Source organism: Haliotis rufescens, unplaced genomic scaffold (assembly GCF_023055435.1).
Source record: "Haliotis rufescens isolate VD_foot unplaced genomic scaffold, xgHalRufe1.0.p SCAF_1, whole genome shotgun sequence".
In the NCBI taxonomy this organism is placed as follows: domain Eukaryota; kingdom Metazoa; phylum Mollusca; class Gastropoda; order Lepetellida; family Haliotidae; genus Haliotis; species Haliotis rufescens.
In genome coordinates, this window is record NW_025963779.1 from 38,331,708 (window position 1) to 38,897,526 (window position 565,819).

General features: G+C 41.6%; 12 protein-coding genes and 1 long non-coding RNA gene across 28 annotated transcripts; 7 read left to right on the forward strand and 6 right to left on the reverse strand.

The window, feature by feature from the left end:
- Window positions 1-2,016: 2,016 nt before the first annotated feature.
- Window positions 2,017-57,049, forward strand: LOC124135731. Of its 2 annotated transcripts, XM_046501239.2 has the most exons (20): window positions 2,018-2,452; window positions 13,864-13,947; window positions 16,467-16,580; window positions 19,889-19,945; window positions 22,540-22,773; window positions 27,378-27,421; window positions 27,898-28,041; window positions 28,606-28,675; window positions 29,423-29,564; window positions 30,856-30,897; window positions 32,926-33,015; window positions 33,587-33,691; window positions 34,844-34,897; window positions 35,931-35,966; window positions 36,684-36,725; window positions 39,934-39,987; window positions 42,944-43,039; window positions 46,543-46,752; window positions 53,558-53,614; window positions 55,108-57,049. In XM_046501239.2, the coding sequence occupies exons 1-20, from the start codon at window positions 2,381-2,383 to the stop codon at window positions 55,275-55,277; spliced, it is 1,917 nt and encodes a 638-aa protein (XP_046357195.2). In that variant the 5' UTR covers window positions 2,018-2,380; the 3' UTR covers window positions 55,278-57,049. The 2 variants fall into 2 exon arrangements, with proteins under 2 accessions (XP_046357198.2, XP_046357195.2); XM_046501242.2 differs by lacking the exon at window positions 39,934-39,987 and having other exon boundaries at window positions 2,017-2,452.
- On the forward strand, window positions 46,760-49,828 carry LOC125380046. 7 transcript variants are annotated; one of them, XR_007221026.1, is made up of 3 exons: window positions 46,760-48,531; window positions 48,569-49,601; window positions 49,816-49,828. It is a non-coding gene; the product is annotated as an uncharacterized LOC125380046 (long non-coding RNA). The 7 variants fall into 7 exon arrangements; XR_007221030.1 differs by having other exon boundaries at window positions 46,760-47,759; window positions 48,114-49,601; XR_007221029.1 differs by having other exon boundaries at window positions 46,760-47,687; window positions 47,795-49,601.
- Window positions 57,050-63,635: 6,586 nt separating the features above from the next.
- On the reverse strand, window positions 63,636-191,841 carry LOC124135733 (ubiquitin-like modifier-activating enzyme 6). 4 transcript variants are annotated; one of them, XM_046501247.2, is made up of 35 exons: window positions 191,745-191,841; window positions 186,484-186,543; window positions 181,365-181,459; window positions 178,421-178,449; window positions 175,886-175,980; window positions 153,133-153,244; window positions 149,114-149,194; window positions 148,716-148,838; window positions 122,452-122,575; window positions 120,133-120,242; window positions 113,484-113,546; window positions 104,470-104,546; window positions 103,941-104,007; window positions 103,398-103,544; window positions 102,913-102,977; window positions 97,618-97,696; window positions 91,782-91,859; window positions 91,043-91,120; window positions 90,026-90,074; window positions 89,602-89,631; window positions 89,142-89,247; window positions 86,620-86,725; window positions 85,814-85,903; window positions 83,858-83,938; window positions 79,570-79,698; window positions 78,858-78,909; window positions 78,614-78,677; window positions 78,066-78,135; window positions 77,572-77,643; window positions 76,929-77,049; window positions 76,646-76,725; window positions 75,925-76,166; window positions 69,042-69,129; window positions 68,016-68,110; window positions 63,636-67,388 (listed from the first exon to the last, which is right to left on the reverse strand). In XM_046501247.2, the coding sequence occupies exons 2-35, from the start codon at window positions 186,522-186,524 to the stop codon at window positions 67,268-67,270; spliced, it is 3,060 nt and encodes a 1,019-aa protein (XP_046357203.2). In that variant the 5' UTR covers window positions 186,525-186,543; window positions 191,745-191,841; the 3' UTR covers window positions 63,636-67,267. The 4 variants fall into 4 exon arrangements, with proteins under 4 accessions (XP_046357203.2, XP_046357201.2, XP_046357202.2 ...); XM_046501245.2 differs by lacking the exon at window positions 191,745-191,841 and adding an exon at window positions 188,916-188,996; XM_046501246.2 differs by lacking the exon at window positions 191,745-191,841 and adding an exon at window positions 188,857-188,962.
- LOC124135732 (microtubule-associated protein futsch-like) lies at window positions 189,055-250,299 on the forward strand. Of its 2 annotated transcripts, XM_046501243.2 has the most exons (4): window positions 189,055-189,258; window positions 240,481-240,579; window positions 241,991-242,017; window positions 243,719-250,299. In XM_046501243.2, the coding sequence occupies exons 1-4, from the start codon at window positions 189,111-189,113 to the stop codon at window positions 248,272-248,274; spliced, it is 4,830 nt and encodes a 1,609-aa protein (XP_046357199.2). In that variant the 5' UTR covers window positions 189,055-189,110; the 3' UTR covers window positions 248,275-250,299. The 2 variants fall into 2 exon arrangements, with proteins under 2 accessions (XP_046357199.2, XP_046357200.2); XM_046501244.2 differs by lacking the exon at window positions 241,991-242,017.
- Window positions 250,300-256,858: 6,559 nt separating this feature from the next.
- Window positions 256,859-261,879, reverse strand: LOC124135734. Its single transcript, XM_046501249.2, has 6 exons — window positions 261,742-261,879; window positions 260,745-261,073; window positions 259,831-260,316; window positions 259,557-259,652; window positions 259,257-259,319; window positions 256,859-259,080 (listed from the first exon to the last, which is right to left on the reverse strand). Exons 1-6 carry the CDS (start codon window positions 261,764-261,766, stop codon window positions 257,926-257,928), a joined length of 2,154 nt encoding a protein of 717 aa, XP_046357205.2. The 5' UTR covers window positions 261,767-261,879; the 3' UTR covers window positions 256,859-257,925.
- Window positions 261,880-284,240: 22,361 nt separating this feature from the next.
- Window positions 284,241-330,063, forward strand: LOC124135736 (protein lingerer-like). Of its 5 annotated transcripts, XM_046501251.2 has the most exons (25): window positions 284,241-284,318; window positions 285,915-286,066; window positions 291,050-291,124; window positions 292,091-292,207; window positions 292,795-293,245; window positions 295,990-296,026; window positions 296,488-296,606; window positions 299,254-299,321; window positions 299,506-299,720; window positions 300,306-300,420; window positions 301,523-301,735; window positions 303,777-303,934; window positions 305,075-305,285; window positions 305,493-305,601; window positions 309,187-309,833; window positions 312,554-312,701; window positions 315,059-315,159; window positions 315,700-315,768; window positions 318,029-318,122; window positions 318,932-319,107; window positions 319,766-319,850; window positions 326,945-327,031; window positions 327,409-327,464; window positions 328,302-328,472; window positions 329,183-330,063. In XM_046501251.2, exons 2-25 carry the CDS (start codon window positions 285,950-285,952, stop codon window positions 329,273-329,275), a joined length of 3,732 nt encoding a protein of 1,243 aa, XP_046357207.2. In that variant the 5' UTR covers window positions 284,241-284,318; window positions 285,915-285,949; the 3' UTR covers window positions 329,276-330,063. The 5 variants fall into 5 exon arrangements, with proteins under 5 accessions (XP_046357207.2, XP_046357212.2, XP_046357211.2 ...); XM_046501256.2 differs by lacking the exon at window positions 284,241-284,318 and having other exon boundaries at window positions 329,138-330,063; XM_046501255.2 differs by lacking the exon at window positions 284,241-284,318 and having other exon boundaries at window positions 328,317-328,472.
- A 5,030-nt stretch (window positions 330,064-335,093) lies between these two features.
- LOC124135777 (solute carrier family 22 member 6-A-like) lies at window positions 335,094-351,704 on the forward strand. The gene is made up of 10 exons (XM_046501328.2): window positions 335,094-335,181; window positions 339,529-339,931; window positions 341,221-341,451; window positions 343,391-343,587; window positions 344,439-344,672; window positions 345,266-345,400; window positions 348,591-348,679; window positions 349,344-349,464; window positions 350,416-350,488; window positions 350,832-351,704. Exons 2-10 carry the CDS (start codon window positions 339,548-339,550, stop codon window positions 351,009-351,011), a joined length of 1,644 nt encoding a protein of 547 aa, XP_046357284.2. The 5' UTR covers window positions 335,094-335,181; window positions 339,529-339,547; the 3' UTR covers window positions 351,012-351,704.
- Window positions 351,705-359,244: 7,540 nt separating this feature from the next.
- Window positions 359,245-380,890, reverse strand: LOC124135737 (TWiK family of potassium channels protein 7-like). The gene is made up of 3 exons (XM_046501257.2): window positions 380,708-380,890; window positions 364,236-364,821; window positions 359,245-362,769 (listed from the first exon to the last, which is right to left on the reverse strand). The coding sequence occupies exons 2-3, from the start codon at window positions 364,654-364,656 to the stop codon at window positions 361,937-361,939; spliced, it is 1,254 nt and encodes a 417-aa protein (XP_046357213.1). The 5' UTR covers window positions 364,657-364,821; window positions 380,708-380,890; the 3' UTR covers window positions 359,245-361,936.
- Window positions 380,891-421,740: 40,850 nt separating this feature from the next.
- Window positions 421,741-455,118, reverse strand: LOC124135738 (cysteine-rich motor neuron 1 protein-like). Its single transcript, XM_046501258.2, has 4 exons — window positions 453,216-455,118; window positions 441,196-441,289; window positions 430,017-430,212; window positions 421,741-425,485 (listed from the first exon to the last, which is right to left on the reverse strand). Exons 1-4 carry the CDS (start codon window positions 453,589-453,591, stop codon window positions 425,429-425,431), a joined length of 723 nt encoding a protein of 240 aa, XP_046357214.1. The 5' UTR covers window positions 453,592-455,118; the 3' UTR covers window positions 421,741-425,428.
- Window positions 455,119-499,595: 44,477 nt separating this feature from the next.
- On the reverse strand, window positions 499,596-511,766 carry LOC124135739 (cyclin-dependent kinase 7-like). The gene is made up of 11 exons (XM_046501259.2): window positions 511,631-511,766; window positions 511,234-511,293; window positions 510,429-510,530; window positions 510,046-510,114; window positions 509,078-509,188; window positions 507,729-507,847; window positions 506,182-506,281; window positions 505,150-505,236; window positions 504,406-504,555; window positions 503,810-503,954; window positions 499,596-500,328 (listed from the first exon to the last, which is right to left on the reverse strand). The coding sequence occupies exons 1-11, from the start codon at window positions 511,685-511,687 to the stop codon at window positions 500,300-500,302; spliced, it is 1,029 nt and encodes a 342-aa protein (XP_046357215.1). The 5' UTR covers window positions 511,688-511,766; the 3' UTR covers window positions 499,596-500,299.
- A 4,593-nt stretch (window positions 511,767-516,359) lies between these two features.
- LOC124135741 (stomatin-like protein 2, mitochondrial) lies at window positions 516,360-538,623 on the reverse strand. Its single transcript, XM_046501261.2, has 11 exons — window positions 538,467-538,623; window positions 535,693-535,827; window positions 531,934-532,033; window positions 531,575-531,633; window positions 531,189-531,321; window positions 524,409-524,465; window positions 523,207-523,299; window positions 519,118-519,216; window positions 518,892-518,971; window positions 518,542-518,670; window positions 516,360-516,790 (listed from the first exon to the last, which is right to left on the reverse strand). The coding sequence occupies exons 1-11, from the start codon at window positions 538,509-538,511 to the stop codon at window positions 516,590-516,592; spliced, it is 1,131 nt and encodes a 376-aa protein (XP_046357217.1). The 5' UTR covers window positions 538,512-538,623; the 3' UTR covers window positions 516,360-516,589.
- Window positions 538,624-540,174: 1,551 nt separating this feature from the next.
- On the forward strand, window positions 540,175-553,304 carry LOC124135740 (dynein axonemal assembly factor 4-like). Its single transcript, XM_046501260.2, has 11 exons — window positions 540,175-540,393; window positions 542,519-542,669; window positions 543,409-543,542; window positions 543,882-543,992; window positions 546,873-546,942; window positions 547,764-547,894; window positions 549,126-549,226; window positions 549,947-550,027; window positions 550,223-550,295; window positions 550,624-550,729; window positions 551,878-553,304. Exons 1-11 carry the CDS (start codon window positions 540,271-540,273, stop codon window positions 551,982-551,984), a joined length of 1,188 nt encoding a protein of 395 aa, XP_046357216.2. The 5' UTR covers window positions 540,175-540,270; the 3' UTR covers window positions 551,985-553,304.
- A 7,281-nt stretch (window positions 553,305-560,585) lies between these two features.
- Window positions 560,586-562,105, forward strand: LOC124135785. Its single transcript, XM_046501335.1, has 2 exons — window positions 560,586-560,591; window positions 561,668-562,105. Exons 1-2 carry the CDS (start codon window positions 560,586-560,588, stop codon window positions 562,103-562,105), a joined length of 444 nt encoding a protein of 147 aa, XP_046357291.1.
- Window positions 562,106-565,819: the final 3,714 nt, after the last annotated feature.

Genomic DNA, 565,819 nt, shown 5'->3' on the forward strand with positions numbered 1-565,819 from the left:
CTGCAGTATTCTCAAATTATGTCAACCCAGCCTGCAGTAATCTCAAAGTACGTCAACCCAGCCTGCAGTAATACCAAAGTATGTCAACGCAGCCTGCAGTAATCTCAAAGTTTGTCAACGCAGCCTGCAGTAATCTCAAAGTTTGTCAACGCAGCCTGCAGTAATCTCAAAGTTTGTCAACGCAGCCTGCAGTAATCTCAAAGTACGTTAACGCAGCCTACAGTAATCTCAAAGTACGATAACGCGACCTGCAGTAATCTCAAAGTATCTCAACGCAGCCTGCAGTAATCTCAAAGTATCTCAACGCGACCTGCAGTACTCTCAAAGTACGTTAACGCAGCCTACAGTAATCTCAAAGTATGTTAACGCGACCTGCAGTAATCTCAAAGTATGTCAACGCAGCCTGCAGTAATCTCAAAGTACGTTAACGCAGCCTACAGTAATCTCAAAGTATGTTAACGCGACCTGGAGTATTCTCAAAGTATGTCAACGCAGCCTGCAGTAATCTCAAAGTACGTTAACGCAGCCTACAGTAATCTCAAAGTACGTTAACGCGACCTGCAGTAATCTCAAAGTATCTCAACGCGACCTGCAGTAATCTCAAAGTATGTCAACGCAGCCTGCAGTAATCTCAAAGTGCTTTAGGAGATGAAAAGAGACTTTGAGACAATGATTCCCCTTCAATAATCTCAAAGTGTGTAGACATAGAAGGCAATAATCTCAGAGTAAATGTATTCTCTGCGTCCAACTGTCCAAATGTTTTAGAGTAACAGAGATGGTGAGTACGTCAACGCGATATGCAATAAGCTCACAATATATCATCTCGACATTCAATAATCACAGATAACTTCATTACGACCTGCAGTAATATTGCGCCTGGTCGATATTGAAGGTGTGGAACCCCGCTGTCGAAATATGGGTCTTAGAAAATAAAACCAGCTCCCCATTGGCTATCCATCCATTGGTATTCATTATTACAAACAGGCATTGTGTGGATCATGTTTTGGTTGCCTTTTTATGGCAAAGGGTGACATGGTATCTATTTTAGGCTTGGACTGTCACTAGGAAATAGAAAAGGACATGTAATCGGATCAAAATTGTAATAATATTCAAGCTGATATGAAAATGAAACAAACAATATTAGTTTTATCCTTATTTAGCTTCACGCCTTGTTTTACGATAGAAACGCGACAATTTGCGTATCAGTGGTCTGTGAATTAGATAACAGAAAAGAAGTGAACGGGGTGTATGATGTTTAATGCCGCAGTCAGCTATAATCAAATCTATATCACAGCGGTCAGTCTGGGCAAAGCGAACCTATGACTGAAAAGCAAGGCTCCACGCCGTCAATATATGAAGCTAGCACTTCAACTTACACCCATAACAGGTGGTGGTAATCTGGTGCACAGAACATCACGTATCACTGCTTTGTTTACCTGTTTGTGGGAGGGGTGATTGAGTAAATATAAAAACTAAGGTGTGCGTTGGAACAAATGAAGAATTATGCCTGGGTCTTCCAAATGCTGAACAAGAACCGTAAGCTGTTAACAAACACCTTAGTGGTGATAAATAAGAGCTGCGATATCAACCTAAAAACATATGTGACGGACTGACATTACGCCTCAACAAACTCAAAATTATTTTTATTACAAGAGTTTTAATTTCTTTCCACTGTCGTGTTGTTTTTGGAGGTTTTTTTATTTTCATGAATGGCTGTTTTTCCCCGTTTCGTAATTTGCTGGGGCGTGAAGTAAATCATTGATCAAGTAGATGGATACCGGCACTCTGCGACAGTGTACGCCCTGTATGTAAGAAATGTGTATCCATGTCTAAGGTATATTCATTGTTGACTCACCGGAACAAGCATTCCTTCCAACACCTATCAACAAAAACTCATTATAATCATACAAGATACAAGAGATCTCCGTTACCACGACATAATTCTTATAACGTGTACGTGAGCGGACGGTATTTGCCCTCCAGTTAAACATCTACATATTGAATAAGTTCCGCTCTAGATATCTTCCGCTGGAAACTTCCAACACAAGTGACCATCCTGTGAGGACATCGCCTTTCTCCGTGCCTTTTAATGATAATCACGGTTTTGTTCCAAACATCCACCACACCAGGGCCGATTGGTGGTGATATGATCGGTCCCTGTCTGTCGCTAGTCCCCTCAACTTTCCAGGTATGCCTCCACCTGCTCGTAGGTGTGATTGGAGCTCAGGTCTATTTTGAGCGTTTCACTTCCTGGTCGAAAGCTCACGTTGAACAAACGCTCAGTTGCTCACATTGAGAAATATGCGCCGGTTATCGCAAGTCGGGGGATTCTACTCTAACAAGTGAGGATTTTTAATTCAGTGGGACAATATCTGACACTATGGATTACATGAACTTACCCAAGAATCCCTACAAACTGATGGAGGGATGGTTGCATCACAAAGGCACACACGTAAGTAATATGCGTGATCTGACAGGTATGTGTTTGTTTATGTTATATGAAGCAGTTGACTAGGAATCGTTACAGGTGCGATTTTAGCCTTGTGCGAGTGACGTGATTGTATCGCCAAGTCGTTGAATTGTATTAACTTGTTCTTAATTTTCAAAGTGATTTTAGAAAACACAGGATGAATAATATTTTACATGTAAAGATGTTTATCACATTGTTGTCATTGCATATGCTTTCTTCTCTCTCATAACCAATGTTCGAACATAGCTGATAGCTGTTAATATTGGCCAGTACTATTATGAGCACATCGACAATCACCAACGACGTTTATCAATCAAGTGAATATTTCTAACTATATTCATATGATTAATAATACAATCTGTAAACCTATCCGAAAGTAAAAAATATACGAACATCATGTTTGACACTATTAATTGTGAAACTGTTGTCAGTGTTTGACTGAAGACCACCACTCCAACAGCAGTCAACATTGACAGTATTGAATACAGTACGATCAATCGTCTACAGTTTTCACTCATACAGCTTTTATACTGGTGGCGATACATTTACAGTGTATTCTGGTGTTGATTTGTGATGTTTGCTGTTGGTTCGTATTCCTGGACAATTACTTACCATCTGGCTAGTTATATATGTTAGATAATTCGATAATTAGAGCCGGCTCGAATGCGTTCATTGTGTGTGAGTTTTAAAGCGATTTGTGGGTAAACCATATATAGACTGATTTGTCCATTTGTCTTCCAAAAACAAGGTCGTCTCCCTTGAAATGAAATATAGGCTACGGGACAGTAGCTGCATAGAAACCTGTTTAGGTGACTGCTCTACCCAGCGTGTAAATAAAGGCCTATTGTTAGGAACTAAGACGGCTGAACAATGTGGGTATACATACACGTTCACATTCTCATCTACCTGCAAAATCAAAGTCCATCATAACAGTTGATATCAATGATCACATTATTATGTATATTTGAGAAGGCTCGGGCTAACCCTGACTATTCACTTAGACTGTAATATTCCCTGATAGAACAAGGCGCGATAGACTGTGACACGGAGGTCGTCAGCTGGTTACGTGGAGGTATGGGGCAGACATTGACGGGAGGTGAGGCGGGGGTATGTACTTGACGGGCCGATAACGAGAAACTTTGATTGATCGGTGGTTTTGACAGCACTCAGTGGGAGAGTTCCTCGGTGGCTTTACAAGGCAGAACAGAACACACGGTCCTCGCATGCAGTTGCATATGTACTAGAATCTCATTATACATATTGAGTGATGATGTCAGCATGGGTATAATCAATTGTGTGCCGAGATTATCACGTTAGATTAAATAACGTGGTAGGTGTGTTCTCGAGACCCCAATACCCGAGGACGTGTTTTCAGGGAGAGCCTATAAATTTCATTGCAATTTAGCAAAATGTGCTCTTTCGTACTTCAACTTTTTTGTTGTTGCTTTTTAGGATGACGGTGAGGGGTCTGGATATTACACTGAGCACTTAGAGAAGTAATATACTGAATGGCATGTCACTAATTTCCTATGTCCTGTAAGAGACACAATGTATACTTTCTATCATCTACTAAATACTATTTAATTGACTTTTTTTTAACAGGTACATGTCTGACTTAAAGATAATGAGTTAAAAAACGATAAAGTATTAGGCTTTGAAGACACATTTATCACAATAATAATTTCTCTTAATAAATGGAATTAACAAACAAAGCTATATGGTTTTTAAGGTATGTGTTTATAGGCTATTAAGAAGCCATTTGTAATATAAAGACAGTTGGAATAAGGAATTACAGACATTGTAAGATTAAGATTTGATTTACAAAATTGAGTATTCGAGCCATAGAGACGTGTACATGTGACTATCTTGCTGACTGACATCGCCACTGACAGGGGAGACATGATTCCATATTCATTTATCGAGGCTATCCCCCAGAGTTGAAATGTCTGGCATACAATCACAGATTCCTTTTTATTTTTATGTTACATTTGAAATATTAGAAAGGATGCCACAGTCTTGTAGAACTGATTATCATAAATACACGGATGTTAAACACAACTTATAAAGTAAACGTTCCTTGTACCTTAGCTTGGCATCCCATTGAAGAAACCCTGTTACCATACCGTGTTGTCTAGTCCGTCCATACATGCAGACTAGAACGAGTTGTGTGACACTGGACTGACAGTTTCATTTAAACAGTGTAAGTATAGGTTCCGTAGAATAGACAGTGGGTCTTCAACACGACGACCCTGTATCACGGACACAAGCATCTCAGAGTTTTAGAGAGCATCGTCACATTCTGTGAAGTAATGCTACAATGGTCGCGGACGCCCCGCGCTATGTAATGTCGCTCTTTAAGTATTTCACAATTACCTGTGAATTGAGATTGACGAAAGTGGTATGTTATTTGCACTGGTTGAGAAAAAAATATGTTTGTATTTGTTCTTTGTTCCATGCTGAAGAGGATATTTGGTGAATTTGCGCTGTTAAACGCAACGATTTGTGTGTTGTGTTGTAATATATTATTTTTGAGTATAATTACCCCCCACCACGAAATGGAGCGGGGGAATATAGGTTTGGGAATTGATATGATAAATGAGATATTCCATGTGTCTCGTGAAATGTCATGTTTCTCTCATCGAGTGACGAGGGAGAGGAGATATTATCACGCCACTCGTGGAAATCCACCCCCCCCCCCCCCCCCTCCCCCCCCGCGAAACATGTCATTTCACTCGACACATGAAATATCTATATGTTTACAGTGGAAAATAGCAATACTGCATATTGATTTACATAACTGTTAGTTAGCGTATAAGGAAATTAATACGGGTGACTACCATTGCCATGACTCAAAACGCACTATCACTCCACAGTTCACATTGATGTCTATTTACACTTACGTATTACAGTTGCCATTGTGTTAATATATTTTATAAAAATCCACAACCTCTATTCATTTCGTATCCTAATCGCAATGAAGTGTCTAATATTTATTGTGACCAATACAGGCACGGGCCATGACGGCGGCTACAGGTCATGACGACACGCAAAGCACAAACAACTCATCTGTTGGGGTTTAAACTTCCCCATCTACTTACAGGCTTCCATACAATCAAAGTTAAAAGTCGTTACTTTCCTATCAATAGCTGCTATTTGGAATGTTAGACACAAGTAGATGACACGTAGAAGGAAGTGACAGCTCACACTGCCACTGTGTGTCCCCGCCGTACACGTTGTTTGGTGGTGGCTCGTTGGTCCTGACGTTGCTGTCAAACACAACGACAAAGCGCTGAAGTCCATGTCATCAAATACATTTTGGTAATATCGTAATAATGAAGCACAGAGGGGACTGAATAGACAGACCGGAGGGGCGTTCTTACATCTATATCCTTGATCAAGATCAAACTTGCCCCCTTTCCATATATGTGCAACTGAGGACTTTTGACAAAAAGAACGGGTAATTATGTTGAAAAACTTAATGAAAAGCAATAAACAGGTTGGGGAGAGGTTGCGATGGGTGTGAGGGAGTGGGTGTTGGGAAGGGTGTGGGTGAGGGAGTTGGTGTTGTGGAGAGTGGGGAGAGGTTTCGATGGGTGTGAGGGAGTGGGTGTTGTGGAGGGTTGGGGCGAGGGAGTTGGTGTTGTGGTGAGTGGGGATGAGGTTTCGATGGGTGTGAGGGAGTGGGTGTTGTGGAGGGTTGGGGCGAGGGAGTGGGTGCTGTGGAGAGTGGGGATGAGGTTGCGATTGGTGTGAGGAGCGGGTGTTGTGAAGGGTTGGGGCGAGGGAGTGGGTGTTGTGGAGAGTGGGGATGAGGTTGCGATGGATGTCAGGGCGTGGGTGTTGTGAAGGGGTTGGGGTGAGGGGGTGGGGATGAGGTTGCGATGGGTGTCAGGGAGTAGGTGTTGTGGAGGTTTGGGGTGATTGAGTGGGGAGAGGTTGCGATGGGTGTGAGGGAGTAGGTGTTGTGGGGGATTGGGGTGAGGGGGTGGGGATGAGGTTGCGATGGGTGTGAGGGGGTAGGTGTTATGGAGGGTTGGGGTGAGGGAGTGGGGATGAGTTTGCCATGGGTGTGAGGGAGTAGGTGTTGTGGAGAGTTGGGGCGAGGGGGTAGGGAGAGGTTGCGTTGGGTGTGAGGGAGTAGGTGTTGTGAAGGATGTGGGTGAGGGAGTGGGGAGAGGTTTCGATGGGTGTGAGGGAGTAGGTGTTGTGAAGGGTTGGTGAGGGGGCGGGGAGAGGTTGCGATGGGTGTGAGGGAGTAGGTGTTGTGGAGGGTTGGGGTGAGGTGGTGGGGAGAGGTTGCGATGGGTGTGAGGGAGTAGGTGTTGTGGAGGGTTGGGGTGAGGTGGTGGGGAGAGGTTGCGGACGGATGTGAGGGAGTAGGTGTTGTAGGGGATTGGGGTGAGGGGGTTTGGAGAGGTTTCGATGGGTGTGAGGGAGTAGGTGTTGTGAAGGGTTGGTGAAGGGGTGGGGAGAGGTTGCGGACGGGTGTGAGGGAGTAGATGTTATGGAGGGTTGGGGTGACTGAGTGGGGAGAGGTTGCGATGGGTGTGAGGGAGTTGTTGTTGTGGAGGGTTGGGGTGAAGGGGTGGGGAGAGGTTGCGATGGGTGTGAGGGAGTTGTTGTTGTGGAGGGTTTGGGTGAAGGGGTGGGGAGAGGTTGCGATGGGTGTGAGGGAGTAGGTGTTGTAGGGGATTGGGGTGAGGGGGTGGGGAGAGGTTGCGATGGGTGTTAGGGAGTAGGTGTTGTAGGGGATTGGGGTGAGGGGGTTTGGAGAGGTTTCGATGGGTGTGAGGGAGTAGGTGTTGTAGGGGATTTGGGTGAGGGGGTGGGGAGAGGTTGCGATGGGTGTGAGGGAGTAGGTGTTGTAGGGGATTGGGGTGAGGGGGTTTGGAGAGGTTTCGATGGGTGTGAGGGAGTAGGTGTTGTGAAGGGTTGGTAAGGGGGTGGGGAGAGGTTGCGGACGGGTGTGAGGGAGTAGATGTTATGGAGGGTTGGGGTGACTGAGTGGGGACAGGTTGCGATGGGTGTGAGGGAGTTGTTGTTGTGGAGGGTTTGGGTGAAGGGGTGGGGAGAGGTTGCGATGGGTGTGAGGGAGTAGGTGTTGTAGGGGATTGGGGTGAGGGGGTTTGGAGAGGTTTCGATGGGTGTGAGGGAGTAGGTGTTGTAGGGGATTGGGGTGAGGGGGTGGGGAGAGGTTGCGATGGGTGTGAGAGAGTAGGTGTCGTGGAGGTTTGGGGTGAGGGAGTGGGGAGAGGTTGCGATGGGTTTGAGAGAGTAGGTGTCGTGGAGGTTTGGGTTGAGGGGGTGGGGAGAGGTTGCGATGGGTGTGAGAGAGTAGGTGTCGTGGAGGTTTGGGGTGAGGGAGTGGGGAGAGGTTGCGATGGGTGTGAGAGAGTAGGTGTCGTGGAGGTTTGGGGTGAGGGGGTGGGGAGAGGTTGCGATGGGTGTGAGAGAGTAGGTGTCGTGGAGGTTTGGGGTGAGGGAGTGGGGAGATGTTGCGATTGTTGTGAGAGAGTAGGTGTCGTGGAGGTTTGGGGTGAGGGGGTGGGGAGAGGTTGCGATGGGTGTGAGAGAGTAGGTGTCGTGGAGGTTTGGGTTGAGGGGGTGGGGAGAGGTTGCGATGGGTGTGAGAGAGTAGGTGTCGTGGAGGTTTGGGGTGAGGGAGTGGGGAGAGGTTGCGATGGGTGTGAGAGAGTAGGTGTCGTGGAGGTTTGGGGTGAGAGGGTGGGGAGAGGTTGCGATGGGTGTGAGAGAGTAGGTGTCGTGGAGGTTTGGGTTGAGGGAGTGGGGAGAGGTTGCGATGGGTGTGAGAGAGTAGGTGTCGTGGAGGTTTGGGGTGAGGGAGTGGGGGGAGGTTGCGATGGGTGTGAGGGAGTAGGTGTTGTGGATGGAAGAGGTGTGGAGTAGTAGGGACTGGGTGGTTTAAAATAAATGGAACAATTTAGGCGATGTATTTCTCCAAATATCACAACCTGGTTATAGGTGAATGCTAAATGGCCACTTTCTTACTTATCAATAATCAGTACTCCATCGGGAGAACCTGAAGATAATATCTACTGGATTTACTAATCACGCATATTCGATCAGGAGAACTTGAAAATGAACTTTACCAATCACGCGTGGTCGATCAGAAGAACTTGAGAAAAGAATCTGCAGGAACTACCAGTTACCTATACATGTCGATTTGGAATGTCGGTTTGTAAAGAGGTCTCCTTTTCCGGATACCTCATTCAGCGGTAATTTGTTCGCATACCAGACCCGGGTATGTAAGTGGCTGTATATCTCACCCTATATATATAATAGTGGATGTTCAAACAATCACACCTGACTTAACGCATACACACCGCCATACTTTATGTCAAACTACAGTTAATAGTTTCGCCTGCAATAGGAACAGTTTTGTCCATGCGTATTCTTATCACGTATTATCAACCCTACAGTTACGAACGTCTACGCGAAAATGATGACACCGAAATATTAAATGCACCACACCACTACAAGGTTCTTATGTAACGAGGACTGGCATGGGTAGCTCAAGTACCCGCGCGCAAATAACAGAGTTGCCGGAGCCTCCTCAGGGTGTACAGGGGCATTGTCACTTTTCAACGATCAGATGTATCTGATTAGGTGTTCAGTATATTGTTGTTTTGGAGTTGATACTAGATGGGAACCCTCAAGAACAAATCTGAAATATATTAAACTTTATACAGCCAGTTGAATCTACCTTATCTGTCGACCAAGAAAAGGCGATTGATTGAATCTTGCCGCCGAAAAGTTACAAGGAGATTACAGAGTGCAGTAGTTTCCAATGAATCAGTTTCAGATGGGTCCTTACTGTGGACACAACTCATCCTTAACAGAGAATTGAATTGAACAAATTCTGCATTAAGTTTTGTTTTATCTTCTGACAGGTCGAAGAATTGCCACACTGTTGAGGGGTAGTTCGACTGCTACCATGTCATGATACTGGTGCTAGGCCATGGTACCAGTCTAATAGTACTTGAACCCCATGGCTGCTAAGAAAGGGAGATAATTAAGCTGAACAAGGGAGATAAATCTCCGTGTTTTCGAGTAGTTATGTTCGACCGAGTACCTGGGTAACCGTTTCAGGCCTAATGTAATGGCCAAAACGACTGTCCTCCGCTATAAAGTATCCCGCTCCATCTTTAGCTATAATAGTAAACGTCGGTACCTTAAATTAACTTCCAGACTTTACTCCTGTCGAACGTCCATTATTTATCCCCCGATTACACCGACAATACATTACCACAAGCGTACAGCCAGCATATCTATGCGTACAATGTTACGCTGCGTCAGGTATGAAGTTAAATTAAAACCCTTCTTATTCTTCACCGCTATCTTCACTAAGAAACTATCCTTACTGTCCACTTATTTCACGCACGGATGCCGGTGACCTTACAGCTCTAGAATCGATTCTAACTGAAAACCCATCGCACCATCATTGTCATTGTACACACATGTTCAGGCGAGTTCTTGAGCTGTCTGTCTTGCATTGGATAAACATTTTTGTAGACTGTAATATCCTAGTAATGTCTTGATAATCACTGTATTTTCAATGCCTGGCTATACCCATATTCATTTCGCCATCTGTGTTTTGTTGCCGTCCCACGATGTGTTGCCTGGTATTATTACAGAGAGACAGTGTGTCACCACTCCTTCACACACCATATACCATTAGTATACACAATGAGAGTTGAGCAGCAACCCAGTGTGTATACGTCATCCACGTATAATAGTGTTATCACAAGATGTCTTGAGGAGGCCGTCTATATTTTTTAACCATCTTGTCAAAAACGTCGACTCCATACTTTCACTGCCCCCGAGTTCCTTCGCCTCGCCTCGCCTCACCTCACCTCATCTCATCTCATCTCGCCTCGCCTCGCCTCACCTCACCTCACCTCACCTCACCTCGCCTCGCCTCGCCTCGCCTCGCCTCACCTCACCTTGCCTCACCTCGCCTCGCCTCACCTCACCTCACCTTGCTATTGGCAGCAAGGCGAGGCGAGGCGAGGCGAGGCGAGGCGAGGCAAGGTGAGGTGAGGTGAGGTGAGGTGAGGTGAGGTGAGGTGAGGTGAGGTGAAATGAGGTTGACGTCGCATTCAAGGTTACTGCGCTTATATAGCGACGTGCATGCACGTGTGTATGTGGCTGCTTGTACTAGTCCCCTGATGCTGATTTTGTAGTGCTAGCAAACTGAGATTCCATGCCGCAGTTTAAAATGAATACCCCTATCAAAGACAGTACACTCACTCCGAGCCGACCAGTCCTTTTTTGGCCCCTTAATGCCGAGCGCGAAGTGGGGTTGTCGAGACTCGGTCGGCTATAATGCTATAATCATACAAGGTGGTAAACTTCAAAGATCGGTGCCACTTAAGGCTTTTCCTCCACATCAAAAGGACACGACGTTACAATCCAAGATATTATTCAAAGCGGCGTTTCAACAAATCACCCACTCACTCACTTACCGTCGTCCTACTTTGGTTGGACTGACATGCTGTACCCAGCACCACCAAGCGGTTCTGTACAACTCTAAGGGTGTACAACTGACCCCGGGTTTGCTTCAAACGGAAACACGTCGTTGTTTATGCCGCATACATCTAAAACACGATCTGTTTCGTACCGGGTGAAGCAAACTCCATTTGAGTTTTATGATTCCGTCAATGGGAATACACATTAGTCACCCTTTTCATCTCTAGCGGTGACGTCCGTGAGAAGAGCAAACATGCAGAATTAGTGAGTATGAGAAAATTACAGGATACCCGCCTGTCAAGTAGGGAGACTTTATAACACATCGTGATATGATATCAGCCAGCTCGGCCAGTTGACTGGGGTCGAGTATTGGAAGTGTTGCGTTGATAAACCTGCCAGCTGAATCTCCTTGAAGTGTCTTCGAGGTGACACAGACTCTTGTGAGGGAGTGAATTATTACCCATAGATACAGTGTTTATTAGCATAGATGTTGTATTATTGCTGAGAATACTACAAGGTGGCCTATAAATCAACGTGTCTTCTATGAGTGGGAGCAATGGCCTCTTCCGGGAACAATGCCCCGTGACATACTGGCATACCCTAGTGTGATCTTACTCGTAACTGGAATATGTGTATGATTCACATATATGTCTACATATGTCTATACGTGTTGGTAATAGAAATAATCAACATATGCCATTGGGCAGAATGCATGTATGGCACTGATGTATGGTTCCATTCTGACATTATTCAAATACTCTTGAGACCGGTGAATGTTGTTCTTGTAGATCACCTCACCTTGATGTTCAAATGATTGACGACTATACCTGGTATTGTGTAACTAACCAAACGGCTGTGTCCCCGTGGTCATGCTATCAACGTGAACGTTGCTCTGTTTTAGATTTATACCCTTCCGACTAACCACTCTTTTCATGGGAATTTACAGTTCATTTTAAGAAATAACAGCTCTAATCGTCATATTTTACTCTGAAAATGAACGATATCTCTGCCGTTGGTATTCAAATGAGATGATACTGAGAAAGCAGTCAACGTGACATAAACGAAAGCTCCTCATCAGCTTTTGTGAAACTTTGTGAAGTAGGATTCGCTGGACAAGAAATATCTTTAAGGATGTCACCAAAGTCTTATGAATTTAATTGTATATCCTGCAATGAACTTTTAATCTGCTGGCTTTATACTGTTTATCATTAATCATAGATTACGAGACAGGCGAGGGCCTTGATTAAAACACATCTATGACGTCATGGTATTGTTTAAATGCGCCATTATTCATAAGGAATGGAGTTGTTTGTCCATGTTGCACCAACATTTCAATTAATTTACACTTGAAACAGACTATTTTTTATATTTTGTCAAAGGAATGATTCAAATTTTGTCGAAAACATGTGTCACCAGCTGAGTTCGAAACTGCATCGATTGAATTCTGAATTGTCGACCTCAGTTACGGCGACACATGATAGCATGATGTGAAATAAAGTATTAAATATTTTCAAATAGTTGCATAATCCTAAAAGCTAAAAAAATATGTATATAGTGTTTTGTTACAATGGGTTACCTATAATAAAGCTCCCATCTAAAGCAATTAGATAAACCTTTAACAAGAAAAAAACACAGGTAAACATATATATCCTTGTTCAGGGCTCTATATGTCCTATCATTCCTGTTTGCATGCATGTTCAACGTGCAGGCGATTTATACAATTATACCAGTTTAGGACCTCATGAAATAATGACGAGACGTGTACCATGCATTGCAAATATGAGCTCGCGACGGAGTTTGGTGCACGTGCAACAGCGGCAGAGAACGTATTCTCCGTGCATCACCGCAAGGGCGACTCACACAGTATAAATATAGGCTACACAGAGTTCTGGTTCATTTTTCAAAAATTAGCATAAGAAAATGTTTTGTCAAAGTGTAAAAGTAGGGATGTGTTTTAAGTAGGGGAATATCCTAATATCTTTCCATTCCTTAAAAATAATGGGCATCGGCCACAGAGGGGTCTCTGCTTCATCACTCTTAAGGAATGGAGAGTTACGCGGACATTCCCCTCTGCATAAGTACTGATCCACCAAACTATTACCCGCGGCGGGAATACGGATGAGTAGCAATGTGGGGGTCATCAGAAACATCAGACATATAATCAACTAAGATAAATGAGGCTCTACATTGTTTAAGCCACAGAGGAGAGCCTTGACATTGTCAGTACAAGAACGTGTGGTTTTCTCCACTGACACACATACATTGACGCGTTTTTAGCAATTTATTTCAACAGATACTCTTTTGGATATTGTTCTTGAATTTCATCGAAGAGGACGCTTTTTAGTTTCATCTTTAGACATCAAAATCTGCACTTAGCTTTAGTTAACGATGTTTCGAGAGCACAATATGTCACATACGTTGTATCAAATGTGGTGATACTTTACATGGACGGATGCGACAATGAGCCGTGTCCTCAATAGTGTAAAGAATGTGATGTGTAGACCAGCCTGTCCTCTGTCATCTACCTGACGTTACACAGTCAACAATCAACCTAAAACAGCCCCACTTACCTTACCTGATGGCACAATATTTTACTACCCAAACATTGTGACAGGTTTTCGAACATTGCCACCCTACTATAGGGAGTAAATGGATTCAGCAGTGAAATCTTATCTTGATTTAATTTTTTTTTATTTAGTGAGTAAGTAAGTGTTGTCTAACCCCACAGTCAGCGATATCCCATCTATAACCAACGACTTGTACATAATAGTGTCTGGTCAAAGGAAACAAGAGAGTCCACGTGTGGATACTTGAAGGTTGCGGGACATTTTGAAACTGCTTGCATTAGTTTACTCTAGGTTTTGCGCTTACTGTGTATTCTCAAGGATGTTTGTTTCTTCCAGGATTCCAAGTGGGTCCAGTATTGGTGCGTCATCAAGGAATTCACCTTTTACATCTTCAAAGGCCAGGATACAAGCAGAGAAAATGTAAGTATTACATCACAAGACGTATTACGTAGCAATCGTGGTGCTACGACTGTCGTAACTACCATAGCTCGACATAGACTGTACTGCCTTTTTTGCCACCAGTCAAGAAATACAACAATGAGGGACACCAGAAATGGGCTTCACACATTGTACACACGTGGAAGGACGGAGCTAGATCTTGGCACATTGTACACACGTGGAAGGACGGAGCTAGATCTTGGCACATTGTACACACGTGGAAGGACGGATCTACGTAGATCTTGGCACATTGTACACACGTGGAAGGACGGATCTACGTAGATCTTGGCAAATTGTACACACTTGGAAGGACGGATCTACGTAGATCTTGGCACATTGTACACACGTGGACGGACGGATCTACGTAGATCTTGGCACATTGTACACACTTGGAAGGACGGAGCTACGTATATCTTGGCACATTGTACACACGTGGAAGGACGGAGCTAGATTTTGGCACATTGTACAAACGTGGAAGGACGGAGCTAGACCTTGGCACATTGTACACACGTGAAAGGGTGGAGCTAGATCTTGGCACATTGTACACACGTGGAAGGACGGAGCTAAATCTTGGCACATTGTACACACGTGGTAGGACAGAGCTAGATCTTTGCACATTGTACACACGTGGAAGGACGTGGCTAGATCTTGGCACATTGTACACACGTGGTAGGACGTAGCTAGATCTTGGCACAGTGTACACACGTGGAAGGACGGAGCTAGATCTTGGCACATTGTACACACGTAGAAGGACGTAGCTAGATCTTGGCACATTGTACACACGTGGAAGGACGGAGCTAGATCTTTGCACATTGTACACACGTGGAAGGACGGATCTGGATATTAAAAAATTGTATACACGTGGAAGGACAGAGCTAGATATTTGCACATTGTACACACGTGGAAGGACGGAGCTAAATATTTACACATTGTATACACGTGGAAGGACGTAGCTAGATCTTTGCACATTATATACACGTGGAAGGACGTAGCTAGATCTTTGCACATTGTACACACATGGAAGGACGGAGCTAGATCTTGGCACATTGTACACACGTGAAAGGACAGAGCTAGATATTTGCACATTGTACACACGTGGAAGGACGTGGCTAGATCTTGGCACATTGTACAAACGTGGAAGGATAGAGCTAGATCTTTGCACATTGTACAAACGTGGAAGGACTGAGCTAGATCTTTGCACATTGTACACACGTGGAAGGACGTAGCTATATCTTGGCACATTGTACACACGTGGAAGGACGTAGCTAGATCTTTGCACATTGTACACACGTGGAAATATAAAATACGTGGGTATCTATGAATGAATGCGTAAGTGAGTGAATTAGGTTTTAATGCCGACCATGTGTTTCTAATGCACATGTTAATACGTTTTTATCGGTTTGCAAAATCGAATTCGCTGATCCGGTGCTTTCAGTAACTTGTGGCGTATTGTAAATGGTTTTTTTTTAAATCGAACACGCCAGTATAACAATTGTTTACCAGGATAATAAATGCAAATGGAATTCACGTGAAGAGTCAATTGGGTCAGGTGCAACCCAATAACATCACAGTACAATTTAATGAACCTTTCACTAAGAGGAAGCACAAGAAACAGCAACATGAATTATGTATTAACTACATTTGCAACAAGTGCAACTATTAAAGACAAACCAAATCCACATATAATTTCGCGGGTATTAAACAGGTTGAATCTTTTCGAAGTTACAGTCAAGTAATCGTTCAAAGTGGGGTTCCTGGGGATAAGTTATTCTTTGCATATAGAATTCTTAAGGTCTATTCAATGTATATTTTATTGACGTTAAAATATGGTATGTATGTGCATTGCTCGCACAGTAAGCAGGCAAGTCGTTCATATTTTTAAAAGCGGCGTGGTACCTAATTCACTCAGAGACAATAATATTGTTCTCAAGAGATAATTTTCCTTTTCATTGAGCCATGGTCATGCATAAGTAACAAGTATACAATGCGTTAATTTGATTTGAATAAGAAGAGTAAGAAGTACATGCATGACATTGCGTGTGGCAATTCACAAGGAATCAGCTAGGGTCATTCGTGCATATCATCTTTTTGAAATGCTGAACAATCTCACTACAGCACGTTTCGGAATAAATCAAATTAACATGAACACTTCGTTTAGACCTTTATCACAATTGTGAAACCACCGAGCAGGGGTATCATCGTGAGGACAGACCAATGACCATACTCAGTGGGAATCTAGGAATCGAACTCACGACCAACCTCCCGAATATTCGTCATTTCTTGCCCAAAACATGCAATACTAGTGACGTCTATTACTTGGTTGTGTTTCTTCGAATTCTTCAAATCCAAAAATTCATATAGAGGTTTATAAATGACAAAACTTAACGACACAATAACGTTTGCCTTTGAATATTGTCGAAAGAAGTTTTATACTGGACACTTCCAGGCGATGCATCACATTCAAGTGGTTATAAACGATCTGGGTTGTTCCTGTGTTGCAGCATATCGGCGTGCTTCAGCTTGGCTCGGACACCAGGTTCAGGTCAGGGGAGAGTGATGAGAAGAAGGGCTACAGGTTCGACCTGTACACCACTAAACGTCTCAACAAGTTTAGAGTGAGTACCATGTTGAAAGTTCAGGATGGAAAGCTGCGAAATCGTAGCTACGTACTGGTTCGCTTTAACTATCCGATATGTCCTGCCTACAGTTTGTAATCCAACAGCCTGTCGGTGTACCTCACCTGACGAGGCATTGGTGTACGAGTAGCTACCGTGTTTAACTGTTTCGGTCATAGCAGGGCGGTTGTTGATTGTATTTATGAAGAAAATCAAAACTGACACAACCACTGACTGACTGTTAACTACTTTGAGTGAGTGAGTGACGGGCTGCGCTCACTTTACCGATGTGGGGAATCCAACCCATTAGTTTGGCGAGACGCTTTAACCACCAAGTTATCAAACGTCACCTAAACCTTGGTTAAAACCCACGAACCTGTTTGGTTTTGTTGCTTGCGCTATGTAACCGACAATCCTAAAACTATTTAGATTTTCAAAGTTAATATATTGATATTAAGACATGTTCAAGCAAGCTGCATTTACATAAAACATACAGAGTTATAGATTATGTGATTTATTTTTTATTCTACCAGGAATTTTAAAAATAATGAAATCACTATAAACCCCCTCGGTTTGAAACAACCGATTTGACGGCCGCATCACCGCGGAAGCTAATATTTTAAGAATAGTACTTCTTTTACAGTCATTGTCGGTAGGCAAAGTTACATATTTACAAGTACAAGTATAGGCTACATAGTGCAACGTTGCTGTTACTACAAAAATCAATATAAGCATCGATCCACGCAACTGGGAAACGATGACTTGTATCAACCAAGTCAGCGAGCCTGATCACCCGATCCCGTTAGTCGCCTCTTACGACAAGCACTAGACTAAAATCTAGTCTCTGAAATGAACATATCGTACATAAAAAAAACAGTTGTTCAGTTATCTTAATAAAAATATAATAAAAAGGAGCCCAGTGACTCTCTTCATCCTGATACTGAAGTGATCTAGACTTGCCAAACATTATAGACTTGCATGAGCTGTATTTGATATATATTTGTATCAGGGTCTGTAAGACAGACTAGACAAGCACGGTCGCCTTTTACGGCAAGCATGGGTTGCTGAAGACCTATTCTACCTAGAATCTTCACGGGTCGGTGCAACAGGTAGTGTTACAGGTGGATAAATAAACAGAATTATACATGGTGCGCCAGACAGTATTATACTGGTATAACAGGTAGTGTTACAAAGGGTACAACAGGTAATGTTACAAAGGGTACAACAGGTAGTGTTACAAAGGGTACAACATGTAATGTTACAAAGGGTACAACAGGTAGTGTTACAAAGGGTACAACAGGTAGTGTTACAAAGGGTACAACATGTAGTGTTACAAAGGGTACAACAGGTAATGTTACAAAGGGTACAACATGTAGTGTTACAAAGGTTACAACAAGGTAGTGTCACAAAGGGTACAACAGGTAGTGTTACAAAGGGTACAACAGGTAATGTTACAAAGGGTACAACATGTAGTGTTACAAAGGTTACAACAGGTAATGTTACAAAGGGTGCAACAGGTAGTGTTAAAAAGGGTACAGCAGGTAGTGTACAAAGGGTACAACAGGTAGTGTTACAAAGGGTACAACAGGTAGTGTTACAAAGGGTACACGGGTTTGTTGATATGTAAACTAAGTGTATGGAGTGAGTAAGTAAAGGTTGTGTAACAGTCGGCAATTCTCCAGAAGACTGAAAGTATGAGCATCAATCTACAGCACAGGTCAAGATGACGTCCTAAGGTCTGACCACCTAATCTTTCTTTATGCACCGACCATTTGATATTCTGGATGAGCCATAGTTTTGTGTTATAAATGACTAGTTCAAGAAAATAATTGGTCACTGGACTTGCTGAAACAAAATATATCATGTTGATTCCTCAAAAAGTGCTTTGCTTCCCCTGTCAAACTGAAACATTGTATTTCCTTGGGCTGGCAGAAAGCTGAGACCTAAATGGTGACCTATTTTCCGGGTAAATCCCTACAGGCAGGCGAATACAGGTCCGCTCAGTTACCCTGCAAGTGCACGCATTACACAGAGGGCTTTATACCAGTGCTCCAGTCACTAGACGTGAATATGGAGATGCCCCCGTTTGTTGCTGGGACATGGACCAGGAAGTAGCGGATCAACCTACTTATATACGTTACTTTGTGACGTTACTTACCTCAGTGCATCCAGGAAGTTGGGGTAGATGATGTGGTTCAACCCGGGGACCCTTGATCAAGGGTGGTTCTTCCTGAATAATTCACGCAGATATATCGTGTCAATGGTTGTATGAGGTGAGGTGAGGTGAGGTGAAATTGGGTTTAACTTCGCGTCCAAGGTTATTGCACTTATATAGCGACGTGCATGGACGTGTGCGTGTTTGTCTGGCTGCTTGTACTAGTCCGGACTGATGCCGATTTATAGTGCTAGCTCACTGAGATACTATGCCGCAGTTTAACATGAATACCCCACTCAGACACAGCATACTTTATTCCGAGCCGACCAGTCCTTGTTTCAGCCCCTTAATGCCGAGCGCCAGACAGGGTAACAACAAGTACCATCTTTTAACGTCTTTTGGTATGACGCGGCCGGGGATCGAACACCGGACCATTCGCTCTCCGGGCGGACGCTCTACCATTAGACCACGGAGGCAGTCAATGGTTGTATGAATAAAAGTATAGGCATTTTGTATCAATGGGTACTAGCTACATCAGAGTCAGTGGAAGACATTAAAAAATGTGTTGCTGCCATTCTATGGTCCGTGTGTAATCTGTGCAGTACTACAGTTAAGAACCTTTCTGGAATATGTAAACTTATTCAGTTGAAATAATAAAAAGATTTTTATAAAATTAACATTTGCATTACGTTTGGTAACATGAAATTGTGTATGCAATGTGCTAGTAACAAATGGTCAATAAAATACTGGTTTCCACAGGTGCAGATTCAACCACAAAAACAATGCCTTTATAATCATTAAAAATAATTACTTAGAATGTACAAAACAACATTTAACTGTCTTGTAACCTTCAATCACAATTTGTGACATCTTTACCGTTTCTACTCCCCTGCTCACTCAGACTACACCTGATGTGAAATAAGAGCATCTACACACCGAGGAAAATATGATAATAGTCACAATGCAGTAATATAGTCATTGATATGAAAAATAAATAAATAATAATCAGCGACTTTTATTTCTGTTTTCCCCTCCTGCCTTCATGTTGTTTTATGACAGAAATCTGTAAAACAAGTAATTACGTTGGTCTGGCCTGGTTTTATTGAACCTTAGCTATAACGATATATGTAACACGTATATGGTATCTTTTCAGACTACCAAGTTTAGTGAACGGGAGCTATGGAAGGCGTATATTGTTGGACTGGCACAGGTAAGGAACTGAGTTAGTTGGGCAGTTGTATATCAATATTGGTACTGTCAACACAATGCACACACGTGGGATAAGGATTTTGTAAGTGTGATATGGTTCACTGAGTGAGTGAGTATGGATTTACGTGTCTTTTAGCAATGTTCCAGCAATAACACGGCGGGGACACACATGTCTTCGACGTGGCAACAAACAAACAAATAAACACACGAAATAATGCAGATCATAGATGTTACAAAACATCACAATTGGCCAACATCTGGGATTTGAGGTGAAATGGGGTTTAACGTCGCATTTAAGATAATTGGCGACGCGTGTGCGTGTGCGTGTCCGTGTGCGTGTGCGTGCTTGCTTGCTTGTGCTAGTGCGGACTTTGCCGATTTTAAAGTGCTAGCCCACTGAGATACCATGTCGCAGTTTAGCATGAATACTCTAGTAAGACACAGTATTCTGACCAGTTCTTGTTTTAGCCCCTCAAAGTCGACCGCTACGATAAGAACAAGTTCTCTCTTTTAACGTATTTGGGTATGACGTGGCCGGGGATCGAACCAGCTACGTTCTCTGGGACTCGAACCCACTAAACGTGAATCACAGCTATCGCCTTATTCGACATAAGGCCAACAACAAATTTGTTGAAAATAGCTAAGCTGATAAGACCACAACCATGTGATTTGTGGGCGAAAATCTGTTAATAAAATTATTATAAATCAACCTGTAGAAAACTACACACTTCCTTATTGTACAGTTTGAACGGGAAATTAGTTAATACACGATATCAATATACAAGTGGAGGAACCATCCACCAGTTGGGTTTCAAGTCATTCATGTTGATTAGTCTCGAGACTTCACATTGATTTCCCCGTCTCTGTCTGAGTCAACATGTTAAGGAAGGAGTTTACGTCACATAATAATAACAACAACAACAATAATGATACTGCTGATACTACTACTAATAATATTCAACATCCACAAGTATGAACATCATAAAGAAAGAAACCCAACACATTTACTTCAAATAAAAACTGAGCACTTGTGTATCTCTGTGATTGATGGGATTCTTGAAGATCCGGGTTAGAATAGGTCTTCACCAACGCATGCTTGTCGTAAGAGGCGACTATGCTTGTAGGAAGAGGCGACTATACTTGTCGTATGCGGCGACTATGCTAGTCGTAAGAGGCGACTATGCTTGTCGCTAGAGGTGACTAACGGGATCGGAGCTAATGAGTGATCATTAGCCTAGTTCTCCACCATTGTCTTTGGTTCCAGTCCAAATACATATCATATAAAAATGCAGAAATCTTGTTGAAAGGGGGCATAGAACTGTGTATATGAAAGCCAGGCCTCTCGCACGGAACATTTACACCTGGGCTTTCAAGGTGGACATAGTCCATGAAATAGTTCCCGATCAAACATATTTCCCCGGGGGAACAAGTGATGGCACCGGCACATGTCCACAGATTGGTAACACAACTGACGTGTACAACATTTTAGACTGGTAAAGGTGCTTCTCGGTTTTATTTAATAGACAAGTTTCTAAACATGGCCTGCCTAACCTTCTCCCGAGAAGAGAAATGTTTTACACAGGAGAAAGACCCAGGGGTTTACAATAGATGTATCCAAACAGGTTGTAGAAATGTTGTGTGCACAAGGTGATGGGAGGGTCACCAAGTGGAATTTAGTCTTGCAGAACGTATGTACATGAGACATAAGCGCCTGGAGTGGCTCACGTGATCTGTGTGATGTGTGTACAATAAATATGTCTCTGTTTAAATAAACAAAAACATATAGAAACAAATCCTAAGCTCATGTTGTGCTTTAAAGCGTAATATACTCATAATAGGTGTGAAAAGTTAACCCAACTTGTGAAAGGGTAGTGGTTTGTAGTGGCACAATTATGGGAGAATATGCAAATCTCTAACTGGTGAATATTCTTTATTTGCCGCAGGGTCTACCCGATGTCGAAATCACTCAATAACAATTATTCCAAACACCAACCCCAGTCACTATTCTTTGGATTTTTGTCTTCAAAACCTAACTCCCACCCCATGAAATAACCTGCTCTGACCAAGCAATGTTACTGACACATCAATCTGTAGTGGGAATTTATATGATTTGCTATTGATTACATAGTGGCTACTTAGGAAATAGTCCCACTTTGAGGGTTGCTGATGGAGCTTTCATGCAGCTTGTAGGTGTTGTAGCCATATTGTTGTAGACTATATTGCCCTATTACATGCATCATGGTCATGTTTCTCAGTTTCCTTATAAATATCTCAGTAAGTGAGTGAGTGAGTATGGTTTTACGCCGCTTTTAGCAATATTTCAGCAATATCACGGCGAGGGACACCAGAAATGGGCTTCACGCAAGGTACCCATGTCGGGAATCGAACCCGGGTCTTCAGCGTGACGAGCGAACGCTTTAACCACTAGGCTACCCGACCGCCCCACATCAGTAAAAGTAAAGTGACAGTCCTATTGTGTAAACTGTGATCAGGATATGCCGAGAAGTTTGACCAAATAACTAGTTTGAAGCCAGTTAGGCAGGATTCATGTCATAGTACATGTTGTTAAAGATGTCTACATTTTCCTCTTTGAAGGGTGATGTTTCTGATAGTCTTGACCTTCTACCGGGTCAGATCCACAAGATTCGGGACGACATACAGCGCGTGAGGTGCAAGTCCCAGAATCCCCCCCTTCCCATCTCCTCCTCCCGGATACCCCCGGACAGCAGCAGCGTTGGCACAGGCTTCTCCTCCCCAGACAACAGCATAACCTCTATCTTCCCCGACAACCAATCAAACCTGTTGCTGGACAACGGAGGACCAATGATAGTGAGTCTAGCAGCGTAAACACTGCATGTCTGTTGTGATGTAACTTCCCTGTTCACGTTGTTGGATGGGTATTCATGCGTGATACCATTGTTTGCGTGGGTAATTGAAATACGTTTCTTAACTTAACTGCTTATTGTGTATTTTTTCTGAATCCATTTTAGGTCGCTAAACACTATACACATACATACATGCATACATACACGACTGAGCATGTAGTATTCATTCTTAAGACGTTGTTCGAGGGGTATTGATGGCTCAGTGGCATGAGGCAGATTACATGGTCAAACTGTTCCATTACTAAAACGGACAGTGAAGTGCTTTAGAACAAACGCAGTATGAATGGGAAACAGGTAAGACCTTTACCTTTTCCTGAACTGTGACATGGGCAGTAGGAGTTAATGCCATCGAAGATAAGGCATAGAAATTTGAAAGTGATGCTGTCCAAATGAATAGAGTTGGATGTAATACGTTGTTTATTCCGTAAGGATGTAGGCGATCAGCCAAATTTCACAGCATACAATTGATCAATCTGTGCACAGTGAAAACGTGATGTACAGAATTTAAGAAATACAGATCATAGTTTGGTTATATCCTAAGAAAATGTACATGGCAAGGTTTTTTATTATTCTTACATTAGAAGTAGACATTAACAGATAACGAATTTTCTTTCAAATATATTCAGCAATTGGATGTTGAATGACGGTTGAAGCTGAGAAGGTGTTGGACTTGTGGAAAGTGGGTGGAAGGGGTATCAGAGGGGTGAGATAGGATTAAGAGGAGGGGAAGCGGTAAAGTGGGGTAAGATGGCGGTAAAGGGAGGGGAAGCGGTAAAGTGGGGTAAGATGGCGGTAAAGGGTTGGGAAGCGGTAAAGTGGGGTAAGTTGGCGTTAAAGGTAGGGGAAGCGGTAAAGTGGGGTAAGATGGCGGTAAAGGGAGGGGAAGCGGTAAAGTGGGGCAAGATGGCGTTAAAGGGAGGGGAAGCGGTAAAGTGGGGTAAGAGTGCGGTAAAGGGAGGGGAAGCGGTAAAGTGGGGTAAGATGGCGGTAAAGGGAGGGGAAGCGGTAAAGTGGGGTAAGATGGTGGTAAAGGGAGGGGAAGCGGTAAAGTGGGGTAAGATGGCGGTAAAGGGAGGGGAAGCGGTAAAGTGGGGTAAGATGGCGGTAAAGGGAGGGGGAGCGGTAAAGTGGGGTAAGATGGCGGTAAAGGGAGGGGAAGCGGTAAAGTGGGGTAAGATGGCGGTAAAGGGAGGGGAAGCGGTAAAGTGGAATGGGATTGGTAAAGTAAGGTGAAATTGAGTAAAGTGGGATGGATGGGGTAAAATGGGGTGAGATGGGGTAAAGTGGTGTGAGATTGGCTAAAGTGAGACTCGTTTGGGGGAAAGAGGTGGTGGAGGTAACATGAGACGTGTTGTATATTGCATTGGAAGGGCTATGCCCATACACATGTGACCATAATTTATCAAAAACATGAAAATAGTAAGTCTTGAAACAATTTAATAGTTGGTATGTATTTTATTCCTGGTCGCATGAATTAATAACACGGCCCCCACCATAGGAGGAAGATATAAATTAGAATATAGACAAGGAGCCACATATTTAAAACATATTTCTTGTTAAAATATGTCTAGCAGAATTGATGGATCCCCTCATGAATAAGGTTAACATGACAGCTGTAGAGCATTAGTCGTGTGTGCAGTGGTGCAACTTTGTTGCTGCTTGTTTCTCCTTGGGGCCGGTGCTGGCTCGCTTCCAGGAGTTGCAGCAAACATAATTTATGTCTGTGACATACAGACCTATTTCAAAACAATGGATCACGGCTTTACAAACGATCGTTGCAGTGAAAACCAGTCATATGAACTTGTTTGTATAGTTTTCGTGTCAAGGATCTAACAAACAGTATGGCAAGACGGCTGCATGCCTTACAATGTAAACGATAGCTATAACATGTGAAACGAGACAACTGTAGATAAGGGGAATAACTAGTAGTTTGATGAATATTTCCAAACAGCAAATACCAATAGCCAACAATCATTAGCATAATTGGCCAAGGTTTTCACCCTTTCCTCAGTCTTGATAGTCAATATAAGACGCTATACCATTGCATACAGACTTGAGTGTCCTTTTAGTGCTAACATCGCTTTTGAAGATCCGGGAGTATAGTCCAAATAACACTGGCCATGAGTTAATCAACGGTAAGAGTGCAGATCCAGTATAGAGATTATCATGTGTTTACTAACATAAGCTGTTCAGTGGTTTAGGTCATTTCTGTAACGACATAAACTACTGAACAGCTTATGTTAGTAAACATATGACAATCTCTATCTTGAAACGACCTAAACCACTGAACAGCTTATGTTAGTAAACATATGACAATCTCTATACTGAAACGACCTAAACCACTGAACATCTTATGTTAGTAAACATATGACAATCTCTCTTCTGAAACGACCTAAACCATTGGACAGCTTATGTGAGTAAACACATGACAATCTCTTTTCTGAAACGACCTAAACCATTGAACAGCTTATGTTAGTAAACACATGATAATCTCTATACTGAAACGACCTTAACCATTGAACAGCTTATAACAGTTAACATATGACAATCTTTATACGCAAACGACTTAAACCATTGAACAGCTTGTGTTAGTAAACATATGACAATCTCTATTCTGAAACGACCTAAACCATTGAACAGCTTATGAGAGTAAACATATGAAAATCTTTATACTCAAACGACCTAAACCACTGAACAATTTATGTTAATAAACATATGACAATCTCTCTTCTGAAACGACCTAAACCACTGAACAGCTTATGTCAGTAAACACATGACAATCTCTCTTCTGAAACGACCTAAACCACTGAACAGCTTATGTTAGTAAACATATGACAATCTCTCTTCTGAAACGACCTAAACCATTTAACAGCTTATGTTAGTAAACATATGTCAATCTTTCTTCTGAAACGACCTAAACCACTGAACAGCTTATGTTAGTAAACATATGACAATCTCTATTCTGAAACGACCTAAACCATTGAACAGCTTATGTTAGTAAACACATGATAATCTCTATACTGAAACGACCTTAACCATTGAACAGCTTATAACAGTAAACATATGACAATCTTTATACGCAAACGACTTAAACCATTGAACAGCTTGTGTTAGTAAACATATGACAATCTCTATTCTGAAACGATTTAAACCATTGAATAGCTTATGACAGTAAAATGAAATGAAAATCTTTAAACTCAAACGACCTAAACCACTGAACAGCTTATGTTAATAAACATATGACAATATCTCTTCTGAAACGACCTAAACCATTGAACAGCTTATGTTAGTAAACACATGACAATCTCTCTTCTGAAACGACCTAAACCATTGAACAACTTATGTTAGTAAACACATGATAATCTCTATTCTGAAACGACCTTAACCATTGAACAGCTTATGACAGTAAATATATGATAATCTTTATACTCAAACGACCTAAACCACTGAACAGCTTATGTTAGTAAACATGTGACAATATCTCTTCTGAAATGACTTAAACCATTGAACAGCTTATGTTAGTAAACATATGACAATCTCTATTCTGAAACGACCTAATCCACTGAAGAGATATTGTCACATGTTTACTAACATAAGCTGTACAATGGTTTAAGTCGTTTGAGTATAAAGATTATCATATGTTTACTGTCATAAGCTGTTCAATGGTTAAGGTCGTTTCAGTATAGAGATTATCATGTGTTTACTAACATAAGTTGTTCAATGGTTTAGGTCGTTGCCGAAGAGAAATTGTCATGTGTTTACTAACATAAGCTCTTCAGTGGTTTAAGTCGTTTCAGAAGAGAGATTGTCATGTGTTTACTAACATAAGCTGTTCAGTGATTTAGGTCGTTTCAGAGGAGAGATTGTCATATGTTTACTAACATTAGCTGTTCAATGGTTTAGGTCGTTTCAGAAGAGAGATTATCATCTATTGTTTACTAACATAAGCTGTTCAGTGGTTTAGGTCGTTTCAGTATGCCCTTAGGGCCTATTCTGTTTATCATTTTCATTCTCTCTCGAAAAGAAATGTAGGTTTTCGTTTGCTCTGAAGCAATTCTTAATGTTTTTGATTTTTTAGGATATGGTTCAGTCAAATAATCATAACTCTCTCAAAAACTGAGTAGAGCAGAGAATGTTGAAATCATTGGAGCTACAAAACAAAAGTTTATTTAGTTTAAATAAATGAGACTTTAGTTACTCTCTTTACATGTTTTAAATTTCAAATAAGTCTGCGTTGAAAAGCAAAATGAAATACTTTTTAATGATCTTTTCCATACATATGTATTTGTATTATCTCACTGCATTTAATAATATGTTTAGCCACTGTGGCTAAGCTCTGGTGTGTTAATAAATCTGGTCTTGTGACTGCATGTGAAAACCACACACCTCCGAATTGAACTATACAATTGGCATGAAATGTGTATTTATGAACGATGTCATGCATGGTTTTTCAATTGGGTTAATGTGAATTTACAATAACAAGTAAAAGTAGGTGCTTTAAATTTGACATTGAAGTAGTTATAACTAAAGTATTTCCTGATGTTTCAGCGACACAGATTCTGGAGGGACCCAGACAGCAGCGAAACACCAACGTAAGTTGGTCTAGAAGTATCCACACAACTAATCGACATGTGTCTTGGGAAGACATGGGGCAGAAATGCCCCACATGGATAAATCAATCTCTTTGTTACTTTGAAAACAGAATATTGATATTCTTCTTTCGATTAAACTTTTAAAGATTGTACAATAAGTCTAATCAATTATTTCATTTACGTTTCCTCCCAAGAGATACCTCTCAATGTGCAGGCAGATGGTTAGATAAATTATTTTTTCGATATTACGATAATGTTTTATTTGCACTGAAAGCAGAACTTAATGCTTTCATCTATTAAGGCCTGACAACCAAGAGTAATAATAAAATAAATAATTTAGCAAAGACGTTTTGGTGAATATATCGTAATTTAAGATATGGTGAAAATATCTAAATGTAAGATATTGCCATCAACACTGTTGTCATATTGTTAACGTTCTATGAACAGTATTGTTTTATTCCCAATTGTGTGTGTAGATGGTTCTTTGCGGGTATCACACGAGATATTGCTGAGAAGATCCTTACCAGTGGCTGCAACTATGGCAACACTCTAATGAGGGAGAGCATTACATTCCGAGACACAGGGAGTTATGTCATTACAAAGAAGATGGAACATGCCAGGTACATATGTAACATGTTCCTGTAGGAGAGATGAGATGTAACATGCTAGGATGGTTGGTTGGTTTGTTGTTTAACGCCGCACTCAGCAATAGTCCAGCTATATGACGGCGGTCTGTAAATAATCGAGTCTGGATCAGACAATCCAGTGATTAATATCATGAGCATCAGTCCCCGCAATTGGGATCGATGACATGCATCAACCAATTCAGAGAGCCTGACCACCCTATCCCGTTAGTCGCCTCTTACGACAAGGATAGTCGCTTTTTATAGCAAGCACGGGTTGCTGAAGACCTATTCTACCCCGGATCTTCACGGGTCAACATGCCAGGTACATGTGTCACATGTTCCTGTAGGAGAGATGAGATGGAACATTCTAGGTACATATCCGACATGTTCCTGCAGGAGAACCCCCACATGGGTGCAATGTGTGAACGCCGTGATGATGCTGAAACATTGCTAAATGCGGCCTACAACTATACTCACTCACTCACTCTCAGTAGTGTCACCTGACTTTGTTTTGTCACCATACATTGTGAATGCTAGAAAATACATTCTGTTTGTCAGAGGGAATCCATACAACCACTTTGAAGTGATCCGCATCGCTGAAGGCTTCAAGATCAATGTGGAAAATGCAGTGAGTACAATACATTGTGCTGATGTCTTATACGTCAGCTATGTGGCAACTCCAGAACATGTCCCCAGGACCACTGTGCTTCTTGTAAGGACTGACGAGAATGAGGATTGCAGTGTGCACAATGTCTAACCTGGCTGATGGTGTCTCATCATGCGCCACGTGTGGATTGCTCGTATTATCAACCACTGGTTTGTCTTGCCAAAAGTCGCAGGCTGTTATGGTATTGCTGTATATTAATGACGGCAGCAGTAAATGCAATTCACACGTAGTAATTCATTAGCGAAACATGGACCAACATGTATGTGTATGTGCACAAAGACATGTCGGAGTGATGTGGAACTATTCTGACTTGGGGCGTTCATATTACTGTTCACTCACTGAAACACATCACCAAAACAAGGCCCAACAATTATTTGCAGTCGAGACAGATAGTTCTTTCTCTGGCACTAATTTATGAAGTGTGTTAAAATCAGATTTAGTTGTTTTAGAAGGGTGAATATCACAACTAAATTCATAACAGCTTGGTGAAAAATAGTTGACGGTGCCTTAAGGGCACACTTAGAAATCCTTGTGATGTTTACTATAGCAAGCAAGACGAAAATGTATTTTTGTACAAGTGAACTGGACAAAGATGTCATGTCTTCTTGTTGGCACACTTAAATCCAAAAGGACATGTGTAAACATGTTTATGAGCTCCCTGTGGCACACTTTGGATAAACTATACTTCTATCTCTGGTGTTATTTCAGCACAAGTCGATCCTGTGCCTGTCCGAGGTGATGGACTACTTTGTGACCATGTCAGGGGCAGCAGTGACCCGACCCCTCATCACTAATGACCTCAAGGCTCTGGGACTGGAGGCACCAGACTACCAGACTCGCATTGAAAGCAGTACGTGAAGATCACTGTCATAGAAACTCACTCATACATTTGTGTTAATCGTAATCAATAGGAATATTGTTCAGGCATGTTGGTCAATTGTGTTTCACACTACGTTTAACCGACATACAGCTAAATGAGTGAGGAAAGCCAAAAGTGATGCAGATTGTAGATCTCACCATGATCGCCTCATTGACAATAAGGACGCTGAATTATGTTGGATATGAACCCACAATCAACAGATTCAAGAAGCAATATATAAGGGACATGCACAACCCCTGGTGCCACGACCAATACAATACCAGAAGACCATAGCTTGGTTTATTCAGCTATGACACTGTCTCCATCTTAGTCTTTATTATATGTACATATATAATCTGAAAAGAAAATATCTTACAGAAAAACCAGTTGTTAAAATATCTTAATATAATATTATATAATATAATAAAAAGGACCCCGCTGACTCTCTTCATTTTCAGGTACTGCTGTAATCTAGACTTGCCATCTAGTACAGACTTGCATGGGCTGTATTGGATATATTTGTTTCCATGTCTGTGTGACAAGCTATCTCTATTGCGTTTATCATTAGAATTTCTGTGGCACATGAGTTTAACGTGACAGTACAACTATGTTTATTGTTGTTTCATTGGAATTGAACTTACCAAAAAACTATCTATGGAGGTAAATGGGTGAGGACATACATCATAATGAATGGAGATATCATACATTGGATAATCAAGTATCTTCAGGACAGCTGTGATTTCTGGTATGCAGCTACGATTCGTCTTGATATATACATGGCACATTTAGAATGTGGTTAGACAAATTAATAATAATTGAAGGTTTTTGAATGACTCTGTACCCTTTAATTTTTTATTCATCATGTCCAATCTCATCAAGGTATCATCCATTATCTGTTCAAAATGTAAAGCATAAGTAAATGTTAACTGAAATACATTATTTAATTATTATGATTTTGAAAATATCATTTTCTCTAAACCACTTGATGTGTATGTTATTAGTGTTTTTTATAGACATGAACTGTTATTGGGAAATTCATCACAGAATAGATCCTCAGTTCCATGTAGGACAACAGGTGATAGAAGTGAGCATTGGCTTATCAGAATGGCTTCTCAGATTTCGTTAATGGATGAAGTTCTTTAAAAAGATACCTGTAACATTGGCGTAGTTGTTTATCTGCTTTTGTTAATTGTATTTGTATATTAAAATGTTCAAACTTAAGTTGGAGCCCATCAAATCTAGCTGATGATGTTTAAATCTTACTGTGTCTTTTACCCCTCAGAAAAGACTAATCCTGACAGTGGGGAGGAATATCAAGCTGAAGGTAAGGTTATAGAGCCAGGTCGACCTGGATGCATGTGTAGAGGCATTAGATGGAGGCAATGGTTCAGGGTAACCTTTATAGAGGAGGGGGTGATCTGTTGTTGCCAAGTTATTCTTTCTCTCCGGGGGTCATGCTTCTTGGACTTTCACTGGGTCATCAGTGCCAACCCCATTTATAATTTCCCCACTGATGACCATTTGTAGCTCACCTTCACTGTGTTTTGCCACTGTTCACGTGTACTTTCTTTCCTACTTTGATGTCTTCTCTGTTGCGGATTTACATATCAACACAGCATACTGCATTTGACACTAGCTACAGTTCATTGCAATCAGTTGTTTCCTTCATGTAACCATTGGACATACTGTTGTTTTTTCATATACTCAAATTTCTCTGTGAAATATGGTTCTGATTTTAAAAAAACCAAAATGGCTTCCATGGCAGGAAATATGGATTGTAATAACACTAATAGCATGTTTCTCGTCTTTTTGGCACTCTCATTTAAGAACACAAAACCATATTATCAAAGTGTCAAATTATCAAATATAGTACATTCTTCATCTGTGGTCATCTAGTAAGTCGGCTTCATTTTAGCTTTTCTCTGAAGATCTTTACCCCACCTCATTAATATCCTCATCATAATTACCATTGATGACATCATCTTTACTTCGTATTGCTTTAAGTAAGTACGTACTACTGGATGATACTTCGATGTGATTTAAGTATACTCAACCGCAAAGAGAACTTCAAGTTGTACATAAAATGCGGGCCATAAAAATATGTGTAGATAATATTAAGAACTGATAAATAACAGAGAAAACATTTGATAACATTTTTTAAATGTTTTTAAAGGATGGACATGGGGGGAAATGCACGGATGTTTGCATGTGATTTGCGCTGCACGTGCAAAAACATTAAACGAGACGTAACGACTGCGTTCTTGCGACGTGGTCAAACTGAATGATGTAAATAGTGAACAGTGTTTCTTCTATGCGTCTCTTTACGTTTGTATACATTTATTTTTGCAAATTACATTTTGTGCATGTCACAAAAAAACAAACATGACTTGCGTTTCTTTGGCGGTTGAGTATATTAATCTTAAGGTTGATATATTTTAGCCGTACATTTGCAAGGGATGGTGTAAGAATTTCAATTGAAATTGATGAACAAACCAAAAATAACAGCTTTCTACAAATTATAACTATGGGTCTTGTGTGGGTGTGGTTGGGGTTTGTTGGTGTGTGTGTGTGTGTGTGTGTGTGTGTGTGTGTGTGTGTGTGTGTGTGTGTGTGTGTGTGTGTGTGTGTGTGTGTGTGTGTGTGGTGTGGGTCTTGTGTGGATGTGGTTGGGGTTTGTTGGTGTGTGTGTGGATGTGTGTGTGTTTGTGTGGCGTGGTGTGGGTCTTGTGTGGATGTGGTTGGGGTTTGTTGTTGTGTGTGTGGTGTGGGTCTTGTGTGGATGTGGTTGGGGTTTGTTGGTATGTGTGTGGATGTGTATGTGTGGTGTGGTGTGGATGTGGTTGGGGTTTGTTGGTGTGTGTGTGGTGTGGTGTGGGTCTTGTGTTGATGTGGTTGGGGTTTGTTGGTTTGTGTGTGGATGTGTGTGTGTGGTGTGGTGTAGGTCTTGTGTGGATGTGGTTTGGGTGTGTTGGTGTGTGTGTGGTGTGGTGTGGGTCTGGTGTGGATGTGGCTGGGGTTTGTTGGTGTGCGTGTGGATGTGTGTCTGGCGTGGCTGTGGTTGGGTTGTGTGTGTGTGTGTGTGTGTGTGTGTGTGTGTGTGTGTGTGTTGATGCGGGTGTGGTGTGAGTGTGGATGTTGTGTCCGATGTGCATGTAGATATACCCTCACACTGTCCATCGTTGTGTCCAGATTATGAGCAGCTAGGTGTGCTATGTTGTGGACTGATGTGGTTGGGGTTTGTGGATGTGGGTGTGGGTGTCGATGCGGGTGTGGTGTGGGTTTGGTGTGGATGTGGATGTTGTGGCCGATGTGCATGTGGATATAGCCTCACATTGTCCACTCCTTTGTGCAGATTATGAGGAGCCTGATGTCAAGCCAGCAAGGAGCTTACAGTCAAGGAAAGGTGGACATACGACTTGGAGCCCCCAAAAGTTCTTTCCAGGTCTGTCACTTGCATGCCTTGGTTGATCTGTATACAGTCAGAGGCTAAAGTATCTGTCATCATGTACTTCTATTACGTTTTTACTTTCAGTTACATATTTATTTATAATACTTTTGCCTTTGTGCATGTTTGCAATGTACAGGACAGAATTTCAGTGATCAGCACCAAGTGTTGTGTTACTGTCAGTTCGTGTGAAACAGTTTCAAGAAATCTGCAAGTGCTGTGCTGTTCCTACCCAGAAGAAGTTCAAGAATAGTCTCAATGTTCAATCATCATTAATAAATATCAACTTCTGTTCATATTAGGTTAATAATGATTTAGGACTATTGAATGACTATGGTTTTGTTCTTTGCATTGAAGAGTGTGACAGTACAATATTATTATCTCTTACACTATTTGCTGAACTGATAAGGAACATGACTTTATGTCTTTACATGTTTGTATAACCGCTAGGATGCTGCTGATTGACTGCTCCAAATAGATAGACATAGATTGACAAATGGTATTCTTAATGGTCACTTGGCAGGTGGAAGGAATGCTTAACAAGTGCCAGTATGTGCAATGATTTCAGAGAGCCGTGGTCCCGGGAGCAGTTATGGAGGCAGAACAGTGTCAGGCTCTGCACCCCGCCCCCGGTCCAGCATCGCCCAGGTTCAGCAAGGAGTGACAGCAGCAAGTGAGAGATGCACGATACATACATAAAGAACAGATACCTCATCTTGTCAAAGGGCGGTCGGGTAGCCTAGTGGTTAAAGCGTTCGCTCGTCACGCCGAAGACCCGGGTTCGATTCCCGACATGGGCACAATGTGTGAAGCCCTTTTCTGGTGTCCCCCGCCGTGATATTGCTGGAATATTGCTAAAAGCGGCGTAAAACCATACTCACTCACTCACTCACTCATCTTGTCAAATAACAGCTTCATCTCATCAACCTGATGCTGACCTGATGCTGATATTTAAGAAATACCTGACGACTGGGAGTTGTTTATCATACAATAAAACAATAAAACACATGTTTTATTGTACGATAAACGACCACGAGTTGTTTATTTCTTATATTAGATATCAACATCATGGACAGCCTCTTTAGAATCAATAGAATCCGATCTCGGCAATGTCGGACAAGTCCATTTAATGCACATGTAGGTATTTCCTGCATATTCTCACAATCTCATGTTGATTACCTGTACCTTTCCTCCCAATGACGAGTGTCATAAATTTCCGGCTTTTGGATGCAATCGTTTGGCCATCGCGTTTATCTGCATTGCTCAGCTACATCTATGGGAAACAACTCACTAGACACTCCCCTCTCAAAAAATAACGTCGTCCAACATACGTCATTCTCAAGTTTCAAGCGTATGTTCAAATCTCCAGAAATGACGTCATGATAGAACAATGCTTTATTGTGACATAAACCACACTTCGTTCTTTATTGTTTTTTGCGATCGTGTAGCTATCTTATATTTGCACATATGGTGCAGGTCACGAGATGAGGTATAAATATATTATTTGACAAGAGAAGTCATGTGTTTTATTTATGGAGATTGGTCAAACAAGAACAATTACTGAGTGAGACTGTAGGTCGTTTAGGCATAAAGTGATGTTTCACTCAGTGAAATATTGATTGTATGTCCTCAGTCAGGAGTAGTATTTCAATAACATACAGACCTACATGATAATGTTTGCTTATCAAGGCTGCAGGCTGATTAAAAAGAAAAAAGACAACACACTAAGGTTGAAGTGAAATGTCCAGCCATTGTACTATAGCTGTAATACTGTCAAAAGTAGCATTCACTCAGAGTAATTTTGCTGTAATACATTTCCTTACAGATGTGATACAGAACTTGGATTCGGCTATCGACCACCATGACCCATACAGACAAGGTAAAGACGGCTCTCATTGACTCCGTGTGTCACTATTATTGTATTATTGACTGGTTATCTGTTGACAAGGTAGACACAATTTTATGGATAACAACTTCTTTAATACTGTGAAAAGCCACGTTTCGGTACAGATCCTTATACCGTTGTCAAGCAAGACGTCTACCTTCACATCAGTTGTCATCCGTCAACTTCTAAGTAATGCCTATCAAACAATTTGGTTATCTGTTGCCCTTTGTGCCCCTTTCAGGCAATGGCATGACATTGAATTGAATCATTTGCCGCATTGCTGAATTGTTATTGAGTGTTTTCCTTGTTTATACAGTAGTGCTCGAGAGACTTCCTGATTCCGGCCGACTTGGGATCATTAGTCACATCAAATTGTTATTTATCATAGACATTGCTGTCTCTTTATTGATAAACATACCATTTGTGTATGTTCACAGGGCTTAACCCCAGTTACAATCATTTAGCACCTGAACATGACCTGCCTTCCCCAGCACTCCACACAGTATTTTAACCTATTGAGTGTTTACTCATATATTATCATTCACTTTGGGTATTTATAATTTTTTGGTTATTACAGATGTATTTTAACCCGATGGGCCCAGTCTGTTTGGTAGTCTGTCTAGTGTTTTACATATTGCATAAGCTCACAACAGGGATATATTAAGTTCATATATGTATGTGTGTGTGTGTGTGTGTGTGTGTGTGTGTGTGTGTGTGTGTGTGTGTGTCTGTGTGTGTGTGTGTGTGTGTCTGTGTGTCTGTCTGTGATGTATGTGTGTAGTGTGTGTGTGTGTGTGTGTGTGTGTGTTTTAACAAAAGCAACTTAGGCTTTGCACATTTACAGGTATTATTGATTAAGATTAATATCAAATAAATTGTATACATTGTGTAGCCAAAATATAGTTTTTATCAGAATATGCTGTAGACAATGATACCATTCTCATACAAGTCTGGTCTCGCAACTTTAATATGAACAACACCCGAATTGATATACTCAGCCTGTATACTGAACTTTATCTTGTGATAGGTCACCATCGTCGTGGCAGCAGTGAAAAAGATGAAGGTAAGGACAATAGACCCAGTCAGCTAATTTAACGCAGGTCTTGGCAACACCACTACAACATACTGAATGCTCAGTTTTAAACCTGAAACTTGAGGGTTTGTTAGCCTCAGTGTGGCCTGCTGCTCATGCTATCAAACCCAGGTTTGTCTAGCCCTGATTAACAATAGGCTGCCATGACACAGCTGGAAGGATGCTGACTGTGGAGTGTACAACATACATTGAGCTTCCCCACTTTCACACCAGGGACTTTCTAAAACCTACCTACTCCTTTAACTGATCACACCTCTGTGATGAAGAACAAAGGGTGATTTATCCTACCAGGGATTCATTACATTTCGAATTGAATTTCGATAATGAGTGGAATTTTGACAGCAAAAAACTTGTCTCACTCTCAATGATGAAAAGTATCACAATCTAAGTCAAGTCATTTCAACAAAACTTGATAATCAATTACATTTTAGGAACCCTAGAATAGCCTTGTACCTTTGTTTCAAAGACTTACTACAGTAATAAAGTCATGACAAAAATTAGCCATTATAATACTTGTTTTCAAAGGTATATTGTAGCTCTGCCAGTTTCATGTGTATTATCTGCTTCAATCACTTCATGCATTGCTGAGTACATATACAGCCATGAATCACTAAATGAGCTTGCTGTGTTAATTTTCCTTGATTTGTACCTTCACTGTCAGCCATCTGTTCATTTCTGTGTTTCCAGTGGGCAAGCTTGGACCGGCCCCACCACCTCCCTGCCATAGAGGTAATATAGGATATCACCACTGTGATACCAGTCATACAGTAGGGTAGCATTGGAGATACAGTAGGGTAGCACTGGAGATACAGTAGGGTAGCACTGGAGATACAGTAGGGTAGCATTGGAGATGCAGTAGGGTAGCACTGGAGATACAGTAGGGTAGCACTGGAGATACAGTAGGGTAGCACTGGAGATGCAGTAGGGTAGCACTGGAGATACAGTAGGGTAGCACTGGACATACAGTAGGGTAGCACTGGAGATACAGTAGGGTAGCAGTAGGGTAGCATTGAAGATACAGTAGGGTAGCACTGGAGATACAGTAGGGTAGCACTGGAGATACAGTAGGGTAGCACTGGAGATACAGTAGGGTAGCACTGGAGATACAGTAGGGTAGCACTGGAGATACAGTAGGGTAGCACTGGAGATACAGTAGGGTAGCACTGGAGATGCAGTAGGGTAGCACTGGAGATACAGTAGGGTAGCACTGGAGATACAGTAGGGTAGCACTGGAGATACAGTAGGGTAGCACTGGAGATACAGTAGGGTAGCACTGGAGATACAGTAGGGTAGCAGTAGGGTAGCACTGGAGATACAGTAGGGTAGCAGTAGGGTAGCACTGGAGATACAGTAGGGTAGCACTGGAGATACAGTAGGGTAGCATTGGAGATGCAGTAGGGTAGCACTGGAGATGCAGTAGGGTAGCACTGGAGATACAGTAGGGTAGCACTGGAGATACAGTAGGGTAGCATTGAAGATGCAGTAGGGTAGCACTGGAGATACAGTAGGGTAGCACTGGAGATACAGTAGGGTAGCACTGGAGATACAGTAGGGTAGCATTGGAGATGCAGTAGGGTAGCATTGGAGATGCAGTAGGGTAGCATTGGAGATGCAGTAGGGTAGCACTGGAGATGCAGTAGGGTAGCACTGGAGATACAGTAGGGTAGCACTGGAGATGCAGTAGGGTAGCATTGGAGATGCAGTAGGGTAGCACTGGAGATACAGTAGGGTAGCAGTAGGGTAGCACTGGAGATGCAGTAGGGTAGCACTGGAGATACAGTAGTGTAGCATTGAAGATGCAGTAGGGTAGCACTGGAGATACAGTAGGGTAGCATTGGAGATGCAGTAGGGTAGCATTGGAGATGCAGTAGGGTAGCACTGGAGATGCAGTAGGGTAGCACTGGAGATACAGTAGGGTAGCACTGGAGATACAGTAGGGTAGCATTGGAGATGCAGTAGGGTAGCATTGGAGATACAGTAGGGTAGCAGTAGGGTAGCATTGAAGATACAGTAGGGTAGCACTGGAGATACAGTAGGGTAGCACTGGAGATACAGTAGGGTAGCATTGGAGATACAGTAGGGTAGCATTGGAGATACAGTAGGGTAGCACTGGAGATACAGTAGGGTAGCACTGGAGATACAGTAGGGTAGCACTGGAGATGCAGTAGGGTAGCACTGGAGATACAGTAGGGTAGCACTGGAGATACAGTAGGGTAGCACTGGAGATGCAGAAGGGTAGCACTGGAGATACAGTAGGGTAGCACTGGAGATACAGTAGGGTAGCATTGGAGATACAGTAGGGTAGCATTGGAGATACAGTAGGGTAGCACTGGAGATACAGTAGGGTAGCACTGGAGATACAGTAGGGTAGCACTGGAGATGCAGTAGGGTAGCACTGGAGATACAGTAGGGTAGCACTGGAGATACAGTAGGGTAGCACTGGAGATGCAGTAGGGTAGCACTGGAGATACAGTAGGGTAGCACTGGAGATACAGTAGGGTAGCATTGGAGATACAGTAGGGTAGCACTGGAGATACAGTAGGGTAGCATTGGAGATACAGTAGGGTAGCACTGGAGATACAGTAGGGTAGCATTGAAGATGCAGTAGGGTAGCACTGGAGATACAGTAGGGTAGCACTGGAGATGCAGTAGGGTAGCACTGGAGATACAGTAGGGTAGCACTGGAGATACAGTAGGGTAGCATTGAAGATGCAGTAGGGTAGCACTGGAGATACAGTAGGGTAGCATTGGAGATACAGTAGGGTAGCACTGGAGATACAGTAGGGTAGCATTGGAGATACAGTAGGGTAGCACTGGAGATACAGTAGGGTAGCATTGAAGATGCAGTAGGGTAGCACTGGAGATACAGTAGGGTAGCACTGGAGATGCAGTAGGGTAGCACTGGAGATACAGTAGGGTAGCACTGGAGATACAGTAGGGTGGCACTGGAGATACAGTAAGGTAGCATTGGAGATACAGTAGGGTAGCACTGGAGATACAGTAGGGTAGCACTGGAGATACAGTAGGGTAGCATTGAAGATGCAGTAGGGTAGCATTGGAGTTCCCTACTATGCAGCCTTCTGTTGATGGGGATGATTTTCAGGGCATGGAGTCAGCCCACAGATGATATTGATACTTTCTCTGCTTGCTGAAGGGGTTAACCTCTTTGGCCATTCAACGCGTGAAGATTCGGGGTAGAAAAGGTCTTCAGCAGCCCATGCTTGCGGTAAATGGCGACTATGCTTGTTGTAAAAAGCGACTAACGGGTTCGGGTAGTCAGACTCGCTGACTTGGTTGATGCATGTCATCATAACCCAATTGTGTGGATCGATGCTCATGATGTCAATCAATGGATTATCTGGTCCAGACTTGATTATTTACATTCCGCCGTCATATAGTGGGAATATTGCTGAGTGGAGCGTTAAACAACCAACAATCAATAATCTTTGGCCACTTGGATCAGAATGTCCGTGGTTTGAATCCCATCATGGGACTATGAAATTTTATGGCCGCTAACAGCAAGCTAAATATTCATAAACATTGCAAATTCGGAAAGATTTTGGGGATTCAAAACCATTTAACATTTAAAAAGATTGTAGCACACACTTTCCAAGTAAGACATGAAGGTTTTGGTGAGTTACCAGCATGTCAGGTTTCAGGATCAGGTTTCTGTGTGTTCTTGCCCCAAGAATCGTGCAGAAAGTGCAGTCAAATAGACAACGAGTGTTAGGTCTGTGCTAGGCGTGCATTCTGTAATGGAGGAACACAACCTGATGATACTTAAGCTAAACACATGAAGCCACTATCACCATGTGTGGCTACGTATCTGCGTCACTTGGGTCTTTCCTCCCACGTCAATCTGAAACGCTGTGAAATACCTGAATACTGTTTGAAAGCAATGTCAAATCAAACTGACTCACTCTGACTACATTGCCAGGCCGTCGACAGAGCCAGCCTGACATGCAAGATACCCTGGACTTCAGTAGAGAAGGTAGTGCTGATGTAGCACAGTATTCACCATAGACCAACTAACAAGCCTTACTACTTTTCACACACTACATGGTTTATGGTTTCTCCAACCTAAAGAAGTTCGAGAGTAATCTTTTCTCTGTCTCACTTCACGTTGTGGAGAGGACGTATAGTTCTTGACATATGTTTTAAAACATGTTTTCTTTTATTTGATTTTTCAGACTACCACAATGCATTTCAGAGATCTATTTAAATAAGATGTTTTTGTAATTTGGTTATTGTTTTGTCCACCAATTCTATCAATTTAAAATTGTGAACTGTAAACCAAGTGATCAACATAAACAGATTACTTACAATCACAGAGAATATTAATATGCATACTAACATCACATTTCACATTAACTACCTTAATGAGGTACTGATGGTTTAAATGTATTTATTCTTTGATCTGGTTATTAATCTTGTCCCAGGGAATGGTAGCTGAGTTGAATGCAACTTACCAAACCATGTCATTTTGGGGGCATATTTTTTCCCTGGACATGGGTATGAGGCTATTTATCCTTAACCATTTTATATGTAATAATTAACACTGGATTCACGCTTATCACGATTTTCACTTATGGATTGGCAATTGATGTGCAATCTTCTGAAAACTCATTGTATCAACTTATAAATCACCACATTCCTTCCATTTTTTTAATTCATATCAGTTTGTTTTATCAAAATCTGCAGCCTCAATTACTGTTAGATTGTCAACAGTGACAAAAGCGTCCACATGATGACTCTTTCATAGTGACCTGCCCATACCTAGTCAGTGGCTTGAATGTGGATGTGTTAGAGTCCTGGTATCTGATTAGTCTCTGATAGATCCTTGCTTGCACACTAACCACTCACTGTACCTAACCATACATCAGTTGACACTGAGCAAATGATGTTGCACGTGAGAATATCAACAGGACAAACAGATCACTGTGTTTGTCAATCTTGACATGGGCTGCTGCTGACTTACATGTGTCATACAGTACTATTTACAGGTCAGACAGATTAGTTCATCAATGTACAGTACTATTTACAGGTCAGACAGATTAGTTCATCAATGTACAGTACTATTTACAGGTCAGACAGATTAGTTCATCATGTACAGTACTATTTACAGGTCAGACAGATTAGTTCATCATGTACAGGGCTATTTACAGGTCATACAGATAAGTTCATCATGTACAGTGCTATTTACAGGTCAGACAGATTAGTTCATCATGTACAGTGCTATTTACAGGCCAAACAGATTAGTTCATCAATGTACATGGCTATTTACAGGTCAAACAGATTAGTTCATCAATGTACATGGCTATTTACAGGTCAAACAGATTAGTTCATCAATGTACATGGCTATTTACAGGTCAAACAGATTAGTTTATCAATGTACATGGCTATTTACAGATCAAACAGATTAGTTCATCAATGTACATGGCTATTTACAGGTCAAACAGATTAGTTCATCAATGTACATGGCTATTTACAGGTCAAACAGATTAGTTCATCAATGTTCAATGCTATTTACAGGTCAAACACATTAGTTCATCAATGTACATGGCTATTTATATGTCAAACAGATTAGTTCATCAATGTACATGGCTATTTACAGGTCAAACAGATTAGTTCATCAATGTACATGGCTATTTACAGGTCAAACAGATTAGTTCATCAATGTACATGGCTATTTACAGGTCAAACACATTAGTTCATGTTCATGGCTATTTACAGGTCAAACAGATTAGTTCATCAATGTACATGGCTATTTACAGGTCAAACAGATTAGTTCATCAATGTACATGGCTATTTACAGGTCAAACACATTAGTTCATGTTCATGGCTATTTACAGGTCAAACACATTAGTTCATGTTCATGGCTATTTACAGGTCAAACACATTAGTTCATGTTCATGGCTATTTACAGGTCAAACACATTAGTTCATCAATGTACATGGCTATTTACAGGTCAAACACATTAGTTCATCAATGTACATGGCTATTTACAGGTCAAACAGATTAGTTCATCAATGTACATGGCTATTTACAGGTCAAACAGATTAGTTCATCAATGTACATGGCTATTTACAGGTCAAACAGATTAGTTCATCAATGTACATGGCTATTTACAGGTCAAACACATTAGTTCATGTTCATGGCTATTTACAGGTCAAACACATTAGTTCATGTTCATGGCTATTTACAGGTCAAACACATTAGTTCATGTTCATGGCTATTTACAGGTCAAACACATTAGTTCATCAATGTACATGGCTATTTACAGGTCAAACACATTAGTTCATGTTCATGGCTATTTACAGGTCAGACAGATTAGTTCATCAATGTACAAGGCTATTTACAGGTCAAACAGATTAGTTCATCAATGAACATGGCTATTTACAGGTCAAACAGATTAGTTCATCAATGTACATGGCTATTTACAGGAAAGACAGAATAGTTCATGTTCATGTTCAGTTATCCAGAAAGGATATACTTGGCATCAAATTCCTATATTTATTTTCCAAACTACACACAACACTGCACTGCACATCACTGATACAGAGTATGAAATGGCTGCTCATGATTAAGTATGGTGGTATTAAGACAGTCGAAGTGTGCTAATTTGGTTCATTATGGTATTTTAATCATATTGCTCTAACTGCACATATTATTACTGCACCAGTACATAGCAGTTTATATCTTGCTATTCATATTATCTTTTTGTATTTATTGTATACAGCAATGTTAATTGCTTTATTTCAGAAATGGATTGTGTATATATAAGATTTTTTATTTCAAATACATACTTAACCTGTGACAGATGATTGACATTGATAGTAATGAAATAAAGTACCGGTATTGATATTTTTGTTCTTTATAAAAGAACAAATTAGAAATTATTTTTTGCAATGAGTTGTTAAGAATTCCAGTGTTTTACCCAATTTCAGATCCTGTTAAACCCTTACACCCTCGATGGCAGAGTAGAACCAAGTCAGTTCCCAATCTGGGAATGCTAGTTGATGTCAGCTATCTGAACAAGCAAGGTTTGTCACATGAGCTCCCCACGGATCTCCTTGCATGGTGCCTATCTTGGCTTTATTATATATACCTTGCATGCTCTGTGATACCCTTGAATGCCCTGTAACCAGCTTGCATGCCCTGTGACCACAGTGCATGCCATGTGACACCCTCGCACGCCCTGTAACCACCTTGTATGCCCTGTAACCACTTTGCATGCCCTGTGACACCCCCGTCTGCCCTGTAACCAACTTGTATGCCCTGTAACCACCTTGCATGCCCTGTGATACCCTCGCAATCCCTGTGACACCCTTGCATGCCCTACAACCACCTTGCATGCCCTGTAACCACCTTGCATGCCCTGTACCCACCTTGTATGCCCTGTAACCACCTTGCATGCCCTGTGACACCCTCGCATGCCCTGTGACACCTGTGCATGCCCTGTAACCACCTTGTATGCCCTGTACCCACCTTGCATGCCCTGTGATACCCTCGCAATCCCTGTGACACCCTTGCATGCCCTGTAACCACCTTGCATGCCCTGTAACCACCTTGTATGCCCTGTAACCACCTTGCATGCCCTGTGACAACCTCGCATGCCCTGTGACACCTGTGCATGCCCTGTAACCACCTTGTATGCCCTGTAACCACCTTGTATGCCCTGTAACCACCTTACATGCCCTGTGACACCCTTGCATGCCCTGTAACCACCTTGTATGCCCTGTAACCACCTTGCATGCCCTGTGACACCCTCGCATGCCCTGTGATACCCGTGCATGTCCTGTAACCACCTTGTATGCCCTGTAACCACCTTGCATGCCCTGTGACACCCTTGCATGCCCTGTGACACCTGTGCATGCCCTGTAACCACCTTGTATGCCCTGTTACCACCTTGCATGCCCTGTGACCACCTTGCATGCCCTGTGATACCCTTGCATGCCCTGTGACACCCTTGCAATCCCTGTGACCACCTTGCATGCCCTGTTACCACCTTGTATGCCCTGTAACACCCGTGCATGCCCTGTTACCACCTTGTATGCCCTGTAACCACCTTGCATGCCCTGTGACACCCTCGCATGCCCTGTGACCACCTTGTATGCCCTGTAACCACCTTACATGCCCTGTGACACCCTCGCAATCCCTGTGACACCCTTGCATGCCCTGTGACACCCTTGCAATCCCTGTGACACCCTTGCATGCCCGGTGACACCCTCGCATGCCCTGTGACACTCTTGTGTTACTGTTCTCTCTGATGTATTGACTGAACTCACAGGTTCAGACACAACAGAATCATTCTTTTCATAGTACATCTTTTTAATTTTTCATTTTGTGATGGTGCAAGTTAATATTTATTATTTTCTTTTTCAACTGTGGTCTACATGTTGTTTGTACATTCTGAGAGAGAAATAATAATAACTTTATACTCAGTTCCCTGGGAAGTATCATGGTATAACATTTATACTAAGTTTTCCTATAATAATTAGATCCACATCAAGTGCTTTTATGAGTTATCATGGTGTAATATTTATACATCATTTCATATAATTATAGTTTAGCAAGTAATACTTATCATCAGGTAAAATGCATACGGTATATAAAATATCAGTAGTTTCAGTTATAGCTTTTTTAGATAGATGCTAGCCTAAGGTAATGAGAACACATCTCCTAGACATACTATTCAATAAGATAAAAGTTATGTCTACATAGTTTAATAGATTTAAAGCTTTTAGATAAAAACTAGCCTAAGGTATCAAGATCCCATCTCCCAGACATAATATCCAATAAGACAAAAGATATGTCTACATGGTCTTATAGATTGCCTTGAACTATTTTATTTAAGTAAATCTGTCATCACCTATATTAGAATAACATTCAGCAATTACTTCAATTTAGACTTATTAAGGATTAGCCCCCATACAAGCTCATCTATAGTGACACCATAATCTCTTTCAAAGCACCCAGTAAATATGTCAACAAGATTAGTGCCAGTCCAACAGGATTCACAGGATTAAGTGTTCCCCTCTGTCTAGCCATTCATTAACCATAATGCACACCCCATCGTGTATCAACCAATCATATTCCTTTTTATTGTTCTAAGTTCTGTTAAAAACATACAGAAGCAAAATGTTAGGGAGAAGGGGTTTGACACTCATACCAAGCAGACCTCTCTCCCACAGCCCAGAGGGTTGTACTGACTCTGTGTGGCACCCTCAGCTATATTCTAAGATATTGTAAATTTTTCATTGTTAATTGTTCTTGTAAATAAAATTGTGATTAGTCTCCTGTGACTCTGGCTCTTTGCTGACTAATTCCCCCAAGAAAACCAGCACGCCATTTGGAAGGTTTTGTACCTCAGAACATACCATAATAGAATAGTGAATATTTATGCCATCAAATAGAACTCACAACTTGGAACTCTGTTCTTGTACATTAAATTGTTTTTAAATCTTCATTCAATGAAGGGATGTGTCTCTAACTTTCTGACTGGCATTCTGCCACTACATTTGAATTACATTCCCTCAGCTGACAACTACTCCTAAACAATTCCAGCCAGAAGTGAAGGGTTCATTGAAAACCTTCAGAGTTACTTGTCAAGTCAGATGAATACTGTCCATACAGCTGACTCTGGTCTCAACACACTCAAACTCTGTTGTCAGACACAACCTGCTTTCCACTGAGCCCCGTATGTGTGTGCCCCCAACCTGCCACCTCTCATCTTTAAGCTTTGCATGCTCATTATTAATACTGATATGATAGCCTTCCTGAGTGATGTAATCTGTTGTTTGAAAAAATGTAACACAAGATTTTTCAGCATCTATTTGATTTTATATTCTAATCCTGGAGCCTGTCACAAATTGATTGTAGCGATCCAATGATGTATTTGAAGTGTTTTTAAAGTATACAAGTTACGATACTCGTATCGCTGTGATCGCTTTGTGAAACAGGGCCCAGGATTTTATGAAAGTACAAAAATTCTCTTTCTAACAATCAATTATCCTTTTGTTTATACTGCAGATATGTGACCAGATATCTTCTTTTCTGTAATTCATTTTTGGTTATTTTTGTAGTTTCTTGAACAAAATCACACAGTATTGTGAATTTTCCAACAGTTATCTAAAATGTTGAAGATGCGGGTTAGAACAGGTCTTCAGCAACCCATACTTGTCGTAAAGGACGACCATGCTTGTCATAAGAGGCGACTAACAGGATCGGGTGACTTGGTTGATGCATTATTTAGATTCAGAATAATTTATTTTAATGGACTTTATATGAAGCACAGTTATTTCTTTTCTGTTAGTATACATTGTATACAATATTTACTATAGGTTGAAAAATATTGAAAAAGCATCATAGTTCTAACATTGATCTAAATGAATATGCAGTTTTACTTAAGCGTCCATTTGTTATCTTGTGAATATGTGTAGCAGGATTTATTTATGGTTTGAAGGATGTTTTGTTATCTTTGCCTGGACATAAGTCACACAGTGATGTCAGGTGTCCAACATACTGGTCCACTCTACTTTTGCAGTGCCAGTGCCCAATGAGAGTCCCAACCTTGTGTCGCCCAGTCGGGCGCCATACCAAGGCAACGCCCTTGTGTCGCCCACCCAGACACCACACCGGCCTCTGCCAAAGCCTCCTGAACAGGAGGACATCATGGAGGAAACACCAATGTCTGGGTTACAACAACAGCTGCTTAATGCCAAGTTAAGACCCATTGGTGGACCTAACAAGAAGGGTAGGTATATTTACTTACCTCACAGAAGGTATCTGTCTGTTAATCACATGGTCATGCTTCTATATCAACATGTAAATAATTGTAATCTTAATTCACTTTTGATTTCTTGTTAATTGACTGGAACCACAATGACAATTTAAAAAAAGAATATCACTAAGTCGGGTTTGTATGGGCACCAGTTACCTGTACCGCTGTGCATGCTCTTTACATGTTGTTTGTTGTTTACAACCTCTCTTTATGATGACAGTCTGTAAATAATCGAGTCTGGAACAGACAATCCAGTGACTGACATCATGAGCATCAATACACGCAATTTAGTCAATTATGCAGCCAGTTTGAGAAGAATGGATTGCTATAGACCATTTCTAACTCTGATCTTCATGGGTGCTTTACACATGGCTTGAGGCATGTTGCTTCTTCATCAGGTGCAGGGAGGTGAATGATTCACATGCTCTTTATCAGGTGCAGGGAGGTGAATGATTCACTTGCCTCATCAGGTGCAGGGAGGTGATTGATTCACATGCTCTTTATCAGGTGCAGGGAGGTGAATGATTCACATGCCTCATCAGGTGCAGGATGGTGAATGATTCACTTGCCTCATCAGGTGCAGGGAGGTGAATGATTCACATGCCTCATCAGGTGCAGGGAGGTGAATGATTCACATGCCATTTATCAGGTGCAAGGAGGTGAATGATTCACATGCCTCATCAGGTGCAGGGAGGTGAATGATTCACTTGCCTCATCAGGTGCAGAGAGGTGAATGATTCACATGCTCTTTATCAGGTGCAGGGAGGTGAATGATTCACATGCCTCATCAGGTGCAGGGAGGTGAATGATTCACTTGCCTCATCAGGTGCAGGGAGGTGCCTGATTCACATGCTCTTTATCAGGTGCAGGATGGTGAATGATTCACATGCCTCATCAGGTGCAGGGAGGTGACTGATTCACATGCTCTTTATCAGGTGCAGGATGGTGAATGATTCACATGCCTCATCAGGTGCAGGGAGGTGAATGATTCACATGTCTCATCAGGTGCAGGGAGGTGAATGATTCACATGCCTCATCAGGTGCAGGGAGGTGAATGATTCACATGCCTCATCAGGTGCAGGGAGGTGAATGATTCACATGCCTCATCAGGTGCAGGATGGTGAATGATTCACATGCCTCATCAGGTGCAGGGAGGTGAATGATTCACATGCCCTTTATCAGATGCAGGATGGTGAATGATTCACATGCCTCATCAGGTGCAGGGAGGTGAATGATTCACATGCCCTTTATCAGATACAGGATGGTGAATGATTCACATGCCTCATCAGGTGCAGGGAGGTGAATGATTCACTTGCCTCATCAGGTGCAAGGAGCTGAATGATTCACATGCCATTTATCAGGTGGAGGATGGTGAATGATTCACATGCCTCATCAGGTGCAGGATGGTGAATGATTCACTTGCCTCATCAGGTGCAGGATGGTGAATGATTCACATGCCCTTTATCAGGTGCAGGATGGTGAATGATTCACATGCCTCATCAGGTGCAAGGAGGTTAATGATTCACATGCTCTTTATCAGGTGCAGGGAGGTGAATGATTCACATGCCTCATCAGGTGCAGGATGGTGAATGATTCACATGCCTCATCAGGTGCAGGATGGTGAATGATTCACTTGCCTCATCAGGTGCAAGGAGGTAAATGATTCACATGCTCTTTATCAGGTGCAGGGAGGTGAATGATTCACATGCCTCATCAGGTGCAGGGAGGTGAATGATTCACATGCCTCATCAGGTGCAAGGAGGTGAATGATTCACATGGTCTTTATCAGGTGCAGGGAGGTGAATGATTCACATGCCTCATCAGGTGCAGGTTGGTGAATGATTCACTTGCCTCATCAGGTGCAGGATGGTGAATGATTCACATGCCCTTTATCAGGTGCAGGATGGTGAATGATTCACATGCCTCATCAGGTGCAGGGAGGTGAATGATTCACATGCTCTTTATCAGGTGCAGGGAGGTGAATGATTCACATGCCTCATCAGGTGCAGGATGGTGAATGATTCACTTGCCTCATCAGGTGCAGGATGGTGAATGATTCACATGCCTCATCAGGTGCAAGGAGGTGAATGATTCACATGCTCTTTATCAGGTGCAGGGAGGTGAATGATTCACATGCCTCATCAGGTGCAGGATGGTGAATGATTCACATGCCTCATCAGGTGCAGGGAGGTGAATGATTCACATGCCTCATCAGGTGCAGGGAGGTGAATGATTCACATGCCTCATCAGGTGCAGGATGGTGAATGATTCACATGCCTCATCAGGCGCAGGGAGGTGAATGATTCACATGCCCTTTATCAGGTGCAGGATGGTGAATGATTCACATGCCTCATCAGGTGCAAGGAGGTGAAAGATTCACATGCCCTTTATCAGATACAGGATGGTGAATGATTCACATGCCTCATCAGGTGCAGGGAGGTGAATGATTCACTTGCCTCATCAGGTGCAAGGAGCTGAATGATTCACATGCCATTTATCAGGTGGAGGATGGTGAATGATTCACATGCCTCATCAGGTGCAGGATGGTGAATGATTCACTTGCCTCATCAGGTGCAAGGAGGTGAATGATTCACATGCTCTTTATCAGGTGCAGGGAGGTGAATTATTCACATGCCTCATCAGGTGCAGGGAGGTGAATGATTCACTTGCCTCATCAGGTGCAGGATGGTGAATGATTCACATGCCCTTTATCAGGTGCAGGATGGTGAATGATTCAAATGCCTCATCAGGTGCAAGGAGGTTAATGATTCACATGCTCTTTATCAGGTGCAGGGAGGTGAATGATTCACATGCCTCATCAGGTGCATGATGGTGAATGATTCACTTGCCTCATCAGGTGCAGGATGGTGAATGATTCACTTGCCTCATCAGGTGCAAGGAGGTAAATGATTCACATGCTCTTTATCAAGTGCAGGGAGGTGAATGATTCACATGCCTCATCAGGTGCAGGATGGTGAATGATTCACATGCCTCATCAGGTGCAAGGAGGTGAATGATTCACATGCTCTTTATCAGGTGCAGGGAGGTGACTGATTCACATGCCTCATCAGGTGCAGGTTGGTGAATGATTCACTTGCCTCATCAGGTGCAGGATGGTGAATGATTCACATGCCCTTTATCAGGTGCAGGATGGTGAATGATTCACATGCCTCGTCAGGTGCAGGGAGGTGAATGATTCACATGCTCTTTATCAGTTGCAGGGAGGTGACTGATTCACATGCCTCATCAGGTGCAGGATTGTGAATGATTCACTTGCCTCATCAGGTGCAGTATGGTGAATGATTCACATGCCCTTTATCAGGTGCAGGATGGTGAATGATTCACATGCCTCATCGGGTGCAGGGAGGTGAATGATTCACATGCTCTTTATCAGGTGCAGGGAGGTGACTGATTCACATGCCTCATCAGGTGCAGGTTGGTGAATGATTCACTTGCCTCATCAGGTGCAGGATGGTGAATGATTCACTTGCCTCATCAGGTGCAAGGAGGTGAATGATTCACCTGCCCTTTATCAGGTGCAGGGAGGTGAATTATTCACTTTCTCTTGCCTCATCAAGTGCAGGTTAGTGAATGATACGCATGCCCTTTATCAGATGCGGGATGTTGAATGATTCACATGCCTCATCAGGTGCAGGATGGTGAATGATTCACTTGCCTCATCAGGTGCAAGGAGGTGAATGATTCACATGCTCTTTATCAGGTGCAGGGAGGTGAATGATTCACATGCCTCATCAGGTGCAGGGTGGTGAATGATTCACATGCCCTTTATCAGGTGCAGGATGGTGAATGATTCACATGCCTCATCAGGTGCAAGGAGGTGAATGATTCACCTGCCCTTTATCAGGGGCAGGGAGGTGAATTATTCACTTTCTCTTGCCTCATCAAGTGCAGGTTAGTGAATGATACGCATGCCCTTTATCAGATGCGGGATGTTGAATGATTCACATGCCTCATCAGGTGCAGGATGGTGAATGATTCACTTGCCTCATCAGGTGCAAGGAGGTGAATGATTCACATGCTCTTTATCAGGTGCAGGGAGGTGAATGATTCACATGCCTCATCAGGTGCAGGGTGGTGAATGATTCACATGCCCTTTATCAGGTGCAGGATGGTGAATGATTCACATGCCTCATCAGGTACAGGATGGTGAATGATTCACATGCCTCATCAGGTGCAAGGAGGTGAATGATTCACCTGCCCTTTATCAGGGGCAGGGAGGTGAATGATTCACTTTCACTTGCCTCATCAAGTGCAGGATAGTGAATGATACGCATGCCCTTTATCAGATGCGGGATGTTGAATGATTCACATGCCTCATCAGGTGCAGGATGGTGAATGATTCACTAGTCTCATCAGATGCAGGATGGTGAATGATTCACATGCCTCATCAGGTGCAGGATTGTGAATGATTCACTTGCCTCATCAGGTGCAGGATGGTGAATGATTCACATGCCCTTTATCAGGTGCAGGATGGTGAATGATTCACATGCCTCATCAGGTGCAGGGAGGTGAATGATTCACATGCTCTTTATCAGGTGCAGGGAGGTGACTGATTCACATGCCTCATCAGGTGCAAGGAGGTGAATGATTCACCTGCCCTTTATCAGGTGCAGGGAGGTGAATTATTCACTTTCTCTTGCCTCATCAAGTGCGGGTTAGTGAATGATACGCATGCCCTTTATCAGGTGCAGGATGGTGAATGATTCACATGCCTCATCAGGTGCAGGATGGTGAATGATTCACTAGTCTCATCAGATGCAGGATGGTGAATGATTCACATGCCTCATCAGGTGCAGGATTGTGAATGATTCACTTGCCTCATCAGGTGCAGGATGGTGAATGATTCACATGCCCTTTATCAGGATGGTGAATGATTCACTAGTCTCATCAGATGCAGGATGGTGAATGATTCACTTGTCTCATCAGATGCAGGATATGTGAATTATTCACGTTCCATTTATCAGATGCAGGATGGTGAATGATTCACTTGCCTCATCAGATGCAGGATGTTGAATGATGCACATTCCATTTATCAGATGCAGGATGATGAATGATTCACGTGCCTCATCAGATGCAGAATGGTGAATGATTTACTTGCCTCATCAGATGCAGGATGGTGAATGATTTACTTGCCTCATCAGATGCAGGATAGTCCATGTGATATCAGTGTATGTGATATCCAGTGTATTCCCTGTACTATCCATGTGATATCGAATGTTTTGCCTATACTGTCCCTTTGATATCTAGTGTATGCAATATCCAGAGTATTCCCTGTTTTGTCCATGTGATATCTAGTGTATACCCTGTACTGTCCATGTGATATCTAGTGTATACGACCGCCTCCGTGGTCTAATGGTAGAGCGTCTGCCCGGAGAGCGGAAGGTCCGGGGTTCGATCCCCGGCTGCATCATACCAAAAGACGTTAAAAGATGGTACTTGTTGTTACCCTGTCTGGCGCGGGGCATTAAGGGCTAAAACTAGGACTGGTCGGCTCGGAGTCAGTAAACTGTGTCTGAGTGGGGTATTCATGTTAAACTGCTGCATGGTATCTCAGTGAGCTAGCACTATAAATCGGCATCAGTCCGGACTAGTACAAACAGCCACACAAACACACACACGTCCATGCACGTCGCTATATAAGTGCAATAATCTTGGACGCGACGTTTAACCCCATTTCACCTCACCTCACCTCACCTCTAGAGTATACCCTGTATTGTCCATGTGATATCCAGTGGACACTCTGTACTGTCCATGTGATATCTAGCGTATACTCTGTACTGTCCATGTGATATCTAGCCTATACGCTGTACTGTCCATGTGATATCTAGCCTATACGCTGTACTGTCCATGTGATATCTAGTGTATACTCTGTACTGTTCATGTGATATTGAGTGTTTTCCCTATACTGTCCATGTGATATCTAGTGTATACTCTGTACTGTCCAAGTGATATCCAGTGTATACTCTGTACTGTCCTTGTGATATCCAGTGTACAGTCTGAACTGCCCATGTGATATCAAGTGTATACTCTGTACAGTCCATGTGATATCCAGTGTACACTCTGTACTGTCCATGTGATATCCAGTGTACACTCTGTACTGTCCATGTGATATCTTGTGTATACCCTGTACTTTCCATGTGATATCTAGTGTATACTCTGTACTGTCCCTGTGATATCTTGTGTATACCATGTACTGTCCATGTGATATCTAGTGTACACTCTGTACTGCCCATGTGATATCCAGTGTACACTCTGTACTGTCCATGTGATATCTTGTGTATACCCTGTACTGTACATGTGATATCTAGTGTATACTCTCTAATGTCCATGTGATATCTAGTATATACCATGTACTGTCCATGTGATATCCAGTGTATACCCTGTACTGTCCATGTGAAACATATTTTTTTTTTCTGAACAATGGTTTTCAAACATGAATGAGAAAAAAGTAAATGATAGCTAGTGACTAACCACATTTTCTTCTCATCACACTGCAATTCACAACTGAGCACTGCACTGCTTTAAACTTGTTTTCTAACAGCACCACTAACATCTCATGGAGCATTGGTTAACCCTAACAAATCGCGCCTGTCTCACCGCCAACAAGTACCTCAGCGTAGTTACAGCACTAGTACAGCACAAGACCAGCAGTACCAGCCTATACAGGCCAACGCACCTAGTCAGCGCTCCTACTCGGAGTCAGACAGCACTGTGGATGACGAATACTATGATGATGCTGTTGCTCTCCAACTTTCAGATGGAAAGAGTGTATCATTTGCTGACACACCCTCTGATGGCGGTGTCAATGAATCTGGTGAGTACAGGCCTCTATACAAGTAATCTCCTGCTGCAGAGCTTGTGGACATTCCAGGTTAGACTGTGAAGCTCCATCCTGTGTTGGCTGGTATGGTTGAGTTAGAGGTACAAAATCATTCGTTAAGATTTGATCCTTGCTGCAACACGATTCAAATGTATCAATGTCAAGTTCCATAGCAACGTGGTACTGGCCAAACCAAGTAAACCAGTGACATTATGTTTCTGTAACTGTGGTGTGTACTTTCCACATAGTTTTAGGATACCACAAAGCCTGTTAAGCTGACATTTTGCATGGATATTCCCAGTAATGGTGTCTATAGTGCTCACAGCATTCAGAACCTATTAACAAAACGGCAGCCATCTATTACACACCTTATTTACCTTTTGTGCATGTATATATATTGTTATTCCCCATCAAAATGAAGTTTTTAGAGGGATATAGAAATTGGTTCATGCTGTTCTTCCGTCAAGTTTCATTCCCGAAACATAACTCATAAGTGGTTTAATATTTCTTTGTAGACATTGTAGACTTTGTAGACATTGTAGACTTTGTAGACTTTGTAGACTTTGTAGACTTTGTAGACATTGTAGACTTTGTAGACTTTGTAGACATTGTAGACTTTGTAGACTTTGTAGACATTGTAGACTTTGTAGACATTGTAGACTTTGTAGACATTGTAGACATTGTAGACTTTGTAGACTTTGTAGACACATCAGGCATGTGTTGAACTGGTGCCTTTTGCAATTCAGGATTTCTTTTCAGTTTTAATTTTGTAGGCAGCAAATAAGACTTTTAGGTTCAAATGCAGTAAGTTGAAAAGCATGGAACAAGGGCCATAACTCTGTAAAAAAATGAATTTACAACATATATTTTCGAACTCATTTGAGATCATGAACAGTAACATCAGTGTGTAAGATTTCATTTCTCTGACTAAATAGTTTTTGAGAAAATTTGTCCCCTTTGAGAAGCAGACGGACAAACGGACAGACAAACTCCATTTAGTGGTGGGGTATAATAATCACGAACAATGGTTCTTAGAATTTCATGTGTAGAACTTGGTGTAGGCTCGGTGAATTTGTTGATTGCGTGTCACCGACCCCAACAGCTTTGTACGTAGTTGCTCATTATTGCAACCACTGGTTTACCTGTCCCTGAGTCTATCATCTAGCTGGAATATTACTGACAGCAATGTTAAACAATCTACAAACAAATCTGTCACAGAGTAGGTTCCGAGGACCCCATCATAAGAGCTGACAAATGAGGATTAGATGGTCACAATGTGTGGCCTGGCTGACTGTAGGTCATCTTACCCCTACAGAAAGGCGGAATATTACTAACTGCAGATTTAAACAAAATTCATTGACAATAACAATACATTTCACTGGCATTTTCTCCTACAGAGTCCTTCAACATGCAGCAGCTCATCACACGAGTTGAAAAAATTGTGTCCTTGTGTACTATACTGTATATATGTTCTTGTACTACAATAGGGGCTACTGACAAGGAAGGAATCAAGGCACGTCTTGAACAGCTGTTCTCTGATGGAGTAAAATTACCAACTAGTCCAGTGAAGAGGATGTCAGGTGTACCCGCACCAGCTGTGTCACAAGCCCCCGAGGAGGAGGAGTATGATGAGGTCCTCTATGAACCTCTAGATTAGTTGTAACTGATGGTTGGACCTTCTCAAGGCACAGCGGCGGGGTGCTTGTAGTCTGCACGGACAGTTGCCCCATTCAGTGTACTCAAACACCTGGTACACAGCCTCAATACAAATGGATGGATGCAGATCATCTCATCAATGATCTCCTTGCAGAAACCTATTTTATCTGACTATATTGCAAACCCGTATATAGTTCTAGACACTTCTGCTGGAACACAAGTACAATGTATGCAAGCTATAGCATATTATCTCGTATAACCTCCATCTGAAAAAGGTCTGTGATTATATCTTGAGTTTCCCCAGTGACAAAAGGCAGACCTAAGAAAACAATGTGTGATGCCAGCACAGGTGGTCCTGAGGTCTGTTAAGAAGAGGTCCTCCTTGAACTGGGAGTGTGATGCACTGATGAAAAAACAGGAAGTCCTCAAAGGGCTGGCCAAAATAGGACATTGCATCATTGACAGTTGAATGGTTCAGCAAGAGTCCCTCAAAGTGATCGTACATATTGTGTCATGGTATTTTCACACCTGTGACATTGTGGTTAAACATACAAAATGATGAGTTGAGCGCAATTATGTTGAAATCCCTTAAAACCAACATTTAGGTGAAAAAATGGTTAAAAAAGAAGAACTTTTGTAATCAACTATGCATTAGAGTGTGCTTTGTGTTTTCAAGATGTAAAAGTGTAAAAAGTGATAATTGTTCACAAGCACCAGCTTGTCATCAGAGCAGACTAAACTGAGGATCAGGTAGCAACTGGTTGTGATGAAATGTTTTTTAAAAGAATTAGTTTCTCCATTCAACTACCCGAAGTTTTGGAAAAAGATATCTGTAAAGCAGGTTTGAGGAAAGCCTTTTCATGATGCCATCACCACCACCCAGCGAGTGCCTGAAGGCGTGTATTTCAGCCCATCGAGAGAATTTGCTCCATGTAACCTACATATAAAGGCTTACAATACCTTCATGTAGTGTGTGTATTACCTTTAACTGAGTATACCCTGTACAATCAGAGATCATAACATAACTATTTTATGGTCTCTGGGACAATGCAAACAAATATCTTCTGTAATATGCACCGCAACACGATGAATAAAGTAAATCATAGGTAGATCCAAAAGGGGTCGGGTATGTTACAGGCACTAACATTATCTGAGAGTGAACTTTGATATTTTGGACCCCTCCCTTTTAAGAATGCTGGATTTGCCCTTGTAAATATATCAGTGGCCTGTCTACCTTCATTCAGTTGACTTGGTTTCGTTGTGTAAACATGTGTAGTTAGTGTTGTTACGTCCTGTTTTACTCTTGACTGTAGCTGGCTGTGTAACATGCCGATACACACAACTGATAGGTAACGGGTCCTATACACAAGGTAGCAGTGTGGTATAAGCGTTCACTCATCACATCGAGTAACTGGGTACACTACATGGGTACAGTGTGTGAAGACCATTTGTGGCGTTCCCCGCCGTGATATTGCTACAAATGGTGTAAAAACTCAGTCACTCATAATTACTTTAAACAGTGTTGTTTGTTTGAAGGAAGACCCACCAGACTAACCACACATACAAAGCTATCGTCTACAGAAGGGCTTTTAACAGTGAGATTGAAACATGACCTGTTTCCGGCAGATGAAGAGTTGATGTATATAAACTTGTTCTGGTGTACATAGACTGGGTACTAGGTGTACCCTTGTAAATACAGAATTTTGTCTCATATTTGTTTTAATCTTATGGAAGCATATGTGGAAACACTGCAATAAATACAATATGAAAATGGCAAACTCTTGTTCATTTGTTTGAAGACATTCCACATATTCCAAAACATCATAGTAGGTTACTTGGAGACCTGCTGTGGCATGCTTGTGAAGTGGCACTGGGCATTCCATGTACCAATACTGGTTTGGCTTTTAATTTACCTTTACGGCTGTTAAGATTGGCACATATTTGACACGCACTTAGCAGGTAGGTACGGCACACTCACCGAATTGTGTTACTACAAGATTTGGATCTTTGACTACAATAAAACTAGCGCCAGAACCTGTGAAGAAACACTGAATGTCAAATTTGCATGAAAGGACATGTCTGCATGATTTGGCCCTTTTTGGCCTACCTTAAATTTCAGAGTTCGGGAAAGGTTTTAAACTGTTATGCATGTTATGTGATGTTCCTTTGACTGATGAAGAGGCTTTTTTCCTTTCCATCACTTTGACTTGATCAGGTAAGAAGAAAAGCAAAATTCAGGATGAAAAAATTATTTGGGAACTTGGAAATAAAATCTAACAATGAGCAAATTCACAATGCAAATAGGCTTGTATCAAAGACTTGAGTCTTGTTCATGTATAAGGAAAATGCTTCCTGAAAACCTTCACAAGTATCTCCAAAGTTTGAATACTGATGAAGTCCAAACATACATATGTTGAAAAGAGCAATTATTATAATTGGTCTTTAGCCTTTTGAATACTTGGGCCTCATAACTGTCGTGATTTTTACATTTTACTCATGTCTTAACATTACAGTTCTAGTAGGCCCTCCTAAAACCAGGTCCACGATCTGACATCTGTAACCATGCATACACAGCACCATTATCAATGTACAGGCAACGTGGTAGCAAAAATCAGAATAAGTTACACTAAACAAACAACTGTGAAAGCATAAAATTGCAATAAATTGCTGCCATTTTGATGTTATGCTGTTTCAGTCTGGGCTGCTGAAGCCATTTAATCACTGCAGCTGGTGCTGTGTTTCTTTTAGCTGTAGAGTGTTGTTCAACCTGTGGTCTGTAGTTCAGGCTGTTGTGTGTTCGACCCTAGGTCTGTAGTTCAGGCTGTTGTGTGTTGTTCAACCTGCGGTCTGTAGTTCAGGCTGCAGTGTGTTGTTCAACCTGTGGTCTGTAGTTCAGGCTGTTGTGTGTTGTTCAAAATGTGGTCTGTTGTTCAGGCTGTTGTGTGTTATCCAGGCTGTTGTGTGTTGTTCAGGCTGTTGTGTGTTGTTCAACCTGTGGTCTGTAGTTCAGGCTGTAGAGTGTTGTTCAACCTGTGGTCTGTAGTACAGGCTGTAGTGTGTTGTTCAACCTGTGGTCTGTAGTTCAGGCTGTTGTGTGTTGTTCAACCTGTGGTCTGTAGTTCACGCTGTAGTATGTTGTTCAACCTGTGGTCCGTAGTTCAGGCTGTTGTGTGTTGTTCAGGCTGCGGTCTGTTATTCAGGCTGTTGTGTGTTGTTCAATCTGTGGTCTGTTGTTCAGGCTGTAGTGTCTAGTTAAACCTGTGGTCTGTAGTTCAGGCTGTAGTGTGTAGTTCAACCTGTGGTCTGTAGTTCAGGCTGTTGTGTGTTGTTCAACCTGTGGTCTGTAGTTCAGGCTGTAGTGTGTTGTTCAACCTGCCGTCTGTAGTTCAGGCTGTTGTGTGTTTTTCAACCTGTGGTCTGTAGTTCAGGCTGTTGTGTGTAGTTAAATCTGTGGTCTGTAGTTCAGGCTGTAGTATGTTGTCCAACCTGTGGTCTGTAGTTCAGGCTGTAGAGTGTTGTTCGAGCCTAGGTCTGTAGTACAGGCTGTTGTGTGTTGTTCAACCTGTGGTCTGTAGTTCAGGCTGTAGTGTGTAGTTCAACCCTAGGTCTGTTGTTCAGGGTGTAGTGTGTTGTTCAGGCTGTTGTGTGTTGTTCAACCTGTGGTCTGTAGTTCAGGCTGTAGTGTGTAATTCAACCCTAGGTCTGTTCAGGCTGCTGTGTGTTGTTCAGGCTGTTGTGTGTTGTTCAGGCTGTTGTGTGTTGTTCAACCTGTGGTCTGTAGTTCAGGCTGTTGTGTGTTGTTCAGGCTGTAGTGTGTTGTTCAACCCTAGGTCTGTAGTTCAGGCTGTTGTGTGTAGTTAAATCTGTGGTCTGTAGTTCAGGCTGTAGTATGTTGTTCAACCTGTGGTCTTTAGTTCAGGCTGTTATGTGTTGTTCAACCTGTGGTCTGTAGTTCAGGCTGTAGTGTGTTGTTCAACCTGTGGTCTGTAGTTCAGGCTGTAGTGTGTTGTTCAAAATTTGGTCTGTTGTTCAGGCTGTTGTGTGTTATCCAGGCTGTTGTGTGTTGTTCAACCTGTGTTCTGTAGTTCAGGCTGTTGTGTGTTGTTCAACCTGCGGTATATTGTTCAGGCTGTAGTGTGTTGTTCAACCCTAGGTATGTTGTTCAGGCTGTTGTGTGTTGTTCAACCTGTGGTCTGTAGTTCAGGCTGTTGTGTGTTGTTCAGGCTGTTGTGTGTTGTTCAACCTGTGGTCTGTAGTTCAGGCTGTTGTGAGTTGTTCAGGCTGTTGTGTGTTGTTCAACCTGTGGTCTGTAGTTCAGGCTGTAGTGTGTTGTTCAACCTGCCGTCTGTAGTTCAGGCTGTAGTGTGTTGTTCAACCTGTGGTCCGTAGTTCAGGCTGTAGTGTGTTGTTCAACCTGTGGTCTGTAGAACAGGCTGTAGTGTGTTGTTCAACCTGTGGTCTGTAGTTCAGGCTGTTGTGTGTTGTTCAACCTGTGGTCTGTAGTTCAGGCTTCAGTGTGCAGTTCAACCTGTGGTCTGTAGTACAGGCTGTTTTGTGTTGTTCAACCTGTGGTCTGTAGTTCAGGCTGTTGTGTGTTGTTCAGGCTGCGGTCTGTTATTCAGGCTGTTGTGTGTTGTTCAATCTGTGGTCTGTTGTTCAGGCTGTAGTGTCTAGTTAAACCTGTGGTCTGTAGTTCAGGCTGTAGTGTGTAGTTCAACCTGTGGTCTGTAGTTCAGGCTGTTGTGTGTTGTTCAACCTGTGGTCTGTAGTTCAGGCTGTAGTGTGTTGTTCAACCTGTGGTCCGTAGTTCAGGCTGTAGTGTGTTGTTCAACCTGTGGTCTGTAGAACAGGCTGTAGTGTGTTGTTCAACCTGTGGTCTGTAGTTCAGGCTGTTGTGTGTTGTTCAACCTGTGGTCTGTAGTTCAGGCTTCAGTGTGCAGTTCAACCTGTGGTCTGTAGTACAGGCTGTTTTGTGTTGTTCAACCTGTGGTCTGTAGTTCAGGCTGTTGTGTGTTGTTCAACCTGTGGTCTGTAGTTCAGGCTGTAGAGTGTTGTTCAACCTGTGGTCTGTAGTTCAGGCTGTAGTGTGTTGTTCAACCTGTGGTCTGTAGTTCAGGCTGTAGTGTGTTGTTCAACCTGTGGTCTGTTGTTCAGGCTATTGTGTGTTGTTCAGGCTGTTGTGTGTTGTTCAGGCTGTTGTGTGTTGTTCAACCTGTGGTCTGTAGTTCAGGCTGTTGTGTGTTGTTCAACCTGTGGTCTGTAGTTCAGGCTGTGGTGTGTTGTTCAACCTGTGGTCTGTTGTTCAGGCTGTTGTGTGTTGTTCAGGCGGTTGTGTGTTGTTCAACCTGTGGTCTGTAGTTCAGGCTGTTGTGAGTTGTTCAGGCTGTTGTCTGTTGTTCAACCTGTGGTCTGTAGTTCAGGCTGTAGTGTGTTGTTCAACCTGCCGTCTGTAGTTCAGGCTGTAGTGTGTTGTTCAACCTGTGGTCTGTAGTTCAGGCTGTAGTGTGTTGTTCAACCTGTGGTCTGTAGTTCAGGCTGTAGAGTGTTGTTCAGGCTGTAGAGTGTTGTTCAACCCTAGGTCTGTAGTTCAGGCTGTTGTATGTTGTTCAACCTGTGGTCTGTAGTTCAGGCTGTTGTGTGTTATTCAGGCTGTAGTGTGTTGTTCAACCTGCGGTCTGTAGTTCAGGCTGTAGTGTGTTGTTCAACCTGTGGTCTGTAGTTCAACCTGTGGTCTGTAGTTCAGGCTGTAGTGTGTTGTTCAACCTGTGGTCTGTTGTTCAGGCTGTTGTGTGTTATCCAGGCTGTAGTGTGTTGTTCAACCTGCGGTCTGTAGTTCAGGCTGTTGTGTGTTGTTCAACCTGTGGTCTGTAGTTCAGGCTGTAGTGTGTTGTTCAACCTGTGGTCTGTAGTTCAGGCTGTAGTGTGTTGTTCAAAATGTGGTCTGTTGTTCAGGCTGTTGTGTGTTATCCAGGCTGTTGTGTGTTGTTCAACCTGCGGTCTATTGTTCAGGCTGTAGTGTGTTGTTCAACCCTAGGTCTGTTGTTCAGGCTGTTGTGTGTTGTTCAGGCTGTTGTGTGTTGTTCAACCTGTGGTCTGTTGTTCAGGCTGTTGTGAGTTGTTCAGGCTGTTGTGTGTTGTTCAACCTGTGGTCTGTAGTTCAGGCTGTAGTGTGTTGTTCAACCTGCCGTCTGTAGTTCAGGCTGTTGTGTGTTTTTCAACCTGTGGTCTGTAGTTCAGGCTGTTGTGTGTAGTTAAATCTGTGGTCTGTAGTTCAGGCTGTAGTATGTTGTCCAACCTGTGGTCTGTAGTTCAGGCTGTAGAGTGTTGTTCGAGCCTAGGTCTGTAGTACAGGCTGTTGTGTGTTGTTCAACCTGTGGTCTGTAGTTCAGGCTGTAGTGTGTAGTTCAACCCTAGGTCTGTTGTTCAGGGTGTAGTGTGTTGTTCAGGCTGTTGTGTGTTGTTCAACCTGTGGTCTGTAGTTCAGGCTGTAGTGTGTAATTCAACCCTAGGTCTGTTCAGGCTGCTGTGTGTTGTTCAGGCTGTTGTGTGTTGTTCAGGCTGTTGTGTGTTGTTCAACCTGTGGTCTGTAGTTCAGGCTGTTGTGTGTTGTTCAGGCTGTAGTGTGTTGTTCAACCCTAGGTCTGTAGTTCAGGCTGTTGTGTGTAGTTAAATCTGTGGTCTGTAGTTCAGGCTGTAGTATGTTGTTCAACCTGTGGTCTTTAGTTCAGGCTGTTATGTGTTGTTCAACCTGTGGTCTGTAGTTCAGGCTGTAGTGTGTTGTTCAACCTGTGGTCTGTAGTTCAGGCTGTAGTGTGTTGTTCAAAATTTGGTCTGTTGTTCAGGCTGTTGTGTGTTATCCAGGCTGTTGTGTGTTGTTCAACCTGTGTTCTGTAGTTCAGGCTGTTGTGTGTTGTTCAACCTGCGGTATATTGTTCAGGCTGTAGTGTGTTGTTCAACCCTAGGTCTGTTGTTCAGGCTGTTGTGTGTTGTTCAACCTGTGGTCTGTAGTTCAGGCTGTTGTGTGTTGTTCAGGCTGTTGTGTGTTGTTCAACCTGTGGTCTGTAGTTCAGGCTGTTGTGAGTTGTTCAGGCTGTTGTGTGTTGTTCAACCTGTGGTCTGTAGTTCAGGCTGTAGTGTGTTGTTCAACCTGCCGTCTGTAGTTCAGGCTGTAGTGTGTTGTTCAACCTGTGGTCTGTAGTTCAGGCTGTAGTGTGTTGTTCAACCTATGGTCTGTAGTTCAGGCTGTAGAGTGTTGTTCAACCTGTGGTCTGTAGTTCAGGCTGTAGAGTGTTGTTCGACCCTAGGTCTGTAGTACAGGCTGTTGTGTGCTGTTCAACCTGTGGTCTGTAGTTCAGGCTGTAGTGTGTAGTTCAACCCTAGGTCTGTAGTTCAGGGTGTAGTGTGTTGTTCAGGCTGTTGTGTGTTGTTCAACCTGTGGTCTGTAGTTCAGGCTGTAGTGTGTAATTCAACCCTAGGTCTGTTGTTCAGGCTGTTGTGTGTTGTACAGGCTGTTGTGTGTTGTTCAACCTGTGGTCTGTAGTTCAGGCTGTTGTGTGTTGTTCAGGCTGTAGTGTGTTGTTCAACCTGCGGTATGTAGTTCAGGCTGTTGTGTGTTGTTCAACCTGTGGTCTGTAGTTCAGGCTGTAGTGTGTTGTTCAACCTGTGGTCTGTAGTTCAGGCTGTAGTGTGTTGTTCAACCTGTGGTCTGTAGTTCAACCTGTGGTCTGTTGTTCAGGCTGTTGTGTGTTGTTCAGGCTGTTGTGTGTTGTTCAACCTGTGGTCTGTTGTTCAGGCTGTTGTGTGTTGTTCAGGCTGTAGTGTGTTGTTCAACCTGTGGTCTGTAATTCAGGGTGTTGTGTGTTGTTCAACCTGTGGTCTGTAGTTCAGGCTGTAGAGTGTTGTTCAACCTGTGGTCTGTAGTTCAGGCTGTAGTGTGTTGTTCAACCTGTGGTCTGTAGTTCAGGCTGTAGAGTGTTGTTCAGGCTTAATTGTGATGTTCAACCTGTGGTCTGTAGTTCAGGCTGTAGAGTGTTGTTCAGGCTGTATTGTGTTGTTTGACCTGTGGTCTGTAGTTCAGGCTGCTGTGTGTTGTTCAACCTGTGGTCTGTTGTTCAGGCTGTTGTGTGTTGTTCAGGCTGTGGTGTGTTGTTCAACCTGTGGTCTGTTGTTCAGGCTGTATTTTGTTGTTTGACCTGTGGTCTGTAGTTCAGGCAGTTGTGTTGTCCAGGCTGTTGTCTGTTGTTCAGGCTGTTCTGTGTTGTTCAGGCTGTTGTGTGTTGTTCAGGCTGTTGTGTGTTGTTCAGGCTGTAGTGTGTTGTTCAGGCTGTAGGGTGCAGGGCCAAATACCACAAGAGAGCAATCAGTTTAGATATATATTTTTTTACAACAATCATTGCAGTACAAAACCATACAAGGAGGCATCCATCCTTAAAGTCTGCAAAAGCAGATTCTGACAGAAAAGGACAGAAAGAATTCAAGATACCGGTAGTACCAGCTTACACAGTCTATCACTGATTGAATATATAACAATAAGATAATCAGAAACTTGTACTGAAGGCATTATTTTTTTGGCCAGAAATTTGGTTTAGATAAAAAGTATTGACTAAACATATTAGATACAATTTCATGAACTCATCCCTAACACACAACACTGACCAGGAAAAAGTAATTTTCTTAGAGTGAGATGGAGGTACTGCTTTGAACTGACTATCAGTAATATCACAGATTGAGCATGGTTATGGTGCTGACAAACCCAGGATCAGCGCATATGCCCATTGCACTGCACTATATGACCACCTGTGCCCCTTGACTTTCTTCCACAGATCTAGCATGTTTCCAAAATACATGGATCAAAGGGCTAAGCCTTGTGGTTCATGCATAATTATTCAGAAGACTCTTTAATGTATTATCTCCACAGTTTTACAGTCAATACTCAGGCTTACCTTGTTTGTCAATTCTCTTGTCCATACTGCAGTATATATAAATACTGACACCATAAGAAATGCCAAAACATTCCACATTTTGATGTATGGACAGACATCACATTGTGGTCAGCACAGTGGACACTGTGGTGATGGCTGTATTTGTAACAGAACCTCTTCATGCTATGTCCCAGATATTCTTAACTTGTTTCACCTCATGGGAAGCAGAATATCAACACTGGTAGTTTTACCGAACAAAACACTCAACTATTCACACTTGATCTGACCAATGAGGTTGTAGCTTTCATCACCAGTGCACGCATCCGCTCTGCCGTTATAGTTTCCTTAGACTAACAAATGTCCGACTGTTTGTCTAAGTAGCAAAAGTGGTTTATTTCAAATTTCAATCTGAGCATAAATATTAATCTTTGTGACTCATGAAGGACCTAAAAATAGCAATGGCTATATGGGGCACTCACAGACTATATGACAGTGATAACAGAGTCTTGAAGGTGGCGTGTGACTGATAGGCCAGCATCACAAGCTGTACGAACTGGTGCTGATACTGCAGAGAAGGTTCCAGGTTGACGTTAGAGCAGAGCTTAATAAGATATTTATTAAAGAATATATCATATCACAAAGAGAAATACATCCTATCAATATGATATCAATATGACATCCACTGTCCTAATCTCAGATGTAACATGCCTGCATTTAAACACATCAAGTATACTCATAGAAAATAGTACCGTCACTTGCACCACAATAAACCTTGGCAATTCCACAAACATGATTTAGACAAGCTTACTATTTTGAAATGGAATATTTTAAAAGTACTTGTGAGTGTGATGAATAAAACATGTATATATATATTCATGACATTTATTGAAAAATATGAAATCAACAAATATGGCTTGCACACAAAACACAAGTTGAAACTGCAGTAGACTCCGATATCTCGAGATACAGGGGACATGGCAAACTGTCGACTTTTTGTGACTAGGAAAGAAGTATAAAATTCCAGATAGCTGGGTTTGAGAGGTGTATCTAAACTGTCATATGACTTGAGTGCAGTTGTTTATGTGATCTGTCTGTTTAATCTTGTTACCTGGAAGAATTACAATATAAATCTGGATCCACACAAAAAGTTCTGTACAACTGACTTAAATTATGATATAATTCTAAAATTTACATTCTATATGACATGCTATATGCCTACATCTTCCTGAGGCAAGGGAGTTAACTCTCTGTAAAAGTCCAGTTTCCAGCCTTGTCGAACTAGGCTTTAGGTTCTGGGCTCGATCATAGTGCCACCAGTGGCTATTACATGTCCCTTCTATGTCCCTCGTATTGACTGATCATATTCCACCTCTCATATCACTTGCATTTGCTTCAAACAAAATGGCAGTGCCCATTCAAGGCGATCTGATCGATAATCAAAATCTAAACGGGTCTTACTTCACAAAGTGCATCAAATCATGTGAGCATCTAGATTAAAAACATGAAAAGATTTGGAAAATATCAGTTGATGCCTAGTTGGCGGTACATGTTTTGTAGATCCTGTTATCGACTGAAATCTGCACAGCAATTAACGAAACAGATGTCAATTTTCAATACGCGATTTTGATTGGACTATGCATAGACTCATTAGTACAGCCAAAATATAACTCCATAATACCAGCCCAGTTCGGCAATGGTGGAGACGGGACTCTTACAGTCGGTAAACACCCTTGCCCTGGGAAGATGGGCTATATGGACAATGAGGCTGTTGTCACATTCAGTCCAGGTTTGGTGGATAACAACAATAGATCAAATATAGCACACAAAAACCTTCAACCTACACATTGTGGAACATTCATCCACTCCAATTAAGGGCATTTTCTGGAAATGTCCATTGAGAATGTTTTTAAGCTATATTATATTTTTTATTATGTTTATTTCCTGATAATCAAAAGCAGGTCATCGTGAGACTTTGTTTGCATGATCCTCTCGGTGTCAACAGGTCAATAAAACAACAAAAACTCTGTAACAATAACATACATCACTCACAAAACATCCATCTTCTTTAAGACAAATATCACAGAATCAAATAATCATTATTATCATGTTTAGATGATACAGACGACTTGACTGATGAGATCCTGTGCAGGGTGAAAGTCCAAATGCTCGCCCACCAAGATTGGGGTAGCAGATTGTTCAAATTAGTGAATGAGTGAGTCAGGGTGTGAATGTTGTTTTGATTACATTCAAAATCTGGAAAGTTCAAAGTGATGTTACCACTTCAGTGAAACCAATGAGCATGGAGTTTGGTGCTGTCTAACCAAGGATGAAAATCTAAAATAAATTGGGATTTGAAATCCTGATTTGCATTTTGTTAACCATAGATGAAATTGAAAATAATGTTGACAGAAATATTAACAATCTCAATGTTTCTTTTCAAGGTTTCTATCCATTTGTTTCATGTAATAGGCCCTGTGAGTGTAGCAGTCACCATCTAGCTCCTGCTCTCTGTACCCAGAATCCCCCAACACTTGGGAGTTACACCCATGCACACACTGGTCAGTCAGACGCTGTGTTCACTTGTCACTAGGGGTGTCATCAGTCACTGATGTATCTATGCATCACAAACTTCCCTTGATGATGCAATACATTATACACCTACCTGTGTATCCATTCAAAGTTTAATTCTGTATCAATTTTGAAAAAGTAATATGTACGAGGTTGCAACTGCCCACCAAGCCTGACAGTTACTTAGGTCAACTTTACTGTCTGTCATGAAACACAAGGAGCCAAAATAAATATTGTGAGTTAAATGCAAAATAGTTCATAGCAACAATCTCTTGTCAGTTGGGACACATGAAGAATTCATGCCAAAACAGCCCAAAATATATTTCACAATATGTATTGAATAATAACGCAAGTACTGTATAGCGATATGTAGCGTATCATGCAGTAGACATATGCTGACACCCCTACTGGTCACACACCGGTCACAGTAATCCCACGCTGGTCACGTATGGTCACAATTTTTAAGGAGCCTGTCAACAAGCCTACTGAGGCTGTGCCAGGATCACAATCCAAAGTAGTATCTGACAGGTGGTCCAGGGACATCTTCATCATTATCATCATCGAAGGACACGACTAGGTCAACATACTTCTGGGTGGCCGATGGCTTCAGCAGTTTCACCATGCTGTAATGAAGAAATGTCTGGTATATTCCTTATCAACACCCACCTTAAATATGCAAATATCTGCTGTAGTTACATTTCCAAGTGACTCATCTCCCCAAAACATGAATGCTTGTCAGATCCGCAAGGTGTTCTTGTTCTCCAGTGTTATCATAGCAGATGTCCATCTTTCCAATTCTTGTGTTTTGTAGGCGAGGTGAGGTGAGGCAAGGCAAGGTGAGGTGAGGTGAGGTGAGGTGAGGCAAGGTGAGGTGAGGTGAGGTGAGGTGAAATGGGGTTTAATGTTGGGATTAATGTCAGGTTTAAGATTATTTCACTTACATAGTGATGTGCATGCACGGTTGTTTGTCGCTGCTTGTCGCAGTGATGCTGGTTTTATAATGCCAGCCCATGGCCACTGACTAACCATGCTGTATTTTAACATGGATACAACACACTCAAGCACATTATACTGACTCTGAGCCGGCCAGTCCGCTTTATCCCCTGAATGCTGAGCACCAGACAGGGTAACAGCAAGCACCATTGTTTAAAACAGGACAGGGGTTTTGGTTGTTGGTTTTAAACTAAAAAAAAAAAGATTAGCCCTGCTGCTGACACGGTACTGACAACAAGACTGCTGCTGGTACTCACGTCATGTTGAGGCGCTTGCTGTGGGCAGGCATGATGGGCATGTAGACCATCTTCACCCCGTGAACCACAGAGGAACCCTCAAAACCATATGTCTCCTGGAACGAAAGAAAACATTTCTGGTTGTATGGTCATTCTGTGTTGTAAATATTGACAAGCACCCGGACAGGATATGTCTGACATCAAGAACAGTGTTTCTGTCCCCAGTCTCTCCATCCTCCGCAGCTCCTCCATGCACAGGATCACTGCAGCCTCTAGGATCCATGCACAGGATCACTGCAGCCTCCAGGATCCATGCACAGGATCACTGCAGACGCCAGGATCCATGCACAGGATCACTGCAGCCTCCAGGATCCATGCACAGGATCACTGCAGCCTCCAGGATCCATGCACAGGATCACTGCAGCCTCCAGGATCCATGCACAGGATCACTGTAGCCTCCAGGCTCCATACACAGGATCACTGTAGCCTCCAGGCTCCATACACAGGATTACTGCAGCCTAGAGCCACACATTATTCAGTAAGCACATAATAGCAGGCTTGTATCTTTAGTAAGTGTAGCTCTGATCTTAGTGCTTTCCTTGGTAAGTATACTAAAGCAAAGTAATGACAGCAGAAAAGTGAGTGAGTTTGGTTTAACACTACTTTTATCAGTACCCTGCTGTGTATCAGGGTACACAACGTGTCCCCCCAGCAAGGTTGGAAAGCCCAATGTGATAGTACAGGTCAAGGATGTTTATCACTAATGCATAATTATTATGGCTGACAGACCAGAATCTGGGATTCGAACCCACAATCAACTTATCCTGATCCAGCCACAGGACACACCTCGGCAGCTATTTTACATCAACTTAACTACCATACCAGTCAGCACCATACCCATGCTCGTGCGTTTCACCAAAGTGGTAAATGTCTGACCTGACCTGACATCACTTTGGGCTTTACTCCCACATTAAGCTGACACGCTGCGATATAACTGGAACACTATAACTGAAAGCGGCGTTAAACCCAACTCACTCTCTCACTCACCTTGAAGTAGTGAAGGAACTGCTGAAGCGTGAAGTCCTTGTTGCCCCAGACCTCCCACTTGTCCCACATGGTGAAGGACACACCCTCCCTGAAATACCACAAGTGTCATGTACACATCCAACAGGACACTGGCACATGTTGCATATAAACAGGAATATTTCCATAGCACCACCTCCAGTGTCAGACACTGCACCTCAATACCTCCTGTGTCAGATACTGCACCTCAATACCTCCTGTGTCAGATACTGCACCTCAATACCTCCTGTGTCAGATACATCTCAATACCTCCTGTGTCAGACACTGCACCTCAATACCTCCTGTGTCAGATACTGCACCTCAATACCTCCTGTGTCAGATACTGCACCTCAATACCTCCTGTGTCAGATACTACATCTCAATACCCCCTGTGTCAGACACTGCACCTCAATACCTCCTGTGTCAGATACTGCACCTCAATACCTCCTGTGTCAGATACATCTCAATACCTCCTGTGTCAGACACTGCACCTCAATACCTCATGTGTCAGATACTGCACCTCAATACCCCCTGTGTCAGATACATCTCAATACCTCCTGTGTCAGACACTGCACCTCAATACCTCCTGTGTCAGATACTGCACCTCAATACCTCCTGTGTCAGACACTGCACCTCAATACCTCCTGTGTCAGATACTGCATCTCAATACCTCCTGTGTCAGACACTGCACCTCAACACCTCCAGTGTCAGATACTGCACCTCAATACCATCTGTGTCAGATACACCTCAATACCTCCTGTGTCAGATACTGCACCTCAATATCTCCTGTGTCAGATACTGCACCTCAATACCTCATGTGTCAGATACTGCACCTCAATACCTCCTGTGTCAGATACTGCACCTCAAAACCTCCTGTGTCAGATACTGCACCTCAATAACTCCTGTGTCAGATACTGCACCTCAATATCTCCTGTGTCAGATACTGCACCTCAATATCTCCTGTGTCAGATACTACACCTCAATACCTCCTGTGTCAGATACTGCACCTCAATATCAACTGTGTCAGATACTGCATCTCAATACCTCCTGTGTCAGATACTGCACCTCAATATCTCCTGTGTCAGATACTGCACCTCAATACCTCCTGTGTCAGATACATCTCAATACCTCCTGTGTCAGACACTGCACCTCAAGACCTCCTATGTCAGATACTGCACCTCAATATCTCCTGTGTCAGACACTGCACCTCAACACCTTCAGTGTCAGATACTGCACCTCAATACCTCCTGTGTCAGATACTGCACCTCAATACCTCCTGTGTCAGATACTGCACCTCAATACCTCCAGTGTCAGATACTGCACCTCAATACCTCATGTGTCAGATACTGCACCTCAATACTTCCTGTGTCAGATACTGCACCTCAAAACCTCCTGTGGCAGATACTGCACCTCAATAACTCCTGTGTCAGAAACTGCACCTCAATACCTCCTGTGTCAGATACTGCACCTCAATACCTCCTGTGTCAGACACTGCACCTCAATATCTCCTGTGTCAGACACTGCACCTCAATACCTCCTGTGTCAGATACTGCACCTCAATACCTCCTGTGTCCGATACTGCACCTCAATATCTCCTGTGTCAGATACTGCACCTCAATACCTCATGTGTCAGATACTACATCTCAATACCTCCTGTGTCAGACACTGCACCTCAATACCTCCTGTGTCAGAAACTGCACCTCAATACCCCCTGTGTCAGATACATCTCAATACCTCCTGTGTCAGACACTGCACCTCAATATCTCATGTGTCAGACACTGCACCTCAATACCTCCTGTGTCAGACACTGCACCTCAATACCTCCTGTGTCAGATACTGCACCTCAATACCTCCTGTGTCAGACACTGCACCTCAATATCTCCTGTGTCAGACACTGCACCTCAATACCTCCTGTGTCAGATACTGCACCTCAATATCTCCTGTGTCAGATACTGCACCTCAATATGTCCTGTGTCAGATACTGCACCTCAATACCTCATGTGTCAGATACTGCACCTCAATACCTCCTGTGTCGGATACTGCACCTCAATACCTCCTGGGTCAGATACTGCACCTCAAAACCTCCTGTGTCAGATACAAATCAATACATCCCCTGTCAGATACACCTGAACACCTCCAGTGTCAGATACTGCATCTGAATACCTCCTGTGTCAGATACTGCACCTCAATACTTCTAGGGTGAGACACTGCACCTCAATACCTCCTGTGTCAGATACTGCACCTCAATACCTCGTGTGTCAGATACTGCACCTCAATATCTCATGTGTCAGATACTGCACCTTAATACCTCCTGTGTCAGATACTGCACCTCAATACCTCATGTGTCAGATACTGCACCTCAATACCTCCAGTGTCAGATACTGCACCTCAATACCTCCTGTGTCAGATACTGCACCTCAATACTTCCTGTGTCAGATACTGCACCTCAAAACCTCCCGTGGCAGATACTGCACCTCAATAACTCCTGTGTCAGAAACTGCACCTCAATACCTCCTGTGTCAGATACTGCACCTCAATACCTCCTGTGTCAGACACTGCACCTCAATATCTCCTGTGTCAGACACTGCACCTCAATACCTCCAGTGTCAGATACTGCACCTCAATACCTCCTGTGTCAGATACTGCACCTCAATATCTCCTGTGTCAGATACTGCACCTCAATACCTCATGTGTCAGATACTGCACCTCAATACCTCCTGTGTCAGATACTGCACCTCAATACCTCCTGGGTCAGATACTGCACCTCAAAACCTCCTGTGTCAGATACAAATCAATACATCCCGTGTCAGATACACCTCAACACCTCCAGTGTCAGATACTGCATCTCAATACCTCCTGTGTCAGATACTGCACCTCAATACCTCCTGTGTCAGACACTGCACCTCAATATCTCCTGTGTCAGACACTGCACCTCAATACCTCCTGTGTCAGATACTGCACCTCAATACCTCCTGTGTCCGATACTGCACCTCAATATCTCCTGTGTCAGATACTGCACCTCAATACCTCATGTGTCAGATACTGCACCTCAATACCTCCTGTGTCAGATACTGCACCTCAATACCTCCTGGGTCAGATACTACATCTCAATACCTCCTGTGTCAGACACTGCACCTCAATACCTCCTGGGTCAGAAACTGCACCTCAATACCCCCTGTGTCAGATACATCTCAATACCTCCTGTGTCAGACACTGCACCTCAATATCTCATGTGTCAGACACTGCACCTCAATACCTCCTGTGTCAGACACTGCACCTCAATACCTCCTGTGTCAGATACTGCACCTCAATACCTCCTGTGTCAGACACTGCACCTCAATATCTCCTGTGTCAGACACTGCACCTCAATACCTCCTGTGTCAGATACTGCACCTCAATATCTCCTGTGTCAGATACTGCACCTCAATAACTCATGTGTCAGATACTGCACCTCAATACCTCCTGTGTCGGATACTGCACCTCAATACCTCCTGGGTCAGATACTGCACCTCAAAACCTCCTGTGTCAGATACAAATCAATACATCCCCTGTCAGATACACCTGAACACCTCCAGTGTCAGATACTGCATCTGAATACCTCCTGTGTCAGATACTGCACCTCAATACTTCTAGGGTGAGACACTGCACCTCAATACCTCCTGTGTCAGATACTGCACCTCAATACCTCGTGTGTCAGATACTGCACCTCAATACCTCCTGTGTCAGATACTGCACCTCAATATCTCCTGTGTCAGACACTGCACCTCAATACCTCCTGTGTCAGACACTGCACCTCAATACCTCCTATGTCAGATACTGCATCTCAATACCTCCTGTGTCAGACACTGCACCTCAACACCTCCAGTGTCAGATACTGCACCTCAATACCATCTGTGTCAGATACACCTCAATACCTCCTGTGTCAGATACTGCACCTCAATATCTCATGTGTCAGATACTGCACCTTAATACCTCCTGTGTCAGATACTGCACCTCAATACCTCATGTGTCAGATACTGCACCTCAATACCTCCAGTGTCAGATACTGCACCTCAATACCTCCTGTGTCAGATACTGCACCTCAATACTTCCTGTGTCAGATACTGCACCTCAAAACCTCCTGTGGCAGATACTGCACCTCAATAACTCCTGTGTCAGAAACTGCACCTCAATACCTCCTGTGTCAGATACTGCACCTCAATACCTCCTGTGTCAGACACTGCACCTCAATATCTCCTGTGTCAGACACTGCACCTCAATACCTCCAGTGTCAGATACTGCACCTCAATACCTCCTGTGTCAGATACTGCACCTCAATATCTCCTGTGTCAGATACTGCACCTCAATACCTCATGTGTCAGATACTGCACCTCAATACCTCCTGTGTCAGATACTGCACCTCAATACCTCCTGGGTCAGATACTGCACCTCAAAACCTCCTGTGTCAGATACAAATCAATACATCCCGTGTCAGATACACCTCAACACCTCCAGTGTCAGATACTGCATCTCAATACCTCCTGTGTCAGATACTGCACCTCAATACTTCTAGGGTGAGACACTGCACCTCAATACCTCCTGTGTCAGATACTGCACCTCAATACCTCGTGTGTCAGATACTGCACCTCAATACCTCGTGTGTCAGATACTGCACCTCAATATCTCCTGTGTCAGACACTGCACCTCAATACCTCCTGTGTCAGATACTGCACCTCAATACCCCCTGTGTCAGATACTGCACCTCAATACCTCCTGTGTCAGACACTGCACCTCAATACCTCGTGTGTCAGATACTGCACCTCAATACCTCCTATGTCAGATACTGCACCTCAACACCTCCAGTGTCAGATACTGCACCTCAATACCTCCAGTGTCAGACACTGCACCTCAATACCTCCTGTGTCAGATACTGCACCTCAATAACTCCTGTGTCAGATACTGCACCTCAAACCTCCTGTGTCAGATACTGCACCTCAATACCTCCCGTGTCCGATACTGCACCTCAAAACCTCCTGTGTCAGATACTGCACCTCAATAACTCATGTGTCAGATACTGCACCTCAATAACTCCTGTGTCAGATACACCTCAATACCTCCTGTGTCAGATACTGTACCTCAATACCTCCTGTGTCAGATACTGCACCTCAATACCTCCTGTGTCAGACACTGCACCTCAATACCTCCTGTGTCAGATACTGCACCTCAATACCTCCTGTGTCAGATACTGCACCTCAACACCTCCAGTGTCAGATACTGCACCTCAATACCTCCAGTGTCAGACACTGCACCTCAATACCTCCTGTGTCAGATACTGCACCTCAATAACTCCTGTGTCAGATACTGCACCTCAAACCTCCTGTGTCAGATACTGCACCTCAATACCTCCCGTGTCCGATACTGCACCTCAAAACCTCCTGTGTCAGATACTGCACCTCAATAACTCATGTGTCAGATACTGCACCTCAATAACTCCTGTGTCAGATACACCTCAATACCTCCTGTGTCAGATACTGCACCTCAATACCTCCTGTGTCAGATACTGCACCTCAATACCTCCTGTGTCAGATACTGCACCTCAATACCTCCTGGGTCAGATACTGCACCTCAAAACCTCCTGTGTCAGATACAAATCAATACATCCCGTGTCAGATACACCTCAACACCTCCAGTGTCAGATACTGCATCTCAATACCTCCTGTGTCAGATACTGCACCTCAATACTTCTAGGGTGAGACACTGCACCTCAATACCTCCTGTGTCAGATACTGCACCTCAATACCTCGTGTGTCAGATACTGCACCTCAATACCTCGTGTGTCAGATACTGCACCTCAATATCTCCTGTGTCAGACACTGCACCTCAATACCTCCTGTGTCAGATACTGCACCTCAATACCCCCTGTGTCAGATACTGCACCTCAATACCTCCTGTGTCAGACACTGCACCTCAATACCTCGTGTGTCAGATACTGCACCTCAATACCTCCTATGTCAGATACTGCACCTCAACACCTCCAGTGTCAGATACTGCACCTCAATACCTCCAGTGTCAGACACTGCACCTCAATACCTCCTGTGTCAGATACTGCACCTCAATAACTCCTGTGTCAGATACTGCACCTCAAACCTCCTGTGTCAGATACTGCACCTCAATACCTCCCGTGTCCGATACTGCACCTCAAAACCTCCTGTGTCAGATACTGCACCTCAATAACTCATGTGTCAGATACTGCACCTCAATAACTCCTGTGTCAGATACACCTCAATACCTCCTGTGTCAGATACTGTACCTCAATACCTCCTGTGTCAGATACTGCACCTCAATACCTCCTGTGTCAGACACTGCACCTCAATACCTCCTGTGTCAGATACTGCACCTCAATACCTCCTGTGTCAGATACTGCACCTCAACACCTCCAGTGTCAGATACTGCACCTCAATACCTCCAGTGTCAGACACTGCACCTCAATACCTCCTGTGTCAGATACTGCACCTCAATAACTCCTGTGTCAGATACTGCACCTCAAACCTCCTGTGTCAGATACTGCACCTCAATACCTCCCGTGTCCGATACTGCACCTCAAAACCTCCTGTGTCAGATACTGCACCTCAATAACTCATGTGTCAGATACTGCACCTCAATAACTCCTGTGTCAGATACACCTCAATACCTCCTGTGTCAGATACTGCACCTCAATACCTCCTGTGTCAGATACTGCACCTCAATACCTCCTGTGTCAGAAACTGCACCTCAAAACCTCCCGTGTCAGATACAAATCAATACATCCCGTGTCAGATACACCTCAATACATCCCATGTCAAGCCATGACGTGTGTAACCATGATACAATGAACTATTTGTGTGGTCACCTGATGACTGTCCTTTCCACGGGTCCTGGTTCGGAGAGGAGTATGACGGGGAGGGCAAGGTTGAGGAAACAGTTCTTGTACTTCTCTATGCCCGGCCTCTCTATGAGTTTGAGTAGTTCTATAGAAACGAGACCTGACACAGCGGCAGTGGTGGTGGCAATGGCTGGCACAATCCTCCCAGCTATACGCTTAATCTTCAGTCTGTCTGCAGTCTCTATACTGTAGCTCTGTGCACGGAGGTTCTACAAGACAAATATGGAAATACTTATGTATTCGACTACTGAAGGCTCTAGCTGTGATTTACTTTCCAAACCTGATAAAACTATATATAATTTAAAGGAAAATAATTTAAAGGAAAGTCATCACAGTTGGTCACCCAGCGACAGCGATATTCATGAATTGCATGGCATGTCTGAATCCCTTCGGTACATTACAAGCACAGAACACTGATGGCCTCATCACATGATCTCTATGGGAGCTATGCCTGCACTGTACGGGACTGCCACATTAAATAACATTCCCTACATAAATAACTATGGTTTTCTTGATAAACAATCCGAAATTTGACCTTTTTGCTGCATATTTTACACACTGCATTATTTACTTTTCAGTAATATCAATGAAATGTAAATGATGACTGATGCAAATGTTTCCCACATCAATTTCTCTAAACGGTTGATTAAAGCACAACCTGACGGAACTAACATCCGAAGGTACTCACGGCTGAGGTAGATATGAAGTCGATGTGGCTGTTACTGTCATCATCCTTCTCGAACTCTATAGGGTGCATGCTGCACAGAGCTGCAAAATAAATCATGCAATTACATGGTGCAGGCTGCATGAGTAGGACAGGTGTTGTCTATATATTGAACTTTAGCAAAGCCATCATCTCACAAAATGAATCAGCAATTGCTGTTATCATTAAATCAAACAAAGTAAACAAATCTGACACAACGAGTAAACATTGAACATTTTAACTGAGATGTGACTCAGCAATTTCTCACCCACTTTGACCTTGCCAGCCCGACATACGCCCTTTAACCTCTGACCTGCCTGCACTATCTCATCCTCACTTGAGTCGTCAACAGGGGCTGACTTGTCTGCACTCTCATCAGTCTCAATCCTCTGAACACAACAAAACAAGAGGTGATGTGGGGTGAGTCACATTTACCTATATTCCTACCATGTGACACAGTGAGATTCCAAGAAAGGGTCCTCATTGTGACAAGCCATTACTTTAATCATAAGGCAGGTTGTTGTTATAATTATAACTCAGGTTTTATTCAGCTTCGTAAAAGCAACTTGTATTTCACTTGGATCAATAAAGAGAAAAGTGTTTAATCCTTAGTTTGCTATTACTGCAGTGAAAGTAAGGCATACACTACACTGTGAATCCAATGCATACTTCTGTTTTAAAATTTTGATCAAATGAGGATTTTTTCTCATAAATATCCCTGCCATGAGCACTTTGTTTTAGTCATGGTTTAGAGGTAGTTCCAGAATTCATTCAAATATAAATAAGCTACATTATTGGCACATAAAAAAGTTTAAATGAGTTTGCTTTAATAAGAATTTTGACTGTATGTATTGTTCAGTTGAACTTATGAAGCAGGGTGAAAACAGTTGAAGGGAGACAACTCCTATAACCTTGTTGGATGGACTGAATGGTGGGACTGTAACACAGGCAATCAGTGGCAGAATGTTGGCAGCTTCCAAATCCTGCAATAGTGATCAGGGTGAATGGTGAACCAGTAACGATTGTTAGCGAGATCAGTCAATGTCATATACTTTAATCCTTTTGGGACATCAAAACCTAAATCTTTAATGATATTAATAATTCTCAGTCTTTTGCATCATACACACACAACATCATAATTCTCAAGTTATGTACAAGTTGATTTGGTCCAAAACAGAGCTATTTGTAACAAGAAAGGAAAATAGCATCGAAATCTGTACAAGTAGCCCTTAACTGTACTAGTTGATCTTGAGTGTATTTTCTATGAATGGGAACAATTTTAGATTTCCACAACCCATGGATATGTTAAAAGATAGAATTGAAGTGTGTAAAAACTGTAGCAATATGTGCCCAAGGATTGTGTACACAGATATGTGATTTACGGTTGCCACAAATGGTCCAGTACCTCTCTCCTCCATGGCACCCCCATGATGTCGGCCAGCAAGCGTGCCATACTGGACACGTACGTCACGTGACTGTAAACACAAGTCACAAACATCTACACAGTGTACACCCAACAGAGCAACTCAGGTCTTAAAATGACCTCAAAATGTAAACTCAGCTTCTAAAGATAAGCATTTCAAATCTGTCTCAGCAAGATTTACCTTCAATTACAGGTTACCAAACAGTTTTGTGTCTGAAATTACATTGCCTTTCAGAAAGTGGACAGATAGAACATATAATATGTTCGTACTTTACTTAGAAAGTGTTATCTCAAATATTTGTCCACTTTCTAAAAGGCATTATCTCTCCATCGCTTTCAGCCATGGAGCCATGTCAAGTTACACTTACTAGGTGGGTACACAATGTACGTGAGCTAGACTACCAGTTGTCGGACTTCCAATTTTGAGGAATCCTTGATGGCTGAGTTGGTTCGATTCCTGGATGGGACTCCACTCAAAAAATACCAAAAATTGTACTTCTATAACTTGTACCTCATATAGGGGAACTTACTCTTCATCTTCTGGGTGGAATTCCAGAGGTGATGGTGGTCGTTTGGGGGATTGCCAGAATGGACCTGCAACCAGAACCTTCATGTATAGTCACTGAACCACACATTCCAGGCATTCACAATAAGGGAGTAGCTACTTTAATGATAGGATCAGTGTTAAGTGTTATCATTCCACCAGAGATAAAGAGACCATTGGTAATATCAACTGAGAAATCCAGGCCCCTGTAATGAAGCTAGTGCACTTACTTCCGTCCTGCAGCTTGGTGTCTAAAGGGAAGGCATGCAGAAGCTGCTTGGCCTGAAATGTACAACACAACGGCTCCTCAATTCAGTGGCTGACTACACGAGTACCGGTATACTGATTCATACCATCAGGACATCAGGACCTCTGGCCACACAGTCACACACTGTAACCATCCGATCCTCCATAGTCAACTGGAAGCATGGGATGCTGGGCACGCACTAGGTAGCCTATAAACAGTCACTTGTGGAGGGTCATGGCTTTAAATGTCTATTTGTATAGAATCTGACCATGACCTGTTGTTAGTTTTGAAATATATAGACATAAGTGATAATCTGAAAGTTGGGATATTCTTTACACAACAATTAAACAGCTGATACTAGCATGGAAATCAGCATAAAGCAAAAATTCATCATGAAATTTGCGAAAAGAGTTTCACCTCTGTCCATGCCCCTATGTGTGATATTGCCCACTATTGTCCAATGTTCAGGGGCATGGGTGTGCCACATTCGCAGTCAGGTGCCGACACCCACTGTGCAAACTCAGCTGCCACTATCCACTCATTGAGAGTCGGATTGCACTTGCTACAAACATCCTACGTCTCTAGGGCTCATCAAAGTAGTACACATCCACAGTCCACACCACAGGGCCACCCTGACACAGCAAGGACAAAACTGAACCTGTTAAAACCAGTCAAATCTACACTCACTTACTCACCTTGTGGTTGAAGTATTTTTCAAATTTGTTTCTAGCTAGCATGACACATTGCGGCCAGGTATACGGTCTCTGTGCTGACAACTTGGCTACATTGATGGAGTTCTCTATATTGTTGCCCTGCAGCAGTGTCTGTGGAGGAAGGGGAATGCATCATTACATGATATTCAAGTCAGGTGCAAAGTAGGACGTGTAACACTTGTCCATGGCCTGATGGCTATACGCCAACAGTTAACTGATGCCACTCAACACTATCAAAGACTCTTTTTAAAACTGCCACGACACTGTAGACTACAGTCTAAAATGTTAGCACAGACAGCCTCTTTAACATAAGTTGCTATCAGTCTTGATATTCAAATATTTAAACAATGTCAGGAATTCCACTAAAACTAAACAAATACCAAATTTGACTACATTTTGTATAAACATGGAAGAGTAATAATCATAAATAGCTTTTTCAATACTGAAGGTCAGGAAAGGGCTGTGGAAAGGGCTGAGGAAAGGGCCATGGAAAGGGCTGAGGAAAGGGCTGTGGAAAGGACTGGAAAGGGCCGTGGAAAGGGCCATGGAAAGGGCTGTGGGAAGGGCTGTGGAAAGGACTGGAAAGGGCCGTGGAAAGGGCGGTGGGAAGGGCTGAGGAAAGGGATGTGGAAAGGGCCGAGGAAAGGGTCAAGGAAAGAGCTGTGGAAAGGGCTGTTGAAAGGGCTGAGGAAAGGGCAGAGGAAAGGACTTTGGAAAGGGCCGAGGAAAGGGCTGTGGAAAGGGCCGAGAAAAGGGCTGTTGAAAGGGCTGAGGAAAGGGCAGAGGAAAGGACTTTGGAAAGGGCTGTGGAAAGGGCAGAGGAAACGGCTGAGGAAAGGGCCGAGGCAAGGGCTGTGGAAAGGGCTGAGGAAAGGGCTGTAGAAAGGACTATGGAAAGGGCTGTGGAAAGGGCTGTGGAAAGGGCTGTTGAAAGGGCTGAGGAAAGGGCCGAGGCAAGGGCTGTGGCAAGGGCTGTGGAAAGGGCTGAGGAAAGGGCTGTGGAAAGGGCTGTGGAAAGGGCTGAGGAAAGGGCTGTTGAAAGGGCAGAGGAAAGGACTTTGGAAAGGGCCGAGGCAAGGGCTGTGGAAAGGGCTGAGGAAAGGGTTGTGGAAAGGGCCGAGGAAAGAGCTGGAAAGGGCTGAGGAAAGGACTATGGAAAGGGCTGTTGAAAGGGCCGAGGAAAGGGCTGTGGAAAGAAGTGTGGAAAGGGCTGTGGAAGAAGTTTCACCTTTCCATATTGCCAGGTACAATAGAAATTGTGGCACAAAATGAAACACATATATGTTGAGCCAACACACGTACTCAATTTCACAACATTTTGTACAAACTGATGGATATAAATAAATACTGTGTTTTCTTGTATATAGTGCGCACTTGAGCATAATGCACTTCCACCATTCTTGGGTACAACTTTAAGGACAATTGCTACTACTTGTATGGTATGCAATGAAAAACAGAAACATCCTACATTGTATTGATTGCTTCAGGTGAAAAACAATGGTCAATGAAAATGCGATCTTTGCGATAAAACATCACTAGACATGATGATTTACAATTTCATGATCTACAGGTGATTCAGTTAAAAAACAAACAAAGTATATTACCAGTATAGCAGTATGTTTCAAAGCATCATTGTGTTAAAAAACAGACCTAATATTTAAAGAATTTTGATGCAATGATCAGAAGAAAATTGTATCTGGAACTACTATTTTACCATGACTTACATATTCAACTACTTTGTTATTTTAGTTTCATCTTTTACTCAGTATATTTACAATAATAATAATAACCATAAGCATAGCACTTTGGTATATCGCCGGATACTCTTTACGTATGGAACAGTTTGACGTTCAAGGATTCCTGCGGTCTTCCTAATCGTATTTCAGTGGTGACAAATGTTGACATATAATATGTCAAACTGCAACAAATGCAACTTTTTAACCAGTCAAAATATGGCATTTCTTCATTCTCTGTCCCCTAAGGTTTGTTTGAAGGCATCAATAGCAGTAATAAGATCATGGTTGCTGTGAGTGGTAATGAACAAGCGGTGAAAAAAGTGCCAGGCTAGCAAGCGCCAGGTGCTGAGATTGTATCGCGTAAGTGACCAGGGTGTTATTCAGCCTTGGGACCAACAATGTTTACAGGTCTTTACAGTGTTGTCACTACCCCTTGTGTACAGTACATTCACCCTGTGAACTCAAAAGAACGTAGTCATCCGATGGCAGATGACCAGATGGTGGAAACACGAATACGTACATACACCTGAAACACAAGTGTGGTGTCACCCTGGGCAAGTGACTTAGTTCAAATGTGCCTCTGTTCACCCAGTAGGGAATGGGTACCCGATATGCGAGGTGGATGTGAAAAACCCTCAAGCGCTGGAAGGCAGCTTGGGTTGTATACTCCCAAGGGAGTTGAGAATGATAACTTGAATGCAAACGAATCCTTTGGATAGGGAACAAATAAAACTGCATTTGAGCAGATACTAGTACCTGGATACCTGCAGTATATAGATGTATAATATAATAATGAATAATGGTGAGTTGGTGAGATCTGCCAGTCATGTTTTCACACGACTTTGCTGAAATTAATGAGGACAATATTGAATGAAATTTAGAAAAAAATTACAAAGTACATTACAAACAGATATAAAAGTCATGTTATACAATGAAACTTGTAGTACCAGTTAGTGTAATAACAGGATTATCTGTGTTGGACAAAAAATAATCAAAACTCACTGTATGCATGTATTATGCACACACCCCTCTACAAAGCTGTATTTTGTTTTTAAAAAGTGCGCACTATATACAAGAAGATTCATTAGGATTTTCGATATGACTGTCATGGCCAATTGGGGTGACATCTTAGGTGGGATCAAGTATGTGAAATTTCAGCTTCACTGGGTCAGTAGTTTCTGTGGAAAAGATGTTTCCGATTCACGATAGATGACTGACGAAGGACAAACAGGCCATACCATAAGCTTACTTGACATTCAGTCAGGTGAGCTAAAGGTTCGTAAACTGCTGTGCAGATTACAGTCTATTGCAGGATTTGCAATGCATGTGTACCGCCAACTCGGCGTCAAAAGAAATTTTCCAAATCTTTTCATTTTTTTTATCAACGTGCTCAGCTGAATTGATGCACTTTGCGAAGTAAGACCCGTTTTATCACAATATAGATTTTGATTATTGATCAGATCGTCTTGACTGGGCACCGCCATTTTGTTTGAAACAAATGCAAGTGATATGGGAGGGGGAATCTGATGGGTCAATAGGAAGGCCATAAAACGGGCATAACTAATAATACCCACTTGAGGTGCTACGACTGAGCCCTGAAATTCCAGCCTAGTTTGGCAAGGGTGGAAACTGGACTTTTATAATCAATTAACTCCCTTGCCTCGGGAAGATGGTGTTATTAGGCTTGGTCATCAAAGTGTTTGCAAGTACTGCATAAACAGAAGCAGCCTCTTTACAACCAAATCCAGAAAGCCAGCATTCATTACATGCCTCCGCATGTAATACCATTACTTTCAGTCAGGTGAACTCATGCCGGGGTGTTCTCATCCAGCTCAAAATTGAAATTCAGGTCACGGACAAAGGGATTAGGAGAATAGGGCTGGGGGATTATAGACTGTTATCCAGTAGCTCACAGTCTATAGTCTTGAAATGTGTTCACCTATAGTCTAATTCTCTGATTTTGATACTTACTGTCGTCTTGAACTGTGTTCACTTTGTAAATTATGTGTGAAGATGCTGATTGTTATAAAAATTATGATGACATAAAATATAATTTCAAAATGTCCTTTTGTATTATATTATATCTTCCTGCTAATTAATCTTAGTTGGCAAATGGTCACCTCATAGACACTACATGAAACAGACTATAGCCAATCAGGCTGTAGAAATGTTAGTTGACAGCCTGGTACACTCCGCTGACTTTGAGATGCACTGGACCGATTTTGAGCTGGCTGAGAATGATCCCTCATGCCTACTACAACCTCCTACGAGGTAAAAGTACCTTGCCTCTAACCAACATAACCAGGAACCTATTAAATAAGAAGAAATCGGAAAAAATTACGCATGTACCCCGCCCCCGCCCCCCTCCAAAAGTTATATATGTAGATTTGGCCGCTCAATCCTTTCAATTATATATTTTTGGGGGGGAAGTCAGAATTCAAACCAAGGAATCTGCATTGCGGAAACACTAAGGCATACACATCCTACATGAGTGTCACAATACTGTCTAATTCCTGCAGTAGCGGCTGACTCACCTCCACAACTTCCTCAACATTCTTGTTCATGGACCAAAATTTATTAAATATGTTGGGTTTCTGTACAAATAGTTGTTCAAACTGAAAGGAAAGACAACAACAATAAGGGTTATATAATGGAACGACACGTGACAGCGTGATGCACTTGCTTATTGTTAATGAGTCTGAAGTACCGGTATCTGTGTAAGACTAGGTAGATGGGCGAGTTGACAACACAAGAAGCCAGTGTTATAGTTCATTATGGGTTTTACGAAAAAAGTATCTCTGACTACTGTATACATGAAACTGGTCACTTCCCCTCAGTCGCCACTATAGATACCTTATCTCTGGACCACTATATACATGTAACTGGTCACTTCCCCTCAGTCGCCACTATAGATACCTTATCTCTGGACCACTATATACACGTAACTGGTCACTTCCCCTCAGTCAACACAATAGATACCTTATCTCTGGACCACTATATACATGTAACTGGTCACTACCCCCCTGTCAACACAATAGATACCTTATCTCTGGACCACTGTATACATGTAACTGGTCACTACCCTTCTGTCAACACAATGGATACCTTATCTCTCGACCACTATATACATGTAACTGGTCACTACCCTTCTGTCAACACAATAGATACCTTATCTCTGGACCACTATATACATGTAACTGGTCACTACCCATCCATCAACACAATAGATACCTTATCTCTTGACCACTGTATACATGTAACTGGTCACTACCCATCCGTCAACACAATAGATACCTTATCTCTGGACCACTGTATACATGTAACTGGTCACTACCCATCCGTCAACACAATAGATACCTTATCTCTGGACCACTGTATACATGTAACTGGTCACTACCCCTCTGTCAACACAATAGATACCTTATCTCTGGACCACTATATACATGTAACTGGTCACTACCCCCCTGTCAACACAATAGATACCTTATCTCTGGACCACTGTATACATGTAACTGGTCACTACCCCTCTGTCAACATAATAGATACCTTATCTCTTGACCACTGTATACATGAAACTGGTCACTACCCATCTGTCAACACAATAGATACCTTATCTCTGGACCACTGTATACATGTAACTGGTCACTACCCATCTGTCAACACAATAGATACCTTATCTCTGGACCACTGTATACATGAAACTGGTCACTACCCCTCTGTCAACACAATAGATACCTTATCTCTGGACCACTATATACATGTAACTGGTCACTACCCCCCTGTCAACACAATAGATACCTTATCTCTGGACCACTGTATACATGTAACTGGTCACTACCCCCCTGTCAACACAATAGATACCTTATCTCTGGACCACTATATACATGTAACTGGTCACTACCCATCTGTCAACACAATGGATACCTTATCTCTGGACCACTGTATACATGCAACTGGTCACTACCCCCCTGTCAACACAATAGATACCTTATCTCTGGACCACTATATACATGTAACTGGTCACTACCCCTCAGTCGCCAATATAGATACCTTATCTCTGGACCACTATATACATGTAACTGGTCACTACCCCCCTGTCAACACAATAGATACCTTATCTCTGGACCACTATATACATGTAGCTGGTCACTACCCCTCTGTCAACACAATAGATACCTTATCTCTGGACCACTATATACATGAAACTGGTCACTACCCCCCTGTCAACACAATAGATACCTTATCTCTGGACCACTATATACATGTAACTGGTCACTACCCATCCGTCAACACAATAGATACCTTATCTCTGGACCACTGTATACATGAAACTGGTCACTACCCCCCTGTCAACACAATAGATACCTTATCTCTGGACCACTATATACATGTAACTGGTCACTACCCCTCAGTCGCCAATATAGATACCTTATCTCTGGACCACTATATACATGTAACTGGTCACTACCCCCTGTCAACACAATAGATACCTTATCTCTGGACCACTGTATACAGTGTTCTATGGTGGCAGGGAATGACTTGACGGTACAGTAGGGGTAATCCTCATCAGGTGGGTCCCTCTGTAATGTACAAGTGAATCACATGACCATCATTACAAGATATCTTGTTTCTTACATGGCAAGTTTTAACACTCACTCAAGTGTCTAGCAGTGAAAGGGTAGCTGATGCAGGCCTTGTTGAGGTGAGAGGTGAGTAAAGATGACTTGTGCTCGCAGCAGTGAAACATTACACACAGTCATACACCCTTTCTGACACTGGTTTCCCTGCATCAATTGATTTACAGACTCACCTTGATAATGCTGGAATATTGCTGAATATGGTGTTATACAACATTCACTCATCTGACTGTGGGGCTCCATGTCAGGTGAGGTACCTGTGTTCTCGGTAGTGAAACTACAGCTATATACGACAATTCACTCACCTGACTGCCATAGGATTCGGTGAGGTGAGGTACAATGACCTGTGCTCTCAGGAGTGAAACTAGACATGATATCAGACAAACCACTCACTTGACTGCCATAGGATTTGGTGAGGTGAGGTAAAATGACCTGTGCTCTCAGGAGTGAAACTAGATATGATATCAGACAAACCACTCACTTGACTGCCATAGGATTTGGTGAGGTGAGGTACAATGACCTGTGCTCTCAATCGGTAGTGAAACTAGATATATCAGTGAAACCACTCACCTGACTGCCATAGGATTCGGTGAGGTGAGGTACAATGACCTGTGCTCTCAATCGGTAGTGAAACTAGATATATCAGTGAAACCACTCACCTGACTGCCATAGGATTCGGTGAGGTGAGGTACAATGACCTGTACATGACCCTTGGTCCCCATGGTACCTGACTCTAAGAGAGGTCTCTGTGTTGTCACACAACGACTGAAATGAAATATGAAAGATTGTGTGTATAACGGTACATTGCCAATCAAATCTGCTGTGCTCCATGGTATACATAAACACATTTCCTTCCACTCCCAGAATCCCAAGTCTGTATACCTGAGACGGAAGGTTGTCTGAACCTGATACGCAAAGTTTCATGATGTCATATAAACAGAGGAGGTCATCATATAAGGTCAGGCATGAAAAGCAATGGTGTTTTTAAAAATATAAAATCAGACGATGACTGTCTTTTGAAAATATGTCATAGCTGCAAACGTTTTCAAGAGAAAACTACACTGAATGTGCATGCCTCTAAAACATTAATTTAAGCAATGAAGGAGAATTCTTGGAGGAATCGAACTTTGCAAGCTACATTTACAAGTATGACTGACAAACAACAACCATACCATCATTATCAACATCAGAAATTGGTTGTGGGTTTGCCTTTGTTAACGTCAACATCTGGGCACCATGACATATGTCATATGAACACGGAAAACATGACATGTGGTACAATGGCAATGTCTGTCATAGGAAGGTAAAGATATAATCATTCTTCAATCCTTGCGAATTCATTTGATCCATTTCAATACATATGGATACAATCTTGCAGAAATGGTTATCAAGTTTGTTTACGCAACATAAACACTATCGGACATTATATTGATAAATATGGACATTTGTGGCTGCTGTAGATGTATCATGGTCTGTGATGTACCAAATGTAGGCCACGTTTGTAACTACGTGACACTGTGGAGACGTGTATGGCAGTGCAAGGTCCACGTTTGTAACTACGTCACACTGTGGAGACGTGTATGGCAGTGCAAGGTCCACGTTTGTAACTACGTGACACTGTGGAGACGTGTATGGCAGTGCAAGGTCCACGTTTGTAACTACGTGACACTGTGGAGACGTGTATGGCAGTGCAAGGTCCACGTTTGTAACTACGTCACACTGTGGAGACGTGTATGGCAGTGCAAGGTCCACGTTTGTAACTACGTGACACTGTGGAGACGTGTATGGCAGTGCAAGGTCCACGTTTGTAACTACGTGACACTGTGGAGACGTGTATGGCAGTGCAAGGTCCACGTTTGTAACTACGTCACACTGTGGAGACGTGTATGGCAGTGCAAGGTCCACGTTTGTAACTACGTCACACTGTGGAGACGTGTATGGCAGTGCAAGGTCCACGTTTGTAACTACGTGACACTGTGGAGACGTGTATGGCAGTGCAAGGTCCACGTTTGTAACTACGTGACACTGTGGAGACGTGTATGGCAGTGCCAGGTCCACGTTTGTAACTACGTGACACTGTGGAGACGTGTATGGCAGTGCAAGGTCCAAGTTTGTAACATCGTCACACTGTGGAGACGTGTATGGCAGTGCAAGGTCCACGTTTGTAACTACGTGACACTGTGGAGACGTGTATGGCAGTGCAAGGTCAACGTTTGTAACTACGTCACACTGTGGAGACGTGTATGGCAGTGCAAGGTCCACGTTTGTTACATCGTCACACTGTGGAGACGTGTATGGCAGTGCAAGGTCCACGTTTGTAACTACGTGACACTGTGGAGACGTGTATGGCAGTGCAAGGTCCACGTTTGTAACTACGTCACACTGTGGAGACGTGTATGGCAGTGCAAGGTCCACGTTTGTAACTACGTGACACTGTGGAGACGTGTATGGCAGTGCAAGGTCCACGTTTGTAACTACGTGACACTGTGGAGACGTGTATGGCAGTGCAAGGTCCACGTTTGTAACTACGTCACACTGTGGAGACGTGTATGGCAGTGCAAGGTCCACGTTTGTAACTACGTGACACTGTGGAGACGTGTATGGCAGTGCAAGGTCCACGTTTGTAACTACGTGACACTGTGGAGACGTGTATGGCAGTGCAAGGTCCACGTTTGTAACTACGTGACACTGTGGAGACGTGTATGGCAGTGCAAGGTCCACGTTTGTAACTACGTCACACTGTGGAGACGTGTATGGCAGTGCAAGGTCAACGTTTGTAACTACGTGACACTGTGGAGACGTGTATGGCAGTGCAAGGTCCACGTTTGTAACTACGTGACACTGTGGAGACGTGTATGGCAGTGCAAGGTCCAGGTTTGTAACTACGTCACACTGTGGAGACGTGTATGGCAGTGCAAGGTCAACGTTTGTAACTACGTGACACTGTGGAGACGTGTATGGCAGTGCAAGGTCCACGTTTGTAACTACGTCACACTGTGGAGACGTGTATGGCAGTGCAAGGTCCACGTTTGTAACTACGTCACACTGTGGAGACGTGTATGGCAGTGCAAGGTCCACGTTTGTAACTACGTCACACTGTGGAGACGTGTATGGCAGTGCAAGGTCCACGTTTGTAACTACGTCACACTGTGGAGACGTGTATGGCAGTGCAAGGTCCCACCTGTCCACGTAGCGCCGAGCCTCCACGTTGTCCAGGGCGTTCACCACAATGTCCTGACTCTCCAAGAAGGCATCATTGTACAGCCTCTCCTCCGTCTGGGGGCACACTAGGGACACACAAAGTAGTCTATCAGAAACTGGCATTTATTATGAGGCCAGGTGTGTTGGAGATGCTAAATGGGAGGACTGAGAAATGAAATAGTTTTGGGGGATGGTTAAGATTTACTGTGCATGTACTATTCATGATAGTAAACAAAAGATACTATTGTGTCATGGGAGTGAGTTTTACATCACTATGAACATTATTTCAGTTACATCATAGCATGTCAACGCCCTGCTGGGGAGGTAAGCAAAAATGATGCAGGTCATTGACGTTTACTTTAACACTATTATAAAAATCTCAAGCACGGGTAGTTCAAGTTTACGCAAATGTCCTATACACCAGCATTGATACAAAGTACCTTTTTGTTGCTGTGCTTCTATCTTCAGCGCTGAAGAAAAAGGAACATGATTATTTAATTCACTGACACCATGATTCCACTGACAACAATGCCATCAACATTGTCCACGTCAAATTAGTGTAACAATTACAGATATAATATGCAGTCAGTATAATTAGTTTCTTTTCTTTTCATCTTAAAGTTTGACCTCCATGGAAGTCCTTGCTGCTTGAGCTGTTAGGTAAACCAAACTACAGTGGCGACAGTAGTGTATTTCACAATGAGCATGCCAGAGATGAGGATGACATCTCCTGTCTCTCACTGCTCGGCTGAAATGTAATGTGCAGGACATTTGCAACTCTAGTTGGCTGTCTGAGCTGATGGTTATGTGAAAAACCCTAAAACAAATCTTTACCATATAAGAATGTCCCTAGTTTCTACCTACCTGGATTAATGTCCAGGACAGACTGTGCTGCTGTTGTAGACTTGGGTTTCTGAAACACACTCAGACACATCAGACACAGGCTGTAACACACTCAGACACATCAGACACAGGCTGTAACACACTCAGACACAGGCTGTAACACACTCAGATACATCAAACACAGGCTGTAACACACATCAGACACAGGCTGTAACACACTCAGACACAACAGACACAGGCTGTAACACACTCAGACACAGGCTGTAACACACTAAGACACAGACTGTAACACACTCAGACACATCACACATATGTATCAGAGAAAAGAAGTAAAACTAAAAGAGCAGGATATATTTGGACCTAGTCTGACCACACTGAGAGAACACTGCCACCTACCCTGGTGTGATGAGGTCTGTTGGACCAGCAGGGCCAGACTTCCTGAGAGAACACTGTCACCTACCCTGATGTGATGAGGTCGGTTGGACCAGCAGAGCCAGATGTCACTGAGAGAAAACTGTCACCTACCCTGGTGTCATGAGGTCGGTTGGACCAGCAGGGCCAGACTTCCTGAGAGAACACTGTCACCTACCCTGATGTGATGAGGTCTGTTGGACCAGCAGAGCCAGATGTCACTGAGAGAAAACTGTCACCTACCCTGGTGTGATGAGGTCGGTTGGACCAGCTGGGCCTGACTTCCTGAGAGAACACTGCCACCTACCCTGGTGTGATGAGGTCGGTTGGACCAGCAGGGCCAGACTTCCTGATAGAACACTGTCACCTACCCTGATGTCATGAGGTCGGTTGGACCAGCTGGGCCTGACTTCCTGAGAGAACACTGCCACCTACCCTGGTGTGATGAGGTCGGTTGGACCAGCAGGGCCAGACTTCCTGAGAGAACACTGTCACCTACCCTGATGTCATGAGGTCGGTTGGACCAGCTGGGCCTGACTTCCTGAGAGAACACTGTCACCTACCCTGGTGTGATGAGGTCGGTTGGACCAGCTGGGCCTGACTTCCTGAGAGAACACTGTCACCTACCCTGATGTGATGAGGTCTGAACAGGAACTGTCTGTTGAGATTTGACTTCTCTATCAGATCATTGTCAGTGATTGTTATCTGGAAATAGAAATATGGTTTTACTCCTTCCTTACATGAGAAGAACAATTCTTTCCATATCGTACATGACCATAAACTGTAGCAGAAAGATTCAAATTAATGTTATTCATAATAGAAATCTTCATTGCCCACATTGTGCATAATTACTAATATACCATCAGTTGTAAAAATTAACCAGTGGATATAACAGCAATATATAAATAAATGCTCTTGAGGTCAATATGTGAGAAAAGGACCCGAGGACTGCCAAAGGGGTCGGGTCAGAGGGTCCTTGTTTTTACATACTGACCTCATCAAGGGTAATCACTTGTTTTGTTATACCCAAAATCTGTTTTAATACAGTAATCTGAAAACCATGAAAAGTTACTACCAGACGCCATCTTGTTTTCCAGCAAAAGAGTAAATATTCATCATGTGACAGGTCAATACTGATCATGTTCGAGTCAATATTCGAGGTCTGTGTCAGTCACGTGATTTGGGGCTCAGCATTGAAATATATTGTTTTATCACATAGAAGGATAAACCAATGGAATTTCAAGAATTTTAATAGAGGTATAATAATAACAAATGACAAAACAATTTTACATGAATTGGGAGCCTCTATATAATTGTGGGATGAAAGCCCAGACCGGAGAAAAGTTACCAAAGTGTGCTGACCTACCTTGCCTTTATCTCCAGAACCGATCCCCAACAGGGCATAGTTTTTGAGCATCTCACAGCCAATAGCTCCACACCCAATCTGGCAACAGTGACAGGCAAGACATTCAGGGACATACATGCATGTATAATGTAACATTAATAATATTTGGTCAACAGACAGTTTAAAGACCCCCATTTACTACACTTAATCACAATCAGTCGTTCAACCAGCAGTTTTCGTAGAGAGCTGTAGTGCAGATGGAATCATCTGGCAGCTGTGACTGGATGATTTCGGGTAAGATTTTTATGTTTTTTATATGTACATCCATCCAGAAATTAAATCTGACCATGTTTTCTATATTTAACGCTGTCTTTTTTAACATGATGACCTATGCTGAATGTGACCACAGATATTTTCTAGCAAGTAACATTTGGTGCGAAACTGTGGGTGGTGTGTTGAGCTTTCTGTATTTCCTAAAGTAACTGGCTAAGCTAGCCAATTTTTCGTTTTTATTGCTGCTTTATGGCAAGACTGGGCGAACATAAACATGTAATAGCTGTTGAATGCTTAGTTATTTAAAAAAATATATAAAGTTACCATAGAAGTACCGGGTAAGTCTATGGGAAACATTTGATTGTGTGTAACCTATAGGTCCTAGTTAGCATTCCTGGCCCAGTGTTCTAGCATGTGTTATCTCCCTTTGCCAACCTGGCCTGAATGTGATGGGAGCATGGTCCCCTGCTGCTTTCTCACAGCTTATATATCCTCCCTACGTATCTCAGCTTCAAATAAGTGTCATATCTCATATTTGACACCATTCAGTCTTTAGGTATTACATTATATCCTCAGCATAATATTGCTCAAACAAGAGTGATCATCATCAGGTGTTAAAAGGTTAATGTGCATCTTAGCGATTCTCAATGCTGCTTGGTCATATTGCTTCAATGTCACATCATCTATTGTCTATACTTCACAAATTAATAACATTATGGCATCTGAACAATAGGGTGACTTCAATGGAGTTCACATTTCATATGTTTTTCTTAATCATCTTTCCTAAAAGGACAATGAGAAATATACAGAATATGGGTTATCTGCAAGTCCCTAGCTGAAGGCCCGGCACCAACATTTTTCATGCACTTGGGACAAGTAACTCCTAATGGGCGATCTTTTTGTACCAAAGGGCAATAACTCTCCTTTTGAAATGATATAAGTGACGGTCCAACCTGTTGCTGCTGGTCTGGTTCCCAGATCAATGTGCTCTGTAACAACTAGTGACATGTAGAGACGGAGCCAAGCTAAAATGTTACCCTACTGCACCATCATCAAAAATGGTCATTAACTACTGAATATGTTTAACTAGCACATACTTTGCAGTGATTATTAGTTTAGAATATCAACATTTGTTCAGTCTTCAACAAATACACAAATTGACACGATGGAAGACAGCCATGAAAAACGGTATACTGCCACTGTATTTTCTACGTTAGAAAACAGCAAGGCATTCTGTCAGTCTGGGGTAACATTGCATCAATGAAATAATGCAAACTCATTTAATTATCAACCCCTGTGTTATTTCCCACAAGTTTATTGCAGCATTCAAACAGATAACAGATACTTTCATACTACCATGGACTTCAATATAACAAACTTGGAGATACACGGACATCTTTGACAGGCCTTTATCACGGATTTATACATGTACAATTACTATACATCTGTGCCTTAATTGAAGAATAAATAATGTTCAGAATAAAACAAACGATTTTAAATGTTACTTTTATATCAACATTACCACATACATCTGATTTTAAGGGGTTTTTTTTATTCTGAAAATATTTTTGAGAAATATACCAAATGAAAAATCTACCATGCATCCAAAAAACAATCAGTTACTCAGTTGCAAATATACACACCTGTCATCATAGTTCGAGTAAAAGATTTACCCATATTATACTGCCCCTTGCATAATGTGTCCAATCATTTATACTTAGTCTTCACAGGTATTGTTAATTCACTGATCGATCATTTCTTACAAAATTCTGATGCATGTGTAATCTAATACTAGTACACATGCACAAGTATACAGATATATAAACTTATAACATTGTCCAATTCAGATATCTATTGATAGAAAAAAAGAAAAACTTTATTTGTGTTGGAGTTTTAAACATCAGTTTAAGAAAACATAAAAAGGTCTAATGAAATTAAGAATCATCTCATCATGTCAAAGCAAATTGGATGTAGACACTGCAATGTTATTACAATCATCACTATAGAGATTGAAAAGTATTATAAATATATTGTCTTTAATAATAATATCTATCTTTTTTAATCATCATAATTGAATGTTATCAAGGTTGAACAAACAGCCACTTCTCATCCATAAAATCCTTTTAACCACCATGCACCAATTAACCCTTTCAAATATCAAAATGGATTTCTGTGTTTTCCATTTCTTTTATTTTGAACATTTTATTATATGCAGTTGATGATAATTTTCAGTGCCTGTTCCTTTTACAATTTCTTGAAAAAGAAGTCTCACCTCTCTCAGTTATATACCTGATAAATACTTGTGTTGATGTGAAAATTCACAACATTCACTTTGCATAAGGCCTTCACATTTCGCGTACCTCATCGCCCCGCCGCTTTTCTGAACTGCGTGCATATAGCCTAATCAGTGATATTACAACATAGATATGGGTACCTTTACAATTAAACTGTACTTCATTTTTAAAAGTGTGATATTCAAATATCAAGGGCAACACTTTAAGTAGCGATTGCAAAACGTCAACAAAGCGACCTGGAATGAACGATCAGTTGATCGCACTTGCCTGACTTGTTCAGGTGGTTTACTATGAAAATATAATTAGTCATCCCTGATGTAGCATTGCATCATGGAATGTATATTTCAGGACATGACAATAGATAGATCATTGCTTAGGCTAAAAGATAAACTGTCCATGTTCTTAATGTTTGTTTTCAAATAAGTTGCAGAAACTCAACTTTAGAGACAACTTTAATTTGACACTAATCTAAGTTTGGAAGTTTGTGTGAATGTTTTAGCTAAGAAATATGGACATATAAAAAAAGTAATCTTATTGCAACGCGATTTTTAACTCCCATACTTTAGATAAGACCAAAGATGTATATAGATCTACAATATTGTATATACGTCTTTGGATAAGACACAGTAACAGTGCTAATTAAGATCTCTTAGGGGAAAGGGATCAAGCCATGTTATGACTGTTCATGTGTGTAGGAACATTACATGAATTACATGATATTCGTACATTATCCTGACATTGCAAGTTCCTTATTCACTTTGGTCATATAACACAGCTACCCAAAACATGCCTCTTCAACCTACAGCAAGAGGCTTGATATCCGAACAGGGCACAGACGAGCGGGCTGGACTGAGACTTGCGTCATCACAAGAACATTCCAATGTTATCCCACAGTTGGGGGGGGGGGGGGGGGGGGTCTGAAGCTAGCGTTATTGGAAACCAGCGCCTGATAACGTCTGGATTAGTCTATGCTTAGTGGACAGCATACGTCTTCAGTAATTCCATAGCAATCCTCAGTCTAACATGCAAAGCTATGCTTCATTGTCGAGAATCTGTGCGCCTTCTAATATGTGACGCCTTCGAATCTGCGACCCCCTCCAATACTCGACACCTTCCAATATGCGATGCCTTCTAATATGCCAAGCCTTCCAAAATGCGACGCCTTCCAATGTGTGACGCCTTTCAATATGCGACGCCTTCCAATCTGCGACGCCTTCCAATCTGCGATGTCTTCCAATCTGTGACGCCTTCCAATCTGTGACGCCTTCCAATCTGTGACGCCTTCCAATCTGTGACGCCTTCCAATCTGCGACGCCTTCCAATTTGTGATGTCTTCTAATCTGTGACGCCTTCCAATCTGTGACGCCTTCCAATCTGTGATGTCTTCCAATCTGTGATGCCTTCCAATCTGTGATGCCTTCCAATCTGTGATGCCTTCCAATCTGTGACGCCTTCCAATCTGTGATGCCTTCCAATCTGTGATGCCTTCCAATCTGTGACGCCTTCCAATCTGTGATGTCTTCCAATCTGTGATGCCTTCCAATCTGTGATGTCTTCCAATCTGTGATGCCTTCCAATCTGTGACGCCTTTCAATCTGTGATGCCTTCCAATCTGTGATGCCTGGAGAATGGGAACTTCTTGTGGTAGCTAATAGCAACAAAGAGCCCAACAACCCCTCAGAATATTTCTTTCACACTATGTGACTTAAGTGAAATATCTAGTAGCTTGTGATGACACTCAGAATACTTTCATGCAGAAGCAATGATGAGTATTGTGGTGCCAGTCTGAAGCCATATGTAATATCAACCAGATCTCAACAATCGGTCATGATTTTGTTGAGAAATCCTTACTCACCCAATGACACATAGATTGAGTACATCTGCGATACATGATGTGGAACAGTCAACTACTGTGCCAATCCAATTGGTCCCAACTGGTACATCCTCCACAGAGATAGTCATAAGAACACTTAAATGTCAGTATAGATGTCTTGGGAATGTATCCCCAGCCTTGTGACATCATCACTAGTTGAAGCAGTGCCTCAGAGTCGTCATGTATCCCAATAGCAGTCACTACCTAACCACTGCAAGAGGAGAAGCTGCGGATGGAGAAGGGACCACCGCAAAAGACGTCTTTGTTGATGCAGGCATCTGCAAAAGACATCTATGTTTACGCAGGCACAGTGTGGATGAACCTGTAGTGACTGGTAAAAATAACCAAAGCAGCCCTAAGGTTAGGTGGCCAAGAATAGTTATGCTGCTAGCCATAGGAGAGACACCACCATCTTTTGATTGGCTAACAGTTGGATCACAGATCAAAAGGTGGTAGGATGGCCAAGAACTACACAGTAATAGGTTGTTTAAAAAGTCTTCAGGCTAGGTGGCTCCAGCCCGAGGACGTCCGTCACCAACATAAGATGATCCACGCAATCAAGAAGTTCAAGGTCCTTTTTCTCTTCTGATTCATCCACCAATATGGACCCAACAGGGGAACTGAGTGGCATATCAGATACCTTGATAGAAAGTGTGACTGGTGTAGATAACGGTGTTGGCACTGGAGTCGCCTCTAGAACAAGAGTCATCAGAAGATGACAAATCCCCCCTGCCCCCACTAATTTGAAGAACAAATTATCTGACTGTTAATTTAAGTCCAACTTCATGAGATAATTTCTATCTAATGTCTGACCGTATACAAGAGTAGTTATTGAGCTATCAAAACAATACCATTGAACTGGGATTTTTAAATTAGTGGTGTTCGTGGAGGGTGGTGACTTCTGGGCTGGACAGCAGAAATCATGGTTGTTACTTTGTTCATGAAGAATGAATATTAAAACTGATGTTAAAGGATATAAATCCCCAAACACAAAGCACATGAAAAGGATAGAGACAGATCAAGGACAGATAACTCAGATTGGTAGCCAAGGGCAAGGGGCACCTGCCCCACATGTAGAAGAGGCATGTTTTGGGTTCTGTGTTACATGATCGAAGTGAAGAAGGAAATTGCAATGTAATGCATTGTCACAAGACAAGAAACAATTAAGATTTCCTATTCCCTATCTTTCTATGACTTCCATTCCTACTGGATTTGGAGTCATACATCATTTCAAATAAATATCTTGGATATGGTTCTACCGACATTATTCCAATGGGTTTGCCTGAAGATTGAATTAGTTAGCACTGATATTATTCTGACATAATCCACAAGGTGAGAAAGGCTGCTGTTGCAAAGGCATGTAAAGCTATTCTACACAAATGACATGAAAGTTCCTTCTCAACAGGGTGTCTCTCACCATGAATAGTTTGATGTTGGCCAATTTCTGACATGTATCGTCCCCCACACAGGCCCTCAGCAGGTCATAGCGGTCTCCCCTGGTACAACAGATACAACCATACAGTATGTACACACAATCACAATGAGGGGTTCAGGCAGTATAGCTGCTACGTGACAAGGACACAGTATAAGTGAGACAGTGTATCTGCTACACAATGAAGAAGACACTGTATGATGTTGTGGAGAGAGAATAGCGACACATGAACTTGTAGATATTGTATGGGGTTGTGCAGTATATCTGCTACGTGATGTAGACACTGTATGGGGTTGTGCAGTATATCTGCTACGTGATGTAGACACTGTATGGGGTTGTTCAGTATAGCTGCTACGTGATGTAGACACTGAATGGGGCTGTGCAGTATAGCTGCTACGTGATGTAGACACTGTATAGAGTTGTGCAGTATAGCTGCTACGTGATGTAGACACTGTATGGAGTTGTGCAGTATATCTGCTACATGATGTAGACACTGTATGGAGTTGTGCAGTATAGTTGCTACGTGATGTAGACACTGTATGGGGTTGTGCAGTATATCTGCTACGTGATGTAGACACTGTATGGGGTTGTGCAGTATATCTGCTACGCGATGTAGACACTGTATGGGGTTGTGCAGTATATCTGCTACGTGATGTAGACACTGTATGGGGTTGTTCAGTATAGCTGCTACGTGATGTAGACACTGAATGGGGCTGTGCAGTATAGCTGCTACGTGATGTAGACACTGTATAGAGTTGTGCAGTATAGCTGCTACGTGATGTAGACACTGTATGGAGTTGTGCAGTATATCTGCTACATGATGTAGACACTGTATGGAGTTGTGCAGTATAGTTGCTACGTGATGTAGACACTGTATGGGGTTGTGCAGTATATCTGCTACGTGATGTAGACACTGTATGGGGTTGTGCAGTATATCTGCTACGCGATGTAGACACTGTATGGGGTTGTGCAGTATATCTGCTACGTGATGTAGACACTGTATGGAGTTGTGAAGTATATCTGCTACGTGATGTAGACACTGTATGGGGTTGTGCAGTATATCTGCTACGCGATGTAGACACTGTATGGGGTTGTGCAGTATATCTGCTACGTGATGTAGACACTGTATGGAGTTGTGCAGTATATCTGCTACGTGATGTAGACACTGTATGGGGTTGTGCAGTATAGCTGCTACGTGATGTAGACACTGTATGGGGTTGTGCAGTATAGCTGCTACATGATGTAGACACTGTATGGGGTTGTGCAGTATAGCTGCTACGTGATGTAGACATTGTATGGGGTTGTGCAGTATATCTGCTACGTGATGTAGACACTGTATGGGGTTGTTCAGTATAGCTGCTACGTGATGTAGACACTGTATGGAGTTGTGCAGTATATCTGCTACGTGATGTAGACACTGTATGGAGTTGTGCAGTATATCTGCTACGTGATGTAGACACTGTATGGGGTTGTGCAGTATATCTGCTACGTGATGTAGACACTGTATGGGGTTGTGCAGTATATCTGCTACGTGATGTAGACACTGTATGGAGTTGTGCAGTATATCTGCTACGTGATGTAGACACTGTATGGGGTTGTGCAGTATATCTGCTACGTGATGTAGACACTGTATGGAGTTGTGCAGTATATCTGCTACGTGATGTAGACACTGTATGGGGTTGTGCAGTATATCTGCTACGTGATGTAGACACTGTATGGGGTTGTGCAGTATATCTGCTACGTGATGTAGACACTGTATGGGGTTGTGCAGTATATCTGCTACGTGATGTAGACACTGTATGGGGTTGTGCAGTATAGCTGCTACGTGATGTAGACACTGTATGGGGTTGTTCAGTATAGCTGCTACGTGATGTAGACACTGTATGGAGTTGTGCAGTATATCTGCTACGTGATGTAGACACTGTATGGAGTTGTACAGTATATCTGCTACGTGATGTAGACACTGTATGGGGTTGTTCAGTATAGCTGCTACGTGATGTAGACACTGTATGGAGTTGTGCAGTATATCTGCTACGTGATGTAGACACTGTATGGAGTTGTGCAGTATATCTGCTACGTGATGTAGACACTGTATGGGGTTGTGCAGTATATCTGCTACGCGATGTAGACACTGTATGGGGTTGTGCAGTATATCTGCTACGTGATGTAGACACTGTATGGGGTTGTTCAGTATAGCTGCTACGTGATGTAGACACTGAATGGGGCTGTGCAGTATAGCTGCTACGTGATGTAGACACTGTATAGAGTTGTGCAGTATAGCTGCTACGTGATGTAGACACTGTATGGAGTTGTGCAGTATATCTGCTACATGATGTAGACACTGTATGGAGTTGTGCAGTATAGTTGCTACGTGATGTAGACACTGTATGGGGTTGTGCAGTATATCTGCTACGTGATGTAGACACTGTATGGGGTTGTGCAGTATATCTGCTACGCGATGTAGACACTGTATGGGGTTGTGCAGTATATCTGCTACGTGATGTAGACACTGTATGGAGTTGTGAAGTATATCTGCTACGTGATGTAGACACTGTATGGGGTTGTGCAGTATATCTGCTACGCGATGTAGACACTGTATGGGGTTGTGCAGTATATCTGCTACGTGATGTAGACACTGTATGGAGTTGTGCAGTATATCTGCTACGTGATGTAGACACTGTATGGGGTTGTGCAGTATAGCTGCTACGTGATGTAGACACTGTATGGGGTTGTGCAGTATAGCTGCTACATGATGTAGACACTGTATGGGGTTGTGCAGTATAGCTGCTACGTGATGTAGACATTGTATGGGGTTGTGCAGTATATCTGCTACGTGATGTAGACACTGTATGGGGTTGTTCAGTATAGCTGCTACGTGATGTAGACACTGTATGGAGTTGTGCAGTATATCTGCTACGTGATGTAGACACTGTATGGAGTTGTGCAGTATATCTGCTACGTGATGTAGACACTGTATGGGGTTGTGCAGTATATCTGCTACGTGATGTAGACACTGTATGGGGTTGTGCAGTATATCTGCTACGTGATGTAGACACTGTATGGAGTTGTGCAGTATATCTGCTACGTGATGTAGACACTGTATGGGGTTGTGCAGTATATCTGCTACGTGATGTAGACACTGTATGGAGTTGTGCAGTATATCTGCTACGTGATGTAGACACTGTATGGGGTTGTGCAGTATATCTGCTACGTGATGTAGACACTGTATGGGGTTGTGCAGTATATCTGCTACGTGATGTAGACACTGTATGGGGTTGTGCAGTATATCTGCTACGTGATGTAGACACTGTATGGGGTTGTGCAGTATAGCTGCTACGTGATGTAGACACTGTATGGGGTTGTTCAGTATAGCTGCTACGTGATGTAGACACTGTATGGAGTTGTGCAGTATATCTGCTACGTGATGTAGACACTGTATGGAGTTGTACAGTATATCTGCTACGTGATGTAGACACTGTATGGGGTTGTTCAGTATAGCTGCTACGTGATGTAGACACTGTATGGAGTTGTGCAGTATATCTGCTACGTGATGTAGACACTGTATGGAGTTGTGCAGTATATCTGCTACGTGATGTAGACACTGTATGGGGTTGTGCAGTATATCTGCTACGTGATGTAGACACTGTATGGGGTTGTGCAGTATATCTGCTACGTGATGTAGACACTGTATGGAGTTGTGCAGTATATCTGCTACGTGATGTAGACACTGTATGGGGTTGTGCAGTATATCTGCTACGTGATGTAGACACTGTATGGAGTTGTGCAGTATATCTGCTACGTGATGTAGACACTGTATGGGGTTGTGCAGTATATCTGCTACGTGATGTAGACACTGTATGGGGTTGTGCAGTATATCTGCTACGTGATGTAGACACTGTATGGGGTTGTGCAGTATATCTGCTACGTGATGTAGACACTGTATGGGGTTGTGCAGTATAGCTGCTACGTGATGTAGACACTGTATGGGGTTGTTCAGTATAGCTGCTACGTGATGTAGACACTGTATGGAGTTGTGCAGTATATCTGCTACGTGATGTAGACACTGTATGGAGTTGTACAGTATATCTGCTACGTGATGTAGACACTGTATGGGGTTGTGCAGTATATCTGCTACGTGATGTAGACACTGTATGGAGTTGTGCAGTATATCTTCTACGTGATGTAGACACTGTATGGGGTTGTGCAGTATATCTGCTACGTGATGTAGACACTGTATGGGGTTGTGCAGTATATCTGCTACGTGATGTAGACACTGTATGGAGTTGTACAGTATATCTGCTACGTGATGTAGACACTGTATGGGGTTGTGCAGTATATCTGCTACGTGATGTAGACACTGTATGGGGTTGTGCAGTATAGCTGCTACGTGATGTAGACACTGTATGGGGTTGTGCAGTATATCTGCTACGTGATGTAGACACTGTATGGGGTTGTGCAGTATAGCTGCTACGTGATGTAGACACTGTATGGAGTTGTGCAGTATATCTGCTACGTGATGTAGACACTGTATGGGGTTGTGCAGTATATCTGCTACGTGATGTAGACACTGTATGGGGTTGTGCAGTATAGCTGCTACGTGATGTAGACACTGTATGGGGTTGTGCAGTATATCTGCTACGCGATGTAGACACTGTATGGGGTTGTGCAGTATATCTGCTACGTGATGTAGACACTGTATGGGGTTGTGCAGTATAGCTGCTACGCGATGTAGACACTGTATGGGGTTGTGCAGTATATCTGCTACGTGATGTAGACACTGTATGGGGTTGTGCAGTATAGCTGCTACATGATGTAGACACTGAATGGGGTTGTGCAATATAGCTGCTACGTGATGTAGACACTGTATGGGGTTGTGCAGTATAGCTGCTACGTGATGTAGACACTGTATGGGGTTGTGCAGTATATCTGCTACGCGATGTAGACACTGTATGGGGTTGTGCAGTATATCTTCTACGTGATGTAGACACTGTATGGGGTTGTGCAGTATAGCTGCTACATGATGTAGACACTGAATGGGGCTGTGCAATATAGCTGCTACGTGATGTAGACACTGTATGGGGTTGTGCAGTATAGCTGCTACGTGATGTAGACACTGTATGGGGTTGTGCAGTATAGCTGCTACGTGATGTAGACACTGTTTGGGGTTGTGCAGTATATCTGCTACGTGATGTAGACACTGTATGGGGTTGTGCAGTATAGCTGTACGTGATGTAGACACTGTATGGAGTTGTGCAGTATATCTGCCACAATGTGATGTACCTGGTCTGGAACTGCTGCTTGTCGGCGTCGAGGCCAGGCAGGATCTCCATGGCATCAAGATAAAGCTGCAACACACAATGATAGCACTGATCTTTTCAATACTTAAGTTTCTTGCAAGAATCTTAGTCACAACAATCTTAGTGCAACCTAATATTTATTTCTACATGCACTGATCTGTGTTTAACCCTTATTTTTCCACACAACAATTTTTTAACACAAAGAATATCCATATGCTTTGTGTACCATACTATATCATTAGTTCCTGCATTATATGTAATTTGACATCCTTTCTTGGGCTTGACATCATTAAAATGTTGGTGAACTTATTCAGTTTCTGTATCTCTGTTTCATCTTTGATAAATTTATGGGACATGAGTGCAAACCCATCTTGTCTGGTGCAACTAGGTTTTCATGTCAACATGCACCTGGTGAAAGTTAAATGAAGTTCCCTAAATCGAGCCCTGTGTTAGTGCCTGTCAACACACCATCTGATTAAGGGGAGTGAACTTCCCCGTCAAGGCCTTGAGACCCTCCTGGGCCACGAATCCTCCCATGGTGGCACACAGCAGCGCTAGGCAACCTCTAGAGGTGAAGGACATGCATCGAAGGATATCTTCATCCAGGACCGCAACCTGCAATATTTAGGTCAAACTTATAGAGGGTACTCATACAGAAGAGAACTTCATCCTGGACTGCGACCTGCAATATTTAGATCAAACTTATAGACATACAGCGGAGCTTACGTCTTCAGTTTGTGACCTTGAGGATGACCTTGACCCATGACATGACTGATCAATTTCTCAAAAGAATGTGCTATAATGGAGATACCCTTCACATAACCCTGCGTTGTCCATGCAAGTTAAAGCGTGGCTGTTGGAGTGGTCAAATTCTGACAAAACCTTAAAACACCCTCATGTGGCTGCTTAAAATTCCACTTCTGATATTTACTTTAAAATATTCTGTGCAATGTTTACCATGGTTCACCTGATGGTATTTGTCTTTTAGACATTATCCCAAGGAAATACTACCTTTGATTCCAATTGCTTGTTGAGGTCAGTTGCCATGGAGATGATTTGACAGGCATCATTAGCACACCTACAATCAGAACACTGCATTAAACAGGCTCAATCAGACTTGACAAAGTGGCTGAATCAGAATCGAACCTCTTGAACAAATTCAGATGTCATATTGGTTGGAAAAGGAGTTTCAGGAAATGAATTTAGAGAGACTTTTGGAGCATGGTCAAAGTGCAAAGCTTAATAAAGGTAAAAATTTACAATATCACAAATAAACTAGTATATAAGCAACATAAAAGTGGTTAAAGAACACCCAATTTTGTCATATGACTATACTTAATTTTTCATGGCTGGAGGGTATTGCAACACACAGGCATCCTTAGGCCCCACAACACAAATTTCATTTCACTTTGAAAACAGCTCTGTCAGTCCAGGCAACATGGATGTTGGTAGCTCAACTGACCAGCTATGAAGCATGTAATGGATTTGCTTTATGAAAATGTCGCTTATTGCTTTACATGTAAGGGTGGCTTCAACTCACCAGATATGCGGCAGCCGTTTGTTGATCTGCAGGAACTTGTCCAGAGCCAGGAATGCAAGATGGAGATTGGGAGGAGCCTGGAAAATGGAGAAGTAACAATAATTTGCATGTCTGTCAACATCAATAATCTTGTCACAAGTCTCACAAAAATCCATCTGAAAAATGATTTGCGTGTCTGGAGCAATATGACTTTATACGTTCCAGATGTCATTCATCTCTTCATCAAATCTGAAGAAACTCTTTATCAACATCCAAACTAACAACTGAACTGAAGAATGTTGTACTTTCAGAGACTACAAGACAACTTAATCATCTCTGTGACACTGAGTGATGGGGCCCGAGGGTTACAGTGGAGATACAGTGTCGGACCTGGCTGATGCACGAGTGTGTGTCATCCTACCCTCACATATCCTAACAACATGCATGCTCATGCTATCAACCACTGGTTTGCCTGGCCAGGAAAATTACATTTACTCACTCCCCATGAGATTTCAAACTATAACACTAATACAGGTGCATAACATTGGAGTGGTTTGTAAATACAAAGCTGGTTTAGATCTAGATGATCTAACAATACAAGAATTGGGAATCAACACTTCCTTTTTATTGGAAAAACTTTTCACAAATACAAATATATATGAATACCGGGAAAGCATTTGTGAGCTGATATATTTGTGAGTATTTATAACTCACAAATATATATATATATATGATATGAAACATTTTCCAGGCCATAAAAAAAGAAACACATAAACTTAATGTATTCACACTTTAGGTATCATTGACTGAGTCCAGCTGTTTAATTATAACAGTTCAGTTCTTGACACTCTATAAACCTGTTAACTTCCTGAAAGGTTTCATTGAATTTTTAAAAATACAAAATGGACAAAATCCAAATAAATTTTCGGAAACAAATTTCCTGATACATTCCACCAAAGTGATAAATGCTGTAGAAACTAGAGCTGAGACGACTTCAAATTTACTACCCAGGTACCCACCCCGCTATCACCCGACTCCACCCAGGTAGCCACTGTAGGTCTCAAGAGATAGGTACAAAATGTCTCATTGTGAATTTTTTTACCATAGCCCTATAAAACGTATTTAGTTACATGTATTAAACAATCTGGCCATGCGTACACTGAAGTTGACTTAAGTTATATCTCTTTCAACCATATGAAAAGTCAGAAGGAATGGGTGCATAGTCAGAAAGAAATGTGAACATTAGTGACTTGTAGTGTAACCATAGAGTTCTAGATAATTTCGGTTATTAAACAACATATCACGTGACTTACCACGGGTCCAGATCGTCCTGTGGATAGCTGGATCCTACTCAGTCCCCATCCAACCTGGGTACCCGAGTTACCCGTCCCAGCCCTAATAGAAACAACTCCCCCTTGCACAAAGCAATTTACTTGACACAAGAGATGCATCAGGTAATGCAAGAACTACTGCTGTAAATTAACATCTGACATTTACTGGCATGACTAGGGATCCCATATATGGCCAACCTACTGGCCCTCGGGCAAGGGAAGTAGCATGACACCACATACTGATATCTCGCATAGAACTCCGCTCAGGTGAGCTACAGATTAAACGGTGCACTAAAGTCATCTCGACATTAAGAATCGATTTCCATGGACTTTTGTAGTGGCAAAAGATATTTGTACAGCTGCAAAAATTGCACCAATTACAGATTAATCAGTTATTTGGGCTAATACAATTTGATATTGCCGGGATTAATTATGACAATATGTCAGCTTGATCTGAAAACACAAAACATGCACTGTCCGTGTAACTGATTTGTTTCACAACGCAAGACTGGGGCGAATTATTCCACTAGCAGGTTCCAACTTCAAAGAACTTTGAAAAGGAAGAAAAAAGACAACCTTTGTTTGTAATTGAATTCATTTCGACACTTTTAACCAAGTGGATCATGCTGACATAACTCACTGATACTCAGATACAAGTCTGTCAATAAAAGTAACAGTTTAACAGCATGCATCTTCTCCATGTGTGCTTCATAATCAGTTCCTGAAAGAACAACTTGGAGATGGTTGTGTTTTTTGTTCTCGGTTATATATTTGTATTTCACAAAATCATTCAAAACCAATTCTATGTGGACAGAAACTCACTGCCAAAGTATGAAGTAAGGTTACTCAGTGTCACAGCATCGCATCAATCAGTGAAAGTCATCCATTTGATTTATTCTGAAACCTTGCCATTAACTTCATTTGACGAAGCTGATCACAAATCAGAAGCTAGTACTTCAACTCATTATCTATGTTATGAATGGTTCTTGGTGTTGGTTGCAACTTTGGAGAAAACAATTTCTCAGAGTTTAAATTACAAGATTAAACTTCCAAGTTAACAACAAGATATGTACAGGCAAAACAAGAAAAACACAAGGGTTTTGAAATGTGTGAAATATCAGAGCCAAACTTTAATGAGTTTACTGTCCAGGGATACAATACTCGATTTGTTTACTGTCAGGGATACAATACTCGATTTGTTTACTGTCCAGGGATACAGAAATAGATTTGTTTACTATCCAGGGATACAATGCTATATTTGTTTACTGTCCAGGGATACAATGCTAGATTTGTTTACTGTCCAGGGATACAATACTACATTTGTTTACTCTCAGGGATACAATACTAGATTTGTTTACTGTCCAGGGATACAATGCTAGATTCATTTATTGTCAGGGATACAATGCTAGATTTGTTTACTGTCCAGTGATACAATACTAGATTCGTTTACTGTCAGGGATGCAATACTAGATTTGTTTACTGTCAGGGATACAATACTAGATTTGTTTACTGTCCAGGGATACAATACTAGATTCGTTTACTGTCCAGGGATACAATGCTAGATTCATTTATTGTCAGGGATACAATGCTAGATTTGTTTACTGTCAGGGATACAATGCTAGATTTGTTTACTGTCCAGGGATACAATGCTAGATTTGTTTACTGTCCAGGGATACAATGCTAGATTCATTTATTGTCAGGGATACAATGCTAGATTTGTTTACTGTCCAGGGATACAATGCTAGATTTGTTTACTGTCAGGGATACAATGCTAGATTTGTTTACTGTCGAGGGATACAATGCTAGATTCGTTAACTGTCAGGGATACAATACTAGATTTGTTTACTGTCAGGGATACAATGCTAGATTAGTTTACTGTCCAGGGATACAATGCTAGATTCGTTACTGTCGGGGATACAATGCTAGATTTGTTTACTGTCCAGGGATACAGTACTCGATTTGTTTACTGTCCAGGGATACAGAAATAGATTTGTTTACTGTCCAGGGATACAATGCTAGATTTGTTTACTGTCCAGGGATACAATGCTAGATTTGTTTACTGTCCAGGGATACAATGCTAGATTCGTTTACTGTAAGGGATACAATGCTAGATTTGTTTACTCTCCAGGGATACAATACTAGATTTGTTAACTGTCAGGAATACAATGCTAGATTAGTTTACTGTCCAGGGATACAATGCTAGATTTGCTTACTGTCAGGGATACAATGCTAGATTCGTTTACTGTCAGGGATACAATGCTAGATTTGTTTACTGTCCAGGGATACAGAAATAGATTCGTTCACTATCCAGGGTTACAATACTAGATTCGTTTACTGTCCAGGGATGCAATACTAGATTCATTTACTGTCCAGGGATACAATACTAGATTCATTTACTGTCCAAGGATACAATATTAGATTTGTTTACTGTCCAGGGATACAATGCTATATTTGTTTACTGTCCAGGGATACAATGCTAGATTTGTTTACTGTCCAGGGATACAATGCTAGATTTGTTTACTGTCCAGGGATACAGAAATAGATTCGTTCACTGTCCAGGGTTACAATACTAGATTCGTTTACTGTCCAGGGATACAATACTAGATTCGTTTCCTGTCCAGGGATACAGAAATAGATTCATTTACTGTCCAGGGATACAATACTAGATTCTTTTACTGTCGAGGGATACAATACTAGATTCGTTTCCTGTCCAGGGATACAATACTAGATTCGTTTCCTGTCCAGGGATACAATGCTAGATTTGTTTACTGTCAGGGATACAATGCTAGATTTGTTTACTGTCAGGGATACAATGCTAGATTTGTTTACTGTCCAGGGATACAGAAATAGATTCGTTCACTGTCCAGAGTTACAATACTAGATTCGTTTACTGTCCAGGGATACAATACTAGATTCATTTACTGTCCAGGGATACAATGCTAAATTCGTTTACTGTCCAGGGATACAATGCTAGATTTTTTTACTGTCCAGGGATACAATGCTAGATTTTTTTACTGTCCAGGGATAAAATGCTAGATTCGTTTACTGTCCAGGGATACAATGCTAGATTCGTTTAGTGTCCAGGGATACAATGCTAGATTTGTTTACTGTCCAGGGATACAATGCTAGATTTTACGATAATGAAGAGAGGTTACTATTGTCCAGAATACTATTGGCACAGAAGCAGTTAGACGTATGTCATGCTGTTTCAGTGCTATGTTGAAAGAAGACCAACACTATTTCACAGGTTGAAACCATTGCTCCAACAGGGCTTGATTTAGCTTTATGCAACCTTTTGTTGAAAAGAGATCTTATTTATTTAGACTACTTCACGCATCTGTTTCGAATTTGATAAATTTGTGGGACCAGGGTGCAACCTGGTTTTGTCCAGTGCAACTAAGTTTTCTTGTTAACATGCACCTGGTGCAAGTTGAATCAAGTACCTTTATTGTGCCTAGCTCCAATCTCTAGTTTGCCAGGTGCCAATACTTTTACAGGCTGCTGTGGAATAGCTGGAATATTGCCAACAGTGCCATAAAACAACATTCAATCCCTCATTTTGGAGTGAAATCAGACCATGTGAAGTCACTAAAATGTTGTATTGGTACATGCGAGACATAATTCCACCTGTTCATAATATGCCTTTATGTGACAAAAAGTCTCACATCCAGGATGAAACGACAATGACACAAAACTTGTTCATTTTTACAGTGAGTGAGTTTCATTTTATGCTGAATTGAACAGCATTTCAGTCATGTCAGTATAATATGGGAGGAAAGCACCAACTGAAGCTGGTCTTACACATTTACCACTTTGGTTACCTAGAGCACATACATGGTGCTGACAAACCAAGAAACATAATCATGGGGAACCACGATTAGAATCCACGATTAAATGTTTCTGGCAAGCTTGAGACATCTTAGATGACTGGGCCACACATGATCCATCATTTTTAGAGACCACTGATGCTTCATTCAGCATTTTGATAACAGAAAGCAAATCTACTTATTGACAATATTTTGGATTATGGAAATATTTTGCCAGTCTCGATCCATAAAACAAAGCAAAGCACTGAACATACTGAGTTGATGCATTGAATACAGTGAGTTGTGCACTGATTCCAGCTTCAGCGCTATCGATCAAGAAACATATATCATCATTCAGACATCCCAAACTTCAACAATTTTCCTGGAAGTGGTATTAGCATCAGGTCAGACTGACCCCAGCCATTGATTTCCTGTGAAATACGACTGTCCATGCACCACTACATGGAGTGACATTGGAAGTGAAATCTCACTGGCTCAATTTCCATTAATCATCCCGTATTCACCATGCATCTAGTGCTGCTAGTCTACTCCAAAGCCTTCCTTATGACCCCAAGATGTGATTACCTATCAGTTATGTTGTTTTTATAGCCCATCATCTCACAGACAAATATATATTGACTGGAGTATTCAGGATTTTTGTTGAACTCAGATGTATAACTCCCCTTCATCAAGGAAAGGGACTGATCCTGACTATTATATACAGGTATAAAAATATACTCATTACTCAGTTGAAAAGATGTGTCATTAATGTCTTTCAGCTCATGCAGAAGTGAGTGTGTTTAAAGCCCCATCTGCGGTAGTAACTACCGCACTCTAGTGGGCGGAGCTTATACAATTGATCTGACAGGTCAATATGATGTCATGATAACACATACATTTCATTGGTTAATGCGTAAACGGGTGACGTCATGTAAACACCCACCCACATGGGCTGTTTGACAACAAGGACGTAAGTTTTAATGGTAATATAAATATCTACCAAACGATTCCAAGACTTTTCAACAAACGCGTACATCTTTGGTTTCAAAACCTACCTGCCATGTCGTCTTCACATCTTCATAAAATGATACCGTGGAATGTCCACGATTTATCCAACACACAATTTATAGTTCTAGATCTCTGGACTAGAACGAAATACGTTTGTCGTGATGCATATGAGCAATGTAAATGAACAAGAAACATAATATGTGTTGGGGCACCAATCGTTATCCTGTGGTGTACAGTATATCTGCAGTTTATAAATAGCATTTCTCACAATATATACGGCAATAGGTGATTTCAACAATGTTTTTCTTCGTTGTGTTCGTCTTGCCTCATCTGGAATCTGGATGACATCGATCGTGTAAAAAGCCTGATAATGGTCAAAAATATTTTCAAGTGATCAAAGTAGTTTCTTGTTGTTTTTTCATTGTCCAGTAGCAATGTATTTTGGCAAAGTCTCACTTGTCCAATGAAGCTCCTCATGCCGAAGTAACTCAATCTGTGAAATTTGGCGGGTCCCAGTGACCCAGATCCCTGTTGATTGGCACCGTAAATAAGCTCCCCCCACTGTGATTGATGCAGACACCAAACACGATTGATTCGATTTTTTATGATAAAACTACAGAAAATTTATTGACTTATATCTTGATATGGAGCCATTTGTTGTATCCATGGTTTGTTATTCAAGTTGATACGAAGTGTGATGGTCAATGGTGTTATCGTTCCCGTATGTCTTTCAAAAAACTTCTCCCGACACTCGGTTGTGTTTACATTGTCAGTCATTGTTCGAAACTGAAACACAGCCACCTTGCAGGCTATTTATAGTCCGGCTGGGGCTTTAATGTGTGAGAAAAGGCCACAGACATTCAATACTCATATGAGTTGTAGAGTTGTGTTTTACGCCACTTTCAATAGTATTCCAGTAATATGGGAGGTTCATGTGGGAGGAAAGATCAAAGTTACATAGATCTTAGACATTTATCAGTTTGGTGAAACTCACTTGCACAGACAAACCTGACAAATCTAGAAGCATAATCGGGGCAAATCTGGGATTGGAACCCATGATGATAGGGTTCTGGCACATCTAAGGGATGCAACTCTGCAAACAAATTGGTGTGCTGGGTCATCCGTTCCCCTCCACCCCCTCATGTGAAAACCATGCAGTAAGGTATGGTGCTAATAGATCACAAAACATGACAACCACAACAGTGGACATATATCCAAGCTTGCCAACTTAAACTTTGAAATTTCCTTGAAAGAATGATGAGGATTTTACCCAAATAATTATAACCTCACTTACATTTTGCAATATTTGCCAAGACAAAAGTATGTTTTCATATATATATATCCAGTGTTAGAAACAAGTGACTGCTAGTAGGTCTGTGGCAGGTACATCTTGTGTAGGGCCTGTAGTTTCAAATTTGTATGATCCCTCATGGCCTACAGTAAATTTGTGTTGATTTATTTGTCGCAATAAGTCAGCTGCAGTATTTTGGGCCTGAAGAGTTTGGTCATGGCCTGCAGCTTCTCAAATATGTGAGTCCAGATGGCAGCTAGACAACAATTTTCATTTCAAACACTACATATCCCCTTTTCACATATTGCAATAATGTTTCTGACTCTGCATATAATGAAATAAGATAAGATTATTTAAGACAAGTCAGCAAAAAACACATTACACTCGGAACAGAGTCGATCAAGCTGTATGTTCCATAAGATTTCCAGGGCCCTGTTCCACAAAGCGATCGTAACTCCCATACTTTAACAGACATACAACAGAGCGGAATGCTTTATGGAACAGTGTCCAACAATCTTGGCTTAGTGTTCATGGGCACTGGGTTGAAAGAAAAGAGAGTTCCCTTCATGGAACTCATGCATGTGGCTGTGCTCTAAGACAGAAAGAAGAGTTCCACATCAGGGGCAAAAAGGAACAGTTACAATATACCAGCTTGGCTTCATGTCAGTTCTTGTATCTGCACCTGACCTGACTCGTCTCAGTCACACACATATTGATGGTGCTGAAGTGCCTAATACCTAACCAGGTATTATATTCATGATCTATTACTGATTCCTTTTGATCTATAGCAAACAATAAATAACATTAACAACCAATGAAACTCAAATTGTTCACTTGATGGCAACAGTCACTGGTCAGCCTTGCTGGTCCAGGAGAACCCCACTTGCATTCACTGATCACGAAGCACTTATTGTGATTGGCAATAAACTGTGAGACAGACATGTTACAGAAAGAATTTGATACCACTGACACCAATGACAATGTCAGTATTCACAACCACCAAGTTACACCTCATTCAAGATACAATCCTGAGTGTAACATATCACCCAGTATCAAAACTCATCAAATTGACCCAAACTTTACAGCAACACACTTCAAAAGTTAATTTTGATCATGTTGATGGCAAATATTATACAAATAATTACTTTTGATGAGATCAATAGCTGAAAAGAAGGACCTGAGGATCTGACCCCTAGAGGTGGTCTGTCGGGTGAACAGCAACGGGGTGTATCTAAGCAAAGAGGTGAGGTGACATGGGGTTTTATGTCAGTTCAAGATTATTGCACTTATATTGTGACATGAATTAATGTGCGTGTGTTGCTACTTCTACTGGTCCAGACTTTTTGTTGGTTTTATAGTGCTCGTGCGTGTGTTGCTACTTCTACTGGTCCAGACTTTTTGTTGGTTTTATAGTGCTCGTCAACCAGTCCTTGTGTTAACACCTTAGTACTGAGCGCGTGACAAGGTTACAATAAGTACCTTCCTTTAACATATTTTTATCATGCCTTGGCTTGGGGATGGAACAGCTGACCTTCTGCTCTCCGGGCAGACGCTCTACCTACCAGACCATGCAGGCAGTCTTCGAAGTAATGAACTTACCTGGAACTTGGACAGATCTGGAATGGTCAGGCTTGGACATGTGAGCTGGCTCTCTAAGGATTTCTGGAAAACAGACAGATGTTTTTGACTGGATACAAATAACAACTTAGCCCCAACCCGGAGCAAATATTACACAGGTAACACCTCTTGGGTATTCCGTCTCATTTAGCCCACTAAGGAGGACTGTGGAGACATGCTGGTGACTTGGCTGGTTGCACGTCCTGGTACACTTATGGCTTGGATCACAGCTCTTGTTTCAGTCATTGGTTTGTCTGGGTCAGATTTGATTATACAGGCTGCCATGACATTGATGTAATAGTGGTATCTGTGGTTTAACCCCCTGGATGCCAGAGGGACATATATGTCCCTCCTCTTCAACCCTTACGTTGAAGTCGAATAAAATTTAACATACATCACGCACACAGATACACTTCACAGTTTTGACACTTTCACATGTTTTGTGGTATCATCCACTGGCATTTTAGGAAAAGCAAAATTACTGAAAATGACCTCTAAAAATTAGGTACATCGTAAATGTTGCATTTTTTAAACACATTCCTAAATCACCACTCACAGCGTTATTAACAGCATGTTTTGAAATCTAAATTTCGGATCTTTACTCAGAGAAATGAATTTCAAAAATAGCATATTAGTGATCACAGGGTATCTGTCACTTATCAAATCAACATTCCAAAACATCAACGATAACCCTAGAATCGTTTAGAATGTTTTGGAAAATACGCAAACAGGAACGCCGAAGTGAACGCATAGGAAGAGAATCCCTTACCATGCATCTTCTTAAAATGTTGAGCCATTGTATGCAATGAATAGACGATTGCATAGCTCAAAACAGGAGAAAATGCTGCACTGTGTAAAAACTGAATTTTGCTTTGTTTACATTTCAAACAAGTGCAGTTTTTTGAGCACATTGTTCGTTTTTACACCAAATTTCTTTGGCTTGATTGAGATACTTTGTATTGGTGACAAAGGCCATTTGTCATTTGATTCTAAAATGTATGAGGAATTCAAGGATGAATGGAAGTGATGTTACAGGCATCTCAAAACCGGTATACGTGAAACATGATTTTGTAAACACTTTCCAATATGGCAGAAAGTTGACTTCGGCATTCAAACATTCAAAATGATTCTAGGGATATCGACGACATTTTGGAATGATCATTGGTGATTGATAAAAGACAGATACCCATGAACACTAATATGCTATTTTTTAAATTCATTTCTTTATTTTTCATTGATTATAAGTGTCACTCTAATTCATTGGTAGATAGAGGACATTTGTGGTATTCAATGTACATACAAATTATTCATATTTAGCATTTTTATATAAGACTGCTGTTTTCCAGGGCAGATTATTGATTGATGCTGTAGACATCTCGCTTGCCCTATAGTGACTTTGTATTCAAGAACTATTTTGTCGGCCACCAATTATCATCTCCGGGTGTGATCCACTCCACAATTTTGTTGTTAGGTTAATGTACACTTAAATAGCCTTATGCAACCACAGACTTGTAAATATAAGTAATCAGAACACTTGCTTGGAGCATATGTCACTGGATCAATACACAGTATGAGGGAGGATTAGAGTGCAACCTTGCTGCCACCTCTACAGGAGCACACAACAGACAAGGACTGGACACAGTGTAGCACACCACAGACTGGGGCAGGACAGAGTGTAGCACACCACAGACTGGGGCAGGACACAGTGTAGCACACCACACACAGGGGCAGGACACATTGTAGCACACCACAGACAGGGGCAGGACACAGTGTAGCTCACAACAGACACGGACTGGACACAGTGTAGCACACCACAGACAGGGGCTGGACACAGTGTAGCACACAACAGACAAAGACTGGACACAGTGTAGCACACAACAGACTGGGGCAGGACACAACACGGACAGGGGTAGGGAACACCACACACAGGGGCAGAACACAGTGTAGCACACCACAGACTGGCAGGACACAGTGTAGCACACCACAGACTGGGGCAGGACACAACACGGACAGGGGTAGGGAACACCACACACAGGGGCAGAACACAGTGTAGCACACCACAGACTGGCAGGACACAGTGTAGCACACCACAGACTGGGGCAGGACACAACACGGACAGGGGTAGGGAACACCACACACAGGGGCAGAACACAGTGTAGCACACCACAGACTGGCAGGACACAGTGTAGCACACAACAGACTGGGGCAGGACACAACACGGACAGGGGTAGGGAACACCACACACAGGGGCAGAACACAGTGTAGCACACCACAGACTGGCAGGACACAGTGTAGCACACCACAGACTGGGGCAGGACACCGTGTAGCACACCATACACAGGGGCAGGACACAGTGTAGCACACCACACACAGGGGCAGGACACAGTGTAGCACACCACACACAGGGGCAGGGCACAGTGTAGCACACCACAAACAGGGGCAGGACACAGTGTAGCACACCACACACAGGGGCAGGGCACAGTGTAGCACACCACAGACTGGCAGGACACAGTGTAGCACACCTCAGACTGGGGCAGGACACAGTGTAGCACACCATACACAGGGGCAGGACACAGTGTAGCACACCATAGACAGGGGCTGGACACTGTGTAGCACACAACAGACAAGGACCGGACACAGTGTAGCACACCACAGACAGGGGCTGGACACAGTGTAGCACACCACAGACAGGGGCAGGACACAACACGGACAGGGGCAGGGAACACCACACACAGGGGCAGAACACAGTGTAGCACACCACAGACTGGCAGGACACAGTGTAGCACACAACAGACTGGGGCAGGACACAGTGTAGCACACCACAGACCGGGGCAGGACACAGTGTAGCACACTAGAGACAGGGGCTGGACACACCACAGACGGGCAGGACACAGTGTAGCACACCACAGACAGGGGCAGGACACATTGTAGCACACCACAGACAGGGGCAGGAGACAGTGTAGCACACCACTGACAGGGGCAGGACACAGTGTAGCACAGCACAGACAGGGGCAGGACACTTTGTAGCACACCACAGACTGGGGCAGGAGACAGTGTAGCACACCACAGACAGGGGCAGCACACATTGTAGCACACTAGAGACAGGGGCTGGACACACAACAGACAGGGGCTGGACATATTGTAGCTCACCACAGACAGGGGCAGGATACAGTGTAGCACACCACAGACAGGGGCAGGGCACACCACAGACAGGGACTGGATACACCACAGACAGGGGCAGGACACACCACAGACAGGGGCAGGGCACACCACAGACAGGGACTGGATACACCACAGACAGGGCAGGACACAGTGTAGCACACCACAGACAGGGGCTGGACACAGTGTAGCACACCACAGACAGGGGCAGGAAATATTGTAGCACACTAGAGACAGGGGCTGGACACAGTGTAGCATACCACAGACAGGGGCAGGAGACAGTGTAGCACACCTGAGTCATGGGCTGGACACACCACAGACAGGGGCAGGGCACACCACAGACAGGGGCAGGGCACACCACAGACAGGGGCTGGACATACCACAGACAGGGGCTGGACACACCACAGACAGGGGCTGGACACACCACAGACAGGGGCAGGGCACACCACAGACAGGGACAGGGCACACCACACACAGGGGCAGGGCACAGTGTAGCACACCACAGACGGGCGGGCGACAGTGTAGCACACCACAGACAGGGGCAGGACACATTGTAGCACACCACAGACAGGGGCAGGAGACAGTGTAGCACACCACTGACAGGGGCTGGACACATTGTAGCTCACCACAGACAGGGGCAGGACACAGTGTAGCACACCACAGACAGGGGCAGGACACAGTGTAGCACACCACAGACAGGGGCAGGACACAGTGTAGCACACCACAGACAGGGGCAGGACACATTGTAGCACACCACAGACAGGGGCAGGAGGCAGTTTAGCACACCACAGACAGGGGCAGTGACACAAGTTTTGAAAACAATCTCTTTAAAAGGAAAGCTATGTGGATAAATATATCATACAAGATTGGAGACCATCATGCATGTTTAGTCATCCATAGTCTGGGTCACATCACAGTGCTGATAAGGATACAAGAAAACAAATCTGTAAGAAAACTTTATAACATTTCTGAAATTACAGAATTGTCAGTAAGTATTCTGCTGTTTGTTTATTATCAAGTATGGTCTGATGAGCTCGAGCTAACCATCCTTGTTGATCTGGACCTGCATTAACAGGTAACTGCGTCCATGTCAATGTGACCCTTGTGAACAAACACTCCTGAGTATGTGAAGGACACTACAGAGATGTACGTATCAAACTAATGACATCCTTGAAGCAGCACGTCTATGTCAAAGTGGGACAACAATGCCAGCTACCATTCACACGTTCCTGTCCCATTATCCGTGTTGGAGGCCATCGGCAACTGCCACTGTACATGATGTAACAGCTACACTTAGAGCAAAAGGTGACAGCTGGCTGTCAAATATTCAGGCAATGGCATAAAAATAGTGTTAGTCACTTCAGCAAAATATGACTAACTCACTATTATTGACGTCGTGGAATGTCCAGATAAATTCTGTAACATTTCAACCGGTTGTAAAAAGACTTGCATTGTAAGAAATTGATGTCTACTTCAACTTAAAGCTTCCTGCACAACACTGTCGAAAGAGTTTCAAAACATAGGCAACCAGAAATTAGTTTGTTGAAAATTATTTTGTCAGAAAGAAATAAAACAAGTAAACCAGACTGGTTTGATGTGTTGTCAAATACCATTGTCATAACTCTGTGTCTAACAGTTAGGGATGAAGTGATTCATTTCTTCATTACTGGAGTAAAATTTATGACATGGATATTTCCACGCAACATGCAATTTTTTTCAATAGTCAGTGCCTCAGAAATAAGACTTGAGAATGCTTTCTGACAAACGGTTGATAATTGTGCCTTGTCACAGCTTGGTCTGGGTCAAAAATCTCTTTGGACATCCTTAAAGAGATTTACTGTTGGCCAAATACAATTAATAACATACTTCAAAAGCCCCTTATTGCTAACAATTCAATTATTGTACAAACTTAATTATTTGAACCCATTAATTGCTGAGTGGTAGGCTTCTTGTCAGCACCTTCTCAGCCATATATATTAACCCTCTCATGAGTATGTCCTCTTTGAACAACTAAATGGTGGTCAAAATGGCAAAATCCAGTTAGTGTGGGTGGCTATTTCTTACATACCCGTGGGTGAGAAACCCATCAGAGATAACTGGTATCAAACATGTGTTTAATCGAATTCCAGGTGGGTGATTGTCTACTCCATGGAGATGACCTGAGGTCAAATTATGACAGACTACTTTCTTGATTGTAATTTATTGATAAGTTACTCATGCTTAGGTCAAATTCACCTACATCTGTGTTGAATCTTATGTTGGGTCTTGTCTTGTTTGCATAATCATCATTGCCTTGATAATCTACAGATATGGCAGAAACTTTTATTGTGGAGGGTCACACAATGTATGGTTAGTAAGCAGAAGGCCGGATGATGTCACAAATGATCTTTGTGTTATGCATTAATGCGCCACGGTGATCATGAGAATAGACAAAATAAGCTTGGATTCGATTTTAAAATGGTGAGATTTTAGGGTGTGTAAGAAACAGATAACTGCCCTTGTGCCTGTCATATACCATTTATCTTACAACTTGTTATTTCAAAGCATATCTAACTTGCTTTCGCTCATTAAATACCTTTTGAAACAACTCATAAGATAATGGTATCTGATGTATGGGCAGCTAGACTCCTCTCACAACAGGTCACAATAGGTCTTCAGCAACCCATGCTTGCCGTAAAAGGCGACTATTCTTGTCGTGAGAGGCAACTAACGGGATCTGGTGGCCAGTCTCGCTGACTTGCTTGATGCATGTCATCGTATCACCATTGTGTGGATCAATGCTCATGATGTTAATCACTGGATGTCTTGTCTAGACTCAATTATTTACAGACCGCCGTCATAAAGCTGGAATATTGCTGAGTGCGGCGTTAAACAACAAACCAACCAACCAACCTCTCACAACATGACCCAACCATTCACTGAGTCTTGGCCTTCATCAGAATTTGTTTTGGGATCCATAAAAACTTTCAGTGGTTGAATTTGTTTTGGGCAGGCCTTACTCTGTTCATTGGGCTCAACTGTAGATCTCTCGGTCACTGAGTCACTGAGGAAACGTGCTTAGTTTTTGAAAGTTTTCTGAGGTAAATCAGTTAAGGGCTTTCCAATACTGAGCTGGGTTTAAGGCCACTTAAACAATATTTCAGTTCTGTCATGGTGTGTCAGCTTATCATGGAGGAAAGTTGTCAGTTTGTAAGTACAGGTGTGGTGGTGTCACACTAAGAATATAAATAAGGGCAAAAGGATTCAAAGCAATGATCACAGGGATGCTGGCATGCCCAATGGGTGCAACTCTTGGAGGACTGGGCCACCCAAGCCCTGAGTTAATAGATGTCTGTGCACGTTTAACCTATTTGGGGCCTTGTAGTACTTAAAGTGAGTTGTCAGTGGTTGGTGGCTCCAGAATGGCCATGCAGTGGCATTAGATGTCAGGTTTAGTGACACTGTGTAACGTGGTTCATAACAAACAACTTACAAAGTGGACTTTCTTTGGCAGTTTCACAGGAACGATGATCCCTCCGCTCTCGTACGGCTTGTGTTCCTCCCCTGCCGTGTCACAGATGCTGAATGTGTATGGGGTTAATACTGGAACACAAAAGTGAATAATGTCATCTGGCACACTAACAATGCTGCCAATATTGCTGCAGTGGTCAAATATTAACCAGTTTGGGAATTTAAAGATAATGAAATTTGAAATAAGATGTTTTGATTAAAACAATCATTATAGCTAAAATGGATAGATTTTGGTTTGTTGTTTAACGCCGCACTCAGCAATATTCAAGCTATATGACGGCGGTCTGTAATTAATCAAGTGACCAGACAAATCCAGTGATTTATATCATGAGCATCGATTCGCGGAATTGGGATCAATGACATGCATCAACCAAGTCAGCGAGCCTGACCACCCGATCCTGTTAGTCGCCTTTTACGACAAGCATAGTCACCTATTACGGCAAGCATGGGTTGCTGAAGACCTATTCTACCCCGGAATCTTCACGGGTCTAAAATGGAAAGAATTATCATTAAACCGCCCGCATGTTATCAGAAATGAGCGGGCCACTGTAACTTGATAATGCCTTCATATTGCTTGACGATGGGCCATTATCACTCCCGTTGGTAGGTGACGTCATATTGATGTTCAATAGTGACGTCATCTGGTTTGATCTATGACGTTTCCATATTCGTAAAAGTGGGTCAGTGACATTCGTTGTGTGTTGATTGCAGTAAATGTTTCAAAACCGATATTGTTATTTATTTTTATTTGATAACAAATTCTATCCATTTTAGCTATAATAACGGTAACCCTATTTTTCAGGGCATTATCATTTGCAGAAGCCCTCAGATTATTATTATAATGCCCTGAATAATAGTGTTACCCTTATATAATAGTGGCAATCTAGAGTCAGTGATTAAGAAAGGGTTTTAATGCTGTTTTTGACAGTATTTCAAGGTGGCCATACAGTGATCCCTCGCTACGACGCTACCTTCGGGGTCCAAATAATTGGTGAGCATTATAGGTGATCAGCGGTTTAACCGAGGTAAAGTCGTAGGAGGTAGATGACCAACAAATCAGTACACATGCTCTGCCTTCCTAGAACGATCTAGGTTGCAAGTTTAAGAGTTTAAAAAAAGAAAGATGAGAATAGAAGTTGTTTGTGATTTAAAGTGTCAAAAAAGACTTATCGAGTATTTATATGCACTTTCAAAAAAACAATTTGTATCCCTTTAGCGAATTCAGGTGAATAAACATGTATAACAGACTTGGTCAATAAAAGTATGAAATTTGATATAAAACATCATGAGACATGATGATTTACCATTTAAAATTATTTCTTTCTCTCCAAGGCATTGTTTTATATGCAGAGCTAAAGATTACCGTGTGTATTTTTTGTAAACTAAGCCAGAAATAGCAATCAGCTGTGTACACGTTTCCTCCCAATCGACTGGAGATTCAGTTAAAAAGTACCCAATGATACAATTTCAAAGAATTTTGATGCAATGGTCGGAAGAAATTGTATCTGAATTTATTATTTTATCCGGAATAATATATTCCAATATCGTGTTATTTTAGATGTAGCTTCCACTGTATATACTTAAAATTATAAAAACCATAAGCGTAGCACTTTGGTACAGATGGTATGCAGGGTATTATTTTACGTATGGAACAATTTGACCAGTCACCGTAGAGACTTCCAGCCCTACATGTTTTTCAATTGCGAAAACATTATGTTGACATTTAATAGTCAAACTGCCTCAAATATGACTTTTAGCGAGTTATGGTACAGCATTTATGATATGTGTATCCGTTCGTTTCAAGGCGTCAATAGAAGTAATCTGACCATGGTTGCTGTAAATAACGGTGAGTTGTGCGATCTACCAATCACTTCGCATATGATTTCGCCGAAATTATTGTAAACATTATTCTAATTTTTGAATGAAATTTTGTATATAATTAATAAAATATATTGCAAACATTAGTCCAGATAAACAATGAACAATTTTTTTTTAACCAGATATTATAATAATAGGATTAAATTGCATACTTCAGTTCGGATTTGTTGACTGGTATTTCCGGGGGTTACGTGATCGCGGTGATCAATGTTTATTAAAAATGTTAGTAAATTTTGGGAGCCATGCTTTACTGCGCACTAAAACCAAGTTAGTGCTATATTGAAGAGCGCACTGTATTTATATGTTGGAGTACAACAAAAAGTCATTTCAACTTCAAGAAATCAACAAGAAAAGTCCCAATTCAACTTTCATTGTTTTATTTCAGTTTGAGGGTGAAGTTTACCTTTGATCTGGCAAAGCTGACCATTGAGTGAGGTCATCCCTCTGACCTCCTTGAAAGTCACTGTGGCATCAGACTCAAGGCCATGCATCTGGTTGTCTAGGCATGTCACAACCCCTGGGGTAGCCTACAACAAAAACACAAGTTACAACCCCTGGAGTAGCCTAAAACAGACACACGTCGCAACCCCTGGGGACAGCCTGCAAGATACACATCACAACCCCTGGGGACAGCCTGCAAGATACACATCACAACCCCTGGGGACAGCCTGCAAGATACACATCACAACCCCTGGGGACAGCCTGCAAGATACACATCACAACCCCTGGGGACAGCCTGCAAGATACACATCACAACTCCTGGGGACAGCCTGCAAGATACTCATCACAACCACTGGGGACAGCCTGCAAGATACACATCACAACCCCTGGGGACAGCCTGCAACATACACAATACAACCCCTGGGGACAGCCTGCAACATACACATCACTACCACTGGGGACAGCCTGCAACATACACATCACTACCCCTGGCAACAGCCTGCAACATACACATCACAACTCCTGGGGACAGCCTGCAAGATACACATCACAACCCCTGGGGACAGCCTGCAACATACACATCACAACCCCTGGGGACAGCCTGCAACATACACATCACAACCCCTGGCAACAGCCTGCAACATACACATCACAACTCCTGGGGACAGCCTGCAACATACACATCACAACCCCTGGGGACAGCCTGCAAGATACACATCACAACCACTGGGGACAGCCTGCAACATACACATCACAACCACTGGGGACAGCCTGCAACATACACATCACAACCCCTGGGGACAGCCTGCAAGATACACATCACAACCACTGGGGACAGCCTGCAACATACACATCACAACCACTGGGGACAGCCTGCAACATACACATCACAACCACTGGGGACAGCCTGCAAGATACACATCACAACCACTGGGGACAGCCTGCAAGATACACATCACAACCACTGGGGACAGCCTGCAAGATACACATCACAACCACTGGGGACAGCCTGCAAGATACACATCACAACCACTGGGGACAGCCTGCAACATACACATCACAACCACTGGGGACAGCCTGCAAGATACACATCACAACCACTGGGGACAGCCTGCAAGATACACATCACAACCCCTGGGGACAGCCTGCAACATACACATCACAACCACTGGGGACAGCCTGCAACATACACATCACAACCACTGGGGACAGCCTGCAAGATACACATCACAACCACTGGGGACAGCCTGCAAGATACACATCACAACCACTGGGGACAGCCTGCAACATACACATCACAACCACTGGGGACAGCCTGCAAGATACTCATCACAACCACTGGGGACAGCCTGCAACATACACATCACAACCACTGGGGACAGCCTGCAAGATACACATCACAACCACTGGGGACAGCCTGCAAGATACACATCACAACCCCTGGGGACAGCCTGCAACATACACATCACAACCACTGGGGACAGCCTGCAAGATACACATCACAACCCCTGGGGACAGCCTGCAAGATACACATCACAACCACTGGGGACAGCCTGCAACATACACATCACAACCACTGGGGACAGCCTGCAAGATACACATCACAACCACTGGGGACAGCCTGCAAGATACACATCACAACCACTGGGGACAGCCTGCAACATACACATCACAACCACTGGGGACAGCCTGCAACATACACATCACAACCACTGGGGACAGCCTGCAAGATACACATCACAACCCCTGGGGACAGCCTGCAACATACACATCACAACCACTGGGGACAGCCTGCAACATACACATCACAACCACTGGGGACAGCCTGCAAGATACACATCACAACCACTGGGGACAGCCTGCAAGATACACATCACAACCCCTGGGGACAGCCTGCAACATACACATCACAACCACTGGGGACAGCCTGCAAGATACACATCACAACCACTGGGGACAGCCTGCAACATACACATCACAACCACTGGGGACAGCCTGCAAGATACACATCACAACCACTGGGGACAGCCTGCAAGATACACATCACAACCCCTGGGGACAGCCTGCAACATACACATCACAACCACTGGGGACAGCCTGCAAGATACACATCACAACCCCTGGGGACAGCCTGCAAGATACACATCACAACCACTGGGGACAGCCTGCAACATACACATCACAACCACTGGGGACAGCCTGCAAGATACACATCACAACCACTGGGGACAGCCTGCAAGATACACATCACAACCACTGGGGACAGCCTGCAACATACACATCACAACCACTGGGGACAGCCTGCAACATACACATCACAACCACTGGGGACAGCCTGCAAGATACACATCACAACCCCTGGGGACAGCCTGCAACATACACATCACAACCACTGGGGACAGCCTGCAACATACACATCACAACCACTGGGGACAGCCTGCAAGATACACATCACAACCACTGGGGACAGCCTGCAAGATACACATCACAACCCCTGGGGACAGCCTGCAACATACACATCACAACCACTGGGGACAGCCTGCAAGATACACATCACAACCACTGGGGACAGCCTGCAACATACACATCACAACCACTGGGGACAGCCTGCAACATACACATCACAACCACTGGGGACAGCCTGCAAGATACACATCACAACCCCTGGGGACAGCCTGCAACATACACATCACAACCACTGGGGACAGCCTGCAACATACACATCACAACCACTGGGGACAGCCTGCAACATACACATCACAACCACTGGGGACAGCCTGCAACATACACATCACAACCACTGGGGACAGCCTGCAACATACACATCACAACCACTGGGGACAGCCTGCAACATACACATCACAACCACTGGGGACAGCCTGCAAGATACACATCACAACCACTGGGGACAGCCTGCAACATACACATCACAACCACTGGGGACAGCCTGCAAGATACACATCACAACCACTGGGGACAGCCTGCAAGATACACATCACAACCCCTGGGGACAGCCTGCAACATACACATCACAACCACTGGGGACAGCCTGCAACATACACATCACAACCACTGGGGACAGCCTGCAACATACACATCACAACCACTGGGGACAGCCTGCAACATACACATCACAACCACTGGGGACAGCCTGCAAGATACACATCACAACCACTGGGGACAGCCTGCAAGATACACATCACAACCCCTGGGGACAGCCTGCAAGATACACATCACAACCACTGGGGACAGCCTGCAACATACACATCACTACCCCTGGGGACAGCCTGCAACATACACATCACAACCACTGGGGACAGCCTGCAACATACACATCACAACTACTGGGGACAGCCTGCAACATACACATCACAACCACTGGGGACAGCCTGCAAGATACACATCACAACCCCTGGGGACAGCCTGCAACATACACATCACAACCACTGGGGACAGCCTGCAACATACACATCACAACCACTGGGGACAGCCTGCAACATACACATCACAACCCCTGGGGACAGCCTGCAACATACACATCACTACCCCTGGGGACAGCCTGCAAGATACACATCACTACCCCTGGGGACAGCCTGCAACATACACATCACAACCACTGGGGACAGCCTGCAACATACACATCACAACCACTGGGGACAGCCTGCAACATACACATCACAACCACTGGGGACAGCCTGCAAGATACACATCACAACCCCTGGGGACAGCCTGCAACATACACATCACTACCCCTGGGGACAGCCTGCAAGATACACATCACAACCACTGGGGACAGCCTGCAAGATACACATCACAACCACTGGGGACAGCCTGCAAGATACACATCACAACCACTGGGGACAGCCTGCAAGATACACATCACAACCACTGGGGACAGCCTGCAAGATACACATCACAACCCCTGGGGACAGCCTGCAATATACACATCACTACCCCTGGGGACAGCCTGCAAGATACACATCACAACCCCTGGGGACAGCCTGCAAGATACACATCACTACCCCTGGGGACAGCCTGCAAGATACACATCACAACCCCTGGGGACAGCCTGCAACATACACATCACTACCCCTGGGGACAGCCTGCAAGATACACATCACTACCCCTGGGGACAGCCTGCAACATACACATCACTACCCCTGGGGACAGCCTGCAAGATACACATCACAACTCCTGGGGACAGCCTGCAACATGCACATCACTACCCCTGGGGACAGCCTGCAAGATACACATCACAACCCCTGGGGACAGCCTGCAAGATACACATCACAACTCCTGGGGACAGCCTGCAACATGCACATCACTACCACTGAGGACAGCCTGCAACATGCACATCACTACCCCTGGGGACAGCCTGCAAGATACACATCACAACCCCTGGGGACAGCCTGCAAGATACACATCACAACTCCTGGGGACAGCCTGCAAGATACACATCACAACTCCTGGGGACAGCCTGCAACATACACATCACTACCCCTGGGGACAGCCTGCAACATGCACATCACAACCCCTGGGGACAGCCTGCAAGATACACATCACAACCCCTGGGGACAGCCTGCAACATACACATCACAACCACTGGGGACAGCCTGCAAGATACTCATCACAACCACTGGGGACAGCCTGAAAGATACACATCACAACTCCTGGGGACAGCCTGCAAGATACACATCACAACCACTGGGGACAGCCTGCAACATACACATCACAACTCCTGGGGACAGCCTGCAAGATACTCATCACAACCCCTGGGGACAGCCTGCAAGATACTCATCACAACCACTGGGGACAGCCTGCAAGATACACATCACAACCCCTGGGGACAGGCTGCAAGATACACATCACAACCCCTGGGGACAGCCTGCAAGATACACATCACAACCACTGGGGACAGCCTGCAAGATACTCATCACAACCACTGGGGACAGCCTGCAAGATACACATCACAACTCCTGGGGACAGCCTGCAAGATACACATCACAACCCCTGGGGACAGCCTGCAAGATACACATCACAACCACTGGGGACAGCCTGCAAGATACACATCACTACCCCTGGGGACAGCCTGCAAGATACACATCACAACCACTGGGGACAGCCTGCAAGATACACATCACAACTCCTGGGGACAGCCTGCAAGATACACATCACAACCACTGGGGACAGCCTGCAAGATACACATCACTACCCCTGGGGACAGCCTGCAAGATACACATTACAATCCCTGGGCGTAGCCTACAACAGAAACATAAGTTACAACCCCTGGGGACAGCCTGCAACATACACATCACAACCCCTGGGGTAGCCTGAAATAGAAACACAAGTTACAACACATTTCATACTGTGACAAATTTCTAGAATTTATGTGTTTCATGACTAGGGTCCTCAAGTTATGCAACAGTATTTCATTCTGGTGATCCCCCTAAATCCTGATGTATAACAACAAGGACCCTTAGCTTTCATGATTAATTACAAAAACTGATTATTGTTCTGCTCAACAACATAAAATAACAAGAACGTTGACTTGCGTTGTGACCTCAAGACACTGGCACAAGTAGAGCTGTCCATATAATCACAAGTGGGTTTCAATGCCTTGTCACAGAAATCATTAGATTGGCATTATGTTCAATGTAAAAACATAGGGTTGCCTTCTGCAAGTAGGCCACAGGTCCATGTTCTACACTGTTTAACCCCTCATTAATACGGTAAGTGTTACGTTGTCTCAAACTGCACTGCATTACGTAGCTTTGGTTTCTTACTTGTTTTATTTCATCCAGTACTTGAGTTTAAAAACATTCCACCGGGCAGTTGACGGAATTTCATAATCAAATCTCCTCAGCATAAATGATTATTGTACACAATTCAGGTGCATCTATTATGACTAAAGACCTCATCTGCACTCATACCTTGTATGGACAGCTACTTAACTAGTTATGAAATTAGAGTTTTGTTTAAATAGTCACTTAAATAAGACAGACAAGACAGTAATTCACTACTCGACTGGGCAATTGTGAAGCTCATAATGGTCTGCCTAAAGCCTTAACCCCAGACATCAATCTGCAGCCACATGTTGTTCTATCACCACCAGACAGAACAGCCTCAGGCACCACCATTTGCATAAAAGTCTATATCAAATTAAAGAATGAATGAGAAGAGTCTCTTCCATTTCCTTCTGCACTACAAACATCATCTTAACCTGTCTCCTGAAGATCCTACTGTGTCAATTCAACCTGTCTCCTGAAAATCCCACAAGGTCAACTCATGTGTCTCCCAAGATCCCACTGGGTCAACTCAACCTGTCTCCTGAAGATCCTACTGTGTCAACTCAACCTGTCTCCTGAAGATAACACTAGGTCAACTCATGTGTCTCCTGTAGATCCTACCAGGTCAACTAAACATGATTCATGAAGATCCCACTGGGTCAACTCAACCTGTCTCCTGTAGATCCCACTGGGTCAACTCAACCTGTCTCCTGAAGATCCCACTAGGTCAACTCATGTGTCTCCTGTAGATCCTACTGGGTCAACAAAACGTGATTCATGAAGATCCCACTGGGTCAACTCAACCTGTATCCTGAAGATCCCACTGGGTCAACTCAACCTGTCTCCTGTAGATCCTACTGGGTCAACTCCACCTGTCTCCTGAAGATCCTACTGTGTCAACTCAACCTGTCTCCCGAAGATCCCGCTAGGTCGACTCATGTGTCTCCTGTAGATCCTACTGGGTCAACTCAACCTGTCTCCTGAAGATAACACTAGGTCAACTCATGTGTCTCCCGAGATCCCACTGGGTCAACTCTACTTGTCTCCTGAAGATCCCACTAGGTCAACTCAACGTGATTCATAAAGATCCCACTGGGTCAACTCAACCTGTATCCTATAGATCCTACTGGGTCAACTTAACCTGTCTCCTTAAGATAACACTAGGTAAACTCATGTGTCTCCTGTAGATCCTACCGGGTCAACCAAACAAGATTCATGAAGATCCCACTGGGTCAACTCAACCTGTCTCCTGAAGATCCTACTGGGTCAACTCAACGTGATTCATGAAGATCCCACTGGGTCAACTCAACCTGTCTCCTGAAGATCCCACTGGGTCAACTCAACCTGTCTCCTGAAGATCCCATAGGGTCAACTCTACCTGTATCCTGAAGATCCTACTGGGTCAACTCAACCTGTCTCCTGAAGATCCCACGGGGTCAACTCAACCTGTATCCTGTAGATCCTACTGGGTCAACTCAACCTGTCTCATGAAGATCCCGCTAGGTCGACTCATGTGTCTCCTGTAGATCCCACTGGGTCAACTCAACCTGTCTCCTGAAGATAACACTAGGTCAACTCATGTGTCTCCCGAGATCCCAGTGGGTCAACTCTACTCGTCTCCTGAAGATCCCACTTGGTCAACTCAACGTGATTCATAAAGATCCCACTGGGTCAACTCAACCTGTATCCCAAAGATCCTACTGGGTCAACTCAACCTGTCTCCTGTAGATCCTACTGGGTCAACTCAACGTGATTCATGAAGATCCCACTGGGTCAACTCAACCTGTCTCCTGAAGATCCCACTGGGTCAACTCAACGTGATTTATGAAGATCCCACTGGGTCAACTCAACCTGTATCCTGTAGATCCTACTGGGTCAACTCAACCTGTCTCCCGAAGATCCCACTAGGTCGACTCATGTGTCTCCTGTAGATCCTACTGGGTCAACTCAACCTGTCTCCTGAAGATAACACTAGGTCAACTCATGTGTCTCCCGAGATCCCACTGGGTCAACTCTACTTGTCTCCTGAAGATCCCACTGGGTCAACTCAACGTGATTCATAAAGATCCCACTGGGTCAACTCAACCTGTATCCCAAAGATCCCACTGGGTCAGCTCAACCTGTCTCCTGTAGATCCTACTGGGTCAACTCAACGTGATTCATGAAGATCCCACTGGGTCAACTGAACCTGTCCCCTGAAGATCCCGCTGGGTCAACTCAACCTGTCTCCTGTAGATCCTACTGGGTCAACTCAACGTGATTCATGAAGATCCCACTGGGTCAACTCAACCTGTCCCCTGAAGATCCCGCTGGGTCAACTCAACGTGATTCATGAAGATCCCACTTGGTCAACTCAACCTGTCTCCTGAAGATCCCGCTGGGTCAACTCAACCTGTCTCCTGAAGATCCCACTGGGTCAACTCATGTGTCTCCTGTAGATCCTACTGGGTCAACAAAACGTGATTCATGAAGATCCCACTGGGTCAACTCAACCTGTATCCTGAAGATCCCACTGGGTCAACTCAACCTGTCTCCTGTAGATCCCACTGGGTCAACTCCACCTGTCTCCTGAAGATCCTACTGGGTCAACTCAACGTGATTCATGAAGATCCCACTGGGTCAACTCTACCTGTATCCTGAAGATCCTACTGGGTCAACTCAACCTGTATCCTGTAGATCCTACTGGGTCAACTCAACCTGTCTCCTGAAGATAACACTAGGTCAACTCATGTGTCTCCCGAGATCCCACTGGGTCAACTCTACTTGTCTCCTGAAGATCCCACTGGGTCAACTCAACATGATTCATAAAGATCCCACTGGGTCAACTCAACCTGTATCCCAAAGATCCCACTGGGTCAACTCAACCTGTCTCCTGTAGATCCTACTGGGTCAACTCAAAGTGATTCATGAAGATCCCACTGGGTCAACTCAACCTGTCCCCTGAAGATCCAGCTGGGTCAACTCAACCTGTCTCCTGAGGATCCCACTGGGTCAACTCAACCTGTCTCCTGAAGATCCTACTGGGTCAACTCAACGTGATTCATGAAGATCCCACTGGGTCAACTCAACATGATTCATGAAGATCCCACTGGGTCAACTCAACCTGTATCCTGAAGATCCCACTGGGTCAACTCAACCTGTATCCTGAAGATCCCACTGGGTCAACTCAACCTGTCTCCTGAAGATCCCACTGGGTCAACTCAACGTGATTCATGAAGATCCCACTGGGTCAACTCAACCTGTCTCCTGAAGATCCCACTGGGTCAACTCAACCTGTCTCCTGAAGATCCTACTGGGTCAACTCAACGTGATTCATGAAGCTCCCACTGGGTCAACTCAACCTGTTTCCTGGAGATCCCACTGGGTCAACTCAACCTTTCTCCTGAAGATCCCATTGGGTCAACTCAACCTGTCTCCTGTAGATCCTACTGGGTCAACTCAACCTGTCTCCTGAAGATAACACTAGGTCAACTCATGTGTCTCCCGAGATCCCACTGGGTCAACTCTACTTGTCTCCTGAAGATCCCACTTGGTCAACTCAACGTGATTCATAAAGATCCCACTGGGTCAACTCAACCTGTATCCTGAAGATCCCACTGGGTCAACTCAACCTGTCTCCTGTAGATCCTCCTGGGTCAACTTAACCTGTCTCCTGAAGATAACACTAGGTAAACTCATGTGTCTCCCAAGATTCCCCCTGGGTCAACTCTACCTGTCTCCTGAAGATCCTACTGGGTCAACTCAACCTGTCTCCTGAAGATAACACTAGGTCAACTCATGTGTCTCCTGTAGATCCTACCGGATCAACTCTACCTGTATCCTGAAGATCCCACTGGGTCAACAAAACGTGATTCATGAAGATCCCACTGGGTCAACTCAACTTGTATCCTGAAGATCCCACTGGGTCAACTCAACCTGTATCCCAAAGATCCCACTGGGTCAACTCAACCTGTCTCCTGAAGATCCTACTGGGTCAACTCAACGTGATTCATGAAGATCCCACTGGGTCAACTCAACCTGTCTCCTGAAGATCCCACTGGGTCAACTCAACCTGTGACCTGAAGATCCCACTGGGTCAACTCAACCTGTCTCCTGAAGATCCTACTGGGTCAACTCAACGTGATTCATGAAGATCCCACTGGGTCAACTCAACCTGTCTCCTGAAGATCCCACTTGGTCAACTCAACCTGTCTCCTGAAGATCCCATTGGGTCAACTCTACCTGTATCCTGAAGATCCTACTGGGTCAACTCAACCTGTCTCCTGAAGATCCCACTGGGTCAACTCAACCTGTCTCCTGAAGATCCCACTGGGTCAAATCAACCTGTCTCCTGAAGATCCTACTGGGTCAACTCTACCTGTCTCCTGAAGATCCCACTAGGTCAACTCAACGTGATTTAAGATACCACTGGGTCAACTGAATGAGTTTTCTGAAGTTACAACTAATCAATACCAAAAGGGTGAACTTGACAGTACTTAGTTTCAGTTGGTTTCTTGCAGTTCCCACTTTGTCCACTCATCAGCTTGTCCTGCCATCCCTTGCCTAGCAGAAGTTGCGGCATGTCTTATCCTACATTATAAAAGCTTCCGTGATTGATGATTCACATATCAACAAACACAGCCTCTGAAAGTTAAAGTACAAGGCTCAGTCATGTAGTACTTGTTTAAATTAAAACAACAACTCGCTGGACTGTCATCCAACTAAGTTGCAGCAAGGTAATGAAATCTTGCGTCAGCGTGATCAAAGAACAAAGATCAACACAAGGTCATAATTCAACATTACTTCCAGGAAAGGCATTTTTGATTTCTTGTTGATGGAAATTTTGCAGAACAGTTCTGCAAGATGACAAAAGTTTGAGAACATGGACAAATGTAAGCACCAAAATTTAAAATGCTGTAAAACACAAATGGCATACCCATGATAAGTCACACTACTTTGTACCTAGACACCTTATTTCTTTGGCCTCACTGCTTTATGAGTTCAAAAGAATGATTTTTGTGGCAACCCCAAGACATATATAACACACAAGAAACCACAATGGAAAAACAGCACATAAAATAAACTCAAAATATGGGAGCTTAAAATTGGGGTGATTAAATATTGCTGATGTGTGCATAAAACATCCCAATTTGCTATTATGACTATATAATTCAGTTGGGTTTTGTCAGGTTTAATATGATTAAATAATGCATGCCTCCACTGGTGCTTTATTGATTTCAACAACATTGGCAGCAGTTTCAATACAAGAAATGAATGGGTTGGGCAGTGCGTAAGTACATATATTTAGATTTTCTATCATTTACTGTTCACATCATCAGGGACTGTGAGTTAACAGCTTTCAATAGTTCAGTCTTGCAATGACGAAAAAAATCATCTGAAAAACACAAATGCTATAAATAAATTGCACTCAACTCTAAATAATGGAAAATGTGGTATGCCGTTTGATGAGAAATCTATCACAGAGTGATGTGTTTTTTTTAAATACAACATGTATCTTAGTTTACATCTTCAAGCTTTCACTGGTAATGAAGTCATGTCTGTATGCTACACTGTTTCATGGGTCATGTGTGGCAGAGTGAGTGAGGGCTGAGTGGATTGTATGACCAGAATCATGGAGACCTGGAGCAGGCCAACAATCGGCTGTCAGTGTGATCCCAACAGAAAACATATTGGAAAACTGACGTTGCCAGACAATACATGATGATGACCATTGGAGTTGAATGCTTCCCCAGAATCTCCATAGAATCCTGTGTGTAGAAGGGTCTTATGCTGCCTCAGAATCCTGTGTGTAGAAGGGTCTAATGCTGCCCCAGAATACTATGTGTAGAAGGATCTAATGCCACCCCAGAATCCTGTGTGTAGAAGGGTCTAATGCTGCCCCAGAATCCTGTGTGTAGAAGGGTCTAATGCCACCCCAGGATCATGTGTGTAGAAGGGTCTAATGCTGCCCCAGAATCTCCACAGAATCCTGTGTGTAGAATGGTCTAATGCTACTCCAGAATCCTGTGTGTAGAAGGGTCTAATGCCGCCCCAGAATCCTGTGTGTAGAAGGGTCTAAAGCTGTCCCAGAATCCTGTGTGTAGAAGGGTCAAATGCTGCCCCAGAATCCTGTGTGTAGAAGGGTCTAATGCTGCCCCAGAATCCTGTGTGTAGAAGGGTCTAATGCTGCCCCAGAATCCTGTGTGTAGAAGGGTCTAATGCCACCCCAGGATCATGTGTGTAGAAGGGTCTAATGCTGCCCCAGAATCTCCACAGAATCCTGTGTGTAGAATGGTCTAATGCTACTCCAGAATCCTGTGTGTAGAAGGGTCTAAAGCTGTCCCAGAATCCTGTGTGTAGAAGGGTCAAATGCTGCCCCAGAATCCTGTGTGTAGAAGGATCTAATGCTGCCCCAGAATCCTGTGTGTAGAAGGGTCTAATGCTGCCCCAGAATCCTATGGGTAGAAGGGTCTAATGCTGCCCCAGAATCTCCACAGAATCCTGTGTGTAGAAGGGTCTAATGCTGCCCCAGAATCCTGTGTGTAGAAGGGTCTAATGCCGCCCCAGAATCATGTGTGTAGAACGGTCTAATGCTGCCCCAGAATCTCCACAGAATCCTATGTGTAGAAGGGTCTAATAATGCCCCAGAATCTTCACAGAATCCTGTGTGTAGAAGGGTATAATGCTACCCCAGAATCTCCACAGAATCCTGTGTGTAGAAGGGTCTAATGCTGCCCCAGAATCTCCACAGAATCCTGTGTGTAGAAGGGTCTAATGCTGCCCCAGAATCCTGTGTGTAGAAGGGTCTAATGCTGCCCCAGAATCTCCACAGATTCATTAGCGTATGAGGCAGATCGTGTGGGTCTAATGTTGGGTAAAAATCCCCATGGAATCACAATTTGGAAGGATCAACTGCTGGCACACTCTCAAAGATTGACAGATGCATATGGAATTGCAAAACAACAAATGATATAGTAAACTAACGAGAGTAACATATAATCACCAAGGAAGTCAATGATGTTTTTAACAAGACAACAAAATAAACACAATGCCTTTAAATTGACACAAGTTACACCCCGCAAAAAAGAAAGATAATTGTCAGACACAGACACAGACACAGACATAATAAAGTGTATACCAAGACACACCACTGTAGTTTACAAGTTTGGATAAAACTACAGGTATTAACTATGAATACACTTGACACCACCTTTCTCAGAGGTTAAACATCTTTATTTATGTGTGATTCAAATTTACCCTGGGACATACATCAAACATAATATCACTGCATCAAAGCCCCCACCTGGGAAATCAAAGAAATTGACAAGTTTGACAGGTGAGTCATCAATGTAATTGATCCATGTCATTTGCTGGAGCTGCAGACAGGCACACACTGGGTGGTGAAGTATTGTCTGGCGTGATCTCCACAAACAACACCAGTCCTGATGAGCGGGCCTTGCTTATTTCAGGTGAAATACATCATCCCGCAAGTGATATTGACAACCGAGAAGTCAATCCCCCAAACATGATGTCTGACATAACAGACAGGTTGCTAATCCAATTATTTACTTTACTTTCTAAATATGAAAACAGGAAAATCCTGACAAATCCGTTCTCAACATCACTTTCAATATATCAAATTGAGAAGATTTTCATGAGGATCAATATTTCTAGGAAAACATTATTGAATGATCTTACATTCTTTGTTGTAACTGAGGTTGTCAAACCGTGACACAGCTTAGACTAAAGCACTGATGGGCTGAAGCTCATGACTCTCACCACAAGCACCGTGGTCACTCACAGACTGGTCTATTTGTTCAACACATTGCCTTTATCATGCAGCATGTAGCACACCGCCATGTGATGACATGAGCTGGCATGTGCACAACACCTGTGATGACTCTGAAGAGTAACAATGAGACAATGTGCTCTCAGAGGCAATCAGCCATATTAATGTACAGAATTACTGTTGTCATAGTGTTGTTCTTTTCTGGGAGTGAGGGTTTCAGGAGCTTTGCAACAGTACCACCTCAAAGAACACTAAGAACAGGCTTCACAAATGAAAATCTATTTGAGCAACTGAGCTATCGTCTGTGTGACAAGCCAACACATTTACCACATAAATACTGAGCAATTTAGGCAGTTGGATGTGGCATCTATTTCATAGAGTCTAGACCAGGCAAAACAGTGATAGAAAGCATGAGCAATGTTCCTCACCATTGCAGTACGATGACACACAACCAGCCAGGTCACTGAGCTGCCCAACTGGTTCCAATTTGAGTGGTCTCTTACTGCAAACCTATTCTGACCCAGAATTCCCACAGGGTATAGAAGGTAAATAATTGAGCATGAGTGAGTGAGTGAGTGAGTGAGTGAGTGAGTGAGTGAGTGAGTATGGTTTTATGCAGCTTTTAGCAATATTCCAGCAATATCACGGCGGGGGACACCAGAAATGGGCTTCACACATTGTACCCATGTCGGGAATAGAACCCGGGTCTTCGGTGTGACAAGCGAATGCTTTAACCACTAGGCTACCCGACCGCCCCTCATAGAGCATGACAAAAGACAATTAAATTCAGGAGTGAGCATTCAGCAGATACCTCTTGCAGGCATTAAATCTTTACCTGAGCTAGTAAAACTTTTAAGTTTAGTTTGTTTGTTGATGTTTATTGATGCACCCAGCAGTATTTTAGCTTTATGACGGCGGTCTGTAAATAATCAAGTCTGGACCAGACAATCGTGTGATCGACATCATGAACATCGATCTACGCAATTGGGATATGATGACATGCATCAACCAAGTCTGTGATCCTGACCCACTGATCCCATTATTTGCCTCTTATGACAAGCATCACAGGTGTTGAGTTCAGTTCTAGCCCTGTCTTGTGACAACACTTCAGACAAACCAGTGGTTGAAAGCATGAGAAACAATACAGTGGTTGAGAGCATGAGAAACAATACACACTGTCAAGGTACAATGAAACATCCAGGGGCACACAACCAACCAATGCCAATTGTAATTTGTCTTTTGTCTTTAGTGACAAGTATAGGGTACTGGATACCTATATATTCTGATAAAGGAGATGGTAGAAACACAAACTATTGTCATCAGGCACCTGGTCCAGACTGTGCCGCCAGCCAGCCAGCCAGTCAAAGAAGACTTGTTGTCATCTATCCTCCTCATAACTGCTCATATTCAAGACATGTTGGTAAGCTACCCCGCATCTTGGTGACACAAACATCAAAGCTGTATAACATGAGGAAAGTAAGCCATTTCAATCTCATTTCTGATTACATCCTAATACAGATGGGTCATGGACAACTCAGTTAAAAACTGTAACCATTCATTAGTTTGTTGGCATTAAGTTTATTTTTAAACAAATGTTGCCAACTCATCACCAATCACAAGGAGATAAGAAACATGTGATGACAGTAAGGAATGGGTTGCCCCTGCCTCGGACATGTTTCTGTGAGTGGCATCACTGGTGTTCATATGCTGCTCTAGATTGATCTACAGGATGTAAAACAAAGAATGGCCACCATACAAATAATGGCCCATTTAACAGTAATGCTTTGTAAATAAAGAAACCTAGTAACCAGGGAAAAGTAGAAAGATGCAGTCATGTCTATATTTGGGATGTGACACATTAATATAGCAAGGGCGTTGTCTATCAACACAGATCTGAAGGGGAAATATTTTGCAAGATCGATGGATCATAGTTTGCAGAAACTTTTCCTCAGTCATGATGGCAGTGCTACAGAGAGTATGCAGAGTACACTCTTTAACTGTTTAAGTGATCAATATCAGTACCAAGTACACTGTAAAACATCCTCCTGGCTGGTAGAATCCCCTACAACCTGTTCTTCACCTTCAGACAGGGTCAAGGGTCGTGGGTCCAGACTAGTCTATCAACTATGCTCTGCACCTACAGACAGGGTCCAGTGTCCAGGGTCCACACTAGTCTATCAACTATGCTCTGCACCTACAGACAGGGTCCAGGGTCCAGGGTCCACACTAGTCTATCAACTATGCTCTGCACCTACAGACAGGGTCCAGGGTCCGGGGTCTACACTAGTCTATCAACTATGTTCTGCACCTACAGACAGGGTCTAGGGTCCAGACTAGTCTATCAACTATGTTCTGCACCTACAGACAGGGTCGTGGGTCTACACTAGTCTATCAACTATGTTCTGCACCTACAGACAGGGTCGAAGCCTACACTAGTCTATCAACTATGCTCTGCACCTACAGACAGGGTCCAGGGTTCAGGCTAGGCTATCGACTATGTTTTGCACCTACAGACAGGGTCCAGGGTCTACACAAGTCTATCAACTATGTTCTGCACCTACAGACAGGGTCCAGGGTCTACACTAGTCTATCAACTATGTTCTGCACCTACAGACAGGGTCCAGGGTCTACACTAGTCTACCAACTATGTTCTGCACCTACAGACAGGGTCCAGGGTCTACACTAGTCTATCAACTATGTTCTGCACCTACAGACAGGGTCCAGGGTCTACACTAGTCTATTAACTATGTCCTGCACCTACAGACAGGGTCTAGGGTCCAGACTAGTCTATCAACTATGTTCTGCACCTACAGACAGGGTCGCGGGTCTACACTAGTCTATCAACTATGTTCTGCACCTACAGACAGGGTCCAGGGTCTACACAAGTCTATCAACTATGTTCTGCACCTACAGACAGGGTCCAGGGTCTACACTAGTCTATCAACTATGTTCTGCACCTACAGACAGGGTCCAGGGTCTACACTAGTCTATCAACTATGTTCTGCACCTACAGACAGGGTCCAGGGTCTACACTAGTCTATCAACTATGTTCTGCACCTACAGACAATTCATTTGTTTGTCTAATACTGTACTCAACAGTATTCCAGTTATATGACAGCAGATCATAAGTTAGTCTGGACAAGACGAGCCAGAGGTTAATAGTATGAGCTTCACCCTACACTGTTGAGTTAGCATGACACTCAATCAACCACATCACCAAGCCTGGTCCCTCCATCTACGTAGCTCTCTTGTACTGGGGCAGCTATATAACAGTGTCACTTCAACTTGTAAGTTATGCCAGTCTGAAGCAGACATACAGGTGGTGGATAGCATGAGTGATAATCTACCCTAACAGGACATGATGTAACAGCAACAGTTCTGAGTAATGAAATCATCATAATACAAATTATTTTTCTTGATAATCAATTTTCACTCACTTAAGTAAGGCTATTGTGGAGTGAAAGACTATTATGTTTCTCAGTACCCACCATACGCATTATCGTAAGAGTCTCTGATCTGGGTCCAGGCAAACACTGCTGCAGAATAGGAAGGGGATATATACAACAAGGTACATATTATCTCAGATAGTTTTGGTTTTGCAAGACATGTTGGCCTTCTGCCTCAGCTGTACCGAGTGAAGATAAAAAAAGTCAACATACCATTTTAAAGTATCTGCTACGAAAATGTCCAGAAAGACTTTTGCATCTTAACAAAATTATTATATTTGTACGAAATGACTAAAACATTTTCTGTTCTCATTTGAATTCTACATGATTCTCTCGCACAGAAATATATAATGGGGTGTTGTGAAATGTTCTGAATAGCTGTCCCTGAAACAGCACATAATGAGACAAGACTGAGACTGAAATTCTCATTTGTCTGCCACTGATGGCAGTGCTCTGCAGGGTGGGATGGAAAGCTCATTACATGCCTCTGGTGCAAAGGAGGTCAAAACGTCAACTCAATCTTAAAAACAGATTGTGCAAGCTTTGGTGATGCTGCTTTCTTGATTACATATCACACTTACAATGTAGCTGTAACCTTGTGATCACACAATGTAACTGTAACCTTGTGATCACACAATGTAGCTGTAACCTTGTGATCACACAATGTAGCTGTAACCTTGTGATCACACAATGTAGCTTTAACCTTGAGATCACACAATGTAGCTGAAACCTTGAGATCGAACAATGTAACTGTAACCTTGTGATCACACAATGTAACCGTAACCTTGAGATCAGACAATGTAACTGTAACCTTGTGATCAAACAATGTAGCCGTAACCTTGTGATCACACAATGTAACTGTTACCTCGTGATCACACAATGTAACTGTAACCTTGTGATCACACAATGTAGCTGTAACCTTATGATCATACAATGTAGCTGTAACCTTATGATCATACAATGTAGCTGTAACCGTGTGATCACACAATGTAACTGTTACCTCGTGATCACACACTGTAACTGTGGCCTCATAATTACATATCAGTGTTTACTATATAACTGTGGCCTCATAAATACATATCAGTGTTTACTATGAAATTGTGGCCTCATAATTACATATCAGTGTTTACTATGTAACTGTGGCCTCATAATTACATATCAGTGTTTACTATGAAATTGTGGCCTCATAATTACATATCAGTGTTTACTATGTAACTGTGGCCTCACAATTACATATCAGTGCTTACTATGTAACTGTGGCCTCATAATTACATATCAGTGTTTACTATGAAACTGTGGTCTCATAATTACATATCAGTGTTTACTATGAAACTGTGGCCTCATAATTACATATCAGTGTTTACTATGTAACTGTGGCCTCATAATTACATATCAGTGTTTACTATGAAATTGTGGCCTCATAATTACATATCAGTGTTTACTATGTAACTGTGGCCTCATAATTACATATCAGTGTTTACTATGTAACTGTGGCCTCATAATTACATATCAGTGTTTACTATGAAACTGTGGCCTCATAATTACATATCAGTGTTTACTATGAAACTGTGGCCTCATAATTACATATCAGTGTTTACTATGTAACTGTGGCCTCATAATTACATAATAGTGTTTACTATGAAAATGTGGCCTCAAAATTACATATCAGTGTTTACTATGAAACTGTGGCCTCATAATTACATATCAGTGTTTACTATGTAACTGTGGCCTCATAATTACATATCAGCGTTTACTATGAAACTGTGGCCTCATAATTACATATCAGTGTTTACTATGAAATTGTGGTCTCATAATTACATATCAGTGTTTACTATGGAATTGTGGCCTCATAATTACATATCAGTGTTTACTATGTAACTGTGGCCTCATAATTACATATCAGTGTTTACTATGAAAATGTGGCCGCAAAATTACATATCAGTGTTTACTATGAAATTGTGGCCTCATAATTACATATCAGTGTTTACTATGTAACTGTGGCCTCATAATTACATATCAGTGTTTACTATGAAATTGTGGCCTCATAATTACATATCAGTGTTTACTATGTAACTGTGGCCTCATAATTACATATCAGTGTTTACTATGTAACTGTGGCCTCATAATTACATATCAGTGTTTACTATGAAAATGTGGCCTCATAATTACATATCAGTGTTTACTATGAAACTGTGGCCTCATAATTACATATCAGTGTTTACTATGTAACTGTGGCCTCATAATTACATAATAGTGTTTACTATGAAAATGTGGCCTCAAAATTACATATCAGTGTTTACTATGAAACTGTGGCCTCATAATTACATATCAGTGTTTACTATGTAACTGTGGCCTCATAATTACATATCAGTGTTTACTTTATAACTGTGGCCTCATAATCACATATAATCTATTACTTTGAATCTCTGGCCTAATATTTGACAGCTTGCCATATCTACAACAATGGGGCCTCGTCCTCATATTTGAGGGGTTAACATATCTACAACTCTGGGACCTCGTCCTCATATTTGAGAGCTTGCCATACATACAACACTGGGACCTCGTCCTCATATTTGAGAGCTTGCCATACATACAACTCTGGGACCTCGTCCTCATATTTGAGAGCTTGCCATACATACAACACTGGGACCTCATCCTCATACTTGAGAGCTTGCCATACATACAACTCTTGGACCTCGTCCTCATATTTGAGAGCTTGCCATACATACAACTCTGGGGCCTCGTCCTCATATTTGAGAGCTTGCTATACATACAACTCTGGGACCTCGTCCTCATATTTGAAAGCTTGCCATACATACAACTCTGGGGCCTCATAATTCTTGTACTTATCTGCAATGACTTGTCCTCATATTTGAGAGCTTGCCATACATACAACACTGGGACCTCGTCCTCATATTTGAGAGCTTGCCATACATACAACTCTGGGACCTTGTCCTCATATTTGAGAGCTTGCCATACATACAACTCTGGGACCTCGTCCTCATATTTGAGAGGTTTCCATACATACAACTCTGGGACCTCGTCCTCATATTTGAAAGCTTGCCATACATACAACTCTGGGGCCTCATAATTCTTGTACTTATCTGCAATGTTTGTTATTTCTCTGATTCAATGTTGGTCTTGGTATTGTTAACAAATACACATTTCTTACCAAAGCTAGTGTAGTTTTTACATTTGTCTTCCCTGCTATTCAACTATATCCTCTAATTTTCAGTCTCCTCAAGCAGTGAAAATGAAGCAAATTGTACATTTTTTCAAAGGAAACCAAATCGAGCAAGTCTGGCAAGCTGCTTGTGTGTAAGTGTGGCCGTGTGTGTCTCATCAAGTGAAGTAGAAAATGGCACTACAGACTGGTCTTGTTGAGAACAGTACTTCTAGGGAGACCTACCAATGGAGTCTATGTCCCTTCATCTAGCCTTCAGTCTGTTATTGATTGCAATGTTGATTTCACGTCTATGTCACCTGCCTAGTCAAGGATGGTTAACAGTGTGTGGGAAGAACACTTCCGGGAAGTTAATCAGAACAGCACGCCAACAACGGTGCACCACAGACAATGAGGGGGCTTTATGTGTCACAACTATTGTTTTGGAAAGGAGATTGTATTATACAAAATAGTGACATACATATTTTGCATCCACATCACGATTAAAGGAGCACAAGGTAGTCAGAGATTTAGTAACTGTAAACAGAAAGTGGATTATTAACACCTTTATTTCACTTATATATCCATCATTCACTTTGGGGGACAAAATGATGCAGTGTGTTGACAACTGCCAGTGATGAAACCAGTGAGTAGAAGATAATTGCTGACAAGTTAAGGGCACAATGAAGGTCAAAAATGGATTCAAACTCACAACCAGTACAACAGAAACCAAATGATCAAATCTCCATGTCAACAAAAATCAATAAAGTAATGTGAGATTTCAGTTAAATAGGAAATAAGGAAATATCTGATGTTGGCAAATATCTAGGGATGCAGAAAGCTCATTTGGATCCATAAAGTTTGTAAAGGACACTAAAACTGTAGAAGATCACTGACAGACAAAGCACGAAATATGCTAAAGACATCAATCAGAAAAAGTCTTTTATCCTGTGTACATGTTTTATATCAGACTGCATATTCCTGACAATTGATCATTTACGAATAAATGACTGTGAGTAAGCGAGTGTGAGAGTAGTTTTTGCAGCTTTTGGCAATACATCAGCAATATCATGGGAGGAAATGGTCTTCACAGATTGTTCACATCGTAGTGAATGAGTAAATGCTACTAGGATACACAACTGCCCAGAACATGTTAAGCCTGTTTATGGCAAGAACCATGTAGGACTTCAAACAAGAGAGCCTCGTGCACCTAGCTAGCTAAAACAAAGTCACATGCATTTCTGAATAAACGTTAAACTTTCTGTTTCAGAAAACATATTTAAGTGTGACTCATGAAGTGTCCTAAGTGATCATCACTTGTAATTCAGGACCAGAATAAGACAACAGCATGCTATCCTTGTCACAGGATCAGGCTGAACTGAGGATTGGGTGGTCCCAGTGTGACCTGGCTGATCATGTGTCACCTCACCCAGATGTGGAGCTCAGGTACAACCTGAGGTTTGCCTGGCTCAGGCTTCATACGCCACCATAATGGAGCTGAAAACCTTTTCTGAATTGGGGGTAAAACAACATTTACTTGTCATCAAAATGATTTTTGCATGCAAACAGACCCATGCAAGTGTTATTATTACTCCCACCTTGTTGTGACATTGACCAATTTGTGTAGAACATCTTAAGTTACAATACCTACTTTCAGGAACAGTTCCAAGACAATACAACTAAAAGGACATAAGTAACTGATATAACCTCCTTTTCACACAGAGAACTCCAGGGGCCAGAACTAGGAGACTATACGAAGACTATTTCAGTTACATTGGGGGCAGGGCCCTGTTCCACAACGTGTGTGCTACGTCTGTGGTAAGTCTATGGGAAAGTAGGAGAGCTATGATCATTAAAGAGAGAATATATGGTTGTCAACTTCTTTATTATGAGGAACACAATGTTCCGGAGTATATGCTTACGCCTTTATCAGGTGAATGAATGCCACGAGGCAGAGAGCATATATATGTACAGGTAAGGACAACAAAATGATAAGATAACAAATGGTGGAAAATAACAAAGGGTAGAAACTGTGGCTGCCCCACATTCAGCGCTAATTACTCTAAAGCTTAGGCTTCCATTGTCTATTGCTAATGGTTATTATTATTTTAAATATACACAGTCAACACTGCAAATAAAATAACACCATATTGGAATATATTATTCCTGATAAAATCATTGCACCAAAATTCTGTAAAATTATATTATTGGGTATGTTTTAAGCAAATCACCAGTAGATTTAGAGAAAACTTATGTACCGCTATACAGAGTTTACAAGAAACTACACGGAATTCGCTGGAGGGATACGATTTAGTTTTTTACTGCACATAATACTAGAAAAATCCTTTTTTCCAAAATATTGAATCCCCAAGGGCGGGAAGTGGATTATGCTTGGATGCGTATACTAAGGAAAATACGGTATTTTGTTGACAACAGCATGTGAGAAATGATGAATCAACACAACATCTGGTGCCCTCATCTCATGTATTATTGAAGACACTGCACAGATGTGTGTGTGTGTGTGACAAAAGATCTGCTTCTGTGCACAGCAGCCAGAACTCAACCTGGGCATTACTAGGAAAAACTTACATATTATTATCTTAATTTATTAATATTATTGACTTCATGTTTCCCATATCAGCATAGAGAGATTTTAACAGGATATTTTTATTGACAGATTAAAGTGGGAAGCTAAATACGACGCAGTTGTAGACATTCACATTTTCAGTGATCTCCACAAGCACAAGTATCGTAGGGTGCTAACAGACCGAGAATCAAGGCTTCAACCCCACAAACATAGGGCCCTGGAAGCCAAGGGACTGAACACTCAACAGTAACTTGCCATGTCCTTGACCACTATCCAGTGGATCAGCCACTGAGTGAGTGGGTGATCAAGTGAGAGGATATGCGCTGGATGGAGTTTGGGTGGACGGTCTTCTAAACACATGTCTTATCACTGCCATGTTACAATTGGTAGTAAATGACAGTTATTCCTTATCAGCAATGTTACAGCGATTAAAGGATTTACAGCATTTTAGGACATAATTATGTGCTGCAAGAAAATAATGTTTTTAATCTATATATTATCCATTGTATGTATTTCTCATATACCGTATTCGTTGTAATAATTGTCCAGGATGCTTACAAAATTGCTTGTTTAAACCAAACTCAAGAGAAATTTGTTTTCACAGGGTTAGAAAATCCACTCAACCGCTCGTATTGAGGTGTGGCAGCCTGTGCAGGGCGAGAAAGAACTGAATAATTGCTCGTCCTACCAGGCAAGTACATATATTTCAATCATATTAATTCCATCTCTAATCGTTTATATCAATAAAAAAATGCAAGATAATTTCAAACCTAAAATATGTTTTCAACTCTTGCATCTAAGTGATAACAACGAAATACATGTCACTCATATCATGAATAGACGACACACTTGACAACTGTCTGTTACAGAAATAAACAGGAAGTGCGTTTGCGCAGCAGGTATTGAAACTAGTTTTTATAGGGAGATTAATTAAAAAATTGTTTTTGTTGTGAACGACGTACAGATGCTCAAATGTCAAAGTGATAGTGAGCAGCTGATGATTGATTTTGGGAGGGAAATGGCTGACATACAGAAGTTTTTAAACGGGGATGGTGGGGTTAACGATAAAAAAACATGATTTAATTAACAAACAGGTTAAAAAAAAAAAAAAAATCGAAAAAAATGTATGACTGTGAAAAAAGAAAGCAAACCACAAGACGCCTGTTTGAGTGAGTTTGAATGAGCGGAGATAAATGTAGATGGCAGGGACTCTGAATTATTTTGTACTCCCTGCCGTAAATAACAAGAGGCCCATAGGGTCTGTATTGTTCACCTGGATATTTACGCAATCATGACAAAATGTACATTTGCATTGTACATGTATAAAACACTGCAAATATTTCGTAATTTTGACTCTGTAGGCATCTAAAATAGGTGGATGGCAAATCTGTCAGCATGAACGTGTATTCCTCTAGACACAAATGTAGCATAAAGATCTGAACCGTTTCCATATTATGATCCAGGATCTAAGTTTCCAAAAATTGTATTTATAGTTCTGCTAGGCATTGTTTTATATGCAGAACTTAATATTACCATGTATACTTCCTCATAAACTAAGCCGGCAATAGCAATCACATGTACACACATTTTCTACCAATGTACCGGTGATTCAGTTAAAAACTACACAATTATAACTTTGAATTTTGACGCAATGATCAGAAGAATTGTATTTGAAACTATTATTTTATCAGAAATAATGTATTCCAATATCGTGTTATTTTAGGCACAGCTTTTACCATATTTATTTAAAATGATAATAACCATGAGAGTAAATCTTTGGAACAGCTGATCGGTGTGCCAGATATTTTTTACATATAGAACAATTTGACCCGTCACCGGTGAGACTTCCCGCAGACTTGCCAAAATGTAATGTTGACATATAATTGTCAAACTACAACAAATATGACTCTTAATGAGAGAAAGTGTGGCATTTATGATACATGTATATGTATCCATTCTCTCTCAACTAAAGTCTGTTTCAAGGTGTCAATATCAGTACCCGGTAATCATGGTTGCTGTAAATAACGGTGAGTCACTTCACACAGGATTTCACCGAAATTAATTTAAACAAAACCGAATGAGTTTTGAATAAATTCAATAAAACATTTAATATTACAAACAGAAGTCCATATACACAATGAACACTATTTATAACCAGTGTAATAACAGGATTAAATTGTGGCAGTCTGAACAGATTTGTTGACACGGTATATCCGGTGTTACATGCTCACGGCAAAATGTCTTTAATTTGCGTATGGGGAAAAACATCGAAACTCCTTGTGGTGTGTTTTATGGAAAGATAAGTGCACACTATAGTCAAGAAAACATGATATTTATTATGAAAGTCACTCTTGATGTTATTCTGTCCACCAGTCATTGTCAAATATGAAGTGGGCGTGACCAAAACATAAATGTCTGAATGCCTAAAACAGTTTTCTGGACGCCTGGTCCAAACAACAATGAAACTAAAATGTTTTCAAACATAGTTACTAGGTAATTCTTTTCCCCTTCTAAGCTGTTTTCTGTATTATACAGGAGAAAATGTGGAATGTGAAATGTGTAATTGTTTTTTCTTAGTAGGGGGTGCTCATAAAGATTACTTAAAGATTGGTCTGACCAATCAGGATCTTTATCAATATCCGACCAAGTCAAATCTGATTAATCCAGGCATCCTTTGCTCATCATTCTGGACTGAACTTGGGGGACTGAGGAGGAATTTATCATGTAATTGATGCTCTTTAATCTGGATTAGCTAGGCACACATCTCACTCACACATCCTGTAAGCTGCAATTACAATCCATTTTGTCTTTGAACCTGTGTGTTCATATCGTGACTTGACATCACAGGACACAACTTCTGCTAAATCTCACAAATCAAGACCACTGTCTGAACCTGACTATGGGGCAGATAGTTTAGTCCAGTATATTCCTTGTAGCTGTACACGTATATATTCACTATCATCTGCAGGCATACATCTTCTCTACTGAAAGCTACATTCATATGACAGTACAGACATTGCAAACAAATACCCACTTTCTGAAAATGTGCCTGAAATATATATTCCACTAATTGGTTACTACTGCAGACTAAATGTCAGCCGACCGGTAGTTATCAAGCCTTGTTAAACAAAGATGCTAGCTGATAATGCAGAGATGATTGATCACATGTATTAATGCCACTCTCACAAAGCAATTACATTGAAGTAACATTTATCGCAATGTGACATTAACAACACACAACTCCTTGTAGCAAGCATTGTATCATCTACTTCGTGTCCACAGAACCTTTCAAACAATAACATCAGCAGCATGCAAATACATATGACTTCAGATTTCGAGAATTATGGTATATCAAGAATGACAAATGTGTCGTAGGATGGGATTTGAACCTGGCCCCAGTGTGTACTGGAGTAACACACTAACCGCTTGGCTACCCTACCGCTTACCAGGGTCAAGGAATGGGAAGGAAGTGTTACCTTGGTGATATTGTTGACAAACACCTCCCTAGGCTCTTCCCCTGTGGCATCAACAACCTCAAATTCATCCCCCAAGTCAACGAAGACACTGCCAAACACGCCATACACATCAGACGAGATGAACTGAAATCAAACACTGCTAATGAAACACTTGGAATGTATAATCCTTCTTACAAATGTGAATTTCTCATAAATGTTAACCTAAAAGGCAACACTAGGGAAAAAACAAATCTTCCAATAACTACTGTAGCCCAAACTACTGTATCAAAGAAAGACACAGTAATCACTAATTAATCATCAAATGATAGGGTTGACCTAGTTTGATCTACCGAGTTTTCTGTTTTCTTCCTTCATAAAGACAAACACGTCCATGGGAAGTACAAAACTGATGCACTTACATGAATCTGAGGTGACTGTTCCCGACAGAACTTGTTGACTCTCACTTGAACCGGCAGAGGGCACTCTGTTAGAATGATGCACTGAAAAAGGATGCAAAACTTGATGAAAACACATCGCAAGAGTTGTCCCTCAACTCTCCAACACATACAAGGGGGTCAACGTGAAACCCCCCAAATCTTCCAGGCTTTCTAATGTCTAATGTTATACTGTCATGGATCGGAAACAGAGCAGTGCAGTCAGGGAAAATAAATGAAGTGAGCTTTTTTTTTTGTTTTGTTTGTTTGTTGTTAACGCCGTACTCAGCTATACTCCAGCTATATGATGGCGGTCTGTAAATAATCAACAATCCAGTGATTGACATAATGAGCATTGATCTACACAATTGGGATACGATGACAGGCATCAACCAAGTCAGCGAGCCTGACCATCCCATTCCCTTAGTTGCCTCTGACGACAAGCAAACTCGCCTTTTACGGCAAGCATGGGTTGCTGAAGATCTATTCTCAACCCAGATCTTCACGGGTCTTCTACATATGAATACAAGTAATGATGCCGGACTTTCTTGGCACTCCACATCTCTTTTAACAACAGGAAAATAGCGTTATCACTATCCCCCGCCATGAGGCACATTAGAAGTTTGTTTGTTCATATAGCAGTGAACATAAACTATAAAAAAGAGCCCAATACAGCCTTAAAAAGAGATATCAACTTGGGCCATTTTTTGTCATCAGAAAAAATGATTTAATATGAAATTAATACACACAAAAGGCCCTTTCTCTGAAACAAATAACTCAGTGTTGATAAGTATCTCTTTGATAAGCTTACTTCAGTTGTTTCTCAGAAAACTTGCGCCCATTGCACAAATAACATGGCACCAAGTTGAAAAATACATGGCAAGGGCCATAACTCTGTAAAAAATTAATTGACAGGACCGATTTTCAAACTCAGTCTTGACAAGTATCTCTTAGATAAGCATGCTAAGTTTCATTCGTGTAAGTTCAGCAGTTTCAGAGAAAACTTGTCCCGATTTTCAAAGTGATGTCATAATGATCATCACATTTTATGAAGTGATATCATAATGACCATCATCACAGTTTATAAAGTGATATCATAATGATCATCTCATTTTATGAAGTGATATCATAATGATCATCATCACATTTCTTGAAGTGATATCATAATGATCATCACATTTCTCGAAGTGATTGATATCATAATGATCATCATCTCATTTTACGAAGTGATATCATAATGATCATCACATTTTACGAAGTGATATCATAATGATCATCACATTTCTCGAAGTGATATCATAATGATTATCACATTTCTCGAAGTGATATCCTTTTGATCATCACATTTCGTGAAGTGATATCCTAATGATCATCATATTTCTCGAAGTGATATAATCATCATCATCATCATAGTCTTATCATTGATATCATAACAACCACTTGCGATTTAATCACTGATATCATTATAGCTCAGCATAGTTTACACTGTGATCCAACCAGTCACAAACGCTACTTTACAGTGGTCCTATTAAGCGATAATTAACTGACCTGGTGTGTTTAACAAAGTGACTCATCAACACAAAATGCTAATTATGACACAGCCACTATCAACAAGGTTAGGGAAGGACAGAAGTATCAGTTATCAAGGACTGTTTCAAGCATCACACAGTATTTGATGGGGTGCTAAATGCTCACCAAATCAGCCCCATTGAAGATGATTGATGTCACTGACTTAAATTTACTTGACAAAGAGATCACATTATCTAAATTTCAGCAATCAAATGCACTTTGGAAGTTGTCCAGACGATCCAATCTCATACATTTGGGAAAATGGTGTTGTAAAATGTTTACTTTTAAACAACTTTGATAATCTAATTTTAGTCAAATCTTGCTTCCCTTCAAACTGCTCCTGAGGACATCAAAGAAAACCAAAAGCAGTTTGTAGATATCCAAGAATTCTTAAACTAGGAGTCGTTTTATCACGCCATCAAAGGATCTGTTTTGATACAATTAAGAAGTTGCCTGAAGGATAAGAGAAATTATTTTGAAATGAAGCCAGAGCCTCGTTAATTATTGGTGTTGCATGATCTGTGGGCCTGTTGTCGACATTGATCTGTAACGTACAACCTGTGGTGGGAATTGCACTTCTCAGGGTAATCAACAAATGGTGCCTGACTCAAGCATTAATGCTGCCTTCCAGACAGAGGGATGGATGAGAGGCTTCGCTGACCACTGACTCATGACTACCTGATTCTTTGTCCACCATCTCGGTTGGGCAGAATACTCACGACTATTTAATGTTGTGCCACGAAACCATGCAGTGATAGGGAAGCTGGGATTACTGAACCAAACAAAACTGGATCAAGGTCAAATAGTCTGCAAGAAGAAGTCCCTTGGCGCCCTGACAATATTCTTGTCAATTATTAATTGCCATTCATTCTTTCTCAAAATTGTACCATTTTTTAATACCACAACTTGTTCATCAACAAAGTGCTTAATCTCTGCAAATTTAATGAATTGTCACAAATAGAATTGTGTGGCCCAAAACACTTAGATCAGAGCTTCAAAGTGATTATTCTAGTATCAAGCTACATAACAGTAACCACTGGTATTAATGTTTACAATGGGATAAAGTAGGTGCATAATTCATGGGGCAATTATATCACAAAAAACTCCAATTAACACTCTCCATTGCCCTACATTGACATCATTAAAGTGCTGACTTGGATGAAAATGACATTTATACACAAATACCAGTTAATAAGCATTATCTACAAGACTGGAATGTATGCTACACTCTGTGCAAAGGCTGTCTGCACACTACTGTCACTCCTTCACATAACACCAAACATAATCCTCATATAAATAATGGCACTGTCGTTCACCTGTATATGTAGTTTATACTCATGATGTCATTCACTGGATGGTCTGGTCCAGACTTGATTATTTACAGACTGACGTCATATAGCTGGAATATTGCTAAGTGCAGTGTTAAACAACAAACAAACAAACTAAGTTGTTGTCAGCAGTCATATTGAAATATGTTATGTGTAAGTACTAAACTGTAATGATTATAACAAAGTATGATGTGAACTGTTTGAATGGCATTCAAGAAGATGGTGTGTTCTATGATGTCATCACAAGAAGAACCATACATGCCACAGCTCCATCAGTCTGGCACTGTCAGAAAAGATGTTTACAAAGTCAAACATGCATTTAAAGAAAATTTGAGAGCTTTGTCAAAACAAGGTCAAAATGTAAAACTTAACAAAAAGCAGAACATCTATTTGAGTTCCACAACCAACTAAAGGCAACATTTCATTATACTCTAAACATAAATGGCAGGTCAAAGGCCATAAATAGATTCTTCAATAGAGCTGCCATGGAGGTACATCTCTTGAACACAAAGGGGTGTCATTTGTTCAATCACTGTTGGGAACAAGCGTGTGATGTTTCCGTTTAACTAGTCCAGTGGTGTCTGAGGAGACAAACAGCCCATGACATAAGCTCACTTGACTTTTAGTCAGGTGAGCAAATAACAAATGTTGTGTCATTATGTGATCATAGACAGACAGACCTGCCTTAAAAAATGGTAAATTCCTTTCATAGAACTGGAGGAATTCTATTCATAAATCTGAACAGCTTGTCCAAAGACTGACAGATATATTTTCATGTTTACATGTACTGCTAAGCACTGCAAACAAAACACACATCCTACAGAATAGCTGCAAGACAACTGCAGTTCATCATAATAAGCTTTCACATCTTTACACTGGAAATATGCCACAAACAACTTTCCGTTCATTCTGTTGGAAGGAAACAACACTGGCTTTCATTATATTTTGCTCTACCTAATGGAAATTTCTTTCGATGGACCCATTTACATAAAATAAGTGATCCTTATGAATGTTGAGTATTCAGGTGTCTGCAGAGCGACAGAGGGCTAATTGTACAATCAAACATAGAAAGTTTACAAGAACATAGTACTTGTGCTGGACACTCACCTGGAATAGCTTCAAGTAGGACAAGTCAGAGTGCTCATCCAGACTGTCAGTGAGGGTGTCCACGCTTACGTAGGGGTTCAGCTCAGACAGGCGGGAACAGCAGGCCTCAGCTCTGTGGGTGAAAAGCAACCTCTACATTCTGTTGTTAGTATCAGTGAGGGAGGGAGGGAGGGAGGGAGGAAACGAGCATCATAATGCTTCATGAGTTTTTTTTCATTTAAGAAATGTACTGAATATGTCAATAGTATGAATTATGCAGTGAGAACCAGGGTGTGACCAGAACATTCCGCGGTCTTATGGCCTATGGTGTTCCCCAATCAGAAAACCCTGTTTCCCATTTGCAGCAACTACCATCAAATGATGATTTACATAATGATGAATAGTTCAGAGTTCAAAACAAGTACAAGTAACAATATAAGGCATACATAATTTTTCTAAAATTGTACATAATTACATGAAATCTCTCATTATGATTGCAATTATTTCATCAACAAACACATTGTTGAATGCCACCTGAAGAAGCCACTGTTGTACCAGGAATGCTTATCAGAAACATGCATCCGATGTTGACCACAACTAAGTGATGTTCATCTGTCCAGACTCAAGCACATTACAGCAGATACTGATCTACTGGGTGTACACTTGCACAATGTGTCAATCCAGCACCAATAATTACATTATCTGACAGAAATATAATAACGTTAATAACACAACCCAGGCCAGAGCACAGTAACTAGGTAACAGCGACAATGTGGCCATTATAGGATGCAAGAGCTTTTCCAACATTGATTACTAATTAGAGATAATCCAGTGCTCCAATTTGGCCTGAACAAGAGTAAAATAATAGATGTTAGTGGCAACCAAAATAGGCTGCAGGTGAGTAATTGTTCTGGCAGGACTGTAGGACTACTCAGGAGTATGAATGGCAATTAAGAATTATCTTCTTGCAGCCATGTGGTGATCCCGTCATGCCAGGATGTAAACCAGGTATCCATGTAGTGAGTGAGTGAGTGAGTGGTGCGGTGCGATGCGTGTGTGTGTGCATACAGAGTCCATGCTGTGCATCCATGCTGTGCGAGTGACTGCTTGTACTAGTCCGGCTGATTTTATAGTGCTAGCCCAATGAGATCCCATTCTGCAGCTTAACATGAATACCCCACTCACACACAGTATACTGACTCCGAGCCGACCAGTCTTTGTTTTATCCCTTAATGAAGCGCAGACAGGGTAACAACAAGTACCATCTTTTAATGTCTTTTGGTATGACGCATACTAGGATCGAACCCCCGACCTTCCATGCATGGGGAGGACGTCCTACCATTAGAAATGGATATTATTTACATCCATTCTTATTTTTTAATGAAATGGCAAAATCCTGCTAATAACCTTAATGTTCCTAATCATCTGTGCAGGAACAATGGTTTCCAGAAATTCAGTAAATTCATCAGCAGATTTTGACACATATCGCTTACCAAATTACTTCCTTCTGCCTAAAAGATTCCCTGAATTACATTATAAAAACATGCATATATTAACTATATTTTCTGTCATTCACCAAATGGTTTTATACATCAGAGGACATGGAATCTAAGTTGAAACATGTAAAACCAGTTCAACTGTTCAAGATCCTTGACTCCAGATCTGAATTTAAATGACTTTGGCACCATTGCAAACAGAACCACATCCTGAAATCAATAGAAAAACGATAACCCCCCTGTCTGGAAGAATAATTGATGCACCAAGATGGGTGATGTTCCGCAACAATCCTCATCTTCAACATCATAAAATCAAGAGGCTTTTCTACACAAGCAAATTGGCACTAGCAAGAGTCAGAGTCAGTTTGTCAAAAAGAAAGTAAAAGGGTCATTAGAACATCAGGACTTGTATTTCCTTATGTTTATAAGGCTATTCAGACCAGTAAATATTTCAGGCTAATTTGCATCCCTGCAGTTTTCACATAACAAGCACAATGTTAATTTGTTACAAACACAATCGCAGCTAGAAAATCAGGCAGATCTGATGGAATAGGCAGAATAGGCCGGGTGAGCAAGGATATCCTTGACCAGAGGACAGAATATCACTGCCGGGGAAACTGAGAATATTATACACCAGGGAAACTGAAAATATCACACCCAGGGAAACTGAGAATATTATACACCAGGGAAACTAAAAATATCACTTCCGAGGAAACAGAATATAATACACCAGGGAAACTGAAAATATCACACCCAGGGAAACTGAGAATATCATACACCAGGGAAACTAAGAATATCACTGCCGAGGAAACAGAATATTATACACCAGGGAAACTGAAAATATCACACACCAGGCAATCTGAGAATATCACAGTCGGAGAGACTGAGAATATTTTACACCAGGGAAACTGAGAATATCACTGCTGAGGAAACTGAATATATAATACACCAGGGAACATGAGAATATCACAGCCAGGGAAACTGAGAATATTATACACCAGAGAAACTGAGAATATTTTACACCAGGGAAACTGAGAATATCCCTGCTGGGGAAACTGAGAATAACATACACCAGGGAAACTGAAAGAATTATTCACCAGGGAAACTGAGAATATCACTGCCGGGGAGACCGATAATATCCTCGAGTATGAAAACTGATGATATCATAGACTGGGGAGACAGGGAATATTATTGCCCAGGAACACTGAGAATATCATTGAGTAGGAAGGCTGAAAATATCATAAACAGTGAGACTGAGAATAACATTGACAGGGGAGACTGAGACAGTGAGAGAATCATTGACTGCAGAGACTGTAAAGGTTATTGACCAGTTAGACTGGAAATATTATTAAGCAGGGAGACCTAGAATATCATTGGCTGGGGATACTGAGAAGGATATTGACCAGGAAGACTGGGAATATCATGTAGTTGGGAGACTGAGGATATTGACCAGGAAGACTGGGAATATTATGTAGTAGGGAGACTGACAAGGATATTGACCAGGAAGACTGGGAATATTATGTAGTAGGGAGACTGAGAATGATATTGACCAGGAAGACTGGGAATATTATGTAGTAGGGAGACTGAGAATGATATTGACCAGGAAGACTGGGAACATTATTTAGTAGGGAGACTGAGAAGGATATTGACCAGGAAGACTGGGAATATTATGTAGTAGGGAGACTAAGAAGGATATTGACCAGGAAGACTGGGAATATTATGTAGTAGGGAGACTGAGAAAGATATTGACCAGGAAGACTGGGAATATTATGTAGTAGGGAGACTGAGAATGATATTGACCAGGAAGACTGGGAATATTGTTTAGTAGGGAGACTGAAAAGATCATTGACCAGTGGGGTGGGAATATTATTGAGTAGGGAGACTGAGAAGGATATTGACCAGGAAGACTGGGAATATTATTGAGTAGGGAGACTGAGAAGATCATTGACCAGTGAGACTGGGAATATTATTGAGTAGGGAGACTGAGAAGGATATTGACCAGTGAGACTGGGAATATTATTTAGTAGGGAGACTGAGAAGATCATTGACCAGTGAGACTGGGAATATTATTGAGTAGGGAGACTGAGAAGGATATTGACCAGTGAGACTGGGAATATTATTTAGTAGGGAGACTGAGAAGATCATTGACCAGTGAGACTGGGAATATTATTTAGTAGGGAGACTGAGAAGATCATTGACCAGTGAGACTGGGAATATTATTGAGTAGGGAGACTGAGAAGGATATTGACCAGTGAGACTGGGAATATTATTGAGTAGGAAGACTGAAACAAATACTGACTGGGGAGACATTGAGAAGGTCATTGACTGGGCAGACTGAGAAGGTCATTGACTGGGCAGACTGGTTCACTTTCATCAAATTCCCTCTGTGTCTTCACTGTGGGGGAAATATTCCACAGAATAATATCCAATTGTTGTGGCTGGGATATATGTTTGTCCAAGTATGATCAACAAATAACCTCATATATACAGTTGTGAAATTTTTGGGAACATATACCAAGAACCTGTAATATGTGAAAGCATCCACTGCTTCACACTTGAACCTTCCATTCCTTTAACTGGCAAGTGACAAAATTAACAGGAATACTCTTACCCAGCCATTTTCTCAGTGGAAATATATACACACAACAGCTTGACATTTCCTAAATAGTTTGGAGAAAACCAGGCAATGATACACTTCCTACATGGAATACAGTGTTGCGCTTGTATAACCATAAGTCTGTATTCATACACTGATGCTTCCTCAACCTCCACCATAAGAGGATAATTATGGGCACTGTTAATGGCCTAATCATCTCAGAAACATTAAGCACAATACATTATCCTAAGTGAACTTGTGATAGATTAATTAAGGCCAAAGCCCCTAGAGTGTCTCTGGATGGAAAAGAGAACACTGTAATAATTCCCCTTGGTCATCCCGAGCATCATACAAGTTGGAACACTTCCAGGAATATCTTCAGTCTGCAGTGCTGAAGTCATTTTGGACACACTTGGACGAAAGTAATCTATATTTATCATTGAATGGGATTAAGGATTTTAGTTGTCAAACAATTATTTTAGCATGATGGATATGCTAACTAGCAGTGTCTGCATCATCAACTTTGAAATGATGCAAGAGCTGTGGCTCAATGTATTGTCAGCTGTTTCAAGAATTAACTCACAGAACTTGACATTTACAAACTACAGATGTAGAAGAATATTTGTGCAATGCTTCACTAGCCCTGTAGTAATAAGAAATAAGTCAAGGTTGGCTTGTTGATTGATGGGATAGTTATACTTGGGTAGGCTTTGGCTGACATTCCAATGACATGTTTCTGATATGGGCCTTTGAAGGGTTTTTTAAGGCTTTATTCCTGGGTAGAACTCAGGGTGCCGGTATGCCACGCTTCTTGTGGGAGCACACCTCCTGGGGATTGGGTGGACATAATGGCTGGCATGAATAAAAGTGAGTGAGTTTGGTTTAATGTTATTTTGAATAGTATTTCAGTTATATCCCAGGATGTCAGTGTGATGTGGGAGAAAAACCTGATGCAGGTTTTTACTACTTTGGTGAAACCCACAAACATGGATATGGTGCTGACAAACCTAGAAACATAAATAGGGCGAATCTTATATTTGAAAAGACAATCATAGGTTTCTGGCACACCTAAGCGACACAACTCTGAATGTCCATTGAGGCAACTTAGACGATGGGCCACCATGAAAAACAATCACTTGGGAGAGTGCCACAATGAGAGGGTGCCACAATCAAAGAATTACTCTCAGCATTGCCTTAAAGCCCCATCTGCGGTAGTAACTACAGCACTCTAGTGGGCGGAGCTTGTACAAGTGATTTGACAGGTCAATATGACGTCATGATAACACATACATTTCATTGGCTAATGCGTAAACGGGTGACGTCATGTAAACACCCACCCACGTGGGTCGTTTGACAACAAGGACGTAAGTTTTAATGGTAATATAAATATCTACCAAACGATTCCAAGACTTTTCAACAAACGCGTACGTCTTTGGTTTCGAAACCTACCTGCCATGTAGTCTTCACATCTTCATAAAATGATACCGTGGAATGTCCACGATTTATCCAACACACAAATTATAGTTCTAGATCTTTGGACTAGAACGAAATACATTTGTCGTGATGCATATGAGCAGTGTAAATGAAGAAACATAATATGTGTTGGGGCAACAATCGCTATCCTGTGGTGTACGGTATATCTGCAGTTTATAAATAGCATTTCTCACAATATATACAGTAATCGGTGATTTCAACAATGTTTTTCTTTGTTGTGTTCGTCTTGCCTCATCTGGAATCTGGATGACAACGATCGTGTAAAAAACCCTGGTAATGGTCAAAAATATTTTCAAGTGATCAAAGTAGTTTCTTGTTGTTTTTTCATTGCCCAATAGCAATGTATTTTGGCAAAGTCTCACTTGTCCGATGAAGCTCCTCATGCCGAAGTAACTCGATCCGTGAAACTTGGTGGGTCCCAGTGACCCAGATCCCTGTTGATTGGCATGCCAAGTGTCATTTGCATAAGGCCATCCATATTTTTTGTATGTGTTTCTCCCCTCAAGCCTCAACTAATCAGAGACCGGGCGGACGAAATAAAATATATCACTTATCAAAACATGACTTTCAATAATTGTGTAAGTTATTTGATGACATTTTAAAAAAAAGGTTCAACACTTGGTACTAGAATCTAGTCTATGAATTAATTTATGATGTAGATCGATTCGCTTTGCTTCGGAAACGAATTTTTAATAAACAACGGAACAAAGATAAAGTTGACCTGGTTCTTTTATGACGGTGCAATTGTAGATCTAGTAGTATTTCTTTTATTGGATCGGTGCGCAATTTTCCACAGCGGCAGCAAAATTGAGACACGAAGACATTACCTTATTTCACGTCGGAATGGAGATAAAAATATTCAAATACGGACAGCCTCACAGACTTCGAAACGATGTTCAGATAAATATATATTTGTTCACATTAATTCTGTCATGTGCGTGAAAATGGGTTTCAACATTACTTTCATCAAGCTTACATTCAGGTCGCTGGCTACTTCGGCATTAACACATGTTTTGTCTCGAAGCTCAAAGCAACAATGTTTCTCTCAGATACATTTTTCTCTCCATCCATGACGAACATCTGTCATAATGTCAATGCCTAAACATTCCTGGGCAGCTGATTTCAACAATGTAATACACACGGCCTCATTAACGGCATCATCGCAAAGATTCCTTCCAAATACCCACCACGTGATCAGGGTTACGACCTTGGGATAAATTAATAAATTATTTTGCATTTTTAGAAAAGATTTGTTTTCGTGAATATTATTTTTTTTTAAATATCCTGTACATGGTACTTTTGGATTGCACTGGGCATTTCTTTTATTACTTTCTAAAACTTTTTATTTTCGCCTTTCCGACAACGCGATCTCCTAGCAACCACGCCCCATGAGCGCATCGAGTTGCTGCTTACAACTGTCAAGAACTTTGCAATTTCGCTTGTCTTCAATATGAGCAACAAAACATTTTCATGTGAAGCCTAATTTGACGAAGAATTGTTCGAGATAATCAGGGAGCCTTAGGTAATTTCGATTATGACATTGGTGACTTTATCGTGGAGAAAGTTCCAATTCAAGATGACATCATTCCGATTCACAACTCGAATCGACAAGATGGCGCCTCTCTTCCCGCCCTTGCAAGTGCAACAGAAACTTTGATAAATTCAGTGCCGATTCTTGGGATTAGTGAATCAGTGTCACAGCTAGATTTCATTGTGGAACCAGATGAAGCCGAATATGTATGTTCACATTTCTTTTGTCAACCATGCGTGACACGGCACAGGCAATCGCAGTTAGGGAATGGTGCGGCCACCATGTTGCAGAAATTCGTCGATTCGAACACATTGCTTCTGGACTGAGCTAAATAAACGAAATGTTTGGAGAGATCGTAGATACTTGGACTTGAAGAAACGGAAATAAACGTTGCAGCAGATGAAGGATCGGTGTGGACAAAACGGGAAAGGGATCCCAGATTATATTTTAAAACTTGTGCGCGAAGTGTATCCAAATACCCCGAACAAAAAATACATGGGACAAGTGTGGATCTAATGATCAAACTCAGTTTTGTGTATGAAAATTCTGTGAAAGAAAAGGAAATTCATAATTAAATTAATTCTTGGAATATGTGTATTGGAGTTTTCGTTTATCGTAAGTACAATATTATCTGGATACGCCTTCAGTAGGTCAAAACATCAAGTATATTTCGTTACTTATTTACCAGTTGCTTATGTGCATTGTTATGTTAACGTTGATACACGTGACATATTCATCTATTGTAGTCAAGCTGAGAAATATTGGCGCAACTTCTGGTGCTTCAAATTAGGCCCCTTCCTAAACACTAGTTGAAAAATCTGTGTAATAATTTAGGTTTTATAAATATAAACTGATTATTGTGTGGCACAAATCTAATTGTTGAATGCAAATGACCAAAACTAAACAAATATCTGTATTTTTCGGATTGAACTCAAAGAATCGCATCGTCAATTTCGTATTTAAATATCGTTACTGTTACATTAACCGAAACTGATGTTCTGCTGCTGTTCTGCCGTAAAAATATGCAACACAATTCACTTTGACCACAAATGCATTGAATGTGTCACATGTACACATGACCATGTGCTTTGCTATTTATAGCGCAACCGTAAATAAGCTCCGCCCACTGTGATTGATGCAGACGCCAAACACGATCGATACGATTTTTTATGATAAAACTACAGAAAATCTATTGACTTATATCTTGATATGGAGCCATTTGTTGTATCCATGGTTTGTCATTCAAGTTGACACGAAGTTTGACGGTCAATGGTGATCTGGTTCCCTTATGGTTTTCAAAAAACGTCTCCCGACACTCGGTTGTGTTTACATTGTCAGTCATTGTTCGAAACTGAAACAGCGCCACCTTGCGGGCTATTTATAGTCAGGGTGGGGCTTTAAGTATATAACTATTCTGATAACATTGACTTTTACTCACACTATCGACCACTGTTACTTTCTGGCCCACACTTGATTGCTTTAACTATTGCCATGACAACTGTTATGCTGTTGCCTACAGCACAAACTGGTATTCACTCAGGACCCCTGAACACAGGGCTGGATGGAAACGGTAGGGGAGAAAGTGTTCCCCAGACAACTGGGTGTATGCCTCCACAGAGACCTCTAACCTAATGGGTCGTCCTCCATATGTTCTTCCTATTCCATTGTTAACAGTGTGGACATGAAGCAGCTGATGAGTCAAACAGAACCAAGGCTACATCACTGTTTTTATGCCACCCTGATGACAAATTCTCCAACTACAAGTGCAGGGTTTTGCTAGCTCGCCCCGGAGAGGTGCTGCTGCCAATTACCACATGCTCACATTGGTATTGATGAGTTTAGGAAAACCATTCTGAAGCTCACCTGCAGCATGCTACACCATATTATCGCAGTAGGTAATAAATAATGGATCATAATGGCACACGCTTACTAACCTATTAAACATGTCATACGCCAAATGTTTCTTGTTCTTTGTTTAACTTTATAACACATCAATTAGGATTGATCGATGCTGATTTTCTTTACCGAGTTCCGTAAACAAAGTACTTGTCATTAGCAACTCAAGGACAGGCAACTCAATATTATCGTTGTATGGCTATTGGCTGTGTGGCTATTGGCTCATGTTTTCTGCACGATATGTATTGCCAAACAATCCTTTAAAAATATTGTAGTTACTGTAACTTTGAATTTTGCAATCTATAATTGAAAATATAATTACCTAAATATGCCTACAGACAATGACTGTAAAAGAAGTACTATCCTAAAAATATTAGCTTCGGCTGTGATGCGGCTATCAACCACGGCTATTTCAATCAGAGGGGGTTTATTGTGATTTGAAACCTCTGATTGACCAATCAAACTTGAGTATTTTCCAAATTCATGGCAGAATTCTTATTAATGGGGTTGTTTACAAACTTCTTCAAGCCCAAGTGCTGCTGCTCCACAATTTGAGCTGGAGCTGAACAAAACAATCATGTTGTTGCAGGTCTGTTGAGACATCCACTGCAATATGCATAGCATGCAGGTCAGAGACCATGCATTGTGGGCAACAATCAGCACCACACATTGTGTCAACACTGTGCCAACCACTGCTGGGAGATAGTCTCACCACATTGTCAGAAATCAATGTCTGGTGCTCCGATTTGGAGCAGGCAACTGTGCATCCATACGTATGGCAGTATAGATACTTTGTATGACAGACAATGGGTATGACAGCATATCACAGGACAGACAATGGGAATGACAGCATATCATAGGACAGACAATGGGAATGACCACATATCACAGTTAAGACACTACACTAAATATGGATTGACATCTCAGTAGATATGGATGCTCACCACTGTAGGTGTTTATCAGACACACTGAAGAGAAAATGAACTTTTAGTTGCTCAAGGTTATACAGTGGGTGGCTGGGTAGCCTCATAATGATGGAATGTGTCGATTGATATTTTTGTTCAACATGATCCCCTTCGAAGTCCTCATAGAACAATCCTGGAGTGCCCGCACCACATTGGTGTAGACAGCTTCCTCCTGGTGGTGTAAAAAGTCCTCCACAGCAAATAGCGTCCTCATCATTGGCATAACTCTTGCCAGACGGTTACAAATCTAGTGATTACATACTTGTGCACAGGTGCATTGTCCTGGTGGAACAACACTCCCTTAGTGTGTTTTCCACAATCATTAGCCTTTGATTCTCAGATGCAGTTGCCTGAGTAGATCAGCTAGATTTTTGCCATTAATGGTCTCATCTTTCAGGAGGTAGTCCACCAGTAGGATTCCTTTGGAATCCCAGAAAACTGAAGCCATCCCCTTGCCAGTTGATGGAAGAGACTGCCCTGTCCGTCAGAGGAGATGGTGGATATTTCCACGGCTTTGACGGTTGTTTAGGTCCAGGCTGATAGTGGTGAACCCAAGACTCAATGGTTACCAATCACTCAACAAATCAACTGGGCCAGCTTGAAAACAACGTAAGTTCTCACTAGAGATGATGAACTTGGAACAATTCTGATCAGAAGTCAGAAGCTAGGGAACCCAGCATGCTGAAAACCCAGTTCATTCCTCAGAATGTTGTCAATGATGTCAATGATGCCTACAGAAAGCTGCTACCTGGTCATGTATTTCGTGTCAAATGTCGCCTGTAAGCATGGAAATTATTGTACATAATACATGTGTTAAGGGATTATACATCCATAGTAGGTAGGCTCAGAACTTCTCAGCCACAAATCATCACGCACTTGAGGTTGTTTCAACGAGGATGTTTCAATGCCTAGCATTAGCATCAAACAAGCATCTTACAGAGATGCATAAAAACCTTTATATATGCTGCACATATACTGACAATGACTGAAAATATGAACACAATAGCATTGAATACGTTCATCTAATATCAGAACAGATGCTCTGAACGGATCACTGATTTCTTTCATTTGAAACCTTGCAGTATACTGTGTAATATTGGCTTTGTCTTAATCATGGTCATACCAAACTTCAGCCACAAAATAAAATGATTTTATTTCATAAGGCCTATTCAAGGCAATGATCTCACTTCAAGGCTTTAAAGTAAGACCCAAGTGCACTATCAAACAGATTTATTAGGGCATTCTTGCCATATTTCATTGTGCATCCAAATGCACCATAAAATATTCATGTCCACATACCAATGTTACCTGTAGTGGGGTGGGAGGGGTAAGCATTAAAACTGAATTTGGAACTTACCATGCATGTTAAACAATTGAAGAAGCTATATAATACTGTTTTCTGTCCAAACCTACATGTGACATCGAACATAACAAAATATACCACTTCTTCCACTTTTACTGTTATCTGAACTGTTTTTCAATAATTTTGTCTGATATTCCCCTATTCCACCTGGTATAACTTCTTTGAGTGGCATTTAGAAGTTGGAATGGTAACTAAGACAAAATTGTTATGGATGAGCAACTCCTTTATTACAATTGGGCGACGTTTCGGTGTAGATTCTAACAACGTTATCAAGCAAATGATACTATACTCAGAACGGACAAGACATGCAAGATCCAGACTAATGGCTGAAGTAACTAACCAGACCTGCAAATAATGGACGAAGATCATGTCTAACCCTGCCAGCTCTAGCTCTGTTTCCATCAAATCTCATTACAGTCAGATCTTAGTTCACGCTACTGCTAAACAAAGATCTGAGGACATCCTATTTCAGGTCAGATCAGAACGACTGAAAAGATGTCAATGTTAGCCAATCAGAAAGTAGCTGCTCTTGGCTTACAGGACTTGTTTCAAAACGGCAACTTCCATTCCAGACCAGATAAGGTAGAACTGAGATCTGATTATTATGAAATTGTGTTACCACTATGACTGGAACTGGTACAAGAGTGTAGCCACATATATCCATTGTGACTGGAGCTGTGTAGCTCCCAAGACAGCTACTCTTATCGTGCTGTTGTGTCCACCTTCCTGTAAGTGCTTGCCATCTGTTACCATGGTGGTGGAGCTGTGTATCTTGCTGCTGTACACAAGTGCTGCTGTTGTTGTGCTGTTGTGTTCGCCTCCTGGCAAGAGTGTCCACCTGTGACCACAGCTGTGTATGTAGAGGTATGGTGAGAGGGGCTTCTATGTATGTAGGGATGAGTACAGACACATGAGGGCGGATATAGTTATATAGTGTGATGAATGTAGGGGAATGGTGGGCTGGGGTGGGAGGGGTAAGCATGATCACGGACACATGAGGGCGGATATAGTTATATAGTGTGATGAATGTAGGGGAATGGTGGGCTGGGGTGTGAGAGGTAAGCATGATCACGGACACATGAGGACGGATATACTTATATAGTGTGATGAATGTAGGGGAATGGTGGGCTGGGGTGGGAGGGGTAAGCATGATCACGGACACATGAGGGCGGATATAGTTATATAGTGTGATGAATGTAGGGGAATGGTGGGCTGGGGTGTGAGAGGTAAGCATGATCACGCACACATGAGGACGGATATACTTATATAGTGTGATGAATGTAGGGGAATGGTGGGCTGGGGTGGGAGGGGTAAGCATGATCACTGACACATGAGGGTTGATATAGTTATATAGTGTGACACATGAGGGCGGATATAGTTATATAGTGTGATGAATGTAGGGGAATGGTGGGCTGGGGTGGGAGGGGTAAGCATGATCACGGACACATGAGGGCGGATATAGTTATATAGTGTGATGAATGTAGGGGAATGGTGGGCTGGGGTGTGAGAGGTAAGCATGATCACGGACACATGAGGACGGATATACTTATATAGTGTGATGAATGTAGGGGAATGGTTGGCTGGGGTGGGAGGGGTAAGCATGATCACGGACACATGAGGACGGATATACTTATATAGTGTGATGAATGTAGGGGAATGGTTGGCTGGGGTGGGAGGGGTAAGCATGATCACGGACACATGAGGCCGATATAGTTATATAGTGTGATGAATGTAGGAGAATGGTGGGCTGGGGTGTGAGGGGTAAGCATGATCACTAACACATGAGGGCGGATATACTTATATAGTGTGATGAATGTAGGGGAATGGTGGGCTTGGTTGGGAAGGGTAAGCATGATCACGGACACATGAGGGCGGATATAGTAATATAGTGTGATGAATGTAGGGGAATGGTGGGCTGGGGTGTGAGGGGTAAGGATGATCACTGACACATGAGGGCGGATATACTTATATAGTGTGATGAATGTAGGGGAATGGTGGGCTTGGTTGGGAAGGGTAAGCATGATCACGCACACATGAGGGCGGATATACTTATATAGTGTGATGAATGTAGGGGAATGGTGGGCTGGGGTGGGAGGGGTAAGCATGATCACAGACACATGAGGGCGGATATAGTTATATAGTGTGATGAATGTAGGAGAATGGTGGGCTGGGGTGTGAGGGGTAAGCATGATCACGAACACATGAGGGCGGATATACTTATATAGTGTGATGAATGTAGGGGAATGGTGGGCTTGGTTGGGAAGGGTAAGCATGATCACGCACACATGAGGGCGGATATAGTAATATAGTGTGATGAATGTAGGGGAATGGTGGGCTGGGGTGTGAGGGGTAAGCATGATCACTGACACATGAGGGCGGATATAGTAATATAGTGTGATGAATGTAGGGGAATGGTGGGCTGGGGTGTGAGGGGTAAGCATGATCACTGACACATGAGGGCGGATATAGTAATATAGTGTGATGAATGTAGGGGAATGGTGGGCTGGGTGGGAGGGGTAAGCATGATCACGGACACATGAAGGCGGATATAGTAATATAAGGTGATGGAAAAATGCTTGCTTGTAGCATGAGCAATGTTGACACACAATCAGTGACAGGTCACATCTTGTGATCATAAAATTCTCCTCTTAATCAGCACTTACAGCAAGCTGGTGTTTTGGGGACCATGTTGGTCATAAGATAAATAAATTTATTACGTGCGAGAGCAAACATATCGGGCATAGAAATCATGTGCCCTAGGGTCATATCACGTCACGAGACAACAGTGTATTGTTTCCGTCATCTGGAAAGCATTGTTGACGTCATTCAAATCTTATTGTGAAATGAGGTCGGAATGACGTCACACTAGAAACAACGTCATAGCTGAAGAATATTGACGTCATTTGACAAATTGTGGTTCCACTGCTGTTGCAACTTGCTGTTCTTATAGGTAGATACTAAAAATTTTCTCTGTATGTAGACATCTTCGTCGGTAATAAATAGAACATTATAACATGACATTGTTCATGTCATACCATGTTTACCACACTCGTGCCAAAAACCAGGATTTAGACACTCTTGTCGTAAACATAATATGACATGAACACTCATATAATATCCTCTATATACTTCCCTGTAAAATCAAGTTGACTATAGTTGCAATTTCTGCTGTATGAAAGCAAAGTTAAGAAGTCCTTACATTTGCAATAAAAACGTGTTTGTCTTCCACAGAAAAAAATTACATCATTTACCTTCAGTGAATTCAGGGAAACGAACAGATCATAACAATTAAACTTGGTCAATACAAATTTAAAAGTTTGAGACAAAAAAACACTAGACATGATCATCTACCGATTAAATTGTATTTCCTGTTCTGATAGGCATTGTTTTATATGCAGAGATTAAGATTACCAAGTATATTTTTTTCTTGTAGACTAAGCTGGAAGTAGCAATCAGCTGTACACTCTGAATCTACCGGTGATTTGGTTAATAATTACCCAATAATATAACTTTAAAGACTTTTGATTCAATAATCGAAAGAACTGAATCTGAAACAATTATTTTATTCGGAATAACTTATTCCAATATCATAGTATTTTAGTAGTATTTTACTTTATATATTTGAAATAAATAACCATAAGCGTTAGCACTTTGGTACACCTGATCGCTATTGCCGGATATTTTTTTCGCATGGAACAATTTGACCAATCACCGCCGATGCTTCCGCGCTCGCGATAGTGAAAACTCTATGTTGACAAATAATAGTCAACTACAACAAATATGACTTTCAGCGAGTCAAAGTATGACATTTATGATATATATATATCCATTCTCTATCCACTAAAGTTTGTTTCAAGGTGTCAATAGCGGAAATATGACTGTGGTTGCTGTAAATAACGGTGAGTTGTGCGATCTTCTGATCATTTCACATGTGATTTTGCCGAAATGAAAATAATCAATATTGAATGAAATGTTGAATAAAATTAATAAAATAGATTACAAACGTAAGTCCAGATATATAATGAACTGTTTTTTATAACCAGTGTAATTACATGATTAGTTTGTGTACTTCATTACTGATTTGTTGACTTGGTATTTCCGGTGTTACATGCTCACAGTTATGTCTGTGTTGGGGGGAAAAACATCCAAACTCTTCAACCCTGTGTATAAGACAACCCCCCTTGAAAGCCCCCTAATTTGAGGTACAATAAACTCGCCTTATACACAGCGACATACGGCATGTTAATTCAATTTACATTGTCTTAAGAACATTGCATGATTTCAAACTGTACATGAATCAGAGGAGGACATCAACTGATTACATTCATAACGAGATGGGTGAACATAAAATCTTTGACAAATAATTTTTTCCCAAACGACATTATGAGCATTACAAATCATAACTCATCTTCTATACTTTTTACAATTACATAATCCACACACCTGCAGTTCTCTTGGTTGCCGAATATATCTTCTTGTTTCTATTTTTAATTGGTGTGAACTACATCTGAAACGAGCCAGGGCCACTCTAAATTTTGAAACAGTTATATCATAACCTTAAGACTCAACTCCGTGCAAAAGAAAGTATATCAAGGGCATAACTATAGGTTCTGGTGTCCCCAAGGAGTACATCATGTATTATTAGTGTTAAAATAATTATGTGTGCCATTATCAGCTTGACCACATCGTCTCAGACCACTGGCTGTAGTCACTGACTGCACACTTTGTCATGAATATAGTTCATGCTGATCGACATGACAGAGCACCTCTGCAACCTGTTTTTTGTTTTAACATATGTCACAAGATCAGAAAATAACATTATAAAGGTAACCATACATTTGAAAATTTCGCCATTATGAATCAAAACAATCTGAAATGTAAAATATATGCAAACTAACCCTTTCTGGAAAACTCAAGACACTGAAATGGTCTCATGTTAGATTAAAACTATGGCAATGTCCATCAGCTGCCCCATATTCCATGCTTCATTATCACTGAGCTGATGTCCACTGATAGAAAAGTGGGGACACATGTTGCAATATCATTAAACATAATATACGTGAAACCTGATGCCAATGTAGATTAGAAACTCAGCCTGAGGCGACAATAAATTTATTTTTATTCATTTTCATGAATACTGGTGACCTAGTCAGCTCTTACAGTTACAGCAAGCATGGGATACTGGTGACCTTGTTAGCTCTTACAGCAAGCATGGGATACTGGTGACCTTGTCAGCTCTTACAGTTACAGCAAGCATGGGATACTGGTAACCTAGTAAGCTCTTACAGCAAGCATGGGATACTGGTGACCTTGTCAGCTCTTACAACAAGTAAGGGATACTGGTGACCTAGTCAGCTCTTACAGCAAGCATGGGATACTGGTGACCTAGTCAGCTCTTACAACAAGCATGGAATACTGGTGACCTAGACAGCTCTTACAGCAAGCAAGGGATACAGGGGACCTAGTCAGCTCTTACAGCAAGCATGGGATACTGGTGACCTTGTCAGCTCTTACAGTTACAGCAAGCATGGGATACTGGTGACCTAGTCAGCTCTTACAGCAAGCATGGGATACTGGTGACCTAGTCAGCTCTTACAGCAAGCATGGGATACTGGTGACCTTGTCAGCTCTTACAGCAAGCATGGGATACTGGTGACCTTGTCAGCTCTTACAACAAGCAAGGGATACTGGTGACCTAGTCAGCTCTTACAACAAGCATGGGATACTGGTGACCTTGTCAGCTCTTACAACAAGTAAGGGATACTGGTGACCTAGTCAGCTCTTACAGCAAGCAAGGGATACAGAGGACCTAGTCAGCTCTTACAGCAAGCATGGGATACTGGTGACCTTGTCAGCTCTTACAGTTACAGCAAGCATGGGATACTGGTGACCTTGTCAGCTCTTACAGCAAGCATGGGATACAGGTGACCTTGTCAGCTCTTACAACAAGTAAGGGACTGGTGACCTTGTCAGCTCTTACAGCAAGCATGGGATACTGGTGACCTAGTCAGCTCTTACAGCAAGCATTGGATACTGGTGACCTTGTCAGCTTTTACAGCAAGCATGGGATACTGGTGAACATGTCAGCTCTTACAACAAGCAAGGGATACTGGTCACCTAGTCAGCTCTTACAACAAGCATGGGATACTGGTGACCTTGTCAGCTCTTACAACAAGTAAGGGATACTGGTGACCTAGTCAGCTCTTACAGCAAGCAAGGGATACAGGGGACCTAGTCAGCTCTTACAGCAAGCATGGGATACTGGTGACCTTGTCAGCTCTTACAGTTACAGCAAGCATGGGATACTGGTGACCTTGTCAGCTCTTACAACAAGTAAGGGATACTGGTGACCTAGTCAGCTCTTACAACAAGCATGGGATACTGGTGACCTAGTCAGCTCTTACAGCAAGCATGGGATACTGGTGACCTTGTCAGCTCTTACAGCAAGCATGGGATACTGGTGACCTTGTCAGCTCTTACAACAAGCATGGGATACTGGTGACCTGGTCAGCTCTTACAACAAGCATGGGATACTGGTGACCTAGTCAGCTCTTACAGCAAGCATGGGATACTGGTGACCTTGTCAGCTCTTACAGCAAGCAAGGGATACAGTGGACCTAGTCAGCTCTTACAGCAAGCATGGGATACTGGTGACCTTGTCAGCTCTTACAACAAGCATGGGATACTGGTGACCTTGTCAGCTCTTACAGCAAGCATGGGATACTGGTGACCTTGTCAGCTCTTACAACAAGCATGGGATACTGGTGACCTAGTCTGCTCTTACAGCAAGTAAGGGATACTGGTGACCTAGTTAGCTCTTACAACAAGCATGGGATACTGGTGACCTTGTCAGCTCTTACAACAAGCATGGGATACTGGTGACCTAGTCAGCTCTTACAACAAGCATGGGATACTGGTGACCTTGTCAGCTCTTACAACAAGCATGGGATACTGGTGACCTTGTCAGCTCTTACAACAAACATGGGATACAGGGGACCTAGTCAGCTCTTACAACAAGCATGGAATACTGGTGACCTTGTCAGCTCTTACAGCAAGCATGGGGTACTGGTGACCTTGTCAGCTCTTACAGTTACAGCAAGCATGGGATACTGGTGACCTTGTCAGCTCTTACAACAAGCATGGGATACTGGTGACCTAGTCAGCTCTTACAACAAGTAAGGGATACTGGTGACCTAGTCAGCTCTTACAACAAGCATGGGATACTGGTGACCTAGTCAGCTCTTACAGCAAGCATGGGATACTGGTGACCTTGTCAGCTCTTACAACAAGCATGGGATACTGGTGACCTTGTCAGCTCTTACAGCAAGCATGGGATACTGGTGACCTTGTCAGCTCTTACAACAAGCATGGGATACTGGTGACCTAGTCCGCTCTTACAGAAAGTAAGGGATACTGGTGACCTAGTTAGCTCTTACAACAAGCATGGGATACTGGTGACCTTGTCAGCTCTTACAACAAGCATGGGATACTGGTGACCTAGTCAGCTCTTACAACAAGCATGGGATACTGGTGACCTTGTCAGCTCTTACAACAAGCATGGGATACTGGTGACCTAGTCAGCTCTTACAACAAACATGGGATACAGGGGACCTAGTCAGCTCTTACAACAAGCATGGAATACTGGTGACCTAGTCAGCTCTTACAGCAAGCATGGGGTACTGGTGACCTTGTCAGCTCTTACAGTTACAGCAAGCATGGGATACTGGTGACCTTGTCAGCTCTTACAGCAAGCATGGGATACTGGTGACCTTGTCAGCTCTTACAACAAGTAAGGGATACTGGTGACCTAGTCAGCTCTTACAACAAGCATGGGATACTGGTGACCTAGTCAGCTCTTACAGCAAGCATGGGATACTGGTGACCTAGTCAGCTCTTACAGCAAGCATGGGATACTGGTGATCTTGTCAGCTCTTACAACAAGTAAGGGATACTGGTGACCTGGTCAGCTCTTACAACAAGCATGGGATACTGGTGACCTTGTCAGCTCTTACAGCAAGCATGGGATTCTGGTGACCTTGTCAGCTCTTACAGCAAGCAAGGGATACAGGGGACCTAGTCAGCTCTTACAGCAAGCATGGGATACTGGTGACCTTGTCAGCTCTTACAGCAAGCATGGGATACTGGTGACCTTGTCAGCTCTAACAACAAGCATGGGATACTGGTGACCTTGTCAGCTCTAACAGCAAGAATGGGATACTGGTGACCTTGTCAGCTCTTACAACAAGCATGGGATACTGGTGACCTAGTCCGCTCTTACAGCAAGTAAGGGATACTGGTGACCTAGTTAGCTCTTACAACAAGCATTGGATACTGGTGACCTTGTCAGCTCTTACAACAAGCATGGGATACTGGTGACCTTGTCAGCTCTTACAACAAGCATGGGATACTGGTGACCTTGTCAGCTCTTACAACAAGCATGGGATACTGGTGACCTAGTCAGCTCTTACAACAAACATGGGATACAGGGGACCTAGTCAGCTCTTACAACAAGCATGGAATACTGGTGACCTTGTCAGCTCTTACAGCAAGCATGGGGTACTGGTGACCTTGTCAGCTCTTACAACAAGCATGGGATACTGGGGACCTTGTCAGCTCTTACAACAAGCATGGGATACTGGTGACCTTGTCAGCTCTTACAACAAGCATGGGATACTGGTGACCTAGTCAGCTCTTACAACAAACATGGGATACAGGGGACCTAGTCCGCTCTTACAACAAGCATGGAATACTGGTGACCTTGTCAGCTCTTACAGCAAGCATGGGATACTGGTGACCTTGTCAGCTCTTACAGCAAGCATGGGGTACTGGGGACCTTGTCAGCTCTTACAACAAGCATGGGATACTGGGGACCTTGTCAGCTCTTACAACAAGCATGGGATACTGGTGACCTTGTCAGCTCTTACAGCAAGCATGGGGTACTGGTGACCTTGTCAGCTCTTACAACAAGCATGGGATACTGGTGACCTAGTCAGCTCTTACAGCAAGCATGGGGTACTGGTGACCTTGTCAGCTCTTACAACAAGCATGGGATACTGGTGACCTTGTCAGCTCTTACAGCAAGCATGGGGTACTGGTGACCTTGTCAGCTCTTACAACAAGCATGGGATACTGGTGACCTTGTCAGCTCTTACAGCAAGCATGGGGTACTGGTGACCTTGTCAGCTCTTACAACAAGCATGGGATACTGGTGACCTAGTCAGCTCTTACAGCAAGCATGGGGTACTGGTGACCTTGTCAGCTCTTACAACAAGCATGGGATACTGGTGACCTTGTCAGCTCTTACAGCAAGCATGGGGTACTGGTGACCTTGTCAGCTCTTACAACAAGCATGGGATACTGGTGACCTAGTCAGTTGTCACAAGCATCACAATGGGGACCTTGTCTTCTTCAGAATCCCTACAGGGTATGAGGTAAACCCTGGGAGGAGCTTTGTTACAAATCTCGAAAGTAGATGTGCCAATTGCAAAAGCTCATGAATAAAATGGCCTGTTTTACTGGCTCCAAATATATAACTAAAGTTCCTGTGACATTGAATAAGATTTAATGCAAAGTTACGTTTTTTACCAAATCTGAAACAATTTCGGTTTGCAACAGATAAAAGACTCCTGTAAGTGTTCAAATGGTTTAATTTGCCATAGTGACTTAAGAACATGCGTGATTTCATTAAAAAACCCATGAACATGCCAAAATGTCAATTTACAAATCAATAGCGTGTGTGTCCACCTCTGGTTGCGATGCAAGCAAAACATCTTCGTCTCATGGAATGGACCAGGCGTCGCACAAAGTCCTGTGGGATAGCTGTCCATATCTGCTGGAGCATGTTTCGAAGTTCCTGGAGCGTCTGTGGAACACGTGGTTGATGTCGAAAGCGCCGATCAATCTCATCCCACATGTGCTCAATTGGTGAGAGATCAGGGGAGCGAGCCGGCCAGTGGATGACATTCACGTTGTTTTGTTGAAGAGAATCCTGAACAAGTCGAGCAATATGAGGCCGGGCGTTGTCATGTTGAAAGGTAATGACTGGGCCATGACGACGCAAACAACAGGGCCGATGATCTCGTCGCAGTAGCGCTGTCCATTGAAATTTTCCTCTACCACTTTCAACCAGGTCCTCTGTCTTGCTGTTAGCCCACCCCTTACCATAACACTGCCGCCCCCGAACCAATCTTCTTCCCTGACACAATGATTGACGTAACGTTCACCTCAACGTCGGTACACTCGAATCCGTCCATCGCTGTCGCTGAGGTGAAAACGAGACTCGTTAGTGAAAAGAACTTGTCCCCACTTCATGGCTGTCCACGGTAGACACTGTCTGCACCACTGTAGACGTGTTTGACGGTGGTTTCCTGTCAAAATGAGAGTCTGGCGGGTCTTCTGGCGACAATCCCTGCACATCTGAGGCGACAACGGTTTGTGAAGATATTTGTCGAGGGCCAGGGATGCTTCTTGCAGTCACTGTTGCTGGCTGGAATCGATTTCGTAGGTGAGTTGTTCGAATCCAGTTGTCGTGTCGATTATTGGTTACGCGTGGCCTGCCACTCCAAGGATGGTCTCTGACTGCATTCATCTGTTGCCAACGTTGCCATAAACACCAAATGGTGTTTCTGTGGACGTTAAATTGTCTTGCAACATCAAGTTGACTCGATCCTGCTTCAAGCATACCAATGGCTCGCAGACGCTCATTTTCGAACAGGCGTGGCAATTCGTAATGTTGAATAATTGCGTAATTTTGTTGTTTTTCTGAGTGTTTTTTGTCAGCACGATGCTAAACAATGCATATGGAATCCTGTTAACGCACATGTTTTTATACCCATTCTTGGGTAGTGAACTTTACTTGTTTGAAAAATACACTAAAATATTGGTGTCACAGGAACTTTTGTTGTTGAGTATATATTAGCATGACATGACTCTCTGTCAATATGTCAGATAATCAAAGAAATAACAGTGTTTGAAATCATAGTGGATGCATAAACATGCACCAGAGATTTAGTGCATATTTGTGGTTCCCCTGTTTTTAAGAAAGACTTCCCACATGTTTTCTTAAATGGCCACAATTCTTGTCCGGGTTTGGTCCACTAACTGGAATGAACACTGGTGCAAGAAAAACTGATATAAGCACAAAAGACTTGTCAAATTAGGAAACAAACTTATACCCATTCTTGAAATTTGTATATCAAAGCCTAAAGTATTTTTATCAAACATGAAAAATGCATGTCTAGTTACCACTAACGCAAAGAGAACCTAAACAAGCTTGGAGCAAATATTAAAAAATATGCAACACTGCAAGAACACAAAGTGCTGGAGATGCTTCCTGTTGTTTTTCTACCCTACTTGGTCTAACTAAGAGACAATGAGAGTGTGGAGTGATGTGGTACACTTGCAACAGAGGAAACAACTGCCACCAAATCTCACCTGTTCCTGTTGGCTCTAGCATCCTCTTCTCTCAGGAAGAACTGAGCGCCCAGGTCTGCCACGGTGGCTGTCTTCCTGTCTTGGATGGTCAGCGACTGGAAACAAATGAGACGCATGTCATGTCTAGGTAGGGGAATACAGTCTTTGTGGAGAATAACAACAGGATATGCAGGTTCTGGTGGAGGACATCCTGATGGAATATATCAACATTGGAGAGATAAACAACCTAAATCTGTTCAAGGTGCTGTCCTGGCAACATGTACTCAGATTCTACAGAACATTTCTTACAGTGGAATACTTACTTACTCTTTACAAACACATTAGGGTTGATAGTTAAAGCTGCAATTATCTTCAGTTATCTCATTATTTTTAATAAGTGTACGTGAAATTCATAGTAACCCAGGAGTAACCCAAAGTATAAAGAGTTATATTTTTTGTTATTTTGGATGATTGATCCACCTACACTAAAATTCAGGAATGTGTAACATTTCTTCTTTTTTTATTACAGGCACCGCCGAACCTGACAATTACACTTGCCAAAAACATCACAGATTGTTTCCCTACCTATTGAAACAAGTTGGATGACCAAAAAATGTTCAATAAAAGCGCAGGAATTATTCATACAGCCACACTCCAAGCATTGTGTTACATTGTTTCCACATAAAACACCATTGAACAAAATAAAGTTCCTGTCACAAATGGCAAATGCAAAAAGAGAATATGAAGGCTACTACACAAATATACACAGAAATGTACCCTAGGTTGCCAGTTCACAGCACTTTAGCTAGTGGACTAGTCCATTGAATGAAACTGGGTGCTCTGCAGATTTTTCGTGTGCCATAAACATCAATCATGGTTGTATGTGTTGTAGCTGAAGAATATGTTCTAATAAAACCACAGCATGGAAGTGAAACCGATGTAAGAGCCTGAGACATCCCCGCAGCCAGTTCTTCCCCACCTCTGCCCAGACTTTCCTCCCCCCCCGAATTGAGGCTATTAAGTCCTCGGGGAAGAACTAACTGGACAAGGCCAAACCTTCCCCGGGGAAGAAGTTAGCCACTGACCCATCTGCTTCAGGGGTCAGCTAGGGTACATTTCTGCATTATGCTTTCAGCCTGGGTACATATCTGTAGTACCCTATACGACATTGACCTCCCCATCACTAGTAAGACAAAAACAGGCCACAAGGGACCTATTTGCCCTCAAACTTCCCAGAACTACTTAATTGCAGAAAAAAGTCACAGACTACTTGGAGTCAGCAAATACAGCTTAACAAGTAATGATGCATAATGACACTGCTTGCCATTATTCAATTACTGTTAAAATCTTGCTTCATTACAAAATAATATGTACACCCAAGTGATAGTAATGGTAATAGCAATGTGCTGCACAACTTAAATACAGTCATGCCCCGCTTATACGGACTTCAGATATCCGGACACCTCGGTTCCCGGGCGATTTTCATTCAAAACAAAATAATTACTATATAAATTTACCCGTATATACGGAAATTCAGTTTCGGGAACCGGATGGTCATTTTCATACACAAAACACTGAAATGCACACAAAATTTGACTATTTGAAAAAAACACTGTTTTCTCACCTCTGCCTACTAAAAAGCATCAGTACTACAATCACCTGCTCCACCCCTTCCTCAGGGGGTAAACAACATAAGTTTTAAGTGAGTATCAACATAAAAAGCAACAAGACAAAAAGGTGAGTAGCTCACTAATACCCCTGACTTTGATTCCAACATATTTCTAAGTTCAAAACACGAAAAAGCAATATATTCTCAGAAAATCCACTTATTGAAATCAAACTTTGCACTGCACCTCACCTATTGGTATAGATAACTGAGTCCCCAATTGGAAAAGAATCCATGAAGTAGTCATTAAGTTATAGGTCGCACAAATGTTGGAGTAAAAAAATATTCAAGTTCAAAACATGAAAAGATCTTCTTTTCCAGAAAATACACATATCAAAATTAAACTTTCCGCTGCATCTCTTCTATTAGTATGGAAACTGTCCCCTAAATTTGAAAAGAATCCATGCAAAAGTTTTCAAGTTATAGGTCTCACAAATGTTTCAGTAAAAGAAATCTAAGTAGAATATGGTAAAATAGCTGTAAATTTTCAGAAAATTCCAATAGTGAAAGCAAACTTCACACTGTGCCTGTCCTATTGGTAAAGAAACTGTACCCCCAATTGGAAAAGAAACCATGAAATAGTTTTCAAGTCATAGGTTGACACAAAAAATTCATCTGAAGGACGGACAGATGGATGGAATTCCTTGTCCCTTTTAGGCCGGTGGTATAATTAAACAAATCATGTGAATATCACATTTTCAACACGGTTGGTCCACAAAATTAATGAACTCAATAAATGTTAGGATTACCTGTAAAACATGCTGGTTTAATTCAGCTTCAACTCGTTCTTTGGCTAAAAAATGGGGCTGTTGAATTTGTTCCAAAAAACTAATATTATCATTATTCATTGTTTATGAAGAAGTTGATTTGTAAAATGCCAACTTTCTTACCTTCACTCCAGCCAGCACTATGTTCTTTGCTGCAAGAGAACAATGGATAATTATCATGGTGCCATAATCAGTGATAGATCGCTCTGGGCCATTGTCTCTACCATTCAACCCTCTCCCTCCTTCCATTAGTTTCTTACTGCATGTTCCTACCAACACCTAGGGGTGTGACAATACCCACACCCCACATATCAATACATTTCACATGACTTGAGAAATACATATGTATTATGATTTGTTTCCATGGTCCATACAGTCTGGCTGACCAGTGGTTGGTGCTATTAACCAGTTTGTACATAATTCACACGTCTGGTTAATTTGCTTATATTCAATCAGATTAAGCATTTTCTTTCATGAAATGTGGTCAAGACAATATATCCCAAATAGAGAAAATTAGGCCAGTTTATCTGAAAACTCCTGCTGTATGAAAACATACGGAGGGAAGCGAGTGAGGGAACACATGGAAGTACTGCTTGTTCCAGGGTTCTCCACCAGCGTAGTGTTGCACTGTGGCTGAACATCTGGAACTACATACAGGAACACTGCGATGGAGAGGTGTTCCCCGATCTGTCTCCCTTCCTATATCAATCAGTGGGTAGGCACATGAAGTATTGTATGGTCAGATGTAAATATGCAATGTATCGATGCATCTGTGAATTGTGACACCCCAACCTATTGTCCTCCATATCAGTCAATCCAGTAGAGATAACGGCTGTAACAAATATTGCTATCTCTTGTATAAATCCTTTCTCCAAATAAGGATACTGAAAGGTCTTCAAAATACTGAAACACAAATGTAAGTGTGTGTCATGATCTGATCACAACAGCAACTGAACAAAATAAGTGAACATCTACTCCAGCAGCATAAAGACACAAAAATATTACTGAGAGTCATGTGAAACACGTTTCCATCTGTTCCCTTAATTGTTAACATCAAGTCAGGAACAAAGAGTATCATTTTCACCTCCTGAATTGTGACTTAATGAACTAGAAAATACTCAAATCAATCAAACAGGATTGACCGGTTCAAATATAGTATCTGGAATAACGGAATATAATATGAAGGTATACATTAAAGAGCAGCTCACATGATTGTGACAACACTGATGTGACTGAATTAACAGAGCTGGGTCTCATGCAACAAAGTGATCTGAGTGTTATGACTGCTGTAAGACTATGTTAGTGGGAGTTACGACAGGTGTAGCACCGGGAGTACTGAGTGGAAAGAGGCCCAGGGGAGCGTTGTCACAATGATGTGATCTAGTCCCTGAAGTATTCATTTAACTCAGATAAAGTGACTCAGAAACGTCACCATTGATTAAAAGTTTTCATTAAATATATTAACGTTACATGAACATAGCCAATGACAAACTCTCAAGCACTCACACTGATAAAGCTTGAGGACTCCCATGTGCTCAGTTGGTGGGACAGAAGAGTAGACACTTTTTGTTACTTACAGAGCAATTCAAAAGTTGAAGGTAGGAAAAATGAGTTCCTTCAATGCTGAGACCAGTCCCCTCACGCCCAAAACAGTTGTCAAAGGAATCCTATTTTGCAATGATTAATAAAGCTGGTATGTTGACAGGCTTTTTACCCTTTTTCACTTAATGGCCCCAAACTTGAAGTACTACTTTGTTTTATACGACATCAAACTTTGGAACCAATTCCTTAACAGGGCTATAAGAAGTCAAAAATGTGATCTAACGTGTTCCTTTCAAATAATGAGGTGTTGTGATGATACAGCGAGCTGAAATCATGGCATCTTGCCATGGTATTAATGGCCTAGTGTTAATTAATTGAAAGAAGGCACTGTAGCTCACTTTGCTCCACAGTTTCAGAGATAAATGATATTAGATTTTGCAGCATACTCAGTAATGGAGAAAGTTGAGTGCATATCTCATAATCCAATAATTATTTTTGTATTTGACTGGCAAATCAATCCCATTATGTTGCTACACAGTCCATGACCTTTTCCTTTCTCAGACAAAAAGAGTCTTACAGAAAATATTATCCCGCCCCTTTTTTTTAAAACTAAATTTTGATATACACACCATGAAATGATCTTATCATAGCACTAGACATTCTACTATAACAGACCCATCCCACCAGGCAAGTTGGAGAAGTTGACAAATGAACAGAAAAGTCATAAGCTTATGTGGACCTTCATCCTGGTGAACTGGTCGAAGAAAAAGGTATATTCAGCTACAACTAAAATTACTTGGAAAATCGTGCTGTGTATATTGAGAAACTCTTCATCCCAGTAAATGTAAACAATCCCATTGTCATATGCAACATAGCTGAGAAGCCTATATAGTCAATACACACTCAGGGGACAATGTAACAATATTCACAGACAACCATAACAGAATAAAGCAGTGAGACAAATGGTATTAAGATATTTTGGATGAGTCTGTGAATGTCCTGGAAATGGTCGGTTGGTCGGTTTGTTGGTTTATGCCGCACTCAGCAATATTCAAGCTATATGATGGCGGTCTGTAAATAATCGAGTCTGAACCAGACAATCCAGTAATTGATATCATGAGCATAGATCCACGCAATTGGGATCGATGACATACTTCAACCAAGTCAGCAAGCCTGACCACCCGATCCCGTTAGTCGCCTCTTATGACAAGCATAGTCGCCTTTTACGGCAAGCATGGGTTGCTGAAAACCTATTCTAACCCAGATCCTGGAAATGAGCCAATCAGAAACCCTCATAGAGTGTGTGGTGAATCATACATAATTATTGTGAATACTGGAGAATACCAGTGCACAAATTCAGAAATTCTTGTTCTGTAAACATGAGTTCTCTATAAAATTGAACTACATGTACCAGAAGCCAGTAGCACGGCTAGTGGCAGCCTCTCATGTTCCATACTGAATAGCCCTTGGAAAATGTTACTGGACACAAGTCAGTGGTAATCTCAGATGTAGATGCTATACCCACCTATCTCCACTCCAAGTCCACCCATGCCATATATGAGCACCGCTGACTTGGCCATCCTCTTCATGGCACTGTCTCCCAGGACATAACGCTGACGACTGAAATACAAGATTCACAGGCTACATCAAAGCTTCACATTCTGCATACTGTATATGACTGTAAATAAGCCGAATTTTGAGGACCAGAAAAAATTTCTGTACAAAGGGGTCGGCCTATGTAAAAATACATTACATCACTGCAGGTGAAAGAACAACCCTCGACCAAGTTTGTCAATGAAAACATGATGATCTACCATTTGGGATGGCTTTCTTGTTATGCTAGGCATTGTTTTACATACAGGGATTAAGATTACAGTGTATATTGTCTCTAAGCCGGAAATAGTAATCAGCTGTACACACCTTTTCTCCAAATCTACTGGTGACTGCGTTAAAACATAACTAATAACATAACATAACAGAAATTTGATGCTAAGATCAGAAAAATTAGAATCTTAAACTACTATTTTACAACAAATAATATTATCTGATAACGTGTTATCTTAATTGAAGGTTCGCTTCAAGGTGAATTAATAGCGATCATATACTGAACAGCATTGAAAACGCACCAGCAATAAATCTTGAAATATTACAAAAACAACTTGAGCAATGACCGATTTTGATTAGAACAGACATAGACAGATTATTAAGAAAGACGACAAAGGAAACAGGAATACCACACAGTAATTACAATTACGTCATCAGTGTAAGGAAGACACATAGGGTTAAAATCAAAAGTCAATATCTGGTATGTCCGCCATTGACAGCAACACAGGTCTTCTCATTGATCGAATAAGTCTGCGAATAGTGTTCTGGGGCATTCCACTCTTGACGTAGAGTATCTTCAAGTTCTCTCAGGTTCTGTACTTGCGGACGACGTGAGAGGCGTTGACCCAGGTAATCCCATAGATGTTCAATTGGCGATAGATCGGGTGACAGGCCTGGCCATGGAAGCAGAGGCACATTATTGTTTGCTAGGTACTGTGTTGAAACACGTGCTGTGTGCACTCTTGCATTATCTTGCTGGAAGGTGTGCATATCCTGATGCTGATGAAAGAATGGGATGACGTGATTTGCCAATATGTTATTCCTGTAGAAAAGGGCATTAACTCTTCCACGACAAACATGGAGCTCTGTTCGATGGTTATGACTGATGCCGCCCCACACCATGACACTCCCTCCCAACCATCGATCTGTCTGTACAAAGCAGTCATTGTGGTAACGTTCTCCACGTCGTCGACCGTCAGCATTCCGTAAATGAAAACGGGATTCATCAGAGAACAGCACACCATGCCACTGCCTCAATCTCCAATGACGATGCCTTTTGGCCCAACGCAGACGTTCATTTCGATGTCGATCAGTGAGTATGGGTCCAACATATAGACGTCGAGCACATAGCCCTGCTGAGCGGAACGTTGACGTACGGTTTTAGCACTGATCAATTCCGTCGGCCTTGTACGGTTGCTGCAGTCCTGGTAGCCGGAAGTGTACGATCACGAAGATGCCGAAGAACAAAATGGCGATCCTGACGTGGTGTAGTTACACGACGTTGACCCGGACGTGGTCGATCTCTGGTGGTTCTTGTCTACTGGTATCTGCTCAGTAGCCTGAGGACTGTTGAATGATGGCATTGAAACCGTTGTGCAAGGACTCTACTTGACATACCAACTTGAAGCATGCCCAAGGCACGTTCACGTTCCTCTGCTGTTAATCTTGGCATTTCTTGTGTCAGTACCCTTTATGTCTGCAGCAACAAGTGATGTGGCTTTTAAAAGTCTGTCTTTTATAGCCCTATTCTGCATGCTTCCCGTGAAACAAAACACGTTTTCCATGATGTGCACGCAATTTGTTGCGTTTAGGCGATTTCGCTCACAAAAAATTTAGGAATGTGTTTTGACGAGCTGTTCTTCTTCATGCTTCGTCCAGAACGTTGTATATTACTCATTCACTTATATATTTTCATATGACTTAAGCCCAGATAAAAATACATCCATTTTCATGGTGATGCGTTTTCAATGCTGTTCAGTATATGATCGTGGTTGCTGTGAATAGTGAGAGTTGGTGCTGTCACAGTATTTGGTAAAACGGACCTTATGGAATGGGGTAAACAGAAGTTGTAAGTAGCGGAGGGACACACGATTTCGCAGAAATTAATGTCAACATTATTGAATGAAATATTGATCAAATATACTTATGCTGTATTACTCCTTAATGTATTTACTACTATTTTTTTACAGAAAGTCAAAGCTGTGAGAGGTCCAGCTGAAGAAGAAGTTGTGTGGCAAATACTCTCGCACAGCTATCACGTGATCCCGGAAGTGGAAACATCTTGTATGAGGACATTACTTCTTGAACATAACATCTGAAGACTTCGTGGGGAGGTAGCACTGCAGTGGGAGGGCACTTAGATAGAGTAATGCAGGATAATTAAGTATACAAATGTAAAACATATTAAGAGTTTACTAAATATTAACTTATCCTGCAATACTCCTTAATGCATCTTTATCAGGGATACGGCGGAGGGCATACCTTCAGAGACGGTCCTCTGTGACATAAACTCTCCAGTAGTTAACGGCAGTCTCTTGCTGAGAACTGTAACTACTTTGACCAATCCTGTCCGGGGACGGTACGAGAGTATGAGCATGTCTGCTAAAAAGCAGCAAGAGAAATTAGTATGTGCTAAAGTCTGGAAACTGGTTTACCAAGCCAAACTGCCGATAAGCAGAATAACCCCCATGTCAGGTGTGCGAACACTACACAAGTCAGGTAAGGCCGGCTCTGGACAGGAGGAGCATTTTAATGGCAACAAAGATTGGTGACCTGCTGGGTTGCACAACCAGAGGGCCAAAACTATGAACCCTTTCGACTATTAGCTCGGTACATCAAGGTTGGCTATTTATAAGCCTGAAGGATTATAGCTCGCAGCCAAAATGATATAGTGTTACAGTTTGTCTCGGTCATGAAGGTCAGAGATACCAAGCACCATACAAAGTCTTGGAGCGACGGATATAACTCGTCTTTAGCTCCTACAATTGATGATAGAGGATGGTTGGTGAAGAACCAGTAGGGCTGTCCTGGTTGTTGATTCATGGCAATGAAATCCCAGGAAAGCCTGAGGTGAACAACTACGTGTGTACAACACTCAAAGTGTACATGGGTAATGTCGAGAGCATGAAGCTCACTAAACCTTCCGCCGTGACCAGTGCCAAATAGAATATTATTTTCTTCGTGAGGATATAAAATGATGTAGTATGGAGAGACTCGAACAGGGAAGCACGCAAACACAAAAGTATGACATTGCAGGAGAGGCAAAACTGGGCCTTCTGATCTTCAAAGTGCAATAATGTAAAAGCGCCTACAGATCTGGTCATTTTCCGAAACTGCCAACACTGAACTGAGAGTCACCATATAGGTAGCAATGGTGTTGCCTTCCAGGTGTCGCTTGGTACGCAGATAAGGGAGGTATTCAGCCAAGAATAAAGGCGACGCAGTAGTGGGGTCCTGATCCTTCCCTACAAAAGGTTTCTTGGGATCGCCACTGATCATCATAAAGATCTCGGGTTGATGGTCTATGCGCCATAGCAATCGCCTTAGCTGCCCGTGCCAAATAGCCTTTTGTGCCTAAAGCTCTCTTGAGATGAAGATGAAATCAGCCTGATGCTGAGTGTGGCAACTTGCTGTGAGGATGGATGAGTAGGTTCAAACACTCTGGCAGGGGTAGTGGGTCAGTTTCTGCAAGACTTCTGAGGCCACCAGTGCGCAATCAGTACGCTCTTAGTCCTTCCCAAGGCATGTTGAATGCATCTACCACCAATGCCTACGGGTCCGGGATCAGAGAGATATATGTCCTTAGCTGGTAGTTCTGATGCGTGGCAAAGAGGTCGATGTTGGCCTGACCGAACCGCTGATGCACCAGTTGAAACGCCTCTGGATGGAGTTTCAACTCTGTGGTAGACAGCCTGTCTGGACTGGATAAAGCATCCGTCAGAATGTTCTGACACCTAGGGATGTGCTGAACTAGAAATCATTGACCCAGATGATTCACCAGATTAAAGGACAAAAATGTCTTTTGGAACATTGAGTGAGAGTGCGTTGTCCCTTGGTTGCGCAAGTACCAAACCACCGTGCTGTTGTCGCTGGATATGGCGAGTTGAATGTTCCAGAGACACTCCTGCCAATGAGATATTGCCATAATGAGTGACTCCAACTCAAGGTTGTTGATGTCCAAAGTCCACAAAGTGCAACTTCGCCTCGTTGACCACCCATCCCAGTTGATAAAGAAGGCGCCTGGTAAAGTCTCGATGGAGAACCAGGATAGCCGTATCCAGATGGTTCAGGAGACAGTCACCTATGTACAACCCGAACCAAATGTGCCTTAGGTGTAGGAGGGCAGCTACTGGCTTGGTGAGTAGAGTAAATAGCAACAGGGTTACTGAAATGCCAAAGTGCGTCATCACTTGTTTAGTCACATGGCAAGCTGTGTAAGGGTCAGGCTTCTTGATTGGAACAACTTTGTATGTCTTCAGCTTCATTTCTGTCATAAGGTAAGCAGTAGATGCATTAAGGAGTAATGCAGGATAAGTAGTGTGGAGTGTGGTTTTACGCCACTTTTAACAATATTCCAGCAATATCTGGGGGACACCAGAAATGGGCTTCACACATTGTACCCATGTCGAGAATCTTACCTGGGTCTTCGGCGTGACGAGCAACCACTTTAACTACTAGGCTACCCGATCGCCCCTCAGGATAAGTGTAAACATCTGTTTGTTTGTTGTCTTGCCCCACACTCTACAATATCCAGCTCAATGATGGCAGCCTGTACATAATAAAGTCTGACCAGACAAACCAGTGATTGGTATTAAGAACGCAATTGGGGTACGTTGACACCAAGTCATCAAGTCTGACCACCCCTTCCATTCAGATGCCTCTTCTAAAGAGCATAGGTCGCTGGGGACTTGATCTAACCCTTTATTCCCAAAAGGTTAAAATTAAAATACATCACCACTATGATGAATCTGGACACTCCTTGTTGGGGGGCAAATACAACTGAACGAATGAATTTTCAGTGTCCAGCGTTTAGGACTTACCTGTACAGTGTATCGTCAATTTCAACTTCTGACGCCATCATCTATCCTTTCTAAGTCAACCTGCAAAAAGTAATTGCAATATGATTTATATGCAAACCAAACAGGTATCACATCCCCATGGTATACAGCATGATACAGTGCACACCCACCAAACCCGCATCTCTATAACAAGTCTCATCTTCTGTGTAATCCAACACCTTCAGAGCTTTACTTTATTAATCCAATACAATGCATAAAATAGAATAATTATTAAATCGAAACCAACAAACGATCAATGGAATAACACATGTAAAAAGTGCCATGCACTTCCCCTGCCTTTTTGCAGGTTTTAATGAATATTTGAATAAACAGAGAGCGCTTAATACTGCATGAAACATGTCATCAACTTAGTGTCCATGCCTACCATTTCCTACCATGCTGAATAATTTAGTTGCGATCATGTTGGTCAAATTATTTTGTGTGTTCATCCGACCAAAAGCATTTCAGTGTACCGTATTTCTCTCACAGTCTAGTGATAATCAGATGTTTAAGTAAGGTGAGGTACAGTCAAATAGGGTTTATTGTTAATTCTTGCAAGATTATTACACTTACAAAGCGATGTGTGTGTGCATGTGTGTGTGTGTGTGTGTGTGTGTGTGTGTGTGTGTGTGTGTGTGTGGGGGGGGGGTATATAATGCTAGTTGCCAGGCAAGTTACAATGACTGGTCCCGGGCAGATGCTCTATCTACAGATGAAGGCTGTCCCCAAATGTTCAGACCACAAAATTTGTGACATCAAATCTAATGCATCAGTATGACAATAACAAATATATCTTACTTTCAAAGTAACGGGTAAATGAATAACACACCAGCCATGAACAATTACAGTTTATCTGTACGAAGTGAATTAAATGGGAGTGGAATGCTGTAAGTATATGTTTAAATAGTTTCAGAAGGAACAACAGACTGTTCTCATACTGCTGATGGTAAATACATGCATATGCAATCACCAGGAATAGACATGCATGCATGTAATGCAACTAGTCCACACTCAATCCCTACTTGTGGTTTATGTAACAAAACTAGATTTTGCAAGAAAGAACGAAGCTAGTCCTTTTGGGCTGGGATGAGTCCAAATTTACTACCCGGGGACCCACACCCCTATGACCCAATCCTACCCAGGGACCCACTGTTGGTGTCAAGAGATAGGCACAAAATGTCCGATTGGGAATAGTTTGACAGTAGCCCTGGCAGAATGTATCTAGATACAAGTATAAAACGATGTGGTCATGCATACACTGACATTGACTGAAGTTTTAGCTTTGTTCAAACATATATAAGTCAGAAGGAACATGGTCATAAAGAAATGCGAACATTAGAGACTTAAAATTGTCATGTAACCATGTAGTTATATAGTGAATTTTTATCATGAAACAATATATCACATGACTAACTACTGGTCCGGGTAGTGCTGTGGGTACCCGGGTCCTACTCATTACCCACCCGAGTACCCGAGTACCCGAGTTACCCGTCCCAGCCCTATAGTCCTTCCACATTATCAATGGTATCAGCCTTCTTACCATGGCTAACCCTATCACTGGCTTAGTAAAAACTAATATGGTAGTACACAAGTAACCAGACCCGTGAAGATCCGGGGTAGAATAGATCTTCAGCAACCCATGCTTGCCGTAAAAGGCGACTATGCTTGTTGTAAAAGGCGACTAACGGGATCGGGTGGTCAGGCTTGCAGACTTGGTTGATGCATGTCATCGATCCCAATTACGTGAATCTATGCTCATGATATTAATCACTGGATCTTCTTGTAAAGACTCGTTTATTAACAGACCGCCGTCATATAGCTGGAATATTGCTGAGTGCGGCGTTAAACAACAAACCAACCAACAAGTAACCAATGACCAAGAAGGGATTTTAAAGGCAAAAAGTTAAGCCTTCCTTGCGCACCCCACCCCACCCCCTCATAAATATATATAATTAAAAGGATTGAGGAGTAACACATACATATATATAACTTTGGGGGGGGGGGGGGGGGGGGGGGATACGGGCAGATGTCTTTCCGCCAATCTGAGGCACTAGGAAAATGGTCTCTGGGCGTTTTATCGTGGAAAGAGTGATTTATAAGGTTAACAACCTGACCTTTGAAACGTTAACATACTCTCTGGTTATTCTGTACGTGCAGCCGTTTGAATAGGCAATGAAATGTTATGCTTGCTTTCATGGAAAATTGTTCCTTAAATTTATCATAACACAGCCGATTGCACAACTGCAACATAAGTGTCAGTCGTGTTTACGAATCAGTTGGAACTTGTAACCCGACGACATGCAAGCTGTTGTCAAATTCAGATTACATGTAGCCTGACAAAGTATGTTCACATACACAACTTTGATGAATTGTTAAACACACGAAGTCATGATCACCGAAACAGTCATACACACCAACTCTATTTCCACTTCAGCTAGGCCTATCGCTTCTTTCCGTAATTTCCCGGTAACGGAAGTGAAACCTAAATCGATTACACGTTATGCGATTCGCTACCGTGAATAGTATATCCAATGAAACGTTTCGTTACAAAACAAGGTGCCCGTCCTTCTAGCCGGCAAGAGAAGAGGCTTCACATTCAGTGGTGAGGAATGGCGACGGATGCAGTGGATAGCATGTCGATGTCCGAAACGGATGATCAGGGCTTTTCACAGCCACCCAAAGCTGCTTTGCTTTTGGTTATTGGAGAACCCCTTTCCGATGAACACAGGAATTTGATTTTGGCCGAAATCACGACAGGTAGGAATTTAAAAAATGTGTTGTCGAGTTTGACAGCCGCTTCTGAGAACTACCAGGAATCGGCAAGCATGCAAGCACCAGCCGAATGGTGTCGGTTTTCAGACGCACAATGGTATGCGAGACTGCAGTAGTTTTTAAATAGAAATCTTGCAGTATTTGTTTAGAATTGTGACATTTGTTTAAAAATTCATATTTAGACTTTAAATTTTCAAAAAGAGGCCAGTTAGAAACCGATAAATGCGTCACGCATAGCATTTACTTAATTCACTATCGTGCGAACAATGGTCGAAACAAACCAGTTTAGCGAAATGTTTCCTTTTGCCACTTTTGTTACAGCTAAACAGAAATGGGTCAGCTATTGAGACATATTTTTGCAAAGAAGTGACATTTATTCAATGAATGAGAAAAACAGGATTTCAACAGACAGACGATTATCATAATTTATTATTTCTCCTGCACCATTCACTCTCTCCTACCCAAGATAATTATGGTAGGGCACTGACGGGGAAGTTTGCCAAGTTACAGACATGACACAAGAATAATAATAACCCCTGCTTAGAATAATATTTTTGAAACAAATAGATGTTGCACTTGTTCTTTAATGAGTAAGTAGGTGATGTAGTATGTGTGAATGTTGCCATTTTCTAGATATTTGACATGAAAGATGTTATTGGCTCAGTTTCATCATCCCTATTACTTATTTGATATTCACACATATTTAATTCCCATTTCCCGTTTTGATATGTATCATCTAATTGAAATGTATTGAGTAGCTTCTACAACTCAAATTACAATGCTCATTGTTATAATGTTTTAGTGGGAAACAATATTGTTCATTTTTTAGGACCAGCTGTCATGATTTTGTATATATCTGCATTAATAATATCTTTTAAGTGAATGAAACAATAGCCCCACATACCCTCAGTGAAAGGATCATATTGATTATTCTAATTATCATCATCATAACTTTATTGCAAGTTCCTCTCATTTTTTAAGTGGATAGAGTAATTGATTCCATCGTGATATGAATTCAGTCCTAGGTAGTCCAGTGCAACTGTGGTCTGTTTACAATAAGGTATTTAAGTGGTATTGAACTTACACTAGTTTTCAATTTGTCCATTTGCACTAATTTTTTAATCCACAAGGGATAAACAATGTCTGAATTTTGAGTTTCATTATTTGAATAAACTGTGTGCCATGTGGAAACTGACAAAGGTGTTGCTTGCCATGTTTGTGTACTTGTTGACCAGAGCTTGCAGATATTGACTGTACCTCTCAGAAAATACCGCTTCTTCTGATGAAATACTATCTCAACTGGAAATTTGCAATTTAAATTTTCAGTCCTGAGACAAGTCAGTCAAGAAGCTAGGTTGTGCTCAATATTTGTGATATTTTTATGATATTAATGCCTAATGTGTCTTATTGTTTGTGGAAGCATTTGGCACACAGCAGTATAATGGAGGCAGCTACTGCAATCATGCAGTGCTACCAGCCCTGAGTAACATAATTATAGCCATGTGTCATTTATGTATTCTGATTGCTGTAATGATTACCATTGATTATGGAGGCAGTTTCATTCCAGAGATAAAATATTTACATACCCAGCAGTCTTGTTTAAATAGGAAAAAACAAGCTCTATTAATATTGATATGGTTATCAGCAACAGAAGTCATTTTCAGCTGACAAGCACAACATCACAGAATGAAACATACATATTTGATTCCCTAAAGTTTGCCATTGACAGGTTTTTATGTGCTGAGTTGCACGGAGGCCTGTCTACTCCTGGGTTAACTGTTACAGATTGCCAGTATGAGGTCATAGTACGTATATGGCAAGTATGAGTCACTCACTCACTCAGTCAGCCGAGCAAGCCCTGCATTGTAGTGCTGGCAGTTAGAAACCAGCCTGTAATATTATCCTGACTCAGAGGGAAAAAAGGCTGGGAGGGGAGTGGAGTGTTTGTTTTACCAGTGACATATTTTTGGGTCAGAGGGATGTTCAGTTTGAGGGGGGGGGGGGGGGGGGGGGGGGGGGGGGTACAACATCCTGATATTAATCACTCGTAGATGACCTTGAAAATGTGCCATGTTAATAATATTGTATGATTCATACAGTGTGAAAAAATCTTGCATGAAATGTTCAAGATTGTGAGAACTAGAACCAATTTTTCTTTGTATCCACAGAAGGGATTTCCAACATTGTGTATTATTTTGTTCTGCTATTTCCCTTACACAACCAGTCATTATGTAGAATAAGTTGTTTTTCATATGATTATCTCCTCTACATTTCTCTGAATGTCACTTTGACACTGAAGCCAACACCATAAATTCTTTGTACAACAATGTTGTAAATTTGTCAGACAATATAACTTCAGAAATATCTTGGGAAAACAGTGAAAGCAGCGACATTGTACAACTTGGAACTGTTGACCAAACAGTACTGTACATTACAGGTCTGCTAGGTAATACAATATGTTTTTAGCCAACCTGGAAAAAGGATCCTATTTCAGGTACAGTCCTTGCATATTGAAGAGAAGTAGCTGCTTCAGTAAAATAATACTTGGCGTCACCCCAGGGGTTGTAAATATCCTGGGGAAGATGGGAGGGAGAGACATATTGATATCATTTCTAAGGAGGCCAAGGTCCTACATGTGAGAGTGAGAGTGTATCAGGACTAGATAGTCCCACTGAGATTAGCATCAGATTACAGTTGTATATTGCTACTAAATGCCTCTGACAACTCAGCGTTAGTGCATCATGGACATCATCTTTGCCCTTGATTTCAGTTAATTGCTTTATGAGCGATGTCTTGTTTGAGCAGACGAAATTGATTAGATAATTGGCTTTGATAACTTATTTAAAGCGTTGATAAATAGATAATCTCATTCACTCTTGGGTTGTGCTTCTTTGCAAGAGAGCATGAGTGGTATGGTAAAATATGTTTCAAAATTTCCAATTCATAAATAGATTTGGGTCAATGAGCAGATGGTGAAATTGAAAACTGTGATTGGGTCACAATGACTTAATCAATCTTATCAGGGGGCCTGAATTCATGAGCTGTGTCAATTAAGCCTTGGACATGTTGTCAGCAATTGATCAGTGATTTTCAACACCCAGGTTTACACTTTATCAATCAGCAAGTAGTATATAGCAGTCAATTAGACATAAATACAGCTTTTGATAATGACATTTGTGAATGGACAGATGTTGATTACACCAATAAGTGTTCTTTTGACTGGGTCCATTGTTTGTTATACCAGCGAATGGTGTATCAGAAAGCTAGACAGCCCAGTGATGTAATCTGTGAAATATGAGGTATACGCCTTTGTTCTGGAGTCACTGAGGAAACTTCTCATTAATGAACTACGTATGTCAGATCTTTAGTGAATGATTCATTTGATTGTGCTGTAGTTTCATTCTCACATCAACTTCAAGTTGCGTGTATCACAACAATGTATTGCATGAATGATCCTAACTCAAAATTCGTTTTGGAGTGGGTGTTGACAGCTTGACTTTAAGTTCCCGTCTTACTGTATTTATTGCTGAACTAATTGACTAATTGCTGCTGTCAGTTAACCCCTCCCTGACACACTCCCTGAGTTGGACTGCAGCTGTCAGTTAACCCCGCCCTGATACACTTCCTGAGTAGGACTGTAGCTGTCAGTTAACCCCTCCCTGATACACTTCCTGAGTAGGACTGTAGCTATCAGTTAACCCCTCCCTGATACACTTCCTGAGTAGGACTGCAGCTGTCAGTTAACCCCTCCCTGATACACTTCCTGAGTAGGACTGTAGCTATCAGTTAACCCCTCCCTGATACACTCCCTGAGTAGGACTGTAGCTGTCAGTTAACCCCTCCCTGATACACTTCCCGAGTAGGACTATAGCTATCAGTTAACCCCTCCCTGATACACTCCCTGAGTAGGACTGTAGCTGTCAGTTAACCCCTCCCTGATACACTTCCTGAGTAGGACTGTAGCTGTCAGTTAACCCCTCCCTGATACACTTCCTGAGTAGGACTGTAGCTGTCAGTTAACCCCTCCCTGATACACTCCCTGAGTAGGACTGTAGCTGTCAGTTAACCCCTCCCTGATACACTCCCTGAGTAGGACTGTAGCTGTCACTTTACCCCTCCCTGATACACTTCCTGAGTAGGACTGTAGCTGTCAGTTAACCCCTCCCTGATACACTTCCTGAGTAGGACTGTAGCTATCAGTTAACCCCTCCCTGATACACTTCCTGAGTAGGACTGTAGCTATCAGTTAACCCCTCCCTGATACACTTCCTGAGTAGGACTGTAGCTGTCAGTTAACCCCTCCCTGATACACTTCCTGAGTAGGACTGTAGCTATCAGTTAACCCCTCCCTGATACACTTCCTGAGTTGGACTATAGCTGTCAGTTAACCCCTCCTGATACACTTCCTGAGTTGGACTGTAGCTATCAGTTAACCCCTCCCTGATACACTTCCTGAGTAGGACTGTAGCTGTCAGTTAACCCCTCCCTCCCTTCTCTAAAAATGCACTTTGCTACCAAGCACCCTGGTCAAACATTTCAGATGATAGCTAAAATCAATATTGGGGTATTTTTTTATATTTCAATGCCCCTCTCCCTTGTTTCCGTGGTGACTGTGTGTCTAGACAGGCCCCTTGTGGGAACAATAGCAGTAACAATTATTGATTAGAGGCAGGAGCATTCATATCAAGTGGTCGTTTGTATCGTTGTTTGACAGGGCTTGCTACAGATGATGCAGATTGATTGCCTTTTCTTTCATACATGTAGTCAACTATTTCCTCTGTTTCTTGTATGTCTGCTGTGCAAGTGGGACAGAGAGCATGTTTATTTCATTTGGGGCAGAGGTATGACCTGAGGGTACATACAGCCTTTGACATGCCATTCATGTACATGTCAGAACTAATTAATTTCATTATTAATTAATTGTTTCATGAGTTTTTCATGTTTTTTTGCAGTACATTATTTTTTTATAAATATCATAAATATGGATCATATCTATACAGGATAGTAATATTTTTATTATATGATCAACATAATATTCTGTGCACTGAAGCAATATCAGTCTTGCTACTTATGTATTTTATATCCTGGTGTTAATAAATCACTTGTACAAGGAAACCACACCATACAATACTTGAGCTTGATGGTGACTAATATTCCAGTTCTGGATATGTCTGTTGTGTCCTTTCCAGAGGAAGTCTATTATCTGCAGGGCTTGATTTGATGACCTCCAACTTATCAACGGTGATATGCCTCGACCCCGAGTCCTAGGTCACCTTGACCTTCCTCATATAATCTTATTTAGAACTAGGTAGCAAGCAGGAGCATAATAATTGCACCCATGTCAACTTGACATAATGCATTTTGTTGTCAGCACTACACCTGCAGTATGCGGTTGCTTTCACTGGTGATCAGGAATGAGATCGCTTCTCTTAACTTCACAATATATTTGAGACACGGATCAACCATTTGCAACAAAAGATTTTCCCATACTGCACACAGTATTGTGGTTGTGGTGGCGGCGGCCAAATGCTGTCAACAAAATGGGCACATCTTCAGCCATTCATATTTCCCTTCAGGTTTTTGTAGGTAATTTGAAAAGAATAAATCAAATTCTTATTTTTCTGGAGTAATGTATTACCATTCGTGTTGAACTTAGTTTGCTATTTAATTTTCACTTTAGCAGTGTTCCCGCTGGCTTTTGAAACTGACAGTTCTAGTGGACTAGCAGCTCAAATAATAGTTACATATTACCTGTTCATCCTGTACAAATTAAATCTGGCATTGGGTAGCAGAGTAGTTGAAGTGTCTACCTAACATGGGTTTGAATGTCCACATTGGAATGGTTTATGAAACCCACTGTGATAACATTTCTTATATTTTATTGACATTTGTCATGCTGATTGCTTCTAGTACCTATCTATCACTGAAGTATATTTTTATATCTGCCTCTTTAATATACCTTAAAGTCTATTCCAAAATAAAATTGAAGTGTTCCACTTTGGAAACACCTGCAAGGTTAGAAGAGAGAAACATCCATCACCCGACCATGTTTATGAGATGTTAGCCTATAAACATTTTCAGTTCCTTTTGTGGTTGAGCTGCTATCTGTTGGTAGTATATCAGATTTGTCGGGTAGTGATATTGTGTGAGGGGAGATCGTTGGGTCCCAGCCTGCTATGACTCACCAGACAGCATGGTACACCAAATCTGTAGTGTGGGGTAATATTTGCAGTGAGGAACACTTCTTACATATCAACATTCCACAAACCATAAAACTCCTATAATTGTTGGGATTTATGTAGCTTTGCCTAGAGAGGAAATCCAATACTATGTCTACACAGAAAGTCTTTCTAATTTGTGGTCTGACCATTGAGAAAAGTGCCTCTATTTGCAAATGAGTTAAACTTCACTTGTTTACTTAGCAGGTACATATTAAAACAGACTCAAACTGAATGTTGTTAATTCAAGAAATACAGCATTCATGTATGATCAGGCCACACTTTTCAAATTTTATGTTTCGCAGATTTATTCTAGCTTTTCCACACAAGTGTGGTTGAAATAAAAATAAATCGCTGTCTCATTTATTTATTTATTTGAAAATTATTTTGCCATGGAGTTATAACTGCAGCTGGCTTCTTGAATCACTGATAGTGATGTAGACATGGAATTTATATAGCATTTTATTATTGGGGGTCTATGTTACTAAATATTCCAACTCTATGACAGCAATCTGTAATTGATAAAGTCTGGACCAGACAAACCAGTGATTGATGTAATGAGCAATGTCAGCCAACCAAGTCAGCCTGAACACATGATCCATTAGGTTACCTCCTACTACCAGCATAGTTTGCCCTGGGATCACAGTTGAGAAGAACATCACATTTCACACTTTACATGCTTTAGGGCAAAAAAATGCCAGTTTAATCCAGTAATCTTTCCCTTTACACATGGTCGTAATTACCATCACTGAACATACCGATAGACTTACAGTAGTTGTTGTGAAGTCACTTTATGTAGAGACCATATGCATACTGTGTCTGTGATAGAGGACCAAGTCAGCTAACGTTTCTGTCCCAAGCTTTTTCACCTGGAAATGAGACTGACGGCACAGATGACAAGACTGTTGTGTATTTCAGGGTTGAAATGTACTAGACTTACCCACCATGCAACTGCACAGATTATTGATGAGGAGATGTTTGTTCAGATCTTGAACTTTACATGCACAGCGTGAGAAATGGTCTCTTGTTACCAAGGATAACATGTCTATGCATGGCGGAAATACTGTATGTTCTAGAAGACACTAGTCACAGTTAGGTCATTTGTAGTGTAGGAAGTATAGTTTTCAAACACAACTTTAATGATTATTTTAATAGCAATTAATTAGATAATGTGATATCTGTGAAATGTGTCAGACACATGCAATGATGTACATGTGACAGTTGTAACAGTCAGTAGTAGACATACATAGGCGAAGGAGCTTGTGTCCAGGGTTATCAGTACAATAACTGCTGCTGCTGCTTGGGCTCAAAGCAGCAAGACCAAAATGCACAGAAAAAGTGCAAATGTTTGCCATGGTTGTGGTGTAGATTTCCCTGAGGTCGGAGTCATAAGCTGAAGCCATACACTGGAATACAACATGTAAATATCTGGGAGCAGTTACTTCTCTCTACACTACCAATTCTCTTGTGCATTAGTTGGTCACAGATCACGCCTGTATCAGGTTTTACATAGAGTATTTGTGAATTTGATTGTGATCACAAGGCTTCTGGTTTCAGCTTCGTCAACAGTGGAGGCCAGCTAACATCTGGTAGTGATTATTGCAGGGGAGAGGGGAGCAAGGATGGGGGATGATGACTTTAGATGTTGGATGCAGTGTTGTGGAGGACTGTAGCTCAAGTATCACTGGCATTTGAAATTATACTAAAACAGAGACGTATAACCTGCAGTTAAGAAAGTCAAGGAAATTTGGTGCTTTCATTACAACGTCATATATAGTGCTGCCCAAAGAACTATTCATTCAAGTGTATTTGGAGGATCAGTAGATTGGAGGAGACACAAGGGAAAGAGAGCCTTGAGTCTCCGACCAGAGAGGCAGTCCTAACTTCTCCATTTTGTCAGTTTTTGCTAATTCAGGTCTAGACACATATGTTGATGCTCAGCAGTGTTGGGAGGTTGTTTTGCCCTCACTTCTGGTGCAGCAGCAGCAGCATAGACCATCATTGGCCACAACTAAATCTATGGCTGCTTTTTCTCCATACATGTTTGGCCGATGAAAGATGCTTAGGTAATCATTGTGCAATAAAATGCTGATGTATTTCTGTAATTGCTTTTCCTAGGTTATCCTAAGCATAAGATGTGTGTTTGCCATCCATATGGGATTTCCAGGAGTTTTTTAAGGATGTCAGATTTCAGTTTGAAGGCACGGCTTATTGTATTGACTTAAAACTGTAGTGGGTACACTGAATGGCCTAAGAAATAGGATTTATGGATGATATATTTCACCGTCAAAATTAGTTACTATAAGTAGGATTCTACTTTGAAACGTGTAGCTTTGATCAGTGCAGTATCTCCTGCTTACATGTTGTACTGGCTGGTTACTGTGGGTCTGGAAAGGAATGTAGCTACAGGAAGGGAAACCCCAGGCTTGAGTGTCCAGATAGTATCACCTCAGGTGGTCAAGATAGTTCTCTGCCAGTGTGAGGAAGTGATAGGGAGTTAAAGAGCAACCCTGACCCACCCCTCTCAGTGGAATAGTGATAAGTTTCCATTAACAACACATCCCCATATGTGTTCACCCCCAGTTTATAGCCAAGGGAAGTTGACTTATTGATCATACGTCAGTCACCCCAGTAGACCACCAATAATTCCACATTTTCACAGGGTTAGTAGGCTACTTTAGGGGCAGCTTCTGTTCAGTGTACATTCAGCTTGTAATGGTGCATGTTGCTCCTGACTTTATTTATTATTATTATTTTTATTATTATTATTATTATCCTCAAGCAGAAGACATAATGCTCTTTAATCAAAACTGTAAGCATCATTATTAGGAGTGGGTGAACCTAATCAGTCAGATTTCTACATAACAAAAAGGATTCGTAGTCAAATCACAGACTTTGGATCTCTCAATATGATAGTGTTGTCTGCTTACTGTACAGTTGTTTCAAGCATTGGAACAGTGCTTTGAGAATGTTGGTGTCCAACCCACAGACTGCTCACAGCTTCTCTGTTCCGTGTTGAGGATCATACATATGTTCAAATTAGAATATCAGATTTTGTTAAAAAACATCATCGGAATCTTAATCACAGATATAATGATCTGTTCGCGTGTAAATGAAGCAAGTGGTATGTGGCATTATGTTACAATATGCAGATAGGACCACAAACAAGGGCTGTGATTAGCGATTAATGACGGGTAATAGCCGTGTAAGTGCTAAATACCAGTTATTTTGCTGTTTTGATCACAAGAGGCCATTGTATGGCAGTGAGCCGCCACAGATAGCCCAGATTCCTTCCCTGTGACTCATTACAAGCTTCCTGTAGTCTCAGACTCTAACATTGCTGCACCACACTGTGCACTTAATGCAGTTTGTAAACAGCTACATCGTTGTACCAATGTGTTTTTTGTGTCTGGAATGTTGTTGTTTAGATTTACTTAAATCCAATTTGAATTTGAGACATTTAGGTAGGATTGCTCTTGAATAACTCACGTTAGCAGTGTTAATAAGAATTTGATTTTTTTGGCAGGTATTTGGTATCTTTATTTAAAAGGATTTGGGTGAGTTATTTGTATTTTATTGGCATTTCCCCAGTAATACAGACATGGAAGTGTTGAGTTGCTGGATCCTTGATGGCGTATGTCTCCAGCTTCATATTTGTCGCCCATACTCTGCTGAAGTTTCATCCATTAATACTTCATGTCACTGATCCTAGGATGTCATCTTGACTGGAAATGCAAATGTCACAGTCCTGAACATTGTTTTTTTATTGACGGCAATAAAGTATAACAAGAAACAAAAATGAATAAAGAATTTTATCTCTTTTTCTTTGCAGTGTAAATGACACTGATATGATTTGGTTTTACACTTTGTGGTCTAATGTGAGCGTGTATGTGTGAGAGAATGTGGCTGCATAATTAATTAAAATCCTCTTTGTATTAATCATCATGACAATGTATTTACATATATGTAATTATTCATTATTCTGTTTAATCAAAGTGGAACACATTTTATGTGTACCTAAAGTAATAAAACAACAACATTTATGAATCATCATGATTATGTATCTACATATCATGCATATCGTGTTACCTCGTATCATGTATCATCAGATTTAGAACTCATTGAGTTAAAGACATCCAAGTTTTATTCCATTTTATTCCACTTGATTATCCCCGCCATGATGTTATGGCCCCTGCTCCATGCTTTTCAGTTTATTGCATAGCATGTGCAATGGGGACATGTTTTCTTAAAATCTACTGATGTTATGTGAATGAAACTTTGCAAGCTTATCTGAGAAATACTAAGACTGTTAAATTGGTCCTGTCAATTATATTTTTACAGAGTTACGTCCCTTGATCCATGTTATTTTGCCAGTTATTGGTGTATAGTGTCTGCATTGGGGACATGTTTTCTCAGAAACTACTGAAGTTAGCTTATCAAAGAGATCCTTATCAAGACTGAGTTATTTTTTCCAGAGAATGGGCCTTTTGTGTGTATTAATTTCACTATTAATAATTTTTTCATGACATAAAGCAGCCCAAGTGCCTATCTCTTCTTAAGGCTTTATAGGACTCTTTTTATAGTTTTTATTCACTACTATATGAACTAACAAAATTCTAATGTGCCCCATGGCAGGGGATTGTGATAACGCTATTTTCATTTTTACATTTGTATCTTCTAACCAATGTCATGACATATATGTTGAGGTGGAAATATAATGTTTCAAGAGAATGGTTCACTACAGAAAGCTGTAATTATGTGTTTATGGTATTGCAATACAGAGGACAAAATACTGACCTAACATACTCTTCAGAGACCCTCTCTACGTTGAAGACACCACACATCGGAGCAATTTGATTTCACCTTTTCAAAAAATTCTTTCAAATGCTGAACTTCTCACACACACTTAAGCATCATCAAATATTTTTCCATTAAAGGCTTTGTAAATGTCTAAAATATGTCTGATGTTGACCAAAGTGCCGGCAATACATGTTGCGATACAACACAACACACCTGTCTGTGTAGGGAAACTGCAACACCTTTGTATTACTTCTTCACATGCCTGAGCCAGATTAGGAGGCGGTTTCCAGGCCAGACAGGAAAAATATACTTCAGACGAGGCAAATTTGCCTCCAACAGATAGAAATATTTTAAAACTCCTTAGCTTTGGATGAAAAGAAAGATAGTGGATATCTTTGATGGCAATGCGGTCACATAACATGTCAGTTTGAAGAAAGACCCCATGGTGTTTTCAGCTGGTGACGGTCCTCAGAGGTAGAGTATGTATGGGATTTATTGTGACAGATTTCAGAAATTTTATGGAAAATGTGTGTCAATTTTGAGAATGCTTTTTCAAAAAGAATTAAAATAAAGGCATTTATAGAGAAACCTGAGACATTAGAATTCATAAGTATATTAAAGTATCATAAAACAATTACATAAACAAGTCTCTCCACCACAAGCAGCAGCTTTTGTCCACATAGTAAATAAGACGCTTGATTGAACAGCACAGCATGTGTATTGTTTTGTGGAGATGAAGAACTTTTTTCGGCCATAGTAAGTGCAAACCACCATCGGTGTCAGCTGCCTAATGAACTTATTGGTGTTAATCACAGCATCAGACGATGATCAATTGTAAAATAGGAACATGATCAACAAGATCAGTAACTGAAGGGAATAATGATTACGCATGAATATGATACATGACCTGATGCATACAAGAAGTGAGAGTGGCTAGTGAATACAACCGACCCGTGCACCATTGATGGAAGGCATCTAATATTTACTTCCAAGGCAAGCTGTGGGCCGAGAGAGGGCTGTTGTGTGAGGGTCTTTGTACATAGACAAGCTGTTTACTTAAGTCGACTCATCATTCAAACTCAACTTGCTCTCTGCAGTTCAAATTGGTGTTCCTGAGATCCTGTATTGTATATTTCTTTCAGATCCATTCCTTGCAAGGCCAAATGCACTGTTAGTATCACAGCTGTGATCTAAACTAGATTTGAAGTTTTTAGGCAGTTGTGACGTTTGATAGGGTTTTAAGTTTGGCATTTTGTGGTGACAGTTGTTAGAGATGTGTTGATTCTGTTTAATTTTACATCTCTAGAAATACACCCATAAAGGTGTCATCAGGTACATTTAAAGGCAGTCCAAATGTCCTTAAGTTGGCATGTGAAGATGGATGCTAAATTTCAACATTGAAAAGAGGCTTAATCTTTTTTTCATGATAGATTACATTGCATGTCAATTGTGTATTACTTCTAGTATGGCTGTATTGGGATATTTAGAACCTTCATGGATATTTCTACAATGTAGAAGCATTATGCATTCACAAGTCAAGAGTGGGAGGTTGATGAGAGGCTAGCAGCTCTTCTCAGCTGTGTTGTGGACTGAATGAGGGGGAAGGTAGAACAGAGGAGGCTTCATGTACACCAGCCTGCCCGGAGCCCGGAGCCCGAGCCCGAGCCTGGAGCTGCATGTGTTCAGGGCTACTCACATGGTGTAGAAAGGGCAGTTGTCAGAATAATTTGACTTCAGAGTACCATCAATATTATTGACTTCTTTTAATAGAATTGCACAGCTGGCACTAAGAATTTCACTAGGGTTTCATTTCCATACAGGAAAATGTTCTCTGTCAGTGTTCAAGCTGTTGTAAAAAAAATGTGCCAATGCATGGTTGTCAACACCATCTTAGACTAAGTTAGAGTAAGGGCTATCTTCCTTCAATGTTAATGTGTAAGGATGCCATATACAAGGATGGTTTTGGGGTGTAGTGTCCTGTTGGTATTGCTTCTTATTAGTAAGTTGTTACATATATATGTTAGGTTAGAGGAGCATTTGTTCTGCTGCACCGATAACAATGAATGAAGCCAAAGGCCCAGAGAGAAGGCCGCTACTGCCGTAGCTGATAAGGTATCACCAGATACCTGATCTGTCGACTCAATACTTTCCCTGTTTAGCAGAACCCCCACCGATGAATTTCTCCCTCCCCTTACCTTTCCCTCAACACCTGGGAACGGAGCTGAGGAGGCCTTGTGCCTGGTAAAAACACAGAAGTCCTGGAACTTGGAGAGATGGGGAGACAGATGTTGCTGGTGTGTCTGGGTGCGACACATCACAGCATTTGATCCTGATGTTGCCGAGGTGTCTGGGTGTGACACATCACAGCATTTGATCCTGATGTTGCCGAGGTGTCTTGGTGCGACATATCACAGCATTTGATCCTGATGTTGCCGAGGTGTCTGGGTGCGACATATCACAGCATTTGATCCTGATGTTGCTGGTGTGTCTTGGTGCGACACATCACAGCATTTGATCCTGATGTTGCCGAGGTGTCTGGGTGCGACACATCACAGCATTTGATCCTGATGTTGCCGAGGTGTCTGGGTGCGACACATCACAGCATTTGATCCTGATGTTGCCGAGGTGTCCGGGTGCGACACATCACAGCATTTGATCCTGATGTGGGCAAGATGTCTGGGTGCGACACATCACAGCATTTGATCCTGATGTTGCTGGGGTGTCTGGGTGCGACACATCACAGCATTTGATCCTGATGTTGCCGAGGTGTCTGGTTGTGACACATCACAGCATTTGATCCTGATGTGGGCAAGATGTCTGGATGCGACACATCACAGCATTTGATCCTGATGTTGCTGATGTTGCTTAATAATATGAGACGCTGTTGGATGCTGGTGTTACTAATGAATCTTGCTGTAGTTCACAACGCCATGTAGACCCTGAATATTGCTGTTGTGTCTGTGTCATGTAAAAGTCTCTAGCCTCCATCCCAATATAGATATTGTACCTGAAAACTTATTAGTTCTACTCCTTGTTTATATAACTTCCTTTTTTCTATACCTAGTTTTTAGTAAGGCCAACTCATGAAGACTAATTTTTGTTGCTAATAGAATGTTTGATATTGGGGTTTTTATTCTACACTTGGCTGAGCACCCAATACATATACCCTTAATTCCCAATCCAATTTCATAACTTTATTATGAATACACCTAAAGGATCACTATGTGCCATCAGTTTTTGCTGAGTTTATCACATTCTAGATAGCAGTTTACTGTTGATCAACAATCAATATTTTGGATGGTGAAAAGTAGCGGTTTGACCACTCATTTTCATGGAATCCTTGATAAACCCAGCAGGTAGGGTATGTTGGTTCAGACTTATTGATTGGAAGTGGCTATGCCTGATTGCTCTCAGTATCAATTAGTTGCCTCAGCAATGTGATAATATGTCTTCGCACTAGGTCAACTTTGATAAATTATTTATGAAAATTGTACATAGAATCTCCTTATTTGGAGAGACCGATGATGTCCATGAGATTGTCATTGTGGCAATTTGAAAACTTAGTATTGCAGTGACAGTTTGAAACATAGTATTGCAGTGGACAGACAAAATGAAGTTATCTGTTGCCCAACAACATCATTCATGATCCTTGTTTGTGTTTAGTCTCATGTAGTTATGAGCTAGTTTCTACCCAGGATAATCAATAGTTGTCATGGTGTTCACTGTTGGGTATTGATATATGCTGGGTTACACAATGTTATACCAGACTGGAAAGTCCTGACTGAACTTTTATCAGGCTGATCATAATAAGAGTGAGTGAGTGTGTGAGAGTGTGAGTGTGTGTGGGAGAGAGAGAGAGAGAGAGATGGTAATGTTTATTAGAATAAGGGGAATGTATGACTGTTACATAAAACAAGAATCAATTGTATAGTATTTTGTAATTCTATTGTAACATTAGTTTCAGCCTCTGGTTCTTATCCTGACATATGGGTAGTAGAAGTGTCTTTTATATTTCTTTGTCATTGTATTCAACCCTTGATGTGAGGATTATGCAAGCCTTTACAGCAAAGCACACAGTTGAAGGTGAGGTTTCACACAGATGCCCAAAGCAAATGGAGTCAGTGTGTTGTTATTGCCAATATTAGTGTCACCCATTGCCTCTGCCTTAGCTAAATGAAGGAGAAGAAGGTCGTTCATAGCTTGCCAATGACTCATACATTATGCATGACTAAACACACATTTCATGCATGCTAATAAAGAGTCATTCAGTTATCTTGTCAAGTTCAAATGCCCACAGCACACGGGATCAGCATGGTTCAGCCCCTCTTTCAGGTTGACAAAATCCCATGAAACCTATACAGTATCTTTGTAACATCTAAGCAATACGTAGGAGTGCTTTACATATAATACAAGCTTTACACCAGTCTTGTGAGAGTGAGCCGGTTTCACTCCAGTATCAGACTGTGTAACACACAACAATTGCCTGTTGTAATTGAAGGGCAAAGGTTGTGCTGGAAACTGCTTCCATTCACCTCCAAAGCATCCGATTCTCACACAACCAGTGATGTATGTCCCATCATACAGGTCCTGTCACTGTGTGTGGTGATTATGCATGACAGAGGGGTATCATCAAGAGGAAGATGTCGTGTGGCAGAGACCATCAGCTTTAGGGCTGTGCCTATTGTACTTGAACATTGATATTTTTTATTCGTGTTCAACTGTCAGGATGATAACAGTTCGTCTTTTGTTGGCAGTAAGGTCTGGATGTCAATACACAGGAGCTTTAGATATTTGTGGGGGATGTCAATTCTGAGCAACCTCATTTGTATCTTTTCCTGCCTGTGGAACATTTTACAGATTACTTATACTGGTGCAACCACACCATTACTTATACTGGTGCAACCACACCAATACTTATACTGGTGCAACCACATCAATACTTATACTGGTGCAACCACACCATTACTTATACTGGTGCAACCACACCATTACTTATACTGGTGCAACCACACTAATACTTATACTGGTGCAACCACACCAATACTTATACTGGTGCAACCACGCCATTACTTATACTGGTGCAACCACACTAATACTTATACTGGTGCAACCACATCAATACTTATACTGGTGCAACCACACCATTACTTATACTGGTGCATCCACACCATTACTTATACTGGTGCAACCACACCAATACTTATACTGGTGCATCCACACCATTACTTATACTGGTGCAACCACTCCATTACTTATACTGGTGCAACCACACCATTACTTATACTGGTGCATCCACACCATTACTTATACTGGTGCAACCACACCAATACTTATACTGGTGCAACCACACCATTACTTATACTGGTGCAACCACACTAATACTTATACTGGTGCAACCACATCAATACTTATACTGGTGCAACCACACCATTACTTATACTGGTGCAACCACACCATTACTTATACTGGTGCAACCACACCATTACTTATACTGGTGCAACCACACCATTACTTATACTGGTGCATCCACACCAATACTTATACTGGTGCAACCACACCATTACTTATACTGGTGCAACCACATCAATACTTATACTGGTGCAACCACACCAATACTTATACTGGTGCAACCACATCAATACTTATACTGGTGCAACCACACCATTACTTATACTGGTGCATCCACACTATTACTTATACTGGTGCATCCACACCATTACTTATACTGGTGCATCCACACCATTACTTATACTGGTGCAACCACACCAACACTTATACTAGTGCATCCACACCATTACTTATACTGGTGCAACCACACCAATACTTATACTGGTGCAACCACACCATTACTTATACTGGTGCAACCACACCATTACTTATACTGGTGCATCCACACCATTACTTATACTGGTGCATCCACACCATTACTTCTTATACTGGTGCAACCACTCCATTACTTATACTGGTGCAACCACACCATTACTTATACTGGTGCAACTACATCCATTACTTATACTGGTGCAACTACATCCATTTCTTATACTGGTGCAACCACGCCATTACTTCTTATACTGGTGCAACCACACCATTACTTATACTGGTGCAACCACACCATTACTTCTTACACTGGTGCAACCACGCCATTACTTATACTGGTGCAACCACACCATTACTTATACTAGTGCAACTACATCCATTACTTATACTGGTGCAACTACATCCATTTCTTATACTGGTGCATCCACACCATTACTTCTTATACTGGTGCAACCACTCCATTACTTATACTGGTGCAACTACATCCATTACTTATACTGGTGCAACTACATCCATTTCTTATACTGGTGCAACCACGCCATTACTTCTTATACTGGTGCAACCACACCATTACTTATACTGGTGCAACCACACCATTACTTCTTATACTGGTGCAACCACGCCATTACTTATACTGGTGCAACCACACCATTACTTATACTGGTGCATCCACACCATTACTTATACTGGTGCAACCACACCAATACTTATACTGGTGCATCCACACCATTACTTATACTGGTGCAACCACTCCATTACTTATACTGGTGCATCCACACCATTACTTATACTGGTGCAACCACTCCATTACTTATACTGGTGCAACCACACCATTACTTATACTGGTGCATCCACACCATTACTTATACTGGTGCAACCACACCAATACTTATACTGGTGCAACCACACCATTACTTATACTGGTGCAACCACACCAATACTTATACTGGTGCAACCACACCAATACTTATACTGGTGCAACCACACCATTACTTATACTGGTGCAACCACACCAATACTTATACTGGTGCAACCACACCATTACTTATACTGGTGCAACCACACTAATACTTATACTGGTGCAACCACATCAATACTTATACTGGTGCAACCACACCATTACTTATACTGGTGCAACCACACCATTACTTATACTGGTGCAACCACACCATTACTTATACTGGTGCAACCACACCATTACTTATACTGGTGCATCCACACCAATACTTATACTGGTGCAACCACACCATTACTTATACTGGTGCAACCACATCAATACTTATACTGGTGCAACCACACCAATACTTATACTGGTGCAACCACATCAATACTTATACTGGTGCAACCACACCATTACTTATACTGGTGCATCCACACTATTACTTATACTGGTGCATCCACACCATTACTTATACTGGTGCATCCACACCATTACTTATACTGGTGCAACCACACCAACACTTATACTAGTGCATCCACACCATTACTTATACTGGTGCAACCACACCAATACTTATACTGGTGCAACCACACCATTACTTATACTGGTGCAACCACACCATTACTTATACTGGTGCATCCACACCATTACTTATACTGGTGCATCCACACCATTACTTCTTATACTGGTGCAACCACTCCATTACTTATACTGGTGCAACCACACCATTACTTATACTGGTGCAACTACATCCATTACTTATACTGGTGCAACTACATCCATTTCTTATACTGGTGCAACCACGCCATTACTTCTTATACTGGTGCAACCACACCATTACTTATACTGGTGCAACCACACCATTACTTCTTACACTGGTGCAACCACGCCATTACTTATACTGGTGCAACCACACCATTACTTATACTAGTGCAACTACATCCATTACTTATACTGGTGCAACTACATCCATTTCTTATACTGGTGCATCCACACCATTACTTCTTATACTGGTGCAACCACTCCATTACTTATACTGGTGCAACTACATCCATTACTTATACTGGTGCAACTACATCCATTTCTTATACTGGTGCAACCACGCCATTACTTCTTATACTGGTGCAACCACACCATTACTTATACTGGTGCAACCACACCATTACTTCTTATACTGGTGCAACCACGCCATTACTTATACTGGTGCAACCACACCATTACTTATACTGGTGCATCCACACCATTACTTCTTATACTGGTGCAACCACACCATTACTTATACTGGTGCAACTACATCCATTTCTTATACTGGTAGCTATACAATCACCACAGCCATATTACAAATACCATTAATGAATGAGATCCTGCTCTTGTGACTAATCCCCTTTGACCAAGAACTGTGACTCGTGGCATGTCAGAGGTCAACTAATTAGAGCAATCTGATCTCATTACCAGGGTGTGCATTTACTAGTTGAGTGATAATCAACAGCTATTATGATCATAGTGCCAGTGAAGAGACTGCAGTTGTGCTACAGTGTGCTGGGATGCTCCGGACCGGGGAACAGACCTCATGGACTGTGTGGCCAACTACTAGCACACAACCCATGCACTTAGTCATCTGGAAACCCTATTGTTTAAGCATACAAGTGATTACTTCATGTCCTGTTTGGATCAAGTTGTATGGCCAGTCGTAGATATTTACAGTGATTCGATAGTTAAATTGAATGCAAGTAGCTGCTTCCTATATTTTTCCTTCCTTGTTTAGTACTGACCTATATTCAGCTTTTGCTTGTTCATTAGTTAGTTGTAAATTAGGTACAATACCAGTAGTCCCTTACACATTTTGAAAATGTTGATGTTAGATTTCTTAATGTATATGAAATGCTGTTGATCAGTATGTTCATGTGCACAAAGTTATGTGTTGAACTTTCAGATAAGGATGTTTTGTTGAAGCAGTCCCAACAATGCTTAGCCTGCTTGCCTTGAGATATTGTGTTACAGATGGTGCACATGAGAAGTATAGCATGTAGCACGACATGACAACTCTCCCTGGCTGCATGTTGATACTGAACACCCATCTCTGGCTGGAGCAGTAGGGGTGTCAGTAGAAGTGAACATTGTTCTGATCACTCAGCATCAGAGGGGCTGTACAAAGGGGAACATTTGTCAAATACCATAGCATTGAGCAGCCATTTATCCATACCCCTGAGGCTGGCTCTTCACCTCTGACCTGGCTGTTGACCCTGTCTGACCTCCAGGTCAGGTCACAGTACAGGCGTGAGGTGAGAAGGGGAGGCATTGTGCATCAGGCCATCACCATTACATGGCTAATTCACATTGTCAGGCAGGGCTTGGAAGGGCACTGGTGCACAGATTTGAACGTATGGTCGCCCACCACCTGTGGGCTTCCAATGTCTGCTTCAAAGATTGTTTGGAATTGGGGAGATTTAGTGATATGTTGATACCCTGTGTATCTGTTCCTAAAGCAAAAGCTAAGCACTTTGGTACAGCTGATTTCTATTGCTGGATATTATTTCAAGTATAGAACAATTTGACCAATCACCGTCAAGGCTCACCTGTGAGCCTGCGATCGCAAAAACTTTATGCTGACATGTTATTGCCAAACTAGAACAAACATGACTTTTAATGAGTCAAAATGTGGCATTTATGATATATGTATTCATTCTCTGTCAACTAAAGCTTTTTTGAAGGCATCCCTAACGGCAATCTGACCATGGATGCTGTAAATAATGTTGAGTTGTGCAATCTACTGATCACTTCTCACACAATTTTGCCGAAATATTAATGTAAACAATATTGAATGAAATTTTGAATAAAATTAATAAATTAGGTTACATGCATAAGTCCAAATATATACTGAACACTTTCTACAACCAGACAGCATAATAACATGATTAAATTGCGTACTTCAGTATGGTTTTGTCGGCATGGTATTTCCGGTGTTACCAGCAGCTGGTTACCTGAACACATCTTCTACCCACTTCAACCCCCCCCCCCTATTTCTAGGTACGAAAAACTCACCTTATGCACAGCGATGTACAGAGAGCTTTGTACATATTCATTAAGGGTCATACTTGGGGGTTAAATGTTAAATTGTTGAAACACTTAACATGCTTAATGGTGGGCTATCTGCTGAAAAATCTTTCAATATGGTAACTCAAGTTGTTTGGAAATCATCTGCTTAAGCTTATTCCTGTACAAAATCAGAATGTTTCTATCATAAGCTGATGCCAAAAATTGAATAAAAGATATGTAATCTTGACTAATATCTACACTCTTGAATTTGCATTTGATCCTAACTGTCTATATTTATAGGCTTTTAACCTCAGGCGTGCTCCTGCCTGTACTGACATTACATTAGTGCAAGCATCACCATGTGCAAGACCTGCACTGTCCACTCGTTTCCCATATCCCAATCTCTTCATGTGTACAGCCTCCAGCAACCAGTGAATGAAGCCCGGGGTACCAGCTCTATTTACCTGTGGCAAGAGAAGTATATTTACCAGACTAAATGACTGTATTTTTTTTTCTCTGCTGGTATGAGGGATTCTTGAGCTTGGAGAAATGACTCACAACTGAGCCAGGTGTTTTGAAAGTCTGCAAGTTATTTCAGCTCCGCAGGCAGATGACTGTTGAAATACTTATGTATCACCTGACTATAGTCTGTTCTAAGGCTTACATAATTGATACATGTGCTGCTAGTCCTGCACCATGACCGTGGAATATATTTATTTTATGAAAAAAACAACAACTAGAAATGCATACAAAAGCAAGTCTAGCCAGCTCAAGCTAGCTCTGAAATCAACATAGGGAAATTGTTTATATTTTTAGAGTCAAGAAAGATATTGTGTAATATAAGATTTCAGAGACTAAATGTTAGCCTAATGTGCTGCCTCCACTGATACATGTGCTGCCTCCACTGATACATGTGCTGCCTCCACTGATACATGTGCTGCCTCCACTGATACATGTGCTGCCTCCACTGATACACGTGCTGCCTCCACTGATACATGTGCTGCCTCCACTGATACACGTGCTGCCTCCACTGATACACGTGCTGCCTCCACTGATACATGTGCTGCCTCCACTGATACACGTGCTGCCTCCACTGATACATGTGCTGCCTCCACTGATACACGTGCTGCCTCCACTGATACATGTGCTGCCTCCACTGATACATGTGCATGTCTCTTGACATTAGTGTTCAACCAGGCTTAAGCATGTTAAGATATATATAATTGCAATAATAAACTGAATGTACACATAATATACCTTTCTTTCAAAATAGTGATACAGATGTTGAATGAAATTGATAGAAAAAGAATAATTTAGTTTGAAATACTTCCTCCTTGTTTATTGGATAAGATATCTTGAATTATGTCGTGTTTACAGTAGATTGATCTGGACAAATAACTTGACACTTTGTCACTTAACGGTGTACAGTTCTTCCTCTAGGTAGGACGGTCACATCGAAGACCCAGGTTTTGATTCCTGACATGGGTACAATGTGTGAAGGCCATTTGTGGTTTCTACCGCCGTGATATTGCTGGAATATTCCTAAAAGCGTCGTGAAACCAAACTCACACACTCACACACTCACTCACTCACTCTTCCTCTAGGTCAAAATATGGGTGACAGTTGGGGTCATTTTAGCTGTTGTAGTAGTATTGCTTTAATTGTAACACTATGACAGTACTATTGCAACAGTAGGACAGCCATGGCAAGAGTATTGTGATGGCATGATAATACTTTTTCCTCACCACAATGCAAATGTCCTGCTTTATTTGACATGATCTCAAAGCCTACTAGGTGTACGTCTCGTAGAATCAATAGCTTATTCAGGAATTAAGTCGTTAGAGAATTAAGGGAGGTAACTCTGATTATAGATATCAAGTAATGCCTACATACTTTTAAATATACATCCTGATAAATTCGAACAATTAATAGCTAAAGCTGTTGATTATCAGTACTTTTGTTCTATTGGAACCATATATATATATTCTCTAGCAGAGTATTAATGTCAGCTATTGATATTTCAACTTGTCATTGTTCTACGGCCATTGGGACCTGGATAGTCAATGGTGCAAGGAATCCTTACTCTACTAGTCAAAGTGGTATGACACTTGTAGATGGTCAGGTTTTCCTCACTTGACAAGGGTTATGACTCTATCATTATATCAACAAATGACATGTTGATACATGTTAGTCACATAGACAGGTGCTTCCTCCACTGTGAGGTAATATATGTCAAAAATGGATGATGGTGAGCATATTGTCAACCAACGAGATGTGACAGGGTGGTTTGCCAGGTAGATTGTAACACAGGGTGAGAGATTTGCAGACCTTGTGTGTGAGTGATCTGTTGAAGACAGCCACATTCAGTCATCTGTATTCCATTACATCATACGGGGCGGTCGGATAGCCTAGTGGTTAAAGCGTTCGCTCGTCACGCCGAAGACCCGGGTTCGAGTCCCGACATGGGTACAATGTGTGAAGCCCATTTCTGGTGTCCCCCGCCGTGATATTGCTGGAATATTGCTAAAAGCGGCGTAAAACCATACTCACTCACTCACTCACTCACTCACTCATTACATCATACATCACATCTCTTTCACAAATACCAGTCCTGGTGTGGCCAGTGGAAAACAGATGGCTTCAGGGCTGTGCTGGTATTTAGGAATATACTGCTGTCTTAACGAGATGCAGAACAATTTGTGTTTTTGATTTGATCTGTTCTTGCAGAATATGAACATATTCCCTGCAAAGATTTTTCAGATTTGAATTAAATGAAAAAAGAAACTGAATCCCATGTAAAAGTTGTTTAGTCAGTGCACTGAAAATATGTATCTTTTAGAGGGTATTACAAATTGTCTTTAAACAAATTCTAACTTCAAGGAAATAGACTATAGCACTTAATCCTATTGCTTGGTATTCTTGTAAAAAGGCTTTCTGTTTCCTCTTTGCAAGGCAACAATACTAATCCTTTGCTAACAGTGTTTCCTTGCATGTCAACAGCTTTTTATGATGCAATATTGACAGGTCATATTGCCTTTCATGTCAATTTGTAGACCTTTCCTGGATTCTTCAGAATACACATCTATAATCCAGTTATTGTCAGTATCCATGTCATGTCAGTGTCTGTCTATTTCTTGGAATGACAGAAACCAGCAAAGGTGCATTGTATTATCATTATTATTGTGTCTTGTGCGTGAAGTTGAGATGAATGTTTCCCATATGGTTCTGTATTGTGTGATTTTGATTGTTTGTTTGTTTGTTGTTTAACGTCGCACTCAGCAATATTCCAGCTATGTATTGTGTGAAATGGATCAGCAAGTTCAGCTTTCATTCATGTCAGCAACAGCACTCGGCAGCTTCCAGTTTCCTGTAGTCAGTGCACTGAATTCAACACCTTAATGTGTTTGTTTCATTTGCGCTACATAGCATTAGCTGATAAGACCAGATAGGAATCGAAGCTTAATTTAGAAGTCAGCTGATTATGCCTTTTTCTTCAGTTGTTAAAGATTATGGAAATCTTCTTCGAAATTTCTTTACGCAGTAAATTTTTCAGGTTCTTTAATGACTTCTATCACGATGGCTTGTGGCGCAAGCAAACATGATTTATATCTTACAAGTTTCTGAATTAATGATGCTCAGGGCTTCATCAAATTGGTTTCAATCGTCCCGTAGGATTCGCAGGGTACATAATTATGCGTTGACATTTGGCTTGAATGATTGGTGTACATAGAAATACACTTACATGAATCCTGGGAAAGTGTATAATCAATGTGAGGTAGAGGCACATAATGACGCAATGTAATGATACTAATGAAGGCTGGCAGAGGCCAGGAGGGACTGGGTGGCCAGACATGCTACTAAAGGCGCTTGTGGATTCATTACAACAGAATACATATCAAGCTCCAATTAAACTGTTGACTGGGACAATTTATGGGTATTGTGTATATATATGAATTCAGTGAAACATATTTATCTCATGATGATACCGTATTGATCATGCAGAGTGACTCGGAAATTGTGCTTGTGTTCTAAAAGACTCATTTAGGTGAAAAGCTGCCACTGTGCCTTAATTGTGATATGACTGTAAATATCACCCAATGTTCACTTCAGGATACAATAAGTCATCGTGTTATAGGCTGCCTATTTCACAAGGCAATTAAACTTATATCTAACAAGATAGTGACTATATGTCCTGCTTGTATCATACCAAAAGATGTTAAAAGAGGGTACTTGTTGTTACTCTCCCGGGCGCTCGGCATTAAGGGGTTAAAACAAGGACTGGTCGACTCGGAGTCAAAATACTGTATCTGTTCATGTTAAACTGCAGCATGGTATCTCAGTTGGCTGGCACTATAAAATCGGCATTAGTTTGGACTAGTACATGCACCCACACACCATCTTCCTGAGGCAAGGAAGTAAACCAACACACGCACGCACGCACACACACACGCATGCATGATGTTAAACCCCATTTCACATTGACAGGGAGACAACAATCATGATGGTGCCGATGTCTCATAAATAATATTGACTACATGTATGCTGTTAAATTCTCTCAATGTCAGTATTTGTGTGGATTATGTTTGTCATCGAAAACATGTCTGTATTACATTTGCTCATTAAGTCTGTCAGGTTATACATCATGTAGATATATTGTAAACGCCTTCAGACGACAAGTGAGGAAACGTGTCCGACCACAAGTTCTTTGATGTACTAAGATAGATAGTTTGATCATGCATAAGAGAAAAATGAATTGATGCATTGTAAAGACTTGTGTCCCCCACTACAGTTTCTGTCATTATATCTTAGTCCTGTGAAGATCCGGGTTAGAATAGGTCTTCAGCAACATATGCTTGCCGTAAAAGGCGACTATGCCTGTCGTAAGAGGGATCTTATGGGATAGGGTGGTTAGACCTGGTTGATGCATATCATCGTATCCCAATTGCATGGATTGATGCTCCTAATGTCAATCCCTGGATTTTCTGGTCAAGATCCGATTATTTATGGCTGGAATATTACTGAGTGCAGCGTTAAACATCTAACAAACAAACATTATTTGTTAATTATTATGTTCAGGGACTTGAAAGATAAAGTTTGGGAATTTGATTGTGAAGGTTTGGATGTTCCACAGAAAGGGATCTCTTATGTACTGCGATATAATTAAATCAGTGAATTTTTGTTGAAAACATGTCGATATGGCTTGGGTGTTTTGTCTGGGAAGCAGGCACTATATCTGTGACTACAAGAGAAGCAGATCAGAGTGACCCCAAATATTGATTGCCTCCGAGCCTCTGTCTGCCCCGACAATACCTTGTTCGCACCCACACATTACCATCTTTTCCTTAGGTCACCTTGACATCAGATGAATAGCTCATTGTCAAGATTAAATCTGTGAAGCATATTGCTAGAGAATATTTCTGATGCTTCGACTTAGAGTAAATGTAGTAAATATGGGAATTTGTTCCTCTGCCTACCCAGGCATCTATGGCTAGTGAATTAGTAAAAATATGAGATCTTTTGTTTTGATAAGAGTAAAACATTCTCCATACTGGTCAATGACAAATACAACTGAGGGGGTTAGAGAACAGAAGTAGTTTATAAAAAAACATTCAAGAGATCTATTATGAATATTAGTGTTGCTTAGAAACATTATGCTGTCTGGCTCCCAAACTTTGCATATTTTTGCATCTTGAATAACACAGTGCAGTTTTGGGGAAGTATATATGTTATGTTAATCACGTGGCTCATGGTGACTTGGCACACTAGCCTCATCCCACATTCCATTGTGTAGACATGCTGTCTTGTTAAAGTCCCCATGTTCTCTCCGTCAGTGAAGGGTTGGCTTCATTGACTGAGTATCCTGCATGTAGACTAAGCTATGCTCATCTACTAAGCTTGGACTATTAGGTACATAAATATTGGCATTGGGAAATCGTTTAGTTACTTCTCTGTCATGAAATGTCTTTGTGGGCTGGTGTGAAGCTGTGTTGCCTGAGGATGGCCGTGGATTAGGCCTAGAACCGACTGCATGGAGCATTGCATCCTGGAAACTTGCCAACATTCCTGCCTCCAACTGCAGCTGGCAAACAGTCAGGCAGCCAATGCGATTATCAAATGTATTTATCATCATTCACAAACATGGGCTCTGTTTGTAAACCCTGTCAAACCCACAGCCTCAGAGGGGCAGGGTAGGTTACTACATGTCTAAAAAGCCTAACATTTAAGTCAGTTATTCAGATTTGAAAACCTTTTTTCTCCTTCGAATAAGGGCAAAAGTTCCCAAGCACGCAAATCTAGTGTGAAAGTGCGATGGCTCTCTTGTAGCTTGGTTTAGGAATCATTACACACAGTTTGCTCTTACAGAAGGTCTGGGACATAGTTTCTTTTGCTGAAATACATCGGAGTAACCACAAACTAAACATAGAATTAGTAAGACGCTCCAGACCTCCAGTACCTTTAAATCAAAGGCTTTTGTCCTAATTGTGCCATTATTGAAGTTGAAAAACTTTATATATTACACGGTACAAAATATAATCATTAAAGATTTGTTCTATATATAGTGATAGTGAAAGATTAAAATGATTTTAGACAAATTGACCAAAGTTATTTTCTCTTCTACATTTTTGCAAAAAATGATGTCAACACCACAGTACCATGTTACCATGTTTTCAATTTCAGAAATAATTACCAAAGTATTTTATAAATGTGTATGTATGTACATATTGTACATTTTGTTTCTTTTACTTCTGTAAATATGCTCTAAATGTTACCTGTACGTTTATGTAAACTGATTGTGTGCAGTTCTACAAAATTGCCTCTGTTCCGTAATGGAATGTTTTTTTGCAATAAATATATCTTATCTTACCTTATCTCAGGAAGATGGGAAGAAGGTGAAGAAGAGGCTGGAAAGAGGATGCTAGGGTTAGGTGTGTAGAGAGGGTGTTGGGGTCTGGGGCTTGGGTGCAATGTGTGGAAGGATTTGGGGTCTCGGGCAAGGGTGAACTTTGTGGATTGGGATGAAGGGCTGACATTAAGGGTAAGAGTGAAGTGTGTAGACATTATAAGAGTGGGCTGAAGTCAAGGATAGATTGAGATGAGGTAGGTAGGGTAGGGTTAGTTAGGTAGAGCAGGCTGAAATCCGTCCGTCAGTCTGTCCATCAGCCATCCATTTTCCGTTTCCAGAGCTGAACTCCAAAACTGTTCTTGTTTGAACTTGATATATCGATCAGTCTAGAGGTGAACCGATGCCTTTTGATTATTTGGGATTTTTAGTTTATTTTTAATTTTTTCATGATGACTAGTTGGACTTATACATGTATAATTACTTGTCAAAAATTCCTCTCAGTGGCTGGACCAGGACTACACTCTTCTTCAGGGGCTGCTAATAATATCCTGTGTTTATAGCCACAAGCCATTTACCAAAGGGTTACATCAAACACTGATGATATGCCTTAACTCTCACACCATGTGGCAACCAACACAGCCAGCATATTTACTTGGTACTCCCCCAGACATACAGTTTGTGCCTCCCCTTGACTGTAGAGTTACTGACCTGACCAGTGTTGACCTTGCAGGGGTTCACTGAGCCAGCAGCAGGGTAGTGTTGTTGACAGGACCGGCCAGGCCCCATTGTTACATACCATACATTGGTAGTGAAGTCAACACAACACCTAGCCCAGATTAGTCAGTTGTGTAGGGAATACTGTAAAGCTTGAAGGGATGTGAGGAACATCAAGATAGTGCTGTCTTCTACTGGAAGAGAGACATAGGCAGTAAACACAATCTCTGACCTTTAGAAGAAGGTCCCTGTGATCACTGCTCTTAAGATGAAGAATCACTATTTCATGTCTTGTAGTAAATGTTCAGATCTAAGGCACTCCCTGTTTAATAATCTTTCCTCAAATTTTTTTATTATTTTGAAAGCCTTACCATCACAGAAAAAAGTAGCTTATGTATTTCAAATACTAAAGCAGGTAACATAGAAATAATATATTATCATATACAACTTTAAATAAATCTTGAATGCTAAACAAGTTCCCATGAAATACAAATTTTATGAAACGAGTAAATAGTTCAGAACTATTCACGAGTTTCATAATATTGGTGTTACACGGGAGTGGGTTTAGTAATTTATTTATTACTTGCTGCTTAAAACGTTGTTAAAAACCTCACTGTTGTTTGTGAGGAGGCACACATCTCCGCAATCCACAGCTTAATCCTATTCAAACACGTCTTAAGTTAACACGTATCAATTTAATACCATATAGTGGTCTACTAGAGTCCATTTCGCAAAGTTATCGTAACACTAAGGTTATCGTAACTCATAGACTTAGGACTGTCGTTGCTCTACAATCGCCGCAGTACATAAGCATGCACTTTGGTATAACACAATGTGTATTTCAGCTGTATGTTTATAAACAAGTGATCTCTTCACAGTCGAGTAGTAAATATGAAATAATATAGATAATCTTAGGTCATAACGTATTTTATATTATATTGGTACTACATGTTGTTATCCTGACTCATTATGTATCTCTTTATGTAGTTTATAGAATATTGTCTCTGTTTCTGCATGGAACTTTGGCACAATAAAATATCTTCTATCTAGTATCATTGGAGTGTGATTTCATATCAGCTGTCTCTGTAGTTTCTGTGTTCTTGTAGGTGTGTGTGGAGGTTCAGTAGAGTAATAGTGTGAGCCTGAACTTTGCCAGCAGTAATTTTAGAACATTGTAAAGGTTTCCAAAGTGTAGTTTGTGTGTTTGAAACCGATGAATAATGGAATGGTTGAACTCGGCAGCATGGAGTACACTCACACACATGCTTCTAGTAATCAGGAGGATCTACAGGCAAAGAGGCGTCTCTGAAACTCAGCTGAAGGTGTTGAACCTATCCTTCCCTGGTACAGAGCTCTGTGTGTAGTTGAGGGAGCTCTGTGTGTAGTTGAGGGAGCACTGTTTAGACCTGCACCATGACCGTGGAATATATTTATTTTATGAAAAAAAGATAATCTAGAAATGCATTCAAAAGCAAGTCTAGCTAGCTCAAGCTAGCTCTGAAATTAGCATAGGGAATTTTTTTTTTATTTTTAGAGTCAAGAAGGATATTGTGTAATATAAGATTTCAGAGACTAAATGTTAGTCTAGAGCACTGTTGTATGACAGGGAGTACAGGCCTCCCCTGGTACAGAGCTTACAGGGAGTCGGGGTGGGGCAGGGCTGATGTATGATGGGTCACTGAGTTGAATCTTCCCCTGGTACAGAACAAGGGGAGTCTGGGGACAGGGCTGGTGTATGATGGGTCACTCTGTGTTGAACCCTTCCCCTGGTACAGAACATGGGGAGTGGAGGGGCAGGGCTGGTGTATAATGGGTCACTCTGTGTTGAACCCTTCCCCTGGTACAGAACAAGGGGAGTCTGGGGACAGGGCTGGTGTATGATGGGTCACTCTGTGTTGAACCCTTCCCCTGGTACAGAACATGGGGAGTCTGGGGGCAGGGCTGGTGTATAATGGGTCACTCTGTGTTGAACCCTTCCCCTGGTACAGAACATGGGGAGTGGAGGGGCAGGGCTGGTGTATAATGGGTCACTCTGTGTTGAACCCTTCCCCTGGTACAGAACATGGGGAGTCTGGGGGCAGGGCTGATGTATGATGGGTCACTCTTGCGTTGAACCCTTCCCCTGGTACAGAACATGGGGAGTGGAGGGGCAGGGCTGGTGTATAATGGGTCACTCCGTGTTGAACCCTTCCCCTGGTACAGAACATGGGGAGTGGAGGGGCAGGGCTGGTGTATGATGGGTCACTCTTGCGTTGAACCCTTCCCCTGGTACAGAACATGGGGAGTCTGGGGGCAGGGCTGATGTATGATGGGTCACTCTTGCGTTGAACCCTTCCCCTGGTACAGAACATGGGGAGTTGAGGGGCAGGGCTCATGTATGATGGGTCACTCTTGCGTTGAACCCTTCCCCTGGTACAGAACATGGGGAGTTGAGGGGCAGGGCTGATGTATGATGGGTCACTCTTGCGTAGAACCCTTCCCCTGGTACAGAACATGGGGAGTTGAGGGGCAGGGCTGATGTATGATGGGTCACTCTTGCGTTGAACCCTTCCCCTGGTACAGAACATGGGGAGTGGAGGGGCAGGGCTGATGTATGATGGGTCACTCTGTGTTGAATCTTCCCCTGGTACAGAACATGGGGAGTCTGGGGGCAGGATGGTGTTGGGGCCACTTGCTCCCATTATTAGGTCAGGGACAGGCTTTACATTGGGCTGGTATGTCAGTGCTTCACAATAAGCCAGGTGGAAGATAGCCTCAGAGGGCGGCCAGAGATTTGCACCTTGTACTCTGTTGTAGTTCATTATGTGCCTGGTATTTGGCTGTGCTGGTAAAAAGAATGTTGGACCGAGTGATTGCTAGTTCAAGGTTAGCCTGAACCAGGACTGTTATCTTTATAGTTTGTGTAGTAACATGATTAAAATGTTTACCATGTTATTACTGCTTCTTTATTAGATACCATAACATACTTTTTTGTACAGTTTATAGGAGAGAATTAACTACCGGGTATGTGTGATCTGTAATGTGTAACAGAAAATTCTCATGGAGCTCTTGAAGTTAAATGTACTTAATATCTAAGCTCATGTTTTTGAGAGAAAAATTACCAAATTGATTTTGGTTTTGGTTTATTCTGCATGGAGGCTAACATGCATTAGTAGGTATTTATTCTTCTTCAACTTCATAACCCTCCCCATTGCATGTTGGCTTTTCTTTTCTATTGAATTGAGGTAAATTCCAGAATGCCAAATTAATTTTGTCAGTGAGGTAAAATCTTGGTTGTCCTCATTATTGTTAAGTGTTGAGTTGATGTGTCTGGCTGAATGCATCACCCTTCTATCAGTCTCATAAAACAAAATCTGGGCCAGCTCAGCCATCTTGAAACACACGATGCTGTGTGACACAGATTGATAGAAGCACAGACCCCACCAGCTGCCCAGATTGTTTATCAAGTATTTATGCCTACAATATCATATATACAAAGCCACACAGTGTGCTAGGTGCATCCAGCTATGTGCTTCTGCTGCTGTGTTTGTGAAGTTAGAGAAATAATGTATTATTATCTTGATTATACAGCTACTTATTATTCCTAGTTCCAACATAATGTTTATTTTTCTCTTGTGTATGTGATGAGAAAATTATATATATTTTTCCATTTTACCAATTTTGTTGGGTTTTTTCATATTATTTTACAAAGTCGATCATGTTGATCATGTTGATAACAAGGAATAATATGAAATGTTGTATGCTATTTGGCGCATTAGCTGTCTTTGTTTATAGAATTCATACTGTACAGGTTATTAACATTGGATATACATCCAGTCTCAGTGCCAAAACATTAGGAGCAAACTAATCATGGGTTGTCTTGACCAAGATAAATGTGTCTTCATTTGCTGTCCAACTACACATTATCTGCCATGGCCAGTGGCAGATGTTGTGTTTATTTATCAAAGTGTGTATCATTTATGTTTCCGGTATAATAAATAAATACTTGTGGCTCATCAGAGTACAGGGAATGGTTTGTGGATGTTTGGTGGCCATCCTACTTACTTCAAGCTATTTCTGAAGTCTCATCTACATAAAATAGGCCTTTCTGTCATGTTATGTCCAACTTTCTAAATGGGAGAATGTTGTGCTGGGTGCCATTGCCCTGTATGTCCAATTAAGCATAGACTTTCCCTGTCTGCTGAAAGAGTTTCAGAGGTACTTGATGTTTAGAAATATGTTGGAAAATGTGCTAGGGGGCTCGCCCAGATGATGTCCAGGTTGGACTGGTCAGATATCCTGATGACCAGCTCAAATTTCATTGTAACCTTGTAGGGTTGTGTTGTGATGACCTGCCTGGGGTCAGCTTGTTTGAGGCCTTGTCCTCAGATGCTGGCCATTTCAGTTATTCATGGCAGAAGAGCATGTTTGTGGCTGTTCACTCAAACCTCCCACTACCCCTCCTCCATGTAACTCGCCACCCACACAATGACCTGATTACATTTTGGAGAGGGGCTGAACATGGGTACCCAGGTCATCACAAATAGCGTTGTGGTTGACATTTCTGCTGACCTACAATCTGATACTAAAGAAGGAACCGACCCCAGCCAGTGGATGGCAGCATATATGCCATGCAGGCACCAGCTACACGTGTCTGGCACATTGTCATCCTACATGGAAACTGGGGATGTTCCATTAACATGCCTGTGGTGCTATTTAGTGATGTTCAGCACACACCAACTGCCCCCCATGGGCTGTGAATAGTTACAGCTTGTGAATAGTGATCGCTGTTTAAAGACAGCCTAAATTGTAATATCTGGAAACAATGAAGTTGTACCAGTTGTCATTATCTGTGTCTGATGATGGTTGAACTTGTGTACAAGTAGTTTAAACTTGCAGCAGGTATCTGCCTGGGCCCTGTGCTTCTTGATGCATGTAATGCTCCCAGACCAACATGTTACGACTTTCCTCTCTTCATGTTTATAATGTAGGTCACAATCCCCACCAGCTGCATAGAAACAGGATATTTCAGCCCTCTTTTTTCGCTTTTTGGGGCAAATTTGATCATTGCGTGGAAGCAGGAAAACAGTTGAGTGGTTGGTTGCCATGACATGGAGTGACATAAGACATCAAGATGTGACTTCAACTGTCACAGCCGTCTCACATGGCGCTGATCACCAAATACACATGTAAATATATATACTGCAGTGGCCTATGCTTTCACCGTCTTTTGTGAACATGGCTTTCATTTTGCAGCAACAACATATTTTTGCTTCAAAGCCTAACCTTTTGGAATCCTCTATACCAGGTTTGGTGGGCCAGTTGTCTTCTCATTAAGAACCCATGTGCGAAGGTTTGGTGGGCCAGTTGTCTTCACATTAAGAAACCGTGAATGCCAGGCTTGGTGGGCCAGTCGTCCTCACATTAAGAACCCATGTGCCAGGCTTGGTGGGCCAGTTGTCTTCACATTAAGAAACCATGAATGCCAGGCTTGGTGGGCCAGTTCTCTTCACATTAAGAACCCATGTGCCAGGTTTGGTGGGCCAGTTGTCTTCACATTAAGAAACCGTGAATGCCAGGCTTGGTGGGCCAGTTGTCTTCACATTAAGAACTCATGTACAAGGCTTGATAGGCCAGTTGTCTTCACATTAAGAACCCCATGAAGCAGGCTTGGTGGGCCAGTTGTCTTCACATTAAGAACTCATGTACCAGGCTTGATAGGCCAGTTGTCTTCACATTAAGAACCCCATGTACCAGGCTTGGTGGGCCAGTTGTCTTCACATTAAGAACTCATGTACCAGGCTTGATAGGCCAGTTGTCTTCACATAAGGAACCCCATGTACCAGATTTGTTGGTTAGCACTGTACCTTTTGTGTTCATACTAAGAAACCTTTGGAGGAAACAAGAGCGTTCAGAGTAGAGAAAGAAGTTATGCAATCCAACTTGTGTGAATGACACTGAACAGTTGATTACCCTCTGGGCATGCCTTCGTGCTGTGCGAGGAATGGTGTGGTAGAACCAGCTAATGAGGCTTGATAAACAATCATTACAAGGATAGGGACCCGTTGCTTGATTTGTGGAGGTATCAGGTCTGTCAGTGGTTCATGGCGAGATAGTGTAAGCTCTAGTGCAATGTGTAAGTGATGAGAGAAGAAAGGTGGATTTGATATGTGATAGTAAATCCTATGATGTTGCTCCACCCAGTGAACCGAGTGTACATCAACTTCAGAGTTACAGGCAGTGGAAGATGGCATGTAGGATGTAAGTAATGGCTGCAGGAGGGCAGGCTGTTTTGACCCTAGCAATGAGTAATTTGTCATTCCGGTGACCCCTAACTTTCCCTTGGGCAACAGTGGTGAGTTGAAGAACAACAGAGTTGTGAAGATGGCTTCTTCAGCACAGAATGTTGTGAATGAAGTGGTACACATGTGCAGACACACAGCCTGCCTCCACATCATAGGTTGTGAGATACCGTGTCAGCATTGGTTTGTAGAATTACAACGATGTCAACAGGAGCCTACTTGGAGAACAATCACATACAATTCCTTTTGGTGGGTACAATTGACTGAACAGCTGACAAGCACAGGAGGACAGCAGGTCTGCCTGTAATATGTAGGTGCCACTTTGTACACACTTCACAAAGCGTACACTCTATGTGACAGTATAGGTTGTTATGCTGGCAGTTAGTGCACAGCTCAAGGGAGCCTCCAGCAAGTCTAGGTAGACCAGTGTCTCTGAATCCATCTTGCCAGACATGAACCTGGTGCTAGCCACTGTGCCCCATGTGGCTTCAATAACACTCATATATTCCCCTCTCCTGTTTGTGTCAGTCTCTATGCTGGGCCTCCACATTACATAGTCTCAGTACTCAGTATCCTGGCTTCCTCTAACCTCACAGTTTGTTGGATCCTGGGATAGGATTCTAAAACAACAACCTTCTTTAACTGAAACTGCAGTCACCCTTTCTACACATATGAAACTGAGGTCATCATTTTTTTCCTGAGTAATCACTTTCTCTAACTTTTTCTTTTGACAACAAATGCATTTTCTTCACTTTGCTGCCTAGAACTTCCAGTGAGTGTTTTAAGGTACAAGTAGTTTTGAAGCAAATTGCTTGCCATGATTGAGCACATCAAACTCACGTCCAAGTGCTTCCAACTCAGCTAAGTTACAAAGATAAATCATCCTTTCAGCCAGTGATTGGAAACAGAGGAAGAGCATCCCTGAATGTACACTTTTATTTAAGAAGCTACAGATCTTCTAACTGATCTTGAAATTAAATAATGTAGTGGATGAGGGAACGTCCTGTAAAGATGCCATGACCTCCCACATGTTAGGATTCTTTAAAGTGGGGGGAATTATGTTACCATCCCCCACCAGTACAGACCCTGCTGCAAGGAGTGAGGAATTCTCTGTAACCATATTTCTTCACTTTTTCTTGTTACAGATTTTTGACAGGCTGTCCTCATAAGATGTCACTGGTCCCAAATCAAAGAAATGTATAACCTTCCAAACTCTTTAAGAAAATCTTATTATTTCTCAGGGCAGCTAAATAATCATAAATAGGAGCAAAGGATAACTGCAGACTGAAAGGTGTGATTATGACATTTAACCTCAGTGACTGTTGCGTTATTCTCATACAATCCTGGAGAACTTTGATCATCAATATTTCACATAAGCACCCTTCTGACATGGCAACATTCATCAATGAAGTAATTGAATTCGAAAGCTATTTCATCTCAACTCCACTGCATCATTGGGAGAGTAGGCCTGCTGTATGGAGTCTGACAAAGGCCAGACTTGGACAGCTGTGCCTGATGAGTTTCTGTCTTTCTGGGCAGATCAGATGGCTGGCCATGAAATCATATTTCCCTTAAATTATCACACGATGCCAAATTGAAACAATACATTACCCTCGATATTTGGCCACAATTAATGCCACAATTATTAATCATGGTGAAATTAACGAAAGTATTGGGTATATGACATCTGTAATGATTATAGAGGTCAGGATTGAAAAGTTACTTTGCTGACAGCTAGGCTGGTCTTAATATTGATAGCTTCACTGGTTTTTATATTAAAAGCTTCATTGGACTTGCTGGAATTGGTAGACATGATAGCTTCACAGGACTTGATCTAATTGGTAGACATGATAGCTTCACTGGACTTGCTCAAATTGGTAGACATGATAGTTTCACTGGACTTGCTCAAATTGGTAGACATGATAGCTTCACTGGACTTGATCTAATTGTTAGACATGATAGTTTCACTGGACTTGCTCAAATTGGTAGACATGATAGTTTCACTGGACTTGATCTAATTGGTAGACATGATAGCTTCACTGGACTTGCTCAAATTGGTAGACATGATAGTTTCACTGGACTTGCTCAAATTGGTAGACATGATAGTTTCACTGGACTTGCTCAAATTGGTAGACATGATAGCTTCACTGGACTTGATCTAATTGGTAGACATGATAGTTTCACTGGACTTGCTCAAATTGGTAGACATGATAGTTTAACTGGACTTGCTGGAATCAGTAGACTGACTGGTGCAGTAAAGTCTGATATCTGTGAGTGTTTGATTCTGTTGGGAGCTGACCAAGCCTGCCATCTGCCATTGTTGCCCACTTGAAGGATACTGTTTCACACAAATAGCTACTGTCTGTCCAGATGGCAAGATAACAACTTGTGGTAGCCTTGAGTGGTAATTGTAGTCCTTTCTGAAATATTGATGATACCCTTGATTGTAATAGCAGGCCATCAAGCCAGCCTCTCATTACTGGGCCACTGTGTAATTTAGAGATTTATGAAATGTCACTTGCACGGTTTCAACCAATATAGAGAAATGTGAAGAACAATGACTGACCAACATGGATGCTTGGAAAAAATGAAGAGCAGACGATCAGATCATGTGGGGGATTTCAAATGATGACATTTGAAACATTTAAATTCTGCTTCAGTAGAAGATTTTATCAGTTATGACACCTGATTATGTTAGTTACCTGGACGTCTAGCTGCACTTGTCACAACAGTGCATGAATATGCAGATGGTCACTAAGTGCATTTCTGCAGTGGAAATAACTCTAGTCCTGCACATGTTTTTGGCTATCCTCTGAACAACGTAACTATTTGATACTTCTGTTTATCTTCATGGAGACTTCCTATTGGGTTAGTTACAGGCTGGCCCCTGAACCAAGGTATCCTAAACAATGTCTCTGTTCAGTAGCAGGTTAGTTCAGTATCAATTTCAAACTGTATATTAATTTCATCCCATCTGTTACCATCAACATCCGTTGTAGACTAATGTAGGTATTACACAAGTGATCAAGTGTGTTCCTGGTGCTCATTCCACTGCTACCTGATTTCCCCAGATGAAGGACTTTAGTCTGACTCCATCCTCAAGCGCAATCAATTAAGTCTCAGCCTAATAGCCACTGGTCAAGCATGACCTATTCAGCAAACAGTCTAATGTTGCATAACCTGTTCACCAATTAGTATTAATTGTGGAAATTAGGCTATCTGTATGCAAAGATATCTGTTGTGCTGTCACCTTCTGTTGGACGCAATTTGTGATTGTCACCTCAACCCTTGCAACACCAACCATTGGGATTTATTTATTCATGAAAGTTGCCTGTGTGCCTCGACTCTGTCGATAGTGTTTCTATATTCATGAAATCGGTATATTTGTCCTGTTTGAGTGGTCGTTCTTTGTCCTGTAGTGAGTAAATGATTTGGTAATTTGTTGCTTGGCTTTTGTCCAGATTTAATCTTGTGGTGATCCTGATTGGGAATCGAAGATGCTATCAGCATGAGCTTGGTGTCAGGCTGTCTGGGTGTGAATGACAGTGTCTCCAGTGGCCAGTGGTCAGATGTCCACTCAAACAATGGAAATGGTGTTAAGGAAATTGGATACTGATGTTTCTCGCATTATTAATTCACTACAGGTCAACTGGCAAAGTAATTCCAATAACCACCAACTGCTTTACAACTGATTAAGTTTGTTAATATTGTATCTAAGTGAGAGGCATGCCCCTTGAAGCCTATAAGCCCTGAAGTGTGTGTGGTAGTGTGCCCAGTTGACAATTTGTCCCATCAATCTAACTGGATTATGATTTTTTAATTGAAAGAATTATGTTGATTTTTATAAAATTGTAATAGTTATAAGTTTAAGACAAAGAGTTGTTTTTATCTGGATTTGTACTTGTTAAGAAATGAAGGTTTACAAGCTATTGCAATGCAGTCATGTCTAGTTGAAGGTTTTAGTTCAGTATAATGATTGTCCCAAGAGCTTCAGCAAATAGCTCTCTGAGGGGTCATTACCAAAGACAATTACGAAAATGGAATGCAAATTACTGATTAAGTCAAGCTAGCTCAGAAATCCTCCTCAAATTACACCGGATGAAATTAGGTAAATATAGACTGTAATGTGTTTGTTAAGAAGATAATGGTAGTCATCGATGGTTACTGCTTCCATCAGTAGGATATAACATAGATTATACGGGTATATTCACTGTTTGATGGCATTTACAGTTACATCTACTTTATCTGGATTCAGTTCAATCCTGGCTTGGCTTTGCTTTTGTGATCAAATAATTACACTTTTGGTCCAGAGTGGTTACTGTTGCCATGCTAAACCTGCGTCTGAGGAACAGTTATGGAATGTTAAGACATTAAACTTGATAGATTGCTCATTATTTATTGGGTTTCAGTAGCAGTTTTTGACCCACCATTACCCAGACTGTGAAATATTGCCTACATTTACTATTGCATATTTACAATCTTCCAAAGGTCACAGGCAAAACCATTATGTACATTATTCCTATATCTACAACCCTGAACTGACAGTGCAGAGGTTCATTAAACCTGGCTGCCATACTGGTTGACCTTTATGCCTTTTATGGGAACATCAAGGGAATCAGAGGTAATTCCTTAATGACAGTAAAGAGTCTGAAAGTGAGGGGAGGCCCCCACCCTACACATAAGAACTGATTATTTATTCATAGAGAAAATGAGCTCCTCCATTGTGCCTTGACACTTGGAGAGAAGCTGTGGTCACCTGTATGAATATTTCATTGCGTTGTCTCTGTGTTCTCACTAATTGGACATTGTAACAGGTGAAGATTATGTCATTGATTTCACAAGCAGTTTTTTTGTTGTTGTTTGTTTGGGTTTTTTTGGGTTTTTTTTGGGGGGGGGGCACCTTTGTGTTGTCTCACCACAGATACATGCAGAACATTGATAACTAAAGAATCAGTTTATTGTGACCAGCTGTTGAAATAACTCATGAAACAAAAGAAATGAGTTGATATGATGAAGACTGGATTAACAAACAATAGTGTATGTAACTGAATGCAGTGATCAAATTAAGGATGGAAATCAACGCATCATTCTCATGATCTTTGTGGTAAAAGTATAGAAGGTCATCAGTTTCACTCTAGCATCACACTGCTCCTTGGCACTGAATAAGAGCCTGGTAGTTGTGAGTGAGTGAGTGAGTATGGATTTACGCCGCTTTTAGCAATATTCCAGCAATATCACGGCGGGGGACACCAGAAATGGGCTTCACACATTGTACCCATGTCGGGAATCGAACCTGGGTCTTCGGCGTGACGAGCGAACGCTTTAACCACTAGGCTACCCGACTGCCCCGACCTGGTAGTTGTCCTCACAGGGAAGCAGTCACTCTGAACTCTTTCCCTGGGTAGATAGTCGAGGTCATCAGTTTCACCCTAGCATCACACTGCTCCTTGGCACTGAATAAGAGCCTGGTAGTTGTCCTCACAGGGAAGCAGTCACGCTGAACTCTTTCCCTGGGTAGATAGTCGAGGTCATCAGTTTCACCCTAGCATCACACTGCTCCTTGGCACTGAATAAGAGTCTGGAAGTTGTCCTCACAGGGAAGCAGTCACTCTGAACTCTTTCCCTGGGTAGATAGTCGAGGTCATCAGTTTCACCCTAGCTTCACACTGCTCCTTGGCACTGAATAAGGGACATGTAGTTTTGTTGAATAATTCATGCGTTGATATGGTGTTGATTTAAACAAAACTAAGACATATCCATGATCATAGCATGCGTCTTTCATTATTGGGTAATGTCCAGCTAATATTGTATGTAAATATTATTCTTGCTAGATCCCTCCCTTAGAAAAACATAGCCATGGCCTTGCCATTTTCATGAACATATGTGTTTATTTTGTCCTATATACACAATGTGTCTGTTATTCACGACAGGTGATTTTCAGACAGTATTTCAGGACATCTTGTTGTTGGACCAGACATAATGTAGTGATATTTATCTGTCAAGTGATAATTGGAAACTTGGACTAATGAGTTATGTTCTGAACTAGCTGTTTTTCTTGTTGAAAGGCTTCAAAGGTTTGGTAGTTATTTGAATGATAAACGGGTGTTTTGACTCTAGCTAAACCCTTCAAGAACATTCATGCTTTATGGTATACTCTTCCTGTGGTTAGTCATGTCTTTCTTAAAGACTTAGAAGATGCATTCTAAGTCAAATCATGTCTTTTCACATCGTTCAGGTGCTGATAGTACTGATAGCATTTGAACGCACCCAATGTGACAGTTTCAATTTACCTGGATGTATTTGCTTTGCACATCAACCACAGCTATCAGATTGTGGGACATGTCAGCCTCCATCACCTGTGTCCATGTTCTTTGATCTTCATATTTTGCAGCAACTCCATCTTTTTATACCTGCAATTACTCAGTGCATATATCATGTGGAAACAAGCATGGAAATTGCAAAATCAGGGGCGTTTCTAGTTCTAGAGTTGTTATTATATTGTTCTTGTTGATGTCCAAAACAAACAATATATTAGGAGATATAACATTTTCAAGAGCTGGTGTGAAGCTGGTCTATTTCCTGTGTGCTTGAGCGCAGGATTGTGGGTCCGGAGGCTAGCACATGGTGCTACATTCCAATCCAGGTAATCACATGCTAAAATAGGAAATTAATTGGCCAAAGATACCCGGTTGTTTGTCCATCTGGGTCGAGTGAGATGTTGATTTCGTATTGATGTTTTACGTCAATATCACAGTTGACGATGTTCCTCGTAGGGAGCACCCATAAACCAGAATTATGCTTGTGTTGTATTTGTTAGGGTGAGCTGATAAAATTGAAGCATGTGATCTTAGAAGCTGTTTTTTCAATGACCTGGATGAGTTAAGTTCTAACACAATGCTTAATACTACTGAAACTCGACACAAATTGTGTGATATGGAGTGGCATGCTTTTTTAGACTTTGTATTTCAAAAGGTTAAAATTCAAAGCAGAATTTTACATCTTCAATTGACCTTTTTCTGTTAATCACAGAGGTGAACAGCATTTACACTGAGGGGGGAGGTAGGAAAAGCAATGTAACATCAACTCAACACCAAATAGGGCTGGATTATCGTTGCATCATCACTCTGTAATTGGGGAAGGCGGCTTGTTGTTTCTGAGCACTCATCTGATTAATGATAACAAACTGTTATTACAGTGTTAACAAGAGGAACTTTACTCAGAAGGATACCTAGGGGAGGAGTGCAAGTGGCTTTCCTGTATGATTGACAGTGCATTACATGATCTCAAATGCACGACACATATATGGAGTAATCCACTGTGCATTTAATGATGATAATTTAAATATTCAATTTAACTTTTACACAATACATCCTGTCTTCAGCTGTGTTCAGTATTGCTCATAAAATTGTCATCTGGCATGTTGAGGTAGTTTCCTTTTCAGAATTTGAATTTTTTTTTTATTGTATAACATATATGAGCACATTAGTTATATACAACAGATGTTTTATGATCTGAGATACATGTGCTGTTGTGTTGATAGTAATACTCTGCTGACACATTTAGTCATGAAGAATGTCATTGATATTGGGAACAGCTTCCTCTTCGAACATGGTTATTGTCAATGTCGACTGACAACATTTATTTAAATACATACTCTTCAAGTTTATGAATGTATGCATTTACCAGTACCAGTGGCTGAAACGGTGACCTGGGTACCCGAGTACGATTCAAGTATGATAACTACTTCAGGAGTAATTGGTTTTCATGTACTCCTCCCTTATCCTCCCTGTTCATTTTGATTATCTCTCTTTCTCAGTAGCCATTGTGGAAAACTACAGCTGAACTGTGTGGCGATGCTTCAAACTGCCAGAAAATCTCACTCATAAAACTTACTCCATTCAACTTGCTTTTAAGGGTGTCACTATCCCAGCAATGAGGAACAACCTATAACTGAAAACATTAAAAAACACAGAGATTCAACTGCTTGTCAAGTCTTGACTCAATAAAGTTTTTAAATGATTTTTTTAAAGGGTCTTTCCAGATTCAAATGCCACTATTATTGAGAAACACAAATTGTGCTTAATGAATATGATTATTGCAAGAATTTGTGTGTGTGTGTGTGGGGGGGGGGGGGGGGTAGCATGCCCCTGAACCGCCCTAATGGTATTGCTTGCTGTGCATATTTGGCAAGTAGTCACTGACAAGTACTCTAGTACTAATTTATGTACCCCTTTTAAGCACAAGTTGTTTGAATTATATATAATGTGAAAAACAGGGGTTTTTTTTATTCTCAAAAGAGTTATGTTACTGCTTTTACATCTTCAAAATGTTCAATTAACATCAATCGTCTATGATTTATATATATCATGGAGATTAAGTTGGTCACTTGTCTTTTCTAAAACCACCTCAAAAGTGTCAAACTTACATAATGGACATGCAAGGTTTCAGCATGAGCCCACTTAATAAAAAACTCTGTCATTCTTTCTCAGAATGCATATGTTGTATTTTTTCTCAAAGATTTCCATTATTTCATTGTAAAGTTGTTACTTATTTTATTTGAAAATCCACTGACATAATTCCAACAGCCTGAGTGTGCGAATGGTTGTTTCTTCCTGAGCCTTTGATGTTGAAATAAGTGTTGTTATTTTGGGCAGCTATATACCATCAGTGAAGTAGTGCTTGTATGCTAAACTTTGTCAGTTTCACACTTTGAATCAGGATTAGTGAGTAAAGTGTCAACACACCACCAAACACGCCATGGTTTATATAAGCGTCTGGTCACTTAAGGTAATGGTGATTTTTCTATCAAATTATTCTGATGTCCTCTGTAGCCATGTCGATTGGCTTGGATTGAGGATTTGAGAGCTTACTCTGTTAACATGATTTGGACATTGACTCTTTGAAACTGTTTTAACTGATTAAGTGTTGAAATTAGATTTGTTCAAAAAAGAGAATGCTTTTCTGTAAAGTCAGTGAGTGTTTTCAGTTCTTTGAGCCGGTTCTGTAGGCCATGTGCTGTTAATGACTGTTCTAGATTCCTTCATAGATCTATGTGGATTATAAGGAGATATCATAAGCACCCAATTTGTAAAGTGAACTTACAAAAGTGAACCATTTGGGTGCTACATTTTTCATACTTTAGCAGCTATTGTAGCACTGTCTGTACTGATTCAATCTTAGGTGCAATTGCTTAGATACAAATATACATCTCATGACCGATTTTGTCAAAATTTGATAGTATTCAGTCAACATATGCCATGTTGCTCCTTGTGGTGGTCTTCCCAATTACCACGCTGAAGAGATGCTGGGTGAATGAGAGTGGTGAGAGAGCAGGGTTGCCACGTGGCAGTGTGAGTGCCGACATGGATGGTAGGCCAGTGTCTGGGAGTCTGGCCAAATAGCAGACATAGTGCCAAGAACCAGGTGAAGAGGCTGCAGGGTGGGGGCAAGTGTGTGGCATGCAGGTGGAAAACAATGGGATGAGGAAAGAGAATGGCCTCATAATGACTCCTGTCTTGACTCATTAAGGATGGTAATGGGATAGCAATGTAGAATCTCATCACTTGGCATTTAGATGTCTGTTGTTCAGATTTTAATGTTGTAAGCCAAGAGAATTCATTTGTAAGAAAGAATAGCAAGTTCTGTCCTAGATATATACTTATACATTTTGTCAAATATCACAAACTTCAGTGAAGGTCACAGATGGCCCCATGGTCTGAGGTATTTCATAGTTACATCCCTTTGTTGTTCCTGGATCCATGGGTTGTTGGTTTAAAGTGAAGTTTTTAATACTTAAAATTTAGTCGATTGTATATTTTAGATACAGTTTCTCATATCACTAGTCAAGATAAAGAGTTAAAGCAAACACCTGACAATAGTGAGAAGGTTGCTCTCTGAGCATTGGTGACAGCTATGGCCGTGTCTGAAGGGTACAAGCATGCATCAGTGTCCTGTCTGGGTGACACTGTGCAGCTGATAAGCAAGAGACACATGCATACCTGTGTGCATGTAACCTTCAGCTAAACTGCTTGTAATTGCATTGCACACCTTGCACCTTTGCACACCTTGACGCATGTCTGTTACGTATCTCTGACACACGACTTCACACTTCAACAAGACTTGTTGACATTGATGTCCTTATGAAGCACTCCAACAAGTACTTTACTTATAGAGAGTAGTTTGGATATGGTTTCAGGTGCAGATTCCACACTGCACTGTTTCCTACAGCTACATTCATGTTTGGAATGCACTTTGCATATTCATATATACATGCAAGTCTCTCAAGGTGACGGAACGCTACTGGGACTGAGGTCACAAGGACTAGATTAACAGCATGATTTCTATTCCTTACACTCATTCCGTGTGTTCTAACCTCTGATTGTGTCTTCATGAAAGTATTCAAATTTAGTCATACATGTACGTGATATATTTAGTAAGTTAGGGATAGCAATTCACTATTTTCCTTTTCAGACATTTCTATTTAAATTCCCATTTGTTTTGTTGCAAAACAGGTTTCTACACCAACCAAAAGTGTCTGAAGTCAACATGCTGTAAATATTGCAGTTGCAAAATCTTAAGATTCTGCTCTTGGAACCTATTTGATAATCACCATTCCCCAATTCGTCAATGACTGGGTCCAGGCGAAGTCCAATGTGAAGACAGCAAGTGTCAGCCACATGATTGAGTTGCTTCCCTCTCTAGGTTATTAAGAATGCATGAGAATACCAAGTGTGTTTTCATATTGCTGTGATGGAAATGTCAAAGTTCAGAAAGTTCAAGCAGATGGAGGAGAAAAATAATACTTGTATACCTTGTTCCGTGACTGGGGAGATATGTTAGATATGTCGTGTTTTCTTTCTAATTGTGTGGCTGCTAATCATGAGAAGCAGAGCAGAGCTTCCCATGGATCATCGTGTGAATATGGCTTGTTCATAAAGATCAAGGGGGGTCGGGTAGCCCAGTGGTTAAAGCGTTCGCTGGTCATGCCGAAGACCCGGGTTCGAATCCCAACATGGGTACAATGTGTGAAGCCCATTTCTGGTGTCCCCCGCTGTGATATTGCTGGAATATTGCTAAAAGCAGTGTAAAACAATACTCACTCACTCATAAAGATCAAACATTGATAATTATCAATTACTAGTATAACTAATGTTTTCCAAAAAGTACCTGTTTTGTTGAGTGTTTTTATAATGATTAAATAAAATCTAAATTGCCTGTTTGCTTGCTGATAGTATTCAAGTCTCATGTTTAGATGGTTAAGATAAATAGGGCATTTCAGTGCTTGCTCAGGTACTGCTGCACTTCAACCATGTCAATGTACTGTGGGTAATCCACCTCTGATGCTTAGCTATAGCACCAACAAACTGGATCTTTTCAAGGGGTTGATAATTCAGTGGTCATCCTGTCCAGATAATTATTGTATAACCTATGTCACCAAAAATTCACTTGCCACCCTTAGGTTCCTATCACATGTGTACCTCATCGACAGGAAAATGCATCCAAACTGATATTCAAAAGAGACTGTTTTACAATAATAACCCTTTTTACCCTGCCATACCAGTACATGCTTTCTGAAACACAAGAAGTTTGTGTTTGGCCTAAGTGAGTCATTACATGCAATAATGACATCATAATCAATGTCACAATGGCATTATCAGATTTGAAGTATTTTTTTTAGCATAATGGCTGCACCAAATTACATGTCACTTTACTCCATGATAACATATCCTGCATGACTTGCCTCAGGTGGAGAGAATAGTAGACACAGTAGCTCCACAGCAAATAGCCTGCAGTGTCACGCCAGAAAGGTCACGGTGCCATTATACATGTTTATTGATAAGGACATCCTCACGTTGTCAGATGCACAATCACACGTTGCTTTCAACAATGATGCACAGCAGATTGACTTAGAAGTCTGTCATTACGTTCATTAGAGTCCCTTCTCTACACTTTCAGCAACACACTTGGAGGCAGCAGGACTACCATTATGACCCTGATGTTGCTAGGATGTGCCACATGAGTTGTGACCTGTTATTACTACAGCACTAAAACATATCCAGCCTAGTCAATGACTGTCAGAAATAACTGACTGCCTGCCCGTGGCTGGTAACTATTCTGTCAGGCTGCATAAAATTTTCCTCCACCTCTCCAACTGTTTGGCAGATTATTTCAACACTACTTACATATTCAGTTTTATTATAACTCCTGTAGATTCTCCAGTAATTGTTTGCATTATTTCAACTGAATCAAGACGTGATTTTTCTCTTTTATTTTTTTTTGCAATTTATCAATATTTATGTCTGAAGGCGGAAGGTAACTTTGAAGACTGGCAGGCAACACTTATGGGTCACCTGCCTGACTGCCTTTTGGAGTTTTCAACTTATTTCCATCACTGGTCAGTGACCCACAAAACACCAACCCTAAGTCATTTAGACCAAGCCTTGTCCAACACGTATCTTCAGAGTAAGGTCAGGTCTTCCCAGACAAGAAAGAGCTTTCTGTGCATACCTAAGTACCCTTATTTTCAGCTTTTTCAGCTCTGTACAAAGTTTGTTTTTTGTTTGGATGTTGTTTGAAGAAGGCAAGAAGTTACGGGCTCTGTGTTTGATAGTTTGTCCTCACCACGTTCTGTGTCGGTGTGGCTCCCTGGTTGAACAGTATTCATACCTATTGTGTTGACAGGCATTTGCAGTTGACAGTGTGTATATAGCTGTCACAATTGTACCTGCTGTGTTGACACAAATTTGTATATTAATCATACATATTGTGTAGACATTCTGGTGATATTGATGTATTTTTCTGGTATAGAACGCAAAGCCCCTCTGCATTTCCCAAACTCATTTTGTAGTTCGTAGACAAAAACTGTGATATATTAGGATTGTCCTGTTACTGACAAAATACAGTCATTCAATTTTGTCCCCAACAGTATGAATTGGTTCACGGGTCATGGCTGGCTGGTGTCTCCTGATGTCAATGGCTTCTTGTAGTTTTCTTTGTCACCAGTTGTTTGTCCATTGCCATCTCATTTGCTATTACCTATTAGTGCTTGTAACTCCCGGCCTCCCATTTGCCCATTGTCCATTGCCTTTTACCAATCAATGATAATTGAAGTCCTGGCTTCCAGTTGTTCATCGCTATCACCAATCAGCGCTAATTAACTGTTGAGTGTTGGCTTCCATTTGTCCATTGCTAATCACCTATTAGCGCCAATTAACTGTTGGCTCCCCTTGTTAAGTTTCCACCTTTGTTATCTTATTACTTTTGTTGTTCTTACAGGTGCATATATACGTTCTCTGTTTCATAGCATTTCTTCACCTGGTGAAGGAGTAAGTATACTCCAAAACATTGTGTTCCTCATGATGAAGACGTTGACATCCATCTCTTCCTTTTGTGTATTCACCTCTAAATGCCATTCAAAGACTTAATATGAATTGGTACACACAGTAAACGTCAGTGATACACATGTGCTAGGCTAGATCAGTGGGGTGACACACAGGAAATGTCTCTGCCTATCCAAGTGTTTCCAATAGACAGTGTATAGAGACTTGTATAGACCTCCAAGGATGGATTATGTACACCTCTCCACATATGCTTACCTCAGTGTGTTGTGACTTAGACAGGTGATTTGGTGCCATGCAAGCACTGTCAGTCTCAAGTGGTTTATACAAGTCAACATTCATTGAACATGGTCCTTTGATATGATGCAAGGTGAACGATTGTGTATGATCCCTTTGGGTATACAAATGCAGGGGACATACTGATAGGCACAACAGGCTTTTGTCATGAAATATATTTATATTTTCGTTGTATAACTTCATTCTTTATTCACATAACTTTACATACATTCCTACCAAATTATCAAATGGGGTCATTTGTTGCTTTGGATGGTTTGTGTTGTTTGGTTTTTTTTACGTTTATGACTTCCTTTTCCAATGAACCTCATGGTTTAGTGATCATGCTGATGCCATTTGGTGCTTATGTTTAGATTTTACATGTTGTCAGTTCCATGGAAACTTGTGAGACTAGAATGAAGTGAAAGTTGAAATTTGTATTTCTTTGGGAAAGAGTGTGTGAGGGAGAGGTCACTGATTACCATACAGGCAGCTGATAATGACCAGTCCTGGAATGTGGTCATGTGTTTTAGGGGGCGTGCAGATAATGCATACAGAAGTAATCAGCAGCTGATTAATACCTGGGAGCTGTGAATGGTGTCAGGAGCCACTGACATATATCCAACCTGGGATGGTTTGCTAGCAGTACAAATACCAACACTTGATTAGCCTTGAAATGATCAATTAATTGTCCATGCCAACATGTACATAAACATGATAAAGAAAACTTATGGAAATGATGTGTGAAAGATTTCTGATATAGCAATATAATGTCACTGAAAGCAGATCTACCTTTGCCAGAAAACAATTCATGTTCACTTTGTATGAGTCAGAATGAGAAATGCACTTGCACATATCTGATTTCAAGAGGACATGCACTGCATTTAATGTGTAACAAGATGATCAGTAATGGAGGCCACATATCCTCCCCTCAGTATATATCCTGCATGGATTCTGTTGCAACAGAGATGTATTGAGTGCCAGGATAAACAGATCCTCTACAGATAGGAGACTGTGTGTTACATTCATAAGTACTCCTTCAGTGTATTAAAATCAACATCAGTTATATGATAGCTGTCTAGGCACATATTGACAAGATGGTTCAGAAGGACTGATGTAGTGAAAATCTCTGCAGTGAAATATTTGGTTGAGAGAATCAGAAACTTCATGCATCATCTTTGAAAATGGAGAATGCTGAATGTTATTAATGAGTGTGTATAGTTGAGGGTTTGTCACCATATTTATATATTGGTTGATCTTTGAAGGGGTGAAGGGAAACAGTGACTCACACAAGGATTTCAAACAGATCTTAAAGGCATTGATTGATCCGTATCTCACTGAAACCTGCAGTTGGCTTGATAGATCACAGATGTTCATAGATAATCACTTTCTTAGAAGTTCAGGTGACGCTTAATTTTTTAGTACTATTTAAACTCTTGGTATGATTGACATTTATCACGGCAACACAAACCTCAATAGTCACAGGTAGCATATGGTGGAACAGGCATCAAGAATGTTGTCATCAATCATGCTCAGTTGTCATCCACTCACCAACTCCCAAGTGTAACATTTGGTGTTTGTGTCATATATGTGTTGATCGTAGATCCATTGTGCTGAAATCTATACATATTTACAATGAGAACAACACTGGGTTTAGATCCATGATTTGGATATTGGTCATTGCTTGGAAAAAGTTTGTTTTGTGCTAGCTGAAATATAAATATTGAATGAGTATTTGCTTTAGCAGAGATTAGGATTGTTTTTGTTATATCACTGCCTTAGGCTTTGAATATTATGAATACTTGCTTTATGATCAACTTCAGAATATAAACACAAACAACTTCCTAACTTCCATAAAATGTACATAGGCTTAGCAACAAACGTCATCAATTTCTGCCTATTAAATGTTCATTCAACGTTGTAATTTGCATCATTTTGGAAATACTATTTATGAAATGTCCCATCCAACTGGTCAGTAAGAAATGTTAGCATAACTTTCTTTCAGCAAATGAAATCCTTATTGTTATTTTTTGCTCATTTATTGAAATTTGTTGTCATGGGAAGATGATTGTGAAGTAGTCCGACAGTATGGAGTAACTGACGGTATTGATCTGCCCCAGGTAGCCTCCATTGTTGTGTACCATCGTGTGACTAAACGGACACAAATAGAAATTCCCTGGCTGTGAGTCATTGCAGGAGATCAATGTGTATCTCACTCACTGACAGACATGCGGGTTGTAGTGTCATAAACTCACCAACAGTGTGCAATGTGTATCTCACTCACAGACAGACATGCGGGTTGTAGTGTCATAAACTCACCAACAGTGTGCAAAACCGTTTTGCTCATGGATGACACTGTAATGTTGGTACTTGATGTACTCAATAAAATAACTTTGGTGCATTTTCATCATCTCAGAAAATGCATGCAAAATAATATTTCATCAGAATGTAATAAATCCTAGTCAAACAATGTAACATTTGAACTGTGTAATGGTGTGCTATCATGAAACTGTTAATTCAGTTGGTTTATCAAGCTATGTCTATGTCAGAAACTGGTGACAAACTGTTACCTCCGATGCGAAGGAAACTTTTCATAGGATTAATCTTTAGATGCACATCATTCTTTAAAGAGTTGCAATCAACTTTTTTATTTGTTTTTGTAATATGCACATACCTCAACATCTATTTAGGAACAAGTCCAGTTGATGTGATACACTTATTGCATGAGCAAATATTATGAAAAATTGTTTTTGCTTTGAAATGGACAAGTTCTATAACGTATGTCAGCAACCATTTTATAAAGACCACTCTTGATTTTATATGGTGTTTCACTGTAGCTCTGCTCCATTTTATGGCACTGCATTTCATACATGTCTTTTGGGCAAAGAATATGATTACATTCAGAAAAGTGTATATGTGCCTCTAACCATCCTCTATCTTGTTGCAGGATTCAAATGCTGGGACACTGAAGCCACGGGGATTGATATCAATGAAGAGCTTGCACAGATTGCCAACAGGGCTTCTCTGGGAGAGGAAGGGCCGAATGGTGAGTTTTCTCCCCATGATAGGACAACTGCTTGGAGAGTTTTTGTCATAGGTTATGCAGTATTTGTCAGTGCTTCAAAAATGAATGACCTGCGGGTGGATTTGAAGTTGATCTTTTGAGAATCAGGGATTTCATTACGCATATACTGAGGCTGATAACTATTGCTGTAACCTATGACAGTTTTCTTAGGCATTTGGGATGTCCACTAGATAGTCTCCTTGTATCAAGATTTACTATCACATGTCTTGACAGTTCACCTAATATCATCAGTAATTCTTGTAGCCCCATCTCATTCTCACATCTTTCACTGTTTGCCAAGAAATACAATTGTAAGATGGACATATTACAAAGGAGTTTTATTGCTTGGCAGTCTTTATGATTTCCAAGTTAGCTAGAATGATGCAGATAACCCCGGGATGTCATAGGTCCTCACAGGTTGTTTCCTGTAATCATCTTTCCCGAGTTTCTTGAACCTCTAGAATCCTTTTTGATGGAAACAAGAAAAATTGTGTTTACCATATTGATTTTTGCTGATGTTTTTATTGCTGGAGTGTTCCAATCCTCTTCAGTGGAAACGAAATGGAACTTGCAATTGATTCCACAAATTTTATTCTTCCATGTGAATTTGGAAGACCAGTGTTCAATAAGCGTTGTCAATTTCACGTCTGATGCAATTGATTATCGAGTGTTTCTGCACTATTAATGTTGCCTTTTTCGTGTTTGAGTGACAGACATTTAATACATCTGCAAGTAACAAGTGACTCAACCAGAAATTGATGCATTAGAAACAGCAATCAATACTGCTGCCATGGAAGTTGATAAAAACCGACTCTCCTTCATTATTTGTGGTGTCCTCATTGTATAGATCTAACATAGGTAAATAGGTATAATCAATAGCTCTTCCCAGTTTGGATGTGTTTGTATTTGGTGGTACCACAGGTGTCTGGGAGATACTGAGTGGGACAGGATTCCCTTGGGTACACGTAGTGGTCTTTGTTCTGTATGTGCTAATGTCCTGAATCAGCCATTTTTCAATACTGGTTTTCGAGGCCATCAATTCATTATGTCATGTTCATTTCTTGCAAGTTTGCAGATTCTGAATGCATGTGATAACGGAATATGGAAAACGAAAGTGGCTTTTGGAACAATTTGAAAAACAAAAACATTGAAACTATTTTGTTTTTTATGTGACATTTATATGACATATTCAAATGGTTTTCCAAATATGTGAAGAAACTGGTAAAAGTATGGAATGAAATTCTGCATTAAGTTTGGTAAAATAGTATAAACAAATAACAGAATTCCAATAAAGCTGCTGTTTCCTTTTCCTGCTCACTTCATCACTTATAATAGCATGTGAAGTTACGAACTAGTATCAAGAGCTAAGCTTTGCCTTGCCCTATTTAAACAGCTGACGATGCAGGGAAGGTAAAGGGAGGTAAGTCAGTCAGGACTACATCTGCACGCTCTCCAAGATTCCAGTATCGCATGGCTTAAGCATGTTCTTGTAACAAGTAACAAGTTATAATCTTGGTATTTCATCTAAGATTGATTCCAACTCAATCTGATTGACTGAAACTGAAAATTTTGTGAGGTTAGAGACAAGATTAGAACAAGACATTAGGAAACACATGAATCCGTGAAATATTCTTGAAAGATCCAAATTATGCATAAAAAACTTTTATTTTACTTGTTGATCATCTATTATTTGTATTTTGTATATATTATATTTTATGTCTTTACCTTCAAGAAGCTTAAATAGGGTTTATAAAATGTGGTTTCATTGTAATTTTTTTTGTAATTTGTGAAATTGAGGTATGTGACAAGTGCATGTCTAGTTATCTTATTTCTGTAATGATGTTAAATGAAGTACTCATGTTCATTTATTAAACATCATCTCGTGTAGAAGTTTCTGTGTTTCTGTGCCCTCAATGTCCTACTAAACAATTCAGTTTTTCCTGAATTAATGTCATTAATCAAAACAATTTTTGCTTTCCATTACCAGTATTTTCAGAAATGATTCCTGATTTCTGAAAGGAATAGATGTGTTTTGATCTAAAATGATAAAGTATGCTTTCTGACTCTCCTTGTTGTATAGTTTTGATGTACATTTACCATGTGTTTACAGCCTTGGTGTGTAAAGAGTTCAGCCAGTAATGGGCACTGGATTAATTCCTGTAATCACTCTGTGTTGTTGGCTTAATTCTGAAATATGTGTATGTTGTCATAGCACAAATCTTGAAAAGAAGATTATTTGAGAAATTTAGAGAAAAAATCATTTTTTGTTTGCTTTAGTGTGTCTTTTTTAGTTATCTAAATCTCAACTGAAACAGTGCATAAATTTGGCTTTTGATGTTGTGAAATATAAGTGGATATTTGAAATTAATTGTCCTCTATGAAAAGAAATACTAACTATAAGTGAAACGCTTTCAAATTTGGCAAAGTTATGTTGTGTGTTTATGTAATTTCTTGTACAACATTATATATGTATATAAACTCTCAGGCAGCATACAGATAAAAATAAAAACATGGAGTAAATTAATCCTAATACTTGTAATCCTTCAAAGGATTAATTTACTCAAAGTTATATGTTATATATAGATATATATGAGAAAAAAGAAAGTACATTTGAAGTAAAAAGTAATCTAATCTATATGTGAAGTACTTTCATCCCTTCACAGAGTTCATCAACACTTGACTTTGATGTCATGGTATGATGATGATGTGATGATATGACGATGATGATGATGTCATATTGCGACATTTATGAGCTGAGGAACTCCTTGAAGGAGCGAAAGTACTTCACATATGAAGAAGATTATTTTTGGCATCATAGTTATTTTGTCTTTTTTTAATTATCACCTAATTGTACTTCATGTTGGAACTCTTGCTGTATGTCCCACAGTATTGTTCAATCATACTTTGATATACTTGTTGATTCAGATCTCAACAGTTTGCAGAATATGCACCTGCTTAGATAATTGTAAAAATATATGTATCATGTTTTCAGATTTGCTATTTCTGGTAAAGGGAGAAAATGTTCTTGAAAATTGTTCATATTTACAATAATGGAATCCAGCATATACATGAGTGTCGCACTAACGAAATCCAGTCTGACTATTGTTTTCATGTGTTGCAGGGGAAAGGACGATCCGCCACCGCTCAGACAATGTTGCTGTGGAGATCCTGGTCAACCCGCAGGCCCAGACAGTCCGCCGATGTCTGAAGGGCTTCCTGAAGGTTGCCTGTCAGCTCAAGTTCCTCCTGTATGCTGGACATGCCTTCCAGGGATCTGGGGCTTGGGTCCTGCAAGATGATGTCTTTACCTTCAGCAACTTTGTCCACATCTTCAAGGATACTGACGTGGAAAACGCCCTGAAACAACAAGAGGATGTAAACCTGGTGTTTTACAGCCTGGCAGATGGTGACTGGAGTGCCAGTATCAACAAACAGGACTTTTCTAAAATTTTAAAGATCAAGGTGAACCCACCTGAGAAGTTAGACAATGTCCATGGAGTCCTTCAGTTTACTGCCTATGTTAGTAGCTTTGTTAAGGCTCAAAGTCTGAACAGTTTGCTGTCATCGTCTGATGTTGTTGGTAACATTAGGTTCAATAAGCCCACTCTGTACATATTCCCTGGTTGTCAAGGAGATTCTGCTCTCTTTGGTATCAGTGGATTCAGCCTCCTTGTTAATGGAGGATACAATAGAAAAGCATGTTTCTGGGATTTCACTCGACACTTGGATAGGATAGATGCGGTGTTGTTAACCCATTTGGGAACTGATAATTTGTTTGGGCTCGGGTCAGTTTTGCAAAGAAAGAGCGTTGAGAATGTACATCCAGAAATAGGCTTTATGTATCTGAATTCCAGTGAGAAGACCAGGTCCTCACCTGCACCCAGTGTTGAGAATCTTAAGGACAAAGATCCTAGTTTGTTAATCAATTTGGCTGAAGAGGGCAATCGTATCATTGAGTACTCCAAACAGTTGGGGCAGTTCCCACACCCATGTTCACGGAGTGTGGTTGGACAGCAACAGGAACCTGTCAATCTCTACCATAAAGTAGGTCATGGCTCCCTTGATATGTTCATCCTGAACCCAGTGCAAGACAGCAAGGAGCTGAAAGAGTTCTACCAGCAGTGGAACAAGCAGGTCAGCAATTTCGGTATCAACCAACAATTCCCCCTACCTAATATGTTGTCCATCTGTGCCCTGCTTGTGTGGAGACCTGCTAATCCTACCGAGAAAATTACCAGAATCTTTTTCCCTGGAAATGCACCACAGAACAAAATCATTGAGGGTTTAGAGAGGATAAAGCATTTGAATTTCCTGAAACATCCAAGCTGCTGTCAAAAGGATCTGAATCAGCCACCCAAGAAAGCTGCTGGAAATGCAAGACCAGCAACTAAGCCTGCCCCACGTTCTACACCTGTCAAAACAGAATCTCCAAGAAAGTCTGAAACCCCCAAACCAGAAAGATCAAGACCTCTGTCCAGCCCTGCTTCAAAGGGAAATAAGATTTCTAAAGAAGATACCAATAAAAAGACTGCCAAGTCTAAGGATGTTAAAAAGGATGATAAGGAGAAAGAAAAGACAGACAAAGCAAAATCATCAACTTCATCCAGCCCCTCAAAGAGCTCAGTCAAGAGTGCCAGTTCTCCTTCTAAGAGTCCAGTGGAACCAATTGCTCCTGTTGCAGCTGCCATTGTGGAGACTCCACCACAAGAAGGTAGTTTGATTGACACGTCTTTCCCAGCAGAACCTTTGGTCAACCATATCAATGGAGATGCTACAGTACCAGAACCCAAGCCCGAGGTTGATGAGACACCTTTAATGAAACCAGAACAAATTGAAGCACTTCAGTCAGAAGTGAGAGAGTCTGATTCACCTGAACCTCTGCCTAACCCAGTTCAGTATGAAGCTGAGCCAGTCAACTCTGCCCCTGAAACAACACCGGTTGATGCCCAGCCCCCATATGACAGACAGAAACTGGCTGAATTGGGTATCTATGATGATGATGATGAAGAAGAAGAAGAAGCTGAAGAGGCTAATGGATCCTTACCAACCGAACCTGTTACTGAATCACCAGCAGGCACACCTGAGGAACCAGAGGAGATTGAGCAGCCACAGTCTCTGCCTGAGCCAGTTGAAGTTCCTGACCAATCCCATTTTGTGTCAGAGCCAGATCTGATTCAGGAGACTACTCAACAGAAAGAGGCTTTACCAGAAGTAGAATCTCAGGCTGATACTGTCACAGCTGATCCAGACATTGTACCCAACTCGGAAGAACCGGCAGTGCAAGATGATACAGACCCTGCTGAAGAAATCCCTTCTTCACCAGAACTAACTGAAGAGCAACAAGGATTTTCCTTCTCAAAAGATGCAGACAGCCCTCTGGAACCAACTCCACAGTTCACTCAGGAGCCAGATGTTGTTCCTGTTATGCAAGGCCAACATGTTTCTCTTGAACAGAGCATACAGTATGGTATCACTGATGACAATGGGAGACATATGGGTGGCATCAAGGAAGAGGAGGAGGATGAAGAGGTAGAGTCAGGACGGGATTCTGAAGAAAAACAACTTGCAGATGATCCATCCCGAGAAGAATCACTTGAGCTAGAAAGGAACCCATCTCCAGAGCCTGCTGATAAATTGCCAGATCCAGTGAGAGAGTCACCAGAGCCAATTGAACAGTCTCCTGAACCTGAACCTGCTGATAAATTGCCAGATCCAGTGAGAGACTCACCAGACCCAATTGAACAGTCTCCTGAACCTGAACCTGCTGATAAATTGCCAGATCCAGTGAGAGAGTCACCAGAGCCAATTGAACAGTCTCCTGAACCTGAACCAGTTGAGCAAACTTTAGAACCTGTTCATTCTTCTCCAGAACCAGAGGCAGAAGAGAAACCAGAGGGCCAGTTTGGAGAGAGAGAAGACCAGTTTGGAGAGGGACAGGAAGAACAGGTTGTACCTGTTGCAGAAGAGAAATCTAACATTGATAAACAATCCATGGAAGAGATGGGGATCTATGATGAGGAAGAGGATGATGACATGGACCAAGCTGAAGAGAGGGATCCTGATGCCTTTGTGTATGAGAAAGATGTTGATCTGGGAGATGAAGAGGGACCACAAGAAACAAGAGGATCAAGCGAGGAGCAGGAGGCAGAGGTATCTGGATTTGAAAAGGAAGATGTGACAGAAGTTGTTGATCAAGCACCACCAACAGGCAGTATTCCTGTCGATGAGAGATATGCAGATTATGATCAGCAAGAGGCATCCAGGGCATCAGAATCCCCAGAGAAAGAAGCTGACGAAGTCCAAAGGGTTGAGGAGAGTCCAGAACATGAAGAATTTCAGAGAGATAGCATTGAAAGGGAACAGGAGCTACAGGAGTCCTCCAACATCCCAGAAGCATTTGAAAAGGATGAAACCCCAACACCTGGTGAGAGTTTGTCCCTTGACAATCAAACAGGTGATCAGCAATCATTAGCAACTGACTCAGCAGTAGCTAGTGACATCCAAGATGATGTTGGAAGCAATATCAGAGATGACACTGATTCAATCGATGGTGGAACACCAGATGATGATAAAGATATTGATGAGTCCTTTGCAAAAGAGTGTGATGCGCAGAAGAGTGAAGCTGCTGTTGTTAATGGGTCATCTGAGCAGGACTTAATTGGTATAGAAGACCCCCCTGCCAATATAAGGGGCATGGAAGCATCTTCAAACCCCTTTGATAGTCTAGACCAACAAGGACAGAACCCGTTTGTTGGAATTGACCAGACCAACCAACCAGGACAAACACAAGGCTCCTTGAATCCTTTCAGTGATCAGAGTCCATTTGAACCAGAGAACAAGAAGCAGCCAGAAGGGTTTGATCCTCTCGGTGAATGGGGACAACCTATGGGTCTGCCTTCCCCACCTCCACTCGATGACAGTAAATCAGCCAGTCCTAGCAATGGAAAGACAACAAAAGCTTCAAAAACAACCAAAAATGGAGCTAAGGCCGCAGAAGTGAAGAAGGCAGATCTTTCAAAATCATCAACTGGAACAAAGAAAGCCCCAGAGAAACGTCCAGCAACAACTAAAACCACTACTAATAAAACAGCAAATGGCCCCAGCAAAACAGAACCCAAGGCTAAAACAGCGCGACCAACTGAGAAAAAAGCAGAGCCTAAGAAACCTGCCCCTGCTACTACCAAAGCACCTACCCGAACTCGCCCTGCCACAGCGCCTGCACGAGTTGAACCAGCAAAGACAACACGTGCTGCCCCTGCCCGTCGTCCTGCCACTGCTACAAGCAGATCATCACCCTCAGGTAGTCGTGGCCCACCATTGCCCCCTCTCACTGCCTTCTATGTCGACCTAACCTATATCCCCAATCACGGCGACCCAGCCTATAGTGATGTGGAGTTCTTCAAGAGGATCCGTGCGCGGTATTATGTTCTCAGCGCTTTGTCCCCTAATCCTCAAATCCTCAATTCCTTACTGGAAGCGAAGAAGACTTGGGAGGACAAGGACCTAGAAGTGACAGTCATTCCAACTTATGACAATGAGACCCTTCGTCATTGGATGGGACTCCACAAGGAAGATCTGGGACAGTTGAAAATTGATGTCGCCCCTTCGGCTAGTCGTTGCACCATCCAGTTACAGGACCATGAAACCAGCTGTTCAGCTTACAGACTTGAATTCTAAAGCAGTTTCTTCACAAGACTGGAATTGGAGATAGGAGGTTGTCAATGGGCAGACATTACGTAATATGTCCGCCACAAGAGTCTGCAATCTGGCGAGATGTACGAGTGCCAGACGTGAACATGGGTGTGAGGTCCTTTGGTTCCCTTTGTTGTATGTGACTTGCTATGTTCAAATTATGTGATCTAAACGCTGCTGTGACACAATATTCCTGGCTTTTATCTTTGCCTAAGTATTTAATATATTTATAGCCTGTATTGTTTGTATTTGGTCAGCTGTAGACACCTGTCTGCCTATGTGAGACAATACAACAGGTTCAACATTACATATGCTACAATATAGTCATGTTTCGCAAGAACGGGAGCAAGGAACGTGAACTGTACGACAAACCAGAGATTGTTTTTAATTCAAGACTTTAAGTGCCATGTAGAGTTTGCTCATTGTTTGTATAAACCTTGCTTTAGAAGATGCTAGCCATTTTGAGCCATCTGTATGCAGAAATGTATAGTTTTGGAAAGTATGTTTTGGTGCGAAACTTGGGATGTAGGTGAATTGTAGCATTTTAACCCTGGAGATTTGATGGTGTGACCTCAAGCTTTCTCTAATAATATCTGATTACAACGCAAATGTCTTGTTTGTACAGACAATATTCTGCACATCTGTGATGCCATTTTGTAATCTGACCATGTTTGGGCACCGTATGTTCATCATAATCTACTCTAGTGCAACATAGTCAATGATTACCCTGCAATATATGCCAACATTGGTGCGTCTGCAGTTTTAACTTCTACTTTATTCTATCTGTAAAATCTTTGTCTTTTAACTTACATACTGAATTTCACCACACTATTGTTAAATACTTTCTTGTTTTACTGGCCTGAGATGAATGTTTGTAACCATGGTTACTTGTCAAAGTGTATGTTTGAGATTGAGTAAAAGTCAACTGATTGCTATTTTATGTTGATCTAAAATACAAACCTAACATCATTTTATAAGTGGTAATTAACAGTGGGGAGGAAGATATATATATGTCGTTTTGACTTCTGTGCAAAAACAAATGTAAATTGTACAAAATTCCAAATAATAGGAAAAAATGTCAGACTACTGTTTCATGAAGTTGTAAAATATAAAATGTTTCTTTTTTATGTGTTTCAACAGGTTCTATGTACTTAATATGCAGACACCATTTAACCTGTCCTTTTATTGTAATTATTTTTGTGACACCAAAGTCTTTCTCCTTAATTGTCATTCATCTAGAAAACAATTTGTAACATAAGTATTTAGTATATTGTAACGTTTCAACAACTCTACATCATGTCTGGATTGGAGAAAAATAGGAAGAAAGGTTATAGGGAAAGTTGTCCTTTAAGTGAGGGTTTGATTTAACTTGTTTTTCTCTCTTTCTTGAAATTGATTGAATCATATAACAGCGACAGTAGATCAGGTATTATAGGAGAAGACATCTAGGTTTTCTTCTCACCTTCAACATAGTGCAATTACCCCTAAGTTTCATCTTTGTGCTACTCTGCGTTAACACATTTTATGTGCTTCCATAAAATACCCATTTAATAAAGTAATTGTTGTTCTTCTTGAGTTGTCTCCCTTTGGACAAGTGGCATCCATATAAAGTACCATTGCACCACTGATCAAGATATTTACAGCTAATATAGTCATATCCAAGATATACCAAAAGCAGTTCAGGGGGTAGAATAGTATTAGACTTCATAGTCAGTATTATTAAAACTGTAACTGGGTGTCAAGGAATCTACAAGGGGGGATAACTCATGGACCATTATTTTTTTCCTGCCTGTATTTCAGTTTCATTCATGTGATTCAATCCTTTGTGAAGGCTGTAGATTTTGTTTTATTCATATGTGCCAGTTTGTTTATTTTCATACCTCCATGGATAGTAAATGTGTGATGTACAGCTTTTTTCTGCATTGTTGTTTTGTGTACTTTTATTGAATTTTTTTTCTGCATCAGTGTATGGCTATTAATGCCGGACAAATAAAGATGCTCTGAAAATTACTCAAAAATTTCTTATTTAATTTTTGACAACAGCTAGGTAATTATTATGGAGAGGCAATGCAGGATTGCTGTGAGCTGTCAACTGAAGGGCTGTGTGATTATCAGAATAACTGTGTTGAGTGAGTGAGTGACTTACACCAGTTATAGCTTGTGTGCTGTACATCAGTTGGCTGTATTATTGGTAACACCTCAGGTGAGAGGGTCCTGCTGAGTTTTGCAGTGTTTGTTTCAGCAACATTCCAACTTAATGATGACGGCCATAAATGCACCAACCAGTGATTAATATTAAGAGCAACAATCATACAATTGAAATGCTATCAACCATGTCAAGCTCAAGCCTGACTACCTAATATATTTAGTTGTCTCATACAACCTGCGTTCCCTGAAATCCCAACAAGCCACCATCTTTGATTTAAAACAATGTCATAAAGAAATTGCACTTCCTTGGTTAAGATGGCTTCAAGTACATTCAAAATATGCTCAGTATATTTGCAAGCATTTGGTTTTAGTGTTATTGTTATGACTTTTTTAAATCAATATTATTATTTTTAAATTCCACCCTAACAAATACAAGGAGAAATCTGGTAGCACTAAGAGAAAATTTAGTTTTAGTTTTAATAAGGTTAAATAGTATCAATCCAAGTCAATATCAATGAATTTGGCAGAGTGGTAATCTATAGAATCACACCATAATGACAATATGATGCATTTTGATACTGCTCAAGAAAAGTCATCTTTCTAGCAATATGGCACAGCTGAATAACAACCTATGTTGTTATCCCCAACCACAAAGTGGAAGGGGGATATAGGAATGGGTGCCGTCTGTCCGTCACGTTTCGTTTCCTGAGCAGAAATCAAAAACCATGAGAGATATCTAAACCAAACTTGGCACATAGATAGGCGCCTTTTGATGCTTTGGGATTTAAAAAAAAATAAATTTCGAGTTTCTCTGCAAATGACTTTGACTTAAACTGAAAATGGCGGTAGTCCTCATTTCCGGAGCAGATCTTGAAAACCGTTCAATATTTCTTCACCAAACTTGACACTTAAATAGGTCTAGTGATAAACTGGTGTCTTTTGATAGTTTGGGATATTTTAAAATGTATTTTTCAAGTATCCCTGGCAACGACTTTGACTTAGACTGAAAATCACCAAACTTGGTACAGATCTTGAAAAACAACAATATTTCTTCACCAAACTTGGCATATAAATCAGTCTAGTGGTAAACTGGTGCCTTTTGATAGTTTGGGAGTTTTTACGAATATTTCCTTAGCAAGAGCAAAACTCAGAAACCGTTTACACATTCTACAAAAACAGCTACGCAGGGTTGTCAGAGAACCGTTACCATCATTACCTAATTGTGATGTATACCATTTGGCAAAGGAACTTGGACAAGGTATATGGTGAATTATTGTGAAAACACAATTTACAAGTGGCACCCGAACCAGCCTAGTGCATGGTGGTAACATGAAAAAAACCCTGAAACTTGAAGATTTCTTTAATGTGCGAAAAAATGACTCAACTCAATCACTCTCCAACTCACTGTCTTGGAGCTACACTGGACTTGTTGTTTACTGATCTTGCCGATGCTGTAGCATTCCAGACTCCAGTCTACTACTCAGATCATCAGATGATTGGTGCTGTACTTCTCAGTACACCTAATGGTGACCTCTGCTCTCAATGATCTCTAAGTACTTACTCTGATTATTGTTTAAGTAATAACACAACTCATTACAAATACAGTTACGTATTCTATCATAAACTGCAGATGGCAAAACAACACCATTAATAACTTTTTTAGTGCTTGCATTTAGGCCATTTATAAAAAGGTCCAGTGATCATAGTTCACAAGAGGTAATGCCTTGCACACAACCGGACATGTAATATTGGCGGGGGATATGAGTATTTTATGCTTGTTATTTTTAGAAATAGGTCTTATTTTTCAAGTCAGCATTTTCTTTTGGAGATTTGGAAGGTCAGTTTATATATTTAAGGTCACTAGATAGAACATAAGCTAGCCAGTAGGGCTACCTAAAGTTTACTTCACAAGCCAGAGGGAAAAGATAGTAGCCACGGGCTGGGGGGCAGGCACTTCACAGAATAGGCTTTTCTTTCTGGAGCCACACTCAAACAACATTTCTGTAATCTAATGAAACCTTCGCACATCAACTAAAGAAGGATTTATTTGAGACTTTATGGTTTGACTAGTCCTATATATCTTTAAAGACATAATTAATAAATGAGGTATGGTGCTTAGAAATATTACTAGAGAAATTGACTTTGATGTTTACATACTAGAAACATACATAACTAGAGGAATTGACTTTGATGTTTACATACTAGAAACATACATAACTTGAGGAATTGACTTGGATGTTTACATACTAGAAACATACATAACTTGAGGAATTGACTTGGATGTTTACATACTAGAAACATACATAACTTGAGGAATTGACTTGGATGTTTACATACTAGAAACATACATAACTTGAGGAATTGACTTTGATGTTTACATACCAGAAACATATATAACTTACTGGAGTTGTCTCCATCTAATCTGCTTTAGCTAATTTACAGTGAGGCTAACAACACAATTTCATCCCTGCCTGCCACACTACCAAAAGCCCTGTCTGGCATCCCTTTATCACCTACATTTCCCTGTGAGTTCACTGGATGAAGTACTGGTACACCATATAGGTAGAAACAATCATGCTTCATAGGAATCATGATGGTTGGAGAGTTCCTGTAACAAAATATAATGCTTCTTGGCTGCATTTGAATTGCCAAAATGGATGAAAATGTAGACAATTTATTGTGGCCTAACTGTCACCTGACATCACTAGCACTAAATGGGACCTCAGCAGCATCTGTATCTAGTCACCAAGGAAACGTTTTATCAGTGTTTGGTCAGAACAGACTAACTGTCTTGGACAACTCACACTTGACACAAAGTTTAAGTTCCAATGGCTATCCTTGAAACTCATGTCCAGAGAATATAATTATCTCAAAGAGGTTATGAACAGAATAAATACAGTCAATATAGTTAGTGAAGTTATTCACAGACAGTAAAATTCGTTTGACAACAAAAAAATATCTGAAACTACTTCAATATTCGGAGCAGTACTAGTATTTCTACTCTGGAAAACAGACACAATACTGAAATGTGTCAAATTCAAGTTATTATAGTTTTGGTTTTTTAATTTCCTCCTACCCATCCAATTTAATCTGAAAAAGCCCCTAGAATATTTTGCCGAAAACATTTTATTTATTTTTTTGTTTCAAAGTACTGGTCAAATATCTGTATACCAAATTTCATAAGGTCTACATGATAGACGTGACTCGCTCACTGATGTGTAAGAAGATGCTTATAATGTAAGTCATATGTTTGTCTAGTCCGTCTCAGGACTTGACACGTCGTTATCATACAGCTGAAATATTGCCGAGAGCAACGCTAAACAACATACAACCAAGTAACTATCCGACACATCCTTCCAGACAAATGTCTGGTGTATCTTCACCGAGACAACTTTCTATCTCTCTCTCTGATCTCGCATGCATACACTCCCTACTTGCAGACGTGTCTTCTATTTTTTTACCTCTGGCTTTAGCTCTACATATCGGTAAAATAGCACCAAGCAGCTGTGATTTCGGTGATTTCAGCCAGTTTAAAGCCCAGAACAAAAACTGGAATATTGATGCAGAACTGTATTCATGTGTAACAGTCCCGGTACAACACCACCGACGGGAAGCACAGCATGGTGAAGGCAGTATGGAAACGCGAACGGCGACAGTAAATAGTGAAGCACTTTTGAGACTGTTGGTTGTCACAACAAAAACGTAAGAGACTTGCAAAAGTATTTGAAAGTGTCATAGCAAGCATGAGCTACGGCCAAGATAAGTAGCCACTAAAACATACACATACAAGCCAAACACGCAGACACCAAGACAGTTCTGTGGACCATGGAAGTTTTACACGCGTTCCATGAATGTACCTTCAAAATACAGACGCGTTGGATGCTCAAACATCGGAAAAGAGACAAGCAACAGTTAAAGGTTTCGGCATTCACATTTCTTGGCTGAGGCGAATATGGTTTGAGATGACACGGTCAACTGTAGGCATTCTGGCAAACTGTTTAAAAGAAACCGGACGACTACGTTGATATTATATTACCAGGAAGAATACTTAACTATGACACGAAGGGAATCGAAACGTTGCTTTGTCTGCATGGTCACCTGTGTAGGGAGTTACATACAGAGACTCTCTCCAGTGAGTGAGTGAAGACTGTTAAACCCCACACTCGGCAATATCCCACCTCGGTGGCCTGTAAATAGTCGAGAAAGACAAACCAGTGTCTGAAAACTGGAGCAGCAATCTATACCATCGGGTCACGATGTCCACTCAGTCTTGTCACAGAGCCTGATCCAACTACGTTCCCCGTGCCACCAGTAACGGCGTGGTATAAACTTGGGTTCCAACGCTGTGTTAGTTCAAGCTGTATCACAATGGTGCAACTGAATATTGGGCTGGATGATGTACATCCAAAGTGTTACCCACTAGATCTGTAGATCCCATTGAGTAATACAGTTCAATCTTGGAAAAAACGTCTGGACCTAGACTAAAGCACTCTCTATTTTATTAAAATACCATGTAAATAATATCTCAATTACCTATAAACAAGCCACCAAACAAAACGCAAGAACACAAATTAAATTGGAAACATTGTTATAAAAAAAGAGATAACGTTTTCATGCACTAGTAACTGAACAGGGTTGTATAATTTGTGATATTTGCATTTTTTCCATTTATACAGGTAACGGAGTGTTTGCAATCTTGAGCGTGTCCAAAATATCTATCATCACTCAAGTACAAATAATAGATTATTCATTTTAAGAAGTGATTATAGAAACACGACAAAAAGTGATTTAAAAATAATATGTATTGAAGTCAAACTTCCCTCCAAAAGGTTGAGATGCTGATAGATAACCACACGCATTGGTAGACTACAACTTGTAATCGCACTTGTTCGATGGAAGCATACCACGGTGCTATCCTGGGTTCCGATGCACAAAGCGATCTTACCACTAAGGTGACCATAACTCCAATACTTTACATATGCTTACGATAGTCGTAGCTAAGATCATTTTGTGCAACGGGGTCCATCGTAGTAACGGAAAAAAGAAACGTGTGAAATGTTGTGGAATCTTACATGTTCGGGGAATATGATCTGTTCATGATTAGTCATGTGTACGTCATTTCAAAAGCTGTTGCGTTTCAAAATAAGTAGCTCAGAGGTTGGCATGAAGGTTAGCACAGCCTTTTCTAACCTGGGTTCCCGGTTCGCGGGTGTGTGAGGTCGAGACAACCCCTTCTTGACGGAACACTGGACTCGATCATATACACCGAAAGTGTTCCATCACTGGACTCGATCATATACACCGAAAGTGTTCCATCACTGGACTCGATCATATACACCGAAAGTGTTCCATCACTGGACGTTGATGCCAATGGAACCGCTCGCTGACTTGGCTGATGCATGTCATCGTATCCCAACTGCACGGATCGATGCTCATGATGTCAGTCACTGGATTGTCTGGTGTAGACTCGATTATTTACATACCACTGTCGTCATATAGCTGGAATGTTGCTTTGTGCGGCGTTTAACATTAAAGGAAAACAGACAAATAGATCCATGTTGGATGTATCTAACATCATATACGTAGTCACCGGTACACCAACCTTGAATGTTATATGGCTGTATGATAATATCAAGACAAAAAGTGAGTAGGGATCACTAATACCGCCGACTTCGACTCCAACATATTTCTAAGCTCAAAACATAAAAAAAGCAATATTTCTCAGAGAATCCGCTTATCGAAATCAAACTTTGCACTGCACTTCTCCTATTGGTATAGAAACTGTTCCCTCAATTGGAAAAGAATCCATGAAGTTTGTTTGTTTGTTTGTTGTTTAATACCGCACTTAGCAATATTCCACCTGTATGGCGGAGGTCTGTAAATAATCGAGTCTGGACCAGACAATCCAGTTATTGATGTCATGGAATCGATCCACGCTATTTGGATACGATGACATGCATCAACCAAGTCAGCGAGCCTGACCACCCGATCCCGTTAGTCGCCTCTTACGACAAGCATTATTGCCATTTACGGCAAGCATGGGTTGCTGAAGACCTATTCTACCCCGAATCGCTTGTTGTATAGATTGTGGGAAAAGTAGCCCAACGAGTACAAGGGTCTAAGGGAGATAATCACATTAACCGCACTCTCTTTGAAGACTCAATCACGTTCTCACGTTCGGCTATTTTCGCCAAGAGTGGAATAAAACCAAGTCGCCTGAAGGAGGATTGACACAACCACGCTACAGAGAAGAGCGTATTATATTATGTATTCATTCGTTCATACTTTAATTGCTTTCCTCTAAAAAGCCACCAGATGAAAACATACACCTTCTGAGACTGCAACTCATTCTCAAACAGTGAAGTGACAGTAGACTGAGGACATCAGCATGAAAGCAGTACATAACACAGCATTGACGTTTTATAAGTTTTATTCGTGTTGTTCCGGGCTGTATACAGTCCAAAGAATACAACAACATTATATAAATATATTATATTTTTGGTGTTGAAGCAATAGACCTCGACAGATATATCTTTTATATATGTATAGAAAAAATATTTTCATGATTTTCTTCGTTTCATCCTAGATGTAAATATATTTGATATTGATAAACAGTAACAATTGCTTTTCAAAATTATTATTTTGAAATGTTTCAAGTTTATTTAATCTAGATTTGATTATTGTTTTCATCATGGTATATCTATTTATCACAGCATGTACATCACATTTATTGAAATAAAATACTGTTCTCACCCATTCACAACGGAAATGCTAATATCTTTTACATTTGAAACTCCATTCATTTAACATGAGTATTCACAACATCCATCTACATGATACATATATACAAGTACATTAAACAAGTGTAAAAAATAGATAGATAGATATATATATGCTATATAGTCCTGTACACATCTATATCGTTTGGTATGCTCATGAAGAACTCATCCCTCTTCTGCAGCAATCATACTGGTATATATTTAACTGAAATGAAATGTATTGCACAGAAAACATTTGGCCTGGGCACGGTTGTCACTTCCAAGCAGTAATTGTAACACATCGTTTGCATTGCTCATTGTCAAATGTAAAATCAATAACAAGGTACATTATCAGATAACACAAACATAATCATATAAACTGACAAACCTTCTTTCAAAGCCCTGGCTTCAAATTTAGATCTGTAGGGATTTTGACATACAGACTATAGCTATAAACATGATTCTACCCAACTTATACTGTGTAAAGAAGATATTGAACAGGCATTAATTAACTAATGAACGACAATTTCTTTCGAAGCCCAGGTTTCAAATTTAGATCTGCCCTAATGATTTTGATATTGAAATGCCAGCCTTTTAAACATGGTTCTACCAAATTCATAGAATGACATATATATCAGGAAGTAATCGAATGGGTGTTATTTAACTAATGATTAGCCAAACCAATACAGGTAACACCATAACCTGCAAAGTTCACTATAGTTCTTAATGTTCAAGAGCACAAATTTTGAAAGACCTTGTTGGTCGTTTTCTCCGGTCTTTGTGCCATCTCCGGACCTTTCTTTGACTTCTTGGTTGCAGCATCTTCCACAGCATGAGCTGTGGGGAGTTTCCTTTTCCTTGATTGCAAGACTGGTGACTCTGGCCTGTTGGGTTCTGCCTGAACCTTCTGGAGACTTCCGTCTGAGTCACTTCCAGATCCGGTGTCATGCCCAGATGTCTGTGTCTGATGGCAGTCATTTGTGTCATGCATGGCACTTTCTGCATATGCATGTACCTCTTGGAGACAGCTTTCTCTAGATACTGGGGGACTTCCAGATGCGATCCTGAGATCATGTCCTGATGCTGTCTGTTGCCATCTATCTACTCCTGTCCTGGCTCTTCTGTATCCCCAAACAGAGGGAGACAGGCTTCTCTTTCTCTTAGGCAGAGGGAGCTTGTTGCAGGGCTCCTCAATGTGCCTATTGATTCCATTGATGACCCTTATCTCATTCCTGTCCCTTCGACTTCTCCTTACTCTGCTCATTCTTCTGAGTATTCTGTCATCTTGGCTGATGTCAGGAAATCCATTCTGCGTTGCCTCATCATCAGCTTCTATCTCAGAGTGAGCTCTCTTTGCCCCGTTTGAGGTTGAAGGGGTGTGTGAGGTTGATGGATCAACATTGGACAGTTCATACATATACATGTTTACCTTTGTTGTTATATCAGCCAAGTGGCATCTCTGAGAAGAAACTACTGTAAGGGAAGATGCATTGGGTGGTACTGGAAAGAAAGCAACAGACTCAGAACCACTGCTTGTAGTTGTGAAGACATCTGCTGTGGATGGGGCAGTGCTGGAGTCACCAGATGGTGAGAGGCTGTTGCTGCAAGTGTTCACCTGTCTGCAGACACCATCTTGACTGCTGTTGGAGTTAATGATGATGGGAGAGGCTTTTGGCTCTTGTCTGGCCTTGTAGCTCCTGAGATTGACATTCTCAGTGAGCGAGCCATTGCTCAGAGAGTTGTCTCTATGAACCAATCTAGAGGTTGAGGGTGCCGTGCTAAGGGTGCCATGAGAAGGCTCGTCTGTTGATGAGCAGGAGCCTCCACTCTGAGTCAAACGGCAATCAAACGCAGCCCTGTTGAGGGTGAGATGCAGTTGAGAGGTCTGTAAAAAATAAACTTGTGACTGAGAAACATTGACTTTCAATCAGTGCAACAACTTCAAATACCCTGGTATATTTTTTAAACAAATAGGTCTTTGACGAAACAGTATGATTAAATTTCCATTTTTAACATGTTTTACATTCATACCAGATGTGAAAGATATTGTTCATATCTTACCTGTGAAGATACATTTCTTTGATCAATAGGACGATTCTGTTGCACTGGAAGAGTCAATGGATTCTGCAAAGAAAGTGGTTACAGTTTACAATCAAACATCTAATAAGGGTCTCTTTATAGAAAAACAAACACAAAGGAGACAATACTGATTGTTAATACAGTACATGTAGTTTGAATTCCTTTGTTATTGGTGTCACATCATTAATTAATGGTCATTAAAACAGACCAAGAGATTACCATGCGTCCTGAACCTTCTTCTGAATGGCTCCTTCAAACTATATCCTGTATAATGCCTCTCACCTGGTTGGCTGGCTCTGCATGGATCTGTGGCACAGCTGGGACTACTTCTATCACGAGAACTTGCTCAACATCACCTCTGTAAATTTGGGCCATGGGCTGAAGAAGATCAAGACTGCTAAATTATACTATACCTTATCATAAGACACCAAATCAATAAATGATCTATAACTCCCAACAACCATTATCACATTCCCTGCAAACACTCACTTTAAATAAATCAAGACATAACTCATAAATACTTCAGAATATCCTTATCATTATTGATCATACTTACACCTGGCTGGTGTGGATGTAGCATGACCTCTTGTTCAATAACCTCAAGTCTGTGATCTCCAGAAATGGTGTCATCATAGCCACTATCATAAGAAGGAGGTGGTCCCTGGAAAGAGCCTGATCCTGATGAATGATTCTCTTCTGGGAAATCACCAGGAGCAGGTAGCTCCTGGCTTGAGTCACTCTCAAAGTCAATTCTGTTTTCATTCTGAGAGGAGGAGGATGGTAGCTGACCATTGCTTGAGTCTGACTGATCACTAGGTGGATTGTTATCCAGCTCTATCCTTGCTCTCTCATACAGATCCTGATATGCAGTTGTCAGTGTGGACAATGGTTGACTCTGGCTTGAGCCACTTCCAAATTCAGAATGTGGAGGAAGACGATCTAAATCTCTTGCTAGTTCGTACAGACCTTGGTATCTTGTTGCCAGAGAGGTTGATGGATGATTATCATGGTAGGAGTAACTTGTGGACGTACCCTGACCATTCTGGATTAATTTCGAAATAATACACATTACAACTATTGTAGATTTACCTACAGTACTGTAGACCTACTGTAACACCAGTCAGTGCCCAAAACTTGAGTGCCCACTTAACTTTTTGTCTCATTTCTAATAGACATTAATGTTGACATATTGGTCCTTATGGGACAGGAATATATATTTACTAAACCCTGCATGGTATCGAACTCGCAGCCTGTATACAGAGTACTAGATCTACTACAGACTGGATGCAGTTTGCAACTTTAGCCACTCAGGTAATAGTAATATTGTATGTGGTCTAGAACCCTTAGCTTAGGCATGAATATGGCCAGCAGTGTAGATCTAGGATCCACTGGTAAGGTAAGGGCAAAGTTAGGCATATAGATCTCCAGCAATAAAATGACATGTACATAAACATTTATTGTCAAACACACCTGGCTGCTTAAGTGGATTGTGGACGACAGTGGAGTGCAGCACGGGGAAGAATTTGACTCATCGTGAGAAAATGGCCACTGTGCTTCTGTGCTGTGTATATCGGGCTGTTCCCGCGACATCCAACGCTGTTCCACGGCTGGTGCATAGATGGACTCGGGTTGACTGACACTGGGCCAGGTACAGTTATCGCAGAAGGTATCTGGTTGGCTACAGATTACCCTCGATGAGAAAACGACTGACCGAGGACGGTGCTGGGAGGAAAGCTGCGTCTGAGCACTCCAAACAAAGTCCGTCGGAGGTTCTGGATCCGGGAGGACAGGAGAACTGCCTGGAAACAAGAACAATGAAACCGGTTAGGCGTATTGGCCTAAACAAACTCTGAATCGTAATTAGCATGTGTAATTTTACAATTATTCTAAAATCTGACGTCGACAGATAATAGTATGAGCATTAGTAAAGCACACTAATGCAAGATAAATAGATCAACCGACAATCAAAAGTTCCGTAAAATACATGTACGGGGAAATGTCAAGGCTTGTTTCAAGGCTGCAAAGGGCGTACAACTCTTTGGTGTAAATTGAGTTGTTTCCCGTTAATAACAAATAAATTTATTACTGATTTTGTGCATAAACATGCGTATTTTAACGCGATATTTTAATGATCAATATCTAAGGTTACTATGTTTTCTAATAAACTACCTCTACCGATAGGCCTAGGTATGTAAATTTACTTTCGGTTCTAAAACAGTGTAGATTTAGAATCTACCTTACTTTTATTGAAAACACATCGATCATAATTCTAAAAGACTGATGTGATCTGTACAGTTAACGATATTTTTTTCTTTTTATCTGTCCATAAACATATATTTATCATAGTTTATGCGCGTGTACATGGATTAAATGTCTCTTCTATAGATCTAGCGTAGTTTACCCTATATAGAATTTCCCAGAAAATACCGTATCAATTTAATGTACAGGAACTAGAACAGGGGCTTACCTAGTTCTTGTCTGTTCATTACCATGTGATTGCACTCATATTAAGTACAGATAAACTGGATGAGGGAAGGGTATGTGTCTTCTCACACACGACATCATGTTCGACAAGGCAAGGGACGTCACCATAGCAACCCCCATTGTTTCACGCCGCCTATGATAAGGGTAAGTAACTGTGGTAAATTGCGTACCGCGAAAATTTGAATTCGACTTTAATATATTTGTTTGTTGGTGATAGATCACTCATATATCACTCATAGATCACTCATAGATCACTTAAGTTCAGTGACAAAATCATTGCATAGGTTCGCCTCTCACGACAAGCATGGGTTGCTGAAGACCTATTCCTACCCGTGCCTTCACGGCAAACATACCAATGTAAACATATTGTTGACTCTATCAAATCGACTTGTAAAAGCTCTGCTGGATGCATAGTGTCATGCTTTGTCACTGATCTCGCGGGTTCCATAGCTCGGTAGCAATGCTAATTTTATGGCATGGTTTTTGGCGAGAATTATCCGGCCCTTCAATGCACCTGCCATGTCTTGTGTATAGTGTAAAATAATACGAACACACCAATTACCAGTTTTGTTTAAATGAAGCTATATATTTTATTAATTCTTGACTACAATACGCTTGTAGCTGGAGGAAACTAAAGAAAGTATAATTATCCAGTATCAAATAAGGTCAATGTGAGAATAGCTGACTAAATTACCGTCCCGCTAAACACAATTTAAAAATATCTTTTGTGTATATTTACCCATTCTTCCACTTGAATAGAACTTAATATACCAGGAAACGAAATAACAAATTCCATGTTGCGTAAGGATAAGGAACTAAGGAGAGTATACCTGTTGCTTTTGAGTTATTGTTTTTCTCCCGACGGATCGCTCCCTCTGAATATGAGCGTATGATGGCCTTTTGTTGTCATTATAGTTTGTATTTTTAGCGTGGAGGCCATGATGCTTTTGTAAGTTCCGGGAAATGAAAATACCACGCGCTAGTGACTTCGGTACATCGTAAGGGAATTGGCATACAAAATAATGGAATGCTTTCTGTAGGAAATCATCACGTCGGCAATATTTCAGCCCTATAGATTCATATACGACATTCATAGAAAAGGTATGATGTTTATTTGCTTGTATTACGTCGCAGTCGGCAGTATTCAAGCTTTATCCTGTAAATAATATCGTGTAATGAGCCAGACAAAACAGTGGTTGATATTATCAGCAACGCCGCACGCCGTCGGGGAACTACGACACCAGTTACCCAAGCCTGGTGGTGGAAGCCGAGTACAAGAGCAGCAGTGAACAGTTCAAAATGTGAGAATCTGCATCGGACAATTTCCCGGGTTGTGAATTTCGATTCCTCCAGTTTTTAAAACCATTCCCAACTCGACTGAAAATGTATATGTATTTATGCCTCCTTGTCTACTGAATCGGGCTTTGCTCCACACAACCTTGGTTTATAAACTGTCGGTGAAGCTGGACATGCTTCAAATGATTCTGCCAACCAAGAAAATCTTCTGAATCCTGACCACTTTCTAGGATCTGTGCAATTCCGCTTTCGGGAACTCGGGAACTGAGTTCATGCTTGCCGTAAGAGGCGACTATGCTCGTTGTAACAGCTGGAATATTGCTGAGTGCGGCGATAAACAACAAGCAAACAAAAAGTATACATGTTGGTAGTGTTGGTATGTGATACTACTGTACATACTGAAAGTATACATGTTGGTAGTATTGGTATGTGATACTACTGTACATACTAAAAGTATACATGCTGGTAGTGTTGGTATGTGATATTACTATACATACTGAAAGTACATGTTGGTAGTATTGGTATGTGATATTACTGTACATAGTGAAAGTATACATGTTCGTAGTATTGGTATGTGGTATTCATATACATACTGAAAGTATACATGTTCGTAGTATTGGTATGTGATATTACTATACATACTAAAGGTACATGTTGGTAGTATTGGTATGTGATATTACTATACATACTGAAAGTATACATGTTCGTAGTATTGGTATGTGATATAACTATACATACTGAAAGTACATGTTGGTTGTATTGGTATGTGCTATTACTGTATATACTGAAAGTACATGTTGGTTGTATTGGTATGTGATATTACTATACATACTGAAAGTATACATGTTGGTTGTATTGGTATGTGATATTACTATACATACTGAAAGTATACATGTTGATAGTGTTGGTATGTGATATTACTATACATACTGAAAGTATACATGTTGGTAGTATTGGTATGTGATATTACTGTACACACTGAAAGTATATGCTGGTAGTATTGGTATGTGATCTTACTAAACATACTGAAAGTGTTTATGTTGGTAGTATTGGTATGTGATATTACTATACATACTGAAAGTACATGTTGGTAGTATTGGTATGTGATATTACTGTACATAGTGAAAGTATACCTGTTCGTAGTATTGGTATGTGGTATTAATATACATACTGAAAGTATACATGTTCGTAGTATTGGTATGTGATATTACTATACATACTGAAGGTACATGTTGGTAGTATTGGTATGGGATATTTCTATACATACTGAAAGTATACATGTTCGTAGTATTGGTATGTGATATAACTATACATACTGAAAGTACATGTTGGTTGTATTGGTATGTGATATTACTGTATATACTGAAAGTACATGTTGGTAGTATTGGTATGTGATATTACAATACATACTGAAAGTATACATGTTGGTTGTATTGGTATGTGATATTACTATACATACTGAAAGTATACATGTTGGTAGTGTTGGTATGTGATATTACTATACATACTGAAAGTATACATGTTGGTAGTATTGGTATGCGATATTACTATACGTACTGAAAGTATACATGTTGGTAGTATTGGTATGTGATATTACTATACACACTGAAAGTATATGCTGGTAGTATTGGTATGTGATATTACTAAACATACTGAAAGTATATATGTTGGTAGTATTGGTATGTGATATTGCTATACATACTGAAAGTACATGTTGGTAGTATTGGTATGTGACATAACTGTACATACTGAAAGTATACATGTTGGTAGTATTGGTATGTGATATTACTATACATACTGAAAGGATACATGTTGGTAGTGTTGGTATGTGATATTACTATACATACTGAAAGTATACATGTTGGTAGTATTGGTATGTGATATTACTATATGTTAGAGCCGAACTTTAGGTATTTGTAGTTCATTGAAAATCCTTTCAATTGGAACTTTGTTAGGGTTTGTATGTGTACAAGGGTGCATGTGTTAAGTATAGTTATAGCCAGCCCTTGCTGCCAGTGGCCGTTTCAGGCTATTTTTCCCAGGGGTTGGTGACAGCAAAAGTATAATGTTACAGCTAAGACTTAAAAGTTAATTGTCGTGTGTTGAGTCTTAGAGATCGTGACCTGATCAACCGCGATAAGCATCCCACAAGAATTTCAGATATATAGTTAGACGAATGAGTGTGAGAAAGGTGAGGTGAGGTGAAATGGGGTTTAACGTCGCGTCCAAGATTAGTGTGAGAAAGAGAGCAGAGAGTTTTAAGATACGAAAGAAGTAAGACATGTTTCTAAGAGAGTGTAAGAAGATTGTGTTAAGGGAATAGGGGACATACGGTTTTTTAACCTGTCCGAGCCACTGTTCGAGCCACTGTCCGAGCCACGGTACAAGTTACTATCCTGCATTTATCCTGCAACTGTGCTGTTTATTATATTACGACTTATTCTTGGAATATGTGATATATTATTCAATCATTGTGTGGACATTCACTGAATTTATGGAATTATGTTATATGGAATAAGTGAAGTTTGAAATTAAAGACAATATTAAAGTGCTGGATCGAGTTGAAACTTTGATATCCTCTATCTCCATTACTTAGATAATTTAAGAGTTCACATTAAAAGTTGAAAAACCCGTGAAAATCCGGATGTGAACCTAAGACTTGGACATAAAGAAGACTGTGTCTCCATTCGTGAATTGGCAACAGGATCCTGCAAAGTTCAAAACGGATTAACACAAATTGGATTAAGGACTCGAAGTTGAAGTAAGGTATTTTATTTCCTCAAGAAGTTGACATTGTTAAGTAAATGTGACTTTTATGGTCTCATCAATGCGTGATTAAAGAACTTACGGGTAATAAGACTACCTGTTCGAGTATGGAAGTGTGCGTTTATTCAGAAACAGGCAAATACACGAGGGTTTATATTTCACTGGAATCGTGTATACACTGAATTGGATTTATCACGTAGGATTACAGATTTCAAGAATTGTAAGTTACATCAAATATTTCAAGATTATTGGAACTGGTGTTGAATTGATTTGAAATCATGGCAAGTAGAACATTGAGTGATGCTGTTACAAGTGACAAAGAACTGATTCATGAACCTGCAAGAAATGATGAATCATTAATAACTGAATCAAGATTAAGAAAACAGACTGAAAAGGGCCAAAAGTATGTTTTGAACATGGCAATGGATAAAATGAAATTCTTATACAAGCAGGTTTCTTCAAAGATAAATGACATTGAGTATTTGATGTGCCCTGATGCAGATTTGGATGCCGTCAAAAATGATTTTGAAGATTGGAAGGAATTATGTGACAAGTTTCAAGAATCGGCTAAAGCTTATCATGATAAACTTCATAGCCAATCAGCTAAAGACGAAGAAGCAGCTTGGTTACAATCAAAGTTAGGCACCTTTCGCAATTTGAAAGAAATGTTACCTCCTTCATTAAACATTACGGTACGGGAGATGACATTAGACCAGAAGATAGTGTTTCCCAAGTTGGATTAAGTAAGGTTTCAGTAATCTCCTCTGCCAAAATGGAAATCCTGGCAAAAAGGGCCGAACTTATTGCCAGACAAAAATATGTTGCCTGTAAGCAACAGAATGAGATAATCCAGCTAGTGGAACACCAAAAACTGGCCACGCTACCCACTTGGAAGATCCTGTGTTCAGTGGCGACCCACTACAGTTTAAGCCTTTCATACGAGCATTCGAGCATGGAATAGAAGACAAAACCATCAATCCCAAGGATAGGCTCTATTACTTGGATCAGTACACCAACGGTGAACCGAATGACTTAGTAAGAAGTTGTATTTTCATGAATCCTGCAAGTGGCCATGAACAAGCCAGGTCGCTGTTGGATAAGAAATTTGGGAACAAATACAAGCTATCAACAGCTTACTTGGACAAAGCATTGAAATGGCCAGCAGGAAAGATGACAAACACTGTTGTCAGCATCATGACTCAAAGGAAAATTGTAAATACCTCCATCCTAACAAATTTAGAAGTTGGTGACATTGACGGAAACAATTGGGTCAAACTGCCTTCTGTCTTTAAAAAGGATGAAATGCCAATTTCCACAAGCACCGTCCCCAAAGAATAGTTCATCCATCAATGGCCCCATCTACAGGACGTCACACTGCCACCTATAGATGTGGAGATAGGACTACTTATTGGCAGCAATGTCCCAAGAGCAATGGAACCGTATGAGATAATCAACAGCGATGGTAACGGGCCCTATGCAGTCAGAACCATTCTTGGATGGAGTGTAAATGGGCTAGTACAGGAATCAGAGTCTCCCAGTGAGATCTCAGTAAACAGGACTGATGTTCTTGGAGACGAGAAATTGGATCTCCAATTAATAGGATACTTCAACAGGGAGTTCAACGAACATATCAGTAATTATCAACCTGACAAGCAATTCTTGGACATCATGAACTCCTCAAAGACACTGACAGGAGGACATTACCAGATGTCACTCCCATTCAAAGATGCCCAATTAGATTTGCCCAACAATAAAGTACAGGCTGAACAAAGAGCCATTTCACTAAAGAAGAAATTTAAGAAGAATGAACACTTTTATGAAGACTACAAGGTATTCATGAAATATCTCCTGGACAAAGACTATGCCCAGAAAGTACCAGAGAATAAAAAAGACCGTAAGGATGGAAAGGTGTGGTATATACCACATCATGGTGTGTACCATCCAAAAAAGCCAGAGAAGATACGAGTTGTATTTGAGTGTGCAGCAACCTTCAGAGGGAAATCTCTAAATGACCACCTTCTACAGGGGCCGGATCTAACCAATACCCTACTGGGAGTGATCCTGAGATTTCGCCAAGAGCCAATAGCTCTGATGGCAGAAATTGAAGCCATGTTTTACCAGGTTAGAGTTGAACCAGACGTCAGTGATGTTCTGCGGTTCCTGTGGTGGCCCAATGGAAACTTGGAGGAAGAATTACAAGAATATCAGATGAACCTGCACTTATTTGGCGCTGTCTCATCACCAAGTTGTGCCAACTTTGCCTTGAAAGAAACAGCAAAGGACAACATGGACTTGTTTGGCAAGGAAGTGGTCCATGCTGTTGACAAGAGTTTCTATGTGGATGACTGTCTTACTTCAGTCCAATCTGAGAAAATGGCCATTGAAATGTCACATAAGCTGAGAGAAATCTGTAAAAAGGGTGGATTCCGCTTGACAGGATGGATAAGTAACAGCAAAGCTGCAATAGAATCAATCCCAGATGAGGAGCGAGTCAAAGAAGTCAAAGACTTCGACATGGATGATGCTTTACCAATCGAAAGGGCTTTAGGTGTACACTGGTGCATTTAATCAGATACATTTAAACTCCGGATTGCAATCAAAGACAAACCAGTAACGAGAAGAGGAATACTGTCAACTGTCAGCTCCATCTATGATCCATTGGGATTTGCAGGCCCTTATGTTCTCAAAGCAAAGGGAATTCTACAAGACCTCTGCAGACTTAAGATAGGATGGGATGACATAATCCCCGTTCCCTTACAGAAGGACTGGGCGAAATGGTTGTCTGAACTACACAGGCTTGAGGAAATGGTGATTAGAAGATGCAATCAACCAAAGGATAGTATTCAGAAGGTAGTATCTCAAATACATCATTTTTCGGATGCCAGTCAAACAGGTTATGGAACTGTTTCTTACCTAAGACAAGTCAGTAGCACTGGTCAAGTTCATTGTGCATTTCTCATCAGCAAGTCAAGAGTTGTTCCACACATAACAATACCAAGAATGGAGTTATCAGCAACTCTAGCAATACGGGTAGACAGTATGCTCAAAAGAGAGCTGGAAATGCCAATTGACCAAACTTTCTTTTGGTCAGACAGTATGTCAGTTTTAAGATACATCGCCAATGATTCAAAGCGATTCCATACCTTTGTGGCAAATGGGCTGTCAGTAATTCATGAAGGCTCAAGCCCATCTCAATAGAAGTATGTGGACACTCAGAACAATCCTGCTGATGAAGCATCTCGAGGACTGTCAATAGATGCATTTCTGAAAGATACCAGATGGCTCTCTGGACCAGAGTTCCTGTGGGAAGATGAAGAAATGTGGCCTCAACAGACACTCATTTTGACAGATATTCCTAAGAAAGACGTTGAATTAAAGAAGGTTGTCCGAGTCAACTTGATAGACTACAGCAAGCCATGTAAGGAAATAGACAGCCTTATCAGTCACTATTCTGACTGGTTTGCACTGAAGAAGGCTATCGCATGGGTGCTCAGGATACGGGAAGAACTCCTGGATCGCAGTCAAAAGAAGAAGGCAGGCTTAGCATCTCAGCAAAGCATGCCTGTAGTGTTGACAGTGAAAGACTTAGAAAATGCAGAGAAAGCCATTGTTCGCTATGTTCAACAACAAGACTTGATTTGAACAAAGGTAGTCCAATCTCCAAGCTTGATCCATTTGTAGAAGATGGTGTACTGAGGGTGGGTGGAAGACTAAGTCGCGCTAACATGCCCGAAAGCTCCATACACCCAGTGATTCTACCAAAGAAATCCCATGTCTCGGAACTGATAATTCGCCATGTTCATCGTGAATGTGGGCATTCAGGCAGAAACTTTGTACTTTCAAAATTGTTTGAGAAATATTTGATTATCAAAGCCAATGCAGCAGTGAGGCAAGAAATACACATATGTGTAACTTGCCGAAGCAATCATGCTGTAGCAAGTAATCAAAAGATGGCTGACTTGCCAGCTCAACGTGTGACTCCTGATGAACCTCCTTTTACCTTTGTTGGAGTGGATCACTTTGGTCCATTTGATGTAAAACGTGGACGACAATATGAAAAAAGGTATGGAGTTTTGTTCACGTGCCTCACAACGCGTGCTGTACACATAGAAGTGGCGTATAGCTTAGACACTGACTCTTGTATTAATGCATTGCGGCGGGTCATGGCTAGAAGAGGCCAAGTGAAAGTCATCAGATCAGATAATGGTACCAACTTTGCTGGAAGTGAACGTGAGCTCAGAGAAGAGTAAGAGAGCTGGAACAAGTGTCAGATTCATCAAGAGATGTTACAAAGAAATGCTGAATGGACATTCAACCCTCCTGCTGGTTCCCACCATGGCGGCGTGTGGGAGCGACAAATCAGAACCGTGAGAAAAGTGTTGAGATCTCTGGTAAGAGAATAAACGTTAGATGACGAAACTTTGCGAACTGTGTTGTGTGAGGTAGAGGCTATTATCAATAATAGACCTAACTCCAGAGCATCAACTGATCCAAATGATTTGGAAGCGGTCACTCCAAACCACTTGTTGCTCTTGAAAAGAAAACCAAATTTGCCACCAGGTATGTTTGGTATGGATGGTCATTATCCAAGACGGAGGTGGCGTCAAGTTCAGTACATGGCAGATTTGTTTTGGAAGAGATGGTTAAGAGAGTACCTGCCATTACTACAGGAGCGCCAGAAGTGGGTGAAGCTTAGAAGAAATTTGAAGATTGGTGACATTGTGCTCATAGTGGAAAATACTGCACCTAGAAACTCTTGGTCGATGGGCAAGGTTGTGAAGCTGATGCCTGACAGAAAGGGTGTTGTAAGACGGGTTGAGGTGAAAACCCAGACAAAGGTTTTGGACAGACCAATTAGCAAGCTGTGGTTGCTTCTAGAGAGTGACACTTAAGCTGTGTTTTGAGATTGTGTGATGTGGGCACTGCATTAAAGACAGGATCAAGACTTTGAGACTTATGAAGTGTTGACAGTATAGAACATAAGATGTAATTCCTATACAATGTTCAAAACAATGAGCTGTCTTTATGTTAAGATGAATGGCATTGACTAATATCATATGTTTTCCACGTTCATGCATAATGTAAAAGACTAAGATTTTCCTAAGACAAACAGGATTATCTTATGTTATAGAATATAGTTATGTAGCTAATTTCATTTGCTTGGGAAGACATTGTTGTACATTCAAAATTAAAGTCAAATTAAAAACTTCACATTTTTTAAAAATAATCCCATATATGATATACAACGGACAAATGTATCAGAGAAGGTAATTTTTAATCATTTATGTCCAAAGAACGGTGGTAACCATAATTTGTTCCAAGCACCTACTGTATTCGGTAATAACATCAACAGTTTAAATCATAAGTCCCAAGCACGAGAATCTGATGGCACACAAGTTCAGTAGCGTGTATGGCCACCATGTGCGTTAACAACTGCCACACAACGCCTCCGCATGGACCTTGTGATGCTTGTGAACACATGATTGGGAAGACGACGCCATTGTTGCTGCAAAATGATGCCAAGATCTTGCAAATTCTGTGGTCGGTTCTGGAGAGTGCGCAGACTTCTGCAAAGAGCATCCCAGACGTGTTCAATGGGATTGAGATCGGGAGACCTTGAGGGCCAGTCCATGACGTTGACTCCCGCATTCTGAAGGAAATTCCTTGTCAAAATTGCTGCGTGGGGTCTGGCATTGTCTGATCAAACCGGGTCCATGTGCTGCCACAAAAGGCAGAAGTTCTGGTGCCAGTACCTGGTCGCGGTAAGCAGCAGCGTTGAGGTTGCCACGGATGACAAGAAGCCTTGAACGTACATTGCAACAGAAAGCACCCCAAACCATGACACTTCCGCCTCGAAATCTGTCAACTTCCGGCGTCAACACTGGGCGTAACGTTCATGACGGCGCCTCCACACTCTCGCCCTACCATCAGCAAATCGAAGATTAAATCAGGATTCATCACTGAAGACGACTTTATTCCAATTCCTCTGTGTCCATCGTAAGTGTCGCTGTGCCCACAATTGACTTTGACGTCTGTGTAATTGAGTCAGAATCGGCCCGCAGTATGGCTGTCTTGCTTGAAGGTGAGCAGTTCTCAGACGGTTTCGAACAGTTTGCGCACTCAGTCTACCCCTAAACACTTCATTTCTGGTTGATGTAGCCGTCAAAAATCGGTTACGGAGGTGACGTAAGACAATCTGACGATCCTCTGCATGTGACGTCACACGTGGTCGACCTGGCCGAGGGCGATCAGCAGTGGTACCCGTTTGCTGTAGACGCGTCTGTAAATCATAAACAGTCCGTCGACTACAACCCATCGTCCTTGCGACTTCAGCTACGGACGTTCCCGTCTGCATGCCGATGGCACGTCCACGTTGCACATTTGAAAGGCGTGGCATGACAAATGGCCGTAAATACTTTTGTTTTCTTGTGTTTTTCTTTTTTTGTTAATGACTGCTAACAAGTATGGCTGAAAACACGTGCGGTATAATGGCAACGTGACCAGTTGCACGTGAAAAACCACTTTTGCCACTATTGTGCTGTGCACATGATTTTGATCGATTCACCTGCACAAAAACGGGTGTTATCTGAAGACAATACGTGGCCATTACTGTTTAAATACACAATAAGGGCCCACAATGATAAATGGTCAAAATGTTAAAACTTTAGGATTGTGAAGTTTTTAATTTGGTTCAGTATATTATAGAGAAATACAAGTTACAATTAAGGGCCGGAATGTTAGAGCCGAACTTTAGGTATTTGTAGTTCATTGAAAATCCTTTACAGCTAAGACTTAAACGTTAATTGTCGTGTGTTGAGTCTTAGAGATCGTGACCTGATCAACCGCGATAAGCATCCCACAAGAATTTCAGATATATAGTTAGACGAATGAGTGTGAGAAAGGTGAGGTGAGGTGAAATGGGGTTTAACGTCGCGTCCAAGATTAGTGTGAGAAAGAGAGCAGAGAGTTTTAAGATACGAAAGAAGTAAGACATGTTTCTAAGAGAGTGTAAGAAGATTGTGTTAAGGGAATAGGGGACATACGGTTTTTTAACCTGTCCGAGCCACTGTTCGAGCCACTGTCCGAGCCACGGTACAAGTTACTATCCTGCATTTATCCTGCAACTGTGCTGTTCATTATATTACGACTTATTCTTGGAATATGTGATATATTATTCAATCATTGTGTGGACATTCACTGAATTTATGGAATTATGTTATATGGAATAAGTGAAGTTTGAAATTAAAGACAATATTAAAGTGCTGGATCGAGTTGATACTTTGATATCCTCTATCTCCATTAATTAGAAAATTTAAGAGTTCACACTATACATAGTAAAAGTATACATGTTGGTAGTATTGGTATGTGATCTTACTATACATACTGAAAGTACATGTTGGTAGTATTGGTATGTGATATTACTGTATATACTGAAAGTACATGTTGGTTGTATTGGTATGTGATCTTACTATACATACTGAAAGTATACATGTTGGTTGTATTGGTATTTGATATTACTATACATACTGAAAGTACATGTTGGAAGTATTGGTATGTGATATTACTATACTTACTGAAAGTATACATGTTGGTAGTATTGGTATGTGATATTACTATACTTACTGAAAGTATACATGTTGGTAGTATTGGTATTTGATATTACTATACATACTGAAAGTACATGTTGGTTGTATTGGTATGTGATATTACTGTATATACTGAAAGTACATGTTGGTTGTATTGGTATGTGATATTACTATACATACTGAAAGTATACATGTTGGTAGTATTGGTATGTGATATTACTATACATACTGAAAGTACATGTTCGTAGTATTGGTATGTGATATTACTATACATACTGAAAGTACATGCTGGTAGTATTGGTATGTGATATTACTATACATACTGAAAGTATACATATTGGTTGTATATTGGTATGTGATATTACTATACATACTGAAAGTACATGCTGGTAGTATTGGTATGTGATATTACTATACATACTGAAAGTACATGTTGGTTGTATTGGTATGTGATATTACTGTACATACTGAAAGTATACATGTTGGTAGTATTGGTATTTGATATTACTATACATACTAAAAGTACATGTTGGTAGTATTGGTATGTGATATTACTATACTTACTGAAAGTATACATGTTGGTAGTATTGGTATGTGATATTACTATACTTACTGAAAGTACATGTTGGTTGTATTGGTATGTGATATTACTATACATACTGAAAGTACATGCTGGTAGTATTGGTATGTGATATTACTATACATACTGAAAGTATACATATTGGTTGTATATTGGTATGTGATATTACTATACATACTGAAAGTACATGCTGGTAGTATTGGTATGTGATATTACTATACATACTGAAAGTATACATATTGGTTGTATATTGGTATGTGATATTACTATACATACTGAAAGTACATGCTGGTAGTATTGGTATGTGATATTACTATACATACTGAAAGTATACATATTGGTTGTATATTGGTATGTGATATTACTATACATACTGAAAGTACATGCTGGTAGTATTGGTATGTGATATTACTATACATACTGAAAGTACATGTTTGTTGTATTGGTATGTGATATTACTGTACATACTGAAAGTATACATGTTGGTAGTATTGGTATTTGATATTACTATACATACTAAAAGTACATGTTGGTAGTATTGGTATGTGATATTACTATACTTACTGAAAGTATACATGTTGGTAGTATTGGTATGTGATATTACTATACTTACTGAAAGTATACATGTTGGTAGTATTGGTATTTGATATTACTATACATACTGAAAGTACATGTTGGTTGTATTGGTATGTGATATTACTGTATATACTGAAAGTACATGTTGGTTGTATTGGTATGTGATATTACTATACATACTGAAAGTATACATGTTGGTAGTATTGGTATGTGATATTACTATACATACTGAAAGTACATGTTCGTAGTATTGGTATGTGATATTACTATACATACTGAAAGTACATGCTGGTAGTATTGGTATGTGATATTACTATACATACTGAAAGTATACATATTGGTTGTATATTGGTATGTGATATTACTATACATACTGAAAGTACATGCTGGTAGTATTGGTATGTGATATTACTATACATACTGAAAGTACATGTTGGTTGTATTGGTATGTGATATTACTGTACATACTGAAAGTATACATGTTGGTAGTATTGGTATTTGATATTACTATACATACTGAAAGTACATGTTGGTAGTATTGGTATGTGATATTACTATACTTACTGAAAGTATACATGTTGGTAGTATTGGTATGTGATATTACTATACTTACTGAAAGTATACATGTTGGTAGTATTGGTATTTGATATTACTATACATACTGAGAGTACATGTTGGTTGTATTGGTATGTGATATTACTGTATATACTGAAAGTACATGTTGGTTGTATTGGTATGTGATATTACTATACATACTGAAAGTACATGTTCGTAGTATTGGTATGTGATATTACTATACATACTGAAAGTACATGCTGGTAGTATTTGTATGTGATATTACTATACATACTGAAAGTACATGTTCGTAGTATTGGTATGTGATATTACTATACATACTGAAAGTACATGTTGGTAGTATTGGTATGTGATATTACTATACATACTGAAAGTATACATATTGGTTGTATATTGGTATGTGATATTACTATACATACTGAAAGTACATGTTGGTAGTATTGGTATGTGATATTACTATACATACTGAAAGTATACATATTGGTTGTATATTGGTATGTGATATTACCAACATACTGAAAGTATACATGTTGGTAGTATTGGTATGTGGTATTACTATCCGTACTGAAAGTACATGCTGGTAGTATTGGTATGTGATATAACTATACCTACTGAAAGTACATGTTGGTAGTATTTGTATGTGATATTACTATACATACTGAAAGTACATGTTGGTAGTATTGGTATGTGATATTACTATACATACTGAAAGTACATGTTGGTAGTATTGGTATGTGATATTACTATACATACTGAAAGTACATGTTGGTAGTATTGGTATGTGATATTACTATACATACTGAAAGTACATGTTGGTAGTATTGGTATGTGATGTTATGCAAGTTGATGATTGTATGCCTCGGTGGCTTGCATGGTTGTTTGCGTGTCATCGTATACCCCGATGATCGTTGGATATATTACTCATGATATCAATCCCTGGTTTTCTGGTACAGGCCTCCGTCGTGTAGCTGGAATGTTGCTGAGTGCGGCGTTAAAAGACAAACGAACATTTGATATTACTGAATGATCCTTGTCAGAAAATCGGCTAGAAAATGCATTATAAACTGGTTGAATAATTTACGGTAGTTCGATCTCGCATAAGCAGTGCCTACGCTGGCGGTATGCGCAGTTATGGACTTCATATCTGTGGCAAGAGGAAAAGTTACATGTTAATACGCCGATCTTCATGAAGACGACGATCTATGGAGGAGAGTCGCCGAATAAACGTTTACGTTGAAGTACAGGTTCGTCAGAAGGGCATGGCTGAATCATCAGCATTTAAAGACTTGAGATGACGAAATATAATAGTACTCCTCAGAGAGCCATTGAGAAAATCCAGACGCAACGTACATAATCAATACTTTTGATGAAGAGAGCAATATAAACTCAGGCCAATATGCAGTTCTATCTGGAATGCCCTCCCATCTCACTGCTCGCATATAGCATTACATAGACTCAACTAACTTCTGGTCAATCTGCTCTATTTATAGGGCGTTAACTCCGAGCCTCTTGTATAGAGAAGTTGTTCGGTACATTGCATCCGTTTGTCTATAATCCCATCCATAATCCTTTGAATTGAAGAAAACAACTAACATATATACTCTCCAGAGGATCATGAAGTATAAATCTTATGATCAGTCGCCAGCTTTGATAAATGGCTGCCAGAGATAGTAGGGATTCGGAACCAAAACCTAAAGCCTCAACACGCCCGAGACATTGCACGCAGACGATTGATTCTTCCGTGAAATGTCGTCTGAACCATAAATATTGTTGATGTTCATTATCCACGGAAACACGTGAGCTCTCTACTCTTGTCTTAATGCAATATCAACCCGTGAAGATCCGGGTAAGATCCGGGTTTTCCGCAACCCGTGCTTGTCGCAAAAGGCGACTATGTCCGCAGTGATGCAGGTCTCAGGCCACCGAAACCCACGAGCACTGGTATGATGCTGACAAACCTAGAAACATAATCGGGGAAAACCGGGATTCGAACCCACCATAATAGGTTTTTGGCAATTTAAATTTAAACTAATACAAATTTTGACAAGCAATGTGGTGTTGCTTTCGGGGTTTTTTCACCCTTTTTAAAATACGATTCCCCATTAAAGATTTACAACAGTTCGAAAATGGACGTTTCTTCGTAGACGTGGCGGCGGTAAAAACGCAGTAGCGGTCAAAGTTGTAGCAACTGCAGCAATAGTTGTCATAGTTTGTTTGTTTGTTTGATGTTTTACGACGCACTCAGCAACATTCCGGTTATATGACGGCGGTCTGTAAATGATCGTTCCCCACACCGGTACAATGTGTGAAGCCCATTTCTCGTGTCCCCCGCCGTGATATTGCTGGAATATTGCTTAAAAACGGCGTAAAACCATACTCACTCACTGTAAATAATCGAGTCTGGACCAAACAATTCACTGCTTGACACCTTAGCATCAATTGGGATACGATGACATGCATCAACCAATACCACCCGAACCTGACCACCCGATCCCGTTAGTCGCCTCTTATACGACAAGCATAGTCGCCTCTTATACGACAAGCATGGGTTGCTGAACACCGATTCTTACCTGGATCTTCACGGGTGAGTTGTGACAGTGAGTGAGTGAGTTATGTTTACGTCGCTTTGAACAGTATTTCAGTTATATCACGGCGTGTCAGCTTAATGTGTGTGAGAGGAAAGCCCGAAGTGACGCAAGTCGGGGACGTTTACAAATTATATTTCTGTCAAATAAGCTTAGGGCGAAAATATTATAGGGCGGTTCTAGGATTGGAATTCAAGATCAGGGGCCGGATTCTGGCACGGCTAAGGGACGCAACTCTGCTCAGTATAGGTGCAACATCAGTTGTAGTTAATTACAGCTATACATCACGGGGGCAAGTAATGATTCTAGGCACAGCGGTGATTAATAGCATGAACAACTACCAATGTCGTCGGGGTACGGTAAGACACAGCCATCTCATTGTTACCATCCAACCCACATGTATACAACAAGCAGTGGTCTCGTCACCCAGAATGTCCATGGGAACAGTGCACCAGCAGCCAATAACAATACGTTTATGCTGGAATTTAGTAAACAAGTTTTAGGCAAATGTAGGAAAACATAAACGTATAGCTTACTGCAGTAATTTTGTGCTTAGCTTTAACAGAAATCTTACGTGGAAATACAAAAGATATTCAAAATGAAGGAGAATACTTCTCTTCATATTTGTTGCAAGACACGAAACGCTTAAATTGGGGCAGATGTGTTGCCTAAAGTTATCACAGGTGCCACGTCGACTCAATAATCGTGCTCGTGTCACTAGCAAGGGCGAGTTATCTCCCTTTGACCATGACCATGGTCCTCTCCACTTGCAACAGAATCACAAAATAAGCGACTATTAATCAACAACGGCAGCTACGTGTGTGCTTATACTTACAAGTGTAAACAAGCCATTCCACCGAAAAGGAATATTACTTACAGTAATGAGAAAAATCGCGCTTTTCAAGAAAATCTATTTTCATTGATATAAACATCATCATTAGGTGACACATGTTATACTTGGGATAACACTTGAGTAAAATACACATTCTAGTACTTTGGGGAAATTGAGTCCCATCCGGGATTCGAACTCACACTGTCATAGTGAGGCACCTAATCGCCAACACGCAAAATCAGCGGTCTAACCCACTCAGCCTTCAACAAAATGCGTGAGTGAGTTGGATTTAGAGCCGCTTTTGACAGTATTCCAGTTATATCGCGGCGTGTCAGTTTAATGTGGGGGCGCCCGAAATGGTGCAGGCCTGAGACGCTTACCACTTTGGTGAACCCCACGAGCACGGTTATGGTGCTGTCAAACCTAGAAACATAATCGGGGCGAACCGGGATTCGAACCCACAATCACAGGTTTCTGGCGTGTCCAAGGGACGCAACTCTGCACAGCGAATTGCGGCAGCTTAGGCGGCTGGGCCACCCGTGCCCCCTCCACAAAATGAAAGTCCGACAACTGGTAGTCTAGATACGCACTTTGTATACCCCTCTGACGAGTCTAAATTGGCAGGGATCCAATGACCGAAAGTTATGAATAACGATGCCATTTCAGAACGTGGTCAAATGTGACAAATTATAAATTTGGAACAACTCATTCTTAGTCAAGTACAGATTCTAGTACTTTTTAGGTTTGAGTCCCATCCGGGATTCGAACCTACACTGCCAGAGTGAGGCAAACAAAGGGATACACACGAAGTACGTGGTTACACTACAAGTAGTCGGATTTCATGGTTGTGGAAGCCTCGGTGGCTGTGTGGGTTAGATCGCCGACTTTGCGTGCTGGCTGTAAGGTGCCTCACTCTGGCAGTGGGGGTTCAAATCCTGGATGAGATTCAACCCAAAAAAGTGCTAGAATCTGTACTTTACTAAGAAAGTGTTATCCCAAATATTACATTTGACCTCTTTCTGAAATGACATCGTGTGTTTACCATGATAAGGTTTTGACAACATGATACTATCCGGGTGAGCTACGGCAGTCAGGTGGCGATGTTTGGGCTATATTTAGCAGCATGTGCAGCGAACGAACATTACCAGCACGAACTGAAATGAAAACACGTGCAGATGTATAGTATTTAAAGTGCTATTGACCACATTAACTGCTAAATATAGCTCGCAGTCACCTGATTGCCGATTCTTAACTGGATTGTAAGAATGCACGTGATTTAAACTTTATGATGACCATATTGGCTAGTATTTCTGCACAGAGAATAAATACTATTATATACGGAGACAATGGGTCACCCTGTCGACAACCGCGTCTGTTGTTGAACCAAGATGACGCCTGACCATTGATGGGCATACAGCTTTACCAGCGCTGTTTAAACTATTTGTAGCTCCATGTCAGATTCAAAGCATATTCAATTTTCATTGGTTTCTACAGAAGTAAATACTGAAGGGCAGGAAAAGTGGGAATTACAATTTGAAAACTTAAATTGGATCAATATCTGTAATAAAATATTCAATACAACACAGGATGTAAAACTGCGATGGTTTCAATACAAAATTACCCACAGAATTCTCACCACTAATTTTTTTCTGTATATATTTAATTATGTTCAAAATGATCTATGCTCCTTTTGTCACAATAAAAAGGAAACATTTACTCACTTGTTTTGGGAATGTGATGTAATACACCAATTTTGGAATGAAGTTTCAGTGTGGATAGACCAGTGCTTTCATGTTTATAATATGACATTTTGTGAAGAATTGATACTTTTTGGAGTTAAAGAGAACATAAAAACAGATAAAGTGTTCAATTTAGTTTCTCTTATTGCAAAATTCTATATTTATAAATGCAAATTCCAAAATACAAAACCTTATTTTCATGTTTATAAAAAGGAAGCTTTTTGACGATACAACATTGAAAAAATTATTCCTTTCAAGACAGGTAATCAGCAGAAATGATATATTGTGTTTGGATGCTGTATCATCAACTTTTCGAAAATGAGGAGCAGCATTCATTTTAATTTTAGTTTTATACTTAAGACTTTAATGTTTGAGACAATGTACTTTCCTACACTGCGATATGATAAAATAAACTTTAATAGTTTATGCATACTTGATATATGCAGTATGTTTGTATTACTAGAGTGAATTGTGAGTGAGAAGTATGTTATTGTATGTAAAGAAAACTTAGATGTACTGATAAGTTGTGATATATGTCATGGGCTTTCTGCTACCCTGGGCGGAAACCAATTTTATGTACCACGTACTTCTTTTTAAAAACAACAAAACAAAACAAAAGAACTTAATGATGCTATTTATCGCTAGCCAATCTCAAGGAAATCAGATCTTAGTTTTCGCTACCGCTAAACAAAGATCTGAGGACATCCCATTACGAGTCACGTCAGAACGACCTTTCATTTGACCAATCAGAGCATCGCTTATCAGATCATAAAGGTGACAGTTGGAATGTGATTTTTGATCGTGCAACCTCGTAAAAAACAACACGGTGTATTCCGAACTACAGTTGTGGGCCTTATGTCTGTATTCATATAGTCTAGACCATTTATAAGCCATTCCAGAAAGTGTTTTGTTCAGTTTTTAATTTTTTAATCGAGTATATGTCAAAATATGTTTCGAAGCGTAGTCGCCAGTTCGAAACTCGTGTCGTAAAGCTCGATTAAGCTGCCTTCTGATTGGCTATAGTCGACTTCTTGTTAGTCATTCCATTGGTCGGTCAAAGTTCGCGAAAGGTCGGTCTGACGTGACCCGTAATGGGATGTCCTCAGATTTGTGTGTAGGGGTAACTAGAACTAAGAGATAAGATTGATCACTAGCAAAATGGATATTTCTTGAAAAACGCACTTTGCAAGTTTTGTCATTACGGCAAGTAATATTCCTTAAAGGCGGAATGGCTTTTTTTCACTTTATAGGTATTAGCACGCATGCAGCTTGCTATCTTCGTTAATTTATCAGAATAATCTGAAAATAACAGAAACGTGTTTGTATAAAAAAGATGACATATCAGAAGATTGAGGGGGGGGGGGGGGGGGGGGGGGGGGGATAACAATGGAATTTGGTGTGCACACTGATCCAAAGTCCGAGTAAAATAACGTTGCGCCATCAGCATACACTTGGTGAATGTAATTTAGCGCGTCATTTAAATTGACTTCCCTAGCGGGATGCTACATGTTCGTGTCCTCCGTTAGGTCGGTTCAAGAAAGTCAAAGGTTAACCGATAAGCGATGTATGACAGAAGGACAACCGATCTCATTAAAATCAGATCTCAGATCTCAGCGAGAACTGAGGTCTGATTTTAATTAGGATTGAAGGACATCGGACAAAGCCTTTTATTAATGACGCACGTAAGTGACGTAGTCGTACCATTAACGTCAGAACGAAGGGCGTATTGGAGCTTCCCTATTAAACACCACATCGATATTTCACGACAGATCTCTATAACCGAAGCAGTAATGAGGTGACATGGGGTTTAACGTCGCGTCCAAGAATACTACACTTATATAGCGACGTGCATGTACGTGTGTGTGTTTGTGTGGCTTCTTGTACTAGTCCGGATTGATGCCGATTTATAGTGCTAGCTCACTGAGATACTATGCCGCAGTTTAACATGAATACCCCACTCACACACAGTATACTGACTCCGAGCCGACCAGTCCTTGTTTTAGCCCCTTAATGCCGAGTCCCAGACAGGGTAACAACAAGTACCATCTTTTAACGTCTTTTGGTATGACGCGATCGGGGATCGAACCCCGGACCTTCCACTCTCCGGGCAGACGCTCTGCCAAGGAGGCGGTCAGAAGCAGTAATGACACTGAACTATCACTGAATTGTGTTTCTAGGGAGCCCTTATAAAATGACACGTACTGTCTAAACGTAGTGTTGTTGTTTTTAAATTCCACACAAAAACTTGCATGTTGATAATGGAAGCTATATGTAGCTAGAGATTGTCTCGCAAAAAAATCGGACAAACGGGATCAATGGACTTCGCGTTTAACACAACAACAGCAACAACAGCAACACCATTCAAATCATCCAATACATTATCGTCAGTTTCAGCAGCACATTTCAACCTCACGGTCAGATTATTTATAAAAAGCATTTTATCTGTAACAAGACAGGTGGCGTTTCAGGATGACCTGGACCAGGGCTAACGACGTGCCACTGCACAGATACTTCACACAAACAAAGTGATAAATAGTTCAGCTGCCATACTTCATAGTTTAATATCCATCGTCATCGACACCCAAACTGTTTCGTCTCTTAACAACGTGAGTAACACGATCTCAGCGGGCGATATATATAATCTCATTTGTCGTCATGGCAACAAAACAACTGTCGCTCGTGATATATACCACGTCAAAATAGCGTAACGGTATATGACATTGGTCACACCGGTTGAGTAAACTATATATAGAGAACACCTTTGTACTCTCTCTCTCTGTGTATGTGTGTGTGTGTGTGTGTGTGTGTAATTACATAACACATGTATGGATGCTAAATAAATGCACAATGGAACAACACGAACGAAAGCAATCTATAAAACGTGTAAAGCTACCTTATGGTATAACCTAACTCCGATATTCCTACATACAATAGCACTAATAACATTAACATAAGTATATCAGAAATGTGAACCATTACAAGCCCTGAGTTTAGTGGGTTATTGCTGTTTTCTGCCCCTGTTGGTCCCTTGGGCGGTATATGGGGCTGCATGACTTACACACGCTTTAATCGCAGCTCGCCGTGAACTCGACTTTCAATCAGTGGGCTTGGCTCAATTTTTAAACCAAAGATACGCGCGTCAATCAACTGAATGTTTCCTGGTACAATATGCCTTGGTTTTGGGGCGATTTTGTACTTTATATATAAACTGTACAGGATATTTTATTCTAGAAACAAATGACAAAGAAATAATTAAACTACCAACAGCAAACATAACAAAGTCAGTATTGAATAAACATTTACCATGTATATATAATATATGCGACTTACAAAGTTGTCTATTTTATCGGCACATCGCATATGAAGCAGTTTTAAATAATTAACTTATCCGTGGCAAAAGAAATGTAATACAAATATTATGTACAAAGTAGGTACAAAAATGATTTTTTGATAAATTTCAGTTTCATAAGCACCGCCATTGAGGAGTTAATTATTTAAAAATTTATGTAAGATGGCTCAGAATGTTCATACGCGCAGGCACTGCCAGGCAGTGCCTTATTCATTAGAACGTTTCACTTTTATTCTCCTGTAACAACAGTAACATTTTTTTCTAATTCTTCGATCATTAACGCAAAGCTGCTATTTCAAAATTGGGGTTTTAATTACTCAATGACAAAGTATGTGTTGCAACAAGCAGACGATCTTGCATGTACGAACAAAGGCGCACCTGTTATAGCGCCCCTCGTGGCCAAACAGGGAACTACTTCCTGGGATCGACAATTTCCGTAAAATGTGAAGAATAAAAAACCGATTCATACGCGCTATGTAGGTAAATAAGTACAATCACCAGGTGAATGGAAAACATTCTAATCATCTATTTGAATAAACAGATTGTCTTATTTCATGAAAAACAAACATATATAAGGGAATTCCACAATGACGTCATCTCCGACAAATATTATATGGCGGCGCGAATTCTGCTTGAGTCACGTGACCCCTCTTCTTTCTGTGAGCGCATTTCCAGGTAGAGTTCCTGTGTTTTCAAATATCCTGCATTTGGTAAACAACACATCTTGGTGTATGTTTATGGGTTCTAACGAAACCTAATTGCTCAAAGATTACGTCTTGACGACTATTTGAGAGATATATGTTCAATGTTTGAGGTTGTGCGTGATTGAAATTTGTGTAAAAATCCAGCATGGCGTCACATGGTGGCACGCATCACTGTTGTTGTCTGACGACGGATATTTATACATTCAAGGACGTTAGGATGGGCTATAAGCTAATAAGTGTGGTCTTTTCCATTGTTATTTTTTAAATTATCCAATTTACTTGGTGCCCTCTACATAAATGACAGTTGTCGCACTGTGTTTTGAAGGAACTATTTTCTGCTGACGGTAGCTCAATCCATGGAGGAAATGTCAAAATCCTTGTTCGATTGAATTTCCCATAACATTTTTGTGGACCAGGCGAAATGATTGAAGATCATATTTAGTGTACGTAACCATAATAGATATCGAAGTTAGTCGATTTGCTATAATATGTATGCTGCGTAGATGGGATTTCCCCGAAATATCAATGTGCACGTGGATAATATCAAATTGAATCTCTGCTCGTCAGCTGATTTGTGAAAACCGAAAAGCGAACGTCTTGTTTCACAAGCATTCCATGCACTGACCCGCCTACCATTCGATTAGAGAGCTGAATATGGTTAATGGACCAAACTGGTGTGTCTTGCTGATCGAGGTGGAAATTAATGTTGTTTTTGTGTCTACCCTAGGCCTACGAGGAAAGCAGATGGGATAAACTTTTGTTTCTGTTTATGGTCGCCAATCTTGATGTGAGAAGATATACGAACTCCAGAATTGTTTCGTTACTCTGGTCTAGTGTTAATATTCAGCTTGATTGCACCATAGACCAAACGGGGGTATATGGTCTCTGATTGCATGTTTGAAGTATTATTCTTGTGGCAGTGACATAGGCTAGATCTTCTATAACCTTAATTATGTCACACAATTGAACAAAAGTTAGATAATGTTTCAATGTGTTAGTGTATTTGAAATATCCATTTTCATTATGTTGCCATTATAATGTCACATATCAATATAATTGGATTGAATTTTCCTAAGATGATGATGGTGATACAGAATAATTTATTTTTTGGCTTGGGCTGTGGACTAGTGGCTGAAGTCACTGGCAAATGAAAACACTTTATATTAATGATAGTTTTGTTTATGCTACAAGATTAGTGTAAATAGCTGGTTTTGGAATGTTTTATATATTGGTACAACATATGTTACAATAAATGAAAAAAAACAAGAAAAGCTGCTCATTATAGATTAGAAAGAGCAGCCTAAACGATATTGATGTATACTTAAATCCTTCAAAAGATCACAATTCTGCTTTTTCACTTTTTACTAAAGGGCTTTGAGTCTGAAAGTATAGTTATGATTTATAGAAATAGTAATATGATTATTTGATACAAGTACAAACTTTGAGCCCCCAATCTTTTGCATATATCCAATGAGGTGACAACTTGAAATTATTTCTTTAATGGCCTACAGCTGAGTTGCAGCATGTATTCATGTATTGTAGTATAACCTGGATCCTTTTCTTTCAGATTCCTCTTGTACATAAACATTGTACATACTGTATATGATGAGTGCAGCAGTGAGCACCTCGCGTGCCACCAGTAGGACTAGTAAGGACAAATCTAAAGCCACAGCACACCAGACACAGACCAAATCAGATGGACCACCCTCCAAAGTACAGGTAAGATTTGATCTTTATTAACCTGCTGCCACTTGTGTTGTAGCGATCTTCATATGTCACAGTAACCTTGTGAGAGGTACTACTTTCAAGTGAGACCTGCTCAGAGGTTTTTCATGTGAATTGTAAGACCTAGGCTTTACAGGTGAAGTTTTATAAACTGGCCCTTTGATATGAATATAATATATTTTTGATTGGTTTAAAGTCACAATTTCTTTTCTCATGAAAATTCCATGATGTGAATTGAACCTGCAACCTCACACGAGTTTTGTAACCCACTGAGCCACTGGGGCAGGTGATGAAATGTTCATTTTTACATGTCAAGACTTAAGTTGTGCGCATGCTGCACATGGTATTTCTCTTTTCTACTGCAACACACTGTATGTATTCCAGTGTTTTCTTATTTATTCTGGTATTTCTTGCATTGAGATGATTCTTAAATTGGATAAGACTCCTTGGTTTTGGTTGAAAATGTTAAACCTTGAGCTTGAGCCTATGCCACTTAGGCATGTTAGGCTTTTCCTTCGTTTGCGGTTAGCGTTTTGTAGACATTTTGTAAATAAAACATTTCCCATTACTAGGGGAAGAGGTGCCCAACTCAGTGGATAATTGTTAATTGTTAACAGGTTTATCATTTCAGCAATGCTTGAAATTGAGGGTTTTACAACACAAATGTGTGTCCTGTATGCACAAATGCTGAAAATATTTATTAAACCTTTCAGTACAGTACACTAAATCATTTAATTACCTCACAGGACCCTTTTATTTCCTGTTAGGATCCATGAAATTAAATATTAAGGGTCCCTTGGACCACAAGTTTTGTCGGTCAAAGTAAAACCAGGGAAATTAGTGTCATCCAGGGGGGTAAGTTGTAAGCAGACAAGTGGTATGTAGAATGTAAATGTCCCGATCATAGACAAGAATGTCTGTACTTGTTTATCAGTTGTCCGTGCAGTCTTTTCTTCACACTAGTAAGCGTGTACCTGTAATAAGCAGAAGTATTTATGATACATACTGCAGTGTTTGGAATTGTGGAGAGGTGGTCTTGGGGTCCTATGTTATTATCTGCTGCCACAACGTGGGAGGGGATGTAGGAATGTGTGCTCTCCGTCCATATAGCTTATAATGCGGGGGGATATAGCGATCAGCCAGTCTGTCTGTCTGTCCGTCCATAATCGTTTCCTTTTCCGGGGCAGAATTCGAAAACCATTGAGTGTATTTGATCGAAACTTGGCAAAGCTATCAGGCACATACTGAAGTGGTGCCTTTTGATATTTTGGGATTTTTCTAATTTTTATTTTTTACAATTTTTATTGAATGAAGTTGGACATAGACTCAATTGGGGATGGGGTTCGTTTCCGGGGCAGAATTCGAAAACCATTGAGTGTATTTGATCGAAACTTGGCAAAGCTATCAGGCACACACTGAAGTGGTGCCTTTTGATATTTTGGGATTTGTCTAATTTTTATTTTTTACAATTTTTATTGAATGAAGTTGGACATAGACTCAATTGGGGATGGGGTTCGTTTCCGGGGCAGAATTCGAAAACCATTCAGTCTATTTGATCAAAACTTGGCAAAGCTATCAGGCACATACTGAAGTTGTGCCTTTTGATATTTTTTTTTTACGAATTTTTTTTTTTTACAATTTTTATGGAAAGAAGTTGGACCTAGACTCCATTGGGGAACGGGTTCATTTCCGGGCCAGAATTCGAAAACCATTCAGTGGGTAAACAATGTATGCTTCTTAAAGAACATTCAACTGTTGACTCATTACATACAGAATTGCATACAGAATTGCACATTTACTAGTGGTTACTTTACAGACAGCGGTCATACTCATAGTTCGTGAAAGGTCATTCTGACGCGACCTGTAATGGGATGTCCTCAGCAGTTACTAGAACTTATTTTATTTTAATGACTTGATGAGATAGAGGTAATCTAAGCATGTGATTGATCCTAATTTGAATATTTAAAGCATTAATTGTTTATTGTTAAGCAAGTTTATCTCTGCAGCTGTTGTAATATGCAGTTACCAGCCGACAACAAAACACGGACCGTGTCCTCTTGGGCAGATGTCTGAGATGACCATGCAGTACGCTGATCACTGTGTCGAATTAAAGATACTGATTTATGAGTGATTTCGGTAAATCTTTGCAAATTAGATGTGTCGAGTGCCAGATTGTCGGATTAAGGGGTCTAAATAGCACTGATTTCATCGGTTCCCATCATTAGTGTCGGATAAAGCCGATTGTCGGATTAACAAGTGTCGGATTAATGAGACTTGACTGTATTATGAAACTTTGCATATGTATCAAACACATGCTGAACTGGTGCCTTTTACTGTTTTTCTTTGCAACAAGTTGGACTAAACCTGAATACAGGTTACTTTCATTAGTTTAACTTAAAAATCAGATGGGTTGTAGTGTTAATTTCTGGATCATATATCAATAATTCTTTCAGATATTATCCATGAAACTTTATACCCATAATAACAGGGTGCTGAAATCGTCATGCTATTTTGGAATTTTTACAAAAAGATCTATGCAGGGTTGTCTGAGAACTGTTACCATAATTGCCTTATTGATATGTATAACACTTGACAAAGGAACTTACAAGATATATGGTGAATGGTGAAAAAGCACAACCCATAAATCACAAGTGGCACCCGAACCAGCCTACTTCTAAGCAATGGGCTTAATAATTTTTTAATAATGCAGGGGATAAGTCATCGTCCGTCCATCCGTCGCCAGCCCTACCATCTCAATGCTGCATTTTGTTTCTGAGCATAACTCAAAAACTGTGAAAGATTTTTCATCCAACCTTTGTACTTGTATTAACCAGGGGCTGAAGTGGTACCTTTTGCCATTTCGTAATTTTAAAAATTTGATTTTCCACTGTTTCCATCTACTTAAACATATGTAGGTTTCGTTACTGGAGCAGAACTAAAAACTATTCCATATTTTTCATTCAAACTTGGAACATGTATTTTGGCTGAAGTAGTGTTTATTGCTATTTTTAGAAGAATTTTTTTTCTCCCATTTCCATGGCAACAAGTTTGACTTTGTGGTGTGCTTGTCCGGACCATATAACTAATAGGTATTCTTTCATGACACTTTGCACAAACAAAGACCAGGTTGTCAAATGGTGCCTTTTCCTACTTAGAGGTGTTTAGAATTCCTATTTTTTGTTTCCATGGTAATGAGTTTGATTTTGACTCTGTTCATAGTGATTTGTACCTGACATAGAAATACAAAGTTCCAAATCCCAATTCCATGGTATTGTGTTGATAGCTCAATAACTACTCTTGTATATAGACAGACAGATAAGATAGAAATTCTCTCATCATGTTGGACTTCAAAGTAAGCATGAGATTATTTGCCATCTTATGATAACTCTTGTTTAAACTAACCACTGCTTACTGACTGCTACTCTGCCAGCTGTTTTCTGTGTTTAGAATATAATAAGAATTAAATGAGTCTGAAATAACTTTTATGAGATAGAAACTTAAAATGACTCCCAAATTTAGAAAATGACCCCCTTAAATATGTGGTATGTCATCATGACTCCCATGTTTAAGAGGCTGTGTAAAACCCTGAACAGCTCCTTGTGAAATCTGCGGACATTACAAACCCAGACCATTACATTTCTTCGTTTGTAATATCAATAATCTTTCACTAAAGTTAAAGTGTTGGTTGAGCCATGCATTTTTTGCCTTCCAAGAGAAGTGGTGGATCACAATTTATATCTATATATTTGTCACTTCACCATGTTCACATTTAGGATACACTTTTAGTGCCAAACGGCCTGTTTGTAGGAACTTTAAATCTTTTGTTTGTATTTCTTATCAGAGTAGCAATTTGAGATGATTTAACATGCATCATACATATGAAGTTGACTTTAGTTTAAATAAATTCAAATCTTCCTCCTTGCATCTCCTATAATTTGCACCCATTCTAAAGTTTTATGCCCATATGAATCAATTTGTTGTGGCATTTATAACTGTCCTTGTGTGCATTGGAGGCATTTCCGTTACCATAGTAACCTCCTCTTCTTCAAATGAAGTATAACTGTAGGGTTTCACCTACACCTGCAAAGCTAGGGTCAAGGGGACCCTGTAATGAATTTCTAAGGCTCTTACAGGAAATATGATGGTCCTGTTAAGTAATGAAATGGTAGAGTGTACTGTACTGTACTGTAGGATTTGATAATTACTTTAATAAAAAGACCTTTGTCAGTTCATGGTTATTGTCAAGAATTGGTACGATGATTATTATTATGAGTCCCTTGGGATGCAATGCATTTGTTTCACCCACAACACGTTTTTGCGGGGGCATTAAAATGGACACCGTCCGTGTGTACAATGGTAACAAACTTGGAACATAGATAGATGTAGTGGTGAACTGGTGTCTTTTGATAGTTTTGGATTTAAAAAAAAATATATTTACAGGTTTCCATGGCAACATCTTTGACTTGGGGTAGTACTTGTTTCCCAAGCAGATCTTGAAAACAGTCAAATATTGCTTCACCAAACCTGGTACTTCGATAGATGTAGTGCTGAACTGGTGCCTCTTGATAATTTGGGATATTTGAAAAAAGTATTTTCAGGTTTCCATGGCAACATCTTTGGCTTTTCCTGGAAATGGTGCTCGTTTCCGGACGTCTACTTGTGAACTGGTGCCTTTTTATAAGTTTGGGATTTTAAAAAAAACATTGAGTTCCCATGGCAACAAGTTTCATATATATATTCACAAGTATTTACTATTGTGTAATATTTTGATATTGATGACTTTGTCCTCCCATTTTTTTCTGCATCCATTCCATACATTTGTGTATACTGGATGAACATTTTTGCATCATGTAAAACCCTGAATATCTAATTAATTATATTGTTGTAACGAAGTAGAAAGAGGTCTACATTGAGAAAAGCAGTACTATAATCAAAATTTTACTTCACTTGCATTACCAGTCTTTGAAACTGTTGCAGCCCACTGAGGAGCAAATGAGAATAGCACAGATCACTTCTGGACAGGATGATGCAGACTTGGCCGCCATAAGCCAGGTTTGTATTCTGTTATTGACAGTTTATCATTTGAGAGATGTGAGCCATTATTCAAATTCCTTCTGTAATGAACAAAATAATGCTTAATATTTCTTGTTGACACCAGAGTGTTATTGTAAGAAACAGGATGCCAATTTATGTACTGTTGTATTCGTTCTGTTGAAAATCTATTAATATGCCTTTAGGAATTCTTTGTTCACATTTGTTAGATGTGTGGTTTGGTAGTGGGGCTCAGTGTTTGTTTCATTTTGGAATATTTCGAAATGTAACTGTCAATTAACCTTGCATTCTGGCCATGCAATCCTAAGCTTCAAATTCTTGTTATGTGACATCTGAATTTGTTCAAGAAGTTTAAATCTGAATTTTAGTATGTCCCTTTCCCTTCTATGCCAAATTTGGGGCGGTTGGGTAGCCTAGTTAAAGCGTTCGCTTGCCACGGCGAAGACCCGGGTTTGATTCCTGACTTGGGTACAGTGTGTGAAGCCCATTTCTGGTGTCCCCTACCGTGATATTGCTAGAATATTGCTAAAAGGGGCATAAAACCATACTCCCTCACTCCAGGCCATATTTGTATATGATCCGTGAAGATCCGGAGTAGAAAAGGTCTTCAGCAACCCATGCTTGCTGTAAAAGGCAACTATCCTTGTCGTAGGAGGCGACTTACAGGATTGGGTGGTCAGACTCGCTGACTTTTGTTGATGCGCATCATTGTATACCAGTTGCATGGATCTATGCTCATGATATCACACTGATTATTTATAGACAGCCTTCATATTGCAGTAATATTGCTGAGTACAGCACTAAGCACAAAAAACTAAACAAGAATGCTCATGATATCAATCACTGGATTGTCTGGTCCAGACTCGATTATTTACAGACCGCCGTCATATAGCTGGAATATTGCTGAGTGCGGCTTTAAACAACAAACCCACCAACCAACAATTAAATGCTGTTTTGTTTGTTTAGTTGATGGAGATGACTGGTAAGTCTGAGGACACTGTGGCAGTGGCCCTGCATGACTGTGAGAATGATCTGGAAAGAGCTGCTCTCATGCTGCTGGAAGAACAGGATGATGAGCCTCAGGTAGTACAGAAACTGTTGTGTTCAGATTTATGATCAAACTGTGAGCCTTGAGTCCTGTGTTAAAACTTCAGATAGACTGCTTTTACAAATGGCTAGATACTCAGAAAACTTTTTGAACAACAAAATTAAATTCTGAAATACATATTGTTATATTATTTTTCCAACTACTGAAAAGGATATTTTATCAAAAGAGTGACTTCAGCCACTAGTTCAAAGCCCGTAGTCCAGTAAAATTGTGTTTGGTTTTGTACTCTTAATAAGGAAAGTCAATGCTGAGAGAGAATTTCAAGCAACTTTCGTGACATTGATAATAATCCAGGCCCTATTCATCTAAGTCATAGCAACTTGTCTTAGTGCTTTGATTGTTGTACATTTGTGTGAAGAATGCAAGTTTTTTGGTTGGTGTGTAATTATCATTGTTTTGGCAGGCCCATGTTTTCGTTGGTTGCTTTACGGGCAGCAGATATTATATAGCTTGAATATTGCTGAAGATAGTAGAATGTTTTTTTTCTCTGTTACAATTCTATTCCCTTCGTTAAATTTTGGGCATAAATCTAAAAGTATCATAAAACCATACTCTTTTGTAGGGAGAATGGAAAGTTGAGCAAAGCAAAAAGAAGAAACGAACAAATAATGCATCAGTTCCCATTCCGAAAACAGAACCAGTATCAAACCATGTGTCAGACAAATCGGACAGCAAAAGAGATCGTAGTCGTGATGATGACCGACCGGACAACAGACATGATGGCCCTCCTAGACGTGGACGTCGTAATGGAGGCCCCCCTCCACGTCTGGCTCGTGGTCGTGGGAGAGACAGGAACAATCAGTATGGTGAAAGAAATGCAGATGGAGATAATGAAGGATTCAGGCACAGAGATGGATTTGGTGACAGAGGAGGAAAGGGCAACTACCAAGATGGAGATGGGTTTAAAGATCATGATAGCTACCGGGATCAAGATGGCTTCCGGGACAAAGAAAATGGTTTTGGTGGATTTGGGCGTGAGCGAAGTGGGGACAGAGGACGAGGCAGGGGTAGAGGTACAACTTCCTGCTTTTCAAGTGATAACATGATCCATAGAAATTGTACAATTTCGTGTGATTCTATGGATGTAGTGACTAAGTGTTGATGGTACTTTCTGAGTTGACCACCACTGATGTACTACTGTCTGCTATTTAATGTCTGATTGTGTGTCATCATTACTAAAACTATGTTCCACTGATTTAGCCTACCTTTAGAATAAGCACCGCAAAGTTTACAAACATGTTACATTACCCTATGACATAATTTGTGAAATTTTATTGTAAGAAATAACGAAACAATGTCCTGGAATGTCAGCATTGTAAAAGTGTTGCCTGGGGTCACCAAGTGTGCATAAGTTGCTCTCGGTGGTCACTCATCTTGTGATCAATATCATTACTAAATATGGTGTGTACACTTTCTTTTATGGGACATCTTTCGCAATAATTGGATTAGGTTTGTGATCACAGCAATGGGCAAAAGCTGTGCAGGGCCTCTAAGGGGGTGTTACCCCCTTTGCATGCTTGTAAATGTACAGCAGTGTTAGAAATTGGCACCGGTTCTTTAGTCCCAGGCGAAACTGCCCAATAGATAAGGTATCATAAAGAGTTAAACTAGTAGAAATTTGCCCTTTTAAGGGCTTTGATATGTGTTATTATAAGGACTAGTTGACTAAAACTGTTAGTTTCTACCACTGCAAGTCGGCAACAAATTTTAGTAAGCATTCCCAAATTGGAAACCAACATTTCCCAGCACATAATGTACAACTAATGCTGCCGATTTTTAGAGGTGACTTGTCACTGATACAGGGCCAGTAATGGTGTATGCTTTTTTTACTTATATTAGTGTTGTCATTGCATAGAACACTACAACTTTCAGAAACAAGAATTTAAAAAGACATCCAAATTTTGAACAAAATAATTATCTCCCCCCCCCTCCCATTTGCCTGCCAAGGGTGCTTGTTAGAAATCCAAGATAAATCACTGTAGACTAGTCTGAAGACCAAGGCTATCCATAACCTTCGTAAGTGTTTGTCATTTCATTATATAACCGTTCAGGCATGACTTGGTTAATTTCACAAAGTTTAACACTTGTATCTGTAGCTCAGTCAGTTAGCTTATTGGGGCTAACAATCCGATGGTTTGATTTTCACAATAGCTGGTTTCTTGTCTTCTCCTATGCCAGAGATCATCCTTACAAGAATTTGTGGTAGTGAATTCCAAAGGTGCTCCATTGGTATTTTTATACCCCCAATATTTTGTGGGGGGTATATAGTTATACCAAGGTTCCATCCGTCCGTCTGTCTGCCCGAAAACTTTGTGCGCGCGATTTCTCAAACTATTCAGGGGATTCATCTCAAACTTAGTACATATAATCTGTCATATGGAGGGGTGCAATTAAAAGAAAAAAAAGTTTTTTTTATTAATTTTCCATTTTTTAATGAATCTTTTCAAACCCTAACCCTAACCCTATCCTAGCTATTTAATTTGTAACTACTGACACTCTAGGCGGGTCGGGGGGTATAAGTGAGCCACGCTCACTTTTGCACTTGTTTTATTTGCTTTGTATACAGATATGATACAGATGTTTATTACAGCATCAAACACCCCTTGGTTCCAATGACGTGAAATTGATCTTCGTATATGGGCAAGTTTATCATAGATCTGTCTAGATATGGTGTAAATCTCATAGATGTTTGGTCAGTGAAGATAATCACAAACAATAATCCCATTAACTGACTTAACTAGGCGTTGGTTTGATTCAACTTGGTATTTGCTATCCCTATACCATATCATATTATGCTGAGTTGTGTGTGGAATGTTATGTGAGACACAAGAGGGTCAGATGGGTTACAATGTGGTATTTGGCTGATTTGCCCCTTCTTACCCCTTGCATTCATATGACAGATTGTTGCTCTGCTGTCATCCTCTGAAACAAGTCACTAACTCGCTCCTACATGGGGGTCTTAGTTAGAAAGTGGAATAAATGACTAATCACAATATTTTACAATCAACAAGGCTGTAATGGGATATATATCACGATAGATTGTATAATTCTAAAGTTTGAATTCAGAAGCTTTTTCATACAACATAACGTTTACTTGTCCAAGCTCTGGGTATTTGGAATGTGTATAACATTAAACACATTACAAAAATCGGTATTTGAAAAAAAAACCCTTATGCTGAGCATTGAACAGTGATATTGTGATAAATACTGTGGAAGGAGTGAACCTCCATTTAGCAGTATACCGGTAATATCATGCACCATTACTAAATACCAATATCAAGTGTGTATGTTTGCCTTCTCGGGTTCATTTAACTTAAATGTTTATTACCTAATAAGCGCCCCGACCTAATAAGCGCCCCGCTCTAATAAGCACTCACAGCCATATTTTCTAAAATATGGGCTAATGAACAATCCCAATTAGCACCCCTTCCAATTGATCAGTGTACACAAGACTTATTTATTCGTGTATAATATGTATGTTATATGCATTCTTAATTATGGGAAATTAAATTCTGGAAAAAATATATCTGTCGTATATAAACATTTCAGGCTGTCAGTATAAACCACGAAATTTACGATCTTTCAACTCTGTTGTTTTTCACCAAAATAATATTCTTTTAAGAGCCCCCTATTTCTAACTTTGAGAGCGGCCTGGGCACTTGTGTCGAATACAGTATGTGCTTTACACATATGGTTTGATGAAGAAACTTAGAAAACTGAGCAATTTTAAGAATTGTTTTATTAAATTACCTCCCAGGTAACAGCCGATTTGCAGGAAGAGGAGGCCGAGGAAGGTGAGCATTTTACTGCTTGCAATGCGTCAGCCAAACTCTTGTCTTGTTATCGGTTTTAGACACTTTTTTTATACTAGTATATTACATTGTATTGTCTTTAGAGCAGCATTATAAAATTGACACTAGTCCTGTAGTTCTTGCCAAACTGCCCAATAGTTAAGGTATCATTGGGACAAGTGGAAGTTTGCCATTTTTAAGGAGATTGCTATATGTTATCATCATAAGGACTAGTGCACGTGAAATGTTAGTTTTTATCGCTGCTTAAGAGGATAAACAGATGTAATTATATGGATCAAACAGGACTTTTTCATTGACTATTTTATCTTGTTCTTGATATAATATGTCTAGTAGGCTTTATGCAAGACCCTCAGAAATAGATTAAAAGTACCTTGACCTGCAGGGAGTAATGATGAGGAAGAATGCTGTTATTTTTGGGTGTCTGTAAGAGAATATGATTGCAGGGGAGGAAGTGGTGGTGGAGGCTTTAAGCCAGAAGGTCGTCCACAGAGGTTTGATAAAGGACCTCAGATTGATACATGGACTAATGAAACTGCAGAGAATGCTGACAAGGAACCAGCAGGTGTGTTCAGATTGTTAATGATTATAAATTTGCGTATTGGAATATTGGAAGTCAGTATTTGAACTTTGATAAACTTGATATTTGATGTCATTAAGCATTTAGAGGTTGTGACAAAAGTGTGACAAAAGTGTGACAAAATGCAGTATGTTGTTTGTCATCAGTGTTGTGTTCTAAACTGGCTTCTAAGTACTCAAATTATCTCCATATTCCGGCCTTATTTTCTGACAAAGAGATTGATGGCTTGAGAGGATTACTGTAACAATAGTTTTTGTCAAACATCTCAACATGGATGACCATGTGTGGAATGTTTGTTTACACCTACAAGTCAATTAGCACTGTTAATTTGGAAAAAAGGTAATTGGTAGGTGAGTCATGTTGATCTCTAACAATTTGCAGTTGAATCGGCAAATGTGTCTCCGGCGATGCAAAGTGTAATATTATCATTGAGCTTTCTTTTGTAATTGACAAACTTCGAGTAGTCAGATACGATGTCGAAAACCAGGATTATTTATGCCAGACAGCAGTCAAACAACAGCCCTGTCACTGAGAATGGCATTTATTATTGCTTCCAACATTTACTTTTGATTTACTTTGTTCAGGTCTGATACACCACAGGCAGTGATGATGTATCTGCAGAATTCCTATAGTAACGTGAACTTAAACAGCGTTTCTATTACCTCATTTTCTAGGACATTGACTGGTTGTCATCCAAAATGTTGTGAAGAATTTTCCAAATTTGGTAATGCTACAGAAGATTGTCCTTTCAATGGTTGATAACATCATGAAACTTTCTATTGCCCTTTGACTCAAGCAAGCTCCCTGTACAATGCACATATCCTGATCTATCTGAAAATAGTACATCCTGATGAATAGTTGGTAGACTATAAAAAAAGTCTCCAGTCTTTTGGGTGACATTAATTGAGAAATATTTTCATAGTTAACATTGTTTTGAAAATTAGTGATGGGTATTTGCATGACTTTCGTATTGGAATTTATTGCAATAATGATTCATGTATTGTGATACATATCACAGTATTTCGCACATGTTCTTTCAACTGGTGTTTGTTGTGGATCTGAATACAAATAACCCACATTGTTTACAACTTCATTGTCCGCAATTTCGTAGGATATTGCTTTGTTCACAACAGTTGCCTAATGTATACATTTACAGGAAGCAGGTCGCAAATAGTTTTGCTCTTTCGATAGCAGGAATCAGTTAGTTTCTGAATTTCATAATTTCAATTCGACTGGTCATTGGTCGGGCCCTGTCCGTATGTCCGTCCGTCACGTTTCGTTTCCAGGCATAACTCATAAACCGTTCAATATTTTTTCATCAAACTTTGAAAGTCTGTCAGGTACATGCTGAACTGGTGCCTTTTGTTATTTAAAATGTTTAGAAATTTTAGAATTTTAGAATTTTTTTTTACGTCTCCATGGCAACAAGATGGACTTAGGATCTGTGAGGGTAGGGTTCGTTTCCGGAGCATTACTCATAAACCGTTCAATATCTTTTCATCAAACTTTGAAAGTCTGTCAGGTACATGCTGAACTGGTGCCTTTTGTTATTTAAAATGTTTAGAAATTTTAGAATTTTTTTATTTATTTATTTTTTTTAATGTTTCCATGGCAACAAGATGGACTTAGGATCTGTGAGGGTAGGGTTCGTTTCCGGAGCATTACTCATAAACCGTTCAATATCTTTTCATCAAACTTTGAAAGTCTGTCAGGTACATGCTGAACTGGTGCCTTTTGTTATTTAAAATGTTGAGAAATTTTTATTTTTTACTTTTCCTTGGCAACAAGATGGACTTAGGTTCCAAATTCTTCTTTTTTTTACAATTTCCATGACAAGTTCCACCTCAGTTAAAAAAGGTTAGGGTTTGTTTAGATTTAGTTATGTCATAAATTCTGCAACAGGGGCTGGTGATATAGCTAGTTATTGCATTTAGCATTTTTTCAATGTAGATTCTTATACCATACTCAAACTGGAGTTACTACATCATGGTTTAGGAGTTTCACATCCACTTCTGTAGTTCCAATTTTGTGGACAAATCATCGACAACAAAACGTCACTAATGCAATAATTTACCGTAATACTGTGCACCCTATTGAATATACAGTAAACTTCAGTTGTAATGAACTGACGGATATAACAAACTGTTTCTTTGGTCCCATCCATTTGCTGTATATTTTATCGTATTAATTTGATAGATAGAATGATCATGTTTATAATAAAATCGTTGATATTTTGTCAATGTTTGTATATAACTAACTGTTAAACCCTGAGCTTCTGCATGTGTCGCCGATTAGCTTATCAATGTGGCAATAAACAATTCATGGCAAGTGACTAACTGGATTAAGTAACTGACACCTTTGCCCTCAAATGTTATTTGAGATGAATAAATAGTATACATACAGTGTGCACACTTTCGTTTACTCAAGATGCCTGACAGTCAAAATGCTTATAACAAACTACGGTTATTACGAACGAAAATTAGTGGTCCCTTTGAGTTCATGATAACTGTCATTTGGGTTTCTTGTCACCAATACCTGCAAAAATAAAAAGCAAGTTTTGTAAGGTTTATTGCATAAATACTTATATAGATAATTATACATTATATATATTTAAAACTTTGTATTTGTTTAGGATGGGGAGAGACCTGGGAGTCTGCCCCTGCGTCTGAAGATTGGAACGATGATACTTGGCAGGGATCGGTAAGTGGGAAAATTCAGATGTCACCAGATTTTGTTTTTATACAATTACTCATGTTAGTGGTACTATTATTCACTTGTTCTCTTGAAGATCTCAAAGTATTTGGTTGACAAACCATTCTTCTGCATAATATGTGTAAAGTTAGTATTAACGGTTACAAATTACTTTGCCGTTTTGTTCTCTCAGCTGACTGAGTCAAAGGTGTTCACAGCATCAACAGTGAAGGAGGAACCCATGGCACCTTCACCACTGAATGATATCACCAGCTCTATGGGTCAGTCAAATTCTCTTGGACAATCTGGTCCGATGCCAAGCTCAATGGGACAGCCTGGCCCACTTCGACAGCCTGGTTCAATTGTGACTTCAAACTCACTTGGACAGCCTAGTACATTGGGACAGAGGTAGGGGCATTTCTTTTTTCAAATCAAAGTGTTTAAAGGTTAGGCCACATAATTAAAAAAAATTCAAAAATGTGTTGGTAGTTCCAAATATCAGTATTTTGCTATTTCAATTTCCCAACCATTCCAACCTTAAGTGTACAAATGAAAGCAATGATGTAAAGATACAGCGATCGTGCTGTGTTTATAGTAGATAATAAAGATATATGCAGGTTGTCAGGACAGTTTACACCTGTCAGTACCACTTCAAAATACACTATGAAAGGGAAAAGTGAAATAAATTTCGCCTGCAAATGTGTTCAAGAACCCTAAGCTTGGGCCAATGTTTTGGGTTGATCGGTAATGAGACTACATTTTTACGTGGCTTTAGTTTAAAAAAATAATGTTTCAACTGATTCATAATCTCTCAGCAAATATTTTGTCACTCTTGTTCTATTTTTGTTTAGCTGATGGCACACATTGAGTCATGGAAGCTGTTCAATGTAACATTTGTCTGAGAGATGTGCGGTTAAGATCTTTTTCAGTTTACTGCTTATTAATCTTTTGGAAAATGGTTATTATGTAGTGTGTTTTTTCACCATGACACAGATTGGACCTTGGCACCTTGTTAAAGACAGCGGAACAGCAACAGCAGCAAGCCAATGATAACTTGATAGCTCAGTATAACCAACAGGCCACAGAGTCTATCAAGAACACTATTGGGGTGTGTATATGTTCTGTTAACCTCAGTTTATCCCAATAGGATATAATATTCACAATCTGAGGGATTGTTTTTATGAAGTTGATTAGCCCCCTCTGAACATGCTGAAGATCCAGGTTAACATTTGTCTTCAGCAACCCATGCTTTTAGTGAGAGACTAATGGGACCGGGTGGTCAGGCTCATTGACCTGATTGGTGCATGTCATTGTATCCATTGCATAGATCAATGATAAGTGCATGTCATTGTATCCATTGCATAGATCAATGTTGATGATGCTACAAAACCCTTTCCAGGTTCATTGTATGATTCCGACTTTATTGTGAGAAAGTGTTTATGAATCACTACTCAATAGTGATGATACCAGGGATTTGGGAAAAGGTGAGGGTATCAGTGGCAGTGGCCACAGTGGCACACATAACAAACACATACAAAAGCAAGTCAGTTGTTCATCTAAAAACAAGGGACATATGGTACAAGTTGAAATAGGGAATTGCCTAGGGCATAGTTTTTGTCACTGATGCATTAAATTTGCAAATGTCCTCTTCATGTCTACAATACTTAAGTTACACTTCTTGGCCAAATTCCCTTTTTTGACTTTGCAAATCTGAGAAGAAATTCTCATTCATATGTATAAAGAAGTTGATCAGCAATAAGGGGAGCAAAATTGGTGCCCATGGCGATACCTACTTCTTGCCTAAATATCTTTCCCCCAAATATTACATTGATGTTTTCAGGGAGGAGGTCCAACATTTCACATACTGTTTTCTCAGTAAACTTCATAAGGCATTTGCTTTCATAGTTGACAAACTGTCCTGAACCTCTGAAGATAGATATATCACTGTATCTATGGTCACCATGTTTTGTAACAAATGCCCCATGGATCAAGGAATGTAGTTTTTCCTAAAGTTGGATAGGGGAATTGAACTTGGTTCTTTTCTGATATTGCAAAAAATCAAGCAAGTCCTTGGAGTTTCAGAATCCACATGGTATTATTTCCACTTGTCTCAAATACTTTCTGTGAATATAAAGAAAGAATGGCAAGTTATGTGGAATTTTGTGATTTTGTAATTGTGTGTTCACAACAAATGTTCTTGAAATTTGCAGATTGGGTCATCTTCAAGGTCAAACCTTTCGAATCTCCAACCACAGACTGCCCCAAGTGTGTTGAGCTCCTATTCTCAAAACTTGCAGCAGGGGAACAGTATGTCTGCGCAGTCTTTGGCAGCACAGCAGATGTCATCGCAGCCACCGCATGTGCAGCAGGCACTGCAACAGCGACCTAAACCTCAGAGAAGCAAGCTGCCTCCTCCATCAAAGGTATTCCTTCTTTTTACATTTAACAGGCATATTTTAGGAAATTTTAACCTTGGTCACACTGTGCTTCATGTTCTTGTAGCAGTGTCCAGTAACATGTTTTTGTCAGTTCTGCCACGAGGCAGTTGTGGCCAAATGACACAAACTGATCTTTAATGGTATTTTAATTATTCCCCGGCTGGATGGGGCGTGGGGGGGGGGGGGGGCGGTGGATTTACCCATCCGTCTGCTTTTCAATGGGAACCAATTTTCTCAAAAGCTGTTAAGGTAGATAATTTTCACACTGATGTTACTGCTGGCTATCTAAAATGCGTTTTTCAAGAGTTACTTCTTAGATTTTGTTCATACACAGTTGTGGCCCTTGATCCATGTTATTATCCCCCGCCACGAAGTAGAAGGGGGATATAGGAATGGGTGCCGTCCGTCCGTCACATTTCGTTTCCGGAGCAGATCTTGAAAACCGTACCATATTTCTTCACCAAACTTGGCACATATATAGGTCTAGTGGTGAACTGGTGCCTTTGGATAGTTTGGTATTTAAAAAAAATAAAAAATTTGAGTTTCCATGGCAGCAACTTTGATTTAGACTGAAAATGGCGGTAGTCCTCGTTTCAGGAGCAGATCTTTAAAACCATACTATATTTCTTCGTCAAACTTCGCACATAGATAGGTCTAGTTGTGAACTGGTGCCTTTGGATAGTTTGGTATTTAAAAAAAATAAAAAATTTGAGTTTCCATGGCAGCAACTTTGATTTAGACTGAAAATGGCGGTAGTCCTCGTTTCCGGAGCGGATCTTGAAAACCGTACCATATTTCTTCACCAAACTTGGCACGTAATGTCATCTCACAGTATTGAATGCATTTCCTTTCTTGTTGGTAAGTTCCGCATTGCTTGAGTGTATGTTCCTCCAAAAGCGTCATGGACACAGTTGTTGCATTCACTGACCAACTTCATGCAGAAACACAATTCATTACAAATACAACAGTGTAACTGATCTTAAACCTACTCAACTGTATAAACACTATATATTCTTGTCAACCATACTCTGTACTTCACTTGCTTGATAACGGTGTCAGAACCTTCACCGAAACCATCGCTCCTAATTGTAATAAAGAAGTTGTTCATCCATATGTCTCATCCTTACTCATTACAAATTCAGTTACATATTCTATCATAAACTGCAGATGGAAAAACAACACCAGTAATAACTTTTTTTAGTGCTGCAATTAGGCCATTTTAGGCCCATTTACATTGCACACAACCCGACATGTCATATTGGCGGGGGATATGAGTATTTCCTGCTTGTTTTACTTAGTGATAAGTGTCTTCAATGGGGACAAGTTTCCTCAAAAACTACTGATGTTACATGAATGAAACTTTGCAAGCTTATCTAAGAGAATCTTAACATATCAAGACGAGTTCGGAATTCGGTGCCATAATTTATTTATTCCAGCGAAGGTACCTTTCGTCCGTATTAATTTCTAATCTTAACAGATTTTCTCAGATTTTCAGACAACATGAAGCCATCCTAGGCTTTATGGGAGGCAGAGTTCTGTCCCTTGAGCGTGCCTGAAATCTATGACTGTGGGGGTCTAAACCCAGTTCACTCTGATTTTGTTTCTAGGTTTCTCAGCACCATACTATTGCTCACGGATTACATCACATTAAGGTTACACGCCGTGGTATAACGAGAATATTGTTCAAAGAGGTGTTAAACCCAACTCATGGCAGGGGATTTTCTACAAATGACAACGCTGTTTTCTTGTTCCATGTTTGTTTTATTTCCTTGACTACTTGTATGTTTCAGTACAAAATTTGTAGACATGCTATTTCTGGTCTTACATACAGGTGGTAATGTCTTGCATTGAAGAAAGTAATCAAAACTCATTGGCTACATGTATTATCATGATTATGCTGTATATTTTTTGGGAAATGTGTCTACTATATACAAGATAATATGATACTTACAAAAATATCATGACCCTCAAATTTAGAAGATGACTCAAGCAGTAAGAGCACTATTTGAACCACTCCTTATTTCAGATTCCAGCATCAGCAGTTGAAATGCCAGGCCATGTGATGCCGCAGCTGGATGTTCAGTTCGGAGTAGACTTTGGGGCTGATTCCTCATCTCCATTCAGTTTTGGGTCCTCAGACTCAGCTGTTACTGCAAGCGGTTACACGACAACTACCCAGAATAGGTAAATCCTGGATTTGACTATGTTACATAACTATTTCATTTGCTCTTATAAGCTATACTGCTGATATACTCGAGTCAAAACGACCACTTCAAAGATATATGTGGATCATTTGTAGTTAAGGCAGAGCTATAGAAAAGCTTTTGGTTATTTGGGTATTTTACCCAGGGGTTTGATTGGGTATCCACAAGTTTTAGAGGGTATTCAAATTTTTTTACCCACCTGTTTCTTGACATTTGGGTATTTATCTTAAAACCTGTTTCGTAACAATCCCTGCAAATGTTTAAAGAAAGGGTGGATAGTAGTTTACCCGTCTGCATCTGCTAGCAGCCCCCTCTCCGGGAAGCCATTTTTGGTTTACAAAACCTAGCATTGTAAGAAAGGCGCTATTGTTTTTATTACCAATCAGTGACTTTTAAAGATTCACCATGTACATTGACTAGACACAATGTACATTTCAATGTGGCATCTATCAGTATGTTTGTCGCAGAAGCTTTTCTGAATGTAACTGTTGGTAAGTGAATTTGGTGATTGTCTGATACGCAATCATTTTATCTAATAGTTGTAATATAAGCGTTAATTTTATTTGAATAGCATATTTCTAGTTTTTGTTGCGTATTTGATACGCAAGGATTTGATTTGTCTGCGTATTTCAGTTTATTTGATGAGTATTTTACGCAAATACGTAGTTTATCTCGAGCTATGGTTAAGGGATGCCTAGATTTTATGGCTCCATAGACCGTTGTGTCTCCAGAAACCTCTTTCACTGGTGCTAATAACTGAGATGAAATCTCTTTATTAGACATTTTGTCAGTTCTGTTTGTGCCAGTGGACATCAACACCAAAATTCAATGTGCAAAAAGTTGGTGCATACCTTCAACAGAACACCATCTGTAGTCAGAATCTATGAATATCTTCATTAGTTAAGAAAAAAATGTTGATTGTGATTTTAATTTATCGTACAATAAATTGCACTTCATACTTCATGGTTCGTTGCGATTTATCGCACAGCTATCTTTTATTTGAAAATAACAAGTGACGAATAAACAGTTATCTAATCAAAACTCTTGTCTTATTATGTATTGTGACACCTTGTTGTCTTTATGGTATTGATCCAACCAAAATTCCATGTTTATGATTCAGTGCTGTTTCGATGAATAACCATCTAGCTCAATCGAGCAAATCCTCTGAATCTGTGATGCCGGCGACAATGATGTCATCCCCTGGCAAACAGCCACCTGCAATGAGTGGTCTAGATCACTCCTCACCCAGAACGAATGTGTTCCAAAACACAGCTTACAATACAACACCACCAAAGAAAGATGCTCCTTCACCACTGAGTCAGCCTACAAAGGTATGGTGATCTATCATGATATCACAAATATCTTGAATATTAGATTTCTGGAACTTATGGACATGATGGATGTCCTATTATAGGTTTAGCTACTTCGTTGACTAGCAGAATATTGTCATTTAGATGTATTTTACTTCATGATTAAGGAAGCAGAAGTCTTGCATGTTTTGGCCACATTATCCACTACTTGACATGATCTTTTTTCAGATGACGCCCCCAGAGCCAATTCCATTCCCTCCTTCCCAGTCTGATATGAAATCCAGCCCTCTGATGGGAGGACAGAGACAGGGGCAGACAGCAGCTTCACTGGCTCAGGGTAATGCTTGAGCAAGTTACATACATGAACTGACACCATTCAGTGAAATTGATCAAAATGGATGATATAGACACATTCTAGGGTTTGATTTTGTTATATTTTTGTTTAACATTTTTTTAAAATGCCACCAAATATTTATTTCCACATGCACCACGTGCATGTCAATGTTTCAAATTTGTGTCTAACCCTTACATGTCCCCACAACATCGATCTTTGAACACATTCTATACCTTTAAGTTATTTACCATACGTCCACTGTACATTTTGTCTTGCTTTTGGGGGCTTGGCGTCATCACATATATGGGTTGAACTTTGTGAAGTTATGGGTACAGGATGCAACCTGGTTTTGTCTGGTGCAGCTAGGTTTTCATGTGAACATGATCCTGGTGCCAGTTAAATCAAGCCCTGCATTTGAAATGAAAATATTTGTTCTTAGGTTTTTATATTTCCTGTCTTTGTTGTACAGTTATAGAGATGCAAGTCTATTCTGTGATTGAATGTGGGTCAAAATTAGGCTCAACAGTCCCTCCAGTAAATCATGTGAAATATCATAACTAAACTGCTCACGGATCTACCTCAGATCTTAAATAAATGCAGTTAATATACAAAATATGTAAATATTCAAACAACTAAATTAGTACTAATTGGGCCGTGGCACAAATACAGCGTATCAAATGTTTTTATGCCTTTTTACATAAAAGTAAAAGTGTGTAAAAATGTGAATAAAACAGACTATTCTGAAACAGGGCATAACCAGGTGTAAGTAGATCAAGGTGAATGTCCAGGACCTATGACACCTTGACGACAGGTGAGAACAGGTGCATAAAACACATGTGCCGTCTTTTACAGGGGTCGTCTCATTGTTCAGAAAAGTGAATATTGTGATGAAGTATCAAAGACGTTTATGATGATGTTTAGGCTTATTTGTTGTTATTATTATCAATTAGGACATAGGCATGACACTAAAAGATACGTGTTTACATGGGTGGTTTTTTAATGTGACAAGTGTTTTATGTATAGGAATTAGTAGTTTATTACAGTAAGAAAACCATGCTGCCTGTTGTTAGTATTAAGAGTTTTTGTGATGGAATAACATAATGGGAGTTGCATCAACACAACATCCACAGCATGAGATCACAGAACTCATGTGTCTGAGGCTGAAGAAGTATCTTCCGTGTCATCGAGAGGAATGACAACGGGTTGTAAACGGCTCACGTCAACGCCGTTCGCTGGCGGTATGCATTTTCATAGTGCCACACCGCTGGAGTGATTCGGGCAAACAATGCATAGACGAGATCTTTAACATCTGACAACTTAAAGGTTGTGTTGTCTTTTGCAATGAAGCCTTTGCAGTTCCCCCAAATAAGCTCGATAGGATTGAGCTCGCAGTGTGGCACTGGAGTGCGCAAACCGACGTGTCCATGTAGGGCAGCAAGGGCATTAGTTTTGTACACAACAGGTTTCTTGTTCATTTGGATTTTTTCCATAAGCTGTTGCTTCGTTTCTTTTGGCATGAAATCCACATTGCACGATGTAAGGTACGCTTGCATTTGTGCCTTCAGGCTGCTCATGGTGGGAGTGATGGATTCGGGCTCCCACAAGTTAAGATAACTTGCATTGTCTTCTTATTGACCCACGTTTCATCGGTATATACTATTTGAAAGCCTAAAGAACGATAGGTTTCTAAATCTCTGAGATACTGGGATCTCATGCTGAGGATAGAGTACTTTTCACGAAATACGCCTCTATCACCACCGCAGGCTTTGTAGCGGAACCCCATTTTGTGAAGAGCAACTATCATTGTCGTATTGGACACATTGATGGTGTCCTGAATTTCCTCTCTAATGCGTTTGCATGTCTGCGGTATCTTCCGATCATACAGACTGTAAACAGCCCGTCTTATTACACCTTTATCAAAGCTGTCCAGTTAATTATACCCCCGTTTTCTGGAACTCAATTTTAGTTTTTAAAACATTGAAGTTAAAATCAGTTAGAAATATGTAATATTTCATTAATTAACAAACTATTTACTATTCGTTGTTGACCAGCGGGGATAACGGGGGTATGTGAGCTTTGCTCACTTCTTTCTTGTGTTTACGACACGTTTAGGTTTTGAGACGACCCCTACCTGCTCTTTTTTATTGACAACTGAATATACCTTTCCGTATGACAATACAAGGGCTACACTTGTGCGGTGTAATACCCTGTCAACTCTAATGTGACTGTGAGGTTTACCCAAGTCTCTTTCTCTCGTAAAGTACTTATGAACATTCTTGATCAATTTCGCAATCTCATCAGCCATAGCTAAAGAACAGTATTCTCTGTTAAGCATGTGCTTTGTCAGTGGTTAGTGATTTGTGAGTGGCATTGTGGGATAGTGACTAAATAAGTCCAAATATCAGAAAGTAAAAATAACATATTCCCTTCACCAAACAACTAACATGTCATTATTATCGTGTACATTAACATAACTGTTGTTTTTCATGTTGTTTTGATGACCATTTTACAGGTTAATTTGCATAATGCCTATAGTCTGTTTCTGCTATGTCAATTTGGACTTAGTTTTATTTTTGAATGTTGAAAGTGCCGACAAATTACCTCCTGTAAAGTACATTTTGTATTGTTCACTGAGATCAAACTAGCAAATCCAGACTAGTACTTTTCGAGTTGCTTTGTTATTTCGTATTTACAGCTACGTAACACTTTGTGTTGATTTTTAAATTGAGAAAAACAGGGTTTTTTCATTTCCCTGAGTACTTTAAGCATGTGGATATGTAATCATGGGATGAATTAACTTTTCAATGCATACTGTGCCATTTTAGTGGAAAACTTTAATTTTGATCAAACCAAAATAAGAGTATCTATTGTCACCTATAAGACGTTTTGCAGGGGGTATTAAAATTTACATAGTCCATTCATCAGTGGACGTGCTGTTACTGGAGCAGATCTTGAAAACTGTACAATATTTATTCACCAAACTTGGCACACCAATAGGTCTCATGGTCGGTGCCTTTTAATACTCTGGGATTTTGAATAACATTGTTTTGAGTTTCCATAGCAACAATTTTAATTTAGACAGAAAATGGGGGTAGTTATGCAATCAATATAAACTAGTTGACATATTCAAGACAAGTATTTACTATTGCAGGGACATCAATGACTTTGTCCTCTTGTTTCTCAGAACAGTTGAACACAAAATATTATTTTCATAGCATGCTTCTCTTTATACCAAGGGGGCACGGGTGGCCCAATCGTCTAAGGTGCTGCGATTCGCTGTGCAGAGTTGCATCCCTTTGGGCATGCCAGAAACCTGTGATTGTGGGTTTGAATCTAGGTTTGTCAGCACCATACCCGTGCTCTTGGGTTTCACCGAAGTGGTAAAAGTCTCAGACCTGCATCACTTCGGGCTTTCCTCCCATATTAAGCTGACAAGCCGCGATATAACTGGAATACTGTTAAAAGCGGCGTTAAACCCAACTCACACACTCACTCTTTATACCAAGAATCAGATTGAGGATAGTGTGTTCAATTGATCTGGATGGCCAAAGCACACGATGATGCCTGGGTATATTTCTTTTTTTCTAGGTTCACTTTCCACTGTGAAATCGGATTCATCAAGTTTGGGTTCATTTGTGCAGTCATCAGGAACATACCAGTCGTCAAGCTATCAGGGACATAAGTCTTCTGGACTGTCCAATACACAGGCATATACAACAAGTACACAAGGTAGCTCCTTTCCTTCTCAGTACCAGCCTAGTCAGAATCAGTATCAGACTGGACAGAACCAGTATTCATCTGGATCCAACCAGTTCCAATCTGGTTCAAACCAGTATCCAAGCTACCAGACTGGTGCGGCATCATTCCAGAGTCAAACGAACTACTCGTCAAGCCAAGCCAACCAGAACTCTCTTTATCCTTCATCAACACAAACAAGCTCATATCAAGGGCAGCAGACTGGTTCATCGTACCAGTTGAGAGACTCGCAACCGTCCTCTGCACGGCAGTCGAGCACAAACTCATCCAACGCGTATCAGAACCAGGCCTCCAGCCTATCTTCCCCTCCTTCACAGACTCAGTCGGCATCAGTGTCTGGCTACAACTCAAAGTCCTACACCTCATCTGGACATCAGTCCAATCTGCAAACCTCGCCGCTCACTGCAAACAAACTTGGGGACACTCTGTCTAATATGTCAATAAAAGACTCAATGGCTGACACTCACCAGAGCTCCCAGGTAAGTTTAAGGATGTAACAGTGTTGTGCGTGAACTGCTCGGTGAATGTCTTGTGGCTCAGTGTGTCCCTCATAATGTGTTGGTGAGAAAAGAGCATTCATGTGTCCCAGTGCCCTTTATTCAATGTAGGGTAAGGAAACCCTGGAGTTCACCTGGCGTTCTGGATACCTGTCTGCACAGAATCAGTTGAAGTGAGCCAGTTGGATATATGTTTATGTAATACATCACTAAACTCTTGTTGGTAAAGAAATGCAGTTTCTGAAAAGTTCTCAGTAGTTTGTGATTAACTCTTTCAACACCGTAGGCCAGTACACTCGCCAAGAAGCCTTGAGTCCCCAGACACTGCAGGCTGGTAGGCCAGCCAAGCCGTAGTCATGTCAAAATAGTTTATAATTTTTTTTAACCTACCTGTCATATCATCCATTTATCAAATCTATCACATTTCACAATGTCTGAAATACATATTCCATTTCAATTTTAATTTTTTATCCATAGATTAAAAAATAATTCACTATTTCCCTCAATAATATTGAAAATATTTTTCGGACAAACACTTTGACAACAGGTCCACATTGAACATGTCAAAGAGCAAAATAAAGATGTTTCAAAAAAATCTTCAAATATATCATACAAGGTAATAAAAAAAATCAACAAAAAGATATCTAAAAGTTGTCAAACTTTCAGGTTATAATTTCCATCTTTTCGTGCGATCGCTTGTAATGTAAGTCAAGTGACATCTCGGCTTTCGTCGCCTCGATTTCTCGGCTCAGAAACAGTGTTAAATGCCTAAATATATTCCTGAAAAACCTTTGTCACAGCTAGAACGATGCATCCACAATGTTCCATATTTTTAATATTTCCTGCTTAAAACGTGTTCAGAATAACACGATTTAACAAGAACCTTTTCGTCAATGAGAGATGGTGCCATCGCTGTAATTTGATTGGCTGCCTAAGCATGCTTAGGTCATGCGAAGCTTTGAAAACAGAGGCATTTCTTCATGTTACTGAGCGGAGGGGCGCTGTTATCGGGAAATGGTTGATGGGTGATGACAGATACTATTTATAATTCTTTCAAAAATAATTTTCCAATTGCGTAAACAATTAATGTAACAAAGAAATAGGTAAGTGACTTTCATGAAATCTATATTTTTGCCAAATATCAAATTCTCACTTCCTTGGTTCTTAATCTGGACTCGCCACGATATGGCTGAAATATTGCCCATGTGACGTTAAATAATAACTCACTCACTCTTAATCTGGACGCTATGAATGTGTAAGCTTACATTTTCTTATTTACAATGAACTTAATTAAGTTGTAAATGCATTATTAAAATAATGTGATAAACATAACTTCCATATGTATAAACAGTAGGATTAGACCTTTGAAATGGTGGATAACATGTTGTAGCTAAGATGTTTTACAAGCAGATATTTTCCTTGATAAATGTTCATCTATGACAAGAGGGTCTCTGGTAACTCAGTGTCACATCAGTAAAGCTTCTGGTTGATTGGTGTTGAATGAGTTGAGAAATTATGTCTATTTATATGAGAGTTTCCTTTCAGTTTTCCAGAGGGGAATCTAGGGCAGAATAGATCTCCAGCATCCCATGTTATAAGGGCAAACAAATGATGATTGGTTGGTTGGTTGGTTAGTTAGAGTGTTTGACCTGGCTGATAGTGTGTCAGCACACCATCACAGTGTGTATTTTTGCATATTTTTTAGCCAATGGTTTGCCTGATCCAGAATCAATTATTGACATGGCTTGAAAATCACAGCCTACGGAATCAGACTTCATTAACTTGACATTTCAGGTTAACATGTACCTTAGTACCATGTATTTATGGTGAATAGAGAATTAGTTGTTACTTGATTTACAGTGGCCTATTTGTGGGTTCGAATCCATGATTATGCTTCTACACCTGTCAACACCCTACTTGTGCTCATGGGTTTCGCAGAAGAGGTAAACATCTGAGACCTGCATAGCCTGGGCTTTCTCCAACATTAAGCTGACATGCCGTGATGTAATTGGAATACTGTTCAGAGCGGTGTTAAACCAAACTCACTACAATGGCTCACAATTGTCATTAAGGAAAAAGACTTTGTGAATATGATATGGGCTCAAATTGAACTTACTATGTTCTAGGTAGCACCATTGGTTTACATGATGAAGGGATATTATGATTTTTCAATGACAAATATAAGGTATGAAGATCAGCTCTCTTTTGTCCAAGGTTAATTGTTCAGGTGTGCTCGGGTAATACGTGTACCACATGTACTCCTGGAGGGGCATGTGTAGCCATAGGCACAACAATTCTCTTTACGCAATCACATACTTAAGTGTCCTGGAAACATGTGATCGTGGGTTCGGATCCTGGTTTGCCCTGATTGTTTTTTGGTTTGTCGGCACCATACCAATCTTCGTTGGTGTAAGTTGACATGTTATATAACTGAAATACTGCTCAATGTGGCACTGCTCAATGTATTTCTAAATTTGCTCACTCTATGCTCCTGATGCATAGCTCACTCACTGACTTGGCTCTGAAGTACCAACTGATACTCACAAACTTGGCATGTTATATGTTGGCATGTTTGTGCTGCAAAAAGAAGTGACAGTTTTAAACAGTTTGATGGGAAAGGTTGGAAATGAGTGGCATTTATGTCTATAATACCCCGAGGTAGGTACATACTTGAAACATGATTTTCAAATTTGCTCCTTCAGTTCGATCACACAACAACATCAACAACTGCTGCCAGCCATCCGACAACGACTTCCACCACCTCGCTTGCAAATGTTACGTCAACGATAGCTTCAACAACTCTCTCCTCAGTTGTGTCAGGCTCAACACGCACATCGTTGCCATCAAGTAGTAAGTCTTTCTTAGAAAACAATCCTTTTGCAGCAAAAAGATTTTTCTGAAAGAACGAGTTAATTGAATTACCCAAGTAGCGAAGACCTATTTTGATTGTAACTAAAATGCTGTAACTCAAGGGTTTAAACAATAACCCATGTTGATTTAAGATATATATTTGTTTCTAATTTAACCTCTCAAAATACAATTATAGCCCAGTAGGTTCAAATGAGAATAAAATTTCCTTCTGGAGCCTAACTCAAAGGCCATTAAATGTGTTTTGATCAAATTTTGAATATGTATCTGTGTAGCTATGAACTGGTGCATTTTGCTCTTTGATAAGAACTTTGGAACACTTTCAATCAATGAACCATTCATGAACAATTTGTATTTCCTCACTTGTAAAACAAGTGTTCAACTTCTTATTTGTATATTTTTGGAGTTGTTTTTCTTTTGCTCACTTGACAAAGTCGTCAAATTTTTTGCCTGTGGGGCTGTGGAGCTAAAACTTTGTATTAATGATCTCAGCTCAACAGAATTCCAGTCCAATTTCAGGATAACAACATCACATGTTTTTGGCATATTTTGATTTGACCTTCATATAACTCCTGAAACTACATCGCCTGTGCAGTTGAATCCTTGTATGAACATGATGAATTTGAAACATTTTCTGAATGGTCTTAGCAGTATCTCTAAACTTTGCAGAATTCATCTGGGACTGATAAGTACATTAGTCCAATCAGACAGACAGACAGACATGCTTGTTGTAAAAGGCAACTGGATCGGGTGGTCAGGCTAGGTGACATGGTTGATGCATGTCATCGTATCCCAATTGTGTAGATTGATGCTGATGATGTCAATCACTGGATTGTCTGGTCCAGAGTCGATTATTTACAAACCGCCATCATATGGCTGGAATATTGCAGAGTGTGGCATTAAACACCAACACACACACATACATACTCACATTGACTCTTTAGAATAAGGGGGCACAGGTGGCCTAGTCGTGTAAGGTGCTGCGATTCGCTGTGCAGAGTTGCATCCCTTGGGCATGCCAGAAACCTTTGATTGTTGGTTTGAATCCTGGTTCGCCCTGATTAAGTTTCTAGGTTAGTCAGCACCATACCCGTACTCGTGGGTTTCACCGAAGTGGTAAACGTCTGGGACCTGCATCACTTTGGGCTTTCCTGCAACATTAAGCTGACGATATAACTGGAATACTGTTAATAGCTGCGTTAAATCCAACTCACTCACTCTTTAGAATAAGCTTCAGGCAGTATATGTGGTCAGGGGCTTGAATCTCACTCCGAGGAACAGGCCATTGGCAGGGGATATGAGTCATTCATGCTTGATTACATGGCTATGATTATAAAATGATATTAACAATGATTAATTATTCGGATTCTTGAAAACACAAGTCTGTTGGGAGGCATATGTATTACCTGTGACCATATTTGGTGTTTGGATAGCCCAAGACCGGATAAATATGATAATCTGTCACAATTATATTTCCAAAGTCATGTGATAATGATGAACTGCTTTCTGGGCAATTTGTTTGGAAAAAAAAGATTTTAATCAATTTTGATTGTGAATCTCCTGAAATTAAATTACCTGATTAACTGTAGCGAGATATTTTCCTTGTTATGTGAGGCGAGATATATTGTTTTTGGGGTGGTTCCCATTGACGTTGGCCATAGTGTTTTCATCCTATTCCAAGCCATAGCTTGTAACAATTTTCTATATGCATTGCTCATCATTGCTCATCAGCTGAACTGGTTCCTCTTGCTATTTTCTTTTTTTAAACTTATATTTCTTTGTTTCCATGGAAACAATTTTGACTTGTGTCAAACCACTCGAGGCTATCTTTCCCTCAAAGTAATGAATATTTTGAATAATGAAACTACAGTAAACTACGGTTATAACAAACTCAAAGGGACCACTAATTGTAGCTCTTTGTAATCATAGTTTGTTATGAGCATATAAACAGCATATATACAGCTAATAGACGAGACCCAAAAGCAGTTTGTTATATCCGTCTGTTGTTTATAAACATAGTTTACTGTATACATGTGCAATGGCCACATGTCAGCTATAGCCTTTCATATTTTTCAAAAATTGTTTTATATTTTTAATTTTTTGTGTGTCCATGGAAACTATTTTGACTTGGTCTCACACAAGTATCGTTTGATTCCCGCTCAAACTTTACAGCTAATGAAAACCATTATCTTTCCAGGCTATAGTTTTCTGTTATTGTTTTTTTCGGATTTGCAAACACATTTTCAAATATAACTTTAATGATTGTATCTGAAAAAGGAGGGGGGAAATATATGTTTTTAAATAAAAACACATTCTAGTATGCTGACATTGTTTTTCAGCAAAAGCCCCTCCCAATCTTCCACCTGGTGTGCCACTACTAGGTCATCAATACATAGTTGGACAGAGTGCTATTCCACCCTTCTATGTCAGTAACCCGAGTGTAAGTATTAAACCTGATCATGCTGATATACAATGTAAGGGTCAACCTTGTACTGATAGTATTAAATCAAATTTGTATGCCAGTGATCAGTTTGATACTCAAGACATAAAATTTAATAGTTAATAAAAGTTAATAGTTTAGTACTTATGCATGATGAATTAACATCCTTGAGGAAGAGGTTTGTTCAGTTAACTATCTTTCAGGTCGTTTATTATTCTCATTACCAGCATGGATAAATCTTCTTGCTGAATTGCAATGAGCTTGAAAATGAGTGGTTTACATTATTTCCAGTGCTTGATTGATAGAAATTAAATTTCTACCTCAATGTCAATCTCTTTTCTCTTTACTAGTGTTGGCAACACAACTAGGACATGATAGGACATATGGTGAACATGAACTTGCAAAAGTATTTAGTGAGCAGTTGAAACTTGTCTTGTAACCATGGTAAAATACTGATATTGGCTTTTAGTCACCAGGTTTGTAATATAAATCCTGCCAGGGAGTATTAGGAGTATTTTATAAGTTTGTGTGTGTTTACAGCAGAGTATCCAGCAGCCCCTGTACCCTGGATACGAGGATGTCCAGCTCCTGCAGCAGAGACTTCCACTGGTCAGTCAAATCTGCACATCTTGCATTCAAATCACCCCCAGAGAATAATACAGGAATATTTGTCCAGTGCTTGGAATAAGGGGCATCCAATGGTTCTTGAGGTTGTCTGTGGTATTTGCATTTAAGACCTCACCCATCCCTAATTTTTTTAACTTTTATGGTGTTATGACCTAGCAGTCCTTAACTCTTTCAACACTGTAGGCTGGTATACCGGCCAAGAAGCATCGAGTCCCCAGACACCGCAGGCCGGTTTACCCGCCAAGCCGTAGTCACGTCAAAATAGTATATATTTTTATGGACCTACCTGTAATATCATTCATTTATTAAATCTATCACATTTCACAATGTCTGAAATACGTATTCCATTTCAATTAATCATTTTATATCGATAAATTAAAAAAATATTCACTATTTCCCGCAGTGTTATTGAAAATAAAATTCTCGGATGCACACTTCGACAACGGGTCCACATGGAACATGTCAAAGAGCAAAATAAAGACGTTTTAAACAAATCTTTTAATTTACAATACAAAGTAATAAATAAAATCAACAAAAATATATCTAAAAGTAATCAAACTTACATCTAAGTTATTATTTCCATCTTTGCGTGCGATCTCGTGTAATGTAAGTCAAATGACATCTCGGCTTTCGTCGTCTAGAATTCTCGGCTCGGACACGATGTTTAATGCAAATGCATGAAAAATCTTTGTCACAGCTCATAACCTAGCACGATACATTCACGAAGTACCATATTTTTAATATATATCGTGATTTCCTGCTTAAAACGTTCAGAATTACACGATTTAACAAAAATCTTTCCTCAACTTCTGAAATTTATCATACACGAGCTTGGTATCAAAACTGTAAATTGATTGGCTACCTTAGGTCACGTGCTCAAATTTGACCAATCACGAACCTTGTATCAGATTTCGGCAAGAAAGCGTCATTAGAAACCAATTTTAATCCAATGAAATCTCTTATATAACTAAGAAAAAACTCCAGGCGATGTTAGGAGCGTGTAGATGAAGGAATAAGCTTTCCAGCGATGTCATATGCCAGTCTTCGACGAACGTGTTATTCATACGAAGCCTCGAAAATGGGGGTATTTCTTCATGTTACTGAGCGGACAGCCGCTGTTATGGGGAAATGGGTGATGACAGATACTATTTATAATTCTTTTAAACAATGAAAATAAAACAGAAATAGGTAAGTGGATTTTATGAAATCTTATATTTGCCGAAAATCGTCAAGTTTTCGCTTCCTCGGTCCTTAATCTGGACGTAAACGTGTTAGCTTACATTTTGTATTAACAACGAACTTAAATAAGTTGTAAATGCATTATTTTAAATAATGTGAAAAACATAACTTTCATATTTAGAAACCATAGGATCAGACCTTTCAAATGGTGTATAACATGTAGTAGCAAAGATATTTTACAAGCAGATATTTTATTTGATAAATGTTGGCTTCATCTATCACACAAGAGTCTCTGGGAACTCGTTGTCCCAGCAGTAAACACTTCTGGTTGACTGGTGTTGAAAGAGTTAATGACAACCTGGACAAGGGCCTTGTATATTTCAAGTGTGATTTTGGTGTAACTTCAATTCACATAGCATTATGTTAAGCTATGTAAGGGGGCACAGGGGTCCAGTCGTCTAAGGCGCAGCGTTCACTGTGCAGAGTTGCATCCCTTGGGCACGCCAGAAACCTGTGATTGTGAGTTCGAATCCCGGTTCGCCCTGATTAAGTTTCTAGGTTTATCAGCACCATACCCGTGCTTCTGGGTTTACCGAAGTGGTAAAAGTCTCAGACCTGCATCACTTTGGGCTATCCTGCCACATTAAGCTGACATGCCGTGATATAACTGGAATAATGTTAAAAGCGGCGTTAAACCCAATTCACTCTCACTCACTTAAGCTTTGTAAACGGAGAATAACACCCTTTTCACAATTGTGAACATCATGGAAGAAGGTCAGTTTTTGTTTTATCACAGCATAAAAGGAAGCAGGAACATTTGCCATTGCTATGAGACTTTCACATGATACAACTTGATGTTCACAGCTTTTGGAAAACTGTGCCATATTCAGATGATGAACTCCTAATGACATCTATGACAATATAATATTCATTTATCATTTTATCTTTCCAAGGAGTTTTGTTCAGGCTTAGTTGTGAGAATTTACCTTAAAACTAGTGTAAGACCTCCTATGCCAGATGCCTTGCATGTATAAACGAGTAACAACTATTGATGATCTTTCAGGCTGCAAACAGTTACTATGACATGAGTGGATTCCCTGTTCCTTCAACAATAGGAGGACAGGAACGTGCCACTCTTGGGAGTGTACCATACTCAGGTTAGTAGGAGTGGATTTCTTTTTAGGGATTTACATCTTATGGCTTAGTAGTCAATATGGGTTTTCTGCAAGATGAGTTTGTGGAGCATATTTCAAAACAGAAAGGTGATGTCAGAATGTCCATGTAAGGTTGTGGCATGCATTGTCTCTCGTCCACCATTCACAGAAATGACAGAAGGAATAAGATTTACACCTTTTGATGATGAGAATTCAGATTTGAGCATGAAAACAAATTGTGAAATTTGGATAATTGCTTTACATGTTTGATAATCTTCTCAAACCACAAAGCCCAGGGAGGTGGAACTTCTGGCTGAAATCAAGCACCATTATGACATTGAATTGAATTAAATTGTTTAAGAAATATCATGCTAATGAAGATTTTTAAAATAAGTTTTCCTTTTATGTTTCTTTGAACACCTGCCTACATATCAAGCAGACAATATTATTCAACCGATTGATATCAAATGTGTTAAAATGTTCATCCACAAACCCATTGCTTCATGACAAAAACTGTTTAAATGTGTACACCTTCCAACTCATGTGAACACTAATAAAGAGAATCCCACCCTTGTGTCTTTTGATATCAAGTCTTTTGATTGTGACATCATGGTAACTGATGTCAAACATTAGGTCTGCAAAGCATGAGATGCAGTTTTATTGTAGCAATATCTCCTAGAAGTCACTTGATCTCACCAAATCTCCTGTGGAATCTGTTTTGTATGATAAATTTCCATGTATGTACTAGTGAGCAACATTGATATATTTTTTTACCTTAGAAGTTGAATCAATTGTTGCATTAATTTTGAAAGTAGCAGGAACAACAGACAGCAGCAAGTTGAACCGGGTAGATGCTCAATCCCCAAACCCCACATCTCAGCAGCAGTCCACCCAGTCTGCTCACCATCCCTTCATCAACTTGCAGTACGGATACTACTACCCCTCGATGCTCCCCGGTACAGGATTCCAGTACCCTACTGTGTTTCCAGTGAGTACAACTTAAGGCTGAAAAGTTCACAAGTACCCAATGCTTGAAATGGTGATTGTGTGGTCACGATAGGTACTAAGTGTGAATAATTGGGCGGGCATGGATTGTCCAACTCTCAGTTGTAATTCGACTTATGCATAGTTATTCCTCTTTGCTGTTGTGGAATCTATTATGTAAGTTATGCCTTGTGCACTTTACCGCTGAATTAGACAGTTTACTGAAGGTGTCTGTACATATGTTACCATGTTAATGTCCTACATAGTCATTGTATGCGTATCCCTAGAATATTGTGAAGTACTATTCTTGCTCCTACCATGTCATGTTTATGTATGACCATATGATTCAGAGTAGTTTTTTTACAAGCTGCTAAATGTAGAGTATATGTGATGTTAATATTAGGCAAAACATGACAATTGCCAGCGGCTGGAGGTATGGTGTAAAGCATGCTGAGGTACCGTGCAGGTAGCAGAGAGTACTGTAAGTTGCCATGGTATGTTGATCTACCTTAGGTTGCTACCAATCTTTAGCTCGTTTTCATAATGTATTATTGTCTAATTGACAGATATTTTAATGTTCTCCGACTAGGTTTTATTCAGACTTTCATATATTGCAAGTTGTTTTTGGAATAGAGTATAATTGTATGAATATTTTCTTCCAGATGCCTCCTGTGACCAACACCGCCCATGCTGGAACCACGGCAACCACCCAATTCCAAAAGTCGTTTGGTTACAACACAGCTAAAGGTAAATGTTTCAGTGACAATGAGTGACTTTAGCTACAATCCAAAGACTTGAGTCAAGCAAAAAGTTGTTCAGTCCAGTAAGATAAGCTGAGATTAAAAATCTGCAGGAAATAATGCCCAGATACAAGTTCAGTCCAGCAGACTCGAAAAGTTTGGAAAGACTGTAGTGGACTTTATGGAAAATGAAAAGCTTCTCCAAAACTTAAATATTTCTAGATAAAACTTGTTTTACAGATCAGTCTGGTGGTGAACTGCCGGGCTTGTGATGCTTTAGGCTTTTTATTTTGATACCCCCCGACCTAAAAGTGTATAGTTATGTATAGGAATTCTGTCCATCTGTCCGCCCTTCAGAGGACATTTTTTATGTGACCCATAACTTTAAAACTACGGCATAGATTCTTTTCAAACTTGGTGAACACTTTTTATTCGAATAGTGCAGTGCAAAGTTCGATTTCAATTTTTGGGTTTTCTGAAAAATACCCCCTTCTTTTTCTTCTTTTGTTTTCACTTCAAGATTTGTGTGACCTATAATTTGAAAACTACTGCATGGATTATTGTCAGATTTGGGGAACAGTTTCCATACTGATAGAACATGTAGAAGAGGTGCAGTGCAAAGTTGTATTTTTGACGTGTGGATTTTCTGAGAAAATAGGAACATTTGTGTGACCTATTACTTTCAAATTATTTTATTGATTCTTTTCCAATTGGGAGTACAGTTTCTATACCAATGGGATAAGTGCAGTGCAAAGTTTGATTTCGATAAGTGAATTTTCTGAGAAAATGTTGCTTTTTTCATGTTTTGAACTGAAAAAAATGTTGGAGTCGAGGTCAGGGGTATTGGTGAGTGCAGCTAACCTTTTTGCCTTGCTAATATTTATCCCCCGCCACGAAGTGGAAGGGGGATATAGGAATGGGTGCCGTCCGTCCGTCCGTCTGTGACATTTTGATTACAGAGCAGATCTTCAAAACCATACCATATTTCTTCACCAAACTTGGCACATAGATAGGTCTAGTGGTGAACTGGTGCCTATTGATAGTTTGGGATTTAAAAAAAATAATTTTTTCGAGTTTCCATGGCAACGACTTTGATTTAGACTGAAAATGGCGGTATTCCTAATTTCCGGAGCAGATCTTGAAAACCATACCATATTTCTTCACAATACTTGGCACAGATAGTCTGGAAGTTAATTTAAGGTGCCGACGTATACTACAATATCTGAAAAACTATTGGACCTACTCCAGTCAAAGTTGGTATGAGATTATTAAACAGTCATACATAACTGGATATTACATTTAAAGACAATCGGTGCATGAATAAAAAATCTATCTATTTAGCTATCACTATATTTCATCAACAACCAGACTTGTTCGTCACGGGTGGAACGAGCATTCATTGTTGTCACAGCCATCTGCATAATGCTACCCCTGCGTCACAGGGCCATATGACACAGTTGCACCAATCAACTCAACTCGAAAGGTTGCACGGGAATCGCGAACGCACACACGAATACGGTGTTAGCGTTGAGGGTCATGATGTCTCAGCGCAAGCATCTTTCAGCTGATGTGAAAGGTTTCGTTGTTAAAATATTTGAATACTTTAAGGCTGAAAGTGAAAGACGTTCGCCTTTCTTTGACATTTCAAAGTACATGAAAAGAACAATTCATGCATTACAGCTTCCTGAACAAACCATAGTTAAGATTTTGAACTCTCATAAAAACACATGCTCCCCTGCACATCCCTTAGGGGGGGCATCTCAAAACAGGATAGGAAGTTTAATTTAGATTCCTTTGATAAGAAAGTTGTCAGGGACGTGATTTGGCGGTTAACACGAGAAAATGAATTTATATCAACACGAAAACTAAAACAAATTCTCCTTACAGAGCATGACTTAGATATTTCCAAATGGACCATTTGTAAACTCCTTTCCAGATTTGGATATCAGTACAAAAAGACGAAAGGGTCGAAACTAGCAATGTGTGAACGACCAGATATCATTCGTTTGCTATCAATTATTTGCGCACTATTAAAAAGAAATGAGAAGAAGGCTATGAGCCTGTCTATTTGGACGAAACCTGGGTTAACGCCTGCCACACAGCGGCTTACCACTGGTCTCCCCCAGATACCAGAGAGCCACAGCGCAAGGTTTCCTCCCTGGGTGTGATCTAGTGTTCAGATCCAGATCTACAGATGGCAGAGACTACCATACCAAGATGAATAGTCAGGTTTTCACTGCGTATGTTGAGGAGCAGCTCCTCTTAGCACTGCCTGATAAATCCTTGGTGGTTATGGACAATGCTCCCTATCACAGTTGTCGAGATCCTATTAACCGTTGTCCAACCACAAATTCCACCAAAGGTGAGATATGTCAGTGGTTGGACAACAACCGCATTGTTGGCCCACGAAAGCCAAAAAAACTGACTACTACCAACTGGTTCTTCTGAACAAACCACCGCCCTCTTATTTGATTGACAACATGTTGAGAGAACACGGTCACGAAGTGCTTAGACTTCCTCCTTACCATTGTGACTTGAATCCAATCGAACTAATCTGGGGTGATTTGAAAAATATGGTCACCCGGCAAAATAAGACCTTCAAGCTTGCCGACGTCAAGCAGATTGTCTTGAAAGGGATGGAAGAAATTACAGATGTACGTGGGGCAAACTGTGCCAACATGTTATCAAAGTTTTGGAAGAGTATTGGAAACAAGACTGTATCCGACCAGATACTGTCCAGCCTGTTGTTGTTCACTTAGGTGACAGCACAGACTCCGAATCTGACGACGAGGGCATTTCGTGGGACCAAGAATAGTGCAATACATATACCCCTGTTTCACTACGACATGTAATACCCCGAATTACCACGGATATGAATTCGTACATATTCGTACATATTCTTTATAATTTCTTAAATATATCTTATTTGATTCCCAAACATTCTTGTAGTTGGTGGGATTCATAAGAAAAAAATTGTTTATCAAAGAATTTCTAGGAATCGTCTACGAATTTCAGGTTCGAGCTTTGTAGTACATGTCGTAATCAGGGGCTTGTCCACTTTGTGCAATTCTTGGCTCAGAATTTGATTCTCTTTCACCCGAAACACCCTCGAAAGTCTCGAAATCATCTACAAATATATGAAAATATTTTCTTCAAAACCATAAAAAATGATTTGTCTAAATGAATAATTACGTATGATATATTACACCTAATAACATGATGCATGAAATAAAATAATGTGGCAAGGAATGATACATTCAAGTCAATAACACTGACTTGAAAAAGAATGAAAAAATAATTGGATAAATATAATTAAATAACTGCTTGAGACGCCCAACGCTAACATCGCATTCGTGCGTGCGTGCGTGCGTGCGTGCGTGCGTGCGTGATTCCCGTGCAACCTTTCGAGTTGAGTTGATTGGTTCAACTGTGTCATATGGCCCTGTGACGCAGGGGTAGCATTAAGCAGATGGCTGTGACAACAATGAATGCTCGTTCCACCCGTGACGAACAAGTCTGGTTGTTGATGAAATATAGTGATAGCTAAATAGATAGATTTTTTATTCATGCACCGATTGTCTTTAAATGTAATATCCAGTTATGTATGACTGTTTAATAATCTCATACCAACTCTGACTGGAGTAGGTCCAATAGTTTTTCAGATATTGTAGTATACTTTGGTACCTTAAATTAACTTCCAGACTTTTGATAGGTCTAGTGGTGAACTGGTGTCTTTTGATAGTTTCGGATTTAAAAAAATAATTTTTTTCGAGTTTCAATGGCAACGACTTTGACTTAGACTGAAAATGGCGGTAGTCCTCGTTTCCGAAGCAGATCTTTAAAACCGTACCATATTTCTTCACCAAACTTGGCACATAATGTCATCTCACTGTATTGAATACATTTCCTTTCTTGTCGGTAAGTTCTGCGTTGCTTGAGTGTATGTTCCTCCAAAAGTGTCATGGACACAGTTGTTGCATTCACTGACCAACTTCATGCAGAAACACAACTCTTTACAAATACAACAGTGTAACTGATCTTAAACCTACTCAACTGTATAAACACTATTATTCTTGTCAACCATACTCTGTACTTCCCTTGCTTGATAACGGTGTCAGAACCTACAACGAAACCATCGCTCCTAATTGTAATAAAGAAGTTGTTCATCCATATGTCTCATCCTTACTCATTACAAATTCAGTTACATATTCTATCATAAACTGCAGATGGAAAAACAACACCAGTAGTAACTTTTTTTAGTGCTGCAATTTGGCCATTTACAAAAAGGCCCAGTGAACATAGTTCACAGGAGCTAATGCATTGCACACGACATGTCATATTGGCGGGGGATATGAGTATTTCATGCTTGTTTTTATTTTTTCATGATGACAAGTTGGTCTTTATTGAGAATGAGGGTAGTGCTTGTTTCTGGAGCAGAACTTCAAACCTGTTGAATATATCTTGATGAAACGCAAAAACAAAAGCGGGACGTAAAAGGATATTAGACAGCTTTGATACATGGTGACTAGGTGTATAGTGTACAGGCTTTATGAGCAGAAGTTACCCCCGATGACCGAGCAGTTTTCAGGGGGAAATATTCCATCCTGTCTATGAGGTCACATTATCTCTGCACCATTCATTACTATCACAGTCAGGGCTTCCTGATCATTTACCTTGATAAATCATTCCACTGACTACATGTGGCTATCGGCAGATGGACAAAAAGCACCCATGGTACCATCAGGTAAAAGTTATTGTCATTGTTTTACATGCTACCACCCATGATCTGGGGCGTATTGATGGATGTGTGCTAGTTTTCGAGGTGAAAGAGAAAACTGGTGATTTCCATAAAGAAATTATAGAAGGAGATGTGTTCATAGACTTGTTGGAACATCAGCTATTGCCCATTTTAAAAAACCTCAATGTGAACTGGATAATGCCAGTTAATACAACATCCGGGAACCAGATACAGTCAAGCCAACCATGAGTAGTCTGAATGCGACCATATATGACATTGTGGACTTCAGACCATCTGAAATGAAAGTCCATGGAGAAAATTCAGCTGAATAAGTAACCAGCAAAGTACAAGACATATGTGCTGACGGCACAACAAAGTCACATTGTCTTATGTATGACAGACAGACATTGTGAGCTCAACCCTGTTGAGCCTATCTTTGCTAACTGTACAGGGTTCTTGGCAAGACACAACACAACATTCACACTCACACTCACACATGTCAAAAGGAGGATCAATGCAGTCTTTGCTAGCCATCAGCCTTGGTGAACCAGTTATTATACCTTTGGGTGATAGTACTGATTCATATACGTCATCAGCCGAGATACATTCTACCTCAAGAAATCATCTGTAGAAAAACAAATACTTCATGATTCCAACTATTCCATCATTTATCAAAGCAAATATAATCCAGTACATATCCTTAATTGCTACCCCACCAACACACATGTCAATTAAGTACAATAGCAGCAATATTTTGAGACCATCCCCAACTTGGGTGTCATTTGCACCTGTGAGAATGCCAAGCCTGTGTGAGGTCATCACCTCCGGAAAGGTGTGAGGTAATTACCTCAGGTTATAGGCCGTTTCATCCATGCATGACAACACACGAATATTTTCTAAGTTTATCATCATTTTACCTTTAAATGTACATTTTAAGGGTAATCTGTGTCAGTTAAGCTAGGCTAGATTTGGTCAATTTGTGTTACTTTGATACATGCTATTTTCATAGCCCTATGACTCAGACCTATGGCACTGAACCAAAAGTGGGGTATAAGTAGCCAGACTCCATTTCCAAATTGCACCAGAATGAGGGGATATGTCATCTCCTGATGATTCTTGTTAGCCACATGTTGTTTCATGAGAACGAATTTCCAGCTGGCAACACGAGTTGGATCCTCCGCTTTGCGCTAATTGTGAAATCTGTAAAAGTGTGCCTTGTAAAGTGCAGTACTCCTGAAGATATTTGCACAAACTGCATTTAACTATATACAAACATATAGAAAACATTCTAACTGATCAGCAGAGAACAGGCTATTTTAAGTCCATTTATGGTTGATAACATTCGTAAGCAAACAGGAATTGCAGAGGTTTGAAAAGTGCTTGAATTTAATAATGTCTGATGAAAAGTGTTTAATTCTGCGATATAAACATCAAAGTGCTGGAAATGTGCTGGAATTTTACTGACAGTTTTTGAAGTGCAGGAATATAAAGAAAATCAGTCTAGCTGCAATATAACCGCTACTGAAATATATTATTGAGTGTTAATGCATAGTTTACAACATGTCTTCTGTCTATTGCGAGTTACATATGTTAATTCCTTTGCACAGTGTATTACTGAATATAGTTTAATTAACGTTTTTATAAGTGGCACTTGAAACTCTTAGACTGGTTACTGTTTGTTACCGTGACAGACCAAACAGAGGATCCGGGAACAAGTCTATTGAAACTTGTTCTCAAAGAAATCAAAACATGGTTATGAATGTCGGGTCGACTTTTGACGGAAGCAGGGCTGAAAGTTTGCTTCAAACAGTGTTTAAATCACGGAGAAGTGTTGTTGTTTTTTTGCGCTTGTGTTTCAAAGTACCAATGGACGTGCAAAACAAAAGACAGAAACAAGACTTTGTGTTTCTCCTGCTGGAAAGAAATTGATATTGGTACGATGGCGGAAAGTGAGCTAAAGTCTCACAGACGAAAGTCGTCACCAGAAAAACTGTCAACCATTGTTGGGAGTAAATTTACAGGATTTGGGCTTTGTTAACGGATTAAGAAGAGTCCTTGAAAACAAATGTTTTTCCTTGAAAGGTGCTTGAGTTTAGAGTTCAACCGGACATGATTATTTCATGCTTGATTATTTAGGTCAAATTCACAGGAGTCTTAGGACTGATATCCATATGACCATTTGAACCTAGTAATACACAAAAGTATTCCTGTTGTTGAATTCAAATTGTGCTAAACAGAGATGGACAATATCTGTAAATGAACTTTATGGAGGCTATTTTCATGTTTTATTCAGAATTCTTGTGCGTGAAGAAATATTGAGCAAATATGAATGATAAATAACAGCTTTGTTTGAATGATTTCAGGTTATGATGATCTGACTCAGGCACAGGATTTCACAAAGACAGGCTATGGAGCTACACAGACGCAGGCAAAGGGAGCAGCAGGCACAAGTATGCATTTGGTGTCTTCTGCAGCATCACAAAGAAGGGCACTACATTGTCCATGTTTCATTTTGTGGAATTTTGTTTTTAGGAAGAAACTTTTAATACATGTTCAAGGTTTAATAATTAAGTTGACTTATAACAACTGATGAAGTTAAAGGTTTTGAGAGTATGAAATAATCTTAGAAAATCACATGCAATCAAATGCTATAGTTCAACTGTCAGAGTTTGAATGATGTTGAATACTTTCGTTCTACTGAAACATATTTGTAGAGAACTTTAGCTTTCTGACAAATTCTGACTGCTCTTTAAGGATTGATAAATCTGAAATGGTTTGTTGTACTTTTCATGATAGATAACTGACTATGATTAATGTACCTCTGCAGGGTCAGCAACAGGGGCAGACCTTGCTTCTTCTGCCTACAGCAAAACCCATACACAGGTAAGTTTGTAGAAGGTAGATGTGCTACAAAATGGTAAAGGTTATCTCCCTTTAAAGGTCATGTTTGGAGGGAATATCAATCTCATTAAAATCAGATCTTAGTTCTCGCTATGCTAAACAAAGATCTGAGGACATCCCATTAAGGGTCACATCAGAACGACCTTTCATCCAACCAATCACAGCTTCGCTCACCAGATCATGAAAGTGACAGTCGGAATGTGTCTTCTAATCATGCAACCATGAAATATTTAACGGGGTATTCCGAACAATGGTTACTGGTTTTATGATTATACCCACACAATCTAGGCCATCTATAAGACATTCCAGAATGATGTTCTTATCAGTTTTAATTTTTCTTTAACCGAGCATACGTCAAAATATCTTTCGAAGCGTAGTCGCCAGTTTGAAACTAGTGTCGTAAAGCTCAAGAAAGCTGCCTCCTGATTGGCTAATGACGATTTCTTGTCAGTCATTTCATTGGTTGGTCAAAATTTGAGAAAGGTCGTTCTGACGTGACCCGTAATAGGATGTCCTCAGATCTTTGTTTATCGTCACGCTGAAGACCCGGATTCAATTCCCGACATGGGTACAATGTGTGAAACCCATTTCTAGTGTCCCCCGCCGTCATATTGCTGGAATATTGCTAAAAGCGGCGTAAAATCAAACTCACTCACTCCTCACTTTGTTTAGCAGTAGCGAAAACTAAGATCTGATTTTAATGAGATTGAGGGAATATTGTCATCTCTGTACTAAGTTGCTTTCATGGTTTTATTAAAAAATGATTAATTTTCAAGTTTGTTTATTAACTTGAACCTAAATCAGTATAATTTATTTTAGGGTTTTGATAAGCAGGCGTTCCATGCTGGCACTCCACCACCATTCAACTTGCCAATGGCAACCCAGGCTGGAGCCATGGGTGCCCCAACAACGCCATATGGAGCGGCGCCATTTGTCCCCATGATGCCACATCAGCCGCACTCCCAAATGCTGCACCATCCTCTGCAACAGGTAAGCAGACTGACTATCTTCTGACTGGTAAAACTAAAGAAAAACCTGGTCTGACGTTTGCAGCCTTTGAACAATACTTTTGGGCAGTCCATTGGATGAAATGAAACCTTTGTTTTACAGTAAGAATTAAGTTACAGCTGAAGAAAATGATAAAAGTTCTTTCTGAAAAGTGGAAGACACACAGTAATGGTTATTCTAAACATTCTTAATTTTTTTAAAATTTATTCTAAAAATAAAAAAATTGTATTTTTGACTGATTTAAACGTGGCTGTCACATAGAAACTGTTATGTTTTGCAGATTTGATCTTTTCACCCTTCTTGACCTGTATGATCTCATTTCTCATTTAAAATACTTTTATCTCTAATGTTTCGATGTAAGGTGGCTGCTGTGCATATTGAACCCTGGACAGGTTTTTCTGAAGTTTGGCTACCTTTTTGGCTTAGATTATAAATAAAGTTACAAGTGTAAAATAATTGGTTATGCATGCAAAATCACTACTTAAACTTAAAGTTGTATTTATGTGTTATCAAGTGGTACATATTCATAAACATAGATATATTCAAGTAACTTGAATAGTTGTAGTTTTATGACAAATCACATCAGGTGGAGGAATAGCAAGTTTTACATGAAACTTATTTCTGTTTTCTGTTGTGACTTTTGACAGCCTAGTGCATGAGTAACTAATGCTGGCGTTATGTCTGCTCGCTAGGACTCCACTGGTGGGTCAGCCAGAGCGCAGCAAGCCACATCCCAGGCTAAAGGGGGCACCAAGCCATACACAACATACTGGGGGTCTAACTGAGAGGAACAACCAACCCTGGATAATGAGGATCTGCCTGGTTCCTGTTTCAATTTATTTCTCTTGAGCTGTGGAAAAGTTTGTACCGAAATACGTCATGTAATATCCTGAGGACTGCTGTGAGTCATATCTGAATAGCGCTGTTGTAGCAATACTTTCTTGTAGGCACAAGCATTCATAAACTACTTCGTATGTACAGTCATTTTTGCTCTTTTTTTTCCCCCAAGTTTATGCATATTTTTTATGTGGTGATTCTGACTTTATTTGTTTCATGGAAACGTCACTACAGCATGAGGAATTCTGAAGATTGTAGATTTTGTGCGATGGTGCCTTACATTGTCGTCAAGAATCGCATTTAATGGATCTGGACTGAGAACCATGAACTGTGTGTGTAGCCACGTTGAAAGTGGCCTAATCGATGTTGAGTTTGATAACCTATTCATTAATAAATTTTGTAAAAATGATGTAATTATTAATAATATACATGCTTTACTCCTAATTTCCTACTGTTTCATGGTGCAGCCCAGTTCCTTAAATCATATACTTAAAAGGGTCACGTCTCGATGAATTGATGAGCTCACTGTGTATAAACAACATTGGCATCTCTTGTGTGCATGTGTATGTACGTTAGCCAAGTTTTGAACATAGAAATTTTAGCACTAGCCCTGAGTCATCCCACTATGTGTATCTGTCTTATATCATTTGTTGAATGGTTTGCTTTTTAAAAAAGAGAGCTACAGTATAAATATTTCAAAATGTGTCAGTAATAAAATATGAAATGTGTGTACAAATCCTGTCTTGTGTTGTGTTCTGGGCTTTAATTGGAGGTACTTTTCTCTGTGTTGATGCGTGGATTCTGAAGTGAATGTATTTTAACCATCAGCAGAAAAAAATAAATAACAATACAGTCAAACGCTGTTCTTTCGAAAGTTGAAGTGACCACGAAAATAGATCGAGTTCATCGAGGTTTCGACACTACTGAAAATGATGAATAAAGAAGGAATAAGTAGAGACCAAGTTTTCACTTGAAGATAACTGGAAGTTCGACAAATTAAAGTTCAACACAGGTGTGTAGGAAAGAACATTAAGAGAAAGAGATGCATTAGAAACTACCCAGTTGTATCGTGATTTGATGAGTGCTGGCAATAGGTGACTACTGGAACCTAGCTCATGTAATCTCGTGTTTCTGCAGGAGCAACAGATTGGGGTATAGTATTAATTGACATGCACTTATTAACCTCTTAACTATGAGGGACATCTTTGCTAAGTTGGGGCAGCAGTTTAGATCTGGTTAGTACTTTAATACAAAGCACTGGCAATTATGGTCCAATAAATTGTTTTGTTGAGGGCACACTGGGGGTGCAAAGGATGGGTCAGTTTTGATTAAATTCCGGTTAGTCAAACAAACTGATGATCAATATTCATGCCTTCAGTGGGTTTTTTTGCCCATGAAAGATGGAACAAAATTTTTCAGGTTATGTAGTGTGACTTCTTTCAGTGGCAATTTAGAAGTTTGTGCGATGAAGTAAGACAAGTTCTATGGATGAATTAACTTCTTTATTACTATTAGTGCGACGTTTCGGTGTAGATCCTAACTCCTTTATCAAGCATATGGATGAACAACTTCTTTATTACAATTAGTGCGTCACTTGCTTGATAAAGGTGTTAGGATCTACACTGAAACGTCGCACTAATTGTGATAAAGAAGTTGTTCATCCATAGAACTTGTCTTACTTTATGTAGTGTGTTTGTACGGTTTAATCAAATACTATTCCTACAACATTACCTCAAATTTGGCATGGGTCTGAGAAGTACCTGAACATAACTAGATATGATTTCAGAATTTGATCATTTGAAAATTACTTTTAAGGCATCTGTATTTTCAGTTGCTTTTGCGAATACACTCAAAAGGGTTAAAAAGCGATCTCAGTCGGGTGTCACATGACAAAAAAATATCCCTGCAGGTGTTGTCTCAGGCTTTTGTGTTTAAAACATTTTCTACAACTTGACATTTTCAGGTTAGTTATTGTCTACCCATTGACAAATGGGCCCAGTCGTCTAAGGCGTCGCGATTCGCTGTGCAGAGTTGCATCACTTGGGCACGCATGAAACCTATGGTTGTGGGTTCGAATCACGGTCCCCCCCCCCCCCCCCCCCCCGATTATGTTTCTAGGTTTGTCAGCACCATACCCGTGCTCGTAGGTTTCACCGAAGTGGTAAACGTCTGAGACCTGCATCACTTCGGGCTTTCCTCCCACATTAAACTGACAGCCATGATAAAACTGTAATACTGTTAAAAGCAGTTAAACCCAACTCACTCACTCACTTGTGGAAATAAACATATTTGGATTTAGAATGTTTTGGTCAAATGAAACCTGATTTACCTCCCACATTATGTCCCTGTGTTTTTTCTGGTACACTGGTTTATCATCCACCATCCCATAAATGGTAGATTTGAGAAGTTGTATGGCAATTGTTTTTCACTTCAGATACTTAGAGTGAGAAAAATAGGGCCCCTCGTTTGCTTTCTTTTGGGTCATTTGAAGGGCTGCATAGTTCAGATATTATCTTGTGTGGGTGCACTTGTCAACAGTAGATTAAAAATCATTATAGATGCGGTCGAAGTATATGCAAATAAATGGGCCAAAAGAGAAGAACCTGTTCAATTTCTTTCAGAGTGGTTTAAGTCAATGGGTGATGTCATTGGTAGAGAAAAAGAGGAAACAGAATTTGAACAAACCCATTTTGTTCCAGCCACCTGTCATCCAACTTCTGCCTGCTCTACATGAAAAGTTTGTAGCTGTTCCCACCGACAAGGCCTCAAAACACACATTCTATAAGCATCACTACATTAATTGTTTGATCAAAGAGCTTGGTCAAAGAGACATACAAATAATGCCACATATATAAGGCCAGTATGTAAACACAGGAAGAAATCTGACACAAACATGCATCAGCACTATCAACTTTTGACTAAAAGCTTAAGACGTTCATTTCTCTTTTGTACTGGATTCCAAAGCTCCATAAAAGTTTGTACAAAGGGACATATATTGCTGGGTCCTGCAAATGTACCACCAAATCCCTGCCTCAAAGTTTAATCATCATCCTTAATCAAGGAAGGACTTTCTCTCTATTCACAGAAAGTATTTGAGACAAGTGGAATTAATTCCATGTAGATTCTCCTAAACCCAAAGGATCTGCTTGACTTTGCAATCTCAGAAAAGAACCAAGTTAAATTCTGTCAAAACATTTGAGTTTTCAAATTCGTACGTCACTATCCCACATGACAAACTTCAATTCTTGATCCGTTGGGCTTTCGTTACAAAACGTGGTGACCCAGATGGAGTTACAAATCTGTCTTCAGAGGGTCAGGCCAATTTGTAAAATTTGTACTGAAAACACTGTGAAATGCTAGACTTCCTCATTGATAACATCAATGTAAAATGTGGGGGTAAGACATTTAGGTAAGAAGTGGTCATCTCAATGCTGATCTGTTTCTTAATGCACATGAATCAGAATTTTTGCTCCGATTGGTAAAGTAAAAACAACTGAATATGGCCAAGAAGTGTAACTAAAGTTTCATGTATATCGATGATCGTTCAGTAACCATCAAATAGCCAATTCCTTTCCACTGATTTACCCATTTAACTAGAAATAAGGGAGACAAGTGAGACCGCTTCATCTGTTTCATATTTAGATCCATGAGTGACAAGAGGGATGTGTACGACCAGAGGGATGACTTAAACTTTCCATTAGTCAACTTTCCCTTTATGTCCAGCAATATTCCTGCAGCTCCAACATTTGAGGTTGATTCTATCATGCTCACCCCTATTTTGACTTGTACTATAATGTTCCTGTGTTTCTTTCAGGTGAATAATTGACTTGCCTTGTGTTTGTGACGGGTGCCACGGTTGGGGTAGGATACGCTCACCTTTTCGCAAACTTCTGTTATCACTATTTGATAGTGATACTTAAACACTTGCTCATGATATAGTCGGAATCGTACAATCGATTCTGTTTTTTGCAGATATCTTTTACGAATATAGAAGGGTTTTGTCACTTTTATTCACTCTGTCGGCTGTCATGTGACATCATGACCAAGGCCGTATTTTTTTTTTTGACAGGGGAGGCAAATAAGATTATTCATTTCTTATTCAAGTTAACTTTCACGAGGAAAATTGTTTTCTATAAAAAATCAGGGGGTGGGCATCTGCCCCCCCCCCCCCCCTGGCTGGCTACGGTACGGCACTGATGACATCACATAATCAGAGTTACGTGTCGCAAGCTTACAGTTTATACAGACAAATTTCAAATGATCATGAAGAATTCTGAAATTATATTATAATATTTTATATTATACGTTTTAGCAGGGGTTTTATGCGTCTAGCGTCAGGTTGTATACCACGAGCCGCATAAAACCCCATGTAACGCGAGTGATCCCGCTACAACGAATTTGTCTTACCAAAGTGTTTTAATGGAACATTGTCTAAGAATTAACACAAACTCAACATTGATAGAAAACAGCTGTTTGAGTTGTGGTTAACTTGTGCTATGTCACGTGACTTCCATTGATGCAGCATTTTGCATTGAAGCGGGGAAAAGGGCTTTATTCTGCCTCTCAGATATCCACGTGCAGCCTGCATTGCTCGTGGCGGGGGTATAAGAGTATATTCCCCCGCTTAGAAATTTATTACCCTCCAAGGCGGGATACATAGTTGTTTTTTTATCAAGATCACGTTGACCAACCAGATCTAATCATTCTGACATGGAGGTATGATAACTAGTTCTGTTCTGGTATTTCTTTAGTGTCATACCAAGTTTGAAGAGTGTAGTATAAATAGTATTTGACTGAAGTGTAGAAATACCACCACACTAAATTGCCTTCCCGACTATTGGTACATCATAAATTCAATCTACTTCATGGCCCTGGGACTGACTCAATCACTCTACATCGGTCAAGACCATCCTCAAGCACCTCCTTCGAAACATTTTCCGTGTAAGTTCATCTACAATGACCATTTTTGCAGATATTTAGATGTATATGAGCAACTTGACATACCTTATGACTTCTGTCAGAGCTATCATCATGAAGTCCCAATTACTGATGATAACAATAGGGGCGGTGGGGTGGTCTAGTGGTTAAAGCGCTCCCTCGTCACGCCTAAGACTCGGGTTCGATTCACCGCATAGATAAAATGTGCCCATTTTAAGTGTTCCCGGCCCCGATATTGCTAGAATAATGCTAGTAGCGGCGTAAAACCATACTCACTCACTCACTATAATAACAATACATTTTGTGTTCTTATTTACAATACTCAACGATCAGATTCGATTCGATTCGATCCCCAGCAACCTATGCTCTTTAAGAGGCAACTTATACGCCGGGTTGGTTGGTTGGTTTGTTGTTTAACGCCGCACTCAGCAATATTCCAGCTATATGACGGCGGTCTGTAAATAATCGAGTCTGGACCAGACAATCCAGTGATTAATATCAGGAGTATCGATCCAGACAATTGGGATCGTTAACATGCATCAACCAAGTCAGCGAGCCTGACCACCCTATCCCGTTAGTCGCCTCTCACGACAAGCACAGTCGCCTTTAAGGGCAAGCATGGGTTGCAGAAGACCTATTCCCCGGATCTTCACGGGTCTCACCGGGCGCGCAGGCTTGATGACTGTGTCGTTGCGATAAGATTAAATGCGATAACATATGTCACTGTATTTTTAAAGTGATTGCATCGTGTCAACATGTACCTCAAAGTAAGATATACGAGCTCTTTATACGGCTCCCACAGTAAGTGTTCCACCACTGAAGGTTTTAGCTTATGTCATCACGGGAAAATTCATTCCTCGCAGCCTGCATTGTTGGAGTTTTTGCCTTAAGGTTGAACAACAACACAGAGTGAACAGTAAGTAAACACGAGCATTGTATGAGCACTGTTGTTTTGACTAAAGTACTGTCGGAAATGCTAAAAAACTGTTAAAAAAAGGATATAATTTTTCACAGACTGTTGTTATTGAAATATCGAGTAACTACCGATCGCCCAACCTGTGGTTTGAAGTATTTCAGTTACAAAGAGTCCTATCAACAAGTTTACAGGAGACAAATTCGAACGAAAACAGGAAGTTCACATTTATTTTAAGTCCAATGATGACTGTTGGAAAGGGACTAAAGAAATATGCGCACGTGACTCCGTTATAATGATAATAATGTAGTCTTCATAAAACATCTAATCCACACACAAAATCATTTTGAGAAAATTCTAGACGTACATCCTCTAAAATAACAAGATGACGCTGCGTGTTTTTGTTAACATTGCTCCCATGATGCATGTTACATGACACTTGCATAGCCATAACCATGGTACACTAAATGGAGTCTGTATTGGAAAATGATCTTTACACTTTAGAAAGATAGAGGAAAACCATTTATTAATTTAGATAGGGTGAGTAACCGAACTGCCCAAGTTATGGGGTTTTCATTTCATACCCATCAAGTCTATGGTATGATAAGAAAATAAAACAGGTGTAGGGGTGGTCTCAAAAACAAAACTGGGAAGTAAAAGGATATCATACAGGGTGATTAGGCGAATATTCTGGCCCGGATCTTCACGGGTGGTTGGTTTAGTGAACAGCTTTATATTGTACAGTTTAAAGCTCTCTTGTATGAAATAACTCGATGCAAGCAGTTCATTGTATCTGAGGGGGCACGGGTGGCCCAGTCGTCTAAGGCGCCGCGATTCGCTGTGCAGAATTGCGTCCCACGGGCACGCCAGTAACCTATGGTTGTGGGTTCGAATCCCGGTTCGCCCCGATTATGTTTCCAGGTTTGTCAGCACCATATCCGTGCTCGTGGGTTTCAACGAAGTCTGAGACCTGCATCACTTCAGGCTTTCCTCCTACATTAAGCTGACACGCCGTCATATAACTGGAATACTGTTAAAAGCGTCGTTAAACCCAACTCACTCACTCATTGTATCTGAACAGTGGGCATCTAGGTTATGACAAAACACTGACACATTGTCACCAACACGGCTCCTGATCCAATGTAGGTAGGCGTCTGCACCTGTTGGTTGACTGCCACACCACCAGCGAAAATGCCGTTTATTTTTGTGCAGAATCGCAAACGACTATACAGTGCTTTCATATTGTTTGGTGTAACGCCATTGTCTATGACATGCGAATATTCGGTAAGAATATTCACTTATTTCTAAATAACCAACCCGTGGGAATATTGGTCCCAATTTACCCAGATCGGGTGGTCAGGTTCGATGACTTAATTGATTGCATGTCATCTGTTCTCGATCATTTACAGACCGTCGTCATATGGCTGGAATATTGCAAAGTGCAATCAGTTGACCGGCTCTTTATGACACATGAAATTTGCTATTTGATCACACAAACAATTATCCAGCTTCACGCTTATAAAATGGACAAGATGCTATAAAAACGAGTACAGAGCTCTTACATACATTGAAATATCCCCGTGCGTTCAGGTCGTCACAAGGTGTGGGACCTAGTCCAAAATTAACATTAATTAGGTATACTATTTGCAGGAGATGCTTTCATCCATGAATTAAGTTCTTCGGCCAGTGAAGCCACTTGACAATATAAGGTTCTTCCTCTTGTCTTGAGGACTGTCTCAACTTCCCGCATGTCATCCTCCCTCACATCCACTTCCTGTAGTTCCGACTGACAGATACGTCTCTGTATGTCTTCTCCATATTCTGTAGAGAACTAGACCTCATCGTGGAATCTGTGGGCAATAGTAAAACTCTCCCCTGTCCATCGCTCATGGTATTTTGTGGGGAAAGGGGTCCTCATGTCAGTCAGTCTCACCCTGTCACACACTTTACAACGGAAAGATTTCTTTCGCTGCTGTCTTCTTCACTGAGTGTATATTCTTCTTAAGCCAGTACATTCGCAACCAGACCGATGTATCCTTGTCTTTGGTCACTTTAGATGGCTACATATCAATGGTTCTGTGAAACGTCTTGTTTTAAACTGTCGGCAAGATCTGCAGTTGTTTCAAATTCTGGTAAGTCTGTAAGTGACATGTATATAGGTTCTATAGGTCTAGCTGGTCTTGGCAGTCTTCAACTGACCTCGGTCAGTGCGTATTCGCTTGGGTTGTCTTCCTTCTTTGAAGATGTCTTCAAACGCTTTGTCCTTACAACATCCATCTTTCAAAGGTATCAGCTATAGCTATTTACCGAAAACATCCACCACTACCAACTCCTTCTCAGGGCTCGGTGGCGCCTGCTTTCCTGGTACTGGTCGGATGTGATGTAGTATCAGCTCAGTGACACCTGACTCCCTGATATTGGTCGGGTGTGATGTGGTATCAGCTCTGTGACACCTGACGCCCTGATATTGGTCGGGTGTGATGTAGTATCAGCTCTTTGACATCTGGTGCCCTGATATTGTTCGGGTGTGATGTAGTATCAGCTCAGTGACACCTGACGCCCTGATATTGGTCGCGTGTGATGTAGTTTAAGCTCTGTGGCATCTGCCGCCCTGATATTGTTCGGGTGTGATGTAGTATCAGCTCAGTGTTATCTGACGCCCTGATACTGGTCGGGTATGATGTAGTATCAGCTGAGTGACATCTGACGCCCTGATATTGGCCTCGTGTGATGTAGTTTTAGCTCAGTGTTATCTGACGCCCTGATATTTGTCGGGTGTGATGTAGTATCAGCTCAGTGACATCTGACGCCCTGATATTGGTCGCGTGTGATGTATTTTTGAGCTCTGTGGCATCTGACGCCCTGATATTGGTCGGGTGTGATGTACTATCAGCTTAGTGACACCTTGCGCTGTGATATTGGTCGGGTGTGATGTAGTATCAGCTCATTGATACCTGGCGCCCTGATATTGGTTGCGTGTGATGTAGTATCAGCTCTGTGACACCTGACGCCCTGATATTGGTCGGGTGTGATGTAGTATCAGCTCAGTGTTATCTGACGCCCTGATACTGGTCGGGTATGATGTAGTATCAGCTCAGTGACATCTGACGCCCTGATATTGGTCTTGTGTGATGTAGTTTCAGCTCTGTGACATCTGACGCCCTGATATTTGTGAGGTGTGATGTAGTATCAGCTCAGTGACATCTGACGCCCTGATATTTGTGAGGTGTGTTGTAGTATCAGCTCAGTGACATCTGACGCCCTGATATTGGTCTTGTGTGATGTAGTATCAGCTAAGTGACATCTGACGCCCTGATATTTGTGAGGTGTGATGTAGTATCAGCTCAGTGACATCTGACGCCCTGATATTTGTGAGGTGTGTTGTAGTATCAGCTCAGTGTTATCTGACGCCCTCATATTTGCCAGGTGTGATGTAGTATCAGCTAAGTGACATCTGACGCCCTGATATTTGTGAGGTGTGTTGTAGTATCAGCTCAGTGACATCTGACCCCCTGATATTTGTCGGGTGTGATGTAGTATCAGCTCATTGACACCTTACGCCCTGATATTGGTCGGGTGTGATGTAGTATCAGGTCAGTGACATCTGGTGCCCTGATATTGGTCGGGCGTGATGTAGTATCAGGTCAGTGACATTTGACGCCCTGATATTGGTCCGATGTGATGTAGTATCAGGTCAGTGACACCTGACGCCCTGATATTGGTCGGGTGTGATGTAGTATCAGCTCAGTGACATCTGTCGCCCTGATATATGTCGTATTTGATGTAGTATCAGCTCTAAGATATCTTGCGCCCTGATGTATGTCGTATGTGATGAAGTATCGGCTCCGTGACATCTGGCGCCCTTTTTTTTGTCGTATTTGATGTAGTATCAGCTCAGTGACATCTGGCGCCCTGATATATGTCGTATGTGATGTAGTATCAGCTCTAAGACATCTGGCGCCCTGATGTATGTCGTATGTGATGTAGTATCAGCTAAGTGACATCTGACTCCCTGATATTGGTCGGATGTGATGTAGTATCAGCTCAGTGACATCTGACGTCCTGATATTGGTCGGGTGTGATGTAGTATCAGCTCAGTGACACTTGACGCCCTGATTTTGGTCGGTCCACCACTTGTAGTTGTGTAATTGGGTAGTATCCGTTTAGGTACTCAAGTGAAACAGGAACAAATGTAAGTACCTCTGTGCACTTTTGAATCATCTGGAAAGAAAACAAACAAACACCGTTAGGTGCCAGGATCCGCTGCCCCTTGGTATGATTGCATCATGCCCCTGCACGTGGATTCTCACTGATATTAGATGAAATGCTGTGATATAACTTTCTTTGTAGTACACATAACGCACTGGAAATGGCCACCACGGAGACGCCTGGAGCCACAGATGACAAGGTGTCCCCTCTGAGTATAAAGATGGATGAGCTGATCGACGAGATGGGGAAAACGGGAAGATTCCAAATACTTGTCTTCATACTGCTCTGTTTCAACTACTGTCCACTGGTGTTTAACCACGTTATCATGGCGTTTTTTGGCGCTCGGATCACCCACACCTGTCACGCCGTAGGAAATATTTCTGTCTATATTCATAATTCTACCAATAAGACAGTTATTGGTCAAGAATCTGGGCAGTGTGACACAAAACTCTTCCTGGACGATGGTGTTAACCTGACCTTCAGCTGTAAGCCTGGCCAATGGACGTATGACACCGATGGAAGGGAGACAACTATTGGGACGGAGGTACATGATGAGTGAGTGTGAGTGAGTGAGTATGGGTTTACGCCGCTTTTAGCAATATTCCAGCAATATCACGGCTCGTCATTCTGATGTCAACATGCGTGTATATCATTGCTAATCTAATACGGTAAACTGTTTTTTAATGCTGCACATTTGCATTTGTAGGATTTAATAATTTTTACAACAATATGCCATGTTGGACCCTAGAAAATCTGAAAGTTGGCCTCCAATGGTGCTGTTGATGGCAGTCAAAAATGGCTAGTCCTCGTCACTTAACTCAGCTATATATATCTACTCTGCAAAAAAAAGGAAGGCAAAAGTAATTTGAGATGTATATTTTATATATTGGCATTGACCGAGTTAAAATATGGCACTCATGGAACAGTAGGTTCGTCAAAATAACACCTCGAACTGGTCGTCTAGCGCGAATACCTTAAGCGCGTAAACTATCTGGGCTGATATCCTGGTATTGCCAAAGTTGTAGAGGTGGCCGTATGAATGACGTAGCGGTATGATTCTGACCTGTGCTCTGGTATGTTGTCGACAGTATCTGGGAAGGTTACGTGTTGCCCCGTGTGTCCCACAGTCTTGTAAAGGTGCTTGGTGCTACGTGGAAAAAACAAAGATGATTCACCTGTTCGCAGACGGCCGATGTTTTTGCTTTGGGCTTCCGTCAGTCAGTGGCATGTTTTCGATGTTCACATGTTGTAAGATTGTGAAGGCATGCAAATGAAAACCTAAGGTTTTTATAGCCAAACAAGTAATGTTGCACCTACATGTCATGTTGCTGTGTTTCGGCGCTGGGCTCTCACGTGGAAGTGTTTTTGCGATTTTCACATCTTTTCACAAGATTTCTGCAGTACCTAATTCTTTCCACGCTAGTCAATCCTAACCCATGCAGAAATGACCTATTCGTTTTTGGTATTAATTTCGTCTTTTGCATTCTGTCAGATATTTACGGTTTTACTACTTTTGCGTTTCTTTTGTTTTTGCAGAGTATACATGTATTAGATAATGTCATTCAGAATGACAATTGTGAAACTACAACCGGAAAACTCGTATGTCAACTAAATACTAAACTTGCTACGCTAGATGCATACATAATGTGTTTCTACGCTGTGTTTTTGTTTAATTTCGATTTGCCGAATTGAAATGGAGTAATTTTAGTGTAGTTCCATTCAAATTGCGAAACTGTTAAAAATCTTTTAAAATGTTCGGCAACTGTGTAGTTCAATGTTTTCGACTTCTATCTTCTGTTTTGATAATGTAGCATTAACCTACTTTATAAACAGTGGGACTTGGTATGCGATGACGACAGCCTGAGAAGCCTGGCCACGACCGTCTATTTCTGTGGAGTGATGCTGGGAGGTCTACTGTTCGGGTACCTGTCGGATAGGTTTGGCCGCAGACCCATAATGCTGGTCACTCTGTATGCTCCCGTGGTCATCGGTCTTGGAATACACTTTGTCCCATCCTACACCTGGTTTGTTTGTCTCCGATTTGTGGAAGGCATCTTTCTACAGGTACTCGAAGTCTTTTTATATACGACGTTCAATGTATTTGTTTTGTAAATATTCACTTATAATTGTTTCAATTTAAGGCGACCCGTCAAGATCCGGGGTAGAATAGGTCTTCAGCAACCCATGCTTGCCGTAAAAGGCGACTGTGCTTGTCGTAAAAGGCGACTAACGGGATCGGGTGGTCAGGCTCGCTGACCTGGTTGATGCAGGTCATCGATCCCAATTGCGCGGATCGATGCTCATGATATCAATCACTGGATTGTCTGGTCCAGACTCGATTATTTACAGATCGCCGTCATATAACTGGAATATTGCTGAGTGCGGCGTAAAACAACCAACCAACCAACCAAATCAATTTAAGGCATTTTATGTTGGTAGATGTGTGACGGAACAGTCCCGAGCCTGACTATGATGGACTAAACTGATGGTGTTGGTTGCTTAATAGTTTTCAACGTAATCCCCATCGAAGTCCACACACTCTACCAACGATCCTGGAACCTGTATTCCACTGGTGTTGAAGGCTTCCTCCTGGTGACGTAAAGGTCCTCCACAGTAGAACTGACTTCACCATCATTTACATAAAGCTTGTGAGACAGTTTTTTCTTCGAGTTTAGGAAGAGTGGCCATCAGACGGTGCCAAATCTGATGATTACGGAGGATGTTCCATGACGTTTAGCCTTGACATTCGGACGTTTAGCCTTGATATTCGCCTAGGCAGACGGAATACTATAGGCCATTAATGGTTTTACCTTTGGAGGGCTTAATCCACCAGCCATCACCTTGCCCGCTGTTGGACGTCAGATGTTTCCACTGCTTTGACTGTTGGTTAGTCTCTGGCTGATAGTGTTGAACACAGGCCTCGTCCATGGTTACAAATCGCTCAACAAAATCAGCTGAGTCTGCTTCAAAACGACGAGATTCTCACGACCCGGAGCGTTTCTGGTCAGGAGTCAGAAGTCTTGGAATCCGGCGTGTGGAAACCTTTGTCATGCCCAGTTCATTCCCAGGAATGTTCTTTACTCTGTCATGAGAGAACTCTCCTGTATTTGCTAGTCGTCGAGCATCCACAATCATATCATGTATTTTATCAACATTTTGCTTAGTGGTGTGTGTGTGTGTGTGTGTGTGTGTGTGTGTGTGTGTGTGTGTGTGTGCGTGCGTGTTTGTGTGTGTCTGCTTGTACTAGTCCGGACTGATGCCGATTTGCTAGCCCATAGTATAACATGAATACCCCACTCGGACACAGTATACAGACTCCGGGCCGACCAGTCCTTGTTTTAGCCCCAATGCTGAGCGCCAGACAGGGTAACATCAAGTACCATCTTTACACGTCTTTTGGTTTGACGCGGCCGGGCGGTCGCTCTATCACTAGACCACGGAGGCGGTCCATTATATTTTAACATGGATATGTTTGATTGGTGTTTGTGTAAGTGAACCTTCCCCTTAATAGCTCATTCGTATAAGTTTAGTGAAAATTAAATAGGCCGAGCATACTGGTTACTTGTTCCACTGAATATACTTTTTTATTTCCAAGTTTCTGATTGTGATTTGGTCACCGGGAACACTTTACCATGCTTAGCTACCAATCTATAGTTAACCTATCAGCGATACGTTGGGACAGAATAAAAACACTCATTTTATCATCTTTTAATATTTTCATCTATAGAGACAAATTATAACAATCTTTAAATATTTAAAAGAAATGGTATCCAATTTCAGATGTTTTAAAGTAAACAATTCAATTTGTCATCTCCTCACTTCAAACAATTATAATCCAAAAACAGTTGATTGATTTGTTTGGGCCACATATATTTGATTTCTTTTCAGGATGACGTAGAAAGATTAACATGTTTCTATGAGTGAGCGCATCATCCACGGTCATAACATCGTATGCATGTCGTATTTAATACAGCCAAACTGTAATAGGTACACTCTCTTGCAGGGTCTTCAGATAAGTACATATGTCCTCGTAGCTGAGATGTTTGTCCCGGCCTATAGACCTCTAGCTGGGGCGATTCTAGAGTGTTTCTGGGGAGCAAGTGTCATTGCAATTGCGGCCATTGCATATCTTGTCCGTGACTGGCGCTACATACAGCTGGCAATCAGCATTCCAAGCGGTCTGGCTCTGTTTTACATATGGTGGGTGACTGAGGTGCGTTGCCCTATCCCCTCTCCCCTGAGGTCGCGTCAGTTTTCTGTCACTACTGGCGGATACGTGTCGACCAGTTAGAAACATGTAGCCAACGGCTAAAAATCATAAAATATTGTTGACATCCATATACGAATTTGTCCTTACTCACTTCAAAATATGCACTTCGATCTTCTTTTTACCAAAAGTGAACTAAGAAAAGTGATTCCAAAAGCCTGTCGTGGTTTCTTTGGGGGCCGCCATTTCCGGTTTTTCTTTTCGATCTTGATATTCAACGGATCAATGAGAGGATAAATAACCACACCTAACTCAAGCCCAATCCATAACATCTAATATTAAAAAGTCACAATATGTTTTACCTTGATAGAACCTTAACAAAATAATAGTTTGTGTCACCAAAGTGAGAACGACAGGGGCAATGTTAATCAAATGTTGTTCAACATTGGAAACCCATACCTTAGACCGCACCGCAAACTAGCCTGCCTCCACGTTCATAAAAGTATCTGCATATATTTGGAACCAATGACAGAACGTTTGTTTGTTTGTTGTTTAACGGCGCAACCAGCAATATTCCAGCTATATGACGACGGTCTGTAAATAATCGTGTCTGGACCAGGCAATCAAGTGTTTGATATCATGAGTATCGATCCACGCAAATGGAATACGATGACATTTATCAACCAAGTCAGCGAGCCTGACCACTTGATCCCGTTAGTCGCCTCTTACGTAGATAACTAGAAAGTGATGTGGATTCACCAAACGTTCTCATCTTAAAGTGTTATAATGATGAAATTGCAATAAAGATAATCTTAAACGGATCACCGTTTTTTTCGCACCCCAGCGTCATGCCAGAATCCCTGCGGTGGATGATAATGCGTGGAAGACTGGCCGACGCGGAGAAGTGCGTCTCCAGGGTAACCACCTTCAACAGGAAGGACTTCCCCAAGGAATCGTGGGCCTCGGTGCGTTCTTTGGCAGAAGTTAAAGGAGCGTCTTCTAAACAGCAATACACCTTCTTAGATCTGTTGAAGACCCCCCAGATGAGGAAGCGAAGTATTCTACTCTTTTACATATGGTGATCAAATATTATCGTTTGGACCTTTTATGTCTCCGGGGGCACGGGTGGCCCAGTCGTCTTAGGCGCCGCGATTCGCTGTGAATTGCATCCCTTGGGCACGCCAGAGACCTATGATTGTAGGTTCGAATCCCGGTTCTCCCCAATTATATTTCTAGGTTTGTCAGCACCATACCCGTGCTCGTGGGTTTCTCCGAAGTGGTAAACGTCTGAAACCTGCATCACTTCAGGCTTTCCTCCCACATTAAGCTGATACGCCATGATATAACTGGAATAATGTTAAAATCGGCATTAAACCCAACTCACTCACTCACTTTTATGTCTCCGAACAAGATGTAATATTAGAAATAATATATAAGATGTGTATGAAATAATACACACGAAATGTTCACGAAATGTGTCACGATACAATATACAAAATACCATTCGACAAATATTGGTCTCTAATACGTAACTACGAATCCCTCGTTCAGAAATAGATCCTCAATTATCATCTTTCTTCGCAAGATTGAAGAGTTTCGTTGACATTGCTTATCGCACGATATATTAAATCACCTATTAATCTGATACCAATGGTGTTTTTGTGGATCTAGGTTTGCCGTTGCAGTTGGTTACTATGGATTGACTTTCAAGATCACATCACTGGCTGGCAACAAGTATCTCAATTTCTTCATCGGCGGCTGCGTCGAAATGCTGGCCTACATCATAGGCATATATGTCATGGTGAAGTAAGTCAACATAGGGCATCCCATCTGTGTCACGATGAAGTAAGTCAACATAGGGCATCCCATCTGTGTCACGATGAAGTAAGTCAACATAGGGCATCCCATCTGTGTCACGATGAAGTAAGTCAACATAGGGCATCCCATCTGTGTCACGATGAAGCAAGTCAACATAGGGCATCCCATCTGTGTCATGATGAAGCAAGTCAACATAGGGCATCCCATCTGTGTCACGATGAAGTAAGTCAACATAGAGCATCCCATCTGTGTCACGATGAAGTAAGTCAACATAGGGCATCCCATCTGTGTCACGATGAAGTAAGTCAACATAGGGCATCCCATCTGTGTCACGATGAAGTAAGTCAACATAGGGCATCCCATCTGTGTCACGATGAAGTAAGTCAACATAGGGCATCCCATCTGTGTCACGATGAAGCCAGTCAGCATAGGGCATCCAATCTGTGTCACGATGAAGTAAGTCAACATAGGGCATCCCATCTGTGTCACGATGAAGCAAGTCAACAGGGGGTACGCGAGTCCAGTACTGGGCATCCCATCTGTGTCACGATGAAGTAAGTCAACATATCAGGGTATGCGAGTCCACAACTAGGCATTACATCTGTGTACAACAACGCAAAGGTCTTTAACGTTATTTCTGCGTAGCTACGCAAACATTACGCCGACTTACTGCGGATAATCCGCGGATACTTGCGAAACAAATTGCCTCTTTTGTGGGACTAATTAGTCTTATGGTACCGGGTTGTTGTCACAAGCGTTGTGAAGGATAAAAAGTTATAGCCCTTAACGTTTAAACAAGGTATATGATTCAATGTTTTTCGTTATTCATATTTAAATTTTATTCAGAATACCAAACTATTCCTCCGTATATCTTAAAACTGAAACTTTAAAAGGACCACAATCGTCTGATTTAGGAATGACGATTATTATATTGATTACCATGAATGTGTATTATGCAGATAAAGGCTTTACATATCAACTATTATATGTTTCCCTTCAAACATACAGATACACTGAGTAGATGCATGTCTCAGATCATGTCTCACATACGACCTTCGGGAGCGTCATCACTGGTATCCTCATAGGAATGAAATAGTCCAGTATTAACAAAGACGAATGTCTACGTCAATAGAGCAAAATACCCTTTTCGAGGTGTGTAAACTATTATTAAAAAACTGATAGCATTATGAATACTGGTAAATATCGACCCATGCTGCTGCCATGATGCCATTGCTTAATGCCTTTCATTAGCAATTAGTTGAACGAGGTGAGGATATGTATGACTCAGCATTAATAATCAAATGATAACAGCCAATCCTCATAAACGATTTGAGTAACAGTGTTCCTTCAAGACATTAAGGATAGTCGCGCTGAAGCCAGTATATGCACCGATAAGTCTCCCCTACTGCTCTTGGCTATCATTGAAGTCAGCATACCCTCCGATAGGTCTACCCTACTTGCTTTTACAGGATATCATTGAAGTCAGCATACACACCGATAGATCTACCCAACTTTCTTTTAAAGGATATCATTGAAGTCAGCATTCACACCGATAGGTCTACCCAACTTGCTTTTACAGGATATCATTGAAGTCGGCATACATATCGATACGTCTACCCAACTTGCTTTTACAGGATATCATTGAAGTCAGCATACACACCGTAGGTCTACCCAACTTGCTTTCACAGGATATCATTGAAGTCAGCATATACACCGATATGTCTAGCCTACATCCTTCCCTGGGATATCATTGAAGTCAGCATACACACCGATAGGTCTGCCCAACTTGTTTTTACAGGATATCACTGAAGTCAGTATACACACCGATAAGTCTCCCCTACATCCTGCTCTTGGCTATAATTGAAGTCAGCATACCCTCCGATAGGTCTACCCAACTTGTTTTTACAGGATATCACTGAAGTCAGTATACACACCGATAAGTCTCCCCTACATCCTGCTCTTGGCTATAATTGAAGTCAGCATACCCTCCGATAGGTCTACCCAACTTGTTTTTACAGGATATCACTGAAGTCAGTATACACACCGATAAGTCTCCCCTACATCCTGCTCCTGGCAATCATTGAAGTCAGCATACCCTCCGATAGGTCTACCCAACTTGTTTTTACAGGATATCACTGAAGTCAGTATACACACCGATAAGTCTCCCCTACATCCTGCTCCTGGCTATCATTGAAGTCAGCATACCCTCCGATAGGTCTACCCAACTTGTTTTTACAGGATATCATTGAAGTCAGCATACAAACCGATAGGTCTACCCAACTTGCTCTTACAGGATTTCATTGAAGTCAGCATACACACCGATAGATCTCCTCTACATCCGGCATGGGATATTATTGAGGTCAGCATATACACCGATAGGTCTACTCAGCTTGTTTTTACAAGATATCATTGAGGTCAGCATATGCACTGATATGTCTAGCCTACATCCTTCTCTGGGATATCATTGAAGTCAGCATACACATCGATGAGTGTACCCTACACTTATCTCTAGGATATCATTGAAGTCAGCATACACATCGATGAGTGTACCCTACACCCTACTCTTGGATATCATTGAAGTCAGCATACACATCGATGAGTGTACCCTACACCCTACTCTGGGATATCATTGAAGTCAGCATACACATCGATGAGTGTACCCTACACCCTACTCTGGGATATGATTGAAGTCAGCATACACATTGATAAGTGTACCCTACACTTATCTCTAGGATATCATTGAAGTCAGTATACACACCAATAGGTCTACCCAACTTGCTTTAACAGGATATCACTGAAGTAAGCATACACATCGATAGATCTACCCAACTTGCTTTTACAAGATATCATTGAAGTCAGCACACACACCGATAGGTCTACCCAACTTGCCTTTACAGGATATCTTCGAAGTCAGCATACACACCGATAGGTCTACCCAACTTGTTTTTACAGGATTTCATTGAAGTCAGCATATACACCGATATGTTTAGCCTGCATCCTTCTCTGGGATATCATTGAAGTCAGCATACACATCGATGAGTGTACCCTACACCCTACTCTAGGATATCATTGAAGTCAGTTTACACACCAATAGGTCTGTCATCCATTTCCCCTAGTAATATTGCCTATTTCTGAGACTTTATATTTGTGTGTGGATTAAATGTGTTGTACTTTACAGGATAAAACGAAGAGTTGCGGTCATTTCCTTCGCCCTGCTGGCTGCTGTGACGTGCATAATAGCTGGGGCGTTACCTTCAGGAGAGACGGGTACACACTTGTATAATAGGTCCCCGGTAATACACTCACCAACAAAAGTTACCGTGACGCACATGGTTGTCACAATTTTATGGGTGGTTCAAACTCGATACAAGTGACATGAAACATCATACCAAACACAACCGCGGTAGACAGAAATGATTTGGTGCAAAACACCAAGTTTTGTGTGATAAACATGCATTTTGTGGAGATGGCATAGGTATTTAAACCACCGGGATAAAAAAACAGTTTCGGTCTTTTTTTGCTCCGTTTTACACCCTCATTTATTCAAAGTCCATCACGATTTGAGATGCCACACTTGTCCAAAATTTGCTGTTGGAGAGAAGGGGGGATGATCGAAGCTGGAAAACCAGAACCCTTTCAAATATTAACTTTCCTTATCCTGTCATGTAAAACTAGGTCACTTCTTAGTAATTTGATATGTCGACTGACATTGTCTGTACATCTTAAAAGCAGCGGGAAATCCTATTACCTTCTGTTCCTGTGATGCCTGTAGTCGACAGCTCATATTGGACTGATGGTATCACACACGATGTACATTTGGACCAATCTAGGAGTAATGGCTATGCGTAATCCTGGATTTTGCTAAATAGAATAAAATGAAATTATTAAATGAATATACAACACCTGCAAATTATGTATGTTCGTATTTTAGATTCTGGTGTTGACTTAACTCTCGTATCAACTGGTTTCGCCATTGTTGGACGATTCGCTGTGGGTGGACTTTTCAGTTTGATATTTCTCTATACGTCTGAAGTGTACCCAACAGTCATCAGGTGAGAACATCTCTTTAGTTGTATATTTAATGTCTATGTCTACAGTGTACCCACCATTCATCAGATGCGAAGATATCTTCAGCTGTATATTTCTGTTACGTCTAAAATATACCCAACAGTCATCAGGTGAGAAGATCCTTTCAGCTGTATATTTCTGTTACGTCTAAAATATACCCAACAGTCATCAGGTGAGAAGATCCTTTCAGCTGTATATTTCTGTTACGTCTAAAATATACCCAACAGTCATCAGGTGAGAAGATCCTTTCAGCTGTATATTTCTGTTACGTCTAAAATATACCCAACAGTCATCAGGTGAGAAGATCCTTTCAGCTGTATATTTCTGTTACGTCTAAAATATACCCAACAGTCATCAGGTGAGAAGATCCTTTCAGCTGTATATTTCTGTTACGTCTAAAATATACCCAACAGTCATCAGGTGAGAAGATCCTTTCAGCTGTATATTTCTGTTACGTCTAAAATATACCCAACAGTCATCAGGACAACTGAGAGAAGACAAGAAGTTCTGAGAAAGATAATACACAATGTGACACTGACAAATACTGTTTCTTATATAACTTATGATGTCCATTTAGGACATGATTTTAAGCACGTGTCTTCACTGAAGATTCCAGCTGATACAATCGGATACAAAATGACAACTTTCGCTTTATGTTGTATCACACTGCTTCTCGCTGAGTGTATTCGCCACGATTATGTTTCTAGATTTGTCGCACCATACCCGTGCCCGTGGGTTTCACCGAAGTGGTAAACGTCGGAGACCTGCATCACTTCGGGCTTTCCTTCCACATTAAGCTGACACGCCGTGATGTAACTGGAATACTGTTAAAAGCGGCGTTAAATCCAACTCACTCACTCTCGCTGAGTGTAAATTATGCGTCTATATTTTTGTCTGACCTAATTATAACTCACAACTTGTTTGTTTCATTGAAGGAATATTGGCATGGGGACGTGCGCATTTTGGACCCGTGTGGGTGGAGTGATTGCACCGCAGATAAACAGATTGGTAAGTGTTGAATTTGAATGCAATTATACAGTCCTCTCACTTTCTGGAAAACATCTTCATGTGCTAAAATAAGGTTGAAGTGTCATCTTTGGCAAAACCACACCAAGTTCACAATGTGCGTGTTCACAGGAACTAGCTCTGTCTAATAATCAGTTTGTTTATTGTAAGCTTGTACGCTTGGTTTCCTGGCTGTCACAAGAGTCAGTGAGTGCAGTGTGAGAAGAATGAGGAAAACACACCTCAGATAGTCCAAATATTTGTTACATGCGTGTCGTGAATTCTAGCAATGCCCTAAGGGTGCGTGGTGCATGGATGAGGCTCACACAGGTTGTTCCCAATACAGGGCGAGCAGACATCCGAGGCGGCCCCCATCATCGTTTTTGGCGTCATGACCGTTATAGTCGCCGTGGCTACGTTCTTCCTACCAGAGACCCATAAGAAGAAAATTCCAAATACCATCCAAGAAGTCGAGGGTTCGGACGAAATAACCTCATCTTCTGTCATTGAGGAAACACAGATGTGACAGTAGGATGATGTGATTCTCGGTTTGTATTTCATGTTCCTGAAGTGACATCCATTAAAGTTTGAATTATATATTAATTCAAATGAATCTTTACGTGTTCGTCGCTTTTTTGAACTAGGTGAATTCATGATAACATGACATTTAACTTAATCAGTGTTTCTCCTTCATGGCTGCAATACCTTTGAGTTGCTGTGCCGCTCGTGGTGTTGTTGTATGTAATCAATAATAAAAGACAAATTTACCCTTCGACTAAATGCTTGAAAGTGTCACAGCGTGACATGTACATCCATATTTATTCAGTAATTCAAAACGTGTATTTTAAATGTTTTAGGTTAGTGTCAAGTTGAATATATTAATTCATTAGTCTTGTATTGTACATCCTATGTTGTACAACATCTGTAGTAATTAAGGCCCTGTCGTGTCGGTTACGTGGTTAGTCCACAACCATTCATCTGGTTAACTTGCACCGTTTGACGCATATCTGTAATGTTTAGGTTTACGTGTTGATTTTATACTGCTATATAAAAAATGACGTTATGTAGATACCTCAGCCTGGAAGTCTGTATACAGACAAACTCCGTTCTGGATATACCGCTTCCTGGAATACCCCAACTCTGAGACAGAATGTCCGTTTTCTATCTCTTTGTGTACTGTATATTTGTGATTTGTGATTATTAAAGATGTTGAAACTTCGAACTTCCTTTGACTACAACTCTGAGCTAATTCCTCTTGTCACACCCGCGGTGGCAAAGAAGAATTCGGGTGATGAGGCTGGAAGTCTGTGACATCCACCAGTTTCTGGGTTTGGCAACACACATAATGGTGTGCAGGCACTGTGCTTGAGTATTGACGATCGTCATTGATTGCTGATAATTTCCTCTCCCCTCTATCACTATACACGATTGATTGTTGAAGTATTGTGCGATCCTCACAAACGTTGCGTAATGGATTCGTCAAGCTTAATTAGCCACTTCAATGTGCAACCGATGATAAGCACTAGGTGTCCGTCAGTAGAGGCAGAAAGTAGGTGCGAGGATTATTCTTTATGAAGTAATACTGACATGTTACTTCTAAGCGTTGGAACTCTGTCTCACTAATCATTCTTAAATGACATGAGACTCATCCACGGATTAAAAACTATGTTATATTTTATTGCTATTATGCCCAGTGCGTGGTTGTTAATCGTCTGTAGAAGGACGAGTGTGCAATAGTAATACGTATATACCCTATACACCAGGGTGGTTTATATGACCCCCTAAATCAGTGTAACTGTATATATACAACCCTACATCAGTGTAGCTGTATATATACAACCATACATTTGTGTAGCTGTATAAATACAACCCTACATCAGTGTAGCTGTATATATATACAACCCTACATCGGTGTAGCTGTATATCTACAACCCTACATCGGTGTAGCTTTATAAATACAACCCTACATCAGTGTAGCTGTATAAATACAACCATACATCAGTTTAGCTGTATATATACAACCCTACATCGGTGTAGCTGTATAAATACAACCATACATCAGTTTAGCTGTATATATACAACCCTACATCAGTGTAGCTGTATAAATACAACCATACATCAGTTTAGCTGTATATATACAACCCTACATCGGTGTAGCTGTATATATACAACCCTACATCAGTGTACCTGTATAAATACAACCCTACATCAGTGTAGCTGTATATATCTACAACCCTACATCAGTGTAGCTGTATATATACAACCCTACATCAGTGTAGCTGTATATATACAACCCTACATCAGTGTAGCTGTATATATACAACCCTACATCAGTGTAGCTGTATAAATACAACCCTACATCAGTGTAGCTGTATAAATACAACCCTACATCAGTGTAGCTGTATATATACAACCCTACATCAGTGTAGCTGTATATATACAACCCTACATCAGTGTAGCTGTATATATACAACCCTACATCAGTGTAGCTGTATAAATACAACCCTACATCAGTGTAGCTGTATAAATACAACCCTACATCAGTGTAGCTGTATATATCTACAACCCTACATCAGTGTAGCTGTATAAATACAACCCTACATCAGTGTAGCTGTATATATACAACCCTACATCAGTGTACCTGTATAAATACAACCCTACATCAGTGTAGCTGTATAAATACAACCCTACATCAGTGTAGCTGTATAAATACAACCATACATCAGTGTACCTGTATATATACAACCCTACATCAATGTAGCTGTATATCTACAACCCTACATCGGTCTATCTATCTATCTATCTATCTATCTATCTAGCTATCAATGTGGGTGTGTTTGTACAACGATTTCTAGTCTTTCATCAGCGTGTTATGGCGTGTTTTATGTCAGGGTTTTAAATATTTGATGATGATGACGACACAATGGTGAACACTTGATTTCCCCCCCTGAACGTAGCAACACATTGTGGCATGTTTACTGAAACATTCCCGTTGAGTGTTATCATGTATTGGGCCTTTGTTTGTATTGAAGCTAAACAAGGGTTTACTTTTGCAAAGGATTGTCATTTTAGTGAATGGATTGTCGTTGTAAGAGAAAACCTAATGGAATACAGAACTAATTTGGTTGAAACACAAAGTGAAATCAGGTAGTGAAACCCCATCGCTTGCCAGCTTTTCTATAAGTCGTATACATGTTTTATAGGTACCCAATAATAAATAACCAACATATATACCAAAACACACCATTGATAATGAGTTGCTTCACTACCAAGTTACATTAATCGTGATATATTATTAACCATATAAGCTTTTGTCATGTCATGACGCGTGAGTCTCCAATTGTCGTTTGAGATTCGTGTCACATCCGGGCTCTAACTGTTCGTAGATCCGGGTATTCAGCGATGTCCCATGCTGTAGATATTGATTTTTCTTCAGCACGTGTTGTCATAGCGACGCATAACTGTCTTTGAATTATTCAAGGCCTTTTCCAATTCAAGGCAATTAAAAATTACGTACCTATGGTAAGCGCGTCCTCAAGCGTGGGCTCGATCCGCGTATACTTGCCTTTCTGTTGGAACTAACGCCAAAAATCAATATGCTTTTGTATGCATATTGAACTTTTGTATTTGTAAACGACAGTGTGTAGGTGCTCTCATGTTTAATGCATCTCTTTTGAAAATCCACGGTGAACATGGAGGATTATTTTACCAGAACCTCGAAGTAGATGTTTAGCTTTTGTATCGATTGGCTATTAATGTAAATATTTAATGTAGTGATATTTAAACATGGGTGGTGTAAGTCCGACTTTTTTTAACGTCTTATTGTTTCGAAAAACGATTTGGCTTACCCACTTAAATAATTGCCTTCAAACAAACTTGTCGTTCGGTACATTTGTAAACTCCCATTTAATTTCATTTTTACATATCCGTCAATTGACGCGGGCGATAATGAGTTGTTGGCGTAAACACAATAGCAAAATCTTGACAGCTAACGTTCGTCGTACTAATTTGGTACGATGAGCAAATAAACAAAAAATTAGTCTATCTATGATTAAATTGAAACACAACAGATCTGTGAGCCGCATGCATTGAACCTTGTGGCGTCCACACCAGATTGTGAGTCTCACACAGTAAACCTTGTCCACACCAGATCGTGTGACACCAAACCTTGTAGGGTCCACACCAGATCGTGTGACCTCGAACCTTGTAGGGTCCACACCAGATCGTGTGACACCAAACCTTGTAGGGTCCACACCAGATCGTTTGACATCAAACCTTGTAGGGTCCACACCAGATCGTGTGACACCAAACCTTGTAGGGTCCACACCAGATCGTGTGACACCAAACCTTGTAGGGTCCACACCAGATCGTGTGACATCAAACCTTGTAGGGTCCACACCAGATCGTGTGACACCAAACCCTGTAGGGTCCACACCAGATCGTGTGACATCAAACCTTGTAGGGTCCACACCAGATCGTGTGACACCAAACCCTGTAGGGTCCACACCAGATCGTGTGACATTAAACCTTGTAGGGTCCACACCAGATCGTGTGACACCAAACCTTGTAGGGTCCACACCAGATCGTGTGACCTCAAACCTTGTAGGGTCCACACCAGATCGTGTGACACCAAACCTTGTAGGGTCCACACCAGATCGTGTGACACCAAACCTTGTAGGGTCCACACCAGATCGTGTGACATCAAACCTTGTAGGGTCCACATCAGATCATGTTCCGTATACACTAAACGTTGAGCCGTCCATACGAGATCGTGAGTCTCACACAGTAAACCTTGTGCCGTCTATACCAGGTCGTGTTTCACTTAACCTAGTGCCGTCCAAATCAGCTCGTGTACCCCTAAAACTTGTGCCGTTCACACTAGCTCGTGTTCCACTAAACCTTGTGCCGTTCACACTACAGTCCGTTTGACTCCAAATGAGAACGATGAATTGCAAAATAACTCGAAATCCAGAAAAGTGTATGAAACATCAATACGGTACTTGACCATGAATACCCTGTACCCAACAAAATCTGAATTTTGTTTAATTTAAGACCCATGACGGATGAAGTTCTTTAAGAAACTATCATGTAATTTTGTATAGAAATGTGTACATGACACGTAGGGGGACACACCGTGGAAGGAACAGCGCAAGCACGGTCTGCACGTGCTACACAGTGACCGTGTTCATTCAATGACAAGATGCGCTACTCAGCAGATGTTAAACAGTTGATGTTGAATGTGTATGATTTCTTTAGAAGTGAAGCAGAAAGAGCAAAGCCTTTTTATGCAATTAATAAATTCTTGAAACGAGCTTCAAAAGCTCTTGGTATGTCCCCTCAGAATTTTAAAAATGTTGTTAGTCGACGAGATACAAATAGTCAGGCCAAGGAGGTAGGGAACATGTCAAAACCACGCAAGGTTGATAAATTAGACAGTTTTCAGAGGGATCAAGTCAGACGTGCAATTGTTAAACTGCACTCAGAAAATAAGTACCTGTCCCTAAGAATTTTGAAGAAACACCTTGAAACTGACCATGATTTACGTGTTACAAAGTACAAACTATGGCAGCTGTTGCATACATTTGGTTACAAATACAAAAAGATAACTGGACAAAATAGAGCTGTGTTGTGTGAACGGTCTGACATTGTTCGTCTCCGAAATCATTACCTTCGTACCATCAAGCAGAAACGTGAAGAAGGATGTGAGCCCGTCTTCTTAGATGAGACATGGGTAAATGCGTCACACACAGCCAGCAGTCAGTGGGTACCCAATGGTGACTGTAAGGAGTCTGGTAGAAAGTTACCAATGGGAAAGGGTGAAAGACTCATAGTTCTCCATGTTGGTTCTGCTAGTCAGGGTTTTCTCCCAGACTGTGACCTCGTCTTAGAGCCAAGGCCAAAGACAACAGGGACTACCACACAGAAATGAACGGCAAAGTATTTCTGGAGTGGGTGAAAGATAAATTAGTCCCTGCTTTGCCTACCAAGTCTCTCATTGTCATGGACAATGCACCGTATCATAGTGTGCAGGATCCAGAAAGCAAGACTCCAACCTCTAATAACCGTAAAGGAGACATGGTTACTTAGCTGCAACGGGGGAACATTACCTTTCCTTCTCGAGCGACGAAACCACAGCTCTATGAAATCATCAAAACTATGAAACCTGAACCAGTGTATAAAGTTGACAGTTACATCAAGGGTCAGGGTAACGCTGTCTTACGACTGCCACCTTATCACTGCGACCTGAATCCAATCGAGTTGGTATGGGGCATCGTCAAGGGTGACGTTGGACGATCGAACACAACGTTCAAATTACGAGACGTTGAACAACTCGTAAAGGAAACCCTTGGTCGGGTAACAGTAGAAACATGGAGGCGTTGTGTGGCCACAGCCGTTGACGAGATAGAGCCACGTTATTGGTCACGAGATGGACTACGGCCAGCAACAGTCCGACCTATAATAGTGGCAGTCGGTTCAGGCACCAGCAGTTCCGACGACGAGATCTATGGCATGAGCGAGTCAGATTGCGACTGAAATTATCATGAGACGGCCCCTCTTAACGCTCTGTCATTTCCCCTACCACAGAACGTGCAGTACATGCGTGCTTGCGCTGTGCCTTCCACGGTTTGTCCCCCCTACGTGTCATGTAAACATTTCTATACAACATTACATAATAGTTTCTTGAAATAAACAAAATTCAGATTTTGTTGAGTACAGGGTATTCATGGTCAAGTACCGTATTGATGTTTCATACACTTTTCTGGATTTCGAGTTATTTTGCAATTCATCGTTCTCATTTGGAGTCAAACGGACTGTAGCTCGTGTTCCTCTAAACCTTGTGCCGTCGACACCAGCTCGTGTGCAACTTAAACTTGTGCTGGTTATACCAGGTCGTGTCCCGTACACACTAAACCATAAACTGTATGTTGTATACACTAAACTTTCAGATAACACCAAACCATGTCCTGCAATCATTTAATTTTGTGAGACTAACCCATATTCGTTCACACTAATATATTGATACATTTATCTGTATGCTGAGAGAGATGAGAAAGAAACTTGAAAAGGAATTAAGTTCTGTTGAATATTGCCTCAGAATTGTATTATGTAGAAAGATGTTATCAATTGCCCTTGTTTGCAAACCATGTCGGAATCTTCTTCACAATATTAGTGCAAAACGTGGACATAGAAGCGCACTGATGCATTTGATAGACAAAATTGTGTGAAGTGTTTATGAAATAAGAACTTATTCGAAGCTATACAGTTTGCGCAGATACCAAATAGCTGCGCTGCGTTTGTTCATACAAATATATTATTTATTTCTAATTATATTTCTTTATATAATAATATAAATATTTCTAAGATATTTTAATGAGCAAAACTTTTCTTTCTCTTTGTACCCCAACGTTTCAATTCATCCCGGCAATAGTAAATATATGATCATATATATTGACCTATTAGGATCATGTCCCGATGATTTACAGATGTCGATAGACATAAAGAAAGGTTTGACATGTTGAAAACGTTGCACACACTTCTTTCTCTTCAAATCAATCTCCTACACCATTGTTCTTTTGTCTTACGCCCAACGGAATCTTAATCGAATTGATTATTCGCTGGAGTTGACGTTAACATATATTTGCATTTGTTCGTGAATGTTAAGACGACCACTCTTTCCGACGAAGTAGGGTGTAGTGTTAGCATCTCATTTGAATATTACATCTGGTTTACAAGTATGTGTTTCACAAAAAAGCATAAACTGTATTGAATTTCAAGATCACTAAAAGATCATGTCGCCAGAACAAAACTTTTCGTGTCTAAATGAGAAGTATACTCTGTTTATTGAGTGATGAACGTGTGGGGATGAATTTATCCAAATTTTTAACTCATGACCAGCGTCAAAGACACCGTAAACTTGTGTTTATCTGTTTGTGCCGAAGTCCGTATAGTCATAGAGTGTGATGTCGTCCATTGCAGGCGACCTCATGTAGCCTTAATCGTAGGTCTCAACTAACTAAAATGAAATGATACTGATACTTTTCCCCCGACAGGGCAGAGGTTAAAATTGTATCTTTCAGTGGTATATTTGGGAGACAAGTAGCATTAGTCCTATTTCGTAATTTCTAACGGATTGTTTTCCTCAAATAATGGATGGACGTTCGAAATATATAACATGAAAATTTGAAGACATTAAATAAAAATATATTTCTAACAAATATTTACCGTCGGGCGACATAAAGAAGAAAATGGATTGACATTCTATGTGTCAGGTCGACTGTGTCCTGTTCCGCTGGCCTAGCCTGAAGGTTTTGTCATAACTGAAAGTCGCCAACATCCCTGGTGGCACATACAATGTAGATCGTCAGCCAAGTATTAACGATATATTAACTCGCCTTTATGTACTAATGATTCAGCAAACCACTATGGTATTCTGATATAGTGAGCAATCAAAGGAACAGCTTATGATGAATTTGTATTGATACCCATATTTGTGCAACAAGACTTTGTACAGAAAATAAAAAGACGTAACGCTATATCTCGTGATTATCGTTCCCATTGATGTGCCGGTGATTGATTATTGAAACGGTTACCACACACATATATTTCAAGTAACATTTACATCGGACATCGGATTGGATCAAGGTCACAGTGTTCCCTGCAATTCTGAAACACTATGCTGAGAGGGGAAGACAACACTTTGTCACAGTAAACGGAGACATGTTTGAAAGGAGTGGCATCCAAAACAACTTGACATCTCATGAAATTTTATATGAACTTTATTGTAACATTTTGTACACACGTATCACAGACAGAAGAAGTTTGTGGAAAAGGCATAAAACCAGCTTGGTTTGAGTCTCACAGATGCAACAAACACTGAGTAATATACTGATCACACTTAAATAATCTAATCGTGGAATATATTTATATAAGTACATATTTTTGTGTGAAAATTTTTACTTTTCATTTATATCAGAAATCGGAATTTAACATTATCATTAATAAAACGTCTTAGAGAAGATCCCGGTTTAGAATTACTCTTTTCTCTTGTTATAAGATCAGTATTACCACATTATACTCTGATGAAAAACTTCTTGTTTTGGTAACTACGTCTAGAAATAACAATGCTAGGGTGGGAAACATCTTATGTTTATGGGTTGGTCATGAACCCACTGTCAAAAACAACAGTTCTAATATAAAATAAGTAGGAGAGGGACGTCTAATACAATACCATACTGTGAGTGTAACGACTAACAGTAAATCAGCAGTCTGCGACCCAGTATCAATGCGAAGTGTAGTTCAATAAGCAGTGGAAATATACAAGAATACAGCTCATCGTGAACACACTTACAGGGTACATGATCACTCTGTACAAGACTACTTACAGTACAACCCGAAACATGTATAGAATATAGTTCAGATACTTAAGTTTAAAAAAACCGATAACAAACTTGTAACCTGTACATATAAAACTACATCCCCACTTTATCAGCATCGTCTTGTTACTTGTTCATCTTGTTCACGTGCAGTGGGCTACTTTTTAACAATAACAATAATACCGTTATCTCCATGGTAACGTGATTATAAAACATTTCAGTCAGTTGCCATAATGAGCGTTCAGCACGATATACCACAAAAATGAAAGCAGTTTTCTCCCTTTCCAGCAGTTTCAAAACGAGGCGAGTCTTCAAAATCGTATGGCACGTGCATAGGGACGTACAAAGCAGCGAAGTTCAAAGAAAAACGTTACAATATGGACGGCTTTCTAAATATATGAAGAATTTGCAATTAAAAAATAGAGATCTCTTTCTTTGAAGACTGTATTTTTAGGATTTAAAAAAATGTATTACTTATGTACAGAGGCAAAAATATATTATGCCACAATCTCATACAGTGATTTGGAGATATACCTCTCTTACGATGTAAATAATATGTACATAAAATAGCATAGCGAAGTCAAATATGTATCAGCTAGCAAACGCATGTTCTGTTATATCATTAGAGAATCCACCTCTTTAGCTTACAGACCATAATCTAACAGGCATTAATCGTTTGTCTTTAAGCATTGAAACAATATAAAAGTATACGAAACATGTTTCGTTTCCTCAAAAGAATTAGCCATTTAATAACAATTTATCTTTTCATATAATGGCATATTTGGTGCGCAGTTTTGCAATCTAAATATACATACAGTGAAACGAGCACAGTTGGTTCGAGGCACTGTTGGTTAAGGACGCCAAGCTGTATTGTTAAAGCTTTTGTCATCACGGATATATATTCGAAATCGATTATTAAATGCATCATTATATCAGTATACTCACGCAAGACGTGGTTTCAAGTACGAAGGCGAAATCTTTTGTGATCCTGCAATTATGTACTTAAGGAAAAAAACACATTTTCGATGTGACGAAACAAACTTGACCTACGGTCGTAACAAAATTGTGAACTCATCTGTTGTATTTTTTCGTAATTATTTTAGTGATGCCGATGTTTTATCTCGATGCGCTCGCATATATCACAGAGCGTCAATCGGTTGTAGGTGATGCGCACTACGAAACAGGGTAAAACTGTTTTCACAATATCCAGCTGCCAAGAAACGAGAGTGATATTAGGAATAGCGTCTTCAAGAATGTGAAATAAATTGGTGTACTTCCGCCATGGCGTACTATACTATTCATATACCTTTCACACAAAATTCAAAAAAGTAACCAGTATCTGATTATGCATATCTCGTGAATGGACACACAACTAATACTTAAATGAAAATCAAATACAACATCTTTTTACGAAAGGATAAAACCATATCCTGATCCTTCCCTAATGGCACCTAGCAATTTTGCAGCGTATAACCAGTTCATATACTCTCGATCTAAAAACTAAAATACTAAAACGATCAAAAGGAAATTTAATGAATGTTCTTTTCGGTATCAAACAAACAGGGACGTACCAGGATGTTTCTGGCATGAGTTTTACAAATCCATAGACGATTGTCAGAGGATTTGTGACAATCCTTTATTATCCGTAAAATGGTGGCATAATGAGTGGGATAGGAAAGATCAGGGTATGGGGACTTGCCCGAGACAGCTCACATAAATTATAATTCCTTCCATCTGGTTTTATACACATTATGGACGGATAAGGGGCTTTGGGCGAACTCCAGTACATATCTCTGGATTTCTAATCCACAGATCTTCAATCACAAAAATGCTTTTCTGTCAAATCACTTAGACCACAGTTTGAGGCACATCGGACATTCTGCGGGTACTCATTATCCTTCACTTCGTCTTCAGTCACAGAGATTTCCTTTGAGCCTACGATGATTATAAGGACTTGTAGATAGCGACCATCAAGCTGCTGTCCCGAGTACCGTTTTCAATGTAAAAAAGTTCTGAGATTTTGTCGAGAGCTGATGTACACAGCTACAGTAGAGCTTACAGAGAAGAATACAGAGTATTAGTCGTCGTTTTTGTCCAGGATGCCGAGCTTCTCACCCACCCACTTGCATTTAGCAATGATCTCGTCTTGCATGAGCGAGAAACACATGGACAAGATCGCCATTCCGAACAGGACATAGATAGCGCCGAGAATTAGTTGTGCCTGCGCTTGAGGGTTCTCAAAGTCAGTTCCAGGAACGACGTCGCCAAAGCCGATGGTGCTGAGAGTGATGAAGCAGAAATAAGCAGACTGAAGCCAATCCCAGCTTTCCCACAGGCCAAAGAGCACAGCCCCTCCGAAGATGTAGCCTCCGATGACGATCATTGTGATGGTGAGTGGAACAGTGATCTTCTTCTCGTCCAAATCATCGTCATCGTCATCGCTGTCGTCATCCAGCACTACAGGGTCATTCTTCATTGGCGGCGGGCGGTTCATGTGTTTCAGGTCGAGAGGAACAATCTTGACAGCCTTGCCGACGGGACTTGGAACCCTTGACCCCGGTCGGCTGGTTTTGGACGGGGGTCTGCTCTTGTCATTGCCATTGGTGTCAGTACTGCCCGTCGGAGACTTGGTTGGGAGGCGAGAGAATTCGTTAGACTTATCAGTCTTCCAAGCTGGGTCATGATCCCCTCCTCGCTGCATCGGTTTGATCTGGACCACTTTTGTCCTGGGACTCTTCTTGCGACGGCAGCATCCGCAGCAGCAGATCTTGGCGTAGATGAAGCGAAAGATGTCTGCAAGGACGTCTCCGATGTTGGCGAGACACAGCAGCATGAGTGGGATTCCAAGAACGGCGTAGGCGATGCACACCAATCGGCCCCACACTGTTTTCGGAGCGATGTGACCGAACCCTAAGCAGAAGGAGATGATATATATGATGTAGGCAGGCATAATATGTGCACATGTAGTCCGTCTTCACACTTTACATTCACAAAGTTATCCCGAGAGTGTAGATTACAACATTGTAAAGTATTTGATCACAAATATCCAAATTACCTACATGGATATGTAACTATACGCAACCATTCAAAACAACTGCTAAACATATCTATTCTGTGTATTCATTAAATTTGTAGTGTAAATATTACTATTAATGAAATAATTATATGGCAGTTGGTTAGGTGCATAGTATCTAATATCTTCATCTATTAATGAGTATATTATTATATATAGTTTGATTGAATGGTGTAATATTGCAGTCAATTTGTGTTGTTACGTTGAATGATGACAGAATTAACACATAAACATATATAGAGGTGTAATTGAACCTTTTTTTCAAACGTAGCAAATATAAGTTTATCATGTAAATGGGTACGTTCCTCGGATGGATATAGTTAACCGATAAAAATAGTTCCCCTTGGGATCATTTACGGATGAATATGCAAATATACATGGTAAGGTAGGTACTGCTTTCAGTGTTTACAAACATGGTGGGGAATTGTCATCATTATCCAAATAATAGTCTAACATACCGAAAGTCGGCGGGCTTAGCTAGGGCCTGCAACAAGTGTGGACGACAGTTCAAATATTAATTGCTTAGCAGTTTAGCGAGGACCGCACGGATTTCAGGTTCCATGTCTGTGTTTGTAGACTTCTGTAGCTTTGGGTCTTTTCCCCCAATATAAAATAGTGGGATTTGGAAAAAAATGTTCGAAATCTGTCCTTGTATCATTTCATTTGCAGCATTTCGTAACGGTATGACAATTCGATATGACCAGGCAGACTCTCAACAAACGTGACGTCACATAGATTAGAGTATCTTCCTTTTGTTGAAGGCCAATTACTCTAGCGGGCGGACCTATGGATTGCCGCGAAAGAAAAAACGATCACTGATAAAGTTATATTTCTGTTTGAATCTTCATCTTAAAAACGTATGTGTACGCTATTTCCTTTTTGCCTATATAGTATTTAAGGTACTGTCTAAAAAGAAGTTTCAGTTGGAATATATTACCAGTTGTCTGACCTAACACCGAGCGTGCGACGTAATATATTAATTCGCATTTACAGGGAAACTTAAGGAATTACGCTAATTAAAAAAACACAATTTTTATTCCTATTACATGATATTTACCATCCAAAAACGCACTAGCGTGATAACCTCTATTTATTATTGATTTTGAATGCTACTTGTTACATGTTACCTTGTCTTGCTATGTAGGTTTGTACATATACATTCTGTAACTAATGATGTTTGCAGAAAGTGATGCCTGATACCGGATATTCCGCTATAACTACATATAGAAGATAAGTGCTTTCAACAACCTATCGACCAAACAATATTTGGACACATTATTAACATCAGTACATTCCGACTCACCAATGGTTGATATGACAGTTACGGAGAACATGAGGGCCCCGGGCCATGACCACTTGTAGGTAGGGCCATCAGGAAGGCCGTAGTCGGAGCAGACACGTCCGTCGTAGCCGATGGCGAGAGTGTTGTCCCGGAACGTCTCCAGCACACTACGGATCTGGACCTCCATGAGGACACGATTGTTGGCGTTGGGAAAGCCATAGTCGGAGAAAATCTTCAGGACGGAGTCGATAGTTTTGTTTTCCATCGGTGTATACTCGTTTCGTGATTCATAGCAGATCTGTTGCTCGTTGTTCTTCTCCAGATGCTCAAAGATAAACCCTCCCGCAACACAGTACAATATAACCATGGCACATAACCCAACATGGGAGAACAGGAACTTCATAAACTTTTTGCAACATCCGTCCCTCTTTTTCGTACCCATCTTGACAGAAATGACTTGATCTTTATGCTAGACACCGCACGGGACAGCACCCGGACACAGCGAATGTAACTTGCGTACGTAATCTATCCGCTGTAAATACCTTAAAGCTAGTCAGTTCTTCATGCTGTAAACTGCTACATCCAGTGTTGAAAGTTCCGACCAAACCTGAAGAAGAGAATACATTTGGTGACCTATGCAACTAAACATCTTACAGTACAGGAAATGTCCTGAATAATTTAATATGCTGTTCGTAGAAACAAGAGAATATCGATTCCGTTCCCTTGGAACCGTTTGTTCTGTTCCAATTTATCAAAGGATAAATATTTATTGTGAACCATCTTTCCATGAAGGCAAGCGAGACATATATTGTTTAGACCCGTGGCACGGGACAGAGAAATCAATAGATGGGATCGAACGACGATACCTCACCATGGTAATAACAACACTCGAGGCCGAATGGCGACAATCAGAATGGCAGCACACCACGGACAACACCGAAGGTGGCCGAAGTTATACATAGACTGTTTCCGTTCTCTTTGTTTGTGAACCTGTATGGGATTCAATAATATCTGTAGTATGGGTGCGGTGAATACACACGTTTATATTGTTTGTTGTAAACGGTAGGGTACGAACTAAAGCTTTGATACAGCTTTAGGCCAAATACGAATTCAAGCACGTTCGGGATTCGCGTTGTTCTGGAAACAAAGCTTAGACGCTTCCGTTTGTTTTGTTCATGCCAATGATTTCTACTTAGCATGACACTGACGTGGGACTTTGTAAAGCAAGGGTGAGATGACGTGAAGGAAAGTTATATCCAATAGGTATATTTAGTCTTCTTGTTCTTATTCAGATCTATGATGCTTTACAATCAGCTCTAACGTTAATACCATGTTGAAATAATGTACTGTTCCTAAATCATGTTTATGTCTACCAACTCTTATATCATAACATAATGCATGTTTAAATGAAACGTGTAGCTGTTCAATGTGCTTATATCATAACATAATGCATGTTTAAATGAAACATGTAGGTGTTCAATGTGTTTATATCATAACATAATGCATGTTTAAATGAAACGTGTAGGTGTTCAATGTGTTTATATCATAACATAATACATGTTTAAATGAAACATGTAGGTGTTCAATGTGTTTATATCATAACATAATGCATGTTTAAATGAATGAATGAATGAATGAATATTGTTTTACGCCGCATCAGCAATTTTCCAGCCATTCACGGCGAGTTGTTTAAATGAAACGTGTAGGTGTTCAATGTGTTTATATCATAATCCAATGACATGACTTGGGCATGAATACCATGTAGTATAGACGAGTGTTTATCATCAATAGGTACACGGTTATTTTCAAGTGGATTAGTCTGTATTTATACAGTTTCACGTCTTGTGACGGGTAATAAGATATCTTTATATGTTGTGTATTTAGAAAATATCAGTTAAAATCCATTTAATCTTGCTGTCGTCCTGATGCCCAAAAGCGACTGCGTGCGTACATCGTGTCACAATCAGTGATTCCGTCATCTATTGTTACTTTTGAATGATACTTTCTGAGGGAATTAGTGGAAACAGCAGACATCAGGAATCTGGGCACTGGGAACTACTTCCACTTGATTGTGTCATTAAAAAGCAGAAGGAAATTCATAAGAAGCGCCTTTTTATTGTTTCTTTTGCGTATGTAAAGATAGAAGAATAAATATTTTCGTGAAATAATTAATTATTTCTGGATTATGTAAATGTAGATATATGTTTTGGTGATCCTGTCTGATCAGGTTTGGGTATGGTACGGTCACGTCGGTATTTAAAGTCTCTTATATTGATGTGTGGTTTACCACATTTGGTGATAAAAATATAAAAATGAGTTTCTGTTAGCAACAGTTTGAAAACAGACACAAACGGAATCATATTCATATTCGTGTTTGTGATCTGTAGTTTGAAACAGACGGGCCTAAACAAATAAACAAAAGTCACGTTTTCCTTATTACACCTAATATGTGTGTATATTTTGTTTGTTTGTTTATTGTTTAACACCGCAGTCAGCAATATCCCAGCGGCCTGTAAATAATCGAGTCTGGACCAGACAACCCAATGATCATGAGCATCGATCTACGCAATCGGGATACGGTGACATTCTTCAACCAAGTCAGCGAGCCTGGCCACCCAATCCCGTTAGTCGCCTCTTACGACAAGCATTGTCGCCTGTTACGGCAAGCATGGGTTGCTTAAGACCTATTCTACCCCGGATCTTCACGGGTCGCGTATATGTTGGACATATACTGAAATTGTTATATCATATTTGTTTTGTGTTACAAGACTGTTGTAATAAATGACGTGTTTAACCATATTGACGTCAATATTTAATGAAGGAAAATGTAGATTATTTTTGTTATTCAGTATGATATCGTTCATGATAAACATTTATACACAGAAAACACACTGGAAATACTTTGCACTTGCAAGATAAATTAAATATTTTCAAAATGATTAAGTTTTAATGTTCGCACAGAAAAAATGAAGATTAATGGCGACAAGACAATGCAAATGCCAGACTTGCTTATTTGTTTGTATTTCAAAAAGATGAAGTTAAAAAGCAGGGAAATTATCCACATGTGACATGCATTACCCTACACTGAATAAAGGTGTGGGCGGTTATCACAAGGACAATCTCAGCAGGGCTGTCGGTAAGTACAGAATCACCAGGCTAGAGCAAGGACAGAATCTCGCTCCACACATCAGTAAGTTTTCGAGCCGTAAATACATCCGGGAACCAGTCTATATAAGGGCTACAATGCAGCACTTAGCACATACGTTACGATTAACAGAGACCGATGGAGCTTAGCAAAATATCTACAAGAATGGTATGTAAGTGTTTGTGGTACAGGGTGCCGATTTTAACGTTGTTTTGTACAACGTCATCCAGGTCAAGAAATCTACCTAAAATTAACATGAAAGCATAATAGTCTGTACCAGAAGTACACAGGTTATAAACAATGAAAAAACAGATACAGTTCGAGTTCATATCCTTCATATCATAACTGAAGTTCAGACATTTGATGAATCATATATAAACTGGTAGCAAGTAAGACAATTGACAAGAAGAAAATAGATGAAATCGCACCACTGGTTGCCCTGGAAACGTTGACGTTGATATTTTTCAAAGGAATTTGCGACGTATGAAAAATTTATACGGGTTCAAAGCTTCACGGCAAATATTGATACGAGAATCAAGAGTGGTATTGGCCATGCTTCTTGTAACGCAGACATTTAACATTTAACCGACTGACTGGCGCGCTTGAGATGAGGAAATCCTCTTTGTAAGTAATGCTACAACACAACATTTATCTCACGTGCCCGTCATCAGATAAGGCAGTTTTGTGCTATCCTGTGTCATGTCCACGTGTGTCCAGGGGGCAGACATGCAGCATGTATAATTTGTCGACGGCAATGTTAAAAAGAGGATTATTGTGCATGTTTACTCATTCTTTCTCATTGCGTTCTATTCATACAAAAATAATATGTTTTTGAAGAAACATACATTTAGTGCAAAGCCATTTAACACAAGCCATTGCAATTGTAAATTTGATCAAAGAATTCAATTAATTCATAAAGTTTTGAAACATTTATCTATTTAAACGTGCCCCGTACGAAACTAAAATTGTTTCTATGTCGACGTTTTTGGAATTGAAAAGTTTTACCAAAACGAAATACAAGAGTTATGATGTGCATGTTGTCAGTTACACCAATAGGACGTTTGCTAAAGCAGGGGGCGGTGGGGTAGCACAGTGGTTAAAGCGTTTGCTCGTCAGACCAGGATTCCATTCCCCACATGGGTACATTGAGTGTGAAGCCCATTCCTGGTTTCCCACGACAAGATATTGCTGGAATATTGCTGAAGGCGGCGTAAAACCATACTCAGTCACTCACTAAAATCAGATCAATCTGGGATAAAGTAATTCACAAGGCAATAAAATCTATTATTTGAAATTTAGGCTACACAACTTAAGTAACCAACGTCAAACACATCTTAAAGACATGATGGTGTTTACTTGTTACACTCCTTGGAAATATGCCGCACCAGTTTACCAGTGATTATCCTATCGTTGTATGATATTGATAGACGTTCTGTCGTGTTCGTAGGCAAGGCGTTGCTACCAAAGTGCCTTACTTTCACCGTTAGAATAATAATTCAAACATAACGATGATACTTACACATCTTTCTTAGGGCATATGTGTGGATATGTGTACATCGTCCATATTGAAACACAGTGAGATTGCAAGGACATCAAGGCATTTACTACCTACAACTAGGCAATGGAATGTCACCCAGGGCCTAAACATAGCAACAGAAAGCAACATCTAATACCGCCTGTCGCAGGCCGGGTTTGTAATCCATAATTAATATTCATATCACGTCCTAGCTATACAGATCGGTGGGATACGGTATTGATATTTTGGTTTCGCTCACAGAAAGAAGATGGAGAGTATGGAGGATGTTAAAGTAGGATTTGCTAAATTGAATTTTTATGATGATTTGTTTTCAGATGCACATATACATTTTTTTTCGTAATCTGGGTAATTATTATGTACAAATTTAAATAAATGAAAGCAGCAACGAGGGTTTGGGTGGTCCTGGCACAGTCAGGCTGGTTAGGCTCATCATCAGCTCAGGGCCCTTGCCCCCTCTACACGCAGTCCAGACAGCGAATAGGACTTCTCCCAGGAAGCGCTGCCTAGTCAAACCCACTCAGAACATTTTGGAGGATGTGAAGACTCCCCAACACTGCAGCCTTCTGCATTACCCAGATTGCCAGAAGGGCTGTATTCCTGGCAGCAAACCCGGGTACTCTCCCAATGTCAGTTAACAGATTGGGAGGTACCAAACCTAAGGCACCGAGAACAATGAGGAGTCGGACAACTTGGTACTTGTGATGCAAGCGTGACATTCCGAAATCGAGGTCTGCATATTTGCCACGTTTTTCCTGAATCTTGTCAATCACATCAGTGTCAAAAGGGATAGAAGATTCAATGATATAAATGTTTTCATTGGAATTATCAAAAAAGGATAAGATCAGGTTTGATGGCCTGGATACGTCTGAGGCTGTACATGGGCATATTCCAAAGAATTTTGTATTTATCATTTTCCATGACGCCCTCTACATATTCTGGGTCGTACCATGGATGGACCTCTGTGTCAAAACCACAAGTATTGCTAAGACGGTAATAGAATTATCGAGCTACTCCATCATGTCGCTTAAGACACTGTGTTTGTGCCAAAGCTGTGCATCCACTGACAATGTGTTGGACAGTCTCATTAAATTCATTGCATATTCTACATTAATTTTCCTATTTACATTTTGTAATTTTACAAAATCAGACATTAGCGGTTTCGAGTGGGAAGTGACTGATCCTGAGCAGCAAACAGAAAGCCTTCTGTTTTACTTTTCAGGCCAGCCGACTTCATCCAAGCGAAGGTCTGCTGATCTTCTCAACACACTGCACACAAACTCGATGCAGTCGTCGTTCAGATAGCCGCGCCTTGTAAAACTGAGTATCGGCCGATTTGATATAGCACTTCGCTTGGTTGACAATAATTTGTGTACCGCCTAGCAGTAAAGAACCATCAACAAAACCAACACTGACATTGCGATTAATTCCCGCATACTTGGCTCGTTTAGGAAAACTGTGGAATGCCTTGTTTTCATCATGAGTCTTGACATGCTTCACAAGAGGATCATCGACAAATAAATGTGTGTAAAGTGCACAATACAATTCTATCGAGAAGAGCCTCCACGTTAATCAAACCACTCCCTCGTTGTATTATTATTATTGTTGTTGTTGTTATTATTATTATTGGAAATCCAAATGTTACACTTGGTTTATGTCTCGAAAGATTAAAAACCCTCTTTCGCTTAACTTCGCATTGACCATCTCCCGAGTTATGTATGATGCTATGTTCATGATGATCCACCACAGCTGTTTATAATAATGCAAACGCTGTCCCCCTTCCAACTACAATGCATTGTTACTATGGTTGTATACAAATGCCAAGGTAAACTGACAGCTGCCTTTAAGTATGAAACGTAATGTTTCAGCCTATTCTGGACTGAAGGGACAGTGGACTACCTTCCTTCTAATGAAAATACTATTTAATGATAATTCTTAAACCTCGGTGACTATGAGTCTATTGCTACTGCATTATGCATATATCTGGGCCTTAATGGAATCGGTTTCAGGAAACGCATGCAGTGCACACACCGCACACTATCTCTATATTCCTACCAATTTGGAATTTGAAACATAGACGGAACTCATCATCGATAGGTAACACAAGAAGCTGTTGAAGGTCATACATAACGTTTAGTGAATATGAGACCATAAGACGTCCACAATTCTGTTTGACATTTCAACATTAAATTTGTTACCTTGACGACGTGATTAAATATGAATTTACAGTTATAGCTGAAATACCACCGAGATCTTTGTAACTAGCCGTATAAGGGACACATCAATGCATTTGCCTGCCACTGCCTCAAGAGGTTCGCTGCCTCCGTGGGTCATATATTTAATTCATTGTTTATTTTCAAGAAACTCATAGTAAACATGCGTAGATTGCATTCAATAGTGTGACAATGATGAGGCATGACAACAGTGTTGATGTGAAATTTCGTATGATTATTGAAATGGTAAGAGGGTACTCACCACCCCTTGTAATTGCGACTTAAAAAGTCGTTGCTTTTTTTCAAAATCTTTTTACACAAGTAACAAAAAATATTTAGGGTCACGAAAATTCTTTATCATACATTTGGACATCATTATATACAAAATGAAAATAAAATTGTCTTGAAATCTACGAGACCGCTGTTGGAAGCGAGAGAATACACTTTGGTCAAGTAACAAAAAGGCGCTTTGCGAAACGAAAAGTCTTGACTGACGAGTTACATGAGAATTTACAGTTTATAACAAAACATTTTCAAGAGAATAACAAACGGCAAAAAGCGATATCAACTCCATAAATCATCATCTGTCATTATTTTGCCTTGTCATTGTGGAACAAGCGTAAAAGAGTTTGTGTACACGGTAGACACCTTCGATAAAGGGAGACAATTTGCGGGACGTAACTCTTGTATGACAATAATTCCGTCAAAGTGTTATGATCACTGCAATGGAAATATAACTATTCCCAGGAAACTCACTCTTTTACACTGAAGAATATAATAAAATGCGATATTTCGTATGATTATGGAAATGGTTATGTCGCTTTTACACTGCTGTGCAAAAGAAAGTGCATCCATGTTTGATGGTGGCTAAAATGAAACAAATATGAAATGGTATGATATGCGATGTAAATGCAGGCTATCAATGCGTATCTCAATACAGGTGACGTGCAGTTGAGTCGAGTAGAGTGAGTGAAGCAGGCATTGTCATCATCTGAGTTGGTTCACAGATACCAGACATTCTCAATAGCGAATATGATCACTACGAGCACCAATGCACGTGCAGACTCGCCGTTTCATCGATGTCGTCATCCACCTGATGACGTCATTTGAAATCCGTTACCATACGTCCTTCAGTACAATTTTCAGCTGTTGGCGGTTCTGTGGTGGATGAGGACGCCCGCCCACTGATCTGGCGATCCAGATGATTCCCACAAGGACGGCGACGTTATGCACAGCTAAGAAATTCCTTGCAGTGTGCAGCCAAGCGTTGCTGTGCTGTAAGAGTGTTCATCGTGTCTGTTGGCGAAGGAATGGTGATACAACGGGTTGAAGAACGTCAACCCTGTATATCTGGCCGTTAAGGTTGCCACCGATAATGTCAAGTCTATTGGGTGCCCGACATGCCTCTCAAAACCACCACCCCGCCGTCACCGTATGGATGCACCTCCTGAAAGACGCCTGGCACCGACTGTCACCCCCCACCCCCAAACCTGTCATCTTGTGTCATCGTCACGTGTGGTCTGCCTGATCTTGCCCTTTCCTGTGTGATACAAGTCTGTCTGTAACGTTCAAACAGTCAGACGAGGGTTGCAGTGTATACTGTGTATACTGTTGAAGTTTCTTGCAACCTGGGTGTGGTTGGCACACATTGGCCTCATTCCTGCGGCCTTCTCTCTCAGCTAAACCCGGCACTGTGATGTAACCTGTGATATTTTGGCAATGACCCATCGTATTTTATACCATTTCTGACTGGCGCATTTTGAACAGTATCCGAAAGAAAGGTATTAGCGATTTTTTATTGCGACAGGTGCATCTTCCAAACCAACGGTTTGTGTTTTGGAGCTTTAATTTTGCAGTGTTTCGGTGACCACTTTCAGCCTAGTGACTTTTCTGTAACATTTGTAATTTTTGGGTGAAATCCAATTTTCAAGTGTATCCTGTCTGTTGCTTGGCAGTTTTGTTTGATAATAACATAGGTCAAGCGTAACATTGAGGAGTTTTTGCGCCTAAGGAAGAGCGTAGACAACGATATCAACAAATATCAGATAGGAATATACAGACCCCTGGCAAGTATGTCAAAGGCTTAACTTCTTTGATAGGCATCTTGATTAGATTGGTTAGATGTTTTTTTTCAATCTCAGGGATAACTAGAATTTACAATGCGATCGACAACATTTTATGAAGCCCACTATTCCTTCACGCTACTTCATGCTAATCAGGGCAAGTATGTGGCTAATGCAGCTTCTGTGGTGACGCGTCACTGTATGACGGCAGCATGACGGCAGCAGTATGCAGTAGCTTTCTCTGTGGTACAAGAGAAGCGGAATCACTGAATACAACCACACACGAGTTTCAACACACAATCAAATATAATAGATAAAACATTCCTCAAATATTCTTCCGTTTGTTTGCTTATATCCGGATGACCTTCTCGTGTTTCTCATTTACGCGCATTAAGGTAATTTCCCGAAAAGCAACGTGCAACTTTGTAATGACAATAATATTGACATCGATAGTGGCCGGCTTCACTACAGTCTTTGTGACACATACATAGTTTCATAAAAACAGACAAACTAGACTATATTATAAGAAGCCCGGCTCAATATAAGCAGTTTTACATTGTCATGGTCTTAACAGAGATTCAAAGAGCAAAAGGAGACAATAAAATATTGATGGTTGACTTGACAACCAGTAAACAATGTCACAGCAAAGAGAACAGACATAGATTCACTGATCTGAACTGAAGGGAAAGGTTTAGTTGATCTAAGAACTGAAGGGAAAGGTTTAGTTGATCTGAGAACTAAAGGTTTAGTTTATCTAAGACTTGCGTGAATCAGACTCCGATATTGGTGTACCGCTGATGTAAACACTGAGTAAGATGGAACATTTCGAACTCGACCGGATGTAAAAGGATTCGTCGATGTAAGTGGAAATTGGAGATAACGGTGAATAACCAAGTATCCGTTAGTTTATGCCTTGAGTATAGTTTGTCATTACTTTCTTACCAAAAGAGTGAGTGAGTGAGTGAGGATTAACGCCGCTTTTAACAGTATTCAAGTTATATCGCGGCGTGTCAGCTAAATGTTGGAGGAAAGCCCGAAGTGATGCAGGTCTTAGACGTTTACCACTTCGGTGAAGCCCACGAGCACGGGTATGGTGCTGACAAACCTAGAAACATAATCGGGGCGAACCGGGATTCGAACCCACAATCATAGGTTTCTGGTGTGCCCAAGGGACGCAACTCTGCACAGCGAATCGCGGCGCCTTGGACGACTGGGCCACCTGTGCCCCTCTTACCCGAAGAAGATGTGCATGCATGCCTGCCACGAAGACATTTACATACACCTCAAACATGAGATGCAGGTCTTCACTCAGTCACGATAATGACGACCACCACCATCACTGCTTTTAATATATTCACACCCCCATCATATAGCTTGAATATAGCTGAGGGTGGCGTTAAATAACAAACTAACAAATACAACGTCTAACCTATGTACCACAAGATCTCAGGTGACTTGGCATACTAGTATCTTATGATGTAATATAACGTTTTAGCATAGTGATATATGTTGACACATATGGAGTAGTGTCCAACACGTTATGGGGTCACCCATTGATGTAGAACATTCCATGTTTCTTGAGACGAATTGTAAGACATGTATATTGGACAATTATGAGCAGGCGCTTCTGTAATAGAGGATTTCCTGAACCTAGTACCCCTTCTTGTCAAACCATTCATAGAATCCCCACGCTCTGTTCACCTAGCCAGAAGTTAACAATTTAACACATCCCCAAAGCTTTCCATTCACGTTCCACTAGATAGAAATTTCAACAAGAACACTTTGTCAGACTACACAGCCACCAATTATCGCCGAGAATTTAAAATCAAAGAAGTAATAGAATCAATTGCCCAACTGAACCTAACTATGACAAGAGGAACAAAGTGTATTACTAGTATCGCGGGGCTCATTGATGTGTTTGGCATACAAAGTGTATTACTAGTATCGCGGGGCTCATTGATGTGTTTGGCATACAAAGTGTATTACTAGTATCGCGGGGCTCATTGATGTGTTTGGCATACAAAGTGTATTACTAGTATCGCGGGGCTCATTGATGTGTTTGGCATACAAAGTGTATTACTAGTATCGCGGGGCTCATTGATGTTTTTGGCATACAAAGTGTATTACTAGTATCGCGGGGCTCATTGATGTTTTTGGCATACAAAGTGTATTGGGCGTACAAGGCAAAATAGGGGTGAAAATTATATGAATGGATTACTGCAAATCAGTGATGACAGCAGGTGTTCGCGAAAAGGGTAAGGATGTCCCGCCCTACTGGTAGCACCCGACACTCACACAAACACTCACCCCTACATTTATATAGCAACGCGCTTCCCTGAAGCAATGGGTGCGATGTTTCAGTGAAACGTTACAATCACAATGTGATGAAAATGTGTGACGCAACACACTGACATATGTGTTCGCCATTCAGAAGCGATGGAATGTTCAGCGCATTCGTCACCACTCGCCCCTTTCCGTAACCTGCAAGAAGACTCGTCCCCCTCTCGATGAATGTTATGTGCGAAAATACGACAAACCAATTAGAATGCGCGTATGATTTCGAGTTCTTTGTCAAATAATCCCTCAGAAATAATTTTTGATTTTACATATGTCTTGCATCTAAAAATATACCCAAGACACAGTTAAATGTGTTCAATCATACTGTATAATTCCGCACGTCCCGAAGTCCTTTAAATTGCATCAGCAAAATATATATTATATGGGGAAATATACGTGAACCATTACGCAACGAGTTGACAATTGTTTTAGGTATGCCCGTTTGCGCTAAGACGGAACCTAGTCGCAAAAATGGCCATGAGAGGGGCACGAGTCGCTATTCGGCTTGTCCCGGAATACCACGAGTTGGTCACGAATGTGTTCAGCGATTGTTTGTGCCCAACTCGGCTTACTCCGCCACCTACATAACACACATGCCGGGGGTATTATGCAAAACAGAGAAGGACGAACTCCTATTTATATTTGATGGGAAACGGATGCAGAATCCGCCACTAAAGCGCCCCTTCCAGGCCAGGAGTATGTTCAGACGAAACATTTGGCACTATTGGTTTGATTGGCAGCTTGTTCAATCTTGCCTTTTTAATAATTTGATTGAACGTTTGGTGTATGAAAAGTCAATGTGTTTGTTATATTGAATCTATAATTATTTCAATTAAGAATAATATGTTATCTTAGACTGTGGCAAAGTTTACAGATATCCATCTGTGCTGTGATAACATTTCTGCAGACGTATTGTTATATAATTCACAGAAAACAAGTTACGGGCCAATTACTGGCAATCAATACCCCAGTTTAATATTTTTCGTGCAGGGAGGTCCCGGGCTAGCTACATGCACAATCGATCATTTGGATATCCGGTTCATTGAATGTGGTATTGATTAATGTCGGATCATTAGGTTGTTTGGATTTGTCTTTTCGCATGATCTATATGCCCAGTGTTGAGATAGGCTGTGAACTGCAGGGCATCAACATAAAATGTTATATCGGAAGTAATACATGCTGCTTAAGGAGGCTTTGCTAGAAGAGGGAAAAGCGACATGGTTAGTACTACGACTCCAGGATCCCATGCTAGGTTTAGGAGTTGACCGGGGAATCAGGTTGGTCGTGGACGGGCTTGGTGATTGTGTGTCAGCGTATAGCGACGTCGTGGACCCTGTCTCATACTTCTAACTACTGGCGTTTCTGGCCTAGATTACAATATTAACACTCAGTGCATCGACATCCTAATTATCACCACTACAACTACTGCAGCTATACACTACATCACTACAGCTACACCGACACCGCCTTCACCGCTATAACTACACCTACACTGCCATCACTACTACAGCTACACCTACAATATCATCACTACTACAGCTACACCTACACTACCATCACCACCAAAGCTACACCTACACCGCCATCACCGCTATAGCTACACCTACACTGCCATCACTACTACAGCTACACCTACACTACCATCACCGCTACAGCTACACCTACACTGCCATGATTACAACAGCTACACCTACACCGCCATCACCGCTATAGCTACACCTACACTACCATCACAACTACAGCTACACCTACACTGCCATCACTACTACAGCTACACCTACACTGCCATCACAACTACAGCCACACCTACACCGCCATCACAACTATAGCTACACCTACACTACCATCACAACTACAGCTACACCTACACTGCCATCACTACTACAGCTACACCTACACTACCATCACAACTACAGCCACACCTACACCGCCATCACAACTATAGCTACACCTACACTACCATCACAACTACAGCTACACCTACACTGCCATCACAACTACAGCTACACCTACACTACCATCACTGCTATAGCTACACCTACACTGCCATCACTACAACAGCTACACCTACACTACCATCACAACTACAGCTACACCTACACTGCCATCACTACTACAGCTACACCTACACTACCATCACCGCTATAGCTACACCTACACTGCCATCACTACTACAGCTACACCTACACCGCCATCACCGCTATAGCTACACCTTCACTACCATCACCGCTACAGCTACACCTACACTACCATCAATGCTATAGCTACACCTACACCGCCATCACCACTACAGCTACACCTACACTACCATCACCGCTATAGCTACACCTACACTGCCATCACTACTACAGCTACACCTACACTGCCATCACCGCTACAGCTACACCTACACTGCCATGATTACAACAGCTACACCTACACCGCCATCACCGCTATAGCTACACCTACACTACCATCACAACTACAGCTACACCTACACTGCCATCACTACTACAGCTACACCTACACTACCATCACCGCTATAGCTACACCTACACTGCCATCACTACTACAGCTACACCTACACCGCCATCACCGCTATAGCTACACCTACACTACCATCACAACTACAGCTACACCTACACTGCCATCACTACTACAGCTACACCTACACTACCATCACAACTACAGCCACACCTACACCGCCATCACAACTATAGCTACACCTACACTACCATCACAGCTACAGCTACACCTACACTGCCATCACAACTACAGCTACACCTACACTACCATCACTGCTATAGCTACACCTACACTGCCATCACTACAACAGCTACACCTACACTACCATCACAACTACAGCTACACCTACACTGCCATAACTACTACAGCTACACCTACACTACCATCACCGCTATAGCTACACCTACACTGCCATCACTACTACAGCTACACCTACACCGCCATCACCGCTATAGCTACACCTTCACTACCATCACCGCTACAGCTACACCTACACTACCATCAACGCTATAGCTTCACCTACACCGCCATCACTACTACAGCTACACCTACACTACCATCACCGCTATAGCTACACCTACACTGCCATCACTACTACAGCTACACCTACACTGCCATCACTACTACAGCTACACCTACACTGCCATGATTACAACAGCTACACCTACACCGCCATCACCGCTATAGCTACACCTACACTACCATCACAACTACAGCTACACCTACACTGCCATCACTACTACAGCTACACCTACACTACCATCACCGCTATAGCTACACCTACACTGCCATCACCACCACAGCTACACCTACACTACCATCACAACTACAGCTACACCTACACTACCATCACCGCTATAGCTACACCTACACTGCCATCACTACTACAGCTACACCTACACTGCCATCACTACTACAGCTACACCTACACTACCATCATCGCTATAGCTACACCTACACTGCCATCACTACTACAGCTACACCTACATTACCATCACCGCTATAGCTACACCTACACTGCCATCACTACTACAGCTACACCTACACTGCCATCACTACTACAGCTACACCTACACTGCCATCACTACTACAGCTACACCTACACTACCATCACTACTACAGCTACACCTACACTGCCATCGTCACTACAGCTACACCTACTACAGCTACACCTACTGTAGCTAAACACTGCCATCGTCGTTACGGCTACACTGCACACCACCATCATCATATAGCTACACCTGCACACTACATCATCACTACAGCTACACCCACACACTACACCTACTGTAGCTAAACACCGTTCTACTATCACCGTTCTATTATCACCACCACAGACACACTACATGGCCGCTCTATCAACCTACTGTACAAAGACGTCAGTCTTCACGCACGGAGGTGCTACCTGTAACCTAAGACATACGCACCGCGAACACAAGGCGTCACCGTCGTACAACGTTGTTTTAGTGTAGGTACTACTCGGCTTTTTTTCGCTTCTACATTTTGTTTTGTCTCTCTGTTGTGTTCACGTGTCGGTGAAACAAGTATGAATATACCTAGTACGTTGACAATGTAGTGATATAGTTCATAAGTTCTATATCACAGTGGAAATACCAAATATCTCCGTATCACGTATAGTATCCTCGTATCACAATATATCATGAAACACCCCTAAATTCATCTCTGGGAGTGATGCGATTTGGTCTAAATATTTTCTTCCGGGGGTAGTTTATTATATCCTGAAATCTGCTGAGAGGTCACCTATAAGCACCAACAATATAACATCATCTAATAGTTATTTATTGCGCATTGGAAAATATAGCCAATATGTATCTGTAATAAAATTAGAATACAAACATAAAACTTGAGGCTATCGCGCCATATACTAGAATTGATCAAAGAATTACAAAGCAACACGAAGTTCCTTGCCAAGCAAACAATAGATATGTTGATTTTAGGTTTTATCCACTGACTTATTCTCGTTTCAAATTCTTATGGAATGATTTCAAATAACTTGAACTGAACGCCGATTGCACGAGAACCTATAAACATCGACGCATCGTTTCCACAATATACCAACTCTCTTCATCTCTGTAAGGCGACATCAAAAGATGACGTCATATTTTAAAGGGGTATGATTGGTGGTCTTCACCCAGGACAAGGTGAGACTGAGACATCCTTAAATAGATACATGGCAAGAACATATAATGTATTCAAGATGGATCCGAGACAACGTTACGTTTCAGCTGAAATGTTATCAAAGCTGCTTACGTATAATATATCTTTATTTAGGTAAAAATATCAACAGATAGATATATAACATATTTTCTGGAACTAGATATTGTACAAAGTTGGAATGTATGGAACTATGCATAAACTTTATAAGCTTTAGAACACAATGTCCGGTGAACGTATGGTTGTATAATGGCCAAACTAAAACACTTGAATATGTCCTATAGCATATCAGGTACACATCTATTTTTCTTAGTAGATAAAAAAAAAAACCCGTTGAAAACATGCTCTTTGGGGCAAAAATTCAAGTATTTTACAATTTTAGTGCCTTTCACGAACCATAGAAACGGCTATCCAGAACGAAGCCATTGGTGAAGTCATGAATGTCGCCATTACAATGTGTCTACCCGTAAGTATATGATCAATACATATACCCATTATAAAACTCCTTTCATTATACTTACCAAAGGTTCAACAACGATAAGTCCTTCCCAAAATATTATAAAAAACACAGGGTTGTAGCTGGTTCCCCCGCGAAAGTCCACCCTCTCCAATACTGTGTTACCGGGGTAGCTGGCATGCGCCTTCCTCGATGTTCCTGCCGCGGACAAGCTAGCTCGACTCGGTCGCCTTGGTGCTGACGGCGTCACCAGATGTATCGATTCCAAAGACCGGTTCCCACAATTGACAAACAATCATCACGGCTCTCACCTACCCAAAACTAATGTCCCGTGGGAAAGTTTGCATATAAAGATAGCAGTTCAAAGGAAGATTGTTTCTCCGGGTAGAGATGAGATAATCTGTGTGTTAAACATCTGAACATTTGCTGGCTTCATTTTTTCATGAAGATTCGGAATCGATTTTGGAATTGTCAGCCATTTTTATCATGCATAGACGTGGCATGTAAAGCGAGCGTTTCCAGTATATTAGCATTGCTGCTTTCTGCAGCAGAGGGTGAATACTTTGTAGCGATGATGGCGGGTAGTTTTATTGTAGGGTCTATGTTATCTGCGTCGTTTAGTGAAGGTACAATCTGGACAGACACGTAGTGGCTGGAACAAACTACAGACATAGGACTCAGACACATGCATATGCATATTACCCGACCTACATGTCCCTTAACATTGAATAACATTGTCTTAAAGAATGTAAACTGTAAACAAAATATAAAAGTGATTTGTTCCTTGGGGCGTGACATGATGTCAAATGAAGCCATTATTTTAGTTTTATGTCTGATTCAAAATCAAATCAAGTGGTGGGATGTGTTTGATGCCTCAAGGGAGGAGAAGGGTGGGATGTGTTTGATGCCACAAAGAAGGGGATGGGTGGAATGTGTTTGATGCCGCCAAGAAGGGGATTGTTGGAATGTGTTTGATGCCACTAGGAAGGGGATGGGTGGGATGTGTTTGATGCCACTAGGAAAGGAATGGGTGGGATGTGTTTGATGCCACCAAGAAGGGAATGGGTGGGATGAGTTTGATGCCACTAGGAAGGGGATGGGTGGAATGTGTTTGATGCTAGTAGGAAGGGGATGGGTGGAATGTGTTTGATGCCACTAGGAAGGGGATGGATGGAATGTGTTTGATGCCACCAAGAAGGGTATGGGTGGAATGTGTTTGATGCTAGTAGGAAGGGGATGGATGGAATGTGTTTGATGCCACCAAGAAGGGTATGGGTGGAATGTGTTTGATGCTAGTAGGAAGGGGATGGGTGGGATGTGTTTGATGCCACTAGGAAGGGGATGGGTGGAATGTGTTTGATGCCACTAGGAAGGGGATGGATGGAATGTGTTTGATGCCACCAAGAAGGGTATGGGTGGAATGTGTTTGATGCTAGTAGGAAGGGGATGGATGGAATGTGTTTGATGCCACCAAGAAGGGTATGGGTGGAATGTGTTTGATGCTAGTAGGAAGGGGATGGGTGGGATGTGTTTGATGCCACTAAGAAGGGTATGGGTGGAATGTGTTTGATGTCACTAAGAAGGGGATGGTTGGAATGTGTTTGATGCCACTAAGAAGGGTTTGGATGTGTTTGATGCTAGTAGGAAGGGGATGGGTGGAATATGTTTGATGCTAGTAGGAAGGGGATGGGTGGAATGTGTTTGATGCCACTAAGAAGGGGGTGGGTGGAATGTGTTTGATGCCACTAAGAAGGGGATGGATGGAATGTGAGGAGATGTGTTTGATGCCTCCACGGAGGAGATGCTGGGATGTGCTTGATGCATCCACGGAGGAGATGCTGAGATTTGTTTCATAACCTCCACGGAGGAGATGCTGGATTGTGTCTGATGCATCCACGTAGGGGATGCTGGGGTGTGTTTGATGCATACACGGAGGAGACGCGGGGATGTGTTTGATGCATCCACGGAGGGGATGCTGGGGTGTGTTTCATAGCCTCCACGGAGGAGATGCTGGGATGTTTGATGCATACACGGTGGGGATGCCGGGATGTGTTTGATGCATACACGGAGGAGATGCCGGGATATGTTTGATGCATACACGGAGGAGATGCTGGGATATGTTTGATGCATACACGGAGGAGATGCTGGGATGTGTTTGATGCATCCAGGGAGGGGATGCTGGGATGTGTTTGATGCATCCACAGAGGAGATGCTGGGATGTGTTTGATGCAAACACGGAGGAGATGCTGGGATGTGTTTGATGCATCCACTGAGGAGATGCTGGGGTGTGTTTGATGCATCCACCGAGGGGATGCTGGGATGTGTTTGATGCATCCACGGAGGAGATGCTGGGATGTGTTTGATGCAAACACGGAGGAGATGCTGGGATGTGTTTGATGCATCCACAGAGGAGATGCTGAGATTTGTTTCATAGCCTCCACGGAGGAGATGCTGGGATGTTTGATGCATACACGGAGGAGATGACGGGATGTGTTTGATGCATACACGGAGGAGATGCTGGGATGTGTTTGATGCATCCACGGAGGAGATGCTGGCATGTGTTTAACGCCTCCACGCAGTAGATGAGTAGAATGAGTTCCATCCTACCAGGGAGGATGTCGCTGAGATGTGTTCAATCATTATTGGAGAAAGGCTTTATCTATAAAAACAATCCGTCGTATTTATGTTGTCTCGGTCGAATGTTTGCACCTCAGGATGGAGATGACAATTGGCATTTCTGTGATAGCACACAAATATATACAAAGATCAACCCATAGCTATATTTCTGACATATAGTCATTGTCTGAACGCCCTCTCTTTAAATCAATTATATTATTTAAAGGTGATTATCTGTAACGGAATAGATAACGACATTATTCTATTTTATATTCTTGTAAATATACTAACAGTTCCATTATTACTCTACAAAGTTTAGTGATAGAACGTACATATAGTGTGATGTTTGTCGGTACATGCAAGCCATAACTGCTATTTCTGTGTATTCCGTGTAAACACAGATCGATCAAATTATGAACTTAAACAGTTATATACACACAAGCACGTATATACACTATTGATAGTATATGCACTGAACATATGGGACTGTGTGAAAGTATGAAAGCATCTTTATGTTTATGGCGGCCGGTCTACCAACACCGTGTTTAATAACAATAATAACAACAATAACAATACGCCTCTCGTCGATCATTGCTTCCGATAGCGGAAGAACAAAGGATGTACAATTATGTTGAAGTCGACGTCAGCTGATTATAATTTGTATGACATTATTAAAACGGGATGCAGAATCAAATGAATAATTGCCCAAGTTACAGTGTAGCATCCCAGTTACAATGAAGGATCTGTATGACTAGCATCCACGCCATTATTGCACGTCCTGGGTCATTGTCTTCCGTCCAGAACAGTATGTGTACACCGGTTGCCTGGTCACTAATACACATCCCACGTCATGTTCTGCCGTCTTGTGTTCTTTTAGATCGCAGGCCTGTAGGTTTGAGATGTTAACTGCTGAAGAAATATATTCTATCAGCAGGATCGATGTGCTTACACGTATTTTTCTGTAGGAAAAAGCAATCTGACAAATAGAGTTTAAGGTGTTTATTCTTAATCACAGTGTTCACGTATTATGTAATAAAACTGTACACATTGTAGATAAACTAAATATCGATTTAAATAATTGATTTGTGATTTTCAAGGTAAACCTTTTAAATAATAATATGACGGGATTACAGAAAGTCATTTATGTCAGAAAGGTTTGCTGTATTATATACAGAGACCACTACGTGTATCCCTGTGTGTCAGTTAATCTATAACATTCTAATCCCCAGGAAATGATGGGATTAACAGTGTGAAATAGTTAGCCCGCATACATATCTTATTTAGGAATTACGTTAGTGGTTGATTAAAGTATTGGTTGAATGAGGTTTTTTAGTGAGTATTTCAATGGTTTCTTTGGGTTTGAACGACTACTTCAGTGAGTGGACAAAGGAGAGTGACTGAGTTGGTGAATGATTGTTGAATGATTGATGGAGTGAGTGAATGGGCGAAGGATTAAGTGACTTGTTGGGGGTGTAATATAAACAAGTGGTTCTAATACACCCACTCGGAATGCGAAAGTTATCCAACTCAACACAGAAGGATTATAAATATGTTCCATTTATCGATAAGAAATGCAGTCAGTAACTTGAACGATCTGCCCTTTTATTTTTTTAATATATACCCGCATATTTCTTTATGATTAGAAACACCATCTTTAACAACATTAAAGCACCGCATTTTTGTTAGATTATTATTTTTGGTATACAAATAATATTATTACCGTCATTGCTTATAACTCCAATTTAAGAATCCAATATATCTACGTATTTGTCTTAAGGATACCATTTATGGATATATGAGTTTTTTGGTCGACCAGTTCTTGAGGAAGTACCATCAACAACAACAACAGAAACAACAATTACAAAGTTTCTGGCGGGCAGGCGGGCATTTACATAAAGCATATTATGACGGTACTCACTCAACATTTACATGGATAACTTCTGGCTTCAACTTTCTTGGCAAGGTAAAACAGGAACATGTTGCCCAAAATGTAATGTTTCTCTTGTCAACACACAGATAATCTCTTCATTCTCTTCATTTAATTAATTAATTAAAACAGATTGGAATTGGGAGAACTAAATGCATGAATTATCAACTAAAAATCGAAGGAAGAACATACTTTAACTTCATAGATAGCTTATGCATACGAATGCAAGATGCACGTGTAAAATGTAAGTTGTAAGACAAAGACATGACTTCAATGTTCAAACATGGTATTGATATCTCAGAAGTATTGTGGTACTTGAGCACTATTTCCTTTCATGTTGACTTCAAGTAACGTCGCATCATGAACTCACTGGGCCAAGCATATGGGCCGAGTGAGACAGAATGAGAGAGAGAGAGAGAGAGAGAGAGAGAGAGAGAGAGAGAGAGAGAGAGAGAGAGAGAGAGAGAGAGAGAGAGAGAGAGAGAGAGAGAGAGAGAGAGAGAGAGAGAGATAAACAACACTCACTCACTCAACATTTACATGGATAACTTCTGGCTTCAACTTTCTTGGCAAGGTAAAACAGGAACATGTTGCCCAAAATGTAATGTTTCTCTTGTCAACACACTGAACTCACTGAGAGAGAGAGAGAGAGAGAGAGAGAGAGAGAGAGAGAGAGAGAGAGAGAGAGAGAGAGAGAGAGAGAGAGAGAGAGCCTGATGTTAATTGAGGAAGCGCACGATTGAGAGTACCATCGGTTGAATAGATATATGTCGATATATTGCAAAACTTCCAAGTTCGCAAAGCGATCAAATATTACACAAACAGTTCTTGAAACCGTTGTTGATGTTATTTCTATTACTGCAGCTCAAAGTGTGTGTAAAGTCTTTGTCTATAATAGCAGTTTTTCCCCATCTTAAGAGTAAAATTCATCCAATAACCCTATTCAGTTTGCATGCAAGGGAACGCTCAAACAATATTTCCAGGGAAGCACATTCATTATGACAAATCGATAACAATGGTTGTTTTTTATATTGCAAAGATACTGATCGATGTGTTGATGCAAACATGGTCAGGTCCTAAAGGGATTTGTACACACTGAATATTCATTTACGCATGGCGGTCGTGTATCGTTGGCTGCATGTAAACAGCAGTGCACTCCTGGAAGGCACCATCACCCATACCTGACATCGATCTGTTGGATGACATCACCGGGGGACTTAGGTGCCTGTGTTGTTTAATGTAGGTACCTGACATTGATCTGTTGGATGACATCACCAGGGGACTTAGGTGCCTGTGTTGTTTAATGTAGGTACCTGACATTGATCTGTTGGATGACATCACCAGGGGACTTAGGTGCCTGTGTGGTTTAATGAAGGTATCTGACATCGATCTGTTGGATGACATCACCAGGGGACTTAGGTGCCTGTGTTGTTTAATGTAGGTACCTGACATTGATCTGTTGGATGACATCACCAGGGGACTTAGGTGCCTGTGTTGTTTAATGTAGGTACCTGACATTGATCTGTTGGATGACATCACCAGGGGACTTAGGTGCCTGTGTTGTTTAATGAAGGTACCTGACATTGATCTGTTGGATGACATCACCAGGGTACTTAGGTGCCTGTGTGGTTTAATGAAGGTACCTGACATTGATCTGTTGGATGACATCACTAGGGGGCTTAGGTGTCTGTATGGTTTAATGAAGGTACCTGACATTGATCTGTTGGATGACATCACCAGGGGACTTAAGTGCCTGTGTGGTTTAATGAAGGTACCTGACATTGATCTGTTGGATGACATCACCAGGGTACTTAGGTGCCTGTGTTGTTTAATGAAGGTACCTGACATTGATCTGTTGGATGACATCACTAGGGGGCTTAGGTGTCTGTATGGTTTAATGTAGGTATCTGACATCGATCTGTTGGATGACATCACCAGGGGACTTAGGTGCCTGTGTGGTTTAATGAAGGTACCTGACATTGATCTGTTGGATGACATCACCAGGGTACTTAGGTGCCTGTATGGTTTAATGAAGGTACCTGACATTGATCTTCTGGATGACATCACCAGGGTACTTAGGTGCCTGTGTGGTTTAATGTAGGTACCTGACATTGATCTGTTGGATGACATCACCAGGGGGCTTAGGTGCATGTGTGGTTTAATGTAGGTACCTGACATTGATCTGTTGGATGACATCACCAGGGGACTTAGGTGCCTGTGTGGTTTAATGAAGGTACCTGACATTGATCTGTTGGATGACATCACTAGGGGGCTTAGGTGTCTGTATTGTTTAATGTAGGTACCTGACATTGATCTGTTGGATGACATCACCAGGGGGCTTAGGTGTCTGTGTGGTTTAATGAAGGTACCTGACATTGATCTGTTGGATGACATCACCAGGGTACTTAGGTGCCTGTGTTGTTTAATGAAGGTACCTGACATTGATCTGCTGGATGAGATCACCAAGGTGGATGTCGTAGCCGATGTTCTTCATCTGCTTCCCTTTTGAAAATAAACCCAAATGTTAATTTGGAGACATAAATAACTCTTGAATATTGTTAGGAAGGGCGAGATAAATACAATCCAAACAGGCCGTTGTGAATAGTCCAATTATCGACTGAATTTCTTGGCTGATCAATCCCTTTGAATTTGATCTGTTGGATGACATCACCAGGGGACTTAGGTGCCTGTGTGGTTTAATGAAGGTACCTGGCATTGATCTGTTGGATGACATCACCAGGGTACTTAGGTGCCTGTATGGTTTAATGAAGGTACCTGACATTGATCTGTTGGATGACATCACTAGGGGGCTTAGGTGTCTGTATGGTTTAATGAAGGTACCTGACATTGATCTGTTGGATGACATCACCAGGGGACTTAGGTGCCTGTGTGGTTTAATGAAGGTACCTGACATTGATCTGTTGGATGACATCACCAGGGGACTTAGGTGCCTGTGTGGTTTAATGAAGGTATCTGACATTGATCTGTTGGATAACATCACCAGGGGACTTAGGTGCCTGTGTGGTTTAATGAAGGTACCTGACATTGATCTGTTGGATGACATCACCAGGGGACTAAGGTGCCTGTGTGGTTTAATGTAGGTACCTGACATTGATCTGCTGGATGACATCACCAGGGTACTTAGGTGCCTGTATGGTTTAATGAAGGTATCTGTCATTGATCTGTTGGATGACATCACCAGGGGACTTAGGTGCCTGTATGGTTTAATGAAGGTACCTGACATTGATCTGCTGGATGAGATCACCAAGGTGGATGTCGTAGCCGATGTTCTTCATCTGCTTCCCTTTTGAAAATAAACCCAAATGTTAATTTGGAGACATAAATAACTCTTGAATGTTGTTAGGAAGGGCGAGATAAATACAATCCAAACAGGCCGTTGTGAATAGTCCAATTATCGACTGAATTTCTTGGCTGATCAATCCCTTTGAATATGATGTTTGTTTGTCAAGCAAATAGTGTTAAACTACACTATCGATGTATTGTTTTCCTGTAGACCTAAATGTGAAAAAGGATATATCTCTAGGTGACAGATCGATACCAGGTCGCTCCGGTACCGCGTCACTTTGGACTTTTATCTTGTTGCCATTGATTCAACGTACATTGACATCATTGCTACGGCAGCCCGCGGGGGACAGATGGAGACGGAGACAATATCATAAATCATTTATCATAGCGGGTATAGAATGTGTGGTGGACTGATGGATTCGAACATACTGTGATGAGGATTGCAGAACGTATTATACAACATGCAACATGATGCCAAAGGCAACATGGAAAAAAAGATACGATGATAGTTGGTCATAAAGACAGGTGCAGGATTGTGTTCGTGAGTTTACCAATACGAATACGTGTGTATGTGTGTATGTCTAAGTGTGCACTGATAAAGGTGTTAACGATATGTGTACAAATGTGCCTGTAGAAGCATGTTGGTGATGTGTGTAGAAGCATGGTGGAGAAGTGTGTAAAAGGACGTTGGTAAAGGTGTGTAGAAGCATGTTGGTAGAGGTGTGTAGAGGCATGTTGGTAGATGTGTGTAGCAGCATGTTGGTAGATATGTGTAGAAGCATGTTGGTAGATGTGTGTAGAAGCATGTAGGTAGAGGTGTGTAGCAGAATGTTGGTAGAGGTGTGTAGCAGCATGTTGGTAGATGTGTGTAGAAGCATGTTGGTAGATGTGTGTAGAAGCATGTTGGTAGGTGTGTGTAGAAGCATGTTGGTAGATGTGTGTAGAAGCATGTTGGTAGATGTATGTAGAGGCATGTTGGTAGATGTGTGTAGAAGCATGTTGGTAGATGTGTGTAGAAGGATGTTGGTAGATGTGTCTAGAAGCATGTTGGTAGGTGTGTGTAGAAGCATGTTGGTAGAGGTGTGTAGAAGCATGTTGGTAGATGTGTGTAGAAGTATTTTGGTACGTGTGTGTAGATGCAAGAACTGTAGATATGTGTTTTCGGTCCCATATACCAAATCAGATAATGCGATCAACACGAACCTAGTTATAAAACAAAAATCGATGAAACTGATCAGCCAGCGTCATTACAGTCATCCACGTGACATGTCACAGCGGCCACTGGTCAGCCGACTACATGTGTTAGTGGTGACATGATTGCACAATGCATCACAACAGTGACACACAACAAACAGCTAGATAACTGTCTATTCACCTTATCAAATGTTATTAACCCGAGGAGAATTCACCCGATAGTTGACACGCTTCGAGGCATCAATCACGCTGTCAGCTGCCATGTTTATGGCGGTGTTGCTTGTGTTGCAAGAGAATGGACTTTGTCAAGGCTCAGTAACATCGTGTACAGTTGTGGAGGCAGGCCTGATAATTAATGCCACTCTTGTCCAGAATTAGCAGTGTTAATCCTCTAGGTTTGATTGCACTATTTATGTACCAAAGATGAAACTGTTAGCATGTATGGTGGACTATTTCATCGACATGATCTGATACGGTAAATATATAGCGGGCACGACAATAACGACTGACCTCATTACCTGATTAGGACGCGTGGCATAATTAATCTTTTCCTTTTCCCACATATAACTGTTTTTGAATCGGCATGACTCATATCTAACAATTACAATACGTGGCTCAATATGTATCAATTATATAACTATCTCTATATGTATGTTATCTACCACTTCTTTATGTACACCATGTCTGTGGTCATAATCTGAAATGTAGCTTCTGGCCGGAACCTCCAAGTAAACCAAACTGAATAATCATATTAATAAAACATTATTATTAATCTTATTCACATTCAGATACTGATTGAAGCTTATCAACCCAAGATTGCATAAGTGCCCGGTCATATAGTTGACAATCACATACTGATTCATGTTTTGATAAACTTAATCATTTCTCTTACCTGCCTCCGATAAGGAAAGTGGCTGGGTTATCGTTAAACACGAATTGAAATGGTAAAATTAAAAAAAAACCACTCTTAAAAGAGGTGGGGATATTCGTAAATAGCAGTTAATTACAGAAAACAAAGAGGTATCAAATTTTGGTAATGGTAACTCCGTTGGCCTGTGCGCAAGTGAACAGCGAATTGATTGACTGTACTTGCGCACAGGTTCGTCACAGCAACGGAAACGGCAGCACCAGCATTAGGGCGCCGCATCAGTCGACGCACGGAGCTACAACGTCGCAGGTATTCGAGTCTACCACCCCGTCGGTAGAATGGCCTTGATCCATGAACATCAAGGTCGAAGTCTGCGCAAGACAGAAAAGTACAACGCTGGCAGATCAGAGACAGGTTTTTACTGACGAAAGCAGATTCTGCATATTCCTTGGTTATGATCGTGCTCGGGGTTAATCGTCGAAGGGAGAAACATTGGCACCAGGCTGCATTCAGGACGTGTATGCATGTTTGTATGTATGTATGTATGTATGTATGTATGTGTGTTTGTGTGTGTGTGTGTGTGTGTGTGTGTGTGTGTGTGTGTGTGTGTGTGTGTGTGTGTGTGTGTGTGTGTGTGTGTGTGTGTGTGTGTATGTTTGTATGTATGTATGTATGTATGTATGTATGTATGCATGCATGCATGCATGCGTGCGTGCGCGTGCGTGCGTGCGTGCGTGCGTGCGTGCGTGCGTGCGTTTGTATGTATGTATGTATGTATGCATGCATGTACAAATAAACCAACGTGACAAGTGTTCACATGTATGTATATTAACACAAATACACCAACGTCAAAAGTGTTCATAACGATGTGTGTTAGTACAAATAAACAAGCGTAAAAGTTTGCACATGGATGTATATTAACACAAATAAACCAACGTGACAATATTGCACATGTATGTAACATAAGTAATGATAAACCAACCAGATGAGTATGTACATGCATGTATATCAACACAAATAAACGGACGTCATAAGTATGCACATGTACGTATGTTAGGTGAGGTGAGGTGAAATTGGGTTTAACGTCGCGTCCAAGATTATTGCACTTATATAGCGACGTGTGTACGTATGTTAACACAAATAAACAACATGGGAAACATGTACGTGTATGGATACCAACACAAATGCTCTTTGTAAAAACTCATCTTTTATTGAACTTGTACATTCCCTTCTCCAACTCGATTGTCAAAACGCAATGAAAGGGCACAGGAATGGTTACAATGGTTTACAGTTTTGTACAGTTTTCCCAAGTGCGCTGTGGGACGTCTATGGTCATCACGAAAACAGTATTAGAATGTAATGGTGTGGGATAAATTAAAACTTATTGAATAAAAATAAAATTAAAATAAAATCAATGACATTGCTTCCTCTCAAGCAGTCCCGGGGGCTGCCAACACGTTAAATCCGAGCTGTGCTTGTGTGTGTATCCCTTTCAGTTGTCATGGCAAACACGTAACGATAGTTCGTAACATCACCGGATCTCTCGGCGACCTGTTATCAATCTGTACAAGTTGTCATGCTGCTGTAAACTCACATGAACCTGTATAAACCGTTCACTACTTCCGATTGCCAGTAGACAGTGAGTCTAGGCATGGTATACCTAACTGCGTTTGGCAGTAGGTTGGACTTTGCCAATCAATGGTGAAAGTAGTGATTACGGATGAGGTGGTCACTGCAATGGTGTTGTTCATGGCACATGTTTTATGCGCAATGCAGGTAATACATATTGTTAGAATTAAAACCCCAGTTACATGTATTACACACATGCATGCACACACGCGCAAACACATTTTGTCTTTGAAAGTAGGATGAATGCAATAATGATGAAGGAAGGAAGACAGAAAACTCCATTAACGATTCACTATCGTCCAAGGTACATTTGATAGTGGAATATTTAGGGTGCATATTTAGCGCGCAATATAAAAACAACTTGATTGATACTCTATGCTCGCTGGTAAACAAAAACACTCGTGCCGCAAACCATGAAACGGTATCTAGATCGATAAGCAACTTAATTGATTGCCGGTGTAAGCGTTTCACTGAATGCAAGAGTTAATCAGTTCAGGTCCGTGCACGGCGTAGGAATTAATATTTCTCGGATGAATGTAATGTTATTTTCTCATATGAATGTAATGTTATTTTCTCGTATGAATGTAATGTTATTTTCTCGTATGAATGTAATGTTATTTTCTCGTATGAATGTAATGTTATTTTCTTTCAGAATCTATCCATGATTTAGTGCTGGTTTGTTCATTGGCAGGAAAGCGTTGAGAACCACCGTATTGCAGGCTAACGCTCTTGAGGTACATATTATTATTCATCCATGCATCCAAATATCCATCTACCTGTCTGCCTGTCACCAATTTTTTGTACCCGCCTATCTCTATATCTATCTTTTCACCCACCTATCTCTACATCCATGTTTTCACCCATCTATCTATATATCCATCTTTTCAGCCACCTATCTCTATATCCATCTTTTCATCCGTCTATCTATATATACATCTTTTTACCCACCTATCTCTATATCCATGTTTTCACCCATCTATCTATATATCCATCTTTTCACCCACCTATCTCTATATCCATCTTTTCAGCCACCTATCTCCATATCCATCTTTTCACCCATCTATCTATATATACATCTTTTCATCCGTCTATCTCTTTATACATCTTTTTACCCACCTATCTTTATATACATCTTTTCTTCCACCTTTCTCTATATCCATCTTTTCACCAACCTATCTATCTATATATCTATCTTTTCATCCGTCTATCTCAATATCCATCTTTTCAACCACCTATCTATGTATCCATCTTTTAACCAACCTATCTCTATGTCCATCTTTTCACCCATCTATCTATACATCCATCTTTTCATCCGCCTATCTCCATATCCGTCTTTTCACCCACCTATCTCTATATCCATCTTTTGACCCATCTATCTATATATTCATCTTTTCATCCGTCTATCTCTTTATACATCTTTTTACCCACCTATCTTTATATACATCTTTTCTTCCACCTTTCTCTTTATCCATCTTTTCACCAACCTATCTATCTATATATCCTTCTTTTCATCCGTCTATCTCAATATCCATCTTTTCAACCACCTATCTATGTATCCATCTTTTAACCAACCTATTTCTATGTCCATCTTTTCACCCATCTATCTATACATCCATCTTTTCCTCCGCCTATCTCCATATCCGTCTTTTCACCCACCTATCTCTATATCCATCTTTTCAACCATCTATATATATATTCATCTTTTCACCCACCCATCTATCTATATATCCAACTTTTCATCCGTCTATCTCTATATCCATCTTTTTACCCACCTATCTCTATACCCATCTTTTCACGCACCTTTCTCTATATATCTATCTTTATAACCATCTATATATATATTCATCTTTTCACCCACCTATCTATCTATATATCCAACTTTTCATCCGTATATCTCTATATCTATCTTTTTACCCACCTATCTCTATATCTATCTTTTTACCCACCTATCTCTATATCCATCTTTTCACCCACCTATCTCTATATATCCATCTTTTCAACCATCTATATATATATGTTCATCTTTTCACCCACCTATCTATCTACATATCCAACTTTTCATCGGTCTATCTCTATATCTATCTTTTTACCCACCTATCTCTATATCTATCTTTTTACCCACCTATCTCTATATCCATCTTTTCACCCACCTATCTCTATATATCCATCTTTTCACCCACCTATCTCTATATATCCATCTTTTCACCCACCTATCTCTATATCCATCTTTTCACCCACCTATCTCTATATCCATCTTTTCACCCACCTATCTATCTATATATCCATCTTTTCATCCGTCTATCTCCATATCCATCTTTTCACACACCTATCTCCATATCAATCTTCTTATCCACCTATCTCTATATCCATCTTTTCACCCACCTATCTCTATGTCCATCTTTTCACCCACCTATCTATCTATATATCCAACTTTTCATCCGTCTATCTCTATATCTATCTTTTTACCCACCTATCTCGATATCCATCTTTTTACCCACCTATCTCTATATCCATCTTTAAAACAACCTATCTCTATATCCATCTTTTCACCCACCTATCTATCTATATATCCATCTTTTCATCCGTCTATCTCCATATCCATCTTTTCACCCACCTATCTCCATATCAATCTTCTTATCCACCTATCTCTATATCCATCTTTTCACCCACCTATCTCTATGTCCATCTTTTCACCCACCTATCTATCTATATATCCAACTTTTCATCCGTCTATCTCTATATCTATCTTTTTACCCACCTATCTCCATATCCGTCTTTTCACCCACCTATCTCTATATCCATCTTTTGACCCATCTATCTATATATTCATCTTTTCATCCGTCTATCTCTTTATACATCTTTTTACCCACCTATCTTTATATACATCTTTTCTTCCACCTTTCTCTTTATCCATCTTTTCACCAACCTATCTATCTATATATCCTTCTTTTCATCCGTCTATCTCAATATCCATCTTTTCAACCACCTATCTATGTATCCATCTTTTAACCAACCTATTTCTATGTCCATCTTTTCACCCATCTATCTATACATCCATCTTTTCCTCCGCCTATCTCCATATCCGTCTTTTCACCCACCTATCTCTATATCCATCTTTTCAACCATCTATATATATATTCATCTTTTCACCCACCCATCTATCTATATATCCAACTTTTCATCCGTCTATCTCTATATCCATCTTTTTACCCACCTATCTCTATACCCATCTTTTCACGCACCTATCTCTATATATCTATCTTTATAACCATCTATATATATATTCATCTTTTCACCCACCTATCTATCTATATATCCAACTTTTCATCCGTATATCTCTATATCTATCTTTTTACCCACCTATCTCTATATCTATCTTTTTACCCACCTATCTCTATATCCATCTTTTCACCCACCTATCTCTATATATCCATCTTTTCAACCATCTATATATATATGTTCATCTTTTCACCCACCTATCTATCTACATATCCAACTTTTCATCGGTCTATCTCTATATCTATCTTTTTACCCACCTATCTCTATATCTATCTTTTTACCCACCTATCTCTATATCCATCTTTTCACCCACCTATCTCTATATATCCATCTTTTCACCCACCTATCTCTATATATCCATCTTTTCACCCACCTATCTCTATATCCATCTTTTCACCCACCTATCTCTATATCCATCTTTTCACCCACCTATCTATCTATATATCCATCTTTTCATCCGTCTATCTCCATATCCATCTTTTCACCCACCTATCTCCATATCAATCTTCTTATCCACCTATCTCTATATCCATCTTTTCACCCACCTATCTCTATGTCCATCTTTTCACCCACCTATCTATCTATATATCCAACTTTTCATCCGTCTATCTCTATATCTATCTTTTTACCCACCTATCTCGATATCCATCTTTTTACCCACCTATCTCTATATCCATCTTTAAAACAACCTATCTCTTTATCCATCTTTTCACCCACCTATCTCTATATATCCATCTTTTCACCCACCTATCTCTATATCCATCTTTTCACCCACCTATCTCTATATCCATCTTTTCACTCACCTATCTATCTATATATCCAACTTTTCATCCGTCTATCTCTATATCTATCTTTTTTCCCACCTATCTCTATATCTATCTTTTTACCCACCTATCTCTATATCCGTCTTTTCACCCACCTATCTCTATATATCCATCTTTTCAACCATCTATATATATATATTTATCTTTTCACCCACGTATCTATCTATATATCCAACTTTTCATCCGTCGATCTCTATATCTATCTTTTTACCCACCTATCTCTATATCCATCTTTTTACCCACCTATCTCTATATCCATCTTTAAAACAACCTATCTCTATATCCATCTTTTCACCCACCTATCTCTATATATCCATCTTTTCACCCACCTATCTCTATATCCATCTTTTCATCCACCTATCTCTATATCCATCTTTTCACTCACCTATCTATCTATATATCCAACTTTTCATCCGTCTATCTCTATATCTATCTTTTTACCCACCTATCTCTATATCTATCTTTTTACCCACCTATCTCTATATCCGTCTTTTCACCCACCTATCTCTATATATCCATCTTTTCAACCATCTATATATATGTATTTATTTTTTCACCCACGTATCTATCTATATATCCAACTTTTCATCGGTCTATCTCTATATCTATCTTTTTACCCACCTATCTCGATATCTATCTTTTTACCCACCTATCTCTATATCCATCTTTAAAACAACCTATCTCTTTATCCATCTTTTCACCCACCTATGTCTATATATCCATCTTTTCACCCACCTATCTCTATATCCATCTTTTCACCCACCTATCTCTATTTCCATCTTTTCACCCACCTATCTATCTATATATCCATCTTTTCATCCGTCTATCTCTATATCTATCTTTTCACCCACCTATCTATCTATATATCCATCTTTTCACCCACCTATCTCTATATATCCATCTTTTCACCCACCTATCTCTATATCCATCTTTTCACCCACCTATCTCTATTTCCATCTTTTTACCCACCTATCTATCTATATATCCATCTTTTCATCCGTCTATCTCCATATCCATCTTTTCACCCACCTATCTCCATATCAATCTTCTTATCCACCTATCTCTATATCCATCTTTTCACCCACCTTTCTCTATGTCCATCTTTTCACCCACCTATCTCTATGTCCATCTTTTCACCGACCTATCTCTATATCCATCTTTTTTTTACCAACCTATCTCCATATCAATCTTCTTATCCACCTATCTCTATGTCCATCTTTTCACCCACCTATCTCTATATCCATCTTTTAAACAACCTATCTCTATATCCATCTTTTCACCCACCTATCTCTATATCCATCTTTTAAACAACCTATCTCTGTATCCATCTTTTCACCCACCTATCTCTATATCCATCTTTTAAACAACCTATCTCTGTATCCATCTTTTCACCCACCTATCTCTATATCCATCTTTTCACCCACCTATCTCTATATATCCATCTTTTCACCCACCTATCTCTATATCCATCTTTTCACCCACCTATCTCTGTATCCATCTTTTCACCCACCTATCTCTATATCCATCTTTTCACCCACCTATCTCCATATCAATCTTCTTATCCACCTATCTCTATATCCATCTTTTCACCCACCTATCTCTTTGTCCATCTTTTCACCCACCTATCTCTATATACATCTTTTCACCCACCTATCTCTATATCCATCTTTTCACCCACCTATCTCTATGTCCATCTTTTCACCGACCTATCTCTATATCCATCTTTTCACCCACCTATCTTTATATCAATCTTCGTATCCACCTATCTCTATATCCATCTTTTAAACAACCTATCTCTATATTCATCTTTTCACCAACCTATCTCAATATCCATCTTTTCACCCACCTATCTATCTCTATATCCATCTTTTCACCGCCTAACTCTATATCGCCCGCATTTATATCAATAACGTCCATATCTCAGCGTCCCTCCACATGAAATTCCTTGGCATATAATAATTGATAGTTTCGATCAATGCCAAGCTTTACAATGGGATCTCTATTCAATTTCAAACTACCACTCAATATCCTTGGTAACGGTGACATATTTGTCAATAAATCGTTATTTTATATCAACATGCCATGTTTTGAGAGAATCATATTTATTGTGTTTCAATCATTTGTAATAGATGACAAGAGATAAGACTAGTTGCTTTCGACAACGAAAGACATTTAGTAGGAGTTGTTTGTGTGATAGACCCATCCTTTCCATTGAGCGTGAAAACGGCTTGAAGTGGGATATGAGTGCTTCGTGCATATCTTATACGTCGTCTGAACGTAGATGGAGACTCGTTTAATAATTATTTAAAGCTATTACAAAGCCATATATATGTATATGTGACTTTTTTATAGCTAAAAAGATGACTGACGCGCATGACGATATGTACCAGTAGCACAGAGACCAACATAGACAACTGATGTACAGGACGATATATACAAGTAGCACAGAGACCAACATAGACAACTGATGTACAGGACGATATATACCAGTAGCACAGAGACCAACATAGACAACTGATGTACAGGACGATATATACCAGTAGCACAGAGACCCACATAGACAACTGATGTACAGGACGATATATACCAGTAGCACAGAGACCCACACTGATAACGGATACACAGGACGATATTGATATAAACTTAACAGCAGTGAGGGAGGTATATCTGCAGCTGAATATGTTTTTATGTCTTGTAAAAAATATTTTAAAAACACTATATATTTTTGAATATTTATAGAAAAGGTAGCGCGGATTCCGAGGAACAAATACAAATTGAAGTGCTCTTCAACCCAACAAATTCCGCACAGTCGTGTGAACACGGCCTGAACCATAGTAAATACTCTTCACAAAAATTATAGGAATAATTCTATTTGATAAAGGATTTAATTATTGAATATAGACAATACGGAGGAATGAGGAGATGTGCAATAGTTCTACAGTCACATCGCTCGGATTTACAAAAAATGGTTATTTCACACATCGCACATTTGACGTTGTGCGAAACGGTCGGGTGACCACATCAGCTGCTGTTGTACACAGACATGAATAAGTGTGTATACTGGAGCAATAGTGCTAGTGTGCTAATGTCAGAGGATAAACGTGATAGGGGACTATGTAGCATTACCCTTAAAGAACACAACACTCTATATGTCAGTAGCGTTATATGACGTCAAACCACATTAGCTATTAATAAATTAACACAATGTTTACAGGATTGTCACTGACACTTAACGCAGTAAACCTGTTTTTGTCCGCCTAACTGTCCTATGGTAAGCCCATCCACACAACAAAACACCTACCCATATCTCCACCCAACAACACACACACCTATACCATCACCCAGCAACACACACACCTATACATCCACCCAGCAACACACACACCTATACATCCTCCCAGCAACACACCCACCTATACATCCTCCCAGCAACACAGACACCTATACCACCACCCAGCAACACACACACCTATACATCCTCCCAGCAACACACACACCTATACATCCTCCCAGCAACACACTCACCTATACATCCACCCAGCAACACACACACCTATACATCCTCCCAGCAACACACACACCTATACATCCACCCAGCAACACACACACCTATACATCCACCCAGCAACACACACACCTATACATCCTCCCAGCAACACACACACCTATACATCCACACAGCAACACACACACCTATACATCCTCCCAGCAACACACACACCTATACATCCTCCCAGCAACACACACACCTATACATCCACCCAGCAACACACACACCTATACATCCACCCAGCAACACACACACCTATACATCCTCCCAGCAACACACACACCTATACATCCACCCAGCAACACACACACCTATACATCCTCCCAGCAACACACACACCTATACATCAACCCAGCAACACACACACCTATACATCCTCCCAGCAACACACACACTTATACATCCTCCCAGGAACACACCCACCTATACATCAACCCAGCAACACACACACCTATACATCCTCCCAGCAACACACACACCTATACATCCACCCAGCAACACACACACCTATACATCCTCCCAGGAACACACACACCTTTACATCCACCCAGGAACACACACACCTATACATCCTCCCAGCAACACTCACACCTATACATCCACCCAGCAACACACACACCTATACATCCTCCCAGCAACACACACACCTATACATCCACCCAGCAACACACACACCTATACATCCTCCCAGGAACACACCCACCTTTACATCCGCCCAGCAACACACCCACCTATACATCCGCCCAGCAACACACACACCTATACATCCGCCCAGCAACACACACACCTATACATCCTCCCAGGAACACACCCACCTTTACATCCACACAGCAACACACACACCTATACATCCGCCCAGCAACACACACACCTATACATCCGCCCAGCAACACACACACCTATACATCCTCCCAGGAACACACCCACCTTTACATCCACACAGCAACACACACACCTATACATCCTCCCAGCAACACACACACCTATACATCCACCCAGCAACACACACACCTATACATCCACACAGCAACCCTCCCACCTATACATCCTCCCAGCAACACACCCACCTTTACATCCACACAGCAACACACACACCTATACATCCTCCCAGCAACACACACACCTATACATCCACCCAGCAACACACACACCTATACATCCTCCCAGCAACCCTCCCACCTATACATCCTCCCAGCAACCCTCCCACCTATACATCCACCCAGGAACACACACACCTATACATCCACCCAGCAACACACACACCTATACATCCGCCCAGCAACACACACACCTATACATCCTCCCAGCAACACACACACCTATACATCCTCCCAGCAACCCTCCCACCTATACATCCGCCCAGCAACACACCCACCTATACATCCTCCCAGCAACACTACCACCTATACCTCCGCCCAGCAACACACACACCTATACATCCTCCCAGCAACACACACACCTATACATCCACCCAGCAACACTACCACCTATACATCCGCCCAGCAACACACACACCTATACATCCTCCCAGCAACACACACACCTATACATCCTCCCAGCAACACACACACCTATACATCCACCCAGCAACACTACCACCTATACATCCGCCCAGCAACACACACACCTATACATCCTCCCAGCAACACACACACCTATACATCCTCCCAGCAACCCTCCCACCTATACATCCGCCCAGCAACACACACACCTATACATCCTCCCAGCAACCCTCCCACCTATACATCCGCCCAGCAACACACACACCTATACATCCTCCCAGCAACCCTCCCACCTATACATCCGCCCAGCAACACACCCACCTGTACCTCCACCCAGCAACACTACCACCTATACATCCTCCCAGCAACACACACACCTATATTCTTCGGGATGGAAATTTTATACGACAGGTTTTTCGAACAATGCATCTTACCAACATCTCGAGCAGCAACGAAGAGTGTCGCTACCCTCTGGTGAGCATGTGGCCTGAGAGCCCTGGTGTGGTGTTCCAGCAGACTTAAACCAAGCGTCGTAAAATCCCACAAAAGCCCATACCTTGCCAGACACAATAAGAAATATTTCCATTATCTTGTTTTACCAGCAGTAGATATAACTTTATGAAAAAAATTAATTGACCACCATTTTTAATGTGTTTTAATCAGTGCAGTTATTTTAATCGGTTAAAGTCATCAGTTATGAAACTGTTTAGCTTCTCTGTAAGTGTACGCGACATTTATATATAACCCGTTACTTTAACACATGTCAGGTTAAACCATCAAGGACTGTGAATCGTTTGCCAATTCATCTTTCCATCTAAGAGGGAAAGCCGGAACGATCAACATCGCGTTCTGTGTGTTCCATTATTCCAGCTGTATGACGGCGGTCTGTAAATAATGGAGTCAGGACCAGACAATCCTGTGATTGACACCATGAGCAACGATTTACGCAATTGGGATACGATGGCATTCATCAACCAAGTCAGCTATCCTGACCACCTCATCCCGTTAGTCGCCTCTTACGACAAGCACAGTCGCCTTGTACGGCAAGCATGGGTTGCTGAAGACCTATTTTAATCCGGATTTTCACGGGTAGAACTTTGAAATATTCACTCAGATTGAAATGCGGCCTTCACATTTACCTCCATCGTCAATTATCCACTGACGGGCAACAGAAAGTCTTCAATTGAAATTTGACCAAACAATTACAAACATTATGAAAACATCATCACTATCAAATAATCAGTTCTTGTTTGTTTCAGTAATAGCCACCATCAAACATTGGTGTGAACTTTCGTTTTCTCGTTTGTTTATCTTCCTTCTATTATGAAGACCCTTGGCCTATTCGTTACCGTACTTTGTTTTGATCTCGGTTAGATTGGGGCAATATGGCAATAGTATGGTAACCGAGAGGGGACATCGCATTCTCACCTTCAATTACAGCCGCGAGAAAGCCATAAAGCGATAGCGCGAGACGAGAAAGTGATAACAAGAGATCGCTTTCTGGTCTAGTGTTAGCGCTTTCTGGTCTAGTGTTAGCGCTTTCTGGTCTCGCATTATCTCTTTCTCTTCTCGCGCTATTGCTTTCTGGTTTCGTACTATCGCTTCCTCGTCTTGTGTTATCGCTTCCTCGTCTTGTGTTATCGCTTCCTCGTCTTGTGTTATCGCTTTCTCGCGAACGTAATGGAAGGCGAGAATGCGATGTCCCATCTCGCCCACCATGCACTAGTGCTGAATGTGGCGTCAAACTGACCTGCCTACGACCATTTCTGACTAAATTGGTAAAAGTTTCTTTGCAATCATAACTGGGAAACCTCTGCTTGTCGCACAAGGCCACTAACGAATCGGGTGGATAGACTCAGTCACGCGTCATCCTAATGCGTGACATGTTGCTCATTATATTCATCACTGGTTTATATGGCCTCCACTTGATTATTTACGGGCCGTCAGTGAAGCCTCGGTTGGTGAGTCACCCCCACGGCAGTCCTGGTCCAGAATGGACATGAGTCAACACTCTGTGAGCGTGCGTGCGTGCGTGCGTGCGTGCGTGTGTGTGTGTGTGTGTGTGTGTGTGTGTGTGTGTGTGAGTCGTACGTAAAATTCTTTACTAGAAGACGTTCATGTTTAATGGAACATCAGCGTGGCTGCTCTTGCCTTGAACGACGCCAGCGCGGCACTGTGTTTGCCGCAGTCATGTTGATATTCATGGTCTTCTTTCGTACCGTTTGATAAACACTTTGACCCGATCAGCCCCAAGCTCACCACATTGGTCTCGCATACAATGACTGTACAACCTCCCGACCGACTCGCCCCCACCCAGTCGAGGACCAGCGACTAGCATGCTGACGTGAACCAAGGGAGAGAACACATCCCCGGTTCCAGAATAAGCACAGGACTCATGTGATAATACGTTTCGTGGGAAATTGGCGCTTGGGCTGGTTAACACGGGACCAAATATTTATATTGAGAACTATTTCCAGTCGCTGAAGTCACACGTTGCACTGCGGTTGGCCCTCTGCAAGTAGATCCATCTTAGGTGGATTAATATTGTGTATTATTCTCCGTGATTGTGTGTAGGTTGCTAGCAATGCGCACTTTCTCTAAGAATTCGTTAGGAATGTATCGATGTTACCACTTTTAAACAAAACTGCTTTCTCCCCTACGCTATTTATATGCTTCTCATTAACCACGATTGTGACCCATTGCTAAATATATATCAATGAGAGATCTACAAGCTGGAGTTGTGTGGACGTAGATGTCCCCACGTGATGCCACGTCCCTCGCGTATAGGAGAGAGAGAGAGAGAGAGAGAGAGAGAGAATGAGAGAGAGAGAGAGAGAATGTGTGTGTGTGTGTGTGTGTGTGTGTGTGTGTGTGTGTGTGTGTGTGTTACACTGATGCCTGTTAAGCAGGAATCTGAAAAAAACCCTTACAGATCATTGACCAGGCCCCTAAAAGACCGAAATTAACACTGAAAATTCAAAACATTTGGGACACCCATCAAATGTTACTTCCGCGAGAGCTGTCTTTCCTGGTGTCTCAGTGAATATTTACCAATACAAATCCCTTCCACTTGGAATACACGGAGATATTCCCCAGTTTACGCTTGTGTCGAAAATTATATACACATATATGGAATTGAGAAAGATAGGTGGAGGAAAATTTGTATTAGATTTATTACATTGTTGGGGAGGTGTGTGTCGCATATATTATATTATCAGGATATATATACTCTCCAAAACAGGAAACGCACAGGTGGTAATAATATGTTCACAAGGAAATTTCGCTGCAACATGAAAATAACGTTCATATGTTCTTTTTAACTTATAAAGTGTCACAAAATGGTCTTTGGTGGAGATAATATGGATTACCTTAAACATTTGCAAGATTCGTTTGCTAAGGAAACTGAAAAAAACCCATTTATCACGTGAAAGTCATGGATTTTGTCACGTGTTTCTTTGGCAAGCTTACGACACATGCAGTTTCTTTAAAATCATGCAGCAGACGAAGAGAAGTTTAAAATCGTCATGCCAAGACCAGACTTATAAAACGAGAAATAAGTTATATGCTATTGGTATAAACATGAAGCTATATTATTGATATAAACAAATACTTCCATTTACATAGAAATTGAAAAGGAGTCCCAGTAAGGTGAGAGAAACCTGGCAGATCCTGAACCTGAATAAAATAGACTTGCATCTAGATCATATATCATATATGTGCACAGCCTGTCCGTAACCTTTCGACCTGCAGGATTCCGAGCAGACTCTTCATGCAGCAAGGGCTGTGATTCAAGAACCTATGTTTGTCGTAACAGGCGACCAAAAGGATCAGAGTCAGGCTCGGTGACTTGGATGATTGCGTGTCACCTTGAAGGTGTGGATCGTTGCTCGCAATATCAACCGCTGGTACGACTCGATTATTTCATGGAAAGGATTAAATAGAAAACTTTAAAATGTGAACCCCTAAAGAAAATGTTCATATTTTTACATAATTGAGAAAAGAATATTGATAAATCTAATCCTGAAATACCATGAGATTAAAAAATCAGTGAAAACGATATTCTGTAATTTTTGAACGTGTGCTCCAAGCGAAGTATATGAAAAACAAAAATATGTATATGTTAGGTATTTGTATCGGAGGGCGAGAAACAGATCTGTTGTGGGGGGGGGAGGGGGGGGGGGGGGGGGGGGGGGAAGTTCCTTCCGGTTTAAAACTCTCCGGGAGAGAGACTGTACCGTACATATGCTGAGGGGAAACGTTTGTACAGGGGCGGATCTATACTGCGCCAACGACTGTGGTTGACGTGCTGTAGACGAAGAACTGACAGGGCAATCATTGGTTGAACGTCTCAGTGTGTGTTTGATGATGTGATACAAACTGGATGTGTTGCAGTCACCCTGTTGAAAAAGCGATGCAGCATCCAGGCACCGTGGCGCGCGAGACGTTGCCTGTCTCTGCTTTCTGAAAAAAAACCAATCAAATAATAATTACAAATAATTGATTTATAGAATTGACAATAGGCAATGGTTATCCGTATAAAAGACTTTCTGGCTGTCCATCCTTAGCAAAGAATGTTTTTTTTCTTTTAAAAACCATGTGAAAACTTGTCACGTTGGCTAACTGGTACTAACATACATACTTGTGAACACTTGTCACGTTGGTATATTTGTGTTAATATACATACCCGTACTTGTGAACACTTGTCACGTTGGTATATTTGTGTTGATATACATACGTGTGAACACTTGTCACGTTGGTTTATTTGTGTTAATATACATACTTGTGTGGACGTAGATGTCCCAACGTGATGCCACGTCCCTCGCGTATATTTGTGTTGATATACATACGTGTGAACACTTGTCACGTTGGTTTATTTGTGTTAATATACATACTTGTGAACACTTGTCACGTTGGTTTATGTCTTAATATACATACTTGTGAACACTTGTCACGTTGGTGTATTTGTGTTGATATACATACGTGTGAACACTTGTCACGTTGGTTTATTTGTGTTAATATACATACTTGTGAACACTTGTCACTTTGGTTTATGTCTTAATATACATACTTGTGAACACTTGTCACGTTGGTATATTTGTGTTGATATACATACCTGTGAACACTTGTCACGTTGGTTTATTTGTGTTAATATACATACTTGTGAACACTTGTCACTTTGGTTTATGTCTTAATATACATACTTGTGAACACTTGTCACGTTGGTATATTTGTGTTGATATACATACCTGTGAACACTTGTCACGTTGGTTTATTTGTGTTAATATACATACGTGTGAACACTTGTCACGTTGGTATATGTCTTAATATACATACTTGTGAACACTTGTCACGTTGGTATATTTGTGTTGATATACATACCTGTGAACACTTGTCACGTTGGTTTATTTGTGTTAATATACATACTTGTGAACACTTGTCACGTTGGTCTATGCATTTATATACTTACCAGTAAAGACTTGATACGTTGGTTTATGTCTTAATATACATACCTGTGAACACTTGTCACGTTGGTTTAAGTGTGTTTATATACATACTTGTGAACACTTGTCACGTTGGTTTATGTGTTAATATACATACATGTGAACATTTGTCACGTTGGTGTGTGTGTGTCAATATACATACTTGTGAACACTTGAGACGTTGGTTTATGTGTGTCAATATACATACCAGTGAACACTTGTCACGTTGGTTTATGTGTTAATATACATACCAGTGAACAATGTCACGTTGGTTTATTTGTGTTTATATACATACCATTGAACAATGTCACGTTGGTTTATTTGTGTTAATATACATACCATTGAACACTTGTCACGTTGGTTTATGTGTTCATATACATACTTGTGAAGACTTTTCATGTTGGTTTATGTGTTAATATACGTACATGTGAACACTTGTCACGTTGGTTTATTTGTGTTAATATGCATACTTGTGTAAATATAAACCAATCACATTTCCACTCTATTATCATCACCTATGCATCGAGTTTATGCCTGGAAGATGCTATAGTCGGACTCAGACAGAAGCGAATAGGGAACAGAACAATACGCCTAATTCCCATTTGTTTTCGGAACAAATCCAACTTTGGCTCTCACCCGCTGTTTGCTAAATGTTAAGAATGCAAATATTAGCCGCCCCCCTCCCACACTCCTCCGGAGCATGCCGAGCCAATATTGGTCGTGATACCGCGCCCTCTCGTAAATGTCGAGCAAAACGTGCATTTGGGAACTGTAAAATTACGTTGTTATGAAAATCCGAAATAGGGTCTACCGATACGATCAGTGTATGAAAGGTTAAACCAGTTCCTAAAGTAGCCTAATTTTGTTTAAATGTCTAATTTCGTAGCAGTAACCGCAGAGACATTCTACCTTCGTAGCTAATGAGTGGAATGACTGAAAACCACATGAGCTGGGAAATAACACAGTGTACAAATGTCATTTTAGTTTCTGTCTTATCTCACAGTAACAGATCAAACAAACTGATAAACGCTATAGTATACAATACAATAAACATATTTAAAGAATATTTATCAATCCTCTTGCAAACATATATATTTCAATTATTGTACTTTACCTTGCTTTCGCGCAGTTATAAACGAGTCATATATTTATAAAATGTATATTTATTTACCTTTACATAAAGAATACAAGCAATATCATCACCTATAAACATCCCAAGCATTCCGAGATCTCAAAACAGAAGGCGTCTGTTATGAATTTATGCCATTGTTGTTGTAAGCATTTGGGGACACGGGTTGAATTAGTGCTCAACACGTAGGAACTCGCTGTGCAGATCTGCGGCCCTTTGTCTTTGCGGGTCAACTGATCTGTGGTAGGTATCTCTTCGATCCTGATGTCATGTCAGTATCACACCAGTGCTCGTTGGACTAAACCTTAAGTGCTAAACGTCTGCGACCCATGCGGATTCCCACTTCTTTATCAGATTTAGAGTCTCCATTTTTCTTTCTAACCCCCATCGGTAGTGAGGTGAGGTGAAATGGGGCTTGACGTCGTGTTCAGGGTTATTGCTATTGTAAAGCGACGTGCATGCACGTGTATGTGTGTGTGGCTGCTTGTACTAGTCCAAATTAATGTCAGTTTTATAGTTCTAGCCTACTGAGATACCATGTCGCAGTTTAACATGAATAACCCACACAGACACAGTATACTGACTCCGAGCCGACCAGTCCTTGTTTTAACCCTCAATGCCGAGCGTCCGGGTAACAACAAATACCAACTTTTGACGTCGTTTAAAAACATATATTCAATCGAGAAATTTATTGCTATAAAAAAGGATGACAAAAGTAACTTTAATAGAAAATGGTTACCTTTATTCTCAGCATTTGATTCATAGCTCTCTGTTGATACATGATATGTTTGAGTCTGACTGTGTGTTGCAACCGTGTTGGTTTGAAATAGGACAATGTTTGTTTCCAACCCTTTAATTTTCTAAAGAGTGTATTGTTCCATTCTATGCAATCCCAAATATGTCTTTGACGGAATACTGTATTAATCTACAACTCTGGGAACAATAAAAACGTTTATAAAAATACAAAACTTTTGACGTCGTTTGGTATGACGCAGGCGGGGAACGAAACCCGGACCCTACGCTCTTCGGTCAGACGCTTTACCACTAGACCAGGGAGGCCATCGGTGATACCCGAGCAAGAATAGCATCAAGATATGTAAAATATAGACAGTGAATCAATGAATCAAGATGACATAAGGAGTTTTCATTTATATACAACTATGGATATACACAACAGGTAAATGCAACTTCAACCCGTCAACATCGAATAGAATAGCTCTTCAGCAACCAATACTTGCACTAAAAGGCGACTATGCTTGTCGTAAGAGGCGATTAACAGGATCGGGTGGTCGATGCTCATGATGTCAATTACTGGATGTCTGGTCCAGACTCGATTATTTACAGACCGCCGTCATATAGCTGGAATATTGCTGAGTGCGGCGTTAAACAAGAAACAAACAAACAATACTGTGACTTCACATTGTATCACAATGATAAGCCGACAAAAAGATATATAAAACACATCCACCCATCAGCATTCCCTGATTCTATTGCTTTACTATTTGTTTTACTATTTAAAAACACACTGCACATTGTCTTCTGAAATGTTTTGACAGAATTGAACTTGGCTCTTTTCTGAGATTGCAAAATCATTCAAGAAATTCCTTTGAGCTTTTAAGATCCATTTGTCTCAAATACATTTGTCAGTATATAGAAAGTCCTTCTTTGATTGTATTATGGTTAATCTTTGAGGCAGGGATTTGGTGGTACATTTGCTGGATCCAACAATATATCTCTCTTTGAACGGAACTTTGGACTCGGGTACAAATGAGGAATGGACATGTGTTCAGGTTTTAGGGCCATGCCAAGTCAAGAGTTCCTCCTCAGTTAACATACAGGGCATATATGTGGCATTATGTGATATGACACTTATACCAAGTTCTTTGATGAAACAATTAATGTAGTGATGCTTACATATAATGGTTATGTTATTTGAGGCCTTGTATGTAGGAACAACTACACTCTTTTCATGTAGACTTTAGATGGCAGCTGGCAGCTGGCTGGCAGAATGTCTCAAACGTTTTCACAAGTATCTAAAATGTTATACCTTATTTCATTTTGACATACTTCGTGTGGTATGAATACTGCTATAAGCATGTTGATATCAGGACAGTGCCACACCGATAGCCGTATGCAGTGCAGTGTTAACTGTGACGATGTAAGGTCGTTAGAAAAAAATCATTACTGAAACAAGAAACAAAGAAGCGCACTGTCAGAATTACGCAACAGGGTATTCCAGTTTGGCTCTAAAACAGACTGTCATTAATTTCCTCTGTCCTCATCTTTGTTACGAGAGACTTCTGTCTGACATACGCCATGTTGTTGATGTCCGTGCTGCAGCAGCAGCCTTCGTGTTGTTGAGCTGCAATGTTTACCTTTAACCGTTCAATCAATCTCCTGCTAAACTTGCAATCAAAACTTCCCAATTAATTAGTCTTACGGCGGCCAAGTCGTGAAAAAGAATTGTTTGCGCTCTCTCGAATGACAGATTTCGTCGGGACCTCCACGATCGTGTGAGATACTCCCAGAACGTTCCTCTTTTGGTGTATCTGAAAACATATCAATGTTGACAGCGGTTTTCACCCGATAAAACACCCAGACAAAATGTTAACGGAAGTGATCGCCGCCATTAGTAGCATTACCTGCGAGTATGTTGAATCTCTCCACCTAGGAGACCGAGAACATAGGTCAGACAGTTTGGTTCGCGAACAAAAAACAGCAGTTAAATGCGTAACAAGTTTTGGTAAGATTTTGAAAGTACGATAATCAATTTAGATAAGGATGCACAATTAGTAGCGCGATGCGCCTGCTGTGGAATTTGTTTATTTCCGGTACAAAAGAACACCGCGCTGTACCTACTCTCAAAGTGTGAAGCTTATCACCATGCCGCTTATTATTTCATCGCAGGAGATAAATTGAACTGATTTAGTTGTCAGCCGCGCTGGATTGTACAGTTAAATTGAAATAACAAATAACTTTAATTGCACGAAAGTATAAGGAATGTAGAATGAGCAATGGGGTATTTGAGTACAACCACAGTGTGGAATATTCACCAAGAAACGTAGAAAGGTATCTGATAAAACTTAATAAATGTGCAATTATAAAACACGTACACCAGCGAGAATTTCTTTATTTCAGCAAAGATAGGTTCAAGCATACTAAGTGTCTTGCGTACGTTTACATATATATCTATTTCACCTGACTGTCTGTATTTTAACTGCAGACTTGAAATAAAAACACAGCATTAATTGTAATTCACACTGACTCAACTCGCACACGCCAAACATCGAAGATATTACCGATTAGGATAAAAGGAACTTATATGGATAATTCACAATGGAGTCCCTTTGCACTGAGAATAGGTGGTTAAAGAGTATAATTGTTTGTACATCTGGACCACCGTCCGGTCCAGATACATTGACCACAGACTATGGATGTCCTCAACGATTAGTTATAAATTTTAACATTATTTGATATAAATGTATTTAATTATTATTGAAAAAACAACAACAAAAACCAACAGAATATGGAATATTATTTAAAATTCAGGTTTGAATGTTATACCGGTACATGAATGGCGTATTATCCCAGGGCAGAGGTGACATGACACAGACATTAGAGCATCGGGTCCATTGTGATTTGTTTGAAGAGTACTTAGCAGATGTGTAAGCTTGTGACGATGTTATTCAAATAAAGATATCCGTTACTATTGATTCTGTCAACAATATCATGATGTATAAGTAAGATTTAAAAGTAATATGCCACCAGACACTGTCATGAGATAAACACGCTGGAGCACTGTTTGAGTGTATTCTGTTATATGATACAATCACACAAACGTAAAGACCAGTGCTACAATAGCCCGATGAACGTAATTTCTGATAAATATTTAGTTCATTATGACATATTGCACTTCAAATTGAAGCAGAATGTACACGTGTACACGTTTTCTCAACGAATCAACCGGGAATCTAGTGCAGGGTCTTCCAAAAACGTCTGCCTTACAATTTTGCCTATTATTAAACCAGTCAATTGAAACTGACGTTATCGTGCCCAACCTAGCCTCCGTGTATAGAATAGGACTAAATATATTATAACAATATTCCATCACCAGTTTCATTACATTTTCAACCGATTGTTCAACCCACTATTGATCTGTTGGATGAATTCTATCTTTTTAAATTTACTTTTGTATAATCACAATTTTGTGAGGTAGAGCTGATATATTTAGGAACTGATAGTAAAATGTTAAATTAATATCAGTGATATCAGTGTATCTGTATCATATTATATTAAAAAAGAAGCAGTTTGGTATTAAAGTAACACAAGCATGAATATGTATTTATGGTCAGCAAAATATGATACAGTCCTAAGACCATTACAAGCGGCGCACTCCCAACCGCTCCCTATAATATCTGACCGGTCCATTACAGAACTCCAAAAGAACTGCTTGACGGGTTTTTTTATTTCATAGCATTATCTTATCTAATATTACTTTCCCCATCTGGTTTAACGTACATCAGGTTTTCCTGCAGCGAATGTGAACATTTCCAGTGTTAATCCCATCACGATAAAACACATCAACCATTCAATGAGTAGGTGATTTACGATTTATTTGTGAGTGAGTGAGTGAGTGAGTTGGGTTTAACGCCGCTTTTAACAGTATTCCAGTTATAGCGTGGCGTGTCAGCTTAATCTGGGGGGAAAGCCCGAACTGATGCAGGTCTCAGACGTTTACTACTTTGGTGAAACCCACGAGCACGGGTATTGTGCGGACAAACCTAGAAACATAATCGGGGCGAACCGGGATTTAAACCCACAATCATAGGTTTCTGGCGGGACGCAACTATGCACAGCGAATCGCGGCGCCTTAGACGACTGGGTCATCCGTGCCCCCTTACGACTCGGTTTAAATTAAGAAATAAACACAACAATGTGCTTTGACTACATTTAGGTCATCAGTTTATCTCGGTAGACATAGTTCAGTTTAGTTGAGCAGACACTTCTTTCACATAAAGTAGACAATATCGAGCACTATCGGTTCTGGCGGAGACTGGCAGTAGCAACATATCGTATTGTATGATATCTGGAATCCTACCTATCGTATGACAAGCAGGATGAGACATCGCTTACTGCTGTCACTGGGGGCGTTAGGGATGACTTGAACACATGGCACGTGGAAGGTGTCCACTTGGCAGCATTGAAGTGTAGAGAATCTACATAATTGTATATGTAGAGATGGAACTTGGTGTTCAGACGTCGCGGTGGATACACAATGGTGTTGAAGTCTAGGGTGACTAGAGACGTATGTTACGTGGTGTCACCTTCAGTCAGAACTGAATCAATGAATAGTGGTATTCACAAAACTTTGTGGATAGAGATGAAAGTAGCCCAGTAGAGTGTCAGCAATTGGCAACAAGACAGAAAAATACTCTTCTTTATGGCTTTGTCTGAGAGATTTAGTCCATGACATACATATGTATATCTGATACAAACAGGAACAACTAATGCCCTATAGAAACATAACTCACGCACAGTAACAAATTTAATTTACCCATTATTTGATGAAAGATAATCCCAGAGGTTCAATCTACTCGTCATATCCTACATTGTCTACACAAAGGTAGTCTCTCTTACAGACCCTGATACAAATATATCAAAATTAGCCCTTGCAAGTCTATAATGTTTGGCAAGTCTAGATTACTGCAGTATCTAAAAATGAAGAGAGTCTCTGGGCTCCTTTTGATCACATTTTTATTAAGATAATTGAACAACTGTTGTTGTTTTCTGTACGATATGTTCATTTCAGAGACTTGATGTTAGTCTAACACAAAGGCTTCACTGTCCCAGGCTTAACAATACATTTCTTACACGCGTCAGAGCGATCTAGCCACAGCGCACATGTTGTGCCATTGCATAACAGAAAGTTCCACCTTTTACTGCGGGTTGTGTGCTTTGAGGATGTAAAACTCAAATCGGTTAATTAAAAAGTATCCCTATTCAATGGATTCACCGTCGGTATATAGCGAAGTGAAGGCATTTCAGTAGAGGGAACCTGGAATAACGAGACACATTTAAACAGGTCTGGTTGAGGATCTGAATACACTGATTGCCCAAGGAATTGTCTCACTGTCTGACATTGATTGTGATATGGTAAAGTAACTGTTTCCCGTACCTACTGTGTTTACCGACCTGGTAGGATGTGTGACGGGCGTTCTATCGTTGAGAACCCATTCTGGGAGTTGGAGATAGTAAATCAGGAGATGGGTTCTTCAGCCCTTCCATACACGTGTCTAAACAGTGAGAAACGTCCAAACAATTGGATAATTGGATTGTAGATTCGGCTCAACAAAGGCAAACACGAACAGCAAGAAAGCAACAATATCGGCCATCTATCTGCCAAATGTCGACCCTAACACTTAGCCTAACGTTACAATCCCATAAAACCCCATTCAGTAACAAAAGTAGTATCTAGCGTCTGATACAGGTAGTTTATAGGGCCACTGCTACTCGCAAACTGCCGTACTTATCCCTATTGGAATGATAATTGTAGATTGCACTTTTTGCTGGTGGTGGTAGCACTGGTCTGGGTGGTGGTAGCACTGGTCTGGGTGGTGGGAGGTCTGTGGAGGTGAACGGAGTCTGGCTGGGGGTAGTGTGAGAGGAGGGGGGAGGGGGGGGGGGGGCAGAGGGCACGGGGCTCCCTACGAAACGTCTGGTAGGAGCAGATGGTGAGGTAATTTGTGTGGAGCGAAGTCTGTGTTCTGGCAGGATGACGGGAAAGTAGTTTGTCGGGTAGTGACACCACCAGATTATCGTCTGGAGCAGAGCAAACCAAATCATTTATATGATAATCATCAGATTCCAGTTGGGCTTAGGGTGATGCTGCACTTGGTGTTACCACCACGACTGGTCCTTGTGCAGAACACACGAGACACCTGGTTTTACCGTGCGAATCAAGGTGCATCTTATGCTACTTGGATGTTTCATGACTGATGATCATCTTTCCAATAATCGGCCATACACTACCTCACATGTTGCAGTCAATGTGGCGATAACCAGCCGCCTTATCATCCAATCGAAGGTGACATGGCATGAACGGATGATTATGACTTACTGTTCTGTACAGTTTTATGTCTCTGTGGAACCTTAAAATACAACTATAAGTGAAGATGTATCTGAAATGCATCACCCCAAACGACAAACTTACATAGAGGTGTCTGTTAACAAACAAGGGTTCGATTCATTTGTAACCATTTGACCGCTTTGATAGATACATTGTACACTATATTTAAACTAATAAGTTTCATACATGCACTGAGCATTGGCACAAAAAGAATAACAATGGGATTTTTAACACTAAAAAGACAAGCATCATTTTATTTTGTTCAAACAATGTACCGCTACCAACAGCATTTGCACATTCCAGTTCTCACCTGTGTTATAAATCGTCACGGTATGGCTGAAATATTGCCGATATGACGTTATATATTAACTCCCTCACTCACTGTAAGAGTTTATCATGTGTAACTGATTGTACCCACACCTCTTGTAAGAGTTTGCAGCACATGCGCTATTCTCATGAAACGTATGGGATTTTAGCTCACCATCATATGTCTAGCCTATAAGGATAGAATTTGTGAGGTATTGGTTGTTCTAACAATTTGGTACCAAAATCACTGTGTTGACAGACAATCAGATTAATTTGGTCAGTTATGTAAATACAATAGGAATATTATTTCGGGTAATTAGAGGTAAATTCTTACGGAAATATACACCTAAACCCGTCACATATCCCGTACACATGGGTAGTTGTTTATGCTATCAATTGTTTATATGCCGCCGTCATAAAGCATAAACGAACTAACATTCCCAAACAAGCAAACAATATATGTTTTACAACTGCCCAGAAATATTTTTAGAAATACATTATTTCATATGTTGGTCATTTCTAGTGTAACCATAATGCAAGTGTCATGTATAAATACAAGCGTCAAGAAAGTTATGAAACGTCTCGTACTCAGGTATTCATACGGTGTCGTTATTGGCTGTGTTTAGGCGACAACCTGTCGTGTCCAGAGTGTATAATATAGATTCCGTTTAATTCATCAAAACAAGATATAGTTCATGTCTATAAACTGTTATAAATAGTATGGCACCCCTTTATATGTTGTATGTGTGTTTCTATAATAAACAACAAGTGATTCCATGGCATTTGATTGGCTTACGAAACAATTTCTTTTGCGAAACAATATTGGCCGCGCCCTCTTCTGTTTCCTTGTTGGATAAAGTGGATGGGGGCTCTTGTATCACGGAACTATATAACCGTTATATAGATCCGTGGTTGTATCAAGGTACTAAATATTTCATATCATTGTCTTCAGTTTTGTTATAATGATTAAATAAGCAGTTTGTGTGTTTATTATTTTAATTGACTTCAATACACTTTTTTTGCGTTTATGGAAGTAAAAACGATAAAACCTTAAGTAAACGGTATATTCTTAATGAAACTTACAGATAGTATGAAACTATTATATATGTAGTATCCGTTTATCTATACCAATAGATTTTATGGCATTCTTTTTAATGTAGTGTGTGTTTACATGAACTTTATATGCACCTGTAGATATTATTTGTATGGAATTCTTGAATATGTAGTGTGTGTTTTCATGCACTTATGGATATTAGTATGACATTCTTATACATGTAGTGTGTGTTTCATGAAACTTATGGATATCAGTATGACATTCTTATATATGTAGTGTGTGTGTTTACATGCACTTATGGATATCAGTATGACATTCTTATATATGTAGTGTGTGTGTTTCATGCACTTATGGATATCAGTATGACATTTTTATATATGTAGTGTGTGTTTTCATGCACTTATGGATATCAGTATGACATTCTTATATATGTAGGGTGTGTGTTTACATGCACTTATGGATATCAGTATGATATTCTTATATATGTAGTGTGTGTGTTTCATGCACTTATGGATATTAGTAGGACATTCTTATATATGTAGTGTGTGTTTTCATGCACTTATGGATATTAGTATGACATTCTTATATATGTAGTGTGTGTGTTTTATGCACTTATGGATATTAGTATGACATTCTTATATATGTAGTGTGTGTGTTTACATGCACTTATGGATATCAGTATGATATTCTTATATATGTAGTGTGTGTTTTCATGCACTTATGGATATTAGTATGACATTCTTATATATGTAGTGTGTGTGTTTCATGCACTTATAGATATCAGTATGACATTTTTATATATGTAGTGTGTGTTTTCATGCACTTATGGATATCAGTATGACATTCTTATATATGTAGGGTGTGTGTTTACATGCACTTATGGATATCAGTATGATATTCTTATATATGTAGTGTGTGTGTTTCATGCACTTATGGATATTAGTAGGACATTCTTATATATGTAGTGTGTGTTTTCATGCACTTATGGATATTAGTATGACATTCTTATATATGTAGTGTGTTTTTTCATGCACTTATGGATATTATTATGATATTCTTATATATGTAGTGTGTGTTTTCATGCACTTATGGATATTATTATGATATTCTTATATATGTAGTGTGTGTTTTCATGCACTTATGGATATTAGTATGACATTCTTATATATGTAGTGTGAGTGTTTACATGCGCTTATGGATATCAGTATGATATTCTTATATATGTAGTGTGTGTTTACATGCACTTATGGATATTAGTATGACATTCTTATATATGTAGTATGTGTTTTCATGCACTTATGGATATTAGTTTGACATTCTTATATATGTAGTGTGTGTTTTCATGCACTTATGGATATCAGTATGACATTCTTATAAATGTAGTGTGTGTGTTTACATGCACTTATGGATATTAGTATGATATTCTTATAGATGTAGTGTGTGTTTTCATGCACTTATGGATATTAGTATGACATTCTTATATATGTTGTGTGTGTTTTCATGCACTTATGGGTATTAGTATGAAATAAGTATGACATTCGTCTGTATGTAGTGTGTGTATAACTACCATTTGATATTCTGGGAGTGGAGCTTGGATTTTATTGGAAAAAAATGTCCCTGAAAAAAATTCTTAAAAAATTAATTGCTTCAGACTGTTGAAAAATAATTGCCAGCCAAAAAAGTACATTGTTGCAAGGTGTTTTCCTTTTTAAAAAATCAGGCACTGCGTTTAAATGAAAACAAATATCTGGTTTTGTAGCTGTAGCTGGAATGTCAAATGTCGGTCGATTATATGCACTAATAAAGTAAAATCTTGTAGATGTAATAAGTGAATTCTATATATGTACTATGTGTTTATGTATATATAGAACGTGTTTATATGCACTTATAGACACTTGTATTGAATCCTTATATACGTAGTGTGAGTTACATATATGTGGTACAAACTGTCAGATATAGATATATGACGCCACAAATACAACTGATGCCTAGGACTACAATGTAAGTTAAAGTTATATTGCACATGAAGAGCCCTTGAACGGCGAAAGATCTTGTGTGGATAAAGAAGTTTTGACAACACGAATATCTAGACTCTGTATAAATGTATATTTAATATAAATTACATACCACACTCTGTGTTTATATTATATAAACCAGAATTGTACAATGTGTGAAGAACATTTCTGGTGTCCCCCGCCGTGATCTTGCTGGAATATTGCTAAAAGCGGAGAAATACCGTACTCACTCACTACAAGCAGCACGTGCAGTCTGGGTCTGGTTTGGAAAGTTCATGCTACGGTCAGAACATGGGCACGTTGTTTAAAGGTTTATACTCCATACTCCCACCTTGTCATTTTTTAATTGAATTAATTTTATAACAATATAGGAAATCATGCTTGCTAAATTAAATAGGTTCAAGCCACATTTTACATGCTTTGAATTCGCTGATGGTTATGTTATGAATTTGGCTTTCTGGTCGTCGGAATGGTAGTGACATGTGTTGATCGCTATATATGTGATATAATATCTGCTTTGTGAGGATTCCTCCTCATATAACATATTGGAAGTTGTGTGATTGAGAATTATTATGTTTCCTTTTACGATTAAGAGAACATGCTTCATTCCGTTTGACATGGTTTCTTCTATTCAGAACAATAGCCATCGGGTTCTGTGGATGTGTACGATGTAATCCTAGCCAGTATGTGAAACTACACTTTTTCCACACCTAGTTCTCATGTAGCAGCAACCTTAACACACTACAACACTGCTGCCGGAGTAAATGAAATGAACAAACAGAATTAACCGAGTGGTCTGTTCTCGTTAACAAAGCAAAACCTTTCTGCATTATCCACCCAGCAAATTACATGGGATTCTTGTTGGTCACCCAAGTAAAGCTAACTCTTGGAAGAATTTCAACATTTGGCCCGGCATAACACATCGACGATGCGAACCAACTTACGCTAATTGTGAAGTCACACCTACTTGAAGTCTCATTGAATTGACCAACACCCGCACAGACAACAAATGACCCCCGGTCACGCCCCTACTTCACGTGGGTGACAAACTGGTCATTACGGGCACTTGTGGACAATGGTCACACCACTGGCCGCTGGCTCGGTAATGATGCTCGCTGTAGGTCCTAATCTACTTGTAATTAGATTTGCTCGCGTGAATAGTTAAGGACCTAAGCCAACACCTTGTGGCCAAATAGCCCTGTTCTGAGGGTCGCATTCATGTGGTGAGAATTCCTACAGAGGTCGTGATAATGGGAGATCGGGTGGGGAATTTGTCTGATTCACGACTCACTGCTTGTTGATTGTTCTCTGTCGTGTTGCCAGATCACTAAGCTAATTTACACCTCCTAGGTGGTAGCTAATCTTTTGCTTAAAGGTGTTAGTTCCGTACACGGGGTGTCAACTTTCGTGTAACGTGAAGCGGCAGGGGAAAGTGAGCACTCACAATTACCGCTTTTGCTCTGGAAACTAAAGTTTGAAGAATGTTTTCTTCAAAACTTAGCATTTTTCAACGACATTAAACATATATCTTTGTATAGATATTGTTAATTATCACGTACTGGCACATTTCTAGCATAGTATTCCTTCTAGACTACATCAATGCAGATGTATCCGGGTGCGAGTAACGGCACTTTACTTCTTAATATTCAACGGAAAATGCTCCATGGATCTACTGACATGTACGTTAATTTCGTGTAAGAAGTCCAGATTCGACCCACACACGAGCTTCGCTTTTCTCCCACACGATTACTGTTCAAAGTGGAGTGGAGCCCGAACTCCCTCGCCGTGTCTTTCTTTCCGAACGTATCAACGTGAAGCCAACATGTAGGCAGTATCTGTATATATCAATACCTGCCCTGTGCATACATAGGGGTCATCACGAACATGATGTTGCCCATGTGGTAGCGACACAGAACCAAATGCTCCGTTTATAACACTCATTCACACGTGCATATATAAATGCCAATATCAATGGAAGATGTGCTCGTTAATGTTGGGCATATGTCACACGAGAGCATAACAGCAACTACACCGGTGCTTGCTGTCCACCGGTCTCACCCAAACCTAAGTTTCAACGTTGAAATTTCTCTAACCTTTCTGTTTCACACACAAAGAGGAATGAGTTACACAACTGAAGACCTGGTCTTTTTAACAAAAATAAAGTTCTGTTCTAGAAAATAAATAATATTGCTCCAGGCATTACAAATGGTCCACTGAGTAACCTGGACGAAATTGGGTTGTGGGTGAAAATACTATTGTTTGTTTTCTTCTTTTATCCATGTCCCCAGCAAGAGATAAAACAATTCTCCCGCTAACTAAAAGCCCAGCCCTTGAATATCAAATGGTCGTTTAATAAAACAAAGTGCGAAAGGCAGAATACTTGGACTTGAACAGGCTTCATTCGATTCCCCCTGTCAGGTGTCCGCATATACATATGAGTATGAACACATATTAATGGCATTACTTTTCCTTATGCCAGTGGGAAATTAAGTGGACCTACGCGACATTTGAAAATATATTAATTGTGAAATAAGACATACATGTTGAAATTGAATGGAGCATGATTTATTGAAATATATAACAAATTTGCATTGTTGATGTAGACATATGTACATACGATACTTGCAAAAACCAACAAACCCAGCCATGACTAAATCTTACAACGGAGGCTGACATGAATACTTTCCAGACAGAGCTAACAATGGCTTCAATAACGTCATTGGTAAAAAGCCTTATGAAACTGGTAATAAGAATAATAATACATCACATAAACTTTATATAAACTTTTATTCAAATTATAAACACGCAAAGATTAATCAGAGCAAGTGTTGGAAATTATTTCTTTCTTCAGTAAATGTTGAGATGTGAAATCCCAGAGGCTAATTCATTCGGACGTCAAAACCAAGCCCCGAGTTCAATTCTCCCACGGGTACCACATGTGATGATTATTTGCGTCCCCTGCTTTGATAGCCCTCTTCTCCTAATGTTATATTTGCTGTTAATTAACCTCATTTGGTAAATACAAGTGTAGTGAAATGTAACTGTGTCTTTTATAACTTGATATACTCAGCTCTCCAAGACATCTTCCCGAGGCAAGGGTGTTAACTGACTACAAAAGTTCAGTTTCCTACCTTGCCGAACAACGCTGGAATTTCGTGGCTCCATCGTAGCACCACCAGTGGCCATTACGAGTTATGTCCCTTCGATATACCTTCTATTGACTAATCAGATTCCACCTCTCATATCACTTGCATTTGCTTCCAACAAAATGGCGGCGACCAGTCAAGACAATCTGATCGATACTCAAGATCTATATTGTAATTTAACGGGTCTTACCTCGCGAAGTGCATCAAGTCATTTGAGCGCCTTGATTATAAACATGAAAAAGATTTGGAAAATATCTGTGAACGCCTAGTTGACGGTAAACATGTTTGGCAAATCCTGCAGACGATCGATATCTGCACGTTGAAATCCATGTTGTTTACGAACCGGATGTGTAGTTTGTTGCGCGATTTTGATTGGGCTATGCATAGACTTGTTAGTCCAGCCAAAATGTAACTCCAGAATTCCAACCCAGTTCGACAAGGGTGGAAACTAGACTTTTTAGCTCCCTTGCCCCAGGAAGATGCGCTCTAGAAAACCAGGAAGGATCCGACATATTGGGAATAAGAAGTAAATCACCAACAGAAAGTGCAGATTTGTCCATCTTAATCTGAATACTCCGATTTGTTACACCGCCATACAACCAAATGTCCAACAAAAAATAAACAAATCAGATCACATACTGAAAATGACAAAAATAAAAGGTTGGGGGTTTTTTAACTCGTAGGATCAAGCGAAAGCGCTAGTACGTTACTTGTGTTTTACACATAATAATCATAGTTAACGAATATTTCAAACAGAACCGTAAAAATAGAAGACAGGCCAAATACGTAAAGCATGATGACATATAAATATCAAATTTTCTTCAAAGAATAATAGAGCAAATGACGCACTATAATAGCATGAGTCATCCTGCACATTACTTGAACCAACAATACAGAACTGTTTTTTATCGTGGTTCAGTCCGGCGCGGCCAATGTTTGGCTCAGCTTCTGTCCTGCTTCACAGTCAGTTGGCAGACCAGGAAACACAGAGTGACACGGTGTCACCGGGTCAAGTCAAAAAGTGCACAATCTGACAGGAATTGATGAAACAGAATACAAGAGGCGACAATACTAATTGAAATTGATTTGCTGCACGTAAGACGCCGAGCAAGTCTACTTTCCCCACGTTTCTGTTAATCTGGTGCTGAAGAATGTGTAATGGCTGCTTCCCCAGTCGACAGCATTTGATAAAAGCTTATAAATAGTCTAGTTTAGTGAAAACTCTGGCATTAGGGTGATTCAGAGCCGATAATGTCCTCAAAGAATGTTTTATCTAAACGTGTGATAATCTGGCCTGTCGTGGCACTTTATTAGCGCTGGCACATTAGCTAACGGGAATTAGCAGGAGGCTTATCAGAACGTTCCCATCCATAAGACCAGGGATGGGGAGAGCAAGTATAATCTTTTAGAGTTTTCTGTCAAAACGTGCAGAGGATGTTTGATAGTGAATTTATCATACATCTGATGCTGTCAAACAACAAAGTATTATATCTTGTAGATATTTGAGAAATAGCGTGGGGCATGTATATCATATCGTGTTATAATGAAAGAGTACACTTTCAATCAAACTTCACGTTTTAAGTGTATGTTTATGATATTGTACTTACAGATGTCAATTAAGGTGTCTGATATTTCCCCTGATCCCCATTATACACGGCTACAGCTGCAGGACCAGATATTTTTTTAAGTTTAAACCATGAGCCAAAATATTTTTTCTCTGAAAAACACTTTACAACGATGAAGCTTTTGTGGCAGAAAATTCCTCTTTTTTCAAACAATATGAAGCATTATTATTTATTTCGAGGACAATTTATTGTTTTCGATACATCCCTAGGCACCAAGAATATCGTATGGTCGGCCCCTACCAGTTCCAATCAGTATTTGTAAAAGATAACATTAATTATTAATTCATTAAATTAATGTGTTTCTAAAGATGAAATAATATATTTATCTAGTGAAATAACACTATTCCCCGGACCTAGTTTCAGTCTGCCTGATTGACACTATGCCGGTAACAGAATAAGATAAGTGAGAACATACATAATAGATACAACATCTGTCTTTTTTCTGTCAAATAACATATCCTTGTCAGGTCACTCAATGAGATAAACATGTTATTTGACAAGAAAACCTAACATCCCCTATGAAGTAACTGGTAACGTACCATGCGCGAACCGTTTGTTTCAATATAAGGTGCCTCGTTTATCAATGATTATAACAATGGTCAGTATTGATACCAAATGATGACAACAGGGTTTCCCTTCGATCGTTTTCCAATAGATCAATCATAAGAATGGCAAATCTCTTACACTGAAATACGACACATCAAAACAAGAGCAGGCATAACAATAATCACAGAAGTCCATCCATTGCTAAACGGCTCAACTCTGAAATAAATACAAACATAACAACAAATGTCCATCTACGTTTGTCACGCACTTTCTGACACTTCTGCGTTTATCTGAGTGTTCTTTCACTGTCAACTGATTCTTGAACTTGGTCCTTTCAGCCGAGAACCTCCCTGGAACTAGATTCGGCCCTGAACGACACATGATCAAAGCGTTGGAAAACATAGTCCTGAATTGATTGTGTTGCTCTGTGAAGGCTACTGGGGAATAAACACATGTAAAGAGAAGGGGTCAGAACAGCCGACCAAATTTGCTGAAGGTTGTCTTATGGTGAGTTCACAGCGACGTCTATCTCTAATGGTTCGGCTTTGTCATCTAACAGACCTACTGGACATGTATAAGCACAGCAGCGTCCATCAATGAATTCTTACGCGTGTCCATCAGTTGAGTGATGGCCGCGCGATCCAACTATATAATGCAACAGTTCCGAGTTATGATAATCGCTGCTTCCTCCAACCAAGCCGCTTGACAGGTCCATCATATATGTGATAATCACTTCCTTCTCAAGCAAGTCCATCTGACAGGTGTTCATAAGATGTGATAATCACTTCCTTCTCAAGCAAGTCCATCTGACAGGTGTTTATGAGATGTGATAATCACTTCCTTCTCAAGCAAGTCCATCTGACAGGTGTTTATGAGATGTGATAATCACTTCCTTCTCAAGCAAGTCCATCTGACAGGTGTTTATGAGATGTGATAATCACTTCCTTCTCAAGCAAGTCCATATGACAGGTGTTTATGAGATGTGATAATCACTTCCTTCTCAAGCAAGTCCATCTGACAGGTGTTTATGAGATGTGATAATCACTTCCTTCTCAAGCAAGTCCATATGACAGGTGTTTATGAGATGTGATAATCACTTCCTTCTCAAGCAAGTCCATATGACAGGTGTTTATGAGATGTGATAATCACTTCCTTCTCAAGCAAGTCCATATGACAGGAGTTCATAAGATGTGATAATCACTTCCTTCTCAAGCAAGTCCATCTGGCAGGTGTTCATAAGATGTGATAATCACTTCCTTCTCAAGCAAGTCCATCTGACAGGTGTTTATGAGATGTGATAATCACTTCCTTCTCAAGCAAGTCCATATGACAGGAGTTCATAAGATGTGATAATCACTTCCTTCTCAAGCAAGTCCATCTGACAGGTGTTCATAAGATGTTTATTAACGGCATGTTTCAGCAAAGTCGTTTACATGTATTCGTTAGAGCAATGATCTGCACTGCATGATATTCGGCAAATAAGAAAGTGGCTAGGCATAAAACAGACACAATGTGAACTGAGGTTTATTGCCTTGGCCAACTCCTCAATTTGGGCAAAGCTAAATGCGTTGTTATTTGGTCGACAGTGAGCCCAATAACGTCATATGATTAGCACCAAGCGAGATGAGGTTTTAGAGATTTACACGCATCTACCTAACGCTCTTCAAGCAGCATCTGGACATTGTGGCACTTGACACACGAACTTGCCTTTCTCGGGTGTCTGAAAAATACAAACCAAATATTTTAACCAACAGACCATACATGTCCATATCCATATTTGTATGTACGTTTATCAATCATTAATATTATTGTTCTGGCCCCCGGGTGTTGCAGGGCGTCAGTAGTGCATGGCATGTATATTGCAATTCAAAGAAGGCTCGTCAGTGAGCGTGGCTGGCGTCAATTCTGACCTGGATGGTCTTGTGGGACATCGTACCCGGACAGCGCGAGTTTATTCTTTGCTTGAATTACCTGTTGCCCCCATAACAGTACACAGTCAACAGTGATCCACTTGACCACGATGCTGACACGGTCCGCTTACAGACATCAGATAGCAACCTGCTTGTTATCCAGACCTTGTCTATGATGAGGTTACATGAAGACAAGTGAGGAAGGGCAGATTTTCCACTAGCCTTAGATCTTAACGAAACCATCATTTACGTGTCGTAATTTTGCCGAGAATGTAAACTAATCTATCACAGGCTTTATGTTGTTTTAAACAATGTCATGGTGTATTATACAGTTACAACGCCCTTCATTTACTAGACGACGATAGGCAGGCGCATACAAGCATTATAACTACGGTGCCATGGATCAGGATGAAGACAAAGGATTTCAAGTCTATCAACTCAATCAATGTTTTCTAACAAGAGTGGATTCCTGAGCAGAATCGGTGCCTAGAACCAAATGATTGTCCGAAGTGTAGTTTAATGTGAGGACCGGGTGTTTAAATGTGTGACCTGATTGTATTCGATCTTACTCAACTAAGTGGGTCGGGTCGTTGATCTACTCTCAACGACTGGTTTACCTAGTCCAGACAGCTGATATAACTGAAATATTGTTGGCTTGGGTAAAACAACTTTTAGTCACCATAAACATGACTGTCAGCGGTTTCATAAATTGTTGACCACAACGTGTAGGTGTGTGTACTGTTATGCTTACGATGTGAACTAAAACAATAAATAATCAACTTGTGCACATGGTACACTGTGACAAGATTTGTGAATGAGCTCCCAGGACAGAATTTAGAATTTGTTTTAAACTGATCTTTGCTTTACTTCGACCCAAACAGTGCGCAACCCATATATACATACTGAACGTGTCTGTCCAGACCTCTTGTATCCGGAAACCCCCACATTCCGGACACCAACTTCTGCTGGGAACACACAGAAACTGACACTACCCCGAAACCATGATTCGTTAATCCAGGAATATATTAATCCGGACGATTTCAGAGGGACCACAAACCAGTTTTAACTGTCTTAATTAAATCAAAGCTTTTATGTGGGCATTGAGGTTAAAATTATATTTTGAAACGATAAAATATGAAAGGAATTGATGTGTCATATCTGAAACAAGGTAACGATGACATGACCACATAATTAAACGTTGTGTTTCACAGATGTGGTTATAACATCAACGGCTTGCACCTCAAGCAGTACTTGCTCAGGTAGAAGATGACGGTATTGCCAAAGCACATGGCGAGGCAGGAATACTTGACTAGCTTCGTCCTGCCAAAGAAAAGGCCATGTTTCCATTTCGTATAGAAATGTTTACAATCCTGTCTGACTACAACGAGGACATGCATCGTGTCCTATTATACACAACCTGCCAAAATAACTTGGAACATGTTGTTTGATTGCCAGGTACGCTGGTGTCATGTACATAATGTTTAACCACAACCAAAGTTGACGGTGCCTAAACCTGTCGCTTTATTAGTTAGTATATGTCATCCAAGTACTATCTTGTTGGTTCAGCTGGCTGTCTGATTGTTTTCTAATAATACCTGAGCATAACGAACAAATTCGGCAAAACAAATCTGTTTTTGAAATGACATAAAAAAATCAAACTTAAGACTTATTGTAAGTCTATGTTAAAGTAGGGACTATTGTAAGTCTATGTTTAAATATGGGAGTTACAGTGGTCATAGCGCTAAGGTAGCTTTGTGCGAGTGGGCCCTGGATCCTATTCCGTCATGTAGATCACATGGTGGACTGTGAGCATTATCAAGGCGTAGATACGTGGTCATGATGCTAAAGCTCTATCTATCCGTTAATTATTTTAGCGTAAAATGGAGGCAAACGTCCGTTCAGTTATCATATAAAGGACAACACAAAACATGCGCTACATTTCACATTTGTTCCTGATATTAAAACAAGGGCCACTGCACATAGGGGCTGGGCTGCATTATTGCCTTTAGCCGCAGCTTTCTGGAGGGAGAAAATTATACGAAATTCATAAACGTCAAGACAAAGAAATCTTTATTTAGCAATTCTTTTTTTCGGATTTATTCAGATCGGGTTTAGGATATCAAGTAAACATGTATGTCACCGTATGTAGAGAATGAGTGAATCAGGTTGAGTTTCGTGCATTTTACATACACATGACAGTCTTAGACATCACACCGCGCAAACCTTCATAACCATTCCCAACATGGACATAAGAGAAGTAAGATGACAACTGTTAGTTCTCAAGCACTTGACCCACCAAACCTCCAAACTATGTATGCAACCACTTTTAAAAACCGATCATAATCTACACTGTGAAACCTGACGAGTTTCTGTGTGGAGCAGGCACATCAATACTGTTAAATGAGAAGCCTACCCGCTGTTACTTGGACATCCGATCCCAATTTAGTCGTTTACGAGAGGCAGGGGGAACAAGGGGCTAATTCGACACCGGATACAGCCCATGGCTTTATTCTACAGAAGTTGGGCTTCGGGGTATATAACACGCATAACAACAATGATGTGACTTAATTTTGAATGCAATCCAGTCTCTAACGTTGATCATACTCGACAACATACATAAACCTGAAGTTAACAAGAAGATGCTGAAAACCTTATATTTAAATCTTAGGAACATGCTACTATGGAATGGTTTTAATTATTATTCTTATAAATCTGAGGAAAGACATTTTGCACATGAAAATCATTTCGATTCTAATCAAATTATAACACTGAACTTGCTGAAAAAATAACTATGACAAAACAAACCTATAAAGTGAAGTGTGAATGGTATTATAGCATGAAGAGGAATGGATCCCCACGTGGGTTTTGGCTTGGCTAATCATCAAAGGTCAGCTCGAGTCATCTGGTCTGCTGCTGTGTTGGAGGGGCCCAGATGATAGCGGTAGGGCGAGGGCTGTGCGGTATAGTCGCATCTAGTTACACTCCATGTCATATAGTGATTAATGGTTGCATCATCAACTTCACTTAACGTCGGCTAATTTCAGGAAATTGTTGGGAAACTCTGCATTAGTATTTACAGGGATACGTTTAACATTAACCACTTATCTGGTTCACGTTCGAAAGTTTACTGTAAGATATTCCTCCTGTTGGGTACAACACACCTCTCCTTTCACTACTCAACATTACAATAAACAATGAAAATGTTTCATCGTTTCGAACAATGTCCTAATATGTTTAGACGACACTGGTCCTAGCTAACGTTGCGAGCCTAGGTCCTTTAGAGCATATTTGGCAAAACAGGTACAAAATCCGTTTCATCATGTTAAACATATTTCGAAGAGAAATCAACCCGATGTCCGTCAACAACGGCTTGAATGAAAGCCGCTCCTCCTGTTTGTTGTCGTGGTCAACTACACGTTGTCCGAGTGACAAACGACATTGCTGGGGTCAGCAGACGACATCGCCAGGGCAGGCAGACGACAACCTGTTCTCTCGACCGACCTGCTCATCGTGAGAACACGACAAGCCTTATTACTCAACTGTTGACACTACGAGACGCGGCGCATTCGAGCAATGTCTGGAATCTTCACTGGCGTTTCTGGTTAGGACTTTTGTATTTGGCCTGCCAATTAGACATCATTGCTTGATCGCAATCAAGAATTTCGGGGTGTACCCTGAGAACGAGTGACTCCTGTTTTCTCCTCCCCTCTCACGTTCAGACAAACACAAGCGAGTGTACTGTAGAGTATATCGAGTGAGACAGCGCTATAGCTCCATCACTTAGCACACACCGAATACCTCATTCACGTAGGCTTCAGTGTTGATTGTGCTCCTTGCAATCACCGAACACCGACTTTTTGTTGCGGGGGTGGCAAGGGTCGGGGACAGGTTCGACTTATTGTATGCCAACTCACTTTCATGTTTGACGACAGCAATTCCACAAACATTGTTTGTCATCACATAGCTTGGAAGATATGTTTTCGTCAACATCAATCAAACGCTAATCTAACATCTAGTCTATGAAATGAACATATTTTACAGAAACGTCAGTGTAAATTATCTCAATAATATGTAATAAAAAGGAGCCCAGAGACTCTCTTCATTTTCTCTAGACTTGCCAACTATTATAGATTTGCAAGGGCTATGTTGAATATATTTGTTTCAGGGTATGTTTGAGAGACCAATCAAACGCCTTCATTAAGATTATTTTCTACCTCTGAGAACTTTTTCCCCATTATCGATGTAATTGTCTGTGTAAAAAACGATTTTTTTCAGCATCTGAATGTTGTTGGTGTGTTTGATAAAACGTATAATCACATATATCAAGTGAGCACTCGCTACCTTTAGTTTCCTCCACTTGCAGGGATATCGTTTCCTTGAGCAGGTTTGCTTCTTTATACATTTGCCAAACTTTTTAAGACATCTGAAGTCATCTTTCCGACAGACTGGACATTCTGGTTCCCGTTGGAAGGTGCAAGCGTTGCATGACGTGTGTTGACAGTCACCATGGCAGTCGCGCCGTACGTCCGCTGCATCGCTGCAAGATATAGTGACATATAGACCAAATTTACATAAACAAGAAAACAGCGCCATGGGGCACATTTTCTTTGTTCTTTTGTAGTGCATGACATGGAAGTTAATGTTAACTATAAATAAGAGTCCTATATAGAAAGGAACTGGGGTGGTTTATGTCATGAGAAAGTCTGATTTTAGATCTCAGTATCTCTTAGATAAGCATGCAAACTTTCATTCATGTAACTTCAGTAGTTTCAGAGAAAACTTGTTCCCATTGCAGACACTATGCACTAAGTTGGAAAGCATGGAGAAATAAAAGAGCCATAACTTTGTAAAAATAATTTACGGCTCCAATTTTCAAACTCAGTCTTGACATGTATGCTTGGAAAAGGCCCACTTCGTGGCGGGGGACAAAAAACCGTTTTTTTGGTACTTTGGAATCTATTTACGTCCTGATTTTTTGTATCTCGATAAACGATTTTAATGAGTTTGAAATAAGTTGGACCAGAGACCATATAATATCTATTATATGTTCTCTGGTTGGTCATAGCAAAGGTAAATGGGTCGAAATAACGCTGGGATCTAGAGTCTAATAATAATAATATTAAAAAGAACTTGGAACGAAAATTTGTATCGGGTCGGGGTACATGTCATGTTGTCAACCTGTTCACAACCGCAGGCGAAATATTTTCTGTTTGTTGTTTAACAACGCATCAGCAATCTTCGAACTATATGACGACGGTCTGTAAATAATGGAGTCTGGTCCAGACAATCCAGTTATTGACATTATGAGCATCGATCTACGCAATTGGGATACGATGACATGCATAAACCAAATCAGCAAGCCTGACCACACGATCCCGTTAGTCGCCTGTTACGACAAGCATAGTCGCCTTTTGCGGAAATCACGGATTGCTGAAAACCAATTCTCTACCTGGATCTTCACAGGTCTCAAACGAAATAGATTCCATTGGCCGTAAAAAGGCCCAAAACCGTTGAAAAGTACATGAATGGATCGCTGAAAATCAGTGATGACACCAGGTGTTCGCGAAATGGGTAGCCCACACAAGCATAGCAACATTATTTGACGCATAGTCAAACAACTTGCCACCTGACATGAATCGAAAACAGGATACAGGAGAGACGTTCGTCCTGCACAGAAGAAGTCGCCTGTACACCAGCTTGTACAGTGTCTCACGTCTTATAGTGGCGGCGTAAAGGGAGCTATTCTCGGGGCAGGTTCGAGACAAGTCTCTGAAACACCTTGCTAGTTTAGAATGTATATTAATGTTCACACGGAGACAATGTCCCACTTTCACAGACAGTACTAATTACACAGAGATAATGTCTCAGTTTCACAGACAGTACTAATTACACAGAGATAATGTCTCAGTTTCACACACGGTACTAATTACACAGGGACAATGTCTCAGTTTCACACACGGTACTAATTACACAGACAATGTCTCAGTTTCACACACGGCACTAATTACACAGACAATGTCTCAGTTTCACACACGGTACTAATTACACACAGATAATGTCTCAGTTTCACACACGGTACTAATTACACAGAGATAATGTCTCAGTTTCACACACGGTACTAATTACACAGAGATAATGTCTCAGTTTCACACACGGTACTAATTACACAGAGATAATGTCTCAGTTTCACACATGGTACTAATTACAGAGACAATGTCTCAGTTTCACACACGGTACTAATTACACAGAGATAATGTCTCAGTTTCACACACGGTACTAATTACACAGAGATAATGTCTCAGTTTCACACACGGTACTAATTACACAGAGATAATGTCTCAGTTTCACACACGGTACTAATTACACAGAAATAATGTCTCAGTTTCACACACGGTACTAATTACACAGACAATGTCTCAGTTTCACACACGGTACTAATTACACAGATAATGTCTCAGTTTCACACACGGCACTAATTACACAGACAATGTCTCAGTTTCACACACGGTACTAATTACACACAGATAATGTCTCAGTTTCACACACGGTACTAATTACACAGAAATAATGTCTCAGTTTCACACACGGTACTTATTACACAGGGACAATGTCTCAGTTTCACACACGGTACTAATTACACAGGGACAATGTCTCAATTTCACACACGGTACTAATTACACAGAGATAATGTCTCAGTTTCACACACGGTACTAATTACACAGGGACAATGTCTCAGTTTCACACACGGTACTAATTACACAGGGACAATGTCTCAGTTTCACACACGGTACTAATTACACAGAGATAATGTCTCAGTTTCACACACGGTACTAATTACACAGAGATAATGTCCCACTTTCACAGACGGTACTAATTACACAGAGATAATGTCTCAGTTTCACACATGGTACTAATTACACAGAGATAATGTCTCAGTTTCACACACGGTACTAATTACACAGAGACAATGTCCCACTTTCACAGACGGTACTAATTACACAGAGATAATGTCTCAGTTTCACACATGGTACTAATTACACAGACAATGTCTCAGTTTCACACACAGTACTAATTACACAGAAATAATGTCTCAGTTTCACACACGGTACTTATTACACAGGGACAATGTCTCAGTTTCACACAGGGTACTAATTACACAGGGACAATGTCTCAGTTTCACACACGGTACTAATTACACAGAGATAATGTCTCAGTTTCACACACGGTACTAATTACACAGGGACAATGTCTCAGTTTCACACACGGTACTAATTACACAGGGACAATGTCTCAGTTTCACACACGGTACTAATTACACAGAGATAATGTCTCAGTTTCACACACGGTACTAATTACACAGAGATAATGTCCCACTTTCACAGACGGTACTAATTACACAGAGATAATGTCTCAGTTTCACACATGGTACTAATTACACAGAGATAATGTCTCAGTTTCACACACGGTACTAATTACACAGAGACAATGTCCCACTTTCACAGACGGTACTAATTACACAGAGATAATGTCTCAGTTTCACACATGGTACTAATTACACAGACAATGTCTCAGTTTCACACACGGTACTAATTACACAGAGATAATGTCTCAGTTTCACACACGGTACTAATTACACAGAGATAATGTCTCAGTTTCACACACGGTACTAATTACACACAGATAATGTCTCAGTTTCACACACGGTACTAATTACACAGAGATAATGTCTCAGTTTCACACATGGTACTAATTACACAGAGATAATGTCTCAGTTTCACACATGGTACTAATTACACAGACAATGTCTCAGTTTCACACACGGTACTAATTACACAGATAATGTCTCAGTTTCACACACGGTACTAATTACACAGACAATGTCTCAGTTTCACACACGGTACTAATTACACAGATAATGTCTCAGTTTCAATGTCCGTGAACATCGTGCCAGGCCGTCGTGCAGTCTCTAATGAAGTATCGTAACTAGAATCAACACATGTATCGACTACACACACGAGAAGCGAGTGAGAGGTAAGTCATCTTTCAAGAGAAAAAGACGATTTGCGCGTACAATTTATGAATGATTTTGATTTCAAAAGTTTTTGCTTGAAGTAAGAAGGTGAACACCTGATGAACTCGCTGTACTCCGCCGGGCAGCAATGGAGACTACATAGCCATCTGTTATCGAAATCAAACACAAAATGTCAGTGGAATCTGATCTGGAGAACGAGGGGATAAAGCCCTTTGCTGATAGAAATGTATGCGTGGATACATTTTCATACTTCAGGATAACCTTTAAAGAAATACAGGTGAACCGAAAAGAAAATGAAATGCTCTGGGTTTTCGGTTCAGAATGTAAGGTCCAAGAGCGTCTGAATATTTGCCATCAGGGACAATCTGTCTGACTGATCTATGGACAACTGTTGTTTCGTGGAGTCAACATCTACGAACACGGGGTAATCCCTACACCTAGGACATTAACATGTGCGTAATAAGACTCACATGCGTCCGTGCATGGAGAATACATTGAGACGTATGAGCAACATCTCTTCCGCAGAAAGAACACGCTAATTACACTGTGCCGAGGAGTTTAGCATTCCATTGCTGGCACCTAGGATTATGTTGTCATTGAGGAACAAGATCTCCACACAACACTGTTCTTAAAGGCACACCACCCTAACGGATGTCAGTCAGTCACATATACAGGCACGAAAATATTGTCTTATGCATACTTTATGAAAAGGAATACTGTGGCGTTCAGAAGCACATTTGTTTGTAGTATGTTTACATCAACATCTCCATAAGAAAGCATGGTTGCCCCTGAAGCTTGTTGCAGTCGGACTTGGGATTTCAGAGGTAGACGGGATGGCATTTAACGCCAATTAGCTACATACTACAACACAATACATTTCAACAGAATTTCAAGACGGAGGATAAGTCTATTCAAAGACAATCTGTGCCAAACCTTATCACATTATGAGTTTATATTTGTGCGGGTTATTTCACAATCTAAACTACCCTAAGCCAAAACAAAAATCTAAATCCAATTAGATAATTATGAAGCTGTCCACCAGAAACAAACTGAAAAGGAAAACGGCGGCCAGGAAGAAGTATGAAGACAAAACTGACCGCTTCAAACATATGTTATAGTGCAAACCATTTCAATACTTTTCTTTGAAACGTCATTTATCTCAAAAATCTAATACCATTTCGACTTGCAACAAACAATGGCTGCTGTTGTCTTAAACTTCACCCCTGAGTTTTGTCTTTCGTCTCCACCCTGAGCTACCTTCCGAGGGCCGAGACGTGCGCCCTTGGACACATATAAAGACAAAACTGACAGTAAGAACCGTATTTTATACGACTGGTTGTTGGGAACGTGTGAAGACAAGATTTCCTACTGGTTACATGTAAAGACAAGACTTTCTACTGAGGAACATGCGAAGACAATAATTTCTACAAACAATATATAAAGACAAGACTTTCTACGAGATACATGCGAAGACAAGACTTTCTGCAAGGAACATGTGACTCTTGGTTATGTGAATATGAAGGCTCTCGTTTAGATACATGCGAAGACAAGACTTTCTGCAAGGAACATGTGACTCTTGGTTATGTGAATATGAAGGCTCTCGTTTAGATACATGCGAAGACAAGACTTTCTGCAAGGAACATGTGACTCTTGGTTATGTGAATATGAAGGCTCTCGTTTAGATACATGCGAAGACAAGACTTTCTGCAAAGAACATGTGACTCTTGGTTATGTGAATATGAAGGCTCTCGTTTAGATACATGCGAAGACAAGACTTTCTGCAAGGAACATGTGACCTTTGGTTATGTGAATATGAGGCTCTCGTTTAGATACAAGAGAAAACAAGCCTGACTGCCCGTAGTGACATTTAGGTTCCCCATGGTAATCCGCACGTGTACAGAAAGAAGGTGTGCAGCTTTAAAGCAGAGGTGAACGTTAGCTCCAAGTAACACTCTGATTATGTCTGGGTGCTCTATTCGTTGACTTTACCAACTAATTTCTACACATAACATGTTACTGGTTGAAGTGGAAGTGAAGGGTGAAACTGGAAGGACTTCCTGAGGACTAAATGGGTCTTACATGATCTCGCTGTAACAGCAAGACACGAGGGTTGGAAGGGAGGGTATGGTATGGATTACGCTGACCCTGGCTAATTAGCTGCGTCGGATTCCCAGGCTGACAGGTACACGGCCGACACTGACACGGGGGAAGGGTTCCAAGCCATATATCCGTCTGTCCACTTTGACAGATGCAGAACGATGTGTGGAGTTTTTTACACAACGATGAGTCACTGTGGTATAAACACCCCATGCTAGTTCCGTATCTAACTAGCCCTGATCCCACCACAAACTGTTCTGACAAAACGCACAGATAACAAAATATATCAGTTGTTTTCTCCAATTGGCAATGCATTATATGTTCACGAGTGGGCATTCCTGGGTAGAATATTAGTCACCAGTGCCTCATGTTTGTCGGAAGATGCGATTAAAATGAGGATCGGATGGTTACCTAGGACACGGATCGTTGTGCATACTATCAAAGGATGATTTACTTGGTCCAGACTCGATGTTTTAGAAGCAACCATGATGTAGAATATGGGTAACTGCGGCATAATAAACTATATATTCCCTCTGGGTTTTATAGGAGTCAATCAAACACCCCACGACCATGCACGTTTATGTCAATAATTGCATAATTTGTTACAATTAAACAAATACACTTTGCGCATGCACAACGTGTGGAGGTCAAAACCACAAACACATGATATATATTTCTGTATGGTTTTAAAGGATGTTAGACGCTCAGTCCAGCTTCACATTGTCTAAATAATCCGACCATGAGGACGATGTAGTTTATCTGACACTGACGTTGATGACTTCGCTTGCATCCCACCTGCTGAGGACGTCCGTGCCAAGCAGCCCGTGCATGCACCCTCGAGGTCCATGTGACGTTGCAACCTGTGTGTGACGTCACCAGCCACCAGACAGGTGTGTTCAATCAACGCCGCCAGGTGATTTAACTGCGGGGGCGGCTAGCATAAACAAACATTACCTACAGAAAACCCGTTACACCTCACACAGAGGTAAAACCACCTGGAGCCCTCCCGATACAGACATTAGCCTTGTAGTGTCTTTACCTGGCCCAGGTGAGCAGGGATTCTTGGGCCACTAAAACAATGATGAGCATACCAGATTAACAAGCGGAGCAAACAACACCTTGGTAACATTCACAAGCAATTTTCACTCGTATTTACCGACGCGTTGCAGGTCAGGAAAATACGCATTGAGGTTTACCTGCATTCCGGAAGAATATGGAACAACTTCCCATCAAATAGGGAGATACATGTATCACGTGTGGAATAGCTGGTTAAAGGATAGGTTAAGATTAGCCCTTTGAGAAGTCGCATTCGCGGATGCCCGGGTCATGTTCCCATATTGGTTTTAATATCTCTGCCCAACGCCCTACCTGATGTCGAGATGCCGGGATGTGTTTTCAAATGTCAAATATTATAGCCATGTAAAAGAGAATAAACAGTGGGAATGATCAGACGCACGCTGTGAAACACGAACCCACGGCGGTCCAAGCTAAACTGATTTACATATCATGGAGATGATTTGTTCGTAATGCAAAACATTCTGCCGTCCTTCTGTCAAAACATTGACGAGAACACAATCATATTCTTTATATCACATAGGGCTATAACACGGCATTGTTAAATATACTTCGCGCAGAAACAGCCACAGTCCGGAACATTATTTAATTTACGACATGAAATAAATAGGTTTATCTGCTTACCTTAGAGGAGAGTGGCTTATACGTCACAAACACTTTACATTGGACCATATATCCAAACGTGAACGTAACATACACCTTTACATTGAGGATATATCCAAACGTGAACGTAACATACACCTTTACATTGAGGACATATCTATACGCGTACATCACATACACCTTTACATTAAGGATATATCTATACGCGTACATCACATACACCTTTACATTGAGGATATATCTATACGCGTACATCACATACACCTTTACATTGAGGATATATCTATACGCGTACATCACATACACCTTTACATTGAGGATATATCTATACGCGTACATCACATACACCTTTACATTGAGGATATATCTATACGCGTACATCAGATACACCTTTACATTAAGGATATATCTATACGCGTACATCACATACACTTTTATATTGAGGATATATCTATACGCGTACATCACATACACCTTTACATTGAGGATATATCTATACGTGTACATCAGATACACCTTTATATTGAGGATATATCTATACGCGTACATCAGATACACCTTTACATTGAGGATATATCTATACGCGTACATCAGATTCACCTTTACATTGAGGATATATCTATACGTGTACATCACATACACCTTTACGTTGAGGATATATCTATACGCGTACATCAGATACACCTTTACATTGAGGATATATCTATACGCGTACATCAGATACACCTTTACATTGAGGATATATCTATACGCGTACATCACATACACCTTTACATTGAGGATATATCTATACGCGTACATCAGATACACCTTTACGTTGAGGATATATCTATACGCGTACATCAGATACACCTTTACATTGAGGATATATCTATACGCGTACATCACATACACCTTTACATTGAGGATATATCTATACGCGTACATCAGATACACCTTTACATTAAGGATATATCTATACGCGTACATCACATACACTTTTACATTGAGGATATATCTATACGCGTACATCACATACACCTTTACATTGAGGATATATCTATACGTGTACATCAGATACACCTTTATATTGAGGATATATCTATACGCGTACATCAGATACACCTTTACATTGAGGATATATCTATACGCGTACATCAGATTCACCTTTACATTGAGGATATATCTATACGTGTACATCACATACACCTTTACGTTGAGGATATATCTATACGCGTACATCAGATACACCTTTACATTGAGGATATATCTATACGCGTACATCAGATACACCTTTACATTGAGGATATATCTATACGCGTACATCACATACACCTTTACATTGAGGATATATCTATACGCGTACATCAGATACACCTTTACGTTGAGGATATATCTATACGCGTACATCAGATACACCTTTACATTGAGGATATATCTATACGTGTACATCACATACACCTTTACATTGAGGATATATCTATACGCGTACATCAGATACACCTTTACATTAAGGATATATCTATACGCGTACATCACATACACTTTTACATTGAGGATATATCTATACGCGTACATCACATACACCTTTACATTGAGGATATATCTATACGTGTACATCAGATACACCTTTATATTGAGGATATATCTATACGCGTACATCAGATACACCTTTACATTGAGGATATATCTATACGCGTACATCAGATTCACCTTTACATTGAGGATATATCTATACGTGTACATCACATACACCTTTACGTTGAGGATATATCTATACGCGTACATCAGATACACCTTTACATTGAGGATATATCTATACGCGTACATCAGATACACCTTTACATTGAGGATATATCTATACGTGTACATCAGATACACCTTTACATTGAGGATATATCTATACGTGTACATCAGATACACCCTACATTGAGGATATATCTATACGCGTACATCAGATACACCTTTACATTGAGGATATATCTATACGCGTACATCAGATACACCTTTACATTGAGGATATATCTATACGTGTACATCACATACACCTTTACATTGAGGATATATCTATACGCGTACATCAGATACACCTTTACATTGAGGATATATCTATACGTGTACATCAGATACACCTTTACATTGAGGATATATCTATACGCGTACATCAGATTCACCTTTACATTGAGGATATATCTATACGCGTACATCAGATACACCTTTACATTGAGGATATATCTATACGTGTACATCAGATACACCTTTACATTGAGGATATATCTATACGTGTACATCAGATACACCTTTGCATTGAGGATATATCTATACGTGTACATCACATACACCTTTACATTGAGGATATATCTATACGTGTACATCAGATACACCTTTACATTGAGGATATATCTATACGTGTACATCAGATACACCTTTGCATTGGGCGATAATCTATTCATGTTTATTACTGAGGTACAGAGAGGTAGAAAAAATTTCAAAAAACATTTTTGATCATTTGAGAAGTGGATCTTCACAATGGTATGGTACACGAAGGTTACAGACCCAAATTAATCACATGTTTTGCGTTATCTGACGTTACTCCAAGCTATCCGAAGCAACTTACAGTACTTTTGTACGAAGAAGAAATTCCCACTCGGATAATAAGTAGTAACTTGATGACATACCTTTGGTATTCTGCAGCAAAAGTAAATGAGTGAGTTAGTTGGTTTTAACGCCGTTTTTAACAGTATTCCAGTTATATCACGGCGTGTAATCTTAATGTGGGAGGAAAGCCCTAAGTGATGCAGGTCTCTCACGTTTACCACTTCGGTGAAACCCACGAGCACGGGTATGATGCTGACAAACCTAGAAACACAATCGGGGCGAACCGGGATTCGAACCCACAATCATAGGTTTCAGGCGTGCCTAAGGGACGCAACTTCGCACAGCGAATCGCGGCGCCACAGACGGCTGGGCCACCCGTGCCCCCTGCAAACGTAAATGACTTACAATGCGATGTGATATATGTACACGAGAGAACGGTGAAACAAGACAATTACATGAACACGTCCTTGACCTTAGTCATCTTGTATGGCCATGGCCGTAGTTGACCTAAGTGCACTCAACAGTGGGGAATTCAGGAAGTTGCCGTGTAACACTTGACGCGATTCTCTTTGATGAAGCAAATGATCCAAACAGTTGCCAAAGTACGTACAATATTACGTTGTATAATGACGTCAGTCTTGGGGAGAAGGCCCATACGGAGGATGTTATGTAGATGCAGGGACGTGTCAATAGTGGAAGGCATTGTGAATCTACACACAGTTATACAGGTAGTCTGTCTCACTGATCCTGAACCATATTATTTTACCTTTACCACACTTACCCTTACTGTAATGTTATATCCATAAATGAAGCACGTCTAGATTTTCCACAGGTTCTGATTTCACTGGGGCTAAATATATATTTTCAGAGACTAAGCGTTAGTATGTTATATAGGGAAAGCTGGATTTTAAAACTCGGTTATTGCCCATCACTCTTCTCCACCACGATAGATTATATATAGTCAATAAATCTTCCTTTACAGGTACAGCTCCATGCCAAAAGGATCAAGAGTATTGGTATTTGAGAATATCACGCAAACTGCTTACGCTGATGACTTTTAATCATGAAATAATTGTAAGAAAATATGTCATCGCACTATGTTGTTTTCACCTGAAAGCCTTGCGGGTATGTACTCACCTGGCGGAACATACGGCTTTAGTATTCCGTCTACAGTAGTGCGGGGAACATTTCGGTCGGCAGAAGATGGAAAACCCTGCATCAGCTTGGGGACCTTTATGATAAACAAGAAGGCATGATAGAGAATAACAGCATATGAAAGAGAATACCAGAATATGAAAGAGAATACATAAAAAATAGGTGAGGTGAGGTGAAACGGGGTTAAACGTCGCGTCCAAGATTACTGCACTTATATAGCAACGTGCATGCACGTGTGTGTGGCTGCTTGTACTAGTCTGGACTGATGCCGATTTATGGTGCTAGCCCACTGAGATACCATGCCGCAGTTTAACATGAATACCCCACTCAGATACTGACTCCGAGCCGACCAGTCCTCCTTTTAGCCCCCTAATGCCGAACGCCAGACAGGGTAACAACAAATACTATCTTTTAACGTCTTTTGGTATGACGCGGTCGGGGATTGAACCCCGGACCTTCCGCTCTCCGGGCGGACGCTCTTCCGCTAGACCACAGAGGCGGTCCCATGATAGAGAAGAACAACAGCACATGATAGAGTAGAACAGCACATGATAGAGAATCACACACTTAATGCCAAGCGCATGGCAGGGTAACAACAAGTACCATCCCTTAACGTCTGTCGGTATGTCGCGGCCGGGTATCGAGCCACCGGCCTTCCGCACTCTGGGCAAATGTTATAGCTCCACCAACACCAACTTACATATTTACTTCTTAACTGATCAAATTTATCACAAACTAAATTGAAATGTTGTTTATTCTCCATTGCATTAACATTACATTGTTTCACAAAATATCATTCCTCCACGTACGTTCCTGTCTCCCAAGCTACTCAATACCCTATGCAACCTACATCGAAACTGTGCAAGAGATATCCTATACTGAGTCAAAAAATATAAATCTTTGTTTGAGAATTAAAGGGATTAACAAATTAATTTACTGGGGGAGGATACAAATGAAAGCCATTTATTTCTCCAGGTACCTATCTAAGAGTGTGTCTTATTGATAGCAAAGAGGAAACAGCAACCTTTGGTACACAATGATTGTTCCGTACATAACCATATGCACACTCGTTTAACAAACATTTGACGTTGTATGCCCACTTATTAGCATCACGATCTTCATATACCAACATCATAGTGTACTATTTTCTTTCGGCATCTCAAGAATTTTTAACCAGTAGGTACGAACTCTTATATACCGATATATACACAGTGGTACACACCCGCACTCTCCATAAACCATCACATGTGAGGTACATAGTTTTACACTAAGACATCTTTTAACATCTTCCAATTGCCTGAGACACGGAAAAACCTGATATCTCTGATCCATATAATTAAAATTGTACACATTTTGATGTCTTTTTTTAAAGGTTTGTCATGAAAGATAACTTACATTCTTCAAACTTTAATTATTTCAAATAGTATGTGTTTTACTTGGGTAGCTGCATTCGTATATCATGGCGAGCCTACAGGTAAATGTTATTCCAAAGAAATCTTTGCTACTTAAAGAAACAGTTTTCTTTGTTTGAAATTGTATTACCCTTACACAACTACTTTACTCTTTCCAAAATATCAAAATGAAACTTGTCTGGAGGGTGACAAGACAACGCCCCCCCCCCCCCCCCCGTCACTGTAGACTATCTACTTTATGAAGGGCCACAAGACAATGCTCCCCTGTCACTGTAGACTATCTACTGCATGGAGGGCCACAAGACAACGCTCCCCTGTCACTATAGACTATCTACTGTATGGGGGGCGACCAGACAACGCTCCCCTGTCACTATAGACTATCTACTGCATGGGGGGCGACCAGACAACGCTCCCCTGTCACTATAGACTATCTACTGTATAAAGGGCCACAAGACAACGCTCCCCTGTCACTATAGACTATCTACTGTATGGGGGGCGACCAGACAACGCTCCCCTGTCACTATAGACTATCTACTGCATGGGGGCGACCAGACAACGCTCCCCTGTCACTATAGACTATCTACTGCATGGAGGGCGACCAGACAACGCTCCCCTGTCACTATAGACTATCTACTGTATGGAAGGCGACCAGACAACGCTCCCCTGTCACTATAGACTATCTACTGCATGGGGGCGACCTGACAACGCTCCCCTGTCACTGTAGACTATCTACTGTATAAAGGGCCACAAGACAACGCTCCCCTGTCACTAAAGACTATCTACTTTATGGAGGGCGACCAGACAACGCTCCCCTGTCACTAAAGACTATCTACTGCATGGGGGGCGACCAGACAACGCTCCCCTGTCACTATAGACTATCTACTGTATGGAGGGCGACCAGACAACGCTCCCCTGTCACTATAGACTATCTACTGTATGGAAGGCGACCAGACAACGCTCCCCTGTCACTATAGACTATCTACTGCATGGGGGCGACCAGACAACGCTCCCCTGTCACTGTAGACTATCTACTGCATGGAGGGCGACCAGACAACGCTCCCCTGTCACTATAGACTATCTACTGCATGGGGGGCGACCAGACAACGCTCCCCTGTCACTAAAGACTATCTACTGTATGGAGGGCGACCAGACAACGCTCCCCTGTCACTATAGACTATCTACTGTATGGAAGGCCACAAGACAACGCCCCCCTGTCACTATAGACTATCTACTGTATGGAAGGCCACAAGACAACGCTCCCCTGTCACTATAGACTATCTACTGTATGGAGGGCCACAAGACAACGCTCCCCTGTCACTATAGACTATCTACTGTATGGAGGGCGACCAGACAACGCTCCCCTGTCACTATAGACTATCTACTGCATGAAGGGCGACCAGACAACGCTCCCCTGTCACTATAGACTATCTACTGCATGGGGGGCGACCAGACAACGCTCCCCTGTCACTAAAGACTATCTACTGCATGAAGGGCGACCAGACAACGCTCCCCTGTCACTATAGACTATCTACTGTATGGGGGCGACCAGACAACGCTCCCCTGTCACTATAGACTATCTACTGTATGGAAGGCGACCAGACAACGCTCCCCTGTCACTATAGACTATCTACTGCATGGGGGCGACCAGACAACGCTCCCCTGTCACTATAGACTATCTACTGTATGGAGGGCGACCAGACAACGCTCCCCTGTCACTATAGACTATCTACTGTATGGGGGGCGACCAGACAACGCTCCCCTGTCACTATAGACTATCTACTGTATGGGGGGCGACCAGACAACGCTCCCCTGTCACTATAGACTATCTACTGCATGGAGGGCGACCAGACAACGCTCCCCTGTCACTATAGTCTATCTACTGTATGAAGGGCCACAAGACAACGCTCCCCTGTCACTATAGACTATCTACTTTATGAAGGGCGCCCCGACAAAACCCAGTCACTATCGACTATCTACTGTTTGAAGGGCCACAAGACAACGCTCCCCTGTCACTATAGACTATCTACTTTATGGAGGGCGACCAGACAACGCTCCCCTGTCACTATAGACTATCTACTGCATGGAGGGCCACCAGACAACGCTCCCCTGTCACTATAGACTATCTACTGTATGGAGGGCGACCAGACAACGCTCCCCTGTCACTATAGACTATCTACTGTATGGAGGGCGACCAGACAACGCTCCCCTGTCACTATAGACTATCTACTGTATGGGGGGCGACCAGACAACGCTCCCTGTCACTATAGACTATCTACTGCATGGGGGGCGACCAGACAACGCTCCCCTGTCACTATAGACTATCTACTGTATGGAGGGCGACCAGACAACGCTCCCCTGTCACTATAGACTATCTACTGTATGGGGGGCGACCAGACAACGCTCCCCTGTCACTATAGACTATCTACTTTATGAAGGGCGCCCCGACAATACCCAGTCACTATCGACTATCTACTGTATGAAGGGCCACAAGACAACGCTCCCCTGTCACTATAGACTATCTACTTTATGAAGGGCGCCCCGACAATACCCAGTCACTATCGACTATCTACTGCATGAAGGGCCACAAGACAACGCTCCCCTGTCACTATAGACTATCTACTTTATGAAGGGCGCCCCGACAATACCCAGTCACTATCGACTATCTACTGTATGAAGGGCCACAAGACAACGCTTCCCTGTCACTATAGACTATCTACTTTATGAAGCGCGCCCCGACAATACCCAGTCACTATAGACTATCTACTGTATGAAGGGCCACAAGACAACGCTCCCTGTCACTATAGACTATCTACTGTATGGGGGGCGACCAGACAATGCTCCCCTGTCACTATACACTATCTACTTTATGAAGGGCGCCCCGACAATACCCAGTCACTATCGACTATCTACTGTATGGAGGGCCACAAGACAACGCTCCCCTGTCACTATAGACTATCTACTTTATGAAGGGCGCCCAGACAATACCCAGTCACTATCGACTATCTACTGTATGAAGGGCCACAAGACAACGCTCCCCTGTCACTATAGACTATCTACTTTATGAAGGGCGCCCCGACAATACCCAGTCACTATCGACTATCTACTGTATGAAGGGCCACAAGACAACGCTCCCTGTCACTATAGACTATCTACTGTATGGGGGGCGACCAGACAATGCTCCCCTGTCACTATACACTATCTACTTTATGAAGGGCGCCCCGACAATACCCAGTCACTATCGACTATCTACTGTATGGGGGCGACCAGACAACGCTCCCCTGTCACTATAGACTATCTTCTTTATGAAGGGCGCCCCGACAATACCCAGTCACTGAGATACAAAACATCCCCGGTTATCTGATTGAGGGTTAAGTATACATATCAGTCTCATTTATTAGCTGATACATTTCCTTAGACATATATAATGCACCCAATATTACATTTAAAAAATTATATTCAGTGCTTAAAATAGTTTTTTCAATGAATATTATTTTCTGATTAAAAAGAATAATTACAGACGATACTAAAAGCCAGGCTACATTCGTCCTTGATACAAAAAGTTAGTATGTTCGTGATAAGAAATTGTCTGTTGATTTCTGTGTCTGTGAACCATTTTATAATGTCGTTACAGTGTATGTTTAGGTGCCTGTTTATGTCTAAACTTGTTACGATGTCTAGCTTCCATTATTTACGAGGAAATTAATTGGTTATGGAGACATTTTGGAATTCAGCTTTGCGTTTCAGTAAAGAACAACCACACTCCCTTATATTTACGATAAGAGTAAACAGTGATTTCCAACGCATGCCAAAGCCCATGTCTGAATCAGATAGTATCGCTACAAAATAGTGATAATGTATTTACCAGATTATTAATTTGAATATTTATGCCATCTTTATTAACATGAGGTATATAAAAACGTACACCCCCTAATCAGTGCCAATTTTATAAACATGCCGGGGGGAGTCGAAAAACTCAAAAACCAAGCCACTGACAAAAGTGCGGCTCAAGTAGAACGCACCAAGTACATCAAATTAGCACAGGTGTTAAAAACGCATAAATCTGCCTGGGTCAATTATTTTATTAAGAGCTCTGCCGCTAACACGCCTGGTGAAAGACGCATCCACGGGTCTCCTGGATCACACTCTCTAAAATATAGTCGTATAGTCCCATTCAAAGTTTTAAAAACGGAAATGGGGAACATAATTTCTGTTTTATTTCCCACAAATAAAAAGGGGCGAAAGAAACGAGCACGGGAATGATCCCTGGGTTGAAAAGCAAGCATAAACGAAAGGTTATTTGGCATGGTTAAGCAGCTTTTCGTCATTGTTTACATGTCAATTGCTTGTGGTTATGTGCAATTTATAGCATCTACTCGTTACTCGCCGGCCCTGCACTGCCTAGATGGGATTCGACCGTATAACAACACGTATGAACCTAACGACCCCACGGGTGAAGACTATCAGTTCCATTCAGAAATAAGCCTACACGAGGCCATGTACCAGCGCGCTGACCGATTGAACAAGTTTACAGATATTTCACATTTGCCATCAGTGTCCATGCGTTGTGACGTTCCTCTTCACCTGAATATTAAGTATCGCGCATGGAAGCTGCGTTGGGTAGTGTTATTATTACAGAAGGTTCAGTTTCATACTCGGACCTTTAAAAAATAAATTGAACAATTTACAATAAAATTATTTGCCATTCGCTCTGATGTAACAGGTTGGAATATTGTTGAGTCTGTTATCGTGGCCCTGTCGACCCAGCAGGCCACTGCACCAACGTGGACCAACAAACACTAGCGCCACGAGACTCAGGTCATGTACAGGTTAGAATTCTGCCCTCAACTGATGACAAAGTATGAAAATTGAATAGTGAATTTATTGGGTTCATTCATGATATTATGTGGCATGTTTTCCGTCTAAAAACTTAATTAACTCTATACGAGGAGAATGAAGTTATGTCCTATCACTTGATACACGGCACCACATAACACTACACGTGTTCCCCGACCAACATATTCTACTTCTACAAAACGTGGTTACTATCGGTAATCTTTTAAGGAGGGCAAGACCTGTTTGTATTAGGGAGTGTATATAACATACAGACTGTGACTACACTCATTTTATGTCTTCATCGTTCGACATAAGGATCTCAGCAAATGTTCTACCTTGATGTGCTTTGCTCTAGGATTCTATATTCAGCACGCTATCACTATATAACACTACTTTAATGCCAACGCACTACAAAGTAACACATAAACAGTAGCTTGCTTCGCTCGAAACAGTCAGTTTTCGCGATATTGATTTTTTTAACATGATAAATAAATCGATTTTACTTAAACCAATTTCTCATTGTAAAAGATAAGTACATTTGAAAACAATTGCAGATTCTGATACTTGATTGTGTTAGAAAAATATAATTACTATAATGTCTTGAATATACGAATGAAATAACACCAAACTACGGTGCAACATGTCTTAGTAAATGCTATGAACTAGTAAGTGAAATTGGTTTTGATTATTTTCTACACAAAAGAAGGGCGAAGAGATACCTGGCCGTAACATACAGACTACGGTAGAGTCTGCTTTCGCTCCCTATAAATCCACTTTTTTTAGTTTGTCACGTAAAGCGGTTTACATCGCATCGTGAAACCGTCCATATAGTTCCACATCCGTGTATACCATGAAGACATGTAGTCAATCCTAGTTGCCGTACATGAATATATGTATGTATGTTGTGAGACTGTTGTCGTGCGGTGTCACCATTACATGCACCTTTCTGCCGAGGGCTATAGTGGCCCATGTAAACGAAGAACGCAAACAACAGGGGGTTCAAAGCGTGGGGTCATCCATTTAGACATTTAAAAAACAAATTTTACGAGAGCTCTTGACTTGATTCTGCTCTGTCTCAGCTTTCCTTTCGTTATTGGTTGAAACCCGACTTCAGGAATAATGCAGGTCGCGGTTTTCTATTTCTCTACACGTGTCTATGCCAAGCAATATTACGTAATGCACCGAAAACTGTGAAATCAGATTACTGCTGATGTGGCTCCTTAGTCTATCTTTCTGTCCTTCACATGTTCCAGCCACTTACTGCTGTGACATATAGATACAAGAAAAGTACCCTTGTTTCGAATTCACTTACTACGAAATAACTCAACTTTCGTTTTAGCGCGCGCGCGCGTGTGTGTGTGTGTGTGTGTGTGTGTTATTGTTATGGCAATACTAAGACTTCTGTATAGGGATCTATTCAGTATTTAAGGTTGTCGTATAAAATACTTAATTAGTGCATACGGTGTACACAAACCGAGCTGTTCCATGTATATAATGATACTATCGATCACACGTAGTTCGGCGTCCGAAACAGGCATGTAATAAGTTCATGCACTGAAAATATTTGTCAATGAAGAAAGACAGTAGCATATTGTGAGTGCACATGCCGATCCGCGAGATGTCCCGACAGGGCGGGTTGATCGGCCCTGTGTGTACCTGCCTCCTGGGGGTGAGTCTCTCTCACAGGGATGTGTGCCATCAAAGAACTGCTCAAGTTAACATCAAATATATGCCAGTTACGGTAAAGTTGATATATTAGTATTGTCAGTTTCGTACATGACTTCCTTGAAATCTCACCTCGCCATGATGCCCAGCTGATCTGACAAACCGCCCCAGGTACTACATCCGCATTGCCAAGTAGAACACGCATTTTATGTACGCAAAGTTTGTTTGATGTGTCACTGACAACATACGTGTTTTATATATGCATTGTAAAGCACATTTGCCAAGTTATTCTGTAAACTGTACAGGCGTTTTGTCACAGACATATATGAAACCTACAGGAATTTGATAACTGTAGCGGACAACAGCACATGTTAGAAGCGTTCATTTACTCATATCTATACTAGTGCCCTACACCCTATGTTGATCTCCGAAAAGACTAACATCTAGTCTCTGCAATGAACATATTTTACAGATTTTTGGGTTTTTTAAATTATAGTTATTAGATATGATAAAAAAGATATGAGACTTTCTTCATTTACTGGTGTAATCTAGACTTGCCGAATATTATAGACTTGCATTGGCTGTATTGTATATTTGTTTCAGGGTCTGTATGAGAAACCACCCTCCCCCGTCCATTAAAGTGTAATTTAAAAGAATCTGAAATTCGTCCTCAGTCTGAGAATAAGCCCTGATAAATAATCTCATAACCCATGCAACGTCTCAGAATATTAACACAATTCTGTTCTGAAAGCATAGAACACCATAAGGTTTAAAGGTAGGGCTTCATAGCAAAATGTCAGAATAAGCCATTTGGTAACGATTAAGCAAGTTTGCTACAGTAATATTTACATATATAGATATTCTGATTTATTTACTTATGTCATACTTCTTTACTCGCTGTATAAATATCCACACCTGGCACGAATAACAGTAAACGAGGCATAGTGGAGAACGTATAACGCACGTTACGGCTCATCAACCGTCAACATGTAATTTAATCATTTCTGCAGTATATCAAATAGGAAATTGTTGGAAGCGTGTCAGGGGTACCGAGGAATTGATTTACTTAGTTTTCTAGTAAGGTTTCGTATACTATTCATAATATTTGTCAAACATTATTTCTGAAGTAATTCAGTTTAGTTAATTTATTTTCGAAGGATGATTTAATAACGGCGCCTTTCGTGGTGTGATGTAATTATTTAGATGAGGATTAAGAAGGATGGCAATATTCCGCCTCAACTGGTACAATCCTTGGTCGTATTTTGCAGAAATTAAATTCTTTTAACTGGAAAGATTGTATACATTACAAGGTTGGTCACTTGAAGAATTTCAATTTGAAAATGTTAATTAATCATGTGCCTAATTAATTAGCTATGTTATACTTCCAGGAGAGGCCACGAAGTTGATACTGACACTATTTTAATCCCTGTGTCCACAGTGCAACAGCTTATGCTTCAAGTGATGTATTATAACACAGTGCTCCTCTCCTTTTTGGCTCCATCACCTGCTTTATAACGGTGTTGGAATTTACGCCGAAATATCGCAACAAATGTTGTTTGTTGTTGTTTAACGCCGCACACAGCAATATGACGGCGGTCTGTAAATAATAGAGTCTGGACAAGACAAACCAGTGATTGACATCGATCTACGCAATTGGGATACGATGAAATGCATCAACCAAGTCGGCGATCCTGACCACCCGATCCCGTTAGCATTGTCGCCTTTTACGGCACGCATGGGTTGCTGAAGACAGGGATCTTACAGGGTTCGCAACAAATGTGACAAGACGGTAATTATACTTAATACTTTGTCATTAGTATCCAAAATAGTAATGAAACTCAACGATCTAAACATGATTTGTAATAATTATCGTACTATGATAATAGTCTTGCTTGACAATGTGAATCAGTATAATCACGTTTCCGTCACCCGCATGCCTTATAAACACGAACAACAGTTTTCATATGAGAATGAACAACTGAATTGAAAAAAAATATGAAACGAAATGACGGACCATGTTAAGATGTGAATAACCTTGTTGCAAATTGGTTATAAATACTTGCAACCGCTTGTTCATAATGGCTTCTCCAAACCGTTAATCAGTCGGGTTTGTTCAGTGTTAGAGAGGCGAGGAGCGGATACCAAACACATCTGAAGATATCAAAATTACGTTTATTTTCGGAAGGACGCGCAGGGCCATATGTTTTAGATTGACTTATTTCCCCTATCATTTGAGTTTCGTTTACATAAAAACGGTTGCAGGAAACGGTTTGGCTTTGGAACCAGAATCAAATATAAATAGTTGTAATTGTTTTGTTAACAATCACCCGGTGTTCCGTGTTCAAATCTTCGTCTTGAGAACAACATTACCTCAGTAACTGGCACACGCTAGTACAATGTGCGACTATAGATGCTTCGGTGGCGCTCGTCCTCGGACAGTAGCATGGCGGTTACAATACCTATTACGTTGTATAGCATCATTTACAGTTACCAGTCTCTCTTACAGAAACCCAAGCATATATTTCATAAAACAATCAACTCCATGCATGCCATTCTTAACTCAAGCAGTCCATATGCTCATCTCCTTTAGAGCTCTCTGAGACTTGAGGGAAATTCCTTAATACTAGTGAACTCCTTCATGTAAATATTTTTTTGATTGATTTTATCTGATAAACTGAGAGACAAAAGAAACTATAGCTCTCAGTTGATTTTATCATGTTCGATTTTCAATTGAAAATATCTTAAGTTAGCGATATTCTATAGACAAATAGACTAAACTGTACTGACGCTTAGTAAGCACTCGAAGACAACTCCCACTTGGTTATAATCGTAAAAAGGAAGTTTGCTACAAAACTTTTAAAAAGTAAAAGAAATGGCACAATATGCAACTGATGATGGGTACATTTAAACATTTTATCTTTGAAAAGCAATAAATAAGCTTTTTTCGGCACAAATTTACATTTCAAACATGTAGATATCGTGTGGTGGCACATGCATTCGTTCCTCACCCCCATTCTTCATTGAAACAGTTTATTTTTATAAAAAAATTTACCCTACGATTATTTTTTAAAAACTGTTGCAGGAACGAGTTGGTGAAATAGACATAATCAAGCTTAACAACAGGTCTTCCAATTCTGAATTACATAAAACTCTCGGTATACTACGTTTGTCCCTCGGTTTACATAACTGTATTTAGGGGACTATATGTCAGTCCACACGGTTTCCTGTATCTAGACATTAACATTAAACGCCGTATTATAAAAGTGATCTGGGGAGCTTAATAGAATTGATAATTTGACAACGTCTAGCATCACCATAAAAAAAATAAATTAAATAATGCAATATGTTCGATTTGTAATTTACTTTATTTTTTTTAATTTACGCATAATTATTTTATATAATAAGAAGAAGAAGTTAAAACCGTCTGTATGTCCCACTTATTTCATTTTGATCTTTAAAATGATAACAAGCTCATTGCGAAAGTGTATAGGATGTTGAGTGGTCATCTACCGCTGTTGGTCCAGCGAGGGCAAGCTCATCATTGGCGGGGCTGTCCCTCGGTGGAAGTGGGGTTAAATAATCTCACAGATTAGAATGATTGCTCTGGTTTACCCGCGAAAACAAAGAATTCCATCCCGCTTCAAGGGACATTTAAATGACATTTTTACAATGCGTAAGATTTAACACAGCATGAATGGTAATTAAAAACAAATAAAATCCAAATAAATCTGCTTTTGAAGGAGTGATGTCGGTATAAAAGTGTCTACAACATAACATACGCTTCCTGAAGAATGAATAGAAGAAACAGGGCGACCCCCACACTGGCATGTAACGTCATACAGGACGTGCAGTCCGACATAGAAACCACAACACATCCTAGACAACCATGCAGTTGTTATTGTTCAGGTGACATTATGTTCTGAAAATATGGTATGAATATAAACTGTTTTAAAAACAGACTTTTTCGTTTTGGAACTACCAATCACTGAAGGGTGATAACAATTTTACTTCTTAAAGCGATCATTCTGGATGTCTTGAAATGTATTGAAAAACGACGATAAACAAAAACACTCTTGCGCCAGTAGCATTTACCTCTTTGACAAGTCCCCACTGGATCTTTTCTGATGAATACTGTGATGTTCTTCTTTTGGGGTTTACAATACAATCCCTTATCGCACTTCCCTAGGTAGTTAAAATCTCCACCACACTTTTGCCCCTCCAGTTTAGCGCATGCGGGGCAACAGTTGCAGATACCGGTTGTGATGCCGCCTTTACATTTGAGTCTGGAAGCTTTGCGGGGAGAACAGTGGATTTTGTCACAGGTTGGGCACTGCATCCCATCACAGACACTAGCAAGCAGGCTTATCACAGTGACAGTCGTGTATACAATCCACACAGTGCTTCGTAACATGGGCAGGTATGTCATTCTTTGGCAAAAATGGAACCTAACTCCAACAGCTGTTTCCATGGATATCCTTTAGAATCCATTCACTTGCATGAATTCAAAGTTTTTATGCCTCATTGAATTCTGTCACACATCATTCCTTCTCACTGACAGGGTGCGTGTGTCTCGTAAACATAACTCCTGCAGCGACATCTCAGGTAGACACTCTCCTTCAATGGATGTGTAGTGTTGGAAAAGATAAATAAGAAATGTCACAGAGCGGGAATGGGCCTCTCCACTCAGAAATTGGAATCTTCAAGAATAAGTGGTTTTATTCCTATTGGAAATATCCATATTGAAAAAATATGGAAAAATCGTAAAATGTTCGAAATGTGCGTAGTTGTTTCTTCTTTTCACAGCATGATGGAAATTTGAGTGTCTGAACACCCGTGAAAACAATGTCTCTCCGTCATCATAACCATCGTCTGCCACGTTCGCTCGCTCGCGTGCCTTCGCATCGTCTGCCGAAAGTGACACGTGCTTGGTTAGTAAACCTCCGTCAGTTAGAATAACACGCTGCTTGTCAGTCCTTTACCTTCAGCGATTCTCCACTCGCATTTGCCTGCTCGATTATTTCTTTAGCTGCGTTTTTGCCCAATTATTGTCTATCCCTCACACTCTCTCTTTTCAGACCTGTCAATCAACACATCAACGTCAATCACCGCGCGCGCTTTATCCGGGTCTGTTTTCCCTTGTATTCTCGTCTGCTTGTTGGGAGGGAGTCGGGGTGAGCGCTCGCCTGATTTCTACTATTACCTGTGTCACGATCTACTGTGGGAGCGCGCACCCTCGGCAAGCATCGACCAGCCAAATGGGACAGCGAGAAGGGGAGAAATATTAGCACTGTCAGTGCCTAGTACAAGACCTATTTGACTGGCGGGAAGTCTAGCAACACAAGTCTGCTCCTTCGCAAAGAAGTTTAGAGATCGCATCACAAGAGGTAATTGCTGGTTTATGAGAGCCCAATGGCGTGAACTGAATCTGCAGGGGTATTATATCACGCAGTCGCCCCTGTCTAAACACACAACGTCACAGCTTGGCTGTTAACATCCACTACCCTTTTCTTTATCATTTCAACCATTTCCTCTGAATTCCGTGCTGTTGTGTCTGTAATAAACGACATCAACAGGTAAGTACAATGATGCATCAGTACCGCATGTGTTGCTTTCCGTCAGTCGGCAGCCGACAGCTCAGCGATCAATGCATATTATTGGCTTCTACCATCCATCGGCTGACAAATTTACGTACCTGTCTAACTTACAAAGTTGAATGTTTCGATCGTGTTATATCGTGCATGGATACACCCAGTACATTGAATAAATTAACAGTTGCATACACAACTATAGCCGCTGATCACACCACACGAACCTTTGATAGAGTGCAGATAAGTGTGAGCCTTTACCTTTTCCCTGCCTAAGACTTCAGCCTAGTCATTCGGTCCCAGTGCGTATCTGTTCTGTCAGAACTAATTAACTGCACATATAAATCAGTTGTATTATGAACCAGGACGAGTTTAGAACTGAACTGAACATTCGGTCTCCTGTTCCCATGCTCTGTAATGCCCAGGTAGAAGAGTATTATTTCAGCACGTGCCCTGCTCGGCGCAGGTAGCATTAGCGCGCTGGGGACCTGGAGGGGGTTGAAATATACACCTCTATTGATTGGGACGAGGATTTACTTCACTAACAAAATGGAAGAAATCAAAAATGATTGGCATTAAAGAAGCCCTACAAATACTTGAGAGAGACCCAGTGGGCAAAAGTCAATAGCTGACGGCATGCCCGCATTCCTAAAACACTCCAACATTCTTGTGCCGGTATACAAGGCTCTGTCAGTCTACGGGAGGGAAAACCTGCTGAAGGGGGATCTTTTCTATTACTGTAAATACCACAAAAATATGAAGCGTGTGTTTTCATCAGACACATTCAACTATCAGTTTTCTGTATGTGCGTTCACCGTATGGCAGCAGACATTTCTTTTACGTTATTATGTTTTGTCTTTTTGTTCTGTCGACTTACTCTATAACTCTACACCTTTCTAACAAACACTATCAATTTTAAGCGCAGTAAACACATAGTTTTGTGCCGTTTGTGCGCTATATAAATACAAGCATTATTATTTTTATTATTTTTATTATTTTTTATTATTATTATTATTATTATTATCATTATTATTATTAAAATCATTAATGTGCGAATAAAAGGGATCACTATTCACTTTCCGGGAAAAGGTAAAACTTATTTGTGTATATATGCATTTTCTGATGATAATCAAAACGGCCATTTAAAATGTTAAAACGAATACTTACGTCGAAATATATTTTTTTAACAGAATCTAATTGTGTTTATGAGGATTCCAAGTCGATATGAAACAAGACAACCAAGGCTTGAATATTTAATATGTAAACTGTAACAATATTTATTATAATGGAACGTTGCTAGTATCACAGGTCAGGTTATGGGTATTGCCGTCATTTGTGGAGGGTTCTAAATATCTTATATAAACACTTTCCGGATACCAGTCATTTATCATCGACGAAATATGCTGTAGTTCTCATAGTGGATGGTGCGAGCACTTCATGGTTAAACTTGCTAATTTAGCCACTCTTGAGCGACACGCACACATGTTATATCCCAGCGCTGCACGCCTTGGCGACGAACGGTCATAGACTTTATTGCCATCAAGCTGTGGTCAAGTTTAATGGCATATTAAAACGGTGGACAGTACTGACAACATACTCAATCTTGTACCAATTATGTCGTATTGTGTATACGAAATTCTCTGTGTATATTGTTTATGAAAACAACCTCTCGTAATTCCATTTTGGAATGGTGTGTGTGTAATTGTTATGCTTTTATGTCACGATATGCTTTACTTTAATATTTGTGTCTTAATATATTGTACTTACACGGTGAGACTTAGTTCAGCATAGTTTGTCTAGAACAGGTGTAGCACATGAATTGTATATCAAATGTATGTACACAAGTGTTGGTAGGGGTCGGCTTTGGCAGTTAGCCTTACGCGAGTGAGTTTCGTGTTTTGTAATGCGGCTTTTTAGACACATTATTCTAGTTATGACAGTTAGTATTACGTATATACGTATATTTGTGAGAATATATATAATGTTATATTTAAACAGACGAGGTCAGATAAAATGGGGTTTAACGTCGCGGGCAAGATAATTGCTCTTATGTGGCCACGTGCGTGTGCGTGTGCGTGTGCGTGTGTGCGTGTGAGTATATATATATATATATATATATATATATATATATATATATATATATATATATATCTGTTTTTACTAATCCTGACTGATGCTCGTTCACTACTGGTAGCCCACTGACATACCATACTGACATAACACTTCAATCTTTATTTGCAGTACTGAAATGGTCATATAACCCTAGAGTACATATATACATACAGTATCAATGGGTGCAATAGGAATAAATATATCGTAAATATTATCACATCTACAATGCTTTGTTTGTTTGTTTATTTGTTGCACTCGGCAATATTCCAGCTATATGACGGCGGTCTGTAAATAATTGAGTCTGGACCAGACAATCCAGTGAAGCAAGCATAGTCGCATTTTACGGCACATCTACAATATATATATATATATATATATATATATATATATATATATATATATATATATATATATATATATTCATTGCAAGATACTTTGTGATTGTTTTATTTTGAGATCACATGAGGAAAACATGGTATTCGTCTTCCATCTAATGACAAGTACAATATGTACACAATCGGTTTCCCCTACAGACATTCCTTTGAGTAACTTTAAAAGGCATGTTTTTATAAGCAACGCTCGTAATATACATCAACGCTGGATGTTCTTCTGATGTTCGTGAACTTTCTTAACACCCATGTTTCTTTTCACAAACAGTTGCAGTCAGCGTCACACACACATTTTTGAAATGTTACTACAAACTTGAAATAAGTGAGTTTATGGAGTAAAAGATATGAGGGCACTCAAGCAGCAGGAAGGTCCCAAGATAGGAGTCCTGCCTCATTAAAGCGAGCCTTGTGCTAACCATGTCGTGTCATCAATTACCGCAAGTGTGTGGTTGACAGTCGGAAGATCACACGAGAGTTTGTTGTGTGTTAGGATGACAGGGGTTAATCTCGGGTTAACCCTACAAGTGTTCCCAAGAGGAATCTTTACCCCCTGGGAGAAACTGGAGAGTGTTAGAGGACCCGGAAGGGTGTGTAATTGGGCAGCCCTGTTGTTGCTGGTGCAGCCTCGTGTGGCCTCCCTGGTTCTGGTTCATATGTTCAAGACACCATCGTTCATTAGTCCCCAAGATGGGCGGAAAACCTTGATGGTTTTACTTTTGCCGTGAATGAGAGTAACCTTGAAAATGCGGTGGGAATCTGAGTGCATACACATTAAGAGTAATTGGTGTTTCGTCTCCCGGTGCGATATACCAGAACGTAAGGGGTGTTTTCATTATGAAATATAATGACGGACAATACTTTGATAGTTTCAGTGACGTGTGCAAGATTGGTTCCCAACGCCAGATGCCGAGCAAGAACTAACGGGACAGGAAGCTGAAGAATTTGGAACGTATGTTCACTTGCCTGATCTAAGGTGCATGGATGTGCCCATGTACGGGTTCTATAGTGTGTAGACATTGACGTGTAGCGATGAACTATCACAAACATGAACAACATGACAGTCTCTTCATATATGACAGTTTAGCCGGCTGACAGGATGTATTGGGCTTAAACATTCACATGTTTCATATCAAAATTGCAAGAGGTTTAGAAAGTTGATCATTGCCAAGATACCTCTGGAAGGGAGACCCGTGAAGGTCCGGCTAGATAATAATTCTTCAGCAACCCATGCATGCCGTAAGAGGCGACAAACGGGATTGGGTGGTCGGGCTCGCTGCATTGGTTGATGCATGTCATCGTATCCCAATTGCGTAGATCGATGCTCATGATGTCAATCACTGGATTGTCTGGTCCAGACTCGATTTTTTACAGACCGACGTCATATAGCTGGAATATTGGTGGAATGCGGTGTTTAACAACACACAAACATGTTCCAGGTAGCTGCACCCATCCTCCTGTGGTGATGCCGGGTTAGAGTAGTTCCCCACTCACCTATGCTTGTCTTAAGCCGACTAAATGGTTGGGGTGGTCAGCTGGGTGGATTGGTTGATTGCATGTACTACCACGACGGCGGAGGACGTTCCTCAAGCCCGTGTATGTCTGGTCCAGGCCGAATTACTTACTCAGGCGTCATATTGCGTGATGCAACAAACGTAAAGCAAGAGCCAGATTGTATGTTCAAACTATTCCTGCCATGTGTTCCATGCGCCAATCTAAATGTTCCGTTCCTATTTATGATCGGCAGTATTACAGCTTGTTGTTGATGATGTGGGCAACCACCTCGGCCGGCAGTATTACAGCTAGTGATGGTATGGGCAACCACCGTGGCCGGCAGTATTTCAGCTTGTTGTTGATGATGTGGGCAACCACCATGGCCGGTAGTATTACATCTAGTGATGGAATGGGCAACCACTGTGGTCGGCAGTATTACATCTAGTGATGGAATGGGCAACCACCGTGGTCGGCAGTATTACATCTAGTGATGGTATGGGCAACCACCGTGGCAGGCAGTATCACAGCTAGTGATGGTATGGGCAACCACCGTGGCAGGCAGTATCACAGCTAGTGATGGTATGGGCAACCGCCGTGGCCGGTAATAATACAGCTAGTGATGGTATGGGCAACCACCGGGGCCGGCAGTATTACAGCTAGTGATGGTATGGGCAACCGCCGTGGCCGGCAGTATTACAGCTAGTGATGATGTGGGCAACCACCGTGCCCGGCAGTATTACAGCTAGTTGTTGATGATGTGGGCAACCACCGTGGCCGGTAATAATACAGCTAGTGATGGTATGGGCAACCACCGTGGCCGGCAGTATTACAGCTAGTGATGGTATGGGCAACCGCCGTGGCCGGCAGTTTTACAGCTAGTGATGGTATGGGCAACCACCGTGGCAGGCAGTATCACAGATAGTGATGGTATGGGCAACCGCCGTGGCCGGTAATTATAAAGCTAGTGATGGTATGGGCAACCACCGTGGCCGGCAGTATTACAGCTAGTGATGGTATGGGCAACCGCCGTGGCCGGCAGTATTACAGCTAGTGATGATGTGGGCAACCACCGTGCCCGGCAGTATTACAGCTAGTTGTTGATGATGTGGGCAACCACCGTGGCCGGCAGTATTACAGCTAGTGATGGTATTGGCAACCTCCGTGGCAGGCAGTATTACAGCTAGTGATGGTATGGGCAACCGCCGTGCCCGGCAGTATCACAGCTAGTGATGGTATGGGCAACCGCCGTGGCCGGCAGTATTACAGATAGTGATGGTATGGGCAACCGCCGTGCCCGGCAGTATTACAGCTAGTGATGGTATGGGCAACCGCCGTGCCCGGCAGTATTACAGCTAGTGATGGTATGGGCAACCAATGTGGCCGGCAGTATTACATCTAGTGATGATGTGGGCAACCGCCGTGCCCGGCAGTATTACAGCTAGTGATGATGTGGGCAACCGCCGTGCCCGGCAGTATTACAGCTAGTGATGGTATGGGCAACCGCCGTGGCCGGCAGTATCACAGCTAGTGATGGTATGGGCAACCGCCGTGGCCGGTAATTATAAAGCTAGTGATGGTATGGGCAACCACCGTGGCAGGCAGTATTACAGCTAGTGATGGTATGGGCAACCGCCGTGGCCGGCAGTATTAAAGCTAGTGACGGTATGGGCAACCACCGTGGCAGGCAGTATCACAGCTAGTAATGGAATTGGCAACCGCCGTGGCCGGTAATTGTAAAGCTAGTGATGGTATGGGCAACCGCCGTGGCCGGCAGTATTACAGCTAGTGATGGTATGGGCAACCACCGTGGCCGGCAGTATTACAGCTAGTGATGGTATGGGCAACCGCCGTGCCGGCAGTATTACAGCTAGTGGTGGTATGGGCAACCGCCGTGGCCGGCAGTATTACAGCTAGTGATGGTGTGGGCAACCGCCGTGGCCGGCAGTATTACAGCTAGTGATGATGTGGGCAACCGCCGTGGCCGTCAGTATTACAGCTAGTGATGATGTGGGCAACCGCCGTGGCCGGCAGTATTACAGCTAGTGATGATGTGGGCAACCGCCGTGGCCGGCAGTATTACAGCTAGTGATTATGTGGGCAACCGCCGTGGCCGGCAGTATTACAGATAGACTTAGGCTTGACGGGCTACACCCATACATTTTATTTTCAGATGATCATATTATTTTGACGTGAGAAAAATCCTGCATCCCGCTGTTAAATACTATGATCGTTAATATCAGTTTCTTTCGAAAAGCATACAATTATGTATAACATAGCCACTTGGGTAGGCATTCAAAAGGAAACTGCCTACTTGCAATGTACAGAAACTACTTCTTGACTGTACGCTTAACGACCGGAATGTTGACGACGTGAAGTTGAATTTTGACTCGCTTACAATTGATGTTAACAAATAAATTCTGAAAAGAAGAATATCCCAGTTTAGGCACAGAGACCAGGGTCCCGTTGTTCTTCTACTATACCAATTATGAGTGCTGCGATCGGTTTGTGAACGCCCTTCGTTGCTCGGGCTCGACGTCAAGTTACTTTTACGACCGCTTCCACATACTTGACCCTGACAGTTTGTTCTTGTCGATAACGTCCGTTTAGATGAAACCTACGACAAATTGTAACGCCAACTTGTATAGCGAGCTGTATAAACCTGGACGTAGTGTTTAATCAACTGAGTGGGCTGTGTCGTTAGTGGTGATGGTGGAAGTGTGGCGACTGCACTTGTTGAACGTTCGTGCATGTGTTGCCTTCTCTGTACAAGTCAGAAATTATTTCGATCCTACCGTGATAACATTTATTCGCTGTGTTTGAAAAAGAGATTTGTGTAAGAAATTGTTACTTAAGATATTTCAGACAATCCTTAATTTTTTTTACGATATCTCCCCCTTTAGAGGCATTCCTCCTCGACCCCGCTGGTCCCCTGTACCGGCCAATCACCCCCACTCCCTCCCGCACCGCGTGCACCGCTGCACTGACTCGTCAAGCTTAGCCTTAAGTAATCTATCTCATTAGAAGATCACAGGAACCACTAATTCAGCCATTAATTCTACCATGGACACACTAAGTCGTGGTTAATTACATCAAAGGGCGGTACAGAGAGTGGACGCAGAAGCAAATGTGACTTGTGTCGGTGAAATATTACGTGTTGTCGAACACACTAACACTAAAACACACTAACACTAACATACACTTACACACACTTACATTAAAACACACTAACACTAACATACACTTACACACACTAACACTAAAACACACTAACACTAACATACACTTACACACACTAACACTAAACACACTAACACTAACATACACTTACACACACTAACACTAACACTAAAACACACTAACACTAACATACACTTACACACACTAACACTAAAACACACTAACATACACTTACACACACTAACACTAATACACACTAACACGAATACTAACTAACACTAACACTAACACACATTAACACACACTAAAACACTAACACACACTAACACATGTACACACACACGCGCGCGAGTATAGGAAACTAAGCCTAGAAAACCAAGCACATGTTGAACTCTAAACTTTATTGAGGGTTTGGGGCACATAACTATATATACATGTATTCCAATAACACACAGGTGTCTAGGTGACCCCCTCCCGCTACTCTCGCCATGGCATCAAACTTAGGGTTGAACGCATGAGAAATATAGTCCCAGATATAAAGTTATCTCATTTACAATTATAAATGCACATAATAAAAACAAAATTCACTTGGAGCCCATAACAATACTTAATTTCAGGAGCTGAGGTAAATTAGACTTGCCAAATCATTATAGACTTGAGATGGACTCCTTTTTTTATATATTGTCAAGTATAGGGTCTGGGAGGCAGACTGACAAACCAGGCTGCAGTGTGTGGTGCGCCAGACAATCGCTGAAAAACAAAAACAGAAAAAAACATGCACTAACCAATGTTTATTGATGGCATGCGTGAAGTAAATACTCTGTTATCTCCCCTTCCGCGTTCTCCCCTTTCTACCACGGGCTTCTGAGATTAAAAGAACATATCGGAAAATGCGCCGCGGGAAACATCTCGGCCTAGTGTTACACAAAGAACATAGGCAAACCACTTCTCGCGAACACGAATTATTACAAATTATCAATTCTTATCCAACTATTCTAATATATGAGACACATGACAGTAATTCACTGGCTTTACACAGATTTAGAATTACACGTGTACCATCTAGCCACAAGCGTGGTTTCTGGTACATGTGGTACGTTTTTTCAAATCTTTCTGTCAGGCGTCTCATTGAAATCTATCTCAGAAGAAAATAGTCTATAACTGCGGTAGGTCGCGCTTCTGTTTTCTGTCGCCAGGGGGGTAGGGGAATGCGAGGGAGGGAGAGCGGGGATGCGTGCAGACTATGCCGGAAGGGGTGTCGGGGTCATCTCAGGGAATGGGTGTGACGATCAGTTCACTATCTTCCTGTCCTTGGTTATTACACACTGTCCAGTTCTTGAATGACGAACAGTCGTCGACTTCACATAACACCAAACATACCACATTCTTACGATTTGTGTATTTAATTGAATTCAATTCTGGTTTGTTTCGCCAGTTTCTTTATCGTTGATTATATTTGATTTACGCCAGTTGCAAACGAAATCTTGACTGTTTGTCAACAAGCAGGCGATGATGTTGAGTTTTTGTCATAACAAAGCGTGTGTTGGTTTTATGAAATCATAAACACCTGGGGGGTACCGGGGGAGGCTGTGGGTGCGCTGGATGGTGGTGGTGGGGATTGGGGTGGGGGGTGTACCGGGAGGAGACTGTGGGTGCGCTGGGTGGTATGTAAACGTGAAGTTGGGGGTGCGCTGGGTGGTGGTGGGGGCTGGGTGGTGTGTGGACGTGAGGCTGGGGTGGACTGGGTGGTATGTAAATGTGAGGTTGGGAGTGCGCTGGGTAGTGGTGGTGAGGTGTACTGGGGACGCGCTGGGCGGTGTGTGAACGTGAGGTTGGGGGTGCACTGGGTGGTGGTGGTGGGGTGTACTGGGGATGCGCTTGGTGGTGTGTGAACGTGAGGTTGGGGGTGCGCTGGGTGATGGGGGGGGGGGGGGGGGGAGGGGTGCGCTGGGTAGTGGTGTTGGGGTGTACTGGGGATGCGCTTGGTGGTGTGTGAACGTGAGGTTGGGGGTGCACTGGGTGGGGGTGGGGGTGGGGTGCACTGGGGATGCGCTGGGTGGTGTGTGAACGTGAGGTTGGGGGTGCGCTGGGTGATGGTGGGGGGGGGGGGGGGGGGTGCGCTTGGTAGTGGCGGGGGTGGTGGTGGGGTGTACTGGGCATGCGCTGGGTGGTGTGTGAACGTGAGGTTGGGGGTGCACTCGGTGGTGTGTGAGCGTGACGTTGGGGGTGCGCTGGGTTGTGGTGGTGGGTGTACTGGGGATGCGCTGGGTGGTGTGTGAACGTGAGGTTGGGGTGCACTGGGTGGTGTGTGTGTGTGTGTGTGTGTGTGTGGGGGGGGGGGGGGTGCGGTGTACTTGGGATGCGCTGGGTGGTGTGTGAACGTGAGGTTGGGGGTCCGCTGGGTGGTGTGTGAACGTGAGTTTGGGGGTGCGCTGGGTGGTGGTTGTGGGGGGTGGACTGGGTGGTATGTAAATGTGAGGTTGGAGGTGCGCAGAATGGTGGGGGTGGGTGGGGGGGGGGGAGGAGGGGGTATTGTACCGGGGAGAGACTGGAGGTGAACTGGGTGGTGTGTTAACGTGAGGCTAAGGGCGCATGTACTTAGCGTGTAACGTACACTTGAGAAACCAGTTCACAGAGCGGGAATAACTTAATCCGGTCGATAAGGTTGAACGAAAAAGAACAATTTTATCACGCGTGGAAATGTAAATTGAGTGTCGTTTCAAAAAACATTCATTACCATGCTTTTCTCCTGTTGGTCAATTTATGCGATGGACAAATTACGATGTCACCATATCTTGCAGATTTGATATTTATCACAGAAAAGAACGACTCGGCGCTGTTCTTGATCATAATTAGCGTTTAGTCAGCTAACTCTATCTCTCCACGAACCAGCGGTTTGAAATGAGGCAATCGGTGATAAATTTGATTAAAGGGAGATAGAGATATTTTGATCGCAATTTAATGCCAGATAGCGGGGATAATCGACGATGGTGTTACGGGAGGCGCGCACAACACATTCACAGGGGCAGACAACGTGGTCGCCATGGCTGACTTTGACAGGATGCACATATTCCACAATAGTTGGCCCCCAAACACGGCTTTTATAAAGTGTATGATCTTATTACTGGAGCGTCGATAACGATACATTCCGGTAAGGCTGACCGTTGTTCCAACCAACTACGTTATATACTTAGACCCAGTGAAGTAGCTCATCAACCGATGGATTTCGCCCAATAGGATAGCATCACATGCAGTCCCCGAAATATAGATCTGTTTGAGTTTTTAAGAGACTAATTCTTTAAAGGAATCCTAGAGTATAAATAAACCCTCATGTCTCTTAATGTCGTGGACTCGAGGGGAGTGAGTGAGTGAGTGTGGTTTTACGCCACTTTTAGCAATAGTCCAGCAATATCACGGCGGGGGACACCAGAAATGAGCTTCACACATTGTGCCCATGTGGGGAATCGAACCCGGATCTTCAGCGTGACGAGCGAACACTTTAACCACTAGGCTACCCGACCGCCCCGACTCGAGAGGCGAGTGGCAGGGGAGGTGGTTGGTTTATAAAATATAGGCTCAAGGGAGCAGGTATCTCATTCAAACATGTATTGAGTTGGGTTTAACACCGCTTTTAACAGTATTCAAGTTATATCACGGCGTGTCAGCTTAATGTGGGAGGAAAGCCCTAGGTGATGCAGGTCTTGGACGTTTACCACTTCGGTGAAACCCACAAGCATGGGTATGGTGCTGACAGACCTAGAAACATAATTGGGGCGAACCGGGATTCGAACCCACAATCATAGGTTTCTGGCGTGCCAAAGGGACGCAACTCTGCACAGCGAATCGCGGCGCCTTAGATGACTGGGCCACCCGTGCCCCCCAAGATGATCAAACTAATTGTAAGCTTTGACAGATCTGTTTAACACAGCTCATACATTTTCTTTATATATACTAGTATATGTTTACTTTTTAAAGAAAAATATTTATGCCATTGTATAAACTGTAAACGACCCCTTGTGGTTCTATTTTGTACAACAAATGTGTTCTGTGTTCTCTTCTACAATATACACGTGAGTTGTTTGGTTGCAAAGACGACAAAGTCAGCTTTAATTGATAAAGTCAAGACGCTCACGTGCACTTTCACTAGAACAGGCGTGTATAGCTTAACCATGTACATGTTGAGTGTAATAAACACTTTCACTGGAACAGGCGTGTATACATCGATGGGGCACGATGCACTCAAGGGGAACGATACATCGATGGGGCACGATACACTCAAGGGGAACGATACATCGATGGGGCACGATACACTCAAGGGGAACGATACATCGATGGGGCACGATACATCGATGGGGCACGATACACTAAAGGGGAACGATACATCGATGGGGCAAGGTGCATCGATGGAGCACGATACACTAAAGGGAAACGATACATCGATGGGGCAGGATGCACTAAAGGGGAACGATACATCGATGGGGCAAGGTGCATCGATGGAGCACGATACACTAAAGGGAAACGATACATCGATGGAGCACGATGCACTAAAGGGGAACGATACATCGATGGGGCAAGGTGCATCGATGGAGCAAAATGTGTCAGATGCATCAAATGGGCACGATGCATCAACAGGGTAAGATGACATACATTAGTCTGCCAGATTACGTATTGCAACTACCTGATCCTCATTTGTTAATCAAAATAGTTCATGGTTTTTTTTTAGCAGAATCGGCAATCACCTGTCACTTAAAAAAGTCCCCAACATCAAGGGAACTTAAATGGTTGCCTTCCCTGTAGTTCGTTATATCCGAATTTGGCTTCGAGAGGCAAGTTATAAGGTATGCTAACAATATAATGAACATGTGTCAAAGCCTCCTAAATATTATCATTCATGAACTACATGTAGACCTAATGTGTGGTGACAAACGACCCTGGTGGAAGGTCGGTTCATTTCACTTAATATGTAGATGATTCGACAACACATCAATGACGCATAAAGCGACATGACTGTGAATGCTGCTCTCTTGCATTGTGGTTACAAAGTCGCAAGTGACATTTCAAAAAATGACTTTTAACATGCAAAATCGATGATAAGCCGGCAATTGTCGAATGTTAGATAGCGGCTGGAGTGAGAAGGATGTTTGCGAGCAGCTGCCAAGGTGATCTATCACGACACTGGTGACACGAGTATGGCATTGACAAGTGCTGCTCGTGTCACTGACGGCCCTTTCTTCCTCAGATAATACCTTTTCACAAAGAAAATTGACATGTTCTTCTGAAAAGCGACTCGGCGTTATATAACAATAGACGAAGAACAATATTGGCTGGAGGAGACATGAGGATGGGGGTGGGGAGGGATCTGTATACAAGGACGGTCTTCATTAAACGCCGTGAACTACAGGTGCAGTCCTTTGGGTATCTCTATCAAGCTTGTCTTGATACAGACTTGTGTTCGAGAAATGCTCAGTATAAACATGAAAAGTATCAGCGTTAAAACCGATCGGTATATGGTCTCTGGTTTAAAGTTCACCCTTTAATTTCGTTTAAAGAGCAAGAATCGGGTCCCCCGGGGTCGTAGGACCCTGACTGTGGGTTGCAATGCTTCATTATCAGGTTTCAGTCGGATTGAAATGTAAGACGACACTGAAAACCATCAGAAATCTGACTACATAATCCAAGAATGCACAGGTTTGACCTAGTGACATAATATACACGTGAGACAAGACGGTCATGGTCTGCTGAACGCAGATAGCAATCCCTCAAATATTTCCCCAAACCCGAGATGAACCTTATTGTGCGTCTAGTGGATTGTAACTGAATCATACAAAACTGTTTCCGGAACAAAACTCAAAGACAATATTTCTAAGTGCTTTTTGCTGATTTAGTCCATATTCTTTCACGAATCTGTTAGATATGTCATCGCCTTATGGTTATTGCAAATTATTGCATAGAATGATTGAAAATAAATGTCGAAGATAAGTTAAATCTATGAGACTAAGTTTTATTCCGTTTTGTCTTATTTGTCTAGTCCGCTTATTGTAACATTGTTAACACAATATTCCACAGTTGTTTAAATAAGTGACCTAAGCTGTTCTCCCAAAAGTACATTGTTGACAGTGGATTCACCCCACGGGGACCTGAGTTATAATAGGTCCCCAGCACCCCAGCACTTCTCGTAAGAGGCGACGAATTGAATCGGTTGGCGCTCGGCATTAAGGGGCTAAAGCAAGGACTGATCGGCTCGGAGTCAGTATACTGTGTCTGAGTAGGGTATTCATGATAAACAGCGACATGGTATCTCAGTTGGCCAGCACTAATTACTCTTCATTAGTCCGGACTAGTATAGTCAGCCACACACACACGTGCATGCACGTGGCTATATAAGTGCAATAATCTTGAACGCGACGTTTAACGTCACCACACCAAGCGAACGTTAGGCTGTTGTGGTTGTTTTTACAGTCGACCGCACCACAACTGTACTACCACCGTCTGCACGGCGGGTATACAACTCGGTTCTGATCCATTACTGCACGTTCCACAAGCGATTCTAGCGCTGAGACGATGTTAACTACTACAAGACACCATAACACGACTAACGATCGTCGTAGCGATACGACCGCTTCTTGGAGGGTCACTCTTCTTGGTCAGTTTCGCTTTGTATACACTGGCAACAAACCCAAACCGGCTGGAAATTATTCTTCATTGGACTAATACAGGTGCTATTCTGCGCCAATAAATGTGGCTTACATTGCTTCTTTATCTGTATATTAAACAATCCGTGTTTTTTGTTCTATGGAAAACCTATCATTTCAAGCATAACGGCTGGAAGTGTAGATGTAAGCAGGAACTATGTATATCTCAAGTGGTGTGTCTGACTCAGATGTAATGCTTACATGAATTTGAATGATTTTGTTTTGTTTAACGCCGCACTCAGCAATATTCCAGCTATATGACGGCGGTCTATAAATAATCGAGTCTGGGCCAGACAATCCAGTGATTGACATCATGAGCATTGATCCACTCAATTGGGATACGTAAGTCGCCTCTTACGACAAGCGTGGTCGCCTTTTACGACAAGCATGAGTTGCTGAAGACCTATTCCGCCCCGGATTTTCACGGGTAGAATTTGAATGACAGGTTATACATTGTAATACAGAGAACATGTTTTAACATTACCGACATACCAATCCCCGTGGCATTCATGGTAGCAACATATATATATATAGGTTTAAACTGAGTGGCAAGACAACATAATTAAGTTAACATATTTACTCTTTTAAACCATGTCATCTAACAAATGAAATTGTTCTACCTTATGTACCGACAAAGCACGCATATATATAAATATATAATGAAAAATAGACAATTTTTCCTCCATCGGGACAATTTATCCAATGAAGTTTGCATTGCCACGAGAATGTTGGAAGCATATTTCCAAAGGAGTGACCTTGATCTTTCGCTAATAAGTGAGAGAGTATGACTTTGGACTTCACACAGGGTACCATGTGGTGTGAATCGATCGCGTACTCAGGCGTTCTATTCGTCTTCTAGGCGGCCTCCTTCGCCGAACACAGGTGAGAGGCGTTCTAGGTGCAAAGTGTTGCAAAAATATAAAGTCACTGTGACATACTTTCTGAATGACACTATTTACAAGTTGTTTGTTTGTTGCGTAATGACACAGTTTTCCAGTTATATCACAGCAGCCTAAACAATAATCGAGTCTGGCACAGTCCAACCAGTGGTTGATATGAAGAGCATCGCCACAGTCCGTCGGGTCACCCATCCTGACAACTCGATCCAGTCAGTCGCCTGTCAAGACACGAATAGGGTACGTGGGACCTAGTCTAGCTCGGAGTCCCTACTGACGTTGGTTAGAAGCCATTTCGTGAGTGAATGACATTGACAGTTACCTTGACATTTGACATTTGGGCGAGTGATTGAGTTGGGTTTAACGCCGCTGTGATATTTCAAGAGTATAGTTAAACCAGATGAAAATGTCGTGAATGTAGAAAACGATTGGTTGGGCAAAAATACTTAAGCATTGCAAATGACTCGCCAACTTCATACTAGCATATATGCAGCTGCAAGGTTAGCCAGAACCGAACAGATTGAACACATGACTCCTGTCATGGTAACTCTTCATTGGCTTCCCATCACGTTCAGAATCAAGCACTAAATCCTTCTTCTTGTTTTCAAGAGTGTGAAAGGACAAGCGCCACAATATCTCAACTTGTGAATCCCTACCAGCCAACAAGATCTCTCCGCTCCAGTGACAAGTTTCCTTCTACAGGTTCATTAGACAAGAACAAAATCATTTGGTGACAAATCTCTCTAAATATGGACCTTTCCTTTGGAACAAACAACTACTTTGCCTGCGATCTCAAGACGAAACCAAGATCTGGTAAGGAACACTGTTCGCAGCATGGAAAAAGTGGAGATGAACTTGCAACATCAGCCCTAGTAGGTCATACACACATCTACCACTTCGAGTCCAGAAGAAATTATGTTTTCACACAAGGGGTCATTACTGATTTAAAGTGATCCTTTAATATACTTCCACCGCTATTTTGCCTTTTAATGGAATCTGTGTCGTCGGATAATTGAGACTGGTTATTCTCTGGCGATGACGATTGATATCTGTAATAGACAATGTGTGAACTTCATATAAAATGTAGCCACCAGTGAAAGGCAACTTATCTGGTACATCTTTCGTTTTCTACCTTCTCGTCTATACGGTACAAACTTGACAATGATAGTCTCTATACGCTCTCGTCACCATCCTTCTTGGGTATCTTGACATGCCTCAATGACGTCATGGCCTGATTCCCCTGGTGTACGGCTTTGAAACTCCCACTTCCAGGACAGCTCACCAGAAGCTCGGTTGAATTATACTGCATCTACATGCTTCTGTCTTTTTGCGAATTGTTTGTTGTTCGGGAAGACAGAGTGGTTCTGTTTCTTATAGCTTCGTTGTACAGGTTCATTATGGCATGTTTTAACAACTCAGAAACAGCTTGCGATAACAACGGACCAAGGCGTATAAAACATACAGGTGAGGTGCTGCTGAGGATAACATCCTGTCCGGGAACTGTCTCCTGTGAGAGTGCAGGGATGAGGGATGCCAGGGAGAGATAGTCGCGTTCTATGTTGCCTCTTCCTTTCCCCAATATTTATGCTTCAGATCAAACATTTCCCCGACGTTCACGCATACATACACACGCACACACATACACACGCACACACACACATACACACACACGAACACACATACTCACACATACATACATACATACACACACGCGCACACATACACACACGCGCACACATACGTACACACACACGCGCGCACACATACAAATGTACACGCACACATACACACACGCGCATACACACATACATTCCCACTTCCTTGAGGTTAAACCCTATATTGTGAACCCATCCCACACTTGATGGTGGAAGTTAAAAATATGAACCATCTTTTCCTTTAAAAGCATTATTGATCCCCCTTCATGATATCCATCTTTGCCGCCGTCATATAGCTGGAATATTGCTGAGTGCGGGATTAAACAACAAACAAACAAACAGAACATCCATGTTTGGACATAGTAGCCATTACCTTTTGGGTGAAAATAACAGCGACAAAACTCTTTCCATATTCATTAGAAATCCCTGCCAAAGGCAGAGTCGAGTGTATGATTCCGACTATTTCATGAGCATGTGTTTATTAATCGCTATCAAATAGCACGGGAACACAGGGTACAAGTCGAAGTTGGGAATTGCATCGGACATCATTATTGTCACTGATGCGTCAAAATGGAAAATGCCCTCCACATGTCTACCATAAAAAAGAAAGTTTTACTGAGACCTTGAATGTTGTAACCTTGATCAGACAACTTCTGAGCTGGAGTCGTATGGCGCTCTTTGAAATCTTGGTAGAAAGAGCATACCCGATTGTATCTCAAACGTTGTGAAATGTAGAAACCAAGGGCTGGAGCTGCAGGAATATTGCCCGACATGGAGGAACGCATTTGCAGCACAACCCTAGGATCTGTTCTGTCTGTGGTACAATTATCGGGTTACGTGATCAAATGGCGATTCCATTGCGCGAACATTAAGGCAACGATGAGCATTGCGAGGCATCTTCACCACGTACCGCCACTCTTCCTCTATGTATCTACGACTGCAGTGATGCGGTGGCCCAGTGGGTAACGCGTCGTCACGTCAGATCTATTCCCCACACTAGTACCATGGACTCTAACTGTATGGTATTAAGTGACCATGCTGGAATAACGTAAAGTTCATTACCGGTACTCCAAACATGGCTGGAATAGTCTTAACAGTATTGTGAAACTAACCCACCCACGATGGGAACACCACAATACACTTACGCCTACATCGTCCTTCATTACATAACTGAGTTCGCCGGCATCTTCCAGACAAAACTCTCCTACCTGTGGAACGAGCACAGTGTGGCCCAGAATCCCAGCTGGGAATGCAATTGGTAGAGTTTATTTGAACAAGCCTCCAAATTAGAAGTGTATAAAGTGTCATGGCGTAGGCTAGTGAGTGGTGATTAATCGTTGATATCTGGCACCAAACATATGTCGAAATGTTTACTCCCACCCACCCATCTGTCTGTCTGGTGTGACGTCACCGTGTCCATCTGTCATTCACCCAGTATACAGCCATGGGAATCTGGCCAAACACTGTCTGCGGGGAATCCACGGCACAACCGTCGCCCTATACCGCTCACAGAATGTATAGAACTGGGGACCGCCTACACCGCTCACAGAATGTATAGAACTGGGGACCGCCTACACCGCTCACAGAATGTATAGAACTGGGGACCGCCTACACCGCTCACAGAATGTATAGAACTGGGGACCGCCTACACCGCTCACAGAATGTATAGTACTGGGGACCGCCTACACCGCTCACAGAATGTATAGAACTGGGGAACGCCTACACCGCTCACAGAATGTATAGAACTGGGGACCGCCTACACCGCTCACAGAATGTATAGTACTGGGGACCGCCTACACCGCTCACAGAATGTATAGAACTGGGGACCGCCTACACCGCTCACAGAATGTATAGAACTGGGGACCGCCTACACCGCTCACAGAATGTATAGAACTGGGGAACGCCTAAACCGCTCACAGAATGTATAGAACTGGGGAACGCCTACACCGCTCACAGAATGTATAGAACTGGGGACCGCCTACACCGCTCACAGAATGTATAGAACTGGGGACCGCCTACACCGTTCAACACACAGTACAAGACTGGGGACAACAACACCGCTCAACACACAGTACAGGACTGAGTACAACTACACCGCTCAACACACAGTACAGAACTGGAGACCACCTACAACCGATCAACACACAGTACAGGACTTGAGACCACCTACACTGCTCAACACACAGTACAGGACTGGGGACCACCTACACCACTCAACACACAGTACAGGAATGGGGACCACCTACACTGCTCAACACACAGTACAGGACTGGGGACCACCTACACCAATCAACACACAGTACAGGACTGGGGACAACCTACACCACTCAACACACAGTACAGGACTGGGGACAACTACACCGCTCAACACACAGTACAGGATTGGGGACAACTACACCGCTCAACACACAGTACAGGACTGAGTACAACTACACCGCTCAACACACAGTACAGGACTGGGGACAACTACACCGCTCAACACACAGTACAGGATTGGGGACAAGTACACCGCTCAACACACAGTACAGGACTGGGGACAACTACACCGCTCAACACACAGTACAGGACTGGGGACAACTACACCGCTCAACACACAGTACAGGACTGGGGACAACTACACCGCTCAACACACAGGACAGGACTTGGGACAAGTACACCGCTCAACACACAGTACAGGACTGGGGACCACCTACATCGCCGAACACACAGTACAAGAATGAGGACAACCTACACTACTCAACACACAGTACAGGACTGGGGACAACTACACCGCTCAACACACAGTACAGGACTGGAGGCAACTACACCACTCAACACACAGTGCAGGACTGGGGACAACTACACCGTTCAACACACAGTACAGGTTTGGGGTCCGCCTGCACCGCACTGGGGACAACTACACCAGTCAACACACAATACAGGACTGGGAACAACTACATCGCTCAACACACAGTACAGGACTGGGGACAACTACACCGCTCAACACACAGTACAGGACTGGGAACCACCTACAACGCTAAACACACAGTACATAACTAGGGGCCACCTACACTGCTCAACACACACTACAGGACTGGGGACCACCTACACCGTTCAACACCAAGTACAGGACTGGGGACCACCTACACCACTCAACACACAGTACAGGACTGGGGACCACCTACACTGCTCAACACACAGTACAGGACTGGGGACAACCTACACCACTCAACACACAGTACAGGACTGAGGACAACTACACCACTCAACACACAGTACAGAACTGGGGACAACTACACCGCTTTAGACACAGTACAGGACTGGGGACAACCTACACCGCTAAACACACAGTACAGGACTGGGGACAACCTAAGCCACTCAACACACAGTACAGGACTGGGGACAACTACACCGCTCAACACACAGTACAGGACTGAGGACAACTACACCGCTTAAGACACAGTACAGGACTGGGGACAACTACACCGCTCAACACACAGTACAGGACTGGGGACAACCTACACCGCTCAACACACAGTACAGGACTGGGGACCACCTACACCGCTCAAGACACAGTACAGGACTGGGGACCACCTACACCACTCAACACACAGTACAGGACTGGGGACAACTACACCACTCAACACACAGTACAGGACTGGGGACAACTACACCGCTCAAGACACAGTACAGGATTGGGGACAACTACACCGCTTAAGACACAGTACAGGACTGGGGACAACTACACCGTTCAACACACAGTACAGGACTGGGGACAACCTACACCGCTCAACACACAGTACAGGACTGGGGACACCTACACCGCTTAAGACACAGTACAGGACTGGGGACAACTACACCGTTCAACACACAGTACAGGACTGGGGACAACCTACACCACTCAACACACAGTACAGGACTGGGGACACCTACACCGCTTAAGACACAGTAGAGGACTGGGGACAACTACACCGTTCAACACACAGTACAGGACTGGGGACAACCTACACCACTCAACACACAGTACAGGACTGGGGACCACCTACACCGCTTAAGACACAGTACAGGACTGGGGACAACTACACCGTTCAACACACAGTACAGGACTGGGGACCACCTACACCACTCAACACACAGTGCAGGAGTGGGAACAACTACACTGCTCAACACCCAGTACAGGACTGGGGACCACCTACACCACTCAACACCCAGTACAGGGCTGGGGACAACTACACCGCTCAACACACAGTATAGGACTGGGGACAACTACACCGCTCAACACACAGTACAGGACTGGGGACAACTACACCGCTCAACACACAGTACAGGACTGGGAACCACCTACAACGCTCAACACACAGTACATAACTAGGGGCCACCTACACTGCTCAACACACAGTACAGGACTGGGGACCACCTACACCGTTCAACACCAAGTACAGGACTGGGGACCACCTACACCACTCAACACACAGTACAGGACTGGGGACCACCTACACTGCTCAACACACAGTACAGGACTGGGGACAACCTACACCACTCAACACACAGTACAGGACTGAGGACAACTACACCGCTTTAGGCACAGTACAGGACTGGGGACAACCTACACCGCTCAACACACAGTAGAGGACTGGGGACAACCTACACCACTCAACACACAGTACAGGACTGGGGACAACTACACCGCTCAACACACAGTACAGGACTGGGGACAACTACACCGCTTAAGACACAGTACAGGACTGGGGACAACTACACCGCTCAACACACAGTACAGGACTGGGGACAACCTACACCGCTCAACACACAGTACAGGACTGGGGACCACCTACACCGCTCAAGACACAGTACAGGACTGGGGACCACCTACACCACTCAACACACAGTACAGGACTGGGGACAACTACACCACTCAACACACAGTACAGGACTGGGGACAACTACACCGCTCAAGACACAGTACAGGATTGGGGACAACTACACCGCTTAAGACACAGTACAGGACTGGGGACAACTACACCGTTCAACACACAGTACAGGACTGGGGACAACCTACACCGCTCAACACACAGTACAGGACTGGGGACACCTACACCGCTTAAGACACAGTACAGGACTGGGGACAACTACACCACTCAACACACAGTACAGGACTGGGGACACCTACACCGCTTAAGACACAGTAGAGGACTGGGGACAACTACACCGTTCAACACACAGTACAGGACTGGGGACAACCTACACCACTCAACACACAGTACAGGACTGGGGACACCTACACCGCTTAAGACACAGTACAGGACTGGGGACAACTACACCGTTCAACACACAGTACAGGACTGGGGACCACCTACACCACTCAACACACAGTGCAGGAGTGGGAACAACTACACTGCTCAACACCCAGTACAGGACTGGGGACCACCTACACCACTCAACACCCAGTACAGGGCTGGGGACAACTACACCGCTCAACACACAGTATAGGACTGGGGACAACTACACCGCTCAACACACAGTACAGGACTGGGGACAACTACACCGCTCAACACACAGTACAGGACTGTGGACAATTACACCGCTCAACACACAGTACAGGACTGGGGACAACTACACCGCTCAACACCCAGTACAGGACTGGGGACAAGTACACCGCTCAACACACAGTACAGGACTGGGGACAACTACACCGCTCAACACACAGTACAGGACTGGGGACAACTACACCGCTCAACACACAGTACAGGACTGGGGACAACTACACCGCTCAACACACAGGACAGGACTTGGGACAAGTACACCGCTCAACACACAGTACAGGACTGGGGACCACCTACATCGCCGAACACACAGTACAAGAATGAGGACAACCTACACTACTCAACACACAGTACAGGACTGGGGACAACTACACCGCTCAACACACAGTACAGGACTGGAGGCAACTACACCACTCAACACACAGTGCAGGACTGGGGACAACTACACCGTTCAACACACAGTACAGGTTTGGGGTCCACCTGCACCGCACTGGGGACAACTACACCAGTCAACACACAATACAGGACTGGGAACAACTACATCGCTCAACACACAGTACAGGACTGGGGACAACTACACCGCTCAACACACAGTACAGGACTGGGGACCACCTACAACGCTCAACACACAGTACATAACTAGGGGCCACCTACACTGCTCAACACACAGTACAGGACTGGGGACCACCTACACCGTTCAACACCAAGTACAGGACTGGGGACCACCTACACCACTCAACACACAGTACAGGACTGGGGACCACCTACACTGCTCAACACACAGTACAGGACTGGGGACAACCTACACCACTCAACACACAGTACAGGACTGAGGACAACTACACCACTCAACACACAGTACAGGACTGGGGACAACTACACCGCTTTAGACACAGTACAGGACTGGGGACAACCTACACCGCTCAACACATAGTACAGGACTGGGGACAACCTACGCCACTCAACACACAGTACAGGACTGGGGACAACTACACCGCTCAACACACAGTACAGGACTGGGGACAACTACACCGCTTAAGACACAGTACAGGACTGGGGACAACTACACCGCTCAACACACAGTACAGGACTGGGGACAACCTACACCGCTCAACACACAGTACAGGACTGGGGACCACCTACACCGCTCAAGACACAGTACAGGACTGGGGACCACCTACACCACTCAACACACAGTACAGGACTGGGGACAACTACACCACTCAACACACAGTACAGGACTGGGGACAACTACACCGCTCAAGACACAGTACAGGATTGGGGACAACTACACCGCTTAAGACACAGTACAGGACTGGGGACAACTACACCGTTCAACACACAGTACAGGACTTGGGACAACCTACACCGCTCAACACACAGTACAGGACTGGGGACAACCTACACCACTCAACACACAGTACAGGACTGGGGACACCTACACCGCGTAAGACACAGTAGAGGACTGGGGACAACTACACCGTTCAACACACAGTACAGGACTGGGGACAACCTACACCACTCAACACACAGTACAGGACTGGGGACACCTACACCGCTTAAGACACAGTACAGGACTGGGGACAACTACACCGTTCAACACACACTACAGGACTGGGGACCACCTACACCACTCAACACACAGTGCAGGAGTGGGAACAACTACACTGCTCAACACCCAGTACAGGACTGGGGACCACCTACACCACTCAACACCCAGTACAGGGCTGGGGACAACTACACCGCTCAACACACAGTATAGGACTGGGGACAACTACACCGCTTAACACCCAGTACAGGACTGGGGACAACTACACCGCTCAACACACAGTACGGGACTGTGGACAATTACACCGCTCAACACACAGTACAGGACTGGGGACAACTACACCGCTCAACACCCAGTACAGGACTGGGGACAACTACACCGATTAACACACAGTACAGGACTGGGGACAATTACACCGCTCAACACACAGTACAGGACTTGGGACCACCTACATCGCCCAACACACAGTACAGGACTGGGGACAACTACACCGCTCAACACACAGTACAGGACTGGGGACCACCTACATAGCCCAACACACAGTACAGGACTTGGGACCACCTACATCGCCCAACACACAGTACAGGACTGGGGACCACCTACACCGCTCAACACACAGTACAGGACTGGGGACCACCTACATCGCCCAACAAACAGTACAGGACTGGGGACAACTACATTGCCCAACACACAGTACAGGACTGGGGACCACCTACATCGCCCAACACACAGTACAGGACTAGGGACCACCTACATCGCCCAACACACAGTACAAGAATGAGGACAACTACACTACTCAACACACAGTACAGGACTGGGGACCACCTACATCGCCCAACACACAGTACAGGACTGAGGACAACTACACCGCTCAACACACAGTACAGGACTTAGGACAACTACACCGCTCAACACACAGTAGAGGGCTGGGGACAACTACACCGCTCAACACACAGTACAGAACAGGAGACCACCTACACCACTCAACACACAGTACAGGACTGGGGACAACTACACCGCTCAACACACAGTACAGGACTGGGGACAACTACACCGCTCAACACACAGTACAGGATTGAGGACCACCTACATCGCCCAACACACAGTACAGGACTGAGGACAACTACACCGTTCAACACAAAGTACAGGACTGGGGACCACCTACATCGCCCAACACACAGTAGAGGACTGAGGACAACTACACCGCTCAACACAAAGTACAGGACTGGGGACCACCTACATCGTCCAACACACAGTACAGGACTGGGGACAACTACACCGCTCAACACACAGTACAGGACTGGGGACCACCTACATTGCCCAACACACAGTACAGGACTGAGGACAACTACACCGTTCAACACACACTACAGGACTGGGGACCACCTACACCACTCAACACACAGTGCAGGAGTGGGAACAACTACACTGCTCAACACCCAGTACAGGACTGGGGACCACCTACACCACTCAACACCCAGTACAGGGCTGGGGACAACTACACCGCTCAACACACAGTATAGGACTGGGGACAACTACACCGCTTAACACCCAGTACAGGACTGGGGACAACTACACCGCTCAACACACAGTACGGGACTGTGGACAATTACACCGCTCAACACACAGTACAGGACTGGGGACAACTACACCGCTCAACACCCAGTACAGGACTGGGGACAACTACACCGATTAACACACAGTACAGGACTGGGGACAATTACACCGCTCAACACACAGTACAGGACTTGGGACCACCTACATCGCCCAACACACAGTACAGGACTGGGGACAACTACACCGCTCAACACACAGTACAGGACTGGGAACCACCTACATAGCCCAACACACAGTACAGGACTTGGGACCACCTACATCGCCCAACACACAGTACAGGACTGGGGACCACCTACACCGCTCAACACACAGTACAGGACTGGGGACCACCTACATCGCCCAACAAACAGTACAGGACTGGGGACAACTACATTGCCCAACACACAGTACAGGACTGGGGACCACCTACATCGCCCAACACACAGTACAGGACTAGGGACCACCTACATCGCCCAACACACAGTACAAGAATGAGGACAACTACACTACTCAACACACAGTACAGGACTGGGGACCACCTACATCGCCCAACACACAGTACAGGACTGAGGACAACTACACCGCTCAACACACAGTACAGGACTTAGGACAACTACACCGCTCAACACACAGTAGAGGGCTGGGGACAACTACACCGCTCAACACACAGTACAGAACAGGAGACCACCTACACCACTCAACACACAGTACAGGACTGGGGACAACTACACCGCTCAACACACAGTACAGGACTGGGGACAACTACACCGCTCAACACACAGTACAGGATTGAGGACCACCTACATCGCCCAACACACAGTACAGGACTGAGGACAACTACACCGTTCAACACAAAGTACAGGACTGGGGACCACCTACATCGCCCAACACACAGTAGAGGACTGAGGACAACTACACCGCTCAACACAAAGTACAGGACTGGGGACCACCTACATCGTCCAACACACAGTACAGGACTGGGGACAACTACACCGCTCAACACACAGTACAGGACTGGGGACCACCTACATTGCCCAACACACAGTACAGGACTGAGGACAACTACACCGCTCAACACACAGTATAGGACTGGGGACAACTACACCGGTCAACACCCAGTACAGGACTGGGGACAACTACACCGATTAACACACAGTACAGGACTGGGGACAATTACACCGCTCAACACACAGTACAGGACTAGGGACCACCTACATCGCCCAACACACAGTACAGGACTGGGGACAACTACACCGCTCAACACACAGTACAGGACTGGGGACCACCTACATCGCCCAACACACAGTACAGGACTGGGGACAACTACACCGCTCAACACACAGTACAGGATTGAGGACCACCTACATCGCCCAACACACAGTACAGGACTGAGGACAACTACACCGTTCAACACAAAGTACAGGACTGGGGACCACCTACATCGCCCAACACACAGTAGAGGACTGAGGACAACTACACCGCTCAACACACAGTACAGGACTAGGGACCACCTACATCGCCCAACACACAGTACAGGACTGAGGACAACTACACCGCTCAACACAAAGTACAGGACTGGGGACCACCTACATCGTCCAACACACAGTACAGGACTGGAGACAACTACACCGCTCAACACACAGTACAGGACTGGGGACCACCTACAGTGCCCAACACACAGTACAGGACTGAGGACAACTACACCGCTCAACACACAGTATAGGACTGGGGACAACTACACCGGTCAACACCCAGTACAGGACTGGGGACAACTACACCGATTAACACACAGTACAGGACTGGGGACAATTGCACCGCTCAACACACAGTACAGGACTAGGGACCACCTACATCGCCCAACACACAGTACAGGACTGGGGACAACTACACCGCTCAACACACAGTACAGGACTGCGGACCACCTACATAGCCCAACACACAGTACAGGACTTGGGACCACCTACATCGCCCAACACACAGTACAGGACTGGGGACCACCTACACCGCTCAACACACAGTACAGGACTGGGGACCACCTACATCGCCCAACAAACAGTACAGGACTGGGGACAACTACATCGCTCAACACACAGTACAGGACTGGGGACCATCTACATCGCCCAACACACAGTACAGGACTAGGGACCACCTACATCGCACAACACACAGTACAAGAATGAGGACAACTACACTACTCAACACACAGTACAGGACTGGGGACCACCTACATCGCCCAACACACAGTACAGGACTGGGGACAACTACACCGCTCAACACACAGTACAGGACTTAGGACAACTACACCGCTCAACACACAGTACAGGGCTGGGGACAACTACACCGCTCAACACACAGTACAGAATAGGAGACCACCTACACCACTCAACACACAGTACAGGACTGGGGACAACTACACCGCTCAACACACAGTACAGGATTGAGGACCACCTACATCGCCCAACACACAGTACAGGACTGAGGGCAACTACACCGTTCAACACAAAGTACAGGACTGGGGACCACCTACATCGGCCAACACACAGTAGAGGACTGAGGACAACTACACCGCTCAACACAAAGTACAGGACTGGGGACCACCTACATCGCCCAACACACAGTACAGGACTGGGGACAACTACACCGCTCAACACACAGTACAGGACTAGGGACCACCTACATCGCCCAACACACAGTACAGGACTGAGGACAACTACACCGCTCAACACAAAGTACAGGACTGGGGACCACCTACATCGTCCAACACACAGTACAGGACTGGGGACAACTACACCGCTCAACACACAGTACAGGACTGGGGACCACCTACATTGCCCAACACACAGTACAGGACTGAGGACAACTACACCGCTCAACACAAAGTACAGGACTGGGGACCACCTACATCGTCCAACACACAGTACAGGACTGGGGACAACTACACCGTTCAAGACACAGTACAGGACTGGGGACCACCTACATCGCCCAACACACAGTACAGGACTGGGGACAACTACACCGCTCAACACACAGTACAGGACTGGGGACCATCTACAACGCTCATCACACAGTACAGAACTAGGGGCCACCTACACTGCTCAACACACAGTACAGGACTGGGGACCACCTACACCGCTCAACACACAGTACAGGACTGGGGACCACCTACATCGCCCAACACACAGTACAGGACTGGGGACAACTACACCGCTCAACACACAGTACAGGACTTAGGACAACTACACCGCTCAACACACAGTACAGGGCTGGGGACAACTACACCGCTCAACACACAGTACAGAATAGGAGACCACCTACACCACTCAACACACAGTACAGGACTGGGGACAACTACACCGCTCAACACACAGTACAGGACTGGGGACAACTACACCGCCCAACACACAGTACAGGATTGAGGACCACCTACATCGCCCAACACACAGTACAGGACTGAGGACAACTACACCGCTCAACACAAAGTACAGGACTGGGGACCACCTACATCGCCCAACACACAGTACAGGACTGGGGACAACTACACCGCTCAACACACAGTACAGGACTAGGGACCACCTACATCGCCCAACACACAGTACAGGACTGAGGACAACTACACCGCTCAACACAAAGTACAGGACTTGGGACCACCTACATCGTCCAACACACAGTACAGGACTGGGGACAACTACACCGCTCAACACAAAGTACAGGACTGGGGACCACCTACATTGCCCAACACACAGTACAGGACTGAGGACAACTACACCGCTCAACACAAAGTACAGGACTGGGGACCACCTACATCGTCCAACACACAGTACAGGACTGGGGACAACTACACCGCTCAAGACACAGTACAGGACTGGGGACCACCTACATCGCCCAACACACAGTACAGGACTGGGGACAACTACACCGCTCAACACACAGTACAGGACTGGGGACCATCTACAACGCTCATCACACAGTACAGAACTAGGGGCCACCTACATCGTCCAACACACAGTACAGGACTGGGGACAACTACACCGCTCAACACACAGTACAGGACTGGGGACCACCTACATAGCCCAACACACAGTACAGGACTTGGGACCACCTACATCGCCCAACACACAGTACAGGACTGGGGACCACCTACACCGCTCAACACACAGTACAGGACTGGGGACCACCTACATCGCCCAACAAACAGTACAGGACTGGGGACAACTACATCGCTCAACACACAGTACAGGACTGGGGACCACCTACATCGCCCAACACACAGTACAGGACTAGGGACCACCTACATCGCCCAACACACAGTACAAGAATGAGGACAACTACACTACTCAACACACAGTACAGGACTGGGGACCACCTACATCGCCCAACACACAGTACAGGACTGGGGACAACTACACCGCTCAACACACAGTACAGGACTTAGGACAACTACACCGCTCAACACACAGTACAGGGCAGGGGACAACTACACCGCTCAACACACAGTACAGAATAGGAGACCACCTACACCACTCAACACACAGTACAGGACTGGGGACAACTACACCGCTCAACACACAGTACAGGACTGGGGACAACTACAACGCTCAACACACAGTACAGGATTGAGGACCACCTACATCGCCCAACACACAGTACAGGACTGAGGACAACTACACCGTTCAAAACAAAGTACAGGACTGGGGACCACCTACATCGGCCAACACACAGTAGAGGACTGAGGACAACTACACCGCTCAACACAAAGTACAGGACTGGGGACCACCTACATCGCCCAACACACAGTACAGGACTGGGGACAACTACACCGCTTAACACACAGTACAGGACTAGGGACCACCTACATCGCCCAACACATAGTACAGGACTGAGGACAACTACACCGCTCAACACAAAGTACAGGACTGGGGACCACCTACATCGTCCAACACACAGTACAGGACTGGGGACAACTACACCGCTCAACACACAGTACAGGACTGGGGACCACCTACATTGCCCAACACACAGTACAGGACTGAGGACAACTACACCGCTCAACACAAAGTACAGGACTGAGGACCACCTACATCGTCCAACACACAGTACAGGACTGGGGACAACTACACCGCTCAACACACAGTACAGGACTTAGGACAACTACACCGCTCAACACACAGTACAGGGCAGGGGACAACTACACCGCTCAACACACAGTACAGAATAGGAGACCACCTACACCACTCAACACACAGTACAGGACTGGGGACAACTACACCGCTCAACACACAGTACAGGACTGGGGACAACTACAACGCTCAACACACAGTACAGGATTGAGGACCACCTACATCGCCCAACACACAGTACAGGACTGAGGACAACTACACCGTTCAAAACAAAGTACAGGACTGGGGACCACCTACATCGGCCAACACACAGTAGAGGACTGAGGACAACTACACCGCTCAACACAAAGTACAGGACTGGGGACCACCTACATCGCCCAACACACAGTACAGGACTGGGGACAACTACACCGCTTAACACACAGTACAGGACTAGGGACCACCTACATCGCCCAACACATAGTACAGGACTGAGGACAACTACACCGCTCAACACAAAGTACAGGACTGGGGACCACCTACATCGTCCAACACACAGTACAGGACTGGGGACAACTACACCGCTCAACACACAGTACAGGACTGGGGACCACCTACATTGCCCAACACACAGTACAGGACTGAGGACAACTACACCGCTCAACACAAAGTACAGGACTGAGGACCACCTACATCGTCCAACACACAGTACAGGACTGGGGACAACTACACCGCTCAAGACACAGTACAGGACTGGGGACCACCTACATCGCCCAACACACAGTACAGGACTGGGGACAACTACACCGCTCAACACACAGTACAGGACTGGGGACCATCTACAACGCTCATCACACAGTACAGGACTAGGGGCCACCTACACTGCTCAACACACAGTACAGGACTGGGGACCACCTACACCGCTCAACACCAAGTACAGGACTGGGGACAACTACACCGTTCAACACACAGTACAGGACTGGGGACAACTACACCGTTCAACACAAAGTACAGGACTGGGGACCACCTACATCGCCCAACACAAAGTAGAGGACTGAGGACAACTACACCGCTCAACACAAAGTACAGGACTGGGGACCACCTACATCGCCCAACACACAGTACAGGACTGGGGACAACTACACCGCTCAACACACAGTACAGGACTAGGGACCACCTACATCGCCCAACACACAGTACAGGACTGAGGACAACTACACCGCTCAACACAAAGTACAGGACTGGGGACTACCTACATCGTCCAACACACAGTACAGGACTGGGGACAACTACACCGCTCAACACACAGTACAGGACTGGGGACCACCTACATTGCCCAACACACAGTACAGGACTGAGGACAACTACACCGCTCAACACAAAGTACAGGACTGGGGACCACCTACATCGTCCAACACACAGTACAGGACTGGGGACAACTACACCGCTCAAGACACAGTACAGGACTGGGGACCACCTACATCGCCCAACACACAGTACAGGACTGGGGACAACTACACCGCTCAACACACAGTACAGGACTGGGGACAACTACACCGCTCAACACACAGTACAGGATTGGGGTCTGCCTGCACCACTCAACACACAGTACAGGACTAGGGACCACCTACATCGCCCAACACACAGTACAGGACTGAGGACAACTACACCGATCAACACATAGTACAGGACTGGGGACAACTACACCACTCAACACACAGTACAGGACTGGGGACAACTACACCACTCAACACCCAGTACAGGACTGGGGACAACTACACCTTTCAACACACAGTACAGGACTAGGGACCACCTACACCGTTCAACACACAGTACAGGACTGGGAACAACTACACCGCTCAACACACAGTACAGGACTGGGGACAACTACACCGATCAACGCACAGTACAGGACTGGGGACCACCTACACCACTCAACACACAGTACAGGACTGGGGACAACTACACTGCTCAACACACAGTACAGGACTAGGACCACCTACATCGCACAACACACAGTAGAGGACTGGGGACCACCTACACCACTCAACACCCAGTACAGGACTGGGGCCACCTACACCACTCAACACCCAGTACAGGACTGGGGCCACCTACACCACTCAACACACAGTACAGGACTGGGGACCACCTACACCGCTCAACACACAGTACAGGATTGGGGACAACTACACCGCTCAACACACAGTACAGGACTGGGGACAACTACACCGCTCAAAACACAGTACAGGAATGGGGACCACCTACACTGCTCAACACACAGTACAGGATTGGGGACAACTACACCGGTCAACACACAGTACAGGACTGGGGACAACTACACCGCTCAACACACAGTACAGGACTGGGGACAACTACACCGTTCAACACACAGTACAGGACTGGGGACAACTACACCGCTCAACACACAGTACAGGACTGGGGACAACTACACTGCTCAACACACAGTACAGGACTGGGGACCACCTACATCGCACAACACACAGTACAGGACTGGGGCCACCTACACCACTCAACACACAGTACAGCTGGGGACAACTACACCGCTCAAAACACAGTACAGGAATGGGGACCACCTACACTGCTCAACACACAGTACAGGATTGGGGACAACTACACCAGTCAACACACAGTACAGGACTGGGGACAACTACACTGCTCAACACACAGTAAAGGACTGGGGACAACTACACCAGTCAACACACAGTACAGGACTGGGGACAACTACACCGCTCAACACACAGTACAGGACTGGAGGCAACTACACCGCTCAACACACAGTGCAGGACTGGGGACAACTACACCAGTCAACACACAGTACAGGACTGGGGACAACTACACCGCTCAACACACAGTACAGGACTGGGGACAACTACACCGCTCAACACACAGTACAGGACTGGGGACAACTACACCGCTCAACACACAGTACAGGACTGGGGACCACCTACACCACTCAACACACAGTACAGGACTGGGGACAACTACACCGATCAACACACAGTACAGGACTGGGGACCACCTACATCGCACAACACACAGTACAGGACTGGGGACCACCTACACCACTCAACACCCAGTACAGGACCGGGGCCACCTACACTACTCAACACAAAGTACAGGACTGGGGACAACTACACCGCTCAAAACACAGTACAGGAATAGGGACCACCTACACTGCTCAACACACAGTACATGACTGGGGACAACTACACCGCTCAACACACAGTACAGGACTGGGGACAACTACACCAGTCAACACACAGTACAGGACTGGGGACAACTACACCGCTCAACACACAGTACAGGACTGGAGGCAACTACACCGCTCAACACACAGTGCAGGACTGGGGACAACTACACCACTCAACACACAGTACAGGACTGGGGACAACTACACCGCTCAACACACAGTACAGGACTGGAGGCAACTACACCGCTCAACACACAGTGCAGGACTGGGGACAACTACACCAGTCAACACACAGTACAGGACTGGGGACAACTACACCGCTCAACACACAGTACAGGACTGGGGACAACTACACCGCTCAACACACAGTACAGGACTGGGGACAACTACACCGCTCAACACACAGTACAGGACTGGGGACCACCTACACCACTCAACACACAGTACAGGACTGGGGACAACTACACCGATCAACACACAGTACAGGACTGGGGACCACCTACATCGCACAACACACAGTACAGGACTGGGGACCACCTACACCACTCAACACCCAGTACAGGACTGGGGCCACCTACACTACTCAACACACAGTACAGGACTGGGGACAACTACACCGCTCAAAACACAGTACAGGAATAGGGACCACCTACACTGCTCAACACACAGTACATGACTGGGGACAACTACACCGCTCAACACACAGTACAGGACTGGGGACAACTACACCAGTCAACACACAGTACAGGACTGGGGACAACTACACCGCTCAACACACAGTACAGGACTGGAGGCAACTACACCGCTCAACACACAGTGCAGGACTGGGGACAACTACACCACTCAACACACAGTACAGGACTGGGGACAACTACACCGCTCAACACACAGTACAGGACTGGGGACAACTACACCAGTCAACACACAGTACAGGACAGGGGACAACTACACCGCTCAACACACAGTACAGGACTGGAGGCAACTACACCACTCAACACACAGTGCAGGACTGGGGACAACTACACCGTTCAACACACAGTACAGGTTTGGGGTCCGCCTGCACCGCACTGGGGACAACTACACCAGTCAACACCAAGTACAGGACTGGGAACAACTACATCGCTTAACACACAGTACACGACTGGGGACAACTACACCGCTCAACACACAGTACAGGACTGGGGACAACTACACCAGTCAACACACAGTACAGGACTGGGGACAACTACACCGCTCAACACACAGTACAGGACTTGGGCCACCTACAACGCTCAACACACAGTACATAACTAGGGGCCACCTACACTGCTCAACACACAGTACAGGACTGGGGACAACTACACCGCTCAACACCAAGTACAGGACTGGGGACAACTACACCGCTCAACACACAGTACAGGACTGGGGACCATCTACATCGCCAAACACACAGTACAGGACTGGGGACAACTACACCGCTCAACACACAGTACAGGACTGGGGACAACTACACCGCTCAACACACAGTACAGGACTGGGGACAACTACACCGCTCAACACACAGTACAGGACTGGAGGCAACTACACCAGTCAACACACAGTGCAGGACTGGGGACAACTACACCGTTCAACACACAGTACAGGTTTGGGGTCCGCCTGCACCGCACTGGGGACAACTACACCGCTCAACACACAGCACTGGACTGGGGACAACTACACCGCTCAACACACAGTACAGGACTAGGGGCCACCTACACCGCTCAACGACCAGTACAGGACTGGGGACAACTACACCGTTCAACACACAGTACAGGACTGGGGACAACTACACCGCTCAACACACAGCACTGGACTGGGGACAACTACACCGCTCAACACACAGTACAGGACTAGGGGCCACCTACACCGCTCAACGACCAGTACAGGACTGGGGACAACTACACCGCTCAACACACAGTGTAGGACTGGGGACAACTACACCGCTCAACACACAGTACAGGACTGGGGACAACTACACCGCTCAACACACAGTACAGGACTGGAGGCAACTACACCAGTCAACACACAGCGCAGGACTGGGGACAACTACACCGTTCAACACACAGTACAGGAATGGGGACCACCTACACTGCTCAACACACAGTACAGGATTGGGGACAACTACACCAGTCAACACACAGTACAGGACTGGGGACAACTACACCGCTCAACACACAGTACAGGACTGGGGACAACTACACCAGTCAACACACAGTACAGGACTGGGGACAACTACACTGCTCAACACACAGTACAGGACTGGAGGCAACTACACCGCTCAACACACAGTGCAAGACTGGGGACAACTACACCAGTCAACACACAGTACAGGACTGGGGACAACTACACCGCTCAACACACAGTACAGGACTGGGGACAACTACACCAGTCAACACACAGTACAGGACTGGGGACAACTACACCGCTCAACACACAGTACAGGACTGGAGGCAACTACACCACTCAACACACAGTGCAGGACTGGGGACAACTACACCGTTCAACAGACAGTACAGGTTTGGGGTCCGCCTGCATCGCACTGGGGACAACTAGACCAGTCAACACCAAGTACAGGACTGGGAACAACTACATCGCTCAACACACAGTACAGGACTGGGGCCACCTACAACGCTCAACACACAGTACAGAACTAGGGGCCACCTACACTGCTCAACACACAGTACAGGACTGGGGACCACCTACACCGCTCAACACCAAGTACAGGACTGGGGACAACTACACCGCTCAACACACAGTACAGGACTGGGGACCATCTACATCGCCAAACACACAGTACAGGAATGGGGACAACTACACCGCTCAACACACAGTACAGGACTGGGGACAACTACACCGCTCAACACACAGTACAGGACTGGGGACAACTACATCGCTCAACACACAGTACAGGACTGGAGGCAACTACACCACTCAACACACAGTGCAGGACTGGGGACAACTACACCGTTCAACACACAGTACAGGTTTAGGGTCCGCCTGCACCGCACTGGGGACAACTACACCACTCAACACACAGCACTGGACTGGGGACAACTACACCGCTCAACACACAGTACAGGACTAGGGGCCACCTACACCGCTCAACGACCAGTACAGGACTGGGGACAACTACACTGCTCAACACACAGTAGAGGACTGGGGACAACTACACCGCTCAACACACAGCACTGGACTGGGGACAACTACACCGCTCAACACACAGTACAGGACTAGGGGCCACCTACACCGCTCAACGACCAGTACAGGACTGGGGACAACTACACCGCTCAACACACAGTGTATGACTGGGGACAACTACACCGCTCAACACACAGTACAGGACTGGGGACAACTACACCGCTCAACACACAGTACAGGACTGGAGGCAACTACACCGCTCAACACACAGTGCAGGACTGGGGACAACTACACCGTTCAACACACAGTACAGGTTTGGGGTCCGCCTGCATCGCACTGGGGACAACTACACCGCTCAACACACAGCACTGGACTGGGGACAACTACACCGCTCAACACACAGTACAGGACTAGGGGCCACCTACACCGCTCAACGACCAGTACATGACTGGGGACAACTACACCGCTCAACACACAGTACAGGATTTGGGACAACTACACCGCTCAACACACAGCACTGGACTGGGGACAACTACACCGCTCAACACACAGTACAGGACTAGGGGCCACCTACACCGCTCAACGACCAGTACAGGACTGGGGACAACTACACCGCTCAACACACAGTGTAAGATTTGGGACAACTACACCGCTCAACACACAGCACTGGACTGGGGACAACTACACCGCTCAACACACAGTACAGGACTAGGGGCCACCTACACCGCTCAACGACCAGTACAGGACTGGGGACAACTACACCGCTCAACACACAGTACAGGACTGGGGACAACTACACCGCTCAACACACAGTACAGGACTGGGGACAACTACACTACTCAACACACAGTGCAGGACTGGGGACAACTATACCGTTCAACACACAGTACAGGAATGGGGACCACCTACACCACTCAACACACAGTACAGGACTGGGGACAACTACACCACTCAACACACAGTGCAGGACTGGGGACCACCTACACCGCTCAACACACAGTACAGGAATGGGAACCACCTACATCGCCGAACACACAGTACAGGACTGGGAACAACTACGTCGCTCAACACACAGTACAGGACTGGGGACCACCTATATCGCTCAACACACAGTACAGGACTGGGAACAACTACACCGCTCAACACACAGTACATGACTGGGGACAACTACACCAGTCAACACACAGTACAGGACTGGGGACAACTACACCGCTCAACACACAGTACAGGACTGGGACAACTACACCGCTCAACACACAGTACAGGACTGGGGACAACTACACCGCTCAACACACAGTACAGGACTGGAGGCAACTACACTGCTCAACACACAGTACAGGACTGGGGACCACCTACACCACTCAACACACAGTACAGGACTGGGGACAACTACACTGCTCAACACACAGTACAGGACTGGGGACCACCTACATCGCACAACACACAGTACAGGACTGGGGACCACCTACACCACTCAACACCCAGTACAGGACTAGGGCCACCTACACTACTCAACACACAGTACAGGACTGGGGACAACTACACCGCTGAAAACACAGTTCAGGAATGGGGACCACCTACACTGCTCAACACACAGTACAGGATTGGGGACAACTAAACCAGTCAACACACAGTACAGGACTGGGGACAACTACACCGCTCAACACACAGTACAGGACTGGGGGCAACTACACCAGTCCACACACAGTACAGGACTGGGGACAACTACACCGCTCAACACACAGTACAGGACTGGAGGCAACTACACCGCTCAACACACAGTGCAGGACTGGGGACAACTACACCAGTCAACACACAGTACAGGACTGGGGACAACTACACCGCTCAACACACAGTACATGACTGGGGACAACTACACCAGTCAACACACAGTACAGGACTGGGGACAACTACACCGCTCAACACACATACAGGACTGGAGGCAACTACACCACTCAACACACAGTGCAGGACTGGGGACAACTACACCGTTCAACACACAGTACAGGTTTGGGGTCCGCCTGCACTGCACTTGGGACAACTACACCAGTCAACACCAAGTACAGGACTGGGAACAACTACATCGCTCAACACACAGTACAGGACTGGGGACAACTACACCGCTCAACACACAGTACAGGACTGGGGACAACTACACCAGTCAACACACAGTACAGGACTGGGGCCACCTACAACGCTCAACACACAGTACAGGACTGGGGCCACCTACAATGCTCAACACACAGTACAGAACTAGGGGCCACCTACACTGCTCAACACACAGTACAGGACTGGGGACCACCTACACCACTCAACACACAGTACAGGACTGGGGACAACTACACCGCTCAACACACAGTACAGGACTGGGGACCGTCTACATCGCCAAACACACAGTACAGGACTGGGGACAACTACACCGCTCAACACACAGTACAGGACTGGGGACAACTACACCGCTCAACACACAGTACAGAACTGAGGACAACTACATCGCTCAACACACAGTACAGGCCTGGAGGCAACTACACCACTCAACACACAGTGCAGGACTGGGGACAACTACACCGTTCAACACACAGTACAGGTTTGGGGTCCGCCTGCACCGCACTGGGGACAACTACACCGCTCAACACACAGCACTGGACTGGGGACAACTACACCGCTCAACACACAGTACAGGAGTAGGGGCAACCTACACCGCTCAACAACCAGTACAGGACTGGGGACAACTACACCGCTCAACACACAGTACAGGACTGGGGACAAGTACACCGCTCAACACACAGCACTGGACTGGGGACAACTACACCGCTCAACACACAGTACAGGACTAGGGGCCACCTACACCGCTCAACGACCAGTACAGGACTGGGGACAACTACACCGCTCAACACACAGTGTAGGACTGGGGCCACCTACACCGCTCAACGACCAGTACAGGACTGGGGACAACTACACCGCTCAACACACAGTGTAGGACTGGGGACAACTACACCGCTCAACACACAGTACAGGACTGGGGACAACTACACCGCTCAACACACAGTACAGGACTGGAGGCAACTACACCACTCAACACACAGTGCAGGACTGGGGACAACTACACCGTTCAACACACAGTACAGGTTTGGGGTCCGCCTGCACCGCACTGGGGACAACTACACCGCTCAACACACAGCACTGGACTGGGGACAACTACACCGCTCAACACACAGCACTGGACTGGGGACAACTACACCGCTCAACACACAGTACAGGACTAGGGGCCACCTACACCGCTCAACGACCAGTACAGGACTGGGGACAACTACACCGCTCAACACACAGTGTAGGACTGGGGACAACTACACCGCTCAACACACAGTACAGGACTGGGGACAACTACACCGCTCAACACACAGTACAGGACTGGAGGCAACTACACCACTCAACACACAGTGCAGGACTGGGGACAACTACACCGTTTAACACACAGTACAGGTTTGGGGTCCGCCTGCACCGCACTGGGGACAACTACACCGCTCAACACACATTACAGGACTGGGGACAACTACACCGCTCAACACACAGCACTGGACTGGGGACAACTACACCGCTCAACACACAGTACAGGACTAGGGGCCACCTACACCGCTCAACGACCAGTACAGGACTGGGGACAACTACACCGCTCAACACACAGTACAGGATTTGGGACAACTACACCGCTCAACACACAGCACTGGACTGGGGACAACTGCACCGCTCAACACACAGTACAGGACTAGGGGCCACCTACACCGCTCAACGACCAGCACAGGACTGGGGACAACTACACCGCTCAACACACAGTACAGGACTGGGGACAACTACACCGCTCAACACACAGTACAGGACTGGGGACAACTACACCACTCAACACACAGTGCAGGACTGGGGACAACTATACCAGTCAACACACAGTACAGTACTGGGAACGACACCGCTCAACACACAGTACAGGAATGGGAACCACCTACATCGCCGAACACACAGTACAGGACTGGGGACAACTACACCGCTCAACACACAGTACAGGATTGGGGACAACTACACCAGTCAACACACAGTACAGGACTGGGGACAACTACACCGCTCAACACACAGTACATGAGTGGGGACAACTACACCAGTCAACACACAGTGCAGGACTGGGGACAAGTACACCGCTCAACACACAGCACTGGACTGGGGACAACTACACCGCTCAACACACAGTACAGGACTAGGGGCCACCTACACCGCTCAACGACCAGTACAGGACTGGGGACAACTACACCGCTCAACACACAGTGTAGGACTGGGGCCACCTACACCGCTCAACGACCAGTACAGGACTGGGGACAACTACACCAGTCAACACACAGTACAGGACTGGAGACCACCTACACCACTCAACACACAGTACAGGACTGGGAACCACCTATATCGCTCAACACACAGTACAGGACTGGGGACAACTACACCGCTCAACACACAGTACAGGACTGGGGACAACTACACCACTCAACACACAGTACAGGACTGGAGGCAACTACACCGCTCAACACACATTACAGGACTGGGGACAACTACACCACTCAACACACAGTGCAGGACTGGGGACAACTACACCGTTCAACACACAGTACAGGACTGGGAACCACCTATATCGCTCAACACACAGTACAGGACTGGGAACAACTACACCGCTCAACACACAGTACAGGACTGGGGACAACTACACCGCTCAACACACAGTACAGGACTGGGGACAACTACACCAGTCAACACACAGTACAGGACTGGGGACAACTACACCGCTCAACACACAGTACAGGACTGGGAACAACTACACCAGTCAACACACAGTACAGGACTGGGGACCACCTACACCACTCAACACACAGTACAGGACTGGGAACCACCTATATCGCTCAACACACAGTACAGGACTGGGGACAACTACACCGCTCAACACACAGTACACGACTGGGAACAACTACACCGCTTAAGACACAGTACAGGACTGGGGACAACTACACCGCTCAACACACATTACAGGACTGGGGACAACTACACCGCTCAACACACAGTACAGGACTGGGAACAACTACACCGCTCAACACACAGTACAGGACTGGGGACAACTACACCGCTCAACACACAGTACAGGACTGGAGGCAACTACACCACTCAACACACAGTGCAGGACTGGGGACAACTACACCGTTCAACACACAGTGCAGGACTGGGGACAAGTACACCACTCAACACACAGTACAGGACTGGGAACAACTACACCACTCAACACACAGTACAGGACTGGGGACAACTACACCGCTCAACACACAGTACAGGACTGGAGGCAACTACACCACTCAACACACAGTGCAGGACTGGGGACAACTACACCGTTCAACACACAGTACAGGACTGGAGACAACTACACCGCTCAACACACATTACAGGACTGGAGGCAACTACACCGCTCAACACACATTACAGGACTGGGGACAACTACACCACTCAACAGAGTACAGGACTGGGGACAAGTACGCCGCTCAACACACAGTACAGGAATGGGGGCCACCTACACTGCTCAACACACAGTACAGGACTGGGGACAACTACACCGTATACATTGCCTGGGGATAACACCGACTGTCTATCTTTTTTGTAACTGTCATGGAAACATATCCATTCAGTGTGCCAAACTATCAATGATGCTCACAATTTTCATATAAATAGTTTTCATTAATCTGTCATTTTGCAATCAGCTTTAGATGCCGGTGAAACTCCAAATGTTCTTTTCACCTGACAAACGCAGTGAACTGTTACACGGCATTCTTGAGGACATAAGGTAGTTATTTTCTTTACGTAAAAATAGAACTATCTGGCCACTCTTTTGTGCACGATAGAGGAAAGTGGGTGCTACGTCGCTTTTAGCATTATTAGCTCACCTGAACTTTAAGTAACGTCCATCCGTCTGTACGTTATACACATTTACTTTTCGACATCTCAGAAACCACAAAACTTATGAAGCTGAAACTTTGTGTGAATGATCCCAACTATAGTGTCTCTAAACTGTGTTCACAGAATTCTGTATGTATCATAATAACTGTGTCAGTGCATTGGACAGTATTTCGGTTATGTCAGCTTAACATGAAAGGAAAGCCTGAAGTGATGCAGGTCTCAGACGTTTACCGTTTTGGTAAAACCCACAAGCACAGCAATGGTGCTGACAAACCTAGAAACATAATCAGGGCGAACCACAGGTCTCTGGGGTACCCAAAGGGCTTAACTCTGTGTCCCCGGTTCTGCCTGCTTCGGGAGTGTGGACTTGCACAATAATTATTAGTTTAAATTATAATTTCTAGATAATATAAATAATAACAAGTTGTCCCCAAAAGAGACTGGCCTCCAAAGACTGTACTCTTATCTAGACTTGCCTATTAGAAGGATAAAATTACTATAAACCCATGGAGTTATCATTCAATACAGCCTTGGGGCAAGTCTACGAAAGTGGCTACAGGTGCCCCTTCAGCAGATCTAATCTCTGACAGGAAGGAGAAGGCACAAGGTGGAGGCTGTCATCCTGCCACCTAGAAGGGTTTACTCGCTATTGGACCTCTGACTGGGAGGAGAAGACACAAGGTGGAGGCCGTCATCAAGCCACCTCGAAGGGTTTACTCGCTACTGTGGGAGGAGAAGACACAAGGTGGAGGCCGTCATTCAGCCACCTCGAAGGGTTTACTCGCTATTGGACCTCTGACTGGGAGGAGAAGGCACAAGGTGGAGGCCGTCATCCAGCCACCTCAATGGGTTTAGTTGCTACTGGACCTCTGAACTTGGGTTGTCATCTTGGGACTCAAGATGTAATTTTTATCCAGAAATAGCCACGGACTGTGCAATAAATCTTGCACTATGACTGAGGAATATATGTATTTTATGAACACAAAACCAGGTGTATATAAAAGAAAGTCTAACCAGCTCTATTCCATATGAAATCAGCATCAGGAAAATTAATTGTTTTAGTTTTAGAGGAGAGAAATATACCCTCAGCTGAAAATAGTAATGGCTTCTTACTGTCAGAGGGTTGTTCTTAAAGCTTACAGATCACATCGTTTGGCAGTGGTTTCATTCCAGCACTTCTTTGATCAGTCACTGAAAAATATCCTTGTTGACTTAACCTTTTCCAAGATGTATATGATTTATTTCGGATTATATGCACTAATATCCTATAGAGTTCCCAGATACACCTGGTGACCCTACATTGTATTATTTGTAGGTGGGGTACTACATGTTCTATCACAAAAATAAATAATAATTATATAATATAAACATATGAATATAATTAAATAACATTATTACCCTGGATCAGTGTGCATCCAATTGCATTCTCAGCTCCCTGGGGAGTATACATATCCAAGCAGCTGTGAGATGGGAGAAGGTTTGCATTCATGTCACCATCTCATACTACCAGGTATCCAGTTGCTGCTGGGAAACAGACGCTTATCTGGAACCAAGTAGAATCCCACCTGATTGTGACCTGTGTGCTATGAAAGGATCATGTACCACTGCAAGAAAGTGTAGTCTATTGAGCAAACCATCAATAGACAACTCATGTAGCTAATCCACTGTGTTTAAGTGAGTGAGTATGAACAATGTTGCTTGTGTTTGTTGTTCAACAATGTTCCAACTACATGTATATTAGGACAGCCTGTAAATAATCCAGTCTGGACCAAACAAACCAGAGGATGCTGGCATGATTCAAGTCCCACACCATCATTGTCTGTTGAGACACAATCAGCCACGTCAGTGTGACCCTGCAATCCTCAATATGATCGGTGCTAAAGACAAGGGTGGACGAGATCAATACTGACCGGAATCCCCATGGGGTTGGTCGTGGTAGTACTTAGTTTTGACATAAAATACAGCATCTGTTATCTGTTAGTATATATTGTTTACCTTCGAAAATTACATTTTATGAAACATGGTGCTTTTGTGAATTTTACTGTTTATTGCTGTCTGTAGTCAATCACATCCAGAAACCATGACTTTGGTCCTAATTCGTGTATCAAACGGTCTATTCCTTTATTCAAAGTTCAGGTCCAGCAAGCATGGAGCGGATGAAGCAGGGAGTAGGCCAAATATTTCAAACAATTCAGTTACAACAGAATCCAATTCTGAAAATAGAGGTCTGACTGATGGATGTGAGTTAAAGCAAACTAACTCAGACTCTCGGACAGATTTGACATACACTTCTAGCCACAAGGGCAACCTACATCATTAAAATGGGAGACTACGTGTGGTGTCTTAAATCATTGATAACAGAAGGATGGTTAAAAACTAATATGATTTATTGACAGGAACAAGCTGGGAGATACACCTCAGTCATTCATCATGTTCACACAATGTACACAGCTCATACACAGCATAGTCCTTCACATGCCAGCAATGACAACAAAATGTCTACAAAAATAAATAACGTCTGGAACTGCTTTCCTGCAGCAAGTTAGAATGAGTCAGATAGATATGGGATGAGTGTATGTGACCTCGACTGGCAAGTATCCTGGATCACTAGATACTGTATCCTATGATGAACCTAGATAACTAGACAGCCTGAGCGCTGGATAGAGTTTTCTCCTTTATTCTGTATGTTGACAAAGCCAACATTATAGTAGAGTAGAATGCAGTTTCCTACACCATCTTTCCAATAAGGTATACTTCCATGTTGAAAGAACAATAATTTAGCCATTAAAAGATAAATCACTCATACCTGGTATTATGTTAAGTAGATGGGAAGATCTCTTGGAAGAGTATTGTTTTTATATTTAGATTGCCTGGAGAATGGTAAATAGGATGAAAACAATGTTTTGTTTATCTTAGAAAATTAACCAAACTCTTCAACAAAAGTAACAAGGCATTAACATGAATGTAAATTTTTTACCCTACAATAATGAGCACTTAGAGATTAGAGTCTTTTCTGTAAGAATCACAAATAACCTTGACATTCCCCCCAAAATATCTCAGGGTAAGCTGCGCATCAAAACACAAGCTTCTTTGCAAGTCCAGCTGTAAAGAAAAATGAAGGATATCAGTTCATACATGAAGAAACAGTCCAGGAACGTTCCACAAAGGCTATTAACCTGCTGTGGATTTAGATATTATTATCACACCTTTGATACAGGAAACAATTGAAAACTTAACTCTGTTAGTATGGTATGTAAAGCACAATCAAGAAATCTACATTCCTCTAACTATAAAACCCACTACCTGTGACAAAATATATATTTAATATTGAAAAACACTTTGAGATGCATAGGTATATAGACTATTGGTATTATAACCATTTTTCAGTGGCTAACAGGAGGATTGGTAAGTGCCTTATATGTACAGTGATGTGTAAATAAAATACTACCAGTACATTAATAATCCATGACAAGCATTTTCCTTCAAAGTAAATCAATCTTTTAACAAAATAAAAACAAAACACAAAATAAAAATCAGTTTGAGACAATGCTTAAAGTCCACTTGGCAAAACTTTGTATCATCTTTCACAGATCTAACATATACACTGTCATTTGATCACTTTAAAACAAACAAATGAAATTGTACGACACAAATACTACTAAACCATCTACTTACTGGACTCCCTCAGCTGTTGAGTGACACCTGTGCTACAGAGCATCCACCATCTACTTACTGAACTCCCCCAAGCTGTTGTGTGACATCTTCGCTACAGAGCCTCTACCCATCTACTTACTGAACTCCCCCAAGCTGTTGTGTGACATCTTCGCTACAGAGCCTCTACCCATCTACTTACTGAACTCCCCCAAGCTGTTGTGTGACATCTTCGCTACAGAGCATCCACCATCTACTTACTGAACTCCCCCAAGCTGTTGTGTGACATCTTCACTACAGAGCCTCTAACCATCTACTTACTGTACTACCCCTGCTGTGTGACACCTGCACTACAGAGCCTCTAACCATCTACTTACTGGACTCCCCCTGCTGTTGTGTGACATCTTCACTACAGAGCACCCACCATCTACTCACTAGACTCCCCCAAGCTGTTGAGTGACATCTTCGCTACAGAGCCACTACCCATCTACTTACTGAACTCCCCCAAGCTGTTGTGTGACATCTTCGCTACAGAGCCTCTACCCATCTACTTACTGAACTCCCCCAAGCTGTTGTGTGACATCTTCGCTACAGAGCCTCTAACCATCTACTTACTGGACTCCCCCTGCTGTGTGACATCTTCGCTACAGAGCCTCTACCCATCTACTTACTGAACTCCCCCAAGCTGTTGTGTGACATCTTCACTACAGAGCACCCACCATCTACTTACTGAACTCCCCCAAGCTGTTGTGTGACATCTTTGCTACAGAGCACCCACCATCTACTCAATAGACTCCCCAAAGCTGTTGAGTGACATCTTCGCTACAGAACCTCTAACCATCTACTTACTGGACTCCCCCTGCTCTTGTGTGACATCTTCACTACAGAGCACCCACCATCTACTTACTGGACTCCCCCTGCTCTTGTGTGACATCTTCACTACAGAGCACCCACCATCTACTTACTGGACTCCCCCTGCTCTTGTGTGACATCTTCACTACAGAGCACCCACCATCTACTTACTGGACTCCCCCTGCTGTTGAGTGACATCTTCACTACAGAGCACCCACCATCTACTCACTAGACTCCCCCAAGCTGTTGAGTGACATCTTCGCTACAGAACCTCTAACCATCTACTTACTAGACTCTCCCAGCTGTTGTATGACACCTGCACTACAGAGCCTCAACCCATCTACTTACTGGACTCTCCCATGTGTTGTGTGACCTATCTACTTAATGTACTCCCCCTGCTGTTGTGTGACATCTTCACTACAGAGCCTCTAACCATCTACTTACTGGACTCCTGCTGCTGTGTTGTGACCCATCTACTTACTGGACTCTCCGAGCTATTGTGTGACACCTGCACTACAGAGCCTCTACCCATCTACTAACTAGACTCTCCCAGCTGTTGTATGACACCTGCACTACAGAGCCTCTAGCCATCTACCTACTAGACTACCCCTGCTGTTGTGTGACACCTGCGCTACAGAGCCTCTACCATCTACTCACTAGACTCTCCCAGCTGTTGTGTGACACCTGCGCTACAGAGCACCCACCATCTACTCACTAGACTCTCACTGCTGTTGTGTGACATCTTCACTACAGAGCACCCACCATCTACTCACTAGACTCCCCCAAGCTGTTGAGTGACATCTTCGCTACAGAGCATCTACCCATCTACTCACTAGACTCTCCCAGCTGTTGCATGACACCTGCACTACAGAGCCTCTACCCATCTACTTACTAGACTCCCCCTGCTGTTGTGTGACACCTGCGCTACAGAGCCTCCACCATCTACTTACTAGACTACCCCTGCTGTTGTGTGACACCTGCGCTACAGAGCCTCTAACCATCTACTTACTGGACTCCCCCTGCTGTTGTGTGACACCTGCGCTACAGAGCCTCTAACCATCTACTTACTGGACTACCCCTGCTGTTGTGTGACACCTGCGCTACAGAGCCTCTACCATCTGCTCACTAGACTCTCACTGCTGTTGTGTGACATCTTCACTACAGAGCACCCACCATCTACTCACTAGACTCCCCCAAGCTGTTGAGTGACATCTTCGCTACAGATCCTCCACCATCTACTTACTGGACTCCCCCAGCTGTTGTGTGACACCTGCGCTACAGAGCCTCTACCCATCTACTTACTGGACTCCCCCAGCTGTTGTGTGACACCTACGCTACAGAGCCTCTACCCATCTACTTACTGGACTCCCCCAGCTGTTGTGTGACACCTGCGCTACAGAGCCTCTACCATCTACTCACTAGACTCTCACTGCTGTTGTGTGACACCTACGCTACAGAGCCTCTACCCATCTACTCACTAGACTCTCACTGCTGTTGTGTGACACCTACGCTACAGAGCCTCTACCCATCTACTCACTAGACTCTCACTGCTGTTGTATGACACCTGCACTACAGAGCCTCTAACCATCTACTTACTAGACTACCCCAGCTGTTGTGTGACACCTGCGCTACAGAGCCTCTACCATCTACTCACTAGACTCTCACTGCTGTTGTGTGACACCTACGCTACAGAGCCTCTACCCATCTACTCACTAGACTCTCCCAGCTGTTGTTGGACACCTGCGCTACAGAGCCTCTACCCATCTACTTACTGGACTCCCCCCTGCTGTTGCGACACCTGCGCAACACAGCCTCTACCCATCTACTTACTGGACTCTTCCAGCTGTTGTGTGACCCATCTACTTACTAGACTCTCCCAGCTGTTGTTGGACACCTGCACTACAGAGCCTCTACCCATCTACTTACTGGACTCCCCCCTGCTGTTGCGACACCTGCGCAACAGAGCCTCTACCTATCTACTTACTGGACTCTCCCAGCTGTTGTGTGACCCATTTACTTACTGGACACTCCCAGCTGTTGTGTGACACCTGCACTACAGAGCCTCTACCCATCTACTTACTGGACTCCCCCTGTTGTTGCTTCCTCTTGATGCCTGCTCTCAGTATCTCCTGCTCCTGGTTCACTATCTTGTTGGAGCCAGGCCGAGGGAGCTTCGAACCTGCAGCTGGGGCAGGCTTGTTACTGAAGTAAGGCATTTTCAAAGCCTGAAATCATAGTAATCGATAGTGAGTGAGCTCAGAGGAAACAGCACTTCATTCATATCACGGCATGTCAGCCGAAAGTAAGAGGAAAGTATGAAGGGATGCTGGTCGTACATGCTTACCTTTTGTAGAAGACAGGTATGGTGCAGGCAAAATGAGGAATGTTATCAGGCAAATTTACAATTCAAACCCACGATTTTGTCATGGCTAGGGGATGCAACTCTGCAAAGTGAAATGCAGGGTCTGAGAATACTGGGCCCCCCATGCCAATGAATAATAATCCTAGGTGGACATAACACTGTGTCTATACACTTTTGCAGTGAAATGTCTCCCACTTTTAAAACATAATACTCAGAAGGCGCCCAAGATGCAACGACTGCTTCCAACATTAAAAGATGACAAACCGATCAATACTTTTCCTACACTCCCTGTTCATAACACTATCACACTTTACCTCTGTTGCTGAGCAGCGTTTGAGAGGGTCCATGGCCAGCATCTTGTCCATCACCTCCAGCAGGTCATCACCAGCGGCTATGAAGATGTCCTTCAGGGGTTGCCGTGGATACTGCTTGAATTTGATGAAGTCTGGTAGGTGCTGCATGTCCTGCAAGGCGAGTGTGACTGAGGGATAATGCTACATTCTTTCTAGGCATATTATCATCAGTTTGATAGGTCTTCTTTCAATAAAAACCTGCATTCCTACACAAACTGGTTTAAATCAGGATGATCAGGCTGATGACAAATATTCCAACTGAATTTCATGATCCTAAATAACAAGTGAGAATCTACCCCTAACACCGACCATAAAGCATAGTTAGCTTTCACCCTTGTATCTATTTCCCATTGCTCCGACACCTTGGCTTAATATCATGGTTAGAGTCTGGCTACTTTTAACAACTGCACCACATAGTTATCATACAAATATACTCAGATACTGATTCTCATCCATATGCATTACCCATACAATCACCAAAATCTGTCTTTTTCTGATCTTTTTTTCATTGGTTCGAATCATAGATAATCATAATAATCGTGATATTTTATCTTCATCCTGATTTGGACCACAAGGAACAGTAGTCAGGACTATATGCTGCACTAGAACACTACAATTGTATGTGTACAAGATGAATTCCTGTAAAGATCTGAACAAAGAACATCCCCAAACAATCATGTTATGAGAGACAATTGTTATTATTACCGGCCAGTCTTCATCTCCTGGTGTCCCAAGCACCTGAAAGATTCTACTGAGTTGATCCAGGTCAGAATCTCCAGGCAGGAAAGGCGCCTACAATGATTACAGTGATTCAATAGAACCAGCAAGCTAAATATAGTTGATTTAATTTACAAATGAGAAAAACATTACCAAAAATTGTATAGTTAATTATATACTTATCCAATCTCACACTATGCATTTCTCTTTCTTTTTTCTATTTTAAGTGAAAACAAGTCGAAAACAAAGGTTTCCAGCTTCTAAGTTAATTCACATGTACATACCTCACATCGCCATGGTCACCTCCCTGATCTGGGTCATGCATGCTTTGCATGGTTGTTGACCTACCTGCAATGATCACGTGCCTAACCCAGCCAACCCATTTCAAGAGTGTATAGCCTAAAGTACTGTGATGCAGGGATGTACGGGTGGATATACAACATGTGAGATAGGATAAGTATTTTAATATACAGTTTATTGTAAAATTTCAAAAAATGTAAACTTATTCTATCTCACACCATGCATTTATCCCATGGTTGGAAGGTGGGGCACAACTCCCTTGCTCACATAGGCGAAAACCGGAGGATATTTACAAGGAAGTGGGAGCTTAACAGTGGTACAATACATAATACAGTAACAAGTTAAGTGAAATAAGACAAAACTTGTAGACAGGAATAAAGAACAAAAATGGATTCCCCATGTAGACAAACGCGTCATCACTGTGAAAGAGAATGTTGACTGGATTAGGCACGTGATCAGCGCATGTAAAACAACCAGCATGCAAAGCGTGCATGACCCAGATCTGGGAGGTGACCATGGTGATGTGAGGTTTGTATGGATGAATTAACTTTAGAATCTGGAAAGCTTTGCTTCAGACACGTTTCCACATGGGATTGAAAGAAGAAAGAGAAATGCATAGTGTGAGATAGGATAAGATATTAGTAATGTATTATTGAGAGAAAACAGATTTATCTATGCAAGTAAAACTTGTATTTGTTTGACACTATCACAAATGCTTACCCGAATTAACAACTCAGCAAGTATGCATCCCACAGCCCATATGTCCACACCTGTGCTGTAGAATCTAGCTCCAAACAGTAACTCGGGACACCGATACCATCTGAAAGACAAACAATGTTAGGATGTTGTCTGATCAGTCGTGATGATCAGATCACTTCAATGAAGTGTAATGGAATACAGGTCAAATCTATTGTTTGACCAGAAATTATGGAGACTTTTCATACCATTTTGGATAGCAATATTTACCATATCAAAGGTGTATGTAGAACTTAGGTTGACTTTGATTCAAGGGAGACAACTCCATGTGTCATACTTATTAAGTATCAGCACATGTCGTTAAAGGGAGAACAGACATTCCACTATCAACTGTGTACGGCGTTTCGAAAAATATTGAGAGTGGACAGGGAACTGAACTCAAAAAGGGAGTAGGTCGGCCAAAGAAACTGACGGCTGGTGACAGAAGGCTATACTGGCATAAAAAAACGGCCCATGAGCATAGAAAATATTAGGCATGAAAATGATTAATATTGGGACAGTTGATGTTTCTAAAAAGACAATAAGAACGCATTTGTGTGCAATGCATTGGCAGAAATCACCACTCCTAAAACCTGAACAGCAAAAACGACGTTTGAACTGGTGTTTGGAGCATAGAAACTTCAGATGGGACAATGTTTATGTTCTCAGATGAAAGTTCAGAGTGTCTATGTCCAAACTGCTTAAAAGTGTGGACCAAAGGTACAGAAAAAACAATTTACCAGCATCCAAAGTACAGTCCTAAATTTCATGTGTGGGGTGGGGTGTCTGTCGGGTACCACACCATTATGTGTATTTGAAGGTAACATGACTAGTGCAGTGTACACTGATATTCTCACTTCTTTGATAGGCAGTATGCCTCACTGCTTTGAAGCATGTATTAGGGAAAGAGGTGGTCTAAAAATATATGGAACAGTTTGGTGTTTTGTAGCTTTAGGTAAGCAGTGTTTGTTGGACAAACTAATCTCTTGGTCTCTGACTTTATAAATCTGTAATTTACAATGTTCCCATTTTCAATAATTTCTGATCAAGCTGTATGTATGTATGTTGTATCATGTCTAAAGACATAATAATTGCTAAAGACTTATCAAAACTTTTCTTTCATATTCATCACATGTACAAATGGTCAAATTTTGTTGTTGTTTTTTTGTTTAATGCCGCACTTAGCAATATTATAGCTATATGACGGTGGTCTGTAAATAATCGAGTCTGTACCAGACAATCCAGTGATTGACATCATGAGCATCAATCTACACAATTGGGATACGATGACATGCATGAACCAAATCAGCGAGCCTGACCACCCGATCCCGTTTGTCACCTCTTACAGCAAGCATGGGTTGGTGAGGACCGATTCTCTACCCAGATCTTTATGGGTGACCAATGGTCAAAACACATTACTGATGAATGTGCTTCATGCACAAACTCATTGCAAAACAATATCTTACAGTGGGACATTGGCAAACCTTATAACCCTATCTTGTTACACCCATCGGGGATTACACTATACCCACCTGGTTACCACCTGATGAGAATATGGACGACTTGGTGATCCAAAAAACTTCGCCAGGCCAAAATCTCCAATCTTTAGAATTCCATGTTCATTAATAAGTAAATTATTTGGCTTCATATCCTGCAGAAACAAAAACAAATATATCATTCTTCGCTGCATATTAACTCCCATTCAAGGTCAGCAAGATACAACGCTGGGAGAGACTTCTAGGAAATCAATTCATAAATATGGCTGATTGTATAATTAACAATTTTTGTTAATGTAGCTTTATTCCACAGTAAGCAATATTCAAATATATATCAGGGCTTGTAAAATATTGGAGTGTGTAGCTGCCAAACATCTGGTGGATTGCATGACCAACAATCAACACCGTCCACATATAATGGTACACCATAAGCCAGACTCTTTCGTCATACAGAGATTTCTTATTGTGCATTATTAAATTCCCTTGCATGACAAACAAAAATGTCACAGCCTCGGGATATATAGTATCTCTGTCAAGTTCCACAACACAGACAATCCAGAAGTAAAATACCATCACCATCGTATCGGATATATCTCAGTCTGGTTACAATGAAATATTTTCACCATATTTATGCATTCCATATCCAAGACCAATAAAACAAATCAACAGCACAATGTGATTTCTGTTGAAGTGGAATGCCTACAAAATTGGGATTATAAACACCTAATGCAAGGGTGAGGTAAAGTGAAATTGTGTTTAACATCGCGCCCAAGATTATTGCACTTATATAGCGACGTGCATGCACGTGTGGCTGCTTGTACTAGTCCGGACTGATGCCGATTTATAGTGCTAGCCCACTGAGATACCATGCCGCAGTTTAACATGAATACCCCACTCAGACACAGTATACTGACTCCGAGTCCGAGCTGACCAGTCCTTGTTTTAGCCCCTGAATGCCAAGTGCCAGACAGGGTAACAACAAGTACCAGTACAAGTACAAGTCTTTTGGTATGACTCGCCCGGGGATCAAACCCCGGACCTTCCGCTCTCCAGGTGGACGCTCTACCACTAGACCACGGAGGCGGTCTTCCTAATGCTAGGGCATAGGGTAGCAGTAATTTGATTGATATGAAGGGAACTTGGAGGATTACAGGTTATTACATACAAACCCCTTGTCTGTAATTTCTAAACAATGATCAACATATGAAACTGAGGCGTTAGATTCTGTTGTTTCTTTGATTTCCAATTCTGGCAGGCACAACATTGCAAGAAATTGGATCGTCCATGTGAAATTAATCTTTTTTTGTGAACTGTTTGTTTTGTCTTGGATAGGTATTGTTTCAAGAGAAGCCATTAAGAAATAGTCACTGCAGTGTCTCCCCTACCCTGTGCAGTATCCAGTGAGTGTGGAGATACTCCAGGCCAAGCAGTGTCTGTAGCACGTAGGATTTGATGTGGGGAGACGTCAACACTATAGTCAAGTCTTTGATTATTATCTGAAATCAGGGACACAATACACATGATGAATATTTAGAATATTTCATTCAAATTGTAGAATGTGTAACTCCAAACCTAGACATAAGTGGAGCATTATTTGATAAATAAATAAAAGCAAGTAACCATGGTAGTAAGTGGAGTGTCATTTGATATACAAAACTTAAACGGGATCATGTTTATGACAAGAATTTTAACATTATTATTTTATCAAGCCTTGTGATTGATTTTTTTACCATGCTTACAGCTTATGATCATTGATGTAAACATGGTAAAGGTTGCATCTTGACAACTGCATAATGCCCACAATACATTTGCAACTGAAAAACTCAAAGACTGATAAATAATATAATTGATAGAATTACTTATTTCACACAGCGACTGTATACAGTAATCTGAAGCCCTGTTTAGTACAGTTTATACTGCTCTGGTAACCAAAATTCCATGTTGTAGAATCTTAAGGTTCAGCCCAGTAGACGAAAAGGTTGTTGGCACCAAATGCATGGTAAATATGGTGAAGAAAATTAACAATGTAGTATTTGACCGATAGTGATACAATAATACCAAAATACTTTCATTCAAACATGGTATAGTTAGAGATATAAGCTAACAGGTTGGGGCACTCTCACATCAACTACAATCTACACTGTGTTAAACATATCATTCAGGGCAGTCACAAGATTTCTTTTGGTAAATGTTCACCTTTAGCAAATGTTCAGGACATAATAACTTAATTACAAATCTGATATTTGACTTATTGAGGCCACAGGTTATGATTCAGAAGGGTGCTGAGCAATGCGAGTAGGTTTCTCTGACATGACAACTGCTGGTAAGTAATAGCTAGAATCAAATCACTGACCTCCAGATCTGTTTCCATGAAGTCAAACACCAGGCTAACATTGGACTTCTGACCAAACACATCCAGGAGCTGAAACACAGATAGATAGAAAGTCAAGTCAACGAAATATGTACACCAATACAGACATAGATATGTCACTAGTTTGGTTATTTTTTACAATACAATTTTGGGGGAAAGAAGATGATAGTACCATGATTGCTTAGGTCAGCAGAGCTAACTATCAGTATCAATGTTTGAGGTTTCTCTAATCTGAAATGCATTTTCACATCATTATGCTCCAATGGGTTGTATGGGGTAGAAAGGTGCAGGACCCCATAATCACTGAACTGAGGATTGAGTGGTCGCAATGTGTGGCCTGGCTTACTACACAAAGACTTGCCTACCCCAATAATGTGTTTGTGGCTGAGTTCCTGAAGGAGTTTGATCTCCCTGAGAGCTGTCCTGTTGATGCCATCAGCTGCCTCTGCTCTTGTTCCTACTTTAATCTGGGGATTGACACAGACATATAATATGACTATAACAAAAATTTCTTCAATCTGTACACGATTTAAACAGATTCAAAGATAATTCTACAAGTTTTGTCTCATACATCTCAGCATAGAAGCAGATATACTGAATATTGGGTAAGACTTCCGCCCGTATCTCCCCCAAAGAACATTATACAGTTGGAAGACACATGCTAACTGTACATATATATATATAATATTCTGATTCAAATATACAAAATTGTTCATTTAAGTGCTCATCTGGTATAAACTTATTGTTTTTTGTCCTTTGGGATTACCTAAGTAGATCTAGATCTACAACCTGTACAAGATAAAGAGAAAAATAACTAATACTAATAAAGCTAATAGAACTTTGTCCTTTGCATCTCTATGACCGTTCGAGTGAATGACCACATCAAATATGAACTGAAAGACTGACTCATTGAAGTAAACTGTTCAAGACTGTCTCTACAAGTATTGTTCAGTATGAAGTGGTGTACAGCAAATCTTATAAACTGGGGTAACGGAAAATGAGTACAGTCATCAAGAGGAACTTCAGAAAGTGGAATAAATAATAGAAGCCATGTCTCAACATGTTTATCTTATTTTTATGGAAAAATCAGCATGTAATGCATGCCTTATCAAATAATTAGTCATGAGGTATCCATGTCCTTTTCATAACTGGTTATATGTCTCGAATTACCTTTTTAACTGCTACAATATCTCCACTGTTGGTGTCCCTGGCCTTGTAAACTGTGGCAAACTGTAAATTACAAAGGTAAATCATATTCACATAACCATACAGCGGAGATACACACTAAAATGATTGAGTTCACAGTAGTTTTGTAGTGAGATTTAAGTTCTCATTAATATATAACTCTGTCGTAGAGTATCATTGTGGGTTCATTTCTTGGATCCATTTCAATGTCTAAATAGGCTAGACCTGTTCTGTTGATCATACAACGAATGAATGAATGCATGGGTGCTCAAACGGTCAGCATGGCTACCTGTCTCCAAAGAAATCACATCACGTTAATGACAGTTTATCTATCTTCTAGGATCAGACAGTAGCAATATATATTTATTCTCAATTTATTAACCTGTCCTTCGCCCAGAAAGTCGATTTTTTCATATCGTTTTATTCTGTCATCTGACATAGCAGCAGAATCGCGGTGCCAGGGAACCTGCCGCTGCCAGCGCCACCTGTTGGTGGGGAGAAATCATTGCACAGTATTGTATAACTTTGCAAGGGAGTGGCTAATTGTATATATCCGTGCAAGATTCGCCGTCATATATAAATAAAAACGTGGATGGTTCTCCATCATGAATAAATGAAAAAGCTTTTACTTATTAGAACAGCTTTAAGATGCATCAAAAACTGATTACAAGGCATAACAGACGGGAGCAAACGAAATGATCTCATAGAAGTTAAGATATACATCCAGGAAAGATTTATTCATGCGTGGTTATACATCTTCCTGAATGAAATACGTCCGGAATTAACGCAACATTTTTTAGATTTGTTCGCTGTTGAGGTAATTCTTTTGTCGGGCACTATTTCTGGTCTACAAAAACGAATTAACGTGTTAGATGAGTATTGTAAGGAATATAATTTAGTAGTAAATTTGGATAAATCTCAAGTAGTTGTATTGAAAAAAATGAATGCAAAAATGAATGGTATATCTTTAAATAGTTATCTAGGAATCCTATTTTCATAAACTTTGTCTTGGAAAAAGCACTTTGACATTTCTACTCTACAATGCAAAAATATTTTGTTTGGTATTTTAAAATCCCTTTCAAAGTTGAAACCTCTCTCACATGATGTGGTTAAGTTTTTAAAGTTTTTAACAGATTCTTTTGTTTCGGAGTTATGGCTAGATCACAGTATATGTATTAACAGGACAAAGAGTACGGTAACGTTTTAGAGCCTAGAGATAGGGATCTCTAGGCTCTAAAACGTTCTCGTATTCTTTATTTAAACCAATTTTAGGCGTTGAACAATATATTGGCTGTATCACTTTAAATAAGTTTCGTGTGGTTTTGGCAAGGTTAAGATGTGGCTCACATCGTCTAAAGTAGAAAAGAAACTGGTAGATACGATGGCATGCCAAGAAACTAAAGAACATATGATATGTGTAGCTACGGATATGTTGAAAGTGAATACCATTTTATATTGATATGTAGTGCATATGAACCCCTGCGGCAATTGTATGCCCCCCAAAAGTATTATATATTTCCAGAGACCATATAATAGATCTATATCTAATAATCTGATATTTCCTAGTTACACAAATTAAACTTGTTAATGTCTGAGAACAATTCGAATACAATAAAAATATGGGAATGTTTTTTTTCCATGCTAATAATTTGAGAAAAGAAACGTAATCAATTGTCTGTAGCACGCTTACAACATGTAATTGTCCGAAGGCCTTACTTGGTGAATAAATGATGATGATGGAATTAAATATGAAGTTTTACACGAGAGGTGTAGTGAAGTTCAGTTAAAAGTCTGTAAGGAGAAAGAAAAAAGTTACCTTTAACAAGGGAGGGATTGTCATAATGTGATAAAGTCCTAAGCCCAATAACGAACTGCAGTTATAACGAACTCAAATTAGTGGTCCCTTGGAGTTCGTTATAACCGCAGTTTACTGTTGTTTCTATTTGTATGTTGTATTTATTTCCTTTATCCAAAGTATTTACAATACACTGTGATCAACAGTGAAAGCTCTGTGTGTTGTCTTTACTAAACTTTGGTATAATAGATACTTCGGAGTGTGGACCAAGGTTAGCTGTAAATGAATATTTTTACATGTAAGAAAGCTCGTTAAGTTTGGCATGGGAAGTTGATTGATTGTTGAAGCACAGAAGTCAAAACAGTTTTCATAAAAAACAAGAGAATAGCAGGTTTTAGTCAGTGGCATTTTGCCATTTTCTGTAGAATGACCCGATTATGAGATTATGTGTTCACTGGAGATGCGTCATTAAGACATGTACAGACATTGGGTTGATTCTGGTAATCAGTTCCAAAGTGATAAATGATGTACCTTGATGTAGTAATACATTACACCTTGATGAATTATTTATGTGGCTTTTAAAGCCTATAAACACAATGAAAGTCTAAATGCCTATCAAAGAAGTTACAATGAAAGTCTTTTCATTAATTTATTTTTAGTCTCATTGGGTGTCTGACAAATCGGGTATGATCGGGACTAATCCATTTTACCACTTGGGTAACAGGCATTGGACATTGGCAGAACTCAATCGTGACATTTGTGATTTTAAAGTATCTCACAAATGGGGTGAGACCTCATACGTGAAATGCCTCCCTAATCTCCTGTTGCCTTACAATTACCTATGTGCTGGACAAGTAGGAAGACCCCAGCTTAAGAACTCTGATAGTGATGCTCAAAAGATGTGCTTTGTGATGCATGCCTACAGTCAAAGATGTTTGTTATGAAATGAATACATACTAAACATACAAAGTGCATACTTTTGTATTTATACTGTTATAGTAGACACAATTGATTGATAACAAATTCTTTATTTTACTGTCAGGGCGATGTTCCGGTAGAGATCCTTATACCGTTGTTAAGCAAAGCAGTTTTGCAAGCATTGTTCATTCAAATCGGCATTACATACTGCGGACCAGTTACATCTCAATGACATGACTAACATCCGTGGCACTGCACATTAAATACATGACTGCATATTATCAGGTACCTGTGAAGATCGGGGTTAGAATTGATGTTAAGCAACCTATGCTTGTCATAAGATGCGACTAACAGGATCGGGTGGCCAGGCTCGCAGGTTTCGATGATGCATGTCATCGTATCCCAATTGCGTAGAATGATGCTCATGACGTCAATCACTGGATTGCCTAGTCCAGATTATTTACAGACCGACGTCATACAGCTGGAATATTGCTGAGTGTGGCGTTAAACAACAAACAAACAGAGTATATTATCAGGAATTTGTTCTGTAGACTCCATGGTATACATCATGGCGTGGATTATATACAACGTAGAAGCACCAGTATTTAAGCAAGGTGTCGCAGGACTGGTGGATGACTAGCTCCAAGTTGATCCAGTGTTTAGTGATAGTATAAACACATCCCTCCCCAAATCGTCATAACTAACCCACCAACAGAAAGCCAGGGGAACTGATGGTCTTGTTGAACAGTCAGTGTCTCCTCACACTTAGGGAACCAAGCTGCCGTACCTATCCCACAGTCTGCTAATAACATTATGCGTGAGAAGTCAAGGGAGGATCCAGCTTTTTAAAAAGGAGGGTTCCAAAATATCAAAATCCTCTCTCAGTCAAGTTTACTACCTACATACGTACGGACCCACCTGACTTTGTTGATTGCATGTCAGCGAAACCGAAGCGTGCCTGGATCGTTGGTGGTTTGTAGGGAGTGAGTGAGTTGGGTTAAATGCCGCTTTTAACAGTATTCCAGTTATATTGCAGCGTGTCAGCTTAGTGTGGGAGGAAAGCCCGAAGTGATGCAGGTCTCAGACGTTTACCACTTCGGTGAAACCAACGAGCAGTGGTATGGTGCTGACAAACCTAGAAACATAATCAGGGCGAACCGGATTCGAAACGAATCATAGGTTTCTGGCGTGGAGGGTTGGATGGTTTCCATTATTTACAGGCCGCCATCATGTAGTGCCACCATATAGTGTAGCATATGGTGCCACCATCCCACAACCATTTCCCCTGAATCCTGAACACCAAATAATTTTTCACTCCGGTCTCATTGCTCACCCCTGAATCTCAATACTATGTGGCAAAATAAAACATATGAAGGATTTATGTAGGTGCACACTTGTTTTCTTTAAATGTTGAATCTGCATACCAAATACGATTATATTTGCTACCAGCGTACCTCACTGCTGAGTACCCAATACCATCTAAATAGATCCCGAATCCCGCATACCAAAAGGGGATTGGCTTCCTCAACAGTGCATTATACATCAATGGTTAATCGATAGCTGGACTATTTGGGCAACTAGGTACAATTCAATGCATCAGTGAGTATGGTTTTATGCTGCTTTTAACAGTATTCCAACAATATCACTGTGGGGCACACCAGAAATGTTTAATGCATTAATTACGACAGAAGCCAGGTAACACATACGTGGTAGTAGATAGAACGTAACTTCGAACCAACATAATGGTAGAGGATTTTTCTAAAAACATATGCCTATAGTATTATCTTCATCGCGGTCAGTCCCTTTTATTTTGCCTCACCTTAGAATTGACCGGCAATACTTTTAAAGTTCAACTTCAGTTCATTCATATGCATGTACAACATTGTTCTTGATACCCAAGAATGCCAGGCTGCCATCAGGATGCACAAACTTCAGAAGCTGCAGGCCCTGACTAAACTCTTCAGGCCCTCATTTAAAAATCCTAAAATAGACACATAAATTTACTGCAGGCCTTAAGGACCCGTACAACTTTGAAAATATGGCCCGACACAAGATCTACCTGCCAAGCGCTTATTTGTAACACTGTTCTGGGGTTTATATCCACCCGGTGACCGAGTGGGGTTTACACTGTCAGTATGGGCATCCCTATCTGAACTTCCCTATCATTCATACAAAAATAAATCATAACAGCTTTAAAAAGAAACACATTAAAAAACACCATGTTCAGTGTTATGTGGTACTTCAGTTTGATAACTTGCTCCAATCCGTCCAAAGCTGATTAATCAAATGAAGGAGTCTCTCTATTTCTCATGCCATACATCAATGACATGACTTTACTGTTATCCTGGGTTTATAACCCTGCTTATACAACTAAGATCTGGAAGTGACAAAAAAGTGGTTCATACATATATATGGTTTTATTCATACATACAAATATTATACATAGTTTCTGTGACACTCTTATAATCTGCTAGCACTAAAGTGTAAGCCTGGATGCCAGGTTTGTTTCATAGTTTCTGTTTCTGGTCACAAAGAACCAGTTTCCATAGAAACAATTGTCATTATTTCAAGAGTGTAGATTGTTCAAAGTTGAAGTTATCATTCCTCTAACTACTACCACAGAACTCATCAAGAATCTCCCTTGGGCTTCTGAATCTTCTCTATATCCTCCAGTGTTTTGTTTGTCCGTGTCTCCCCTGACTGAGAATCCTCCCTGCTGAATATGTCCCCCTGACTGTAGGAGTCGTCCGATGCCTTGCCGTCCTCCTCTGTCTCCGCCTCCACTGTGTGAGGCTCATGGACAGCTAGGTTCTTGTACACTGCCATGGCCTGAAACATTGTTGTGAATGTGTTATACACAGAGAATAGAGGACACAGCATTCTCAAGAGGAAAAGACCGCACTCTTGTACAAAAATAAACATCATTTTGTCAATGGACTGCTGACAATCCAATCTAGTATATACACGAGTGTGACATATGTGACATATGCAGTCATATGAAAAGTTATATTTCACTGGCATAAAAATGAAAACAAGCATTTTCCCTAGTGTGAAAATAAAAACCAGTATTTTCATGGCCCTGGATTGACGGAACTAGTTTTATCCAGAGCTACCACCCTTGAAATTTGTCTCCATGATCGTTGCTTTGTTGTATCCATGTATACCTGCGCTTTCCCACTGGTGCGCCACAAAACTGCCAGAATATATTTTTTAACAGTTTGATGTTCGTCCATATATGAAGAATCAACAATAAATATTGAAAATTATAAAATCATAATTTTGCGTGTTTTTGTTTTTTAAGTTTTCATGAAGAAGTATTTTGTGTCACTGTAGTGACTGAGAATGCAACTTTACCAGCTGTTGACAAATCTTCAAAAAGGGGGCAAATGTATATAATAAACTAGTTCATGCCTTTTTGTCAAATACAACAACTCGTGACAATATGGTCTTCAAACTTCACACGATGAGATATAGATCGTATGTGATAAAAACATGAAATAGTCTCTATGTTACAGGTTTTTTGGTGCGTAAATGTGGTCTGATTCACTAACTTCCCTAGCAGTCTCCTACCCAAGTACTACTCATACTCAGACATCAAACAATCCCCATTTCTGTCAGGCATTATGACAAGCAGGTTGTTTGGGAACATACCTGTACTTTTTGGTCATGTATTACGACAAGCATGGTGTGAGGGAAGTTGTCTACAGTTTGGACCGGAAGAATCGAGGGGAAACATTTGATATCACAGCTTTCCAGGAAGTAAACTCCTTCCAAAACACTTAAGTCATTAAGAAAAACATTTTCCTGAGGCAAGAGTTTCCACTTTATCGAAGTCTTGTCTCCACCCTTACCACATCAAGCCCACTTTCCTGTGCTAAATATATATGATTGGACTACCGCACACATGGGATGTTTCACAAAATCAACATCCACGACTGTACACCTTCATATGAAAGTGATTTACCACCTGTCTTTGTTGACGCAAATATGTCTTTTTCATCTTTTAAACACACGCCCCCCACCAATGACTGCCTATGTTTTTTGTATCAGGGACTGAATGAAATCGTTAATGTTTTCGTCATCAGATCAACTACATGGTTGCCTATGGTAGTCGCCATCTTTGTGAAGTTATACGAGATAAGAACATCGATCTGTTTCATTATAAGGGTCAAAACTCGTGATCTACACGAGGTGCTAGTGTTGAGGCAAGAAAAGTGGCCTTGAAGGGGAGAAACTAGGCTTTGATATAGGCTAGTGGACACGCTAGCCTTGGGAAGATGTAAGATAGAAAGCAAAGCTTAATTCAGATTAAGTAAGATAACTATATTTGTGGAGAAAACAAGTTGTCTTTTCTGATTTTAGTTTATTTCAAAGAATTCAGCTATTAAAAACATTTCAACATACATCCCGCACTTCAGAGAAAGAGTTACCCCCCCTTGGACATCTTTGTTACTGTTAACCTTAGTTGTTTGAAAACAAGGATGTGACTAAAATGTTGTTGACATTTCAAGTGTTCTGCTGAGACTTACTATTCCATGCTGCATTTAATTGGGTAAAGATTGTGGTGATCTCAATATTACCTGTGCTACAACATTGCTGACATCGCCACTGTTAGAAGGCAGGATCAGTGTGTTGCCCCGCTTCGCCAGGTTACTGAAGGCAGCCACGTACTGCTCCGCGATGTTGTAGGATACTGCATTAATACCTTGCTGCAAGAACAATAAATACAAAATGTCAATTGTCTGTATTTCGGATTGATAAAACTGACCAATACAATTCAGACTTTCACAAGCAAGATAGGATTTTCATATATCTTAAGTAAATGCAGCATTTGTAAATTCTTAACTGATTTCCCTCAATGACATTACAAAAGTAGGATGTATTCCAAGTTTCCACATCTTGGTGATTCATCTTTGAACATTCCACCTACCTTTTGAGTGAGAGCACTTGCCACAACGCTGACTGAGCGGGCTTTAGCCTGAGCCTTTGCTATCAGGGCCTCAGCCTCACCTGTGAGGGGACAGATACTGGCCGTCATTCAACATATTTTACTCTTTGTACTTTACATGGAGGTCTACATATACAACATAATTGTCAGTGTAACCTCTACAAGTGGAATGTTTGTAACCTGTAACCTCCATGTGTCGTTATCTCACCTGTGGCCTGGTTGATCTGCTCAGTCTTGTTGGCCTCCGAGTTTAGGATCCTGGACTGCTTCTTGCCCTCTGCCACATTGATCTCCGCCTCTCGAATACCTGCAACATGGTTATCAGGTCAACAACCAGATCATGTACAGGACCTGGTGAACACACATCAACAACCAGATCATGTACAGGACCTGGGGAACACACATCAACAACCAGATCATGTACAGGACCCGGGGAACACACATCAACAACCAGATCATGTACAGGACCCGGGGAACACACATCAACAACCAGATCATGTACAGGACCCGGGGAACACACATCAACAACCAGATCATGTACAGGGCCCGGGGAACACACATCAACAACCAGATCATGTACAGGACCCGGGGAACACACATCAACAACCAGATCATGTACAGGACCTGGGGAACACACATCAACAACCAGATCATGTACAGGACCCGGGGAACACACATCAACACCCAGATCATGTACAGGAACCGGGGAACACACATCAACAACCAGATCATGTACAGGACCTGGGGAACACACATCAACAACCAGATCATCTAAAGGACCTGGGGAACACACATCAACAACCAGATCATGTACAGGACCTGGGGAACACACATCAACAACCAGATCATGTACAGGAACCGGGGAACACACATCAACAACCAGATCAAGTACAGGAACCGGGGAACACACATCAACAACCAGATCAAGTACAGGAACCGGGGAACACACATCAACAACCAGATCAAGTACAGGAACCGGGGAACACACATCAACAACCAGATCATGTACAGGACCCGGGGAACACACATCAACAACCAGATCATGTACAGGACCTGGGGAACACACATCAACAACCAGATCATGTACAGGACCTGGGGAACACACATCAACAACCAGATCATCTAAAGGACCTGGGGAACACACATCAACAACCAGATCAAGTACAGGAACCGGGGAACACACATCAACAACCAGATCATGTACAGGACCTGGGGAACACACATCAACAACCAGATCATCTACAGGACCCGGGGAACACACATCAACAACCAGATCATGTACAGGACCCGGGGAACACACATCAACAACCAGATCATGTACAGGACCTGGGGAACACACATCAACAACCAGATCATGTACAGGACCTGGGGAACACACATCAACAACCAGATCATGTACAGGACCCGGGGAACACACATCAACAACCAGATCATGTACAGGACCCGGGGAACACACATCAACAACCAGATCATGTACAGGACCCGGGGAACACACATCAACAACCAGATCATGTACAGGGCCCGGGGAACACACATCAACAACCAAATCATGTACAGGACCCGGGGAACACACATCGACAACCAGATCATCTAAAGGACCTGGGGAACACACATCAACAACCAGATCATGTACAGGACCCGGGGAACACACATCAACAACCAGATCATGTACAGGACCCGGGGAACACACATCAACAACCAGATCATGTACAGGACCTGGGGAACACACATCAACAACCAGATCATGTACAGGACCCGGGGAACACACATCAACAACAAGATCATGTACAGGACCTGGGGAACACACATCAACAACCAGATCATGTACAGGACCTGGGGAACACACATCAACAACCAGATCATGTACAGGACCCGGGGAACACACATCAACACCCAGATCATGTACAGGACCCGGGGAACACACATCAACAACCAGATCATCTACAGGACCCGGGGAACACACATCAACAACCAGATCATGTACAGGACATGGTGAACACACATCAACAACCAGATCATGTACAGGACCCGGGGAACACACATCAACAACCAGATCATGTACAGGACCCGGGGAACACACATCAACAACCAGATCATGTACAGGACCCGGAGAACACACATCAACAACCAGATCATGTACAGGGCCCGGGGAACACATATCAACAACCAGATCATGTACAGGACCCGGGGAACACACATCAACAACCAGATCATGTACAGGACCCGGGGAACACACATCAACAACCAGATCATGTACAGGACCCGGGGAACACACATCAACAACCAGATCATGTACAGGGCCCGGGGAACACATATCAACAACCAGATCATGTACAGGACCCGGGGAACACACATCAACAACCAGATCATGTACAGGACCCGGGGAACACACATCAACAACCAGATCATGTACAGGACCCGGGGAACACACATCAACAACCAGATCATGTACAGGACCCGGGGAACACACATCAACAACCAGATCATGTACAGGGCCCGTGGAACACACATCAACAACCAGATCATCTAAAGGACCCGGGGAACACACATCAACAACCAGATCAAGTACAGGACCCGGGGAACACACATCAACAACCAGATCATGTACAGGACCCGGGGAACACACATCAACAACCAGATCATGTACGGGCCCGTGGAACACACATCAACAACCAGATCATGTACAGGACCTGGGGAACACACATCAACAACCAGATCATGTACAGGACCCGGGGAACACACATCAACAACCAGATCATGTACAGGACCCGGGAAAAACACATCAACAACCAGATCATGTACAGGACCCGGGGAACACACATCAACAACAAGATCTTGTACAGGACCCGGGGAACACATATCAACAACCAGATCATGTACAGGACCTGGGGAACACACATCAACAACCAGATCATGTACAGGACCCGGGGAACACACATCAACAACCAGATCATCTAAAGGACCTGGGGAACACACATCAACAACAAGATCATGTACAGGACCCGGGGAACACACATCAACAACAAGATCTTGTACAGGACCTCGGGAACACATATCAACAACCAGATCATCTACAGGACCCGGGGAACACACATCAACAACCAGATCATGTACAGGAACCGGGGAACACATTTTAACAACCAGATATGTATAGGACCCGGGAAAAACACATCAACAACCAGATCATGTACAGGACCCGGGGAACACACATCAACAACAAGATCTTGTACAGGACCCGGGGAACACACATCAACAACCAGATCATCTACAGGACCTGGGGAACACACATCAACAACCAGATCATGTACAGGAACTGGGGAACACACATCAACAACCAGATCATGTACAGGACCCGGGGAACACACATCAACACCCAGATCATGTACAGGACCCGGGGAACACATATCAACAACCAGATCATCTACAGGACCCGGGGAACACACATCAACAACCAGATCATGTACAGGAACCGGGGAACACATTTTAACAACCAGATATGTATAGGACCCGGGGAACACACATCAACAACCAGATCATGTACAGGGCCTGGGGAACACACATCAACAACCAGATCATGTACAGGACCCGGGGAACACACATCAACAACCAAATCATGTACAGGACCCGGGGAACACACATCAACAACCAGATCATGTACAGGGCCCGGGGAACACACATCAATAACCAAATCATGTACAGGACCCGGGGAACACACATCGACAACCAGATCATCTAAAGGACCTGGGGAACACACATCAACAACCAGATCATGTACAGGGCCCGGGGAACACATATCAACAACCAGATCATGTACAGGACCCGGGGAACACACATCAACAACCAGATCATGTACAGGACCCGGGGAACACACATCAACAACCAGATCATGTACAGGACCCGGGGAACACACATCAACAACCAGATCATGTACAGGGCCCGGGGAACACATATCAACAACCAGATCATGTACAGGACCCGGGGAACACACATCAACAACCAGATCATGTACAGGACCCGGGGAACACACATCAACAACCAGATCATGTACAGGACCTGGGGAACACACATCAACAACCAGATCATCTACAGGACCCGGGGAACACACATCAACAACCAGATCATGTACAGGACCTGGGGAACACACATCAACAACCAGATCATGTACAGGACCCGGGGAACACACATCAACAACCAGATCATGTACAGGGCCCGTGGAACACACATCAACAACCAGATCATGTACAGGACCCGGGGAACACACATCAACAACCAGATCATGTACAGGAACTGAACTTACCTTCAGATTCCAAGATGGCTGCCCTTTTCTTTCTCTCAGCTTCAACCTGCATTTGCATAGCTTCCTGAACTCGGGATGGCAGCTTGATGTCCCCTGCAAACACAACAACACTGACGTTTATAAAGGTGGAGGTAAATCATAAGACAATACCAAACAGGCAATCCAATACATTCCTGTCATCATGGCCATGATGCATAATGGCAATTACATCATTTCTTTTTTGCAAAATAACAAATGAAGCATTTACAAATTATGATCATGATTATTCATGTATTACATTACCATAATCCCATTTCTGGTATTCCCTGGCCGTGATATTGCTAAAAGCTGTGTTAAACCATACTCACTCACTTACACATATGGGGGAAGATAACAACCAAATTTGTAGTACGGCTCATCGTCAATAACGCCCACCAATTATTTGGACCCCATTGGTAGCGTTGTAGCGAGGGACCACTGTAGTAATACTTCTGATAATTAGGCTTTAGATTTGCTGATGCAATTATTTGAGAATATGATAAGCTGAAACTCTGTCTTATAAGAAATAATGTGTCCAGTTTTGAAACCAATTCAATTGGTATACATTACAAGAAATTAGAATTACAAACTCTGTAACAGTTGATTATAGCCTGGTAACTTAATGGTATGATGTGTTTGTCCAGCTTTGAGAAACTTAGGGCCCATTCCTGATAGAAACCTAACCCTAATGATAATCATGTCACACAATAAAAGATATAGGTTTCTTCACAAAACACCACAGCAGAAACCCCCCAGGAAACTTTTTAAATACTGCTAACACTGGTAGTTTAGCAATACCATGCATACATGGTATAAATTTCAGCTCAGGCCCTCGTTCCACTAAGTGATCGTAGCTCCAAGGTGGTCGTAACACTTCCTATACAGACTGTTGTAACACTACAATTGCTTTTTGTAGAATGGGGCCCTGACACATGCCTGAACTTGGATACGAATATGATTTCTGAGTGTGTATTTTACAACGTACAGGCACCCTGCAAAGTAACTACAATGACTCAAAAAGTGTCCTTGAAGTTCTTAATCCTGCAAATAATATGATATTAGTCAAGATTTCAGAAGAGCAAAGTCCATTATTCTGTAAAATAATGATGCAATAATTCTAATATTAAATATGGATTTCTCATACGGATTTAGCTTAGATACCCTACAAACTTAGAATGACTTACTGATTTCATACCGCATACATGTGATGCCCCAAGCCTCGGAAGCCTTGTTCAGTGCATCTACAATAATAACACATCATCAGTAACGAAAAATACACAGTAACAACTTAACACATCTGGGGCCTGTTCCACAAAGCAATCTTAGTGCTATGATTGTCGTAAGCCTATGTTAAAGTATGGGAGTTACGATCATCTTAGCGCTAAGATCATTTTGTGGAACGGGGGCCCAGAGCATTTAGTTTATGACCCATGGGTTAACATGGTTTAGACATGGGACAAATTTCTGTAACTGAGACCATTTGATGCTAAAATGGGAACACTGTGATGTTTGTGGTAAAACATCAACACTCATCACTGTCTCCTGCCAATCTGCATGGATGATTTGCTGGTGAGTTGTGATGCAGACAGTGTCCGAAATAACTGCCTGTCCATGGCTGGTAACTTTTCATGAAATTTTCCTCTACCGGCCCGACTGTCTGACAGATAATTTTAAGCCAACTTATACAGCATCTAATACTGATAGTAATTTGTTCACTAAAAGTTCAAAATGCCCCACACGTCTTGAGTATTGTCACTGAACATGTTCATCAACATTTCTGAAAATCATGTAAGACCTAACGGTGGTGCATCACTCCCTAGTTGAATTGTGATGTGCTGTCTGACAGTGGGAGCTTACCATTTACACCAAGTTTGTCACATGCAGTCAGAAACAACCTTTTTTTTATCTTTTGCAAAGATTTATCATGCTGATTAACATGTTCAAGAGAAAGTATCTTAAGGTGAAAGCTTCCACAGTTACTATACTAAATCTCATTTTAGTGTACTGTCTTGTTAAAAAGACACTGGCACGATAAAGAGCTCTTTCTGAGTCATATGGTCAGCTGTTTGTTTAAAATTAGTAAAATCTAAATATTTTTTACATTTGTATACTTATCCTGCATTACTCCGTATTGCATTTACTGCTGTCTTTGACAGAGAGACAAACTGTGTGAGATCCAGCTGCTGAAGAAAGTTGTCCCAACCAGCCCAGGAGGCAGCGCCCTCTCACAGTCGGCACGTGACCCGGAAGTCATGACGTCACACCAAAAGACATAACTGCTTTAAACATAACATCTGAAACTTCGTGGGGAGGTAGCGTAGCGAAAGGGAGGGCACTTAGACTTCGTAATGCAGGATAAGTATACAAATGTAAAAAATATTTAGATTTTACTAAATTTTTTAACTTATCCTGCATTACTCTGTATTGCATCTTTATCAGACGGCATGGCCGGTGGGCATACCTGCAGATGTGAACCATATTAAACCCTCGTCAAGGTCCGATGAATCCGCACCGCATACAAGTGATGACCGGAACATCTACGACCATTCCTGTCTTCAGGAAACAACAGTCGATGCAAAAACGAAACGCCCGAATAGGTAACCGAAATACAATGAAGCGTGTAGCCAAAATATATAACCTACCGAAGAGCGAAAGCGAAACGCAGTAGAGCCCTCTAATCTGAGGCGATAAACACCAGAGAGTTCGACGGGCCCCGCTCGGGGAATCGAAGAATCAGCGGCGTCGGCGGCAAAATCTACGACCAATCCCAAGAGCGAATGCGAAACACAGGAGAGCCCTCTAGGCTGGAGGCAAGGAACACCGGTGAGGTCGACGGGCACCGCTCAGGTATCAGAGAAGCAGCGGCGTTGGCGTCGACGCCGGCGCCGGTGTCCACATCAACTACCATTCATGTCGTCAGGAAATGAGAGTTGATGCAAAAAGTAAAACCCGGATAGGTGACAGCAATAGAATGAGTCGGGTAACCCAAAACTAAAACTGACCTAAGAGCGAATGCGGAACGCAAGAGAGCCGTCTCGTCTGGGGTGATAAACACCAGAGAGGTCGACGGGCCCCGCTCAGGATATCGGAGAATCAGTGGCGTCGGAGATAGATGACCTGTTGGGCTACAACCAGGGACCAAAACTGTGAACGCCGGCGACAACTTTCAAGGCTACATCACGGAAGTAGTGGTTGGTGAAGGCGGTGTCCGATCGCCACGAACATGCTTCCCTGAACGACTGGATGGAACAGTATACCGTGAAGAACCAGTGTAAATACGATCGCCCTGATCTCATTTTATTTCAGGTGATAGCCTTTGGGGGGAGGGTCCAATCCGGCGGCTCATAAGCTTTAAGGATGACCGCCCGGAGCCACAGGGAAAAGTATTCCGGCTGACCAACGACTGCGACGAAGGGGAGACCGGCAGAAAAAGGTGTTTCCTAGACTTGCGGCAGTCTTTAGATCGTAGAATAACCTTCAGTGCCCTTACTGGGCATAATGACGCTCATCCTCATCCTCTGCTGCCACACTGGACGAGGGGGGAGGGGACAAGGAATGATCTATCAGGCTGTCCTGGGAGTTGAGTCTTTACGCTGACGTCCCAGTACGGTCCATGATGAACGGCGCGCTGGGTACCGCATTCGAACCGGGCACGGGAGACGTCGAGGGCGTGCTGTACATGGACTCGAGCGGCAGTAGTCAAAACCAGTAGAAACACCCGTCTTCTACTTAAGGTCGTAGAAGGAAGACGAGGGGAGTGGTTCGAAGGGCGTTGAAGACCACATTCAGATCCAACGCAGGCGGTCCGAACTTGGCCTTCAGGTCTTCAAGACTGAACAAGCGCAGCCAGGCCCGTAGGTCGGGAATTTTCGTCTTTCTCTGCAGGTGTGTCAGGCGTGCATAAGGTTGGACCACACCGAAAGTTCCAGGGGTTGTCTCTGGCTATGTTTCGGAGGTCGATAACCCAACTTCTGGCTGACCAATAAGGCGAGACCAAAGTCAATGGCAGGGGTCGAGTGGCCTGGATCTCTGAAGAACCGTGGGAGGGAGAACCGGAGTCAGAAAAGCGTACGCTCGTAATCCTTCTCAGGAACGATGGAAGGCTTCGACTGCCACAGCGGTCGTATCCAGCACAGATGGAATGGAAGACGACAGCTGGCCACATTCAGATATGAGGCAAACAGATCTAGGGTTGGGGTGTTTCACATAGTCTGGCCCGAGGCGCCTTTAAAGCCGAAGATGGTGATTCTCGGGGGCGCCGGTCGAGTTTGTAGTGCCGGGAGAGGGGCGAGTACTCTGGGTCCGCAAACACCACACTACGGTGACGTCGTCAGTGGACACGATCAACAGGGCGTGACCGAGAATGCACTGTCAGCAAGTGACGTCCTGGATAAGCCTTTATCTCGAGGCTGTTGCTGTTGCTGTCAATGAACTGTGTGAGAGACGATCAAGTGGTGTACCCGAGTTTTGCGATAAAACACAGAACCCCATGGGTGTCGTGGAAAACCCGGGGAGCGCCGAGGAAGAGTCTCTTTCAGGAACGCTGGCGCTAGGGTAGGGTAGAACAGCGTTGATGTCTGCGATGTCGACGAAGTAAACTCTTTGTAAGTGGATGTCGTCGTCGAATCTGATACAGACGCTTTTCACATGACGCTCTGTTTCGATGGAAACCCGCAGGTCATCTCTCCGGAATCATAGCGCTTTAAACGACGGGATTATGGATAACGTCTCAGTAGGCAAGTTGAATCAGACCAACTGTCTATTGGTTGAGTGAGTGAGTATGGTTTTACGCCGCTTTTAGCAATATTCCAGCAATATCACGGCGGGGGACACCAGAAATGGGCTTCACACATTGTACCCATGTCGGGAATCGAACCCGGGTCGTCGGCGTGACGAGCGAACGCTTTAACCACTAGGCTACCAGACCGCCCCGTCTATTGGTTGAAATGATTCTACCCAGGAAGTAGAACGATAGTCACGATCCCGAAGACCGACGGGAGAGTAGCGACAGAAGCGGCGACAGTTGTTTCACCATGCTTCTCCGTGTGACGAGTTATGAGATGGCAGCAAGAGAAGAGGGCAGTGGCGCCGGGGAGGCGATTGCCGATGGTGCCCCTTAAGCCGCAGTAGAAGATCGGATAGTCGGCTCGTTGATCTGAGCTTGATAAAGCTTGTTGATCTGGGCGCCGGAGGTCATCTTAGGCGCCTGATATATCATAGGCGCTTCTTCCGTAACTCTTGAGGCGCCGGAGTAGTCAGAGGCGCCAGAGACATTAGGGCCGTCGAAGATCTTGAGATCAAAGACCTCAGAGGCGCCGGGAGCGCGGAAGACATCAGAGGATGCGGAGGCGCCGGAGCGCGGAGACATCAGAGGCGCCACGACATCGGAGGCGCTGAGACATCAGAGGCGCCGGGTCATCGGAGGCGCCGAGACATCAGAGGCGCCGGGAGCGCCGGGAGCGCCGGGAGCGCCGGAGGCACCGGGACATCAGAGGCGCCGGGAGCGCCGGGACATCAGAGGCTCCGGGAGCGCCGGGAGCGCCGGGAGCGCAGGGACATCAGAGGCGCTGAGACATCGGAGGCGACGGGGGCGCCGAGACATCGGCGGCACCGGAGACATCAGCGTTGACGGTGTTGGATACCGTGAACGGTCGTATGTCGTGCCAGGGGAGGCAGACTCTACGTTAGGAGCGCTGGAGCTGCCGGTGGAGTAGGAGACCGTGAACGGTCGTATGTCGTGCCATGGGAGGCAGACTCTACGTTGGGAGCGCTGGAGCCGCCGGTGGAGTAGGAGACCGTGAACGGTCGTATGTCGTGCCATGGGAGGCAGACTCTACGTTGGGAGCCGCCGTGAAGCTCCGCTGAGCGCTGCTGCCGTCAACATAGGTAGGGGTCGACGAGCACGTTGAGCGAGGTGTGTCCTGGATACTCGCATGAGCTGAAGGATCACAGCGACGAATGACTGCAACATCGGCACTGCCTTGTGAAAGTACAGGGCGTCGTACAATCACGGCAGAAAGGGGCGGCCCCGACCAGATTTGTTCCCGCGGCAACAAGTGCAGCGAGGCAGAAAATCTGGAATTTAAGCAAAACATAACTATGTGGCAAAGCCACAAAGTGCGGGAAGCATAATGTGATTCAGAAACTTTGTATTTCAATGAAGTTTATGAGATCAAACAATGACGCTAAAAGGTAGAGAAAAAGCATAGCTTTAAGCAAACACATAACCATGTGGCCAATCACAAAGTATGGGAAGCATAATGTGATTCAGAAACTTTGTATTTCAATGAAGTTTATGAGATCAAACAATGACGCTAAAAGGTAGCGAAAAAGCATAGCTTTAAGCAAACACATAACCATGTGGCCAATCACAAAGTATGGGAAGCATAATGTGATTCAGAAACTTTGTATTTCAATGAAGTTTATGAGATCAAACAATGACGCTAAAAGGTAGCGAAAAAGCATAGCTTTAAGCAAACACATAACCATGTGGCCAATCACAAAGTATGGGAAGCATAATGTGATTCAGAAACTTTGTATTTCAATGAAGTTTATGAGATCAAACAATGACGCTAAAAGGTAGCGAAAAAGCATAGCTTTAAGCAAACACATAACCATGTGGCCAATCACAAAGTATGGGAAGCATAATGTGATTCAGAAACTTTGTATTTCAATGAAGTTTATGAGATCAAACAATGACGCTAAAAGGTAGCGAAAAAGCATAGCTTTAAGCAAACACATAACCATGTGGCCAATCACAAAGTATGGGAAGCATAATGTGATTCAGAAACTTTGTATTTCAATGAAGTTTATGAGATCAAACAATGACGCTAAAAGGTAGCGAAAAAGCATAGCTTTAAGCAAACACATAACCATGTGGCCAATCACAAAGTATGGGAAGCATAATGTGATTCAGAAACTTTGTATTTCAATGAAGTTTATGAGATCAAACAATGACGCTAAAAGGTAGCGAAAAAGCATAGCTTTAAGCAAACACATAACCATGTGGCCAATCACAAAGTATGGGAAGCATAATGTGATTCAGAAACTTTGTATTTCAATGAAGTTTATGAGATCAAACAATGACGCTAAAAGGTAGCGAAAAAGCATAGCTTTAAGCAAACACATAACCATGTGGCCAATCACAAAGTATGGGAAGCATAAAGTAACTCAAAAAACAGTATATTTTATTAAAGTTTATGAGATAAACAAGTACGCTAAAAGGTAGCGAAAAGGCAAATCCTTAAGCAAACACGTAACCATGTGGCAAAACCACAGAGTACGGGAGACATAATGTAACTCAAAAACTTCGTATTATATTGAAGTTTATGAGAAAAAACAATTACGCTGAGAGGTAGCGAAAAGGCAAGGCTTTAAGCACACCAAAACAACATACATAAATGTAATGTATTACCCAAGCCAAAGAGAGAATTCAAAACGCAGAACACGACATTACGTGGCCACGTGGTGAATGGCCAAAATGGCGGGAAAGAAAACAAAATGGCGGGAACAACATTGCGCCCGTAAATTACTGTGACGTGAGCCACAGACGAGCGATAAACGTTACAATTTACGAATGGGAAGACCCTAAGGTCACGGCCCATAACAGGTAACAATGTAGCAGCATATAATGAATGTAGAAACACGCAAAATATAAAAAACAAGTAATAAGCTTTAATTTCCACAAGGGATACAAAGTACGTCCGTCCGTGGAGGTGACAAAGCAGTTATGTCTTTTGGTGTGACGTCATGACTTCCGGGTCACGTGCCGACTGTGAGAGGGCGCTGCCTCCTGGGCTGGTTGGGACAACTTTCTTCAGCAGCTGGATCTCACACAGTTCGTCTCTCTGTCAAAGACAGCAGTAAATGCAATACAGAGTAATGCAGGATAAGTTAAAAAATGAAAACTATATGATCCTGACCATGTGAAAATGACAAAGATACTATAGTAATGAATGACATACCGACTATGAGCACATTGAGAGATTCTCTCTCCCTGAACACTGTGTCCAGAGCAATCTTCCCTATCTCGGATCTCATGGTGGTCTGTGCTAGCTGTGTGATGGCATACTCAGGATCTTCCACTCCATAGCTGGCCTGGAAGTGACACAAGAACCATGTACACATACATTACACCAACTGGCAAGACGTAACTCACTGACTCATCAGTCACGCCACAACACGGCAGCTCTATGTGGACATACTTTGGATGGTTTATCAGTACCATGCGTACTGAATGTTTCAAGTGACTCAACCAGAACATAAACATCATAAATGATCTAAATTGATATCAGTCCACATTTGCCTAATTCTGGATTTGAGGACTGGTTGTGAAGATTAAAAAACTTACCTTATATGGTTCAGTGACTCTCAGATACAACACAGCATCCATTGTCAGAGTAACATTGTCTGAAATGACGAAGGTAACAACTGACGACCACAAACAATGGTAAACACGGTAAAACACCAAAGATGCTTACTATTAAATATGCTGAAAATTAAACTACCGTAGTAAAACACAGCAAACACTTACAGACAATAACTTGAAGTATCTAGAAAGTGCACAAATGCCGAATCAACATGGCAACCAACACTATCCTAATGAAAACATTGAATTACAACAATATGATCATTTCTCTTTTCATGGTGATGATATGGCTGTAGCTGTAGTTTGTAAATGTTGATTTACCTCCCCTAAATGGCTATTACCTAGTGTTATGGCAGCTTGGTGAGGAACATCAATAGCTATTTCCTTGAGGCTCTGTACATACTTAATTGAATCCACGACTGGTAAAATGAAGTTTAAACCCTGAAATGAGGAAAGTAAATGCTAGAATTTATGTATGAATAATGTAATGCTTTTCTACCTAACTGACACTACACAGTGCTTTAGATCCCTACGTTATACAAACAGACAGTACTGGAACGAAGAGACAGTTTAAACAGACTACAGCCTGTGCCCCGGCATCCAGGAGTTATCCCCCTTGGCCCCTACTCCCTCATATTTATCACTGTATGACAGCAGGCACAGCGTAGACAGTGGTGCCTGAACAGAGCAGAGGGTGAGTTCGACGTAACAGGCAGGTCATGAAACTGCTGATCAGGTTGACCCGGAAGTTGATTTTTGGTGACACATTCCCAAGAAAGAGCAAGGTGAACCAGGCCGTGAGGTCGCTGGTTGAACCTGACCTGGGTGACAACCACGGTATGAAACTCACTAACCCTGGCCTCCTTGGCAATCACAAGGAAAAGGCAAGTCTTCATTGGGAGATCTTCATACGCGGCAGACGCAAGCAGTTCATACGGGGCCTGGAGTAAGTCACGTAGAATAACATTGAGATCCCAAGCTGGAGGACGGAACTAAGTCTGATGTCTACCTCCCAAGCAGCCGTGTCCGGGACAGGAGACACTTACAAAGGCTATTTGTGGTTGCTGACTGTGGAGAAAAGACAGACATTGGAAGTCCACAGGTGGTCGCACAAGAACATGAAGGCCTCCAGGAGGAGCATCCACTCTGTTGGGGACGGACGATCTGGTCCGGACAGGGAGTCTGCTAACAAGTTGTGACATCACGGAACGTGACGGGGCCCGGATCAGAAGAGGGAGTCCCTTGGTCAGATGAAACAGTCCTGGGAATCAATGCACTTGGGTTCAGAGGTGCTGACGAGGGAGGTGCTATCAATGGGAGGCAAGACGTTAGCACAGTCCATAGAGTAGACGGGTAATGCTCCAGAATTCTGAATAGATGGCTGAACAGGAAGGGCCTTAATGGCAGCATCCAGTGATCGGGCCAAAATGTTGTTCCGACATCCAAGTGGCTGTGATTAGACAGATGAGGCGAAGGTATGGCCTGGCGACAGGACGGCGACTGATGGCAATGTCCCGGCGATAACTGGCGACAGCGGTTGTGAAACGCATCTGGGAAGTCATCAGGTGTAAAAGATCTACTTGTGCAGGGGGGTGAGGAAGACCCGAAGGAACCGTCAGCAACGAAGAGGAAGTCTCCGAAGTCATAGCAGGAGGTGGAGGGGCCGGCTCTGATGGTAGGGGAGAAGACAGTAACGGAGGAGAAGGGCCTGGCATCTTCTTCTGTTTCGCAAGTTGTTTCAAGTGCTTAACAAGAGCCTTTTTGAAAGATGCAAATTCTTGACATAAGAGAGCAAACAGAGCATTGATTGTCAAAAGAACATGCAGGGTGGCAGTTAGGGCAAATATGATGTGGGTATTTCCCCGACTTGGGACGTTTACACAAAGAACAATTCATAGAATACATTCTGCTAAAAATGTAATACATATCAAGTAAAACACATTACTGGAAAACAGGAGAACCAAGCACTCAAACACAACCATAATGTGGAGAGTGGCTGGTAGTGAAACCAAAAACATACAAGAGCTGGCTGAAAAGTTCTAAGCCTAACTAAGACCCGTACCAAGTTGATGGTTTTCATTTATTTCTCCACATAGTCCCCTTCCAGGTTTACACACTTTTGCCAGCGATGCTGCAAGGCCCGGATGCCGGTCTAGAAGAAATTTTCTTCAGCCAGCCTTAAAAAGTCATTCACAGCGGAAATGACGTCATCATTACTAGGAAAATGGCGACCGGCTAGTTCCTTTTTCGTTTTGGGAAACAGGTGGAAGTCTGACGGGGCCAAATCGGGTGAATAAGGGGGATGGTCAATGCGTTCGAAGCCACAATCATGGATCGCTGACATGGCAACCACCAGTTTCTGAACAGGAGCATTGTCATGGTGGAACAGGACTCCTTTAGTGAGCATTCCCCATCGCTCAGCTTTGATAGCTTCACGCAACTGTCTAAGTAGGTCAGCATAATATCTTCCATTGATAGTCTGGCCTTTTTCAAGATAGTCAATCAGCAGAATACCCTTGGAATCCCAAAAGACTGAAGCCATCACCTTTCCAGCAGAAGGAACCGACTTGGCTTTTTGGAGGGCTGGTGATTCCGGATGCTTCCATTATTTAGACTGAATTTTGGTTTCTGGTTGAAAGTGATGAATCCAGGTCTCATCCATGGTTACTAATCAGGCCAAAAAATCATCGGGATCTGCTTCAAAACGGCATAAATTGTCACGGGACGTCAGGAATCTGACACATTTCTGATCCGCTGTCAAGAGCTTTGGCACCCATCTTGCAGAAACTTTTGTCATTCCCAACTTGTTGGTGATAATGTGCTCAACCCTCTCATGAGAGATGCCCACTGGCAATATGTCGAGTGGTCAATTGTTGATCAGCCATCACCATGTCATGCACCCGGGTAATGGTTGCTGTTGAAGGCCTTCCTGGACGCGGGTCATCGTCAAGGCTCTCTCTGCCACGCTTGAATTCCGCAGCCCACTTCCTTACAGTGGAAAAGGAAGGGGCATCATCCCCTAAAGTGGAGACCATGTCAGCATGTTTCTGTGTTGGAGTTAGCCCTTTCAGTTGCAGGTACTTGATGACTGCCCTATAGCCAGTTTTGTCCATTTCTGGTGATTTCAATGGGTAGGTTCACAAGATGGTCAGGTACAAAGACAATAATAACACTACAGTTGCAGTTCTTATGTCTATGATTCATTAAATGATTGTACTTGTTGGTGGCAAAAGTTTGTTTCAATCCGATTGAGATATCCCACTTAGGCTTAGGACTTTTCAGCCAGCCCTCGTATTTTGCCTAATTAATAGGAAATATGTCAACAGAAATCCATTATCCTTAAAATATATGAGAGATAGTTGAGAAAACTATTGCAAAAACTACATTAATCTGCTAACCTCATAAACGTGAGAGGCACGAAAATAGTGCTAAGTTATGTGACAATGAACAAAAGTCATAGACTGAAGACAAAACAAGTTCCAATAATGTGTCTGTCGGCAAGGCAGACAGAGAAGAATATGAGGGAGTAGGGGTCAAGGGGGATAACTTGTGGATGCCAGGGCACTGGCTATAGTCTGTTTCAACTGTCTCTCCATTCCAGTACTGTCGGTAGGGAAGCTAAAGCACTGTGTGGTGTCAGCTAAGGTATAACATGTAGTTTATTTAACTACACACTGGCATAACTTTGTCCAGTTTTCCTGATAATTATTGGACTTACAGATGTTCCCAAATACACTGGAGGATCAGTGGTTGGAATATAAAATAAGGTAATAAAAACATGATTCCTGAGTCATTGTCAAATGGTGAAATAAAGAGAAAATGGAAATTTGTTTTGAAAAAATGACGATTCAAAGGGTTAAATCGGTACTAGTTATGATCTTCATTTCATAGTAAATTATGCATGACATATTGCTACATACATTTCTATCCTGAGAATGACAATATATCACACTGCTGTGAATAACAATGTTATCAAACTCCTACCTTGCCTGTGCTTCCTGGATAACATCATGAAACTGTAGCATAGCCATTTGTTCATGTTGTCAGCATGCTTAATCATGTTAATAAAACAATTTCCAAATAAAACTGAAATGGTTTACCGGTTGTAGTTTTCGTTGATATTTCCCAAATCTTTCAATGATCCATGCTTCTTGTTGTGGTACAAACAAGATAACCGTATTCCATGGAAGACTAGACCTGAAACGTGCTTGTTGACGAGTGTGGCGTATGACTTGCTGAAAAAACAATAAACATAATAAACATGACTAAAATAATGAATATGCATGCAATGCATTATTCAGATTCCGACATTATTAACATAATTAAGAATGTTCTGCCCTCAAGGCTAACCTTGAAGCATGACCATGATGACGGCACCTCGTTTTGATCTTGTCAGTGAGTGAGTATGGTTTTACCCCCCTTTTTAGTTTTAGCAACATTCCAGCAATATCACAACAGAATTTACATGAATCTATCCAGAGGGAACATTACAAGCAGCCAACAAGAGATCAGGTAAGGCTGGAGTGTTTAGTAAACTGGACCTATCACCAGGGATCTGGCAGCTGAAAACTGAATGAGTAGAGCTTGCTTTTCATTACATTCAATACACCTTTTAGATTGTACATATATACCTGAGATTACCTTCCCAGATAGCACACCATCACCTGCCCACCACCATCCCAATCATCAGCCCACCTTCAGGCCGATGAAGTTTTGCCCATCGGATTGTCATCGGCCTGACGTCATATACAATTATTGGCCCAGTATCGGCCCAACATCGGCAATTATTATCAGCTCAGCATCGGATTTACAATGACTGCTTGGACGTTTAGTATTTTTGCCATTCACTATACTAGATGACAATTCTTGATTTTCTTCCAACTAAATGCACAAATTATGAAACAAAAAGTCAACAACTTGAAATCATAACTTAGAATTACATAACACCTTTGCAATACTGGTAACCAATATCTTAAAAAATAGTCCAAAACATCCAAATTGGTTTTCTAACTTTTCATCAGTTCATTAGTTTCTTCATCAGACATTGCCTAAATCTCAGGTAGGTCCCAATTTCTAAAGGCTGATGTTCTGTAGAGTAATTTGCCAACAGCAGTCAATACTGATAACATCTTATTATTTCATGTAAATTATGCCACAACAGAACTTTTCCTGGTGTAGTGTTAGGGCACATAAAACTAAACATTTCCAAAGCTTTGGCTCTGATATTAAAGTTATGAAGAGTAAAAGAAAAATTAAAATAATAATTAAATTTTAAAAAGATAATCATTTTAGACCATGGTTAATATTTACACAAGACCTTGAAAACCAAGAAAATCAATTTGAAGTAATATAAATACATCTCCCAGTACGAAACAATAGAACTGCTTACTGTACGTATGTCTTTGAACCCCAATACATGTGTTATTAATACATATAAAAACTGATGTAGGTGTGCTAGCTGGGCTTTTGGCATATCTAGTGCACAAGAGGTCAACCACAGCTGTTTGAAAGTATCCCTGGAGTTGACACTAGTGTGAATGATAAGAACCAGTGATGCAGGGCATGAAAGCAGATGTTCTAGAAAAGTGTTGGCTTGAAGCTCAACAAAAAGAGGAATGTGAGTTTGGTGTATCTGAACTTAAATTCCAGGGTGACAGGGTACCTAAAGATGATCAGAGATTATGTCTACCACTGGACCATGAGCACTCTCACATGTAATCAGTGCTTGTTTAACGGGCCATTAACACACCTTTAACTGTGCAATTAAGTAAACAATGAATTGAGCATGCGTGTGACATCACGCTCGGCCCTCCCATTCATCTTTTCTTGAAGCTACACCCACCATTGTTTGTATGAACATGACGAACCATTAGAGCTAGGCTATGGTGTATGATGATGTATTTCACATCACGTTCTATGCGATCACTCTCGTGATTTCTTTAATTGGATTTCCCAGGATTAACGCTTTGAAAAGGTAAGAATTTCTAGCTAACCCTTGCCCTAAGCAGGCTAACGCTAAGGATCGAAAAAGGGTGTTGGATCGTAAAGACGTGTCAGTTTCCCTAAGACCGAAAAGGGGAGTTCGATCGTAAGAGAGAGTCACTGGAGCGTGAGCCATGGTAGTGAGACAGCGGTCATGCTATAGCATGGTAACTGAGCGGATGGTAGCGCTCGGGCTGTGCCCAGTGAACAGCATTGTATCCACATGCCATAGCTGGCACGGGTGGCCCGGTCATCTAAGGCGCCGCGATTCGCTGTGCAGAGTTGCGTCCCTTGGGCACGCCAGAAACCTATGATTGTGGGTTCGAATCCAGGCTCGCCCTGATTATGTGTCTAGGTTTATAAGCACAATATCCATGCTCGTGGGTTTTACCGAAATGGTAAACGTCTGAGACCTGCATCACTTCGGGCTTTCCTAACCCATTAAAGCTGACACGCCGCGATATAACTGGAATACTGTTGAAAGCTGCCTTAAACTCAACTCACTCACTTACTCAACATGACTTTCTGTAAGGTGGTCTAAAAGTGATTGAAAGAAAAAAGGGAAAGATGAGCTAGCTCAAGGCCAGCTGTCAGAAACCACTTATAAGCGACCTTCAATTTCACAATCTGCACTTGCAGATCTATATCGGGGTACGACGATACACTAGCTCAGCCAGGCTACAAGGTTTGACAGTTTAGATACAATGCAGCTCAGGATATAATGACGCTCAATATATCTTGAATGGGTTTGGGATTTTAGGCTAGTTTTCTACGTTGTCCCGAATGACTGAATAATAACATGCACATGGTACTTCGAAGACACAACTCCGAGCAACGCATGTCACATTAAAGTGAGAGAATAAATTATTTCTTGTATGACACCATAACATACCTGAAGCAACCTAGATGTTCTCGGACTTGCAACACTGCGAATCATTGTTGCAAACTTCGTTTACGATCTTCACCTGTCCCGTGTACTAGGCCGGTTCAATGTGTTCAATGTGACAATTACTTCCGGTAAGACAGGCTAGGTCCGAGCTAAATTTTTGTGGCAAACCTATTGGTCATGTTAAAAACAAGGCATTATTTGATTGGATAGGAGATTACACGCAAAAATGTGATGCAAATCAGCTTTTAAGTTGCATACCAAATCTCGTAACAAAAAGGCTTTTCATCCCATGCAAAGTCATTTGATATTGACAATGTTTTTAGGTAAATGAGTAGACAGTCTTGAGGGTGATAGGAAGTCATAATTGTGCACTCTATTATATGATCTGACATATGTAGACTCAGTGGTACAGTGGTCAAATCTTCAAAAGACGTATATATACATGTACCCACATACGCCTTTGATGGTAAAATGTTTTGTGTTTCCAGAGAACAATAATAACAACTTATAAGCGATTGGGACAAAAAGTGACAATCAAACAAATATTTTTGTTTAAATTCACATGTTTAAACCACATGCTTTTTTCTAGGGAGTTGAAGTATATATGTACACTCGAGTTCAATATGTGTGTATATAGATTACATCATATGTTCACTATTCTCGACAGGCGCCGCTTTACTATATAATGTCAATATACATAATTATTGTTAATATATAATCGATTTTATATTTGTATATAATTAAATCATTCCTAGATTTATTGATAACTAATAACCGAATTTGTGATGTCAATTATTCACTTCTCGGTACGTTATATATACGTCTTTGGTGCACATAATACCACAGTAAATTAGCTGATAGCAAAGACGTACCTACCTACCTACCTACCTACCTACCTACCTACCTACCTACCTACCTACCTACCTACCTACCTACCTACCTACCTACCTACCTACCTACCTACCTACCTACACCGCCTCCGTGGTCTAATGGTAGAGCGTCCGCCCGGAGAGCGTAAGGTCCGGGGTTCGATCCCCGGCCGCGTCATACCAAAAGACGTTAAAAGATGGTACTTGTTGTTACCCTGCCTGGCTAAAACAAGGACTGGTCGGCTCGGAGTCAGTATACTGTGTCTGAGTTGGGAATTCATGTTAAACTGCGGCATGGTATCTCAGTGAGCTAGCACTATAATTCGGCATCAGTCCGGACTAGTACAAGCAGCCACACAAACACACACACACACACACGTACATGCAGAAAGGTCAAGGGATCCGTTAATGTGAAAAGATAATTTATTGATATCTAAACTTTACCATTATTTCAAGATATTCAATTATAAGATATCATAAAAGGAATTTTCGATATAACCAAATTTGTAATAGCCAAAATATGTTATGATGAAATGCATTTTAGATATTAATTTTGTGACATCAATAAATATGTTATAGCATAAAATCGAATTTGTGATATGAATAATTCATTTAGGGAATAAAAAGTAAAACGGTCTTTCATACATTCGTGCCTGTCCGAACTGTTTGACCTTGAATGACCCGAGTTATCTCAAATGAAACTGTACTGCGCCAATGAATTACTTCCCTTTATACAACAAGGCTTTTTCCTAGCTTATGCAGGTCATATTGTTTACATGGGATACCAAGAACTGTCTTGCGCAGTATACGAAATCATGTTTTGATTGGACAGTGATATGTAAGGCCTTCTGTGATTGGATAATAATTGTGCTTAGCGTTTGCGATACATTTCTCGATATAAACATAGGCCACGCGATACTGTTAACAAATCGTTCAGGATGCCTTTGATTGTTAAAGATTTCAGCTGGGAAGAAAACGAATCAACGCTTTTCTTAACCGTTCCCCTGAAAGGCGTGAAAGCTAACAAAGTAGACATATTTTCATCAGAAGAATATATCAAAGTGAGTATACAGTAAGGGGTTTGCAGCCTCTTTGCAATATCTGCCCCAGTGTCCGAAATATCAATTAATATTATCTAAACATTCTATAACCCCAAAGAAGTATTTCTGATAATGCGTCTAATAAAACAGTGTCTTTTGGTGTGATGGGGCCAGGAATCAATTCCCTGACCTTCTGTTCTCTGGGCGACACTGTCATGTTCTTCCCCATGGAAATCCTACTAACTAACTAAAGGACTAACTACGTGTAAGGTCAGCACAGTTTAATTGCTTCAAATGCGTCCTATCATCATGGTTGTGCTTGCCCTTTGCTGTAGTCTGTTCTGTAGAATGAACTCTTTGAATGTTTCTGAGGTGAACTGAGGCCCATTGTCAGGGACAACTGCATGGGCGTCCATAGGAAGCAAGGTTCCTCCTAGCTCCAATAGTTTAGTAGCTGTTGTGTTTGACAAGGGAACGACATCAATCCATTTCAATCTGCTGTCTACTATCAGGTAGTTGTTTCCTTGATAATTCTGCAAGCTGATGTGAATTCTTTCCCAAAGTCTATTTTGATATTTCCATGGATGTAGCGGTGCTACTGGTGGATCATACAGATGTCACAACTTTTCACTGTTGCTTCGATGTCCTGGTCCAGGTTTGTATACCATAGGTAGCTTCTTGCTAATTCCTTGGTCTTCACAATTCCCAAGTGTTCTGCTTGTAATTTGTCTAAGACATAGTCTCTGTATTTCTGTGGTATAATCACACATAAACTCCATAGCAAACAACCTTGGTCTACAGAAATCTCAGTTCTTCGTCTGAAGAATGGCTGAAGATTACATCTGCTACATGATTTGGCCATCCTTTTGCTGTCTGCTTCAGTGCTTTAGGCAAGACCGGGGCTATCCTTGTAGCCTCAGCAAATTCTTCTGCCGACATGGGTAAGCTGTTCTTGTAGGTGAAGTAGTTGATGTCTGCCTCAAGTGATTTCTTGCCATGTGTGCTTGGTAAGCAAGGTACAAATATCTGTGGACGTCCAGTTGATGGTACATATCCTTTGCAAGTCCTGCAGTCAGCTGAAATCTGCATGTTGGAATCCAGGTTGTTTACAAACCAGATGTCTATTTCATTACGCGATTTTGATTGGACTATGCATAGGCTCATTAGTTCAGCCAAAATAAAACTCCATAATTCCTGCCTAGTTCGACAAGGGTGGAAACTGGACTTTTATAGTCTGTTAACTCCCTTGCCTTGGGAAAATGTCTGCAGTTTTAATATCCAATCCTTGAATAATCCTCCATGAATAAGTTATGTCATTCACAAGGCATTTTCTTGAGTCCGATCGATGATATCCATGATACAGTTTCTCACATGACATGCACGCAAAGCCTTTAGCTGATGCAAAAACACAGTTCACAGTCACAAATCAGAGATTTGAAATCCAACATCACTCATCACCACTGTCATGTTCTTACCCCTGAACCCATGGACATCGTCTGTGGACATGAGAACATGGCAGACACTCTACCACAAGACCATGGAGGCAGTCAAACATAGAAAAGTCAGGAGGAATGCATGCAGTCAGAAGAAATGTCAGAAGAATTCTGTAGTGTTACCATGGATTATAATTGTCATTGTTGTTAAACAGTATATTGCATAACTGACCACAGGTCTGGGTAGTCCTGTGAGTACCCCGGTCCTTCTCCGGATTCACCTGACCCGAGTAACCAAATTACCCGTCCCAGCCCACCCAAAAGAGTGCCCTCTTAGTAAGCAGGTGACGAGAGTTTCTGTATTGCAAGGTGTACCAGTAAATATATTTCACACCACTGTAACACAACAAACATTCTGTTTGAATAACTGTCTACAAGATGAGAGTGTCTATGAATTCTCCATGGCTCCAAATTATTTTGGTTACAAGTTCACCTACAGCCAATAACATTAACATGATTATGAGGAAATATGTTAATTAATAAAGAGAACATTTGTTTATTTTCATCAAATATCACGTTATCCCATTGACAATGGCAGGCTGGATGTATAATGTGTATATTGGCAGGAAATATGTAAGAAAGAGCATAGTTAACATATTGCAATGAGCATTGTAAGTTTTGAAGCTACATGCATTTAATGAATGTTGCTTCAGGTGAGCTATCCCCCTTACATATTTGAATGCCTCCTGAAGTGTCCAGTTGATGATGCACAGAGCTCAGCCAATGTTGGAAATGGGACCGTTGTGTTTAAACTCAAGAAGAAAGAACAGAAAGTTTGGGGCCAGCTACAATCAGATGATGCAGGTAAAGTATTATTTTACTTTGTTCTGTTAGCGTTATGGATTTGCCCACCCAGAACAATCTTGTTGCTTCCTGTTGTTTCCAGACTTGAAGAATCATCCACAGGAATTAGAAGGAAAGTAACTCTTTGCCTTGTAAGCAATTAAGTGATGTAAGCTGTGTTGTGTTAAACTTACAGGAAACAAGGAGGTGATGAAAGCTTGTGTTGTGTTACAGGAAACAAGGAGGTGATGAAAGCTTGTGTTGTGTTACAGGAAACAAGGAGGTGATGTAAGCTGTGTTGTGTTACAGGAAACAAGGAGGTGATGAAAGCTTGTGTTGTGTTACAGGAAACAAGGAGGTGATGAAAGCTTGTGTTGTGTTACAGGAAACAAGGAGGTGATGTAAGCTTTGTTGTGTTACAGGAAACAAGGATGTGATGAAAGCTTGTGTTGTGTTACAGGAAACAAGGAGGTGATGAAAGCTGTGTTGTGTTACAGGAAACAAGGAGGTGATGAAAGCTTGTGTTGTGTTACAGGAAACAAGGAGGTGATGAAAGCTTGTGTTGTGTTACAGGAAACAAGGAGGTGATGTAAGCTTTGTTGTGTTACAGGAAACAAGGATGTGATGAAAGCTTGTGTTGTGTTACAGGAAACAAGGAGGTGATGAAAGCTGTGTTGTGTTACAGGAAACAAGGAGGTGATGAAAGCTTGTGTTGTGTTACAGGAAACAAGGAGGTGATGAAAGCTGTGTTGTGTTACAGGAAACAAGGAGGTGTTGAGGAAGAAGCGAGAGGAAGCTCAGGCAGAAGTACAAAGAAGACAACAGGAAGAGGGAAAGGCTAAAGCTGAGAAGAAGAGAGAGGAAGACCGATATGCCTTGAATCAGATGATGAAGGTAGGGTGAAGGCCTTTCTAGGTCTACATGCAGTTGTTACATGTAGTTCTGCTGGTGAACCAGCCTTATAGACAACACCCTTATTCTGAATCTTAGTTATCTTGGAGATAAACATTCTGTATTTACTGTGTGGAACTATGTCTCCTGTAGATTGGACAATGCTAAATTGAATTTGGAACCGACTGTGCAAATACTTTTATTTTTAGTTCATTTTAGTTGTAATTTTCTTATGTAGGCCTATTACAATTCCTTTGATAAACCATAAAAGTGTATTTACCGGTTGTGTTATGTATAGTTTACTTACCAATATGTGTGTTACCTTGTATGTGTATTTGACAGCTTGAAGACAGTGAGAGGCAGAGAATTGAGGACATCAAACAGTCTGAGCGGAAGGCTGCTACTGATGAGCTGGAGAGATGGAAAGATGAACAGAGGGCAGAGGCAGAAGCTGTAAGTACACATGATATATGTTGATAAGAGGTTAGTTATGTCTATCATAATATATTAGAGAGCTACTCGATAAATCACAAAGAAAACAAACAATGAAGCGTGGTTTATTTTACAATAAAACGTTGTATCATGACATCATTTCTGGAGATTTGAATATGCGCTCGCAACTTGATGACGTCATATATTGGATGATGTTATTTTTTAGAGGTAAGGGTCTAATACGTTGTTCTCCATAGATGTAGCTGGCCTACACTGATAATCACAGTGGCCAAACTACCAAAAGTGGGAGAGATATGACAATCAGTATTAGCAGAAAAGGTACAGATGATCAACGTGCGGATTGTGAGAATATGCAGGAAATATCAAACTTAACTCACCACTAGATGTGCGCTCCACAACGACTACCATCAGATAATGCCAACACCACTGCTCATATATGGCTCACTCTCACCAAGTGCTATGTCTAAGCACTCTTCTAAAGTAAGAGATTAGCACCGTTGTTGAAGTCGTTCAGCTACGAGGAGAGCACATCATCACCATTCCAATTCATCGGAGGTATCACCTCAGCCTAGCACAGATGCCTGACTGGATGGTGGGCCGCCTCACATCAGTAGCGCTTTCCCCGGAGCCGGGGTCGATGGGAAGAATACCATCTAGTCGCAACCCACGTCTTCACCAGCGGATCCTATGAATAAGGATATGGTTAGGGCCAGAGGAAGACTTTTCCAGGTTAACACTTGGGCCATCGTTCAAAGCGCGAACATTCAGGAGGGACGATATTCTTATCCATGCGTTCGTTTAGCGGACCAGGCTCACGCTTTGGATGAGGACTTGCAGATGATTACCGGTTCTTCAAGACCCATCACGCTCAAAATCCTAGATGCCAGATTTGTTTCTTGAGACAGAAATCAGACGTGTACTTATACCATTATCCTCACAAGCGTCCTCAACTCTTGTAATGGAGCAGGAATATTGGAGGTCAACCTGAACCGCATTTTCAGACCGTGGTTGATTTTCAACAGCATCAAATCGACCACATGAGAAACAACCTCAGAGCAGTCTAAGGCAGAGATACTTTTCCCTCAAGGATCAAGACCAGGATTCCTTTCGTGGCAGAGGCAAATGTCGAAAGTTCAAGGGCAGGGGTGGGGACAAGAGGGGGAAACACTGAAGTGTTGGACAGTCACAACTGGGAGCTCTGGACCCCTTCCTACTCAATGTGTTGTGCTACGGCTACTGCCTGAACTTAGCGGTAGATCAACCGTTGATCACAGCTCAACATCTGCTACTGAAATCCAACATGGACATCTTGTTGCAGATAAGAGCTGTAGAGATTGTACACGCCCCAGTGTTAACACCAGGCTTTTACTCTCCCATCTTTCTGGTACCCAAGAAGGACCCAGACAAGATGTGGATGATTCACAATCTCTCTATGTTCAACAAGCGCTACCTGGAGCGTCCACCTTTCTTCTGCCACACAACTTTGAGACTGCTCAGGATCAAGGATTTCATTTCCCTGATCAGTCTCGACCTACAGGATCCCTACCTGCATGTACCTATCCATCCCTCTGACCACAGGTTCCTCAGGTTCCAGTTTAATGGGGTGCACTACCAATGGGCAGTCCTGCCATTTGGCTTTTCAGTAGCCCCGTGGCTATTTACATGAATAATCAAGTCATTAACTGACTTTCTACACCTGAGGAACATTTGGTTCGAGTCAGACATAGATGACTGTCTCCTGAGTCATCCGGACATGTGCGTGTCCCTGGTGCGTCATAAGGACTTCACCTGGTGTCTATTATATCAATTGGGAGGATAGTCAATGAGGCGAAGTCCCATCTTACTGGCTCCAGTTCATAGGAGGCCTGTTTCAGACAGATCAGGACCTCCTATCAGTGCCGAGGGACAGATGGCTAAAGATCTTATGCCATCTGTCACCTGCCCTGTGTCAATCATGCACACTTCACCAATGGCAAGTGTTGCTAGGGCTACTCACTTCAGCCCAGGATTTGCCAAGCAGAGGTCGCTTACAACTGCGTCCAATACAACAGTTCCTGACCCCCTTCATCAGACGCCAGGATCTGTACACAGCCATCACTCTACCATACCACCTAAGGACTCATCTCAACTGGTGGACGATAGAGTCAAACGTCTATGGAGGCGTCTCATTGTCTGGGACAATCCTGAATCTACACCTGTTCATAAACGCCTCCCTTCAGGGATGGGGTGCTCATTTACAGGGCCAGACTGCCTCAGGGCTGTGGTCCGGCACACAACAAACTCGGAAGCCCACATTCTGGCCATCTCACATTAGCAAGAGCAGTTACAGTTTACCCTACTCTCAGTCTCCATCGACAACAAAGCGCTGGTGTGGTGCCTGCACAATCAAGCGACAACACACTCTCACGCCGACGTTCCGGTTCTTTCACCTAGTAGATTTTACTGATATCTCAAATAAGAAATAAACGACTTGTGGTCATTATTTATCGTACAATAAAACACTGCAGGAAAAATAAACCACTCGGGGCTGCACCCCTCATGGTTTATTCTCCCTGCCCTTTTGGTTTATTCTCCCTGCAGTGTTTAATTGTACGGAAAACAGCTTCAACTTGTTTATTTCTTAAATACAATTCAGTAATATTTGTCTTGTTGTTTCGAAGATAATTGGTGACTAGGTTCTTTTCACTGTAGGAAATCATTAGCATGCTATACCTTGTGACAGGTGTAGGTGTCATCTAAAGGGATGCTAGCAGATGACTGATTGGTGGTTTTAGTTTATGCCTGATTCGAAGTTTTAGTTCCTGTGATGCTATGATCATTTTACATTAATGCAAATGGAATAAATAAATAAGTTAATATTTAACTTTTTATATTTTCAAGCGTAAGAAACATCTGCTTGAACAAAAAAGGGCAGAAAATGAAAGTAAACGAATCGAAGAAAGGAAGAAAGGTATTTTGCATATTTTGTCTTTACATCTCTTTCCTCTTTAATTTTGTCTTCTCACATGATGGTGCCTTCTCACCCCTGTTGTTTAGTGGAAGGTCGGGGATTCAATCCCCGGCTGCGTCATACCAAAAGAGGTTAAAAGGTTTTGTTTGTTTGTTGTTTAACGCCGCACTCAGCAATATTCCAGGTATATGATGGCAGTCTGTAAATAATAGAGTCTGGGCCGGACAATCAAGTGATTGATATCATGAGCATCAATCTATTCAATTGGGATCGATGACATGCATCAACCAAGTCAGCAAGGCTGACCACCCATCCCGTTACTCGCCTTTTACGGCAAGCATGGGTTGCTGAAGACCTATTCTACCCCGAATCGTCATGGGTCGGGTTAAAAGGTGGTACATGTTGTAACCCTGCCTGGTGCCCAGCGCTAAGGAGCTTAAACAAGGACTCAGAGTCAGTACACTGTGTCTGAGTGGGGTCTTTATGTTAAAACTGTGGCATGGTATCTCAAGGGGCTAGCACTATAAACTTGACGTTAGTCCGGACTAGTACACGCAGCCATATACATACACATGCATGCACATCACTACATAAGTGTAATAATCTTGAATGCAACGTTAAACCCCATTTCACCTTTCCTCACCTCACATTATTTTGTTATTAATATGTTTTAATATGTAACAAGAAAGAAGAAAAAGATTCCGATATGGTCAAAGTATTATAATACTGTCATGAATCTAGATGATTGTAGTTAGATCATTGGTATCATTTCAGACTTCTGTGTGATGTAACTGGCTTTGCTAATCAATCACTGAATGCAGGTAAAAAGGCAAACATATTTGAGACTGAGAAGGGCATGCCAACTCGTCAGACAGGGAGGATAGAAGTGAGCCACACCCCCAGAGTGTTCCCAACCCCGGTGCGGGAATCCCAGGCCCCCATGGAGGAAGAGGTAGGTAACCTGATACAGCAATGTTATACGTCATTTAGATTTCCTTTCTGGTCAGGTAGATGCCACTTTACTTATGCTTAATGACCCATGACATGTTAGAGATATTCAGGCATTTTTTCACAAGATTTATAAACAAACAAAATGATATTTATGAAACTTTATTGTTATGTTTGTTTTGGAACACTGGCCAATTTGCTCTTTTAGAAAATCTATAAATCAAGTATCCCTGTGTTATGGGTTTTCGGACACTTAAAAAAACATTTGTAGTTTTCTTGCTAATCACAGGAACAACTCACTCACCAATATTAAAGACAACTTTATCTTGATAACAGGCCATCATCTCACCATTTACAATGTCTATGTGATGCCACAGCCCTTGTAGCGCAAGTAATCATGATAAACATGGCCATCTGAAAACGTATTATGTCCAAAAACCTATGATCCGATAATATAAGTATTGTAAAGATCCAGATATTTCCCCAAATCTAATTAGACTTTCCCCATCTTCCAATGTCCCCAGTAGCTTATGAGGTTAAGTAATCTATCCACAAAGCCTGTCTGTTTGATGTTGTTTTTGTTGTCATTATGTGATTACCTTCCAACTTGTGACAGAGGTGACACAGTGGTGTCATTTATTCTGTTACACAATATTGGTGATATATGAGCTTTTGATCATATATGTAACACAATGATGACCTTTATACATCTATTACCTGCTTGACCCCAGGATGTTGAGAGGTGGTTGGTGTGTATTTCAGTGGTTGAGCTGTAAGTACAAGAGGAGGTTGGTGTGTATTTCAGTGGTTGAGTTGTAAGTACAAGAGGAGGTTGGTGTGTATTTCAGTGGTTGAGCTGTAAGTACAAGAGGAGGTTGGTGTGTATTTCAGTGGTTGAGCTGTAAGTACAAGAGGAGGTTGGTGTGTATTTCAGTGGTTGAGCTGTAAGTACAAGAGGAGGTTGGTGTGTATTTCAGTGGTTGAGCTGTAAGTACAAGAGGAGGTTGGTGTGTATTTCAGTGGTTGAGCTGTAAGTACAAGAGGAGGTTGGAGTGTATTTCAGTGGTTGAGCTGTAAGTACAAGAGGAGGTTGGTGTGTATTTCAGTGGTTGAGCTGTAAGTACAAGAGGAGGTTGGTGTGTATTTCAGTGGTTGAGCTGTAAGTACAAGAGGAGGTTGGTGTGTATTTCAGTGGTTGAGCTGTAAGTACAAGAGGAGGTTGGTGTGTATTTCAGTGGTTGAAGAAGCAGGCAGAGGCACGGAGGACTGTGGAGCTGTCTGATGCAGACCTCTCAGAGGAGGAGAAGAACCCGCTTTGGCTCCGGGACAAGGGCAAGTAAGTAGTGGAGTCTGTTCTTATGTCATAATTTCATCTCACCTTACGTTAAAATACAAATGTCTGAGTGGTTAACAAGGGGGCAATTATTTTCCATGTAGCATGCTCATGCCCCCAGCTGAGAAATTCAAGTTAATCGGAACAAAACTAAGGTAATTTACTTATCTCGCATATGTATCATTGAGCTGAAATGAACCAATGTTTATCTGAGTGCATTGGGTAAAGGGAAGTAACTCGGTTTGTTTGAGGCCTCTGTTAGCTGTCAAAATAGCTGAATCAAAGTATTCTAGTCAGTGAAACTTTGGACATATATTCAAATTAGAAAACAATTGCAAGGCTGCTATCAGGACCCTCAGAGTTTAGACAGTGCAGGCCCCGCCTAAATTCTTCAGGCCCTCTTTTATAAAACACTTGCTGCTTTATGTGACAAAAGAAATCGAGACCAAAATTTATTGCAGGCCAAAAGGACCCATACAAATTTGAGACTAGGGGCCCTACACCAAGTCTACTTGCCACGGTCCTATGGCAGGCGTGTATTTCCAGCACTGATTCTTGGTCTGTATAAATGAATGAGACAAATCAGCTTGGGGTACATAGACTCACACATGGATACATTTACACCTCGAGATCAGTTGACTTATTATGTAGTTACATGTAGCGATTGCCTATTGCCAATATTATTTGGGCACTCAAAACTTATGTAACTTGAATTGTTTTCAGTGAATTTTTCAAGGGTGGTAACTATCAAGCAGCAGTGAATGCCTACACACACGCAATCCGGTTGAGCAACAAGATGCCAGGGTATCCTTCCTTGATAGTCAGCTGCTACTAGACATCAATAGCTTGTCTCCTTCACATGTGCCAATAACTGATGTTGAATAGCTGGGGGTCGTTGTGTTCAGTAATCATAGATGTGACAGTTGTCGTAAGGGACTGGTCACTCATTACAGGGTATACTGTATTATTTGGATTTTGCTTTCCTTAACCTGTGACAAGATTGTACTCTAACAGAGCAGCCTGTCATCTGAAGCTTCGAAACCTCATCAAGTGTGTAGAAGACTGTTCAAAAGTAGGTCTCGCTTCTGTCTATCATCCTTGTCATAATTCTATTGGGAAACATTTGCTTTGAACTACATTTCAAAACTAATTCTATTATTGATATTATTATCTTCATTTTGAGCGAGTGAGTGATTATTGTTTAATGCCACATCGGTAATTTTGCATCTATTCACTACAACTTCATTCTGAGGAGAGTCCTTCGTCAGCTGTATAGGAACAGACCTGGTCTTGTAGTCCTAACCCAACTTCATAGTAGGACATGCATAGGACAATCTTTGTTATAAACACCATCACACAATTAGTTTCTACCCTGTTAATGTCCATGCTGTGTGCTACAGGCTCTGGACCTTCTCCATCCTCCAGTACCCCAGAACGCTGCTAGTCGATGCAGGGCCCTCGTGAGGCGGGGAACAGCATTCTGTCAGCTGGAGATGTATATTGAAGGTGAGCTTCAAGTTGATCAGTTTAATGTGTTGTTCATTGAATGTATATTCCATAACTGATATGAGAGGTATCATCTTGTTTCCTTTAACAATGGACTGTCCTCTATTGTTTATACAAATGGGATACCTCCCTCCCTAATCTTACCAACAGCCTCCATGGTCTAATGATCGAGTGTCCGCCCAGGGAGCAGAGGGTCAGGGGTTTGATTCCTGGCCGTGTCATACCAAAAGACATTAAAAGATGGTATTGTTGTTACCCTGCCTGGCACTCAACATTAAGGGGCTAAAACAAGGACTGGTTGGCTCAGAGTCAGCATACTGTGTCTGAGTGGGGTCCGGACTAGTACAAACAGAGACAAGCGGGCGAATGAATGAATGAATGAATGAATGAATGAATGAATGAATGAATGAATGAATGAAGGAATTCACGTCACTGTATAAGTGCAATAATCTTGAATGCGACATTAATCCCCATTTCATCTAGCCTTCATCTCACCGTAATCTTACCATAACAATGAATAGCTTAATAAATTCATTGTATGTTTGATGGTGTATATTCCAATTAGGTAATGGCATTCAAATGTGAGATATTTTAATATAATATATAACTGGTGACTTCGGCTTAAAAAAATAAAACAATTGATTCTCAGGAAATGATTTTTGAACTTTTTTTTCACTCTTTTTTTTATGGTTGTTCAAACTAGTACATGTATGTAACCAAATAAATAATTGTGTACAATCAACCTGGGAAAGGGCCTCCTACATAAATGTATTCCTTGACACAGTATTAGACTACCGTTAGACTTGGAATTGTTAAGGATTTTTCTTTTTAAATGGAAATAAAAACGAATTGTGCGGCAAACTTTATGATGAGGGGGGCGGTGCCTGAGAACCAAGACTATTATTTTTTTAGCCTTATCTGCCTACGTTTCTTTATTAAGTTTACCTTAAGAGACAGAACATTTATAATTAAACCAAAGTTGATAGTTATAAGCCATACAAGTACAGCATAACAATTAACAGTTATTCTATGACAACATGCAAGTTTTTTTTAGCCCAAACAAACCTATGGTGTCTGGGAGTTGCTAAAATGAAGTGATATGCAGCTAGCTTCCCAGTGTTTGACTGTGTGATGATGTTCTATTCCAGGTCTCCAAGATTACGAAGCTGGTCTGAAGTTAGACCGAGACAACAAAGAGTTACAGGCTGATGCCGAGAAAATCCGTGAGATAATACAAGGCACTGTGGACAGATAAGCAGACACGGACACAGGCAGAGATTGGGGGACGAATGGGGTGTGGAGGAAGACTGAGAGCATGGATGAAGACTTGGGTGCAGATGAAGATTTTGAGAGGCTGAATGATTTTTGGTATACTGCCTTGGGTGTTCAGTCTGTGTTTACCTAACTACACACACTTCTGTACATTTCAACATGATCAGCATCTTCTGTAGTCATATGTGGCCATGGGTGGACTAGCTGGATGCATCTTGCTGTAGTCATATGTGGCCATGGGTGGTCTAGCTAGGTGCATCTTGCTGTAGTCATATGTGGCCATGGGTGGACCAGCTAGGTGCATCTTGCTGTAGTCATATGTGGCCATGGGTGGACTAGCTGGATGCATCTTGCTGTAGTCATATGTGGCCATGGGTGGACCAGCTAGGTGCATCTTGCTGTAGTCATATGTGGCCATGGGTGGACCAGCTAGGTGCATCTTGCTGTAGTCATATGTGGCCATGGGTGGACCAGCTAGGTGCATCTTGCTGTAGTCATATGTGGCCATGGGTAGACAAGCTAGGTGCATCTTGCTGTAGTCATATGTGGCCATAGGCGGACCAGCTAGGTGCATCTTGCTGTTGTCATATGTGGCCATGGGTGGTCCAGCTAGGTGCATCTTGTTGTAGTCATATGTGGCCATGGGTGGTCCAGCTAGGTGCATCTTGTTGTAGTCACATGTTGCCATGGGTGGACCAGCTAGGTGCATCTTGCTGTAGTCATATGTGGCCATGGGTGGTCCATCTAGGTGCATCTTGTTGTAGTCATATGTGGCCATGGGTGGTCCAGCTAGGTGCATCTTGCTGTAGTCACATGTGGCCATGGGTGGACCAGCTAGGTGCATCTTGCTGTGCTGGGTAGCATTTGGTAGGTTTCACATTCAGACTTGACTCTATCATGACTGTCAGCACCTGTTCTTGTAGATTTCACCACAGATGCAAACATCCATCTTCTGTATCACTTAGAAGATAAACCTACTGTATTGGTAATGTTCAGCTAGGTTGCCTGTGGATTTTACCATGCCAAATTGAATTTGGAACTGAACATGCAATCAGAATTGATTTTTCCAAAGTCATGTTTTGGGATTTCCTCCTACATTAAGCTGAAGGATGTGATATAGCTGAAATTCTGCTCAACTGACTCCATCAAAAGTAATGTTTTCTTGTTGATCAAATCATCTGCTTGTATGCTATGAAATCAATGATATTGTTCATTTGAAAGATTGGAAATGTTATAATGATTAGGAGTTTCTTGTAATAAATAATAAATGTGTTGTCAATTAAAACGAAGTAATGTAACATAATTCCTGTTGGAACACTATTTGTAAGGACCTACAGTCAACTCTAAGAAGTAAGATGTTTTGAATAGGCAGCTATAGATTCCAATGTCCCCAAGGAGTGGTAAGTGTGAGGAGCGCTGGAAGCTTGTGCTTGATGGAGATGGCTGGACAGTATTAGTTGTAGACGTATCACATGGATCAGTCACTGTGACTTGGCTGACTGTGTGTCACTGGAGGGTGGAGATGGCGATGTGGCAGCGGACACAGACACTTTCCATGGCAACCGGGTCATGTGTTCACTACGGGACTTGGCTGACTGTGTGTCACTGGAGGGTGGAGATGGCGATGTGGCAGCGGACACAGACACTTTCCATGGCAACCGGGTCATGTGTTCACTACGGGACTTGGCTGACTGTGTGTCACTGGAGGGTGGAGATGGCGATGTGGCAGCGGACACAGACACTTTCCATGGCAACTGGGTCATGTGTTCACTACGGGACTTGGCTGACTGTGTGTCACTGGAGGGTGGAGATGGCGATGTGGCAGCGGACACAGACACTTTCCATGGCAACCGGGTCATGTGTTCACTACGGGACTTGGCTGACTGTGTGTCACTGGAGGGTGGAGATGGCGATGTGGCAGCTGACACAGACACTTTCCATGGCAACCGGGTCATGTGTTCACCACGGGACTTGGGTGATGTTCACTCCTCTGTTTCCAAACTCCTGGCATGCTCCAGTAGCTCGGTTGTTTCTCATACTGACAGATTATCATTGCCTGGAATAAAGCTGACTGTGGCGTAAAACAACATTCACATCACTCTCCCTAGTTGTAGTTGTACATAAAATCTCTCAAAATCACTGAAATAAATGATATCATTTAAAAGGATTTTTTTTTTGTATTTGATGTTGTTGATTGCATATGGCAAGTTTTGTAAGCACCAAACAAAGAAGTAACAGAATTTGTGACCTGCATCATATTGGGATTTCCATGTCATGATATATACAGGAAATTCTGTAAAGGAAATCTTAAACTACATATCATCACTCACCTACCCAGTTGAACTGTCTGTTGTAGTGTAAGCTACGTCCACTTACCCAGTTGATCTGCCTGTTCTCCTGTAAGCTACGTCCACTTACCCAGGTGATCTGTCTGTTGTAGTGTAAGCTACGTCCACTTACCGAGTTGATCTGCCTGTTCTCCTGTAAGCTACGTCCACTTACCCAGGTGATCTGTCTGTTCTAGTGTAACCTATGTCCACTTACCCAGTTGATCTGTCTGTTGTAGTGTAAGCTACTTCCACTTACCCAGTTGATCTGTCTGTTTTTATGTAAGCTACATCCACTAACCCAGTGGATCAGTCTGTTCTCGTGTAAGCTATAACCACTTACCTAGTTGATCTGTTTGTTCTCCTGTAAACTATGTCCACTTACCCAGTTGATCTGTCTGTTCTCCTGTAAGCTACGTCCACTTACCCAGTTGATCTGTCTGTTCTCCTGTAAGCTACGTCCACTTGCCCAGTTGATCTGTTTGTTCTCCTGTAAGCTACGTCCACTCACCCAGTTGATCTGTCTGTTCTAGTGTAACCTATGTCCACTGTCCACTTACCCAGTTCATCTGTCTCTTGTAGTGTAACCTACTTCCACTTACCCAGTTCATCTGTCGTAATGTAAGCTACCTCCACTTACCAAGTTCATCTGTCGTAATGTAAGCTACCTCCTCTTACCCAGTTCATCTGTCTGTTGTAGTGTAACCTACGTCTACTTACACAGTTCATCTGTAGTAATGTAAGCTACCTCCACTTACCCAGTTCATCTGTCGTAATGTAAGGTACGTCCACTTACCCAGTTCATCTGTCTGTTGTAGTGTAACCTACATCTACTTACACAGTTCATCTGTCTGTTCTCATGTAAACTACTTCCACTTACCCAGTTCAACTGTCTGTTGTAGTGTAACCTACATCTACTTACACAGTTCATCTGTCATAATGTAAGCTACCTCCACTTACCCAGTTCATTTGTCGTAATGTAAGCTACTTCCACTTACCCAGTTCATCTGTCGTAATGTAAGCTACCTCCACTTACCCAGTTCATCTGTCTGTTGTAGTGTAACCTACGCCTTCTTACACAGTTCATCTGTCGTAATGTAAGCTACCTCCACTTACCCAGTTCATCTGTCGTAATGTAACCAACGTCCACTTACTCAGTTCATCTGTCTGTTGTTGTGTAACCTACGTCCACTTACCCAGTTGATCTGTCGTAATGTAAGCTACCTCCACTTACCCAGTTCATCTGTCGTAATGTAAGCTACCTCCACTTACCCAGTTCATCTGTCTGTTGTAGTGTAACCTACGTCTACTTACACAGTTCATCTGTCGTAATGTAAGCTACCTCCACTTACCCAGTTCATCTGTCGTAATGTAAGCTACCTCCACTTACCCAGTTCATCTGTCTGTTGTAGTGTAACCTACGTCCACTTACCCAGTGCATCTGTCGTAATGTAAGCTACTTCCACTAACCCAGTTCATCTGTCGTTATGTAAGCTACCTCCACTTACCCAGTTTATCTGTCTGTTGTAATGTAACCTACGTCTACTTACACAGGTGATCTGTCTGTTCTCATGTAAGCTACGTCCACTTACCCAGTTGATCTGTCTGTTGTAGTGTAACCTATGTCCACTTACCCAGTTGATCTGTCTGTTTTTATGTAAGCTACATCCACTAACCCAGTGGATGTGTCTGTTCTCGTGTAAGCTATAACCACTTACCCAGTTGATCTGTTTGTTCTCCTGTAAACTATGTCCACCTGCCCAGTTGATCTGTCTGTTCTCCTGTAAGCTACGTCCACTTACCCAGTTGATCTGTCTGTTCTCCTGTAAGCTACGTCCACTTACCCAGTTGATCTGTTTGTTCTCCTGTAAGCTACGTCCACTCACCCAGTTCATCTGTCTGTTGTAGTGTAAGCTACGTCCACTTACCCAGTTCATCTGTCTGTTGTAGTGTAACCTACGTCCACTTACCCAGTTCATCTGTCGTAATGTAAGCTACCTCCACTTACCAAGTTCATCTGTCGTAATTTTAGCTACCTCCTCTTACCCAGTTCATCTGTCTGTTGTAGTGTAACCTACGTCTACGTACAGTGTTTATCTGTCGTAATGTAAGCTACCTCCACTTACCCAGTTCATCTGTCGTAATGTAAGGTATGTCCACTTACCCAGTTCATCTGTCTGTTGTTGTGTAACCTACATCTACTTACACAGTTCATCTGTCTGTTCTCATGTAAACTACTTCCACTTACCCAGTTCATCTGTCTGTTGTAGTGTAACCTACATCTACTTACACAGTTCATCTGTCGTAATGTAAGCTACTTCCACTTACCCAGTTTATCTGTCGTAATGTAAGCTACCTCCACTTACCCAGTTCATCTGTCTGTTGTAATGTAACCTAGGTCTACTACACAGTTCATCTGTCGTAATGTAACCTACGTCCACTTACTCAGTTCATCTGTCTGTTGTTGTGTAACCTACGTGTACTTACACAGTTCATCTATTGTAATGTAAGCTACCTCCACTTACCCAGTTCATCTGTCATAATGTAAGCTACCTCCACTTACCCAGTTCATCTGTCGTAATGTAAGCTACCTCCACTTACCCAGTTCATCTGTCGTAATGTAAGCTACCTCCACTTACCCAGTTCATCTGTCTGTTGTTGTGTAACCTATGTCCACTTACCCAGTTCATCGGTCGTAATGTAAGCTACGTCCACTTACCCAGTTCAACTGTGTGTTGTAGTGTAACCTACGTCTACTTACACAGTTCATCTGTCATAATGTAAGCTACCTCCACTTACCCAGTTCATCTGTCGTAATTTTAGCTACCTCCACTTACCCAGTGCATCTGTCTGTTGTAGTGTAACCTACGTCCACTTACCCAGTTCATCTGTCGTAATGTAAGCTACCTTCACTTACCCAGTTCATCTGTTGTAATGTAAGCTACCTCCACTTACCCAGTTCATCTGTCTTAATGTAAGCTACCTCCACTTACCCAGTTAATCTGTCTGTTGTAGTGTAACCAACGTCTACTTACACAGGTGATCTGTCTGTTCTCATGTAACCTATGTCCACTTACTCAGTTCATCTGTCTGTTGTAGTGTAACCTACGTCTACTTACACAGTTCATCTGTCGTAATGTAAGCTACCTCCACTTACACAGTTCATCTGTCTGTTGTAGTGTAACCTACGTCTACTTACACAGGTGATCTGTCTGTTCTCATGTAAGCTACGTCCACTTACCCAGTTGATTTGTCTGTTGTAGTGTAACCTACGTCCACTTACCCAGTTCATCTGTCATAATGTAAGCTACCTCCACTTACCCAGTTCATCTGTCGTAATGTAAGCTACCTCCACTTACCCAGTTCATCTGTCTGTTGTAGTGTAACCTACGTCCACTTACCCAGTTCATCTGTCGTAATGTAAGCTACCTCCACTTACCCAGTTCATCTGTCGTTATGTAAGCTACCTCCACTTACCCAGTTCATCTGTCTGTTGTAATGTAACCTACGTCTACTTACACAGTTGATCTGTCTGTTCTCATGTAAGCTACGTCCACTTACCCAGTTGATCTGTCTGTTGTAGTGTAACCTACGTCTACTTACACAGTTCATCTGTCGTAATGTAAGCTACCTCCACTTACCAAGTTCATCTGTCTGTTGTAGTGTAACCTACGTCCACTTACCCAGTTCATCTGTTCTCATGTAAGCTACGTCCACTTACGCAGTTCATCTGTCTGTTGTAGTGTAACCTACGTCCACTTACCCAGTTGATCTGTCTGTTCTCATGTAAGCTACGTCCACTTACCCAGTTCATCTGTCTGTTGTAATGTAACCTACGTCCACTTACCCGGTTGATCTGTCTGTTCTCATGTAAGCTACGTCCACTTACTCAGTTCATCTGTCTGTTGTAGAGTAACCTATGTCCACTTACCCAGTTGATCTGTCTGTTGTAGTGTAACCTATGTCCACTTACCACGTTGATACCAGCAAAGTTGATCCTGTGCTTGACACCTGAGAGTTTGTTGGGCTTCGGTCCGTCCCACACTGAAGCTGTCATTGCACATTTGGCGAAGACTCGGTTCAAACTTGCCTCTGTTCACCCTGTATTGATGGATACCTGGTAGGATGAGGTGGCAATGAGGTTGACCTTCAAGCGCTGCACAGACGGCTTTGATTGTATACTCACCAGGGAGCTGAGAATGAAAAGGGATGGGTATTTATCATGTAGTGCTTTGAGCATGTTCCTATATGGCGTGGACACATAGTCCTTCCTATTAAGTTGTTACGGTAATAACAGCAACTTTCAGGTTTGAGAAGTGAGGGAGTGAATGTAAAGACACGTGGGTAACATTTCAGTCATATAGTGACCAGACAACCAGGAAAGGCATTATGTTTTTTTGGTGGTGAGTAAGGTAACATGCTATCAGCTCAAAAGGTATGGTAATTATTTCTGTGCTAAAGACCGCCTGGATATGGAAGATAGAGTCAATTTGAGGCTGGTGGTGATGGGTATTAAGGCATGTATAAATTGGTAGAGAAGCTAGCGGAGTGCGTGGCTTCAGAAGCGTAAGTTGTCCTCAACTGTCAGTGGAGATATCGGAAATTTCCACTACAGCAGAACCCATGATAGTTGCACTAGAGCGGGTCGCGGGTATCAAAAAGACTGACAATGACAAATTGTTCTAGACTCTTTATAGGAGTAACTCTAGTGAATCGAACCGCTTTCATCGAAGGTGATTGATTTTCTTATTTGTTACTTTTCGTGGTGCCTACATCATATGTACTGTATTGGCTTGTAATGAGGTGGGCTGTTTCAGGAAATTGGAAATCTGAACCCCCAACGGTGAATCCCGTGTCGGTCGCCCTACCGGCTCACTTGTACTATACGACATGCATAATTAATGTCGGAAGAAGTCCGTTAACAAAAAGAATTCCTCATCTGATAATACGCATCGACCCCACTGAAGAAACCGTTCATTTTTGTGAACCGTTGAAAAGGTTTTTTTTAGAAGACCAAACTTGGTGTGTTTCCGCTCACCTCGCTGTGAAAGGCCACACACACCTACCTACCATCCAGCCTCCCACTACATCCGGGTCTTTGACACGCACAACCAGTACTTCCCACAGCGTGTTTGGCAGAGTGTGGAATTAACGATTTACTAACGATTGCCACCACGCACTTCACACATATCACCAGTACTAAATAGCCAAGAACAGGAGAGGAATGGAATGTTAGTTCTTCTTGTGAGCAAGTATCGATCATGAACAGAGAAGCGCACTCCATTTTTAGGAATTGTTCTGGCTAAGGGTCCGTCAGATGGCGAAGCAAGGGAGTATCCCTTGGGACAGCTAGTATTGACTACATCCAATTTCGCTTACAGCTACTAACACCTAGAAGAAACTAAGTTTGTGTGGAACAAGGCCTACACTCTTGAACACGCACATGCACACACACACACACACACACACACACACACACACACACACACACACACACACACACACACACACACACACACACACACACACACACATCCCACCCCCGACTCACACACTGTTTAAATTATATAGAATATGGACTGGTAACGATGTTACTGTACAATGTAAACTTTTAACTTGAGTCCCTTACACCATGTAAATGTGTAATTTAAACTTTAATTTTAACAAACGTCGGAGATTCAGCATCTCTTGGAGTTTTGTCTTATAGAAGTATATATTGGTACTTCCGGCGATTTCCCTCTGGTATTCAAAATTAGAGGTAGACGTTTGTGAAACCTTCCAGAGAGGAAATAGCATATCATAATGATTCGTAAATACCTACTTTAGCGGGGGCACGTTTTAATAAAAACATTCTGTTAAAACTCCCCATCAGTGAGGGTGCAGACTTCATTCCATTATCGAGGTAGTGGAACGTAGCATATGGGAATCTGAAACTTCCGATGCCGTTATGTCGCCACATGAGACTATCACCAACTTTAGGGAAGGTCTTCTGGTGAAATTGAAACATCGTTTCTATGTAATCAGTTTGATGAGAGTGGAGTTAGCAGACAGGCGAAGTATTATTTGTATAATCTCACTCAAATTAGCTAGAACAGCCAGTAAACCCAGTCATAGTCTCCCGTTTCCACCTGTGTACGCACTCATACCTGTTGATACCTGATCCAAAGTCAACCGGTGTCAGTATTTAGGGGAACCCCTTATCGATATATTTATCGGTAGATTCTTTCAGTGGCATTTAGAAGTAGGTATGATGAACAATGGAGGTAGTTCTACTGATAATCATATTTTTTTTATTACAAATTCGGTGTTTCAGTGTAGCGTTATCACGTGTGTAGTATCTACACCGACACGTTGTAATCATTGCAGTAAAATATCCAAAAACTATCTCCCTTGCTTGCCTATAAGTGACTGAGCGTTGCAGAACGTCAACCGGTGTCAGTGTTTAGGGGAAAACTTTATTGATGTGCTTGCCTATAAGTGACTGAGCGTTGCAGAACGTCAACCGGTGTCAGTGTTTAGGGGAAAACTTTATTGATGTGCTTGCCTATAAGTGACTGAGCGTTGCAGAACGTCAACCGGTGTCAGTGTTTAGGGGAAAACTTTATTGATGTGCTTGCCTATAAGTGACTGAGCGTTGCAGAACGTCAACCGGTGTCAGTGTTTAGGGGAAAACTTTATTGATGTGCTTGCCTATAAGTGACTGAGCGTTGCAGAACGTCAACCGGTGTCAGTGTTTAGGGGAACCCATTATTGATGTGCTTGCCTATAAGTGACTGAGCGTTGCAGAACGTCAACCGGTGTCAGTGTTTAGGGGAACCCTTTATTGATGTGCTTGCCTATAAGTGACTGAGCGTTGCAGAACGTCAACCGGTGTCAGTGTTTAGGGGAACCCTTTATTGATTCTGCCTATAAGTGACTGAGCGTTGCAGAAAGTCAATCGGTGTCAGTGTTTAGGGGAACCCATCATTGATGTGCTTGCCTATAAGTGATTGAGTGCTGCAGACCGTCAACCGGTGTCAGTGTTTAGGGGAACCCTTTATTGATGTACTTTAGTGATGTACTTTAGTGATACGTGGCAAGATATTTTCGCAAGATCACACCAACAGAAATAGGTTTAAAACCCCTATTCCTACATGTACATTTTATCTAAACGAAGAAAACGCCTTCTTTAACAAAAAGATAAAATATTGTGATGGCTGAAAAATTACTGAGTTGTGAGTTTAAGGGTCGCGGAAAACTCTTTGTTTCCTCTCAACTGGAGATGTTTAAAACCTATACCTTGTAACAGTGGACAGAGCGACACCCTTGAACAACCCACTGCTGGCTTTTCCACCGACAGAAGGCAGAAGTACAGCAGAAACTCAACAGAATCCTCGCTCCTGTCACCGTTCAGACCGACTTTGAGCAAGCCGCCATCCGAGCTATCGAGACTGAGGTTCCTGCAGCCAGAGTGAGAGGATGTTACTTTCACTTCACCCAAGCCATCTGCAGGAAAGTACAAGACTTGGGGTTAGCTGTCCCATACCAAGGAGATCCTGAGGTCAGACGCTGGGTCAGAAGAGCATCATTCCTGGCTCTGTTACCAGAAGCTGACGTCCAAGATGCATGGATCGACGCCATGGACGATACGCCAGAACTAGACAACGCTCAGAGATTTAATGATTATATTGTAACAACTTGGGATGATGATGATGCTAGATTCCCCATCCCTCTATGGAATCACCACCGAAACATTGGACCTCGCACGAACAATAATCTGGAAGGCTTCCACTACTGACTGAACAAGTCTCTGTCACATCATCATCCAAACATTTATCGTTTTGTTGAACTGATCAAGCAAATTGAGACGTCTAAATCTGCCAAGATGCGTCAAATTGACTTTGGTGCTGCTCCCCAAGGCAGAAAGCGAGTGTACCGCGAGAAAGAAAATCAGATTGTGGGACCAACTCAGAGTAGGTTAGAAAAACTGTGTTCAGTTTCTGGATGCTGCTGGTTATCTGTATCCAACTGACCACTTAATGTGAAGCTGCAAACTCAAAATGTTAATATGTGATCCTGCGTTAATGATCATTTAACTTACAGTGATTACTTAATGTGTTTATTTATGTATATATGTCATATAACATAGGTCATTGATGATGATATGTGCTATGATGAATACATATGCTATGCTGAGGAGTATTAAAAGATTATTAAAAGTATTGAAAGTTGTAATTTTGTGTTTCTTGGATCATTCCACTTTAATTGTGGGTATTACAAAGGTAGCTGTTGGTGCAGTCTACCATACCATATGTTGTTTTAAACCGTATGACTAATGGGCCGTATGACTAATGGGAGGACACCTCACTATCAGGTGTGACCACCATGTGCGTTCATACAGGCGAGACAGAGGCTGCGCATTGAAGACACCAAGGCGAAGAAGGATGATAGCCACGTTAGTAGACTTCATGTAGCTTTATAGTCTTGGTCGTGTTCAACTGTTTCCCTTTCTTTGTACCCGAGAAGGAATATCGTATAGTATGTAAAATGCAATGCAAAAGATTACTTATGGGTACATCACCTGCATGGGTAAAATGTAATATCAGTGTAAGGTTAGAGTAAGTAGTTTTGTATCCTGCTATTTTCGCAAAATCGAAACAAAGACCTTTTAATCAATTTCTCGTTTCTGAAAAAAATAACCGCCTAAAAATAACAAACTATATGTAGCTCGCATCGAGATAGGAGAGCCAGTTGAACAGTTTTGATCTCCAAGGAACTAATGTGCAACTTCTTCTCAGAAGCCTCCTGTTTCCATTTGCCCACATGTCGCATCCCATCCAAGGCGTGACACATTCTATTGTTAGGTCAGGTCTGGGTGGATTGCCACAGTGGGCCTGCTGTTGAAGTCGGACAGTTTGCTCACCCACCACTCTACTTCCATACAGGCCCGAGGCAGATCAGTCGTCGTCTCGTAACTGGTGACGCAGTAGACCCCGACTCGTTGATTAAACTTAATGTTTGATTCAGGAGCATTAATAGCTGGCAACCGTTACTAAGTATTACATTTCCTATCAGTGTGATTACATTCGAAAGGAAGCTGATAAATATCAAGTAACACACTACACCGCATTGTTAAAACGCCTTTGAAGTGGCAGCAGTTATTGATGCACCGATCCCTTACATAATTATCCTCGAGGAAAGGTGTTCTGTGACCATCCTTAATGATGATATATTATTTTGAACAAGGTATGGTTTAAGCACAAATCAATCGCAGACAGCATATTGACACCAAGTGGTGCTGATGGATGTTATAATGGATGTTATATAGTCAGTCTGAGAGATATGACAGGACATGATATGACACCCGGGAACATTCAAATACAGCAATCTACTCACGTTCCACTAGCTCCCTCAGTCTGTGTGGAAAACATTCATTCTATATGTACCACATGAAAGTAGAACACATTTATTTAAAGAATATAGAATGCGTAATGTACTGATTTGTGTAAGTCTGTATATATTTTGTCGTATTGACCTTGAACTTGAAATGCTAATGCATACGTATAAACACAGTGCAACGTTAAACGAGGCAGCAACAATGGTAAGCTTATTACAAGAACAACATCTCGTATTTTGATCACATCCCACTAGATGCCATGTTTGCACCACCAATAAATCACGTATAAGAGTTGGATGTCATTCCCGTTATTTTCTGTCGCCAGTATGAGTAACTGAGACTTGATTTAAGCATGCATTGCTGGATGTATATTTAGGCGGCTATAGATACATCAGTCGTGATCTATTGATTCATGATTTGATTGACATAATGAGGAGAAGATTCAGTTATCCGATCGCTCCTTTGTCGACCCCCACACCCCCTCAGGCGTGCGCTCACAGAAATAGCCAACATGCGTCACCCTAGCATGGAACACTGTAAGGGACATTCTGACGTTCTTGCGTTTTCGAGATCTCTACCTCTCGAAACAAGCTAAAAATGCCAAAAGTGCGAGAATGCGAGATTTGGAGAACTCTCGTGGTTTCCTACAAAGCACTTTTTTTTTCAAAAGTCAAGAACGCGAGAATACCCCACTTGGGCACATGGTGTAAAAGTTATGAATGAGCTTGAAAATGTTATGTGATTTACGCAACATATAACCCGTTTCCGTTATTCGTTTCTATGAAATGTAAAGGAATCAACTCTGGTTCTTACAGTTCTAATATACTTTTAATTAAAGACAGACTCAATATAAAAAAAACACATTCATGTATATGCTTTTGCGAGGCAACAAAAATATGTCTCACGATAATGAAAACATTAAGGTGCCTGAAATCTTGAAAAACAATCACCGTTAGTTACAGAAACGAAGATCCGGGATAGGATAGGTCTTCACCAACCCATACTTGCAGTAAAAGGCTATTATGCTTGTAAGATGCAACTAACGGGATCGGGTGGTCAGGCTCGCTGACTTGGTTGATGCAGATCAGCGATCCCAATTGCGTCCAGACTCGATTACTTACAGACCGCCGTCATATAGCTGGAATATTGCGGAGTGCGACGTTAAACAACGAACAAACAAACAAACTACAGAAACGATGTTCACCTCCGACGTTAAAAAATATTCACATTGTTAGTAGTTGTTATACCCCTATATTGGTAGAATTACTACATACTATTACTTCACATCAAACAAGTGTCCTAATGTATACGAGGTTATATAACATTGTAATACCTTCGCACTATTTGTAGTATTAGGGAGTCTTTGTATAGTCTCCCTAGTAGCATACAGTAGTTGATTGTGACCTTATTATATTGCCTTCTCCGACAAGAAGTAAGATATGAATATATTGTTGCGGGTCGAGTCCCAAATTGTAACAATATGTTAACCTAGAAATATGCACGTAAAGGAATTTAATGTGAAACAACAAACAACCAACATTATACAATCAACAATTGTATTACAAAATTAAATAGGTTTGCAAATCAATACAAATTACTGCAAAGCAATTACAGTGGCAGTATGCAATAGAGTGGTGATCCAATTCAATGGTTGTATCAAATACAATTTTTTTTGGCAGTTGTGATATAAAAAAGTTCAGTGATAATAATATTCACTAATCCGCAAAAGCATCCGAGATAGGCCTAGGCTGGGAATCGTCACACGAAAACTGGTCTGGAAGTAATATCAGATGAAATGTGAGATGACATGTGAGATGAAATAGGGACGCGCCCGCTATAGTCTAACCAGCTTTCAGCACTTTCCACACAGAACTCAATCTCATTAAAATCAGATCTTAGTTTTCGCTACCACTAAACAAAGATCTGAGAACATCCCATTACGGGTCACGTCAGACCGACCTTGCGCGAACTTTGACCGACCAATGGAATGACTGACAAGAAGTCGACATTAGCCAGTCAGAAGGCAGTTTTCTCGTGCTTTACGGCACTAATTACAAATTGGCGACTTCGCTTCGAAACGTATTTTGACAAATTCTCGATTAAAAATGTGTAACC

What these genes read in the sequence shown, in the direction of transcription:
- LOC124135733 (XM_046501247.2), bottom strand. Translation starts at nt 186,524, where the DNA reads ATGATGGCGTCAGAAGTTGAAATTGACGATACACTGTACAG. An exon ending in ATTGACGATACACTGTACAG is followed by an intron (nt 181,460 to 186,483) that starts GTAAGTCCTAAA and finishes CTTGTATTTCAG; the next exon opens with TCGTCAGCGTTATGTCCTGG. An exon ending in GTGGAAAGGACAGTCATCAG is followed by an intron (nt 69,130 to 75,924) that starts GTGACCACACAA and finishes GTGGTATTTCAG; the next exon opens with GGAGGGTGTGTCCTTCACCA.
- LOC124135737 (XM_046501257.2), bottom strand. Translation starts at nt 364,656, where the DNA reads ATGGGTACGAAAAAGAGGGACGGATGTTGCAAAAAGTTTATGAAGTTC. An exon ending in AACTGTCATATCAACCATTG is followed by an intron (nt 362,770 to 364,235) that starts GTGAGTCGGAAT and finishes CCTTCTGCTTAG; the next exon opens with GGTTCGGTCACATCGCTCCG.
- LOC124135732 (XM_046501243.2), top strand. Translation starts at nt 189,111, where the DNA reads ATGGCGACGGATGCAGTGGATAGCATGTCGATGTCCGAAACGGATGAT. An exon ending in GGGAGAGGAAGGGCCGAATG is followed by an intron (nt 240,580 to 241,990) that starts GTGAGTTTTCTC and finishes CTATTTAAACAG; the next exon opens with CTGACGATGCAGGGAAGGTA. An exon ending in TGCAGGGAAGGTAAAGGGAG is followed by an intron (nt 242,018 to 243,718) that starts GTAAGTCAGTCA and finishes CATGTGTTGCAG; the next exon opens with GGGAAAGGACGATCCGCCAC.
- LOC124135777 (XM_046501328.2), top strand. Translation starts at nt 339,548, where the DNA reads ATGGCCACCACGGAGACGCCTGGAGCCACAGATGACAAGGTGTCCCCT. An exon ending in GGCATATATGTCATGGTGAA is followed by an intron (nt 345,401 to 348,590) that starts GTAAGTCAACAT and finishes TGTACTTTACAG; the next exon opens with GATAAAACGAAGAGTTGCGG. An exon ending in CACCGCAGATAAACAGATTG is followed by an intron (nt 350,489 to 350,831) that starts GTAAGTGTTGAA and finishes TTCCCAATACAG; the next exon opens with GGCGAGCAGACATCCGAGGC.
- LOC124135736 (XM_046501251.2), top strand. Translation starts at nt 285,950, where the DNA reads ATGATGAGTGCAGCAGTGAGCACCTCGCGTGCCACCAGTAGGACTAGT. An exon ending in GGAAGAGGAGGCCGAGGAAG is followed by an intron (nt 296,027 to 296,487) that starts GTGAGCATTTTA and finishes ATATGATTGCAG; the next exon opens with GGGAGGAAGTGGTGGTGGAG. An exon ending in AAAGGGAGCAGCAGGCACAA is followed by an intron (nt 327,032 to 327,408) that starts GTATGCATTTGG and finishes GTACCTCTGCAG; the next exon opens with GGTCAGCAACAGGGGCAGAC.
- LOC124135740 (XM_046501260.2), top strand. Translation starts at nt 540,271, where the DNA reads ATGCCTTTGATTGTTAAAGATTTCAGCTGGGAAGAAAACGAATCAACG. An exon ending in CCTTGAATCAGATGATGAAG is followed by an intron (nt 543,543 to 543,881) that starts GTAGGGTGAAGG and finishes TGTATTTGACAG; the next exon opens with CTTGAAGACAGTGAGAGGCA. An exon ending in TGGCTCCGGGACAAGGGCAA is followed by an intron (nt 549,227 to 549,946) that starts GTAAGTAGTGGA and finishes AATTGTTTTCAG; the next exon opens with TGAATTTTTCAAGGGTGGTA.
- LOC124135731 (XM_046501239.2), top strand. Translation starts at nt 2,381, where the DNA reads ATGGATTACATGAACTTACCCAAGAATCCCTACAAACTGATGGAGGGA. An exon ending in AAGAAGATGGAACATGCCAG is followed by an intron (nt 28,042 to 28,605) that starts GTACATATGTAA and finishes TCTGTTTGTCAG; the next exon opens with AGGGAATCCATACAACCACT. An exon ending in CCTGGACTTCAGTAGAGAAG is followed by an intron (nt 39,988 to 42,943) that starts GTAGTGCTGATG and finishes ACCCAATTTCAG; the next exon opens with ATCCTGTTAAACCCTTACAC.
- LOC124135741 (XM_046501261.2), bottom strand. Translation starts at nt 538,511, where the DNA reads ATGATTCGCAGTGTTGCAAGTCCGAGAACATCTAGGTTGCTTCAG. An exon ending in GAACATCTAGGTTGCTTCAG is followed by an intron (nt 535,828 to 538,466) that starts GTATGTTATGGT and finishes TTGTTTTTTCAG; the next exon opens with CAAGTCATACGCCACACTCG. An exon ending in GCAGATCAACCAGGCCACAG is followed by an intron (nt 518,972 to 519,117) that starts GTGAGATAACGA and finishes GTCCCCTCACAG; the next exon opens with GTGAGGCTGAGGCCCTGATA.
- LOC124135739 (XM_046501259.2), bottom strand. Translation starts at nt 511,687, where the DNA reads ATGTCAGATGACAGAATAAAACGATATGAAAAAATCGACTTTCTGGGC. An exon ending in GCCACAAACACATTATTGGG is followed by an intron (nt 510,115 to 510,428) that starts GTAGGCAAGTCT and finishes TCTGTGTTTCAG; the next exon opens with CTCCTGGATGTGTTTGGTCA. An exon ending in TTGCTGAGTTGTTAATTCGG is followed by an intron (nt 505,237 to 506,181) that starts GTAAGCATTTGT and finishes TAATCATTGTAG; the next exon opens with GCGCCTTTCCTGCCTGGAGA.
- LOC124135738 (XM_046501258.2), bottom strand. Translation starts at nt 453,591, where the DNA reads ATGGAAACAGCTGTTGGAGTTAGGTTCCATTTTTGCCAAAGAATGACA. An exon ending in AAAGCCGTATGTTCCGCCAG is followed by an intron (nt 430,213 to 441,195) that starts GTGAGTACATAC and finishes TATATCTTGCAG; the next exon opens with CGATGCAGCGGACGTACGGC. An exon ending in GCAAGTGGAGGAAACTAAAG is followed by an intron (nt 425,486 to 430,016) that starts GTAGCGAGTGCT and finishes TGTATTTTTCAG; the next exon opens with ACACCCGAGAAAGGCAAGTT.
- LOC124135734 (XM_046501249.2), bottom strand. Translation starts at nt 261,766, where the DNA reads ATGGTAATGAACAGACAAGAACTAG. An exon ending in AATGAACAGACAAGAACTAG is followed by an intron (nt 261,074 to 261,741) that starts GTAAGCCCCTGT and finishes TCTTGTTTCCAG; the next exon opens with GCAGTTCTCCTGTCCTCCCG. An exon ending in ATGCAGAGCCAGCCAACCAG is followed by an intron (nt 259,320 to 259,556) that starts GTGAGAGGCATT and finishes CTTTCTTTGCAG; the next exon opens with AATCCATTGACTCTTCCAGT.